The sequence below is a fragment of the Staurois parvus genome, unplaced genomic scaffold, assembly GCF_062004578.1.
Source record: "Staurois parvus isolate SC_StPar_1 unplaced genomic scaffold, SC_StPar_1.0 ptg000137l, whole genome shotgun sequence".
Lineage (NCBI taxonomy): Eukaryota > Metazoa > Chordata > Amphibia > Anura > Ranidae > Staurois > Staurois parvus.
This window is the reverse complement of record NW_028317933.1, coordinates 12,672,568-13,249,283: the sequence shown is the minus strand read 5'-3', so window position 1 is coordinate 13,249,283 and position 576,716 is coordinate 12,672,568. Positions and strand designations below refer to the sequence as shown.

Below are 576,716 nucleotides of genomic sequence, written 5' to 3'. Positions count from 1 at the left end.
TGTCACATTACTTATGAATTATGTCCTATGACATGCAGTGATTTGGATCCTGCAGAAATCTTTACAGGGATGCACCACCCTTTTCCTCTCTCTGATCGTCCAGTACTGCAATTGTTAAAAGCGTCAGGCTGAGCTGCTGTAAAAAAGTTGCACTGAAGTTCCACCCCCTCCTCACTCTTCTTCCATTGAGAAAAATTCTTTGATTGCTATCACTGTCTCAAATGCTATCTGTGAATGAGGCAGTGAAAGCGATGAAATAACGTTTCTCAATGGAGAAAGGGGGGGGGGGTCCCTGGAACAACTTGCACAGCTCAGCCCGAAGCTATTAACCCTGCCAGAAGTTCAGAGACAGGAAGAGGACAGGCATCCTCGTAGTTAAGATTCTCTAGGATCCAGCTGCCTGTGAAACATGGGACATATTTCATTTCTGGTAAGTAATGTAACTGAAGCTGTACAGGAAAAGAAAATTGGCTAAACTTCATCTTTAAATGTACTGGTTGTGCTGCAGTGTTCATGTGCTTATAAGGGCATTTTGACAGGAGGAGAGAGCAGAGTGCCAGACACAAGTGTATTAGTCTGCTGCTTCTCCTTTCACTCTACAGTCACTGGCTGGAAGGACAAAACCTGCAAGTGTTTTATAACTGCACAGAAGAATCGGTTCTCCTGCCCTGCCAGACAAGACTGTGCTATGTGGAAGAGCTCTGTAGATTTCAGACGTAGGTAGACAGAAATACAAATATCTTGGCAGGTAAGCAACTGTCATATACAGTCAGGTCCATAAATATTGGGACATTGACACAATTCTAACATTTTTGGCTCTATACACCACCACAATGGATTTGAAATGAAACGAACAAGATGTGCTTTAATTGCAGACTGTCAGCTTTAATTTGAGGGTATTTACATCCAAATCAGGTGAACAGTTTAGGAATTACAACAGTTTGCATATGTGCCTCCCACTTGTTAAGGGACCAAAAGTAATGGGACAATTGGCTTGTCAGCTGTTCTATGGCCAGGTGTGTGTTATTCCCTCATTATCCCAATTACAATGAGCAGATAAAAGGTCCAGAATTCATTTCAAGTGTGCTATTTGCATTTGGAATCTGTTGCGGTCAACTCTCAAGATGAGATCCAAAGAGCTGCCACTATCAGTGAAGCAAGCCATCATTAGGCTGAAAAAACAAAACAAACCCATCAGAGAGATAGCAAAAACATTAGGCGTGGCCAAAACAACTGTTTGGAACATTCTTAAAAAGAAGGAACGCACCAGAGAGCTCAGCAACACCAAAAGACCCGGAAGACCACAGAAAACAACTGTGGTGGATGACCGAAGAATTCTTTCCCTGGTGAAGAAAACACCCTTCACAACAGTTGGCCAGATCAAGAACACTCTCCAGGAGGTAGGTGTATGTGTGTCAAAGTCAACAATCAAGAGAAGACTTCACCAGAGTGAATACAGAGGGTTCACCACAAGATGTAAACCATTGGTGAGCCTCAAAAACAGGAAGGCCAGATTAGAGTTTGCCAAACGACATCTAAAAAAGCCTTCACAGTTCTGGAACAACATCCTATGGACAGATGAGACCGAGATCAACTTGTACCAGAGTGATGGGAAGAGAAGAGTATGGAGAAGGAAAGGAACTGCTCATGATCCTAAGCATACCACCTCATCAGTGAAGCATGGTGGTGGTAGTGTCATGGTGTGGGCATGTATGGCTGCCAATGGAACTGCTTCTCTTGTATTTATTGATGATGTGACTGCTGACAAAAGCAGCAGGATGAATTCTGAAGTGTTTCGGGCAATATTATCTGCTCATATTCAGCCAAATGCTTCAGAACTCATTGGACGCGGCTTCACAGTGCAGATGGACAATGACCCAAAGCATACTGCAAAAGCAACCAAAGAGTTTTTTAGGGGAAAGAAGTGGAATGTTATGCAATGGCCAAGTCAATCACCTGACCTGAATCCAATTGAGCATGCATTTCACTTGCTGAAGACAAAACTGAAGGGAAAATGCCCCAAGAACAAGCAGGAACTGAAGACAGTTGCAGTAGAGGCCTGGCAGAGCATCACCAGGGATGAAACCCAGCGTCTGGTGATGTCTATGCGTTCCAGACTTCAGGCTGTAATTGACTGCAAAGGATTTGCAACCAAGTATTAAAAAGTGAAAGTTTGATTTATGAATATTATTCTGTCCCATTACTTTTGGACCCTTAACAAGTGGGAGGCACATATGCAAACTGTTGTAATTCCTAAACCGTTCACCTGATTTGGATGTAAATACCCTCAAATTAAAGCTGACAGTCTGCAGTTAAAGCACATCTTGTTCGTTTCATTTCAAATTCATTGTGGTGGTGTATAGAGCCAAAAATGTTAGAATTGTGTCAATGTCCCAATATTTATGGACCTGACTGTATGTATGTTTAGCGGTTTGCCTGGAGTTCAGCTTTTAATCTTCTTTAGCGGCCAATCTACAGATCTCTCCAGCATTAAGCATGTGGAAATATGAAAGGTTACTTTAAGGCAAACATTGTATTAATAACTTAAAATATGGGCTTCTTTTAAACGTTTTGGTTTCAGGTGTTCAAGCGGCACGATCCTAGCACAGCAGAGGAACAGGAGATGATGGAGAATCTGTTTGATGGTCTTTGCTCCTGCCTAATGCTCAGCAGTAACAGGGAGAGGTTCCTGAAGGGAGAAGGGTTGCAGCTTATGAATCTAATGCTAAGGTACATGAAGTAATGAAACTTGCTTAGTAAAGTACATTAGCCTACAAATGCAAAAATAAAAGTGTTGCCCACAAAGACTGGTGAACGATGAGCTTACCAGATGGACCTTACTGAAGCAAAGAGACCCATGCTCAGCACTTTTGTTTGATGAAAGTAGATTGACAGCCGCATTTTGCCTCCAATTTTGATGCACTTTGTCCCTAAATAGACATAAGAGTGAGAAACGAGGTGATATTAAACGATAAGTTCACCTATTTAAGAAAATGCAGGTAAAAAATGTGCATTTATTTTTTTTTGGTGAGAAGCCTGCAGAACATCAGTTGATGTGGGTGCAATGTCAGGCTCCTGTAGAGTCTCTCAGCATAGTTGTCTGTCGGTACCTTGTGCGGGAAGGCAGTTGCCTGAGGAGAGCAGAAAAAAATCAATGAACTCACCAGCACCCTCTTAGTACACTGAGAATTACATGCCGTCAGCAGCAACTGCTGACGGTACTTGTAGACATTCATTCACGGGTAACTGAATGAATGACATGGCCATGTGGTTAGACCCCGCATGGCTGCGTTATTTTTAAATTGTGACAGCGGGCTCGGGGGGAGAAGATCTCCTGGCCTGCTGTCACAGCGAGGAGGGGTGAGCAGGGAGAGGCTGCAGGAGCTGGATTGTGGTACATATTCCACCTTTTTAAAAATGGGTGGAACATGTAACAAGTAACATGTTTTGAAGGTGAACGTATCTTTTAGAATGTCTATACATATACTAACTAATAAGATTGTTCATTATTACAGTCACTTCAAAATCATTGCATTAAATGGTCTATTCTGCGACTCTATCAGTCATTACATCAAAGGAACTAAATCAATCTTTTTAGGCAAGTATGGTTTGTAATGAAAGTGTTGATGCATTGGAGGGACATGCAGATAGAAGTAAGCACTCAAAGCGCACCTAAAGTGACACTGTCCCAAGTCTATTAACAGAAAAAAAAAAGGGGGGGGGGGGCAGTGCAAAAGACAACTGTTCATGCTTACCTCTTCATTGGGCACTGAATTGAACCATCACTTTGCTGCACAGCTGCAGCCTCTGGAAGAGCTGTCACATACCTATACCACCCTGCTGCACTCTGTGACTCCATCCAGCAGCCTCAGCATCACTAAAGGACACAGTAGTGATGCAGCAGACAAGAGAAACCACAGGGCACAGCAGGATCTTCAGCAGAGCAATGATCAAAGTCACGACCATTTGCAAGTGTACGTGTAAACTGTCGTTACTTGCACTGTCTCTTCCCCCCCCCCCCGCCCCTTTTTTTTTTTTAATAACCATAAAGTACCAAACATGAAAATAGTCTCTTCATTAGCACAGTATGGTATTGCTGTGAAATGCCTAAACCTCTGAGGGAATCTAAATCTTTTTCTTGTGCAGAGAGAAGAAAATGTCACGCTGCAGTGCACTTCGTGTGTTGGATCACGCCATGATTGGCCCTGAGGGCAGCGACAACTGTCACAAATTTGTGGACATCCTGGGGCTTAGGACCATCTTCCCACTCTTCATGAAATCCCCTAAAAAGATGAAGAAGACCGGCGTCTCTGAAAAGGAGCATGAGGGTTAGGAAACCGATATTGGCAGTGTTTACTTTGTGACAAGTGGCCACTCTGCTTTCTGTTAGATGCTTACAAAAATAATGAACCAGCAATGCCTCTCCTACACGTCTGCCCACTACACAACACACTGCGTAAAGCCAGATTTCTGCAAAAAACAGGATTATAGGAAAGCAAGAAAGTGACTGCCTTCTCTTCACTGAAGAGCAGCTTCAGACATTGAGGAAAATCAATCTCTGAACTGCTAGTCCAAGTTGGGAATCACTACAGCAGTACTAAAGTCCTTTTCAGTTTAGCTTTAAAAATGAACTCCACAAACACAACTACCGCCATGTTTGACGTATATGGGAGTGTGTTAACTGCCAAAGGATTTGTTTTTCTCTCCTGAGAAATAGCATGGCAAAAATAGCAGCCAGGCTGCTGACGTGATTTTTCTTTACTTTAGCAGTACAGATAGGTCACTGGCCTATCCCCAACCTGTGATTGGACAGCGAAGGAGCAACCGCAGACTGATGCGCTCATCCCTCTGCTCTCTCCTCCTGTAAGCTTGTTCCTTACTAGCACATTTGCTTGCAAATAAGCCTGGTGGGCTCCTAATTGACTCGACACCAAGACAGATGCTTGACTGGTTGTTTGCTGGGTTTTTGTTTTTAATACATTTAATGATTCTTTAATGAATATATTAAATAGTTCAGTTTTGAAGACAATCACTTAGCTTCTCAGTAACCTGTAGCGTGTTTAGCGTGCACTGTGTACTCCAGTGAAACCTAAAACCTCTTCAGCACCTTTAACCCCTTGACGTCGACGTAACACAAATATGCGGCCTCACAGAACTGGGCTTTTTTCCGTGGGGCCGCATATTTGCGCACCTGTCTTTCTGCTGGGAGCGTGCCGCACACCGCATTCCCAGCACAAAGACCGCGGTGTCACTGAGAGCACCGGGCCCCGTTCTAATGATCGAGACCCTGGACTCACGAATCCGGGTCACATGATCGCTGTGATAACCAATCAGAGGCTATTACAGTGATCAGTCACTGTACAGCCCGGCCCCTTGTTTTGTTTTCTCTCTATGAATGGAGGAGAGAGATGCAATGTATCTCTCTAACTCCTGGCATAGAGGGGAAAACAAAAATGTTTGTAAAAAAGATAAATATTAAGCCCTTCACGCCGGGTCGTCCCGGCGTGAAGAGGAATTTCTGCGCCAGGAGGTGGGCGGGGCGGGGCTTAGTGTCATGTGGCCGCCATGATGTCACGGCCGGTCACATGATCGGGAAAGGTCCCGATCGAAAGAGTGGACCGGGACCTTTCCGTGAGTACCGCACATGTGTGCTGGGAGCGCGCAGGGCGCGCGCTCTCAGCACTTATGTTTTTTGCTACATGAATGCAAATGTGCGGCCACTCGGCGTCTAGGCCCAGACGCCGGGATGCTGCACATTTGCGTGCAGCTGGCGTGAAGGAGTTAAAAAATACCTAGATCAAGGTTTGATTAGTTCAGGGTCAAAGGTCAAGGTAAGGGTCAAAGGTCAGGATTTTAAAAAAATTTGGTGTCCAGTGTGTTTTTAGGTAAAAAAAAAAAGACAAAAACAAAATGCGCACTATTGATTCTGGGCTATTCTACGGGTACAAACAACAAATAACATACACATATATGGTATCGCTGCGATCGTCAAGAGCTGGAGAATATATTTTGGGTTATTCTTTGGTGGTAGGTTATGGTAGTAACAAGAAACACACAGCGAAATAAAAAAAAGTTGGTTATTTTTTACTATTTTGGGCCAGCTTTCCTTTGATAATGAAAAAAATCAGGAGATATTACCATTTACCACCAAATGAAAGTCCAGTTTGTCCTGGAAAAAAAACAAGGTATGATTCACCTGGATGTACAAAGTAGTGATGTGATGATATGTACGGTTTTACTAACACGTGTCAACATTGCAAAATTGTGCTTAGGCATTAGGATTTGTTTTACACTTAGGCGTGAAGGGGTGGGGGGAGGCACCTGTAAATCCCTTGATTTGAGTATGCAAAAAGGGTTGGAGCCTTTATCTGTGTTCCTATAGGTTATATTTCCCTTTGCTTCCTGTCTAGAAAGTGAGACTTCTGAGAAACCATTTACACTAGTATCGGTGTTCCACTGGGATATTTCCTCTCAGCTCCTGTTCTTTTACAAGGAAAGATTGTGAGGGTGATTTTCCCTAATGGGGGTCATAGCTGTAAAAGCCTGACCGTCTACCATATAAACCAAAATGTTTTAGCGAGTTCTAAATAAATATAGTTAAATAAATGCTGACCTCCTACATGTGACAGGTTTATCACATTGCTTCTCTGTAGGACTGTATTCTCTTGTTACATGATTCTGTACTTTGCAGTCTTGTGTACCAGTAGATAATCAAAGCTGCAGTGGGTAGCTAAGGGAATAGGCAGTGTTAGAATCAAGGAACACCCTGGCTTACTCTTTTTTAAACACATTCAGAAGATGAGGAAATTGTCAGCTTGAGGGCTTGGGGAAGAGCATGAATGGCAGGGGGAAACATCAGAAGCACTCTACGAGTTGATCAGGTCAGTATAAATGCTAAGTTTTTGTTTGTCTGGAGTGTACTTTTAAAAGCAAAATGGCAAACTATCATAGAAGAAGGACGTGCCCTGCACTGAACTGCAGCGAACAGCTTATCATGAATGCCATGCAGGATGTTTATTGTCTTCTGCCAGAAAATCCTAGCGGGCTTTTATGGGAGCTGCTTTCACAGCAGGCTAATCCATCTGATTACCCAGGAGCACCCGCCGCATGTTGCTTTAGACAGCAGTCCCAGGTGAAACTGTTAGTCAGTTTTTGATGACGGGAAGCTAAAACCCTCAGTGCACTCGTTCCTCTCCCAGTAGAAATGCTGCTGTCATTACGGGCTCTGACCTTTATGGCAAAGCACAGTCATATTGGATCTGCTTCACGAACAGCATTTGTTTTTGTGGGTGTTTTTTTTTTTTTTTTTTTGGTAGAATGCTCAATGCTGGACACAATTCTCAGTAAAAAAACCCAACATATCCTGGGAAACACTGGTTCGTCTTTTGTAGAAAAATGTTTTATGGCAGTCAGCTAGAATATAGGTTAATTTTACTGGTGGCCTCCTGGCACCATATGTACAAATACTCAAGTGTAATGTATGTTGAGTGTGTGAGGGTAACTGGTACAGTCCTTCTTATTAAAAAAAAATTGTCATGCAAATATTTATTTGAAATCAAATCTTTATTATTTTTGGCAAGAATCTGGTGTGGGCAGATTTCTGCCAGATGCAAGCTGTGTCACGCCCCTTCAGCTTGTGTCTTAGAATAACGGAGGCGAAGCCTCCATCAATCCAGATGTAACATCTCAGCCCCATCGTGTTTAGCTGGTTAGTGGGCATAGAGGAAGAGGGAGGGAGTGGGCTGTCATTTGCCACTGGGTATATGCCCACATGTGTGACACTATAGTCACATGGACTGCTCAGATGTGATAGGGAGGAAATGCTCAGGGTAGAAATACACTGAAAACTGAGTATGTGCAATAGCTGCCAACACTACTCTGCAAAACCCCGAACTGGAGTGAGGACATGGACAGAAGGGGGAGATGGAGAACTGCAAGATCGACCAGGTTTTTTTCCACAGAAAACAAACTCCATAGTGACTACGAGTAGTATTATTATTATACAGGATTTATATAGCGCCAACAGTTTGCTCAGCACTTTACAATATAACGGGAGACAATACAGCAACAATGCAGTTCAATACAAGAGGGATAGGAGGGCCCTGCTCCTTGGAGCTTACAATCTAGGAGTAGACGTAATACAGCATGTATTTATAGTTTTAACGATGTCCTACAGAAGATTTATCCCCCATCATGACCAGGCCATCTTGTGCTATATGGCACTGCGTTACTTTAACTGACAATTGCGCAGTCATGCAACACTGTGCACAAATGAAATTGATAATTTTTTCACACAAATAGAACTTTCTTTTGGTGGTATTTGATTACCACTGGGTTTTTTATTTTCTGCTCTATAAATGAAAAGACGGAACATTAAAAAAAATATATATTTTGCTATAAAACATATCCAATAAAAAAAATAAAATTTCTTCATTAATTTAGGCCAAAATGTATTCTGCTACATGTCTTTGGTGAAAAGTGTATATTGGTTTGTGTGAAAATGATAGCATCCACAAACAATGGTATAGATCCTGGATTTTTTTTTCTCCTATTCGGAATGGTGGCAATCAGTGACTTATAGCGGGACTGTGATCGTACAATGAGCATTGTGAGACTAACTGACGTTGGGTGGAAACTGATTAACTGTCACTGACATCTCCAGTGACAATACAATGATCAGTGCTAATAAAAAGCACTGTCGCTGTACTAATGACACTGGGCAGGAAGAGGTGAACATCTGGGGTGATCAAAGGGTTAACTCTGTGTTATGGAATTTTTATTGGTGTTCCCTGTTTTACTAGGGGATGTGCTGGTTTTTATCTCCCTAAAAAAAACAGCACATCCCTGCTGACAGGAGAGAGATCTGCGTTGTTTACATTCATAGCTCTCTCTCTCTTGTCAGTTGCTCCGCCAGTTGTCGGGTCCCAGCCATGAATCGCTGGCCAGGACCTGGTGATTGACATGTAAGGAAGCCAATGACAGAGCGAGTAGGCGGCCGCATGCCCCCTACCCGGAAAAGCAGAATCACATGTATGTGTGTGTGTGTATTTATGTGTGTGTGTGTATGTATGTATATGTGATTCTACACAGAGCGGCCACCCTGTAGAGTCTGCAACTGGTTAAAGGCTAAGTTCATCTTTTTTATAAAAAAAAAAAAAATTTAATAAATGCACATATATTTTTTTTTTTTTTTTTTTTTAAATTTAAAAAAAAAAGTGCATTTATTTAATTTTTTTTATATTGTTGCCTATAAAGCATTGCACCCACCATCAGCAGATCGCAGGTGCAATGGTAGACTCCTGCAGTCAGTTACTGAATGGAGGAAGAATCCACAAACTACGAGAGCTCTCACCAGCACCCTCTTAGTTCATTGATAACTACAAGCTGTCAGCTGCAATGGCTGACGGTACTTGTAGTCTTTTCATTCACAGGCAACTGAATGAATGATGCGGCCGTGTGGGCAGAGCCCTGCACAGCAGCGCTGTCTTCAGATTGTGACAGCAGGTGCAGGGAGAAGATCTCACGACCACTGTCACAGAGAGAAGAGTGCTGGATGCGGGAAATGAGTGCATAGGAGCATGTTGCACCCTAAAAATGGGTGTAACATGTAACATGCTCGTAAAGGTGAACATAGCCTATAAGCCTTGCTCCTTGCCACCATATAATAAAGCTGTCATACGGTAAAGGCAACACTCCCTTATACCTGAAAGTACCGCACATTTCCTTTACCCCAGTGGCTGAAGGGACTCATGGGGTGCGAGGAAGGTAACAATGTTGCTGAGGAGGGGAGATTATGGATTTGCTGTAAGATCCCACCTAATCAGTATAATGGCTTTGTGAAATGTATACTTAAAAAACAAAACAAAAAAAATGTTTTTATCGGTACAGAGCATGTCTGTTCCATTCTGGCCTCCCTGCTTCGTAATCTGAGAGGACAACAGAGGACACGACTTCTGAGCAAGTTTACAGAGAATGATTGTGAGAAGGTCAGTGTGTATATCAGGTCCCCTTGTACCTGTGTCAGCCTTCAGTCCCAAAAGTTATCCCAAACTGTCCCTTTCCTTATCACTTTCTGTGGTTTTATGGTAACCTCTGTGTATCCCTTTTTTTTTTTTTTTTTTTTTTTTTTTTTACAGGTTGATCGTCTGATGGAGCTGTATTTTAAGTATCTGGATGCTGTGCGGGTGGCAGACAAGAAAATAGAAGGAGAAAAACATGTTAGTTTTTGTATCTCATTTGTTTCAAGCAAATCCTAAGTACTGCAGTTTGCCTTTCATATCTATTGAAGGACCAAACACTGTATTCCCTACCTGTTAGAGGATTGACATTGAGACAGGAAACTCTTCTGTTCTGGGCTGAACTTGCCTTATAACTCTGATTATTTACAGCTAGATATTCATCGGAGAAGACAGACAATTTTGCTGGTACAAATCCCCATCAGTTCTTTATTTTCCAATTTTTCCCATCTCCAAGACGATGCGAAGAAACTCTTCATAAGCTTTCCTGATGACACCAGGTTTTAGCTTATTCCCTGGAGGAGAGTGTAAAAATCCTCCTTTTTAATAAGAGAGGCAATGTGGTCAGAGGGTTAAGTTCAATTGGCAAATTATTGATTTATTTACTGCAGCGGTGTACAGAATAGCAAAACTACTTTTTTCCTTACATCAAAGATATACACATCTTTTTACAGAAAGAGAAAACTGTTTATATCTTGCAACATTTCAGGAACCTTGTGATTGCAGGTTAGGCAAAATGGGATAAAATTGTTTATATTTTTCATAAATGCATAAATGAGCTGTGTATGCTGAAATTCCTCTATAGGAAGCGCTATAGAGTTAAAGGTTCAGCTTGTAATGAAAACCAGTAGAGCTTATCTGTCCCATCGCCCACACAGTTGAAATCTGTTTTCTTGAAGATATGATCTTGCTAAAGAATCTTCAGTGTTCAGCACAATTGAGTGTTTTGGAAGTCTGGTACCCTTCTGTGCTTTGTGGTTCCTTCCTCTGTCTCCTAAGTGGATGAATCCACAGGGTACAGAAGGGGACCAGGTATCTGACACACCCAGACGTGTGTAAGGCGAGATAGGTTTGAACCTTTTCTTTGCAAACAGGACTTTCTAGGACTAAATTAAAGTCTGCTGGGTGGGGGAGGGTGGTGTTGGGCTCTTGCCATAATGTGCAAGTATTCATGGCTTACGTTTGTACTATGGCACACCTATGTAGGAGAGTGCCCACCTCCAGTACTGACCAATGCAGGCTTTGTTGCTTCTTTGTCTTCTCCTTCCCAGTCCCCTGTAGCTCTACTATGGCCATTGGGTGGCAGCTGATGGTATAAGGCCGGCCATACCTGGGTTGAAATGCAAATGATTTTTCGTCCAAAAATCAGACCTAAGAATAATTGGCCGATTTTCGCTCTGTTAGTGGGTCAATTGCACCGACCGATTTTCGTGGTTCCTCCTCTTTTCGGTGACCATGTTGGAAAATTTGTGAAAAACGATTTTTGACTCAATGATGGTCAAATCGTACGATCGTTTTTCTGAAAAGAATATGTGCATGGGCCGTGAACTGGAAGGAACAGAAGTTTCGCCTGTTATATGGGGTGAACTTTCTGACTTGGTCGGCCGATTTTCGAAATCATTGATGGCACAATTGGATTACTGAGCGAACGACGCTTTCGATTTTCGGCCGAAAAATCGCTCGGAATTCAAACCATGTATGGCCTGCATTACACTTGCACACACGCACAGGAGTTACATTGTTTCCAGCTCTGTTCTCGGCATCTGACGGATGCTGAAAATTAGCAGGGACTGTACACATTGTGTACAGGAAAAAAAAAGCTTGATGGGGGAAATAGGAAGAAGTTTTTGGCAGAAGAGACTTTGTATGTCTCTTCTGCCAAAAAAACCCTCTTAGCAGTCTTTTGTGTTAAGATTTTAGTTCCGCTTTAAAATAGCTACAGAGTCACTTTAGGAAACAAGCCTGCGTCATCAGGACGTTTTTGGATAATAACATGAGCAAATGTTTGCGAATTTTTAGTGGCAGAGTAATAGAACCGATAGAAATCAATACAACACAATTTCTTTAACAAAGTAAAAGTACTTGTGAAAGAAAAAGAAGGGAGGGGGGTTGTAAATCTAATTTAGGTAAGAATAGAGGGCCAAAATTCTGCTTCCCTTCATTTGTACTCGATTCTGCTTATTGTGTGGGGGAATAAAGAAAGTAGCTTGTGCAGCATTCCGGGGTTTTGGAGGCCTTTGTGTGTAGTGGAAGGGGCAGGCACAAAAACTTTTTTTTGAGTTATCAGACACTCCCATTGCTGGGAAAGTTAAATCATAGCGATAAAAGACTAATTGAGCAATCGCTTCAGATCAGCTTTTGCGTTGGAGTTGTTCTTTATTACTTCGGCAGCCTATGTCTTGTAGGACAGAACACACAACCCTTTTTTTTATTACTATTTCTTTTCTGCTGTCCCAGGACATGGTGCGTCGTGGAGAAATTCTAGATGATGATCTGGAGGATGAGTTTTACCTGCGCAGGCTGGATGCCGGTCTGTTTCTGCTTCAATTGCTGTGCTACATTATTGCAGAAATCTGCAACAGCAACCTGCCACAGGTAACCACAGCAACAGGAGGAGAGCCGATTTATACATTCCAGAGCACCAGGGACTGGGGAGGGCAGTGTACAGAAATCAAGGCTTGACAGGACTTTTTAAACAGGGAAAATTCAAGTTATTATTAACACTCAGCAGCATAACACATCAGTGACATATACAACATTTTCAAATCCACAAGCATTCCGGTAAAGCATGCATATACAATAGGAGGCGCATCACCCCTCTCTGAAATCGTAAGGGAGTATCGCCTGTAGTAATTAACACAAGTGGCAGCCCATCGGGAGGCACAGTGGCTTAGTGGTTAGCACATCTGCCTTGCAGTAAATGGGTCATGGGTTCGATTCCCAACCATGGTGCCTCCTGCATGGAGTTTGCATGTTCTTGTGCTTGCGTGGGTTTCCTCCCACATTCCAAAGACATGCTAGTAGGTTAATTGGCTCCTGTCTAACTTGGCCCTAATATGTGTATGTATGAATGTGAATTAGGGACTTCAGATTGTACACCCCTTGAGGGTTAGGGACTGATGTGAATGTAATATATATATGTATGTGTGTGTATATATATATGTGTATGTGTGTGTATATATATATGTGTATGTGTGTGTATATATCTGTGTGTGTGTGTGTGTGTGTATATATATATATGTGTATGTGTGTGTATATATATGTGTGTGTGCGTATATATATGTGTGTGTGTGTGTGTATATATATATATATATATATATGTGTGTGTGTGTGTATGTGTGTGTGTATATATAATATATATGTATGTATGTGTGTGTGTATATGTGTGTGTATATATATATATATATATATATGTATGTGTGTGTGTAAAAAGCGCTGCGTAAATTGACAGCGCTGTATAAGTACCTGAAATAATAATCTAGAATACATTGAAATGAAATATAGTAGAAGCATTATCTGGCTATTCACAAAGGTAATACCTAAACAAAAAAAAAAAGACCCCTAAATCAACATAAACATTACAAATCTACATGTAAACTGAAACCAATGTTCAGACCCTTTAAATAAATCTTGTCTAGGTCTGGTATCCATCTCACTTTCTTGTGTTTGAATTGTAAATCATTGTCACCTCCTCTGCTTGATTGTGGTATATGATCTATTACAAAGCATCCAAGCTGGGGCACAGACTGTCCACATTGCTTGAAATGTCTGGCCAATGTTAATTCCAGCTGAGGGGTTCCATCTGGACTGTTGGGCAGACATGCGTTTGTTATTGCATATGCTTGCTTGACCTGAATAAGAAACTTTGTACATTTGGAACTATAGTACGTGTTCTTGTTACTCTGAAAATATTGGCAAGGTGCTGCAGCATCATCTGCTTGACATTTTCTACCTATTGCAGTTTGAGTATAATCTACAAATCTGCAGGTACCATTTTGAAAGTAAAGAAGGTGGGTGCTGCCTGAATTGTTGAGTCTTGCGCACACACACGCACTCACACACTCTCTCTTGCTCTCTCGTTCTCTCTTTCACCACACCACATGATTTAATGTTTGATTTTCGCTCAGGTCCGGCAGAGAGTGATGCAGATCTTGACCATGAGGGGAAGCTCTATAAAAATTATGCGACATGTACTGAAGGGTGAGTTTTAACAGAGTTGTGTCATGTAGTCTTAGTTTCCCCTCCTCTAAAAGGACATACTGAGGCCAAATTGTTGCTTTAACCACTTGGCCTCCGGAAGATTTTACCCCCTTCAAGACCAGGCCATTTTTTTTTGTTTGCTGTTCAGCACTTTAACTGGCAATTGCGTGATCATGCAACACTGTGCGCAAGTGACATTTTTATATAATATTTTTCACACAGATTTCTTCTGGTGGTATTTGATAACGATTTTTGGAACAATAAAACAATATTTTCTACTTTCTGTTTATAAAAATATCCAAGAAAATCTATTTTTTTTTTTTCATAAATGTAGGGTAAAATGTATTCTGCTACATGTCTTTTGGTATAAAAATAAAATTCCAATACGTGCATATTGGTTTCTGTGAAAGTTACAGTGTCTACAAACTATGGTATATATCTGAAAATTGATCAGTCCTTATTTACTGATTGCCAAACTCATTTTTTAAGGCCCCAAAATGTTGGAGAGTACAAATACTTTCAAATGACCTCTTTTTGGAAAGTAAACCATCTGAGGTAGTTGGTAAGAGGCATGGCAAGTTTGTGTAAGTCTCTTCTGCGTTAGTTACTTTTTTGCCTGCCTGGCCCTGTACAGTGAGCTGTGCACGCGCACCTCCCAGTAGAAAATTGTCAATACCGAGGTTGACTGATCTTCCACACTTGCGCAGGAGTGATGTCACCCCCGCCTGGCCGGTGAAAGCAGCCAGGAAACAAGACCTGGATGCCAACCACCTGAAGATGTCAGCTTTTGCCTAGTTTGCTTTAAGGAGGTGCTACTGCCACCTCCTGAATACCTTTTTGGTATTGTGGCTGCTGAATGTGTACAGCCCTGTCTGGCTGTATTGTTACAATTTGGGTGAGCAGCCAGGGGACTGTAAAACCACATCTTGGCCACCTTTCTTTATGCCCTCTTTTCCCGTCCGCCTGTCTAAAAGATCCATAGATCTCTGTAACCAAGAAGAGCGTCAGTCTTCTCTGCCCTTCTCCTCTCTACAGCATTATTTTTGTATTTTGAATACTACCTTTAAAAGGTGAACCTGTTTAGTCTTCCTAGTTTCCACTAACAAAATGTAAGAACATGCTGCACAGCCCTGCTCACAGGACATAGCGGATTCTACTTCACTCCTGATTTGGAGCTTTAGCTAGCAGAGTCTACTGATTTGGAACTCTGTCACTGCCAAGGAATTAAGCTGGATACACACAGGCAATAGTCTGGCAATTTTACCCAATTTGTGATTGCAGATCAATTAATCCGATTAAGGCAACCTGACATGCCCTCCGTTTTAACTATGTGTTGGGTTACCTTGATCCTTTTGATTTCTTCAAACGCCAGCTAATGTTCGAACACTGCCCCATGTAGTGCCAGCAGTTCTGTTTAGAAAAGAGATAGTCTGCCCAAAAGTATCGTATAAATGGATTAATAAATGGTATTTAACACAATCCACCCTGATTTCTTGCAGAATATTCAGAGAGCATAGGCGATGGGAAGAGCGCAGAGTTTCGGGAAAGCGAACAAAAGAGAATTCTGGATCTGTTGGAGACCTTGTGAAAATAATCCTTTTTGTGCTATCCCAGAATGTGGATATTCTGCAGAACATTGCACAATTTCAGGGATTTGTCTGTAAATAGGATTTGGACACCTGCTGTATGACTCATCACCTGGGCCTCCTACTTATTGCCTAGCGGGACCCTTTTTATGAATTTTTTTTTTCCCTCCAGAATTTCATGTGCGCTATTTTTATATAAAGCTAATTAATTAAAGTCTGATGCCTCTGATGTTTGTTCCTGATCATGTAAACTAAAAGGAAGATTCTGCACAGATTCGTAAAATTATTTGCTTGATGATATTCAAGAGTGGGAAATTAGTGTCACCTCTTCTCCAGGTAATTTGTTTAATTTCACACATTCTAATTTGAAAAGGCATACTAGTTTGTTGAGTGCTGACCATCCATGCATGAGCTAATTCTCCAAATGAGTTGTGTGAATATATATCCCCCTCCTCCCCCAATCATTCCCCTGCTCTGTCACTTTACAGAGCTTGTTGCAATGTCTTTCTTCAGACTACAATTTTTAAAGTGACAGAAGCCTTCGTTTTCTTTCTTGTTTAAGTTCTGCATAGAAATTAAGCATTAGTCTTTAGAGCAAGGAGCCATGTGACCCTAGCTATAGCAATTCATTAGGCTCCATCTTGTACTGTCCAGTCTTCGGGAAGGTCTTAGATTTAGTTTTATAGTTACCTTCTGTATAGTTTATTGCACAAATTAAGGGAATTTAAAAGTGCCTCTCTTGTCCTGCTCTGTATTTGACACATCTAGGTTATAGTTGCCACTGTTCTCCCCCAGTGATGTTCCACATAATTTGCTTGTGGTCAACTGTTTTTGGGGTTGATTTACCAAAGGCGACTAGACTGTGCAGTTGCTTTCATTTTCCCCAGAGCTTGGTGAATGTGGCAAAGCATCATTTTGTAAAGAATACCCCATTCGGTACAAGGAAATTTAAATTTAAAAAAAAAAAAGCATTTTTTTGCTTGCTTGTGATTAGATGTTGGAAATCGGCAGAGCTTCCCCACATTCACTAAGCCCTGGGGAAGACCAGTGCAACTGCTTTTGCAAAGTGCATAGTCTATTTGCCTTTAGTAAATCAATCCCTTTGTCTACCACATTGTAATGATCGTCATCTCAGAGTAGTAACTAGATCAGCAATGGGCAAACTACGGCCCGGCGGACCTTTTAATCCGGCCCGCGGAGCGTGATACAAAAAAAAAACAGTCAGGGCAGGCAAACATTTGCATCATTCAGCGCGCTCAAATGCAATGCTTGGCCAGTCTCGCTGCCACTCACATCCTGATAGCCAGTGATTGGCTGTCAGGATGTGTGTAGGCGGGGCAGCGTGACGAACGTGAGGGGAGCTAGGCTCCTCTCACAGTCCGCCCTGAAGACCGGAACGGCGCGGGAACACGGCGAGAGGAACGCGCGGAGCAAAGGTAATTTAATTTATATTCACACATACACATCATTCATCTACTCTTGGTCCAGCCCCCGGGTCCAATATATGAACCCATTGCGGCCCTCAAGTCAAAAAGTTTGCCTACCCCTGAACTAGTTAGTGCTTGTTCTGGAGATAAAGGTTGTTTGTGTGTAAACTATTTTAGGTCTTTAGGCTCTTAAATTGGTGTGTGTATGTGTGTGTGTGTGTGTGTGTGTGTGTGTGTTTATATATGTGTGTGTGTGTATGTATGTGTATATATATATATATGTGTATGTATGTGTGTGTGTATATATATATATATATATATATATATATATATATATATATATATATATATATATATATACACACACACACATATATGTGTGTGTATATGTATGTATATATGTGTATGTGTGTATATGTATGTGTATATGTATGTATATATGTGTGTGTATATATATATATATATATATGTGTATGTATATATATATGTGTATGTATATATATATATGTGTGTGTATGTGTGTATATATATATATATATATATATATATATATATATGTGTGTGTATTTATGTATTTTAATTCCAATTTTTTTCTGGGCTGTATTTATGAAAAAAAATCGCACAGCTGTTTGTCCTGTGAAAACTGCATGTACATTTTTGTTCTGTGCAAATGGAGGAAAAAACAAATATTAGGCTATTTTTTTTCTCCAAGTCAAATATTCTTACTGAATAAAGTGATTCAGGAAAATACTGCATTATGGACACTTGTTTTTACTGACAATCATGATTATCTGTAGGGGCTGTGGTGCTGTATTTCCCAGTTCACTCTATTATGTATGAAAGCATTCAACATGGAGATAAAATAGCCTTATAACATTCCTTTCCCCATTTGGACAGAACAAATGTGCATGCAGTTTTGTAGGACAAAAGGTTCTTCAATTTTAATTTGAATTTTTTTTTTTTTTCACAAATGCACCCTTATATGTGGTGCAGTCTTTATAAAAAAATACACAATTATGGATTACCAGGGCAATGGATTTTCCGAAGAACCAATTCAGTAGAAGCTGTCTTTACTGAGACTCTCTTGCCTGACTGAAACATCTGATAGGGTCACTGCTCTAAAAGACAGGTGTACCTTTAAAAAATATTGCAGCCGAAGATGTTTAAAAAAACAAAAAGCAGGCTGCGGTTCTGGAACTGGTAAGCAGTTATAAGGAATTAGTACATCTTAACCTTGGGGTGAGGGGAAGGAGTCACCAAAAAGTAGAGCTGTCCTTTAAAGGCTAAGTTCACCTTTTATAAGCATGTTACACCCATATTTAACCTGCTCCTATACACCCACCTCCCACTGCTGGCACTCCCTGCTCTGTGACAGTGGGCAGGGGATCTGCTCACTGCGCCCGCTGTCGCTTTTTGAAAACCGCACAGCTGTGTGGGGCCCTGTCCACAGAACCATGTCATTCATTCACAGTTTTTTGTGATTGAATGAACTACAAGTAGCGTTAGCCGCCGCAGCCAAGGGCGCTGGTGAGTGCTCTCAAGAGGTGCGGGAAGACAGCTGTCTGAGTGTCTGCAGGATCCTGGCATTGCACCCATGATCTGCTGATTTGCAGATGCAATGCTTTATAGGCTGCAGGGTAAAAAAAAATTAATAAATGCACTTGTTTTTTACCTGTAAAAATACGTACACACACACGAAAATAATTATTTGGTCCTCTGTAGATTTTGTAAGTTTGCCCACTTACAAAGAAATGAAGGGTTTATTATTTTTATCATGTGTATTTTAAATGGTAAAGACAGGATATCAACCAAAAATCCAGAAAAAACATGTGATACACATGTTATAAATTGAGTTGCAGTTCAGTGAGTAAAATAAGTATTCGAAACCCTACCAACCAACATTAATTCTGGTTCCCACAGACTAGCTTTGTGGTCATGTGGTACACAGATTAGTCCTGTCAATTTAAGAAGGTGCTAACAACAACTTATATGTGTAAAAGACACCTGGCCACAGAATCTATTTTTGGGCACCATAGACAAGACCAAAGAGCTGTCAATGGACGTCAGGGACAAGATTGTAGATCTGCACGACGCTGGAATGGGCTACAAGACCATCAGCAAGAAGCTTGGTGAGAAGGAGACAACTATTGGAGCGTTTATTCGCAAATGGAAGGAATACAAAATAACCATCAATCGCCCTCAGTCTAGAGCTCCATGCAAGATTTCGCCTTATGGGGTAAGGATGATCATGAGAAAAGTGAGGGATCAGCCCAGAACTATACAGGAGGAGCTTGTGAATGATCTCAAGACAGTTGGGACTACAGTCACCAAATAAACCATTAGTAATACAATACAATGCCATGAATTGAAATCCTGCAGCGCCCGCAAGGTCCCCTCCTCAATAAGACACATGTACAGGCCTGTCTGAAGTTTGCCAATGAACATCTAAATGATTCAGTGAAGGATTGGGAGAAAGTGCTGTGGTCAGATGAGACCAAAATTAAGCTGTTTGGCATTAACTTGACTCGCCATGTTTGGAGGAAGAAAAATGCTGACTATGACCCCAAGGACACCATCCCTACAGTCAAGCACGGAGGTGAAAACATGCTTTGGGGCAGTTTCTGTGCTACAGTTACAGGCCGACATTGCCGCATTGAAAGGGCCAATGGACAGGGCCATATATTGTAAAATCTTGGATGAGAACCTTCTTCCCTTGCCAGAACACTGAAGATGGGTCATGGATAGGTCTTCCAGCATGACAATGTTCCAAAACATGCCCCCAAGGCAACAAAGGAGTGGCTCAAGAAAAAGCACATTAAGGCTATTGAGTGGCCTAGCCAGTCTCCAGACCTTAGTCCTATAGAAAATTTATGGAGGGAGCTGAAACTGAGTTGCCAAGTGACAGCCAAAAAAACCTTAAGGATGTAGAGATCTGTAAAGAAGAGTGAACCAAAATCTCTCCTGAGATGTGTGCAAACCTGGTAACCAACTACAGGAAACCTCTGTGCTTACAAACAAGGGTTTCTCCACCACGTACTAAGTCATGTTTTGCTTGGGGATCAAATACTTGTTTTACTCACTGAACTGCAGCTCAATTTATAACATTTGTATTGTGTTTTATCTGGATTTTTAGTTGATATTCTGTCTCTATCATTTTAAAATACACCTATGATAAAAATTATAGACCCTTCATGTCTTTTTAAAAGTAAACTTCTTTTAAATCTCTTACCTTTTTACATATGCATTAGCTTCAATGCCGTACATTGCCACATCTGAGGACAACCTAGCTGAGTCAGCAAACTGCATACAAATAGATGAGGTATACTTTCAGGCTTACTTTCCCCACTATTTAGATTGTGGTCCCTTTTAATGGAGTGTGCATGAGATATTGTTAGCACTCAGGCATTCTCACCCATGCAACATTGAGGGGTTCTGGAGTAGAGAGGAAAGAAATGATCTTCTGGATTGGTAAGTCTTCATTAGTGAGAAAGTGATGTCTAACCAAAAAGAGATCCTACCCATTTGCAAACATTAGAACACATTGAACGATGAACTGTAGTCATCCACCTTATTATACAGCCCTGATAGGGCTGCTAAAACTACTGAAAAGCATTACAATGTCTAATTATTATTATTATTATTATACAGGATTTAGATAGCACCAACAGTTTGCGCAGTGCTTTACAATATAAGGGAGACAGTACAATTACAATACATTTCAGTACAGAAGGAATAGGAGGGCCCTGCTCATGGAGCTTACAATCTAAAGCAAGGGGGAGGTGGTACAAAAGGTGATAACTGTGGGGGATGATCTGGCAGGGGTGATTCAAGTATAGTTCTTAGGTGGGGTAGGCTTCCCTGAAGAAGTGAGTTTTCAAAGATCGCCTAAAGGTAGACAGGGTAGGGGCTGACCAGACATGCTGTGGTAGGGAGTTACAGAGGATGGGAGAGGCTCTGGAGAAGTCCTGGAGGCGAGTGTGGGAGGAGGTGATGAGGGAGCTAGAGAGGAGGATATCATGGGAGGAGCGGAGTGGGCGATTTGGGTGGTATCTGTGGATGAGGTTGGTGATGTAGCTAGGGGCAGTGTTGTGGATGGCTTTGTCTAATCCATTCAAATCCATTTTTTTTCTTTGAAGCTGTACCCCTTTGTATTGCATGAGGTACCTACATTTTGTTGGGTATAGTGAAGTTATTACACTACAAGACCCTTTCAAGCCATTTTTTTTTTTTTTTGCATTTAAACAGTCTGGTCTCTGGTTTGCTTGTGGATTCTTTTCTTTTCTTAGCCAGCTATATAAAACCTGACAGAGGTTGGAACCCCTTCTGCACTCTTATCCACAGTTCAAAAAAAAAAAATTTGATATAGATTACACCGACATGATGCTAAGATAAATTGATCCGGCGCTGGTTTCCTAAATGAGAAATTTATTGCTTCTTTGGGTATAAATGTTCTCAAGGTCATTGATAATGATCAAGCTAGTTGATCCCAGAATCCTATTAAGCATGTCCATAACCGAAAAATGTGTCCTAGCCTTCCTCAGTGGCACAGTCTCTCAGACAGGCTTCTGGTGGTACTATAGATATATATATATATATATAGATATGAGAGATAGATAGAGATATAGTACAGTAGCATCTTATAATAATTTTTGGATATATTTACTGATGGAATGCAGAACTGATTTCTCAATATGTTTGCTCCTTCTTTTTCAAAGCTGCATCCCCCATTTATATCAGCACAGAACTCGGAAAGCATTCAAAGCCTTTCCCATATTCATGAGTTAAGACATATTCATTATCTCCCAAGTCAAGTACAGCATAACACGCTTATTGTCTATGCACATTAATCCTGATTTGATATATTAAATGGATGAGAAAAAAATCAATTTCCATGTAGCCTTCCTGTTGGATCTTGTGTCTCATTGCTGTCCTTGCCCCCCCCCCCCCCCCCCACCGCCGCAGCGTAGTGGATGGAGCAGATTGTCTGTGATGCCAGCACAGCTATAACTGATAACCATTCAGCAACCATGAGACAGTTTTGGTCATTAAAATTTTATTACCCACAATGGAAATGACATGCAGACTGCCTAATGAGTGGAGTGGAAAAGTAGCTAGGACAGGAGGGCAAAGGCGGCGTAGACTTGCAACATAAGACTTTTAACCCCTTATCAAAATCTATTTCCTGCAGCCCATTCAGCAGAAGAGTTAATACAAAAAAAAAAGTGTGACATCTTGGTGTATAACTCTCAGGCAGCGTCTTATCTCTTTCATGCAGGGTTACAGGCAATGCCAGCTTTGTGCCCTTCTGGCACAATGCTTCCCAGTCCTGTAGGCCAATGCTGTATCTAAGTCATTGTCCAAATAACCTCCACCCCCTTCTTCATGTGACAAATATTGCCGCTAATGACCCCCCCCCCCCACCTAAGTTATTCCTTTTTCTTTGTTGCTTTGACAGATTCACTGCTAAAGAGACCTTCAGAGTACAGAGCTAAATATATCGAAGGAGAGCTGCACAGAGCCTTGTATCTGTACAGTATACTTGCCAGCTGATGGCCACTATGGCATTTCCTTCTTGTAGACCTGTTTTGTGATACGGGAGATCAATACTTTTGTAGATGCATGGATTCTGTTTTACTGAGCATCGTTCAGTCCAGTTTGCATTCTTAAAAAAATTAAAAAGAATTAAATGCATTAAATACAGCTAGTATTCAAGTACTCAATATTCAAATACCTGAATACGTCTTACCCTTGTAATCCCCTGTACTGCACCACAAAGGGTTGGCAGTACTCAAGAGTCTATTGTTTTACAGACTGCTTTCTGTCTAACACGGTTTACATTTCTCCAGGAGGGGAGCTTACGGAAATGCCCTCATCAGTGTACTGCTGAAAGTTGATTGCTCAGTTGGCAAGGTTCCCTGTTCAACCGCCAAGTCAAACAAATACTGAAACAAAGTAGCACACCTGTATGTTTTCTTCAGATGTCACCGAGGTTTTTTCTAACCTCTTGAGCTCTGGAAGGTTTTACCCTCTTCATGACCAGTCCATTTTTTGCTATTTATTTGCACGGTCATGCAATACTGTCCTCAAATGAAATTTATATAGTTTTATTTTTACACAAATAGAGGGTTTTTTTGGTGGTATTTGATCACCACCTTTGTTGGATTTAATGTTTGAGCCGAACGTAAGTTTGACTTCGACATCGGCTGTTCGTGTGTTCGGCGGGCTATTCACTGAACAGTGTGCCCCACAATGCACTGCTCTCACAGCACAATGCACTGAGAGCCATGATTGGTCAAAGTCATGGTGACTTTGGCCAATTATGCTTCCCGGTTAAGTCCACACCCCACACTATGTAAGGCTGCTTACACTGCAGCCTTGTGTAGTGTGTCGCTGAACACTGCCTAAGACTGAGGGGAGAATACTTTCCCTGAAAAAAAAATTTTTTTTTAAAAATCTAAAAAAATAAAACAAAAACTAAATGAAAAAAACAGCGTGGAGTCCCCCCCCCCCCCCCCCCCCCAGTCCATACCAGACCCTTTAGGTTTGATAGGAGGGACCCCATAGTAAAAAATCTTTTCTGTAAAAAGTGCGCGTGGTTCCCCCTAAAAGCCATACCAGGCCCTTTAGGCCTGGTAGGACTTTTAAGGGGAAACCCAACCATAAAAAAAAAAGTACATGCATCTATAAAAGTATTAACCTCCTGTATCGCCTGGTATGGCTTTTAGGGGGAACCCCACGCACTTTTAAAAAAAAAAAAAATTTTACTGGGTCCCTCCTAACCCTCCTACCAGACCTAAAGGGTGTGGTATGAATTGGGGGAGGGGGCCCCACGCTGTTTTTTTGCTTTTTTTTTTGAGGGGGGGGGTTATTGAATTTTTTTTTTGTAAATCCTGCTGCAGCAGATTCTATACAGTGTATAGATCTGCAACTTTGCAGGTAGTTTAAGGGACCCGCCCATTAGGTTCGACCACGAACCGTACATGGGTGTTTTTTATTATATAAATGAAAAAAGACCAAAAATTTTGAAAAAAATATTTTTGTTTACTTTATGCTATAAAACTTACCAAAAATTAGGCAGCGTCTTTTCATCAGGCAAAATGGGCCAAAAAGAGATTTAACTGACTGAAAAGTAAAAAATTGCAAAAAGTCTTTCAGAGGGATGCAGCACACTTGAAATTGTGAAAATATGGAAGTGTGATCACAGAACCATCAACGTTTTGTTGCAAATAGTCTACAGGGTCATAGGAAACCTGTTGAGAAAAAAAGACGCAAATTAACTCCCAAAGGTTTGAGAAGAATCGAACGTGAAGCTAACAAGGAACCCATTATCCTCCAGTGCTGTCATATTCCAAAACTGCAACCTTCCTGGAGTGTCCAGAAGTACAAGGATTTCAGTGCTCAAAGACATGGCCTAGGGAAGGCAGGATGAAATCTGACCACCACTGAACAAGACACATAAGTTGAAACATCAAGACTGAGCCAAAAAATATATGAAGACAGATTTTTCAAAGGTTTTATTGACTGATGAGAGTGACTCTTGATGGACCAGATGGATGGGCCCATGGTTGGATCAGTGATGGACACAGAGCTCTATTTTGACTCCAGCATGGTGGAGGTGGGGTACTGTCACTGTCCTTGTAGAAGCCGCCCGTCCCAGTTCAATGCAGGCAGGTAGTCCTAAAGTGGTTAATATAACCTCATTTTCTACCATGTAGCTGTCTGTATATACACTTTAGATGGTCATGTGGGCTGGTCTGTACCATGAATGAATTTTGAATAAATAAGTATCGCTGTGATCCATTCCAAAAGTGCTGCAGAAAGAATAGGGAGAATAATGGGGATTTCAAATCCCTGGACTGCAGTACCAGCTGTGTGGACACCAGGGGCAGGCTGACCATTTGGAAACTTGGGCACTGCCCGGGGACAGTAGGGGGCCCCATGAGATGCCCCTGGTACCTTTTTCATAGGCTTTATCGAGTTTGGGCAAGGACACAGGTGCCCCATGATCTCCTATTGCCCGGGGGCCCCATGAGTTGTCAGTCCGCCCCTGGTGGACACTGACCCCTTTTTAATTTTTTCTGAAATGAGCTCACGTTTTAAGGGGACCACAAAGTTAGTGCACAAATTGCAGGTGCATCAGTGATTAAACTGGAAAAATTCATTATAAAATACCTTTTGTTGGGCAGGTAAATATAAAATATATCTGAATATTCACATATCTCACCTTTTGTGTGCAACTTCCAGCTCATTTTCTTGAGTTATCCTTAGCTGCTTTACTGTGCTCAGTAGCTCAAACTGCAGTGTACACAGCTGAATGAAGTTAGAGGAGTGACTCCTTCCCTTACTCCCCATCTGTGTTTGCTCTTTAGAGATGGGGCCCATCACAATTCCAAACAGTCTGAAAACGAGTATCTTCTGCTTGACTTCCCATTTAGAAAATCCAGTAACATAGGTGCATTTACTTAACCCCTTCACGCCTAAGGGTAAAACAAATGGCTAAGCAGAATTTTGCAACCTTAGTAAAAAAAATTAAAACGTTTTGTGTTAGTAAAACCGTACATATCATCACAACTACTTTTTACATCCAGGTGAATTATACCTTGTTTTTTTTCCAGGATAAATTGGGCTTCCATTTGGTGGTAATGGATATCTCCTGATTTTTTTTTTCTTATCAAAGGAAAACTGGCCCAAAATAGTAAAAAAATATATTTTTTAATTTAGCTGTGTGTTTCTTGTTACTACCATAACCTACCACCAAAGAACAACCCAAAATAAATGTCCAGCTCTTGATCGCAGTGATACCATTTATGTGTATTGTATTTGTTGTTTGTACTTGTTGTACAGCCCAGAAACAATAGTGCGCATTTTGTTTTTCTTACCTAAAACACACTGACACCAATTTTAAAAAAAAGAAATTTGACCATGACCTTTGACCCTGACCTTGACCCAAACACCCTGGCACTGAACTAAATCAAACCTTGATCTAGTTATTTTTTCTTTTATTTTTTAATATTTATTTTTTTTAACAAACATTTTTTTTCATCCTCTATGCCAGGAGTTAGAGAGATGCAATGTATTTCTCTCCTCCATTCATAGAGAAAAAAACAAACAAACAAGGGGGATGGGCTATACAGTGACTGATCACTGTGATAGCCAATCAGAGGCTATCACAGCAATCAAGTGACCAAGAATCGGGAGTCCCGGGTCCCGATTGTTAGAATAGGACCCGGTGCTCTCAGTGACACCATGGTCTTTGTGCTGGGAGCGTGCCATGTGGCGCGTTCCCAGCACAAAGACTGGTATGCAAATATGCGGCCCCATGGAAGAAAGCACAGCTCTGTGAGGCAACATATTTGTGTGATGTTGGCGCTAAGGGGTTAAAATTATCTTAACCCACTCAGCCTCTGCAATGCATCTGTACATCACAAGGTTGAACTGTATCAGTATGTCACAAGGTTGAAATGGTTATACTGGGATGATGCCTGCAAGTACAGGCATCATCCCCGTATCTTTGTTTTCAGCCAGCGATGGTCTTATTTGTAAAAGCAATCCTAGTGACTAACTAGCCGCTGGATCCATTTTACAGGTGGCGGAAGGGGGTTTCCCCCTTCTGTGGCCTTTCTGGGCTCTCTTGTCCCACCGGTGGTTCCACTGGCTGACCATAGTGGTTGACCATAGAGATGATCGAGAACCAGAACATCCCCGATCATCTCTATTGTCTAAGAAACCGGAAGCGACAAGTAACTTCCAGTTTCACCAGAATATAAAAAAGCCATTCCAGGCTTGTAAAAGCATCAGATCAAATCGATCCTGATTTGATCTCATGCTTTGAAGGCTAGAGGAGAGATATGGGGGTCTAATAGACCACAGATCTCTCCAAAAAGAGGACCTGTCATGGCCATGCTATCACAAGGTATATTGTTCAGCTCTTATGATAGGAGTAAAAGTGATCAAAAAAGAATTCAAATGATATTTTTTTAAAGCTCCCCTGTCCCACCGAGCTTGCACACAAAGGCTAATGCACTCGTCAGTCCCGTGCTCATATGTAATTGAGGATTTTAAAGAAAAATTGCACAAATACTGTGTGACAAAAAATTGCAACACCCACCATTTTATTCTATAGGGCCTCTGCGTAAAAATATACAGTATAATGTTTGAGGGTTCTAAGTAAATTTTCTAGCAAAAAAACTCTGATTTTTATATGTAAGAGAGTGTCAGAATAGGCTTGTGGCTGAAGTGGTTAAGCAAAGATTTTATATGCTTAGAAAATAAAATAAAGAATCTCTTTCAAACCATATTAAATTAAACTGAGCCTGAATTATTATTTCTTTTTAATGCTTTAGAGAGAATGATCTTAAAAATAGTAACATAATTTTCTAAAGCTTACGAAACCGCCTCTGCATAGAGGAACAGTGATATCAAGTCAAAGCTCTCTGAAACAGAAAGGCAGACATTTAGCTGGTAACTGCTAAAAAGCCAAAGTACAAAAAGATGCATAACCTAGAGACATAAACTTGGACACCGGGCAATGGAACAAAATGAATTTGTGATTGATAAGTCATCACTTTACTTTGCTCTTTACAACTTGGCTAGTTTTTGTTTTCAAAAGGCCAAACTATGCCTTTCAGTCCAGGAATAGTAAAAATCCTGCCCCCCCCCCCCCCCCCATACTGCAAGGGTTCACTGCTAAATTTGGTCTAGGGGATGGGAAAAAGTTTTACTTAACAGATCCACCTCTTCAACAGCATATGGTGCCCCCCTATGTTCTGCTGGTAGGCTTTGCCTCTGCATCCTTCTGTTCACTGCAAGGCTATGGACCCGATGTCAGACTAGATGATGTCAAGGGCATCTGACCACCAGAGTGGGGAATGGTCTTGCAGCACCGAGGGGCTTGCAGTAGTGGAGGATTAATTAAGTCAAACTGCTTTTCCCAGTCCACTCGATGTAAATGAGCATTTAACCCTTGCAGTGCGGGGGTGGACCAACTACAAGAGGGATTTTTACTTTCCCCAGCTAATTCTGTTGCCAGTGCTAAGTTTATTGCCAACTGTTAAAGCTGGAAGAGAGAGGGCTCCATCAGCTCCTGACCAGGGGCAGACTGACAACTCATGGGGCCCCCGAGCAACAGGGGATCATGGGGCCCCTGTGTCCTTGCCCAAACTCAAAAAAGCCTATGAAAAAGGTACCAGGGGCATGTCATGGGGCCCCCTACTGACCCCGGGCCTTTGGGTGGTGCCCAAGTTTCCAAATGGTCAGTCCGCCCCTGCTCCTGACTTTATTTTTTCAATACTTAGATGAAGATATCTCCCTGCCGCAGTTCCCGACTCTGTTTCTGTTAATGTGGGATTATTGGGTAATCTCCTTTATCTTTTTTTTTTTAATGTGTTCCAGCTCCACCTATTCTAGTTTCCATAATATAAAATGAACAAAAACTCAAGTAGGGACAGTGCAAACCCATCCTTTATACATCAGCAGGTGTGTAGTCCCAGAGATTTGACAGATCCTACCAATAGAGTCCCCGGGGTAGAAGAACTGTCAGAAGCTTTCCCTAAATGCACCAGAACTGGTTATTAGTGTTGAGTGGGATGAACCATTCATTATTTAAAATGTTTACTGTTTTACCACAAGGGTACCCCATTAACAGAAATAAAAATACACTGCTCAAAAAAATTAGAGGAACACTTTTAAAACATATCAGATCTCAATGGGAATAAATATCATGCCAAATATCTATACTGATATGGACTGGGTAATGTGTTAGGAATGTAAGGATGCCCCATCGTTTGATGGAAATGAAAATGATCAACCTCCAGAGGACTGAATTCAAAGACACCCCAAAAATCAAAGTGAAAAAATGATGCAGCAGGCTAGTCCATTTTGCTGAAATTTCATTGCAGCAACTCAAAATGGTACTCAGTAGTTTGTATGGCCCCCCACATGCTTGTATGCATGCCTGACAACGTCGGGGCATGCTCCTAATGAGACGACGATTGGTGTCCTGGGGCATTTCCTCCCAGATCTGGACCAGTTCATCACTGAGCTCCTGGTCAGTCTGAGGTGCAACCTGGCGGTGTCAGATGGACCAAAACATCATATCCCAGAAGTGTTCTATTGGATTTAGGTCAGGCAAGCGTGGGGGCCATTCAATAGTATGAATTCCTTCACCCTCCAGGAACTGCCTGCATACTCTAACACATGAAGCTGGGCATTGTCGTGCACCAGGAGGAACCCAGGACCCACTGCACCAGCGTAGGATCTGACTAGGGGTCCAATGATTTCATCCCGATACCTAATGGTAGTCAGTGTGCCATTTTCTAGCCTGCAGAGGTCTGTGCATCCCTCCATGGATATGCCTCTCCAGACCATCACTGACCCACCGCCAAAACAGTCATGCTGATCGATGTTACAGGCAGCATAACATTCTCCATGGCTTCTCCAGGCCCTATCTCATCTGTCACATGTGCTCAGGATGAACCTGCTCTCATCTGTGAAAAGCATAGGGCACCAGTGGCAGACTTGCCAATTTTAGTGCTCAATAGCAAATGCCAATCGGGCTCTATGGTGCCGGGCATTGAGCACAGGGTCCACTAGAGGACGTCGGGCCCTCAGGCCACCCTCATGAAGTCTGTTTCTGATTGTTTGGTCAGAGACATTCACACCAGTGGCCTGCTGGAGGTCATTTTGTAGGGCTCTGACAGTGCTCATCCTGCTCCTCCTTGCAAAAAAGAGCAGATACCAGTCCTGCTGCTGGGTTAACCTCTTTGCGCCGGCCGCACACAAATGTGCGGCATCCCGGCGTCTGGGCCTAGATGCTGAGCGGCCGCACATTTGTGTGCAATTAAGAAAAGCATATGTGCTGAGAGCGCGCTCCCAGCACACATGTCCGGTACTCACGGAAAGGTCCCGATCTCCTCTTTCTATCGGGATCTTTCCCGATCATGTGACCTCTGTGACTGCGAATCACGGCGGTCACATGACCCGAAAACCCCACCCTGCCTCCCGGCTTCTAAAACCCTTAAAAGGCCAGGAGGCACTGGCGCCAAGGGGTTAAGGACCTTTTATGGCCCTGTCCAGCTCTCCTAGAGTAACTGCCTGTCTCCTGGATTCTCCTCCATGCTCTTGAGACTGTGCTGGGAGACACGGCAAACCTTCTGGCAATGGCATGTATTGATGTGCCATCCTGGAGGAATTGGACTGCCTGTGCAACCTCTGTAGGATCTAGGTATCACCTCATGCTAACAGTAGCGACACTGAAAAGATGAATAGGGGACAAAATGTCAGTGGCCTCCACCTGTAAAACCATTCCTGTTTTGGGGGTTGTCTCATTGTTGCCCATCTAGTGCATCTGTTGTTAAGATCATTAACACCAAAGCAGCTGAAGCTGATTAACAACCCCCTCTGATACTTAACTGACCAGATCAATATCCCAGGAGTTTAATTGACTTGATGCTATACTTTGATTAAAACGTGTTCCTATATTTTTTTTTAGGGATGTTGTGTTTCTGGAATTACATTAGCAGTATATGTCTTGTCTAGCTTACATATAAGCAGCGCTTAGCAGATTGCTTCGCTGAGGAAAGTTTAAATGCTCAGTGGCCCTTTTATCTGGCCACATACCAACAGATGGGCTGTTTGGACTCATCACCAGTTGGCTGCTGAGTCTCTTATCAGCTTTGCCCGTGCTGCCAGCTGCTTGGCGCTGCAGTCAAACATACAAATCAAATGGAAGATCCATACAAATGAGCACTGTACAGCTGAATTGTTTCTCCATGCCAACACATCCAGTTTGTTACAATCAGCTACTTAAGTATTTTTCTACTAGGCCTGTTTAAATATTTGTTCCAACTTTCCTAACCTGCAAATGTATAAAATGTGCTTGGGCGTCTATATGCACTATATACAGCGAGATATCTTGGCCATCTATTTTTATTTAAAGGGAGTGTTTAGCATTTTTGTATATATTTTCTTTTATAGCTTGGACTGAAATATGTGTTTAAAAATATTTTTCTTAGGTATGTGGAAAATATTGTTTATTAGTCCAGATTTTTTATGTGCAGTCACTTGGTGAAGCTCTTAGTTTTTGTTGTTTACAGTGTTCAATAGCTCATGCTAAAATTGACATAACCTGTTGAATGAATCAGCAATGACTCTTCCCTTTTCAGCCCTTTCAGTCAGAAATGGCATGCCTATGCACATAGATTCAGTAGAAATCCCTCCTGAACTCTGCAGGGAAATCAACACTTGCTGGGAGTAAAAGTCGAAGTAAACGCATACTAGCACATTATGAAAGACTTACCTGAAAATGAAGTCCTCCAGCAAAGCACTGTCACGGCTCCCCAAGGCTTCCATCTTCACCTGGTCTTCCTTCTGGGTTTACAAGCTGCGCTCATTTGATTGGCCGAGTCCCGATGTCACTCCCTCACGTGCGCAGGGGAGCTTTGGCTACAGCACGACTTTCTCAAAGGATGGCACGCTGTCCATTGAGAACACAATGCGCATGCGCCAGTGACATCACCAGCGCTTCTACAGTAATTATCTCCTAAACGGTGCACGTTTAGGAGATATTTGCAGTACCTATAGGTAAGCCTCATTAAAGTTTTACCTGTAGGTGGAAAATACAATATTGGGTTTACTTCTGCTTTAACATTATTTAATCAAAAATTTAAAAAATTTTGTTGCAGAGGATGTTTCAGAGATACCAGTACTATGGATGGCCACATCTCCGTAGCTACATATAAGAAACTGACGCCAGACTATATATGATTTAAGCAAGTTTATTAATAGTGAAACAAAACATAAACAAAAAATGGGAGAAACAGATCAACAGGTTAAAGCTTTTTTTTTTTTTTTTTTGTCAGCTGAGAGTGGGTGGGAGTGTCTTTATTCACTCTCCTTCTGACATGCCATTAGTATATAGGCTTGTGGCCAGCAGACACATCCCTAGCTCGGAGGAAGGGGGTTCAGCTCCCGAAACGCGTCAGAATATCCGCATCATTAGACACAGTTTGCATTGTGACTGTATTTGTGGATCACCTTTACTGCCTATAATCACGTTGGTTTGTGAGTATACATCTTTTTATTTAATAAATTACGTGTTATACCACGGTAATGCACGATGAGAGTGCGCCCTTGTTTGTTTTTATTTACCAGAGGTTAAAGCTGGAGGTGAAAGGAACAATCAGGAAAGGGGAACCAAGACTGGGATCAGGTACAAGGCAAAAGCAGGCTCAGGCAGGAACCAGGCTCAGGACTAACAGCAAGCAGTATCTGGCCAGCAGAGAAAAACACTGAAGCACAAGGGAAATGTAGACAAAGAACTAAATATCCTCCCAGCAGCCAGCATCAGATAGAGACAGATTACTGGGATGTGCTGGCTTCTAGGAGAGACCCGTTGGTGGACATGGGAACTACAACCTTCCACTCTGGGAACCACAGTGACACCAGCAGATGATCCAAGTCCTGAGAGAATGACTAAAATCTGACTTGTATTTTAGCGCAGACTTCTAGGATAATGTGTAAGCCAATTACACAAGCAGGAAATTATATTTCTGGGGAAGTTCTGTGCACCAACTCTATACAGCATGTCTCCAGATTGCAATATTGCATAGAAGAATTTTAAAGAAACTTACAGCACTGCAAACTTAAAAAGGAAAGGTAATAAATACTGTATAATAATAATATTTAATAACATTCAATACAATGTGTCTTGTGTAGCAATTGTATATGCTATATTATTTTTTGTTATTATTTGTTATTTTTTTTCTCCACGAAAGTGAAGTTACTGTTTAATTATATTGTGCTGTAAGTCAGTTAGCTGGCTCATCAAGGTATTATGGAATGGGAAGCAAGACAGTAATACTGAATATTCTTGGTGTATGTATGGAATCATGTTTTACTGGCTTGATTCACATGGCTCCAGTCAGCCCATTTACTGACAACAGTCCCAACTTTCTATCTCATAATAGCCAATAATGAACACAGAGTCTTTAGAACATAGTTATGTTACTGTACAATAAAATTATATTTTGGTGAAGCTCCTGAATGCAAGTGTATAATATTTTAGATGAACAAACCTGGCTTCCTCTATTTATATATAAAATTATAACCTAGACACAGAACCAAGACTTGTTAACATAGCAAACATAAAACATTATAAATTAATAGTAATCATCGTATTAAAGCGGAGCTCCAGGCCCCCCCCCCCAAAAAAAATGTATAGTCAGCAGCAACAATTACTGTATCTGCTGACTTTTAGGGCCAGTTCACACTATAGAAATGCAGTCCAAATGCATTCTGGATGCGTTTTTGCATGCACGTTTTTGATGGGTTCCAGTGTGTTTTGTATGCATTCCAGTTAATTTTTTCCTCTCTTTTTCTTCAATTTAAATAGGGACATGTGCATTCCAGTGCGTTTTGGTGCGTTGCAGTGCATACTGGTGCATTTTACCGCATTTCAGAGCAGTTCTGTGCAGAAAAAAATTCAGCCTGTTCTAGTTTTTTTTCTGCACCCGAAACGCACTAGTACTGCAAGCACTGATGTGAACTATGACATTGACAACCATATAACCTACTTTCTGTGCGTTTTGGATGCAGAAAAAATGCAAATGAAACACATATAGTGTGAACCAGGCCTAAATATAAAGCTTACCTGTCCAGGGAACCAGTGATGTCGTCTCCCGAGCCAATTCTTAAATTGGCTTCAGGTGTAGGTGCCGGCATCTTCATTAATAGAAACCAGCAGTGAAGCTGTAGCAGCACCCAAATATTGCAGAGTACCCCTTTAAGCTTTAACATTTCTAAAAGCATCGGTTTGCAGAACCAGGTCATCAGCTCACTTCCGACCCCTCATTTCCTCTGGAACAATGTATTCCAGTCTAGCAGCTGACACCCTAACTTTCAGTTGGTGATATTTTAACTAAAAGTGAAACTGCAAAGGATATATCCTGAACTGCTCAGAATGTATCTTAAAGGTACAAATAGTAAAGAGGAAATATATGCATTGTGACGTAATTGGTGATATATACACCATGTAAAATGCTTTTCAAGGCACTTAGCTTGCAGACACGAGTCTGGCTAAGTCAACCAGCTGCTAAATAAAAAGCTTGCTTTCCTCAAGTTTGTGTCCGGAGTTTTCCTGGAATTCCCAAAGTTGCCATTACAAAGCCTTTTGGCTTCACAGCTGGTTTCATACTGCGCATGAGCTAAGCAAGCTGCACTTTTTGTGAATAGTCCTGCAGTATTGGACTTGTAAGGTGTTCCAAAAGGCTGCGGAGGAAGTGAGAGGCCAAACATCCGGCTAAGATTGCCACAGCGCATCTGATCAGAAGTGGGAGCAGGTACCTGTCAAAAACAGGAGGATTTAAACAAGCAGATGATATGATTTTCTTTCCTGCAACTATGGATTGCAGGAAAGAAAATTGCTCAATTCTCCATCAACACAATCCCTCCCCCAGTGCTATTGTGTTCTCTCTGCACTGAGCCATCCTTACTGGCAGAATACAATGATTACTGCCGGCGGCTATAGCTGCCGGCAGTAATCACATGCAAAAACTCTGACAGGCTGGTTGTACTGAAGTTGAGCAATGAATCGACTTCAGTGCAAGTAGCCTGCTCATAGATGGATCGAATCTTGTGTGGTCCCTGCAGAACCAGCCAGGATTCGATCCACCTATGGCTGGCTTAATTGATAGGCAGTTAGCATCATTGTAGTAATTTATCTACCCTGCTTCTAGTGGCTTATCTACAAATCTCCACATTTAACACAACAGCAAAATTAAGAATGTAGAAATGTAAAAGCCACATAAAAAATTACTTTAAATGTAGACGAACAGCTATATACATTTTGCATTTTTACTTGTCAAAGGCTTTGTAATTCAGCCTATCCACTACAAAGCTCTGGTCTTCTCTTTGTCTGTCTGCCTGCGATTGAGCAGTGCAGGAGAAGCAGCAGACAAATGATATAATCCCGCTGCTCACTCCTCCAATCAGCATTTTCCTTTTGTTTTTATGTGCATGCCACACCACTGATTGGCTCTTAACGCTGCCCCTCCCTCTCGCAGCCAAAACTCCACCTTTCATGGGGATTAGAGGCTAATACCAGTTTAGGTTCTGGTTGAAATAATTTGTGTTTTTTTTTTTAAGGTAAACATGGCAAAAGTAACTCAGACTATATGCTCACTGAAAATATACTGTATACTCTGCCTGGTATCATGGCTTTTCCATCCTGACCCTGTGGTGTCTACATTAGTTTTCTTTTTTTAGGCTCTTCTTCCCTTCTTTTCACCTGATGATCCTGCCAGTGACACTTTTCTATTAGGGTGACTATGCTTGCTCTCTGTATCTATGGAGGAGCATTGTTGTCACCCTAGGACAGAACTACAGAACACCCACTCCCTCCCATCTTCATAACATAAGAGCAGGTGTTCTGTCGTCCTCAGAGAGAACCGGGAACAATGTCAACTGATAACAATGCAAGGAAGGCAGAAACTACAGAAAGTTATCTGCACACTAATTTTCTGACAGGATCAACAAGCATAATTTTGCACCAAAAAGGGACAAAATATAATTTAATATATAACTAAGGCTCCATGTACACTGCAGCTGATAAACTGACGTTCAGGAGCTTTTCTGTGTTTTTTTTCAGCAGCCCCTGAACTCTCCCTAATGTTTTCCTATGTGTCCATGTACACTATGTCGTTTACAGGCAGTTGAGTTTACAGTCGGTTTTTTGAACGCACCAAGGAGTAGATTTTATCAGCGTTTCAAACGCCAAATGCAAGTAAACACGTGTAATCGTGGCTTACCACATTTATAAGCGTTTGCATTTAGAAGCGTTTTTTAACTGTTCCATATTCAAATGCTGTCCAGAGCCTTTTTTCATCATCAGAAATGCATACAAAGCGTTTTCCATGTATTCAAATGGACCCGGTACACCAGCACAGTCAGTTCCAGGTTTCGCATGAATGAAAAAATGGTAGAACGTGTCGCATTATCCTCATGATGGGATCCATAGCGAATACAACCAGAAAAGACAGGTAATCTCAACACATACTGCTCTCTCTGCTTCTGCTCTATTTCTCTCAAAATGGTTAATTTTTTACTGTTTTTCAGTGCATTCTGGGCATTTTTGGGCGGTCTCCTGAGGTTATCTAACCACTTGCCTACCAGCACTTATACCCCCTTCCTTACCAGGCCATTTTTCAGCTTTCATCGTTGTCGCACTTTGAATGACAATTGCGCGGTTATGCAACATTGTACTCATGAAATTTTTAGCATTTTTTTCTCACAAATAGAGCTTTCTTTTGGTGGTGTTTACTTGCCGCTGGGTGTTTTACTTTTTGCGCTATAAACAAAAAAAAAACAAAAAATGTGAAAAAAAAAGTTTCTTTGTTTCTATTATAAAATTTTGCAAACAGGTAATTTTTCTCCTTCACTGATGTGCGTTGATGAGGCTGCACTGATAGGCAGTACTGATGGGCACTGATAGGTGGCACTGATAGGCAGCACTGAAGGGCACTGATAGGCGGCACTGATAGGCAGCACTGAAGGGGACTGATAGCTAGCACGGATAGGCGGCACTGATAGGTGGAACTGATAGGCAGCACTAATGAGATGGAACTGATAGGCATGCCTGATGATGGGTACAGATAGTCAGCACTGATAGGCGGCACTGACTGGTGGCACTGTTGGGCACTGACTGGCGGCACTGCTGGGCCTTGGCGCAACTGCTGGGCACTGACTGGTGGCACTGCTGGTCTGCACTGATGGGCACTGGTGGGTGGCACTGATGGACACAGGTGGGTGGCACTGCTGGGCACAGGTGGGTGACACAGGTGGGTGGCACTGCTGGGCACAGGTGGGCGGCACTGCTGGGCACAGATGAGCGGAACTGGTGGGTGGCACTGCTGGGCACCGATCATCAGGGCACTGATCATCAATGCCCTAATGATTGGTGCCGATCCCTGCTCTGACAACTGCTGGTTCTCGGCAGTACTTTCCTCACGGTCTGACTGCGTAAGGATACTGGAACCGAGAACTGGCAATTGCATTTCCCTGTGATCAGCGTGTAATTGGCCTTTTACCACATCACGTGATCAGCTGTGTCCATAGGACACAGCGATCACGGAGATCGCCGGGTGCACGCAGGAGAGCGCGTTCTGGGAGGACGTCATATGACGCCCTCCCAGAACTGGCCGCCCGCAATGCAGCCATCATTCGGCTATCTGCAGTCGGCAACTAGTTAAAAAATGCTTCTTAGCGCAAACGCACATAAACGCGGTATGCAAACGTGGTTAAACAGACGTTTTTTAACCTAGGTTTTCAGGCAGTCAGTTTCCATCGTTCAGAAGTGTTTTCCAAACGTCCCGTGTACATGGAGCCTAAAGGCAAAACACTTTTTTTGGAATGAGTTGGAGGGATTCAAACATCTGTCTGGTAACACAATAGGAAATTTCCCCAATTTGGAGGCTATTTTGGCAGGGACAAAATGTGAAGGGAAATCTCCTCAAGGGGATACTGTAATGCCTATGAAATGTGTTGGCCTTGGACCCTTTGTTTCTTGGGGAAGATAAGAAGTGTTTGTGAGATTGAACGTGTTTGTCACATCTAGAAATGTTACATTAGACTGCTTAAATTAGATAAGAACTTGTTTGTGCATTTAAAGATGTCTACTTGTATGAGAAGTTAGAAATCTTAGGGCTTAGGGTAGTTAAGAAGCTGATTTGACAAAAAAGTGTGATATTGCGAGATACCGTTGTTTATTCAGTAATGTGGCTGGGTGTGACTCTGTTATCTTCATGGGCTTTTCTGCTAGCTCCTCCTGGAGTGGGCGTGGCACCCACCCAATTCATGAAAGTTGCCAGAAACAGAGCTTAAAACGGGAAGCCTGAACGCAGTCAGGGGGGGAGCCTTCCTATGCGAAAGGGGACGCTCTGACGCTGGGACTCTTGTCAAGGCTATATGGGCTCACCGATTGGTCCCTTTTAAGGTTCCTCCATGACCCCCTGTGCATTATGGTTCTTATGGGGTCTGTTCCTTCCTGTCTTCCCATAGCTTTGGTAATGTATTATCTCTATGCTGTGACGCTGTCAAAATATGTGTTTATTTCATGCTATAATGCTCACATTATTATTGGTGTGTGTTATTATGCAGATTGTGATGACTATAAGATATATCCTCCTGTGTGTCATGTGATAATAAAAGTGGAGGTTTTGACAGTACAAGAATATTGCAGTTGGATTCTGTTATTTCTTTGAATGCTCAGTGAATGCTATGATGTGCCAGGTCAGGTGTTCATTTAGTAGTGGGTCTCTCACATGCTTAGAATAATGATGTAAGTGCTGGTTAAACATACCTGTGTATTGTGGGTGTGACTACCTGTGTATTGTGTGTATATGACTTGCTTTTGGTTATTGTGTCCAGCATTGCATTACAGATACATATGTAGGGCCGTGGATAAGGGGGTACCACCAGTCCTCATGTATGGGGTCCAGGCCAGCAGAGGGGCCAAGACAGCTGGGTGAATCAGATTTGGGCAGGGAGGGTGATCGGCACGACCGGGCGGCAATTACTGGAACAAATCCCCCGCATGACTCTCTCTGCAGCAGCTGAAAGCTGCCTTCTTCTCCTCTCCCTTTTGTTGGCTTTCAGCTGTTGCAGAGAGAGCGATACAGGGGATCAGTTCCAGTAATTGCCCCTCCGCCACACCCATCACCCTCCCTATGCACCATACATTTCTCTCTGCTGCCCAGGCCCCCCTGTGTGCCCCCACCCCCACAGTGCTGCTGGCTTCCCTCCTCTCCTTCCCAACGGCAGCTACAAGCACACAATAGGGACCTTCATGATGGAGAAGGGTCCAGAAAATAAGTCACATTTGCCAGCCCCCTTTCTTTCCTAAATAAACACAATTAGTGGTCTTTACTGATTACTAACTGTGTTCATTCATAACTGAAGCTTAGCAAACTGTGTTTTTTTGTGGGGGGGGCTGTCGGTTTGGCTGTATGGGGCCCCATGGTTTCTACCAGCAGCCCTGTACATATGGCAAGAAACTGACAGGGGTTATTACTCTTCCTTACTCTATCCAAAGGTCTACCTGCCCTTACATAATGACGGACCTGACACCAGATGATCATCATGGTGGTCAGACAACTAGGGACTAACTTACTAAAGGAGTAGAGAATGTTCACTTAGCAGGACTCCAGTAATAAATAACAGAAATTAATAACCCAATAAAAGATTAAAAAAACAACTTTAGCTGAAATATTCTTTAGCTCAGAGGTTTCCCTCATAGTACTTTTTTCTACATGTCCTCTGTTTGATGGACATCATCATTCAAACCCACTTCCTTAATGAAAAAGTTGTCCTAGACCCTCCCCAGCCTATGGTTTCTCCTCCTATCAGCATGCTTCTTATCTGCATATAAACTGATTGGCTCGTTGTGTTGCTTCTTCCTCTGGCACTCCAGTCCTGCTGTCCTGTGAATGTGAAAGGCTGATACAGGTCAAATTCAGGTACTTACACTGTTTGTAATTGAAAATGATATTTGATTATATATTCATGATTACAGAACTGCATTAAATTGTTGCTTTTAAATCTTTAAAGGTTAGCCTTAAAGCCTAACTCCAGGTTTACTATGATTTTATATAGTTTGCCAGGGCCAAGCTGGCCCAAGCTAACTTTTTGTTTAACAGATGCACCCACTTGGGAGTGCTGTATAAACTGTATGTAACATCGGCTAAAAACTGGATACAAAGCTTTGTTCCGGCAGCGATAGGGGACTTTCTGTCCACAAAAATCAAGCTGGGCTGGAAGCTGTTCAGCCAGTCATAAGAAACCTTTTTATCAATTAAGACAAGGCTTCCTCTGATTGGTTAAGGTAATCATGATGTCATCTGCCCACTGATCTACCTCAGCCAATCATTCATTTGAACATTCATTTGTTTTTCTAATCATTAGTGGGGTGAATTCGACATTTGTTGTCATCCACATTGATGAGAAAATTGAAAGGAACAGGATGGAGAATGTCTAACACTGTATGTGGTTTTTGTTTGGTCCATTCAGTCTGAAATTGAATATTAAAAGCAAACAGAATCTTAAAGTACTGTTGGAACGAGACTCATCAACTCGTACTGAGAATATTCTGGAGCACCCTCCTAGTTAGGCTTCTAGGTTTTGGTTTAGGAAAATGTAATTCTTGTCTCTCCTGTAATCAGAACATTTAATGTAATTTATTTGGCTGTTCTGGGTTCTGCAGGCTGTAGGTTTGGTTGTTTCCCCTGTTTTCTGGAGATTTCCAGAACATAGTGGGTAGTAGGGTTAAAAGATCGGCCTGCATATTTATGCAGCTCCAGCCAATCCCTGGAGAGGTGTGCCCAGATGGAGGTTGGAGAGTGCATAAATAGTCTGGAATTCCAAAGAACAGTGTTCTTTTCCCTGGAGAGAGGGCTTCCCAGCCAGAAGGTTCCCTGCCCTTCCTGGCCATCCTGCTGAGGATCCAGCCAGTTCTTTGAGGTCCCATCTGTGCTCAGCTGGGAGATCTATTGTTAATAGAGCTCGTGGGGAGCCAAAAAGAGGGGTGCCACTAAGGATCTTAGCTGGGAACCCTACAGAGGAGTCTGCATGCCCAGGGGCACTGTGAGTATAGACCAGAGGGAAACAGATTCTAGTGATTGCTGCTGCTGTTTACCCCTACCACAGTGGTGGGCAACCTTTTTTTTCAACTGAGCCAAATCTCGCCAAAACCACGATTGAAATTTATTTTGAGAGCCACATTTTTAAAACTGAAAATACATCCTCCATATAGTAATTCATCCCCCATATAGTAATTCATCCCCCATATAGTAATTCATCCCCCATAGTAATTCATCCCCCATATAGTAATTCATCCCCCATATAGTAATTCATCCCCCATAGTAATTCATCCCCCATATAGTAATTCATCCCCCATAGTAATTCATCCCCCATATAGTAATTCATCCCCCATATAGTAATTCATCCCCCATAGTAATTAATCCCCCATAGTAATTCATCCCCCATAGTAATTCATCCCCCATATAGTAATTCATCCCCCATAGTAATTCATCCCCCATATAGTAATTCATCCCCAATAGTAATTCATCCCCCATATAGTAATTCATCCCCCATAGTAATTCATCCCCCATATAGTAATTCATCCCCCATATAGTAATTAATCCCCCCTATAGTAATTCATTCCCCATATTGTGTCAATTCACTTACCTTTGCTCCGCGCGTTCCTCTCGCCGTGTTCCCGCGCCGTTCCGGTCTTCAGGGCGGACTGTGAGAGGAGAGGAATTCGTCACGCTGCCCCGCCTACATACTGACAGCCAATGTTTGCCACGCTCCGTGGGCCGGATTAAAAGGTCCGCCGGGCCGCAGTTTACCCATTTCTGGGCTAGCTGCAGAGTCCTGACTTTTGGGGTGGCCGCCCGAGAGGAGGGAGGGGAGCGGGCACCCGGCACACAGAAGAGCCGCATTAAAGTTTGTAAAGAGCTGCATGTGGCTCGCGAGCCGCGGCTTGCCGACCACTGCCCTACCACATCCAGTTGAGGCTTGCCTGGCCTGGGACATTTGCTAATGGTGTACCAATGCTGTTCACGTCTTGTCCTAATACTTGGAGGACTGTGTTAAGAAGCTGCTGCTAAGGGGATAATGTCCTTGCATTCTTGTTAAGTGCCCTTGAATATCCCACAGCTCCCTAGTCCCTGTCCAAGTTGATCTGCAATAAACATTTAAAAAGGCAACCCCTAGATTGTTTCTTGAGCTACTGGAGTGAAAACTACTGCCTGGCTTTGCACTTGCAGGGAGAACCTGGGACAAAAATCAGCGGCCCCTGTAGGGGGTAGCACTACATTTCATATGAATTTTGTATGAAAATGTACAGCTCAAGTGAACATTCTTTCGGTCTTTGATGACTGATTACCTTAGTGTGCCATCATATTGTAGATATTGCTACTGCATCAGTAGCCGACGTATATAGGACATCAGTGTACAGAATAGCTAGCATAGACAGGGTGTTAAATCTGCAGATTGCTTATTGTGCTGTCTAAAAAGTACAACACGGCTGGAGCTCATGTCTCAGCAGGAGGCCGTATCCTCATTTTGCAATTAAAATATAGCATTACCTTCTAATTGTTAATAGATTTACAGACCATTGTTCCCACATGTAATGAGGAATGCTGAGTTCTGTAGCTGCTCTCCAGAGAATTCCAATATTCTGTTTATGGCGTCTCATATTAAAACTGAAATGAGTGTCTTTATGCCGATTGCAATGAGTCCAATATTTATTTCATTTTCAATACTGCAGCAGACAAACTGTAACCAGAATATTAATCATTGCTGTGGAATATCCAGATATTTTTATAGTGAATCTTTCCCCAGTAACTTTACAAATCTGCATGCAATAAATTCCTGACATCTTACGATATACAGCAAGACTTTATTTTTTTTTTCAAAAAGCTGTACCTTTTGATCACCAGTCATATTGCTTTACCTAGACTAAAATGATGTTACTAATCCGCTGCAGGCAAGAGAAAACTTTTCTTCGGTCTATTCTATCCCAGTGATCACTCAGGCTGTACACTGTAACCTTGTCACAAGCTACAATGTGAGAGGCACTGCCTCCCGTTGTGAAGGTGTCTCACTTCTCTTGTTGGAACTTGGAAGATGCTGTATTAAAAGCAAGAAGGAGTCCTTACCAGTAATACCCCTGAGATATTAAAAAAAAAACCTTTGTGGTTCAGCTCACAAATAACCACCCGTAACTGAAACATTTGGGGTACATTGTTCTTGTAATTAAAAAAAATATTCTTCTGCAAATCACAGACTCAAAACTACCTTGTCTCAAACTTGCCCACAGGAACCACCAGTTGAAATCTTCCTGATGAAAGTATACTGCCATAAAAGTACTTAATCTTCTGAAGAAAATATATAACACATCATTGGTAGGTTTTTAGAACTTGTAAGTGGAGGACCTACCTTTTAGGCACTCTACCTGCTCAGGTCCAGAATTTTCTTTTGGAGAGGGGTGTACTGTACATTCAAAACCTAAATGCGAACCCAACTGAGTACTGAAGGTTTTCATCCAGACATTGCTGTACAGCTCCAGTCCCCACCCACTCCCTTCTCTCTGTATCCTGGTGATCCTGGAACACATCTGCTGGTGATACTGGAACATGTCTGTTTGTGATCCTAGAACACATTCACTAGTGAGGCTGGAACAGATCAGCTGGTGATGCTGGAACAGATCAGCTGGTGATGCTGGAACATGTCTGCTGGTGATCCTAGAACACATCCGCTGGTGATGCTGCAATTCACCTGCTGGCGATGCTGCAATTCGCCTGCTGGCGATGCTGCAATTCGCCTGCTGGCGATGCTGGAACACATCTGCTGGCGATGCTGGAATATGTCTGCTGGCAATCCTGGAGCATGTCTGCTGGCGATGCTGGAACACATCTGCTAGCTATGCTGAAACACGTCTGCTGGTGATGTTGAAACACGTCAGGTGCTGATCCTGGAACCTGTCTGCTGGCGAGGCTGGAGCATATCTACTGGCAATCCTGGAGCAAGTCTGTTGGCGATGCTGGAACACGTCTGCTGGCGATGCTGGAACACATCTACTGGTGAGGCTGGAACACATCTGCTAGTTGTACTGGAACACATCAGCTGGCGATGCTGGCACATGTCTGCTGACGATGCTAGAACACATCTGCTGGCAATACTGTAACACGTCTGATGGCGATGCTGGGACACGTCTACTAGTGATCCTGGAACCTGGAACTATCTATTGGTGAAGCTGGAACGCGTTTGCTGGTGAAACTGGAACACATCTGCTTGTGATCCAGGGCCACTTCTGCTGGTGATCCTGGAACTTATTTGCAGGTGATGCTGAAACAACCTCCTTGCTGCCAATTGAATGAACATTTCCATGAGTTTTGATTCCATACTTTTTGCCAAGGGTTGTAGTTGTGAGGGACCGCCGAGCGGCACCACTAGCACTCCACTGGTCAGGCGTGCCCAGAGCGCGGAGTCTAAGCCCCAGGGTACTTGTTCACCAGGGCCCCTGATGGTGGGGATGGACTTGTAGTACCCCGGGACCAGGTCGCCACTACTGAGCACACCTGTCAGTGGTAGGGGTGTTCGCCAGGGGCTCCAACCAGGGAGAGCCAGATGTGAGGAGGTCGGGTGACCCCGATGGGAGGGATGGATGGATGGCTGAGCAAGTGCGAAGTCAGACAGGCCGAGTTGGTAACGTAGAGGACGGTAAGGTACAAGGGAGCAGGCAGAGAATCGTCAGGTCACATGCCAGGTCAGCAACAGTAGGTCAGATCTAATGAGGGGCATCCAGGGAGAGAGGTCAGGCAAAGCAAGGGTCTGGGCAGGAGAAATCAGCAGGTCAAGAACAATCCGGGTCAAATAACTTACAAGGCACAGGTTCAGAATCACAGGAAGCAGGTAAGACCAGAAGGCAACGAAATGACAGCTCAGGGACATTTAAATATCCCGCCCTGCGCTGCCATTGGTGCCCAGTGGGCGGCCGCGGCTTCTACTGCGCATGCGCGAACTCGAACGCCGCGGCCGACCCGGACCTAGTGCCCGTGTCCCTGCACAGGGCGGAGCAGTGCGCCTGCGCCGGGACCATCGCGGCAGGGATCGAGGGGATCCCTGACAGTAGTATTCCATTGTTTCTCTTCTCCCTTAGTTTCTCTCTCTCAGCTAATGTGACCCCAGGGCTGACAGAGAGGGGCAGGGAAGGGGCAAGCACAGATGCTGTGCTGGTGCCCAATGTTCTTCTTATCAACTGATGACGTAATTGGTTATGTCGGCGGCGGCTAGAAAGTTGTAATGGTGCACAATGAAAACCTGAGACTTTGTGTAACTAAAAGGCAGGCTTGATCCACCTGCTGGCTTCTATACAATTTGTTGGGCAATTTTCAGGCATTTTGCCAAGGCACCCCTGAAGAAACCTAAAGGCACCCTGGTTGAAAAAGGCTGCCTTATGCTCACCTCCCCTTCTAATAATCCCTGAAATTTGTATAAGAGAACAGTAAGTAACAATTACCCTCAGGGTTTTATAGTTCAACATACTGAGTACAGTGAACAAAACATTCTCCTGTATATTATTTGTTAAAACTTCTTACCCTAGCACAGGGGTAGGCAAAGTATAGTGTGCCAAAAAATGTTTTCAAAGAAATTATGAGTGCCAGACACGTAAAAAATAAGTCAACTTCACACTCTTGATAACAAAAATAAATTTTTATAAAGGAATAAATGTTGAGCTTTGCACCTTCACATCTCAGATCAGCCCAATTTCTGAGGCTTCAGACCTCAGATCAAACCATTTCCTGCTCTATAGACCTCAGATTACCCCAGATTCTGCACCTTCATGCTTTCAGATTAGCCCCAATTCCTGCACCATCACCCCCTCAGAGCAGTCTTAATTCCTGCACCATAACACCTCAGATCATCCCATTTCCTGCACCTTCAAATCTCAGATCAGCCCTAATTCATGCAGCTTCAGATCTCAAACTGAGTTCCTGAACCTTCACACCCAATATCTGCACTTTCAGATCTCAAATAATCCCAATCCCTGCATCTTCACACCTCAGATGACCCCAATCCCTGCACCTTCACATCTCATATCACCCTAAATCCTGCACCTTCATACCTCAGATCAACCTCAATTCCTGCACCATCACACCGCAGATGAGTTCCTGTACATTCATACTTCAGATCCCCCTAATTCTTACACCTTCTCATCTCAGATCAGACCCAAATCCTGCACCATCAGACCTTTGATCAGATCAAAATCCTGCACCTTCACACCTCAGATCTCCCCAATTCCTGCATCTTCAGAGGTGTGTGTGAACGGAGATGGGCAGGATCAGAGGTGGGAGGGAACTAAGGTGGGCAGGATCAGAGGCAGGTGGGAATGGAGATGGGTAGGATCAGAGGTGGGCAGGAATAGAGGTGGGCAAGATCAGAGGCGGGCAGGAATGGAGGTGGGTAAGGTCAGAGGTGGGCAGGATCAGAGGCGGGTGCAGGAATGGAGGTGGGCAGGATCAGAGGCAGGTGCAGGATCAGAGGTGGGTAGGATCAGAGGTGGGCAGGAACAGATGGGCAGGATCAGAGGTGGGTGCGGGAATGGAGGTGGGAAGGGTCAGAGGTGGGAGGGAACAGAGGTGGGCAAGATCAAAGGCAGGTGCAGGAATGGAGTTGGGTAGAATCAGAGGTGGGTGGGAACGAAGGTGGACAGGATCAGAGGTGGGTGGTAACGGAGATGAGTAGGATCAGAGGTGGGCGACAACGGAGGTGAGCAAGATCAGAGGTCGACGGGAATAGAGGTGGGCAAGGTCAGAGGTGGGCAGGATCAGAGACGGGTGCGGGAAAGGAGGTGGGAAGGGTCAGAGGTGGGAGGGAACAGAGGTGGGAAAGATCAAAGGCGGGTGTAGGAATGGAGGTGGGTAGGATCAGAGGTGGGTGGGAACAGAGTTGGGCAGGATCAGAGGTGGACAAGAAAGGAGGTGAGCAAGATCAGAGGTGGACGGAAATGGAGGTGGGCAGGATCAGAGGTGGGCGGGAACAGAGTTGGGCAGGATCAGAGGCGGGTTCGGGAATGGAGGGTGGGAATGAAGGTGGGCAGGATCAGAGGTGGGTGGAAACGGAGATGGGTAGGATCAGAGGTGGGCGAGAACGGAGGTGAGCAGGATCAGAGGTGGGCGGGAACTAAGGTGGGCAGGATCAGAGGAGGGTGGGAACGGAGATGGGTAGGATCAGAGGTGGGAGAGAACAGAGGTGGGAAAGATCAGAGGCGGGCGGGAATGGAGGTGGGCAGGATCAGAGGCGGGCAGGAATAGAGGTGGGAAGGATCAGAGGCGGGCAGGAATGGAGGTGGGCAGGATCAGAGGCGGGCAGGAATGGAGGTGGGAAGGATCAGAGGTGGGAGGTAACAGAGGTGGGCAGGATCAGAGGTGGGCAGGAATGGAGGTGGGCAGGATCAAAGGCGAGCAGGAAAGGAGGCAGGTGGGTAAGAATCAGCAGCGCTACCTCCTGTTTAGCCAGCTTCAACTACCAGCCGGCTTTGCTAATGTCTGGGAGGTGTCCCAGGTTTCCCTTGCGTGCCACCATAAATGTGGCAGCGTGCCATATCTGGCATGTGTGTCGGGGGTTGCCGACACCTGCCCTACCACATGCAAGTTACAACTTTCAGTGCTGCTGGGTCTTGCTGTTTAAGTGCTGCTTCCCTAAAAATCTGGTCTTCACAGAGACAGTCAACAGTGGACAGTGCAGTCTCCAATCAGTCTGCTAGGATGAAGAAGGGGAGTCCCTTGCCATTCTAGGCTATGGGGCTGTGTGTTTCTATTGATGCACACAGTGTTCAGAGACACAACTCTAGTCCCTGCATACAAGGGTGGCTCCCTTAGCCATTTTAAGTGGTCATGGCACCAGTTTAAAGTGGAACATAAAGATGCTGCATACTCAGTAAGTGCTGAGGGTTTAATATCACTTTAAGGTGACACAAGCTATAAAGCAATCGTGATGTGAACACCAAACGTACAGATCAGTCCTGCAGATTCATCCGTTAGCCAGCCAGTGATTCCAGTCTCATGGTAATACCATTGTAGCTATAACTATTGCAGGCACATAGTGCTGAGCTCGTGGGATTAGGAATTTTGTTGGGATTTTTGCTTTAAGTCTTTTGCTGAGCAGTCACTGAGTCTTGCTGCTTCTGCTTGTGCTGCTTCAGCTAATACACCGAAAAACAAAACAAATAGGAAGGTAAAAATAGCATTGCCTTCCATAGCCGCACTGACTGCTGCTCGCTGCTTTTCCTTTATTTAGCATTCCCCTTATTAGGACAACCCCCCCTGTAATATTTTGTGCACATCTTTCTGGGGGTTACATAAAGGTGGGGGGTATAGGGAACAAATCATTTCTACTTAAACTTTCCAAAACAAATTAAATCAAAGCTCACCTCTAGGCAAATTGCTAAATACACCATTGCAATGCATACTGTATGTGGGATCCATATCACCTGCCAAAAGATTTGAATTTCTATCCATCCAGTCCTGAGATTCACACAGCTCTGCCACCTGCCTGGTGACCTAGCGATACAGCTCTACCTCCTGTCTGTGACTGGACATTCTATTCAAGTATGTATTCTTACCCAGGGGCGTCCCTAGGGTTGGTGTCACCTGGTGCGGTAACACTTGGTGACACCCCTCTGACGATCCCCGCAGGATGGATCGGATCTGCGGATTGAGAATAATAGATCGGAGTCCAATCCATTATGCTCCCCAATCCGCAGATCCGATCCATCCTGCGGGGATCATCGGCTTGCAACCTATACGGGGTTAACTGATCTCTCCACGAGCGCCACGAAAAAGGTAAGTTTTAAAGCAAGTCGACGATCCCTACATAATGGATCGGATCTGCGGATTGGGGAGCAGAATGGATTGGACTCTGATGAATTATGCTCAATCCGCAAATCCGATCCATCCTGCAGGGATAGTCGGCTTGCTTTAAAACTTACCTTTTCGTGGAGCGGGTCCGGTGTCACCCTGTGCGATAGGTGTCACCCGGTGCAACGCACACCCCCCCGCACCTTCCTAGGGACACCACTGTTCTTACCCACATGGAAGAAAAATATATTTGAAATATATTTTTAAAATATTCTTAGTCAGTTCCCTCCCAGTGTCAGAATGTCCGCCGCAGTCCTGCTATAAGTCGCTGATCGCCATTACTAGTATTAAAGAAAAAAAAATTCCAGTATATATAGCTTGCCATTTGTAGACGCTATAACTTTCATGTAAATCAATTAATTTACACATATTGGGATTTTTTTTAGCAAAGGCATGTCGCAGAATACATTTTGGCCTCAATTTATGACGAAATTTGATTTTTTTACTTTTTTTTACTGGACATGTTTAATAGCAAAAAGTCAAAAATATAGGTTTTTTTTCAAAATTGTTGGTCTTTTTTATTTATAGCGCAAAAAATAAAAAACGCACAGGCAATCAAATACCACCAAAGAAAGCTCTATTCGTTGGCAAAAAAGGACGTAAATTTAATTTGGGTGCAGCATTGCATGACCACGCAATTGTCAGTTAAAGTAACACAGCGCCGTATCGCATAAAATGGCCTGGTCAGGAAGGGGGGTAAATCCTTTGGAAGGCAGGTGGTTAAGCAACATGGCTAGGTCATCTCTCCATGATTAACCACCTTCTGCCCGCACTATAGTACAATGACGGGCACAAGGTGGTTCTCTCGTTCTGATAGGACGTCATATGATGTCCTTCCATTCTCACTGCGCATGCGTGGCTCAGGGAGCACGCAGCGCGGCGATCCCTCGGACACAGCGGATCACCGATTACGGAAAGAGCCGAAGATGTCGGCTCAGTCATGTGATCAGCTGTGTCCAATCACAGCTGATCACATGTAAACACGGAAATGCCGCTTATCGGCATTTCTCTCCTCTCGAGCTGTCACGCTGACAGCTCGTGAGGAGAGGAGAGCCAGTAATAGGCTTTCCGCGGAGGGGACATGTACACTGATCATCAGGGCACTAATGATCAGTGTGCCCTGATGATCAGTGTGGCCCCAGAAGTACCACCTGTCAGTGCTCATCAGTGCCAAGTGCCAGTGCCACATCAATGCCACTTATCAGTGCATACCAGTGCACATCAATGCCACATATCAATGCCCAGCTGAGCTGCCTTTCAATGTCACCCATCAGTGCCACCTATCAATGCCAATCAGTGCCACCTATCAGTGCCAGTCAGTGTCGCCTATCAGTGCCAGTCAGTGCTGCCTATCAGTGCTGCCTATCAGTGCCATATATCAGTGTCATGTATCAGTGCTGCCTTTCAGTGCCCATCAGTGATGCCTGTCAATGCTCATCAGTGCAACCTACCAGTGCCTCCTCATCAGTACCCATCAGTGCCACCTATCAGTGTCCATCAGTGCAGCCTATCAGTGCCCATCACTGCAGCCTCATTAGCGCACATCAGTGAAGGAGAAAAATCACTTATTTACAAAATTGTATAACAAAAACTAAGAAAAAACGTTTTTTTTTTCAAAAGTTTCAATGGTTTTTGGTTTGTTTAAGAAAAAATAGAAATCCCAGAGGTGATTAAATACCACCAAAAGAAAGCTCTATCTGTCACAAAAAAATGATAAAAATTTTCATATGGGTACAGTGTTGCATGACCGCGCAATTGTCATTCAAAGTTTGACAGCGCTGAAAGCTGGAAATTGGCCTGGGCAGGAAGGGTGTACAATTGCCCTGTAGTCTTGTGGTTAATCAGTGAAGGAGCAACAACAGACTGATAGGGTCATCTCTCTGCTCTCTCTTCCTGTCTTGTCTGTTACTGACCCTCCCTTTGAGTGTTGCTGTACATGGACCGGTAGAACCTGAACTTAAAGCGGAGGTCCAGTAGGAATTAAAAAAAATAAGTCAGCAGCTACAATTTATTATATTAAATTATAATAAATTATATTGAATATGGTCAAAATTGTAGCATTTCAAATATATGTCAATATATTTGGGAAGAATATTTGTAAAATATATTTCAAATATATTTTTCTTCCATGTGGGAAAAAGGTCTTTATAATGTTTTTTTTAATATCTATATACAAATGTTTTGCCTTTCATTTCTATTTAAACTGAATGGGTTGTTTTACAAGGGTTTGTATATACTTTAAGTAAATATATTTTAAAAACCAGCATTACATACTGTTGGAGGACCTACATATAGGGAGGGAAGAGAAGGGGTGATTGGATGCTCAGTAGGCTGAGCCCGGAGTTGGACTACCTGCATTAGTTGGTGTTTTTGGAGTTCAGCTTGAAGTCTTTTTTAAAGCTGCAATCATACCTGAGCTGGGCATCTTTCGTCATTTTTCAGGATTTTTTTGGTGTTTGTACAGGTGTTTGTGTGCGTTTCAGCTGGTGTCTGAGGTTTTTTTTTTCATTTTTTTATTATTTTTAGCCAATGGAAAGTTAGTTACTAGGGAGAAAAAAATGCGCTATGTTGGTTTTTTCTACGCTTTTCTATGCATGTCATTATGCATTTTTTTTAGCTGCTCTCAATTAATTCTGTAGGGACCAAAAACACTTCAAGCGTGTAGCTTGAATCTCATGTTCTTTTTTTGAGCTACAAGCTTCCAGCGGCACTATGCTGAGGTATGAACAGTCACAACTGAAAACCATGGGATTTTGGATGTTATTATTATACAGGATTTATTATGTTGAGCGTTATGAAGTGTTGAACTACAAATCGCTCAGATGTCAATAGGCCCCTTTCACTCTTCGCGATTTGGGATTGCAGGCAGAATCGCTGCAATTCTGCCGGAGATTCCAAATTACGTGGCAATCACTGCAAAACGCATAATGTGCATTTAGGTGCCGTTATTCTGTAATGGTACCCAAACGTGATCTGATTCTGCTGCGAATGTCATGTAACAGAATCGCACGGCAATCACAGCAAAACACGAGTTTCAAAATTGTGCTGAGCTTGTTGCCCAAAAAGGAGCAGGATCTTCTTCTGGGTGACAAACGTGCTTCCCATTGAAGTGAATGGACTACTGTATCTGTGACACCGCATGAAAATCGCACAATAAAAATTGCGTGTGGAAATGCTTGTTGCTGCTATGCGATATGTGAATGGGATCTAAGAGAGAAAAGCTAACCTTCTGAAAATGCTAGTTGCCAGGCTGTCATAGACCCAGAACCCGTTGGCCCAAACCCAAAGATCCAGACAAGAACTGGGGCATTAGCAAAGTCAGTATAAATGTTCTAGTTCTGATCTGCTTTAGGTCTCTTATGTGCACTGAGGCTCAGCTCCTCTGAACACCTTTTTCTCCTGGCAGGAGAAAAGCTGCTTAACCACTTGAGCTCCTGAGGATTTACCCCCCTTAATGACCAGGCCTCTTTTTGCCACTCAGCGCTGCACTAATTCAGCTGATAATTGCGCGGTCATGCAATGCTGCTTCCAAACTAAATTTACGTCCTTTTTTTCACACAAATAGAACTTTCTTTCGGTGGTATTTTATCACCTCTGCGCTTTTTATTTTTCACGCTATAAACAAAAAAAGACCAAAAATTTTGAAGAAAAACGATATTTTTTACTTTCAGCTATAAAAAATATATAGTAAACTTAAAGTTAGTTATAAATTTAGGCCAAAATGTATTCTGCTCCATGTTTTTGGTAAAAAAAAATCCCAATAAGTGTATATTGATTGCTTTGTGTGGAAGTTATAGCGTCTACAAACTATGGTATAGATACTGCAATTTACAACATTTTTTGCTATACAGCGCTGTGCTAGTTTAACGGACAATTGCGCGGTCATGCAATACGGTACATAAATTAAATTTACATCCTTTTTTTCCCACAAATTGAGCTTTCTTTCGGTGGTATTTGATCGCCTGTGCGTTTTTAATTTTTTGTGCTATAAAAAAAAAGGCTGACAATTTTGAGGAAAAAAAACAATATTTTGGACTTTTTGCTATAAAACATGTCCAGTAAAAAAAAATGTAAAAATCAAATTTAGTCATAACTTTCTGCCAAAATGCATTCTGCAACATGTCTTTGCTACAAAAAACCCAATACGTGTAAATTAATTGGTTTACGTGAAAGTTATAGCGTTTACAAATGGCGGGAAAGATACTGGGATTTTTAGGGTTTTTTTATACTAATAATGGCGGCGATCAGCGGCTTATGGCGGCGATCAGTGACTTATGGCGGCGATCAGCGACTTATGGTGGGACTGCGGGACTGCGGCGGACATTCTGACACTGGTGGGGAACTGACTTGGGGTCACTGACATCCCCAGTGACACCAATACAGTAATCAGTGCAAAAAAAACCACTGACACTGTACTAATGGCACTGGGGAGGAAGGGGTTAACTTTATTATTCAGTGAAAGGGTTAACTGTGTGAGGGGAGTGTTTTACTAGGGGGCGGGGGTGTGTACTGCAGGGAACACCGCTGATCCGGAGAGAGAAACTCTTCTGTCCCGATCAGCGTGTCAGGAGCTGTCAGGGAACTGACAGAAAGCACAGCTACTGCAGCTGTGCTCTCTGTCACTGATTGCCGCTAATCGCCGGGACATAGCCGGTAACGACTGGCTGTGACCTGGCGACTGACATCTGCGGCCGTGATCGGCAGGACAGGTAGGGCAGCGGCGCCCTCGTGCGCATGCCCTACCTGTTTTAAAAACACACGTTTTAAAATGTGGTTTTGCCCAGCCGTGCCGCCCTGCTGTCATATTTCTACAGTGGCTGGGCGGCATGTGGTTAAAAATGTGGTAAAACGCGTGTATTGCAGACGCATGTGTGTTAAAGCATCCTGTTGGGCAGAATCTTAATTTATTCTGGCCATTAGAATGTATTAAACTGTCAACCTGTGAACGCGTATAAACTCGCCTAGCGTTTAGGAGTGTTTATGTGCGTTTATGCCCATTCCATTATTTTTTTCTGCCCAAACGCTCCTCTCCTGAATGCGCTGGTGGTGCCTTTTTTCAGCCTCTAAATCAGGGATGCACAGCCAGTAGTCTGTGGGCCACATGTGGTCCTCAGAGCCCTCTGATGTGGCCCTCCACCTCAAACCAGGGAGGCACACTCCTGAATGCAGGCATTTTGGTGCACTTTCGGAAAGTGTACCACACCTGCAAGGTATAATAGAAGTCTATGGTAAAGCATAGCTAACCTGCAGAAAAGCTACAGTGGCATTGTACTGCACCTGTGTTGTGGGAAAATCGCAGTGCATCAGTGTGAAAGCAGCCTTATAGGGGGCTCAGGACAGTAAGGGCCCATTTACGTTTGTGTATGGGGGGGTGGTAAAACCCCATAGTTGAGACATGTTTTTACTATTATTTCATTTCATTGTGGCCCGTGACTGGTTACCAAATCACTTAAAGGAGAAGTACAGCCAAAGCTCTTTTGGCTATACTTCCCCTGTGGATCACAGGAGTGCAATCCATTCTGAACTCCTGTGACCCGTTTTCAGCGGACAGCGGAAGCCCACTGTCTGCTATCGTCACTTAGCCTGTCCAGGCTGGGGAAAGATCCCGACTTTAAAGTTGGGATCCACACCAGACTCTGGAGCAGCACCTGGCTCGGCCTCTCAGAGATCTGATGAGATCTTGAGCCACCCGCTCCCTCCCCCTCCACAGCCCAGCGCTCCAGTGATCAGGGCCATGGATAAGGGGGTACTACCAGTCCTCCTGTATGGGGCCCAGGCCAACAGGGGGGTCCAGGCAGCTGGGTGAATCAGATGTCGGCAGGGAGGGTGATCGGCACAGTGGGGGGGCATTATTGGAATCGACCCTCTGTATGGCTCTCTATGCAGCATCTGAAAACTGGATTATTTTCCTCTCCCACCCAGTGGTTTTCAGCTGCTGCAGAGAGAGCCATACAGGGGATCGGTTCCAGGAATTCCCCCCCCCCCCCCCACTCACCACTCCAATCATCCTCCCTGTGCACATTTGATTCACCCAGCTGCCTGGGCCACCCTACTGGCCTGGGCCCCATACAGGAAGCCTGGTGGTACCCCCTTATCCATGGCCCTGATCACTGACCAGCTTCCCTCCTCTCCTTCCAGCTGCAAGCACACAATAGGATCCTTCAGGATGGAGAGTGGGGCAAGAGTCAGATAAATATGTCACATTAACCAGCCCCTTTCTTTCCTGGATGAACACAATGAGTGATCAGTACTGGTCAGTACTGATCACTCACTGTGTTTATTCATAACTGAAGCATAGTAAAACTGTCTTTTTTTGGTTTTTTTTTAAGGGGGCCCTGTCAGGTGGGCTGTATTTCTAACAGCAGCCCTGCCAGTGAGCTTGGGGGTGACTGACTGTCACTGCTCTCTGCTCAGAGTGGCAGTGAGAACTCATGGCTGAATTCTCACACTTCGCGGGGGACAGATGCAACATTGGACCGATATTATTTCCACCCAAAAAAGTATAAATAGGGGGGGAGGGGAGGGAGCCCTACATCTTTTTTTTACTCTTTTTTTTTTTTACTTTTTTTTTTTGTTAGGTGTTGTCCTGTGGCTAGAAGGTAGGCTGGATATAATAACTGCAGAGTATGTCTAGATGTTAAAGCAGAGCTACACCCAAAAGGGGAAATTCTGCTTTAAGTACTGGTCCCTTGCTCCCCATGAGGAATTGACACTTTTGGGGAGCGGGTACCCAATCTTGACAGGTATGATTTTTAAAAAAAAGCCATTCCATACTTCTCTTTTACGCGGCCCTCATTCTTCAAGAGGTTGAGCACCCCTGCTCTAAAGACATCTCTTGTAATGCGCCTATGTGTGCAAGGCCAAATAGGCTAACATTGAGGTGTACAACAGTGTGTACTCTCCAGCGCTCCAGGAATCAATTGCCAAAGGAAGGACAGGGGAACCAGGACCAAGGTGGCTTATGGATAGCGTTTCGGAGATGCAGCCCTCCTCAGATAGGGAAATCAACAACTGGAAAAGAGCAAACAGGAGGCGCGAACCCCTAGTGCATTATCCGAGGTTTATTTAACCACTAGCCTACCGGGCACTTATACCCCCTTCCTGCCCAGGCCAATTTCCAGCTTTCAGCGCTGTCACACTTTGAATGACAATTGCGCAGTCATGCAACACTGTACCCATATGAAATTTTTATCATTTTTTTGTGACAGATAGAGCTTTATTTTGATGGTATTTAAGCACCTCTGGTTTTTTTATTTTTTCCTAAACAAACCAAAAACCACTGAAAATTTTGAAAAAAAAATGTTTTTTCTTAGTTTTTGTTATAAAATTGTGTAAATAAGTGATTTTTCTCCTTCACTGATGTGCGCTAATGAGGCTGCACTGATGGGCACTGATAGGCGGCACTGATGAGGAGGCACTGGTAGGTGGCACTGATGGGCATTGACAGTCATCACTGATGGGCACTGAAAGGCAGCACTGATACATGGCACTGATAGGCAGCACTGATAGGTGGCACTGACTGGCACTAATAGGCAGCACTGACTGGCACTGATAGGCGGCACTGACAGGCACTGATAGGCAGCACTGATAGGTGGCACTGATTGGCCGCACTGATAGGTGGCACTGATTAGCATTGATAGGTGGCACTGACTGGCACTGATGGGTGACACTGAAAGGCAGCTCAGATGGGCACTGATATGTGGCATTGATGTGCACTGGTGTGCACTGATATGTGGCACTGATGTGGCACTGATGGGCACTGGCACGAGGCACTGACATAAGGCACTGATGGACACTGACAGGTGGCACTGCTAGGGCTACACTGATCATCAGGGCACACTGATCATCAGTGCCCTGATGATCTGTGTAGATGTCCCCTCCACAGAAAGCCGATTACCGGCTCTCCTCTCGAGCTGTCAGCGTGACAGCACGAGAGGAGAGAAATGCCGATAAGCGGCATTTCCGTGTTTACATGTGATCAGCTGTGATTGGACACAGCTGATCACATGACCGAGCCGACATCTTCGGCTCTTTCCGTGATCCGCTGTGTCCGAGGGACACAGCGCACCGCCGATCACCGCGCTGCGCACTCCCTGAGCCGTGCATGCACAGTGAGAATGGGAGGACGTCATATGACGTCCTCCCAGAACGAGAGAACCACCTTGCGCCCGTCATATTACTATATGGCGGGCGGGAGGTGGTTAAAAGTAAAAATGATGAAACCATACTCACAAACATAGCATGTATGTAAAGCTTTGTAAGATGGCCATAACAATGGCAGGGCGTCCGACTGGCAGTGTGGTCATCTTGCTGATGTGTTTCGAGGACGAGTCCTTTTCCTCAGAGCTAGTCAATTTACAAAGCTTTACATACATGCTATGTTTTTAAGTATGTTTTCATCATTTTTACTTTAAAATAAACCTTGGATAATGCATTGGGGGTTTGCGCCTTCTGTTTGCTCTTTAACATTGAGGTGTGTTTACAGGCTGAAAAAAAAAATGAAAGCGACATTTTGTAGTCAGTAAAAATATAGACGTGAGAGGATCAGTATGACAACCAGGCAATCTGCAAGATGAAAAAAATCAAAAGTGTTCGTAAAGACAAAAAGAGATGAACAAGGGGGCTCATCCAATCATCTGTGGAGCGAATTCTGCATTTGCTCATCTATAAAACCCGCGCCCATACCTATCCGCAGCTAACGATGTTAATGAAGTCTAATTTTCCATATATCAGTTTTTCCGAACTCTGCAACGGTGGCAGAGCGCCATAATTCCTATCTTGGCGAGGCGATAAGAGCATGCTAATATCCTCATGCTGACTGCCCCAGATCCTACTCTGCTCCCCCCTTGCCTGCGGTGATAAGCGTAATAAAGAGGTTACCAGCACAATATCTTCTTACTAAGAGGTTTATCTAGCTGCTCTCACTTGCAGGAAGATATATGTTAACCTCTATCCTCCATCTCTCCATATCTGTCTTCCCTATTCCTCTCCTTATTTACTCCTTATTTTACCTCCCTGCCTTATCTCTCCATCCCACACCTATTGTTTCTCCCCCATTATGTCTCAGCAGTAATCTACGTGTGGATTTCCATTATGAGCCATCCACCTGCCTCCTTCATCCCCCATACCCAACGCTCGTTGTTCCTTTACCTCCGCCCTTCTCCCTCTTCTCTCATTCCAGTGAAGGATTCCCAGTGTCTAGTTTAATTTATTTGGAAATGAAATTCCTTATTGATTCTGCATTTAGAAGAACAAATCTCAGGACTGTTCCCGGTTACTGAGAAATCGCTCTCACCTCCGGACCGCTGTGAATGCCAAGGGAATGTTAAAGGGGAACTCTGGTCACATGAAGGAAATAAGAAATTTAAAGGGTTATAGTGGCCACACTGCAACTATAAAAGCTGTATTCTACCTATCTCTGGTACTGTTGGTGTTGCCAATGGGTGGAGTAAGGGTTAGGCAATGCTAGTGTAGTACCCTTTAGTGAATCTAGGGTAAATTTATTATGTCTCCTAGATTGTAAGCTCGAAAGAGCAGGGCCCTCAATCCCCTCATGTTTTGCATTGTATTGGTATTGTTCTGTCACATGTTCTGTCCCCCTTTGTAATGTACAGCGCTGAGTGAACTATTGGCGCTTTATAAATACTGTATAAAATTAATTCTAATAATAATGTTACGACCCATGGTAACTGTGTTAGTTTGTAATTAGGTCAGGTTACTGCAGGTCAGGCTGGGTGACTCCGCAGGTTTGGACTCTACTCGCCTCCACCTGGTTCTGGAGGACAATGGAATCTTACAGAAGCCAGTGGGCAGGAGGGGTGGAGACCTAAATCTGCATGTTTATGGGAGTCTGGCCAGGTTTGGAGGCCCTGGTAGTGTGGTATGGCTAACCCATAAATATGAGAGAGCCATGCTAGCAGAGGTGTCAGGTGGAAGATGGAGTGCTGAGGAGGCTGTCGTGGCCTGGGAGGGGTCCCCTAGGTCTAAGGGGGCTAGGCTTGGGCTGGCTCAGGAAGATCCATTCAGTATCACAGCATGAACAGGATCAAGGCCTGGGAACAAGGACAGAGTGAGTACATCAGCACACACAGGGATTGACAAGGAGAGAGACTGCCACATGTAGAAAGCTTTCAAAGGACTGCGCTGGGCTCAATCCTTTATCCTTGTCCTGGGAGATCTTCAGAGCAGCCAGGAGGGCAGGTAGTGTCTGCAGGCTGTGGAGCTGGGAGCAGTTCTACAGGGGAGAGGAGATACTTGTAAGAGAAACCGAATTTCTAGCACCAGAGAACCAATAAAGAGTTATGCTCATATTCGTATGCATTGCTCATGTGTTCATATTTATGAGCGAGGAAGCAAAAGATGTGCTGTTCCAGTTCACGCGCACTTGCAAACAGGCTCACGTGCAGGGGCAGACTGACCATTCGAGCACTCGGGCACTGCCCGAGGGCCCAGGGTCAGTGGGGGCCCCATGAGATGCCCCTGGTACATTTCATTGGCTTTTTCATAGGCTTTTTTTGGGTGTGGGTGAGGACACAGGGGCCCCATGATCCCCTATTGCCCGGGGGCCCCATGAGTTGTCAGTCGCCCCTGCTCACGTGTATTTCAATTGGCATACACACTTGGCGCCCAATGGCCTATTTAAACTGGTCTGTCATTATGAGCAGTTTCTGAATGGTCTTCAGCTTGTTCCTATGTTCCTGTGACCTGATCCACTGTACCTGCTTACCTGTGTATGACCCGGCTTGCCTTGGACTTCGCTTCAGCTCCTGCTTAACCACTCGCCAACCACTCTGTAGCTGTCATTCGTTATATGACATCCTCCCTGAACGCGCCCTCCCGAGCACACCCGGGGGCACATACACGGCGATCTCCATGATTGCTGTGTCCTGCGGACACAACTGATCACCTGATGTGGTAATAGGCCAATCACAGCGGCCTTTTACCACGTGATCAGTTGTGTCCAATGACAATGCAGATCACCGGTAAATGCAGTTGCCAGTTATCAGCTGCACTTTCCGCACGCTGTCACAGCGTGAGGAAAGTACTGCCGATAACCGGCAATTGTCAGAGGACGGATCGGCACCGATCATCAGGGCCCTGATGATCAGTACCGCCCACCTGTGCCCAGCAGTGCCACCCACCTGTGCCCATCAGTGCGCAGTAGTGCCACCCACCTGTGCCCAGCAGTGCCACCCACCAGTGCTCATCAATGCCACCCAGCAGTGCCACCCAGCAGTGCCAGCAGTCAGTACCCAGCAGTGCTGGCAGTCAGTGCCACCTATCAGTGCCCATCAGTGCTGCCTATCAGTGCCACCTATCAGTGCCCATCATTGTAGCATATCAGTGCAGCATCATCAGTTCTGCCTCATTAGTGCCAGCTCATCAGTGCTGCCTATCAGTATCCATCAGTGCTGCCTATCCGTACCACCTCATCAGTGCTGACTATCAGTGCAGCCTCATCAACGCACATCAGTGAAGGAGAAAAATTACCTGTTTGCAAAATTTTAGAATAGAAACTAAGAAAAACTTTTTTTTTCAAATATTTTGCTCTTTTTTTGTTTATAGCACAAAAAATAAAACACCCAACAGCAAGTAAATACCACCAAAAGAAAGCTCTATTTGTGAGAAAAAAATGCTAAAAATTTCATATGGGTAGAATTGTTTTACATTTTTTTTTCATATTATTATTTATGTTTTTTTTTTAACACATTCTCACCCTAGCAGTACAGTGTCACCATGGTGACACTGTACTACTTGTGGGGGGTAATGAAGTTTTTGTTTTTCTTTTTTTACACTGATTGCTTTTACACCCATAAAGGCTTTAACAGCAATCATTTCTCCTTCTCTCTGGCTGCATTCTTGCAGCCATTGAGAAAGACTGTGTGAGCTATGATTGGTCATAGCTTGTCACATGGTACAATGCTGTTGTGAATAGCTTTGTACCATGTGACCTCTGTGATCATTCACAGATTTCACATGTACTAAGCAATGATGTCAGAAGTGACATCTTGTTTACTACTATTCATGTGATCACTGATTGGCCAATCAGTGATCACATGAATCGGGACCTCACACAGAGGTCCCGTACAGCGGGCACCAATCATGGTGTCACGCGCTCCCAGGGAGTGTGCACAGGCAATGGATGCAGGGGGACGTTTAGAAATGTCCGCCCGCATCTGCAGCACTCCCGTCCGGCCATTTATCAACATGAACCGGACGGGAAGAGGTTAAAGACTGACCGCATTCAGGGAGAACTGTCCAGGATCTGTTTCTGTAAATAGGAAGGAAGGTATTCCCCGTGCATTCATTCTGTCAAGTTGGACATTCCATAATCCCTATTACCCCATCCATGTTACATCCCCCTAATAAATAACAAAAACCAAGCTCATGGATTGTTCAGTGACTGTGGATGCCAGTGTGGAAAATGCGTCCGATCCCAGAGGACACCATTTTTGGGGAAACACGTTGGGTGGAGTTTTTGTGTGACGTCATCACGCACCACCGTGCAAACTAACACTGCAGCCAGACAATTGTTTACATTGTACGCTGCTTTATCATATGCACCTGACTGTACGATTTTTAATGAATAGTTGGTTTTAACTTTGCTGCTTTGCCTTAATTAATCCTTCCATATATTATCATGATGAGCAGCATGGGTAAGTAGAACTGATTCCTGGTGGGACCGCACATCCCTTTGCTGAACGCAATCATTCTTCCAGGGGTCTGACAGTGAGAGTGCCAGCTCCATGCTTGCTTGATCTCTACAGCTTGAGATCATTTCATTTGGGTAAGAGGCTTGCTGGTTTTCTGCCCACATGGAAGAAAAATATATTTGAAATATATTTAAAAATATTCTTCCTAAATATATTGCCATATATTTGAAATACTACAATTTTGGCCATATTCAATATATATATATATATATATATACTGCATGTTGAAATGCGTTTTTATTACAAAATATATGAAAAATATTTTTTAAAATGCATTTCAAATATACTGTATGTCTTTAAAAATACAAATCTACATTTTTGGTATGCATTTAAAATATATGTAAATATATATGTTAAAATGATTTTTTATATGTTAAAAAAATCTGAAGAATATATTTAAAAAAATATATTTTAAAATTTTTTTTAAATTTTTTTATTGATGTTATATACTTGCATTTGAATCGAGGGACTTTATTTCCACGCATTATTTATTTGGGCACATTTTATTAATTTAGAAATATTCTACTTAAAGGAACAGCGCACTGTCTAATTTACATGAAAAATGCATGTTGCCTGGCTGTGCAGAGCTTAGGGGGACCCAGAAATACAGCAGCCCTCAAGAGGGTAGTGCTACACTAGGATTGATCACATGTGAATCACACAGGAATCACACCGCATTCCTGTGCAATTCACATGCGATTCTGTGAGTTGCGATTTGAGCCCATTCATGCGCCGCATCCACGCCAAAAAGGTGGCTGCACCATTTTTGGGAATGCACTAGTACCGGGTCGCATGGTCGTTTTGTATTATGCAATCTGGTTCAGGCAAACGCACTGCCTTTGTGACCTGCTTTTTGGGGCGTTGTTAACTTTGGATTGGCACCCGCAACAGGTCGCAAAACAGAATGCATTTGCAGAGCAGTGTGAGAAAGGTTCAGGGTTTGCACATTTTCCCGCACCTCACCAGTGTGAACCAGGGCTTTGTCCCCGGTCACACCGATACGACTTTGAAATCGTGCAACTTCCAGTGAAGTCTTATGATTTCAAAGTCAGATGTAATTCCAACTTCAGGTGCGACTCGCAAGACATCTGCGGCTTGCAAGACACAGATGTCTATGCAAGTCTCACCTGAAGTAGTGTATGCACTCCTTTCAAAATCGGTGCAACTCTGACCAAGTCTGAATCGCACTGATATGACCGCTTTAATTGCGGACAATAAGGTGCAACTTGTCATGCGATTTGAAACTCACATCACATGGCAAGTCGCATCTGGTAATGCACGCCAAAATTTTCAGATATTTGTAAAAAATTTTGAAAACCATTTTTCATTTTCCTTCCACTTCACAAATATGTGCCACTTTGTGTTGCTCCATCACATAAAATACCAATAAAATGCATTTATGTTTTTGGTTGTTCCATGACAAAATGTGGAAAATTTCAAGGGGTATGAATACTTTTTCAAGGCACTGTAATTCGACTCTTTCCAAAACTAGTGGACACTTTGAATATAAGAAGAGTCAAATGTGTAAAGGTTTGTGCGTGGCCCCCTGCTTGGGAAATAGTGCCTCCTCTGGGTGTTCCACTACATCCTCATGAGTGCCTCATCCATAGACAAAAGGTATTTAACCATGACAGGGGAAAAGAACTTGAAAAGCCACCTAGCTTAAAACCGTATAGTGAAATTTATTAAAAAGCACTAACCGCTTACAAAGTAGAAAACAATAAGTGCTTATCAATAAAAGATCAATCCCAGGAGTCAGACAGCCTGCTTCCTGGTGACAAGGTGCATGGTGACATTATGAGTGATCACGCCACCCTACGCGTTTCGTCACATCTTATGTCGTGGAAGTGGAATACCCAGAGGAAGTACTTCTTAACCAGCGGGGACCACGCATATACCTATGCGCATTTGACTTTTTTTTTTATTCAAAGTTCAATAATTTTGGTTAAGAGTCGCAAAATACATAAGGGGGAGGAGCACTTGTGGTGTTTTGGAGTACCTTATCATTTGTGCAAGACCAGGATTTTATTTCTCTGATCACTTTGGACTGTTTTATGTCAGATTCATCTTTTGGGGACTATTATTTTCACCCTTTGGGACTTTTACTATTATTATTGGTGCACTTGCATAAGGATTTATATTTATTTGTATTTATGTCACATTAATGCATTTTGTTTTTTATTATTTTACATTTGCTACACAATTTGTATTGGTTGTTGTGATAGCTGCCTTCTAGTTTTTTCAGTGCGATTTAGTTTTGATTTTACCCGAGCTACTATCTATCGCATCATGTGACATCATCCAAATTAAACAATGCAATCGTTAATTTCTTTATAACTTTTTTTCAGATTCGTTGCCATTAGTTTCTGTGTCTATTCGGAGATTCGGATATTAAAGCTGAGTTTCAGTTGAACAAAAAAAAAAAAGACTTTTTTAAATATTAAAAATACAGCCACTTACCTGTCCCTCAGTCCAGCGGTGTCCTCACCACGGGTGGTTTCACTGGCCGTCTTCTCTCCCTGGTGCCTGCATCTTCAGTGTGGGCACCTGCCCGTGACAGCTTGCAGCTTCACAGCTGGGTGCCCACTGCACATGTGCCAGTAGCGCTGCACTTTGTGAATGGTCTCGTAGTCCTCTGGGATCTGTCACATGTCCCAGAAGACTACGGGGAGGACAACTTCTGCTTCCAAACACCTCAGGCGAGTGCCCAGCTGGGTGCGCATGCGCGAGTAGCACAGCGATTTGTGAATGGTCCTGTAGTCTTCTGGGATCTGTCACATGTCCTAGAAGACTACCGGGAGGGAGGGAGGAGGACAACTTCGGCTTCTGATCGCCTCAGGCGAGTGCCACTGCACATGCGCAAGCAGCGCTGCGCTTTGCAAATGGTCCCGTAGTCTTTTGGGATCTGTCACATGTCCAGCACAGTGGCTAGTTGGGCAGCACAGTGGCTAAATGGTTAGCACTTCAGACTGGCAGTACTATGGTCGTTGGTTCGAATCCCAGCCACGGTACCACCTGCCTGGAGTTTGCATGTTCTCCCTGTGCCTATGTGGGTTTCCTGTTTCCTCCCACACTCCAAAGACATGCTGATAGGTTAATTGGCTCCTGTCTATATTGTCCCTAGTATGTGTATGTATGAATGTGAGTTAGGGACCTTAGATTGTACGCCCCTTGAGGATTAGGGACTGATGTGAATGTACAATATATATGTAAAGCGCTGTGTAAATTGACAGCACTATATAAGTACCTGAAATAAATAAATAAATGTCCTAGAAGGCTACAGGGAAGGAAGGGGGAGGACAACTTCGGGTTCTGATCGCCTCAGGTGAGTGCCCACTGCGCATGCGCAAGCAGCTCTGCGCTTTGCGAATGGTCCTGTAGTCTTCTGGGATCTGTCACATGTCCTAGAAGGCTACAGGGAGGGAGGGGGGAGGACAACTTCGGCCTCTGATCGCCTCAGGCGAGTGCCCACTGCGCATGCGCAAGCAGTGCTGCGCTTTGCAATTGGTCCCTTAGTCTTCTGGGATCTGTCAAATGTCCTAGAAGGCTACAAGGAGGGAGGGGGGAGGACAACTTCGGCTTCTGATCGCCTCAGGTGAGAGACCACTGCGCATGCGCAAGCAGTGCTGCGCTTTGCAATTGGTCCCATAGTCTTCTGGGATCTGTCACATGTCCTAGAAGGCTACAGGGAGGGAAGGGGGAGGACAACTTCCGCTTCTGATCGTCTTAGGCAATCGCAGTGGGAGCGGGTACCTGTCAAATTCGGGTACCCCCTCTGCTCCCCAAAGATGCCAATCCTTAATAGGGAGCGGGGGACAAAGGCTTAAAGCAGAATTTCCCCTTTAGGGTGGAGCTCCACTTTAATATTATTATTTCAGGTACTTATATAGCACCGTCAATTTATGCAGCACTTTACATATATATTGTACATTCACATCAGTCCCTAACCCTCAAGGGGTGTACAATCTAAGGTCCCTAGCCCTCAAGGGGCGTACAATCTAAGGTCCCTGACCCTCAAGGGGCGTACAATCTAAGGTCCCTGACCCTCAAGGGGCGTACAATCTAAGGTCCCTGACCCTCAAGGGGCGTACAATCTAATGTCCCTGACCCTCAAGGGGCGTACAATCTAAGGTCCCTGACCCTCAAGGAGGGTACAATCTAAGGTCCCTGACCCTCAAGGGGTGTACAATCTAAGGTCCCTAACCCTCAAGGGGCGTACAATCTAAGGTCCCTGACCCTCAAGGGGCATACAATCTAAGGTCCCTGACCCTCAAGGAGGGTACAATCTAAGGTCCCTGACCCTCAAGGGGCGTAAAATCTAAGGTCCCTCACCCTCAAGCCGCGTACAATCTAAGGTCCTTACCCTCAAGGGGCGTACAATCTAATGTCCCTAACCCTCAAGGGGCGTACAATCTAAGGTCCCTAACATGCACATACTAGGGCCAATTTAGACAGGATCCAGTTAACCTACCAGATGTCTTTGGAGTGTGGGAGTAAACCAGAAACCCATGCAGGCACAGGGAGAACATGCAAAATCCAGGCAGGTGGTTGCCAGGGGAAGTGCTAACCATTTAGCCACTGTGCTGCCCACATCCAAATCTCAGAAAATGTCATTTTCGTCCAAAAAAAGAAACAAATTACACGTCTATTGATGAGGGGGGCTAAGGAGGAACCAGGGAAGGTACAATATAAGCAGATTGAACGCTCTGGACGATTTTTTCTCTGAATATCCTGTTCCATTCCTAGCTGTCTAGTAATCGTTGTTTATCTGTATTCCTCAGTGTGTGTGTCAGGAGCTGCCCATCTCCCCCCTGTAGATGGATGTCAGACAAGGCTTGTGTGCGCTCATCGTTGGCTCGCTCTGTCAGGGATGTCTATCTTTGTACATAGAGGGAGCGCTCTTTGTGTCTTGGAGGAGACGTCTTCATCCATCGCCGTCTCTGAGCCGCTTCTCGTCTCTCGGTCATTATCTCCGCTCTCTGCCAGTCACCAGCTGTCCCAGCCTCCGTCTGTCGCGCGTCTCTCCGTGTAGCTGTCCAAGGTGCTGAACTCGCAGTAATGAAGCGCCGGCGGAGGACGCTCAGCGGGAAAAAGCTCTCAGAGCCGCTAATATATCAGGGGAGCGATTTCATCTGTCAGAGAAAGGGCAAATCCTGCGGTGTGGGGGGGAATGGGAAGCAGAGGAAAAGAGACATTAGCGGCTGGTGTCCGGAGGTTCGGGATTTGGCTCGATTTGTACAATTTGTGTTCCCATAAAATACAGCCAGGGGCGGACTGACAACTCATGGGGCCCCCGGGCAATAGGGGATCATGGGGCCCCTGTGTCCTTGCCCACACTCAAAAAAGCCTATAAAAAAGGTACCAGGGGCATCTCATGGGGCCCCCTACTGACCCCGGGCCCTCGGGCAGTGCCAGAGTGCTCGAATGGTCAGTCCACCCCTGCACACAACCAAGACCCGTTCTGAGAGATCCCGGCCCCTCCACTACGTGGTACTAAAATACGCTGTATTATACAAAATAACCAACCAATAAATGAAAGAATCTAAAAAAAAAATTATTTTTCTTTCAATGGGAGCTTGCTGACACTCCACCTTTACCTTCCGGGGAAAAAAATGTTTTGTACCATGCAGAGGGACTGTGTCCGCACTGCATGGGCTAACTGTTCATTTTTGTCTAGGGTGATAAAAGCAGAGATCCTAATCCGCTGATCCTCCGTGTGCAAGACCGGTCTCTGCCGCTTCTTCCCCCCTGCACGCTAGCGGTCTTGTAAATGGACTGTTCCCGATGTCATCAAGCCCATAGACCGGCTCTGGGCATGAGGATGGCAGGAACTGTCCACCACTGGATGTGGGGGAGCACCGTTTTTGTGAGGTACGTGTAGACTTTTGGGGGCCCCCTGGACAAAACGAGCAGTTAAACTTTGCGGTGCGGGCACAGCCCCACTACTTGGGCCAAATTTTTTTTACATGGCGTTCTGCTTTAAAGTGATTGTAAACCTCAGACATGAAATATAAACAAAGCATATCCCTCTATAGTGTGTGTTTGTCACAATTAAGAGCATAAAGTGTCATTTCTGTCTACTGCTTCATTCCTTTGCTATCAGCATGAATCACTTTTGAGGAATTTTCCTGACACAAGGAGAAAAATGGTGACAGGGGATGGCGCAGCCTGTGTGAAGGAGGGTGTGTCCCTTCCCTCCAATCATCTCTCAGAGCTCTCCTCACTGATGTAATTTGAGCTCCCTGCCCCCTGCTTTTTAGCGCTGAGAGATCCTGTGTAAATTCTGCACTTTGAATGGAAGTAGATAAATCGGTACAACTTATGAAGAAGGATTTGTTTAATTTCTGTGTATCACCTGAGGCCAGTCACTTCACTGGGTATAGGTAAGGGTTTACAACTACTTTAAAGTGGTTGTAAACCTCAGACATTAACTATAAACAAAGTATATCCCTCTATAGTGTGTACTTGTCTCAGTACAGAACATTAAGTGTCATTTCTGTCTGCTACTTTGGTCCTCTGCTATTTGCATGAATCACCTCTGACAGGTTTTTCTTATACCAAGAGGACAAAAAGTGACAGAGGAGGGACCTTCAGCACACAGCCTGTGATTGATAGTCTCAACTGTGAGCTGTGTGGAGGGGGGTGTGCCCCTTCCCTCCAATTGACTCTCAGAGCTCTCCTCACTGAGCTCTGCAGTGTGTAATTTCAGCTCTCCGCCCCCTTTTTTCTGAAGCTTTAGAAATTCTGCACTTTGAATGGATATAGAGAAGAGAGGACTACACATAAACAGGTAAAACGTACTGTATGTAGGAGGATTTGTGTCATCTCTGTGTATCGCCTGGCCAGTCAGTTTACTGGATATATGTGTAACATATACTCACCGGCTCTTTATTAGGTACACCTGTTCAATTGTTTGGTAACACAAATTGCTAATCAGCAAATCATGGCAGCAACTCAATGCATTTAGGCATCTAGACATGGTGAAGACAACTTGCTAACATTCAAACTGAGCATCAGAATGAGGAAGAAAGGGGATTTAAGTGACTTTGAACGTGGCATGGTTGTTGGTTCCAGACGGGCTGGTCTGAGTATATCAAAAACTGCTGATCTACAGGATTTTCACACACAACCATCTCTAGGGTTTACAGAGAATGGTCCAAAAAAGAGAAAATATCCAGTGAGTGGCAATTGTGTGGACAAAAATGCCTTGTTGATGTTAGAGGAGAATGGGCAGACTGGTTGGAGATGATAGAAAGGCAACGGTAACTCATGTCAATATGAGGAATGTTTCCAACACCTTGTTGAATCTATGTCATGAAGAATTAAGGCAGTTTTGAAGGCAAAAGGGGGTCCAACCCGGTACTAGCAAGGTGTACCTAATAAAGTGGTCAGTGAGTTTACAACCGATAGCCTGCACTGGGTTTTGGTTATAGATTCTGTAGCATAGCCTCCATTCACAATCATTCAGGTGCGATGGTGCGCATGCATTTTTGCACGTCGCGTTTAGGGCAGCCCATTCACTTCAGTACTCCTCATTTCCTTCAGCACTCCTCATAAGGTACACATAAATCATCGCTCATGAAAATCGCACCAAGGAAGTGTAAATTCTTTGTTTGCAGATACTCCACACCATGGTACTCTGTTATTATACATTTTGACACTCAATTTAGCGCACGCTTTTTTAAGTGTGCATTGGGGGGGGTGACATTAAGAATAAATAGCACTGCTGGGCGCCTGCCAAAGGACAATGCGTTTTTTGTGCGTTAAGGGAACGCGCTAGGGTTAGGTACACACGCTGTTCTGTCTCTCTAATCTAAGCATTGATAGTGTGATCTCTGTAACTTATGCAGGCCATAGACGGGTTGTTTATTGGCCGAATTTTTGTCCGCACAAAAAATCGGCCGGTATTCACACCATTAGTGGGGTTATACTGTCAGCCGTTTTTTGGGGATCTTCTCGTTTACTTTTATCGGTCATGCTGGAAAATCCATGAAAAATGGCTGTTTTTCGTGGACATTGGTGGCAGCATCGCTGCCAGCAACGACCAATTTTTCATTTATCGGCCAAAAATTCGGCTGATAAACGGCCCCTCTATGGCCTGCCTTACAGTTGTGATGAGCATGACTGACAACTCATGGGGCCCCCGGGCAATAGGGGATCATGGGGCCCCTGTGTCTTAGCCCACACTCAAACTACACCCAAAAAAGCCTCTGAAAGGTACCAGGGGCATCTCATAGGGCCCCCTACTGACCCCGGGCCCTCGGGCAGTGCCAGAGTTCCCAAATGGTCAGTCCGCCCCTGGTGATGAGACAGCGATAACTTCAACCTCAGTTGGATACCACAGTCAGTGACTCAATCGATAAAACATCTTATAGATCTTGTGAATTTTATTCCATAAACTGAGAGAATCTTACAACCAGGGGTGGACTGACCATTTGGAAACTCGGGCACTGCCCGAGGGCCCGGGGTCAGTAGGGGGCCCCATGAGATGCCCCTGGTACCTTTTTCATAGGCTTTTTTGAGTTTGGGCAAGGACACAGGGGCCCCATGATCCCCTATTGCCCGGGGGCCCCATGAGTTGTCAGTCTGCCCCTGCTTACAACAATGATCTTCTGATAGGTCAAAAGATCATACTGTTTCCTGCTCTATGCCATGAGGCTTGCTGCAATGCATTTCTGGGAAAGGGGGAGGGCTATCTATACAGCATTAACTAAAGCAAAGGAGAGGGAGGAGCAGAGACAAAATATAGAAACACTTAAAGGCATATGACAGCCAATATGACAGTCATGTGAAACATGACACATGCCCTACCTCACTTTGCTCAGATACGTGACTTTTTACTTTTTCTTTTTTAGGGCCCTTTCACATTTTGTGTAGCAGTAACATGCCTACCCACTCTCGATTTTTTTAATAGCAATTTACATGCTTTTCCATGTGTCCTACACAGGGCAGCCTATTCACTTGAAAGGGTGCCCTTTGAGTGTTTGTCATGGCAAAGAAGCTCAAGGACCAAATTTTGGTAATTAGCCAGGCACATTTGCCAAATTTTTGTGCCTTATGTCACACAACAATCACAGCAAAATCGCACCGCATTTGGGTTTCCATTTAGGCTCCATACACACTAGCTGAAAAAATGCTCCTAGCAGCAGCATTTAACCTTGGTTCACATCTGTGCGCAGGGGCGGACTGACCATTTGGAAACTCAGGCACTGCCCGAGGGCCCGGGGTCAGTAGGGGACCCCATGAGATGCCCCTGGTACCTTTTTCATAGGCTTTTTTGAGTTTGGGCAAGGACACAGGGGCCCCATGATCCCCTATTGCCACATGAGTTGTCAGTCCACCCCTGTCTGTGCAGGTGGTGCGGATCAGCGTGAAAATCCATGCAGCCGCACCACCCGAACAGAGAAATGTGGACCTGCGGGCGGGTGCCATTCATTCTAATGGCATGCCGCCCACACTGGAAAACGCAACCGTACTGGGAACCAAGGTTCCCGTGCGGGCTGCGTTTTCAGAAGAAGTCCAGGGACTTCTTCCCTGCGTGTCACGGGAACGGGAGTCCATTCGAATGAATGGGCTCTCGTGCCCATGTAAAATGCGGCCCGCACATCAGCATAGATGTGAACCGGGGGTTAGGGTTTTTTTTCTGCCTGTAGAAGTAAATAATGTTTCCCTATGTGCCCATGCACACTTTGTAGTCTAGAGGCATTTTTTAAGCTCACCGTTCAGGAGCACAAGAGAGAGCTTTTGAGAGCGATTTTCTGGCAGTAAAAAGAAAAACCGTTGAATGCTCCTAACTGCTGTTAAGTGCTGCTAAGCAGTGGGTTGTTAAGGAGTGGGCGGCCGCCCGCGTCCTTAGCAACCGATGACTCATCAGCTGTCAGTTGAATGTAAACAAAAGAATGCCGCATTAATTTTTTTTTTTTTTTAATGCGTGGGGGTCTTTCCACAATCCATACCAGGCCCTTCGGGTATGACTTGGATTTTAAGTGCAACCCCACGCCTCAAAATCCATACCAGAGCCTTATCTGACAGTGCAGCCCAGCAGGCCAGGAAAGGGGGCCCTTAACAAGGGGGCCGTTAGATTCCCCCCCCCATACGAGTGATCATGGGGTACATAACCTCATAAAAAAAATTAAAAAAGAACTCCGCACCTGACACTGGCTCAACAACAATAGCTGTCCCCTCAGAGGAAGTTGGAATGACGAAACGCGTCAGAGTGTTACCATCCGTGACGTCAGCACGCACGACGGGACCATGAGTTGAGAGCACGTGATCCCTGTTGTACGATCATACAGTTACCAGTGTGCGGCGAGACTGTCACTAGCTGCAGTGAGCGGCGGCCATTTTATTGGAAGGTTTATCTACAATGTGCATTATCTTCTTACTCAGTGTGAGAGTTTCTCTTAAGGGGTTTTTTATGGCAATAAATGTGTTTTACGGTTTCACACTATGTGGCTGTTTTATATGCCCAGATATGGAATTGATATCATCCACTCTGGATGAGGAGGAGATCGCAGCATGAGAGAGTAATAATCTATTGATTGGAGGTTCTTTTGAGCTGCTGGCTGATTATCTAATTCGAAGTTTCACAACCATTTACTATTAAGGAGATTGATCTTCTACTGATTTTCCACTGCTGGTTACTCACCAGCTTCTGGTGAGCGTTGAATTCAATGGGGTGTTAATCACTACAGGATCACATTGATAGGGGATCATCGTATCTTAAAGAGATATTACATCACTGAAACGAATTGAACTTTTCACATTTTTATTTTTTTTTTTTGGTGGAAGTTTATTTTTTATTTTTTTCTTCCTTTTTGATTGGATATGGACTTATGTTATAGTTTTTGTATTTTATGACATAGCGTATTGTATTGTGTATTTTTTTAGTCACTAAATACTGATTTATTTATTATTTAAAACGGCAGCTTTGTTTGTTAGTGTTTATTTATATTTCACTTTCACCATTTTCTTTAGCGCGGTGATATAGGCTGGTGTCAGCCTATATATATTTATAGTCTAATAGCTGTCTCCTATTGGCTCTACACCGAGACTTGAGTGGTCAAAGACTGCTGATCATTCAGTTTTCAGTCTTCCTGGAGCAGAGAGCAGTGACTCACTTCCCCTCATTTACTAAGCTGTGGAGCACCTGCACTCGCAAAGTGCACAGTCTATTTACCTTTAGTAAATCAATCCCAATGACAGTAATGATCATGTAACATAAAGGAAGAAGGGCGCACCAGCCTGGTGCATTACTCGAGATAAAAACTTTAATAGTACATACTCACAAACAGGGGCGGACTGACCATTTAGCCACTCGGGCACTGCCCGAGGGCCCGGGGTCAGTAGGGAGCCCCATGAGATGCCCCTGGTACCTTTCATAGGCTTTTTTGGGTGTGGTTTGAGTGTGGGCGAGGACACAGGGACCCCATGATTTCCTATTGCCCGGGGGCCCCATGAGTTGTCAGTCCGCCCCTGCTCACAAACAACTGGGATAACAAGAGCTTGTCAAAGTCCAAAGCGACCCGGTCTCTGAGTCAACTCTCAAACCGCGAGAGAATCTGACGCGTTTTGAGGTATGCGCAACCATACTATTGCTTAAAGGAGAAGTACAGTTAAAACTCTTTTGGCTGTACTTTTCCTGTGGATCACAGGGTGCAGTTCATTCTGCACTCCTGTGACCTGTTTTCAGCCAACAGTGAACTAAAGTCCGCTATTGGCTGGCGTCACTCAGCCGGTCATGACTGGGGAAAGATCCCAACTTCAAACTCAAGATCCACCCCAGAGACTGGAGTGGCACCTGGCTCAGCCTCTGAGAGCCCAGCGCTCCAATAAGTGCAGGTGGGGGTTGTGATGGGAGTGACTTTCGGTGGGGGACCCATGGAACCCAGCTCACTTTAGAGAGGTGGGGAGACCCCGTCTCAGCTCCCCATATCCCTCTTATGTGTAAGTCACTCTGTGCCTGTTAGGGGTACAGGGTGGAATCTCCTTATATTGTGTAGACATGTATAGGTGGGGTGTGGGGGTTGTTCATTGTACTAGCAGGTGGTGCATCCCATTGTTCTATTGCGTGTCTTGCTTGGGAGCAAACTAATATGGGATGCATGTGTTTGTGTATTGGCTTGGTGGGGGGTGTTTCCGGCAGCCCTTCCCCTGATGGGACTGTCTGCTGATGTGTTTCTTATTGCTAGATTTGGTTTGCCCTGCCCTGTGTCCTTATGCAGGGAGGTGGGTTGTTCTCTTGAATGTTTTTTTATCTTGTGTCTGTGTTAAAATAAAGCAGTCTATTTCCTGAGTGATTTCAAGGGTGGTGTCCATGGATCTATGTTCGGACAGGGAAGCAGGAGTCTAAAGGAAATACCCTAGTGCTGTCGGGATCCGGTTCCGTTACGGGGTGGAGGGGGCCAGAGCAATGACTGACAGTCCCACTCTCTGCTCAGAGCGGAGAGGAGAACTCAGTGATCAGCGGTCATGCGTTCTCACCCTTAGAGCCGGAGGGGGACAGATGCAGCATTGGGCATGCAGGAAATGGATAGAAGGGGCGAGCGGGCAACGCATAGAGGAACCGAGAAATGTACAGTCCGGTTGTTCTATGTTCCACCTGGCCGCCCCTCCTATCCAGGCAGCCCTGGCCCAACAGGCAAATGCCCGGTCTGCCCTATGGCCAGTGGACACCACTGGATCCCGGTACAGGTGAGTGGCTATTTTTCAAAAGTCAGCAGCTACAGGTTTTTTTTTTAAACTTTAATTTTTTGGGGGTTTGATTGGAGCTCCGCTTTAAACACTTTATACAAAGGTGGAAGTATACAAGTCGTTTGCCAACCAATGATCTTTCATTATTAACCTAGAAAGTGAACAGGGTCAGTGGAGAATTTAGCCTTGAAATTACCCAACTGCATAAGTTAGGCCCCATTCACACTTTATAGATTTGTAGCTCGAAGCTCAAAAGAAAGCTTGAGGTGAAAAAAATCCATTATTCTCACTGGAAATGGTTCAAATCTCCACTCCAAGTCACCTGAAGCCAAACGCCTGACGCTCAAATCGAGCAGATGTTTTTCCGCGCCAATGAAAAAGTGTAAAAGAAAAAGTAATAATATATGAATAAGTAAATGTAAAATAATTAAAATAAATATAAAATAAATGTAAATAATCATAAATAAATAAACTATATTAATAATATGTAATAATAAATAAATAATTAACCCTTAACTTTAACTCCCTAACCCTAAAACAAATTTAATAAATTATAAATAATATTAATAATGATAAAAATCATAAGCAATAAACACCCAGACCCAAACAAAAAATGTATAATATTAATTATATATATATATATATATATATATATATATATATATATATATATATATATTTATGTATTTTGTGTTAAGGTTAGGATTTTTATTTATTATTAATTTATTAGTATTATTAAGGTTAGGGGTTACCTGTTATTTATTTATTATTATACATTATTAATTTATTTTTGATTATTTTTATTGCTTTTTGTATTTATTTTACATTTATTTATTCTATTATTATTATTATGAATAATAATAACAACACCCTAACAAAAATAAATAAATAAAAAGAGGACAATAACAAAAATATTAACCCCTAACTCCAGCCTTAACCTTAAATCTAACCCCTTACCCTAACAAAAAAGATAATAAATGAATAATAATAAAAATAGAAATATAAGCTGATGGAAAAGCTAAAAAAGATGAAAAAGCTGTTCAACAAATGATGCTACAGAATATATTTTTCTCAGTTCGCTAATAAAAAACCACCAAAGCTCAAAAATGCCTGAAAAACATTGTATGAAAAAACAAGCACAAACGTGCAAAAAGTGCACAATAAAACACGCAAAAAAAATATCAAAAACTACTTAAAGACACTACGCTCAAATGTGAGTTCAGCCTTAAGGAGAGAAAATCAAAAGTTAATATATGACTGTTGCAGGGGCGGACTGACCATTTGGAAATTCGGGCACTGCCCGAGGGCCTGGGGTCAGTAGGGGGCCCCTGAGATGCCCCTGGTACCTTTTTTCATAGGCTTTTTTGAGTTTGGGCAAGGACACAGGGCCCCATGATTCCCTATTGCCGGGGGGCCCCATGAGTTGTCAGTCTGCCCCTGGACCATTGCTATCGTCTTCCTAAGTGCAGACAAAGGCTAGCTACGAGGTCAGACAGAAAGCCCCTTCTCCCTCATGGCCTCCAACAACACAGCTAGCAAGGTGACGGCTGCATTAATAGATGGCACTTCTGTCTGTCTCCAAGCACCTGCCCAAGGCAAGCTCCTCACGAGTAATACAAGGGGAGGTGAGCTTGTCAGTTAAATTGTTCCAGGAAAGCAGGCAAGTGCTTAGATGCTTGGAAACAGAATTAATATCCATCTGTCAAAGCAGCCGTCTCCTTGATAGCTGTGTTATCGGAGGTAAACCTCCCAATGGGAAAACCTGTTCTGGTCATACATGAGTCAAATTGACCCAATTTCCCCATCCACACATTCTAGGTGGATGAAGAAAACTTTCCCACTGTGTCTTTGTATTCTGATAACTCTCCCCCTCCATCAGAATACACTGATCAGTGCTGCAGACTATTGCCTGCGGTGCTAATCGAGTTAAAAAATACCGACAAGACAGTTTAACATATCGATAGATTGACTTCTGTTCAACCACAGTGGCTACACATGGATCGAAATTTGGCCAGTCCCTGCCAGACGAATTTTAAAACATGTACGCCCATCTTAAGACCCCTTTCATGTGGATGCTGTCCAGTTTGGTCAGCAGGGGATCCATAAACAGATCCCTGTCTGAATGGGACCAGAATGGATGTCACTTTTGTGACATCCAAGTCTATTCAGCTTTCTGCTGCATTTAAAAGCTGGAACTTTCCAGAGCTACGTTGGATCTATTAGCAGTGAATCGGACTTTCATCTGTTTACATCAGACTACCTTAGATCATTGCGTTTAGGTCCAAAAACTCAGAAAAGAATGCAGACCTTTTTCGTTTTTTTTTTTTGGATCTGGGGGGATTTGGAGGTTATCGAATTGCCAGTAGAATTTGTCTGCCCATAGACTAACATAGAGCTTCTGATCAGGTCCGGCTGAAAAATTTAATTGGAAGGGGTCAGGTGATGAGAAATCTCTCTGATGGGACAGAGACGAAAAAAAATAGATGGGGTCTTTAGTATTGCCTACTCTATTTAATATTTTTGAAATACTACTTGGCTTTAAATGCACTTAAAATACTGTATACTGTAGACATGTGCAGCATAAAAATGGTTTGGTTTCGGATCAATTCGCTAAGTTACTACTTTTATTTTGTTGAATTTGTAACAAAATTTGTTTAGTTTATTACTTTTTGACCATATTCAAACTATTCAAATATTCAAATCAAATTTGAATCGAAAATATCGAATCTATCCAACTTCATTGTGAAGAATAGCTGGTTCTATTCTATTTAAAATTTGAATTTCGGAAGACAGTTATATTCTTTCTATTTTATTCTATTATAATCTTTTTTTTTCTTTTCTACTCTTTCTTTTCTATTATTTTCTCTTATATTCTGTTTTATTTCTGTTCTATTCTATTATTTTCTATTTTATTTTATTCTGTTTTAGTCTATTTTTAAAATTCAAATTTCAGAAGACGGCTATTTGTTTTAAATTCTATACTATTCCTTTTTATTTTCTATTATTTTCTATTCTATTCCTTTATTTTCTATTTTATTCTATTCTTTTATTTTCTATTTTATTTTGTTCTGTTTTATTCTGTTCTATTCTTTACAAAATTAGAATTTTGGTACACTGCTATATTATTTCTATTCTATTTTTTCTATTTTATTATTTTTATTCTGTTCTATTCTTTATTTTCTGTTCTATTATTCTTTATTCTATACTTTTTTTTTATTCTATTCTATTATTTTCTATTTGTTTCTTTTTTATTTTGTTTTATTCCTTTCTTTTATTTTCCATTCTATTCTGTTTTATTCTATTCTTTTCGTATTTCGGAAGACGGCTATATTCTAACACTAATAAACATAGTCTTTGAAGGAAATCAGCAATAGTCAGCAATATGTTTATATTTCAAAAAATTTTCAAATTCATTTTAAATTTTAATTAATATTATATTTTTATTATACAGGATTTATATAGTGCCAACAGTTTGCTCAGCTCTTTACAATATAAAGTGAGACAATACAGCAACAATACAGTTCAACACAAGAGGGTTAGGAGGGCCTGATCCTTGGAGCTTACAATCTAAGAGGGATTTCATTAATTCAGATTAAATTTTGTTTCGTTACTTCAGATCTGTTTAACCCCTTTACGCTGAGCGGCTGCACATTTGCGTTCTTTTAACAAAAAACATATGTGCTGAGAGCGCGCGCCCTGCGCGCTCCCAGCACACATGTCCGGTAATCACGGAAAGGTCCCGGTCTGCTCTTTCGATCGGGACCTTTTCCGATCATGTGACGCGGCACGGCGGTCACATGGTTCCTAAACCACGCCCCACCGGCCCCGCCTCCCAGCGTCTGAAACTCTTAAAGGGCCAGGAGGCGACTGCAGGAAGGGGTTAAATTCCCTTTATGGTTGAACTAGATGGGCTTGTGTCTTTATTCAGCCAGACTAACTATGTAACTACGAACATTCAGATACATCCTAATCTCTGAATAACAAAAATTTTGTCCAAATTTTGATTTGGAATGAAATGAACCTCACATCTCTAGCATACTGTGTCTTTATTTGTGAGAAGTCAAAGCAAGGGAAGGATCGGTAAAAAAAAATATATAGCATTGAAATCTATTGAGGTTCATCGCTTAGCCTTCTTTTAATGAGATCATACAGAGAGCAGTGCTGAGCATCCAATCTGAAATTAGTTTTTAACAGATCAGAATGGACAGTTGATTGAAAGTGAAAAATCTCCGTTTGCTGGAGGTTATTGCACATATCTCCTGTTTGCCCTGTGTTAGTGAATATTAGCAAGGCATTTAGACCATGGATAATAGATGATGTTGTTTTCCAGCTGGAGACTTGGTCTCACATAGCTCAGATACAGTCAGTGCTGACATTTGTCCTCATTAGTAAACTCAATACATGTTAACAGCTCAATAAAAGATCAACAGAGCAGGGAATCCTCGGTATTGAGGTGGAGGAGACAGCAGGAAGCCCCACAGGGTCTGTTCTTCTTAGTGAGGTGACATAAGTGAACCATATCCAATAACGTACCAATAACTGCACTCAAGGTGTTCTGGTTCACAAGCTCACGCAGGGCAGAACTACCTCAAATATCTTATCCTAAAGGCATCTTCTCTAGACACAACACCATTAAAATCCATCAGTAACCAGAAACTGGCGCTCAAATCTCTTAAAATGGAATTGTGCACTTGCTGAGATGCTGTCCTTGATAGATCGGGGACTCTTGATACTAGCAAAAAAAGAACAAAACAGGGCGCACTCTCCTTGTGCATTAATGCAAAAACATACTCACAAGCCATGAAAGGTTATAAAAACAGATAAAGGAAGTCAAAGGTTCCAGTCGTGGACAGCATGCGCCCTCGGATGAAGTGCTAACGTGTTTCGGGAGTTGCACTCCCTTCTTCAGAGCAATAGATGAGGAAGAGAGTTTGACTCCCGAAACGCGTTAGATTCAGGGGCGGACTGACAACTCATAGGGCCCCCCGGGCAATAAGGGATCATGGGGACCCATGTCCTCGCCCACACCTAAAAAAAGCCTATGAAAAAAACAATGAAAGGTACCAGGGGCATCTCATGGGGCCCTCTACTGACCCCGGGCCCTCGGGCAGTGCTTGAGTGCTCGAATGGTCAGTCTGTCCCTGGTTAGCACTTCACTCGAGGACGCATGCTGTCCACGACTGGCACCTTTGATTTCTTGTCTCTGTTTTTATGACCTTTCATGGCTTGTAAGTATGTTTTTGCATCTTTCTAGTAAATTTTTGGTTATTGCGTTAATGCACGAGGAGAGTGCGCCCTGTTTTGTTCTTTTCTACCATTAGAATCCATCACTAATAGAACTGTTTACCGTAACCACTTTCCCGTTGTCCTATAGCAGAAGTACTGCTACAGGGCGGCTGGTCTGTGCAAAATCACGTATACAATTAGGTCCATATATAGTTGGACACAGGCACAATTTTTTCAGGTATTTACCAAAACATACTCAAGCTATAGTTATATAATGGATAAGGGCTGAAAGTGCACACTCTCAGGTTTAATTTGAGGGTATGTACATCCAAATTGGAGGAAGGGTTTAGGAATTACAGCTTTTAAGTATAGCCATCCCCCCGCTTTCAAGTAATTGGACAATTGAATCAAAAGCTGTTTCATGGCCAGGTGTGGGCTACTCCTTCATTATTTCTTCATCAGTTAAGCAGGTAAAAGGTCTGGAGTTGATTCTAAGTGTGGTATTTACATTTGGAATCTATTGCTGTGAACCTACATCAAGGAGCTATCCATGCAAGTGAAACGCAGGCAAAAAAAATGCAAACAAACGTGGGCCGCATGGCCAGCACAGCACAAAAAAAAAATTGTGAACGGGCAGGCTATTTTTTGCAGAAAAGAAAAAAATGAAGTAAGGAAGACAGTACAGTTACAATATAATTCAAGACAAGAGGGTTAGGGAGAGCCAGCTTATGAAAGCCTGCAGCCCAATGTACATTTTTGGAACACCACCATCCCCCAATGGCTAATCCAGATGGTGGCAGAACCAGCATGTGATAGAAGCAGAAGAGAATATGAACATGTTGTATCGCTGGAGTGGAGGTGAGCGCACACTAAGGTTCTATTCTTTAAACTTTAATACAAGGGCTGCATTATATTTTATAAATAATCATTAAGGGGGATGTAAGGGGGATTTATTTCCATCAGAGTCTCCCTGACATCTGGGTCTCTTAAAAGTCCAGCCTTAAATCAGAGTTCTGTCTGCATCAGGGTCCCCATTTTAGTACCCCCTTAGATCAGGATGCCCTTTAGAGTTCCCCCTTACATCAGGGTCCCCATCAGAACTGCCTTACATCAGAGTCTGCCTTAGGGTCACTTTTATCAGGGTCCCTTTCAGAGTTCCCCCTCACATCAGGGTCCCTATCAAAACCACACCTTCAATCAGCATCTGCCTTAGGAGTCCCCCCTTTCATCAGGGTCCCTTTCTGCTTTCTCCCTTACATCAGGGTCCCCATCAGAGCCACACCTTAAATCAGACTCCCCCTTACATCAGGGCCCTCATCAGAGCCCCCCTTACATTAGAGTCTGTCTTAAGAGTCCTCCCTTCATTCAGGGTCCCCATCAGATTTCCTATCAGAGTCCCCCTTACATGAGGGCCCTCATTAAAGCCCCCCTTATATTAGAGTCTGCCTTAAGAGTCCTCCCTTCATTCAGGGTCCCCATCAGATTTCCCTGATCTTCAGGGTTCCTATCAGAGTCCCCCTTACATCAGAAGGGAAGACCATAGACAGCCTCTGCTGATCTTAATCCTCAGTCTGTGCACATTGAGAATACACCATTGACCTTGCCAGCAGGCTGGATAAAATCTTGTAGTGCTGGATGTGGCCCACAGACCATAGTATAGAGTCCCCTGGCCTATATCCGTTTGATTTTTTTCATTGCTGTCTATGAGCCCCCCCCGATCCTTAGGGAGATTTCATCTTATTTCCTGTTATTGTGACGCAAGTAGAAGAAATTAGTGATGTGGTTGTCATCAGGAGATGAAGACACGGACAGCAATAAAACCATTTTCAGCAGTTACTCTTCATAACTCTACTGATTTTTTTCTTGTATGTCACCCCATTGACGAGATTTCCCTTCCTATATATAAAATGCCCTCTAATGTAAGATAGTTTTTTGTGTGCATAGTTAGTGGCTTGCTAGAAGCCTGGGAATGAGTCAGCTTGGGTATGAGTCAGCCTGGGAGCGAGTCAGCAAGGTTACTTCAGGTTAAGGCTGAAGGGCTCTGCAGATCAGTTCTCTGATCCCCCCGCTCTAGAAATTGGAGAAGTTTCTAGAAGCAGTGGGCGGGGGTGAGGAGGGGGTGATCTGCATATTTAGGGGAAGTTTCTAGAAGCAGTGGGCGGGGGTGAGTAGGGGCTGATCTGCATATTTAGGGGAAGTTTCTAGAAGCAGTGGGAGGGGGTGAAGAGGGGCTGATCTGCATATTTAGGGAAAGTTTCTAGAAGCAGTGGGCGGGGGTGAGGAGGGGGTGATCTGCATATTTAGGGGAAGTTTCTAGAAGCAGTGGGCGGGGGTGAGTAGGGGCTGATCTGCATATTTAGGGGAAGTTTCTAGAAGCAGTGGGAGGGGGTGAAGAGGGGCTGATCTGCATATTTAGGGGAAGTTTCTAGAAGCAGTGGTTGGGGAGGGGCTGACCTGCATATGTAGGGGAAGTTTCTAGAAGCAGTGGGCGTGGGTGAGGAGGGGCTGATCTGCATATGTAGGGGAAGTTTCTAGAATCAGTGGGCGGGGATTAGGAGGGTCTGATCTGCATATTTAGGGGAATCTGGCCAATCCCCAGGCAGGAGGCCTGGCATGATAGCCCTTAAGTATGAGAGAGCCTGGTCAGCAGGGGAGTTGGTTGGAAGATGGAGTGAGGAAATGCTGCTGTGGAGTCTGGGAGGGGGCCCCAGAGGAAGGGGTCTGCCTACAGGCTGAAGCTGGACAGAAGGACCTCCACTGTCCCACAGTCTATTGGGGAAAGACAGCCTGTCAGCAGGGAAAGAGCCAGCCCAGCGTAAAGCCTGAAAGCTGCTGCAACCCATTAAGCTACAGGAACAGGACAGTGTGAGTACTTCTACACCCTCTGGACCACAAAAAGGAGAGGGCAGTCAGGTGCAATACCCAACTAGTTCTCCCTGGGACAATATTCTTTGTGTGTCTGGGAATCCCTTGCTCTTGAATATTCTCAAAACAGCCAGGTAGATGAGGAGATTTTCATCAGGGGTCTGAGGAGGTTCATTTAAGGGGACCAAGTGCTCCTTCCAAAATTGTGTCCTAATCTGTCATAAGGGGAGTGCCACTCCTGAAGGAGTAGATAGCCTAGGATCTATTTGTTCTTTGGGGATTTATGCTGGATTCTTGCTCTTTTCGTCTAAGAAGTTGTCCTTCAAGATGTTCACTTCCACTGGGCATCCCATATACTGTGACCCTAGACCCCATCCAAGTTGTTAACCCCTAATAAACAATATATATAACAGTGCTTTTCAGGGGTTTAGCATGGATGGACACTGAGTCTTTCACTGTCGTCCAGTGAGAACATCTTTATATGACAGGACTGGAGTGGTATGGTGTACACTCCTACAACCAAGCTACAAGCTAACTATAAGTAGGGTCTTGCCGCTGTTCCCCTACTTTATCTCCCAAGTGGGGTGATATTAGGAAGAATCTAGCTCTGGGACCCTCAGTTGCAGTTTTCTAGACCTGTGTACTACAGCTGGGCATCACTATTACTTTAAGACTCTCATTATCATCCACTAGTGTCCGCACTGCTCCAGAAGGAACTTTTGGGGGATCTTGTCCATCTTCCTTAGGATAGGGGGACTAGGGGAATATTCGGAGGTGTAGGTGATTGTAGGCCGGGTGTCCTAGAGTGGGGTGGGGGTGGTCAGCTTGGGGGTGGTGGGGTTCGGGTGTGGGTGGGGGGGTGGACAGGGTTTGGGGACATGCATTGATATGTTTGTAGCACACTTTTTACATCCAGAATAAATACTGCTGTTGTTAGCCTACGAGGTGCAATATCCGTTTGGAGCTTTTTGTTTGTTGTAACCCCTAATAAAACAACAAAAAGCTCATGGACTGTTTACTGACTTTTTGCGTGTTGCTTGGCTGTGCAGAGCTTAGGGGGGCCCAAAACTCAGCGGTCCTCAAGAGGGTAGCTCTACACACACACATACTATATATATACAGTATATTTATATATATATATTTTTTTTTTTAATCCCTGGAAATCTTTAGACTAAACGCTTGTGCGTCTGCATTTTCATATGTTTTTTGTGCTTTTTTCATACACTCCCGTTGATGTCTATGGGACCACAGATGCACTATATCTCACCTGTACCTTTTTTTAAGTCACATGGAATCGCTTTTCATAGGTATGAAAGAACCCCATAGACAATAATGGGATCTGTGCGTTTTTGCGTGATGGCCGATGCATGACAAGTCACATAGCGGGGACTTAGACTACTTTAATGCTGTCTGAATCTGTCTATTCATTGAAAATAGGTGAATGTAATGGATGAGGGTAGTGTTGGCTGTCTGAGAGGCTCTTTGTTGTTTTATACACTAGAAAGAACACTACTAATCATAAAAACGCACAAATGGAAAACCTGCTTAGAAACACTGTCTGGGGTGATTTGAGAATAAAGGATGATAGTGAAATATTTATTGACAGATGTAGGAGAGTAGAGTTAAATACAATGGAAGCAGCTATCAGGACTATATAATATACCTGTGAATACAGACTTGTATTATTATAATGGACATTCATTCTTTCCTTCCTCTAGAAGATATTTCTGATTTGTACGGTTATTTGATTTAATGCAATATAGGCCATTCACTTTACATATATTTAAACCTTAACAATAAACTTTATTTGCTCCCCTTTTGTCTGTTAAATGTAAAACGGAAATGTATTTTGTTATCTCTTTTCAATAATCGCACAAATATACCTGATGACGCTGCCAGGAATGCAGTTCCATCATGTGCATTCTGCAGTGTTATTTCAAACAATGTTGCCAGGAAGGGTCTTAGGACTACAGAACACCTCCCCTCCGTGTTATGAGGAAGAGAAGAGTGGGAATTATTCTGTAGTCCTAACTCACATCCTGTCCTAGGGTGACAACACTTCCCTTCCATATCTATGGTGCACAAGTATTGACATGCTGGGACAAGAAATGTGTTACAGGCAAGATCAAGAGGTGAAAAGAAAGAAAAACACCTGAAAAAAACTAATGTAGCCGCCACATGTAAAGACTGGTAAGCTGTGGTTTATTACATTTTTGTCCTTGGAATTGGGTATACTTTAAAGTGGAGTTCCACTCATGCTGTCAAAAAATAAAAGTCGGCAGCTACAAACACTGTAGCTGCTGACTTTTTAAAAACACACACTCATCTGTCCCTCTGTCCCGCGGTGTGTCCCCTGCAGTCCGTTTTACTGGCCATCTTCTCTTCCTGGGCACCAGCATCTTCAGTGTAGGCACCTGGCTGTGACAGCTTGCGGCTTCACAGCCGGGTACCCACTGCATGCGCGAGTAGCGCTGCGTTTTCTGAATGGTCCTGTAGTCTTCTGGGACCTGTCACATGTCCCAGAGGAAGGAAGGAAGGACACCTTCCACTTCTGATTGCCTAGGCGATCGGAGCGGAAGTGGGAGAGGGTACCTGCCAAATTTGGGTACCCCCCACCCCCAAAGGTGCCAATCCTTAATGGGGAGCAGGGGACCAGTCTTTAAGGTGGAACTTCCCCTTTTGGGTGGAGCTCTGTTTTAATAAGCTACTCCAGGATTCTAGTAAACTGACCAGTGACTGCTAATGCTATCTAGAAAATGAAGCAGCCAAGATAAAGTCGCAGTGTTTGCTTAATTTATATTAAAACCCAACCTTGGATTTCAGACTCCCCACCAATGATTCCCTCTCCCCTCTTGGAACCACCTCCTCCTCCATGTGTATATTTGCACACATGGATCTTGGATCTTTTTGCAGCGCTGAGCGATCCTCATCAATGCCTACAGCACTTCTGGCGTAATTATGTCATTTCTGCTGTGTTTATGTGGATCCATGATGCCCTACACTCATGATGTGGATCCATGATGCCTTACACTCATGATGTGGATCCATGATGCCTTACACTCATGATGTGGATCCATGATGCCTTACACTCATGATGTGGATCCATGATGCCTTACACTCATGATGTGGATCCATGATGCCTTACACTCATGATGTGGATCCATGATGCCTTACACTCATGATGTGGATCCATGATGCCCTACACTCATGATGTGGATCCATGATGCCTTACACTCATGATGTGGATCCATGATGCCTTACACTCATGATGTGGATCCATGATGCCCTACACTCATGATGTGGATCCATGATGCCCTTCACTCACAGTATGTCCTCAGTCTTCCTGGATGAATTATGCTATGAACGGACTGTGTAGGACTGAGGACACCTTGTGGCGAAATTGGATTACTGCAGTAGATGGTACAAGAGAGGAGATGAGATTTGCAGCCAGAGCTGTTTTTTTTTAACTCTGATGTGGCAGGGGAACCTTTATATTAAAAAAAATTGTCAGATTTCACATAGCTCCTAACATATTATGTAGGTCTGTTTCCTGAATCCTGTGCTGTGTAGCATCTTCTCTTTCTTGCTGTAACACATAAATGTCTCCACTTTCTGAGCAGAAAAAGAGGAACACATTTTAGCACTGATACAGTTTTGTCACTTACTCTGTTCAGGCTGATTATGGTGAATTAAAGAGCAAGAAAGATCACATTTCACTGCAATGTCTCCTTTGTAATAATCCTTGAAAATAATCAATTCAGCAATCAGATGGATGGGTGGAAGGATTAGTGCAATATATTTTTGCAGTTATTAATAAGTAAATGTATTTATAGAGCAAAAAGACAGACATTTGAAGAATGAGAGACAGAGGGATCTGGTTCTAAAAGCAGGACAGTCTTTCCAAATGCCAATTGGTAGTGGTGTCAGGATGGCTGGAACAATATGCAGCAAGCGTACAGCTTTATTCCTTACAACCTGTGCAATAGTGGCTCTCAATGGACTTCTCAGCCAGTGTAGCAAGTAAATGAATAAATCTCCCAGTAATGCTATTAATAATCTGCAGCTAGAGGGAGCTCTAATGATTTGTAGTGTGACTTCAGGAGACTAATACCAATAAGTTCACATTAAATTCAGAATGAGCAAGTGAGCAACATGTGTTTGTTCTCTCCTCTTTATACAGGTTAGTCACACTTGGTTTATGCTATCTTTGTTCATTTTTGTGTTTGTTCTGACATTCACTTTCTCTGTTTAGTAGTCTATATGTAAGTAATGGTAATTCTCTCATACAAAATTGACACGCTTTTCCACGTGGCCTGCACTGCCACTATAAAGAAAGTAATTATCTGTATAATATGATCCATTTCTGTTTAACACATTAAACTCAGAATGAGCAAGTGAGAAGCATGTGTTTTCTTTTCTCCTCTTGATACAGATACTGCAGGCTGTCTTTTTGCCATAATCCTGTAACACCAGCTATACCATCAGCAATATGTATGTGAAACATGAGTTTTTTATTTTTAATAGTCATCTGAGAAGCCATGCCCTTTAACCCTTGTCACATTTATGTGTGTTGTATATAAGGGACACTAAACCACCTACACTGGGTAGAGAGCTGGCATACTTGCCAACATGTTGGTCCAAGTCCCTGGGACCCTGTTAACATGGCCTACAGCCCACATCTAACCCACCTTCTCCCAGGTGGTCGCACCCCAGTCATACCCACCATTGAGGTGGTCTTGCCCGTATCACTTCCACTTTTTGGCCCTAATTATGTGGGAACTGCCCATTTATGGTGGCACTCTACTTAGTTAATACCCTTTTCCTAAGTTATGACACATGCTTAGTAACTCAAATAAAAGTGACACTATGATCTTGGACACAGCTTCATAGGGACAGAGCAACCAGATGTGGGACTATCCTGGCAAATGAAAGACATTTGGCATCTATGAGTTGGCAAATTGTGTATAAGTGGGTTGGGTGTCCCCTTTTGCAAAGACATGTCACTTTGCCCGAATGGGCAAGGTGATAGTGTCTCTTTAAATTCTAATGTTGCATAAAACATGGGGTGGGGAGAAAATGCACTGCAAAAAGTGTTTCTTCTTACCTATCCCACCACCCGCTCCTCTTCTTTCTCTTGCAGAGTTAAATCCTATCTCAGAATCCTTGTATTTGACACTTTCAAGAGTCCCACTGTCCCCCAATGGATTTTGCTTTCTGTCTGCTGGCCCCATGTCACTTTTGTGTCCTGCAGTGACGTAGGGGGTTGGTTGATGTGCTAGATCACACAGTAGGGTAACAGCCATCTGACACTCCAGGAAGTGTATCAGACAAGATCCTGCTAGAGGCAGGAGCTCTGTAAAATAGATAAAATTGAAGACCTGGAGGAATGATATGTTCTTATTTATTTATTACAGGTACTTATATAGTGCCATCAATTTATGCAGCGCTCAGGGGTGGACTGACAACTCATGGGGCCCCCGGGCAATAGGGGATCATGGGGCCCCTGTGTCCTTGCCCAAACTCAAAAAAGCCTATGAAAAAGGTACCAGGGGCATCTCATGGGGCCCTCTACTGACCCCAGGCCCTCAGGCAGTGCCCGAGCTTCCAAATGGTCAGTCTGCCCCTGGCAGCGCTTTACATATATATTGTACATTCACATCAATAATCCTCAAGGGGTGTACAATCTAAGGTCCCTAACTTACATTCATACATACACATACTAGGGACAATTTAGACAGGAGCCAATTAACCTACCAGCATGTGTTTGGGGTGTGGGAGGAAACTGCAGTATCCAGAGGAAGCCCATGCAGTCACAGGGAGAACATGCAAAGCCCAGGCAGGTGCTGTGGTTGGGATTCGAACCCACAACCCTAGTACTGCCAGATGGAAGTGCTAACCATTTAGCCACTGTGCTGCCCCAATATTCTTTATCAGGCTATTTGTTTCCCTTTTTCTTTTTTTTTTTGGAGTGACAGTCACTTTAACCTCTGGCACCGGCTGCACGCAAATGTGCAGCCTCCCGGCCTCTGGGCCTTGACGCTGAGTGGCCGCACATTTGCATGCAATTAAGAAAAATATATGTGCTGAGAGTGCACACCCTGCGTGCTACCAACACAAATTGTCCGGTACTCACGGAAAGGTCCCGATCTCCTCTTTCGATCAGGACCTTTCCCGATCATGTGACTGCTGTGACAGCAAATCACGGTGGTCACATGACCCTAAAACTCCACCCCGCCTCCCGGCTTCTGAAACCCTTAAAGGGCCGGGAGGCACCAGCGCCAAAGGGGTTAAGGGGTCTATTTATAAAACATTTGTTGGACAAATGTCACACACATTTGTGCAGGCTGGACCAATTTTTCCTCTACTTTCTGTAACAAATTAATTCATATGATCCTCATCTCCAGTTGATTGTCAAAGTAAGTGCTGTATAGTTTTTTTAAATACCTCAATAAGAAAATATACTGCATTTTGACCACTAGATGGAGCTGGCATTCATAGGAAATAATCTATTACAGAAATTGCAGGAAAAATTCATCCAGCCTGCAGGAATGTGTGTGACATTTGTCCAATGAATGTTTTATTAATAGACCCCTAACTGTACAGAGATCAGGGATAAACTTTCACCTTTCATCTTGCTGGAATAGTCTGAAAATAGAAGATTATTTCTGATTGGTTGCTGCGGGTCACTGCACTTTGTATTATCAAGCTTGACAGTGGCTGATTTCAAACAGAAGAAAAAATGCAGCCAGTCTTGTTTTTTAAGCCTGCAATAAAAAAATGACAGCTGTGACTTGGTTGCTATGCACAGCGCCTTCACCTTTCTTGGAATGTGTTATTTCACACCCCACAGATCCAGTTTAAAGGTGTAAACATACACACATTACTAATCCCCCAACAAATGATCAGTGAATACATACACTACAATTATGAGCAGCAAAACTGCCACTGAAAGGAAGGTACTACAGATCGCCACAATAGGTATAACCTAAATCCTCACAGGGAGGAAAAGTCAATATGACTTAGAGCATTTCCTGAGCATATAATCCGCTCAACAAGCTCTCAAGGGGTATAGCCGACATTTACAGTGCGGTTTACACGTGAAGTGCTGAATTAATAACCAGCATGGGGGGGTGCCAACACTTGGTCTGATGGGTCCAAAAAATGTGAAAGTGTTTACTAGGTGCCAGCTTACTCCTTCTTTCACACATATCCTTGAGGGAAGGTAAGAATGATTCCCAAATAAAATTAGCATTGTTTAAAGTACAGGTGTACCTCGGTTTACAAACGTTTTTACAAAAATCCATTGAAAATAATTCCTCGGTTTACGAATTTTTTTACAAATGTTTTTTGCAATACGAAGTAAGTTCAGTACAGTTATAGTTAAGTTTAGTAAGTATAGCACCGCCCTTGTGCATGCTGGAGTCTATGGGCAGCACGTGGCGTCGAGTGTGGAGGTGTTGGAGCGGTTTTTGCATCGAGTTATTGCTTGATTAATCATGTCCCTGTACAGTATTTATGCCTTTAAAGTGCACTTTATCAAGAGTTTTGAACAGATAAAAGACTTTTAAAACTTTTTTCTGACTTCTGGAACGGATTAATTGGTTTTCAATGCATTCCTATGGGAAACCGCGTTTCGGTTTACAAGTTTTTCACAATACAAAACGTCCTGGAGAACTCATTCATTTCGGAAACCGAGGTACGCCTGTATATCTAAGCAGGGATTTTCAACCGGGGTTCCTCCAGAAGTTGTTAGATGTTCCTTGTACAAAGGAAAAACAAAACGGCGCTGGGAGAGGGCCATACATGAAGAGTCTAGATTGGTTAGTGACAAATGACGGATACAGCGGGAGAAATAAAAATAGGGGAATAGGCGTACAATAATAATGAGTTCAAAATGGGGTGGCGATGAAGCGACAAATGGAGACAAGGAAGTCCTCAGTCCAAGAGTCCTAGGTGGAGGATGGATGGTGAAGGCAGCTCCCCATAGAGCGAAGCAGAACTCTGCAGAAGATAAATCGGACACAACTGGGCGCCAATCTCAGTGTAGTGGGTGAAAGATTTGTTGGTAACAAGAGGTTAAAAACTACTCACAAATGTAAGAAGTATAATAGCATGGTAAAGGAATGCCTTTGGTAAGCCCTCAGTCTGCCAATGATGTGAAGATGGATCCTGGTTATGCAGCAGTGAGCAGAAATGCAGCCGTCAGTATTCAGCAATGCAGAGTTTTTGAAAATGGTTTCGAAACTAGCGTGGACCGCAAGGAAGTCAGGAACTCGACGGGTGACCAATGGCTGGGTAGGAACAGGGTCAGGTGATATGTTTCGAAGCACTTGCTTCTCCTTCAGACCTGACTGGCTGTCGGGTTCTCTGGTGTTTTATGATATCATCCCGCCCCCTCTGGTCTTCTGCCTATAAAATGTAGGCTGCCATTGCTAACCAAAAGACGCGACCGGTCGTCGCTCTGTTCCTCGGATTCCAGTATTTGTGGAGTCACAAACCTGGAAAGTTCACACAGCAAGTGCAAAGCCAGGCTACTTATTTACATGCTTGTTCTTGAAAGGTATTTTGTTCTCAATTTTCTTTTTTTTTTAATAAAATATTTTCTTCATCACAAACATAACAATTTTTATACAGTTGTGTTCAAAATAATAGCAGTCAGACATCACTAACCTGATCAATCACTGTTTTTGGTAGAAATGATATTTCTACATGGCAAATAATTTGCTAGCAGGTATAGTAGAGTAATAGAAATCCAACAGACCCAACAGTCATGACATGCATACTGCTGATTCTGTGTAATTGAATCACTAATTGAAAGGGGCATGTTCAAAATAATAGCAGTGTGGAGTTCTATTAGTGAGGTCATTCATTCTTTGAAAAACAGGGGGAAATTATTGCCCTTATTTAAGGAAGGAAGGCAGCAAATGTTGTACATGCTGGTTACAGTGCATTTCTCTCTGAAATTCTGAGGAAAATGGGTCATTCCAGACATTGTTCAGAAGAACAGCGTACCTTGATTAAAAAGTTGATTGGAAAGGGGAAAACATATAAAGAAGTGCAGAAAATGATAGGCTGCTCAGCTAAAATGATCCCAAATGCTTTAAAATGGCAACCAAAACCTGAAAGACGTGGAAGAAAACAAAAAACTATCATTCGAATGAATAGAAGAATAGCCAAAATGGCAAGGACTCAGCCAACAATCAGCTCCAGGAAGATGAAAGAAGGCCTAAAGTTACCTGTGAGTACTGTTACAATTAGAAGACGCCTATGTGAAGCCAAGCTATCTGCAAGAAGCCCCCGCAAAGTCCCACTGTTGAAAAAAAGACGTGCTGAAGAGGTTACAATTTGCCAAAGATCACATTGACTGGCCTAAAGAGAAATGGCGCAACATTTTGTGGACTGATGAAAGAAAGATTGTTCTTTTTGGGTCTAGTGGCCAGAGACAGTTTGTCAGACGACCCCCAAACACTGAATTCAAGCCACAGTACACTGTGAAGACAGTGAAGCATGGTGGTGCAAGCATCATGATATGGGAATGTTTCTCATACTACGGTGTTGGGCCTATTTATCGCATACCAGGGATCATGGATCAGTTTGAATACATCAGAATACTTGAAGAGGTCATGCTGCCTTATGCTGAAGAGGAAATGCCCTTGAAATGGGTGTTCCAACAAGACAACGACCCCAAACACACCAGTAAACGTGCAACATCTTGGTTCCAGACCAACAAGATTGATGTTGTGGAGCGGCCAGCCCAATCCCCGGATCTTAATCCAATAGAAAACTTGTGGGGTGACATCAAAAATGTAGTTTCTGAGGCAAAACCAAGAAATAGAGAAGAACTGAGGAATGTAGTCCAATCATCCTGGGCTGGAATACCTGTTCACAGGTGCCAGAAGTTGGTTGACTCCATGCAACACAGATGTACAGTAGTTCTCAGAAACAGTGCGACTACAACCAAATATTCATTAAGTGATTCAAAGGAAAGCAAAATCTTCAAACATTTTTCAGTTTATATAGTGAATGTTTGAGTTTGTAAAGAAGAATACAAACACTGCTATTTTTTTTGAACAGTCTAATATTCACTTTTCTTCAATTTGTTTAGAGGAACAACACAAATTTGATATATTTTTCTTCATGTTTTGATTTGGAATAGAATGTGTAGTGTTCCCAATGCATTTGTGTGTATGGAAATAAAAGCTATTAGAAGGATTTTGAGCTTTATTCACTTTTTTCAACACACTGCTATTATTTTGAACACAACTGTATATGTTTGCTCTCCCACTCTTGAACCAGTCTCAGGCAATATACAAAGGATACACTGCAGATGCTTACTAGTGGTTTTCACTCTACAGGAGCAGAAAACACAAATTTGTGTAACCTTTACGGTCGCTGCATTGCACTGTGTTGCTCTTCAATTCAGCAGAGTATTAAGCAAAAAAAAAATGCAGTCCAGTATATCATAAACATATTTATTCATTACATGTTAAAAAAATCCTAAATCATGTTCAAAAAAGCTTAAATGATAACTAAAGGCAAAACTAGTGTTAAAGAACATCACTATTATTATTATACAGGATTTATATAGTGCCAACAGTTTGCCCAGTGTTTTACAATATAACAGGAGACAATACAGCAACAATACAGTTCAATACAAGAGGGCCAAGAGGGCCCTGCTCCTTGGAGCTTACAATCTAAGCTGGTGGTGCAAAAGGTAATAACTGTAGGGGATGGACTGGTAGGAGGAATAGAAGATTCCATTATTAGCTGAGGGCCGGATAGGCTTCCCTGAAGAGATAAGTTTTCAGAGTTCGCCTAAAAGTGGGCAGAGTAGGCGATAATCTGATAGGTTGGGGTAGAGAGTTCCATAGGATGGGGGAGGCTCTAGAGAAGTCCTGGAGACGAGCATGGGAGAAGGAGACAAAGGAGCTAGAGAGCAGGAGGTTGTGGGTCACTACAAGTCTACCACTATTATTATTGGACACCAAAACTAGTGTTACAGAGCACCACCACTACTGTTAGAGAATGCCACCACTAGTGTTAGGCAAGCCATAGATGGGTCGAATTCTGAACAAATTTTCTTTAACCACTTGCCCTCCAGAGGATTTAACCCCCTCCCTGACCAGGCCATTTTTTGCAATGGTGCGCTGTGTTATTTTAACTGACAATTGTGCAGTCATGCAACACTGCAACCAAATAAAATTTACGTCCTTTTTTCCCCATAAATAGAGCTTTCTTTCGGTAGTATTTGATCGCCTCTATGTTTATAATTTTTTGCGCTGTAAACAAAAAAAACGACAATTTTGAGAAAAAAACAATATTTTTGAATATCCAGTAAAAAAATTTAAAAAATCAAATTTCATCATAAATTTACACCAAAATGTATTCTGCTACATGTCTTTGCTAACAAAAATCCCAATACGTGTAAATTTAAGTGGTTTACGTGAAAGTCATAGCATTTACAAATGGCGATATAGATACTGGAATTTTTTTTTTCTACTCATAATTGCGGCAATCAGCAAATTATAGCGGGACTGCAGCGGGCATTCTGACATCCTCAGTGACACCAATACAGTGATCAGGGCTAATAAAAAGCACTGATACTGTACTAATGACACTGGGCAGGAAGGAACTAACATATGGGGCAGGTAAAGGGTTAACTGTGTGCTGTTTTACTACCTGGGCTGTGTGTGTGTGTCACTGTAAGCACACTGCTATGCAGAGCCATACAAAGCAGTGTGCAGGAGCTGACAGGGGAGAGATATGTGTTATTTACATACAGGTCTCTCTCAAAACCCCCCCCACCTCCTGTTGGAGATACTTGGCGATCACCGGGTGCTGGCGAGTAATCACCGTCCGGGACCCGGTGATTGACAGCCAAATCCACAAATGGCTGTGCGGGTAGGGCATGAGTGCTGCTCACGTGCGGCCCTTGCCCAGAACGGCAAAATCACACATATATATATATATACGTGATTTTGTGCATCCATGCCGCCCTCTAGCAGTATTTCTGCTAAAGGCAGAGGGCAAGCAGTTAAAAAATCAGAAATTTCATGTGTTTTGTAATCCGATGGTGCCACCATTGAGTGTGACATTCGACCAAGCAAGTCTTCAATTTCACCTCATTGCTAAAGAAAATAATTTTCACGTCTGGGAATCTTCTTTTCTTTCCAGGTCACCGTTCATGCTCATTTCTTTTTCGATCACATTTCTTGCACAATTTTCCCATTATTGATTAGAATTTTGTTCATGTTTCAAATAATTACCAACATGCAGAATCACTCAAATTCGATGGCCGCATGAAAATCATCCAATGCTATGGCCCACTAATGGTGCGAAATCAACTGAAAATTCTTAGTTACGATTTTTGAAAGAATTCAAAAATTCAGAATTCGTCCCATGTATGTCCTGCATTAGAGAACACCACCACAAGTGTAAGAAAATACCACCACTACTGTTAACCACTTGCCCTCCAGAAGATTTTACCCCCTTCATCACCAGGCCATTTTTTGCCATATGTGATACTTTAACTGACAAATGCACGGTCATGCAACACTGTACACAAATTAAATTTATATCATTTTTTTCACACAAATAGAGCTTTCTTTTTGTGGTATTTGATAATCACTGGGTTTTTTTTTTATTTTTTTACTATAAATGAAAAAAAGACAGACAATTAAAAAAAAAACTATATTTTTACTTTTTGCTATGAAACATATCCAATACAAAATAAAAAAAAATTCTTCATAAATTTAGGCCAAAATGTATTTAAAAACTCCCAATAAGTGTATATTAATTGGTTTGGGTGAAAGTGATAGCGTCTGCAAATGTCTGTATATATACTGGAATTTTGTTTCTTTACACTAATAATGGTGGTGATCAGCGACTTATAATAGCACTGTGATAGTACGGCTGGCATTCTGACACTAACTGAGACTGTGTGATAACTGACTAACTGCCACTGATATTTCCAGTGACACTAATACATTGATCAGTGCTAATAAAAAGAACTGACACTGTGCTAGTGACACTGGGCAGAAAGAGGTTAACATCTGGGACGATCAAAGGGCGATTAGCTGTGTGTTAGGAGGTGATTAAACTGTGTATTGTATAGTGGTTTACTAGGGGTTGTGCTGGTTTTTATCTCCCTGCTTTGCACTCACAGATCTCTCTCCTGTCAGCTGCTCCGCCGATCACCGAGTCCTGGCCATAAATCGCTGGCTGGAACCCGGTGATGAACACCTACAGGAGCGCCCCCTACCCGTAATTGTAAAATCATATATCTATATGTGATTTTGTGCAGAGCGGCTGCCCTTTATCAATAAAACTGCTACAGGGCAGTTGGCAAGTGGTTAAAGAATGCCACAACTAGTGTTAGAGAACATCACCACAAGTGTAAGAGAATACCACCACTAGTGTTAAGGGACACCACCACTACTGTTAAAGAATGCCGCCATTACTAGTGTTAGGGGACTCCACCAATAGTGTTAGAGAACACCACCGCTAATGCAAGGAGACACTGCCACTGGTGCTAGGGGACACCACCATTTCTGTTAAATAATGCCACCACTAGTGTTAGAGAACACCGCCAGTAGTGTTAGAGAATACCACCATTAGTGTTAGGGAGCACTACCACTAGTGATAGGGGACACCTCCAGTAGTGTTAGCAAGTACCACCACTAGTGTTAGGGGGCACCTCCAGTAGTTTTAGATTACCACCACTAGTGTTAGGGGACATCTCCAGTAGTTTTAGAGAGCACCACCACTAGTGTTAGGGGACACCTCCAGTAGTGTTAGCAAGTACCACCACTAGTGTTAGGGGGCACCTCCAGTAGTTTTAGATTACCACCACTAGTGTTAGGGGACACCTCCAGTAGTTTTAGAGAGCACAATCCCCTAGTGTTATGGGACACCTCCAGAAGTTTTAAATTACCACCACTAGTGTTAGGGGACACCTCCAGTAATGTTAAAGAATGCCGCCATTACTAGTGTTAGGGGACTCCACCAATAGTGTTAGAGAACACCACGGCTATTGCAAGGAGACACTGCCACTGGTGCTAGGGGACACCACCATTTCTGTTAATTAATGCCACCACTAGTGTTAGAGAATACCTCCAGTAGTGTTGAGAGAGTACCACCACTAGTGTTAGGGGACACCTCCAGTAGTGTTAGCAAGTACCACCACTAGTGTTAGGGGACACCTCCAGTAGTTTTAGATTACCACCACTAGTGTTAGGGGACATCTCCAGTAGTTTTAGAGAGCACCACCACTAGTGTTAGGGGACACCTCCAGTAGTTTTAGATTACCACCACTAGTGTTAGGGGACACCTCCAGTAGTTTTAGAGAGCACCACCACTAGTGTTATGGGACACCTCCAGAAGTTTTAAATTACCACCACTAGTGTTAGGGGACACCTCCAGTAGTGTTAGAGAGTACCACCACTAGTGTTAGGGGACACCTCCAGTAGTGTTAGAGAGTATCACCACTAGTGTTAGGGGACACCTCCAGTAGTGTTAGAGAGTACCACCACTAGTGTTAGGGGACACCTCCAGTAGTTTTAGCAAGTACCACCACTAGTGTTAGGGGGCACCTCCAGTAGTTTTAGCAAGTACCACCACTAGTGTTAGGGGACACCTCCAGTAGTTTTAGCAAGTACCACCACTAGTGTTAGGGGACACCTCCAGTAGTGTTAGCGAGTACCACCACTAGTGTTAGGGGGCACCTCCAGTAGTTTTAGCAAGTACCACCACTAGTGTTAGGGGACACCTCCAGTAGTTTTAGATTACCATCACTAGTGTTAGGGGACACCTCCAGTAGTGTTAGAGAGTAGCACCACTAGTGTTAGGGGACACCTCCAGTAGTGTTAGAGAGCAGCACCACTAGTGTTAGGGGACACCTCCAGTAGTGTTGAGAGAGTAGCACCACTAGTGTTAGGGAACACCTGCAGTAGTGTTAGAGAGTATCACCACTAGTGTTAGGGGACACCTCCAGTAGTGTTAAAGAGTATCACCACTAGTGTTAGGGGACACCTCCAGTAGTGTTAGAGAGTACTACCACTAGTGTTAGGGGACACCTCCAGTAGTGTTATGGAGCACCACCACTAGTGTTAGGGGACACCTCCAGTAGTGTTAGGGAGTACCACCACTAGTGTTAGGGGACACCTTCAGTAGTGTTAGAGAGTACCACCACTAGTGTTAGGGGACACCTCCAGTAGTGTTAGGGAGTACCACCACTAGTGTTAGGGGACACCTTCAGTAGTGTTAGGGAGTACCACCACTAGTGTTACGGGACACCTCCAGTAGTGTTAGAGAGTATCACCACTAGTGTTAGGAGACACCTCCAGTAGTGTTAAAGAGTACTACCACTAGTGTTAGGGGACACCTCCAGTAGTGTTATGGAGCACCACCACTAGTGTTAGGGGACACCTCCAGTAGTGTTAGGGAGTACCACCACTAGTGTTAGGGGACACCTTCAGTAGTGTTAGAGAGTACCACCACTAGTGTTAGGGGACACCTCCAGTAGTGTTAGGGAGTACCACCACTAGTGTTAGGGGACACCTTCAGTAGTGTTAGGGAGTACCACCACTAGTGTTACGGGACACCTCCAGTAGTGTTAGAGAGTATCACCACTAGTGTTAGGGGACACCTCCAGTAGTGTTAGAGAGTATCACCACTAGTGTTAGGGGACACCTCCAGTAGTGTTGAAGAATAGCACCACTAGTGTTAGGGGACACCTCCAGTAGTGTTAGAGAGTATCACCACTAGTGTTAGGGGACACCTCCAGTAGTGTTAGAGAGTACCACCACTAGTGTTAGGGGACACCTCCAGTAGTTTTAGCAAGTACCACCACTAGTGTTAGGGGGCACCTCCAGTAGTTTTAGCAAGTACCACCACTAGTGTTAGGGGACACCTCCAGTAGTTTTAGCAAGTACCACCACTAGTGTTAGGGGACACCTCCAGTAGTGTTAGCGAGTACCACCACTAGTGTTAGGGGGCACCTCCAGTAGTTTTAGCAAGTACCACCACTAGTGTTAGGGGACACCTCCAGTAGTTTTAGATTACCACCACTAGTGTTAGGGGACACCTCCAGTAGTTTTAGATTACCATCACTAGTGTTAGGGGACACCTCCAGTAGTGTTAGAGAGTAGCACCACTAGTGTTAGGGGACACCTCCAGTAGTGTTAGAGAGCAGCACCACTAGTGTTAGGGGACACCTCCAGTAGTGTTGAGAGAGTAGCACCACTAGTGTTAGGGAACACCTGCAGTAGTGTTAGAGAGTATCACCACTAGTGTTAGGGGACACCTCCAGTAGTGTTAAAGAGTATCACCACTAGTGTTAGGGGAAACCTCCAGTAGTGTTAGAGAGTACTACCACTAGTGTTAGGGGACACCTCCAGTAGTGTTATGGAGCACCACCACTAGTGTTAGGGGACACCTCCAGTAGTGTTAGGGAGTACCACCACTAGTGTTAGGGGACACCTTCAGTAGTGTTAGAGAGTACCACCACTAGTGTTAGGGGACACCTCCAGTAGTGTTAGGGAGTACCACCACTAGTGTTAGGGGACACCTTCAGTAGTGTTAGGGAGTACCACCACTAGTGTTACGGGACACCTCCAGTAGTGTTAGAGAGTATCACCACTAGTGTTAGGAGACACCTCCAGTGGTGTTAAAGAGTACTACCACTAGTGTTAGGGGACACCTCCAGTAGTGTTATGGAGCACCACCACTAGTGTTAGGGGACACCTCCAGTAGTGTTAGGGAGTACCACCACTAGTGTTAGGGGACACCTTCAGTAGTGTTAGAGAGTACCACCACTAGTGTTAGGGGACACCTCCAGTAGTGTTAGGGAGTACCACCACTAGTGTTAGGGGACACCTTCAGTAGTGTTAGGGAGTACCACCACTAGTGTTACGGGACACCTCCAGTAGTGTTAGAGAGTATCACCACTAGTGTTAGGGGACACCTCCAGTAGTGTTAGAGAGTATCACCACTAGTGTTAGGGGACACCTCCAGTAGTGTTAGAGAGCACCACTAGTGTTAGGGGACACCTCCAGTAGTGTTGAAGAATAGCACCACTAGTGTTAGGGGACACCTCCAGTAGTGTTAAAGAGTAGCACCACTAGTGTTAGGGGACACCTCCAGTAGTGTTAGAGAGTACCACCACTAGTGTTAGGGGACACCTCCAGTAGTGTTAGGGAGTACCACCACTAGTGTTAGGGGACACCTTCAGTAGTGTTGAGAGAGTAGCACCACTAGTGTTAGGGGACACCTCCAGTAGTGTTAAAGAGTAGCACCACTAGTGTTAGGGGACACCTCCAGTAGTGTTAAAGAGTAGCACCACTAGTGTTAGGGGACACCTCCAGTAGTGTTAGAGAGTACCACCACTAGTGTTAGGGGACACCTCCAGTAGTGTTAGGGAGTACCACCACTAGTGTTAGGGGACACCTTCAGTAGTGTTGAGAGAGTAGCACCACTAGTGTTAGGGGACACCTTCAGTAGTGTTGAGAGAGTAGCACCACTAGTGTTAGGGGACACCTCCAGTAGTGTTAGGAGAAACTACCACTAATGCTAGGAGACATTGCTACTAGTGTTAGGGGAAACCACCATTCGTGGTACAGAATAGCACCACTAATGCTAGGAGACACCATCACTAGTGTAAGTGGACACCAAAACTAGTGTTACAGTACACCCCCAGTAATGTTAGGGGACACCACCAGTACTAATGCTAGAAGATACCACCACTTTTGTTAGAGAACAAAACTATAAGTGAAAGAACAATGGAAACTTGACACTTCAGAGCTCAGATATCATGGGGAAGCATGTCATGAAAGAGACAAATGCCATGGACATTGGATGGTTAAGGCGGTGTGTCCCTCCTCAGATCGAGGAATCTGGTACTGCACAAACAACAAAACAAAAAGGCCACAATGCCTGGTGCAGGGGTAGGCAAACTTAAAGAGGTGTAGATAAACATGGGATAAGTCAAAGATACTTCCTCACACCTGATTTAAACCTCCAATTGCCATACCACCATGTTGCAATTGCGGGCATTGCATAGCTATCATGGGTTTAAATCAGATCCGAGTGTATTTGACAGGTGGTGAGGAGGAGATATTTTGCCTCCTCACCACCTGTAAAATACACTCAGATCACTTTTCAGAGGAGTAGCAGCGTCTGCTGCACTTGTGAATGAGCCCCTAGTTGCATTAGGCAACGGCACCTTTAGGGTTTGTTCACAAGTAAAGTTGGGGGGGGGGCAAGGGCATATTTACCACAAGGCAAACAAGGCACTTGCCTAGGGTGGCATTTTTCAGGGGGGCAGCACCACCCCCAGAAGAAGGGATACACGAGACATGGGAACCAGGTGGGATCCAAGAGAGGCTGCTTGATGGTGTATATAGAGCCTAACTCTTTTTCCCAGGGATGCTCTGGCATACCCGCTCCGCCATTGGCGGTTGAGGATGTCAATCAACAGGTCCCGGCTGTAGATTCCCCGTCGGCACCTGGCGATCAACGAGTAAAACTAACAGGGAAGAGACCTGTGTGCAAACAACACAGGTCTCTCTCCTGCCAGCAAGAACATGTTGCTGTGTGTTTCTCTGCATAGCATGTCTCCCTAGTAAAACACATCCAGAACATCATGTAAAACAGCACACAGTTAACCCTTTGATCACCCCAGATGTTAACCCCTTCTTGCCCAGTGCCATTAGTACAGTGTCAGTGCTTTTTATTAGCATTGATCACTGTATTGGTGTCACTGGTGATGTCAGTTCCCCCCCCCCCCGTGTCAGAATGCCCGCCGCGGTCCTGCAGTCCCACTATAAGTCGCTGATCGCCGCCATTACTAGTATAAAAATAAAAATTCCAGTATCTACGCCGCCATTTGTAGACGCTATAACTTTCACGTAAACCAATTAATTTACACATATTGGGATTTTTTTTAGCAAAGACATGTAGCAGAATACATTTTGGCCTAAATTTATGAAGAAATTAGATTTTTTTCAATTTTTTACTCAATATATTTTATAGCAAAGTCAAAAATACAGTTTTTTTTTTCAAAATTGTCGGTTTTTTTTGTTTATAGCGCAAAAAATAAAATAATGCACAGGTGATCGAATGCCACCGACAGAAAGCTCAATTTGTGGGAAAAAAGAACATTAATTGATGTACAGTGTTGCATGTCCGCGCAATTGTCAAAGTAACGCAGTGCCGTATGGCCTGGTCAGGAAGGGGGGTAAATCCTCTGGCAGGCAAGTGGTTAAGGACACAATTTCTTCTGTTTTTGTTACTCATTTCCTTTTATGATCATTCCATCTTGTATATACTACAGATGGATGTGTCATTTCCTCCAGGTATACCTCAGGATTTTTTCTTTTATGTAAAACTTTCTACAAGTTCCCTATCACACTATTGTCCTTGGAGTTGTCGATATGATGATTTCCAGAGGGGGATCCCCAGGATCTGATGAGGATTTGGGGGGATCCTCCAGGTAGGTGAAGTCTGGTCCCGATCATGACTCTGATCACAGTAGTAGGGGTGCCCGCGGAATATCCTGGGATGAGGCTGTGGGGGGCGCTGAGTGTGGACCACAGAGCTGACACTCATCAATGTAGACAGCGGGCGCTCAGCTCGGAGCTGTTCCAGCACCACTGTTCGTGAATTCAGAACTCTATTCTGCCATTGCTGGTCCTTGTCCTGTCACCCCCGGAGGAGGAGGAGGGGGGCTGAGCTGTCCGCTCAGGGTGCTCCTCCTATCCTACTCCCCCCACCCCTTTAGTCCGGTCCCCCCCTCCCCCTACACCGGGCACTGACTCCGGAACGGGAATTTTTTGTGCAGATTCTGATCCCTCCGCCAGCCTGAGCTCACAGCACCAGCAGATCCCTCCGCGCTGAGCGCATCCTGCAGTGGGAGAGCGGCCGGAGCCCCCCAGGTGACAACACCATGGGAGCCTGGGGACTGAGCCTGGGGGTCCTGCACTGCCTGGGGGTCTACATCCACCTGAGCCTGGGGGACAAGCACAGCACCGCCGATGGTATGTCACATCTCTGCTGGAGATCTCTTCTGGGGGGGGGGGGGGGGTTCTGAGTTTTGGGGGTCTCAGTTATGTCTGGGTGAGTTATATTGGAGGACAGGTATAATGGGGGATGGGGTCATTGGACAGCAGTTTATGGTCACTTGTCATCTGATGTCTGCTGTGCTCTTTGTGAGTGTTCCTCTATATGGGGGTGTCTTTGTATTGAAGGGGGAGGGGGAGTCACAAAGAAAGACCTGGGGTGTCATTGCCCATGGCTTTACCTTTAGGGCTGCAGTAGCTGATGGGCATTCTCTTTCCAAATTCTTGTGGTGTTTGGTGTGAGCTGTACTATGGACCTGTCAGATCTATTAGTTATGTTTTTTGGAGTGGTCCTTTATGGGGGTGTCTTTGTATTGGGGTGCTCCACAGTGAAGGACTTGGGGTGTCATTACCCATGACTTTACATATGAGGTTCCAGCAGCTGATGGTCATTCTTTTTCCAAATTCTTGGGGTGTTTAGTGTGAGCTGTACCATGGACCTGTCAGATCTCCTATTAGTTGTATTTTCTGGAGTGGTGCTCCATTGGGTGTCATTGTGTCAGGGTGCTCCACCATGGATTTACATATAGGGCTCCAGTAACTGATGGTTGTTTTTTTTCCAAATGCTTGCGGTGTTCAGTTTGAGCTGTACCATGGACCTGTCAGATCTCAAATCACTTATGTGTTCTGAAGTGTTCCTATATGGGGGTGTCTGTGTAGTGTGGTGCTCTATGGTGAAGAACGTGGGGTGTCAGTGCCTGTAGCTTTACATATAGGGTACCAGTAGTTGATGGTCATCCTTTTTCAAAATGCTTGGGATATTTGATGTGAGTTTTAATATGTATAGCTCAGATCTGCTTGTTAGTTCTATTGTCTGGAGTGGTCCGCTATTGAGTGTCTTTGTCTTGGGGTGTTCCACAGTGAAGAATTTGGGGTGTCAGTGCCTGTAGCTTTACATTTAGGGCTCCAGTAGCTGTTGGTCATTCTTTTCCTAAATGCTTGGGATATTTGGTGTGAGCTTTAATGAGGACAGCTCAGATCTGCTGTTAGTTATGCTTTCTGGAGTGGTGCTCCATGGGGTGTCGTGGTATTTGGGTGCTTCATGGTGGCTTTACATATAGGGCTCCAGTAGCCGTTGGTCATCCTTTTCCAAAAGCTTGGGATGTTTGGTGTGAACTATGTAAGGAACTTGTCATCTCCTATTAGTTATGGTCTCTTGAGTGGTCCGCTTTGAGGATGTCTTTGTGTTTTGGGGCTTCACAGTGAAGGATCTGGGGTGTCATTGCCTATGGCCTTACATAATGGGCTCCAGTAGCTAATTGTCATCCTTTTCCAAATACTTGGGATGTTTAGTGTGAGCTGTAATATGGACACCTCAGATCTCCTATTAGTTATGTTTTCTGGAGTTGTGATCCATGGGATGTCTTTGTATTGGGGTGCTCTATGGTGGCTTTACATATGGAGCTCCAGTAGCTAATAGTCGTCCTTTTCCAAATGCTTGGGGTGTTTATCATTAGCTGTAACATGGACATCTCGATTCCCCTTTTAGTTATGTTTTCTGGAGTGCTTCCCCATGGGATGTCATTCTATTGAGGTGATCCATGGTGGCTTTAAATATAGGGCTTCAGTAGCTGATGATTATCCTATTCCACATACTTGAAGTTTTTAGTGTGAGCTGTAACATGGACATCTTAGATATTCTGTTAGCTCTGATTTCTGGAGTGATGCTTCTTGGGATGTCTTTGTATTGGGGTGCTCCATGGTGAAGGACTCGAAGTATCATTGCCCTTGAATTAGCATATAAGTCTCCATAGTTGATGGTTGCCCTTTTTCCAAATGCTTGGCGTGTTTAATGTGAATTGTAACATGAGCATCTCAGATCTGCTATTAGTTATGTTTTCTGCAGTGATGCTTCTTCATGGGTGGCTGTATATTAGGTGTTCCACAGTAAAGAACTTGGGGTGTAAGTGGCTGCATCTTTACATATAGGGCTCCAGTAGCTGATGGTCATCCTTTTTTTCCTTGGGATGGTTAGTGTGAGCTGTAACATGGACATATCAGATCTGCTACTAGTTATGCTTTTTGTAGAGGTGTTTTATGGGGTGGGGCTTTGTTTTAGGGTGCTTTACAGTGATTGAACTGGGGTGCTAGTGCCCGTATCTTCACCTAGTGGGCTGCAGTTTCTGATGGTAATTCGGTTTCCAAAGTCTTTGGTGTGAGCTATGGCATTGCCAGTTCAGACAATGGTCCCAGAATATAGGATGCAAATTCCCTGCTTTTATTTTTAGTTTGGAGGTGTCAGGTTGGACGTGATAGATTCCATAGGGGACTTTCATATACAACTCCATATCATTTATTTTTTTCTTTTTTCATGTCTTGTGGGAACACAGGTTATCTCTGTATTGCAAACTGCATTTTATAGGTGATGGGGTTGTGCCTAACAGCTGCTATGTTAATATTTAAAGCATATTCATAGCTAGGAGATCTGTTTGAAACAAATGTATGTAGTCATCTTTCCAAATGATTAACAAGGGTTGATTAGCATTTTAACTAATGATGATGTAAGTTATGCAAGTTGGGACCTGGGGACTGTATGGCTGTGGATGGGTCTCGGCTTAAAATGATGAATAAATACATTTATGTATATTGTAAATGACAGCTATAGGACTGTATCTACTGCCTTATAAGACTAGTACCACTGTGATGGTGTGTTAATGCAACTTGGCTTCTTGCAGGGATGCTACGATTATTATAGTCTTTTTATTCCTGAGCTGCTATATCATATATAAGATAATAATAATGTTGTTGTATGTATACAAACACAAGACTTCCTTCCAGATGTTCTGTATACTAGGAATGGATGTTTCAGTTTATGAGAGATAGTGGATGGATGATAGACAATAGAATGATTGCTATTGATTGTCTTATAAGAACTGCCATCTTTTCAAATCGCACAATTGTTTATGGTCATTACATCCCACATGTAATGGGGCAATGGGGATTTAAAATGTTCTATTGCAGGATTTAAAACTGGCTAGCGGTTTTGGTAAATATGAAGGTGAGTGTTATACATCAAGAAGTTTGGCATTGTAGTTGACAGTGATTAATCTAGGTCTCATAGCAGACAATACAAATTGAGAGCAATAGCAAATGTAAATATTGACTTGCATTAACGTGTGGACGTATGCAATATGCAGAGGAAGAGCGTTTGTAGTAGGATAATAAAGTATAAATAAATAAAATTAGCAAATAAATAAAAATATACAAATGATACAATATGTTATTTAAAAATTATAAATAAGCAATACATACATAATAAAATGAATGTATTCTATTGTAAGTAAACTACACAAGGGTCTACGGTTGTAAAAACTTGGCAGATGTTGTTTTGATGTTGATAGGTTGACATCAACTAGTATACAAGTATTTATCAAGCCCTCTTAAAATAAGAACTATCATGACACATATCCATTGTATACTAAGAATTACTAGAATGTGCTCTCTTAATCAAGAGTGGTGACTGATGCTGCTAATACAGTAAAAGAGTCCTTATTGACCATGTGTTAAATATTATAGTGAGTGATGAGGACTGTGTAATAAAAACAAGATAATTGATGAGAGAGGCAAAGTTTTTTGTGCTGAAGGGTGATTGATTGGGATAGTGCAGCAAACGTGTGCTGATTGATATTAGGGCGATCACGGTCATGTGATTAATACTGGCTTTATGGTGGGGATTCTGATCGTTTATCTTGGTGTAATTGGTGCTGATGATAATTAATGCCACTCCGTGATTTCTATGTAAGTGGTTTATAAGTGGCGATGTATAGAATGCTATTCCTGTATTTCTGTATATATTTCTAAAATGGAAAAAAATCTGTTTGTGGGTCTATCTCCTTTCTTTCTATTGGCCTATCTATCTATTTATTGGTCTCTCTCTCTCTCTCTCTCTCTCTCTCTCTCTCTCTCTCTCTTTTCCTCTGTGTATCTGTTGTCTAGTCTATCTATCTATCTATCTATCTATCTATCTATCCATTTATCTATTTATCCCTCTTTCTTTCTTTTGTCTCTGTGTATCTGTTGGTCTATCTATCGATATATCTATCTATTGGTATCTATCTATTTATCGCTCTCTCTTTTTTTCTCTGTGTATCTGTTGGACTATCTATCTATCAGTCTCTCTCACTCTTTTTTTCTTCTATCTATCTATCTATCTATCTATCTATCTATCTATCTATCTATCTAATCTGTCTCTCCCTCTCTCTTTTTTCTCTGCGTATCTGTTGGTCTATCTATCTATCTATCTATCTATCTATCTATCTATCTATCTATCTATCTATTTTCTCCATGTATCTGTTGGACAGTCTATTGATGTATCTGTCTATTGGTATCTATCTATCGAGCTATCTATCTAATCTATCTCTCCCTCTCTTTTTTCTCTGCGTATCTGTTGGTCTGTCTGTCTATCTATCTATCTATCTATCTATCTATTTCTCCCTCTCTCTTTTTTCTCTGCGTATCTGTTGATCAATCGATCGATCGATCTATCTATCTCTCTTTTTTCTCTTTGCATCCGTTGGTCTATTAATATATTTATCTAATGGTATCTATCTATCTATCTATCTATCTATCTATCTATCTATCTATCTATTTATCGCTCTTTCTCTTTTTCCTCTGTGTATCTGTTGGTCTGCCTATCTATCTATCTATCTATCTATCTATCTATCTATCTATCTATCTATCTATCTATCTCTCCCTCTCTTTTTTTCTGTGTATCTATGGGTCTCTCTCTTTCTCTCTGCTTTTTTTCTCTTTATATCTATCTGTTTATCTTACTCATTTGATTAACCATTCTTTGTATAATATTCATCCATCTTTGCTTCTCTGTATACGTGTAAATGGTTTGCTACAAAGTATTGCAATTTACATGAAGTCACACTGTGGGTGTAATTGCAGCAATTGTACCAGCGGTAAAAATGTTAAAATGGGGGGGGGGGGGGAAGGTGTTGTTGAAGCTTGTCTGTCTCTGTTTATATTGGAGAGTCTATGTACCTACAGAAAGAGGCATCATTTACTCTTCACATATGGATGAGAAATCATAGAGACAGACCAAAGCATACAGGGATACCAGTGTGGAAGCGTAACTAAGATGCAGTGAGTTCCAAAGAATGAAATCACATGGACTGTGAATTTAGTGAGGATGCAGGGACTCATTAAGGAGCATATTTATAAATTAGTGAATGGTATCTTCACTAAACATTCATTGGTGGTGAATCAATTATTGCCATTTAAAACACATGCAGTGAATGTGAATATCAGATTCACTGCTTTATAAGTATGCTTCTCAGTGTATGTGTATACAGTGACATAATATAATCTAAATGCATTAATTAACTGTAAGTGAGCAAATGAGATTGGCTAACAAGTGTTCTTTAAAGTGAAGTTGTGTGAAGATTAAAGGCATTTGGCAATCAAAAGGCTGTGAATAATATATGCTGTCTTGAGATATCTGACATGGGGCCTCTTGCACATTGGGAAATAGGATCATTAGCATCTCAGGTACTTTACCTTAATGGTATGAACCAGAGGCTAACAAGATGCAGTTTGTCCCAAGCTATATTAAAGTGCATCTCTAGGTAAAATTGATAGCACAGTTGTAGGCAGGTTGCCTACAGTCTGTTAGCTAGACAGTGGCTGACCCAGGGTGAGGAAGGGGTTAATGGTTTTTGCCTCCCAGGCTTTTGTTGGGCACAGCCTATGCTGTATATATATAGAAGGGAAGGCTTGGTTCGTGAGCTATCGTTTGGTTCCCAACTCAAGAACAGGATGCCGTGAAGCTGGGGAGTGTGCAGGGGGACTGCTGTGCCCTGCAGTCCTCCGGAGGACACCGAAGCACCAGAGAATTGCCAAGTCATGAACAATGTCAGAGTTGGACTTACACCCTGTGAGGTATGCCTGGGCCACATAGGTGAAATAGTTAGGGAGTGGTATGTTATACTGTTCATGATGCAAAGTTGTTATGTAAAAGTTGCATCAACACTTCTAATCCTGGTCTGAAGTTATTCAAAGGGGTGAGTGATGGTTCCTGGCGTATGCAAGAACTTGGCCCAGTAAAGCACACATGGAGTATGCCGCAATTTAAAGTGGAGTTCCACTCGAAAGCAGAAGGTCCGCTTATTTGCCCCCCCCCCACTGCCATATTTGACGCCTTTTGGGGGGGGGGGGGGGGGAGCGGATACCTGTTTTTGCTGCGTCAAAGTGAGCCAGAAGTTTGGCCCTCTCCTCCCTACTGCAGTTTCCTGGGAACTTTCACAGGTCCCACTAGACTGACAAACCATTTAGGAGGCGCAGCGTGACTTGTGCATGCGCAGTGTGCACCAGGCTAAGAAGCTGCAAGCTGTCACAGCCTGGTGCCTACAGTAGAGATGCCAGCGCCATGGAGGAAAGAAGTGGAAAAGGGATGGGATAGGTGAGAGCATCGCTGGACTCTGGGACAGGTAAGTGTGTTTATTAAAAGTCAGTAGCTACAGTTTTTGTAGCTGCTGACTTTTAATAAACAAAAACGGCTGGAACTCCGCTTTGCAGGGTTAACTCTGCAAGACAAGTGGAAGAGGAATGCAGTTTCCATGGGTAACCGAGTAATGGTGTAAAGTGTACATCAGCCTGTCGTGAAACATGGTACCCAGCAGGGCGGAGGGTCCTCCGGTAGCGAGAGAGCCGGCGATCTGACTTCCTCCCCAGAGCAACTGGGACCGAACCTGCATTATGGAGACCAGCAGCCTTACAATATGGTACAGGAGAGCTGAAAGTGTTAAATGGGAGCACGCATGAGGTCCGCGATAGTGCTCGGGTGGACCCCATTCTGTCACTGGGAAGGAAGTGGCAGAGCTACCCTGGATAGGTAGGGAGAGCACGGACTCTGTGGTGTCCCTCCTAAATACGACGTTACAGAAAGGTGTGCAGTGACACAGGATAGAAGGTCTGGGCCACGTTGGAAGAAATTGGAAGAGGAATTGTCTTGGGCCACACATACAATACTCTTAACAATAAGGATAGCTGATGAGCAGAAAAGATCAGGCAGATCACAAATTACCAATCACTGATATAGATATAGTATTTTTTCTTTCATAAAAGTAAAGAGAGGACAACATAAAACTAGAGCAATATTTGATGATGTTCTTTAAAAACTAACGCATCAATATCTGGTTTGATGGATGTAGTATCAATTCTCAATGAATTCTCAAGGCGCTCATCAGATATTTTGGTTCTAATTTTTCCCTTCGTGTCCTTCATCAATAGTTGCTCACAAATATAGGTACTGCTGAAAACTGATGACATGAATAAGACGTGACTGTAAAGAGTGGGATATTTTTCTTTGGGAAGTTAAAAGTCCAGTAAAGAGACACTGTCAAATTTTTTCTTTGGCCGCATGCTTTCACAACATGTAAATGCATTTTTACAAAAAATTCCAAAATAAATCAACATTTTTAAGTAAGTGTACGATTTTGTGTTGGGCAACATTCATAGCCATCTTGGGCTGCAGGCTGGACATCCCTAGTTTAAATCTTGGGCACTATCTTCATGACGTTTGCATGTTCTCCCTGTACTTGCATGGGATTCCTCTGGATACTCTGGTTTCCTCCCATACTCCAGAGGCAATTAACTCCTGTCCAAACTGCCCCTAGTATGCATATACAAACTGTATGTGTATGTTGCGTGTGCTGGTCCTAAGCCTGACCAGTTGGGGGGGGGGGAGGGAGGTTGGTGAAAGATATGGCGATCTACATCATAAAACTCTGCCAGGAAAATACTATGGAAAAAGGCTTTAAACCCAGAGAGCTGGCCTATAGAATCATAGAGTGTCAGATACAACTGAACAGTATGCTTCCCTTTCGGGAAGATTCACCCCTCCATTTGTACTGGTTAATATTTCTCTATAGGAAGAAAGTGAGGGGAAATCCAAAATGTTAGTGCTGTCTCCGAAGCAAGAGATGACAGTGTCTCCTAATGGGCACAGCTGCTCTGGGGACAACTAAGAGGGTAATTTTCCTCACCTTGGGAAATTTCTTCTAACTTCCTGTTGCATCTCTGGTACAGAAAATGAAGGGAAATCTTTAAAACGCTACAGAGAAAGTAAAAACTAAACTGGCAGGGGTTTTGTAACCCTCCCTTACTCTACCCAAAACCAAAATAAGTTTTGGCTATATGCATTAAAAAAACCTACTGCTGGAATTTTCTATTGGAGACAGTTTCCTGATTGCCTTATATGCAGAGATACTTCTCAGCTGTACAGACCAACAAACAGGAAAAAACAAAGATGGTTCCATGCAGGGTCATTCTAAAACATTGGTTGGCATGGATTTATTAAACCTGAACTATAAAGAGGCTTCTGACTCCTCCTATCATCCCCCTGCACACCCTTCCCTATCTGACTGGATGCAAGCACTATTCAGCCAAGAATTTGCAAACCAAATGTCAACTAAAGAATCAACATTTTTGCTGACAAGACCACCTACAGCTCGAATTTTGGCTTATTTAGGCTGGGTTTCCACTGTGTGCTGAGATGTGTGGGGGTTAGGCTAAGTTTCCACTGCAGGCAGCGATTCTGCTGCAGGTTGGGGGTGCTATTCAGATTTAATGTCAGCCCTGCATGTCTCGCAGGAGCTGCCTATTTGGCTGCGGGGTTCTTGTGATTCCTGCACCCGCAACCTGTGAGCTAGTGTCAACCAAGGCTCAAGCAGGAATAAGTGTATTGCAAACTTTATTTCCAACTAGTATTACTGGTTTATTGTGTGTATGTGAGACATAACATTCCATTAGTCACAACTCAGTCTAGGTAAATGTAAATGAAACAGCTCTATGAATCACATGTGACAAGGAAACACCAAGATGGGAGCTAAACGCAAGGAAGCTGGTAGCAGTGGAAAGGGCCACACAGAGACACAAGTCATAAGATCCTTGTGTGATTGGGGTCGGAAGGTGGTCTACTTTGGTTAAGGTTGTCCCTATGCAACCTTGCTTGGCCAACACAAAGTAGGCAATTAATTATAATGGGATATTTAACACATTCATTAAAATATACTGCAATGAACATATACAAAAAATGGGTATTCCCAGTGATAAACAACCAAATGGTAGTAGCAGATACCCATAACCACTAGGTCTTTAGTTGGCATGAGTATTAATGTATCAATTAGTGTGAAAGAGTCACCTGCTCTGCTTGTTTTCCGACTGAATGACGATTATGTGTCTACAAGAATATAGAGATGCATTCCTGGCCAGGACTCCTTGGAGGAAACAGCATTAGAAAACTGTTTCCTTTTTGATAAGCTGGTACCAGTAGTTTTATGCCATTTGTTTTTCCATCTCCTCTATAGAGCACAGAAATATATCTATGGGTCCCAAAAGAAACTTGTGCTATTAAATATGGGGGCTACCATTACACACCTCCTTCTAAAAATTGGCAGTTGCCAATAGTTATGCTGCTCCTCTGTCTAAATTACTTTATAAATAAAGCTGGCCATTGATGGATAGAATTTTGAACAAAAAGTTGTAAGAAAAGTCTCAGGAACGTTTGTACGGAAATTCTTAGAATCTTTGTTTGTCGTTTGAAAGATTTATTTGCTTTTAACATTTGATTTTGGAATGAATGGACTTTACTAAACAGAAACCACACACACTGTTAGAAATGTGTTTGTTTGAGAAAAATTTTCCATCCCGCTTTTTCGAATTTTCCCATCACTGCAGTCGAAAACAAACATTGATTTTTTTTCTTAGAAAATTCTTTTCCTAAGAATTTTTGTTCAGCATTCTACCTATCTATGGCCAGCTTTACAAACCTGGACATCCAGGAACCTTACAGTTTCAGAAAAGGGTGTCAGTGATGGCCTTCCTCGGTTTTACAAACAGCTGAATATAGAGTTGAAGTACCCACACAGGAGCTGCCTTGCCTGCTAGCGGCTGGGTATCTCTGTCCATCCAGTCCCGAGATTTATATTGCAAAGCCAGCCTGGTGACCAGACTTTTCCTCAGCTATGCCACCTCCTTGCCTTAGCCTGTTACTGGACAGCATGGGAGAAGCAACAGACTGTTGAGGTTATCTCTCTGCTCTGTCTTTCTGACATTTTCTCACATGTAATTTCGGGACACCTGATTGGCCCCAAGCACGGCCCTCCCTCTTCCAGTCTGAATGCTGGTGTACAAGGGGTTATAAAAGGCTGATATTAGGATATGTTCAGGTAATCATACTAGTTGTGATTAAAAAACATTTTATGATTTTGTTAATAAATAGAAAACTATATTAATTTTTAATTAATAAAGTTGTTTTTTTATATCTGCCTGGGGGTTCAGCTTTAAAGAAGTCTCCTGTCTTTTTTTATGTTCTGTTGCCCAGGAGGGGTAACACTTTGTTGCATCTCCCCCTATGCTGTGATAGGCTAGCTATGTGTTCAGACAGGGTGCCACCCTCTCCTTTCTCCATGGCCGTCCAACAACACAGTTAGCAAGGAGACAACTTTATTTATAGCCAATGCTTGTCTTCAGCTCCAAGCACTTGCTAGAGACAGGTATCCGCAAGAGGAATGCAGAGGGCATGTCAATCTCTCATCCCTCTGCATTCCTCTTGCTAGCATTTGTCTTGTCCAAGCATTTGGAGCCTGAGGCAAGCGCTGGCTATCAGTACAGACATCTCCTTGCTAGCTGCGTTGTTGCACAGCATGTGTGACCACATACCCAGTCTTACACAGCCCATAGAAAGATGTACTCTACATGTAGTTTGTTCCCTGGGGGACAGGACACTGTAATAAAAAAATAAGTGAAAGTTCACCTTTATGGAAAAAATAATTAATGTACATATTTTGCATTTAAAAAATGTGCAATTATTATTTTCAGCAGCAGGAGCATGAAAAGTATTGCACCCGGTTGATTGGGGATGCAATGTGGGCTCCTGCAGACATGTCCTCCAGCTTTCAACCCATACCTCTGTATGGGCTTTCTGTTTGTAATCCAGAGGACATGTCAATGGACTACGAGAGTGCCCCCACAGCCCTTGAAACTACAAGTTCCTCTGCCAGTGTGGAAGACAGTACTTGTAGTTTCCAGGAAACTATGAATAAATGACACAGCATAGCCCAGCACAGCCGTGCTCTTTGCAAAAAGTGACAGCAATGTCGGGAAAAGAACCCCCGTCCGCTGTCACGGGGGAAGGGGGATCAGGGGAGAGGCAACAGGAGTTGGAATATGTTACACATTCCACCCTATATATGGGTGAAATATGGAACATGTTCCAAAGGTGAACTGATCCTTTAAATCAAGTATTACAATTATTCACCTTGAAGCACCTATACTAACCATTAAGGTATCTGCATTTTTGGTTCTCCAGTAGTCCAGAATAAATCAAAATGAGCCTTTGTAATAATAATTAAAAAAAAATATTAAATAATGAAATGATTAAATTATAATAAAAAGGAACAGTAAATAAGAAAAAAGTGATCTGTGGATAAAAAGCCTGTGATCCGACGACATTAAGGGAGACTAGCCACACTGATAAATGTAACAGATTTATATCTATTGGACACCCATGTCATTTAGTTAATTATTACCCTTTGCTTTGGTTATTTATGGGTTCTGCACCATGAGGGCACACCTATGTTTCCTATGTTTTATCATCAGCTCTCTTCGCAATTCTTAGATTCGCCTGGCAGTAGAGGGCGCCAGGGACCAAGAGGAATAACGGTCTTCATCTGAAACACTAAAACATAAATTACACTCCGCAGATATTGTTTGGGGATGGAGTAGATCTCAAAGTGACTTTAGCAGAAGACTTCCTGGCAGGGCTGGAGCCTCTATGGTCTTTTTAGCCTTGAAAGCCTAATCATCTCGGATATCTTTCCTATCCCTATCTGGTGCATTGCCAGGCGTATACAAGGCAAAAAAAAAAGGTCAGATCTTATCAGCCGCTTGGTGTTCTGTGCCCCTAATCAGTATCATCTGTAAGAACCACTTGAGCATATAGTTGGAGTACAGTTTACAGGTGATGAATGAGGCAGAAATATATCTGTGACACTTGACTAAGGCTAAATTTTATTTTGGCCGCTTTAGGAAGTAGGTTCAGATGGTGCAAAGGCTTTGTTTAATGCTAGGTGATTGCCTGACCACGGAATAGAAGAATCCGACAGTTCTTGGACTCTAATGATTAGTAGTGCTTTTATGATTGCAGTCATTTATATCTAATGGCCAGTGATCCTCTAACTGCAAAAGATTAGGGCTGGGAAGTGCTTGATTCTTAGATAATATGCAGTAATCTTCCGACTATGGATTATTTTAGCAGGATTAGTCAGTGCTGGGTCTCCGTTTAATGACCAGTTATCTTCTGACTGCAGCTGATGAGTTCACAAAGTGTTGGGTCTTAGATGCCTAGCTATTTTTCACATTGTAGATTAGCAATAAGGGGTTTGATGAGCATAGAGTACATGGTAGCCATGCTCATGTGCTTTTTGCTTATTAGCCATGCTAATGCTCCTACCAACACCCATGATAAACAGGAGATCAATAGAAGCTCACCCACACCAAAAATTGGGGTACCTCTAGGGGCGGACTGACAACTCATGGGGCCCCCGGGCAATAGGGTATCGTGGGGCCCCTGTGTCCTTGCCCAAACTCAAAAAAGCCTATGAAAAAGGTACCAGAGGCATCTCATGGGGCCCTCTACTGACCCCCTGGGCCCTTGGGCAGTGCCCGGGATTCCAAATGATCAGTCCGCCCCTGGGTACCTCCAAATGTGCTTAACCCTCTTACTTCTAGAGCAGCATTTGCATTTGTTTGCACATGTTAAAAAAATAATAATTTTAGGCCTGAAGATTAGATAAAACTCCCAAAAGTATATATTTTCTGAAAGAAGAGACCCTAGAGAACAAAATTATGGTAGTTCCAATTTTTTTTTACATTGCAAGATATTAATACAATGATTTATCCAACAAACATTTTCATAAAAAAAAATATACTAAAGGTTGCGGCATGCAAACACAATATATTACCCACATTTGGGTAAAAGATGAGGTTGAACTAGATACCCAACATGTCAACATTAAAATTGCACAGATCCTGTTTCATTAGCTTCTTCCCCAACCAAAGCAACCAGGAAAGTCACAGCAAAAACCAAAAGTGATGTAATATACACTGCTTCCGGGTTCTTACTAGCTGGATGAAATCAGCAAATGGACGTTCATTGGTCAGCCTTCCTTCTACCGGATGACACCGTGTAGGTCCTGGGCCTGCAGGTAGGATAGATGAGCCCAGGAAAATAGCAGGGGGTCACACATTCCAGAGGTTGAATATCTACCAGGTCATGTCCATTTGAAGCTGGCAGTCAGCTTGGAGTACAAGGGCAGCTGGAAGTGTGTATTAAGCCCTGCTGCTGCCAATGTATGACTTATATTGGGGGGGGGGGGGCAGTGAAAGGGTAAAGTGTATATGAGGCCTGGTTCACACCAATGCGTGTTGCAATTTGCTGTGAGAAAGAAAGTCCTCAACCCTATCCAAAAAGGCAACGGCTGAACACACATAGGTGTGAACGTGTCCCATAGGAAACCATGTTAAATGGACTGTAGTGAGTTTCTGCAAAATGCAAAAAGCACTAAAAATGCATAGGTGTGAACCAGGCCTAAAGGAAAAATAAAAAAAGGAAAAAACATGCATATAAGTATTTGCAATCCATGCACATACATATTTAATCCCTTCAAAGGCCCTGCAGGCACAGCAAAATACCCTTTGATTTGCTAGAAAAGCATACTGCTCATAAGTCCTGTTGTAGGATGAAACACACAGCATTTTTGTAGATTAAATGGTGTCAGCCCTGCCCAGTTGTCTTTTGTTAAACTACCAAGATAAAACTTATGACTGTTTGAGGTAACAGATAAAGAGTGCAGATTATACAAGAGATCTATGAAATTCTGACAAAATTAACAGGTATTTTTTTTATTGCACTTATCAAACAGAGTTGCTTAATGTATATTTAACAGACCAAAAGGGAGCAAATAACTTCTTAGGAGAAGGGTCAGAACATCTGTCATGTTTTTACTACGGTTTATGTTCCCATCGTTGATCTTTGCCCTCACTTCCTGTCCCGGTGACTACATCATGCCCATTGAGGGCACAGGCAGCAGCAAGAACCTGAAAGAGGTTTTAACCCTTCCCCCACTCTATTCAGAATGTTTTTTTTTATTGCTATCTGTGTTCATCTTGAGGAGATTCCCTTTATTTCCAGTAATGATAATGAACTTAAACCAATATAAATGATTGGAAATGAAAATAAGAAAGTGAAAACTGCAGTGCTCCCTTTCATTGGTATGAGAAATCAGAAAGTGAAAAATGACCCATTACATTCATGGTCAATGTAGTGTCCTCCTATTTGGTTGTCAATGTAGTGTCCTCCTGCAATGGTGGTAAGTGCAGTTTCCATTTACTATATATTGTCAGTGCAGTGTTTTTTTTTATATTAGTGGTCAGTTATTGCCCCCTTTACATTGGTGATCAGTGGTGATGTACCCCATACATTGGTGGTTATTGAACTGGTGCCTTTATTCAACCTTACTAACTATGTACTGTAAAAATTTAAATGTACCCCCTTGCATTGATAATCAGTGTAGTACTCCTTCACATAGATGGTCAATGAAGAAATACCCCTTCCTTAAATTGGAAACCAGTGAAGAAGATCCTCCATACATACTGTAGGTGGTAATTGACAGAAGTGTGCCCTTGCACTGTTAATCAATGGGAGACTTGGCCAAAAAAAGGGGTGGTCGAGAGGAGCTGCTGCCCTGGGTGCAAGGTTTACTGTAGGGATGGGGGCATCTTTCTTCTGTTACAAGGCTGACAGAAATAATGACACCAGCAGTGATTTTGACAAGTGAGTGACTGCTGGGCGTAGCACCCCCCCCCCCCAAGCATACACGTCATAAACGGGGTGGGTTTGAGGGGGCATCTTTGCCCTGGTCACAGGATCACCTTGTCCTGGTACTGGTGGGAGAAGTGTGCCCTTACATTGGTGATTTGTGAAGAAGTGTCTGCTTACTTTGGTGATCAGTGGATAAGTGTCTCCCTACATTGGTGATCAGTGGAGAAGTGTTTCTTTACATTGGTGATCATTGGAGAAGTGTTTTCTTACATTAGTGATCAGTGGAGAAGTGTCTCCTTACATTGGTGATAAGTGGAAAAGTGTCTACTTACATGAGGATCAGTGGAGAAATGTCTCCTTACATTAGTAATCAATGGGGAAGTGTCTCCTTACAATGACAATTAGTGTAGCTGTGTCTCCTTACATTAGTGATCAATGGAGAAGTGTTTCCTTACATTGGTGATCAGTGGAAAAGTGTCTGTTTTCATGGTGATCAGTGGAGTAGTGTCTCCTTACTTTATTGATCAGTGGAGAAGTGTCTCCTTACAATGATGGTCAGTGGAGTAGTGTCTCCTTATATTAGTGATCCGTGGATCCGAGTGTCTCCTTATATTAGTGGTCAGTGGAGAAGTGTGTCCTTACATTGATGATCAGTGAAGAAGTGTCTCCTTACATTGGTGATCAGTGGAGAAATGTCTCCTCACATGGTGATCAGTGGAGATGTGTCTCCTCACATGGTGATCAGTAGAGAAGTGTCTCTTTACTATGGTGATCAGTAGAGAAATGTCTCCTTACATTAGTGATCAGTGAAGAAGTATCTCCTCACATGGTGATCAGTGGAGAATTGTCTCCTAACATGGTGATCAGTGGAGAAGTGTCTCCTTACAATGGTGATCGGTGGAGAAGTGTCTCCTTACATTGGTGATCAGAAGAGAAGTGTCTCCTTACATGGTGATCAGTGCAAAATTGTCTCCTTACATTAGCGATCAGTGGAGAAGTGTGTCCTTACATTGATGGTCAGTGAAGAAGTGTCTCCTTACATTGGTGATCAGTGGAGAAGTGTCTTCTTACATTGGTGATCAGTAGACAATTATCTCCTCACATGGTGATCAGTAGAGAAGGGTCTTCTTACAATGGTGATCAGTGAAGAAGTGTCTCCTTACATTGGTGATCAGTGAAGAGTCTCCTTACAATGGTGGTCAGTGAAGAGTCTCCTTACAATGGTGATCAGTGAAGTGTCTTCTTACAATGGTGATCAGTGGAGAAGTGTCACCTACATCATGCTTTAAAAGGAGCTGTCCATGCAAGTGAAACAGGCCATTGTAAGGCTTCAAAAATTAAACAAATCCACCAGAGAGATAGCAGCAACATTAGGAGTGGCCAAATCAACAGTTTGGTACATTATGAGGAAAGAAGAACGCAACATATAAAGGCATGGACGTCCACAGAAGACAACAGTGGTGGATGATCGCAGGATCCTCTCTATGATAAAGAAAAAAACATTCACAGCATCCAGACAAGTGAAGGACACTCTCCACAAAGTGGGCATATCATTGTCAAAGTCTACAATCAAGAGAAGACTTCACGAGAGCAAATACAGAGGGTTCACCACAAGGTGCAAACCATTCATAAGCCTGAAGAATATAAAAGCCAGATTAGACTTTGCCAAAAAAAAAATCTAAAAAAGCCAGACCAGTTCTGAAAAAGCATTCTTTGGAAAAATTAAACTAAGATTGAGCTGTACCAGAATTACGGGAAGAAAAAAGTGTGGAGAAGGCTTGGAATAGCTCATGATCCGAAGCACACAATGTCATCTGTAAAACATGGTGGAGGCAGTGTGATGGCATGGGCATGCATGGCTTCCAGTGGCACTGGGTCATTGGTGTTTATTGATAATGTGACAGAAGACAGAAGCAGCCGGATGAATTCTGCAGTGTTTAGAGATATACTGTCAGCCCAGATTCAGCCAAATACAGCAAAGTTGATTGGACGGCGTCTCACAGTACAGATGGACAATGATCCAAAACACACTGCAAAAGCAACCCAGGAAATTTTGAAGGAAAAGAAGCTGAATATTCTGCAATGGCCAAGTCAATCACCTGATCCCAACCCTATTGAGCATGCATTTCTCTTGATGAAGGCAAAACTAAAGGCAGAAAGACTCACAAAGAAAGAACAACTGAAGACAGCTGCAGTTAGAGCCTGGCAAAGCATCAGAAAGGAGAAAGCTAGTCTTTGGTAATGCCCATGGGTTTCAGACTTCAGGCAGTCATTGCCAGTAAAGGATTCTCAACAAAATATTAAAAATGAACATTTTATTTATGATTATATTCATTTGTCCAATTACTTTGGTCCCTTTTAAAAAGGGGGGTGGCTACTCCTAAGAGCTGTAATTCCTAAACCCTTCCTCCAATTTGGATGTACATACCCTCAAATTTAACCTGAGAGTGTGCACTTTCAGGCCATGTCCATTATATAACTATAGCTTGAGAATGTTTTGGTAAATACCTGAAAAACTAAAATTGTGCCTGTGTACAAATATAAATATGGACCTAACTGTAATTGATGTCAATGCTTACTTACCTGAAATACAAGAGGACACCCTCCACTGTTCTGTAACTTTTGGTTTTACCAAGTGGCACTGGCTCCAAAACTATGCAGGCACTGATAGGGGGGAGATCAATATTCCCAGGTGGGTCACATTGATTATTATGATCTTTTGCAGAAAGGGAAGGGGTGAGGAGCAAGGAGAAGGAGAAAAGGTGCTTCTGATGTTAGCTTATGAGGGTGGTAAGAACAAGTGGTATATTACAAAAGATGTCCAATCACTTCTTCCTCAAATTAATACTTAAGGTAGAACGTGAAACTACAAAGTGTGTTTTTTCATTGATTTAACAGATTTATTCTTAAGATCATCTTACACATTACAATCTGAGTATACAATATCATTTTCATGTACCAAAAAACCAGGTAGTGTATGTACTTACTTAATTTGGATGAATTGTTTAGTAAGCCCATCAACCTGCATGGCTGCTGGTAAATTTATACAGATTATAATGAGTGTATCTGGTTTAAGCCCACATTCAGAACTGTTGATGTTACTGCAGTGCACAGTACAACACTCTTTAAAGGGACACATACATCCCTACATTCATCTCCAAAGAATTACAACAGACCTGTTTTTTAGTCCACCACAGCCTACAAGAGTGAACTGCATCAGGTTTTGGTGTATTAATAGGTCCATTGTAGTGCTTTGCAGTCCATTGAAAATGTATGAGCTGCCTTACTGCAATGCACATTAATGCGTGAAATAATGCACCACAGACATGTGAATCAGGCTTAAAAGAAAATCTATCTGGGTGTGGCAGAACATTCCTTTGATTTTCTAATGGTTAGTGAGGTCAAATCAACATTCGTTTTCGACAATGTTGACAAGAAAAGTGGAAGGACAGGATGGGATTTTTTTCTCCAACTAATAAATTCAAATTGTGCATGTGGTTTTATTCAGGAAAATTGTAAATATATATGAAATATATGTAGCTCAATCCTCTGATGATGTGCGTGGCACGTAATGCGTAAGGAGGAGCTTGCTCGCGCTGTTGACGTCACGCCGTCGGAGCATCGTGGAGCTCCGGCGGCCATCTCATTTCAGGGACGGTCAGTGTACTTTTGCTATCTGCCGTTCTGATTTTGATACATTGTGGATGCATCCTGCGAATTAGAATAAATGTTTAATTTCTTCCAACCACACTACACTATGGGCACTCTTTTGTTCTGACCCCGGATGGGGAGCACATTTTTTTTAGAAGCAGTACTGCTCCGAGTATAACCAGAGAGGGAGGTTCCTACTACTTCTATAGAGCAACACCCACATATCCCTTAAAGGGAACTCTGTGCCGGAGCCTAATTTTCTATGATCCTGCGCTTGCTTGACCATAAGAGGGATATCCATCCATGTGCTGATCCAGAGGCTTTTCTTCAGGGAAACCAGGAATCAATTCTAACTTTCTGCAACACACCAAGTGTGGTTCTGGTGAGTGGGCACTTCCTCTATTCCGATTGTGAGGAACATTTACTGATCAGGAACAAGGACTATCATTTTAAGCGCTGCACTATTTCTATGATATTCTATATTGAGGTTTGTTTGGTTGCCTTGAGTGCACAGCTGCTGAACTGAATAGCGCTCGCTTTATACTTTGTTTATAGCTTAAATATGTTTTGAGAAATACCATTCCTTTTAAACTAGCAGGATTTAATGAAATTATAAGGGCTTTTGAACAAAATTAGTTGACTCAACAATGGGAAGAAAGAATGTTCTGCCCATTGTCTAAGAACATTTAAACAAAAGCCTAATCCTATGTGGCCAGCTTTAGCATGCCCTACACTTCCTTATCTACATTCGAGGATTCTACTTACTACATATCATGGATTACAGGTTAACAGGACAGGATCTGACAGCGCTGGATTCTATGTCTAGTCCAGAATCGGACTGCTCCAAAGAGTATACATTGTGATAATGTTTACTTCATTTAGTTATCCTTGTCTATTTGTGGACATTTGTGGCTAAATTCATGATGAGAGAAGTTAGAAGACTCTGTAGTTCAGAAAACCATCTTTCCATCTCTCTTTTCTCTTGTTTGGTGGTCTACACAGTTAAAAAAAGTAGCTTTGCATATAAAGCAGACCCCATGGTGCTTCCACTAGCACATTTTAAGATCTCTTTTTACTTACGGTACATAAGTACTCGACACAAGGAGTTTAGCTTTAACAAAGGGTATCTTAATGCAGATGTATGTAGCACAACATGATGTCCAAACACAAATCGTGATTTTACAGGATCACAATTGACTGCTTTTTATAAAATGTTCAGTGGTTTACTGACTGTAGATTTTCAGGGCAGGGGTGGAGTAGGCATCCCCAGGATTCCATAACTGTAACTCAGTGCTTTTAGTACACATATAGGACATATTTCTAAAGCAACAAATGAGCGTTCCAGAGTTTTCAATAATACTCTTGTGCATGTTTATGAAAGTACTGGCGTAGGCCTGGGTGCCATTGATTTCTATGGGTGGCTGTATGCAGCACCTGTCGCTCCCAGGAAAGGAAGCATGCCCCAATGTTGTATTCTATGGCCCCAGACAGACATGCATGAGGCTTTGCACTTTTGGTAGGTAAATAGTAACTACCAAATAAAAGTATCAGACCAAAAAGAGTGACAGCTAAGCATGAAAGAGAGACAGAAGGATTTGGTTGGAAGAATAGGAAAGTCGTAACAAATTAGGAACACTATAGATTTTCTGATCAATTTCCGCGTGATCAGCCACCTCTCCATCGCAATGTCATATATAAATTTCAAGTGACCTCTACATTTAACTCGATGTGGTACATTGCTTCAAGAGGGAATTGGAAGATAGGGATCATATAAGGTATATGCAAGAGGAACCGGAGACGTAGGGAGGGTGTCAGTTCACCTTTTCATTTTTTGTAAGATGGTGGACTAATCCTTTCAGATAAATTAAAATTTATTTAAAAAAAATATTCTGTTTTTTTATAAAGTGTGTTTGCTGTCTGCATAATTTCATCTGTTTCAGCGAGTCACATTCTTCCATGGAAGGTCCAGGTCTTGTGCAGGTCATACAAACTACAATGCAATGATACCATGAGGCTGATTTGCCTAAAGGAGATGTGAATCTTTAGAACTGCATTAACACCCGAGTGTAGAGATTTACTGGGGTTTTTTTATTTGAGATTTTTTGAGCATTTTTAGAAGTGTATTACAATAGGGAGGAAATTAGAGGTAGAGAGCTGCTGTTTGAGCAGAAAACATAACAAAAATCTTGTAAAATGCTCACATTTTCAGGCATTTCGTTTGTCTATGGGGCCAAAAACGGTTCTAATTGGCAAAAGAAGAAGCTAATTTTTTGAGTGACAGGCGTTTTACTGCAGGAGACAGTACGTTCATATGCAGGGGCGGACTGACAACTCATGGAGCCCCCGGGCAATAGGGGATCATGGGGCCCTTGTGTCCTTGCCCAAACTCAAAAAAGCCTATGAAAAAGGTACCAGGGGCATCTCAAGGGGCCCCCTACTGACCCCGGGCCCTCGGGCAGTGCCCGAGTTTCCAAATGGTCAGTCCGCCCCTGCTCATATGTGAACAGGGACCTTTGAAATGAATGGGATTTAGCTTGTTGAGCATTTTAGAGCTGCAAACTTCAAGCCGAAAATTGCCTAATGCAGCCTAATCAATAAATTGTAGCTGTGTTCATTTTTAGTATCCAGTCATCTGCAGATGAAACAGTAACTAGCTTTTCAGATGATTGGATAATTGAAGTGACTCTGCACTTAGGCGCCATTCATGACTGACATTTCTGAAAAGCAGGGCAAAGCGCACAGAAGATGTGTGTTTTGCAGCACGTCTCTCAATGTGCGCATTTATTGGTAATGGCACCCCACGCCCAGGTAGCAAATGCATGTTTTGCAAATCTGTAGTAGAAAAATATGCTACACTCCCTCCAAAAAAAGGTTCTAAGGCATCTTTGTGGCATTTGGCACATGTAGGGCAGCTAATTCAAGTAAATGGGCTGCCCTATGCGTGATGGGCGGAAATGCTCAATAAACGCAAAAAAACTGCGACCTGGAACGCAAGTCCCTGCAACTCTCAGGTGTGAATCCAGCTTCAAATTGTAATGTGAAGATTCTAAACTCAGCTTCAGGATTAATCTCAATGATTGGTTCAATGAAAAGGTTGCATCGTCCATAAAAAAGCTGTACTAAACAGTCATTTCCATTTTTAAACAATCATCTTCATTGAAAAGGAACAATGAGGTTGCTTTACTAAAACTGAAGAGTACAAAATTTGGTGCAACTCTGCATAGAAACCAATCAGATTCCAGATTTTCATCAAAGCTTAATTGAACAAGCTGATGTTAGAAGCTGATTGGCTGCCATGCACAGCTGCACCACATTTTGCACTCTCTAGTTTTAGTAAACGAAACCCAATGGGGTTTATTTACTAAAGCTGGAGAGTCCAAAATCAAACTCCCTTCTGCATAGAAACCAATCAGCTTCCAGGTTTCATTGCCAAAGCTTCATTGAACAAGCTGAGGTTAGAAGCTGATTGGTTTCTATGCAGAAGGGAGTCTGATTTTGGACTCTCCAGCTTTAGTAAATAAACCCCAATGTGTCCTAATATCCAAAAACAATGGCCCTTTATTTGTTGTGTCAAAGATGAAACTGGTAATCGATAACAATTTATCACTACATGAATGGCCAGCATTGGTGAGATACGCTGCATGGCCAGCATCATATTCTCCAGCCCTGATTTAAACATTCACTCTGTTTAAATCACAAATCATTGATTTTGTCAGCCATGCTCCGTTAATTCATATAAAAATCCATGATGCTTGATCCCACTGAAACTTGATGCATATATTTGCCACACTTTCAACAAACTGCTAATGAAAATTTTAGCCTAATATCCTTATTTACATAAAGTGGTATAAACTGTCTTTAATTCTAGGTTCACATCTGTGCGGGTGGTGCCGCTGGGGATCACAAAAATCCGTGCAGCCGCACCACCCACACAGAGAAATGCAGACCCGCAGGCGGGTGCCATTAGTTCTAATGGCACGCCGCCCACACTGGAAAACACAACTGTACTGGGAACCGAGGTTCCCGTGGGGGCTGCGTTTTCAGAAGAAGTGCAGGAACTTCTTCCCTGCGTGTCATGGAGCATGGGAGTCTATTCAAATGAATGGGCTCTTGTTCCCATGCAAAATGCAACCTGCATGGCCACATATATGTATATGCAGTAAAGCATGTTTGTTATACTCACTGCATCCTCTGCATTGTGTAAAAAGGCTGTTTGATCCTTTCTTCCCTGCCCCTCCTCTTGTTGAAATGACCACCTAATACAGACTGAATCTGTAGTCACATGCGCATGCTCAGTTTGGTGTGTATTGTTAGAGAGGTTTTTTTTTTTTTCTTGGAAGTGTGCATGTGATCAACACAGGGCCAATCAGCACTGCCCAGACAGAGGGTCAAGGGTTTCACATCCTCCTAGAGCAGAAAGAAAACTCCTTCTACAAGCTTTAACCAGTGCTCTGCTGAAGTCACAAAACTGCTCTAACTGCTGGTGAGAAAAGGTATTTAGCAGCTTATATTTACTAAAATAATTGCATTTCCATGTTCTGTGTACTGTGGGAGACCAGATATAGTGAATGCAGGGTCCTGGGTTTAGTAACACTTTAATTCTAAGGGCCCATGTACACCATATGCTTGGGGCTTCGCTGAGCAGCCTTGCCCAATGCATAAACAAGGCAATTTGCCTTAAGTTTTATGAGTTCAGTTCACACCACTATGCAGCTGAAAAGAAAGTAGGACATGCTCTACTTTTTTTTCAGTGCGTTGTGTTGCGGTGCAGTACATCACATTGCATCCTGCTGTGGTGAATAAAGATGAATGAAACATCAATTTGAGACATTTTAATAAAGTTGAAAAAAAAACATAAACAGTGTGATGTGTTATTACAACACCATCGGCAACATTCCTTCTTCAGTGCACACCAGTGGCCATAGTATAACGAGAGCGCCGGAGTGAACAAGCCCTTAGGACAGCAAATTGTTATAACTTCCACACAAAGTGGAGAATGCGGGCAAGACGTGACTTTTTTTTTTTTGTAAATGTGCCCCATAATTGCATTTTGCTAATTTTATATTCTCATTGGTTATCTTTTTCTTGTCATGAATATGTGTTATCAGAAACAGAATCAAACCAGTGATGGGTGTTTGTAATGTCCAGTGATGACCTCAGCTCTTATATAGTCATACAGTGATAGGTTTCTGTTGTATCTGGTAACCTTGTGTTTGTTGAACATCAGTGCACACTCAGAGTTCATTCAGGCTCCTCTCTGGCGCTGAGCGGGTTAAGGAAAGACAGTGCGGTTTTCTCCTATCTGCGTCTGATCTGCTCTCATAATCAGATGCCTGTATGGGTTCCTGTAATGCCGGCAGCATGTTAATCAGACCCTCTGTGGGGTTTGCGTTTATTGTACGAAGGATCTGACTCTGCCGGGAGAAGTAGACACTCCGTGTACCGAAAATCCCCCATTAATATTTTATTACCGTGAATCTGCAACTGTGTACAGACAATGGGCTGGCGGGAAGGGGGAGAGAAGAGGATAGAGGTGGGGGATCACTTGCACAACATACAAGCTGTGCATTCCAAATGACTGTTCATGTCTGCATTTGGTACATACAGACCGGCTCTGCATTTTCACTGTGGGCAGCCAAGCCCTTGGAAAGGTTGTCAGCCTGTAGTTAATGTAATGTGAGATCATGGAGGAATTGACAGATACATTTCAGAATGTAACTATATATCTGTTTCATGTGTAACTTAAGAAACCCCAGACAGCAAACGACAGGTAATGTAATATGAACGTACTTATGTAGTCAATGCACTTTACGCTAAATGAACATGTACCTCTAACCAAATCATATTTTAAAGTATATACAAAGCCAAAACTTTTTTTACAATTTTGAATAGAGTAGGGATTTTTTTTGCTCTGTCCCAATGGGGAGACTTCCCTTGACTTCCTGTCCTGTAGACACAACAGTCAAAGTGAGGGAAATCCCCTTTTGGACATTTTCTAGCTGGCCAAGTTTCCAAATAGAAGTTTTCCCTTCTTAATACTTTGAATAGAACATTTGTGATTGAGCTATTGATAGACCCTAAACAATGTATTCTGGGTAACTTAGGTCCCATAGTCCTCCAGACATTTACTAAAGAGACCATTTTGAGAGCCCTGTTTCAGGCCCTTAGACTTACGTCACTGAAAGTCTGATAGGCTGCCAACGCTAAGCGAGTGGATTAAACAGATGGTGGACACTCGGCTGGAGTGTATTATTTGTCAACACAGAGAATGCCACAGAAAAGTTTGAAAAAATTTGACCAGCCTGGCTAGATACCCCTGGGCTGTGCCCATTGTATTTGGTAGCTGAAGTTCCATAAGGTCTGGGATATAAGTTCCACAAGGTCTTGGATATTTGGATAGAATCTCCCTCTACTACTATTGCTAGAGATGATACTTTGCTTGATACTGTGGTTGACCTGGTGGTCCCCCCGTGTACCCCCTCTTCACTTTTTAGCATCTCCCTGGGACTATAGATTGCTGCTCTTTAATATTTATTATCTTTATTATTTATTGTGTTATACTCCTAATTTTCTTGCTTATATTTCTGAAATTTGATATGTGCCTAATCAATATCATAGGGCCTAAATTCCACCTCCTGATTGCCTACCTTGATCATGTGGATGCTGCTACACTCTTTGATCGAGGGGTACCGGAGCTGGGATTGTTCCTTTATGTTATGTTTTCTTTTGAGATGGGAAATACCCAAAGGCTCTTTTCTATAACCAATTAAAACTATTTTGAAAAAAAAAAGATTTGGTAGCTGGAAATCTAGGTCTTCCGGGAATACTCCCTATCTAAATTCCTTTACGCTTGCGATCTGACTTCAGGGACCTACTCATTGTGCCCCAGATGATTACCCGTTAATGACTGTGGTCATTTACAAGGTCATTTTGTTCTGTGCTATTCTTTGTATGCCCTGGACTGTACTGTTGCTGCTATATTGAACATCCGGTATTGAATGTGATTGTTTGTGGATGACACATTTATGGTCACTGTCATTTTCTTTCCAATAAACTTTCTCCTGATAAAAAAAAAAAAAAATCCCCACTACTCCAGTTCTAGTGTGCTAGAACCCGGGCCTGGAGCCCGAAGAATGGGTATTCTCATAAGCAGCTCTCCAAGAAGTGACAGCTGTAGAATGGCTTGTATTTTATATATAGTGGTAAGGAACATGCCAGACCCATTTTCTTAGAGTCTAGAATTAAGATTTATTGAGAGTAACATTCAGTAAAAACCAATGCGTTTCAGAGGCTCAAAAGAGTCCCCCTTCATCAGGGCTTGACTTGGGAAGAAAAGAAAAAAGATACTAGACTTCTGTAGTGTGGATTGATTACAACAAAGATTTTTGCAGATACGGTTTTGAAAGGAAATGCTTCAGGCGGCGGTTTTAGCAGCCTGGCTTTTATTGAACATTACTGCCAATAAATCTTGTTTCTGGACTCTACGGTAATGTGTCTGTCGCTTTCCTCTCCATACATTAGCAATAAAAACTTGACAGGGGTTCTAAGTCACCACTACGCTATCTACAACTGATAAAAAAAGTTTTGACTGTAAGTTTTTTTTATTGCATCTGGGTGGGGATACACAACATGAATTGAGAAGAAATCTTTCCAGACATCCGATTGTCACTGAAACAGGTGTCAAAAATGAAAAAAATCCCCTTACCTCCTATTTCAATGACAACTGTAAATGTTTTTTTTCCTAACATTCTGTTCCTGTTTCCAGTGGGGACAGCAGTGTTTCTAATGCAAAATTTGGAAACATTTTGGATGGAAATACATTTTAAAATTAAACTCTTGACAGATATAAAATACACAAATTAATACAGCTCCATAACCATAAGCCCTCATGCACACGGGACGTTTTGATAACGCTGGTAACATCAGCTGTGTAAAGTCACGCTAAAAATGTGAGTTTTGTAGGTTTTTTTAGCGTTTTTGCATTAGCGTTTAGCAGCGTTTTGCCGAGATTAGTGGTGTTTTCCAAGTTTGCATTTTTTAGCTTTTATTTGGGCCAACAAAAGTCCAAAAACAGTGGTTTGCAGTGTTTTACCGTGTTTTGCTGCATTTTTCAGCATTAGAGCGTTTTTACAGCTAAAAAAACTCCTCTAGAAACCCACTAGTTTTGTTTTTTTTCCTGTCAAAAAACATGCCAGCCAAAAAACGCTGATTACAGTCTGTGTGTGCATGGACACATAGGATAACATTCTGGTGAGTTTATTAACTGTAAAAAAAAAAAACGTCAAACGCCAAAAACAGCAGCTGTAAAAACATCTAGTGTACATGGGGGCTCATTCCCTGCCTGATAAGCTTCCTCCAAATATTCAGAATTAAACACATTGTCTATACAAGCCCTTCATAATGCAGGTACTTACCGTATTTTTCTCTCCATAAGACGCACTTTTTTCCCCCAAAAAAAGGCGGGAAAATGTCAGTGCGTTTTATGGAGTGAATATGGAGCGGCCGGTCCACTATTTCCACCGCTGCCGTGTCAGAATACCGGGCCGGCCGCTCAGCTCTGCAGTGGGACCTTACCTGTTCCTCTATCCAGCGGCGCGCTGTCTTTCCAGCTTCTGTAGTGTGCGTGACAGCCGGGTCCCAAGTGCGCATGCGCAAGAAGCGGTGCTCTTTGTGAATGGTAAGGCGGTACCTGGGACACATGACAGATCCCAGAAGCCGCCGGACCAATCACAAAGCGCAGCACTTCTCGCTCATGCGCACTGGGCATCCAGCTGTCCGCCGAGCGCCCACACTACAGAAGCCGGGTAGACAGCGCGTGGCTGGATAGAGGAACAGGTAAGATCAAACGAAAACTCCGCGGAACTAAGAGCGGGTACCTGTCAAATTCAGGTACCCGCTCCCCCTCCCTCCCCAAAGGTCAGCAGTCATCTCCTGTACTGTCCGCAGTCTCTGGTCATCCCTGTACTGTGTCCACAGTCTCTGGTCATCTCCTGTACTGTGTCCGCAGTCGCTGGTCATCTCCTGTACTGTCCGCAGTCTCTGGTCATCCCTGTACTGTGTCCGCAGTCTCTGGTCATCCCTGTACTGTGTCCGCAGTCTCTGGTCATCTCCTGTACTGTGTCCGCAGTCGCTGGTCATCCCTGTACTGTGTCCGCAGTCTCTGGTCATCCCTGTACTGTCCACAGTCTCTGGTCATCCCTGTACTGTCTGCAGTCTCTGGTCATCTCCTGTGCTGTCCGCAGTCTCTGGTCATCTCCTGTACTGTGTCTGCAGTCTCTGGTCATCTCCTGTACTGTGTCTGCAGTCTCTGGTCATCTCCTGTACTGTGTCTGCAGTCTCTGGTCATCTCCTGTACTGTGTCCGCAGTCTCTGGTCATCTCCTGTACTGTGTCCGCAGTCTCTGGTCATCTCCTGTGCTGTCCGCAGTCTCTGGTCATCTCCTGTACTGTCCGCAGACTCTGGTCATCTCCTGTACTGTGTCTGCAGTCCATTGGTTCAGAATTTTTTTTTCCTGTTTTCTGCCTCTAAAACCTAGGTGCGTCTAATGGTCAGGTGCGTCTTATGGAGCGAAAAATACAGTACTTCTTATCCTTGATAGATCATAGGTGCAGGTTCTTACCTCTTATCCTTGATAGATCCCATTTCCTTCAGCTTGATGTCACAAAGTCAGCTCTAATACTTTCTGTAATAAAGTTGAAGTTGGCATAACAAGAGATGAACACTTAATAAAGTTACTTAAAGTCCCAGACTACCAGAAACTGATATCTCAGTGTTGGATATTTAAATGCTGGTAGTTTGAAACTTTTACCAGCTTCTACCATTCGTTAGGCAAGATCTTTTACATGACTTCCCAGTTCTACCACCCTGGACAAAAATTCTTCCCTTTTGATGCCTGTAGGAAGGTATGCACCCAAAAGTAATAATGTGTGAATCCAAAATAACAAAAATAGCCAGCACAACAGGAGTTAATGAACTCAATATTTACTGAGGTCTTTAGCCCAATACACAATGCTCAGTGGACAAAGGCTTTTTTCTGTCTGAAAACAGGACACATTAAATCGTTAATTCTGTTCATGAATAAGAACAATTTTGGAGTCTGTCCCTTCAGAATTTTTCCTTTGGTAAGTCTAAATGTTGAAAGTTGTGTGCACACTATACGAAAATCGAACAATCGTGCCTAGTAGGGAGTTTTTCTTTCGATTTTCTCATAATGTGTACCCGACTTTAGTTGTAATGACAATATAGCTTAAAAAAAACATTAAAACCACTGTTTTGGGAAACACTCTGGTTCCCCCTGGTCTGTCACCTTGAAAAAGAGCTTTCAAAACCTGCTATTTTTATGCTTTCTTTTGTTCAAGTTCCACCATTCAGCCATTGAAGGACTCTTACTTTTTCTCTGATAGATTTTCAAGCATGCTAGATTAAAGATGAAAGAGAATAAAGTATACTACACAATGAGAATGAAAGTCATTTCCAGGTGGGATGTACCATTCATGCAGACTGTGCAGCTGACCCTCTGGTACTTAAGAATCCATTTGTACCAGATATGGAACAGATGGTTGCTGAGAACCCTCCCATTGTCACAAAGACCTGGACATTGCTAACTCTCTTGCTGTCCATTGATAGTACAGTACATTATCTTGATCAGTAATTGCATGAGGGACCCAAAATTGGTCTTGTACTGTGCCCTGTTGGTGACTCTGTCCACCACTAATCGCTTCCTCTGACAGATAAATCCCACTAAAAGATTTTGTAAGAGATATAAGAAACCATATTGTAGCCAACTCCACCAATAGTTGCTATGTGGTTAGCACTTCTGCCTAGCAGCACTAAGGTCATCAGTTTGAATCCCAGCCATGGCATTACCTGCTTGGAGTTTGCATGTACTCCCTGTGCCTTGCTAGGTTTTTTCAGGGTGCTCCGTTTCCTCCCACACTCTAAAGACATGCTGATTGGTTAATTGGGTCCTGTCTAAATTGGCTCTAGCATGTGTATGAATGTGAGTTAGGGACCTTAGATTGTAAGCTCCTTGAGGGCACGTACTGATGTGAATGTACAATATATACAATATTGCCAAAAGTATTGGGACACCCCTCCAAATCATTGGATTCAGGTGTTCCAATCACTTCCATGGCCACAGGTGTATACATGTAAGCAACTAGGCATGCAGACTGTTTCTACAAACATTTGTGAAAGAGTGGGTAACTCTTAGGAGCTCAGAGAATTCAATCATGGTACAGGCAATAAGTCCATCTGTGAAATTTCCTTGCTAAAAGAAGTGATGTTAGTGAAGTGCAGATGGACACTGATGGATGGACAGAGAAGCCAGAGTGCCTGGGGCGGACCACAACAAGACCTGGTTTCTATGACTATGCGTTTCGCACAAATACATGCTTTGTCACACTTTGGCTTCTCTGTCCATCCATCGGTGTCCATCTGCCAGTTTCCGCATCACTGACGTCACTCTCGGTGCGCGAGTTCCGGGGACTTCTGAGGCAGCATCCTGTTCTGTGAGTGGTACCTTCTCACAGTTGGCGATCTATCTTCCAGCAGAGCAGCCCACAGGATTCCTCTCCACCACCTCCTTCACCCTGGTCCAGATATAACTGTTTCCTCATCAGTAAGCCAATTTTATTGACCACATTCACACATTTGGGCTATACCACCCATTTCTTCCTTCGTTTACATTGGACATATGACTATGAACAATGGTTTTAATTCCATTCAAGTGGATAATAAAATCCTTCTTTTTTACTCTGGATAATATTGTCATCCTCCTTGCTAATTTTTAATACTTTACTGGTCACTATTAATTTGGCTCTATACCAATAGCGCTCAGTATAAGCTACTGTTCCTTGTAGCTGATGCTTTCCCTATTAATAGTTTACCGTGCCTTGTTCCACACTTGGTCTTGGTATGGAAGCAGCCACTTTAGTAGAGTAGTGCTTTGTTTCTCCATGTCAGAATTGCTCCCCTGATGACTGATGAATGATGGTGAGATGATCAAGAGGAAACAGGAGATATTTACAAAGCACAGCTGCACAGAATAGATGAAGCAGAAGCAGGGAGATCCTTGCACTGCAGGTCCTCAGTTACAGCTTCCTCTCAAGCAATGACAACAGTCAGCAGCACAGTAGTGACCTCACCACCAAATCTTACTCCAAATTTAACAAGACAAGAAGTCATAGGCAGCAGTGTCTTAGATGATCTCAAACTGCAGATATACAGCTTTGAAGCTGAAAGCACAGGATTGCCTAGGTACATGAAATGCTCCTCTATTCTCCAGGAAAAATTCAAGAAATAAGGTAGATTTCTCAGGGTGCTGCTTAGGGAGAATTACAATGTCAAGATGTTCCTTATAATAGAGCAAATCTAGACTTTTTGATTTCAGGTCCATTTTGTTACTGACAGTAAATGGATTACATATAATAGCTGAAATCGATGTATTTAGGTGGATTGAGTTCAAGAACCCTTTCTTAAGAAGAACCCAAATGTACCAAAATAAAACTAGAAACATTTGTCTTTATTGTCCAATTTATACTTTTGATAGCTGTCTTTCCGAGTCTTATTTTATATGCCATTCTACAAATCCTTTGCTTCAGTGTAACCCGGAGCTTTGGCTGGGGAACTGAAATGGACATATTTAAGATTTTAAGCGCCAGTATCTTGCAGAGGATGGGTACTTTGGCTAGCAACTCGGTTATCCTTCCAAAATCATTAGCAATTAATCAATAAATGTAGCCATTGTTTACTATGCAGATGGAACAAATGGCACCCTATGGCATCAACTACACATCTAGTGTTTGTAATTGCTACCACACGCTGCTTGTGTAGTTCAAACCATAGGGAGTCATGTGTCCAATTTGTGTAGCAATCGATTGCCACTCTTACTGATTCTAGAAGTGTAATGCAGCTACTTAAAATCGATTGCCTGCTCCTGTACTTGCAGGTTTTGCATTTAAGCTAACTTGACTAATTGGAATGCAGGAATGAACATTATTCTGTTGCCTTTAATGGAATATACTGTGGAATATTTTTATCTACATGAGTGTGCGCAGGATGGTAATGTCAAGATTTTTAGTAATTTCCAAGGATTCCTGCTTTCTTCTTATGCTCTATAAAGCAGGCAGTGGTCCAACCAACACCAGGGAGAACACAACCGCCCCTGTAAATCTCTCTTACCAGCATTAAAAGCTGTCAAGCATAACCCACAACCTATACCACCAGCTCATATAACAGGGAAATCTATGGGGCTGTCAGCATGTAATCCAAGCTTGGGAAGGCCATGCACATGCACCAGTAGTCACCAATGTGCCATATTTCAGTATTGCCTAGCAAGGTTAACCTTTCGCTGGCTGGCCCCCGATAGAAGATGAAAACAGACCCTGTCTATTGGCATTTAATGTGACTTTTATGTAACATAGATGTCACAAAGAGATTAGTGGATGTCACTGAATATATAGTCAGTAATAGATTTTGGGTAAGTCTTGGCCCTGATATTTTTATGTAAATTGAAAAATTTCTACCTAATACATAATTTTAATGGTAACCGAACACAGTTCCACACTGGGTGTAAGGATTAAAGCTTGCCATACACACAAATATTTCTAATAAATTCCTTCATTCTTGCAATTTCCCTTTCAACTATTGTATTCAACACCTACTACTGTTGAACAGTGACTTCATCTGATTAGATGCTATCATTTTAACTTTGCTTTACCAAGCAATTTTTTGCCTGGCAACTTCGACAAAAGTTGATTGAAAAGTTGATGTTTGTCAAGTGGGGTGGTGCAGACAAGGCCAATTGCAGCTCAAATTTCAACAAATTCAGCAGAAAACAGCTAAAATTTGAGCCATATATGGCCAGCCTAAATTAGATTGTAGGCTTCCAGTATGCTCCTAATTGCCCCTGACCTCTAATCCAAGCCTGTTAATAGAACTAAAGGCAAACTTTTTTTTTAATTTGGATAAAGTGAGGGAGGGTTATAACCTCTGTCAGTGGTTTTTGCCATCTGTGCCCCATTGGGGAGATTTCCCTGCACTTCCTCTCCCATAGCCAAAACAGAAAGCAAGAGGAAATCCTTCCAAAATAAGGAAATCCCAGGGTGTCACCAGGGTCTTCAGAACTATTGTCCCCATTGGAAGATTTCTCTTCTATTACTGTTCTGGGGACAGCCCAAAATTTGGGGTTTTCTTTCATTTTCAGTTTTGATGATAATGGTATACAGGACAAATAGAGAGTGTAAATCTGCCTAACGGGGGCACAGACAGCAAATTGAACTGACAGGTGTCCTAATCCCTCTCGACTCTATCCAAAACTAATGAAAAAAGTTTTGCCTTAGTCTTACTTTAAGATATTCCTTACTTTTAAAGTGGTTCTAAAGGCAGAAGATTTTTTTTACCATCGTGCACTCTATGCATGAAGGTAAAAACCTTCTGTGTGCTGCTCCCTCCCACAGCCACCCCTTATACTCACATGAGTCCCCTCTCGATCCAGTGATGTGCACGAAAGCCTCGGCTGTTCTGGGACTCCCTCTACTTATTGGCTGAGACAGAAGCGGGAGTCATTGGTTCCCACTTCTGTCAATCACAGCCAGTGAACCAATGAAGAGAGATTGGGGGGGCAAGCCACGACTCTATGTGCCTTATGGATGCATAGAGCTGGGCTTGGAAGCGGGCACGCACCAATGCTCTCATAGCAAGTGACTTCCTATTAGGGATGCTGATTAAGGGCGGGGGAACCAGGAGCGCCAGCGGGGGACCTCAGAAGAAGAGGATCAGGGCTGCTCTGTGCAAAACCACTGCATAGAACAGGTAAGTATGACATATTTGTTATATTAAAAAAAAAGAACATTTAATGCCACATTAACCTTCCTACTACCCCAACCTAATATGTATGTATAGCCAAACTTGTTTTTGTTTTGTTATTGATAGAGCAGTGAATGGTTAAACCCGTTAACTTTTGTTGTCTGTGTCCTGCTGGAGAGATTTCCCTTCACTTGGAGATGCAAGAGGAAGTTAGTGGACATTTCCCCAAAGTGAGGGGAATTTCCATTTTAGACAACTGTCTCTTGAACATTTTTCCCCATTGGAAGAGTTCCCCTCTCATTACAACTTTAAAATGTTGAATTTCCTCTCTCTTAGCCCCCTTCACACAGAGGATCCAGTCTGGCACACCTGTCATTTTTTTTTCAGGCAGACCTCATCGGAAGGTCCATGCATTTTTAAGGACAGGCAGGTGTATTGTGTTTGTTTACACCCACCTACCTCTGGGTTCGATCCAATTCATTAAAAAAAAAAAAAAAAAAAAAAAGGGATGATCTGTTTTCCTTGGAACTGAGAGCAGTTGGGGGTAAATGGACAGTGGAATCCATTTCCTCCAGATCGTCCACAGAGCAGAAAGGGCTCTGTCCGACCACTCTTGAAACTGAGTGGACACAAATGTTCATCTGATGGCTCTGTTCCGATCAGAAGGGGATCTATGAGCTGATCCCCTGCTGATCAAAGCAAAATCCACCCGGTGTGAAAGGGTCTTATTGTGAGAATGGTCATTATTCAGATAGAAGTGTGAGTCTCCCAAGTGGGGACACCAAGAGCAATAAAGACTTAGGATCTAACCCTTCCCTACTTTATCCCAAAGCTAATAAAGAAATACACTTTGCCTTACATATACTTTAATATTTAGCAGAGGGTTAGAATCTAAGTCATGATTTTTTTTTTATTTTGCCTTTGTCCGCTGTTTGACAGATTCATTTTCACTTTTGTCCCATTGGCAGAAGATTATGGAAATCCAGAATGTTGCAGTTGTCACCAGAACTGGAGTGGAGGGGGGAAATCTTGCAACAGGGGCACCTGTTCCAGTGACAACTGTCAAAGGTGGAATTTCCACTTCTTGTTGTGTTTCCAACTTGACAAGGAAAATTCAAACAATTGCAGGTAATGTCAGCAAACGTAAGCATATGGCTTCATGATTTCTGCTAAAGGAAAGAATGAGCCAAATCGCTAAATGTATAGGCTTTTGGTCTCATGACCAGCATGTGCAGAAAAAAAGCTGAAGCTGAGTTAAAGAAGAACTCCGGGTGTTGTGTTTTTTATATCCAGCTATGACCAATTCAACTATGCATATACCATACCCGTGGGATACCTCTAGTGATCTCCACTTGCTTCCGGGTGCTGTACTGAGCGGCTGCATTGAGAACACAGGTCGGCTTCTTGTCACAGGCACCATTCAGAGAATTCTTTGCATTTTCTCAATAAGGCCCCATGTACACGGCACACTTCTGAACGATGGAAACTGAGTGCTGGAAAACGTAGATTAAAAAAACGTCTGTTTAGCCGCATTTGCATACCACGTTTATGAGCGTTTGCATTTAGAAGCTTTTTTTAAGATAACCTCAGGAGACCTTCCAAAGTGCCCAGAATGCACTGAAAACAGTAAAAAATTTACTATTTCAGACATTTTGAGAGAAATAGAGAAAGCAGAAGCAGAAAGAGCAGTATTTGTTGAGATTAGCTGTCTTTTTTTTTTGTGGTGTTTGGATGTGTTCCAGCTCATTTCTGTGCAGACATTATTGCAGCAGTGTCTAACATATTTTTTTTCATGCAAAACCTTAAATTATGGTGTACCGGGTCCATTTGAGTACCAGGAAAACACTTTGCATGCATTTTTCATGATGAAAAAAGGCTCTGGACAGCATCTGGAAATGGAAGGATTAAAAAAAAAATTTCAAACGCAAACGCCTATAAAAGCGGTTAACCACGTTTACAAGCATTTTGCGTTTGAAACGCTGGTAAAATCTACTGCTGAACACAAGTTTTCTGCATTCAAAAAACGACTGTAAACTCAACTACCTGTAAACAACTGTAAACGGCAATATGTATATGGACACATAGGAAAACATTAGGGTGAGTTCAGGGGCTGCTGAAAAAAACGCTGAACAGCTCCTAAACATGAGTTTATCAGCTGCAGTGTACATGAGCCCTAAGTGCAAAGTGTTCTCCGACTAAATGAAGTGGAGAGCTTGACACCACCACCAACTCCTCTCCATCATGTCCAATCAGAGAATGCTTTGTATTCATTGAGATAATGCAAAGCAATCCCTGAATGGTGCCCGTGCTGAGCAGTCGACTTCCCGTGTTCACAGTGTGACCGGGCAGCTGCTCAGCAAGATGTTATTGGGAATCACTGGAGTAGTGGTGTCTACCACAGTGATTTCCAGCTTCTAAAAGGATCCCACAGCTTTGGTATATACATAGTTACATTGATCCAAGCTGAACCAATGCAACTGTGTTAAAATGTCCATACCTGGAATTCAGCCTTAAACCTAAAACATATTTTAATTTACCCCGCAAAAAAAACAAAAAACAAATAAAAACTGTATTCCTACTTTATTTATTAGTGAAAGTAAATGAGTCACCTAAATCCCCCCATCTCCCCAGCAGCATATACCCATCTTTCCTTACTTCTTCCTCTACATTCAATCATTGGGACAGGCAAAGAAGGTCAAGTGTAAGCTGCTAACCGACATGTCGAAGCTTATGCAGGGCTATGGATGCATTCCCTGGCCACATGGGACAGCACTGGACCAATCATGGGGCACCTAGCACTGTTACATGGGAGGGGGTGAATCACATGCTAAGCCATACCACTTTAAAATTCTTTTTCCCTTTAACTCCACATCATTACTATATGTTGCATGGTTATTTAGCAGCCTATTGCCCCAAAGGCTTACTTTTTCCTTTTAGAATGTTGTACTGCTAGTTACCTCTTTGTGACAGCCAAGGGAAATTACAGCATGCAGCGAGGGAGGGCACAGACCATAAAGATCCCTTGGCTGGTGTAGCTCTGCAAGAGACTGAAGATCAGTGTCACTTTAGGCCCCTTTTACACAGGCGCCTCTGTCCCGTCTCAACAGGGGACCCATAGAGGGATCCCCTTCTGAGTCGGATCAGCATGGAAATGGATGGGGTACTCATGTTTATGCCATTTTTTTCCTGTGATGGAGCAAAACAAACCCATGTAATCCCATGGGCCAAGTATATGCACTCAGTGGCCACTTTATTAGGTACACCTTGCTAGCGCCAAGAAAATATCCCCCACACCATTATTTATTTATTTATTACAGGTACTTGTATAACGTCGTCAATTTACACCGCTCTTTACATTTATATTGCACATTCACATCAGCCTGGACTGTTGATACAAGGCAGGATGGATCCATGCTTTCATGTTGTTTACTCCAAATTCTGACCCTACCATCTGAATTTTGCAGCAACCAATTTGCCCCTCTCCTCCTCTGACATCAACAAGGCATTTTTGTCCACACAACTGCCGCTCAATAGATATTTTCTCTTTTTCGAAAACATTCTCTGTAAACCCTAGAGATGGTTGTGCGTGAAAATCCTAGTAGATCAGCAATTTTTGAAATACTCAGACCAGCCTGCCTGGCACCAACAGCCATGCCACGATCAAAGTCACTTAAATCCTCCTTCTTCCCTATTCTGATGCTTGATTTGAACTTCAGCACGTTGTCTTCACCACGTCTAGATGCCTAAATGCACTGAGTTGCTGCCATGTGATTGGTTGATCAGCAATTTGTGCTACCAAGCAATTGAACAGGTGTATCTAACAAAGTGGCCGGTGAGTGTATGCCTATGTCTGTTTAGGTCTGCAAAAGTGGATCTAGACACAGATTATTGTTTTAGGTTCGACGAACCTGAACAGACCCAAATGTAAAGGACTGCATGTCCGCTTAAATCCAGCTGTCCATAGGAATACATTGCAGTCCATTTTTGATCCGTCCATCACAGGTCAAACCGGACTGATGAAACGCCTGTATGAAGGGGTGCTAATATGCATAGGCACACACAAACTTTATGTCCTATTTTTATACGTAAGCTGTAACACACAGATGTAAACATGCTACATAGGATTGAATTGGATTTGTTGTTGAAATACTGTATATCACCGAGCAGTAAAACGGATACATGTCTTACAGTAAAATGGAAATGGTGGATCAACTATAGATTAAAAAAAAGGTATTAAAATAATGTTTTGAACTTGTGAGACACTTGTACTTAAAGTGGATCTTTAGACATCTGCATGAATAATCATTAAAAATCAGCCAACCAAACCAAACTATAGCCAAGGCCTGCAAGGCGTTTTTATCTGGAAGATGAGGATACCATTTTTGCTGTGACACCGCAGTGCCGGCTTTTTCCAGTCTGTTGCAAGGCCTGGAAGAGCCCTTGACTCTGCCGTACCAAAGCTAAAAATACTGTAGAATCACCCAGAACATAATTCACAAAATAATTGAGGCCATACTACAAGATAGGATTTGTAGGTACAGTAAAGAATGGCAACCCTGGATAGACAAATACCTCCAACAGGCTTTGATTCTTCCTTTCTTGAACCCTGGTACATTACCCTTTATGGACCAATACTAACCAGCGACCATAGAACCCCACAGTAGCCCACTGAGCTGCAATGCATTTCATCAGCAAGGTTCATTCATTGCAGAAAAGCAAGTAATGTACATTGCTGTGCATTACCACAATGCAATAATGTGAAATGGGCACTTAGAGCTGCAAAGTCTAAGCTCAGCTCCAATTAGGCTTTTTTCCAGTTCCAGCAACTCAGCTCCAAATTTGTTATCCTAAATGTGGGCAAAGCATCAGATGCCTATGGTGGCTCAGGGAAATAATGCTTTCATTTTTAATATTCTGCAATGTGTGGTTAGTTGCTTCATCTCCGGAAATGTCAGTGTTTTGCGTTAGTAGTTTTTTTCAGATAAATATGAATGCTGTAGGTGGGGGAGGGGGGAGTTACTGTAATTGACTTGACTGCATGTAGAAGCATATTGCTGCGCAAACTTCATCCTTGTATGTGAACTGCAGGGAAACAGGTAAATATGTGGTTGAAATACTTAAGTGGTGACTATTTTATTTGCAAAAGCATTTTGTAAGGCTGCATTCACCCCACTGTGTTTTAGTATAATGGGTAAACATAGATCTAAATGCAAACTTATGGTGGACCAAGCCTGCTGAATATGTGTGGTACAGCTGCTTGTAGTCTTCAGTGGGTTGCCCATGTAAGTGGGTGACAACAAAGGAGCACAATTTGGAGATGGTTAGCACTCTATAACAGATAGGGCCTGAAGAAGGACCTTCATTCCAGCATCATAAGGTGTTATTTTATTGAAATCTAGGGGTCTGCCTCCTTGCCTTTATACCCAACTCCCCCTGTTTATTCATTTCAGTCCGGATTCTTAATCCCTCTCTGTGTACGCTTCCTCTCTCGGGTAATTTTATTCTTTTTTCCACCAATCCACCATGACTACACAACAATTATGAGATGCCTCAGAGGCGAAGATCATTGGCAATGAGCTTGACACTCCCTGCACATGTCAACTCCAATTAATCTCTCGTCATATGCTACATTATGAATCTGATGAGACTTAGGTATTGTACCATCAGACCCTATTCAGATGCTTTTTATGTCATATTATGGGGGTGTTGTGCCTTCATACTGAGTGGGTTTACATCTACTTTAATAAACGTACTTTTTCAGTAATACAATGTGAAATAGCAAAAACTACATTGAAATGTTTTGACTCAAACCCATTATTTAGTTTGGTGAAACCAAACTACTAGCCTGAGAAGCAGCGTGGGCATGGGTCCAACTCATGGTATGAAGCATTTTAAAAGTTGTAACTAAAAAGAAACAATAAAAAAGAGGAGGGGAGGTATAAGTGGAAGGGTTATCTATGTTGGTAAAAGAAGGTGGAAGGTGGCTCTGGTTTTTTCAGTTTGATTTTTGTAGGGTTGGATTTTGGCCTCACCCTTTTGGTAAAAGAAGATGAAAGGTTGCTGTGAAAGGTTACTCTGGTTTTCTTGATTTGATTTTCATAGGGTTGGATTTTGATCTCAGTCTGTTGGTAAAAGAAGATGGAAGATTGCTCTAGTTTTCTCGATTTGATTTTCGTAGGGGTGGATTTTGACCTCAGACATAAGAGATTTGTATTGCGGTAAATTGAAATTTATGCAAATTAAACCAGATATTCCTAAATTTCTCTTCCTGGTGTTTAGGGAGAAGGTGAGGTCATCAATTCTCCTTGTTACATTGGCAGCAGAGATCAATTGACCAGTGGTGGGTTGGGTAGTATCTTTCCATGTAGTCACTTCGTAGGCTGTAGCTGTATTTGGCAGATGAACAATGAAGGAGTTTTTTGCATTCCCAAATTTCTAAGAAAAGGTAGATATGAGGCACTGGATGTAGATCTCTCAACCTTCGGCCAGGAATTGTTGATTAGGGTTGCTAAATAAACCTTAGCAGCTCTATTGCAACATGGTGTTCCCCCATGAAGGGCAAATCCTCCACTGAGAAATCCAAGTGAACAAGTTTTGCTGCACAACTAATTGTCAGCAGATGTCCATTACAACTATATATGCTCCTTCTTTGATATAGATCTCTGTCTATGAGTACCTTTAGAAAGAATTCTATTGCAAGCTCTACAATTTCATATCCAAACCCAGGAGAAAGGGGGATTGTTTGCCCCCCTATCCCCACCGACCGAAACAAATTGGATACCTCTTTTATTTTTCTGTTAATTCAGTTTTATCAACTTTAAATCATTACGGACTCTTTAAGATGACCGGGTGATGCCCGTTTTTGTTGAGTTCACTTGGTGTCACATATTTCTGGCTCTGTATGTTCTTTGACTATCCAAAGAATATGCTAAGAATCTTCTCAAAAATGTTGTCCTTGTTTGGCCAGCCTAAGTGGGAAGCACACTCTGCATACATAATGAGGACAGACTAATAAGAACTTGTATGCTGATCGCATTCAATTAAACATTTAAAACCCTAGAAAAGACTCTAGACTTCCTTTAGGAGTATGCCTGAAAATAGAGAATGTAAACATGTTGTGCCCTTTGGATGGTTTAGGATTAATATTTTATGCAGCATATTAAATACAAAACGAGGAATTTAATTATTCTTGTGTTATGCTCAAACACGGCCTCTTAGCATTGCCTATACTATTCATTAAGAAGGCGTGCTGGTAGGCATCCTAAATATACCATTTAAATCAGAGGATCAGAACACACAACATCGTGAGGTATTAGTTTGTATCTTGGCTAAAATATGTAAGCTCTTGCAACAAGGTTCCTTATCTCTGGCAAGTCCTAAACTTTTCACAAAGTAAGAAAAAGTGGTTCTTTTTACAGGTTACCTAAGCTCAGGCTCAGGCGACACCCAGGCAACCATTTACTTTGGCATTACTGGTAACACTAATTGTAAGGGAAAATGGAGCAGCCATTTATTGAATTAGATGGCCTAACAACCTATTTCCCTCTCCTGCTGGCTCAACATTTCACTCCTACTTCCAGTTCAGCATCATTCATACCACCTATTGTCTACAAGATTATTATCACAGCCTTTGAAGACCTGTTAAACCCAAAGGACAATGGAAGTAACAATAACATGTGTTAACTATTCGCATCTCAATGAGTTACACCAAAGATACAGATGACTCTTCAAAGAAAGATCAGATAGCTAGTTACCACCCACTGTAGAGCATATAAATTGTATTAGAAAACCTTAGTAAGATAGAGCATAACTTTGAATCCAACACCATGTATTGTTCTGCTCTCCCTGCATGGAGGTCTAGCTACATGCTTGTATAATAAACATCTACTTTTCAATCCGGCTTCAGCAGTCAAAATGTTACTGCAACCCATGTGTTTTGGGTTTCCCCGTCAATTTGGTCCTTCGAGCCGGAAAGGGAAACTCTACAGACATCGTTTAGACACAGAAGGACAGCACAACCTGGGAAGTCATCTCTGCTGGCAATGGTAAGCTAACTTTCTGCTTACTATGATTTCCCCTTGTGCTGTGCCTTTTTATGTAAAGTCGATGTTGTGGAAAAGTACCCTTTCCAAGAACCTTGACTGTTGAATTTTTTTCTTTTCTTTTTTTTACTTTCCATACTATGTTACTTATTACTGTCCTTTTGCATGAATGTGTTCTGCTGAACGATTTGCCCTATTTCAGGTGCAATGTGTGGTTAGGTAGGATCTCTGCAGTTCCTGTTACCGGGCGACTGGGCAGGTCAGGGATCGGGTCTTTTGACTCAAAATATCTTGAGGTATGACTGATAAGGTACTAAGTGTGGTGGGGCCATGTGGTCCATTGCCATGGGTGACAGGCTGCTTAACAGCACTGCTTGAAACATTAGTACCAGTTTTGATTGATGAAGCTTTCTTTTTTTTTCTCTTCTGCGTGGCTCTCCATAAAGTCACACCATAAGTAGAGGAACTGTCTTTTCTATTCTACAGCAGTGTCTATAAACTGATGTGAAAGACTTTTTAGGGAAACAAAGCTATCAGATACTATACTTTCTCTGAAAAGTTCTATAATCTTTTCCTATTGAAATTTTGGTTGCTTTGGTTGGACTGTATTGATCTCATTATGCACTGCCATGTGTTTTTACATGTCCACATATGTGTGTCCACATATAAGTGGACACACTTATATCACATGTCCACATATGTGTGTCCACATATAAGTGGACTGTCTCTCTTTTTGTAGAAAGAAGTACTTTTTTTTTTACATTCTTGAATTGTTTTACTCTGTATAACTGAATCCCCTCAGCCTATGTGACTGAGGTGTCCCTGTTCAGTCTGTGTGGCTAATTTTTGCATAGTATAGTCTGGTATATATCCTTGGCCAGGATTGGGGGCCAGATATACGGTTCCTGCTATTATCTAGGTATATCGTATCTTTGCATATGATCGTGGGGGCCTAGTAATAGATGAATTCTGACATTATCTAGGTATATCGTATCTTGCATTTGATCGTGGGGGCCTAGTAATAGATTAATTCTTGAGGAAGTCTCACCACCGTGTGAGATGGGGAATTGTACCACCGTGTACACCCCAAATGGGTATCTGTGTGATCCCACCGGGAGCTCCTCCTGGATTGCCAAAGTACATGATATATAACTTTGGAACAGGAGTGGCTGAATCCCTCAAGGAATGGAACCAAGGCACACAGGGGTTTAGTACCCCTAGAAGGGAAATTTCACCTTAAACTCTTGAAAGAATGTAAAAAAAAAAAAAAAAAAAAAGGGGAAATAATGAGATCTATATATAGATTTGAGGTACAGTCCAGAAAAAATAAAAAAATAAGAGAGAATGCAGCCTTATTAGAGAAATGTGCTCATATTTTTGTCTAGAATTTAAGCAAGCTAATTGTGAGAGTATGTTGTTGTGTTAAGATGTGTGAGATCCATGGATTGTATGTTGTATTGTCTGGGTTGACTGTATTAATGTGCCTAAAGTGCCCTGTCAGCAAAATATCTGACAATACTGATTCAATATCAGTGGCATAATAATTTGAAAATTGTGAAAAGCTTGCTGGGGTAACTATTGGTTTGGACATTTAAGCCACACCCATTGCCGTTATTAAAATTGATAAAAAGTCAAGGGGAATGTTAAAAGAATTAGTGACATGTAAAAAGCATTTTCAATGATCTTATTTAAAGTTTAAAAATCAGGAGTGCTGTCTCATATGTTTAAGGTGCTGACAGCCCACCGAGTGCTGACCCCCCTTTTTCTTTAACACAGGTTAATTGCATGGTTTGTGAATGAGAACAGCTGTATGGTCATGCAAATTTACTGAGCCAAGTGAACTCTAAAAAGAAATCAGATGTTAATAGTGAATTGTTATGTGTATTCACTATCTTGTGTTTGTTTTTTAGAAGATACAGTTTTGGAAGTTTCCAGTGTGTTCAGTATGGTGAAGTATAACTCTTGCACACAAATGGTAGCTTACTAAAAGGTTTACATTGAGCTGCTCATTTTTAACCATGGTGTATAATAATAATTTTTTTCTTAATGGTATACCATAAACAAAATCCACGTGGTAATAATTAATTTGACGTCAATAATTTTTGGTATTAGAAAAGTGCACTGTTAGAACAACTAAGAGAAAATTTTAAAAGTATGTACTGTATGTTTTGTTGTTAGATCTTTAACCATTGGTTTATTAGGAGGAAAGTGTCATGTTTGTTACTAAATGTAATTGATGCTTATTCCTCAGATTAGATCAATGCCTTGGTTGGACTTCTTTCAGGTTTTCAGAACGGAAGATCACAGCCTTCATAAAAAAAAAAAATCAACCAATGGAAGTATTCCAAATTGTTTTCTTCCTTGTTTTATTAGTCTGTTTTCTTTTGTAAATACTTAAATGTTTCACCCCCAGTAGCTGATATTGGTGTAGTTGGTTAAGTTTGTACCTTCTTTGGAAGTTCCTAGTTGCCTATTTATTGGGTGTTAGATCTTCTTTGTTGTGTGTTCTGATCTAACATGTATGGGCTCTGGTATTAAAGAGTTCAACACTCTAAGAGAGGTCCCCAAACGAACCAGACAAAGCCAGAAATCCCCTGATACCAGTGACAATAGAACTGAGCGTTTTCTATCTTATAAAGTTTTTATATTATTGTGAAAGTTTGACTATTGAGTTGAATAACTGTTTCTCTATTTTAACACCTATAATATCCTAAGAAATATAATTAATGTATGTTAGTGTTACTATATTGATTGTTAAGCTTAGTTAGATATTGTCAGGGTCTTCAGCTTTTCTTCAGATCTGTCTCCTCTATTTCCAAAGAGCAACAGGTATGCTGGTACATGTAGTTCCATGACTTTAAATTATAAGGTTCTGCTGTTGCCTATTGTCCCACAAGACGTGTGTTTAAGGCTGCTTAACCTCCTGCTGATTTAATGAGCCCAGCCAGGCCATCTCTTCTCATTCTAATGTGGCTCATTGCCTCAGGCTTTACACCTTAAAGGTCCTAGCAGATTGTCTCTGTGTCTCCGAATGTGTTTCAATCCTGTTTCCTGTTTGGTGTCACCGTACATCTCTATCTGCTCTTAGAGACTCCTGTTTGTTTGCTTGCTTTACTACCTACTCCTAGTTTTCTGTTCCCAGTGTCTGTGTGTTTCTATGCATGTCAGCTTGAACTGAGCTCCCTACTGTCCAGTGATCCCTGTGCCTCATCACTGCAAGGGGTTCTTATTTATCAGTTAGTAATTCCCAGTAGCTTCCTGCCTGGGTGAGTACGAGGACCGCAACCTGGGGACTGTCTGCAGCAAACCCATCTCTACCTTCAAGAGCTCTGGAGAAGACAAGGCAGTTCCTTAGACTCTGCGCCTCGGCCCTTACAAGGGCCCTCGCCCTTGTTGCATGTGCGGACATGCTGTGTTCTCCCCAGATGATACTGTTGGGTATCCTTCCGGTCTTAGAATCCTTGATATATCAGCTGTATCCTGTGTGCCTGCATTCCCTGTGAGCCCTGATCCCCAGTGCTACAAGTGTTTCTTACTAGCATTTTGTGTCCTGCTTGACTTTAAAACCAGTACCCCAGTGCTGAACTGTCCTCCTGCCATCCTTCTAAGTCCTGTATTCTGTGCTCTCCAAGTCTCCTGTCTCTGTATTTACATGTTCCTGGTCAACTGTAAGGTCACTGATCCCAGCCATACATGATAGGCCCTTTTTAAGATGACGACTGAGTAACACATTATACAAAGTGAGAGTGGTTTCTCCTCATATTAAGATGTATTTCTTTTTTTTCTAGGTCTTATTGTCTCTATAACACAGATTTACTTCGGCAGAAAAATAAAAACGCCATGGCTTCATGGGCATTTTTGTTAAATACCTAATGTTGGACTAGCAATCTGAATGATGCCATCTTCAAAAATATCCTCCCTTATTCCTGGACTTCTTGACATCAGCCACAAACAACAGTGATGGAGAAAAGTGGTTTCAAAACTTTTGAGTATCTGAAGAACATTTCCACTTATCATTTCAGCTGTCCATGAATAGAAGTCAAAGCTCAATTTGCTATAATTGCAGCAGATCTGCACACCTACCGGAAGTTTCTTGTCATGTGGACTGCGATGGTCCTGAAGAAAATATTATGTATGAACATTGTACGAGTTCTTAGGTGTTGCAGTACAGTCTTATGGAGGACTAGCTGTCAAGGATACATTGGAGGAATCAACTACAGACTTGGCGTTCATAAACAGTTAGCCCAACACACAGGGTTTTTTTTTTTTTTTTAGACTTTTTTGATTTTGATTTTTTGATTTTTAATTTTTGTTTAATGTTTTGCATTTTTCAGCCTTTCTGAAGCAAAATTAGATTTTTCTGCAGAAGTAAATTGGATGTATAAATCAGGAGAAATATGAACTAGAAAGAAATATTAGGCAAACAAAGTGAGATGTATGAGAATTTAAGGGAGGAATTGTAAAGCAAACATGTTTCTCAAATTTCTTTTTAGGAAGGGATAATTGTTTGGACAATATGATGTCCAAGAGGAGGGATTGTAAGGGAAAATGGAGCAGCCATTTATTGAATTAGATGGCCTAACAACCTATTTCCCTCTCCTGCTGGCTCAACATTTCACTCCTACTTCCAGTTCAGCATCATTCATACCACCTATTGTCTACAAGATTATTATCACAGCCTTTGAAGACCTGTTAAACCCAAAGGACAATGGAAGTAACAATAACATGTGTTAACTATTCGCATCTCAATGAGTTACACCAAAGATACAGATGACTCTTCAAAGAAAGATCAGATAGCTAGTTACCACCCACTGTAGAGCATATAAATTGTATTAGAAAACCTTAGTAAGATAGAGCATAACTTTGAATCCAACACCATGTATTGTTCTGCTCTCCCTGCATGGAGGTCTAGCTACATGCTTGTATAATAAACATCTACTTTTCAATCCGGCTTCAGCAGTCAAAATGTTACTGCAACCCATGTGTTTTGGGTTTCCCCGTCACTAATATATTAAGCTGCAAATGCAATTTGAGTGCAATTATATTTAGCGTGGTGGGATGTCCATGCCCAGACACCTTTCTTCAAGCTTTATACTTATTTGTTCTCAAAATCCCCACTCAAGTCCACCTTCTCCTGGCTTGTCCTAACAGAGTACAGCCGCTCCATAGGATTGAATAGAGAAGAGGCCATTTGTTGCCAGACAATGAAGATCTCATGTGATGGGGACAGTTCCACTTTAAATAGAGATGATGCTCAAACATGGAACCCACAGAGCCCTGCTTGAGAATTACTGTTTTAGGAGCATCCAAACAGAGCCCTATAGCAAGCCCTGTTGTTTTTATTGGAGTCTTGATGAAGGAGGTTGCCTGCATAAGTGCCTTGTATGTTCCTGTAGCACACCCCTATGGAGCAGCTGGTGAATTTGGTTCTATTTCCCCCTTAGAGCATACATAGCCAGGCACAACAAATTTTCTGCACTCTTCCATTGGCTCCAATGAACAGCGTAGGGTTTCTTTTTGGGTTTTTATTGGAAATTATGAACTTGGATAGGGAGCATGGCATAACTGGTAAACTGTAAAACTGAACAATGTGATAACTTCTCAACTTCTGGCTGCGCTGCACAAAAATGAATGTCCCACAGAACCTCTATGCTGATGCTGACTTGTACTCCTTCCAGAGTTAAAAGCTACACACGGTCACTATTGTTCAGCACTGGGGGTCATCTACTCACATAGCTACAGAATCATCGGTTGCCCCCCCCCGATATCCACAAAGCTCTTCCTTGTGAGGGAGATGTAAACTCACACCACCATAGGACAGCTGGAATCTTTCTCACCAACTTCCTCCTGGCTCTCTACGGTGAGCTTCTGCAAACCTGACTTGATTCCTGGACATGGATTTGGGACCTTGGTGTGTTCCTGAAGACCTCGTCTGGACCCAGGAACACTGCACTCTGCTGTCCAAGCCCCAAACTATTTATGAACACTCTCACTGTCTACTGGGCAAACATCCCCAGCAGTTGGCTAGAATTCCATAAATATTCAGGCTGCATGCCTTGTCCTTCCTCCCACTATGATTCTAGAATCCTCTAGAAGACAGGGGAAAGTAACAGAGCAGCAGTTTATGAAACACTGAGCAGCCCTAAATGATCAACCCCTGCTCATCTGATTACAGGGGAGCCAATCTAAATTTACTTAGCAGCCTACTCTACATTAGGTATGGTTACCAGCAATTCATGAATATGGACTCTTAAGACATTGATGTTGATTTCATGGTGTCCTCTATGGAACATCCTCCTTGCTTTCTGCTTTAGTGACTGGTGTCACCTGGCCAGCAGGTAAAAGTAAACCTGTCCAAGGCAGCAATAACAGTGTTTTTAATAGAGCGGGAAGGTTAGAATCTCTGTTTTATTAATAATTTTGCTTCATCTAAAAATATCTGCCTCACTTGTCACCAGAACAGGAAATACAGTAAATATCTGCAGTGGGGACATCAATAAAAAACTGGCAGAGGTCCTCCCATATCTCTACTATCCAAATCTTAAAAAGGCTATAGTAGATGACTATTAGATTTTGCTTACCTTTTCTGATTCTTTCATGTGTTTCCTCTGTTTTCCAATAACCTATTCTTACATCACTAAGGAGTCCAAAGTGTCTCCCAGTGCACTGTGTTATTTGGATTGTGTTCTGCCCCTGCTTATCTATTTAGCTTTGCAAGCATATTTGTTCTAAGGTAAATAACTATACTAATCCTCTTTAATAATTCAACATGCTGTTGCCAATTAAAATGAATAACTGTAATATTCATCATTGTACTATTCAAGCTAAACTCTAGGGAAACAGCAAAAACTACCCTTTCAGTGGAGCACACCACACTGCAAGGGTTAAATGCTCATTTTTTACTAGGATTCCATTAAAAAGTTTGCCTAAGTTACCCTTTGTTCCCTCTGACACTTCTGATTGTGCATGGTCAGCTCAGACATCTATTCCTAACCGCAGGTAGCCGGTCTGTGTGTGGCTACATGCAAACAGCGGTGACTGCTGTCAGCCCATCATTAGTTTAAATAGGCTGAGCGGCCACTGCTATTCTCATGTCCTGGTCATTCCAGCTGCAAGAATCCTTGGCTTTCCATATTTATTTCGTGAAACTGCCCATGTCACCAAATGACCAATAGGCAGGCTTGGGAGACTAAAGAAAGCGGGGACAAGCTTGACTTTTATGTGAAGATGCCAAATTTGTGCAAGTCCACAACTACCTATATATCTGGATCCGCTGACAGTGGCATCATTATGGTTGGTGTCACCTGGTGCAGTAAAACATGGTGTCACCCCCCCCCCACGCACACAGACACACAGCTTGTCCTTCTCCCCTTCCCTTCACCTTGTGCACGTTCCCTTCCTCCTATATCTTGTGCATCCGTTTCTTGCCCACACCTCTTGTGCACCCCCACCACTTTGCAGCTTCTCCATATCCCCCTTGCTCCCCCTCAAATTGTCCTCCTCCCTCCCAGACTTGTGTACTCTTCTCTCCCCTTTTTTTGTGCAGCTTCCCCTCCCCCCCTTATCTTATGCCCCCCTTACCCTTGTGCAAACCCTACCTTGTGGGTAGCAGGGTCCTAGGGGAGCGGTGGCGAGGTTAGTGCAGGGTAGGCATGGCTGGTTGAAGACCCGCACCCACATTTTCAGGCAGACACATGCCCCCCTCAGTTGTGGCCCTGGTGTCATCCCTCTGGCGGGTGTCACCCAGGTGCAGTCCACACCCCCTGCTCCCCCATAATGACGCCACTGTCTACTGATCTTTCTGATGTGTGGTTTTAACTGAAGGTAACCTTTGCTTATGCAATTTCCATTACAGTATATATTCAGGTTGATGTTCCTAAATTTGTGACAGGATTGCTTTAAAGTGTATGTAAAGGCAAACCTTTTTTTTTTTAGTTTTGGGTTGGCCAGGACGGCTCCCAGACCCTGTAGGCTCCCATCCGTGTACATCTGGAAAGGCTGAGTGTAGTCTGCATAGACCAACAATGACATGGAGGTCAGCCTCTGCTTAAGCAGCTGGGTAATTAGAGCTGCTATCTGAGCAATCCTTGGGATGAACCACAGGTAGTAACGGACTAGACCCAAGAAGGAGCACAACTCAGTGATAGTCTCTGGAGGTTGCAAGTCCTGAACAGCTTGCACCTTGGCTGGGTCGGGCGATACACCTCTGGCCTCAACAATGTGCCCCAAGTACTGTATTTTCTGTCTCATCATGTGGCACCTGTTGGGTTTAAGCTTTAGTCCATGTTGTGCCAAGTGAGAGAACACCTGGTCCTGTTGTCTGATGTGTTCTTCAAACGTCTTTGAGAAGATGATGATATTGTTGAGGTAAAATAGCACAGTCTCGAAATTGAAGTCTCCAAGGCAGCTTTCCATTAGGCACAGAAAAGTGCTGGGGACATTATTAATACTGAAGGGCATGCGATTAAATTCAATAGTCGCAAAGGTGTGAGTAGGAGAGGCATAGACCTTCTGTCAAGTTTTTTCTATTGTTGTCTGTGTTCCCACTGTAAATATTCACCTTTCTGTTTTGTCCTGGTGACCATTGCAAAGGGGAAATCAAAAATTTTAGAGTTGTCACTAGAAGAGGTGAGGGTAAGTCATTTGGTCCAGTGACACCTGTCTAGTAAGATGGAAATTGTCCAAATTTTGGTGAGATTTCTTATCATATCCTGTTGTGTCTCTGGGACATGAAGTGAAAGAAAATTTCCCCAGTGGGATAAAGATAAAAAATGAGTAAATAAATAAACTACAAATACATAGTCTGATAGGAGCTTTAACCCTTCCCTACTCTATGCAAAATAATGGGACATTCCTGAAGAAGTCAGGAATAAAAAGAGTAGGATGGGGATTTAGAACTTGGTTAGAGATTGTTTTCGTATTGGCAGTATGTGCCCATAGACATTATATGGCAGTTATTGTCAGACAGATCTGCAACAATTTTGTGTCTTTGACCCTTCTACAGATGCCTCTTGTCAAGGCTTATCTGGGGAAACAGGCAATTGGAAAAGTTAAAGCTGAACTTCAGTAAGTAAAAAAATAATCCTCCTTTGGTAGCCCCCCTGCCCCCTCCAATGCTGGTTTAGTCACTTCTGCAGTTTCCCTACTTGTCGGAGAACCAGTCCCACAAAGCCACCCATCCTCTTTGGTCATTACTCCACTTACAATATAGCACCACTGCTCCTACAAGGTATGTGGGGACATAAAATACATGCCCATGGGGATGGAGCGGGATTGAAGGATAGTGCCTGATGAGGTAAGCATTCCTCTCTGTTATACCCCCATAGACTAAACAAGCATTAGGGCCTTACTATGTGTTCTGTCAAAGGGGGAACCTTCACCAAAAAAAACTTGTCTCATTACTATAGTTTTCCCATTGACAAGTCGGCACCAGAGATATTTAGAACATGTTCCCCTGCTCTGCTACATAGGCCTAAACAAATGGATGACCTTTTATGTTTAGCAGTGCACTCTTGAAAATATGTCTCAATATGGTCCCATTAAGCCTACATGTCAAACCATCCATTCTGGTGTCTATGGTCAGCCACAGAAAGCATTGTGCACAGTGAATGCATTGTTTAATGTATAGTCACGGACATCGCTGGACTGCAGCATAAAAGTGAATAAAGCACTGTCCTACCATCTACTACTAAATCTATCTATCTATCTATCTATCTATCTATCTATCAATCTATCTATCTATCAATCTATATCTATCTATCTATCTATCTATCTATCTATCTATCTATCTATCTATCTATCTATCTATCTCAATCCTGTTCCATTTAATGTATGATCCATCCCATTCTATCTATCTATCTATCTATCTATCTATCTATCTATCTATCTATCTATCTATCTATCTATTATCCATCTTATTCAACCATCCATCCAGTATTATCTATCTATCTATCTATCTATCTATCTATCTATCTATCTATCTATCTATCTAATCTATCTATCTACCTCTGTCATGTGTGTTCCATCCCATTCCATGCTTCCATCTAGCAGTTCTGGCACCACCAGGGTTAATCCGGAACAGTATGTCCAGGCTGTCTCTATAAACCACATCTGGGCACTGTAAGCTAATTAGACAGCTAAATATTAATTAGCAGGCTATTAAGGAGACGCTGCAATCTAATGAACTTGTGATGGCTCATTTGCGGAGCGCAGATAGGAGGGTTATCAGACAGCAGCTCCTGTAGGGGTTCTGTATCTCGTGTGGGGGGCTCATTAAACAGCGGCTGGAAGACAATGCCCTTACACAGGGGTCACAATAGCGGGACACCAAGTGACAGTCAAAACACAACTTGAGAGGGGTCCTTTTATCCTGATAAAAGTCATTTTATTAATGAAGAGAAAGAAGATTCTCATTATGTCAGACACGTTCCTAGGCTTCCTTTCTTCCTTTGCCACCTTAATATTCTGTCCATGCGTTGCCTCTCCCCTCTCTGCTCCATGTCTGTGGCCTGTGGCTATACAGACACTGGTGATGCTTTATTAATGTGTGACGATACCAGTATTATGTTAATTAGTTACCAGCGAATGGGATTCTGCATGTGGCCCATTATATCTGTCTAATATAATGGCAGTAGCCGTTCCAAGCTCCCAAACAGCACAGTCGATCATCATTATAGTGTAGTATACTTCTGTCCTGGCTCAATCTATTTTTCCACAGTCCTCCTCTTATTCCTTAAAGTGGAGAAGTATGACCTTTGTTGAATATATATAGAGTAGCAAAAGGGAGCACAGAAGAGACCGTGACAATGAATATAGTATGCTGTCTGATGAGACTGAGGGTTAAAAACAGACAGTGTTGGGTATACTATATGATAGAGAGGTATGCAGATGTACCATGCAGCACAGTGTATAGTTTGGAGTAAGGAACAAAAAGGAAAGCGGGGAATGGAGCGGAGTGCAATAAAGTATACAGCATCGTGTAGAAAGTGGGGTGGTATAGAGAAGATTATAGCTATTGTACAGTATAGCTTGGTGTGAAATATATAATGTACAGCATAGTGTACAGAGTGGAACAGTGTGGCTAATGTAATGTACAGTACAGTGTACACAGATTGGTGTAGTGTAGAGTATATAATATACAGTATGGTGTGCAGAGGAGAACAGTGTAGAGTATATCATGTACAACACAGTGAACACAAAGTGGTGTAGTGTGGAGTATATAATGTACAGCATGGTGTACACAGAGTGGTGTAGTGTAGAGTATATAATGTACAGCATGCTGTGCAGAGTGAAGCAGTGTGGAGTATATCATGTAGAGCATAGTGTACACAAAGTAGCATAGTGTGGAGTATATATTATACAGCACAGTGTACACAGAGGGATGTAGTGTGGAGTTAATCCTTTTCCTCACAGTGTACACAAAGTGGCATAGTGTGGAGTATATAATGTACAGCACAGTTTACACAGAGTGGCGTAGTGTGGAGTATATCATGTACAGCATAGTGTACACAAAGTGGCATAGTGTGGAGTATATAATGTACAGCACAGTTTACACAGACTGGCGTAGTGTGTAGTATATCATGTACAGCATAGTGTACACAAAGTGGCATAGTGTGGAGTATTTAGTGTACAGTGAGGGGTACAGAGTGGAGCAGTATGAAGTATATAATGTACAGCACAGTGCACAGAGTGGAACAGTGTGGGGTATTTAACATATAGCACAATGTACAGTGTATAGCAAAGTTTATAAGTTACAGCTCTGTTGACAGAGTGGAGTAAATAATGTACAGCTAAGTGTACAGAGTGGAAAAGAGTATGTAACGAACAGTGCAGTGGTGTAATGTACAATGTACAGCACAATGTACAGAGTCAAGTGGTACTGAATATGTCATGTAAAGCAAGAAGTGGTGTGAAGTATATAATGTATAGCATAGTGTTCAGTGTGCAATGGTGTTCAGTATTGTCACAACCTCAAATGAGGACCCTCCTCTGTGTGGTTGTATTCTTTGAGAGGTCTAAGAGGTATCTTGTGTTTAGCCACACTCACCAATTCCTTGGACTACAGTGTATGATGTCATTATGTCATATGCACTGGAGGAAAGGCCTACTGGAGCCAGTGCACACTCTTACAGTGGCAGCACCAGCCAGTCGATTGACATAGTCCAGGTTGTAGCACCTACACATCTCTGAGCCATTATTCTTCTCCACCTATTTAGTGTTGTGCCTTCTATACTGGAGGAGGTGAGTATCACATGAATAGGAGACAATTAAAGTGGAACTCCAGCAAAACTGAAAACAAAAAAATAGTAGCCTATTAAAAGATAAAATAAAAATATGTTTTTTCTGCAAGAATCACTTTCAATTTAAAAGTTTTCCCCTGCAGTACTTCTTTTCCACCACTAGATCTTCTGGGTTGAATGACAGCCAGTATCATTCAACCCACTTCCTATGAGCCCAGGTTGTCATGAACCTCTCCAGCCAGTGATTGGACGTGGAAGGAGACGCAGCACAGTGATGAGTTTAGCCTTCTGTCCTAACTTCTGTTCACTATGCTGCTTGTCAACACATGACCTGGTTCCTTGTGCTTCTTCTTCCTCTCACACTATAAACTCTGCTGTACAGGCACTACAAATGTTCACATTCAGGTATATACACTATTTGCATTTAAAATAATACATTTGCTGATGTGTCCTTATACTCATGTAGAGTTTAGTTTTATGGTATTGGAACATTTGTGCTCATGTATGTGTACAGGCTGTGCACTGTAGGTAAGTGGTATTGTAGAAAGGATATAGAATTCAGCACTGTGGACACTGAAGAAAGGTGTGATTGTGATAGATATTTTTGTTCCTAGTTATACAAATTCCAAATTAAGCTGCAATTTTCAAATACCTTTTATCTGGATTTCTTTACAGTTGCATGGGTTTCTAAGTCAAGGGTAAAATGGATTGGGAAAAGGTTAAAAAGCAACATGAAAAGCTTCAAAGAAAATCTTTATTGTGCCTTTTTTTTAAGACTAGCCCCTAAACGAGGGTCTATTGATTCACAGCAGTGGGCTGTATGGGAGTAGAGTACACAGTAGAGGTTGTTTGTAGTATAACTCCTTCGGTACCCAACCATGCAGTATGTATGCTCACAACAGTATATGTATGTAGCCAGTGTATGAAGCTATCAATCCAGAAGGAGGATCTTTTGTCTACTGAATTTTAATATCTGTCATGCAAGTGTGGGTTGCCATAGACCAGGGATCTCCAAACCTTTCAGTACAAGGACCACATCCTAAATTTTATAAATATCTTTGGGCCAAAAGAATATTACATATATTGTTTTTTTTCCCATATAAAGTCCCATGGGAGGCAAAGAATAGATTGTATATTTTACTTGAATTTTTGTTGTGATCAGTATAATATGAATCAGAACAAAAGAAAATGAACTTAGTAAAGAATCAGTGTCCCCATAAGAGTCCCCCCTTACATCATGATCCCCCTCAGTGCCCCCTCTTACACCAGGCTATTCATCAGAGTCCATCCTTACATCTGGGCCCCCCTCAGAGCCCCTTCTTACATTGGGTTATCCATCAGAGGCCCCCACTTAAATCATGATCCCCCCAGATCCCATGTCAGGGTATCCATCAGAGGCCCCCCTTAAATCATGCCCCCCCCCAGTGGCCCCTCTTACATCAGACTATCCATCAGAGTCCATTCTTACAGCTGGGTCCCCCTCAGAGCCCCATCTTACATCAGGGTATCCATGAGAGTTCCCCCTTTACACCAGGGTCCCCATCAGAGCCCCCACTTACATGTGGGTCCCAATTAGAGCCCCCTTTTACATCAGGGTATCCTTCATAGTCCCTTCTTACAACAGGATCCCTATCAGAGTCACCCTTTACATCCCAATCCCTATTTGAGCCCCCCTGTCTCCATCAGACCTGCTGCAGAGATCATGGGTGGGGAGGTAGACCACACAACTTGTGGTGTTGTTCAGCCTCCCCGTTTTATCTTCATCTTGAATTTTCAGTCTGTTTGGAAAATGCTTCTTTGTGCCCCAATATTATCAAAGACGTAGGTAGCATGGGGGGGGGGGGGGGGGGGCTTAATGACAATATGATTTGCATGGTGTCACTGGTGAATGGCCAGCAGTTTCCAGTGCTAATTGCTGTATGACTGTAATGCAGGCCGAAGTCAAACATGGTACTGTACCAGGGGCGGACTGACCATTTGGAAACTCGGGCACTGCCCGAGGGCCCGGGGTCATTAGGGGGCCCCATGAGATGACCCTGGTACCTTTTTCATAGGCTTTTTTGAGTTTGGGCAAGGACACAGGGGCCCCATGATCCCCTATTGCCAGGACAAAACAAGGACACAGGGGCCCCATGAGTTGTCAGTCCGCCCCTGTACTGTACAGTTACCAAGGTACGAGTGTTGTACTGCTGTTTACTGTTCTTAGAGTAATTCTCGAGCCACTATAAGTAAAGCTGACTTAGGAACGTCTTTCTGAACACTTTTCCCAAGGACAATTTTATTTGCCGCTGATGTTGGCCACACACAGAGTGATCTGAAAGTTGTGACAAATTGGAGATAGGCTTTTTCACACTGATAGATCAAACGTGAGACATGCCGCTAATTCTGATAAGACTGCTGCATGTGTTCATCAGATGACAGCTCTGCGGGGAAAGCTGTGCAGTTCTTCCCACCATATGGGCAACAATATTAACCACAAACCTGGTCGCTTCTCTCTCTGCTTGTTTGAATAGGTCCACTCTACATTAAAAATAACTAGGTGCCTGGGTGGCCATATTTAAAGCTGAACTCCAGGCAGAAATAAAAGACAGAAATTAATGTAGCTTTGTATTTATCAAAACATCATTACATTTATTTTTTTAATGCAAGCAGGGAAAGTACTTCAATTGGACTTGGTACCAGCCTCTTGTACCTGGTGATCCTGCCAGTAATACACTTTGGGGGTTATTTACCAAAACTGGAGAGTTCAATATCTGGTGCAGCTCTGCACAGAAACCAGTCAACTTCTGGATTTTATTTGCCAAAGCTTAACTGAACAAGCTGACATTAGAAGCTGATTGGCTACCATGCACAGCTGCACCAGATTCTGAGTGCACCAGTTGTAGTAAATCCCTCCCTTTGTATCATAGGATGGAAATTCTTACTCAATGTATTGTATCTGTGGAATAGTAATGTTGTCACCCTAGACTGCTGTCCTGATTTAGACTTCAACACCTCCCTAGGGCCCCTTGTCCACTTGACCGGCGAGCTGCAATGCATTCCTATTGGCGTTTTAGAGCACCTGGAAGGGATAGGTGCAGCATCTAGCACCAAATGAAAATGAAAAAACAAAAAGAGGGCGCACCGTCCTAGTGCATTATTGTTTAAAAATATTTATTGAGAGAAAAAGGTAAGTATCATACTCACAATGGACATATAAAACACAGGCATATCACAATGAACAAGGTGTTCAATCCAAATAGCATCTGAGTCCATATGATGGAACCCTGGTTGACCAACTGGCTAACGCGTTTCGAGGACTCAGCCTCTTCCTCAGAATGATAATGCACTAGGCCGGTGTGCCCTCTTTTTGTTTTTTCATTTGCAGTTTTCATTTGCATTTAGTGACTTTGGACCGCCCCGGTCTGTTGAGGGCAGCAAGCAGTGCATATTCCAGAACATTCACATTGTGTCTGCTGAGTCCATTCCTAGCGCAGGAGAAAAGTGTTTGCTGTGCTGGATGCAGCATCTAGCACCGCTGTCTGCAATTTGTCAAAAATTTATGGCAGGCTGCTGTTGGATGGGGCTGAAGGCTGTATCCGTGTTTAGGGCCTTGTGTGTTCAAGGACAAATTCCCAGAATGCAGAAGACCTGAACACAAAGAGCCCTAAAAGCAGGTACAACATTCACACTTTTTCTGTTGTAGCCTGCCATAGGCTATGACATGCTGCAGGCAGCTGGGATGGACACTACTCCTGTCCCTCCTGGGTGCATTAAAATGCCTAAGAGGATGAGAACCAGTGGTGTGCTTTTCCATTGGTTCCATGTGGTTCACCTTTTAGATGCCAAGCCATGTGCGCATATTAAGTGCCATTAATTTGGGTCCAAGTCCTAGAGACTTGATGAATGAGAGATCTAAAGAGAAGTTGATTTTGAGCTAGTCCGGCAAGATCCTCCAGAGTCATCCCTACAACTGTGGTCAATGTGTTCAACAATCTAATAGCTGATCTCCCTCTTTGATCTTCTCAAGCATTATTTCCTATTCCAGTGACCTCTCTTCTGACAGTGTGACCAAAATAGGACAGTCATAATTTCATCATTTGTGACATCTCTTAGAAACCAAGCCATGTGTACGTGTTAAGTGCCATCAACTTAGGTCCAAGTCCAAGCGACTTGATGAATGAAAGATCTAAAGAGAAGTTGATTTTGTGCTAGTCTGGTGAGATCTTCCAGTGTCATCTCCACAACTGTGGTCAGTTTGTCCAACCATCTAGTAGCCGGTCTCCCTCTTCGCCTGGTTCTTTCGATCTTCCCAAACATTATTTCCTTCTCCAGTGATCTCTCTCTTCTGACAGTGTGACCAAAATAGGACAGTCATAATGTCATCATTTGTGACATCTCTTAGAAACCAAGCCATGTGTACGTGTTAAGTGCCATCAACTTAGGTCCAAGTCCAAGCGACTTGATGAATGAAAGATCTAAAGAAAAGTTGATTTTGTGCTAGTCTGGTGAGATCTTCCAGTGTCACCTCCACAACTGTGGTCAGTGTGTCCAACCATCTAGTAGCCGGTCTCCCTCTTCGCCTGGTTCTTTCGATCTTCCCAAACATTATTTCCTTCTCCAGTGATCTCTCTCTTCTGACAGTGTGACCAAAATAGGACAGTCATAATGTCATCATTTGTGACATCTCTTAGAAACCAAGCCATGTGTACGTGTTAAGTGCCATCAACTTAGGTCCAAGTCCAAACGACTTGATGAATGAGAGATCTAAAGAGAAGTTGATTTTGTGCTAGTCTGGTGAGATTGTCTAGTGTCATCTCCACAACTGTGGTCAGTGTGTCCAACCATCTAGTAGCCGGTCTCCCTCTTCGCCTGGTTCTTTCGATCTTCCCAAACATTATTTCCTTCTCCAGTGATCTCTCTCTTCTGACATTGTGACCAAAATAGGACAGTCATAATGTCATCATATGGGCTTCTAGTGACATAGCCGATTTGATCTCTTTAAAAATCGACCTGTTCTACGCATAAAAGCCTTCTCCAGCACCAAAGCTCAAATGACCGTGTGTACCACCCAAAATAAAGAAGAGCACCTCCACTGACACGTAGGCCATTCTTCGTAAGAAGCTGATGTATAGTAAAGCATTTGCTGAGTCTCAGCGTTTCCTCATAAAGTGTCTCTGGAGTCCTAATATCTGACTGGTCAAGGAATATGCCCAGGAGCCATTACTGATGTGGAAGATATATAAATAGAATTAGATGTATGAGGCAAAGCAGTTTATTGCAGCGGCTGAGACGGTGACCTGCACCAACATAAATTACATTTTCTGAAGCATCAATATTCGAGGTACATCCTCTCCATCTTTTATTTGGCGGTCCCTAGTTCCTGCATTATATATTTCTGTTTCCCCTGCTCTCCTTTTTCTCATTCTATCCATTCCTCTTGCAGACAGTCCCTCTCAGTAATAGCTTTTGAAGTCCCTGCATGGGCCCGCTCCTGTCTCTGTTCTCCTGTCACATTGTTTTTTTCCCCTAAATCTCCCTGGATATGTAATTCCGTAGCTGTCTCTTCCAATCTTCCAGCTGCTGCTCTGAAGCATGCTCTCCCTCTCCTTCACCTTGCTTCCCTCTCTTTCCTCCTACCTTCCTCCCTGCTTTTTCCCTTTTCTCTGGCTCACTAACCTTTACAGCTTCTCCCCTTCCTTCATCTTCTTCTCCATCTGTCTCACAATACCTTCACCCCCTCGCCCCTCGCCGTTGTCTTCTGCTCATTATTCTTTTCTTTTCACCATTTATCTTCTGTTTTTTTTATCAAGCTGCTTTGTGTTTGCCGTGACATTTTATAGTGTTCTCCTAAGAAGACACCTTTCTCATTTTGTTTTGTTCAGTTTGCGCCGCTGTATCATTTGAAAAGGTTCTCTCTCTTTGTCAACGCGTACAAAATTCTGGAAATAAAAAGTATGGCGGGCTGGGAGACATCATGGCTTCCAAGGTACAAAAAAGCAACCTGTTTTTTTTTTTCAGACCAACTCACGCAAAAGTCAAAAAGCATACATCTATAGATGTATACATTTTTTTTACAAAAAGCTTTTTATGTGCACAAAATATTCCTCATTAACCACTTGTCTACCAGGGCAATTTTTTTTATTTTTTGCACATGATAAAATTAGCATTTGTGCTAAAAAAAAGCAGTATTAAACTCAAAAGCAAACATTAATTATATTGCAGCTTACCAGTTCTTAGGTGTGATGGCTACAATAGTTTTCTTTTTTAGGCTTTCTTACTTCTATTTTCACCTGGTGAGCTGGCCAGTAGGTCTGTTGTTTTTCAACAGAACAAGCTCTCTTGCAGTTACAGGAATGAGACAAACCAGTTACCACTGACAGGGGTGCCTAAAATGATCAGCTGTTATTTATTTATATAAAACCCATATCCCAAAAGGGAAAAAAACTGTTGCTCTAACTCAGTTATCTCCAAACTGTGGCCCGGGGACTGGATGTGGCCCTTTGCTTGCCTTTTTGCAGCCTTTAGGGCACTATTCCTTCTATTGATACAAGACACTATTCTGTCAACTGACATCAACAATGGGGCACCATTTCTCCTACTGACACCAACAATGGGGCACCATTTCTCCCACTGACACCAACAATGGGGCACTATTTCTCCCAATGACACCAATGATGGGACAGTATTCCTCCTGCTAATACCAAATGTGGCAATGTTTACCATTTCTCCCACTGACACCAACAATGGGGCACTATTTCTCCCAATGACACCAATGATGGGACAGTATTCCTCCTGCTAATACCAAATGTGGCAATGTTTACCATTTCTCCCACTGACACCAACAATGGGGCAATATTTCTCCCAATGACACCAATGATGGGACAGTATTCCTCCTGCCAATACCAAATGTGGCAATGTTTACCATTTCTCCCACTGACACCAACAATGGGGCACTATTTCTCCCAATGACACCAATGATGGGACAGTATTCCTCCTGCTAATACCAAATGTGGCAATGTTCACTTCCACTGATGTCATGCAAATTTCAACTCCCGCTGGCCACAGTCAGGTCCTGCTAAAGTCTGAAGGACAATAAACTGTCTCTTTGTTTAGAAAGTTTGGAAACCCCTGCTCTAACTACTTATACAGTGTTAGCTGGGGTTCAGCTTCAGTGTGTTACTGTATTTAAATCTGCTAGTATATCTAACACTTCCCTCTCTCCAGAATGACAATGCTGCAGTCCAGCTTTGCCCCCCTATGCCCATTCATTCAGAGTGGTATCTCTCTAATACAGGAGGTATGGTACTGGCCAGATCACCAGGGAAAAAGTCTAAACAAAGAAAACTAGTGCAGTCGCCACATTCAATGATTGGTAAGCTGCAATGTATTACTTTTTTTGTTTTGGGTTTAATACCGCTTTAAACACCCAGACATTATATATTATTTGAAAGAAGACATCCTGTAGAATTAAATGGTGGCAGGTGCAATTTTTTTTTATGTTGCCCTATTTTTGCCAACTGTTTATCAAACACATAGTTTTAGGAAAAAATATAGTAAAATTAATTTTGGTACACACAGACACAATATTATACCCATTTTGTTGCTAAAATATAAAATATGTCATTGTTACATAGTCTGGCTGAAAAAAGACAAAAGTCCATCCAGTTCAACCATTAAAAAAAAAAAAATTTTTTATAATCCTACACCCATAGTTGATTCAGAAAAAATACCAACAAAGCATGATCCAAATTGCTCCTGCAGGGAAAAAATTCTTCCTGATCCCCCTAGAGGCAATCGGAATTTCCCTGGATCAGCTTTACCTATAAATGTTAGTATCCAGTTATATTGTGTCAAGTAAATAGATACCAAACATGGAAGATGATGAGTTCTCATGATGGAGATATTGGATATTAGACCCCCAATGTCTCCCTACCCTCCACTGCAGCTAATCAAGCACAGATAGCTGCTTCCCTGGCTCCAGTAACTGGGGAAGAACATCTGTGAATCCTCAAGTGATCTCATACATGTTGTTTCCAGGTTCATTCATGGCAGGGGAGATCAGGGATTGGATGTTCTTCTGTCTCCTCCTAAAAGATGGGCTTGGGAATTTTACTGCAGTCCTGGGCTCACCAGAGGAATGGAAGAGCCCAGAAACCACTGTGGTTACTAATGGAGGAAGGGGCGGTAGCTGGTTGCACCTTCTCAGTACTGAAAAAGTGAAATAGAAGTATGGGCTTTAGGTAAAAAGAAAAAAACATTGTACTCAGCTCTGGTCAGAGAACTGAGCTCTGCACAGAGAACTGAGCAATCAAACACTGCAATTGCTCAGTTCTCCTCTCCATTCTGAGAAGAGAGCCAGGACTGTCAGTCTCTGGCTCTCTGCTCTGCCCCTCCAGTGCTCACTGGAGAGCTGGGCTGGGAAGGGGGCGGGAGGGGCTGGCTCAGGCTCTCGGCGGAAAGCTGAGAGGTGAGCCAAATGCCAGTCCAGGATTTTGGGTGGATCCCGACCATATGATCGGGATCTTTCCAGAGCGTAGACTGGCTTTGTGACATCAGGTCGCTGGAGTGCAAAACAAACTGCACTCCTGTGATCCATAGGAGAAGTATAGCTAAAAAAAAAAGCTTTGGCTAGACTTCTCCTATAAATCTCCCTTACCTGCCTGTCCGCGCTGTACAGTAAGCTGCATATGCGCAGCTCAGGGTAGAATTTTGGCAATGCCTAGTGGCTGAACTGAACTCCGGAATATGCACAGGAGTGATGTCATCTTGGGCTTGCCAATTAGAATGGCCTGGGGTCGAAGCTGCCAGGCTGAAGATGTCAGTGGCCAGCGAGGAGCTTCGGGGGATCACAGCGCTGGAGAATAGGTGAGTATAGTTCTACTTTAAAGTGGTTGTAAACCTCAGACATGAAATATGAACAAAGCATATCCCTCTACAGTGTGTACTCAATTATGTCTCAGTTAAGATCATTAAGTGTCATTTCTGTTTGCTGCTTCATTCCTCTGCTATCAGCATGAATCACTTCTGACAAGTTTTTCCGGCACCAAGAGAAAAATGGTGACCGGGGAGGGAGCTCCAGCAGTTTGACAACCTCAGCTCTATTCCTGTGTGCTGTGTGGAAAGGGGTGTGTCTCTTCCCTCCAATCAGCTCTCAGAGCTCTTCTCACTGCAAGAGTGTAACTTCAGCTCTCCTCCCCTTTTTTCTCAACTCTCAGACAAGCTTTATAAATTCAGCCCTTTGAACAGCTGTAGAGAAAGGAATACTGCAGATAGGCACGTACAACTTATGTAGGAGGATTTGTTTCATCTCTGTGTATTAGGCCAGTCACTAGGTATACATAAGGGTTTACAACCACTGTAAGGAGACACTAAATTTTGGTTGAAAAATTGTATTCAAGAGGAACCTAAGTGTCAGGAATGGACTCAGCACTGGTGGTGGGACTCATCTGCCGTGTGGGCTGCAGTACCAGGGCTGACCAGCGGGTGCTCTCAGCAGCCAGAAGCTCACTCCTGCAATCAGCCAACACCTGGGTCTGATTGCAGGAGGTGTATTTAAGGAATGGCCAGACCTGCAGTCAGGGCCTTGGTGTATGTTTCCCATGAGCCCCTGTACCTTGTATCCTGTGTTCCTGTTCCTCTGCCTATCTGATTTGTTGCCGACTCTGCATTGTTCCTGACCCTGCTGACCGTCTCCTGTTTAACCCCTGGCTTGCCTGACCATCCTTCTGCCCGTGAGTTACTGAACCCGGCTTGTGACCCTGACCATTCTCTGCCTGATCCACTGTATCGCGCTGCCCGTGAGTTACTGAACCCGGCTTGTGACCCTGACCATTCTCTGCCTGATCCACTGTACCACGCTGCCCGTGATTTACTGAACCCGGCTTGTGACCCTGACTATTCTCTGCCTTCTCCTCCAGTACCTCACTGCCCGCACGTTGCTGACCTGGCCTGCCTGACTACGCCTGACGCTACCCAGACGATCCATCCATCCTGCACGGATCCAGTCACTACTGTCCAAACCTGCCAGCCCCTTCACATCAGGCTTTCCCCCGGTACATACCCTCGGCGGACCCCTCTACCACAGTTGGGTGCACTCAGGGGCCGCGACCTGGTCTCAGTCCTGCGCCAAGTCCATCCCCACCATCAGGGACTCTGGTGAAAAGGCAGACTGGGGCTTAGACTCCGCGCCCTGGGGAATCCTGTTCTGTGGGTCACTAGAGATCCCGCCGGGCGGTGCCTGACAGTGCCTTACGGCCCACCTGACCATTCCACCTCTCCAGCCTTGACTACGCCTGTGTTCCTGAAGCCTGCTACTTCCCTGTGTCAGTCCACACATCTCTGGTCATACCTGGATCACTGACACTAAGTCAAATATTTAACCAAAAATTAAAAAAAAAAAAACACTTTAGCGAACAAATACATTGGTAATCGTATTTAGGGACCTCATTTATCCAAAGAGGCTGTATTTACCAGTGACTCTTATTAATAAAGCTCTCGCCTGGTGTGTCTTGGAGTTCCTTTTCAGTAGGGGCAGCTGAAGCCAGCTCCTGTTCTCTTCCAGGAAAAAGCAGCAGCTTCCAGCCCTCTTCCCCAAGAAGCTAGACACATCTTTAAATGTCTCTCTGCCCCTCTCAAGGACAGAAATCAACGGATTAAAAGAAAAGGAGCCCGCAGACTCCTGGGATTTACGACACTGATATCCCACTAGGAATCAACAGAAGTACAGGCTATGTCACCTGCCTAGGCAATAAAGGAGTAAATCGAGCAGTACAATTAAAACATTTTAGAAAAAAATTATATACCCATTTATGTTATAGGAGGGGGAGAAAATTAGAAGAGTTCAATTTAACCCCCTTCTATAGTTCTCGGCTTCCTCCAAAACTCCAAATTCTTTTTTTTTTCTTTATTGAGACATCAGGGGTCTATTAGGCCCCTGGGGTCTCCCCTGCACTACACTGCAACTGATGGAGCTCAAATTGTGCTTTATTAGCTACTCCCCTGGGCAGCTTTCCTGGGGAAAGACAAGTCCAGAAAGTGACATAATACTTAACGCTTCCCGATTCATTCACCGGAGGGAATGGCGTTCACTGAGCTCCCATTGCTGCACCGAGCCTACAGGTTGGACAGTGAATATTGTGTGTAACTTGACATTAGCAGTACACCCAGAGTGCAAAAATGTAAAATAATTAATTTGGCGATGGAACACTAATGTTCACTGGCATGCCGATTGTCTAATGCTTGTAAATTACCTCAAGCATTTGCTCAGCAATCATGGAAAATTGTTAGATTGTATCTAATATGTTTTTTTCTATGAATGTCAGCTCCATCTAGTGGCCATAATGCGTTATCTTCCTGAAATACCTCAATCAAGAAAATATTGTATTATGTCCATTAGATAGAGCTCACACATACCAGCCACAATAGAGTGATTCCCACAGCATTTTTCTCTTTTGAATTGACCCTGTAATGCAGGGGTTTCCAAAGTTTCGAAACAAAGGGCCAGTTTACTGCCCTTCAAATTTTAGGGGGGACGGACTTTGGCCAGTGGGAGTACAACAGAGCCATAGGCTTGAGGGAGTAAACAGGGAGAGGGAGTAAACAGTGCCATAGGCTTGGTGGTCAGTGGGAGCAGAAAAATTACATCATTGCTGTCAGTGGGAGGACAAGTGCTCCATCATTGGTGTCATTGGCAGGAATAGTGCTCCATCATTGGTGTCATTGGCAGGAATAGTGCTTCATCATTGGTGTCAGTGGGAGGAATAGTGCTCCATCATTGGTGTCATTGGCAGGAATAGTGCTCCATCATTGGTGTCAGTGGGAGGAATAGTGCTCCATCATTGGTGTCATTGGCAGGAATAGTGCTCCATCATTGGTTTCATTGGCAGGAATAATGCTCCATCATTGGTGTCATTGGCAGGAATAGTGCCCCATCATTGGTATCAGTGGGAGGAATAGTGCTCCACCATTGGTGTCATTGGCAGGAATAGTGCTCCATCATTGGTGTCAGTGGGAGGAATAGTGCTCCATCATTGGTGTCATTGGCAGGAATAGTGCTCCATCATAGGTGTCATTGGCAGGAATAGTGCTCCATCATTGGTGTCATTGGCAGGAATAGTGCTCCATCATTGGTGTCATTGTCAGGAATAGTGCCCCATCGTTGGTATCAGTGGGAGGAATAGTGCTCCATCATTGGTGTCATTGGCAGGAATAGTGCTCCATCATTGGTGTCAGTGGGAGGAATAGTGCTCCATCATTGGTGTCATTGGCAGGAATAGTGCTCCATCATTGGTGTCATTGGCAGGAATAGTGCTCCATCATTGGTGTCAGTGGGAGGAATAGTGCTCCATCATTGGTGTCATTGGCAGGAATAGTGCTCCATCATTGGTGTCAGTGGGATGAATAGTGCTCCATCATTGGTGTCAGTGGGAGGAATAGTGCCCCATCATTTTTATCAGTGGGAGAAATAATACCCCGTTGTTGGCATCAATGGAAGAAACAGTGCACCGAGTGCCAAATAAAGGAAAGCAAAGGGCCAAATCTGGCCCGCGAGCCGCAGTATGGACACCCCTGCTCTAATGTGTAAACGTTTGCCAACCCTTGGCATATTTCAAAGATGCTCGAATTAGTACTGAGGATAGCGTAGCTTTTGGTGGGGCCGCCCATGTCAGGAAGGTCTCTGGTGATAAAAAGAGATACTGTTGTCCCTCAAAGTTGTGGATTGAGCATTATGCTAACAATATGATACTGTTAAAAAATTAGTTATTTCCTACCTTTTTGAGCCAGAATTTACCTGACTGATGTCAGATTGGAACTCTCTGACAGACTACTGGGAAATGCACAGTACACATAAACTCTGGGGTGTATTTAAAAAAAATAAAGAGAAGAAAAAAAAATTGCATAGCTGCTCGTCTATTGAAACTGCATGCAAATAGGGCAAAAATCAGATGTTCATAGGCTTTATTCTCTACAGATTTAAAGTGTGAATGTGGAAAATATCAAATTATGGTCACTAGATGGAGCTGAGGCACATACCTATTTCCTATGATCGCCAGTGCCACCTAGTGGCTATAATGCATCAATGTTCAGCATTTATTTATACTACTGAGTGCAAACTGGTAACAGTTTGACAAGTGGCTGTGCGATCTAGCAAGCAATATTTTGCTGGAATGGCAGCAGGTGGTGGTGGTGGGGGGCTATTATATAAGCGTAACAGTATCAAACCTGCAATTACTTTAAAATGAACCTGAACTGTGCCCAGTATGGGATCCTTGAGCAATAACTTACCTTCCACATCCCTCATCGCTGTCATGATCTGCTTTCAGGCCACTTGAGACTCATGTCAGTTCTGACTTGTGATTGGTTGCTGAAGCACTGATCGCCGCACTGTGAGAAGCAGACGGGACTGTCATGCGTTCCATTATATGCAGAAAATCTGGGATTTCTTTCAGCTTCAGCAGCAGGGGAGCAGGTGGAAGCTGAATAAATGTTCTTAAGAATCCTGACAGTAGAATTAACTTGTTATATTATGCAGTATGGACAAAATTCAGGTTCACTTTATCTATCTATCTATCTATCTATCTATCTATCTATCTATCTATCTATCTATTATCTATCTATCTATCTATCTATCTATCTATTATCTATCTATCTATCTATCTATCTTTCTATCTATCTATCTATCTATCTATCTATCTATCTATCTATTATCTATCTATCTATCTATCTATCTATCTATTATCTATCTATCTATCTATCTATCTATCTATCTATCTATCTATTATCTATCTATCTATCTATCTATCTATCTATTATCTATCTATCTATCTATCTATCTATCTATCTATCTATCTATCGCTGTGTGCACAATTATAAGAAACTTGTATTTTTGAAAAATAATTTTATTATTGAACAACTACAATGTTCTCAGTCAATCCAAAATGTTAATAAACCTCAAATGTGAATATTTAAGAAGTAAAAGTAGGTTTTGGCTTTATTAGGAGAATATCTATGTGTGCACAATTATTGGGCAACTATTAGTGTGCACAATTATTATGTAACTAAATGAAAAATGAAAATTTTCCCATCTCATTTATTTTCATGTGTTAAAGTGAGACTAATAAACAAACAACTCAAAATTTATAAATACAAATTTCTAACATTAAAAAAAAAAAAATCAGTGACTTATATAGCCACCCTTCTTTTCATTAACAGTCATAAGCCTTCCATTCATGGAGTCCGTCAGTTTTTTGATGTGTTGACGATGAACTTTTTGTGCAGCAGCAACCACAGCCTCCCAGACACTGTTCAGAGAGGTGTACTGCTGTTTTTCTTCACTGTAAATCTCCCGTTTAAGAAGGACCCACAAGTTCTCAATTAGATCAGACGAGGAAGGGGGCCATGTCATTATTCTTTCATCTTTAAGGCCTTTACTGGCTAGCCATGTAGTGGAGTACTTCAATGCCTATGATGGAGCATTGTCCCATATCATATCATGGTCTTCTTGAAAGATGCAGACTTTTTCCTGTACCACTGCTTGAAGAAAGTGTCTTCTAAAAACTGGCAGTAGGTTTAGGAGTTGATTTTGAGTCCATCTTCTTTTGTTCTTGGGTTTAGGTACACTTTAAGGCTGACTTTTGCCGATGTTAGTAGGTCAAGTGATGTGCTGATATCTCTGGGACACTCCAAGGATGAGATCTCCCCTATAGTGTTCTTGAAGGCTACATGAACAATAAGCAATAGTAGTGGTAATAAACATTGCAGCTGCAGAAACCCCTCTGTGCCGGCTCACATATCACAGTACTGGGCACTTGGCTGGATACAGCTTGCTTTGCATATTCAGCATGTTGGAAAAATGCTGAGAAGTTGCTCATTATCAGCCTTTGTGTGTTATTATATTTCCAGTGTACAAATGATGATTGTTCATTTACATTGATCCACTTTTTTTGCAAAGCAAAGGCCTTCAGAAGCACCCATGAAATCCGCCAGATGGGAGCTATATATAGGCCATATAGGAACTCACCATATTGTACCATATAGAGTGTGTAGAGCTATTCACCCTGAGGTCATCACAGAGGACAAGGGGGCATGCTTTACGTCTGGAGGAAAAGAGATTTAATCTCCAGATATGGAAAGGTTTCTTCACAGTAAGAGCTGTGAAAATGTGGAATAGACTCCCTCAAGAGTTGGTTCTGGCCAGCTAAGTGTATTGCTTTAAAAAAGGCCTGGATTATACAGGAGTCAAACATATATAGGTTATATAGGAACCCACCATACCTATATAGACCATACAGGAGCCCTATATAGGCCATAGAGGAACCCCTCATACATATATAGACAATGCAGGAGCCCTATATAGGCCATATAGGAACCCCTCATACATATATAGACCATACAGGAGCCCTATATAGGCCATATAGGAACCCCTCATACATATATAGACAATACAGGAGCCCTATATAGGCCATATAGGAACCCCTCATACATATATAGACCATACAGGAGCCCTATATAGGCCATATAGGAACCCACCTCATAGACAGTATATGTAGATCATACAGGAGCCATATATAGGCCATATAGGAACCCACCTCATAGACACTATATGTAGATCATACAGGAGCCATATATAGGCCATTTTGGAACCCACCATAGGTATATAGATCATACAGGAGCCATATATAGGCCATATAGGAACCCACCATATATACATAGATCATACAGGAGCCAGACATATATAGGCCATATAGGAGCCCACTGTACATATATACACCATACAGGAGCTGCCTGTTACTCTTGATGCCTAAAATAGTTTCAAGGACTATTTCAACAATGCTTTTTCAGTGATACTGCAGGAAACAAACCTTAATGTCTAGAATCACCATAGGTCAGTACACCAATACCCAACATGCAGCTCATCCAGAGACTGAGATTGTATCAGAGGCAGCTTCTGTGGTGCTCCAGAAAAGTTCTAGTCCAGAAGGCCACCACACCAGTTTTCCATTACCAGGGCACAATTCATTCTCTTTGGGAAGACCATATAACCTCTTCCTCTGTATTTGGCTTTCTTCCTACATCATGAATCCACTCATAGGCCAATTTTCTTGGACAGCGTAGTAGGAGTAAAAGACACAAAAGAATGCTTGTAAGCTCTTGCTTTCTCTTTCTTCATTGCAATAATTGGTCAACATTCCTTTTCCTAATAAGAACCTGGTGAGGTGTGTCAAGGTGTTGTCGGGCATATTGTAACCGGGCTTTTTGGGGCATCGGTGAAGTAAAGGCTTCTTTCTGGCAACTCGACCATGCAGCTCATTTTTGTTCCAGTATCGTCGCATTGTCCTGCTTTAAAACAACCACACTGTCATTTTCCAGAGCAGCCTGTGTTTCTCCTGAGGTTACCTGTGGGCTTTTCTTTGTATCCTGAACAATTCTTCTGGCTTTGTGGCTGCAATCTTTCTTGGTCTACTTAACCTAGCCTAGGTATCGCGAGATCCCTGAATTTTCCACTTCCTAATAAGTGATTAAATAGTACTGATTGGCATATTCATATTCTTTGGATATCTTTTTATATCCTTTTCCATCTTTATAAAGTTCCATTACCTTGTTAGGCAGGTCTTGTGTCAGTTCTTTTCTGCTCCCCATGATTCAGTATATAGCCTACTCGATACATCCACATGAGAGCTAACAAACTCATTGACTATTTATACACAGACACTAATTGCCATTTAAAAAGCCACAGATGTGGGAGATAAACCTTTAAGTGCCTTTTTAACCCATGTGTGCCACCTTGTGTGTCTATACCAAGTCCAAACATTCCAGGGTATGTAAACTTTAGATCAGGGCTATTTGGGTGATTTCTGTTATCATTATGATTTAAAAAGGGATCAAACAATAACAAAAATTGTGATAATAGATGGTTTTGTATGATCACCATCCTTATACAAAAGACAGTTTTTTTGGCATGATCAGTTATTTTCAATATCAATGCCAAAATGCTATGATTTCTGCCAGGATATGCAAAATCTTAAGCACATCTGTACCTGATGTGTGAAATGGTTTTGCACTGAGCAGCCCTGATCCTCTTTATCTCGGGTCCCCCTCTGGTGCTCCTGGCCCCTGCCCCTACCCCCTGCTGAGTGCTCCCGTTCCTGTGTCTGAGCCAATGAGGAGAGATAGAGCTAGGAGAAATCAGGCTCAAGTAATTATTAGGGGGGCTGCAGGCACATTGGAGGTTTATTACTTTCTTGCATAGAATGCATGAAGTTAAAAACTTTCAGCCATTAGTACCACTTTAATGCAGATATGAATAGAAGTGATGGTTCTGAGGCAACACCAAATGTTCCTATTTCAGGCATTTTGATAAATGAGTCTGTGAATCTCAAACACTCATCACAGCAAAAATGAGTTGTGCAGTCCAGATGGTTCCTGGAGGATAGAGCTTCATTTTTGCTCCCTTTGCCATATAGCATTGTAGCCAATGTGACTCCCTTGTAGCTGTGGTTCTAGGGTTTGGACTTTGCCCAGAACAGTATTATTATACAGTATTATTATACAGTATTTATATAGCACCGAAGGGTGTGCTCAGCACTGTACATTAGCGAGGGGGACAGAACATGAGACAATACAGTACAATACAATACACGAGGGGATCGAGGGCCCTGCTCTTTCGAGCTTACAATCTAGGAGGGAGGGGATAGTGGTACAGGAGGAAGTGGCTGGGGAGGGAGTGGTAGGAGGAGTGGAGGAGATAGGTTGTTAGGTGAGGGTGGGGTAGGCTTCCCTGAAGAGATGGGTTTTTAGGGTGCGCCTGAAGGAGAGGAGGGTAGGTGACAGTCTGATGGATTGGGGTAGGGAGTTCCAGAGGATGGAGGAAGTCCTGGAGAAGTCCTGCAGTCGGGCGTGGGAGGAGGAGACCAGGGAGCTGGAGAGTAGGAGGTCCTATGAGGAGCGAAGGGCACAGATAGGGTAGTATTTGGGTATCAGGTCAGTTAGGTAGTTTGGGGTGGCGTTGTGAATGGCTTTGTATGTCAGAGTTAGTAAATTGAATTTAATGCGTTGGGCAATCGGGAGCCAGTGAAGGGATTGGCAGAGGGGGAAGGCAGATGTGGAGCGGTTGGTGAGGTGGATGAGTCTAGCCGCTGAGTTCAGGATAGACTGGAGTGGGGATAGCATTTGTTTGGGTAGGCCAGTGAGAAGGGAGTTGCAGTAGTCCAGGTGTGAGATAATGAGGGAGTGTACGATTTGTTTAGTAGTGTCTGGGGTGAGGAACGTGCGTATCAGTGCGTGCGTACAGTATCTGTATGTAGTTTTTATTTTCTTCACGTTTGTATGGGTTTCTTTTTCATACTCTAGTAACGTCCTAGATTAAAGCTCAATTCCAGCTTCAATACCTTATTTTCCCTTTCGATCCAGTCTGCCCTGATCATATTATCATAGCAACTTAGAAAGCAATACTTTATTTCATGCTCTGTTCATTAGGCCATGGTTTCTCAGTCAAGGTACCCTTTTAAAATTTTGCACGATCTCAAGGCACCCCATCCTAAAAATGTAAAAAAAGGAAACTAATAATTTTATGTAATGCGGCAACATCCAAACACATAGGACCGCCAAACATTAAAGGCAATTTATTCTTTCAAAGCAAATACACTTTTGCACACTGGTACTGGCTAGTATTCCAGGGTTTCTCTTCTCCATTAGGTTCTCTCCCTCACTTAGCTAATATGACCCCAGTGCTGTTGGAGAGGGACAGAGGATGTCATTGGTTGTTAGGATGCCGGTGACTAGAAGGTTAGAATGAAAAACTGTGACTTTGTGTAACTAAAAGACAGGCTTGATCCACCCGCTGGCTGGGGAACTTTGGGTAAAGTCCACCACTGGTGGCTGCCGACCCTCCTCTGGGTTGAATGATGCCTAGCACCACCCATCCACTACCTTTGCGACCAGGCAGTAATGGACACAACCTCAGTTCTTTGGGCTATGGCCAGCATTGTCATTATGCTATCAGTGTGGGCATTACTGGCAGCAGCAAGAAGGTCTATTGAAGCCACCCAGAAACATCCACTAAAAATGATTGACACCTGTCTCCTAGAACCATTCCATTCCACCCACAGTCCAACACTTTTTTTTTTTAACAAAAATGTTTTTATTCATCTTAATAAAAACATGTACAACAAACTTACATCAAACACTAAGGCAAAGCGTATACCAATAAATGGCACAGAATACAAAATATGAATAGCAGGACATCATCAGTACAATTTTATTAAAAACCGGGATGGCAAAAAAAACAACTCAGTAATGACCACCAAGTAACCACACAGAAGTCGTAAAAAAGCAGATATAACTGTAGCAAAGTTACCCTAGAAGGGAGGGGGAAGTATACCTTCCCTATTAGATGGTACAATGTCATATCAACAGGAGAAAACACTATCCAAAGTCAAGGGAGCAACACAGAAACATCCGTTAAGGAAGGGGAAAGGCCAGGGAGCCAGGGTTGAGGGGTGGGGTACAACCAGAGGAGAGGGGGAAGAGAAAGGTACCAGAAAGGGTTTGTAGAGAGGCGGGATGGAGTCAATCGTTGGCCTCCATTGGGAGACCATAGGAGGATCTGGCTGTTTCCATTTAGAATGGCATAAAAAGAACCATAGAACACAATAAAAAAATTTCTGTGTAGTATGACCATGTCTCAGACGCCCAATAAGAGTATCATGTTACCACCTCTCCCCAAATCCTTTGAAAAAGGGGGCAGGACCATTCTACATGCATACCTGTCTGATTTTGCCATTTAGGGCAGTTGGAAGATTGGGTAGGGTAAATCACTGAAAGCCCTTGGGGGGTACAATATGCAGAAATGTGAGCTGAACATATCTGCTCCTAGCTGAGACTACCAGGGGGAGGTATGGCTGGATCCCCTCATCCCAGTCGTTAGGGTAGGAATATCTCTCTGCCAGACGTGGAATAATTGGGAAATCATACCAGTATCTTTACTAGAAATTGTAGGATAGAGCGAGGATAGGGTAGTATCTGCATTGCAAGAGATAAGGAAGTGCTCCACTGTTAAGCTTAGTACACACGATCAGAAAATTATACAAAAAATACCGCTTTTGAAATGATCGTACGATAATCTGATCCTTAGTACACAGCTTTCTTCTGAAATTATTTGAAAAGAGAAGCACGAAAAATTTTCTCATATTAAACCAGATTGTATGATTTTCATTTAATCAGTACAATTTTCATCTTTAAATGCAATATAAATACATTGGGGTTGATTTACTAAAATCAAATAGGCTGTGCACTGCAAGTACACTCCAAGTGCACTTGGAAGTGCACTAAAAGTGGACTTGTTCTAGATCTGAGGCGGACATGCAAGGAAAATAAAAAAACAGCATTTTTGCTTGCATATGACTGGATGAAAGAAATCTTCACCTCATTTCAGAGATTCCCCTCTGATATAAAGCAACGGCACTTACAGTGCATAGACTGTTTGCCTTTAGTAAATAAACCCCATTACATCACTTCCAAATTTTTATTTTGTTGTACAAGAATTTTCTTAGGGCAATTGCACCTGTACTGCATGGCGCATTTGTTAATGGCGGAAGAGCATCCTTGAAGGGAGGTGAAATGTTTCTTTAAGGGTATTAAAGAGTAGGAGCTGTCCCAGGGGCATAATATACTGAAACATTTTGATAGCAAACCTGGCCCACACACTCGGATCAAGTATGGAGGGAATATGAGGGTTACCCTACAGCAAGATATGAGGGGGGATCGTACCTGCCTCGCTAATCGCCACCGTCACCTGATTCCACACTGTTCCAGAGTCGTTATGTGGGAGCTAGCTCTCAGGTCTCTAAACACTAGTTTACCCAATTCGGAGTAGGAACCCAAAATAGCCACCTCTAGTTTAACCATCGGGTTCGATTTTATTTGCGCAAACCACCAATGCACGGTAACTAGCACAGCTGCCCAGTAATATTGACACAAACTGTGTAGTGCCAGGCCTCCTAGGGAAGGGGGCATCTGCAAGGTAGATCTGGCTATTCTGGGAGTAGATCCCACCCAAATAAAAGTGGTAATGAGTTGTTCCAGTTTATTAAAGAAGGAGGTGGGAATGGGAACTGGAGTGTTTCTAAAGACATAAAAATTCCCAATCTGATAATTTTTATGAGATTGATTCTGCCTATGTCCAACACTGCTTAAATGGCAGACAGAAAGCTTACATTTATAAAAACTTTTCAAGGTACTCAGAGGGGAAAAAAATAAATTAGTGAGTGGTCAGGTGTGCAAAACCATGTTTTAAGGATGGAGGCTTTCTTCCCCAAGAATTTTGGAATTCAGCTTTAAGTGGCTTCCTTCCAAATTGCCCTCAGTGTGCGTATGAGCTTGGCAAGGATATTAAATTGTGTGCTCCTTTAGGGGACGTAGATTGATGTGAACGGTTCTGTGTCCTCTGCAAAGTGCTGTGTAATATGTCGGTGCTATATAAACACAGGAAATAAATAATAATAGATTAACCCAAGCGATTGGTTGCTTGGAGCAATGTAAGTAACATTTTGATTGATCAATCAGTCCTACCTGTCTACCTGTATGCCCTTGTGCCGTCCGTCTTTTTTACATTCTGCTGGTCCTTTGCTGTTTTTATTGCTGCAGACTGAAAGAGTGGAAATGTTTTCCATCTTCTCCCTCTAATTTTATCTTTTTTCAGCCCATTATTGCCCCACATTGTGCCACCCCCTTCCGCCTGCACCGCAGAGTAATAATCTACATTTGTCATTCTACAGCATCCATAGCATAGTGTGTAATGTTTGATGTGTCACCTAACTCCTGTGCAGGCAGTTAATTCTCCTCTCTCCCGCTCACTTTCTATCACCCTCTCTCTATCGCTCCCCTTCATCTATGGCTCTCCCCCTTCTCCCCATGCCGCAGGCTGTTCCCCCTCTGCACGTATCAGCTTTTTACGGCTCTGTTGACAGATGGTGCGCTGCGGCCCTTGAAGGGAAACTAAATACTACAGCTAAGGAGCCACAGACAGGGGGGAGTAGTGGAGGGAGAGAGGGGAATGGAGGGAGACAGGCAAAGGAAGGATGACAGAGGAGAGAGATGGAAAGAAGGAGGGAAAGGTATGGGGTATGACTGGGAAAGAGGGCAGAAGATGGATAAAAAAAAGGTATAACAGGGACAGATGGCATTCTGAAAAAAAATTATATAAAAGGCAGACGCAAAATAAATATGTATGTGTAGTAACCCATAGCAATTTATCAGCAATCTTCTGCAGAAGCAGCAAAAAGAGGCATTTGGTTAACTATCTGTAGCTGCACATTGGGCATCATCAGTGTTGCCTTAAAATGCTTCTTGAATAGTGACAAGCTTGGGTTCCGTCCATTCCTAAGTTTGTCCAAACCTGAAAGTTACCTCTCATTTCTGGGTCAGTGAACTGCAGGTGGGAGATTCCGCATCCCACAGCTGACCTACACAAAGGGTGGAGGATGCCCTTAGATTGTAAGCTCCAAGGTGCAGTGCCCTCCTAACTCTCTTGTATTGAACTGTATTGTTGCTGTATTGTCTCCCTTTATATTGTAAAGCGCTGAGCAAACTGTTGGTGCTATATAAATCCTGTATTATAATAATAATAATAATAATAATATCTTTGACCTAATATGGGAACAGGGCCATATTAGGTCAATGTCATTGACCATATTCAGCCAGTGACTTTACGAGCATCCCTGGCCCTTTGTAGGTGAAGAATTTTCTGCCCACAGCCAGAAATGACAGCTAACTTCCAAGTTTAGATCAAACACAAGCTTATTCCTATTCTTAAAAAAATAATATTTAAGTAATACAAAAATTCTAAAAAAAAGTTGCTGACAAAAGAATACTCTTCATACTCACCTCTATAGTGGGCAATAAGTCTTCTAATCACTTTCCTCAAGAGCTACAGGTGAAACTCGAAAAATTAGAATATCGTGCAAAAGTTCATTTATTTCAGTAATGCAACTTAAAAGGTGATATATGAGATAGACTCATTACATGCAGAGCAAGATAGTTCAAGCCGTGATTTGTCAAAATTGTGATGATTATGGCTTACAGCTCATGAAAACCCCAAAATCCACAATCTCAGAAAATTTGAATATTGTGCAATATTCTAGGCTCAAAGTGTCCCACTCTAATCAGCTAATTAAGCCATAACACTTGCAAAGGGTTCCTGGCTTAATCACAATCATGGGAAAGACTGCTGACCTGACAGTTGTGCAGAAAACCATCATTGACAACCTTCATAAGGAAGGAAAGCCTCAAAAGGTAATTGTAAAAGAAGTTGGATGTTCCCAAAGTGCTGTATCAAAGCACATTAATAGAAAGTTATGTGGAAGGGAAAAGTGTGGAAGAAAAAGGTGCACAAGCAGCAGGTATGACTGCAGCCTGGAGAGGATTGTCAGGAAAAGAACATTCAAAAGTGTTGGGGACTTTCACAAGGAGTGGACTGAGGCTGGAGTCAGTGCATCAAGAGCCACCACACACACAGATGGATCCTGGACATGGGCTTCAAATGTCGTATTCCTCTTGTCAAGCCACTCCTGAACAACAAACAACGTCAGAAGCGTCTCACCTGGGCTAAAGAAAAACAGACCTGGTCTGTTGCTCAGTGGTCCAAAGTCCTCTTTTCTGATGAGAGCAACTTTTGCATCTCATTTGGAAACCAAGGATCCAGAATATGGAGGAAGAATGGAGAGGCACACACTGCAAGATGCTTGAAGTCCAGTGTGAAGTTTCCACAGTCTGTGTTGATTTGGGGAGCCATGTCATCTGCTGGTGTTGGTCCACTGTGCTTCATTAAGTCCAGGGTTAACGCAGCCGTCTACCAGGAGATTTTGGAGCACTTCATGCTTCCTTCCACACACGAGCTTTATGGGGATGCTGACTTCATTTTCCAGCAGGACTTGGCACCTCCCACACTGCCAAAAGCACCAAAACCTGGTTCAATGACCGTGGGATTACTGTGCTTGATTGGCCAGCAAACTCACCTGACCTGAACTCTATAGAGAATCTATGGGGCATTGCCGAGACAATGCAGAAGAGCTGAAGGCCACTATTGAAACATCCTGGTCTTCCATAACACCTCAGCAGTGCCACAGGCTGATAGCTTCCAAGCCACGCCCGCATTGAGGCAGTAATTGCTGCAAAAGGGTCCCAAACCAAGTACTGAGTACATATGCATGCTTATACTTTTCAGAGGTCCGATATTGTTCTATGTACAATCCTTGTTTTATTGATTGCATGTAATATTCTAATTTTCTGAGATTGTGGATTTGGGGTTTTCATGAGCTGTAATCCATAATCATCACAATTATGACAAATCACGGCTTGAACTATCTTACTTTGCATGTAATGAGTCTATCTCATATATTATTTTCACCTTTTAAGTTTCATTACTGAAATAAATGAACTTTTGCACGATATTCTAATTTTTCGAGTTTCACCTGTATCTTCCAGGAGAATCTTCAGCATGTGACAATTCCAGGTGTGTCAGATTCCTGCTCCCCTCTCTAGAATTAATACCTCCTGAGTCACTCACCCCAAATAAATATGCGTATGAAAAGCAAGGTCAGAACATCTGCATTGCATACTTGTTTGGTGACCTGACGTATATTAGCCAGAGGTGTCAGCATAAAAGCTGGACAACTAGCATTCTCAGAGAGAGAAGTCAGCTATGGTAGTCTCCATGTTTTGGTCATCACTGGTTTGCTTTAAAGTCTAACACCAGTCAGCCATAAAAACTTAGTAGTTTGTGTGCTCTCCTCCCCCTTACATATAGGCGATCACTTAAGTCAGTGCAGGTGGTATTCCTCTACTTGAACCGCTAGACTAAACAAGCCTTTAAACTGTGCCTGGGTGGGTGTGTGTAGGGGAGGACACATACTACGTTTAATGGCTAATTGGAGCTCAGCTTTAACGTGAAATTGACTCTGGCATTAGTTGACAGTACTGAGTTTATTTATGAAGTTATGATATGCCCTCTGTACAGTATTGCAGCGTAGGGGATGCCAATTTTATTCCTGCCTCAGGCTCGACTTTGTCCACAGCTGGCACTGCTGAGAGATAAACAAAACCTGTGATTGATCAACCCATTGTTATCCATCCAACACAAAAATATCAGTCTTGTCTAGACTAGCCTTTTAAATTCAAAAATATAAATACAAAAAATATAAAATTTTAATAAGAGTAAGCTTACCTCCTGTTGCATACAGTGTGTCCAGCCATTTACTAGTTGTATTGCTCGTTCTACCTAGTGACCATTCCAGCAAGAGCATTCCTCAACACTTCCTGTAATAGGGTGTCAACTCTCATTTACTCACTGCAAGAGTAGCGTTGTCAACTGATAACTACAAGCTGATGTGACAAAAGGCGGCATGCCTGCACATTCATTCGAAGTCTCTCAATAATATAACCACCCACATACTCAGGAGAGCTTTCTGCAAACCCCGTATTGGTTTGACTAAAAGTGGTTTCAAACATGTGCTCGTGTAGCTATAATGTGTTCGCCTATATAGGCAACTGTGTGCCCTGACTACTGAGATGTTCTTGGATCTTGAGTAGAACTACTGACAAAATAAGCTAAATATAGAACTTTAAAACAGCCATGCTGATCCAACATATATATTTTGGACACCAATAAATATAGAGGCTTTCCTTGAGAACTTAGCTCTGCTTTAATGCCTAAAGGACTGTGGTATTTCACAACACCCTGCTGAGCTACGTACTGGCTTGCAAATCATTCTTCAGTACTCTTCTAACACGCAATCCAGGCTTATTTCAGGCGAAGCCAAAATTTAAATCAGAAATTGCAATAAAAATTGATCAGTGTCGACAGGTTTAGCCCTCTAAACATTAAAAGCTGTTGGCCAGCTAAGGACCTCTTATCCTCCATAGGGGCATGTTACATACGCTTGGAGGTCCATTGGTGATTGCCTAGAACAGGGTTTCTCAACCTAGGAAGACTAGGGTTCCTCCATAAGTTGCTAGGGGTTGCTTGAGCAATGAGCAATTTCTGCTTCTCAGATAAATTCCCACTGACACTTTATAGTAAACTATAAGGGAGTCATCTTCCCAATGACTACAAGTGTAAGGAGTATTCTCCCAACTGACCAACAAACTATCATGAGTAATATTTAGTAGGGGTTCCCTGAGATCGGAAAAATGTTTCAAGTGTTCCTCTGTGTTGAAAAAAATTGAGAAAGCCTGGCCTAGAAGTTTTCTGGAGAATGTAAAGATTCATCTTTTCCAAGGCTGCAGAGAACTGTACAAGTGCAGTTGTATAGACCTTTCAGTGATTTAACAGCTCCAAGCTGATCAAACTTGAGATTTGAACCTTTCCCCTTCAGATACGTACTCAGAAATGTTGCCAAGCCTTTTGCTAGAAAAAAAAGAATATTCTTTAAACTGACTTTTTCAGAATCTATAGCTACTAAGGAGAAACAAATCTGTATCACCAATATGGTATTATAGTTAAAAGGAACCTTTCCATTGCTCAGTCACGTAAAGATACCTTGTAAATGTGCGTAAGTTGCATAGTCCATTTTCTTGTAAGAACTGCATTAGTAGAAATACTCGGGTTTATGGAAATGTTGACTTGAAGGTGAAGATAAGCATTCCCTTGCCCCTCCATGCCTCTTCTCCAGCCACTAACATGACTCCTCCAAAACTCTGTCCATTGCTTCTCAACTCTGATTCAGTTACTCTGGTTGCTCATCTCTGCACCTCTTCACCCCAACAAAAGCAGTTCCAGCAACAACATAGTGATATTAATCCCTAATTCTTTTATCAGTTTCAGCAGCTGAGATCAAGAGGATAGAACAAGAAGGTGCTTCTAAATGCAGTATATCCAGAAGAATCTTTAATAATGACGGTTAGAAACAATTACAAACTCGTGGGTAAAACGGGCTCAATAAAATCGTCAGAGTGTAGAGTCTCAATCCACCATGCGAGAACCCGCTGTGCCGGCCAGCAGCTGCAGGGGGAGCTGAGGATCAGATGTCCAACATGGCCGCCGCAAGTTGCGGGATCGCTGGAACGCACGCTGGAGCGCAATAAAAACATTTTTATTTTTTGTCCTCCTCTCCTTTTTTTTGTTAGTCCATTTCTCCCTTGGTCTCCATTGTTTGGACTTTGGGGGGCATGCACTTCTGTCTCCTCAGCCCGCCACCTCCCCACCCCTTCCTCCTATTTATTTGGCTCCAATCACTTGTAGGCATCGGTCTTGAAGACTGAGCTCTGCGCATGCTCTAAAACGCATCACCGTTCCACGCCCGTTCCTTACCCACTTCACTTCTGGTTGTGGTCTTCTGGACAGTGTGCGCTCCAGCATGCGTTATTGAGCCTGTTGTAACCACGAGTTTGTAAGTGTTTCTAACCGTCATTATTAAAGATTCTTCTGGATATAATGCACTTAGAAATGCCTTCTTGTTCTATCCTTTTCCATATACAGAGTTTGCTTCAACTTCTAGAAGTGCTGCCCGGTGCCTGTTCCAGTGTCTCCTCCATCTCTGGCTGACATCTCTCGGTCCATAGCCTTCTCCAATGATGTGCCCTATACATATCCTCAGCAGCTAAGATCAACACTAAGGTTTAAGTTATACTTATGGTTGAGGGGACGGTAAAAACATGACGTTGAGTCTTATTTTTTAGCACCACCCAACTGCTTCCCCTATAGGCAGCCATATGGAGGTATAAACATGCTGCGTTCAACGGGCACTACACCCATTGAACACAACCCTTTTAAAATGAATGGGGCCTCTCCGCAACTGCTCCACAACCACATGACATGCATATGGTTGCAGTGCAGTGGAGCACTACCCCTACTTGTTTTAGGGGTTAAAACAAGTAGTGAAAGGGCACCACCAGTCAAATGCCTTCTGAGTAGAGATTTACCCCAAATCGCTCTATGGAGGGCCAACGTAGATGTGAACAAGCCCTTACATTGTATGCTGTATGTTCATACAGACTTGCCTTTTTTCATCTTCATGTCAGTGGTCTCCAAACTGTGTCCCGGTTGCAGCCCTTTGCTTGTCTTTATCTGGCCCTTGGGGCACTACTGTTCCCACTGATATGAGGCAATATTCTCCCCTCTGATACCCACAATGGCACACATTTTCTGATACCAACAATGGCGCACTATTCCTCCCTCTGACGCCAATGATGATGCACTCTTCCTCCCACTGACACCAGTGATGGAACACTATTGCTACCCCTAACAACAAAGAATGGGCATTGTATACTCCCATTTATGCTAGGATATTTTCTTCTCTCACTGGCCACATTCTAGCTCCCCTAAAGTCTTAAAGTCTAAGGCACAGTAAACTGTCCCTTTGTTTAGAATGTTTGGAGACCCCTGAATTATGTGAATAGAATGTAACCATTGTAAGCACTCTTGGCAGTGTTACAGTTTGGCCAAACCCCTGTTCACTGGCTGTTTTGCTAGGTAGCTTACTCTGCGTGTATTTATTAAATATATATACAGTTGTGCTCAAAAGTTTGCATATCCTGGAAGAAATCGTGAAATTTTGGTATTGATATTGAAAATATCACTGATCACGCCAAAAACGTATTTTAAGGATAGTGATCATATGAAGCCATTTATTATCACATGGTTGTTTGTCTACCTTTTAAATCATATTGATAACAGAAATCTCTCAAATGGCCATGATCAAAAGTTTACATATCCTGGAATGTTTGACCTTGGTACAGACACACAAGGTGACACACAGAGGTTAAAATGGAAATTAAAGGTTAATTTCCCACATCTGTGGCTTTTTAAATTGAAGTTAGTGTCTGTGTATAAAAAGTCAATGAGTTTGTTGTTAGCTCTCATGTGGATGCACTGAGCAGGCTAGATACTGAGCCATGGGGAGCAAAAAAGAACTGTCAAAATACCTGCGGAACAAAATAATGGAACTTTATACAGATGGATAAGGATGTAAAAAGATATCCAAAGCCCTAAATATACCAAAACTGTACTGTTCAATCACTTATTAAGAAGTGGAAAACTCAGGGTTCTCTTGATACCAAGCCATGGTCAGGCAGACCAAGAAAGATTGCCAAGCAGCCAGAAAAATTGTTCGGGATACAAAGAAAAACCCACAGGTAATCTCAGCAGAAATGCAGGCTGCTGTGAAAAATGACGGTGTGGTTGTTTCAAGGAGCACAATACAACAATATTTGATCAAAAATGCGCTGTATGGATGAGTTACCAGAAAGAAGCCTTTACTGTGCTAATGCCACAAAAAAGCCCGGTTACAATATGCCTGACAACACCTTGACACGCCTCAGCTTCTGCACATTGTAACCTGGAGTGATGAGACCAAAATAGAGCTTTATGGTCACAACAATAAGCGCTATGTTTGGAGAGGGGTCAGTAAGGCCTATAGCAACAAGAATACCACCCCCACTGTGAAGCATAGTGGTGGCTCACTGATTTTTTTTGGGGGGAGTTCTAAACGCATGGGGAAATCTTGTGAAATTGCCGGCAAGATGAATGCAGCATGTTATTAGAAAATGCTGGCAGACAATTTGCATTCTTCTACATGAAAGCTGCGCATGGGAAGCTCTTGGACTTTCCAGCATGACAATGACCCTAAGCACAAGACTAAGTTGACCCTCCAGTGATTACAACAGAAAAAAGGTGAATGTTCTGGAGTGGCCATTACAGTTTCCTGACCTCTGGGGAGATCTCAAACGTGCTGTTCATGCAAAGCATCTAAATACTTTGCTCAACGCAATTTGCCAAGATGAATGGGCAGCCTTACTGCCTGCGAGAATTTGAGGACACATAGACAACTATTACAAAAGACTGCACACTGTCATTGGTGTTAAAGGGGGCAATACACAGGAAGAACTAAGGGTATGCGGACTTTTGAACAGGGGGCATTTCATCATTTGTTTACTTGTTGCCATGTTTTATTTTATGATTGGGCAATTCTGTTATGACCTATAGTTGAATATGGATCCCATAAGAAAAAAAGATTTTTGGCTGTATATATATATACAGTTGTGTTCAAAATAATAGCAGTCAGACATCACTAACCTGATCAATAACTGTTTTTGGTAGAAATGATATTTCTACATGGCAAATAATTTACTAGCAGGTGTAGTAGAGTAATAGAAATCCAACAGACCCAACAGTCATGACATGCAAGCTGCTGATTCTGTGTAATTGAATCACTAATTGAAAGGGGCATGTTCAAAATAATAGCAGTGTGGAGTTCTATTAGTGAGGTCATTCATTCTTTGAAAAACAGGTGGCAATTATTGCCCTTATTTAAGGAAGGAAGGCAGCAAATGTTGTACATGCTGGTTACAGTGCATTTCTCTCTGAAATTCTGAGGAAAATGGGTCGTTCCAGACATTGTTCAGAAGAACAGCGTACCTTGATTAAAAAGTTGATTGGAGAGGGGAAAACATATAAAGAAGTGCAGAAAATGATAGGCTGCTCAGCTAAAATGATTGCAAATGCTTGAAAATGGCAACCAAAACCTGAAAGACGTGGAAGAAAGCGAAAAACTACCATTCGATTGGACAGAAGAATTGCCAAAATGGCAAGGACTCAGCCAACAATCAGCTCCAGGAAGATCAAAGAAGGTCTAAAGTTACCTGTGGGTACTGTTACAATTAGAAGACGCCTATGTGAAGCCAAGCTATCTGCAAGAAGCCCCCACAAAGTCCCACTGTTGGAAAAAAGACATGTGCTGAAGAGGTTACAATTTGCCAAAGAGCACATTGACTGGCCTAAAGAGAAATGACGCAACATTTTGTGGACTGATGAAAGTAAGATTGTTCTTTTTGGGTCTAGTGGCCGGAGACAGTTTGTCAGACGACCCCCAAACACTGAATTCAAGCCACAGTACACTGTGAAGACAGTGAAGCATGGTGGTGCAAGCATCATGATATGGGGATGTTTCTCATACTACGGTGTTGGGCCTATTTATCGCATACCAGGGATCATGGATCAGTTTGAATACATCAGAATACTTGAAGAGGTCATGCTGCCTTATGCTGAAGAGGAAATGCCCTTGAAATGGGTGTTCCAACAAGACAACGACCCCAAACACACCAGTAAACGTGCAACATCTTGGTTCCAGACCAACAAGATTGACGTTATGGAGTGGCCAGCTCAATCCCCGGATCTTAATCCAATAGAAAACTTGTGGGGTGACATGAAAAATGCAGTTTCTGAGGCAAAACCAAGAAATAGAGAACTGTAGAATGTAGTCCAGTCATCCTGGGCTGGAATACCTGTTCACAGGTGCCAGAAGTTGGTTGACTCCATGCAACACAGATGTACAGCAGTTCTCAGAAACAGTGCTTATACAACCAAATATTCATTAAGTGATTCAAAGGAAAGCAAAATCTTCAAACATTTTTCAGTTTATATAGTGAATGTTTGAGTTTGTAAAGAAGAATACAAACACTGCTATTTTTTTGAACAGTCTAATATTCACTTTTCTTCAATTTTTTTTAGAGGAACAACACAAATTTGATCTATTTTTCTTCATGTTTTGATTTGGAATAGAATGTGTAGTGTTCCCAATGCATTTGTGTGTATGGAAATAAAAGCTATTAGAAGGATTTTGAGCTTTGTTCACTTTTTTCAACACACTGCTATTATTTTAAACACAACTGTATATATATATATAGGCACATGAAAAAAAGGAATCCATATACTAAACATTATCATTACATGTACTGTATTAACCCCAGAATACAATATTTATTGGTGTACTGGTCCTTTAAAGCCATCATTGTCGATGCAAAACTAAAATATAAATTTTTGAGGACGTTGACCTTTAGTTTTCATTAGGAAAACTATTGAAATATATTTTGTGCAGAAAATATTTGCGCTCTGCTGTGTGTGTGATTTGTGGTTGTCCACTTTTCCTATTAAGCTCGAGCTGCCTTGCTTCCTATTACATTGCATCTGAACTCAATACAAAGCTAGTCACATATCAGAAAAGGGTCATTGGACCCCATGGTAAATTTGTGGGTGATTCACATAGCCTTAGGAGGTATCGCAAAAAGAATATTTTAATAGGCATTCTCGCAAATAAACTATCCTAAACCCCACGCCACACTTGTCATCAATTTACAGATGCCAGATACAGACAAATAGCGTTCTCACTGCCTGGATCTGCTAAGGCTGAGCAGTGAATTTATATCCAGCGCTACTTTTTTTTCTGACATCCCAGCATAGCTGCCATCTGCCATAGAGTACTATGGGCCCCCTGTTGGCCATTTTACTCTATGGCAGACACCAACACAAGTGCTGCTGGATGTGAAAACAGAAATTGTCCAGCGCTTCGCAAGCTATGGAAGTGAGATCATAATTTTTGGGGAGGAGGGCAAGAGGGGTGTGATGGCCGTACTTTTTGAAATACACACTTATTCTTAAAGTTATCCTGTATTTTACCCACTCAGGGCATATGCTTGATAGCTTAAAAATCAAATAATTTCATCATATGATACAAAAATGTGCTCCAATACATAAAAAGCCAAAAAGGGTTAATTAAAGTGCAATAAAGTTCAGTAAAGTGCAAAACAGTGTCCACTCCACCATACAGTCCAAAAGTGCTCAACCCCCAAATGGATGATTGAAATATACAGTATGTTATTCCCAAAGTGGGTAGCAAAGAAATACAAAATCCATAAGATGCTCCACCCAGAAATGGATATTCACTGGTTCTCCATCCACAAAAGAATTACTACATTCCTGTACACACCCTATGGACAACTCTAACTCACCAGAAAGAAATGCCCGTAGCGAAAGAAAGAAGAAATAGCGCAGGGCATACATGACTAGGCCCAGAGTGGGGGAAGGAAGAGCAGAAAGGGTTAAGGTAGCTCCAGGAGGATTTTGTTATTGTTAGTGGGGGGTAGCTGATTGGTAGAGGTTGGTGTAGGTGGGGTTTTGCTGCACCTTAGGATGGGAGGTTCTGTGAGGGGGAGTCAGTTAGCTGGACGGCAAGAGTGTGAGCTTCCCTCCCGCCCTCCCTGTTTGGGTGAGTTTTGGGTCCCTCCAGGTAGAGGGGGGGATTATGTTGGTTCATGGGCGGTTGTTGGTCTTTGGAGGCGGTTCTTATTTGGAAGGTAAACAACAATGGTGTGGGACCCATCCGTGTTATGGGATGCCCGGGGACATTCCCAGTTAACCAAGGTTTAACTGGAAGGTGGTGGTGCTGCACTGCGGACGGTATGGTTGTCTCTGAGCTGGTTGGTTGCGGCTGGAGGCCTAGTGTATATGGTTGTCCGCAGGTGCATTTCGGATCGTTTTGGGGTGCCTTCGAAGACCAACAACAATTCTGTGGGTTTCTGTTATAAGGAATGGTTGGTGGCGGTTGTTGGTCTTTGGAGGCGGTTCTTATTTGGAAGGTAAACAACAATGGTGTGGGACCCATCCGTGGTATGGGATGCCCGGGGACATTCCCAGTTAACCAAGGTTTAACTGGAAGGTGGTGGTGCTGCACTGCGGACGGTATGGTTGTCTCCGAGCTGGTTGGTTGCGGCTGGAGGCCTAGTGTATATGGTTGTCCGCAGGTGCATTTCGGATCGTTTTGGGGTGCCTTCGAAGACCAACAACAATTATGTGGGTTTCTGTTATAAGGAATGGTTGGTGTATTGTAACTTGAGTTGTTAATAAAAGGCCATGTTGGCCATTTACTCCAAAATTGGTGTTATGTCTTTTGTTAGTATAATTGGTTAAGGGGAAGGGGGTTGGTGCGGAACGGTAATGGTGGTAATGGGGAAGTGGACGAGCCTATCTCTGGTGCAATAGTCAAGGATGGACCTTTCTTGTATAAAAAAAAGTCAAATGTGCTGTATGCAATAGCAGGGATCTCTCCTCTCCTTCAGACCTAGATGGTTCCACTAACAAACAAGAAGGAAGAAACAGAGGGAAACTTTTGTTGGTTCCCCTAAGGATTGGCACAAATTTATTGCTATGTAAATATTGGCATTTGCAGCCGCTCCGCTCAGCTGTCAGCTCAGCTGCTTTCCACTGTGGTTCCACTGGGAGTTAGGCAAGCCGAATGTGACGTCAGGATCGATCAGCCACACCTCAAGGCATTTCGCCAACGGGCATCCTGAGAATGCCCATTGGCGAAATGCATTGGGGTAAGGCTGCTCGGTCCTGACGTCACATCTGGTTTATTACTGTTCTGGGGACAACTCAAAATTTTACATTCACTTTTGATCACAATGGTAAACGGGATGCATAGAGAAGGTGAATCTCCCTAACGGGGGTAGAGGTGGCAATGAAAACCTGACAGGTGTTCTAATCCCTCTCCACTCTGTCCTATAGTTATATTTTAAATTTACTCCAATCCAAACACTAAGAAAGGATCAGCCTCCTGAAAACTGGGGCCAGCTGGTGGCCCTACTAAGCCTCCTAAAAGCGAGGACATCTGGAGACCCTTCTCAGCCTCCTGAAATTAGGGACATGGGTGATCCTACTTAGCCTCCTGAAAGTGGAGATGTCTGGAGACCCTACTTAGCCTCCTGAAAGCGGGGACATCTGGTGACCCTAGTCAGCCTCCTGAAAATGGGGACATCTTGTGGCCTTACTCAGTCTCCTGAAAGCAGGGACATCGGGTGACCATTCTTAGCCTCCTAAAAGCGGGAACCTCTGGTGACCTATTTAGCCTCCTGAAATTGGGGACATCTGGTGACCCTAGTCAGCCTCCTGAAAATGGGGACATCTTGTGGCCTTACTCAGTCTCCTGAAAGCAGGGACATCGGGTGACCATTCTTAGCCTCCTAAAAGCGGGAACCTCTGGTGACCTATTTAGCCTCCTGAAATTGGTGACCCTACTGAAGATAAGCATATAATCAATTTCTACAGCACATATTTTATTTTTAATAGAAGGCAATAGTTCTACTTCTTTACTCCTTTGCTGCTGACACTTACTGTATTTTGCATGTGTTGTCCCACAACCCTGTTCACTAGCTGGAGCCCCTTGGCATACCCTGTATTTTTGGATATGGAGCAGCATGTTACTCCACTTTTATGGTGCCTGAATGGCCCATCCCTAGGCCCAAGTACTGTCACTTGGGACTGGGCAACATACTCTTCTCTTCGTAAGCTCAAAACCAGACTAACCCGGAATTTACACTGGGCTTCAACAAGTGAACGAGGTAGCAGGGGGTCGTAGGGAAGGTAAGAAAGGCAAAGTACAAATTATTTTAGGTATACCTGTTATGGGAGGATTATGGGACTGCTGTTGTTGACCTCACCAGATCAATTATTCAGGTCAGGAAAGTCTCAGTAAAGTCAGAACTATCTGTATTGCACTTGTTTGAGGGAGGGTAAGTGATTCACAGAATTGCAGCAAAAGGGTCATCATGATGGCCAGACAACTAGCATTTTTAGAAGAAGAGTCCAGCAGAAGAAGAGTCCAGCAATGACAGTCTTCATGTGTCACTCATGACAGATTTCCTTTATAAGGAAAGTGTATTGTGTATTTTTTTTGCCTGGTAGTTATCTTAATCCCGATGATTGCTCCACAATACTCCCCTGGCCACCATGTATTTACCCAGCATGGGGGTGTATGGAGAGGTCGCATAATGAAAAGGGTACAGCTTTCATATTGGTACACTTGCTCACACAGAGATTCCAGATCAATTAAACTGCAGTATTACTATGCTGATATCAGTTTATTAAAACCATAAAACATAGTTTGACATTTAATAGCCCAGAGTTACAAAAACTCCGCAGTAAGGCAGTAGCAGCCACCAACTTCAATGGGTGTGCTAGACAATGAAGAAAATGTTCATATTACTGGACTGACCTTTCACTCAAAATCCATCTAGTTTTCTAATTGAATCTCATGTGAAAATGGGTGAATCTTGAGTGAAAGTTGTGTGGATCTTCGGTAAAAACATTGATAATGATACATTGACCCATTAAATTCCAGGAAGATATAAAAGGCACAAATCAATGATGTGCTGTTATCATTAAGATTGCAAGCAGTGTAAGTATTTGAATCTCACTTAGAATCAGTCTCTTGCAATTCCCTGTACAGCAGAGTTTAAACTGGGGAGGGCAAATCAGCAGTAGGAGCCAATGGAGTGTACTGCAGTCTGATGTTCTAACAGGGGACATGATGATAGGAGGAGAGAGCAGAGTGGCACGGCCCAAAGCAGCCACTATAAGGTGCACAATTGTGATGTCCAGCCAGTCCTGCAAACACCAAGATGAAGGGGTATCAAGGGGCTAGCTGTTGTGGAGCGCCCACCCCCCATGTTAGGGATCTGGGTATGACCAGAAATGTGTGGACTGACACAGGGAAACACAGGCTCCAGGTATAGTATAAACAATATAATTTATTAAAGACTAAACAATACATAATTGCAGTGCAAGACTAAACATAAACACAGTGCAACCAAACCTCCAACAGATAACAATAAGAACAATACTAAACGTAGTCGGGCAGGCCGGGTCGGTAGCAAACGGGCAGCAAGGTACAAGGAGCAGGCGGAAGCGTAGTCAGGAATAGCTGAGGTCAGGACAGGAAGAGTTCATGCAGTGTCAGGATTAAAGCAGAATCAGGATCAGGCAGGAAGCAGGCAGGATGCAGGTACAGGGGCCCATGGGAAACATACACCAAGGCCCTGATCACAGGCCTGGCCATTCCTTAAATACACCTGTTGTAATCAGCTTCAGGTGATGGCTCATTGCAGGAGTGAGCCTCTGGTTGCTGAGAGCACCTGCTGGCCAGCCCTGGTACTGCAGCCCACAAGGCAGGTGAGTCCCACCACCACTGGCAAGTCCATTCCTGACACCCCACCTTCCCCCCAACAGCTACATGTGTAATGGGAGGACATGCTCCATTTAAAACAGGAGGAGCCCTGGTGTGTACCATTAAGATCATATGGAATTGCAAAGCTGTTAGAGATTCTGCATATAGCCCTACAGAACAGACAGTGCTCGGTGCACATGTTTATCTGCTGCATCTCTGCTAACAGGAAACAGGAACTTTATTATAGCGAAAAAACATAGAGTTTAACTATAGATGCTAGGGTTACACCGATACCATCTGTTTTATTGGCAGGTACGAGTACCAATACTTGTGCTCAAGTACTTGCCGATACCGATTACCAATATCTTTGCAGTGAGATTTGAGCCATACAAAATTAATGGCTCTAATCACACTGCAAATCGCATTGCACCTGCAGAAACACCGTATGTGATTTGGACAGGAATCGCACCACATTCCTGTTCAAATTAAATGTGATTCTTTGCAGTACGATTTGAGCCCGTTTATTTTGAATGGGTTCAAATTGCACTGCAAAGGTATTGGTTTCAGGTATCGGAGCATTTTCACAAGTAAGAGTACTCGTGCAAGTGCTTAGTATACCGGTATCAGTGCAACATAATACTGCCATCTACTTGAAGAATATATCTCTACTGAACGGTGAAGTAATTGTTGCAAAATACATGAACGCTGTATTCCAACACCCCCATCTCAATAACTGCTCCTTATATTAGTCCCATTTTGGATCTCAGCTCTCTATATCTGTTTCTTGTAAGTGGTTTTGTCAAAGCATCTGCAGTCATGTTATTAGTCTCACAATACGTAAGCAAAATTACATTTTGTTCAACTAGATCATGAATGCAATGGTGTCTGACGTCAGTATGTATTGTTCTTGCATTGATCTTTTTACTGGTGGCAGGTTTGATACATCCTTGATTGTCCTCATATAGGATTGTAGGTTGGGACATTTACTCTCCAAGATCTTTAAGCAATTGACGTAACCACACATCTTCTTGACTGGCATAGGCAGCAGCAATGTATTCTGCCTTTGTAGAAGACAAAGCTACTGAGATCTGCTTCTAGGTGGACCAAGATATAGGACTGTTTTCTAATTTGAACAAGTAACCACTCATGGATTTGCAAGTGCTTAGATCACCTGCCCAATTAGAGTCCACATATCATACGAGGTTCAAATCACCAACTGCGGACGGCGTTAGACTCAAGTTCTTCATTTGTTTGAGGTATCTCATGACTCTCTTAATTGATGTCCAGTCTCTTTGACGTAGTTCATTCATGAGTCTACAAAGAAACAACATGGCAACTGCAATGTCTGGACTGTAGTGGTTGCATTACTGTATATAGAAATGCCCCCACTGCTTTTCTGTACTGATCATTACTAGGAAGAAGATCCTCCTCCCCTTCCGTTTTTAGGTATGCTGTGTCAGTGGGAGCATGCTGGGCCCATAACCTGTTGCTTTGTTGCTTATCTTCGTGTGACACTAATGGAGAGTTTCCCTCAGTTTGAAGCATTTGTGTTAGTTCATGAAATTTTGAACACACTGAACAATTACACGTCTACTGATGGTTACCTTGTTTGAATCTTGGTGTAGAATTCTGAATCCCTTTTGAGATTCACTGTACCCCATAAGTACACCTTCCTTTGGGTGAGCATCCCATTCTGTACATTTTTTGTTTTTGGGATGTGCACATAGGCTTTGCTTCCAAAAATGTTTAGATGGTTCATAATGGGGTCTTTTCCATTCTACAGTTCATATGGTGTTTTCTCAGTTGATTTTCCTAGTCAATTTTGGAGATAGCATTAGGTCCTACTTGCCTCCCCCCAGTATGTGGCTGGTATATCTGCATTAAACAGCATGGTTCTTCCACTTTCACATAGAGTACGGCTCATTCTTTCTGCAACCCCGTTTTGTTGTGGCCTGTGTGGTGCAGTAGTTTTGAAATAATATACCATTCTTTTTGAGAATCCGCTGTGTGTTTTCACCTGTATATTCAGTTTCATTGTCTGTGCTTAATACACTTGGCATTTTGCCAAATTTGTTTTTTACTTGATGCTTTTACTGTTCAAGTTTCCTTGGTATTTCACTTTGGTTGTGTAACAGATATAGTGTAGTATACCTGGAGTAATTATCTAAAAAAGTAAGAAATATCTCTTCTTTCCTGGAATCAGTTTTTCCATTGGGCCAGGAAGATCTGAATAAATTACTGTAAGTCCAGAGGTTTCTTAGCTCGGATATTACTCTGTTTTGGAAGGCTTTTCTTGTCTTTTTTTCTTTTATACAACTGGTGTATTTTATTGTTTGATCACGTGGACTAATTTTTATTCTACTTGTATAGTCATTCTCAGTTAATTTCTTTATTATGTCAGGATTTCTGTGCCCAAGTTGTCTGTGCCATGCATGAATGCAGTTTGAATGTCATCCTCCTTGGCAGTATTAACCACCTCATTGCATTTCAGCTGATACAGTTCATTTGTAATTTTAGAATTTGCAAGTAATGCAGGCCATAGATGGGTCGAAAATCGGCCGATTTTTTGGCCGAAAATAAAATCAGCCGATTTTCGGATCGTTAGTGGGCTAATTGTTCGGCCTTTTTTCGGTATTTTTGGCAGATTTTTTTTATCGGTAAAGTTGGAAAAAGATCGGCCGATTTTCCCGGCAATTATGGGCAAATCGGCCGATCTTTTTACTGATAAAAAATCTGCGCATGAGCAGTGACCTGCAAGAGGAAGACAAAAAGAAGAAGAGGATGAAGAAGAAGAGGAAGAAGAAGAGGATGAAGAAGCAGAAGAGGAAGAAGAGGATGAAGAAGAGGATGAAGAAGAGGATGAAGAAGAAGAGGATGAAGAAGAAGAGGATGAAGAAGAAGAGGAAGAAGTAGAAGAAGAGGATGAAGAAGAAGAGGATGAAGAAGATGAAGAGGATGAAGAAGAGGAAGAAGAAGATGAAGAAGAGGATGAAGAAGAGGAAGAAGAAGAAGAGGATGAAGAAGAAGAGGATGAAGAAGATGAAGAGGATGAAGAAGAGGAAGAAGAAGATGAAGAAGAGGATGAAGAAGAGGATGAAGAAGAAGAAGAGGATGAAGAAGAAGAATTCCAGTCCGGCAAAAAGTGTCCCTGCAGAGAGCTCCGCTATTTCTTTGACAGTGCTTTGACATTTATAGCAGTTGCAACAATGTATCTATTTGTTTCCGAATAAAAACATCTGTATTCGAATACAGATAGATACATTGTTGCAGCCACTATAAATGTCAAAGCACTGTCAAAGAAATAGCAGAGCTCTCTGCAGGGACACTTTTTGCCGGCTGTAGACGGGATGAAAATCGGCCGATTTTTTTTTTACCGTTCCTGGTAATGTCGGCTGTTTGAACAACCGATTTTTCGGTTTTTTAAAGCAAAATCGGCCGGTTTTCTCCCCATCTATGGCCTGCATAAGATATCCCCTTTTGTGATGGCACAACTGTCACTTTGGAAGGTCACTACATTGCCTTATTTTGTGAGCTTCTTCACTGAAAAAAGATTAGTTCCAAGAGCAGGGACATACAGGACATTTTTCACAGGTATCTCTCTGGTGACACTCTGGGAAATAGGTACAGTAAAAACAAAAATCTCTTATATTCCTTCGGATTCCATTATTTGCCCATTAGATGTAGTGATTTTTTTCTTTTTTACTCTGGTCAAGGTGAGTAAAGAATTTTCTGTCATTTCTCATGTGACTCATAGCTCCCGAATCAGCACACTATTGCAGGCCATAGATGGGTCGTTAATCGTCCGATTTTTCGGCCGAAAGAAAAATCAGCCGATTTTCGTACCGTTAGTGGATTAGTTCGTCGGCCGTTTTTCGTGTATTTTGCACTTTCAGATTATCGGTTATGTTGGGAAATTTGCGGCTGATTTGGACGATCGGCCGATTTTCCCGGCAATGATGGGCAAATCGGACGATCGTTTTAGCAATAAAAAATCTGCGCATGAGCTGTGACCTGAAAGGGACAGAAGTTATGGGATGAAGTTTATGATTTAGTCGGACGATTTTTTTATTCTTTGGTGGTTACGTCGGCCGAACGAACGACCAAATTTTCCTTTATCGTTCGTCTATGGCCTGCATAAGTCTGCAAAGGTGAGGTGCAACATTTGGATTGAAAACGTATTCAATATCTGAAGAAAAATCAGTTTCTTCCTTCACACGTTTGGCCTTTTGTAGTTTAATTTGTTTTTGCATCCTAGCTTTCCAGCTTCTGCAGTCTGCTTTTAAATGACTTTGTTTCTTGCACACAAAGCATTCACATTTTTTTGTTGCATGTTACTGATTTTATTCCTATTTTTCATCTTTAAATCAGACTGTGCGATAGAAGCACTGTCACTAATGATGCTTTCTGTTTTATGCTTATATTCATCCATAAGCTTGCCCTTACCATGTTCCAGTACCAGTTCATCATCTGCATGTGCATCAAGTGCTGTGACAAGCGTTTCATAGCTTTCTGGTAAACCACTAAGTAATAGTGCTGCGGCATAAAAATCTTTTATTTCTTCTTCTATACCTTTCAGGCATTCAACCATTTCCAAGGCGTGCCTTATGTAATCCTGAATATCTTGGCCTTTTATCAGCTTGGTTTGGTATAGCTTTCTAATCAAAAACAGTTTATTGCTGAGATTATCTCTTTTCATGCACCTTTTGTTTTTCTTCCCACATTTCTTTAGCAGTTTCACACTTACATGTATGTATGATTTGATCTTCTTCTATGCTAAGAGAGATTGTGCTCTGAGCTTTGTGATATTTCTCTATCCGTTCATCTGAAGGGTGTTTTGGACTGACTTAACTCATACATTTCCAAGTACCTTCTCTTTTAACAGCATTTTCATCTTGAATTTCCAAGACTGGTAGTTCTGGTTTGTCAGGTTTGCAAATTAAAGTTTTGTTGCAGCTGTGTTGCTGGCCATTTTCTTTTATTCTTTTGCAGTTTTCTTTCTATTGCTGTATTGTGCTCTTCTTTTGCTGTAGTCAGCTACGACTGGGTTTCTGGGCCCATAACCTGTTAGAGATTCTATATATAGCCCTACAGAGCAGATCGGTTCACAGTCCAAATTTGTTTATCTGTTCTGTCTCTGCTAACAGGAAATAGGAACTTTAAAATAAAAAAGACATAGAGTTTATTCATAGATGCAGCTACAAACATATAAACACTGCAATCTACTGGTTGAGGAATATATCTCTATTGAACACTGAAGTAGTTGTTGTAAAATACATGAACAAAAGCTTACCAAATGCCCCTATTCAAGTCATTGAAAGCATGTCCTAAATGACCCTTGTAGGGCACTTTAGGAAGCTTTTGCCTTTAACCACTTGTCCTCTTGAGGATTTACCCCCCTTCCTGACCAGGCCATTTTTTGTGTTATGGTGCTGCATTAATTTAACTGACAATTGCGCTGTCATGCAAAGCTGCACCCAAATGAAATTTACATCCCTTTTTTCCCACGAATTGAGCTTTCTTTCGGTGGTATTTGATTGCCTGTGTATTGTTTCGTTTTTGTGCTATAAAAAAAAAGACTGACAATTTTGAGAAAAATACAATATTTTTGACTTTTTGCTATTAAACATGTTCATTAAAAAAAATGTAAAAAATCAAATTCCGTCATAAATTTAGTCCAAAATGTATTCTGCTCCATGTCTTTGCTAAAAAAAATCCCAATACTGTACGTGTAAATTAATTGGTTTCCGTGAAACTTATAGCATTTACAAATGGCGGTATATATACTGGGACTTTTTTTAATTTTGCCAGTAATAACAGCGATCAGCGACGTATAGCGGGACTGCAGCGGGCATTCTGACACTAGGGGGGAACTGACTTGGTGTCACTGACATTCCCAGCGACACCAGTACAGTGATCAGTGCTAAAAAAAAAGTACTGACACTGTACTAATGGCACTGGGCAGGAAGGGGTTAATATGAGGGCCGATCAAAGGGTTAACTGTGTACTGGGAGTGGTTTTACTAAGTGCTGTGTCCATGTGCTTCACCGTAAGCACACTGTTTTGCATGGCTGTGCTCTGCACAGCCATGCAAAGCAGTGTGCCCGAGCTGACAGGGAGGAGAACTTTTTTGTTTACAAACAGTTCTCCTCCCCATCAGAGATGCTCGGCAGTCACCGGGCGCAGGTGAATAATCATTGTCCAGGACCCTGTGATTGACAGCCGTGGCTGCAAATGGCGGCGCGGGTAGGGTGCATGCGTGCCCCCTACCCAGAAATCCAAAATCACGTATATATACGTGATTTTGCCTACCCCTGCCGCCCTGTAGCAGTATTTCTGTTATAGTGCGGTCGGGAAGCGGTTAAAGTGGTTGTAAACACTTACATATACCCAATGCAGTGACTTGTCTAAGGTGATACACGGAGATTAAACATATCCTCCTACATAATTTGTACCTGTTTATTTTTAGCCATCTGTCTTCTACATTCTTGTAAAACTCAGAGATGAAAAGAATTTTTCACAGACTCACACAGCAGGGGGCAGTTACACATTGTACAAGAGTACTGAAAGCTGATTGGAGGGAAGGAACACTCCCCTCCCCCCTTCATAAAGTTCACAGCAACAGAGCTGAGGCTGTCAGTCACAGGCTTTGTGCTGGAGATCCCTCCCTTGTCACCTTTTTAACTCTTAGTGTCAGTCCTGTCTCATACAGATAGCAGAGGAACTAGACAGCAGAGAGAAATTACATTTTGTGTTTTGGGAGAGGAAAGTAAACACTATAGAAATATGTGTTTTGTTATTATTTCATGTCTGAGGTTTATAACCACTTTATGGATTTGATTAAAAAAAAAACTTTTGGCAGCACTCTACAAATGTCTCCTAAACATGTAAAAAATGCACTATAAATGGGCTTCAATTTTATGTGCAATTCACAACAAGTATTTCTTTTTAACATTATGTGAACTTAAAGGGTAAGCAAAAAACGAAGTGGTAACTCCAAATATCCTGGCCACTCCTCCTGACCTTGCTGCACATGATGCCCGTGAGGCTGGTGTAACGGTCCATACCATCATGTGAGTGCGCTAACCAATGAACACTTAGCATTATTAGCACTATGATAGATAGTCACTCCAGGAGCCGTGTATCGCGGTGTAAGGACTGCTACACTGGTGTCATATGGCTTTACTGGCAGCACAGCTGCTATGTGCAGCGGGGTCCGGAGGGGTGGCCAGAATATATGGAGTTAGTTCACCTTTCCATTTCTTGTTCACCTTTTAAAGTGTAATTCCAGGAAAAAGTTTTGTACATACCACAAGCAGGGCCGTGGATAAGGGGGTACCACCTGTTCTCCTGTACAGGTCCCAGGCCAGCAGGGGGGCCCAGGCAGCTGGGTGAATTGAATGTGGGCAGGGAGGGTGATCGGCAATTACTGGAACTGATCCCCTGTATGGCTTTCTGCAGCAGCTGAAAGCTGGCTTTTTCTCCTCTCCCTCCAGCTGGCTTTCAGCTGCTGCAGAGGGAGCCATACTAGGGATCAGTTCCAGTAACTGCACCCATGCTTTTCCCAATCTGCCCAGGCCCCCTTATGTGCCCCCACCCCTGCAGTGCTGCTGGCTTCCCTCCTCTCCTTCCCACCGGCAGCTGCAGTCATGCAGTAGGATCCTTCAGAATGGAGACTGGGGGAAAGGTCTGGTAAATATGTCTCATTTAGCAGCCCCTTCCTTTCCTGAATGAACACAATTAGTGAGTGGTAACAATCACTCACTGTGTTCATTCATAACTGAAGCCTAGTAAACTGTTTCTTTTCGAGGGGGCCCTGTCAGGTTGGCTGTATGAGGCCCCGTTGTTTCTAACAGCAGCCCTGTCCACAAGTCAAAGATGCTACCTGTAATAATGATTTCCCTAGGTCTCGATCGCTGCTGTGTATTGTATCATAGGTGATGCCAGAAAATACAGCCAGTGCTATACTTCCAGTGCTTCGACAATGAAACTGGTGGCTCTCATACACAGAAGTCCCACTGTCATTTTAACCCCCCCCCCCCCCCTATTTTATTGAACAGAATACTAGTCTGTGAATGGACAATGGGAGAGTAGGAATGGTTACACCACAGGATCCCTTCACTGTATGGAAGATGCAGTGCTGGAGTCATAATGCTCTACTTTCTGGCAACCACTGAGGATGCCGGAGGATATGCTTCCATTTGAAAAAATTTTGAGCTCCGGGATAGTACCTGAAGATGTAACCTCTAGGTCAGTCTTTCTCAACCAGGGTGCCCAGGCACCCTGGGGTGCTGTGAGGTTTCTTCCGGGGTGCCTTGGCAAAATGTCTAAAAACTGCCCAAAACATGTATAGAAGCCGGTGGCTGGTTTTCATTGTGCACCATTACGACCTTCTAGCTGCTAGTGTCCTGACAACCAATGGCATCATCAGTTGATAAGGAGGATGTCAGCTGTCTGCACATTGTCCTAGTTTGACCTTCTCCTGCCCCTCTCCATCAGTGCTGGGGTCACATTAGCTCAGTGATGGAGAAAAACTGAGGGAGAAGAGAAACAATGGAATACTAGTCAGTACCAGTGTGCAAAAGTGTATTTGCTTTGGAAGAATACAGTTGTGACCAAAATTATTCAACCCCCACTGAAATTGAGTGTTTTGGCCAGTTTGACATTGCTTTTGATCATTCAGTCATCTTGCTTACATTTACATTAAAGAGGCACTTGTAGGTCAGACAAATATAACATAACAGTTATAATGAAATAACCACAAATGTCTTTTCTGTGCTCACAGCATTATCAGTTTTATTCAACCCCCAAGTGACATTCAATCTTAGTACTTAGTACAGCATCCTTTTACAGTTATAACAGCTTTTAAACGTGAAGCATAGCTTGACACAAGTGTCTTGCAGCGATCTACGGGTATCTTCGCCCATTCTTCATGGGCAAAGGCCTCCAGTTCAGTCACATTCTTAGGCTTGCGCACTGCAACTGCTTTCTTTAAGTCCCACCAGAGGTTCTCAATCGGATTTAAGTCTGGTGACTGCGATGGCCACTCCAAAATGTTCCAGCCTTTCCTCTGCAACCATGCTCTAGTGGACTTGGAGGTATGCTTGGGATCATTGTCCTGTTGAAAGGTCCAACGTCTCCCAAGCCTCAGGTGTGTGACGGACTGCATCACGTTTCCATCCAATATCTCCTGGTACTGAAGAGAATTCATGGTACCTTGCACACGCTGAAGCTTCCCTGTACCTGCAGAAGCAAAACAGCCCCAAAGCATGATTGACCCTCCACCATGCTTCACAGTAGGCAAGGTGTTCTTTTCATCATAGGCCTTGTTCTTCCTCCTCCAAACATAGCGTTGATCCATGGGCCCAAACAGTTCTAATTTTGTTTCATCAGTCCACAGAACACTATCCCACAACTTTTGTGGTTTGTCCACATGGCTTTTGGCATACTGCAGTCGACTCTTCTTATTCTTTGGAGACAGCAAGGGGGTACGCCTGGGAGTTCTGGCACGGAGGCCTTCATTACGCAGTGTGCGTCTTATTGTCTGGGCTGAAACTTCTGTACCCACATCTGACAAATCTTTTCTCAGTTCCTCAGCAGTCACACGGGGACTTCTCTCCACTCTACGCTTCAGGTAGCGCACAGCAGTCGAAGTCAGCATCTTCTTTCTGCCACGACCAGGTAGCGTTTCAACAGTGCCCTTTGCCTTGAATTTGCGAATGATGCTTCCTAAGGTGTCTCTTGGTATGTTTAACATCTTTGCAATCTTCTTATAGCCATTGCCCTTCCTGTGAAGAGAAATCACCTCTTCTCTTGTCTTCCTGGACCATTCTCTTGCCTTCACCATGTTTGTAACCACACCAGTAAATGTCTAGAAGGAGCTGAGTATCACAGTCATTTTAAAGCTGCCTAATTGGTGCTTATTATGCTTGATTGCTGCTCGGTGACATCCACAGGTGTTTTCAATACCTGATGGAAAGCACCTGTATGAACCTCTGTTCTTCAGAGTGGTAGTCTTTAAGGGGTTGAATAATTGTGGCAATGAAGAAACCACATAAGAACCATTTACTACTGTATTACATAAACAATTGATGTCATTTTAGTTGCATTTGGGTAGTTACAACGTCCTTGTAGGATTTGATTCTGAATACAATTCCAAATGTACACTATAGTCCCTAAACCCCTTTACAGCATTGGGGGTTGAATAATTTTGGTCACAACTGTAAATCACCTCTAATGTTGGGTGTCCTATGTGTGTGGATGTTGCTGCGTTATATAAAACTATTAGAATCATTTTTCACATTTTAGAATGGGGTGCCTCAAGACTGTCCATAATTTTAAAGGGTGCCTCAGAATTGTCCATGATTCTAAAGGGTGCCTTGGGAATGTCCATAATTTTAAAGACTGCCTTGGGAATGTCCATAATTTTAAAGGCTGCCTTGGGAATGTCCATAATTTTAAAGGCTGCCTCGGGACTGTCCATAATTTTAAAGGCTGCCTTGGGAATGTCCATAATTTTAAGGGTGCCTTGACTGAAAAAAGGTTGAGAAACACTGCTCTAGGTTATATAAGATCCTTAGTGAATGGATAGGATCTGAACCTCCGCTATTCATAGAGAAATGGGAAGAGAGTTGGGTACAAAAATGAATGAGCAATAGAAGAATAAAATGTTTAAGTTGATGCACGGGGTGATGAACACAGTAGAAATGAACTATAAATGTTTAACTAGATGGTATTTTACACCAAGTGTGGCACATAAACAAAGAGAAAAAAGTTTGCCAATATGTTGGAGGGGATGTGGGGGAAAGGGGACAATGGCTCAGATACGGTGGGAGTGTTAAAAAATACAGAGGTATTGGCAAGACGTAATTCATTATATACAGGTGGTTTTGGGGATAACTATTCAAAAAGACCCGTGGGTGTGCCTATTTTATAGGACAGAGGTGTCGGTGAAACAATATAAAAATAGTATATTATACCATCTAATCAGTGCTGCAAAAGGTTTAATCCCCAAATTTTGGCAGGAACGAGTATGAGTACAACAATGAGGGACAGGATAAACAGGATCGAGTATATAAATAAATACATAAAAGTGCAGCGCTTAAAAAGTTACAAATAATCATAAGAAAACAGTGAAAAATGTGTCAAAAAAATGGTCCATCCAAAAATAAAATAAAAGAAAAGTCCCAGAGGCTGTGATGAAACAAAAGAAAACCAAGGACAGTTGTCATGTCACCAACCACTACTACAGAAGGCTTACCAGAAAGGCATGATCTCCTTTTTAGAGTGGTCAATCGCACTTTGTTAAACAATCCAGAAAGTCGGTCACTTGAATCCTCCTCCCGATCACCAGAACAGCAGATAAGGATCTTCCAAACAATGGACCTTAATTAGGGTAGCTAAACCATTCAGGATAAGGCTTGGACTCGTAGTGGAAAATATGCAAAGAAAGAGCACTCCACATAGTGTAAAACCATAATCACAACATTTATTTAAAGTATGGTTGCACTCACATGTAAGCAAACATCATTTGGCATTGATTGGTAAAAAAATCTAAAATTTCCAATTTCCAAAATGGCCACCGGCCGTTCGTGCATGTGCAGTAGCGTGTGTGCGTGGTTCCACCCTACGTGTTTCGTCACAGGTAACATGATCAGTATATAAATAAGATGGAGGTGTTATACCATATATATGAAGATAGAATGGAAAAATTTAGAAAGGACTGGAGTAGGTGATACGATTTTAAGACATCTAAACAATACCTTGAAGCAATGGGTGCCCCGATAGTAGAGCTGGAAAACTACACTGAATAAATGGACAGGTGCAAAGTGAAGAGAGAATATAGGGCTTAGACTGTGATTGGTAAACAGGATAGGAAAGGATTATTTGGACAGGGGTAATTTATTTGGGGAGGGAGGGATCAGGGGGGATGGAATGAGGGGTAAAGAAGTTATTTGGATTATTTGTGTTTTGATAAATTGCATATTGTTGATCTATGTAATGAAATAAAATTTAATAAAACATATTAATAATTAAAAAAAAAAAAAAAAAAAGAAAGACGCAGTACCTGGAGTCATAGTACTCTACTTTCTGGCATCAATGAAACTATGATTTTTATAGTACACAGCAAAAAAAAAATCCCTTAATGTCTTACAAAAGTTGTTTGGGTTGTGTCGTCAATGACTTGAATGGGGAATTGGTAAGCCAAATGTTGCTGTCAAAATCAACAATAAATGCAAAGTAATGCAAATGCATTCAAAAGTGAATGTGTGTGCGGATCGTTGATTTTTATATTATAGAACAGGCATTGACTTTTCACAGCATTTGGAAAGCTTCAATAACACAAAGCAAATGACTGTTCTCTATGCCTATGTGAGCAAGGCCTTTAATTGCCAGCACACCCAAAACTGATACTTCTGTTTATGGTACATGCTGAAGTGTTAAACCATCTGACATTGAGATCTCTGTGCTTGAATTCAGGGGTCCTCACCCCCGATTTTGCCAATATGAGGATTTCCCTCTTTCTGTGCTTTTTTTTTTTTGGGACACAAAAGTGAGTGGGAGCCAGGGGCGGACTGACCATTTGGAACTCGGGCACTGCCCGAGGGCCCGGGGTCAGTAGGGGGCCCCATGAGATGCCCCTGGTACCTTTTTCATAGGCTTTTTTGAGTTTGGGCAAGGACACATGGGCCCCACGATCCCTTACTGCCCGGGGGCCCCATGAGTTGTCAGTCCGCCCCTGGTGGGAGCATAAAAAAAAAAAATACTCCCAGATGAAAATGATTAGGAGTCCAGAATTATAGGAGGATCCAAGACTAAAAGAGTATCCATGATATATGAGAAGCCAGGGTTGACTATAACTTAAAGCTGAACTCCGGGATAATCAAATGTTGTCTTTATATTTGAATGTTGTATTTATATTTGAATCTAGGTGTGCTTTGTGTTAGACATGTGCAAAATGAAAACATTTATTTCATTCTGGTTCAAATTGACTCGTCAAGTTATTAATTTCATTTCTTTCGTTTCATTCCATTTATATGTTTTCAAGCAGATTCAAATTTTTCGAATGGACTCAAAAGTATTCGAATATGAATCAAATCAAAAATATCAAATCTATCTGAATTCATTGTGAAGAATAGCTGGGTGGATGCTGCGTTCTTAACAACCATGACTCATCTTCTGTCAGCAAAATGTAAACTAAACAAATGTCAATTTAAGAATTTCTTTAAAAAAATGGAGTGGGGTCCCCCCCCCAAGATCCATACCAGACCCTTATCCAAGCCTGCAGACCATCAGGCCAAGAAATGGGGGGTCCCCGAACCATACCAGAACACATGCCTTTAACCTGTGGGGGTGCTTTGAGGCAGGGGGGCTCTGTGGACGAGGAGCTTATTGGAATCTGGAATCCCCCTTAACCCAGATCCCCCCCCCATATGAAGTAAATACATAGTACCCCCTACTCATTCACCAAAACATTTTTTTAGACTTTTTTAAAATAAAAACTCAAACACTGTTTCAGTGTCCCAAAGCAAATCCAGCGTTAATCACGATGAACGCCGGCTGCAGACACGAAAAAACAAAATATTTAAAAAAAGTTGCACGTAAATGTTTGCCCCCACCAACTGAGAGCTCTGGTTCCACAGTAAATAAACAAAGGGGCGGGGTCACCTGTCATCAGATGACCATATCCTTTTGTTTATTTACTGTGGGTGGGATCCAGAGCTGTGTCAGTCACCAGGAGGCAAACGTTGCGTGCTCAATTTTTTAAGGGGGGTCAGCGGCTTGCAATCATTGTGATTGATGCTGCATTTCATTCGGAGACATGGGGGGGTTGTTTTTATGATTTTTTAATAAAGGACTTTTAAAAAAATGTTTGTGTTTTTATTTATCTTTGACACTTTTTTTTAGGTGAATATACCCCATACCCCCTACTGATTCACATGGGGAGGAGCGGGATTTGGAGACTTTTAGATTCTGATAAGACCCCCGTCCGCAGACCCCCACAACCACTGCCCAGGGTTGCGGGGAAGAGGCCCTTGTCCTCGTCAACATGGAGACAAGGTGCTTTAGGTGGTGGTAGCACCCCCCCCCTTGTTGAGGGCATGTGGTCTGGTATGGTTCGGGGGGGTGCTTGCTCGTCCCCCCCCCTTGTTGACCTGTCAGGCTGCATGCTTGGATAAGGTCTGGTAGGGATTGGGGGGGACCCCCACGCTGTTTTTTTTTTTTATGTAAACCAGTATATGTTTTGTTTGCATTCTGCTGATAGCGGGAATCTCGTCCGGCCGCCCGCTCCTTAACAACCAGCTATTATCAAATAATGCGGATCATTTGTTTCCTTGCTTTGAAGCTTCCTGCTTCAAGCATCTGAATGAAACAAATGAACTTCGTTTGTTTCATTATAATTTATTTCGGATATGTTGACATTCATTACTGTTGTCATTTGGAAATTCGGATACATCCGAATCTCCTAATAACAAAAATGTAATCCGCAACAAACCACACATGTCTACTTTTGTGTATTTCTTTCAGATCTGTGTAGTAATCTAGTGTAAAACTTTACCTTTGTGTACAAGCTTGATGTGATAAAGACCGGGCACTGCTGCTCTCTCTCCTTATGCAGGATGACGGGTCCTGTCTCCACCCCCTCCTGTAGTTTTCTGCATACAACCTGTAGTGGGTGGGGCCTACTGAGTCCCTCCCACAGTGCTGCTCTCTGCATCGGCTATTTACAGCACAGTGGTGAGCTCACTGCTACTTATTACAAAGTAATATGTGGTTTTACAAAGACTTTTGGTCCACATTTGGTGGATTTATGTTCTTTGCGGCTATTAACAAATATATATGAATGAAATTTTTTGTGTCTGGCATTCATCCTTGAATATTACCTTTTGGGTGGATTTACACTTTTTACAGAGTTTGTACAGGAGAAACGTTTACTGTCATGTGTTTGTAGTTACTGTCATGTTAACATTAGCTATCTGGTGTAGGTGATCTACCCATGTATATTTCATATAATGGATTCAGGGCCATATAAACTTGAAGCTGTTTTTATGTATATCTAAATCTGTCAATGTTTTTGGGGGGCTTTGTATTGTGTGATTCATATATAAAAAAACAGTTTTTTGTATTCATCTTAAAGCGGACCTCCAAGCAGCTAAATGCACAGCTGAAATACAATTATGTGCTTATTGGAAAAAAAAAGAAATACAATTATGTGTATGGTTTATCCTACCAAAGGACTTCTAATTCATTTCAGCCAGTCTCATGATTTACATACCTTTCACAATGTATAGCCTGACAGATGACACACATATGTAAAGTATATGTGAACTCTTACCATATAAAACAACTCATTCAGATGAAAATAGACATGAAATGCAAAATGTTTGTTTATACAGTATATACTTTGTATACATGGGCAGCACAGTGGCTAAATTATTAGCACTTCCACCTGGCAGTACTAGGGTCGTCGGTTCGAATCCCAACCATGGCCCTACCTGCCTGGAGTTTGCATGTTTTCCCTGTGGGTTTCCTCCAGGTACTCCAGTTTCCTCCCACACTCCAAAGACACGCTGGTAGCTGAATTGGCACTAATATGTGTATGTATGAATGTGAGTTAGGGACCTTAGATTGTACGCCCCTTGAGGGTTAAGGACTGATGTGACTGTACAATATATATGTAAAGCGCTGCGTAAAATGACAGCACTAGATAAGTACCTATAATAAATATATTTTTTTTTAAATAGTGCAGCTGCACTATGACCTCCGCTCTAGTTACATAGAGAGATGGGGGTGGAGACTGCAGGGGGGGGGGTGTCAGCAGGAGACAGAGAAACAGCAGTACACTGATACTCCCAGTGGAGAGCTGTGCCCGGGGGGGGGGGGGGGGTCAGTAGAAAACTGACCACTGCATTACAGACAGGCTGTGTTCCCAAGTAGAATGCAAAGAAGAAAACTGACCACGTTGGAAGGGACGTGCTTCCATGCTCTGATGTGGTCAGTTTGAAGGAGGTAAGCAGAGAATGGCAGGATCAGTAGGCATTTCACACAAAGAAAGCCAAGCAAAGAGAACAGGATACTTTTTCATACAAGTACATGGTACAACAGGCACATATCAGGAATATGAAATGTTGGGGTAACATAGAATTTAAGGTTACTTGCTTATTGGACAAGGAAGCAGCATCATCAGCAGGGAGGGATTCAGGAAGCAGTAAAGCTGAACCAGGGATAAGCAGAGCATAGCTGTTCAGTGTGGCAGGTGGTTATAAATCGCAGGACTGGCAGGACAGAACAAATCCTCTGGCAATTAACATATACTGTAGGTATTCATCTGTGTATTTCACTGTTTTCCTGCAGTGCCACTTCAATCGCATTAGCAACCTGCCTTTTTGGTTTTGAATTTTTTCCAGTCTGATCTTTTTTTTTTTTGCAGCTCTTATTGTACCCTTTGTAACTCCGGAAGGATGAAAGAGTTTCCTCACAATTTTATTTAAGTGCTTTTTTTTCTTCTCATTTATTGCTTTTGTAACAGTAGAAGTGGGTTTTATTTTTAGGATTGTATTCTTATTACACATAAGATAAATGATGCAATGTTTTTTTCATAAAGTTGATGAGGAAAAACTCACTTATGTCTTTGTCTATGTTCTTTTTACAATAATCTCTCCTAGTCTGTATATTAAAAGGCCCCCTTGGCACAGGGTAGTTGGCTCTTTTACTATTAAGTGTTTATTTTTACAGTATATACTTATTTTTTTATAGTTTAGATAAAACGTTATCATATTATGATCGCTCATACACCAATATTCCCTAATAGGAAGATCTGTAATTAGCTCTGCATTATTTGAGATTGATGGATGCAACAGAGTATCTTTTCTAGTTAAAGCGGAAAGAGTTAAAAAAATAAATAATAACAAACATGTTATACTTACATGCTCTGTGCAATAGTTTTGCACAGAGCAGCCCAGATCCTCTTCTTTTTTGGTCCTGCTATGGGACCACTCAAGCAGGCTCACTCCCAAGCCGCGCTCTTTGTGTCAATTCACACACAGAGCAGTGCTCAGCTCCGCCCCTGCTCTCTTCTCATTGGCTCACTGGCTGTGATTGACAGCATCAGGAGCCAATGACTCCCACTGCTGTGTGAGCCAATGGGGAAAGGAAGACCCAGAAGTGCCGCTGCTCTCGTGCACGTCGCTGGATCGAGTTGGGGCTCGGGTAAGTATAAGGGGGGGCTGAGGGGGGCTTCTTATTTTGTCATATAGAAAATGTATCTATTTGAACCCTATTTCAGTACCCTTATAATCTATGAGGGTTTGAAAAGTATAAGTAAACCCTAACAATGAACTTCTCTTATTTGCTTCCTTTTGATCTGTTAACAACTTTCTGCCCACTAGGATACAGTATGTTAATATGTTTTTTTCCCCTTTAAGAATTAGGAGCCTACACTTTGCTAGGCTGTTGGCTCTTAATCCTGGCTGTTAGTGATAGCTGGGGTCCCCACTGACAACTGGGAACCAATAAGAGCGGTTTCCTGATCATGTGATTACCATGTCAGCTTTAAGGCTTGGTTCACATCAATGAAGGTCCTTCATGCTGCATTTGCACAGACACAGCAGCCCATTCATTTAAAAAATACACTCACAGAGCAGTTGCAAGGAACCAGATGGTGTTGCGCAACATGCGGTTTTGCACACCTGAAAACATGCTGAGAAGGATGTAAAAAAATCACCTGGGGGAAGGGGGGGATGAAACTACAATGTGGACACTGGCAGTGATAGCTACAGAGGTTATATTTATGGATTGGTCTTCGGCCAGTAGTGTGATCATTATACCCTGCTAATGAGTCAAAATAAGAATCATTTTCTTTTGGGAAATTGAACGGTTGTTACTTATGTTCTATTAATTTACAAAAATATTTATAATTTTGCTTTTCCTTTTCAGCATTGTTCACGGAAATACCACATGATGTTAGCGCTCACCCTGGAGAAGATGTAGAGATGGCGTGCTCCTTTCGTGGCAGCGGTGATATCCCCTACTCACTGGAGATCCAGTGGTGGTATATCCGATCCCACAAGGACTGGGCAAACAAAGATACCTGGGCAGACAGCCAGGTAAGAGATGTGCGGGCCTTGCTAAAATAATAAATACACAAGAGGGACACATTTTATTTTCATATTTTACCAGCTTGTTTAATGTTTTCAGTACTTGTTTTATTTATTAATATTACAGGCATTCATATAGTACCAACAATTTAGCAGTACTTTATATATCGTACATTCACATCAGTCCCTGTCTTTAGGGAGCCTACAATTTAAGGTCCCTATCTCACATGCATACAGTATATACGTTTACATACACATACTAGGGCCAATTCAGACAGGAGCCAATTAACCTACCATCATTGTGTCCCTAGGATGTTAACCTACCAGCATCATGTCTGTAGGGTGGTGGTCCTCAAAATTAGTTTTGTAGGTAAAAGCTCTGCGATATCCACTGGAAAAGAGAGAATAGGAGTAAAGTTCGGAGAGCCCCTATGGTGCAGTGAGTTGATAGTGTTGTTAGATGTATGTGATGTTTTGAAAAATAGGATAAGAACCGCCTATACTTGATGAGGTTGCAAATAAGCAGGTACGCTGGAGGAGAATACCCCTGACTCCACGCGGGAAGTGGACAGTTGCATTTGATACCTTGGTAAACCCAATCCTGGGCACTCATGGTGGACATCAGGATGGTAAAGAGAACTTCTTACGGGTAGGAAAAAACCTGTCAAAGGCTTGTATGGCAAAGGTTGTGATCATAGAGGAGTTGGAGATGTCTTGGTTAGCGAGCAAACGGTTATTTATTATACCTACCAGCACATCCAGGGAATATGGGAGCAAACTGGAGTATCCAAAGGAAACAGACACAAGCATAGTAGGAACATGCAAACTTCTTATCCTTGGCAGGAGGCCCCCAGTGTTGCACAGCCAAAGTGATAACTACTAAGTCACTGTATGCTCATGTGCTTTTTTTTGTAATTCCTTTATTTAGCACAAATAAGGGCAAACAGGTCACAAATATATGCAGATCACCAGAAATCAATATAGGAGATTAAGTGTCCTCTACACAAGATTGATATGAATGCTGTAGTCAGTAGAAAACATTTACACAGAAATGATTACATGGTACTGTCTAAACCAGTGGAATGTCAGAGACAATAAGACAAATAAAGAAGGATTACATAAAGAGGGACCACCTAAGGGGACAAAGGGATAGAGCAAACAGCAAGGTAGACTACGCCCATGTTTTTTTTAACATTGCAAGTATGAAAGGTTTGGTTACTTTGCTTTGGGAGGTCAATTATCTGTTTTTATGGGACACTCTTGGCTTTATAAGTATAGGGTATGGACCATTGAAGTGCTGTAACCAACAGCAGTTAATACATATCAGCCATGTAACATTTGATGTAGTTATGTGAAATTTGTTTCCAATGGGCTGCTGTTGGTTTTAACCATTCTTAGTTATCCTTGCTTGTGTAGCATTTGATTAAACAGATATGTTCTTCACTAAGCACTATCTGCTTATAAAGGGTGTTTCTTTTGTGAGGCTAATTATGAACCCTATCTAGAGGACACAGAGAAGAGAACCACCGCCCACTTTCTGGTCCTTTCATACATACAAGTACATCATGAATTAAAGTGACACTATAGCCCCTCTCACACAGCCGGATTGGTGCAGCCGATAGATTCCTGTGGCAGGAATATGCGGATTCTTGCTGTTGGAATGACTGGATTATGCGATCTGCAGTGACCACTCAGCCCATGTAAACAAATGGCGGGCTGACAGCAGTTAACTACAGCCCCTCACTACCTGCCAGTCCCCCACTGTATTTCCACTGTCTGTATTGGTTTTATCTTGGTTCAATAAAGTGGATTGTTTGGAGTGCAGCCGATCGGACGTCATTTGTTCTCATCAATGTTGCACACGAGCTGGGCTAGCACCTACAGGAGGAGTTGTGCTTGGATATTGGGAGTCTCTCTACCTTGAGAAGCGATAATACATACAGCCCCTCACTAGTTATACTGTGTTCCTTGTCTCAGAATTATTACTACCTGGACAAAAGGCTCCCAGGAGTCTGCAGGCAGTGCGTTTAGCATATTAACAGTGTTCTAGAGTCATTTATTTAGCACCGACAATTTACACAATTCTTGCACAATTTAAAATACTGTACATCCACATCAATCCCTGCCCACAAGGAGCTTACAGTGTAAGGTCCGCATCTCACATACAGTACATGCACACACACACTAGGGTCAATATAGACAAGAGCCAATGACCCTACCTGCATGCCTTTAGAGCGTTGAAGGAAACTCACACAAGGAGAACATGCAAACTCCATGCAGATAGTATCCTGGTCAGGATTCAGAAAAAGGACTGAATTCAGAATGCTAACAACCAAACCACTATTCTTTCTAAATAATTTGGACATGCCTGGTTAGAATAGCGCAACTGCAGGTCACCCAAAACATGTATTACAGTTTTTGTTAGATGCTGGAGAGTTGGATCACCAAATGGTTTCCTCTACCTCCTGGAAACTCCAGTGGTGAGATATTTATGATTTTTACCGGGAAGATCATTATACTACTGTTTCCCCTCCCTTAACTATTTTGCAGCTGAAAACAGAGGGCATGTGATTTATAAAAACCTGGAAAAAAAGGTGTTTATATTGTTTTTAATCATGGTTTTTATATCTATACACATATGTTTTGCCTTTCATTTTTGTTGTAAACTGAATGGGTTGTTTTACAAGGTGAGGGTTTACAGTCACTTTAATGAAACAGCACTCTACTGATGCTAATGGAGCTTTTGGGTTCTTACTAGCTAGGGGAGATCATTAAATGGATTTAAAATTGATTTAACTTCTGAGACCGGCCATGCGGTTCCTGGGCCCGCAGGAGGCATAGTGCAGCCAGAGAAATATGGCAATGGGGAAAGTTGCCTTTGGGTAAAGTGCAGATTCCAGGGTTTCTTGGAAGCCCACCAGCAGCTTCCAAATGAAAGCCAAAAGTCAGCTTGTGACATTTACAATTACAATTGTTGAGAGTGTGTGTAAAGCCCCCTCCCCAGCTGCTGATGACATATGACATTAATCAGTGGCAGAAAAAGATTAAATCAATGCAATCCTACTGTAGCTGATATCTTATCTTAATAGTTGTTAAGCAGTTAGGCAAAGTAGTTGTAGTAGTAGAGTAATCTGCCCTGTTCCTTGTGGCTGATTGACCAATCTCTACATTTGTCACAATAATGATTAAATTATTTTAAGGTGAACATTGCAATATAAATTTAGAACGTTCTCAGTGAAAATACACTCTCCTGGCCCATCTCACGTCAGCACATAACAAGTTAACTCCACCTCTGGAACCCACAGGACCATCTCCTAGCCCAATAAAAGACAGCCCCTTCCCAAATAAAGTGTTCTTTTGTCTTGGTCATGCTCCAGGCCACCTGTTGATTTAAGTTTATAAGTACTTTGGTTTCTGCAAGTATATCCCCCCCAACGCACCTGCCTCTCAGGTTCAGCCTCTCCTGGTGTTAGAAGGCCCAGATAGTTGGGCAATGGTACCTAAACAGCAATGGTATTGTACAGGTGTGGTATTGGTAAGCTCTGCAATGTCGCCATTTGCCTTTTATTGCCAATAATAAGAGATCTGGAAACAGCAGCAGTAAGAACAGATCCTAGTTTTCCAGTCTCAGCCATTTTATTCTTTTATTCTCCTTGCTGTGTCCAACTTACAAGGAATAAAAAAGGACTTCCATACACTATATGATCAAAGGTTGGTGGACACTATGCCATCACATCCATTATCTGGCCAAAACTATATGGATACCACTCTAATTTTGAATTCATGTATTTCTATTTTTGACAATTGTGCACTTCCAAAACTAGTGGCTTTTTTGCTGTTACAGCGTGACTTTAAGCCAAGTCTTCTAGTTGAACATCAGTACCTCACAAACGTTCTTTTGGCTCAATTGGCACAAATTCCCACAGACACACTCTGAGATCTTGTGGAAAGCCTTCCCAGAAGAGTTGAAGCTGTTATACCTTTAGAGCAGGGGTGGCCAACCTGCGGCTCTCCAGCTGCTGCAGGACTACAAGTTCCATCATGCCTCTGCAAGTCAGTAACTTCCCATCTTTGCAATGCCTCATGGGAAATGTAGTTCCACAACAGCTGGAGAGCCACAGGTTAGCCACCCCTGCTTTAGAGGAACAAAAAAAAAGGAGAGCGCTTCTAAGAGTATCAGTAAGTGAACAGGAAAATTGAAATCAATGTATGTAGCTCACCTTAGCTAGTGTCCGAGAAAACACCAACTTGTGTCCAGCTGACAAGCTTATATAGCAGGAATCCACAGTTGACTTACAAGAGGTTTCAGCAACACATCCAAGGATTGGGTGTGCCATGCCCAAAAACAGTGCTGTTGGATATTGGGAATCCACAAGTTGCAGAGTAAAGATGTGGCTTCAACTACCACCTCTATGCCGACGACACACAAATCTATCTCTCAACCCCCCACCTCACCCCCTCAGTCTCTGCCCGAATCACACACCTACTGAGCGACATATCAGACTGGATGTCGCTCCACTTCCTTAAACTGAACCTCTCCAAAACCGAGTTTCTTGTCTTCCCCCCAGCCCGGACACCACCCCCCATTGACTTCTCCATCACATCCAACAACGCCACCATCAAACCCGCCCTGCAGGCCAGAGTACTTGGTGTCAATCTGGACTCCAACCTATCCTTCCAGCCCCAAGTCCAATCTTTAACAAACTCGTGCAGACTCCACCTCTGCAACATCGCCAAAATACGCACATTCCTAACCCCAGAAACCACTAAACAGCTCATCCACTCCCTCATCATATCACGACTCGACTACTGCAACTCCCTCCTCACTGGCCTGCCTCGCCGCTGGCTATCCCCGCCTCAGTCGATCCTGAATACAGCTGCCAGACTCATTCACCTTTCCAACTGCTCCATTTCCGCCACCCCCCTCTGCCAATCCCTCCACTGGCTTCCGATTGCGCAACGGATCAAATTCAAAATCCTAACACTAACGTACAAAGCTGTCCACCATACTGCCCCGAACTACATCACCGACCTAATATCCAAGTACCGCCCAGCACGCACACTCTGCTCCTCACAAGACCTCCTTCTCTCTAGTTCCCTGGTCTCCTCCTCCCATGCCCGCCTCCAGGACTTCTCCAGGCTGTCACCCATCCTCTGGAACTCCCTGCCCCAACCCATAAGATTATCACCTACTCTCCTCTCCTTTAGGCGCACCCTGAAAACCCATCTCTTCAGGGAAGCCTACCCCACCCCCTGCTAACTTGCCGACCTCCTCCACTCTTCCTACCACTCCATCCCCCACGGCTATCTCCTCCTGTACCACTATCCCCTCCCTCCTAGATTGTAAGCTCGAAAGAGCAGGGCCCTCAATCCCCTCATGTTTTGCATTGTATTGGTATTGTTCTGTCACATGTTCTGTCCCCCTTTGTAATGTACAGCGCTGAGCGAACTATTGGCGCTTTATAAATACTGTATAATAATAATAATAATCATAATAATATCAAATAAACAAAAGTCCCAAATGTATTAAAATCAGTAAAACTCAATGCATATCGAAGCATGCGTTGCTTCCTCTTCAGGAGTTCTAGGATGTATTGGGAAATACCTCTTGAAAGTCATCTGTGGATTCCTGCTATGCAAGCTTGTCAGAGGGGACACAAGTTGATGTTTTTTCAGCCACTTGCCAAGGTGAGCTGCATACATTGATTTCTGTTTTCCTGTTCGTCTACAGATACTCTTAGATGCGCTCTGCTTTTTGTTTTTTTAGTATACATTCCCTTGTGAGGATTTGCGATCAGCTGCTGGAAGAGGAAATTATATATATGCACAAGATTTCTATATATTAATGGCCATGGTTTTGGATGGGAAGTCCAACAAGATCTTACAAGTGTGATGTTTAGGTATCTACAAACATTTCATCATTCCTGAGATTGTGCTAGCATCAGACTTAAAGTGATAGTAAACACACACAGTTTAATTTACATTTTCCCTTCTATTTCTGTATATAGATGATGGCACTTTCATTATTTTAATTTAAAAAAAATCTTTTTCCTAATTGATATACAGCTGTCGCATGACCCAGCTCTATTCCAGCCTTTCTGCAGAGAAACATAAAAAAAAGAAAAGAGACAGAAACAGCCTTTGGGATACAGAGTAAAAATAAATAAATAATATCAATAAACTGTTATAAATTGTCATACAAATATATGTACAGTGAAGGAAATAAGTATTTGATCCCCTGATGATTTTGAATGTTTGCCCACTCACAAAGAAATGATCAGTCTAAAAATCGAATGGTAGGTGTATTGTAACACTGAGAGACAAAATAGCAACAAAATTCAAAAGAAATGCGTCTAACAAATTATGCACTGATTTGATCCCCTATCATTCAGCAGGATTTCTGGCTACCAGGTGTATTTCATACTGGTAACAAGCTGAAATTAGAAGCAGTCTCTTAAAGGGAGTGCTGCTAATCTCATTTTGTTACCTGTATAAAAGACACCTGTCCACAGGAGCAATCAAACAATCAGATTCCAAACTCTCCACCATGGCAAAGACCAAAGAGCTGTCCAAGGATGCCAAGGACAAGATTGTAGACCTACACAAGGCTGGACTGGGCTACCAAACTATCGCCAAGCAGCTTGGTGAGAAGGTGACAACAGTTGGTGCAATCATTCGCAAATGGAAGAAACACAAAACAACTGTCATTCTCCTTAGGTTTGGTGCACCATGCAAGATCTCACTTCCTGGAGTGTCAATGATCATGAGAACAGTAAGGAATCATCCCAGAACTACACGTGAGAATCTTGTCAATGATCTCCAGGCAGCTGGGACTACAGTCACCGAGAAAACAATTTTTAACATACTACACCAAAAGGATTGAAATCCTGTAATGCCCACAAGGTCCCTCTGTTCAAGAAAGCACATGTCCAGGCCCGCCTGAAGTTTGCCACTGAACATCTGAATAATACAGAGGAGGACTGGTTGAAAGTGTTGTGGTCAGATGAGACCAAATTTGAGCTCTTTGGCATCAATTCAACTCGCAGTATTTGGAGGAGGAGGAATGCTGCCTATGATCCCAAGAATACCATGCCAACTGTCAAATATGGTGGTGGAAACATTCTGCTTTGGGGGTGTTTTTCTGCTAAGGGAACAGGACAACTGCACCACATCAAAGGGACAATGGACGGGGCAATGTACCGTCAAATCTTGGGTGAGAACCTTCTTCCCTCAGCCATGGCATTGAAAATGGGTCGTGGATGGGTGTTCCAGCATGACAATGACCCAAAACACACGGCCAAGGCAACAAAGGAGTGGCTCAAGAATAAGCACAATAATATCCTGGAGTGGCCTAGCCAGTCTCCAGACCTTAATCCGATTGAACATCTGTGGAGGGAGCTGAAAGTTCGAGTTGCCAAACGTCAGCCACCAAACCTTAATGACTTGGAGAGGATCTGCCAAGAGGAGTGGGCCAAAATCCCTCCTGAGATGTCTGCAAACCTGGTGGCCAACTACAGGAAACGTCTGATCTCTGTGATTGCCAACAAGGGATTTGCCACCAAGTGCTAAGTCATGTTTTGTGAAGGGGATCAAATACTTATTTCCCTCATGAACATGAAAATCAGTGCATAATTTGTTAGACATGCATTTCTTTTGAATTTTTTGTTGCTATTCTGTCTCTCAGTGTTACAATACGCCTACCATTCGTTTTTCAGACTGATCATTTCTTTGTGAGTGGGCAAACATTCAAAATCAACAGGGGATCAAATACTTATTTCCTTCACTGTAGTTCTGGTAGATCCAAAAGAGACCGAATAGAGATCTTCAGATTTCAAGGTATATGGCCAGTTTAGGACATTTTTTGTGTACTTGTCCAATCAGCTTGAAAACCTCCAGGACATTTAATGGCCATGATGATGATAATGATATCACCAGGGTACAAGGTGTCGATCATTACTGAAAAATGTCAAAGAAAATGTCAAAATTCTTCATTGCAGAAATCTTCTTTTGTGTTTTGGTATTAATGTTTAATGAGTAAGTTATTCATAAATATTAATTGTGTATTCTTCTTACAGCTCAAATCCCCCATTACCCCCTCCTCCCTTCTTTTCCTATCTCTCTTTGTATCCATGTGCTTACACAAGAAGCAGTAATAGAAACACAGTGCTGGGGATTTTAATGAGGGATGCTATTTGTACTAAGGCCAGACACAATTCATTAACACAAACTGCAATTAATCTAAGGAGGACGCAGGGAGCAGAGAGACATGATATTAAAGGAGAAACCATTGTCTGTGCATTTTTTTCCAGAATTAGTTTAATGGAAGTAATCCTACCAATGGTAACTGAAGAACTGTGCTTTTCACTATAGTTAATAAATATATTTGTACGTGGGAGCAGCCATTTTTGCTCATTATATGTGTAGGCATTCTCTTTTTTCCTTGGTAGGTTGTGCTTTGCAGTTACAGCCTTTCATTATCTAAAAAAAGCATTTCTGAAGCTATTTCAAGTCGTGTTTTTAAAAAGTATGCAAAATCTTGAGACATCCCAATCTGACATGTAAAAAACTTAAAAATGACTTATCAATGGGAAACCTGAGCCTGTGACAATGCATACAACCTCCTCCATAAAATCAACATGACATCATAAGCCCCCTTCATATCAGAGGTTATCTCATCTGATACCTCGGAGAGTGTCTTCCCTTCACATCATTGGTCCCCCATCACATGAGAGGCCCTCTATTATGTCAGAGGTCCCCCCCATCACATGAACGTTCCTCCTGCAAATCAGTCACCCCTTCACGTCACAGGCTCCCCATCACATCAGAATAGTTCCAGTATATGAGATGTCCCCATCATATCTGAGTCACCCCTATACATGAGTCCCTCATCACATCAGAGGACTGACCATCACCATGACACCCCCCAGTCACACAATGGCTCTATCACAGAGCCCCCCAGATCACCCAGTTCTCTCATCACTTCAGAGTGCTACCTTTTGGCTACAGCAGCATAGAGGAGAGTGAGGCTGATGGGGCACTGGAGGAGGTGAACATCTGTCTTCTCTTTAATGCTGGGGGGATTGGCCTGGATCAGAGTCATACGCTGACTAACTGAACTTTCTGATTAAGCACTGGGTGGAGGTTCCCTATATAGTCAGTTAATGAGGTTCATTATACTGCAGCCACGTGTATTTGAGCCGGATCAGAATATGACCACACCACCCTGCTACGTGAGGATGGGGGTAAGGGGGGGTTTCATTCCTCAACAGTGGTAGAAGAGGGGTGCAGAGAAGTAATAGAAGAGGAAAGTGGAGGGTGAAGAGGTAAGCAGTGGTAGAAGAGGGAAGCAGGTAGTCCAGAGGTTATTAGTGGTACAGGAGGGGAACAAAGTCAAGAAATAGTAGAGGGGAGCAGGGAGTGTAGTTGTATGCCGTGGTAGACGAGGATAGAAGGCAGTGCTAGAAAAAGAGAGCAGGGGGAGCATTGATGGGCAGGCAGTGTAAGGATGAACAGTGGTAGAAGAAGAGAGCAGGTGGTGTAGAGGTGAGAAGTAGTGAAATAGAGGTAGGAAATGAGGAGTGGAAGAGGGGAGTAGGTGGTGCAAAAATGATCAGTGGTGGAAGAGGGGAGCATGGAGTGCAGAGGTGAGCTGTGGTAAAAGAGGGGAGTAGGTGGTGCAGAGATGATCAGTGGTGGAAGAGGGGAGCATGGAGTGCAGAGGTGAGCTGTGGTAGAAGAAGGGAGTAGAGGGGGCAGAGGTGAGCAGTGGTGAAATAGGGGCGAGAAATGAGATGAGGTAGAAGAGAGCAGGTTGTGCAGAGGTGAGCAGTGGTAGAAGAGGGGAGCAGGGGGTGCAGAGATGAGCAGTGGTAGAAGAGGGGAGCATGGGGTGCAGTGGTGAGCAGTGAGAGAAGAGGGGAGCAGGGGGTGCAGTGGTAGAAGAGGGGAGCAGGGGGTGCAGTGGTGAGCAGTGGTAGAAGAGTGGAGCAGGGGGTGCAGAGGTGAGCAGTAGTAGAAGAGGGGATCAGAGGTTGCAGTGATGAGCAGTGGTAGAAGAGGGGAGCAGGGGGTGCAGAGGTGAGCAATAGTAGAAGAGGGGATCAGAGGTTGCAGTGATGAGCAGTGGTAGAAGAGTGGAGCAGGGGGTGCATAGGTGAGCAGTAGTAGAAGAGGGGATCAGAGGTTGCAGTGGTGACCAGTGGTAGAAGAGAGGAGCAGGGGGTGCAGATGTGAGCAGTGGTGAAATAGGGGTAAGAAGTGAGCAGTGGCGGAAAAGCTGTGTAGGTTTTTTGGGTCCCAGTATGCTAACAATTTTCTTATTTTGGCCCTTGATCTAAAAGGTTTAGGATATCATGACATAGACAACCTCTGGTTGCACTTTAAAAAAAAAAAAAGAAGAAAACAGAAAACAAATGTGATAGAGAGGATGATCCAAGCCACTTTAAAGGACTCTCGGAGCCATATGTAGCTTATGTGCCACTGGCTAGTGAACACTAAATTAGATAGATTTTTTTCATACTGTACTAGCAAATCAAACATACCCTGCATAGTTTAATTTGTAGATGAACACTAATTTCCAACTCATGTCTGCAGATTTGTGCGCATAACTGTAAATGTAGTAAAAAGCCTTGAGGTCACGTAAAAGCAAAATTCCTCAGATCAACAAATATAGAAGCTGCTCTGCAAAGTATAAATTGAAAAAAAATCACTTAATGGTCTGGTTGCAAATAACATCAGCGGTAAATAACAGCTTTATTATATTCTGTCCAACCGGTCATCAACCTTGGATGTATCTTGTCTTCTGTTGCTTAGCAGTGCAACATACTATATATATATATATATATATAGAAAATTCTTAAATTGCTTTGAAAAATGTTCACAGAAAATCTTCTAAGTATACAATGATATCCATTTAACTCTTAAAATATTCTTATAGATACTGCCACATTATAAAACATGTATTTCTATGATATTATAGAGCTCTTCTCTCTCTAGAGTAGTGGTCTCTAAACTGCAGTCCACGGACCAGATGAGGTTGCTTGCTTTTAGCCAGCTTTTGGAACACTATTCCCCCCCTTGATACTAACAATGAGACACCATTCCTTTCACTGACCTCAACAGTGGGGAATTATTCCTCCCACTGACACCAACAATAGGGCACCTACTATTACTCCCACTGACAGTAACAATGGGACACCATTCCTCCCACTGATATCAATGAGGCACTTTATTCTCTTCCTAAAGCCAATGGTGGGGCACTGTTCCTTTCAACAATACCAATAGTGACGCACTATTCCTTCCACCATTGCCAACAATGGGGCACTATTCCTCTCACTAGTACCAACAATGGGGCACTATTCCTCCCACTAATACCAATGATGGAGCACTATTCCTCCAACTATTACCAATGATTGAGCAATATTCCTCTCACTAGTCCCAACAATGGAGCACTATTCCTCCCACCAGTACCAACAATAGGGCGCTATTCCTTCCACTAATACCAGTGATGGAGCACTATTCCTCCCACTAGTTCGAACAATGGGGCACTATTCCTTCCATTTTTACCAACAATGGGGCACTATTCCTCATCCTACTGACCATAGGAGTTATGTATTTTTTTAAGTCCCACTGACCACCAAGCCTGATATATGGTTTAATCCCACTGGCCACAGTCCAGCCCCCATAAAGTCTGAAGGGCAGTATACTGGCCCTGTATTTAGAAAGTTTGGTGACTCTTGCTCTAGAGAAATGTCTTGAGCAGTGTCCTTCACAGTTGACTTCATTGTGGGGAGTTGGGTACAGGTAGGGTTCGGTGCTGAACCCTATAATGTGTCAATCGGTCTGGAGGTTAAGGTTAATATCTGTGTCAGATGGTTAGGAGTTAAATGCTTATATGAACCCAATAAATGTATGATCAAATACAAAACACATTATCATATTTATATAATGAAATATATATCTAAATATAGTAAATAGTGAAAATCTTATAAAAATCTTGCTATTTACAATAAATGATAATTTTATTTAGTAATCACATGATGTCACTGGCTCTCTTCTCAAATCCTTACTGACTGGCGTGGCTATTTGGTTTGGATTGAAGCAGCTCTTGTGACATCCAGGCTGTGTTACGAGCTGCCGTCAATCTTACAGAGATAGGCTGGGTGGATGCTGTATGTCCATGGTTGGTTCTATTGAGGCTGTGACAAATTTAATGTGGCTTGTTGAGTTGGCAGGTGGCATCGTCTGTCAGACTCGCTCATTCAAGTCAATGGGTCTACACCGCAATCATGAACCAAACGCTTGCCTTGTGGTTGTGGTGGGTTCCATTAAAAACTGCCTTAGCATTAGTTAAAAAAATGTAGGAGGTGGCATGATAAGGTTCTGAATGCTTGGAAGATGCTGCTTAGCCACATGAAAGCGAACCACTGCAGATCATTTAGAGTTTGGTGCAGTGTGAACTGCCATACTCATATAGATTTTTTTGGTTCAGCTGAAAAAAAATCAAATATATTCCTCCATCCTTGTTAACAGCACTGGTGGATTGATCTCCTGCAGCAGCTATTGTATTGTACTCGAACATTGGCTTCATCTAGGGGCAGCACAGTGGCTAAATGGTTAGCACTTCCACCTAGCAGGACTAGGGTCGTTGGTTCGAATCCCAGCCATGGCACCACCTGCCTAGAGTTTGCATGTTCTCCCTGTGCCTGTGTGAGTTTTCTCTGGGTACTCTGGTTTCCTCCCACACTCCCAAGACATGCTGGTAGGTTAATTTGATCCTGTCTAAATTGGCCCTAATATGTGTATGTATGAATGTGAATTAGGGACCTTAGATTGTACGCCCCTTGAGGGTTAGTGACTGATATGAATGTACAATATACAGTCAGGTTCATAAATATTGGGACATCGACACAATTCTAACATTTTTGGCTCTATACACCACCACAATGGATTTGAAATGAAATGAACAAGATGTGCTTTAACTGCAGACTGTCAGCTTTAATTTGAGGGTATTTACATCCAAATCAGGTGAACAGTGTAGGAATTACAACAGTTTGCATATGTGCCTCCCACTTGTTAAGGGACCAAAAGTAATGGGACAGAATAATAATCATAAATCAAACTTTCACTTTTTAATACTTGGTTGCAAATCCTTTGCAGTCAATTACAGCCTTAAGTCTGGAACGCATAGACATCACCAGACGCTGGGTTTCATCCCTGGTGATGCTCTGCCAGGCCTCTACTGCAACTGTCCTCAGTTCCTGCTTGTTCTTGGGGCATTTTCCCTTCAGTTTTGTCTTCAGCAAGTGAAATGCATGCTCAATCGGATTCAGGTCAGGTGACTGACTTGGCCATTGCATAACATTCCACTTCTTTCCCTTAAAAAACTCTTTGGTTGCTTTTGCAGCATGCTTTGGGTCATTGTCCATCTGCACTGTGAAGCGGCGTCCAATGAGTTCTGAAGCATTTGGCTGAATATGAGCAGATAATATTGCCCGAAACACTTCAGAATTCATCTTGCTGCTTTTGTCAGCAGTCACATCATCAATAAATACAAGAGAAGCAGTTCCATTGGCAGCCATACATGCCCACGCCATGACACTACCACCACCATGCTTCACTGATGAGGTGGTATGCTTAGGATCATGAGCAGTTCCTTTCCTTCTCCATACTCTTCTCTTCCCATCACTCTGGTACAAGTGGATCTTGGTCTCATCTGTCCATAGGATGTTGTTCCAGAACTGTGAAGGCTTTTTTAGATGTCGTTTGGCAAACTCTAATCTGGCCTTCCTGTTTTTGAGGCTCACCAGTGGTTTACATCTTGTGGTGAACCCTCTGTATTCACTCTGGTGAAGTCTTCTCTTGATTGTTGACTTTGACACACATACACCTACCTCCTGGAGATTGTTCTTGATGTGGCCAACTGTTGTGAAGGGTGTTTTCTTCACCAGGGAAATAATTCTTTGGTCATCCACCACAGTTGTTTTCCGTGGTATTCCGGGTCTTTTGGTGTTGCTGAGCTCACCGGTGCGTTCCTTCTTTTTAAGAATGTTCCAAACAGTTGTTTTGGCCACGCCTAATGTTTTTGCTATCTCTCTGATGGGTTTGTTTTGTATTTTCAGCCTAATGATGGCTTGCTTCACTGATAGTGACAGCTCTTTGGATCTCATCTTGAGAGTTGACAGCAGCAGATTCCAAATGCAAATAGCACACTTGAAATGAACTCTGGACCTTTTATCTGCTCATTGTAATTGGGATAATGAGGGAATAACACACACCTGGCCATAGAACAGCTGAGAAGCCAATTGTCCCATTACTTTTGGTCCCTTAACAAGTGGGAGGCACATATGCAAACTGTTGTAATTCCTACACCGTTCACCTGATTTGGATGTAAATACCCTCAAATTAAAGCTGACAGTCTGCAGTTAAAGCACATCTTGTTCGTTTCATTTCAAATCCATTGTGGTGGTGTATAGAGCCAAAAATGTTAGAATTGTGTCGATGTCCCAATATTTATGGACCTGACTGTATATATGTGTAAAGTGCTGCATAAATTGACGGCGCTATATAAGTACCTAAAACAAATAAATAAATCTGATTGGATGCAGCTGCTGTTTAGCCAACAATTTTCCAACCAAGGGATGTTAGGCAGGAGGTGGCCAGCAGAGCCACCTACTGGTTTAGTTTTGCCTGGTCCCTCAAGAGCAGGAACAAAATTCATTCAGTGTATGGCCAGCATGACTTTGTGAGCAAATCACAAAATGAGAGGCTGTCAGAGATTTGTCAACACAGCCAAGAAGTGCATCAGCATCATGATTTACATGTTACCTCAGTGCATCAGTCCAGAACATAGGTGCTGACATTGGAAGATGTATGAACAAAGATGGCTTAGTGCCTCTGGAGTGAAAAGCAGATGAAAGCATTGGGGGGAGTACTGTGATTGGGACTGGTATATATGGTGCTCCAGCTATTGACAGTGGGACTGTATGTGCCATACTGCTGATCCTGATGTCTTCGGTCAGCTTCACGCTGCCAGATGGACCAATACTTTCATCATTGGTCTTTTATAATTGTGTTTTGTCTTTGATGTGTTACAGGTGAAATCTCCCCAGTCAACCCAAGAGAAAGGGGCCACCAAGATAAGTGTGAGTATCAATGATCTACATACTCACCTTTAAAACAGGATGAGAACGGTACAAATCTCCCGCAGGTTTAAGCAGTTAAAATTGAGTATATGATGAAAAAAATGTACAGAATGAGTAGAGCTTTCCTTCAGGGAAAACTGAAGTCACAATGATCAACAGATCTAGAGATATAGGCAGCTAAAGTTACATTAATATTAACAATTTCCTGCAGATGCTAAGCTGGCGGCACCACCACCATCTAAATTCTGTGCCTCCTTATTGGTCCATTAAGTGGGATAGATGGCCCTACTAACCAATAAGGAGGCTCAGGGGGTGGGGTCATGCTCATTTCTTACAGGACTAATGGAGATTTTCCTATACCTTCAGCTGCTAATTACTCTGCCATATACAGTAGTATCTAATGATCATTCTGACATTAGGTTATAATAGAATGCAAAGTTTACTAATGCTTAGTTTTTGTTTTTTGTTTTTATAGAGTTACTTTTGTCTGTTTTTGAAAGTTAAAATATTTAATTTTTTTAATGTCAGATAGTGGGGTTGACTTGTATGTATGTGTGAGGCCACATATGCCAACACTTCAGTCCTAATATATAGTGACAATGTACTTCATCTTTAGCAGCCGCCATATTTTTGCAGCATTAGGCCTCATGCACACAGGGCGTTTTTGCAGCCACTTTTAGGGGTGTCAGGCGTGTGGGTTTTTTTTTACAGCTTCCAAACGCCCCTTCATATTATCCTGTGACTTTTAGAAGCTTTTAGTGGCAGGGGCTTTTAGGGGCTGTAAAAACCCCCCACTACCAGTGCGTCCAGGAGCAGCAGTGTTTTGGCAGGAAAAAACGTTTGAAGCATCTAGACACGTGTGTTAACGTTAGGCCCATTCAGTGCTTGAGCGTAAATTCATTTCAATGGCCAGAATAAATTATTATTCTTGACAATGAACTGAATTTACATCCAAGGCTTGACAGTGGCTGCCCAGCTGCAGTGAACACAGGTTGCCCACTCGTTACGGGCGCCATTCAGAGAACACTGCATTTTCTATATGAATGTAAAGATTCTGATTGGAGGAGATGGACAAGCTGGCAGTGATGTCATTGCTGTCATTCATTAAGAAAATTTTCAGCTTCCATAGGGATCGGCCAGGTATGGCACATACATCCAAGTTGGACCAACAAAAGTATACATACCAAAACTTCAGCTCTAAGACCAATCCCCTACTGGTGCTCAGATGCCCCCAGTTTTTTGACTGTGTATTCTGACTGTGGGTGTTGCTAACAGACCTGCAGGAAAAACATAGGCAACAGCAGACAGAGGTCCTGGAATGGAGATAGCACAAAGAAATTTGGGTAGGTATCCTGAGCAGAAGTTGCTGTGAGAGTAACCAGGGTTTGTAGGCAAAAGTCAAGTCGAGCAGCAGCAGAGAGTAATCCATAAACATAGCCAAGGGTCAGGGGCCCAAAATAGGTAAGTACACAGGCTGCCTGACAGTATGTGCACTTTGTAAAGTGAATGTTAATTAAGGTGAATCTGTGTTCACTTTAATCATGTGCAAGGGAATTAAAAAAAACTGTACTTTTGCGAGCATCCGATTGGCTGATTGAAGTGAACACAGATTTACCCTTGTGGAAGCTAGAAATCAATGAAGTAAACATTGCTTCTCCAGTGATAATCTCTAGCCTCTGGGTCCCGTATGGAGCGGCTGACCTGTTGCTTACTGAGCACAGAAGGTTTCTCGCTTAGCACAGGCACCATTAAGAGAATGCTTTGCATTTTCTTAATTAGTGCAAAGTGTTCTCTGATTGGAAAATGTGGCGATTGTGACGTCATCACTCTGAGCACAGGAAGCTAATGGAGATGACTGGTGTAGCGATGCCTCCTACAGCAATTTCCAGTTTTCATGGGATCCCACAGGTATGGTATATACATCGTTACATTGGTCCAAGCTGGACCAATGAAGCTATGTAAAAATATTCATACCTGGAACTCAACTTTTTGCCTGGGTTCACATACACTCACTGGCCACTTTATGAGGTACACCTTGCTAGTTACAGGTTGGACCCCCTTTTACCTTCAGAACTGCCTTAATTCTTCATGACGTAGATTCAATATTCTTAAGAGATTTTGGTCCGTATTGACATGAGTTACAGTTGCCTTTCTGTCATCTTGAACCAGTCTTCCCATTCTCCTCTGACATCAACAAGGCATTTTCATCCACACAATTGCCGCTCACTGGATATTTTCTCTTTTTTTGACCATTCTTTGTAAACCCTAGAGGTGGTTGTGTGTGAAAATCCCAGTAGATCAGCAGTTTTGGAAATACTCAGACCAGCCCGTATGTCACCAACCATGCCACGCTCAAAGTCACATAAATCCCTTTCTTCCCCATTCTGATGCTCAGTTTGAACTTCAGCAAGTCATTTTCACCATGTCTACATGCCTAAATGCCTAAATGCTTTGAGTTGCTGCCATGTAATTGGCTGATTAGAAATTTGTGTTACCAAGCATTTGAACAGGTGTACCTAATAAAGTGGCCAGTGAGTGTATATGTGGTGCGATTTTGATGGCCGGATGTGGTGCAATTTTGTTCAAGCACTGTTCTGCTTGAATCATTCTGATTCGGATTGTTAAAGTGTATCAGGCTGGAAAGCACACTTGCACCACACTGAAAAATGCACAGGACCCTTTTCAAAATTGCATTGCGGCTAGACCGCGTATATGTGAACGGGAAACATAGAAAACTATGTTATTTGACCTGTCATGCAATTTAACACGTTCTGAAACGCATTAGAAATCGCATATGTGTGAACCGAGGCTTATGATCTGTGTGTTCATTTTTGCAAATAATCTGTTACTTTTTGGATGGGGTGCTTCATATAGCAGGTAGAGAAGAGAGACAGCAGCGCCACTCTAAGTGTAGATGGTTAAAATCAGGCAAATTTAATGGTAAAATTGCACTCACATAGATAGGTAACAGGTAGGCATGTCAAGTGATGGAGGTCCAGTGGGGGCAACAGGTCCTTTGGCCGTGCTCTGGGTGTTTTCCCATCATTCCGGTGGTGTCCAGAGCTCGGGGAGTAGCAGAAGGAGTGAGCATGCTCTGAACGCGCGCTATCTTGGAAACCTGGTCCATGCAGTGACATCATCCCTACAAGCCTCCCTGAGCCCCTCTGCTACTCCCCGAGCCCTGGACACCACCGGAGCGGCGGGAAAACACCCAGAGCATGGCCAAAGGACCTGATGCTCCCACTGGACCTCCATCACTTGACATGCCTACCTGTTACCTATCTATGTGAGTGCAATTTTACCATTAAATCTGCCTGATTTTACCGTCTACACTTAGAGTGGCGCTGCTGTCTCTCTTCTCTACCTGAATTAGGAGTATCTACAAGCTCTTACAGCCGGCTGCCTCCACGGACAACTCCATACTACCACAAGCCCCCCACTACAGATGGACTTGGACACCACCTCCACATGGACCTTCTACTAACCCCCATTGCTGATGGTCCATCCCCAAACGCAAACAGGGTAGATGAGCTCCCTCTCCCCACTCACCTCTGAATGTACTTCTTATAGCCACCAACTCAGTAAAATGTTGTGGATATAAGTGTTGGTCTTCACACTCACTGGAGTTGAGTATTGAAAGTGGTGGAACCTATTCTACAACAAATTCAGTTGAATGTGATTTATTAATACCATACCAATAATCAGGTTTTTTTTGTCTCAGAAAATAGGTGCAGGAACTCCCCCTTCTGAGTCACCCTTTTTTCTGGCACCCCTACCCATGTCCGAGCACCCTCCCTTAGTTCCTACCCACCTGCCCGTACTGCTCCTTTTAGAGAATACTGAGCCAAATATCGTTTTGTATGGAATTTGTTAATGATTACAAGAAAAGCAGTAAAATAGATCCAATGCAGCCAGCAACAATAACCCCCCCCCCCCCCCCCCCAACAACAATGTCCCCTCGGAACAAAATACCAACCCGGCAACAACAGCTCCCCAGCAGCAACAATAGATCTTCCCTCAACAGTAGCTCCCTTCCTGCAACAATTGACCTCCATGCAAAATAGATTACCTCCTCCAATGGACCCCCCAGCACCCCTTGCCATTACATCCATTCAGTGCTAGAGGTACCAGAACTGCGTTCCCGCTGAAAAGAAACCCTGCCAGTAATACATTGTACTATAACTAGATTAATAGGAAACCTTCACAGACATCCTTCATATGCACAATCCATATAATGCTCGTTATTTTGAGGTTGTCTAAACCCTTTGTAGAGCATTCTTAGTTGTCTTACCTGTGATCCAGCTAGCATAGCGCACCCACAGCTGGCATTCTGCCCTCAAGCATCCTGACAATCACTAACCTGCATGATGGGGAACGGAACATTAATCTGATTTACGCTCTTCTCTTTCCGGACTGAGCAAACTTTACATTTCACAGAATGGCAAATACCAGGAGAAGATCAATTTGGAAGGAAAGCTAATTAGCCGCAGAGGTTTTTCTATTGATCTTGCGCTGTGGGCGAGAGGGAGCTGCATTTGGCAGCAGTAGGAAAGAGAGTTCAACACAGGCGCTGTCCCATTGGGGGAATATGTAAATTCATTAAGAATGGTGCCATTTGACAGAGAAAAAAAAAGTGGAGATTAAAAACAAACAAAGCCGGTAGACCTGAAAGATACTATTTTTATTTAGCATTTGCTGTTAGTGTGCTACAGATGCGCTTTTGATCTAAGAGAGCTCGATGGTGACAATGGGCCAAAATGGATGCATGAAAGTTGTGTTGCCTGTAGTAACCATACAGAACCCCGCTGTCATTTTAAAAGGAGAAAATTGTTCTTTTGCGATGAGCTTTACATCAGACTGGGCTGTAAAAATCATTCTGTAACAGCTGCTGAGAGAAAATCAATTCTTGGATGAGCCACAAAGAGAATATGCAGTACTGAGAGTGTACAGAGGTTGTCCTTGCTTACTTATTGTTCTGAAAATGCTAATTGCTTGGTTGTCACGCTGATCCAATGGCTTTCATCATTTCTGAGACACTGACTTGGAACAAGAATACAGATAGTTTTGACTTCTAATTTGTATGCACATTTCAGGCCAGTGTCACGGATAGAGATAGCGAAGCAAGTGTATTCTCAGAATCAGCTCAACAATAACTCCATATTTCTGATTTAAAATGCAAGTGGAGCTGTTAATTTAAGAAACTTTACGAGACCTTGTCCCCATACTAATAATACCAGCAACAATTTTCCCATCGGATGATATGTAAAAGTACCTTGTTTTATACATTTAATTCCCCTATAATTGTTGGTGATATCAAATAGACCCACAAACTGCTGCGGGGCACCACGTCCTGGATGTGACATCGCCAGCCACAGAGTTGTCACTGAAATGACACTACTATTCCCCTGCGATCCATGATTTATGTTTGAGGATCAGTGAAAAGCCTCTCATTGATCTGATGATGGAACAGAGACGTTGATAGTAGGAGCTTACACACAGCAGAGTAATGAATACTGCCAGCAGTGCCTATATGGAAGAAAAATATATTTGAAATATACTTTAAAAATATTCTTCCCAAATATATTGCCATATATTTGAAATGCTACAATTTTGTCCATATTCAATATATTTCAATAAAATATATATATATATATATATATATACACACACACATACACACACATACACACTGCATGTTGAAATGCATTTTTATTACAAAATATATGAAAAATATTTTTAAAAATACATTTCTAATATACTGTATGGCTTTAATAATACAAATCTACATTTTTTGGAATGCATTTACAAATTTTTGTAAAAATATACTGTATGTTAAAATGACTTTTTTATATGTTAAAAGAAAATCTGAAGAATATATTTAAAAAAATATATATTTTTAAAATATATTCTTCAGATATTTTTTAACATATAAAAAAGTCATTTTAACATATATGTTTACATATATTTGTAAATGCATTCCAAAAATGTAATTTGTGTTTTTAAAGACATACAGTATATTTGAAGTGTATTTTAAAAAATATGTTTCATATATTTTGTAATAAAAAACGCATTTCAATATGCAGTATATTTATTTATCTATATATATTTATTTATTGAAATATATTGAATATGGCCAAAAATGTAGCATTTCAAATATAAGGCAATATATTTGTGAAGAATATTTTTAAAATATATTTCAAATATATTTTTCTTTCAAGTGGGTGACACCTGCTCCATTCTGCACACTACAGTAAGCTCCTGCTTTGCTTGCACTTTTTGTGCATTAATAACGCTGCACCAACTGCCGGTTCTGTTTAATGACATAATTGGTGCACAGGTAATAAATTGCTGATCTTGCCTTAATGTGTGCTAATAAGTAGCTGTGCAAGCTACTGCTGTCTGTCCACACAGGGCTTGAGGGCAGGAGCAGGGGCTGGCACAGAAAGGAACTGACACTTCCAGGAAGTGGTCAGATTCTTACTGAAGTTATATCTGTCATAACAGGGAAAAAAACATTGTTTTTACATGCACATGCTTATTATTTTCTACTGATGCAAGGTTTTCATTTAAAGGAGAAGTATGCCTTTTTGATTTAAAAAAAAAAAAAAAAGTTATACTCACCTAGATGGATGTAGCATCGATCTGATGCTGCATCTGCGCCCTGCTGGCTCTGCAGTGAGAACTGAGCAATCAAAGACCACTGATCACTCAGATCTCCTCTCCGCTCTGAGCAGAGAGCTGTGATGGTCTCTGGCTCCTTGCTGTGCCCCCCCCAGTGGTAACTGGAGCACTGGACTGTGTAGGGGTGGGGGTTAGCTTAGCCTAGGCTCTCGGCTGAGCCTGCTGCCGGTCCAGGCTTCTGGATGGATAGTGACCATATGGTCAGGATCTTTCCAGAACCTGGACTGGCTCTGTGACATCAGCCCGCTGTCGGCTGAACAAATTGCTCTCCTGTAATCTATATAATTACAGCCAAATTAAAATGAACAGAGCATATTCCTCTATGGTGCGTACTTGTCTCAATTCAAGGCACCTAGTGTGAGTTCTGCCTGTTTTGTCTTCTCTATGTGTATCTGATGACATCTATGCTATCTGCATGTGTGTCTTATGCCGACACCACAGAATCCCAGGGAATGACTCCACCCCCCTCTGTTAGATGATTGATAGCCTCAGCTGTGCATGTTTCCCTATGAGACTGTATAGAGCAGGAGTTTGTGTCCATTCCATCCACTGAGGTCTGAGATTACACTTGGGTTGATTTATTAAAGGCAAATAGTCTGTGCACTGCAAGTGCAGTTGTGCAAGATCTGAGAGGAGGCTCTGTTGATGTCTATCATCCAATCATGTGCAAGCAAAAGTGCGGTATTTTAATTTTCCTTTCCTCAGATCTAGAGCAACTGTACTTGCAGTGCACAGACTATTTGCCTTTAGTAAATAAACCCCATAGCTCCCTGCTTTGTACTATGCAGTGTGTGATGTCAGATCCCCACCCCTGCCTCAGAAATGCTGTCGCAAATGTTTGCTCTAGGAGGCTGTAAATGAGAGAGGAGTGCAGATAAAAAGGTTCAACTTATGTAGAATTTGTTTCATTTTTCTGTATGTCCTGAGGCTAGTCACTTTATTGGGTATGTGTAAGGATTTGCAACCATTTTAAGTCCATTGCTAGAATTAAAAAACAAAGTGCCCCCTTCAGAGAGAAAGGTTCATACCTCTCTGCCGATCTGTAGTATGCTTCTGCAAGTGTCAGATACTTAGTCACCTATTGCACTCAGTGGTTCCTTCTACGGAGCTGACGTCACTGTAGGACACAGTAGTGAAGTATGGTCAGCAGAAGGAACCATTGAGTGTAGGGGAAGCTTCCCTTCTTTATCCAAGGTGAAAAAAAAAAACGTTTTGGCTTGAGTTATACTTTCAAGACATTTTTTGTAGATACACAAATAACTCTCTGTTCTCTGTATAGGTGGTGAAGGTATTTGGCAGTAACATATCACACAAGCTGCGCCTATCTAATGTCAAGATCTCAGACGAAGGGACCTACGAGTGCCGCGTGTTAGATTACAGTGATGGGAAGGGGCGGCAGCATCGTGTCAAAGCCTTTCTCCACGTAGAGCTGGAAGCAGGCCGCCGTGGTGCTGCCTCTCACCGCCAACAAGATACCAGCACTCACCGCCACTTTCAAGTGAAAGAGCTCAAAAAGCGAACGGCGGTGCCTTGTGAGGAATGCCAGGTCTAGACTGTGGTCCCCAACACTGATGTACAGAGAAGTGCATGAGAGGCTTCTTACCCTTCTCCATCTGAAAATTGTCGTCAGCTGTATTGGACTGGAGTAGTGAGTGGAAATCAGTGACTTTAAATACAAATAAACCCCATCATGTGAAACTTATCCTTTTTTTTTTTTTTTTGGTGAAGGGCGTTCAGGATGCCCTGACAGACTGTTATCCATACGGACTAAGATTGGGGCTTCCTCTGTCACCATCCACCCATTGCTACCCATGTGAGGATCTTCTGCACCCTTCACCATGTACATATCATCTTTCAGACAAGAATCCATGCCAGCCAACATTACAGGAAATAAAGAATTTTCAAGATGCCTTTGCAGCGATGGCATCACCGCTTATATGAACTAGGTGATATGAAAAGCTTTATTATGAAGGTGTTGTCTTTAATAGGCTGCTTTTCAATGTTATCTTTTACCAGATCCACCAACATTCTGTGATGGTTAAAGTATTAATATATAATTAAGTCTGTTTCTGTTTGCTTAGTTATCTGAGAAATGTAGCTTCATAGATGGCACCAGCACTCCTATTCCCAACATCAATGTTGCATAACTATTATCTGGACTTCAGCTGTTGCCTTTTCATCAAAGGATACAAAGCACTGCCAGACTCTCATTGCTAGGTCATCGGTTGCCTTAGGTCATCGGTCATCTACAAGTCACACCTATATACATAGACATTGCTAGAAAAAAAAAGAAAACCATCAAGACATCTGTCTTTCTGGACAACCTTCCAACATGAATGCTGTGCTTCTAAACTTCTGTCTCCTTTTCTTAAATGTCAGGGGAACAATCAGAAAAAATATAAAATTTCAGGGCCAGAGTCGTCTGTATAAAAAAGGGTCATGTTCAGAGGGTTTGTTCTGGTTTAATGAAGGTTCTACGATTTTTAATGAACTGACTTGACTGGCAGCACAAAGAGCAGTGGGTAGAAATGCAGCTAGATTTTAGGTCTACTGGTCTTTGAGGCCACTGTTACCAAAGTGGCCCCTTGATCTCCACCAAAAATACTTACCTTTGCTTTGGAGTAGGGTCCATTGAAGTCTCAGAAGCTGCTGCGTCATATCCTCTGTTAGCTGGGGTGAAGGACCAAAGCTTGGAGAGGTAGAAAGCTCTGATTGGCTCTCTCTGCCTGAACATCTGGTTAGAATATCAGCCATGGACAGCAAACAAAACAAGAAATGAGGCAGTGGCTGCTGGGACTGCAGGGGACCCCCTAGGACAAAGGTAAGTAATTAGATGTGTGAGTGGCAGTGAGAACATTTTTGTAATGGCAGTCTCAAAGAGGATTAGTGTACCTAAAGTCTCTTTTTGATACAATACAATATCGGTCCACTTGGAGACACTAATACACTTTGGATGGTTTAGGTTGCTGTGTTCTGATTTATACCTTTTGAACTTAGTCTAAAGAAAGATTTTTAAGACAAACCGAGCCAAAAGCTAGAGATAATAGTAAAATTTCCATTTGTTACAAAAACAATTAGCGCTTGATGAGAGTTGAGCCTTAAAGGGAACCTGTAGGGCTATAATATGGAAGCAGCTATCATTAATGCAACATTTGTGCAGGTTCCAGTCATCTTGCCCTTGGCTTCACTACTTGTCTACTTCACTACAGTCACTGACCTGTTTGAAATCAGGATCAGGATGGAAGACCTAGGAGGTATTTCTATCTCCAGTTGCCCTGTAGTTCTATTTCCGTAAGCAGCCTGCCATACGTAAGACAGTAGTCCCTCTAAAAAGTGGGAAGGGAGGAGGGGGTGGGGGTGAAAATGATGAGTTGACCATGGAAACCTGCACTGAAGTACATAAAGCCTCCATCTGGTTTGGTTACTGTGTTTCCCCAATCTCCAGCCCTGCAGAAAACCAGAAGGGGTGAGCCAAGATCGAAGATGGTTCAGTGATTGTGAAATTCTGCAGCTAAAGTGGACCATAAACATTATCATGCAGTGCTTAATAGCAGTTGGTAATGATTATGGTATGTTTGTAGGCACCTTAAAATTGCCCTGTTGCAAAAGAAATACAGGCAGTGTTATTGGGTTCCCCTTTCTGAAACTGCTTGTTGTCTGGTTGCGATGCTGAGCCACTCTAGTTTTAGTACTTTTGAGTCATAAGTGTGCAGATCCGGTAAGTCATTGTTCCAGGTCATTGACTCATAGGTGGAATTTATCAAAACTGGAGCGGACCGAATCTGAAGCAGTTCTGCATGGCAACCAATCGACTTCTATCTTCAGCTTGTTCAGTTAAGCATTGAAAATGACAGATAGAAATTGACAGCTGCTCCAGATTCTGTCTGCCTCAATTGTGATAAATTCCTCCGATAGTGTAGAAGCCAGTCAGCATAGCAGCCTCCATATTTCTCTTGACTCCCTTTATTGAAGGTGCGTCTATGGCAGCCAGTCATTCTCCAGCAACCTGTTGTCTAGTGTAAATTAGATAATGAAACCTAACCCTTGATTGGTTATTTTTTGTTTTATGCAGTTTTTAGCTTCAGTATATCGACCCAGGTATCTTAATATATTCACACGGCAGCGTAATCTAAGACGATGGTTCTGACAGTCACAAGGTACCAGGAAGGTCTTTGGGAGGCAAAGTACCTATTATCAAGAAGGTGACAGATGCTGGAAGTTTGCATGAAGAATAAAATAATGGATTTATGATGAATTCAGAGATACAAATTTATCTGCCTTTTTGTCAATTATAATAACTTGAGTGATTTGCTGATGGCCAGATGCCATAGCTGTATAAATGTTGCTGGACACTATGGAGTTGACTTGCCGTGTGTATGCATCAGCCTCTGCTGCAATACCCATGTGAGGTTCCAATCTACACACTGCTAAACCCATCTACAGAGACCTGTCTAGATGTGACCATGAGACAATTCTGTGTCAAGGAGGTGGCCATGTTCTCTGCTCATGAGATGCCAGCAACACCTCTCTGGATGTAAATAAAGATGATCATTTGCCCAGTCAGCAGTTTGGTTGATTTGTTTCTGCATAAGAACTTCGGCAGTGTGCTTGTACAGGAGATTGATAGCGACTGCAAGGCTAATTTATTGTATTTTATTCCAAAAAGTGCTTTAAATATGTAAAAATACACAGTTCTTGAATACAGGGTTATATTACAAAAGGACTACAGCAAATCAGGTGATGGAGATGGCACATTTCTCCAAAAACAGAGGTAAGTTAGCAATATGGAAGTGCTTTAGGGCCTGTGTTGATGGAAATTTGTTTATTTCAGATGGGTTTTGCAAGTTTATGGGAATGCAAAACCTGCTAAATGCAGGTCCAAAGGAGGTCAATTGTGGATCAAATATGCCAGTGAATTCTGAATGAACTCTGAAGCATCTCAAACTGATGACAATTGATGCCATTGACTCAGACTCTTGCAGCACCAATACGGTTTCCAAGGACAGGTTTGTCTCCTCCACTATGGAAATGTTACCAATATATAAATCACAAGTCAGGTTCACCAAAAATAGCTTTGGAGCTTTTGCATGGTTCTGTCTCCACCTAAAATGTTGAGGGTTAATGGAAACCCATGAAGAGTTCATCTGAGCTAGTTTCAGCTGTCCTGGATTCTTCATATATTCCTGAGGAATATCCAGCATTAAATGGATGCCAGCCAGGAAATAATCATTTTTCAGTCATGACTGGAGAGAATGGGAAGATATTTCCCTGCTAGGAACATGTTGGACAACTGTGTGTATGATAGCTAATCCATGTAGGGATCTTCCTCAAACAAAATAACATGACTTTAAAAATCCAAAGAGCTTTGGATTTACAAAATCCAAGCAGCTGCACTCCATAATGGAAGATTCTGAATACACACCTCTGTGGCAGGTGGTAAACCTCTCTTTCAGAGCTAGCAACAACACTACCATCCAACACTTTGGGTGTGTCCACCAATGGGCACCTTTGTTCTTCTCATTGGCCACGAATTCCTGTATAGATGTAGTGGCCAGTAGGAGAAACAATGACAAACGCTCTCAGACAACCCAACATGTTGAATAGTAGCAGTGCTGCAGGCTCTGCATGAGGGTGAATATCTCACTCACCACCTGATAAAAAGGAAGTATTCCATCTCTTCTTTTTCCAGGGTGCTGCTGCGGACATTTTATAGAAATAGAAAAGCCATAGGGGGGCTGCCATTGAAGACTGCCTTCTGAAAGTGATAGGTGCTTGATATCTCTGTGTCACAGAATAAAGCTGGCCATAAACAAGTTCTCACATGTTCCTCCACCCAAGCTATAAAATGTGGATGGACAAATCCCCCTTCTGGGCTACTATACTCTGACAGTTGTGGGTGGTGGCTATTAACAGCAGCTGCATCAGACTGGATGCAAACGCTGTTTGGGCAACAATTTTCTGCACAGCTCCTTTGATTTTTTTTTTTTTTTTTTTTAATTGAAAAATATTGGACAAAAGAGGCCTGAAACGGTCTCCATGATTATGCCCTTTGTGGGGTGAAACGTGTTGGAGTGGGATGTGGACAGGTGAGACTACAGGATATGCTTCCTATACTTATTAAAGTGGTAGTAAACTCTTTAATAATTTTACCTACAGGTTAGCTTATAAAAAAAACCTTACCTGTACATAAAATTAACATCTTCTAAAGTTGAATTGTTTAGGAGATATTAGGCCTTTATGATACTCGGCGCATGCGCTGTGAAGGAAAGGCATACCTGTGATATTCCTTCAGGGCACTGTGCCGTGGCCCAGGACTCTCGCACTTGAAGTCATGGCAGTTCAGCCAGTCAGCCGGCCAGAGCTCGCAAACCTGGAAGGAAGACTGGGTGAAGATGGAAGCCCCGGGGAGCCGTGACAACGCTTAGTTTCAAGAGCCTTCATAATGTGCTAGTATGCAATGCAATGTATGCTAGCACATAATGCCTTTACCTTGCAGGGTTTTTTTTTCTTTTTGATGTGGATTACTACCGTTTTTAAAGTTGGTTTTATATCAGTGTGCAGCCTGTTCATTTTTACTTCACAAGAGGGTCACCAACTAAGCAAATTTTAGCCGGCATATCAATAACTGGCTAAAATTCGAACAGGGTATGACCAGGGTAAAATGGAAGTGTAGTCAAAAGCTAACGAAGGCTAAACCTACTTCCGCCCCCATCCTAAGCCTATTCTATTAAAGATCTGTACACTTACCTTATCTGAAGCCGCTCTGGTCACTGGATCAACTGTCAGCAGCTTCTTCAATGTAGGAGGGACTACCGACAACGGATGCCGCATAGTAAGCCTATGGGTGACGTCATCTAGCTGCCATTTGCAGCTGCTTTCAGCATTCTCTCCTCTACACAGAAGCTGCCACTGGAGAGATCATATGATCAGACTGGAGTGGTTTCAGAATAGGCAAGTATACAGATCTTTTCTTTACAGAGTTAGATAGAATAGGTTTAGAATGGGGGTGGGAGAAGGTTTAGCCTTACATAGTTTTTGGCTGAACTTCCCCTTTAAAGTGATATTAAAGGCTTAATTTTTTTTTTTTTTTAAATTAACAAACATGCCATACTTACCTGCTCTGTGCAATGGTTTTGCACAGAGCAGCCCTGACCCTCCTCTGCTTGGGTCCCCTGCAGGCGCTCCCCCCCGCCAAATGCCCCCAGAGCAAGCTGCATGCTCTGGGGGCACTCGTGTGCTAGCTCCGGAGCCCCGCTTTGTATGTCCATAAGACACACAGAATGGGGCTCAGCCCTGTCCCTGCTCCCTCCTCACTGGCTGTTACTGACAGTAGTAGGAGCCATTAGCTCCTGCTGCTGTCTCTGAGCCAATGAGGAGGTAGAGAGCTGGGACAGCAGTTGAACTTGTGCACATCGCTGGATCAGGATCGGGCTTGGTTAAATATTGGGGGGGCTGCAAACAAAGTTTTTTACCTTCAGGCTTTAGAACCACTTTGAGACAAGCATGAAAAATGAAAGTTGAAGAAATGTCAGAATTCATTATTTCTATACTTGGGTCAGTGATTCAAAAACCACTCCTAAGATCTGCTTTCTGTATCCCCACCCTGGAACTGATGGTTCAAAGCCTTCAAGTAAGCTGCTTGAAGCTTGAACAGGAGTATTGTAAATACTTTGTAAAACCTTGCTGTCCAATCTTCAGACTGGCATTTATAAGCTGAAGTATGTGTAGACAAGCTTTACCGCTCTCAAAAAGAATGCATGACAATTGCTGTGTGTGGTTTTTTTTTTTTTATTCCAACATGCCTGCTTTGTGCTGGTAATGGAACAGTAGTAAACTGAGAAAAACTGTGCACGTTTCCTTGTTAGTGAAAGCAAAGGAAGTGCTCCATGTGCCATCCTCGTTTTGGGTAAGGGTATGCTCCCCACAATAAAATCAATGTACTTATGTCGCTGTAGAAATTACTGATCACATAAACCCCTGAATATTCAATTTTAAGTGCATCCACATTTCAGACCAGATCATGGTGTTCTGACACCTGTGGTCAGGCTGCCGTGTCTTTGAAAGTGATTTCACCCACACCAGCTAGGTTAAACAGGAAACGAAAACGACGTTCTGTTTTGTTCCAGCTTTTTTTTTTTTTTTTTTTTTACTGCATATTTTCTTCAGCGGAGCCATACCTCCCACTTTTCTTTTTAGCTACTTTTACCGAATCCCCCTAGAAGAACTGAAGATGTAATTGATTCTGTACAGTTAGTGACTTAATTTGCTAATTTAATGATTATACAATTTATGACTAAGCTTTCTCAGGTGTAAACTTTGTTGGGTTCCTTATTTCGTGACACATTCTGAAGGGTATTCAGCAATCTATAAAGGACACTGTATTTCTGCTCATCTTACAAAATTATTTCTGCTAATAGAGTAGCCAATGTTTCAGTTGATGATTTTCTGATTAAATCACTGTAGAATTCCATAATGTGTCTCTCCTATATAGAAAGGATATTGTAGGTCATCATGGTTTCTGCAGAATCCAGATCACCTGCCTGCAGGTGATTTACATGTATCCTTGGGAAGTGTGGGCAGTCGGTTCTTGTTACCAGCTAATGTCACTGCAGCTTTTGCAGTAGGTGATCAACGTTCTGTGTGTACTCATCATGAGGTTTGCCTTTCCACGGAAGAGGTACCAGGGAGGGGTGAGGTGTTTCTGGAGGGCTTTGCTGTTCACACAGATACAACCAAACAATATCGGGATCCAGCTGTGAAAGATAGAGAAATGTCCTGCAGGGAGAGAAACAAAGAGGTTACTCAGTGGGCAGTCTGTCTGAAAAAGCACAGGCAGATGGTCAGAATGGAATGATATATATTCCTGTTAAAAGGTGTGTTCTTTCTGGTGATTAAAATGCAAATGTAGGCACACATTTATCATGAACTGCCATTCAAACTGCAATTCATTTCTGTTTGTAATATATAATATCTGGAAAAGATTTCTCAAAGGTCCCAATATTTACTTATCCACAGTGTAAGGTTAACTATACGCTCTCCCCTCCAATCAGCAAGTTCTACATATTAGATTTAAAGCTGTAAAGCCTGTTTGGGTTTATAGCGGTCATCTCCAAACTGTAGCCCTTTACTTGCCTTTATCCAGCCCTATGGACAATACTCCTCCAACTGACACCATTGATGGGGAAAGGCTTACTGCCACTGATGCCAAGGCATTTTCTGTTTCCACTGGCCACAGTCTGGTCCCCTAAAGCCTGAAGGACCGTAAACTGGTCCTTTGCTTAGACAGGCTGGAGACCTCCTGGGGTATAGCATTCTCCATTCCTCTCCCCGGCTGATGTATAGGGGATTACAGGACGCTACTATGATGATTAAGGTGCTGTTTAAAAATACATCCAAGTATCATGAATACATAACTGGGTGAAATGGGTGTCATTTACATTAAAATGATTGTAAACCCTCACCTTCTAAACAAACACATTCACTTTAAAATAGAAATGAAAGGCAAAACATTTGTGTATAGATATAAAAAAACATTATAAAACACCTTCTCCCCCCCCCCCCCCCCCCAACCCTTTTTTTTTTTTTTTTTTTAAGTAATCACATACCCGCTGTTCTCAGTTGCACAGAGAGGTAGGGGAGGAGAAACAACAGTACACTGAACTTCCCAGTGAATGGCTGTGTGGTGGGAGGGGGGGGAATCAGGACAAGTTTGATCATTAGAGGAGAGCAAACTGTGTTCCAGCATAGCATGAAAACAGACCACGGTGTGCTCTCCTGCTTAGTGTGGTCAGTTTTTAATAGGAAAGCAGAAGGACTGGCAAGAACACTAGGGATTTCACACAAAGAAACCAATACAAAGAGAACATTAAAAAATATGTAAACCCACCATTGCATATTCCTTATCAGTGTTACTAAACCCAGGACCCTGCATTCACTCTATTTGGTCCGCCACAGAATACAGAACACGGAAATGCAATGGTTATAAAAAATATAAACTGCTAAATACCGTTTCTCATCAGCAGTATAAAGCATGAGAAAGCACAAAGTCTTGTGACTTCCATCAGTGTCGACTGAGCACTGGTTAATCTTCTACGAGGAGTTATCATTCACCCCTGATTGTCCTATGAGGCTGCATAACCCGACCCTCTGTCTGGACAGAGTTTGTTGGCCCTGGGCTGATCACTTGCACCCTCCCAAAAGAGAAAAAAAAAAAACTCTAGCCATACAAATTAAACCAAGCATGTGCAGAGTGACTCCTAGAGCTCTGTACTATCAGCATATGGACTGGGGACAGTGGAAGAAGGGGAGGATCAGAGAAGACAAGATTATAAAGCCTTTTGACACAAGGGATAGGATTAACCCCTTAGGTTCCACAGTGAGTATAACAAGCATGCTTTACTGCATATACAGACTGATTTTACTGCTGTGGGTTTAGTAATACTTTAACTTACACTTTACATTCTGCTGTTCTGACCAATGCAATATACAACTCAAACAAGCAATAGATATAAAAAACAGTACTAGTATCTGTATTCCCTCAGGTTTTGTTTCCTACAAATGCCTTCTAGCTGTGTTCATAGAAAGTTCAAAGACCCTGAAGATAAGCTGAATTCTGTTGACAATCAATAAAAAAAAGGTTAAAGCAGACCATGCAAATAGATTTTTTTTTGTATTCAGCAGCAGGCTGAATGAAGAAAATCTAAAAAAAAAAAAAAAAAAAAAAAGTCCTCCATCTATGCTATACAGTGCAGATAGATGAATCTGCACTGCTGGCCATTGTATTCTGACAGCTGCCACTTGTTAGAATACCCAAGCAGCACCTCTATCTGATTGGATTTGGTTAAATGTTTTCTGCCCCTTTCCTACAATTTTTCAATAAGGATGCTAGGCGGGAGGGAGTAGACATGGCCACCCAAAAAAGAGAATTTTGGATGATTTAGCCAAGAGAATCAGTGAAGGGCATAAGCTGGTCCAAAGGAGCCAGACTCCTCGATACATCTGCATTGAGATGAAGAGCCAAAAATGAGTACTGTCATGTACAAATACTATGTAACTATATAACATGGTGAACAAACAGGTTCACATTGGTTGATTCAGATATACTCCACTGCCCCAAAGCACCCCATGACATTCCTCCACTGCGGTATAGTCGAATGCCAGAGCCCTCCTCCACTCCACACTGAAAGGATCGGGCTGTATACCGGTGCCATTGAAACATCCAGTGAAATTTAATGAGCACACAGAAGAGGACAAACCACATACCCAGGAAAATGGCCCACTTTAGGCCATGGCCCAATGTGTTTCACCCCCTACAGGACTTAGTCATAGGAATGAGAAAGACCTAATATATCCAGGAACTGGGGGACACATGACCCATCCTCTTGCAGCAATTGGCTGCTCAGGGACCAGTGCTGTCACATGGGAACAAAGATTCCTCAGTCCTCTGTAAGCTCAGACTAGAATCGATTTGCAGTTTGCACAGGGCTCCTTCTCCTCCCTTCCAGCAGAAGAGCAAAGGGAAGGTGAGCATATGCCGTGGCTTCATACTGGGGCTCTTGTAAATGCTTTTCTTCTAGCACAAGAAAAGTAGCTTCAAACACATTTAGGAGTGTCAAGCATTTGGGCATTTTCATTGGCCAGAATATTCATGTATTCTGGCCACTGAAATGAAAAAACGCTCAAGTGACAAACGCGTCTAGTGACACGTTGGGCATTTCTTCTGCTCAAAGGCTCCTCTTCTGAATGAGATTTTGGTGTGTTCAGATTTCTGCGCCTCAACTTCTCTAAAGGCCATGCACACGTAGGCTAACATAAAGGGACGTATAGGAGCAGAGAAAAAAAAAAAAAAATCAAACGTCTGTGAAAACAGGCATTTGACAGCTGCAGTGTGCATGAGGCCTGAAGTGAACGTGTTGTTCTTGGGTCCTTTCACACGGCGTTCCATTTTTTTCATCCGTTCAGTCACATTTTTTTTCCAAGAAAAAAAACGGATCAGTTCACATCAGTTCTTCATCAATTCGCATGTTTATCAGTTTACATCCATTTTTTTTACATCCTTTACCAATGCAAAAAACGGACCGTATATGTCTGTTTACATCCGGTTTTCATCTGTTCCGGGTTTTTTTTTTTGGAAGAAAAATTGGGGTTTTTTCCAAAAAAAAAAAATGGATGTTGTTAACGGATGCGGACATTAACGGATGTAAATAGATGATCATCTGTTTACATTCGCTAGTCCATAGAAATACATAGGTGTCCATTTTCCATCCCTAAACGGATAGATGAAAAATGGACATACGGAACGCCCGTGTGAAAGAGCCCTTAATCTGTACAGATAAAGCACAGATTCACTTTACAAATCATACAAAAAATAATTCTGAATTTGCTACCACCAGGCAAGGATGTCATCCATGCCATACTGACCTGGAACAAGTATGAAGGTTTCGGCTTCGAAATTCACAGGCTTCACACTTATTCCAGGTCAGTGACCTATGCAGCAGTGAAAGTAGAGGTAGAGATATAATTGGCAGGTCCATCTGCTATTGGAAAAAAGGGGTGTTGCTTTACATACTAGTGGACCAGTATATAAACTGAGTGATAAGATGAAACCAAATTAAAAATCAATATATATCAACAGGCAATCCTCATCAGAGGACAGAATCTAAATGACAAAACTGGGTGTCAAGGAACGCATGCCCACGGTGGCCAGGTAACCGGGGCAGGGTCCTTGACTTGGGGGTAAGAGAATGGGGAGGGGGACGGAGACGGAGACGACTCCACTCTAATCCAGCTGGCTGACCACACACAAGTAGATACAAATCTTACATACAATCTGGTGCACTCTAAGGACTGGGGATCAGTCTAGCACACACTTCTAGGATTCCTCCAGCTATCCATTGAGCTAGAACCCCAGCGTTAATCACTCTTCCCACACCCAAGCACCAGCCAAACAACAAATGGTAGCTTGCCACCACTCAGCAGTTTGTCCACAGACTGGCCTGCTAGGCAACCCCACACACACAGGTCTCCATCCGGCAGATGTTCTAGTTTACAATCTGCATGCAACCTGCCAACATACAGTGCAATTGCATAAAGATTGGCAATGAACTTAGACCAAGCACATAGACACTACAATACAATCTCTCCAGGGATAGGAGTCCTAGGTTAGTACACAGAAGTAACTTATTCATTTTAAAAATGAATATCCTGAAAGTGGGCAGTGCATAAAATATATACAAAGAAAAATACAAAAAAAGACACACACAATTGGCTACTCACTATGAAAATAAAAATAAAACCAAAATGTATCCTGTGACTGGAGCAGGGGCGGACTGACAACTCATGGGGCCCCCGGGCAATAGGGGATCATGGGGCCCCTGTGTCCTTCCCAAACTCAAAAAAGCCTATGAAAAAAAAAAAAAAAAAAAAAGAAGAAGTACCAGGGGCATCTCATGGGGCCCCCCTACTGACCCTGGGCCCTTGGGCAGTGCCCGAGTTTCCAAATGATCAGTCCGCCCCTGGACTGGAGCAAGTCAGAAGAAAAGTTCGGACTTCACCAGTCAAATGGAACTGGCTCCATACGAATCACGCCGTCCATATCTCAGGGTCCTCAATTTATTGAAATATGGATGTGGGCTGGACTTTAGACCTTGGCTAATAAACCTTGAGGGATGTTCTCATCCCAGCCCACAGGACGTTCTGTGTTCTGAAGCTACCAGAGTTGAATGGGCCAGGAACGGTTCTGACACCAGAGTGTCAGCCCCATTAATCACTGCTTGGCTGCCACAATCAGGCGCCCTATAACAGTTTTGTGCGTTTCTTCAGGATTCTACATTCGCTACAACTACGGTTTTACATGTATATGTAGCCTATAATGTGTCCAATCAGATGGAATTATTTTCATCTCTCTACACCTAACATTTTCGTTTTTATGAAAGATAAAATAGATTCCCTTGATCTGTTGAAATAAATAAACGCTGACAGACATTTTGGGGCCTTCTCACTGTCCCCTGCTGGTCCTTGTAGCAGAAGTCCCTAGGACGCTTCTTTGAGTCTCAGGAAGGTGAGAAATCTATGTCTACATAGATGACACCTAGATGCCAATAAATCTATCCCAACTCTAACCTAGCTTTGTCTTTTCAAATGCTAACTGAAGAACATGTACCTATGACTAATTAAGGGAATACTTTGAATACTCTATCCCTAATAACACAGAATTAAACTATATCTATAATGACACTACGGATCATGTCACATCTTAGCTGTTGATAAAATTATTCTACCCTTACATGTATGCTACATCCACATTTATGTTACACTGGAGTGCTGCCAAAGGTAAGGAGAAAAAAAAAAAAGATAGAGGCCGTGGAAGAGTTCCTTATGGTGTCGTGGTTTAACGGATCATTGGATGAAATAGGAAGAGAAGGTAAAATGCAATGATGTATTCACATCTGTGAGGTTGTTGAGCTCCCTAATGGGGTATTAGACATCTTGGAGTGAAAGCGCGCAGAGAATAGGACTGTCCCTGAGCAGTAAAAGGTCACACTCAATGCTTGCTGGGGTGATTCAGACAATTCCACACTCTGTGGTCTCAGGGTTTATTCACAGTAAGAGGTCTTTGAGAACCAAAAAAAATGGGAAAGTGGTGTCAGCAGAGGTTCCCAAATGTAAAGTAGAAGATGAGAAGTGGATTCTTCATAAATTTAATATTTATTGATCACACAACTATGCACCATCCTGAGGAAATGGCTAGTGTAGTGCCATGAAACGTGTTGATGCTGTTTTATACTATTCTGTGACAAATATCGAATTTATGAAGAATCCACTTCCCAGCTTTCCCTTCACTATTGGGCACCTCTGCTGACACCTCTTTCCCATTTTTGGGGGGGGCTCAAAGACCTCTTACTCTAAATGACAACAGGCAGGTAGATCAGTCTTGATCACAGATATGCCTATTGTTCATAGCGGTGTAAATCCATGGTATTTGTGGGCAATTACATGAGGCCTGTTTGCTATTCCTGAGGGTAAAGCAATTAAAAAGTCACATTATAAATAAATAAATAAAAAAGTGTTTGTCCGGGTGACAAATTTCAAAAAATTTGGACCACAAAGAATATCAATCTGTTAGCTGCAGGGATGTAAACCTGTTACCTGGACAAACTGACTTTTTACATAAGACAAGTTCTTAGTTACTTTATCCGTCCTCCAGAACAATGGTTTCAGACAAACAGCCCCAATGAAGAAGGCACTGTAATTGCCCTGAAATGCATTGGCTTTACATTGTCACAAATAATAACCATATCTATGTTCAAAATTAATCTATCTGCATTTCTTCTTTAAGGTTCACTTCTTTGACAAGAATGTGCCTAAATTTATTTTTAACTCTGCTTCTAATTCAGAATGATGAGGAAGACAGCTCCAGGCATCTTCTCCTATACTTCTATCTTGACAGGTTCAATTCAAATACACCGACATACTACCGATACAACATAACACTGCGACACAGAAGAAAACAAAGCTTTAAACCTCGCTTACAGAATAGAAGGGGGGACAGACAAATGACTAACCATCTCCCCTCTTTTGTCCAGTTATGTAACTTAGGATCTGGCTACATCTGTGATAATTAAAGCATTTCAAAGTTCTATATACAATTTGAACACAGCTGTTTTCGTCATATTAGATGCCATCAGTGAAAGAAAACGAGCATTACTGTCTCCATCTGTAATAAGTGTTCTTCTCTAGAACCGAAAGGATTATTAAACTATGCCGGTGAGCCGAAATTGCTATAATCCATGAAAGTAAGGCACGTTATCATCTGTGCCTACTGAGTTGAGTAATGATTTGTTTAGCAAGCCAACTGCATCTATGCATCATTTGGGACCTACTGGCTGTACAGTGTTCTAATAAAGAATCTCGAAATTAAACTTGTCTACAATGATATAAGCAAGAGCATCCCAGAGCCTAAAACTGTTCAAAAATAGGCTTTTTAAATTTGCAGGCTAATCTCATTAGATGGATTTGTACATTTACTGGTATTAAATGTAGAAGCCATTTTGATCTGCCAGAGTCTCTTGGCATGTATAAGAGCTTATGACCTATGGATTTGTGCTTTAAAGTGGAGTTCCACATAAAAGGGGAAGTTCCGCTTTAAAGATTGGTCCCCCGTTTCCCATTAAGGATTGACACCTTTGGGGAGTGGGGGGGTTAACGGGTACCCGGGTTTGACAGGTACCCGCTCCCACTTCCGCTGCGATTGTGTAGGCGATCGGAAATGGAAATTGTCCTTCTACCCTCCCTCCCTGAAGTCTCGTGGGACAGGTCCCAGAAGACGGGGCCATTCAGGAAGCGCAGCACTACTCGTGCATGTGCAGTGGGCACCCTGCTGTGAAGCCGCAAGCTGTCACAGCTGGGTGCCCACACTGAAGATGCCGGTGCCTGGAATACAGGACAGCTGGTGAAACGGGCTGCGGCGGGGGCATTGTGGGATCGTGGGACAGGTAAGTGGCTGTTTTTTTTAAAAGTCAGCAGCTACAGTTTTTGCGGACCTATTTTTTTTTTTTTTTACAGAGTGAGTGGAACTCAGCTTTAAGGGCTAGTTCACACTAGATGCAGTCCAGTGCACCTTTTTTCTGCAGCACAAATGCATGCACAGTGTTTTCCATGTATTCCAATGGCCTTAGTTTACACCAGTGCAGAAAAAAAAAAAAAAAAAGTAGAACATGATGCATTTTTTTCTGCACAGAACCATACTGGAAGATAGCAAACTGCATCGAAACTGCACAGGAATGGAGTGTGGTGTGAACTGTAAGCAAAAATGTATCCGAAATGCATCCGGAGTGTGTTTTTTGTGGTGTGAACGGTCCCTAAAGCACAACTGCAAGCTCTGGGCCACACCTTACCAAATGACCATCTCCCCCCAGGCACGGTTTCTTTTCTTTTCTACTTACCCTTTTTCAGATGTCTTCATGCTGGCCACATGGGGAGCAGGGTGGTTCTTGGATCCTCTCCTGGAGTTGGGCAGCCCTTGATGATGCATTAGTATACTGTGAGTGCAGGTTGGTGTAGTGACATCCCCTGAAGAGGTGGTCCCATGAAGCCATGCACTCACAGTATGTCCTTAGTCTTACAGGTTGAATGACGAACCTGGAAGACTGACAACATCTTGCGGTGAAGGAGAGGCACTGAGAGAACAGCATTTAAAAAGTAATGCTGTAAAAGCTTTTAACTTCCAGGACAATGTAACCTGGAGTTAGGCTTTAATAGAGGTAAAGACCTCCTCTGTGACATCTAATACACGCACCTTCCAAAAGGAGAACACAAATAACTTCCATTATTCTGTACAAAATATATCTATAGAGCCTTAAGGCAATGTTGTGTCTCCCTATAATTCACAATGTAGTATTATTATTTTACTTATTTATCTATTTTACTTACTTTATTATTTATTTATCAAGTCGCTAGGACCCGTACTTGAGTAGATGGCACTTAATTATTATTTTAATAAATTATATTGATACAACAAATAGAGATACTGGCATTCTAACTGGAAGACTTTGGTATACTCTAATAATGACTTGAACTCGGCTTTCAGAGGGCACCTTCGGCTAATATTGAAGCTGCCTGACTATTTCTGACATCGATATTTTTGAACGTTGAATCAGCAAGAGTACTGTATCAGTGAACCTGGAGTCCAAACTCATTTTGAATTATTTCAGAACATGATAAAACATCCATTGCGTTTTGGGAGCTTAGGTACTCCCTCTTCAACAGGGCTTACGTGCTGTGCTGGCTTGAGCTTGTAGGATTCGAACCATACTAGGGGTTATCGTGTATCTGACATTCATTGTAGTAGCTCAATAGATAGTGGCATAACCTGCTTGTCTGATATGCGTTGATTAAAAATCAGTTTGGGCTCCATCATTGGTGTGGTGCTCTTCTTGCCTCTTTAACATTTGGATTTTAACCAAGGCGTCCTCTTTTCAGGTGCCTTTTTTTGATGAAAGCAGCCTTACCAGAGCTAGGGAGCTATAAAATCTAAAGTCGGTATTGACCATAGAGGACTTTAACATCTGAAAGATCAAGCACCTTATGTCCATATATTTTCGCAGTCAATGACTGGGAACAGACATACAGCAAATGATGGCAGAATTCCTGTTTGTTAGGATTTAACTAAACCCTAACATAATCCCCTGACCCTACACAACAGTGGTTCTCAACCTTCCTAATGCCGCGACCCTTTAATACAGTTCCTCATGTTGTGGTGACCCCCAACCATAAAATTATTTACCCAGTAATTATAATTCATGAGTGTCGTTTTACCTCCAATATTGCTGCTTTCTACACAGTAGCTGCTCTTTACAGATTGGAAATATGTGTTGTCCGATGGTCTTAGGCGACCCCTGTGAAAGGGTCGCTCAACCCCCAAAGGGGTCGCGACCCACAGGTTGAGAACCACTGCTACACAATATACAACACTGCTTCTTAAATACCAAAAGCTAACTCACCTAAATCGTTACAGCTGATGCCTTAAAATGTGAGTTTTTTTCTATTGCTGCCAGTAGAAGCTCTTTTAACCTCTTCAATACTGGGCACTTATACCCCCTTCCTTCCCAGGCCAATTATCAGCTTTCAGCACTATCACGTTGAACGACAATTGCGTGGTCATGCAACATTGTACCCATATGAAATTTTTATCATTTTTTTCACACAAATAGAGATTTCTTTTGGTGGTATTTAATCACCACTGAGTTTATCTTTTGCTAAATAAAACAAAAAACACCTGAAACTTGGAAAAAAAAACCAAAAAACCCCCCCCAAAAAAAAAAAAACAAAAAAAAAACCAAACAAACATACTTTTGTTTCTGTTATAAAATTTTGCAAATAAATAACATTTCTTCATAAATTTAGGTCAACATGTATTCTGCTACATTTCTTTGGTGAAAATAATAATAATAATAAAAATTTATTTTTTTCAAATGTTTCTATTTTATTACATTTTTTCTTTTTTTTTACTATTTTATTTTTCAGCACACTGGGACCAAAGCAATACAATGTTATTATAGTAACATTGAACTACTCTGAGCAAGTGATCAGTAATTTAATTTTTTTTAAACACATTATGATTGCTAATACCAATGTATTTCAGTGATATTTGCAATCATTGTTACTGAATGAAACTGATTCAGTGTTTTTTTGTGATTAGCTATGATTGGGCAAAGCTGATCACATGACACAGATGGGCTGTGATTGGCCCTGTCTGTATCATGTGACCGCCTTGACCAGTCACAGTTAACATAATTGTATACAATGGATGGCATGACAGGAAGCCATGCATTGTATACAATTAACATGTGATCTGCTGTGATTGGTCACAAGACACTGGCAACGGGCCGGTGTAGTGATATATCACTGGCTGTGTCACGTGGACACAGCCAGTGAGAGATCGCGCTGTTGCGCAGCCCCGGGAACAGCTCGTTTTGACAGGACACCATATGACGCCCAGTCACAACGGCAAGTGTTCCACCCGGCAGTCAATCTGCTATAGGCCAGGTGGGAAGGTGTTAATGTGACACTATTGTGAGACATGTATGGGGGCTGTCACTGCTGGACCTCCTTCAAAAAATACCATTAGAATGGCTTGAATATTTGATTTACAGACCCAGAAAAAGCAAACTGTAAATGATCATTAGAAAAGTGTCAATTCCTTATTCTATATTTTCTACATGATGGACTCAAAAACCATTAAAGCACCACCAGCATGTCAACCAGAAAACTAACATATTGAACATTTAGGTCAGCTGTGGCAGGTCCCATACTTTTCTCATGACAGGATGAGAACCCTTAAGTGGGCAGGATGCCACATAGAGCAAAACTACACTGTATCTGTGCATCACAAACCAAAAGCGCTTTGCAACTCAATCTTGTCTGGAATTCCTGTTGAAAAACAGCAGTGCATATCCTGGTATGCTAGTGTGCCTAGACACTCCTGCTCCTTGAGCCTCCAAGCTGTGCAGCTGCAGCGTGAAATCTTAGGCACTGCTGATTCTGACTGCTAGTATCAGGAGACTTGGAGTAAGATTTAGTAATGTCACTACAGCTTTTACTACTGTTGCCATTGTTAAGAGGCTCTGACATTAGGAAGCAATGCCTTGCTTCAACCAAAGTGGTCACCTGCACGCAGAGACACAGTGCATGAAAAGGCATTTTAAGTCAGTAATGGGAAAAGACCAGTTGCAGAGAGACCACAGACAATACAGGTGACTAGTCATTTGCACTTCGCTTGCCTTTGTTGGGTACAGCTTCCAGAGTCCAGTTTCTCTTTAAACATCACATGACTTTGTCCAGCCCTGAGTGTACGTACACACACACACACACACACACACAGTGTACATTTCTGTAGGGTGTTCTCACCGGATTGCAGCTTCCTGGAGTTTTTTTGGCTGTCGAGCGCTCAGGTACAACATGCAAGAATCAATCACGTCCAGCAGATCGCGGTCTCCTAGAGGACAAAACAATCTGTTCACTGGCTGCTCAGCAAACATAGTATCAAACAGTTACAATATATACATCAGATGTGAAGATATCTCCCTTAGGTCAATTGGTTCATAAAAAATATTGAAGTCAAACATAGCAAGTCAAAACATACCAATGAAGCATGGCTTTGACTTCCTTTGAGTTTTCTCTGCATTCCCATTGACTTATATTTAAATGCAAACAATTGTAAGCAATCCCTTAAACACTTCCCATGTTTTGTAAAATTTCAGGGTCAGACACTACAGTACATTCCCATACATGACAAGTTGTCAGCAAACACCAAAACAAGTGTAGCAACCAATTAGTGTCTATTTTCAAACTTCTAGTACATGAAAGAGAAGATACAGTATGATTATCCAGTAAGAAAAGGCGATCCAGATTTATGTTTGGCCTGCTGTTTTCTGTGTTGCTGAATCCCAATGTCTGAAGAATGTTTCTCCACTTTGAGTATAACCTTAGTCACACCAGGCCATAAGTCTCATGGGGAAGTACAAAGCAACTTCATTATTTGTGTCATTAGAATTATTTCTCAGTTAGATAGTCAGCTGGAAACTAATTTTTTTTTTTTTTTTTTAAGTCCGCAAACGTGCAAGTATACCGAAAAAACCCGTAAGTGTTCACAAAAAAGTGCAAATGCAAAACACCACACAAAAAGTGCACTTAAGGGTGTGCTTTTGTCCTACCCCCGAAGGGGTTGGACCGCTACCCTGATCCCCCGGGGCACGAAGCTCCCGACAGGGACAAGGTTCCCATTCGGTCCTCCTGGCCAAAAGGCCTGGTGGACCACCGTTCCTTATGCCCAGCCGAAGCCGGACATCCAGTACTAGGCCAGGGGGTTCTCCCGAAGAGAAAACCCCCTAGGGACAGGGGAGGAAGGAACCATAGGGCCACACATCCTCCCCCTAGACTTCAGGGCAGGCCCGAGGACCCACACCCTCCATCCTGTGAGAAAAAACACACACAAAATTAAAAAGTGACAAACGTGGGGTGAGGAAAATAAATAAATTAAATAAATCTATAAAAATAATAAAAAGTGTCGTGCCCAAATTGTGCACTGACCAGACCCTGAGGCCTGTAGCAAAAAAATTGCCCAGAACTTGACCAAAAGGCCCGGTCCTAGAGGCGCAGTGCAAAAAGTGTTTAAACTCGGTGACCATGTGCTCATTTGCAACGTGGGGTCCCACACCCAAGTGCTACTCAGAGCACCCCTGAGGCGACTACTCAGGGGGCACCGTGTTTGCGGACTCTCTGCCTTCCCAGCCCCTGGCCAGACCAAGGTAGATCCGTCCAAATCAGGAGGTACTGGGTCTTTCCAGCTTTCCCAGAGGAATTACTCCCAAGGCCCCAGAACGAATCATGGCGCTCCCTGGTTTCTGTCCCTCCGGTCTAGCCTTCCGGACCCCCATCATACCAGTGAGGGTACTATACAACAGCCATCCCCGCAAAGCTAGAATGGCCGGGAGCACCCCCACTGGACACTGATAAGAACAGATACTACACTTGATCTTAGCCAAAAGGCCGAGAAGCGAAAGCGAGAGTCAGCTGGAAACTAATGGCAACCTATAGTAGCAGGGGAAATCGGTATCTTTAAGAGTGAGAAAGGGTTAGATCCCTTGTCAAGTTTTTAATGCTGTCTGTCCCCTTTGGGGAGATTTACCCTGCTATTTGTACTGGTGACCATTGTTGCTAAGAAAGAAATTCAGGGTAAATCCAAAATGTTAGAATTGTTCCAAGAACAAATGCTAAGGGGAAATCATCAGGGACACCTGCTCCAGAGACAATTGTCTGGGGGTGGGACTCCCCCCACTTTAGGTTTGCTCTGACTTCCTGTTGCCTCTTTGGGATAAGAAGAGAAGGGAAATTTCCCCAAACACAAATTGAAAATATAGGTTTGACTGTACTTAAAAAGGAGGACAAAATAAATGTAAGAGGGAAATGATACTTCCCTCTATGTCCCTGAACAAAGTCATGAAGTGTTCATCCAGGAGAGCTCTAGGACTGATGGTCTGCACTTTGATTTCCCTGTCTGCAGGATACTTTTCCCACAGGTGAATGTGGGGTAACAACTTGCAGAGAGGGATTGAGATACAGGTCTAATTCAAGGCTGCTAATTGGGTGAACACTCTTTACACTTGAAAATTCCTTTAAAACAGCATGCTCCTTATGTATAGAGGTGTCACTCCTTCCAGCTTTTATTTGTGATGCAGAAGGAACTTCCAGACATGACCGATTTGCTGCATTAATATCCTTTCAGGTGAGTGCCTATGCTCAATTTTACTATGTGTTATTAAAACAACTCTTTCTCTATAATAAATATATAAAATAAAGTCCTCCATGTAAGAAAAGAGCTGCAGTTGCCTGCACCGCTTGTCTCTGCAGCAGCGAGGAGAAATTGCTGCCTGAAGAAGCATCAGACTTCCGGAAGTGTCAGATTCCTGGTCTCCTGCGGTGCTTAGTGGTTTAAACCACCAGCCCCCATGTCACTACTATGTCCTGTAGTGATGCAGTGGCCAGCAGGAGAAACCAGAATGCAGTGGGGGGACCAGTAATTCCAACATTCCTGCATGTGTTGAATTTTGAGGATTCTTCTGGTGGCTGTTTCTCTTCAGAGCAAATATCAGTTGCGTAGGCAGAGGAAGAATGGATTACCAGTCTTCTTTGTGGAGAGGACTTTATTTTACATATTTATGTCAATGACTAAGTCACTTTAATTGTCCAGTGTAAGCCCCACCCTTTCTTGCAGGGGGTCCTATAGATCATAGAGGAACTGTAGAATGGTGAGAAAGCCAGTTCAGGTCCTGATGAAGTCACGAGGTACGTGACGCAACGCGTTGACGGCAATAGCGTGGTGACGCACTTCCGGCGTGACGCCATCTTGGTGCACCTTTTTGATCCTGCTTACACCCAGCATTGCATCTCCATACAAGCCGTTTTTATGTAAGTGGATTACCTTCCTTTCTTTGTTTGTTGCCTTATTCAAATAAAGCGGTAATACACTATGAGGATTATGTTTATCTCCTCATTTATGGGCATATGAGCGGCTGTGATATCGGAGGAGAGTGCCTTCTATTCATCCACTGACTTGGAGGAAACCTGTCCCTGTTCATTCATACATCTAAAGAGTCCGTATTGGAGGATTTCGTGGTGATCTACATTACGCTTTATGGCCCTGTAGGGTCGTGGAGTGGAGGTGAGAGGCCACTGCAGCAAGACTGCCCGGGGTCACCTTCTTTGGAGTGTGCTGTGATTCACTTACACCCCTGTATGAATTATGGACACCTTAGCCTGCACTTAAACCACTTATCACTGCTATTAGTCTTATAAGGGCTATTGTTTTTTGTATCCCCAGGCGATCCTGGGTCATGTTATCATTTTTATTTTACTATCCGGATATATATTATATTTTGTCTTTAGTTTTTTAGCGCTGCATCAACTTTATATTCTATTCATATTACCCTTTTTTGGTGCGGGATAGATGCTGGCTGCTTTTTAGTTTCTCTATCCACCACTTACCATAAGAGCGCAGGAGGACTTTATGTGATTCAGTTCAGACATGTTCCCCTTTACAAATATGGATCAGTATGAAAATCCGCTGGCAATGAATGCATCTAATCCAGGACTTTGAAAATCACACAGAATAGGAGAGGCATGCAGAAAAGTTACATAGTGTCATTTTAGCTTGCAGAATTCAGTAATAATAGCAGAATTTAGCTCTGAGCTAGGCAGCCAAGTACTCACCCAATGCCAAATCCACACAAAGGGTCCCCAATCCTTCCAGTACAGCTAACTGCAGTTTAAAGCCCAACGTGTGGCTGTATACAGGCCCGGCGTGACAGCTAACAAGTGCCTGAGAGCGTAGGGACATCAAAAAGGCAGGAAGGGCATCCTTGCACACACGTTGCTGCAGGAAGTCTTTACATGAGGAAGCAAGAGACACTAACACCTGGAAAAGGAGATGGCCATTTAAAAAAACGTGAGAGACATAAGATATCTGGATTAGATCACAGTGCTCCTACTGTCAATACCTGCATTTTACTTCTTGCACAGCCAATACCATCTATATTCAGGCATCAACCAGAATCAGCTGTGTTGTGTGCAAGCAGGTAGTTTGACACAGATCAGGGAACAAAATGATGGTATCTTGCTGAGATATAGAACACAAGGGTGCGGCGCTACCTTGCTGAGGTACAATCATTTTCCCGGAGCTCAAGAAACATTCGCTTTTTAAAAACCGAAGATGCAGCTCTTTGCTGTATGTGTAAAATCTATTTGTGAAAAAGAACTACTCAAGCTGCAAGCACACACAGGGGTTGATTTACTAAAACTGGAGAGTGCAAAATCTGGTGAAACTGCATGGTAGCCAATCAGCTTCTAAAATTCAGATTGTTCTTTTAAAGGAGTAGTACAGCCAAAACTCACAAGAGTTCAGTTCGTTCTGCATTCCTGTTTCCCGTTTTCTGCTAACAGCGGGCTAAAGCCCACTGTCAACAAAAGAACCCTCAAAGTGATTCAGTAGCGCAAAAAATATATATATGCATGTGAATAAATGAATAAGTAAGTGATCATTCAACATAAGTGAAAAATAAAATAAAAAGTCAATAAAATGTCTTTTCCGCCAAATGAATCTTCTAATTCCCAAAAAGAAATCACCAGGTGCAAAAGGATGGCATCCCCCTTTTGGATATGCACTCTCCGGATAGCCATGCCTCCTATTCTCATGGTTGGCTAGAATTGCTTATAAAGTGAATTCAAATGGGAAGGAAAATCAACCAAAATCAATATTGTTACACTCCTCTCTGTTTATCCTTCAATCTCCATGCCTGTCATTCCCATGATCAGCTGGCACCACTTCACAGGTTAACAGATTTCTAATAATGAGGAACTTATAGCAAAATGGATTACGCTCTCCTTCTTAATATCTCTCTCTCTCAGGATTAGTGGTCATGTAGAAACAAAAAAAGAAATAACCCAATGGTGCAGTACAAAACACCTTTAATTGCTATAAAGACAGCCACTTTAAAAATATAAGCAGATAAAAAGCCCATAGGTGTTGCAGTGAGATGTAAAACACTGGTTGGTATCAGGCAATGCTCTCACCAGTACCGGATCTCAAACAATGGCGCTCCTGCATCACTTCCAGTTCCGTCACTTCCGGTCGCGGCACAGTCTCGCTCTGACACTTTGTCATATCCGACTTAGTCATAGGGTACCCTATGACTAAGTCAGGTATGACGAAACGCGTCAGAACGAGATCTCACTGCAGCACCTATGGGCTTTTTATCTGCTTATATTTTGTAAGTGGCTGTCTTTATAGTGATTAAAGGTGTTATTTCGTCCTGCACCATTGGGTTATTTCTATTTTGTTTCTACATGACGAGAGAGAGAGAGAAATTAAAAAGGAGAAGGAGAGTGTTATCCATTTTGCTATAAGTTCCTCAATATTAGGAATCTGTTAACCTGTGAAGTGGTGCCAGCTGATCATGGGAATGAAAGGCATGGAGATTGGAGGATAAACAGAGAGGAGTCTATCAATAATCAATTTTGGTTGATTTCCTTCCCATTTGGATTCACCTTAAAAAAAAAAAAAAAAAAAAAGTGCATAGCCGGAAGGGGGATGCCATTCTTTTGAATGTGGCGATTTCTTTTTCGAAATTACAAGATTCATTTGGTGGAAAAGACATTTTATGGACTTATTTTTTTTTTTCCCCACTTATGTTGAATGATCACTTACTTATTCATTTATTCACATGCATAAATATATTTCTTGCGCTACTGAATAACTTTGAGGGTTCTTTTGTTGATTATATTAATTTGTTTAGAAGTGGCAGCATTGTTTACTACAAATTATCACTATTTATTTTATTTACGTTTTAGATTTCATCACACATCTAGCGCAAACGTTTTTTTGTTTATATATAAAGCCTGCTGTTGGCTGACGTCACTCAGCCAGTCCAGGCTGGGGAAAGATCCTGACTTTAAAGTTGAGATCCACCACAGAGTCTGGAGCAGCACCTGGCTTACCCTCTCATCGAGTTGCTGAGAATACGGAGCCATCAGCTCCCTCCCCCTCCACAGCCCAGCGCTCTAGTAAGTGCAAGGGGGCAGAGCAGACAGCGGTGATTGACAGTCACCATTCTCTGCTTAGAGCAGCTGTGAGAACTCAGTGATCATGTGATCGCTGAGTTCTCACTTCGAGCCGGTGGGGGACAGATGCAGTATCAGACCGATGCTGCATCCACCTAGGTAAATATAAATGGGGGGAAAAAAACAAAAGCCATACTTCTCTTTTAAGCTTTGACAAAAAATCCTGGAAGCGGATTGGTTTCTATGCAGAGCTGCACCAGATTTTGCACTCTCCAGATTTAGTAAATGAACCCCAGAGTGTTTGCGATAAACGACAATGTATATAAAATAGTGCTGCGTTGTGAATATGAATCAGATAACCGTATGCATATAAATAATGCAAACCAATGTATAAGACATAACAGTAACACAAACGTGCACTGCTAATTTTGACATCAAATTGCGATTTATTTTTAGTCCTAGTCTTTTGACTAAATGCCGTTTCAGTTGTATTTTAGTCATGGTAATGGTTTTAGTTTTAGTCATATTTTAGTCTACTAAAATCTCCAGTACATTTTAGTCAAATAAAATCTCCAGTAGCACTGACTCAGTGGAGCAGGAACGTGTGATGGGGGCGGGGGAGTAGATTTAAAAAATTAGATGGGAGTGTGCAGTATAATTTTTGGGGATGGGGAGGTGACCTGAAAGTGGGAATGGGGAGGTAAATGAGGGTGAGGAAGTGCACAGGGCAGGGTGCATTATACTTTGGGGATGGGGAGGTGACCTGCTAGTGAGGAAGTAAATGGGAGGGAGGGAGTGCAAAGGGCAGAGAACTGGACGGTCTGGGGAGGCAGTTATTTTACACAATGCTAAGCACTGTTACCTTGCTGGGAGGGGCTGGTGCTTTAACAGACAGGCAGAGCTTAGTGGAAAGCGAACGTTCAGGTGGGCATACAATCTTGGGGTCTCAGGTTGCCAGTTTTCACGAAGGATTGATATCACACTTTTTATGAATATTTTAGTTGGCTATTGCAGTTTATACACTGGGGCTGTTCTTCACAGACCTAATTTGTGGTTTACTGATCTGTTTGCACACATTACATTTGGATTTCTACGTTTGTGTTACTTTGATGTCATATACATCACAGTAACACAAACGTACATTGATTTGCATTATGTATTCACATATGATTCATATTCAAAGCAGAGCATGATTTTATATACATCGTTGCTATATGGCCTGCCTGTCTCAGCCTAGCAACTGTTTAAAATCTTCTCACTCCTCCACCTTATCCCCAACATATACATGAACAGCACTTCATTCTCTTTAATGGAAAAATACAAATGCAGCAGGTCAAGCTGTTGACAAGCTTTATAATAATACTATCATACACAATAAAATACAGAGGGACCAGAGGGCCCCATGAAGGATTAGTGCATTAAAGGAGAAGTTCACCTTTGGAAACACGTTACATCTTCCACCTGTTTTTAGTGTAGAACATGTAACATGTTCCCATAGACGCAGCAACCGCCCCCCCTCCCCTCCCTCTGACAGATAGTATGGGAAGAAGTTTCCCTGGAATATCTGTCAGATTTGAAAACAGCGCGGCCGTGTGGAGCTTTGCCCATGCGATCAGATCATTCCTTCATGGACTTCCGTGAATTAACGAACTGCAAGTCCCGACAGCCTTGACGGCTGTTGGCTTGTAGTTTTCAATGAACTACCACGGCGCTGTGGAGCACTGTGGTAGTTCATTAAAGCTTCCTGTCAGCATATCTGCTTGCTCATACATCCCATACTTCAAGCAGGTATTCTGACAGGTCTGCAGGAGACCTGCATGGCGTCAGCTAACTACTGATCACAGGTGCAATGCTGTACAGGCTCCTTTGGACAAAAATAATAAATGCACTTTTTTTACCTGCAAAAAAATGCGCATTTAATATTTTTTTGTCTAAAAGGTGAACTTATCCTTTAAAGCTGAACTCCCAGAATTCAGCCACTTTGTAAAATGTGCTGAATTACTAGGCGTTAATTCCAATGAGGTGCATGCCTCCTTTACTTTACCACCTTCTTAATTTACATCTGATAGTTTTATGGAGCTCTGGGGGTACAGCTATCACTATACTCCTGGGGCTCTGATAGGAGAGATGCTGTCTTTTCACACACATCATTGCCCTTCCCTTCCCTCTGCTGTTCATTCACAGAATCCTTTGCATTGCGTGAATGAGCTTACATAATACAAAACACTCTGATTGAGCAGGAGGAGTGGGTTCAGCAGCTAAATTAAACTCTACAGCTCCAGAAGCTGGAACCAGAAGGTCCAGCATCAGAGGTCTTGGAGTATAGTGATAGCTATGCTCCTGGTGCTTAGTAAAAAGGTCAACTGTAAATTAAAGTCCACGGGGTATCATGCACCTCTATAGACTTAACCCCTAGTAATCCAGTACAATTTAAAAATGTGGCTGAATTCATTTAAAGCTGAACTCTGGGAAACTGGAAAAAAAAAAAAAAAACTAACCAATGATGAGGCTTTGTCCCCAGTGCACAGAAAAAAATGCTTACTTTGACACCACAGAGTCTAGAGCAGCACCTGGCATAGGATACCAAAAACAAAAAAAAAAAAACTTTTACTGACTCATTACCCTGCAAACCAACACTCACAATGTCATTTATGGGTTGTGCACGAGAGATCATCAGACTGTAACTGCCCTTTGGAGTGCAGAGGGGAAGAAGCTTCAGGGAACTGACTATATAGAATGAGTAATCCATAGGAGCGAGAAATGAGTATGTTTAGGTGCATTTTACTGGCACCCAAAGCAAAAATGAGCATTTGACTCTTGCAATGTTGGGGAGCACCACTTCAAAGTTTTTCAGTTCCTTGGCATTCAGCTTTAAAGTGGATGTATCAATGAGAGTAACCCCTTCCATTCCCAATGTTTGCAGAACTTGCTGCCAGACATTAACAATTCAGCTTTAGAATATCCACCATGCAAAATCAGTGAGCAAATACCCCTCCCAGTCTGTCTCTAGAGACCCAGATGGTCTACAACTGGATGTCACCATCTTGAGTTTTACATAGGATAGTGGTTAAAGTGACCCTAACAGCACAAGGTCACTTAAATGTAGAACAAACCTGCCAAAAGAAGACTGCATGTACTCACCATCCTCTGCAAGTATACCAGGTGTGTGAATAACCAGCTTCCCACAATCATTTACTGTGATTTCCCCTGCCAGCTTGTACATCACTACAGGACGTAAAAAGCTACCAGGAGGTACCATAGTGACAGACAGGGAAACAGATATTTACCCCATATGTACGATCGAATACTTGCAGAAGACAGTGAGCAGCGAAGCTTCCGCTTTTCAATAAATGGTATGTATATGAAGTGATCTTTTTGCAGAAATGTTTTGAATACAAGTGTCCTTGCACTGATAGGTCACTTTAAACCAGTCTTTCAATCACAGACCACATACCTCTACTCTTCCTGTGTCAGTCTTGTGTCACTGCTTTCTGCATATAATAAATCCATGGAGGAGAAGTTAGAATGGGAGATTAAGTCTGGCCATGCGTTATATAATTTTCTTGTACAATTTTTCTTCAGTTTTACCAAAACCATATAGTAATATGAGGTCAAACCTAAACACTTTCAATTTTTATGCAATCAGGCAGTCTCTTGCACTACATAGTTGTAGGTAATTCTACAGGAAATTGAACAATTATATAATGTAAGGCCATCTTAAGACTTAGGTGTCAGAGTTTGCATGTTAGTGACAGTACTGATTAGTCTTCAAAGGCTGCACTTTTTTGCAGAAACAATGTAGTAAATGAAAAGTAATATGAAGATACTACTATGTTTCCATGCTTGGGAAATGGAAAGGTTTACTTTGAAGCTCAGGTGCTACACACAAAATCCAGAAGTCCCCGTCTACACACAGACAGAAACACACATTACCAAAAACTAAAGCTCCTGCATGTTTAAAACCTACCAAACCACATAAGGAATTACATTAAAAAATACATAAATTAAAACAGAACGGTTTTGAAGCACCTAGTTATAACTGAGCCCTAATGGGATCTTGAAGTTACCTGAAAGGCTCGCAAAAGGACCAGCGGTTCATCCTGTAACAGTCTTTTCACTAGACATGGCCAGATTTTATGTGCAAGTGGCAGAAGCACATCTTCCTGAGAATGTATGGGTAGTAATGATAGCCGCAAAGTGTCCAGGGCCTGAAAAAGGAAGCCATGTAATGAGTGACAGAGGATTAGACACCAAGCATCATTGCATGGAATATGTTCTACCTCTCCAGAGTTGTCCCTTAATAATATAATACCTAAGTTTGCGTTTTCACATACTTTCATTTTGAAGGAGAAACGGCTTTCAAAAGGTTCAGCAGCTGCCAGGAGTCAACAGAATGAGAGATACATTTCTACAGCCTTTACACTTCACAGACACTGTGCATGGCCTCACTTTCCTACTCCACTCCTCCCTCAGATGATAGTTACCTGTCCCAAGATCTATACAGTCCCCCCTCTCTCATTCACAGACATCCTTCAGCATGCTCACCTCTCCCTAGCTAATGGACATTTCTCCCTGCATGCCCACCCTCCCTATCCCCAGCTGACAGTCACCTCTCTCCAATCCCCCTCAGCTAGGAGACAAAAATCCACATGGACCCTCCCTGGCTGACTGACATCCCTCCCTGAGCAACCCCCTTCCCAGATGACAGACAACCCCCTGTTTGCCCTCAGCCTCTCCCTCCCTGGCTGACAGACACTGTTCCCTGCCTTCCCCCATAAGCATCCTCCCACTGTCACTATTACCTGGAGGAGCACAGGCACTGCAGTGAAACGCTTTTTGTCACCAAACCTACCTATAGTGAATGCTTCATGCAAAAATAATCTGACAGGAGTTATAACTCTCCCTTACCCTACGCAAAAGAAAAAAAAAAAAAAAAAATTTTGTCTACAAATCTACCTTAAGATATCAGTCCATTTAACTTGTCTTTAATGGGAAACTAGAATGTATCTTAGCATTTTCTAAACATATTTGCTAGTAGCATATAATCCTTAGGAAACTTTGTAGATTTCAATTCATAGTGCATGCAGTGTTGTGTTTTTCATGATCACATACAGATCTGGAGGTATGCTATATGGCCAAAAACATTTGGACAGCTGCCATTTAGACTATATTAGTTTTTGGAACATGCATTTCCAAAGCCATATTGAGTTGTCATCCTCTGCGAACATAATGGCCTCCATTCTGGATAGTTGTGCTCACTCCAAAAATAATTTGTGAAGTCAGGTATTGACATTGGACAAAAACAGCAATGACTAGCTTGCAATAAACATTTCAATTAATTCTAGTGGTGTTCATTGGGTTAAGATCAGGGCTCTGTACAGGTAACCTAATTTATTCTAAACCAAAGTCTTTATGGAGCGGCCTTTTTACACAGGGGCACAGTCATGCTAGAACAGAAAAGGGTCTTCTCTAAACAGTGGCCACAAGGCTGGAAGTACACAAATATTTAAAATGTGTTTTTATGCTGTAGCATTAACAGTATCCTTCACTGCAAATACCTGAGCTCAATCATTTATGCAGGCCATAGACGGGTCATTTATCGGCCGAATTTTCGTCCACACGAAAAATCGTCCAATAATCACGCCGTTATTGGGGCCAGCCCATCGGCCGTTTTTCGCGGATCTCCTCATTTATTTTTATCGGTCATGCTGGAAAGTCTGCGAAAAATGACCGTTTTTCGTGGACATGGGTGGCAGCATTGGCAACGGGGCCAACTGATTTTTCGTTTATCGGCCTAAAATTCAGCAGATAAACGGCCCGACAATGGCCTGCCTTAGAGGGGGAGTCCATATAGTAGGTGTGATGGTCAGGTGTCCACAAACCTTTGGTCCTATAGTGTATGCTAGTCCTTTATATTCCTTGTTATCAGTATGCTAGTCCTTTATATTCCTAGTTATCAGTATGCTAGTCCTTTATATTCCTAGTTATCAGTATGCTAGTCCTTTATATTCCTTGTTATCAGTATGCTAGTCCTTTATATTCCTTGTTATCAGTATACAAGTCCTTTATATTCCTTGTTACCAGTATCCTAGCTAAATGATTGCAGCCCACTCCCAACCACTGGGGTCACACTTTCCTTGTGCACAGTCTTTTTTTTTTTTATAAATATTTATTAATTTTCATCCAAATACAAAACACAAACACCTATTTCTTTAAAATTTATCTATATCGCATTTCCCCTACCCTCCCTCCCCCCCCCCCCCCCACTCTGCATTTCTCTTCTCTAAAAACCATTTCTAAAATCCATTTTTATTTCGAGGGGTATAAAACAATCATATATTTCACTTTTTCTCTATATTCTTCCCATTTTTTCCACTTTATATTATATTTCTCCATCATATCTATATGCATATAATACAATCTTTCCGTCGCACAAATCTGATTCATTCTGACCATCCAATCTTCCTCTGTTGTCACCTCCCTTTTTTTCCTATGTATAAGACTCTAAGCTGCGCTCAAGAAATACTATATTCCTGAATCCTTATATGATCTCACTGAAAGCTCTGTGACAAGGAGAAGACATAGCTCTGGTTCCCATCTAATGTCAATCTCAGTAATTTTCCTTACTAAGTAAACAATTTTCCTCCAAAACACCTGTATCTTTAACCACTTCCAGACCGGACAGTTTTCCCCCTTCCTGTCCAGGGCAATTTTCAGCTTTCAGCGCTATCACACTTTGAATGACAATTGTGCGGTCATGCAACACTGTACCCAAATGAATTTTTTACCATTTTTTTGAGACAGATAAAGCTTTATTTTGGTGGTATTTATTCACCGCTGGGATTTTTATTTTTTTTGCTATTTAAATGAAAAGGTTTTTTTAATAAAATTTTGCAAATAAATAATATTTCATCATAAATCTTTACCAAAATTTATTCCGTTATCTTTTTAGTAAAAAAAAAAATACAAATTAGTTAATAACCAAAAATTATAATTTTTAAACTTTTTTTTTACATTTTTTTTTTTTTTTATATTATTTTTTTTTTTTTTTTTTTTACATACTGTCACCCTAGCAGTACAGTGTCACCATGGTGACACTGTACTACTTGTGGGGGTGATGAAGATTTTTTTATTTTTTTTTTTTTACACCCATATAGGATGTAAAAGCAATCATTTCTCTTTCTCTCTGTGTGCATTCTTGCACTCATTGAGAACTACTGAGTGAGCTGTGATTGGTCACAGCTTGTCACATGGTACAAGGCTGTTGTGCATAGCCTTGTACCATGTGACCTCTGTGATCATTCACAGATTTCACACGTAGTAAGCAATGATGTCGCAAGTGACATCTTGCTTACTACTTTGCATGTGATCACTGATTGGCCAATCAGTGATCACATGATCGGGACCTCGTACAGAGGTCCCGTCCGACAATCGGTGTTTCACTGTGTCCGGAGGACACAGCGGGCACCGGATCGCGGTGCTGCGCGCTCCGAGGGAGCGCGCACAAGCAGGGTGTGGGGAGGCCGTTTATAAATGGCCACCCGACCCTGCACTGCCACCGTCCGGCCGTTTATATACAACGCCCGGTCGGGAAGTGGTTAAACACTCCCACCATATGTGATATAACGTACCCACTTCACCACATCCTCTCCAACACAATGGTGAAATCTCCCCGTTCAATTTGTGTTCCACATTTGGTGTGATGTGCCATCTTACTAAACACTTATAGTTCAACTCCACTTCCCGCATGCTAATATTTTCGTGAATTAATCTAAGCATTTTCCTCTGCTGCTCCTCATCTATTTCCCTTCCCATATCTTTTTCCCACTTCTCTATATATATTAATTTTGTGCCCGTGCCATACCTGTACTCGGATCTGTGGATCACTGTGCGACAAGAAGTGGGTACATTTCTCTGCCACCTCTTTGGAAATCTTCACATGCATGGCCAGTGGTGGCTTTGCCTCTTTGGCTTCGTCTGGTGGGGGTAAAAGGTCTAAATAGCAGAAAGCAAGAAAAACATAACATTAGGGATCTCATCACAAAGAAAGTGTTGGAAAAGGCCAATATTTATTTTTTGCAATGGAAAAGTTGCCAGGTCGTAATAGGCTGCTAACTTAAATGCCAGCGTTTCAGAAAAAGCAAAGCTGATGGTTTTTTCTGTCTACTCTAGCATTTATCACATATCTGGTGTGTTGTGACCTGACATCCTGGTGCCTGTATGAGTTTACAGAAGTCTAGAAAGCACAGTACCAAAACGTTCCACCTAAAGGAAAACACTTCTTTCTTAAAAAACATAATTGCTATAAAAGCTTTTTGATTATTTGAAGTAAAGCAAAATGCCATTTCTATTTCAATCTGCAAAGTATGGTTTTCTAAAATTGGCTAAAATGCTAGTTTTGCTTTCCTGCAACCATGGTAACAGTACTATGAAGATATTCATATCTCAGAATATTTAGATCTTGTTCCCTGCTCATATGATTGGCTCAATGCTGTGCCCTAAAATAAGTACAACATTTGAGGTGTGTGCATATATATCGTCCCCATCTCAGTTTGAGAAAGTTATTACAATGAATACTCTGTATTTACAGACCAGAATCATGGAATTAATCTGCAAGGAAGTTTACTAAGATTCTTGCAAAGAATATTGGAAGAAGATTGCATTATATTTTTTTTCTTAGCCAAAAATTGGACTTTTAATTGAAACTTTACTCTTGCAAGCAACATTAACTATTAATTATTTCAGGTACTTATACAGTACCGACAATTTACTTGGTGCTTTACATATTTTATACATTCACATCAGTCTCTATCCCAAACGAGCTTAAAATCTAAGGTCCCCAACTCACATTCATACATACACATACCAGGGCTAATTTACACCAGAGCCAAATAACCTACCAGAATGTCTTTGGAGTGTGGGAGGAAACCGGAAAACCCTGAGCAAACAAATGCAGACACAGAGAACACGCAGACTCAAGGGTGGTAGTAAATGGGACGCAATTTTGAATTGAAGTCAATAGGGGGGGGGGCATTTTTGCATTAGCGTCATAGGGGGGGGGGGACGTTTTTGCATTGGCTTCAATGAGGGGGGGCGTTTTTGCATTGGCGTCAATTGGGGGGGGGGGCGTTTTTGCATTGGCGTCAATGGGGGGGGGGCGTTTTTGCATTGGCGTCAATGGGGGGGGGGCGTTTTTGCATTGGCGTCAATGGGGGGGGGGGCGTTTTTGCATTGGCGTCAATGGGGGGGGGGGGCGTTTTTGCATTGGCGTCAATGATGGGGGGGGGGGCGTTTTTGCATTGTCAATGATGGGGGGGGGGGGGGCGTTTTTGCATTGTCGTCAATGATGGGGGGGGGGGGGCGTTTTTGCATTGTCGTCAATGATGGGGGGGGGGGCGTTTTTGCATTGTCGTCAATGATGGGGGGGGGGGGGGCGTTTTTGCATTGACGTCAATGGGGGGGGGGCGTTTTTGCATTGACGTCAATGGGGGGGGGGGGCGTTTTTGCATTGGCGTCAATGGGGGGGGGGGCGTTTTTGCATTGGCGTCAATGGGGGGGGGGGCGTTTTTGCATTGGCGTCAATGATGGGGGGGGGGCGTTTTTGCATTGGCGTCAATGATGGGGGGGGGGCGTTTTTGCATTGTCGTCAATGATGGGGGGGGGGGCGTTTTTGCATTGTCGTCAATGATGGGGGGGGGGGGCGTTTTTGCATTGTCGTCAATGATGGGGGGGGGGGGGGGCGTTTTTGCATTGACGTCAATGGGGGGGGGGCGTTTTTGCATTGACGTCAATGGGGGGGGGGGCGTTTTTGCATTGTCAATGGGGGGGGGGGGCGTTTTTGCAGTGACGTCAATGGGGGGGGGGGGGCGTTTTTGCATTGACGTCAAGGGGGGGGGGGGCGTTTTTGCATTGACGTCAAGGGGGGGGGCGTTTTTGCATTGACGTCAATGGGGGGGCGAATTTGCATTGAAGTCAATATGGGGCGCAACTTCCATTGAAGTCAATAGGGGGAGTTTTGACATTGAAGTCAATGGGACATGATTTTGCATTGAAGTCAATAGGAGGTGATTTTGCATTGAAGTCAATGGGAGATAATGTATGAACCCAGGTACCAGGCTGCAATTTCTACTCAACATGGCGACCTGGTACCTGGGATTTGTCGAGCCCTGCATTAGGACAATTTTTAGTGTATCATTAACATGTTAAACATTTGTGTAGGGCTAGAGCAAAGTCAGACTGAAAATAAGGGGGAACAGTTCCAACTACACAAGTCACCTCTCAAGCATCCCAGCATAAAGCAATGCATGTATCAGAAAAGCACAGCTGTCTTATTAGGAATATGGCAAAGTCCTTTGTTGACTTGTTTCTGAAGATGCATTCTCCAGGGCTGTCCTCCTTATCTTTCCTTTACTGCTTGGTCAATACAGACTTGGAACAAACACAAGCAAGCGTCATACATGTTCCAGATCAGAAATGGCAGCTCTCATATTTTGCTCTTACAGATACATTTTTTCCAAATGAAATGGAAACGACTCTCTTGTTTCTGATATCTCCAGGGGTTACCTTGCCCTCTTCCTGGTTACTGACATGAATCTCCAGCTCTGCCTATTTGCGAAAAACAGGAACTGGTGTGTCTATAGCTAAATACAACACTCTCCATAGTATTTCTGGATTAAAATTCAGTCCATATGAAAATGTACATACCAATGAGACATGATGGAGTTGATTTACTAAAACTGGGGAGCGCAAAACCTGGTGCAACTCTTCCTAGAAATCAATCAGCTTCCAGGGTTTGTTTTTTTGTCAAAGCTTAATTGAACAAGCTGAAGTTAGAAGCTGATTGGCTCCCATACACAGCTGCACCAGATTCTGCATTCTCCGGTTTTAGTAAATCAATCCTAATACCTGCCAATGCAAGCTACAGTAAGTAGGATCGTTGCAGCATAAGAAGGAAATACTTTTCTAAGAGCAACACAACCTAAAGCCAACTCTCACCATGCTAGGAGCAGCTATTAGTAATTTGATTACCTTCAATGTCTCCTTCTTCCATCTCTCCTCTTGCTAACCGATATTGCTGTATATGACCCTGTAGAAACTCTTTAATTTCATGTGCCATGTTCCCACAATGCAACCGAGACTCAGACATAAAAGTCAATGGTAGCTCTTCAGTACTCTCTGGTGGAGGGAACCACTTCCCTGCAGGTGAAAGGATAAAAGACTTCTAAATGCAAAATGTCTGAAGAAAGAAACTTTCCTGCTGCCCTCAGCAACTCGAATCGTAATTTCATTCTGCAATAGAACTGGGAAAATGGGCCACTTGCATATAAGTATCTGAAGGAAAAAAAGTTTGAATTTCCAGAGGAACCAATCAGATTCTCTCTTTTCATGTCTGCTGTGCAGTTTAAGAGAAGGAGAGGGAGATTCTTGTTGGGTGACCAGGACAACACTAATTCTTCTTTAAGACATGTTGGTAAATAGGGACAAATCTGTCCAAAATCATTTAGGTTAGAATATTTAAAGCTTAAAGTGTTTTGGAATGGGATTTCCACCAATTACAAGCATAACTAACCCCCGGTTCACATCTATGTGGCCGTGTGGGCCACGTTTTGCACGGGCACGAGAGCCCATTCATTTGAATGGACTCCTGTGCCCATGACACGCAGGGAAAGAAGTCCCTGCACTTCTTCCGAAAACGCAACCCGCACGGGAACCTCGGTTCCCAGTACAGTTGCGTTTTTCCAGTGGGGGCGGCATGCCGTTAGAACTAATGGCACGCCGCCCGCAGGTTTGCATTTTTCTGTGCGGGTGGTGTCATGCTGATCTGCAGCGGTACCACCCGCACAGATGTGAACCTAGGGTAAAGGTTAAACTGTTTTTTTTAGTTTTGATAGAGTGGAGAGAGATGAGAACAGCTATCAGATTTGTATTGCTGTCTGTTCCCCAATAGGAATATTCACCCTCTATATTTATCCCGTTTACCGTTATCGCAAAGATTGGAAGTGAAACAGAAAATCCTGAATTGTCTGTTGTCACCAGAGCAGGATTAGAGGGAAAATATTCCAATAGGGACAACCAGGGATTCCCCCACTTTCCGGTTTGGCTATGGGACAGGAAGTGAAAGAAATCTACCCAACAGGGGCACAGATTGCAAAAACAACTGACAGGGGTTATATTCTCTATTCAAAATGAAAACAAAATGTTTTTAGTTCGATTTCCATATAGGTCTGATGATCTGGTATCCACAAACCTCTAACCATATAGTGTAGTATATTATCACGTTAAAATTGTTGAATTGTACTCTAGAGTGAGACGTCAGCATTGCATTACCTAATCTCTTGACAAGACTACTCAACACAGGAAAAAGCAGTTTAGCTCCATCATTCTGTGAATGGTCCAATGCTGGAAGTAGGTCCTGCACAAGCTCATGGAGCACTGGAAGAAGACTTGGACTACAATTATCTAACATAGCATGCAATACTCGTGCAGCACTGCCGTGATGTCTTTGAAGGCGACGTAGGCCAATAGAAACCTCACTTGCCAAGTAATCTGCATTGAGCTCAATAAGCTGCTGGATATCTTTGTAGCCACAGGCTTGGCTGACATCTGCCAAAGTCACTAGTGCAGTTCCACTAACCAATAAAGAAGGATCACCAGCTTTCTCTAGTAGGGGGTACAGAGCAGTAATAAGGAGTTGGCGAAAATTAGTACCGAGGGCACGAGCAATGCATGAAATTCCCTCCAGCTGGAGGCACAACTTCCAGGCATTGGCATTCAAGCCACTTATTGCTGAATTAGGCTTTTGGCCAACATGGAGTAAGGCCATCTGATCTACCACTTCCTGAGTACTCTGGCAAGTGTATAGATGCCAGTTGGCTGGATCTGTGTACTCTTCCAGAAGTGGGCGCATTGCATCCAAAAGCACAGCAGCTTCCAGGATCTTGTTGCCACCATGAAGCACTTCAACTTCAATACCAGCTGCTCCTAACACTAGCTGGTTCAGTACAATCAGAGCAGGGAGTCTCTGGGCACGGTATAACCCCAAAAAGTGGTCTGTAAGCAAGTAAATATCTCCGTAGTATCCTAAAAGCCTGCAAACGTGATGAAGATAGGAAATAATACGTGGGTCCCTGAAGAAGCGGAAATTCTTCTGCTGAGGTCCAGTGTGTTCTATGTTCTCTTGTGTAAGATTGGCAACAGAAGAGGGAAGTCTTTCTTCCACCACCTTGACTGAGCACAAATCCAACTCTAAAGTCTGCAGAAGAGCAGAAGATAGCCGCTGAAGATGGGCAGAAGAGTGAAGAGTGAATGTAAGCCTTGGGCCAAGCAGCTGAAGATATCCAAGAAGTAGTGCTAGAGTGTGGACCTTCCCTTGGTCATCTTGACAGCTCAAGAGCCTTGGAAGTCTCACAGCCAATGAATGAAGGCTTTCTGACAACACTTCTCCAAGTGTCCTTGAAGCTGGAACATCATTTCCAATCTTCAGCAGAGCCTCATTTGACTTTTCTTTGACTTCAGGCCTGTCATCATTCATGTGCCCAACCAATATACGTAAAAGGCTTCCTGCAGCACCTTTTAACGATATCCAGCAAGATCTAATCAAGAGATCAGCTAGGTCCACCAGAGCCATCCTTACTTTCCAATGTGGATCAGTAGTGCAACGTTCTGTTAACTTTTCCAGATGAAACAACAAGCGACTAGCAGAGTTTTTCACCCAAGATTTTTCCCTGTGGACTAAAAGTTCTGCCACACGGGCCGACAGCCCCGGGTAACGAGGTTTCTTTTCTGGAACCTTTGCCAGACTTTCATCAGACATCACCAAGCTTACGATTCTAGCCCATAGCTTGATTGCAGCAGTTGTTAATCTGTATCCTTGCTTAGGATCTCCACAGATGACTCTGGTCAAGACGGTACAGACTCCGGGAAGAAAAGAAGCAAAGAGGTCACCCAAAGAATAGTTCTGCTTGACCTCTGGAAACAGCAATCTCTCCAGACAGTGCAAAGCCTCCAGCCGAATTTCACGTGATTTCTCCAACTCTGCAAGTCTAAGAAGGAGTGTGATGGCAAAGCCCATCTCAGGAAGCCCTGATGGTTTATAGAGCACAGGTAGGACATTCACCCCTGAGGATCGAAGAAGAGACTGCATAGCAAAAACTACTGCCAGCTTCAGCTCCTCAGGAACTGGCTGACTAAGATCAGGTGGAAGGCAGCTGCAGACTTCATCAAACATCTCCTTTAGGGATACTGCAGTTTTTACATGAGTCTGAGATAGAAGATATGAAATGCATTCCAGCACAGCTTGCACCAAACCAGGCTTTTTTGGCCCAGGTGTCTTGAGAGAAAATCTCAAAGGGAATAGGACGTAATCCAAGAGATCTTGAAGGGCTAGCACATCAGTACATGAGATCTGTTTACGTAGGTTCTGAACATTCTGCAGTGTCTGTTCCATCGTCAGCTGGACACAAAATGGACGGAGACTTTCAAAGGCACCAGTCTTAAATGCCATGGTTTCTATTTCATAGGTGGCAAATCAAGATGAACGTTACCTAAATAGATTAAAATATAGATTAATATATGTATGAATGAAATGTTACCTACGTGACTAATTAAAATCCATCATAACATTTGTCAGTCAATAGTATTTCAAGTTTGGAATCTACTTACTACTTTTTACCGGATTATGTAGAGTGAAGGAAATAAATATTTATTCCCCTGCTGATTTTGAAAGTTTGCCCACTCACAAAGAAATTATCAGTCTAAAAATCGAATGGTAGGTGTATTGTAACACAGAGACAAAATAGCAACACGAAATTCAAAAGAAATTCATGTCTAACAAATTATGCACTGATTTGTATGTTCATGAGGGCAATAAGCATTTGATCTCCTATCATTCAGCAGGATTTCTGGCTGCCAGGTGTATTTCATACAGGTAACAAGCTGAGATTAGAGCCAGTCTCTTATAGGGAGTGCTGCTAATCTCATTTTGTTACCTGTATAAAAGACACCTGTCCACAGGAGCAATCAAACAGATTCCAAACTCTCCACCATGGCAAAGACCAAAGAGCTGTCCAAGGATGTCAGGCACAAGATTGTAGACCTACACAAGGCTGGACTGGGCTACCAAACTATCCCCAAGCAGCTTGGTGATAAGGTGACAACAGTTGGTGCAATCATTCGCAAATGGAAGAAACACAAAACTACTGTCAGTCTCTCTAGGTGTAGTGCACCATGCAAGATTTCACCTCATGGAGTGTCAATGATCATGAGAACAGTGAGAAATCATCCCAGAACTACACGTGAGGATCTTGTCAATGATCTCCAGGCAGCTGGGACCACAGTCACCAAGAAAACAATTGGTAACACTAACTGACAAGGATTGAAATCCTGCAGTGCCCACAAGGTCCCTCTGCTCAAGAAAGCATATGTCCAGGCCTGTCTGAAGTTTGCCACTGAACATCTGAATGATGCAGAGGAGGACTGGTTGAAAGTGTTGTGGTCAGATGAGACCAAAATCGAGCTCTTTTGCATCAACTCAACTTGCAGTGTTCGGAAGAGGAGGAATGCTGCCTATGACCCCAAGAACACCATCCCAACTGTCAAACATGGTGGTGGAAACATTCTACTTTCAGGGTGTTTTCCTGCTAAGGGGACAGGACAACTGCACTGCATCAAAAGGATGATGGACGGGGCAATGGACCATCAAATCTTGGGTGAGAACCTTCTTCCATCAGCCAAGGCATTGAAAATGGGTTGTGGATGGGTGTTCCAGCATGACAATGACCCAAAACACACGGCCAAGGCAACAAAGGAGTGGCTCAAGAAGTACATTAAGGTCCTGGCTTAGCCAAGCCAGTCTCCAAACCTGAATCCGATTGAAAATCTGTGGAGGGAGCTGAAAGTTCGAGTTGCCAAACGTCAGCCACCAAACCTTAATGACTTGGAGAGGATCTGCCAAGAGGAGTGGGCCAAAATCCCTCCTAAGATGTGTGCAAACCTGGTGGCCAACTACAGGAAACGTCTGACTTCAGTGATTTCTTGTTGCTATTCTGTCTCTGTGTTACAATACACCTACCATTCGATTTTTAGACTGATCATTTCTTTGTGAGTGGGAAAACATTCAAAATCAGCAGGGGATCAAATACTTATTTCCTTCACTTTATCTTCTCACTGTTTCTAGTTCCTGAATTTCTAGTATGATAAAACTGATCCAGGCAAATATTAAAATACAATTTTATATTTTCATTAAAAAGATTTTCTATTGGAGTTTGTATAAAGTACCTGAAGTTGTCAAAGCAAAAAATATAAAAAAAGCTAGCCTGATCTAGCCCTCGTTCACACAGGAGAACTTGGGTGTACTCCCGTGAGAGGGCCGAGTTTTTCAATGCGAGATGCACAGGTGTTCCACACATCCATGTGCAGGCAGCCCCATTTATATTTATCGGGAGCACGGACAGCACAAAGACACTGCTCCTCCCAATTTGACATCTGTTTGGCTGTGTCCCTGAACTCACACTGTGCATGTCTCTGCACACAGACCTGCACTCACACAGATGTCAAATTGGAAGCAGCGGCTGTATCCGTACAGCCGCTGCTCCCAATTAATATGAATGGGGCTACCTGTGCATCCTGTGTGGGCAAACACAGCCCTCTCACAAGAGTACACTTAGGTATGCCTGTGTAAGCGAGGCCTTATGGTTATGAAACTACATTTGCTTGGTATGTTTATTTGGTTATCCAGTTCCCACTGGCCATTTGCATGTACAGTATGCAGTGGTAGGGCAGATGGACCTCAACAGACAGCCGCCACACAGGTGGACAGCTGCTCTGGGATGACGGGTCGGCAAACCCAGATCGTGATCAACAAGTTGTCAACCTGCCATCCCAGAACATCAGAGAGTGCCGAGCCAGTGCCTGCAGTCACATACACTGCACTTTTGCAATGGGCATATTAGCACTAGGGTTGCATCGACACCATTATCGGTGCCAATACTAAGCATTTGTAAGAGTACTCGTGCAAATGCTCTGATACCTGAAACTGATACCTTTGCGGTGGGGTTTTAAGCCCATACAAAATGAATGAGCTCAAATCGTGTTGTAAAGAAATCGCATGTGATTTCCCACATGGAAGAAACATATATTTGAAATATATTTAAAAAATATTCTTCCCAAATATATTGACATAAATTTGAAATGCTACTATTTTGGCCATATTCAATATATATATATATATATATATATATATATACACACACACATATATATATATACATACACACATACATACATACACACTGTATGTTGAAATGCGTTATTACAAAATATAGGAAAACATTTTTAAAAAATACATTTCAAATTTACTGTATGTCTTTAAAAATACAAATCTACATTTTTGGAATGCATTTACAAATATGTAAAAATAAATGTTAAAAATACTTTGTTGGAAAAAAAAATCTGAATATATTTAAAAAAAAAGTATATTTGAAATGTATTTTTAAAAATATTTTTCATCTATTTTGTAATAAAACCACATTTCAAAATGCAACACACACACACATATATATTTTTTATTGAAATATATTGAATATGGCCAAAATTGTAGAATTTCAAATATATGTCAATATATTTGGGAAGAATATTTTTAAAATATATTTTTCTTCCATATGGGCTGAACAGGAATATGGTGCAATTCCTGTCTGAATCACATGTAGTTTCCTTGCAGGTGCAGTGAGGTTTGCAGTGTAATTTGACCCATTCATTTCATATGGGCTCAAATCACCCTGTGAGGGTATCGGTAATAGGTATCAGTGAGCACTTGAGCACAAGTATTGGGATTCTTAATCGTCGATAAAAAACTATTGCAACCCTTTGTGCCTTTTAAAAAAGGGTTATTAGGCTGCTTTCACACTGATCTGATCCGCAGCACAGTGCACCTTTCCTGTGGGTTAGCTGCACTGACCCAGCAGCACCGGCGGGGTGACCCGAGGAGAGGAGGATCGAGGCTGACCTGTTGAAAAACACTGCACACAGTAGGTTAGTATAACATGTTTATTACTTTAAACATATCTATTTTCCCTTTACAATCACTTTAAGAGGAGAATTCCCCTCACTGTGCAGATTTACTCTCATTTCCTGTTATGCCTGTGAGCAAAAAAAAAATAAAATATTATACAGGTTTTAACCCTTCACTTCTCTATCCGCCACTATAACGTTCTGGCTATATACACACTTTGGGGTCTATTTATGTTTTCACTCAAGATTCACCCTGGGATTACACACTTGGTTTGAAATGGCCAATGTGTGAAAACATTTCTATAGAACCCATTTGGAGGCCTGTTGTCACGTGAACCTGTGTCCAGGCCTAACAGATTTGTACTCAGCTAAGAAGCAGCACCCTCTCAGCTCTACATTCCTCCATTGACTTACCTGCTATGACTCTACAAGTGCAGTGGCACTTTGTGTCCCAGCATGCCCTGTGATATGACTGCAGGCCCCTTATATCATAGGAACCATTCACTCACATACCAATGTTTCCCTCCACCATTCTAACACACATTTGTGCCCTCTCAGCCTCCTGACACATGACACTCAGGATACACACACTCACCTCATCCCATAGTGCAGGAGATAGGGCGCTTTCACATGCCGGAAGTGACGCCATCAAAGCTTCGCCGTCGCGCGCGGCCTAATGGTCAGTCTCTAAGGCAACGCGTCCCAGTTCCTCGCCGCCGGATCACGTGACGCGCTCGCTGAGTTGAGAGGTCAAGCGGCCATCTTGCGCCGGGCCCGGGGCCCTCACGGAGAGCCATGTCGTCGTTTTCAGAGTCGGCCCTGGAGAAGAAGCTGTCGGAGCTGAGCAACTCGCAGCAGAGCGTGCAGACCCTGTCCCTGTGGCTGATCCATCACCGGAAACACGCGGCCGCCATCGTCACGGTGTGGCAGCGGGAGCTCCGGAAAGGTGTGTGAGGGGATGGAGGGTTGAGTGGCTGTCTGTGTCCCCATTGGGGCAAATTAATCCCTTTATTAGTAAACGTGACCATTGCCACAAGGATAGACAGTCCATCATGTCAGAGTTGTCCTTAGAACAGGAAGTGGGGGGAAATCCTCCAGTGGGGACACCTGTTCCAGAAAGAAATGGAATTTTGGGAGATTTTTTCCTCACTTCCTGTTGCTTCTCTGAGACAGGAAGTGAAGGGAAGTTTCTCAATGACAGGAAAAGAACCTGGTGGGAAGTATTAAGGCCTCAATCACATGGGGTGTACTACAGGCCCAAATTATCACAGAGGTTCCATGAATCCCTGTGCAGGCAGTCCCATTCATGACCATTGGGATGCAGCGGCTGCACAGACATTTCCACAGCTCCCAATTTGTCATCCGTGTGGGTGTATGGCCACCTTCAGGGACACTCACCTGCATGGGTGACAGATTGGGAGAAGCAGCTGTTGTGTCCCAATAGCCATCCATAGGACTGCCAACACGGGGATGCATGGAACTCCTGTACGGCCCTCACACAGATGTACCCAAAAGCAAACCATTATTATATTACAGCTTACCACTTCTTGGGTGTGATGGCTGCGTTGGTTTTCTTTATTTTCACCTGGTGATCCATCCAGTAAGTCTGTTTTGCCAAAGAACAAGCTCTCCTGCAGATGTGTCCTTTACAGAGATGAGAGAAACCATTTACCAGTGACAGGGGTGCTTACAACGATCAGCTTTTATTCATATAAAACCTTTAAAAGCAACAAAACGATTCACTGTAGCTGATTATAAAACTTTAGCTGGAGTGTGGCTTCAATTCGTTATTGTATTTAAATCTGCTAGTACATCTAACCCCCCCCCCCCCCAAACTGACAATGCTGCTGTCCAAAGGTATCCCCTGTCCTCCTTCATCCAGAGCTGGGGAACTCTAATAGAGGAGGTGTGTTACTGGCCAGATCAGCAGGTGAAAACAGAGGGGGAAAGCCTAAAAAGAAAATGAATGCAGCCGCCACATCTAATGATTGGTAAGCTGCAATATAGTTGTGGATTCGGGTTTAATACCGCTTAATCCGTCAAACATTGTTTGTTGTTTACTTCCAGATCGGTATTAACCACTTGCCCTCCTGAGGATTCTCCCTCCCCTTCCTGACCAGGCTGTTTTTTGCGTTGCTTTAACTGACAATTGCGCGGTCATGCCATGCTGCACCCAAGTGAAATATACGTCCTTTTTTCCCACAAATTGATCTTTCTTTTGGTGGTATTTGATCACCTGTGCATTTTTTTAATTTTTTGCGCTATGAAAAAAAAAGCGACAATTTTGAGAAAAAAACAATATTTTTTACTTTTTGCTATTAAAAAAAATCAAATTATATCATAAATTTAGGCCAAAATGTATTCTGCGACGTGTGCTAAAAAAAAAAAAAATCCCAATACGTGTAAATTAATTGGTATGAGTGAAAGTTAGAGCATCTACAAATGGCGGTATATATACTGAAATTATTTTTTTTACTAGTAATGGCGGCAGGCATTCTGACACTGGGGTGAACTGACTTGGTGTCACTGACATCCCCGGTGACACCAATACAGTGATCAGTGCTAAAAAAATGACTGACACTGTACTAATGACACTGGGCAGGAAGGGGTTAACACGAGGGGCGATCGAAGGGTTAACTGTGTTCTGGGAGTGATTTACTAGAGGGCTGTGTTAGTGTGCTTCACTCTAAGCACACTGCTTTGGATGGCTGTGCTGTGCACAGCCATCCAAAGCAGTGTGCCCGAGCTGACAGGGAGGAGAACTGTTACAAGCAAAACTGTTCTCCTCCCCATCAGAGATCCTCGGAAATCACCGGGCACCGCAGGGTAATCACCGACCAGGACCCGGTGATTGACAGCTGTGAATGGTGGCGCGGGTAGGGCACTTGCGTGCGCCCCCTACCTGGAAATGCAAAATCACATGTGTATATATACGTGATTGTGCGCAACCGTGCTGCCCTGTAGCAGTATTTCTGCTATAGGGCGACGCGGAGGTGGTGAATGGCAGTACTTTCACGTTTTATTTACATCATGTTACTTTGAAACTTGTTTTGTTTCCCAATAGAAATCATGGCGTCTTCTGGCTTCTCTGGATTTCCACTTAGGCTTCATTCACACTTGTACGGCTCCAAAGTTGCGTGACTTTGGAGTGCAACTTTGAATGGGTGCGACTTGGATGTGACTTGTCCTTCTGCAAAGTCAGACCCACTGCTGCTTGTGAAACATTCAGGTCCAACTTTCATGCAACCTTCGAGGTTTAACATTGAAGTCTATGGCCTTCAAGTTGTATAAAAGTCGGATCAAAGTAGTACAGGAACTACGATGAAGTCGCTGCAACTTTAAGTCACACATATATGAATGCATATCATTAGGAAACATTGGGTACGACTTGTCAAGCAACTTTGATGTCCAGAGTCACATGACAAGTCGCACAAGTGTGAATGGGGTTTAACAGAGAGAGAACATAACACATTCTGAGGCATTGTTTACACATGGGAGAGTGAAATAAATGGTCACTGCCTTGCCACCCACTCTGTAGTACACCTGCTGAGACACACACCATGTGACAAACGCAGGCAGGTTTGCCACCAATCTCAGCCTATTCAAATGAATGGGGCCGTATAGAAACTAGACGTAATGCACATGGTTGTGGCGCTATAGCCTTTCAAGGGTTAAAACAGGTTATGAAGAGACTATGTATTGCCTCCCAGCCACTTGTCAACTACCCTCTGAAAAGTGATCCACTGCAGTTGAGGGGCTTGTTCAGTCGTGTGTTGATGATGAAGAACGAAGCACTGCTCTCCACTTGTCCTCCAGAGGATTTACCCCTCTTCCTGACCAGGCCATTTGTTTGCGATACGGCGCTGCGTTACTTTAACTGACAATTGCGCAGTCATGCAACACTGTACATAAATGAAATAAATGTTCTTTTTTCCCACAAAAGGATATTTCTTTCTGTGGTATTTGATCGCTTCTGCGGTTTTTATTTTTTTGACTTTTTGTTATAAAACATACCGAGTAAAAAAATAAAAAAAATCATAAATTTAGGCCAAAATGTAATCTTCTACGTCTTTGATAAAAACAAATTCCAATAATTGTATATTAATTGGTTTCGTGAATGTTAAAGTGTCTACAAATGGCGGTATAGATACTGTCATTTTTATTTTTGTATACTAGTAATGTCGGCGATCAGCAACTTATAGCGGGACTGCGGTGGGCATTCTGACACTGGGGGACGACGACTGACTAACTGCCACTGACATCCCAGTGACACTAATACAGTGATCAGTGCTAATAAAAAATGATTTATACAGGCAAGCAGATATACAGACAGGAAGATTCAATGAAGTACCACGGTGCTCCACAGCACCAAGATAGTTCATTGAAAACTACAAGCTGACAGCCGCTAAGGCTGTTGGCACTTGTAGTGCATTCATTCACAATTCACAGCTGTTTTCAAATCTTACAGATAGTACGGGAAACTTCTGTCGGGGGGGGAGACGAGTGGCGCCTGCAGCATTGAGAACATGTAACATGGTCCCAAAGGTGAATTTATCCTTTACTGCGCCTGTAGCATTTATGATGTGATATTGTGTTTATGAAGCATTGAAAAAGCTTCAAGAATGCTTGATAAATGCCTATGGAAGTGTTGATTTTCTAGTGGGAAACGCTTAGGGCGGCTCACACCACATGTAGTCCAGTCTGGTTTGTTTGGTTCTTTTTTTTTTTGCCACAGAAATGCATGGATTGTAGGTTATATCGTTTCCAATGGTATAGTTCACACCAGTGCGGGCAGTTCCAGGGCATTCTAGTTCCAGAAAAAAAGTAGAACATGCTGCATTTTTTCTGCACTGAACTGTACTGGAACATTGTGAAACGCACCTAAACTGACCAAAAATGCACTGGAACACATGTCCTTATTTAAGGTAAAGAAAAGAAGAGGTGAAAAAATGCACCAGAACGCATCAAAAATGCGCATGCAGAATTGCATTCGGACTGCGTTTCTATGGTGTGAAGCGGGCTTTAAAGTTGAAGTGATGTAGAGGAAATTATCTAATTTGAGGGCCAGTATTTTTTCTGCATTAAAAATGCATGGAAAGTATGATTGCAAGGCATTCCAGTTCCAGAAAAAAGTAGAAAATGTAGCATTTTTCCCACACTGGACTGTACTGGAAAGCGGTAAAACACAAAAAATGCATCGGAATGCATCAAAAAGCTCCGGACTCCAGTACAGAGGGAAAAAAAGAAGAAAAAAATGCATCGAAACTCGTTAAAAAGATACGCAGAAACACATCTGGAATGTTTTTGGAGTGTGTTTTTGTGGTGTGAACCAGCCTGGAGGCTCGGTTAGCTTGTGGTGTGATATCAGAAATTTTTGTGAATTCTCTGCAAGATGGATTCTAGTGGTGCACCGAAATGAAAATTCTGGTGCCAAAACCGTTACCGAAAATTCAGAATGCATGTGGCCGAAAAATTAACCGAAATGTCTGTGTATGTGGGGGTGGTAAGGCTCCAATTATTTTTCTTGTATTTTTTTTTTTGTATTTTTTTCTACTTTTATGTATTTTTTTTTACATTTTTTTAAACTTATTTAATTGCTATCACATAGGGGACCAATAGTTACCTATGTGATAGCATATGAGTGACAGGTCCTCTTTGTGGGGGGGCAGGAGAGGAGCAGTGTATACAGTGAGGGAGCAGTGTATACAGAGGGGTGTTTTTTAAAGTGATTTCTCAGTAAAATAAAGCATGGAGACATGGATGGATGGGTGCAATTGCTTTGAATATTAAAATATTGTTTTTGGTTTGTGGTGCTCAAATGCAGTGTAGTTCCACTTTTACCTCTTGCCACCCGGCCAAATCCCTCAGCGTTCCAGGTGGACGCCATATGGCGTCCTTTCAGGCATGCGCAGTTTGCGAGGCTAGAGAGCCGCGCAGCGGCGCGATCTGTCACCGGCCTTGTACCTTGGACACGGCCGATGACAGATCTGAGTACCGGCCCCGTTGCCCGTACCATGTGACCTGCTGTGACCAATCATTTGGGGGATATCTGTACTGTTCTGACATTCTTGGACCTCAAGAAATTAGATTGGCTGTCAGTACTTCAGGATTGATCAATATTCAGATCTATACCATAGTTTGTGAACTCTATAACTTTCCTACAAACTAAATAATACATCCTAATTTGGGTTATTTTCACCAAAGACATGTAGCAGAATACATCTCGGCCTAAATGTATGAAGAACAATTATTTATTTGCAAACTTTTATAGCAGAAACAAAGAAAAACGTGTTTTTTTTTCAAAATTTTCAGTCTTTTTTTGTTAATTTAGCAAAAAATAAAAACCCCAGTGGTGATTAAATACCACCAAAAGAAAGCTCTAGTTGTGTGAAGAAAATGATAAAATTTTAGTTTGGGTACAATGTTGTATGACCGCGCAATTGTCATTCAAAGTGTGAGAGCGCTGAAACCTGAAAAATGGCCTGGGCAGGAAGGGGTAAAAGTGCCCGGTATGGATACGGTTAATGTCTCTGCTCCTACCTGGCACTGTCAGTATTGCTGGCTGTCTTGATACTTTTGCAGAAGGAAATGGTTTTGCCACACGGCTGTTCTCTACAAAGAGGAAATGGCTGGAGCTGCTCTGTCCTAGTTTTCTGTTATTTCCCAGTGCATTCTGGGATACAGAAACCTCCACCGTCTCTCCTCCAATGCCTAGTTAATACTTTATACATTCTTCACAAACATGGTATTAATGCTGTAACAATGGAACTTCATCCAAAAAGGGAAGTTCCTCTATGCCACCTCCCCCTCCTTTAACACTGTTTTTGTGGATGGGGAGGAGCAGGTATCTAGATTTGACAGGTACTCGCTCCCATTTCCACTCAGACCACCTAGGCGATTTGAGCGAAAGTTTTTTATTATTTTTTTATTTCAGGTACTTATACAGCGTCGTCAATTTATGCAGCGCTTTACATATATATATTGTACATTCGCATCAGTCCCTAACCCTCAAGGGGTGTACAATCTAAAGTCCCTAACTCACATTCATACATACACATATAGGGCCAATTTAGACAGGAGCCAATTCACCTACCAGCATGTCTTTGGAGTGTGGGAGGAAACCGGAGCACCCGGAGGAAACCCACGCAAGCACAGGGAGAACATGCAAACTCCATGCAGGAGGCGCCATGGTCAGGCATCGAACCCATGACCCATTTACTGCAAGGCAGACGTGCTAACCACTAAGCCACTATGGAAGTTCACCCGCACTTTTTGTCTGCAGCTTTCTCGGATGTCACAGGTCCCAGAAAGCTGCGGGACCATTCCCGTAGTTCAGCGGGACCATTCCCGTAGTTCAGTGAGACTCATGCATGCCCAGTAGGAAGCTGGCTGTGTGAAGCCTCTAGAACTCACAGCTGTGTTCCATTAGTAAACATGCTGGCCCCGGGGACCCAAAGACTGGTGACTTTTCGGTTTCTATAGATCTTTACTCAGACAAAAAAGTTACAAAAAAAATACAAAATGTATTAAAAAGAAAAAAAAAAAGGGGCGGACTTGATGGACCACCTGGCTGTCACCTTTCTATGTTGCTATGAAGAACTGGCTCTTATTAGAAGTCAGCAGTATTTGTAGGTGCTGACTTGTCATTTTTTGGGGACACTGAAGAGTCATGAAAGCGACATGTTGCTTAAATTTTGACACGACACAATGCTACCACTCCTGTGTGAACAGCACTCATTGTACTATTCATGGCAGGAATTGAAGGGAGGTTAGGAGGCTTTAAAAATGCAGAATAAATGCCGCATAAACACAAGGTATTTACACACTTGTGCACAAGCCCTAAAAGAGGTATAACCACAGCTCAGCTACCTGTTTTTATCACCTCCTTGCCACTTGCCCTAAATGAGTCCTAAGGCTATGTGTGTCGGGAACACATGCAAAATTGTGTGCTTTCCCAACACACAGAAGCGCTCTGCCCTTTAGCAGGCTTGCAGCAGTGCCATTCATTTAATAATGATGCCCCCTGTTCATCTGCAAACGTTCTTAAGGAAACGATCGATCAGAGAAGAAATGGGTGGGCAGAAATAGGGATGCACCAAAATTTCAGTGGCCGAAACGTTTCAGCTGAAAGCACCCCTTTCGGTCGTCGGCCGAAATGAAAAAAAAAAAGCACTGATACAGGTGCCGAAAAAACCCCGCCCTTCACCGTCACCGCCACCCAGCCGCCGCTTGCTAGTTCTCAGCCATACCTGAGAAACCATCGAACGATCCTAGCGCTGTGCATAGAGATGAGTGAAGGAGAGATAGCCTTTTTTTTTTTTTTTTTTTAAAGCACTAGATCAATTCTTTTTTTTTTTTTTTTTTTATCCAATGCTTTTCATTGCAGAGGAGAGATGTGGGTCTTATTGACCCCACATCTCTCCATAAAGAGGACCTGTCACTAATTATTTCTATCACAGGGGATGCATGCATTTCTTGTGATAAGAATAAAAGTGATTACATTTTTTTTAAAAGGACAGTGCAAAAAAAAAAAAAAAAAAATAATAAAGTTTAAAGTGACCCCCGTAGTGGTGAAGCATATGTAGGCCATGCCCACATATATAAATGCTGTTCAAACCACACATGTGAGGTATCGCCACGAACGTCAGAGCAAGAGCAATAATTCTCGCACTAGACCTCCTCTAACTTTACACTACTAACCTGTAGAAATTTTTAAAGCATCACCCATGGAGATTTTTAAGTACTGCAGTTTCACACCATTCCAGGAGCGTGCCCAATTTTAAAACGTGATATGTTGGGTATCTATTTCCTCGTCGTAACATCCTCCTTCATATTTTACAAAAAAATTGGGGTATATTTTTGGGGGTTTTTTTTAAAGTATTTTTTTCCAAAAAATATATATTCATTTTTAAAAACTGCACGTTTCGGTTTTCAGCCAAGTACATTTTGAATTTTCGTTTTCAGCACCAGAATTTTCATTTCGGTGCACCACTAGGCAGAACCTGTGGTGCACAATGGCGGGCTTTTGCCTTTCACATACAGCTGTATTCGCCGGTGCGCAGAGGGGTGTACACCATGAGTAGAAATGTATACTTCTGTATCCGGGAGTGAGAGATATTCGCATACCACTCAGGTAGCAGCCTTTACAAAACAAAGACAGATTGTGGCTGACTGCTGTAACCACACATCCAAGCATTTATATGCACAGAGGAAAGGATGAACGGCCCAGGATGCACACATTGGGGAGGAGGGGCAGGACAGGCAAACAGTTGGCAAAGTAAGCATTCACGATCTTCTTCACAAGGAGCTGTTTTAGTTCAGCATGATAGTCTCTTTGAGGCCTTATTTGTTTGCGGTGGTGTTTTTCATCTCTGAAAAGTGATCCATAGTGGATCACTTTTCAGATGTTTGACAGTCGGCATGGGGCAAAAGGAAGCCTGTTTTAATTGGTAAAAGCCCACAGCATGCAGGCTTTAAACACTATTAGGAGGAAAGGGAGTCTGCGTTAACATATTACACCCTAAATATGGGTTTAGCATGTTTAAACGGTGAACCTATCCTTTAAAACGAAGTGCTCTTATGCTTTTTGTCCCTTTTCCCCTGACCTAACTTAATCCACCCTCCCTCTCCACAGATGCATACTTACCTTGATGCAGAATCCTGTGTTTGTTTATATTCAGCAGCTCAAGTCTCACTGACCTGGCCATGCCTGTGCATTAGAGCCCCATAGACCTCTATGAGGTTGTCTTCCCTTGTCTCTGGAATGGGGACATATCCCCAAATAACCCCCTTTGCATTGTCTTTGAAGACTGTCCAGTTTATCCTTGAGGGGGTTTCTTTCCTTCCCCCTCCCTTGGCTTGATTCATGGGAAAGCAGAATGACTGGCACTGGAACCCTAGGGTTCCCAAAAGGAAAAAATTTGTTTGCTGTAACTGCATATAAAGTGCACGCTGGAAATTGGCTTCAATTCGTTAGTGTGTCTAAATCTGCTAGTACGTCTAACACTCCCCTTCCCCATCCTGACAGTGCTGCTGTCCAAACTTGCCCCTGTTCTCCTTCATTCAAAGTGGGGGCACTCTAATAGAGGAGTTGTGTTACTGGCCAGATCGCCAAGTGAATACAGAGGGGGGAAAAAGACTAAAAAAGATAACACATCTAAAGATTGGTAAACTGCCAAATATTAATTTTTTAGCTTTGTGATTAAAGAAGAGTCTAGCCAAAGCTTTTTATCCATGCCTCACTTGTGGCTCACAGGTGTGCACTGACTTGCTACCCTGCTGGAATGGTTTGAGGAACACAACTATGATATTGAGGTGTTGACATGGCCTCCAAATTCTCCAGATCTTAATCCAATTGAGCATATGTATAATCGAGTATATGAATCCTGTTGGGAAAAACTATAGAGGACCCACCTCATAACTTACAGGACTTAGTGTTACTAAATCCAGGACCCTGCATTCACTATATACCTACGTTTTCCAGCAGTCAGTTTCCATCTCTCAGAAGTGTCCCGTGCACATGGGGCCTAATGTCTTCACTTTGTGCTGCCCTCTGTGCACATCTATGCATATATACAGGTGAAACTCGAAAAATCAGAATATCGTGCAAAAGTTAATTTATTTCAGTAATGCAACTTAAAAGGTGAAACTAATATATGAGATAGACTCATTACATGCAAAGCAAGATAGTTCAAGCCGTGATTTGTCATAATTGTGATGATTATGGCTTACAGCTCATGAAAACCCCAAATCCACAATCTCAGAAAATTAGAATATTGTGAAAAGGTGCAATATTCTCGGCTCAAAGTGTCCCACTCTAATCAGCTAATTAAGCCATAACACCTGCAAAGGGTTCCTGAGCCTTTATATGGTCTCTCAGTCTGGTTCAGTAGGAATCACAATCATGGGAAAGACTGCTGACCTGACAGTTGTGCAGAAAACCATCATTGACACCCTCCATAAGGAGGGAAAGCCTCAACAGGTAATTGCAAAAGAAGTTGGATGTTCCCAAAGTGCTGTATCAAAGTACATTAATAGAACGTTGTGTGGAAGAAAAAAATGCACAAGCAGCAGGGATGACCGCAGCCTGGAGAAGATTGTCAGGAAAAGGCCATTCAAAAGTGTTGGGGACTTTCACAAGGAGTGGACTGAGGCTGGAGTCAGTGCATCAAGAGCCACCACACACAGATGGATCCTGGACATGCGCTTCAAATGTCGTATTCATCTTGTCAAGCCGCTCCTGAACAACAAACAACGTCAGAAGCGTCTTACCTGGGCTAAAGAAAAACAGACCTGGTCTGTTGCTCAGTGGTCCAAAGTCCTCTTTTCTGATGAGATCAACTTTTACATCTCATTTGGAAACCAAGGATCCAGAATATGGAGGAAGAATGGAGAGGCACACACTGCAAGATGCTTGAAGTCCAGTGTGAAGTTTCCACAGTCTGTGTTGATTTGGGGAGCCATGTCATCTGCTGGTGTTGGTCCACTGTGCTTCATTAAGTCCAGGGTCAACGCAGCCATCTACCAGGAGATTTTGGAGCACTTCATGCTTCCTTCCGCAGACGAGCTTTATGGGGATGCTGACTTCATTTTCCAGCAGGACTTGGCACCTCCCACACTGCCAAAAGTACCAAAACCTGGTTCAATGACCGTGGGATTACTGTGCTTGATTGGCCAGCAAACTCACCTGACCTGAACCCCATAGAGAATCTATGGGGCATTGCCAAGAGAAAGATGAGAGACATGAGACCGAACAATGCAGAAGAGCTGAAGGCCGCTATTGAAGCATCCTGGTCTTCCATAACACCTCAGCAGTGTCACAGGCCGATAGCTTCCATGCCACGCCGCATTGAGGCAGTAATTGCTGCAAAAGGGGCCCAAACCAAGTACTGAGTACATATGCATGCTTATACTTTTCAGAGGTCCGATATTGTTCTATGTACAATCCTTGTTTTATTGATTGCATGTAATATTCTAATTTTCTGAGATTGTGGATTTGGGGTTTTCATGAGCTGTAAGCCATAATCATCACAATTATGACAAATCACGGCTTGAACTATCTTGCTTTGCATGTAATGAGTCTATCTCATATATTAGTTTCACCTTTAAGTTGCATTACTGAAATAAATGAACTTTTGCACGATATTCTAATTTTTCGAGTTTCACCTGCGTGTGTATGTATATATATGTGTGTATATATATGTGTATATATATATGTGTGTGTGTGTGTGTATATATATATCTCTCCCCCCCCCCCCCCCCCAAGTGACCAGTTCCCTTTAAGACAATGTTTTTGTAGTTATCCTATTCTTTTACTACGAATAAGCTTTTCATTTCTTCATTTACTTTCCCCTGTGACATTTGATAACATCTTATTTATTTTTGTAAATAAGTATTGCTTGCCAAACTGACTGCAGTGCTTATTTTTATACAGGCAGTAGTCTTCGATCTCTGTTGATCAGGGACATGTTATATCTGTGATATATGTTAACAAAAGATAAGCTGTGGGCTGAATCATCTAGTTTGTAGGTTAATCTGATATTGTGGCAGCATGTGATTGCTCAAGCTTGACTTGCAGGTTTGGGAAAGCAGGAGAGGTCATATTGCCCGTGGCTAGAATACTTTGTCTGCATTAAAATACCCATAATGATCGGTATTGTTCACAAGTCTTAGCGAGCAATTCTGTTTTGACACATAAGCCTGCAGCTATGTGAAATCTTGTCCCTGGAAGGAAAAGTGCTCCTAATTCTCATTTATTGTCCTTTAAATAGCCCCTGTATGGTAAGATTTACAGGTTGAATGTAGGACCTCATCAAAGCTGTCATCCACCAATACCAAAACAAGTCATAGATGATGGTTTTGTGTGTCTGAGAAGAAAAGCGATATTTCACAGCAGTATTGTGCAATATAGAATACACAAATTTTAGTTGACATGTGGTGTCCTGCAATACTGGTTAATATATTTTCTGCTTCTTCGCCACCAATCCACTTCCCTATGCTGCAAATATAGCAATAGTTTTTTTATAAGAAAGTGTAGATCTATGGGTGTAATGTTAATTTAAAGAGGGACTGCGCTTTTGAAGCTGTACCCAAAATAAGGCAGGCCGGGGCAAAGGACTAGTCAGAATTTTCATCTGTGGTCTCCCTGCAGCTGATTTTTGTCAATTACTGACTTGCCATGCCTTCTTCTGCACTGCTAGAGAAATTAACAAAGAGTCGTACAAGCATTTTGCTTGCACCGCTCTTCTAAACATAAAGATGGAGAAGATGCTGCTCCTAATTAACAAAAGGGCACATTAGGTGCGATCAGTCACCCGTTCTGCTGTGTCTGTGACAGGCAGCACTGAGAGCTGGAGCTGCATGCTCTGAAATCTCTGCCATCCATGGCCGGATCTAGGGGATTTCAGATTTGAGATCCCTGCCATCCACATTTTATTGCATACTGATCTTATTTATGCAATGTGTGGGGAGGAGGAACTCTGCTCCCTGTGCCCAGGCTGTGTGCAATGCAGGAATGGGAGAAGAAGCAGTGAACCATGTGCCCTGCCAGCAAGTGACCCCTGTCCTCTGCCCTGCCAGCAAGTGACCCCTGTCCTCTGCCCTGCCAGCAAGTGACCCCTGTCCTCTGCCCTGCCAGCAAGTGACCCCTGTCCTCTGCCCTGCCAGCAAGTGACCCCTGTCCTCTGCCCTGCCAGCAAGTGACCCCTGTCCTCTGCCCTGCCAGCAAGTGACCCCTGTCCTCTGCCCTGCCAGCAAGGGACCCCTGTCCTCTGCCCTGCCAGCAAGGGACCCCTGTCCTCTGCCCTGCCAGCAAGGGACCCCTGTCCTCTGCCCTGCCAGCAAGGGACCCCTGTCCTCTGCCCTGCCAGCAAGGGACCCCTGTCCTCTGCCCTGCCAGCAAGCGACCCCTGTCCTCTGCCCTGCCAGCAAGCGACCCCTGTCCTCTGCCCTGCCAGCAAGCGACCCCTGTCCTCTGCCCTGCCAGCAAGCGACCCCTGTCCTCTGCCCTGCCAGCAAGCGACCCCTGTCCTCTGCCCTGCCAGCAAGCGACCCCTGTCCTCTGCCCTGCCAGCAAGCGACCCCTGTCCTCTGCCCTGCCAGCAAGCGACCCCTGTCCTCTGCCCTGCCAGCAAGCGACCCCTGTCCTCTGCCCTGCCAGCAAGCGACCCCTGTCCTCTGCCCTGCCAGCAAGCGACCCCTGTCCTCTGCCCTGCCAGCAAGCGACCCCTGTCCTCTGCCCTGCCAGCAAGCGACCCCTGTCCTCTGCCCTGCCAGCAAGCGACCCCAGTCCTCTGCCCTGCCAGCAAGCGACCCCAGTCCTCTGCCCTGCCAGCAAGCGACCCCAGTCCTCTGCCCTGCCAGCAAGCGACCCCAGTCCTCTGCCCTGCCAGCAAGCGACCCCAGTCCTCTGCCCTGCCAGCAAGCGACCCCAGTCCTCTGCCCTGCCAGCAAGCGACCCCAGTCCTCTGCCCTGCCAGCAAGCGACCCCAGTCCTCTGCCCTGCCAGCAAGCGACCCCAGTCCTCTGCCCTGCCAGCAAGCGACCCCAGTCCTCTGCCCTGCCAGCAAGCGACCCCAGTCCTCTGCCCTGCCAGCAAGCGACCCCAGTCCTCTGCCCTGCCAGCAAGCGACCCCTGTCCTCTGCCCTGCCAGCAAGCGACCCCTGTCCTCTGCCCTGCCAGCAAGCGACCCCAGTCCTCTGCCCTGCCAGCAAGCGACCCCAGTCCTCTGCCCTGCCAGCAAGCGACCCCAGTCCTCTGCCCTGCCAGCAAGCGACCCCAGTCCTCTGCCCTGCCAGCAAGCGACCCCAGTCCTCTGCCCTGCCAGCAAGCGACCCCAGTCCTCTGCCCTGCCAGCAAGCGACCCCAGTCCTCTGCCCTGCCAGCAAGCGACCCCAGTCCTCTGCCCTGCCAGCAAGCGACCCCAGTCCTCTGCCCTGCCAGCAAGCGACCCCAGTCCTCTGCCCTGCCAGCAAGCGACCCCAGTCCTCTGCCCTGCCAGCAAGCGACCCCAGTCCTCTGCCCTGCCAGCAAGCGACCCCAGTCCTCTGCCCTGCCAGCAAGCGACCCCAGTCCTCTGCCCTGCCAGCAAGCGACCCCAGTCCTCTGCCCTGCCAGCAAGCGACCCCAGTCCTCTGCCCTGCCAGCAAGCGACCCCAGTCCTCTGCCCTGCCAGCAAGCGACCCCAGTCCTCTGCCCTGCCAGCAAGCGACCCCAGTCCTCTGCCCTGCCAGCAAGCGACCCCAGTCCTCTGCCCTGCCAGCAAGCGACCCCAGTCCTCTGCCCTGCCAGCAAGCGACCCCAGTCCTCTGCCCTGCCAGCAAGCGACCCCAGTCCTCTGCCCTGCCAGCAAGCGACCCCAGTCCTCTGCCCTGCCAGCAAGCGACCCCAGTCCTCTGCCCTGCCAGCAAGCGACCCCAGTCCTCTGCCCTGCCAGCAAGCGACCCCAGTCCTCTGCCCTGCCAGCAAGCGACCCCTGTCCTCTGCCCTGCCAGCAAGCGACCCCTGTCCTCTGCCCTGCCAGCAAGCGGCCCCTGTCCTCTGCCCTGCCAGCAAGCGGCCCCTGTCCTCTGCCCTGCCAGCAAGCGACCCCAGTCCTCTGCCCTGCCAGCAAGCGACCCCAGTCCTCTGCCCTGCCTACCTCCCATCCTCTGCCCCCCTAACATTTTTTAATGCAGTCCCACATCCGACAGGCTAAATCCAGCTATGCTGCCATCCCCGCTCGGCTCAGAGGATCAGGGTTGTTAACCTTGTAGACTCTGCTTATGTAGTGTTATCACTGCACGGGCAGAGAAAGGTACAGGTTGTCTGCTGACAAGTCACACTTTGTCGTAAATCTGCAACAGTTTTTCTAAGTTGAGTTCAGTTCCACTTTCATTTCGGGCAGGTAAAATACAATTTCGTATTGCTTTTAAATGTACTTTACATATAACTAGCAGGAGTGCCTAAATCTGTATTTATAACCATCTCTGTCGTGTGCTTCACATCCATGCTTAGGCTGGGAAAGAGAGAAGCAGCCAATCAGTATCTGCAACAGTGCACATGTGCTGACAGTGAACATGCTGATTAGGGGAGAGAGCAAAATGAGCAGATCTGGTCTGTTATTGGTGTGATGCTGTATTCATTCCTTCATCATCCTGCTGGGAGCTTAGGGGATGGGTGGTTACAAGACTGTATTCTCTAAAGCAGTGGTTCTCAACTTGTGGGCCGCGACCCCTTTGGGGGTCGAACGACCCTTTCACAGGGTTCCCCTAAGACCATCAGAAAACACATTTCCGATGTGTAAAGAGCAGCTGCTGTGTTGAAAGCAGCTACTCTGTTAAAAGCAGCTACTGTGTTGAAAGCAGCAGTATTGGAGGTAAAATTACACTTCATGAATTATAATTACTGGGTAAATAATTTTATGGTTGGGGGTCACCACAACATGAGGAACTGTATTAAAGGGTCATGGCATTAGGAAGGTTGAGAACCACTGCTCTAAAACCTCACACACACAATGAGAATATCGGACAAATGATCGTCTTTTTTTGTTTGTTTGTTTGTTTGTTTTTTGTGCATGCTAGTCTCATATCAAAAACCAATAGGTTACTAAAGTTACAAAACTTCTTGTAAGACAGACTACAACTTCTGAAGTGATGTAATATTTTCTTTCATTTCTGAGCATGCACGGTTTTGGCTACTTGATTTTGTTTTATGGACGATTCCTGCACTGATTAAATGTAGAATTGTTAGTTCTGCTATTGTACAAGAAACACTTTGTATTTGTCCCTTCGGATAATTTCACATAAACTGTCATGATTGGCTCTCGAAAGCTGTGTACGAACGATCAGATTTGGACGATCGCTCCGAAAGCGGTATTTTTCATCCAATTTTTTCATCGTGTGTACGAGGCTTAGCTCTCCAAAGCGATATCGCCCTCCTCTCTGAACATTTGGCCTACAGAAGTGGCTGGACAGAATTTTATCGGTTTAGCAGATAAGACCGTTCACAGCTGTTTTCCCTAAATTCTGCGTTAAATGAATTAATTTGGCCACACTGAAATTTTTTATTTATTGGATTAACATAATTCACCAGCTGTGCTACGCAGGGATCTCTCTAAACAATTTGTTGATATTATTCTCAGACTTGTTGCTCCTTGCAGTTCTTGGTAGAGTTTGCTGATTTGATGAAACAAGACCTGCCTGTGACTGACCAGCTTGAAGATGGCTATAGAAATAGATTATTCCACCAAGTCTGGTATATGATTGGCTTCTAAGTACCTCTACGACCTTGGAAGATCTTACGTGGCCAAGTCTGCTGGTGGCAAAGTTGGTTAGTAGTAAAGCTGCATTCACATTTGAGCAACTTGTAGCTTGAAGCTCCAAAAATGCTCAAAAATCAGTTGTTCTCTGTGGTGCCTGTTCACACCTGATTGTGCCAACAGGCAGCATAGAGCGCAATTGATTTTTGAAGTTTAAGCGTTTTTGGAGCTTCGAGCTCCAAATTGCTCAAGTGTGAATGCAGTCTTAGAGGTGGCCAGACTGTAGGACCTCTCCGGGCTGCTGAAAGATAACTTCATGCAGGACCAAAGAGGTGATACTCCGGCTACTCTCATAAACATGCCTAGGTGTGTTAGTGTGTGTTTTTGGCGTTTTTTGTAAATATTTGAAGGGGTAGCTGTTTGCAGGGAACACACTGAAATATTTGCTGAAATGATGATGAACATCACCAACAACAACTTAACCACTTCCAGACCGGACACTTTCACCCCCTTCCTGACCAGGGCAATTTCCAGCTTTTAACGCTCACACTTTGAATGACAATTGCGCGGTCATACAACACTGTACCCAAATGAATTTTTTACCATTTTTTTGAGACAGATAAAGCTTTATTTTGGTGGTATTTATTCACCACTGGGATTTGTATTTTTTTTGCTATGTAAATGAAATGTCCAAAAATTTTGAAAAAAAGTGTTTTTTTTATAAAATTTTGCAAATAAATAATATTTCATCATAAATCTTAGCCAAAATTTATTCCGTTATCTTTTTAGTAAAAAAAAAAAAATCCAAATTAGTTTATAACCAAAAATTATAATTTTTAAACATTTTTTTTACATTTTTATTTTATTTTTTTATATTATTATTTTTTATTTTATTTTTTTTACATACTGTCACCCTAGCAGTACAGTGTCACCATGGTGACACTGTACTACTTGTGGGGGGTGATGAAGAATTTTTTTTTTTTTTTTTTTTACACTGATTGCTTTTACACCCATATAGGATGTAAAAGCAATCATTTCTCTTTCTCTCTGTGTGCATTCTTGCACTCATTGAGAAGTACTGAGTGAGCTGTGATTGGTCACAGCTTGTCACATGGGTACAAGGTTTTTGTGAATAGCCTTGTACCATGTGACCTCTGTGATCATTCACAGATTTCACACGTAGTAAGCAATGATGTCAGAAGTGACATCTTGCTTACTACTTTGCATGTGATCACTGATTGGCCAATCAGTGATCACATGATCGGGACCTCGTACAGAGGTCCCGTCCGACGATCGGTGTTTCACTGTGTCCGGAGGACACAGCGGGCACCGGATCGTGGTGCTGCGCGCTCCCAGAGAGCGCGCACAAGCAGGGTGCGGGGAGGCCATTTATAAACGGCCACCCGACCCTGCAGTGCCACCGTCCGGCCGTTTATATACAACGGCTGGTCGGGAAGTGGTTAGGAGAGAGCTTGGTTTCATGTTAATAGGTTTTTTTTCTTTATTTCCGAGGCTTCTTTAGAAGCTTGTCTGGCTTTAAAGTAGATTTTTAAAGAAACGCAGAAATTCTTGATGGCTGGACTTAAGCTATTTAAGCTGAAAACCCAAAACACAACAGGTGTGGCATCCAGAGAAGCTGAAGTTCTGGCCTGATTCCCATCACAACAAATGACTTGGTTGCAGACTTTACACCCATTGGGGAAATAATGTACAGATGTTGTTTTCTTGGCAGGCAATATTAAAGTTTACACTCGTAGGCTGTGATAATGTTTATAAATGGAATATTTACTGCTTACATAAAGAAAGCTCATAAAACCTCACTTTATTGGCTGACAATGCACCTCTGATAATATTCAGTGGGCTTCTTATTGGCACAGAGAAAGCATTTTGTTTTTTGCTGACTCTAAAAACAATGGAGAATGCTCTGTCTGTTGTGTAGCTCAGGAGAAGATCCAGATCAGCCTTGACTGATTGATAAAGATTAGAGCAAAAGTTTTTGTTTTCCAATTGTTGTATAATCTTTACAAGGGACCATTCACACTAAAGTGATAGCTGTGCTTTAATCACTTAAGCTTCGAAAGATTTTAGCCCATTCATGACAGGCCATTTTTTGCATTTCGGCACTGCACTACTTTAACTGACAATTGCACGGTCATGCAATGCTTCACCCAAACGACATTTATATAGTTTTGTTCACACAAATAGAGCTTTCTCTTTGTGGTGGGTGATCACCACTGGGCTTTTTATTATATAAATGAAAAAAGACCTAAAATCTTGAAGAAAACCATTTTTTTTTCACTTTTCTTCTATAAAACATATCCAATGAAAAAAAAAATAAAAATCCAGTTTCTTCATGAACTTGGGCCAAAATATATTCTGCTACATGTCTGGTTAAAAACAAAAAATCCCAATAAGTGTATATTAATCGGTTTGCATGACAGTTATAGTGCCTACAAACTATGGATTATATACTGGAAATGTTATTTATTTTTTATACTGGTAATGGCGGTGATCAACGACTTAGCGTGGGACTGTGATAGTGTGGCGGGCACTCTGACACTTAGTGGGAACTGACTAAGCAACATCACCAGTGGCACTAATCTTGTGATCAATCCTAATACTATACACTGTCACCATACTAATAACACTGCTTGAGACAGGGTTGACATCTAAGGGCAATCAAAGGGTTAACTGTGTGTCTAACAATGTATACCGTGTGTAGTATGTGCTGCTTTTACTAAGTGATCCTGTTTTTACTCCCTGTACAAAACTGACACATTGCTGCCATCTGTACAGAGCTCTGTGTTTGTCAACACGGAGTTCTGTCATTCGTTCAGCTGATGAGCAGCCATAAATCATTGGGCTGATTGACTTGTGCTGTAGCGAATGACAGCACAGATGGGGTGACAGGTAGCCAATCCGCTACTAATTTGTTCAGTTAAGTTTGCACCAGATTTTGCACTCTTCAGTTTTAGTAAATACAGCAGTCCCACATGTGTTGAATATGTATAGCTAAGGGGAAATAGCTGTATAGTTTTCATGGATCAGCCCTGCAGGCAGCACCCGTGTACATCCCCTAATGCTTTCCATTGACCTACGAAGGCAGTTGGACAAGCATGAATGAGTCACCCTCCTGCAGATATCTGGATATGTCCACACGTTCTGCTTGGGAAGATCATTCATGTGAAGGAAGAGGGGTGGAGGTTAGTGATTCTGGAAATATCTGGAACTTCTAAAACCTTTAGCAGTGGTCTGTGCATTCCTCTGTATGGACTTTGAAGGTGTTTCAGGTGAGAGTAGTACTTCAGCTCTGGAACTTTTCTCTTTTCTGTTAATATCCTCAAACATTTTTACTTTCTCATTTCTGTGAGACCTAATTCAATCAGAGAATCCATTTCTCAATAGAAGCTGTTTAATTGGTACTCAATTTAGAAAAAATTATTTCTTTTCTTCCTTAACCTGCTATCTGTCTAATGAAGGTACTTTCTGTACTTTTGTCGGGATAAGTTCTGAAAAGCTGGAATTTCTATTTAAATCATAGATCCTTATTAAAAGCTAAATGTTCTTCATGCAGTACACCCATCATTGCATAGGTTCTCTATTCATGTACAATTCCCCATGTTTTAGCATTTTAAAAATGCTGCAAGCACAGGAAAATACCTTTTTTAATAAACTAGAAAGATGTCCCGTGAGTTTCCCGTGAGCCCCTTAAACATTCCAATGAAATGTACCACATCCCTACTATATATTCTGAGCAGAAAAATGCACATTGTAGAACCACCTTTCACTGCAATTACAGCTGCAAGTCTTTTTGGGGATGTCTCTACCAGCTTTGCACATCTAGAGAGGGACATTTTTGCCCATTCTTCTTTGCAAAATAGCTCAAGCTCTGTCAGATTGGATGGAGAGCGTCTGTGAACAGCAATTTTCAAGTCTTGCCACAGATTCTCAATTGGATTTAGGTCTGGAGTTTGACCAGACCATTCTAACACATGAATATGCTTTGATCTAAACCATTCCATTGTAGCTCTGGCTGTGTGTTTAGGGTAATTGTCCTGTTGGAAGGTGAACCTTCCCCTCAGTCTCAAGTGTTTTGCAGACTCTAACAGGTTTTCTTCTAAGATTGTCCTGTATTTGGCTCCATCCATCTTCCCATCAACTCTGACCAGCTTCCCTGTCCCTGCTGAAGAAAAGCATCCCCACAACATGATGCTGCCACCACCGTGTTTCACGGTGGGGATGGTGTGTCCAGGGTGATGTGCAGTGTTAGTTTTATGCCACGCATATCATTTTGCTTTTAGACCAGAAAGTTAAATTTTGATCTCATCTGAGCAGAGCACCTTCTTCCACATGTTTGCTGTGTCCCCCACATGGCTTCTTGCAAACAGCAAATGTGACTTCTTTTGGGTCTCTTTCAACAATGGCTTTCTTCTTGCCACTCTTCAATAAAGGCCAGATTTGTGGAGTGTACGACTGATAGTTGTCCTGTGGAAAGATTCTCCTGCCTGAGCTGTGGATCTCTACAGCTTCTCCAGAGTTATCATGGGCCTCTTGGCTGCTTCTCTGATTAATGCTGTCCTTGCCCAGCCTGTCAGTTTAGGTGGATGGCCATGTCTTGGTAGGTTTGCAGTTAAGTTGCCATACTCTTTCCATTTTCGGATGGTGAATTGAACAGTGTTTCATGAGATGTTCAAATCTTGGGTTTTTTTTTATAACCTAACCCTACTTTAAACTTATCCACAACTTTATCCCTGACCTGTCTGGTGTGTTCCTAGTCCTTCCTGTTGCTGTCTGTTCACTATTGTTCTCTAAAAGACCTCTGAGGACATTTGTATTTATACTGAGATTAAATTACATACAGGTGGACTCTATTTACTAATTAGGTGACTTCTGAAGGCAATTGGTTCAACTAGATTTTAGGTAGGGGTATCAGAGTAAAGGGGAGGAATACAAATGAACGCCACGCTTTTCAGATATTTATTTTAAAAAATTTTGTAAACCATTTATTATTTTCCTTTCACTTCACAATTATGTGCCACTTTGTGTTGGTCTATCACATAAAATCCCAATAAAATACATTTACGTTTTTGGTCGTAACATGACAAAATGTTGAAAATTTCAAGGAGTATGAATACTTTTTCAGGCACTGTATAACCCAGGGGTGGGCAAACTTTTTGACTTGAGGGGCGCAATGGGTTCATATATTGGACCCGGGGGCCGGACCAAGAGTAGATGAATGATGTGTATGTGTCATCCATAGTAAGTATAGTAATATTCCCCCATAGTAAGCATAGTAATTAATCCCCCATAGAGTAATTCATCCCCCATAGAGTAATTCATCCCCCATATAGTAATTCATCCCCCATATAGTAATTCATCCCCCCTATAGTAATTCATCCCCCCTATAGTAATTCATCCCCCATATAGTAATTCATCCCCCATATAGTAATTCATCCCCCATATAGTAATTTATCCCCCATATAGTAATTCATTCCCCATATTAAGTCCCCAAGTCCCCCCTGTGTCAATTCACTTACCTTTGCTCCGCGCGTTCCTCTCGCCGTGTTCCCGTGCCGTTCCGGTGTAGCATGAAAATCTGTCTCCTATGAGGATCTGTCCCCCTCGACGTATCTGCGCATGTGCCAGTTTCAGGCATTAGCAGCCGATCGGCGATCTCCGGCACATGCGCAGATACGTCGATGCTCATAGGAGACAGATTTTCATGCTACACGGCGGACTGTGAGAGGAGCCTAGCGGGAGCCTAGCTCCGCGGGCCAGATTAAAAGGTCCGCGGGCCGTAGTTTGCCCATTGCTGGTATAACCACTATTTGAAAATGTAAAATTTAAATCTGAATAAAATCTTTTTTTCTAATACTTCAAATAGTTATTATTTATGTAGCTAAAACATTTCATTGATTTGGTTCTTTTTTTTTTTTTTCTCCCAGTGACTGTGGAAAAAAAAAAACTTGTTGACCCTGTGCTAGTTCTCCTAGGCTGGACCACAGAACACCTCTCCTCCTCATCCCAATAGCATAAGAAATGTGTTTTGTAGTGCAGCAAAGGACAGAACTGCTTGGATCTCATTACAGCAGAGGCAGTGTTTTTTTTTTGTCCAGACACTTTAACCTCCCTAGCGGTATGATTATTTCAGATTTTTGGTGCTGAAGGCGGTACCATTATTTTGCATGGAAATATGTAGTTTTTTTTATTGTAGGCTGTAATTTTTAGGAATAACTCACTGAAATCTGTCCGAACAAGAGTCTAGTAAACATCCCGGGTAGGATAAAATTTGAAACACGAAATCATAAATTATAATTTAATATATAATCATAAAAAATAATAATATAATAATAATACATTTAATTCAATAATATAATCAAACCGAAAACACTGACATTTGAAATAGAGCGCCAACTTCATACATTGCTGAGTAAAGTCGCAAAATCGTTTTCAGTGTCTGATGACGAATTTCCTTACGAATCATTATCACTCAATTCTGCAAGTGGTTCTGAGTTACTATCGCTGTTCTCTAGCTGATCTAAACCCGCTTTTGACCTAAAGGGACACTTTTTGGACGCCATGGATGTTTCTCAGTTTCCAGGCAGAAAGAACGGTAAAAATGCAGGCAGGGCACAGGACAAAGCACTCGGGACAATATGTATGTTAAATGGGTTGAAACAGCAATGTTTTACTATGAAAAATTTGTTTTGAAAAAAATGAAATTTTTTTAAATTTTCAAATTTCCCGCTGCTGCCGGCGCCCGTACGTCCCGACGTCACAGGGACCGGAACACAGAAGCCGGATGCCGGCATCAGCCGGAGGAGATGGCCGGGGACGCTGCAGGGGACACATCGCTGGAGCGAAGGACAAGGTAAGCTCTGCAGGGACTCCCTATGCAGCGCCGCATGGTAAGCCCGAGTGTAGCTCGGGGTTACCGCTTTTGGCACTGACATTTTACCCCGAGCTACACTCGGGAATACCGCTAGGGAGGTTAAAGCCCAATTTCAGCACGGGCCAGAATAATCTCTGGCAGTTAGTCACTCAATCTTTGCAGCAGTTAGGGTCCAGAACTGCCAAAAGGAAGAAGGTGGTGAAGATGATGACAGAGTATAAAGCTTTTTCTTTTTTTAAAGAGAAGTAATGGTTTTGTTTTTTTTCCCCAGTTATAGTTACCTAGGTGGATGCTGCATCTGTCCCCTGCCAGCTCTAGTATGGGAACTCGGCAATCACATGTTCTCACAGCCGCTCATGACCGCTGTCTGCTCTGCCTCCACTGCGCTCACTGGAGTGCTGGGCTGTGGAGGGGGAGGGAATGGCTGGCTCAGGTTCTCAGCGGTGCTGCTCTAGACTCTAGGGTTGATCCCAACTTTGGAATCTTTCCCCAGCCTGGACCGGCTGAGTGATGTTAGCTGAAAACGGATAATAGGAGCGCACAATGAACTACACTCCTGTGATCCACAGGAGAAGTACAGCGAAAAGAAATTTGGCTGACTTTTCCTTTAAGGGTGCATGTGTGCTCCAATGGGGAGAGTACCCAAGCATTGAATTGGGCTTTAAAGAATATGTAAACCCAGCATTTCATATTGCTGATACGTTCCTGCTGTATCATGTACTTGTATGAAAAATGATTCTCTTCTCTTTGTATTGCTTCCTTTGTGTGAAATCCCTGGTGTATCTGCCAGTCCCTCTGCTTTCCTATTAAAAACGGACCACACTAGGCATGAGAGCACAGCGTGGTCACTTTGCTGGCTGCACTGTGAACTTAGCCTGTTCTCCAATGGTCAGACTTCTGTTGACATGTCCCCCCTTCTCACAGCCATTCTCTGGGAAGACTAGTGTCTTGCTTTTTCTCCTCTCCCCGCTCTCTATGCAGCTAGGAACAGAGGATATGTGATCACTTAGGCCCCTTTCAGACGGGGCAGAGTCTGTCAATTGGATCTGCCTGCTCAGCGAGGGATCTCTCTGCTGAGCCCCACTGGACAGATGACAGGTCTGTGTCCGCTCCACTAAGCAGAGAGGACACAGACACAGCCTGCTGTTCTCTATGGGGCAGTCTGATGGAAACACACTACCTGCCAATTTCTATCTGCCTGTCATCTGATCTGATCCACAGGATCGGATCCTCATCCGTCTGTTTTTAGCGCCGATTGAGATCTGGTCTGTCTAAAAAAAAAACTGACATGCTTGTGTGTGTTTTCTGTAGCAGTGGATTTTGGAATCTCAATAAACAAAAAATGTAATTGTTCTCCTGTTATTTGAACTCACCATCCTTTAAATTTTCCTTCTAAGATCCGGATGTTTGTCTTTAGGTTAGGCATGGGTTCATGCTTTCTTCTCATCTCTTCTTTTCTTTTAATTTGGGTTTTTGGTACAGGGCGTCCTGCAGTCAAGAACAGCTTGCCAAAATCAGTGTCCCATGCTGTTCCTGACCCCTCACTCTAAAAATGTAGATCCGAAGCTGTGGCTTTGCTTGCTGCACACTTGTTCCAATCAGTAACACAAAGTTTGAAGCCAGGAACGTAGCATTTTCAAGAGCAGCTCAACAGTGTCGGCCTGCACATTTCTGTCAGCACAGAATTCCTTTTGAAGTTCAGGATTACAATTGTTATAGAGAAAAATCAGAGCAGATAATAGCCTCTCATAGAACTGAAGGTGCCGCTGACTCAAGCAGACCCATGTGCAGTTTGAATCCTCCCAGCAACAAGCTGTATACCACCTCAGTGGAGCTAATGGGATAACATTCTGCACAACTGGGAACACTGTCATTTTCAAGTCCTCTGAAAAGCAACAGTAACACTTTTTTCTTTGTTGTAATTAGATGCTTGGCATCCTGTTATTTTAGCCAAGTATATGGTGTTGAGAAGGTGACAAGCGTTGACTCAATGTGCAGTGAAAGGAGTGGTACTAACTGTTGTCTTATCTCTCTGAAACAGCAATGACACAACTTATTATATCTGTCTTGCTTTGCCCGTGTCTGTGTCCACATCCCACATGACAGCATGCCATACACCTAATGATCCTGTTAGACTACCATAAAAACACACCCCAAGCAGTTATATTTTGTGAGGATTATCACACTTGAATGAGATTAGGATGTCTGTTGGCTGCTGAAAATTGCCCTAGCTGTTTGCTAGTAGAAGCAGTATCATACATTGCTCATGGCTGTGTATTAACCTATCAAATACGAACATGAACAGTTCTTGCTTACAACATGGATAAATAATCTCCATTGTGTCTATGAAACTGTAGACGAGTGTGTGCATGGTTATTTTTTTTTTCTTCCCGTATGATGTATGTGTGAATGTTATCGGCTTAAAGGATAAGTGTGACGGGAGTGACTTTTGGGGGTGGGGGGACCCCTGTATCATCTTCCCAAATTCTTATGTTTAACCCACCCTGTGCCTGTTAAGGGGTACAGGGTGGGAATGTCTATTGTGTATTGACGTGGGGATTATTCGCTGCCATGTGGTTGTCCATTGTTCTCTGCCATGTGCTGCATTCCATTGTTCTGTGCCTTGGTTGGGTGGATGATGTGTTTCCTGTTCCTGGTAGTGTTTCCCCGCCCTGTGTATATATCTTGTGTTTGTGTAAAAATAAAGGAGTTGACTTCCTGTCTTAAGAAGAGTCTGGTGCCCTCTTATTTTCCTGCATGATCAGCGGGTGGTGTCCAGGGATTTGTGTTTGGACAGGGAAGCTGCAGTATAACGGAAAATACCCAAGTGCGGCCTGGGTCCGGTTCCGTTACAATAAGTATATTTGTCACATAAGTGCTTGATTTTTCTACCCCCCAATCATCCCCCACCCCCTGATCCCCCACCCCCTGCAGCGGTTTTTTATATATATATATATATATATATATATATATATATATATACAGTGGGGATCGAAAGTTTGGGCACCCCAGCTAAACATTTGAATTAATGTGCATAAAGAAGCCAAGGAAAGATGGAAAAATCTCCAAAAGGCATCAAATTACAGATTAGACATTCTTATAATATGTCAACAAAAGTTAGATTTTATTTCCATCATTTACACTTTCAAAATAACAGAAAACAAAAAAATGGCGTCTGCAAAAGTTTGGGCACCCTGCAGAGTTAATATCTTGTACTGCCCCCTTTGGCAAGTATCACAGCTTGTAAACGCTTTTTGTAGCCAGCCAAGAGTCTTTCAATTCTTGTTTGAGGTATCTTTGCCCATTCTTCCTTACAAAGGTCTTCCAGTTCTTTGAGATTTCTGGGCTGTCTGTCACGCACTGCTCTTTTAAGGCCTATCCATAGATTTTCAATTATGTAGAGGTCAGGAGATTGTGAAGGCCATGGCAAAACCTTTAGTTTACACCTCTTGATGTAATCAAGAGGCGAGGTGTGTTTAGGATCATTATCCATTTGTAGAAGCCATCCTCTCTTTAACTTCAGCTTTTTCACAGATGGCATCAAGTTACCATCCAAAATTTGCTGAAATTTTATTGAATCCATTTTTCCTTCTACTCATGAGATGTTCCCTGTGCCACTGGCTGCAACACAACCCCAAAGCATGATTGATCCAACCCCATGCTTAACAGTTGGACAGAGGTTCTTTTCATTAAATTCTGTTCCCCTTCTTCTCCAAACGTACCTTTGCTCATTCCGGCAAAAAGTTCAATTTTAACCTCATCGGTCCACAGAACTTGTTTCCAAAATACATCAGGCTTGTCTATATGTTCATTTGCAAAGTTCAAACGATGATTTTTGTGGTGAGGACGTAGAAGAGGTTTAGTTCTGATGACTCTTCCATGAAGACCAGATTTGTACAAGTATCTCTTTATAGTGGAATAGTGTACCACAACTGCAGTGTCTGCCAGATCTTTCTGGAGGGATCGTGCAGTCAAACGTGGGTTTTGAATTGTTTTTCTCACAATCCTGCGAGCTGTTCTGTCTGATATTTTTCTTGGTCTTCCAGATCTTGCTTTAACTTCCACTGTTCCTGATGACTGCCATTTCTTAATTACATTCCCAACAGAGGATATTGACATCTGAAAACGCTTTGCTATCTTCTTATAGCCTTCTCCAGCTTTGTGAGCGTCAACTATTTTCAGTTTCAGTTTTCTAGACAACTGCTTAGAAGAACCCATGGTGCTGATTGTTGGGGCAAGGTCAGATGAGTCTGGGCATTTAAAACCTTTTGAGATTGACATCACCTGGTCTTCCCAGACGATGATTGAGAACAATCCATGACATTGGCAGGTCTCAGCTTTGCAAAGGGGGCAGTGCATGCTATAAATTCTGCAGGGTGCCCAAACTTTTGCAGACGCCATTTTTTTGTTTTCTGTTATTTTGAAAGTGTAAATGATGGAAATAAAATCTAACTTTTGTTGACATATTATAGGAATGTCTAATCTGTAATTTGATGCCTTTTGGAGATTTTTCCATCTTTCCTTGGCTTCTTTATGCACATTAATGCAAATTTTTAGCTGGGGTGCCCAAACTTTCGATCCCCACTGTATATATTTTCTGTCTGAACCACAAATCAGATGTCTTTTTATGATTACAACACGTTTTTTTTTTCTTCTTATATAGAGTCCTCAGTTTACACAGCATTTTACAATATAGGGCCCCATTCACATTCCTGTGTTTCAGATTGCGTGGTGAACCGCACAGGTAATGCATATCGCACCGTGTTGCCATTAAATCTTAATGGCACCACAAGCACTGGTAGCGGGGGCGTGTTTGCTTTGTTGCATGTTGCGCAACAAACGCATCAAAAAGCGCAGTAAAAGAATGCTCCACACTCAGCTCCAAAAAAGTACAGCTGCTTCTTTGGGTCATATGTTGCGTGTAGGGCAGCCCATTCAAGTGAATGCCTATTCGTGATGCCCAGCAATGCATGAAAAGTTTGAAAAAAGTGAGTAGAAATGTGAGTTCCTGCTATGTGCTGATGTGAATGAGGCCTAAAGGGAGGGGATACTTTTACAATACAATTCAATATAAGAGGTTTAGGTGGGCCCTGCTTATGAGACCTTACAATCTAAAATGGGGGCATGTGATACAGAAAGCAATACCTACTATAGATGAGTTGGAGAAAAAAACGTGCAGCTTTAGTTAGAGGCTGGATAGACTTCCCTGAACAGATGAGTTTTCAGGGATTGCCTAAAAACAGACAGAGTAGCAGAGAGCCACACAGGCTGGGGTAGAGAGTTACAGAGGTTGGGAGAGATTTGGGAAAAATCATGGAGTTAAGCATGGGAGGAGCTAGAGAGCAGAAGCTCTTGGGAGGAACAAAGTGGACGGTTTGGGTGATATTTTGAGATGAGGTTAGTGATGTAGCTTAGGGTAGAGTTGCGTATGGCGTTGTATGTTGTTAGTCTTTTGAACTTTATTGATTGGGTGAGTGGAAGCCCAGGGAGGGATTGACAGAGAGGGGTGGGGGTACTGAGTTGTTGGTAAAGAGTGAGTGTAGTAGCAGCTTGCAGTAGTCAAGGCAAGAGATGAGGAGAGACGGAATTACTATCTTTGTTGTTCCGTTTGTTAAAAAGGAAATGTTATGGAGGGTAGGCCTAGATTCACACTAGTGCTGCTGCATAATCATGCATTTTTCAGTGCTTTTTTGGTAGTGCGTTTTTACACGCATATTTGGTGCATTTTCAAGGTCCAGGCATTTTTTTTTTGTAGGAGACTGGATTTTAGACAAAACTTATCCAAAAATGCATTTACATGTGCTGTCCAAGCATTCTCATTGAAGGCTATGGGGCAAAAAACATGCTGTGCTGCTTTAAAAAAAAGCATCTGCACCTTTAAAAAAAATGGGCTGCACTGTACTGCGTTTCTTTGAACAGGCACTATGGAGAATAATATGATTTCCATTGTTGTTCATGCCAACGTGACCGCAAACACAGGGGAAAACTCACTGTTGTGAATGGGGGATATGGCAGTAAGTTCTGTCCAGTGATTGAATGTGGCACTGCAAGGAGAGGTCAGCCCAGGATTACACCTAGCACCCTAGCATGAGTGACGGACTGACAGTTGGGCTATTGATCTTCAAAGAAAAGTTTAGGAGATGTGGGGACATGGGGGGGATCGGGAATATTCTAAGCTTAGTTTTAGACAGATTTTGTTTGCGATGCAAGATCCATACTGATATATCACCTAGTAAATTAGTGATGTGTGACGAGACTGGAGGGGTGAGCTGAGAAATAGATATATATTTAGGTTTCATTGGCATTGATGGTATTGGAGGCCATGGGGCGCTATCAACTGACTAGGAAAAGAGGTGTAGATGGAGAAAAGAAGAGGTTTGAGGATAGTCTTGGGGCACCGCCATGAAACAAGGAAGAGGAGATAGCGATGTCAGTAACATTAAAGGTGCACTGAGATAGGTAGGAGGAGACTTAGAAGATACACTGCTCAATGATATTAAAGGAACACTTTTTAATCAGAGTATAGCATCAAGTCAATTAAACTCCTGGGATATTGATCTGGTAAGTTAAGTAGCAGAGGGGGTTGTTATCAGTTTCAGCTGCTTTGGTGTTAATGAAATTAACAACAGGTGCACTAGATGGGCAACAATGAGACAACCCCAATTCAGGAATGGTTTTACAGGTGAAGGCCACTTACATTTTTTTCCCTACTCATTTTTTCTGATTGTTTTTCACTAGTTTTGCATTTGGCTAGGGTCAGTGTCACTACTGGTAGCATGAGTAGATATCTGGACCCTACGGAGGTGGCACAGGCAGTCCAACTCCTCCAGGATGGCACATCAATACGTGCCATTGCCAGAAGATTTTCTGTGTCTCCCAGCACAGTGTCAAGAGCATGGAGGAGATTACAGGAGACACAGTTACTCTAGGAGAGCTGGACAGGGCCGTAGAAGCTCCTTAACCCATCAGCAGGATTGGTATCTGCTCCTTTGTGCAAGGAGGAACAGGATGAGCACTGCCAGAGCCCTACAAAATGATCTCCAGCAGGCCACTGGTGTGAATGTCTCTGACCAAAGAAACAGGAACAGACTTCATGAGGGTTGCCTGAGGGCCCAACGGCCTCCAGTGGGCACCGTGTTCACAGCCTGGCACCATAGAACTTGATTGGCATTTGCCATTGAACACCAAGATTGACAGGTCCACCACTGGTGCTATTTGCTTTTCACAGATGAGAACAGGTTCACCCTGAGCACATGTGACAGATGAGATAGGGCCTGGAGAAGCCATGGAGAATGTTATGCTGCCTGTAAGATCAGTATAACCGTTTTGGTTGTGGGTCAGTGATGGTCTGAGGAGGTATATCCAGGTATATCCATGGAGGACACACAGACCTCTACAGGCTAGACAATGGCACCCTGACTGCCATTAGGTTTCAGGATAAAATCCTTGGACCCATTGTCAGACCCTTCACTGGTGCAGTGGGTCCTGGGTTCCTCCTGGTGCATGACAATGTCTGGCCTCATGCGGCGAGAGTATGCAAGCAGTTCCTGGAGAATGAAGGAATTGATTGGCTGCTACTCTCGCCTGACCTAAATCCAATAGAACATTTCTGGGATGACATGTTTCAGTCCATCCAATGCCGCCAGGTTGCACCACAAACTGTCTAGGAGCTCAGTGATGCCCTGGTCAAGATCTAGGACGAAATATTCCAGGACACCATCCGTCGTCTCATTAGGAGCTTGCTTGGACGTTGTCAGGCATGCATACAAACTACTGAGTACCATTTTGAGTTGCTGAAATGAAATTTCAGCAAATTGGACTAACCTGCTGCATCATTTTTTCACTTTGATTTTCGGGGTGTCTTTTGTAGGTTGATAATTTAAATTTCCATGAAACGATGGGGCATGCTTACGTTCCTAACACATTACCCAGTCCATATCAGTATAGATATCCAACATTATGTTTTTTCCCATTGAGATCTGATGTGTTTTCAAAGTGTTCCTTTAATTTTTTTGAGCAGTGTTTATATAGATTGACCACTTTATAGATGTATTCATTACACCCAGAGCTTCCATTTGCTGTGATGAGTGGGATGGATATCGGGGGGGGGGGGGGGTTTGTGCATATACTGGTGTACAGTAGTAGCTCTATATATTACATATGCAGGCTCTGCTTCCTGCTTGGTAGTACGACACAGTGGCTGTGCTAGATTACCTTGCTCTCTCAGGTCTTCAGGCCAGAACTGACCTGATTGATAACACTCCTTGGTATATAGATACCACTAGAGGACACTTTTACAAATGTGAAATGCCAAGAGCAAAATATGGAACAGAAAACAAGAAAAATGTGAAAGCCACCTAAAAATTTTGTTTTCAGGCAAATGTTGCAGCAAAGTGCAAGTGTAATTTATAGCTTGAGAATCTGAACCTGAGGCTCCTGATCCCCGGTGGCAGCTGTTTGCGGATTCATCACTGCCACGAAGGAAATATACTGCTATAAAAAATAAAAGGACCAGTAATACTGGCTCAGAGCTAGCATTTCTTTCAGATGTCACCTGCAGCAGAACTCTAGCTAATTTTTTTATCATGTGGACTAAATATTGATCACCTCAACCCTATATTTATTGCAAACCATTATACATATTGTGTCACATGACCAAACAATCGATTTCAAGCTAAGCAGGAATCTGCACTCGCATAGTCTCTTCTGAGCATCCATATAAAACATTTTGTAACTTCACACGTTAACAACTCCTACCAGCATTATAAACAAAATGATCACAGTTAGAGAAACACTCAATGCCACCCACCTGCCAGCTGTTGAAAAAGTCAATATTCATCCTACAATTGGTAAATGGCTTGTTTAAAATCAAAATAAACACTTTAGACTCGTATCCAATAGACCATGAAAAATATGGGGGCTGCCATGGCTAAGCTTCTTTTGAGAATGCTGTCTGTCATTGATGTACTTCAGTACTTTGATGACTTACCTAAAGCAAGCGGGTTAGAAAGTCAGAGTGAAGTCAGAACTCTTGGACTGCATTTGTATTCAGGGTAATTATTTGGAAAGCCAATGGATTAGCATAAGAGCCAAAGATTGTTAAAAAGGAAAAAATTAAAGCATTTGTACAACTTTCTTTTAAAGACGAATTCTAGGTATGGTATATTTTTATATAGTTACGTTGGTCTTGCTTGGACAAGTGTTATTATCTTTATAACATACCTGGCTGGTACCCCTGGAACCTATAAATCCACTGCAGTAGACACCGCTACTCGAGTGATCTCCACTTGCTGGTCCCATACTGAGCAGTTGGCTTGATGCATTGTGAACACAGGAGTTTGGCCACTTGGCATAGGTGTCAGAGGATGCTTTGCATACTCTAGATGAATGCAAAGTGTTCTCTGATTGGAAACTGTAGAGAAGCGGAGCAGTGACATCACACTCTTTGCCTCATCCAATCACCGCTACTTCAGTGATCTCCCCTTTGCTGTGTCCCTGCTGGGTGGATTCAGTCTCTCTCTATGTACTGAAGACAACTGTCACCCAGAGCGAAGTGATGGAAAATCAAATTTTTTATAGTTGTCGTCAGAACAGGAATGGTTGGCAAATCTTCCATCTGGAACACCTGTTCTGGTGACAACTAAGGCAGCATTTCCTTTCACTTTCTGTTGTGTTTCCTAGAGCGAAAGTCTTTATTTATTATTTATATATTTCAGGTACTTATATAGCGCCGTCAATTTACACAGTGCTTTACATATATATTGTACATTCACATCAGTCCCTAACCCTCAAGGGGCGTACAATCTAAGGTCCCTAACTCACATTCATACATACACATACTAGGGACAATTTAGACAGGAGTCAATTAACCTACCAGCATGTTTTCGGAGTGTGGGAGGAAACCGTAGTACCCGGAGGAAACCCACGCAGGCTCAGGGAGAACATGCAAACTCCAAGCAGGTGGTGCCATGGTTGGAATTCGGACCAACAAACCTAGTACTACCAGGCGGAAGTGCTAACCATTTAGTCACTGTGCTAAGAGGAAATCTCCGAAATGAGATACAAAAAATGAAATAAATAACCTGACAATCCCTATTCTGACTGCTTTTAGATCTATATAAATCCTCTCATTATATTCTGACTTTCTAAGGGCGCATGCGCAAGAGTGTATTGTTTGTATTGTATTGTTATTTGCAGGCAGCAGGATCCTGCGTAAAAAGTGTTTGGTACACAGTTAATATTCACATGTTTGCAACACAAATTGATCCTATTGGCCACCACCATTGTTGTGGGTCAACATGCTAACCCCTTGGTGCTGGCGCCTGCTGACCCTTTTAGGGGTTTGTAAAACCAGGGGGGGTCATGTGACTCCCGTGATTGGCTGTCACATGATTGGAACGCTCCCAATCGCAAGTAATGATCGGGTCCTTTCCGTGAGGCGCCAATAAATGTGCCTGAAGTGGCATATATTTGTTTGCATTGGGTACGTAAATGTGCGTCCTCTCGGCATCAAGGCCCAGCCACTGAGAGGCTGCATACAGAGAGGTATACTGTCAGCGCCAAGGAGTTAATATCAAAAATGTGTAGGAAGCGGCAGTGCCATCGCCAACACACTGTTGATTTTTATATCTCTCCTGGAATGAGTCCTTCATGCTTCCACCATTATTTACACATGGTTATATATTGCATGATGCCCCCAAGCCAGGGTGGCAGCCAATAGGGTTCATCTATGCTGTACACATATAAACGTTAGCACTAACTTTACATGCGTACAGCTTGAAATACACTTCTATGCAGGACTGTTTGCGCACAAAAAGGACCAGTGTCCATGGGCCCATAGCTCACTCTCTCTGATTTAATGAGTCTAATTACTTTTATTCTCTGATTATAAATGATGGATCTGAATAGAGCATATTGTACACCAGTGTGCCTCAACCCTAATACAGAGTTTTTCACCTGAAATAAGTTGTTCTGGTCACCGATCCTACTTAAGCTAGCCATAAAAGCAGTCACCCCCAACTCCATGCTATAAGGCTAGGTTCACACTTGACCACACTGGAGCAGGTGGTTGCAGGAATCGGAGCTGTTCCCCCACCCGCAGTCAAATTGCGCTTCTCTTTGGAGACGCGCAGGCTTGCCATTCATTCTTAACACCCCCCGCACACATCTGAACCTGCAGCACGTTTGTGGGTGCGAGAACCACAGGGGAATCTCACGGTGCAAAAATATATATTATTCTCGGAACATTTGTTTTCACTGATTAAGCTAGCCACACAATAAACAAAATTCTTCCAGGTCAGCAGGGACTGGCTAAATTGTGATCAGTGTGTGGCCATCCCCACTTGTCCTGGCAGGGAAGTTCCACTTTGTGTCGATAGAGGAATTTTGTTAGGTTTTAATTTTTTTATTTAATTCATCCAAATGTCTGAAAATATATAAATAATATTGTATGGCCAGCTTTAGAGTACTGAATCCAAACCCATCCAGCCCAACTGAGAAAATGTGTAGGTTGTTGAAGTGTCAGTGGTTGGCTTATTTGTAGAAGTGCTTTTATGTTTTTGCATGTGAATGTGAACCTTCCTAGTGGGTTTTCCTATCTATAATAAGCTACAAGATAGGCACTTGAAACCACAAACCTCCCTTCACAAGAGAAGTTATGAATAGGGATTTGAAATCCATCCATCTCCTTTAATGACACCATTGGAACAATTGCATCCAAGGCCCAGGAAAGTGCTGTGCTTTGCCTAGCAACGTTTATGCTCTGGGATTTCCCACCCATGTTAGTCTTCCATACCAAATCCTTCAAAGTTTACCCAACCCTCTTTGGTAAAGAATAGAAGTGGATCACAGAGCTCATTTTATCCTGCATGAAAGACTACAATAATGGCAGACAAGAGGAGTGTGATTTTTTTTTTTTTTTTTTTTTTTTTTTTAACCCTTCATCATTTTTTTTCTTTATTTTCAGATGGGAGGACTGATCATCAAACTCTCTCTGTAGTAGTCTTCTAATCAGCATGGTGGCTGCAGTGTCATAACTTATACCAGTTGTCACCGGCCTACATGCTGTGAGGTATTACGGTTTTAGTATGGCTTTCATGTTATTTCATTCATGAAGGCTATTTGTTCACAGTAAACTGTTCCATTTATGAAATACTTTTTCTGTGGACCGTTAGTTTTCATGAAATAAGTATTATGTTTGTTAATCATGCAGAGACTCCTTAACCACTTGAGATCCAGAGGGTTTTACCTCTGTGAAATATCTTATTAAAATGACAACTTTGTGTAAATAAAAACATTTTCTTTTTTCATTTTTAAAACACTTGTGGCAAAAAATCTTTAGTGGACTCGGCATGCCTCCCAGAAAACAGCTGGGAACTGTCGTGTCATTAGACATTAGAAGCTTCCGCCACACATCCACCCACCCTTTTAATGCTGGACATACACGTAATGTTTGTTTTTTTTTTTTTTTGGGGCAGCCTGTGAGATGAACGAAAAAAAAAAGAACCGAATAAGAAAATCGTATGGGGACTGATCGTCTGATAATCTGATCGTTAGTACACAGTTTTTGAGAGCCGATCATGACAATTCATGCGACAATATCTGAAGGGACAAGTGCGAAAATGTTTCTCGTACAATACCAGATCGTACGGTTTTCGTTTAATCAGCACAGTAGTCACCTGAAAATACAACAGAATACATTACTTCACTTTCAAAGTTCTTTTCTTTCGTACATTTACCTTTTCTTTTTCAATATGGAGATTACCATGCAAAAAGAAACAGATGATCATTCGTCCGATATTCTTATCGTGTGTACGGCGCATAACGGATTCCTCCAAAGCATAGGAGCTACTGTTTGCTGACCACCCCACGCTCCTAATGCTGGGCATACATGAGTGGAAAAAAACAACGTAACATTCCTTCATTCACATTAACCCTTTGAGGACCAAGGGACGTATTTGTCCCAGGTTTTTAATTGCGTGTATCATCTGATTAAGAACTTAAAACTCTTTTTTTTTTTTTTTGGTTTGAGTCAAAATATTAGTTCTTATCAACAAACAACAAATGGATCTAACTTTTTGCCAATTATTTCATGAAATGACTTAGTTACAGCAACTGAAGTGTACGAACTTTAAAAACAAAAAAATTGATTCTTTTGGCGTTCCAAAATCTTACGGTCCTCAAAGGGTTAATCAATTTGGATAAAGAAAAAGAAATCTCTTCCAGAAAAAAGTGAAAAAAGGAGTAATCTGCCCACTGACCACCCCAGGCCCCTTATGCTTGGGCATACACTTTTTTTTTTTTTAAATAACTGCAGATGGGAAATCTTCTTCTGCAGCGCTGCAAGCACTGATCACTGATGTATGTATTCTCAGAGCAACACTGCTGCTGTCAGAATAAGTGCTACAGACCAGTGCAGCAGCTGATTGGCATTTCTACAAAGGAAACAATAACAGTTAGTAATAAAACTCAGTAACAGTATAACATTAACTCAATAAAACAGAAATTAAAATTTTTTATTTTTACCTAACATTTTTTTGTAACTTATCAGATCTGTAACTGTAAACTTTCCAGCCTTTGATTTTAGGGTCTCTCAAAATGGGACAGTCAGTTTCCTGACTATCTAACGAGACCCTTGCGTGTAAATTGTTTTCCCTAGACTGTGCCACATTGTACCCTCTACTAATACTGCACTAGTGTGTGGTTGCGATGGAAGCAGTCCTTGATGCAGAGACCAGGTTGGCCAGGACAGGAGAGACATAAATAACGGGTATCTCATCCTATTCTTCCGCAGACACAACATTTTTGGGGTGGCTTTTAGGGTACCAGGAAGAGGACATTAGGAAAATGCCTCTCATGCAGTCATGCGTCTGGATTTGTGTTGCAGCCCTGGATACTAAAGGGAAGTGATGATTGCTTCCTGAAATTTTAGGAAGGATCCACTCCTTCCAGCTGCATTGTAAAGCACACCATTGTTATATAGCTAGTTGAAATAAATAAATAGACACTTTTTTGTACTAGTGTCTGACTCTGCAGGGGACTCTGTACGGCTTCATCATTTGATCGTTGAAGTCCACCCCTCCCATATTACAGTTGTAGTTATGGACACAGAGAGTCTTCTCAACACCAGAAGCTGTACAAATTTGGACTGTCCTATCTTCATGTATGGAAGACAGGAAGAAAACATCCCGTTTGTCCTTCCACTTCATTGCGAGAAGTTCTCCATTGCGCATGAAGGCTTTCTCCTCTTGTCGTAGTCAGATGTTTACAAGCTTTTGAGGGAAGCCCCTGTGATTAGGTCGCATGGTGCCACAGCAACCAATTCTAAGATTGAATAAGTGTCTAAATAATGGCACGCTCGCATAGAAGTTGTCCATGTATAAATAGTACCCCTTACGGAACAAAGACGACACACCACACAATCTTGTCACTGCTCTCTATGTAGTCTGGACAGTTTGATGGCTCTACTTCACTGTCTTTTTCCTCATAAAATTGTATGTATAGCCTGTGGCCCTCTCACAGAGCTGATACATTTTGACCCCAGATCTGGCATGTTGCTGTGGGGAGATATTGCTTGATTGCAAAGCGGCCAGTGAAATGTATGAGGGACTCATCTATGCAGATATTTTGTTGGGGCATATACATACCTGCAAATTTCTCAGGGAGGTAGTTTGGGAAGCTGAATTTTGTAGAGCTGATCATATTCGGGGTCACCCTGAGGACAACAGAGGGTATTAACACTAAAATGCATGAAATGCATTATCACCTTATTTTTTTCGTGGCCATTGCAGCAGATGAATTGGGCATATGTTGTTTGAGTCTGTGGACCAATATGACCGCAATTCATTCTTTTTTGTAATGCCCATGTTAAGGGTTAGGCCCAAAATGGTTTTACATTTGGTATTCCTGATAGGTTTCCATGTGCATTGCCTAGCAAGAGTTGTATTTGGGTTGGCGGCGATGTACTGGTCGGTATATAGATTTATTTGGTCCACAATCAATCAAAAAATCAAGGGGAGTGGTTAAATTTGCTGTTTCCACCTGAATTCTGGATTGGACTGTGAATGGGGGGAATAACAGGTGCTGCTAAATCTGCTGGGTGCCAATCAGGATTTGCAGAGTATGCTGGGTATGCCGTTCCTTCAGAGCGCATGCTTGGTGACATCATTGGCTGCAGGGACACTGAATATCTCCTAAATGGTGCATGTTTAGGAGATATTCCTTGTACATACAGGTAAACTTTAATATAAGCTTTCCTGTAGGTACAAGTGTCCAGTGGGAGTTTACTTCCACTTTAAAGGAGATGGAAACCTCAGACATGATATATTGACAAAGCTTATCCCTCTATAATATGTACTTGTCTCAAGCCAGAGCACTAAGTGTCATTTCTGTCCACTACATCTTTCTTCTACTATAAGCATGAATCACTTCTGATGAATTTTCCTGACACCAAGAGAAAAATAGTGACAGGAGAGTGCACAGCCGGGGATTGATAGTTTCAGCTTTGTTCCTGTGTGCTGTGTGAAAGGGGGGGGGGTCCCGTCCTTCCTTCCAGCTCCCAGAGCTCTCCTCACTGATGTGACTTCAGTTCCCCACCCCCTGCTTTTCATAGCTAAGAGATGCTGTGAAAATTCTGCACTTTGAATGGAAGCAGGGGAAAGATTCAATAGATAAACAGGTACAACATATGTAGGAGGATTTTTTTCATCTCTGTGTATCACCTGAAAAGAATCACTTCACTGGGTTAAGCAAAAAGAGAAGATTCAGGAGCACAGATTCAAGTAGCAGTTACGCTGATCCTGCATGTCAGGAGCTCTGTAAAATATAGCTGTAGATTAGCTAGAATTCTTCAGAACAACGTAACCTCCTGACTGCAACACAACGGCATTGTTTCTTGAATAGCTCTAGAATTCACTGATGGATTTCACTTTGTGCCTTAAGTGCTCTTTAGTTGGTGCTTGTTTTGTTTTTCCCCTTAGGCTCTTCATAGAAGGGTCTTCTTTCTTTTTAAATAGCACAAATACTAAGAATGCAGTACAAGAAAAGAGCAAGAAAAATAACTGCCATTGGCTGAGAAAGCAGGCAGAAAAACTGGCAGATTTTGCTGAAAATTGTCTGAAGGATTTTTTTGTTTTGTTTTTTTCTTCCCCTGGACCATGAACCTTATTTGCCGTGCACTTCCATGAGCATTATGCAACTTTGAAGAGCACATATAATCATAGGCATAATTGATTTCTATTTAACAAGGATATTTGGTTGAATCTTTAACAAGGACTTTTTGATTTCACTTTAAAGGCTAAGTTCACCCTTGTAACAAAGTGTACCATGCAGTCAAAGGGCCCCGGTAATTTTGAAAACACTGCAGCTTTCAAAATTGGTGCTTAGCTTAAAGTATATGTAAACCCTCACCCTGTAAAAACAACCCATTCAGTTTAAAATAGAAATGAAAAGCAAAACATTAATGTCTAGATATAAAATACATCATAAATATTTTTTTCTCTTTTTATAGGTGATCACATACACGCTGTTTTCAACTGCACAGATAAGTGGGGGGAGGAAAACGACTAGTACACTGAACTTCCCAATGAATGGTTGTGTTTGTGTGTGTGTGGGGGGGCTGCATGTCCGGTTAAGCCTGATCATTGGAGGAGAGCAGGCTGCGTTCCCACCATAGCTAGAGACCTGACTATGCTGTGGTCTCATGCCTAGTGTGGTCAGTTTTTAATAGGGAAGTAGAGGGACTGGCAGGATCACCACTGATTTCACACAAAAGAAGCAATACAAAGAGAAAAGGATACTTTTACATACAAGTACATGGTACCGCAGGCACACATTAGGGATATGAAATGTTGGGTTTACATATTCTTTAAATGCCATAGTCTAGTGACTGCTTCAGCCTGAGTGAAAAACTCCTATTGTATGAGATCAGTCCCATCCTACCTTGGATCTGGGATGTACAGTACGTTGGACTCGCAACCAGCATCATGGAAACAAGTGCTCTCTTTGAAGGCATGCATATTTCGTTCTCTCTCTCCCCCATTGCAAAAGCATGAAGCTGAGCATTCACCTAGATCAGTGGTGGGCAACCTTTTTTTTCAACTGAGCCAAATCTCGCCAAAACCACGATTGAAATTTATTTTGAGAGCCACATTTTTAAAACTGAAAATACATAGGATGGTACACTGTTTTTAGTTTCAATAAGTTTTTATAGTAATTCATCCCCCATATAGTAATTCATCCCTCATATAGTAATTCATCCCCCATAGTAATTCATCCCCCATATTAATTCATCCCTCATATAGTAGTAGTAAGTAAGTAGCAAGTAGTAAGCCAAGTCCCCCCTGTGTCAATTCACTTACCTTTGCTCCGCGCGTTCCTCTCGCCGTGTTCCCGCGCCATTCCGGTCTTCAGGGCGGACAGTGAGAGGAGCCTAGCTCCTCTCATGTTCGTCACGCTGCCCCGATTACACACATCCTGACAGCCAATCACTGGCTATCAGGATGTGAGTGGCAGCGAGACTGGCCAATCATTGCATTTGAGCGCGCTGCCCTGGCTGTTTTTTTTTTGGATCACGCTGCAGAGTCCCTGCCGCCCGAGAGGAGGGAGGGGAGCGGGCGCCCGGCACACAAGAGCCGCATTAAAGCGCGTAAAGAGCCGCATGTGGCTCGCAAGCCGCGGCTTGCCGACCACTGACCTAGATCATTACGATTAGGGTACTGGTTTCCTTATCAAAGCAGATGGTCAGCTTTAGACTGGTTTACATCCTAAAGTGACAGTGCCTCCTGATTGACCCCTACCTTCTTATCAATATGTAGTCGCCAATTCACTTTCCTTTGCCACTCTGTTGGAACACATGAGCTTGGCTTCCCTGTTTTAGGGGATCATTCATCCTCCCCCTAAAATTAACAAGATCCACCTGCGCTCTTATGTGGGACAAAAACAATATGCAGATATTAGAACAAAGCTAGCATCCCATCCTATACCATATAGGTCTACCGTCACATAAACATAATAATGATGCAGCGCTGATAAGATAAACAATCATCGGTAATAAACAATATATGAACATAGACAATATAAAACAGATAAAAAAGGTCTAAAGGACCAGACCTATTAATGATCACAAAAAATGACCCCAATCCACATGGGGATATAATAATCGTGACCCTCAAGTGTCTTGATATGACACTTATATTAATCCACACAAATGTGAATCCCTAATGAGGGATCAGATAAAAAACACACTTAGTGAGACACACATCACATTTAAATAATTAAGTGACAAAACAGTCCATAAATCAGTGTAGTTATCTTTCGGTTCATGCACGATGAGGATGTCAGCACACCCTCAATGTGAACCCCAAAAAAATGGCTGTAATGGCCTCTCACCTAAACTTCATGACCCTGCAGGGCCACAAAGCAAATAAACTCTCCTCTGGATCCTCAAAGCAACCGCTCTAAAATCCAGACGATGTCAGCAGGCAATCACTATTCATAGATCCACTGGACCGGTCAACAGGCAACTTAGCACTCTCATAAAAATCATATGCCCATAAAACAGAGAGAGAACACAATCTCCATAGTGTATTACTGTTTAATGGTATATAAAGTCAAGGAAGACAAAAGTGCACTCACATAGATGAAGCTTGCATCAGGTAGGAAGCAAATATCAAGGTAGAATCCAATGTACAAGGTGTTCTGCATGAAAAAAGCGCTAGTAGGTATTCAAAAATGGCGCCACGCCGGAAGTACGTCACCCGTGAATGCCGTCGACGCGTTGCGTCACATGACCTCGTGACTTCATCAGGACATTATGATTGGTTGGCCGCACTTCCTTATATATGCGTCCTCCCCCATGTGACAGTACTTGGGTCTGAGTGGCCAATCACCAGTCAGACACTGCCAGGAAAACTGCCTCATGGGGGATAGTGATGTCATCTATCTGGGTGGAGGTTTGACATTGGTGGACTCGAGGAACAGTGGAGGGTGGTGAGGCAGTTATAGGCGCTGCCACTCTACCCTTTAACATTATAGCATGTATAAATCCCCCATAAACAAATGGAAGGGGGAGTGGCTAACCGAAGGGATTGCTCAGTAATGTAATCAACCACTCCACCAATCTCTGCCATGTTACACAGAGAACACTCTTTGGGACACTGCAGGCTCCAAATTGAGACCTGTATTTAAAGAATATGTTACTGCACCATTTCATATTCCTGATATTGGTCTGTTGCACTTGTTTTAAAAAGTGTTCTGTTATCTTTGTATTTCTTCCTTTGTGTGAAATCCCTGGTGTCCCTGCCATTCCCTCTGCTTTATTTCAAATTGACCAGTCTAGGCATAAGAGCACATCATCCCAGTGTGCTCAGTTTTCTGGCTGTGCTGGGTGCACAAGCTGTCTGTCCTCCAATGGTCAGACTTGTGCTGGCATGACCCCCTTGCACAGCCACTCACTAGGAAGATCAGTGTACAGCTTCTTCTCCACCTCCACTTCTCCAAGCCTGTTATGCAGATATATATATATATATATATATATATATATATATATATATATATATATATATATATATATATATACACACACACACACACACACACATACAGTATCTCACAGGAGTGAGTACACCCCTCACACTTTTGTAAATATTTTATTATATCTTTTCGTGTGACAGCACTAAAGAGTTGACAATTTCCTACAATGTGACGTAGTGAGTGTACAGCTTGTATAATAGTGTAAATTTGCTGTCCCCTCAAAATAACTTAACACACAGCCATTAATGTCTAAACCGCTGGCAACAACAGTGAGTACACCCCTAAGTGAAAATGTCCAAATTGGGCCCAGTTAGCCATTTTCCCTCCTCAGTATCATGTGACTCGTTAGTGTTACAAGGTCTCAAGTGTGAATGGGGAGCAGGTGTGTTAAATTTGGTGTTTTCGCTCTCACTCTCTCATACTGGTGACTGGAAGTTCAACATGGCACCTCATGGCAAAGAACTCTGAGGATATGAAAAAAAAGAATGGTTGCTCTACCTAAAGATGGCCTAGGCTATAAGAAGATTGCCAAGTCCCTGAAACGGAGCTGCAGCATGGTGGCCAAGACCATATGCAGTTTAACAGGACATGATACACTCAGAACAGGCCTCACCATGGTTGACCAAAGAAGTGGAGTGCACATGCTCAGCGTCATATCCAGAGGTTGTCTTTGGGAAATAGACGTATGAGTGCTGCCAGCATTGCTGCAGAGGTTGAAGGGGTGGGGGGTTAGCCTGCAGTTCTCAGACTATACGCCGAACACTGCATCAAATTGGTCTGCATGGCTGTCATCTTAGAAGGAAGCCTCTTCTACAGATGATGCACAAGAAAGCCCGTAAACAGTTTGCTGAAGACAAGCAGACTAAGAACAGGGATTACTGAAACCATGTCCTGTGGTCTGATGAGACCAAGATAAACTGATTTGGTTCAGATGGTGTCAAGCGTGTGTGGCGGCAACCAGGTGAGGCGTACAAGGTCAAGTGTGTCTTGCCTACAGTCAAGCATGGTGGTGGGAGTGTCATGATCTGGGGCTTCATGAGTGTTGCCGGCACTGGGAATCTACAGTTCATTGAAGGAACCATGAATGCCAACATGTACTGTGACATACTGAAGCAGAGCATGATCCCCTCCCTTCGGAGACTGGGCCACAGGGCAGTATTCCAACATAATGACCCCAAACACACCTCCAAGACGACCACTGCCTTGCTAAAGAAGCTAAGAGTAAAGTTGATGGACTGGCCAAGCATGTCTCCAGACCTAAACCCTATTGAGCATCTGTGGGGCATCCTCAAGCTGAAGGTGGAAGAGCGCAAGGTATCTAACATCCACCAGCTCCATGATGTCGTCATGGAGGAGTGGAAGAGGACTCCAGTGGCAACCCGTGAAGCTCTGGTGAGCTCCATGCCCAAGAGGGTTAAGGCAGTACTGGAAAATAATGGTGGCCACACAAAATATTGACACTTTGGGCCCAATTTGGAGATTTTCACTTAGAGGTGTACTCACTTTTGTTGCCAGCGGTTTAGACATTAATGGCTGTGTGATGAGTTATTTTGAGGGGACAGCACATTTACACTGCTACAATGTAAAGTAGTAAGTGTACAGCTTGTATAACATGTAAATTTGCTGTCCCCTCAAAATAACTCATCACACAGCCATTAATGTCTAAACCACTGGCACTAAAGAAATGACACTTTGCTACAATGTAAAGTAGTGAGTGTACAGCTTGTATAACAAAGTGTCATTTCTTCAGTGTTGTCACATGAAAAGATAGAATAATATATATATATATATATATATATATATATATATGTTTTCATATTCTTTGCTATCGCCCTGCACACTTTGTGTGGCCTTCAGCTTAGCACAACAGTGAGTAGAGAGCTTCATGGAATGCTTTTCCATGGCCGAGCAGCTGCATCCAAGCCTTACATCACCAAGTGCAATGCAAACCGTCAGATGTAGTGGTGTAAAGCATGCCGCCACTGGAATCTAGAGCAGCAAAGACATGTTCTCGGGAGTGACGAATCACGATTATATGGCTGGCAATCCAAAAGATGTGTCTGGGTTTGGCGGTTGCCAGGAGAACGGTACTTGCCTGACTGCATTGTGCCAAATATATATATAATCTCACAGAAGTTTTGCCTTTTAATTTCTATTGTAAGCTGAATGGGGTGTTTGGTGAGGGTTCACATTTACATTAATGTATGTCAGTGTCCAGCACATAGTGGTATGCTATTCATCCTCCATTTTACATGGAGGCCTTAAATGTCTTTTGGGGTTTTGAGGTTCCTATGGTGGTGAAGCAGGGATCTGGAGCTATGGGAAGATACCTGCATTGTAGTGTTGGGTTTTGACAAGCAACTGCTGTATTTTGAAGAGCAGTGATACACTATAACACATAGCAGCCAATCAGATATTCACATTTCAGTACTGTAATTAGGGATAATAGGGCTAGTAAATGGTGTTGTGTCATTTTCTAAGGACCTGCTCCAATTATCATTACATATATGGGAATGCAAACATGTTCCTCTCAAACCATAGTGCTGAAAAGTTATTTTTGTGGTGTTGATTATTGTGAGAAGTAATGAATACAACATAATTCTCTGCTTTTTGTTTTTTTGTTGTTTTTTTCTTTATATTATGACCCTTCAAGACGATTACACCATCAGTGAATGCAATTACATATTCAGTAACTGCTTAGACTAGCTGCGTTCAATTGAATGGATTTTATACGTTTGATCTTGAAAACACATAATTCTTCATGCTAATAACCCCTAATATCCCTCCATTCAGTAATTTGATGGAGGTTGCCGTGGCAATACAATTGCTTCAATCATGCGGCAATGTCTGATGATTCAAGTGCCATTCCCGACACTTGCACTCAGCGCTCTGCAACAGTGGATGGCCTTATCTGGCATAATCACAATACAGATGTAGGGCTAATCACAGTCCAGCCGCTGCCATGCCTCTGAGAATTGATTTTGTTTTCTCAATAAAACACACAGCCTGTGAAGTTTTCATTTCAAACGAAGACAATATGTGACCTTCTACCGGAGGATGATGGCACACTGCAGTATTCTGGGCTTGCCACATTGGATGCATCCCCATGAATAATCAAAATAATTTAAAGCAAAATTCCAGCCATACCAAGAAAAAGTGAATAGCCAATTAAAAAAAGGTGAAGGAAATAAGTATTTGATCCCCTGCTGATTTTGAATGTTTGCCCACTCACAAAGAAGTGATCAGTCTAAAAATCGAATGGTTGTAACGCTGAGAGACAGAATAGCAAAAAAAATTCAAATGAAATGCATTTTTTTGCATGTTCATGAGGGAAATAAGTATTTGATCTCCTTCACAAGACATGACTTCGTACTTAGTGGCAAATCCCTTGTTGGCAGTCACAGAGGTCAGACATTTCCTGTAGTTGGCCCCCAGGTTTGCACACATCTCAGGAGGGATTTTGGCCCACTCCTCTTGGCAGATCCACTCCAAGTCATTAAGGTTTGGTGGCTGATGTTTGGCAACTCAAACTGTCAGCTCCCTCCACAGATTTTCAATCGGATTAAGGTCTGGAGACTGGCTACTCCAGGAGCTTAATGTGCTTATTCTTGAGCCACTCCTTTGTTGCCTTGGCCGTGTGTTTTGGGTCATTGTCATGCTGGAACACCCATCCATGACCCATTTTCATTGCCCTGGCTGAGGGAAGAAGGTTCTTACCCAAGATTTGATTGTACATTGCCCCATCCATCGTCCCTTTGATAAGGTGCAGTTGTTCTCTCCCCCTTAGCAGAAAAACACCCCCAAAGCAGAATGTTTCCACCACCATGTTTGACAGTTGGGATGGTGTTCTTGGGATCATAGGCAGCATTCCTCCTCCTCCTCCTCCAAACACAGCGAGTTGAGTTGATGCCAAAGAGCTCAATTTTGGTCTCATCTGACCACAACACTTTCAACCAGTCCTCCTCTGCATCATTCAGATGTTCAGTGGCAAACTTCAGACGGGCCTGGACATGTGCTTTCTTGAGCAGAGGGACCTTGCGTGCACTGCAGGATTTCAATCCTTGGCGTAGTGTGTTACCAATTGTTTTCTTGGTGACTGTGATCCCAGCTGCCTGGAGATCATTGACAAGATCCTCACGTGTAGTTCTGGGATGATTCCTTACTGTTCTCATGATTATTGACACTCCACAAGGTGAGATCTTGCATGGTGCACCAGACCTAGGGAGACTGACAGTTGTTTTGTGTTCCATTTGTGAATGATTGCACCAACTGTTGTCACCTTCTCACCAAGCTGCTTGGGGATAGTTTGGTAGCCCAGTCCAGCCTTGTGTAGGTCTACAATCTTGTCCTTGGCATCCTTGGACAGCTCTTTGGTCTTTGCCATGGTGGAGAGTTTGGAATCTGATTGTTTGATTGCTCCTGTGGACAGGTGTCTTTTATACAGGTAGCAAAATGAGATTTGCAACACTCCCTATAAGAGACTGCTTCTAATCTCAGCTTGTTACCAGTATGAAAGACACCTGGTAGCCAGAAATCCTGCTGAATGATAGGGGATCAAATACTTATTTCCCTCATGAACATGCAAATTAGTGCATAATTTTAGACATGCATTTCTTTAGAATTTTTTGTTGCTATTCTGTCTCTCAGTGTTACAATACACCTACCATTCGATTTTTAGACTGATCATTTCTTTGTGAGTGAGCAAACATTCAAAATCAGCAGGGGATCAAATACTTATTTCCTTCACTGTAGCAAAGCCAACTTTTACTGCAACATTCACCTTCAGGCCTGAGATTTTCACTACAATACATTTTTCTCTGCTACTGTTCAATATGGTGCCACTTTTACCGCCGCTGTATTAGTATGATGGCTAGCATCATTTAATCCACTTCCTTTGGTTGTCCTGGACCCACAATAGCCTGTGACAGGACAGGACCTAACTGTAAGGCCTCATTCACATCTTGTGATTTGGGATCATGGGCAAAATCACTGCTATTCTGCCCCCATCCCAATTCGATGCCATTATCCTTTAATTACATGCCAAACATGATGCGCTTCTGCTGTGATTGCCACGCCTTTACAAATCGCATGAAGCTTCTCAGCCAAAAGGGAGCAGGAGCTACTTTTAGAGCATTAAATATAAATACAAATAATGTTGCGCTCCTTATTTGACAAGTTAATACAATATATACCCTTTCAATAAAACTAAAATACTAAAAAAATCCAAAAAAAACCTTGTGATCAAAAAAATTTATAAAATCAATGTGATCAAAATGCATAATATAACATCCAATGCATAACATATGCCAAAAAAAAAAGTCTCTCATTATATTGGAGTGACTACTCCCAGTGATTAAGGTGAAATAATAAAATCCAGTGAATTCTTTAACAGTGATGATAACTCCCAGTGACTTCCTTAATGTGATATAAGATGTACGCTCACCTCCTTGATAGCCTATAATAGGCTTACTGCGCTTTCGTTCTCTTAAGGAACTTTTATAAAGATGTGTATTGCATCATATGAGGTGTGGTGGATACCCCTCGGCTGGCTCCCTGTCTCTTATCCCTACTGGGATCTCTCTCTCCTGCAGCTTCTCCCTTGTAATCCTCCTTTGGACGTATCCTCAGTAGGGGAGAAGTGCAAATAATAGTGCCTTATCCTTTTTATATGTAAAACTCTTTATTCAGTGCCCATATGCACTTACATTGAGTATACATAAAAACCGCTTTTGCAGAAACAATAGACCGCCTTCAACAAGCCGAACACAGCATGTATTGTGTGTACTTGCCGTCCACAAATGGTTCATAACGTCGTAGCCCTTCCCCTACGTGTTACGCCGCCGGTCACACGGCTTCATCAGGGGGTTAGGATTGGACTTTTAGAGCATTAAACTCACATAGGGCAGTGCCGTCAAGTGAATAGGCTGCCCTATGTGGCACATAGAATCACATGAAAATTGCAGTGTCAAAATCACGTCATCGCAAAGCGGGAACAAGTGTTCCCCCTAAGTGAACGGGGCCTAAGACTTGGCACAAATTTTGTTCCAATGAGCCTGGAATGTATTTAGATGATTTAAACTGAAATTTGAATTTGGGCTTTAATGCTGTGAGATTCAGTGCTTCATTCTATGCATTGGATGCTGGGGCTGGCTAATAGGAGAGCTCAGCACTAGATAATGACTGCTCCTCCTGACTGAAGGTTGAGCTGAGACTATGAAGTGATTGTCCCTCAGTCATTCAACTGTATGCGTAACTTTAAAGTATATGTAAACCCTCAACTCGTAACAATCCATTCAATCCATTCAGTTTCAAATAGAAATGAAAGGCAAAACACATGTATACAGATAAAAAAAAGATTTTAGAAATACCTTTATTTTCCCTTTTTTTTTAGTGATCACTTTCCCTCTGTTCTCAGCTTCATAAGAGCTGGGGGAGCAGAAACAGCAGTACCTTGATCTTCCCAGTGAAAGGCTGTGTGTCTGTCTGATCATTTGAGGAGAGCACAACTGACAATGTTGTGCTCATATGTCTAGTGTGGTCAGTTTTTAATAGGAAAGCAGGGAGACTGGCAGGAACACCAGGGATTTTACGGAAAGGAAGCCATGCAAAGAGAACCAGATACTTTTTTTATGCAAGTACACAGTACAGCAGACATATCAGAAATATGAAATGTTGGGTTTACATATTCTTCAAGATACTGCACGCATTCTACATTTACATCAGTCCCTGACCTCAAGAAGCTTACATTCTAAGGTCCCTGACTCAAATTCATACATATACATACTAGAGCCAATTTAGACAGGAGCCAATTAATGCACTAGCATGTCTTTGGAATGTAGGAGGAAACCTGAGTATCTGGAGGAAACCCACTCAGGAACAGGGAGAACATGCAAACTCCAGGCAGGTAGTGCCGAGGATGGGATTCAAACCAATAACCCTAGTGCTGCCAGGCAGAAGTGCTAAACACTTATCCACTGTGTTGCCCATTTATTACATTTTAATCATTGGACCCTGCAGAGTATTGTTACAGAGATCGGTGCAGGTGTTATACACAGTCTCCTGTAGACTTTCTCCCAACCCAGGCCCATTATGTGGCTGGAGGATGTAGTCAATGGACTACAAGTGAAGTGATGTCACTACAATTATGCTCTATTGAAATCTACTAGAGTCTCTCCCAAGGTGGCAGATGGAACTTGTAGTCTTTCCATCCACAGATCTCTGTGGCTGTGTGGGCGGAGCCATGCTGTTCCGAATTTAAAACAAAACAGAATCCCACGGGAAGAAGAACTCCATGATGTGGCCATGTTACCCTAAATATGGGTATAGCTTGAAATATGGTCGGAAATGTAAACTGAGCCTTTAATCTTGCCCACAATACATGGATATATAATATATGTACACTCAACGGCTTCTTTATTAGGTACACCTGTTCAATTGCTTGGTAACACAAATTGCTAATCAGTCAATCACGTGACAGCAACTCAATGCATTTAGGCATCAAGACGTGGTGAAGACGGCTTGCTGAAATTCAAACCGGAAAGGGGATTTAAGTGCCTTTGAACGTGGCATGGTTGTTGGTGCCAGACGGGCTGGTCTGAGTATTTCCAAAACTGCCGATCTACTGCAATTTTTAGGCACAACCATCTCTAGGGTTTATAGAGAATGGTCCGAAAAAAAGAAAATATTCAGTGAGCTGCAGTTGTGTGGACAAAAATGCCTTGTTGATGTCAGAGGAGAATGGGCAGACTGGTTCAAGATAATAGAAAGGCAACAGTAACTCAAATAGCAACTCATTACAGTCAAGGTAAGCTGAAAGCACAACACATCAAACCTTGAAGCAGATGGGCTACATCAGCAGAAGACCACACCGGGTGCCACTCCTGCCAGCTAAGAACAGGGAACAGAGGGTACAATTCGCACAGGCTCACCAAAATTGGACAATAGAAGATTGGAAAAATGTTGCCTGGTCTGATGAGTCTCAATTTCCTTAGAGATGGTTGTGCGGGAAAATCCCAGTAGATCAACAGTTTTTGAAACACTCAGACCAGCCCATCTGTCACCAACAACCATGCCACGTTCAAAGTCAAACTGATTTTAAAGGCTCATTTTTTATTTTATTTTTTCATTTTTTTTAAATAACAAACATGTCTATACTTGCCTGCTATGTGTAGTGGTTTTGCACAGAGCAGCCCGGATCCTCCTCTTCTCAGGTCTCCCACAGACTCTCCTGGCCCCTCTGTCCTGTCGGCTGCCCCCACAGCAAGCAACTTGCTATGGGGGCACCCGCTGCTCTGTGTGTCCATTCACGCACGGAGCTGCGGCTTGGCCATGCCCCATCTCTCTTCTCATTAAATCATTGGCTGCGATTGAAAGCAGTGGGATTCAATGGCTCCCGCTTCTGTCTCAGCCAATGAGGAGAGGGAGTGCCGGGATAGCCGAGACTCCAGTGCACATCGCTGGATTGAGAGGGGGCTTAGGTGAATATTGGGGGTGTGGGGGCTGCTGCACACAGGTTTTTGAGCCTTTAGAACCACTTTAAATCTCCATTCTTACCCATTCTAATGCTCAGTTTGAACTTCAGAAAGTCCTCTATAACCACGTCTAGATGCCTAAATGCATTGAGTTGCTGCCATGTGATTGGCTGATTAGCAATTTGTTTTCCTGAACAATTGAAAAGGTGTAAATAGTGGTAAAAGTGAGCGCTGACCAAGAAGAAAGCAGCTGTGCACTCTAAGCAACCAATGTACACTTATCAACAGAATAATAGAACAGTGCAGCGCTTGAGGGAAATAAGAACAGATAAAATAAACAAATGAAAATACTGATAAAAAGTCTATATCGTAATAATCATGCCAGGTGACTGGTAGCAATCAATGGTGGTGCTCCGTGAAGAATAGCAGAAATGCGCACTCACCAGAAAGTAAATAAATATGAGCGGTGTATATCATATCCCGAGAATCCCCATCAGAGAAAGGTCTGGTCAGAATGGGTGAATCCTCCCTCCAGGTTGCATTCAGAACTCGCCCAAAAGTAAAATAGAACAGATCCAGGTGACAAGAGGTCTCCTAATGCAGGATGGATGGAAGTGGTTGCCTGTTTATAGGAGGTCTTCCTCCTCTTGGTATGGTGCCTAGGATCTTGATAACGGGCTCTGCAAATAAAACTCCTCTCAAGGAGTCAGGGAAAGACGCCCATAGTGTAGTATGATAGAAAATAGCTTTATTATAAACAGAGTAACGGTTTGCAAACATATGTCATCCAGGTAAGTAGAGTAAACTAACCCTAGGGGATTCAAAGAGTGCCGTCGGGCCTCCACGTGGCTCCGGCGGCGTAGCGTCACGACGTCAGGGCTCCTCCTTGCGCGTTACGTGCGCACGCACATCATCAGAGGAATTAGGAACAGGTGTACGTAATAAAGTAGCCGGTGAGTGTATATGGATATCATAATGTATGGAAAATCACCAGATAGTCCTTTTAAAGTACAACTTCTCATTTTCCTGGTTAGAGGGCCAGGAGAATTGGCTGTGTTTTTTTTTTTTGTTTTTTGTTTTGTTTTTTTTTTGCTGTTGAAATGTGTTTCTCTTGGAAAAATACTTTGTTCCAAATTATAGCCTGATGTCCCTCCAGAACAGCATGACATATACTTGCTGTATATCTTCTATTTATGCCATGCTGAGAGTTGGCTGCTTCTATGAGGTTCCGCTACTCCACAAAGTTCTGTGCATTTTCAGGGCATGTGGGCGAAGAAAGTCGGGAAGTGTTTGTTTTTCTCTACTGTTCCGCTTTGTCTTTAATCCCAGACCATCTGTTTTAGAGACCGAAGCTTCTGGGGACATTAGTTAATCCTGACACAGACCTCACCCTTAAGAACGCAGCACCAGCCTACAGAATACGAGTATAAAATGTCCAAAAATAACAACAGGAATGCTAGATAACATACTTAGTAGTCTGTGGATCTATAAGCAGCATTACTGTGAAAAGTAGCCTGCAGGGAGAGCTGTAACTAGCTCAGAGGCATGAAAGATCCTCGCGGTGTGTTGAATTCTGTAAAAATGGCCTGTATATGTATGTGTGTGTGTGTGTGTGTGTGTGTGTGTGTGTGTGTGTGTGTTGCTTAGGCAACGGTATCAGCAAGATGTGCACATATGTTCATCTGCACTAGATAACCCATTTAATAGTATTAATTTTTGTTCTTTCAGCTAAATCAAGCCGGAAATTGACGTTCTTGTATTTGGCCAATGATGTGATACAGAACAGCAAGCGCAAAGGCCCTGAATTCACCCGTGAATTTGAGAAAGTGTTGCTGGATGCATTTTCTCATGTTTCCAGGTAAAGATCTTGTATATGGGCAGTTTGGAATTTGGTGTACATGTTAAGACTTCCTTGACTAAAATCCCATAAGTTTCTGATCACCCAGACCGCTAAATTATGGCCCATGCAGAGCAGTACATATTCCCGCTTCCTTTCTTCTGTTCAGCTTCCCTAAAGTGGGGAGGAGGAACCCCTGTGTAAGCTCTGAGTCACTCCAGTTGGAGCTTAACCCCGTGACGCCGATTGCACGCCAATATGTGGCCTCTCGGCGTCTGGGCATTGACGCCAAGCGGCCGCATATTTGCGTGCAATTAGAAATTACATATGTGCTGAGAGCTTGCGCCCTGCGCGCTCCCAGCACATACAGTTGCAAGAAAAAGTATGTGAACCCCTTGGGATTACATGGAGTTTTGCATGAATTGGGCATAAAATGTGCTCTGAACGTCATCTAAGTCACAACAATAGAAGAACACAGTCTGCTGAACATAATACTACACAAACATTAGATGTTGCCATGGTTTAATTGCACATAACATATAAACATTCACAGTGCAGGGATGAAAAAGTATGTGAGGCCCTAGCTTAATGACTTCTCCCACAGCTAATTGGAGCTAGGAGTGAGCCAACCTTGACTCCAATCAGTATGATGATATTGGATGTGTTGCTGACAGCTGTCCTGCCCTTAAAAAACACACGCCTGTTTTGGGTTTACTGGTTTCAAGAAGCACTGTCTGATGTGAACCATGCCTCGCAGAAAAGAGCTCTCAGAAGACCTACGATCAAGAATTGTTGACTTGCATGAAGCTGGAAAGGGTTACAAAAGTATCTCCAAAAGCCTTGATGTTCATGTGTCCACGGTAAGACAGACTGTCTACAAATGGAGAAAGTTTAGCACTGTTGCTACTCTCCCTAGGCGAGGTCGTCCTGTAAAAATGACTGCAAGAGCACAGCGCAGAATGCTGCATGAGGTAAAGAAGAATCCCAGAGTGTCAGCTAAAGACCTACAGTAAATCTCTGGCACATGCTAACATTTTTGTTGACACATCTACAATAAGGAAAACATTAAACAAGAATGGAGTACATGGGAGGACACCACGGAGGAAGCCATTGCTGTCCAAAAAGAATATTGCAGCACATTTGAAGTTTGCAAAAGAGCACCTGGATGTTCCACAGCACTACTGGCAAAATATACTGTGGACAGATGAAACCAAGATTGAGTTGTTTGGGAAGAACACACAACACTATGTGTGGAGAAAAAAAGGCACAGCACACCAACATCAAAACCTCATCCCCCCCTGTAAAACATGGCGGAGGGAGCATCATGGTTTGGGGCTGCTTTGTTGCCTCAGGGCCTGGATGGATTGTTGTCATTGATGGGAAAATGAATTCCAGAGTTTATCAAGACATTTTGCAGGAAAACGTACGACCATCTGTCCGCCAACTGAAGCTCCACAGAGGATGGGTGATGCAACAGGACAATGACCCAAAGCATACAAGTAATTCAACAAAACAATGGCTGCAACAGCACAGAATACGCCTTCTGGAGTGGCCCAGTCAGAGTCCTGACCTCAACCCGATTGAAATGCTGTGGCATGACCTTAAGAGAGCGATTCACACCAGACATCCCAAGAATATTGCTACACTGAAACAGTTTTGTGAAGAGGAGTGGTCCAAAATTACTCCAGATCGTTGTGCAGGTCTGATCTGCAACTACAGGAAACGTTTGGTTGAGGTTATTGCTGCCAAAGGAGGGTCAACCAGTTATTAAGTCCAAAGGTTCACATACTTTTTCCTCCCTGCACTGTGAATGTTTACATGTTATGTGCAATTAAACCATGGCAACATCTAATGTTTGTGTAGTATTATGTTCAGCAGACTGTGTTCTATTGTTGTGACTTAGATGACGTTTAGAGCACATTTTATGCCCAATTCATGCAAAACTCCACGTAATCCCAAGGGGTTCACATACTTTTTCTTGCAACTGTATGTCCGCGACTCCCGGAAAGGTCCCGATCTCCCCTTTCAATCGGGACCTTTCCGATCATGTGACCGCAGTGACATTGAATCATGGCGGTCACATTACCCTAAAACCCCACCCCACCTCCCGGATTCTGAAACTCTTAAAGGGCCGGGAGGCACCGGCGTCAAGAGGTTAAACAGGATTGAGAATTTTCTTCCCACTTGCCTGTGACTGTGAGTTGGGCCAAGCACCAGCGCTGATGCATGGTTATGAAGGTATCAGGTAATTTCTTTGTTCCTGGTGAGTTTAAGTGGTGGGAGAGCCAAAGAAAGTGAGCAACTTTAAATTAACCTGTTGCTTTGTTCTGCATGTACAATGCCATAAATCTGATCTCCTGGCAGATCTTAAAGTGGTTGTAAATGTATTTTAAAAAAATCAACCAGTACTTACCATAATTCGGATGCGCAGAGTGCCCCCAAACCTCCTCTTCTTGGGTCCCCTGCTGGCGTTCCTGGCTCCTCTCTGTCCAGTGCCCCCATAGGAAGCTGCTTCCTATGGAGGTACTTGCGTGGACTTGCTCCTGAGCCCCTCTGTCTGCATCCATTGAGACAGATGGCAGGATTTAGCCCCACCCATGCTCCCTCGTCATTGGCTTTGGTTGACAGCAGCCGGAGCCAGTGGCTCCCAGTGCTCCAGAAAAAACTGTGAGACCTGGACCTGAGGGCAGAGAAGAGCTGCAACCGAGCACAGAGCTGGATCAAATGAGAGTTCAGGGAAGTAAAAGGGGAAGGAAAGGACTGTGTTAAAGTAAAAAATGGCTAGGTTTTATACCCACTTTAAGAAATACCAATCAATGCAACAATGTGTCCATTACAAATCATTAAAGTATCTGTAAAATAAAGGTTGTTTTAGTAGGTAGTTACATCACTGGTCTGGTCTTCTAAGAACTATACAATGCAGATTTTTGAAGTAGTTTCAAAGGCTAAAGGTTTTTTATTTTCATGCATTCTCTGAAGGCAAAAATTCCTTTTTCCTCCTCTCATCCTCCCCTCCCATGCTTGGAGTGTCTTTTGCGGGGAAGTGGGTACCTGATTTTGACAGGTACCCGCTCCCACATTTGCTCCAGCCTCCTACGCGAATGGAGCGGAAGTTCAACCCCCCCTCCAGCCTCTTGGGACAAGTCAGAAGTTTGAGGAGACTGCAGGACCGATCAAGGAGTGCAGCACAACTCACGCACGCGCAGTGGGCAGCCAGCTGTGAAGCCACTAGGAGTCAGTCAGTTGCCCACAGTTAAGGGAAGACAGGATGAAGAGCTGGGTCGGGTGAGAACACCCCTGGATCCTGAAACAAGTGTGTCCCAGCTACAAATACTGCTCACTTTAAAATTTTTTGTTTACAGAGTGAAGATCCTTTTTTTTAAACACCTTTTTTTGTTTGTTTTTAGTTTTTTGTTTTAAGACCACAAAGGTGAACACAACTGAACTGATCCTAAAGCCCCTCATAGAAGGTGTCCTATATAAAGAATGTCAAACAGCTTTGTAACAGAAGTGGTCCCAGCTCAGATTCTCACTTTACTTCTGTAATGTTTTCCTTTGCCTCCCTACCTTGATCGCAGGATCTTCTTGCTTGTTGCAATATTTTAATTGACACCTCGTAGAATGTTACTGACGTTCCATGTTTCGGAGACATGCAGGAGGTGGGCAGTGGTTTCTCTTAGTCCTGGTTCACACTAATGTGGTGCAGCACATCGCATGTGATTCGCACAGGAACCACGCCACATTCCTGTGCAAATCACATGCGATGCTTTGTGGTGCCATTTGAGCCATACATTTTGTATGGCTCAGACTGCATTGCATCCGTACCAAAAAGGTGCAGGACCCTTTTTTTTTCCTGCGCCTGATTCGCATTGCATGAGTATTCACACACATGCAATGCGAATTCCAGTAATTGCACTACGTTTTGCGATCTGTTTCGGGGTGCCGTTAATTTAATATTGACACCCGTACCAGATCACATGGATGCCATGCGAGTGCGGTGCGGGAAATGCACAGGATTCACTGTGTTTCCCGCACCGCTATGTGTGAACCAGGGCTTAGTGGTAGAATCGGGCACAGAAGGACAACGACCATGGAGCTAGTATGAGGTCTCCAGTCATCCTATGTGATCTGATGGTGTTGCTGTTTTATGTTGTGATAGCATGACTCCCAGCTGGAGCCAATTTTAGTCATGCTAAGCAGGGCTGTATACAGAAGGACATCTCTGACTGCAGAGCTACAAGGCTGTTGTTCCCAGTCCTGATAAGCAGTGTGCATGTCTGTCAACAATACCATGGGGTTTGCAGGGGTGGTTAGTGTTGAGACAGAAAGAGAGGATTGTGGGGAAAACTGGAAAAACAAGGTATTTTGTATTTATTGATGTACCGTATTTTCCGGCGTATAAGATGACTTTTTACCCCTTGAAAATCTTCTCAAAAGTCGGGGGTTGTCTTATACGCCGGTATACTGACACTTTCTAGGGGGGCGGCGCGGTACTGCCGCCGCCCCCCCCCCCTCTTCCAAGGGACACTAAGTACAGGGCTGGGCAGGGGCTGCTGTCTCTTACCTGGCTCCGGTCCCACAACGATCCGTTCCGGGAAGCGCGGCTGCTCCTTCATTCGGTTCGGCCACTGGATGTTTGCGTGGCTGCTCGGCTCCGCCTCCTCACCGGTGATTGGCCGCCAGAACTGTAGCTCAGGAAAGGCACACAGGCGGCCAATCACCGGCGAGGAGACGGAGCCGAGCGGCCCCGCGAAAATCGAGTGCAGGAGCGGCCAGTAAGTGTGCAGTCCAGAGGTGCTGCTGCAACCACATATGCTGGCTGCAGCAGCACCATACTGGAACAGGGGCCAGCAAGTGTCATTGGTAGGAATAGTGCCCCATCATTGGTGTCACTGATACCAATGATGGGGCACTATTCCTCCCACTGACACCAACGATGGGGCACTTTTCCTCCCCCCCCCCACTGACACCAACGATGAGGCACTATTCCCCCCCCCCCCACACTGACGCCAACGATGGGGCACTATTCCTCCCCCCCCCACTGACACCAACGATGGGGCACTATTCCTCCCCCCCCACTGACACCAACGATGGGGCACTTTTCCTCCCCCTTCCACTGACACCAATGATGGGATACTATTCCTCCCACTAACACCAATGATGGGGCACTATTCCTCCCACTGACACCAATGATGGGGCACTATTCCTCCCACTGACACCAATGATGGGGCACGATTCCTCCCACTGACACCAATGATGGGGCGCTATTCCTCCCACTGACACCAATGATGGGGCGCTATTCCTCCCACTGACACCAATGATGGGGCACTATTCCTCCCACTGACACCAATGATGGGGCACGATTCCCCCCACTGATACTAATGATGGGGCACTATTCCCGCCACTGATACCAATGAAGGGGCACGATTCCTCCCACTGACACCAATGAAGGGGCACGATTCCTCCCACTGACACCAATGAAGGGGCACGATTCCTCCCACTGACACCAATGAAGGGGCACGATTCCTCCCACTGACACCAATGATGGGGCGCTATTCCTCCCACTGACACCAATGATGGGGCACTATTCCTCCCACTGACACCAATGATGGGGCACTATTCCTCCCACTGACACCAATGATGGGACACTATTCCTCCCACTGATACCAATGATGGGGCACTATTCCTCCCACTGATACCAATGATGGGGCACTATTCCTCCCACTGACACCAATGATGGGGCACTATTCCTCCCACTGACACCAATGATGGGGCACTATTCCTCCCACTGACACCAATGATGGGGCACTATTCCTCCCACTGACACCAATGATGGGGCACTATTCCTCCCACTGACACCAATGATAGGGCACTATTCCTCCCACTGACACCAATGATGGGGCACGATTCTTCCCACTGGTGTGCATTGGAAGAGGGGTAGTCTTATACGGCGAGTATAGCCTAAACACTACATTTTAACAGGAAAAGTAGGGGGTCGTCTTATACGCCGGAAAATACCGTACATGTTTTGAGGGAGAAAAAAATAATTCAATAAAGATTTGCATACACTTTGGGTCCCTTGCACATGAGGATGGGGAGGGGGGAGAAATGGATTCATTTAATTTGCAGGGATTTCCTTGCAATTTCTGTTTTTTTGCTATGGGACAGTCAGTGAAAGTAAATCTCCCCAATGGGACATACCGGTAAAATGGCCAAAAAAAACTGATTGGAGTCATAATCCTCCTGTAATCTATCAAAAATGGAATAAAAAAAAGGAAGATAAAGGGCAGTGGGATGTAATGATATATCATTTACAAATTTCTTTCTAGTCCATACAGAGTAAATAACATACCAAAATAATTAACTACACTTACATCCTTGTTGGTGCATACATCTTCCCCTTGGCTTTTTCCTTGTCCTTGGTCTTCAGGCATCTTGATTGACAGGTAGGGAGTGGTGCAGCACCCACAAATGCGCACAGGCGCTTATTTATTTTGGCACCGAGGTCTTTTAGGACCAGTTCACACATTTATAAGAAACTACACAGAGAATGGCATGAGGGGATGTGCACCTTTCTATTCCAAGGGCACCCTTCTCATCTATGAGTTTTTATACAAAGCATTTTTTTTGAAGGTCCTCCAAACAGCCTTCTGCTGTGTCTTGACAAAGACACATCTGCTATAGAGATAAATGGAAGCACACGTAAAGCCATAAAAGATGAATAAGTGCAGTTTAGTGCAGAAAATGTTACAATATGCATGAAAATGCATCAGAAACACAAACCACACTGCATGGAAAATGCATTTAAATGTGCATATTAAAAATTCATGTAGCGCAGATGGATGTTGTGAATCTTAAAAACCATCTCAAAGGGTGGATTCGCAGGGACGGGAAGGTTGGTATATGACAATAGAACCAGTCCTAATGTTCCAATATGTAGACAAAAGTGCAAGGATTGCAGTACCAGGTAGAATTTATTTAAAGCTTCAGATCCACATGGAATATACAAACATATTCTATCCACACAACTGGAAGAGTGGCAGTACCAGATTTAGTCAGGAGGAGGCTCCATATGCAGTCATCAGGAATTGCACCTCCTCTGTTCTGTACACTGAGATTTACAGCCCATGAGTGTGTTAAAGGGTTAAACTTGTGCAAATGTTATAAAATCAATTTTTAAAAAAAGTGCTTTAGGACAGCTTTGTCCAACTTTGCAGAATAGTAAAAATAGTTACTGCATTTATTATTATTATACAGTATTTATATAGTGCCAAAGGGTATGCTCAGCGCTGTACAGTAGCAAGGGGGACATTTAAAAGTACTCTTCAAAAATGCATAAACAAGGTTACTTGTTCATATATGGAATGTGGACTATTATTTATATATATATATATATATATATATATATATATATATATATATATATATATATATATATATTTTAGAATACTTTACTGTACAACTATACCTATTATAGGTGTCATGTTGAGCTTCTGATGGCGTACAAGTAATAACCAGGGGCGGACTGACCATTTGGAAACTCGGGCACTGCCCGAGGGCCCTGGGTCAGTAGGGGGCCCCATGAGATGCCCCTGGTATCTTTTTCATAGGCTTTTTTGAGTTTGGGCAAGGACACAGGGGCCCCATGATCCCCTATTGCCCGGGGGTCCCATGAGTTGTCAGTCCGCCCCTGGTAACAACTGATTGTATTCTATGCAATTTATGTGAGGAAGATTAGCTGCAATATAGAAAAGGAAAGATGCTTTCTGAAGTGTTAATCATACATCTTACCTTTTTGTGCAAATCTTACATCTCTTTGCAAACCTTTTCCACCCCTTTCCTGCTGTCCTAATACTACTTGTGTGGAGTTTGCATGTTCTCCCTGTGCCTGTGAGGGTTTCCTCTGGGTACTTTGGTTTCCTCCCACACTCCAAAGACATGCTGGTAGGTTAATTGGATCCTGTGTAAATTGTCCCTACTATGTGTATGTATGAATGTAAGTTAGGGACCTTAGATTGTACACCCCTTGAGGGTTAGGGACTGATGTGAATGTACAATATATATATATAAAGTGCTGAGTAAGTTATGGCGCTATATAAGTATTTGAAATAAATAGATAATACTTCTCTCAGACTCCCCTGTAGATGCCTCTACTGTAAATGCCTCCACCTAAGGTGTGCTTTCTGTCTAACACTATTGTTCAGTCAGTGCTAGCCAATCCGTGGCTCTGTTTGGACACAGATGGCTGTGTTTGGGTGTAAGCAGCCAGAGGGAGCAGTGAAGAACCTGTCAGGTTTTTATTACATAGTTAGTCTGGCTGAAAAAAAGACAAAAGTCCATCCAGTTCAACTATTAACCCCTTCACGCCGGCGCCTCCCGGCCCTTTAAGGGTTCCAGAAGCCGAGAGGCAGGGCGGGGTTTAGGGTCATGTGACCGCTGTGACTCACCGTCACGGCGGTCACATGATCGGGAAAGGTCCCGATCGAAAGAGGAGATCGGGACATTTCCGTGAGTACCGGACATGTGTGCAGGGAGCACGCAGGGTGTGCGCTCTTGTCACATATGTCCTTTTTTAATAGAACGCAAATGTGCGGCCGCTCGACGTCTAAGCCCACATGCCGGGAGGCCGCACATTTGTGTGCGGCCGGCGTGAAGAGGTTAAAACAAAAAAAAAGACATAAGCCTATAGATTCACCTTCTCTATTTGTGCTGTTTGCCATAATCATTGAAAGTACAAGAAATACCAAATTTTGGGTTGTCCCCAGAAAAGTAATAGAGGGGAAATCTTCCAATGGGGACACTAGTTCTGGTGACTTGGGGGTCTCAAAGAAATTTCCTTAATTTTCAGGGATTTCTATTCACTTCCTGTTTGGCTATAGGACAGGAAGTGAAGGGAAATCTCTCCAAGGGGACAAAGATGGCAAAAATAAACCTTACAGGGGTTATATCCTTATGCTATCCAAAGTGGGGAAAACAATTTTTTTCCTGTAGTTCTAATTTTACTAAAGGCAAAACTATTTTTTTTTTTTTTCTTCATTTTGGATAGAGTGCCGAGGAATTAGAACTCTTGGCAGTTTTTATTGCTATCTGTGTCCCTGTTAAGAAGATTCATCCTCTTCATTTGTCATGTTTACCATTATTATTGAAAGTAAAAGTAAAAGAAAAACAATTTTGGGTTGTCCCCAGAAAAGTGATAGATGCAAACTTTTCCAATGGGGACACTAGTTCTGGTGACCTGGGGGTTCCCAGCGAATTCCCTTAATATGCAGGGATTTCCTCTCACTTCCTGTTTCGGCTATGGGACTGGAAGTGAAGGGAAATCTACCCAATAGGACACAGATGGCGAAAATAAATCTGACGGGTTATAACCCTTCCGTACTTTATTTAAAATGAAAAAGAAAGTTTTGCCTATAGTTCTGCTTTAAGCCTCGGTTCACATATATTTGAATTCGATTTGAAAATGAGTCCTGTGCGATTTTAACACTTTTAACGATTGGCATTGAAATAACACCTAAACGCTGAACCCAGGATAAAGCTTTTAAATCGCACTGCAAACTGCCCCGCACATATGTGAACCCAGTCTTATGCGATATTCTGGGCATGATCCTACTCCCACCTTTTTGCTCCTCACACCTAACGAACTATTGTGTTACTTCCAAAAAAAAAAAAAACCTAAGCTACAAGCCTCTTTTTATTAAAGCCATGGTTAACTGATGCATTGAGACCTAAGCCTTCTGTCTTCACTGCAAATGAGAGGCCTTCTTTGGGTGCCCGTGTTGCTGCCTGAGTGACGTGGAGATTTTTTTATCAGCTGTCCAGCAGTGGGGTCCTTTTACAGGCTCCATAACTTCACAATGTGAAGATGTTACATTGACGTGACCGTTCGCTAAGCATGTAGACTGCCGCATTGGATCACTGGTTGTCATTTATGGAGCACTAGTTAGGGACAAGGATGGTGAAATTAGGGAAGTGTAAACAAAAACAAAAAATTCTAAGTTTTTTTGTTTTGTTTTTTGCCAAATGGATAGGAAGGGGAGTGCTGTGCTCGGTGATATACTTTAAAGTAAAACTGTGACCAGGCTATGGACATTCGAGCATTTACGTTTACTTAACCAGCATAACTTAACTTTAAAACAAGTCTTTACTGCCCACTGTATCTGTAGGCACTGCGGAACAATTCATCTGTAAATATCATGGCAGAAACACTGAAGCCCTCCAATGTGCTTTCTCAGCAGCTCTGAGTTTACATTAGAGATTAGAAGGCTGTGCGGCTTCTACGTTACTACTGGGAGGGGGGGAAGGGGGTGCTGAGTGATAAACTCCTTGCATCAGCTGTGAATTTGAGATTTATTTACTTCATTGCCTGCAGTTGCAATGATCAGTGAGGTCTTGTTTTAAAACCAAGTGCATTTTCCCTTTTTCCCCATTATCACCTCATCAAACCTAACCCATCACGTCAATCCTGCAGGTCTTCACTGTCCTGACCACCTCTGTGCAGTAGGACCTCACAGAAATCTATAGGGGTCGTGTCCTGAGGCCTCTGTAGCTGCGCAAATCATCAGAATTTCTACCCCCGTTCCCCTCCCCACTGGCTACTGCCATACTGATTCCGACTTCATTACCTTTGAGGTAAAGTGGAAAAAAACTCTATGTATTTTCTTAAAAATGTTCCTTCTCCCATCCTGCCTACCCAGTATAAAAAAAGATCTGTGTACTTATCTATTTTTAATTCAGTCTCTGGTCCAGTCCTGTGATCTCACAGCTCAAGCTCCCCTGTGTAAAGGAGCGCTCAACGGCTGTGAATTCCATGAGCCTTGATATCACCCATATATTCCCATGGCCCAGCTGTTGTTGGCACTCCCTCCTCTCCCCTGCAGCAGTTGCTCACTGACACAGGGGAGTCAGAGCTGTAGGATCATATGACTAGACCAGAGAGGATTAAAAGTAAGTACACAGTTTTTATATTCAGTAGGAGGAGGAACTATTTTTTTCAAATAGTTCTAGTTAGGCTTTTCTTCCACTTTAAGCTACTGAGGAGAGTCCAGACTTTGCTGCTTACATTGCTGCTTTGGATCATCAACTCAGAATATATTGCTTTTAGAGTATAAGCATGATAACCAGAAGTTTAGCATTTTCTGAATTGTTGGCAAATACATCCTCCGTATTTCTCCCACGACAGGTTTCCTTGAAATAGTGGATCTTTTGAACTTTGTTGCTTGCCATCATTTTGAGCACATTGCCACTATTTCTTCCCTTACTAAGAAATAAGACTCATTATACATTATGATGCAGCAATCACACACTTAGAATGGGCAGGAAGTAGAAGATAAAATATTGCCAGCAGCTTTTGGCAGTTAAGCAACATTCACATAAATCATAAGATGGAGGTTTCACAAAATGCAGGCTTATATTCAAGGCCATATATCAGCTCAGCGGGAGCTTTCATCTAGGATTTTAGTAAAGAAACAAGAAATAATTTAACTCCCTAGATTCCGCCTTTTAGGGCCCTTTACACTGCCATCACACACATGCTTTTCCTTTTACTCCACAGTATACTTTTTATCACAAGTCTTATTTTCTCAGAACTTTGATCATTATTCTCAGACTTTTATTTCCAGCATTGTACTCCCTTTTACTTTGTGTCCTCACACTCTCTTAGCGCTCCATAATATATCTACAATACACTACTACTATTCATATCATCAAGACGTGTGTGTGTGTACTTTAGCTAGTGGCTGGACAAATCTCAAGACCAGTTAACCAATGCAGCTCGACGGTTACAAATGGTATCTATATTATCAGTGGAAGCACGGTCCCTTGCTTCTTAAAATTTGTGTGCCAGAAACTTATTACAGCAAGTCCCCTACATATGAACGAGTTCCCAAGAGCACATCTGTAAGTCCAACTAAGTTAACCTAGGTACCCAACCAACACAATTCGCCAAATAAATTGCTGTAATAGGTTTATAACACATTTCAGACTAGTAATACATGGAAAAACAAGTTGAAGTAAAGATACAGTAAAGTACACAGAAGCACAACCATTTTTTGAAGATGTGCTCATACGAATGTACACCAGAAATGTGAACTAATTCACATATTTGGATATGCAGACACATTTTCGTATCTTTTGAAGGTTCGCATGTGGGGAACTAACTGTACTCATGTTTGTGTGGAGTTTGAGAAGTTTGATTAGGGCCAGTATTTAAGTCCTATGGGTTCTAGATCCTCATGGCTAGCATAAAGTTCAACTCTACAGGAGAGAGATCTATGCTTTGGGTGGCACAGGGTACAAATCATTTCGCCATGAGGTCTCCCTGATTGTCCTTAATTCACTATACAAATGATGGGGTTGGGCTTAGGTGGATTCTCACAATAGGCTACCTACAAGTACGATCCATGTTTTGAAGGACCGTGGTACAGATATGTTTGCTTTTACTTAGTGAACATGCATGCTGATGTCTGTGGTGAGGGAATGGAACATCCCAGCCACTGTCTTGGGGCGGGGAAAAAAAAAGTATTCAGAAAAATCCAACTTGGCTGATAATCTTCTCAGGAAAATCGTACGTGTGACGTCCGCCATGGTCTGATAGGACCTACCAATATAAAACATTCCCTGATCAGTCTAAAAACAGCTTGATTAGGCCAACAATATCTGTCTTTTGGCACATTTTGGTCTTGCCAGGGAGATCTCTTGCTGCCAGCGTGAACTTTCAGAAAAGCTGAATTTCACCAGCCAAGGTGGTTCTTCAGGCTTACACAGGTTCTCCAGTACTCAACCATATTGGTTTGCAAAAGAAACCTAGAGAGCTGTCTCTAACATTCACTTAGTATGCTGAGCTTTCCCACATATTCATGCACACACCTGTTTTACCAGAAAGAAAAAGTAGATTTTGGTTGCAAACTAGCATGTCTGAGTGCTTTGAAAGCTTTTAATACTCTGTGTAGTTAATAAGCCCTCCATTTGTTTGTCTGTTAAAGGAGCTTGACCTTGGTCTTCGTGATCAGCCATAGGCAGTATGAACAATCGGTATATGTCTTACCAAGTAGCACTGCAGGGAGACATTAGCCATTCTCTGAAATCAGAGTCCTATCCTGATTGGCTGGACTGGCCAAAGAGTATTACTGGTGTATTTGCTTAGCACTTCTTCCCTATCTGTCCTGCCCACATAAATATTTTCTAACAAGCTTAACATCTGTATGTGCAATACACAACAGCTGGAATTCATTATCACCTCTAGAAGCACTCTAGATGTCCCAGTCTGCCCCTGGTCAGGCCATGAATTGTGTATGGTCTACCCCTACTTAACTGTCTATGACTTTGTCAACCTTTCACTTTTATCTGCCCATTTTCTTTTTTTAATTCTCTATTAAATCTCTAGATGAGTTGTACAGGGAGCTGCATGAATGGCAGCTAGCAAAGTTTGTGCAAAAAAAAAAATGTCAAGAATAGGAAAGGAAGAAAATAACTTTAGGGGATAGGAGAATAGGAAAACTGCACAGTTGGGGGGAGAGATCAGAGGGTTGGTCTATCTGGAGTTGGGTGCATGGGTCAGGAAGTAGGGTTCTCGAGTGTTAGAAGGCCCATATTTGGGGCCTAAGGGGGAGGTGTATGTGGCCCAGTATGTCTCGTGGTAACCATTTTATTTGGCAGTTTCTCAAAAACCATAGTTTGCGGTCTATCTGGAGTTGGGTGCCTGGGTCAGGAAGTAGGGTTCTCGAGTGTTAGAAGGCCCATATTTGGGGCCTAAGGGGAGGTGTATGTGGCCCAGTGTGTCTCGTGGTGACCATTTTATTTGGCAGTTTCTCAAAAACCATTGTTTGTGTCAATCTGGCTTTAATCTCCATTATTCTGAAGGTTGAAGTCTTCCAGGCCTTGGCTATCACTTGCTTGGTGGCTGTGAATAAATAAAAAAAACTCTAAAGGTAGATTCGTCAACACCATTAGGCTTGCAAGTTAGCAAAGATTTGTATGGACTTATGTGAAGTCTTTGGCCATATAACCCATAGCAAATTTGTGGGGGAGAGGGGGGTTGTCATTATTGGGGATGAAGCTGACAAGCCAAATGGATATGTAGTACCAGCATTTTAGCACCTTGTAATTGTTTTTCACTGCCAAGGCGTTGTGCAAGCAGGCTTTTGTAGATGGCCAGATCTGTGCCCATTTTTCTTCTGCCAGTGAGGAGCCAGAGTCAGATTCACATTTGGTTAGGTATGTAGGTGGAGATGCAAAGTATCTAGTCTTTTTCTAATGACTCTGTTAACAGGACTGTAATGAACTCAGAATAAAAGTCTGTATATTGTACTTTTTCAATTCTGATTATCTAGTATTAATATATATAAATATTTTCTATGAAGGTCCAGAGAATCTTCTGTCTTTGGTAACTAAAACCCTGCCATTTGTGGCCATAAATTCTTCTTACATCATACCAAAAAATACTCATGCAAGATTTATCTGTGTATGGTTAACAAACTATAATATCAGTCAATCACAGAAAGCTGCCACTGGTGTCTTTAGTGATTGGAAAGTTGCATGTTTTCCCCCCCCAATATACTGTATATTTTTACTGATTAGGCAGAACTAGAGATCCTACAACACTTTGGATAAATGTTTCAAAGGCAGTAGTGTTGAAAACACCATCTTGCATAAAATAGTTGATGTCAGGTAAGAAGATATTAGTATATAAAAAAGTGCAGCGCTAATACAAAATTAGATGAAAGTATATATACATGTACAAACTCATGCAGTATAAGGTGTCTTTGTGCATACAGATATACGCCACTATACTGTGGCTAATAGGACGTGAGGAAGGATTGTTACATCCAAAGGTGAGTTCAGCGTGAGGATGTGAACAAAGTCTCAAACAATCTATAGCTCTCCAGACGACACCGACTGTGTGCACGGTGAAACAATGGGGGTACAAATTGCGCACTCACCAGATGCGCAACCTTTGTGCGCTTTTCTATAACATAAGGACCTCCAATCATTCAACTAGGGTCTGGTCAGATCTGGTCAGGTCCCCTTCTCTCTCCAAAACCTTGCGATCAGCCTTCTCCTTAAATGATCACCACTCTCCGAATAAACTTGGCTCCCGCAGGAGCTCAGAAAAAAGCAAAGGAGGCCAATAGTGTAGTATGTCTATGGGTACATTTATTCCCACATACAGACAAAGGTATGGAGTAAGTAGAATAAAGATACTGACCCAGTATATAGTTGCCGCCGGGACCCCTCTTTATTCTACTTACTCCATACCTTTGTCTGTATGTGGGAATAAATGTACCCATAGACATACTACACTATTGGCCTCCTTTGCTTTTTTCTGAGCTCCTGCGGGAGCCAGGTTTATTCGGAGAGTGGTGATCATTTAAGGAGAAGGCTGATCGCAAGGTTTTGGAGAAAGAAGGGGACCTGACCAGATCTGACCAGACCCTAGTTGAATGATTGGAGGTCCTTATGTTATAGAAAAGCGCACAAAGGTTGCGCATCTGGTGAGTGCGCAATTTGTACCCCCATTGTTTCACCGTGCACACAGTCGGTGTCGTCTGGAGAGCTATAGATTGTTTGAGACTTTGTTCACATCCTCACGCTGAACTCACCTTTGGATGTAACAATCCTTCCTCACGTCCTATTAGCCACAGTATAGTGGCGTATATCTGTATGCACAAAGACACCTTATACTGCATGAGTTTGTACATGTATATATACTTTCATCTAATTTTGTATTAGCGCTGCACTTTTTTATATACTATTGTCTGTTGGAAGGTCTTATATGGTGCCTTTGGTGTACAGCTGCTGCTATTTTGGAAGGCGCTCGCTTATTTATATGTTTTTAGGTAAGAAGATATTAATTCAGGGCTCTGTTCATTGCCCTAGTATTTGGGATTCGGCATGCATGGCCACTTTAATGCTATTTGCTTGTCACCCCATTATAACCACTTTATTTTCCGTTACTTGTCCATCTAAAGATCAAAAATACTTAGCAGTTTGGGGGCGTGACTTGGGGAAAATGTGAAATCATTATGGGGGAAACGTGGTATTAAAACTAATGATCAAAATTTGTTACAAAACGCACAGCATAATCTAAATCTATGTCCTTAAATCTTTCTTTATTCTCTTTACGTTTTTGCTGCCATTTGAATTAATGAACCCTCACTTGGTTTTTCTCTCTGTTGTTTAGTGAAGCAGATGATGGTTGCCGGAAACCATTGGAGAGATTGCTACACATCTGGCAAGAGCGTAGTGTCTACTCCTCCGACTTCGTCCAGCAGCTCAGACTGGGAATGGATGAGGATGACAGCCCCAGGGAGCCTCCAGGTACTCCACCCCCGAGGAACCCTGTGTGACAGTTGTCTTGCTCATTTTACTTGAGATATGGATGTGAGCGGCACTTCTTGAGGAGCACTTCTTACTAATCCCTCCACATTCATAGGTGCCCGCTCCACATTCATATAATTCATATATACATTTTTACTGTTACACGTTTTTGCGTTGTTTTAATTGTGTGTGTAAATAGAGATTGAAGGTTGCAAATTCATGAAGTAGGTAAAACTGTGTCATTTAGGCCCTATTGAGTTCACAATTTGGAATTGCAGGCAGAATTCCTGCCCACGATTTCAAATCATGTGGCAATCACTGCAAAATGTGCAACACACAATGCGATTCTGCTGTGATTGTCGCATCGCAATCGCGGGAAAAACCACGCCTTTAAAAATCACGTGAAGCACGTCACTCGAAAAGGAGAAAGGGGCTGGCCCTATGCAACACAAACGCTTTTTGAAAATTGTGTAGCATAAATGGGGCCTAAGTTAGATGTTATGAAGTCGTTTGTGTTGATGGAAAATGATTGATTGATAAGGGTGAGTTTTAATTACACCTATGTAGTTATTGCTGTTCAAACTCATGTTAGGAACAGATGAAGAGATATGAGAAGTGAATAGGTAAATCTGAGTGTTTTTGTGAAAGTGGTGAAAAGTTAGTTATGAAAATGTGTGTATTTTGTGTGTAGACCTGCAAAACCATTGAGTGCCAGCCATGATATATCATTTCAATGGCTATGAAGGTTAAAGCTGTATTAAACCAAAAACAAACATTTTACAGTTGCAGCCTAGCAGTTCTTAGATGTAGTGATTGCAACCTTTTCATTTTTTTAATTCCCTTTTATTTTCCCTTGATCCTGCCAGCAAGTCTGTTTATTTTTCATCTTCCTTTAACAGAACAAGGGTTGTCCAATCAAAGTAGCTGGTTCACCATGTGAAAATAAAGGAAATGCATCCTAAAAAACAAAAAAATGATTGCAGCCACATTCATGGACTAGTAAGCTGCAATATATAAATTTTTTTTTTTGTTTTTAGGTTCAATGCCACTTTAACATAAATGTTTTATTTTACAATTATTTCACATTGCTGCAGCTCAAGGATAGTACCATTGGTCAAAATGACAAATAATGATCCTTTTGAAAAGCTACCTTCAAAAAGTCTTCATGCACACTGGATGTTTTTACAGCTGCTGTTTTTGGCTTTTGTCGTTTTTTTCAACAGCTATTAAACCCCACAGCATGTTATCCTATGTATCCATATCCTATGATTACACATAGACTGTAATCAACGTTTTTTGGCTGGAAAAAAACCCAGGACTAGTGGTTTTTTTAGAGGAGTTTTGTAGCTGTAAAAACAGCTCTAACACTGAAAAACGCAACAAAACACGGTAAAACTCCACAAACTACCTTTTTCTGACCTTTTGTTGACCAAAAAAATTTATTTATTTTTTTTGGTTAAAAAAACGCTAAAAAACGCAAACGCTGGAAAATGCAGCTAAACGCTAATGCAAAAACGCTAAAAAAGCTGAAAAACTTACACAGCATTATCAAAATGTCCAGTGTGCATGAGGACTTACAGTTGACCAGTGAAATATATATATATATATTTTTTTGTGCTTTTTTTTTTTTTTTTCATAATGGGTCTGTGACATTTCTATTTATTGTATGTGGGGTTCTGGTGTAGAAAGTCATGACGACAACTATGCTGAATGCTATTATTTAATCTTGCATTAATAGTGATACATTTGAATTCATTGATTGTGGGCTCAGTAAAGCTTAGCAAAGGCCCTATAGATTGTCTAGGTTTAGTGTGTCGGATTGTCGGACGGACTCCCCAGGAATGCATTCTGATTTTTATTATGACTTCTGCAACACCTTTTTGCACTTTTTAACTATGTACAATAAAGACATATCTTCTTTCAAAGCCCTGGTGCCCTATCATCAGTACAGATTTACAGCATTGTACAGTTCTCAGACTCTCAAGTTTCAGTAGTGGGAATGAAAATATTGCTTTGTAAGAGGACTATAATGATAGTGACCCCAAGAAGTCTCATGAAAAAGGTCCCCAGTCATTGTCTCCTGTAACAGTATATAGTCTCCAACCACAACCATAGCATATCTATAGTCTCTGATCATCTAATGTAGTAAGTCTGTAGTCTCTTAGGCCTCGTTCACATGGGGCGTATAAATGCAAACCTCATGTGAGGGCCATGTTTACCCCCATAGGGATGCACAGGTGTTCTGTGCATCCCAACTCTACAAATATATTGGTCATTTAAACCATTTAGAGTATTTTCTGCCTATACCTATACAGGTGGAAACGTGGGCTGCTTACACCAGATTGTTTGGCTTCTGTAGGTATTAGTTATGGTATTAGGGTGATGGGCAGTAGCATTTTAACTACTTGCCAACCGCAGATAGCCGAATGACGGCTACACTGTGTCCGGCCAGTTCTGGGAGGGCGTCATATGACGTCCTCCCAGAACGCGCTCTCCTGCGTGCTCCTGGGGGCGCGCACCCAGCGATCTCCTGCTGTCACAGGGAAGGGAGCATTGGGCAGCATTAGGAACATGTAACATGCTCCCAAAGGTGAACTTATCGTTTGATTCACTACAAGAATCCTGTATTTCACCAAGTTTACTTTGTATTATACCATTTTACTGAATGTGCAATGCAAGAAAAGTCCCCCATAAGCATTACAACAAAGTATTGGTTCATTTTGCTAATTCCTTTAATATGGAGCAAAAGAGAACCTGCCCACTGTCACAGGTTATTAAATAAGTTCCTCTAAATAATTATTGTCCTTTGTTTTCTCACCATCGTCTTTTAAAAAGTCATCCTCTTGAGAAGGCCAGCTATTAAATAGCATTGTGTTTTAGTACATTGTATGTGACGTGAAGTATTCTAGATATTCCTTTGTGTATTTAATATGTAATCCTAGCATTGTGTGTTTACGACTCTCTTTATGACTTGCTGATCCCAAATACATGAATTAAATAACTGGCTGGATAGGAGGTCGGATAGGCTCCAAGCATAGTAGCCTCCAGGGAGCTGGAAGGAAATATTACACATCTGATCCTTCTTTTGTGCTTTTTTGATGCAGCTTAAGGATATCTAACACAAATACTAGTGCTATTTGCACTTAGCCAATTGCTTGATATTTTGTTTGGAAACAGAACCAGACCTGGGCTCATTTCAGAATTTGGTAGTATACAATCAAGTGTGTTTTTTTTTCCAGCTTCCAGCATTTGACCAGATTTTCTAAAAAATATCCAAAACCAGCAATTGCCATTGTGGTAACCTTTGGTTTTAGAAGGCTTAACTTGGTTCTAAAGCCTAAACATGTTTTTTTTACTGTAATGTATTCCTTGCATTAAGGTAAAAAAAAGTTTAGGTAACAGTATGCCCCCCCCCCCCTCTACTTTCCTAAGCCCTTATTCGATCGGAAACTGTTGGCTCTCACTCAGTCAGAGCCAGTAACGAGGGGACAGGGCAGAGTCCTGTTGTCTGTGTCAAAGAAAGCTGCAGCGGGGCTCAGGAGCGAGCCCGCATGATTGCCCCTATGGCATGCTGCTTCCCATTAAGGGCACTTGGAGGAGGGGAGAAGCCAGGAGCACCAGCAGGGCTCCCAAGTAGAGGAGGTTCAAGGCCTTCAGGACGTTTCTGTTGCACAGAGCAGGTAAGTATAGACATGGTTTTTTTTGTTTTGTTTTTTTTTCTTTACAGCCAATTTTATTTGTGGACAAATGTAGGCACTTATCCAACCAAATTCTGAAAATCTATAATAATGATACCAGACAAGTGGTGGGGGAGAATATCTGTATCTTTCTTTATTCATTATAAAAACACGTTTTCTTTTCTCTGCTTATTTTTTCATTGAAATTTTCATATTGTGAATTATCCCTAAAAACTTTCAGAAACCTTATCCCATGATCCTCACATATGGCATCTCAGGGTTAAAGTGGTTGCAAACCCTTACATATACCCAGTGAAGTGACTGACCTAAGGTGATACACAGAGATGAAACAAATCCTACATAAGTTGTGCCTGTTTATCTGTAGCTTTCTCTACATCCGTTCAAAGGGCTGAATTTATTAAGCTTGTAGAACTGTCAAAAAAGGGGGGTGGGGACCCAAAGTTACATCTCTGAGGGGAGCTATGAGAGCTGATTGGAGAAAAGGGACACCCCCCCCCTTCCTCCACAAGTTCACAGGAACAGAGGCTGTCAGTCTCCTGGAGGTCCCTCCCCGTTACCATTTTTCTCTTGGTGTCAGGAAAACTTGTCAAAAGTGATTTATGCTGATAGCAGAGGAATGAAGCAGCTGACAATTAAAAGCACTAATGTAATTTCTGAGACAAGTACACACTATAGAGGGATATGCTTTGTTCATATTTTATGTCTGAGGTTTACAACCACTCTAAAGTAGATCTTAACCAGTCAATAAAATCCTGTATATGTTTAGATCAGGGGCGGACTGACCATTTGGAAACTTGGGCACTGCCCGAGGGCCCAGGGTCAGTAGGGGGCCCCATGAGATGCCCCTGGTACCTTTTTTCATAGGCTTTTTTGAGTTTGGGCAAGGACACAGGGGCCCCACGATCCCCTATTGCCCAGGGGCCCCATAAGTTGTCAGTCTGCCCCTGGTTTAGATATTAGGATGTTAATCTAATTTTAATTTGTTTTCAGTCTCTCACATTTTTTTTTTTTTCAAAAGGTTTAATAAACTGAGGGCAGAGCAATTGTACATTGTTCAACATCCAAAGCCGTCCATAGATGTTTCGAATCTTGGCCTGTTCAGCGGGAACCACCCGAGATTCGAACTTGGATACAACCAGCCTGCTGGATTTTACATGCGATTATCACTAGCAGCTGTTATAGCCGCTAGCAGCAATCACTGTCTTCCCTCATCCGGGGACGGCTTCTCCGCTGGGAGAACATAATGGCTTGGTGGGAGGGATTCCCCTGTCAACACTTACTGTTTTTGCAGGAAAGAAATTTGCACCATCTATGGCCCGCCTTAAGCACGGAATATTATGTATATATAATGCTAGGAAACACTGTCAGAGACTGCCATCATATTAGAAAACAATGGTCAGAGACTAAGGACAAGATACAGGTTTGGTGGCACATGCTGCAGAAGTATATTATATGAGGTTCGTCAAAATCATTGCTGTTACCACTTCAAATTGATTTTTAAAGTATAATATAGCTGGTGTTTAGGTGCATGACTAGAATGCCAACACAATCATCTCTCCAAAAATGCTGGATTTGAGGAAGCAATGCCTAATTCTCATTAAGCAAATTTTCATATTGGCTTTTGAATGATCGAAAGCAACTTTTAAAATTGTTAATGATTACACAAGATCTTAGCTATTGGGTTTAGATCTTTAAAGTGGAACTTTAGTCAGAAACTGGTAGACCACCTCATGCTGGCCCCTTTTGCAGGTATAGCTATGTAAGATATTAAAAATAAGTGCCTATACTGTTTAAAATCCAATAATGCACTGTGTTATCTTACTCTTATCTTACTCTGCACATGTTCAGTTGCTCTCTGTTTTTCTGCACTGTGCCACAAATGTAGAGGCCGATATGCTAACCGCTTAAAGATTTACTGCTGCTCAGGGGCTTTGGGCTTCAGCAGAATGGCAGCCTCCAGCAAGAAACAAGAACAATGCTGGAGGCTATTTACAGCACACACTCATTTTCGTAGTATAATTATTAGTGCGTAATGTTTGTTCCTTGCTAAAGAATATTATTTTTTTAATCAACTTTTTATGGGTAACGTTCTACTTTAAGTGTAGACCTCTGATATCCTTATGCATTAATGGAGTGATAGTGTAGCAACACAGAAATTCCTCACAGCTTTACTTCTGAAACCTTTGAAAATGTAGTTATGTGGAATATTCTCTGCTTACTAATTTAAGCATCTCTTCTACCCCACTGCATGCCAGGGAATAACAGGTGTTTGGACAAGTGACTTGTCTGTAGCAGCCATGTGCAACCACCAGATCCTGGCTAGAGGAAGATCAGAGCACTGGAAATACTAAGGTGACAGGGATCACAGTCTTCACTGATGAGCTGTAAACTCGATTTGTCTGAATTAATCTCTGCATATTTCTGTAGCGCCCTAAACAATTAATTCTTGTTGAGGTTGGCACAAGTGTTCTGTATTTCTGGGATGCACTGGCGTGCCAACTTTACAAATGTTTCTAATCTTTTTAGGTCTAGTCATTTTGCATTTATTTAACAACTTGCAAACCGTGATATAGTTGAATGATGGCTACAGGACGGTTATCCAGTTCTGGGAGGGTTTCATATGACGTTCTCCCAGAACGCGCCCTCCCGTGTGCACCCAGCAATCTCCGTGATCTCTGTGTCCTATGGATACAGCTGATCACATGATGAGGTAAAAGGCCAATCACAGCAGCCTTTTACCACATGATCAGCTGTGTCCAATGACACAGCAGATCACGGAGTAAAATACAGTTGCTGGTTATTGGCAGCATTTTCCTTACGCTGGCACAGCGTGAGGAAAGTACTACCGATAACCGGCAGCTGTCACAGAGCAGATCAGCACTGATGATCAGTTTCCTGCAGTGCCACCCATCAGTGCCACTCATCATTGCCCAGTCAGTGCTGTCAGTCTCACCCATCAGTGCCCATCAATGCCGCCTATCAGTGACCATCATTGCTTTGTATCCATGCAGCATCATCAGTGCAGCCTATCCTTGCCACCTTATCAGTGCCCATCAGTGCTGCCTGTCAGTGCAGCCTCATCAACACATATCAGTGAAGCAGAAAAATTACCTGTTTGCAAAATTTTGTAATAGAAACAAAGAAAAATATATTTTTTTTCACTTTTTTTTGCTTTTTTTTTTTTTCATAGAGCGAAAAATAAAACGACCAGTGGCGATTAAATACCACCAAAAGAAAGCTCTATGTGAGTGAAAAAAATGATAAAAATTTAATATGGGTATTCTTAGATTGTAAGCTCCCTCCTAACCCTCTTGTATTGAACTGTATTGTTGCTGTATTGTCTCCCGTTATATTGTAAAGCGCTGAGCAAACTGTTGGCGCTATATAAATCCTGTATAATAATAATAATATGGGTGGTGTTGCATGACCGCACAATTGTCATTCAAAGTGCGACAGCGCTGAAAGCTGAAAATTGGCCTGGGCAAGAAAGGGGGTATCAGTGCCCAGTAGGCAAGTGTTTAAAGGGTCATTCTACCCATCGTTCAAGTTCAGTTTTGTTTGATAGTTTCTCTTCTCTTGGGAACTCTTCATTTTCTGCAGACCTATTTTCAGAAGGGCAAAACAAGCGGACACTAGCCCCCCCTCCCCAAACACACACTCACTCCAAATCCGCTGTATTTTTTTTTTCTTCTTCAAAACATAGACAAATCGGTATATGTGAACCCATGTTGTTTGATGACATCCCTCCTTGTTAATAACAGAGAGAAATTGGTAGAGTGACGCTGATTGTCAATCAGCTTGGGGACTGGCAGTGCTAGAAGGAGAAGTAGTATACTACAAATATGTGTGTGTGTGGTGTACATAATAATAATAGTAATATAAAAACGAGTGGCAGCAACAAGACCGGTAGGTGGCTGGCCTGAATCGGTTTTTACTCTTGGAATCATGAAAGGTCATGTGACAACGGCAGACTTATGGGAGTTTAAAAGAAGTTTTTTGATGTTTTGTTTTTAAAATTGTGACCAAGTGGGATTGGGGTGGGAGGGAAAGCTTGAGGGTTTAAAATTTCTTCGAGGATGGACCCAGTCATGCAACTAACAATTTCAGGAACAGATCAGCAAAGGCTGCCACCTGTTGCTCTCAGTACATGTTTCCTTTAAAGGACCAGTAAACCGGAAAAAAAAAAAAAATCTCTGTCTATAATGCTACTTGTGACATGTTTAGAAAAAGATGTTTGACTTTTGTTGTGTACAGTAGACTGTTGTCCTGATGGACAGTGTAGCCCTGGAATAACAGTGACATACTGCATTTCAGAGGAAAACATGCTTGAGGTGATTGAAGCCGTATTAGTGCATTTGCGACAGAAAGAATTGAGTACTGTCCGTGATACTTTTTTTATTTGCACTAACATACAATTTTGAGGACAAGCTTTCGGGGTATGTCCCCTTCTTCAAGGTCCAAGCAGTACTCAGTAGCTCGAGGATGAGCTGATCGAGAAAGAACAGTTTCTCTTTCTCGATCAGCCTTTTCCCGCCCAGTACACACCCCCGCCCCCTAGTAAAACACTCCCCTCACTCCTATAACCCTTCCCTGCAAAATAAAGTTAACCCCTTCCTCCCCATTGCCATTAGTACAGTGTCAGTTTTTTTTTTTTTGCACTGATCACTGTATTCGTGTTTTTGGGGATGTCAGTGACCCCAAGTCAGTACCCCCCTATGTCAGAATGTCCGCCACAGTCCCGCCATAAGTCGCTGGTCGCCGCCATAAGTCGCTGATCGCCGCCATAATTCGCTGATCGCCGCCATTATTAGTATAAAAAAAACCCTAAAAATCCCACTATCTTTCCCGCCATTTGTAAACGCTATAACTTTCACGTAAACCAATTAATTTACACGTATTCGTTTTTTTTTTTTTTTAGCAAAGACATGTCACAGAATGCATTTTGGCAGAAATTTATGACTAAATTTGATTTTTGCATATTTTTTTACTGGACATGTTTTATAGCAAAAAGTCCAAAATATTGTTTTTTTTCCCTCAAAATTGTCAGCCTTTTTTTTTATAGCGCAAAAAATAAAAACCGCACAGGCGATCAAATACCACCGAAAGAAAGCTCAATTTGTGGGGAAAAAAAGGATGTAAATTTCAGTTATGTACCATATTGCATGACCGCGCAATTGTCCGTTAAACTAGCGCAGCGCTGTATAGCAGAAAAATGGCGTAAATTGCAGTATCTATACCATAGTTTGTAGACGCTATAACTTTCACACAAAGCAATCAATATACACTTATTGGGATTTTTTTACCAAAAACATGTAGCAGAATACATTTTGGCCTAAATTTATAACCAACTTTGAGTTTACTATATATTTTTGATAGCTGAAAGTAAAAAATATTGTTTTTCTTCCAAATTTTTGGCCTTTTTTTGTTTATAGCGTGAAAAATAAAAAGCGCACAGGTGATCAAATACCACCGAAAGAAAGCTCTATTTGTGTGAAAAAAAGGACGTAAATTTTGTTTGGGTGCAGCATTGCATGACCGCGCAATTATCAGTTGAATTAGTGCAGCGCCGAATAGCAAAAAGAGGCCTGGTCATTAAGGGGGTAAATCCTCTGGAGCTCAAGTGGTTAAAATGTGTCTGCTGAAGTCCAGCACAGTTATCCTATTGGTCCCTGAGATCGTTTACAACTGCGTCTCAGTCTGTCACTCTATTTCAGTAGTATCCTCCATGTCCCTATTAATCAGACTCACAACTGCGGGACTCCTGGAAGCTATGCAGGTCTCCTTTATAACTTTATGATGAAATAAAAATAAGTCACAGATAAGATATTGCAGAAAAAAAAAATCTTAGACCATAAGATTGGAAATGTAGTATGCGTTAAGTTGCCTTTACAGAAACCCGTAAAGTCAACAAAAAATGATTGTACGAACGACTTCTGAAAGTCTTTTTTTCCTTTCCACTTCTAAGCGTATTTGGCGTGCAGAAGGAGTTGTAGACCCCATTAATCTAGCCAGCAGTCATCCTGCACCTGTCATTAGGAGGGCAGAACAATATACAGCTCTAAAAGCATCCTGGTGCTGTTTGGCCTTCTATACAAACAGCAGGACGAGGCCCGTGCGTGCTCTATCACAGAGGCCTACCTGTACGATGAGCCTGCTAATTAAAGCAGTTATAAAATAACTGCGGGGAACACAATGCATGACTAACCCGTGACTCACTGCTTTTATACACACCATGTCAGTGAGCACATTTATTTTATTTTATTTTTTTTGTCCTGTGGGCACAACCTGACAGAACCCTGCTGGAAGAGATTAAGCCTTCGCCGGCGTAAATTGGAATACATAAATGTCTCTTTCTGAGGCGTTACTTGTAGAGTACGTTTGATTTCAATAAGAATATATGAATACGGTACAAAAGGAGCTGAGCAATTCTGTCACTTCCATGATGTACAAGGCAGTAATTACAAAGCTCTCCTACTTTGCGTTAATGTTTTTTTATTCAGTTAGTGTGCTATTTATAGGATTCGCTAAATTCAGAAACGATGATAACTTTTCCCAAGTGGACCTGTGCTCAAAGGAAAAAACTTAACCATGCATACGAAGTCTATTAAACTCTTACATGGTAAAAAAAAGGCTGTAAAATGCCAACCATTGCACAAAGCGGTGTTATAGGCTTTGTCATCCAGGTGAATGCAAAATATTGCTTTTAATGCATTGTGTTTTATTTCCACAACACAAATGGTTGAGCTCTAGGCTCTTTTTATAGTGTGCATTGGTCTGTTCTTAGCTTCACTATTTATAGAACTCAATAGCTCAAACTGAAATTTACACACAGGGTATGTGGAGCCTAACAATGAACTTTTTATTTAGTTCTTTTGGTTTGTTACATATACCATTGATAGCGTTTTGTTGAAGTAGTGCATCAATTGTCACTTCACTGACTCATTCAAAAGTAACTAGATTAAAAAAAAAATGCAAATAAAATATATTGCAGCTTACCAGTCCTTAGATGAGGTGGCTGCATTAGGATTCTTTCAACCTGGTGATCCTGTCTGTAACACACTTTCTGTCCTAGGGTGATAACGCAGCTCCTTCAGAGGTACAGAACAGTGAGAGCGAGCATTGTCACCCTTGGACAAAAAGACTGCTCAGGATTACCAGGTTAAAACAAGGAATGGGGGGGGTCACGAATGCAGCTGCCACATCTAAGGACTGGTGAGCTTCATTGTATTTTGTTCTTTGATTTAAATACACTTGACTGAGTCAGCGGAGTGACTTGATTAATGATGCAAGAAAGGAAGGGAAAAGTTCCTGATTATAAGCTAACATCCCCAATATAACAATTGGAAAAAGGAGAGACCCCCTAACACTGGGACTTGAAGGGCTTAGAAGGTACTAGAAGTATTGAAAAGGTACACATTTTATTTGTCAAAAAAGGTGATTAAACAAAGACATACAAAACAATACATCATATGGAGTCATAATAAAGCATCACAATCAGATGAAATTACGTGATAAAGGATATCCAGTATGACTGTTTTGACTGGTCATAAAAGATACAAATTGATATCATCATAGACAAAGCTGCAGAGATACTAATCTAAATGTTCCAACGCGTTTCAGAGTGATTCCACTTCTTCCTCAGGGAATAGAGAACGCTGCATATGGATGACATCATCTACAAGATTAAACATATATGTACCAAACAAATATGTTTAATCTTGTAGATGATGTCATCCATATGCAGAGTTCTTCTCTTTTCCCTGAGGAAGGAGTGTAATCACTCTGAAACGTGTTGGAACAATTAGATTAGTATCTCTGCAGCTTATTTACATGATGATACCAATTTAAATCTTTTATGACCAGTCAAAACACAGTCATACTGGGTATCCTTATGTAATTTCATTTTCTGATTGTGATGCTTTATTATGACTCTGTATGATGTATTGTTTTGTATGTCTTTGTGTTATCACCTTTTTTGACAAATAAAATGTGTCCTTTGTCAATACTTCTAGTACCTTCTAAACCCTTAAAGTCCCAGTGTTAGGGGGTCTCTCCTTTTTCCAATGCTTCAATAAGGTTATCATTACATGTGATACTGAAGTAATGCATTCTATTTTCTGAGCGCCAAACAAGCCTATTGAGAGTATTATTTTGCTGCTTTTTTTTCTATGCACTCTAAAGGCAAAAAGACAACACAAAAAGTATATTTTATATTTCTAGTGTTATCTGTGTCAATTTCAAAACAAATTTTATTGGAAATCAATAAAAAGTTCCACTTTTTTTTTTTTTTAATTCTGAAATTGTAAACTATGGCAAAGCAATTTACATTAAAGTAGACCTAAGAATTAAATACATATTATGTAATCTGTCATTTAATAAAGTGATATTAAAGGTTCAGTTTTTATTTTTATATAATAAACATATTATACTTACCTGCCCTTTGCAATAGTTTTGCAAAGAGCAGCCTTGATCCTCTTCTTCTGGGGTCCCCCGTGGGCCTTCCTGGCTCATCCCCCCATCAAGGTTTTTTACCTTAAAGCAGAGAATGCAACAAGGTTAAAAACCTTTAGCTTTTACAACCCCTTTAACTTCCATGTTTTCTAGCCTTGTTGTTTTAAATAGAAAGTTGCTAATATACAGTATCTATAATCCTGCATGACCAACTTCCGACAATGCAGTGACACAAATCTCTCCTCCATTCTAAATATGTACAGCTGTGTCACCCATTCCAGACAACTTTTCAAAGTTTGGCATTCCTACTTCGCTTTGTTTATGAGGGGTTCAGTTGCTTGTGTGAACACTGTCTGCGCTGTGCTGTCAGATTTAATTATCAGTTGTAAACTAGATTTGAAACCTTTTTGTCCTTACAAAGTATTTAAGATATAGAATCATGGATTTTTCATTATACAGTCATGGCCGAAATTGTTGGCACCCTTGATATTTTTCCTGAAAATCAAGTATTTCACACAAAAAAGGTATTGCATTAACACATGTTTTGCTATACACATGTTTATTCCCTTTGTATGTATTGGAACAAATATAAAACAGAGGCAGAAAAGCAAATATGACATAATGTCACACAAAACCCCAAAAATGGGCTGGACAAAAGTATTGGCACCCTTAACTTAATATTTGGTTGCACACCCTTTGGAAAACATAACTGAAATCAGTCGCTTCCTATAACCATCAATAAGCTTCTGACACCTCTCACCCGGAATTTTGGACCACTCTTCCTTTGCAAACAGCTCCAGGTCTCTCTTATTGGAAGGACACCTTTTCCCAACAGCAATTTTAAGATCTCTCCACAGGTGTTCAATGGGATTTAGATCTGGGCTCATTGCTGGCCACTTCAGAACTCTCCAGCGCTTCTTTGCCATCCATTTCTGAGTGCTTTTTGACGTATGTTTGGGGTCATTGTCCTGCTGGAAGACCCAGGATCTTGGACGCAAACCCAGCTTTCTGACACTGGGCCCTACAGTGCGACCCAAAATCCTTTGGTAATCCTCAGATTTCATGATGCCTTGCACACAGTCAAGGCACCCAGTGCCAGAGGCAGCAAAACAACCCCAAAACATCATTGAACCTCCACCATATTTTACCGTAGGTACTGTGTTTTGTTCTTTGTAGGCCTCATTCCGTTTTCGGTAAACAGTAGAATGATGTGCTTTACCGAAAAGCTCTATCTTGGTCTCATCTGTCCACAAGACGTTTTCCCAGAAGGCTTTTGGCTTACTCAAGTACATTTTGGCAAACTGTAGTCTTGCTTTTTTATGTCTCTGTGTCAGCAGTGGGGTCCTCCTGGGTCTCCTGCCATAGCGTTTCATTTCATTTAAATGTCGACGGATAGTTCGCGCTGACACTGATGCTCCCTGAGCCTGCAGGACAGCTTGAATGTCTTTGGAACATGTTTGGGGCTGCTTATCCACCATCCGGACTATTCTGCGTTGCAATCTTTCATCAATTTTCCTCATCCGTCCACGACCAGGGAGATTAGCTACAGTGCCATGGGTTGCAAACTTCTTGATAATGTTGCGCACTGTGGACAAAGGCAAATCTAGTTCTCTGGAGATGGACTTGTAACCTTGAGATTGTTGATATTTTGCCACAATTTTGGTTCTCAGGTCCTCAGACAGTTCTCGTCTCCTCTTTCTGTTGTCCATGCTTAGTGTGGCACAGACAGACACACAATGCAAAGGTTAAGTGAACGTCTCTCCTTTTTATCTGCTTTCAGGTGTGATTTCTATATTGCCCACACCTGTTACTTGCCCCAGGTGAGTTTACAGGAGCATCACATGCTTGTAACATTCTTATTTATCCGCAGTTGTGAAAGGGTGCCAATACTTTTGTCCAGCCCATTTTTGGAGGTTTGTGTGACATTATGTCGAATTTGCTTTCTTTCCTCCCTTTTTTTGTTTTGTCCCAATACACACAAAGGGAATAAACATGTGTATAGCAAAACATGTGTTAATGCAATACGTTTCGTGAGAAATACATGATTTCCTGGAGAAATATCAAGGGTGCCAACAATTTCGGCCATGACTGTATGTTAATCAGAGGAAACTCAGCCCATCCTAAGTTTTTCTATTAGGACAAACTACTCTGAAGTTTTTCAGAACACATACAAATTGTAGGGTTTTCTCAAATTTGACTATAAAAAAAAAAAACATTTTAAGTGAACAGTCTCCACTCCTAGTAAATTAACTCCATAACCAAGCAATGGATTTAATCATCCATTATGAAAGTAATCATTCTTTAATCCAGTGGGTTTATGTTCCTCTTATCTCAAATATCTAAGTAACTTTTTTAATTTGTCTGATGTTAATATATTTTGTCTCACTTTGTAGTGGTCGAGGAGAAGACAACATTGAAACGCAGTTTTCAGCAGGTCCAAGAGGAAGAGGATGATTATCCGGGCAGCTACTCTCCTCGGGATACTTCTGCTGGTCCTCTCCTGGTATGTTTTCACATCATTGTCAACACCATGAAGAAGAGCCACAAGCCATACTCATTAACCCCAGTTATTCTCATATGTTGCTGTGTCAGGACAGACAATAACACATCTGTCAGGAACATCTATTACCATGGCCATACAAGGACAATTTAACCTCTGCCCTGATTAGGAAATAAACGTTCCAAGGAAAATCTGCTCAGCATCAACCAGTTTATTAAATTATTTTCCAGTAAAGAGTAGAAGAAAGTAACGTCAGGTCAATGTGCAAGATTTCATTCAAAGCATTAAAACACTGCCAGAGCCAAGTTAAAGCAGATATAAGTTCTCACAGGGGAGCGATTCTTCTTATTTCCTTTGCATATATACAAGCTCAGCTGCTTTGACTTGAAAGATCAGTCATACTGCTAACTTTAGAGGCTTTCCTCTTCTTATAGATCAAGTTCTATGGAGCTAGTTGCATGCACGGAGTTAAAATGCCTCTATGGTGCTGTACTTCTGAAAGTCAAGAGAGAGCCAGGTGGTATAGCGTCAGACTGAGCTGTGATTAAAGTATAATATTACAGAATTAATCGAGAGCAAACAAGCACTAATCATCATCTACTAATCAGTGCCTTACCCAAATCTTCATTTGCATGTAACACCATTAAACATTTTGGGCTAACCTGCGCAGTAGTGGAGGGTTACATTTTATACAAAATGCTTAGCGTGACATGACATTCATAATTGGACACTGTATAATTTATCAGTTGGTTTACATGAGGTGAAAGCTAAGAGATGTTGGCTATGTTGAGGCAGAGCTGAAGTTCACCTTCCAGCTGAGGTTTCCTCAGCAGACATGACCATGCTTGCCACATTTTTGGCAGATTCCTTAGTTTTACAGAATCATACATTTGTATATTTCAGGGTTATCATTTTATTATCTTAAAGCAAGTCTGAATTCTATGCACTAAATCCTAATGAACACAAACACAGTACAACAATCTACTACTTTTCCCAGGCCGTCTAAACTGCCTCTGAAGTGCCAAAAACCCTTTTCCGCATCATGGGCATTGTGCCCCCTTTGCAGCCATAACATCCTCCACTTTACTCTGAAGGCTTTCCACAAGATTTTGGATTGTCTGTGGGATTATGTGTTTATTCAGCCAATTTGTGATGTCAGGTACTAGTGTTGGACAAGATGACTGGGCTCACAGTTCGCATTGCAATGTATAACAAAGGTGTTGAAAAAAGTCTTCATGAAGATGGCTTTGTGTACAGGGGTACAGCCATGCTGGAACAGAAAATAGACTTTTGCTGCAAGGTTGGAAGCATACAGTTGCCCAAAATGTCTTTGTATGAACATCAACAGTGCCCTTCACTGAAAACACCTGAACTTCATAACGTAGAGGGGTGTTTTTAAACCACTTTTGGTGGCATACAGTACTGTGGAAACATTTATAGGCAGGTTTGAAAATATGCTGTAAATTAAGAATGCTGGTGATAGTTTGTTATTAATTAACAAACTGAGTAAAAAAAGTAAATGAACAGACAAGAGATCTAAATCAAATCTCTATTTGGTGTGGCCACCCTTTGCCTTCAAAACAGCATCACTTCTTCTAGGTACACTTGCACACAGTGTTTGAAGGAACACAGCTGGTAGGTTGTTCCATCTTGGAGAACTATCCACAGATCTTCTGTGGATGTAGCCTGCCTCAAATCCTTCTGTCTCTTCATGTAATCCCAGACAGACTTGATGTTGAGATCAGGGCTCCGGAAGGGACAAACCAACACCAACCAAGATACAGTGCCTTGAAAAAGTATTCATACCCCTTGAAATTCTCCACATTTTGTCATGTTACAACCAAAAACTTAAATGTATTTTACTGGGATTTTATGTGATAGACCAACAGAAAGTGGCACATGGTGGTGAAGTGGAAACAAAATGATAAATGGTTTTCAAAAATGTTTACAAATATTTGAAAAGTGTGGCACGCATTTGTATTCAGCCCCCCTGAGTCAGTGCTTTGTAGAACCACCTTTCGCTGCAATTAAAGCTGCAAGTTTTTTTGGGGATGTCTCTACCAGCTCTGCACATGTGAAATTTATGCCCATTCGTCTTTGCAAAATAGTTCAAACTCTGTCAGATTGGATGAAGAGTGTGTGTGAACAGCAATTTTCAAGTGTTGCTACAGATTCTCAATCAAATTTAGGTCTGGACTTTGACTGGGCCATTTTAACACATGAATATACTTTGCTCTAAACCATTCCATTGTAGCTCTGGCTGTATGTTTAGGGTGTTGTTCTGCTGGGAGGTGACCTCCGCACCAGTCTCAAGTCTTTTGCAGACTCTAACATGTTTTCTTCTAAGATTTCCCTGTGTTTGGCTCCATCCATCTTCCCATCAATCTGCCCAGCTTCCCTGTCCCTGCTGAAGAAAAGCATCCCCACAACATGATGCTGCCACCACGTTTCACGTTGGGGATGCTGTGTTCAGGGTGATGTGCAGTGTTAGTTTTCCGACACACATAGTGTTTTGCTTTTAGGCCAAAAAGTTTAATATTGGTCTCGTGACCAGAGCAATTTCTTCCATATGTTTGCTGTGCTCCCCACATGGCTTCTCACAAACTGCAAACGGGACTTCTTATGGCTTTCTTTCAACAATGGCTTTCTTCTTGCCACTCTGCCATAAAGGCCAGATTTGTGGAGTGCACGACTTATAGTTGTCCTGTGGACAGATTCTCCTACCTAAGCTGTGGATGTCTGCAGCTCCTCCACAGTTACCATGAGGCTCTTGGCTGCTTCTCTGATTAATGCTGTGCTTGTCCATCCTGTTAGTTTAGGTGGATGGCCTTGTCTTGGTAGGTTTACAGTTGTGCCATACTCTTTCCATTTTCGGATGATGAATTTAACAGTGCTCTGTTAGATGTTAAAAGCTTGTGATATTTCTTTTTTTTAACCTAACCCTGCGTTAAACTTTTCCACAACTTTATCCCTGACCTGTTTGATGTGTTCCTTGGCCTTCATGATGCTGTTTGTTCACTAATGTTCTCTAGCAAACCTCTGAGGGCTTCACAGAACATCTGTATTTATACTAAGAATAAATTACACCCAGGTGAACTCTATTTACTAATTAGGTGACTTCTGAAGGCAATTGGTTCCACTAGATTTTAGTTAGGGGTATCAGAGTAAAGGAGGTTGAATGCAAATGCTTTCTACACTTTTCAGATATTTATTTGTAAAAAAATTTGTAAACCATTTATCACTTTCCTTCCACTTCACAATTATGTGCCACTTTGTGTTGGTCTATCACATAAAATCCCTATTTTGGTTGTAACATGACAAAATGTTTAAAATTTCAAGGGGTATGAATTCTTTCAAAGCACTGTAGTTCTTAATGGCATTGGCTATATGTTTGGGGTTGTTGTCCTGCTGCAAAATAAATTTAGGGCCAGTCACACTCCTCCCTTATGGTGTGGCATGATGGATAAATATCTGCCTGTATCTCTCAGCATTGAGGACACCATTGATTGATACCAAATCTCCAACTCCATTTGCAGAAAGGCAGCTGCAAAACATTGCAAGGAACCTCCACCATGCTTCGCTATTGTCTGCAGATACTCATTATTATACCATCCTCCATCTCAACCCGTGAACAAACTGCCTCCTTCTACAGCCAAATATTTCAAATTTTGACTCATTAGTTCAGAGCACCTGCTGCCATTTTTCTGCACCCCAGTTCCTATGTTTTTGTGCATAGTTAAATCACTTAGCCTTGTTTCCACATCTGAGGTATGGTGTTTTGGTTCCCGTTCTTCCATGAAGACCACTTCTGGCCAAACGTCTCCAGACAGTAGATGGATGGGTGTACCTGGGTTCCACTGGTTTCTGCCAGTTCTGTGCTGATGGCACTGCTGGACATCTTATGATGTCGAAGGAAAGTAAGCAAGATGTGTTTTTCATCTGCTGCCTTAAATTTCTTTGACCGACCACTGCATCTACAGTTGTCAACGTTGCCCGATCAATGGTATCCTCAATGCTGAGAAATACATGCAGATACTTATCCATCATGCCATACCTACAGGGAGGCGTGCAATTGGACCCAGATTTATTCTGCAGCAATACAAAAACACCAAACATAACTCCCAATGTCGTTAAGAACTATCTTCAGTGTAAAGAAGAACAAGGGGTCCTGGAAGTGATGATTTGGCCCCACAGAGCCCTAATCTCAACATCCTGTAGTCTGTTTGGTATTGCATGAAGAGACAGAAGGATTTTAGGCAGCCTACATCCACAGATCTGTGATTGGTTCTCCAAGATGTTTGGAGCAACCTGTCTGCTGTCTTCCTTTAAAAAAAACTGTGTAAGTGTACCTAGAAGATTTGCTGTTTTAAAGGCAAAAGGTGGTCACACCAAATATAGATTTGATTTGGATTTCTCTTCTATACATTTAATTTTTTTGTACTCATTTTGCTAATTGATAAAAATAAACAGCAATTTTTTTTTCACACCTGCCTAAAACTTTTGCATAGTACTGTAGGTAGGTGTGGTGGTCCATATACTTTTGCCCATAATATTGTAAAACTGTTCCATTCAACCCATGTGGAAGAAAAATATATTTTAAAAATATTCTTCCCAAATATACTCACATATATCTGAAATACTACAATTTGGGCCATATTATATATATCTATTATTATTATTATGCAGGATTTATATAGCGCCAACAGTTTGCGCAGCGCTTTACAAAATGAAGGTAGACATTACAGTTACAATACAATTTGATACAAGAGGAAACCGAGGGCCCTGCTTGTTAGAGCTTACAATCTAGGAGTGTATTATAATATATACATACATACAATCTAGTGTGTTCGTATGTGTATATATAGTGTATGTTGAAATGCATTTTTATATATATATATATATATATATATATATATATATATATATATATATATATATATATTAAAAATACATTTTCAAATATACAGTCAGGTCCATAAATATTGGGACATCAACACAATTCTAACATTTTTGGCTCTATACACCACCACAATGGATTTGAAATGAAACGAAAAAAGATGTGCTTTAACTGCAGACTGTCAGCTTTAATTTGAGGGTATTTACATCCAAATCAGGTGAACGGTGTAGGAATTACAACAGTTTGCATATGTGCCTCCCACTTGTTAAGGGACCAAAAGTAATGGGACAGAATAATAATCATAAATCAAACTTTCACTTTTTAATACTTGGTTGCAAATTCTTTGCAGTCAATTACAGCTGAAGTCTGGAATGCATAGACATCACCAGACGCTGGGTTTCATCCCTGGTGATGCTCTGCCAGGCCTCTACTGCAACTGTCTTCAGTTCCTGCTTGTTCTTGGGGCATTTTCCGTTCAGTTTTGTCTTCAGCAAGTGAAATGCATGCTCAATCGGATTCAGGTCAGGTGATTGACTTGGCCATTGCATAACATTCCACTTCTTTCCCTTAAAAAACTCTTTGGTTGCTTTTGCAGTATGCTTTGGGTCATTGTCCATCTGCACTGTGAAGCGGCGTCAAATGAGTTCTGAAGCATTTGGCTGAATATGAGCAGATAATATTGCCCGAAACACTTCAGAATTCATCCTTCTGCTTTTGTCAGCAGTCACATCATCAATAAATACAAGAGAACCAGTTCCATTGGCAGCCATACATGCCCACGCCATGACACTACCACCACCATGCTTCACTGATGAGGTGGTATGCTTAGGATCATGAGCAGTTCCTTTCCTTCTCCATACTCTTCTCTTCCCATCACTCTGGTACAAGTTGATCTTGGTCTCATCTATCCATAGGATGTTGTTCCAGAACTGTGAAGGCTTTTTTACATGTCGTTTGGCAAACTCTAATCTGGCCTTCCTGTTTTTGAGGCTCACCAATGGTTTACATCTTGTGGTGAACCCTCTGTATTCACTCTGGTGAAGTCTTCTCTTGATTGTTGACTTTGACACACATACACCTACCTACCTCCTGGAGAGTGTTCTTGATCTGGCCAACTGTTGTGAAGGGTGTTTTCTTCACCAGGGAAAGAATTCTTCGGTCATCCACCACAGTTGTTTTCCGCCGTCTTCCGGGTCTTTTGGTGTTGCTGAGCTCACCGGTGTGTTCTTTCTTTTTAAGAATGTTCCAAACCGTTGTTTTGGCCACGCCTAATGTTTTTTCTATCTCTCTGATGGGTTTGTTTTGTTTTTTCAGCCTAATGATGGCTTGCTTCACTGATAGTGACAGCTCTTTGGATCTCATCTTGAGAGTTGACAGCAACAGATTCCAAATGCAAATAGCACACTTGAAATGAACTCTGGACCTTTTATCTGCTCATTGTAATTGGGATAATGAGGGAATAACACGCACCTGGCCATGGAACAGCTGGGAAGCCAATTGTCCCATTACTTTTGGTCCCTTAACAAGTGGGAGGCACATATGCAAACTGTTGTATTTCCTACATCGTTCACCTGATTTGGATGTAAATACCCTCAAATTAAAGCCAACAGTCTGCAGTTAAAGCACAATTTGTTCGTTTCATTTCAAATTTATTGTGGTGGTGTATAGAGCCAAAAATGTTAGAATTGTGTCGATGTCCCAATATTTATGGACCTGACTGTATATCTTTGAAAATACATTTAATATACATTTTAGGAATGCATTTACAAATATGTTAAAATTACTGAAGAATATATTTAAAAAAAAAATATATATATATATATATATATATATATATATATATATATATATATATGCCTGTAGAAAATATATTTAGATATATTTAATTTTTTTATTTTTTAGAATACATGTTAAAGTATATTAGCGTAAGTCAATATATTGCAAATATATGTCACATATATACATATTTTCTGGCGTATAAGACTACTTTTTATACTTAAAAATATACCCCAAAAATTGGGGGTCGTCTTATACACGGGGTCTAAAATGTGAACCTTGAGTTTGTTTGGGTCAAGCTGGCTGGATGTGTGGTAATACTGTACATACAGTATACCGTGCTGAGCCAAGCTGGCTCAAAACAAATGTCCCCATGACAGATTAATCTGTCAGCCCGCTGGATGTGCGGTATATACAGTATACTGCGCTGAGCCAAGCGGTTTCAAAACGTATCGGTACGTCCCTACTGTAATCAGCCCACTGGATGCGTGTATGTACGGTAGCTGCTGCTACATACAGTATACACTGGGCCAATCACGGATTTTGAAGGATTTTAAGTACCGGTAAGTCACAACCATTTTAATGAAAAAATCTGATGTTTTTAAATGGTGTTGCCTCGGAAGGGGGGTAGTCTTATACGGCAAGTATAGCCCAAAACCTATGTTTTAACTGGAACATTAGGGGGTCGTCTTATACACCCAGTCACCTTATACGCCGGAAAATACAGTAATTTTTTTTCTAAATACTTTGGAAATTTCTTTTCCATGTGGGAAGGGCCACCTCTGGTGATGACTGTCAGTTACCAGCGTGCTTATGTTAGCTCTCAACCAAACAGTCAAGACATTTAAGTAGCTGGTGTCATAGCTGATCACATGCACAGAAACCATGGCAACTGTAGATCAAACTGAGGCTAAGATGTCAGCTTCCTGGCTTGGCTGTAATGGATAGTAGGGGTTATTTTCATCCTTAAGATGGAAAAGTAGCCCTTCAGAGGATTGTTCTTACAATGGAAAGTGACTGAAAAATCCCTGTTCATTAAGATCACCATTTTTATGATGCTAGCCTGTTTCTTGGATGACTTTAGTGAAAATTCAAAGTCTTCTTTCTTAGATGAATGATCACTTAATTTAATTTGACTAGACTGCAGTGTGTGGGGTCCCTACAAAGTGTGTATTCCTTTATCTGATCAGTACTTTTATTACATAGTTGGTAAAACAGTGTTTTTTTATTCATGTGTTTGCTCTTACAAGCAGTCTTTTTTTTTTTCCCCCCCCAATAATTTGTCTTCAAAACAGATTACATGTCCAGCCATTTGTCAGTGTCGGCCTGTTTATATACAAACCCAGTTGTATATTGTACTGATATACATCACATGTTCAGATTGTGTCCTTACTAGGGAATAAGATCCAACTAATTAAGTTTGCTAGCACAAAAATGTTTTACACTCTGAGTTTTGCCAAAAGTCTTATAAATGTGTGGGTTAGGGAGCCCAATTTACGCTTGATATAAACATTGTGAAGTGTCTCCTTAGCACTGAACCACCATGAAGGCAGGCTGTCATGTTAAATGTTAGTTCGCTTTCAGATAAAGATATGTTGGAGTTGGAGGACCAGAGTACTCGATCATGCTTGTCTTTCTTCATCCTGTACTCCCAGATAAAGCCGCATACTATGTCATACAGAAATCTTGTTGAACACGCAGAAATTGATTCACCTTCAAGGAGGGGAGGAGAAAAATAGTGTTGTATCTAGAAAATAAAAATGGAGATTGAGGTGGGTTTCAGACACAAAACATGATGTAAAGGCAAAGCTGTAGTCCATACTAATATGAATTGGTTACTACTCTAAAGTAGGAATTTCACAATCCTGGTCAAATGAATGTAAAGCTATGATGAAGACCTAAGCAAAATGCGTGTTTAACCTCTTGCTTGCCAAGCCTATTCTGAGACTTATCACATAAATGTAATTTTTTTTACTTTTCTTTTTTTTTGCTAGAAAACCCCCGAACTTTATATTTTTTCAGCAGAGGCCCTAGAGAATAAAATGGTGGGTGTTGCAATTTTTTATGTCGCACTGTATTTGCATAGTGGTTTTTCAAACGTAATATTTTTTAAAAAATGTACACTTGAATGCACAAAAACAAAATATAATACCCAATTGTTAGGTATTTATTTACTCAGTGTAACATCATCTTTTACATTTTACCAAACATGACACACTTTTTTAAAATTGCGTACACTTGTGGAATGGCAACAAACTATGATACTTCAAAAATTTCCATAAGTGACACTTTAAAAGCCTTTACAGGTTACCAGTTCAGAGTTACACAGGGGGTCAGGTACTAGAATTATTGTGCTTGCTATAACATTTGCGGCGATCATGGGGCCCGTGTCCTTGCCCAAACTCAAAAAAGCCTATGAAAAGGTACCAGGGGCATCTCATGGGGCCCCCTACTGACCCTGGGCCCTCGGGCAGTGCCCGAGTTTCCAAATGGTCAGTCCACCCCTGGTACAAATGTGATCTGGTTGCTGTACATTTTTTAACGCAGTGCATGCACTACTTTTCTGTGGTTGTATACAACTTCAGAATAAAAGAGACAGGAGGCGCCCATCTGAGTGTAGTAATAACACTGTGTTTAATAGCAAAGTATTAAAAAACACTCACAAAGGAAGTAATAAAATAAGCTCATCTGTGTATATGAGAGATGACCGTTCCTCAAAACGCCCCGCAGGTGCCACCGGTGGTTAGTGCAATAGCAGCTGGACTGATGGAGATGGTGAGAGACACTGTAGTGGTCAATCCTGCAAAGTGGTGGTGTTGTAGATCCGATCCTGCATCGTTTGTCCAGGAAGGAGCCTAGTAAGCAACCTGGAACACAGCGGCAGGATGTGACATCACAGGAAGAGGCGGAGGGTCAGTGGAGAGGAAGAGCACAAACATGGGACAGTTAGGCTACCCGCTCGGAGCCTCCAGCTCCTTCTATTGGCCTGGTGGACCTTGGGGAAGTAGCAGCTTTAATAGAGGACACTGTCAGGCGTGGAACAACGGTGCTCAGTGGAGATTTAAAGACACAGTAACATGGAAAAAACGCATATCAATGTGGAACATAATCTCAAAGCTATAAAAATAAATAATAAAAAAAAGAAAATTATGAAGGATATGTATATATATAATGGTGTAGACATACTGTTATTAGCAATGATATTAAAATGGTAATGAATGTAGAATTGCATGTACAGTAGTGTCGATAACATGGGAAAAACCACAAAATCTCCCCTAGCGGTCTCCATGTACTCAGTGTTCCTTTTTGGACCCTGATCTTTCAAATAAATGGTCCTATATATCCACTTTTTGCACCGAGAAGTGGATGTAGGTCATAAAAAAGAGATAGGAAACGCTTAGCTATTAAAGAGAGGATCAATATCAACATCAAAAAAATTATCCATTCCATTTCACATTTACCTATTACATGGCTCTACACCCTTAAAAAAAAGTATTAAAAAATGGAAGATGACATCATTAGGAACAAAATATGCAAATTTTGGAAAGACCTAGATGATTTTAATTCCAATAGAATTTTTTGTTGGGAAAAAAAATGCGCCAAGTCTATCCGGTTCCCCATGGTCCACCAATGCCTACTTATGCAATGCCGTCCATTTAGTAAGGTGTCCACTGTACCCCCCAAAAAATCTACACTGCTCAATCCACCCATACCAAACACATCTACCATTCCTATGTCACTCCCCAACCCCCTCCCTTACCTAAGCGTCAGAGAAAAACGAAACCTGCCCCCAGCTTCGATACCAGTAGTGCCGATAATCTCCTTAACCACGCTCATCATACACCGAACACATCAAAGGACCTCTCCCACAGTCCCCAAGGTCCCATCGTTGGAACCACATACCCAGTCAGTTCAATAGCACCCACACTGACTACAGCACCATCTACAACCACCCCAGTATCTGATATCTCTCCTAACCCAAGCGATGCACAGTCGCAGAACAATATGGTCCACTTTACCCCTGTTGCTAATGTTGCATCCCCCAACACATTAGGGTCTTTTTTAGTGACACGCCCCCAATCCTCCCTTGTAAAAAAAAAAACATAGGAGAGGAAGGAGAGGGGGAAGGGGTAGACACAAGGAGAGGCAAAATCAGGAAACTGTGAAAATTTATAATTTTATCTTCACTCAAACTTTCTACCCATGTTTTTCCCTGCTTGGTAAAGGCCTAACCTTTGCCCCTACGGTCCAACCCAACCCCTTTACACTGTTCAAAGATCTTAAGTTTGTCAGAGATCTTACTGTTAAAAGATTTTTAATATCAAATCTGCTAAAGAAACACCCCTTACAGATTCAGTTATCTCACCAGAAAATAATCCTATGCCCCTGAAAGATTCCGATTTACCCATCATTAATTGTTTAGAAGAACGTCTCGCAGATAATTACACTGATGATACTGAATGGCTGACACACCTTCTCCCTACCTCACTTCCAATATAACATACCTCTTTGAGACCGAAGTCCATCTTCAACCCTACCCACAATAAGGGACCCTTCGTTCAGACCTCCTATCAAGTGGTATACGCTGATTTTATCTGTATATTTAATTCTACTTCATGTCATTCCCATAAATCGTCCAATCTCACACTAGGTGAAAAAACAGCCCTTAGTGAACTCACTAATAACCCAGACATTATCATCAAACCTGCAGACAAAGGTGATGGCATCATAGTTCAGAACAGAACAGATTACCTGAAAGAAGCTCATAGATTGCTCTCTGATCAAAACACCTTTCAGAAATTACTACACAATCCGCTACCAGTTTTTTCCAAAGAACCCACACTCATCAATGCAGCACTTGATAATAACATTATTTCCAACATGGAGAGTTCTACTAGACTCCTTATTTCTACCACCTCCCGAAGATCCATAAAGATTTCCAAAATCTTGTGGCAGCAATGGACAGTGTTATTAGTGGCTTTTCTATTTTTGTAGATCACTTTCTACAATCATTGGCCCAAAACATACCTTCTTATATTAGAGATGGAAACCACCTCCTTTATATTCTTCTACCCTATAGTTGTGAACCCACCTACTTGTGGTTCTCACTAGTTGTCACCTCTGTGTACTTCGATTTCCCATGAGGTAGGTCTACGAGCCATTCAACATTTTCTAGCAGAGGATCCCCTCATGAATCCTAGACAGGCACAGTTCATTCTGGAGGCCATCCAATTCTGCTTACAACACAATTACTTCAAAGTCAAATGAGAGTTCTTCCTACAGAGGAATGGCACAGTTATAGGAGCAAACTTTGCCCCTAGTTATGCCAACCTAACCATGGGTTTCCGGGAATACCAACATATAACCCATAACAGTCCATTTGCCTCCCATATCATGTTCTATGGAAGATACATAGATGATATAGTGATCATATGGGATGGCCCTCCCCAGGCTGCCAACTCCTTCACACAATACTGCAATCAGAACCATATTGGACTATCCTTCACCTATGTATTAGATCCCCACACCCTTACCTTCCTTGATCTACACCTTTTGTCATGACAATGATAACATTTGCTCAAAAAACTGTCAAACCCACTGCCGGGAACTCATGTATTCACTTTCAGAGCTGTCATCACCACCGTTGGGTGAAAAATATCCCAACAGTTCAATTTTGCCGGATAAGAAACAACTGCATTAGAGAGGCAGACTACATCAGCCATAGTGACATCTTAGCCAAAAAATTCTTAGAAAAGGAATATCCTGCCCCTCTTATACGTGACTCTTTTCAACATTATCTAGAGAGATCAGCTTGTAAGCCTAACCCATCCACCCCAGACTTCAATGTACAACCCATACGCTTCACTACGCAATTTCATGCTCAGTACAAGAAAATGGAGGATATTCTATGTAGACACTGGTCCATACTGCTACAGGATCCCTTCCTGCACACATCCATCACTGAAAATATCGTACAGGAAGGCGAGAAACATTGGAAGCAAAATAGCCACCAGTAATATTAAACACATTTCCAATCCTAAACCACGCACTACACTGATCCCTTTGGTTGGGATGTACCAGTGTAAAAAGGCATTGTGCCTTACATGCTCCTTCATTCAACATGGTCAGAAAACATTCACCATCAAACGGAAAACATACCCTATAAAGGAATTTTACAACTGTCCCACCGAATATGTTTTTTTACATGGGGAGGACCATCAGAATGCTATGTAAACGATTTGGCGAGCATAGACTCCTCATTGAAGCAGGTTCTGACACTAGACACTACACAGAACATCATGACAAATCCACCACGGGGCTCTTCGTGTGGGTCCTGGAACACATTCCTCCATTACCCTCAGTGGCAGAGCACTTTAAGCGCCTCTGCCTACGCAAAACATACTGGATCTACACCTTAGACACCCTAAGAGGAGATCGAGATACACACTATATTATAATCATCTGTCCATTCTTCCGACAATACCCTAATGTCTATCCTAGCAACGCATCTTCCATACATAGATGTGTATATACTGACATGCGTACATAGCCATATGACTCATTTTCTCTCTCTCCCTCTCTCTCCCCCCTCTCTCTCCCCCCCCCCTCCCCCTCTCTCCCTCTCTCCCCCCCCCCCCCTTCTCTCTCTCTCTCTCCTCTTTTCAATGCCCCCACTTTCATTATTTCTTTTTGTTACACCTTTTGTCCCATGTTATCAACACTACCGTGCATGCAATTCTACGTTCATTACCATTTTTATTATCATTGCTAATAACAGTATGTCTACACCGTTGTACATACATATCCCTCATAATTTTCTGTTTTATGGTTCAATGCTCTTTTTTTTTATAGCTTTGAGATTATGTTCCACATTGATATGCGCTTTTTCCATGTTATTGTGTCTTTAAGCACCGTTGTTCCACGCCTGACAGTGTCCTCTATTTAAACTTCTACTTCCCCAAGGTCCACCAGGCTAGAGGCTCCGAGTGCATAGCCTGAGTGTCCCATGTCTGTGCTCTCCCTCTCCACTGACCCTCTGCCTCTTCCTGTGACGTCACATACTGCCAATGTGTTCCAGGCTGGTTAGTAGGCTCCTTCTTGCACAAACGATGCTAGTTCTGCTCTACAACACCACCACTCTGCAAGATTGATGGATTGTAAGGCTGAAAGTTTTTCACATTCTATGCATGAAGGTAACAAACCTTCTGTATGCAGCAGCCCCCCAATACCTACCTGACCCCCATCTTGATCCAGCGTTGTGCATGAGAGCCTTGGCTGTCCCGGGTCTCTCTCTCCTCATTGGCTGAGACAGTAGCAGAAGTCATCAGCTCCCGCTACCGTCAACCACAACCAGTGATCCAATAAGGAGAGAGTTGGGCTGAGCCGCGGCTGTGTGTGAATGGGCACACAGTGCATCAGCTCGAGAGTGAGCCTGCTCAGGTGCCCCCATAGCAAGCTGATTACTGTGAGGGCACTTGGCAGGAGGGGAACGACCAGGAGTGCCAATGGGGAATTCAGGAAGAGGAAGATTGGGGCTGTTCTGTGCAAAACCATTGCACCGAGCAGGTAAGCACAACATGTTTGTTTATTTTTAAACAAAATCTGCCTTTAAGCGAAACATAAAAATAAGCATTTTGATGTATTAACGCACTTTTCTTTTGGCTTTGCTTTTGTTGCACTGATCAATACACATAAAAGCACAAGAAAAACTAAAACCGCCACAGTGATGCTTAAAAAAAAAAATCACTGTAAGAATGCCTGCAGGCTCCTAGTTTTTGTTACTTGCTACCGAGCTGTACATTCATTTAAGAAGCCCAGACAATATAACATCTTTGCTTTGTAAAGCTGATCTTGAAGCCTGTATATTCTCCTTGCACATATTACACCTGTGACTAAAATGAAAAAAGTGTGAATTCACAAAAGCTAAAAAGCAAGAGACCGATAGCAAGTAATCACACAGGGAATATGGTGCAAGGGACCGCTAGCTTGCAGTTTGCAATTCACAGTCCATGTAAAGGAAGAAAGCTTACAGCAGTGGAGATCAAGAACTGCATTTATGGGAAGCATGAAAAGAATGTTGTCGGAAAGTCTGTTCACTGTCAATAAGAACACATCCACTTTTTATTGTTCAGATTCAAAATCGGATTCCAGCTGCCTTCCATGGCAGTTTTGAATATAATTGGTGTCTGCGGAGATACTTGTTAGTGTTAATAGGTTGATGCATACAGTCAAGGCAAGGAGCAAAAGAGTAAATGCTGAAAGCAGTAGCCAATTAAGATTTTCTGTACAGAAACAGTTGTATAGGATGGATACAGAATCCATAAAATCTATAAAAACCATATACAGAATCTGTCATGCTTAGAGTCAGCCCATCCAAATTATATCTCAGGTTTTTTTGTAGATGCTGCTGAGTTGAAGCTAAACTTCAGCTTTGGCAAAAAAAATAAAAATATGCTCCACAGCACAAAAATAATACAAATAAATAATAAATCAATAAATACAAAAAAAAAAAAGCAACTGGGGTTACACAACAAAAGAACTTGTTGTTGCTGTCCCCCTTCCCTATCACTACCACCATATCTTACCACTGCCTATTTCATATGTTTGTTGACCAGTACCCAATTCCCCCCCTCTTTCCTTGTCCTTGTATTCTTGAAAACCTAAATAAAGAATTTGCAAAAAAAAAGCAGCTGTTGCAGCAATATGCCCATCAATCTGGAGCGGTATTTGCCACAAATGGCACAAGGTGTTGTTCAACCCACCAACTTTTAACATACTGCCATGAACTCGCCCCCTTTGGGGATGTCATCACACAGTCACATACCAATCCCAAATTCCAACCACCACCACTAGACGGGTACCCAATTCCCCCCTCTATCCTTGTCCTTGTATTCTTGAAAACCTAAATAAAGAACTTGCAAAAAAAAAAAAAAGCAGCTATTGCAGCAATATCCCCATCAGTCCGGAGCAGTACTTGCCACAAATGGCACAAGGTGTCATTCAACCCACTAACTTTGAACAGGCGGTCATAAACTCGCCCCCTGTGGGAATGTCAGCACACAGTTACATACCAATCCCAAATTCCACCACTAGACGAGAAAAATAACCTGACAAACCAAAAGAATTGGAGTTGGGGGAGGGATGTACTTTTTTCGAGGTGGCAGTAGGGAAGTTGGGATGGGATTACTGCAAACCTAGATTTCATCTTTAAATCATGTGGCAGTCTCATATATTCAGTAGTGGTGACATTTAATTTTTCCGTTGAAGCTCCCAGGTCTACTAGCTACTGGGACCATCATACAGACTTTTTTATTTTTATTTTTTTTAATAAAGTATTAATAGGGACAGAAGAGGTGAGCTGAAAAAAACCTAAATTGAGCAGGCACGCGCTATGCAGAGAGATCTCACCACTGGAGTCCTCATGCCTACAGATTTTACTTCTACTTAAATACAAGGGTTTTCCTGCATTAAAATGCATTTTAGAGACATTGTCCTTTCCTGCGTGGCTGGTTCCCATCTATGCACTTCAGTTTAGTTTGTTTTCAAAGACCCATTCACATCTATGGAAGTGCACTACCAGGTGTGCTGCAACACTCCCTCACTCATAGGTTTGAATAGATTTATAATATGGTAAACATCCTGCCTAAGTACATATATTAAAAATGTCCTGTTACTACCAGAAAAGGATTTCCTGTGCCCCTCTCTGAATACGTACTATACCTGTGAGATCCTTATGGAAGCTGGGAATCACTGTAGTAGGCAATGGGAACTACGGTGATCCTCCACTAGCTGCCCGGTCCAGTGCCGATCGGCTACTCTGCTGCATTGTGAACACTGGAGGTTGATCACTTGGCATGGGTACCATTCAGGGAATGTTGTGCATTTTCTCAATGAATGAAAAGCATTCTCTGATTGGACTTGGTGGAGCGGCAGGGGGCAGTGAAGCTGCAATTTCCACCTCTTCTAATCAGGGAATGCTTTGAAAAAATTCAAAGTTTTCTCTGAATGATGCCCATACCAAGCAAGCGTCCTCCTGTGTTCAGAATGCTTCCGGGTAGCCACCCAGCATGGGACCCTAGTGGAAATCACTGTAGTAGTGAAGCCTATGATGATTTCCAGCTTCTAGAGGGATCCAATAGGTATAGTATAGAGTTACATTCGTGCAAGCTGGTTAGTAAAGATTGCCATTCCTAAATCAACTTTAAAGAGGTCCTAAAGCCAAATGTTATGTGATCTTAATGCATTCCCTGCATCAAGCTAAAAAACATTTTACTTTGTGCTGACCTCCATAATAACTTATACGATTCTTCAATCGATTCTGTGCACAGCTGCAGCTCTTCTCTCCCCTCTCTTCCTCTTCACACAGGGACTTGGGCAGCATCAGGTGCCATTGGCTGCTATCAATCAAATTGGGGCTTGACAAATTTGCTTCAAATCTAGGAGCCAGCTAAAAAAGTTAGGAGCCAGTTTTTTTTTTGTTTTTTTGGGGGTTTTTTTAGCGCGTAGCATGGGATGTCAGCTGCCGGAGTAAGGCAACGTTTAGGGGGCCAAGCGTCACGTGCTGCAATTTGCCGTATGACAACCGGCATAATGCAATTCAAATGCGTTCCATAGGGCTGAAAAGAGGTGTTTTGTGGGTGATGGGGTGTGTTGTGTCTGAATATTGCATTGACTCCAATTGAGGTGTTTCTGTTGTGAAATGCTTGAGGCCATTGCCGGGAAAGTGCAAGAATGTTTCCCTTAGCCCATCGGTGTCAGGTGCAGACAGCCACACGCTTGTACTGATGATGATTTGTGAGCCATATTGGTGCTAATAAAGGAAGATTAATTGCCTGTCAAGTAATGAAATAAAAATGAGAACATGCTGAGTTGCACACACAAAGCAAGCTGGGTGTTCTCCCATTCCTGGGCTGATCCTAAGCACAGCACTGTGTGGTTTTACAAGCCGGTACTCTTGCACATTGTCCTGTCTTTCTGCTTTTGTCACTCGCCTGTCTCTCAACTTCATCCTGAAAGGCAGGTACTTTTAGAAGAAAAATAGAATGGCCTAGATCTAAAGCCCAAATGTTTTATTCATTTTTGAATAGGAAATTGTTAAAAGCCTGTTCAATATTTTTCCAGTCTGTGTCCCACAATGAGATTTCCTTTCACTTCCTGTTGTCTGAAAGACAAGAAGTGGGAGGAAATCTTACCAAGGTAAAATAAATTCCCTCCAAAGCAAGCCATAGACGAAGCAGTTTTGTTTCCTGCAACCAAGGGTTGCAGGAAAGAAAATTGCTCAACTGTGTTGATGGGGGAATCCCTCCCGCAGCGCTATCATGTTCTTCCGACGGGGAGCCTTCCCTGCCAGCAGAACACGATTACTACTGGTGACTATAGTCTCTGGCAGTAATCGCATGCATAAAACCCAACAGGCTGGTTGTGTTGATTAATGAAGCTACTTCAGTGCAACCAGCCTGCCCATAGATGGATCGAATCTCCGCTGTTCCCTGCTAAAGTGGCCGAGAATCGATCCATCTAACAGACACTTCTTTGGAAGATTTCCCTTCTATTGTTCTGCTGACAACTCAAAATTTGGATTTTCCGTAGGGGTTCACTGATACCATTTTTTGATTCGCGGGTACGAGTACCGATACTTTGCGATATGCTTTTACATCAATACAAAATGTATAGATGCAAATTTCACCGCAAAGAACAGCATGCAAATTGCACAGGAATGCTATTCCTGTCCAGATCGCATGCGGTTTCCCCACTGCTTCTGTGTAAACCCAGACTTGTTATAGCCTGAGTTCACACAGGAGCGGTGCAGGAAACCTCCCTGCAACAATCCCCATGCTGAGCGGAGAGTGGGAGAGAAGGACGTGTGGGGATGTATAGCTTGGTGTTGGCCATAGGAAGATGGAGGCAGATGTTCCGGATTCCCAGCTGTAGGAGAAGAGAGAAAGCTGCAGCAATTCTCCAGATTCTCAGCTGTAGGAGAGGAGAGAAAGGCATAGGGATTTAAAATCCCCACAGCTTTTTCTCCTCTCCTTGCAGGGATGACAGTACAGGCTAAACAACTTTTGATTAGTCAGCATCATCTCGGTGCTGACCAGTCAGAAGCTGTCTAGCCCGTACTGTCATCTTTGCATGGAGAGGAAAAAAAGCCACAGGGATTTCAAATCCCTACGCCTTTCTCTCCCCTCCTACAGCTGAGAATCTGGAGCATTGCTGCAGCTTTCTCTCTTCTCCTACAGCTGGGAATCCGGAGCATCTGCCTCCATCCTCCACCTGTTAGCCAATACCAGTGTATACATCCCCACGACAAGCCTGGGTTCACACAGGAGCCGTGGGAAAACCAAATGCGATTTGGACAGGTATAGCATTCCTGTTCAAATTGCATGATATTCTTTGAGGTGCAATTTGCGTTCATACATTTTGTATTGATGCAAATCGCACAGCATAGTTATCGGTTTGGGTATCCGGAGCATTTTCATGAGTACTCTTTTTTTTTTTTTTGGCACCAGTACCAGTATTGGTGTATCCCTAATTTTCCCTTTTCTTTTAGTCCCATAGACATTAGTCAACTGGTCAAATAGAAGGAGTTTTTCCAGTGGTACTGTCTCCTCTGGATTCTTGAAGCTGGCCCACAGTGATACACCAACAATTCCGCACTTTGCCTGCTGTGTTCATTTGTAGCCTCCTGAGATATGTGATGGGGATATCAGAGGAGCAGGGCACATCATTCTGATTGTGGGGGGCCATAGTAAATAGATTTTTTTTTTATTCTTTAAAATGTGAAAAGAAAGATATATTGCAGGGTGGGGCTGGGTGGATGGAGAACAAGTAAAATTCTGTAGTCCAGCTTTAAACGTTACGAATGTGAAAACATGACGGTGTATTCTGTCTAATATAATCTTCTCCTAAAAGTGCCATCTACTGGTGTAAAGTTTTTTGTTTTTTTTTCTTGATTTGGTAAAAAAAAAAATGACTACTGTATATTATTGCCACTAGATGGTACTTATGATCAAAGGAGATATTATTGCCACTAGATGGTACTTATGATCAAAGGAGATAATAATACACAGAATACGATATGTTTTGTTGGAGCTGAATGGCTGTTTGTCAAATTAGTTCAGCAAACTTATACATAGACCCCTGTGTATTAAAACCATGGGTGTTATGTGCAAGTATTCCTTTGTATCTAATACATATTTTGTAAGCAGTGCTGGCCTTTTCCTTTTTATGTTGATTTATATGATGCCACCGTTGGCCATATACCTTTCTAGACTTACTGTGGGCAACAGTGCTGGACAGGATATTGAATGTTTGCAATGAAAAGCTGGCAGGGGTTCTAACCTCTAACCACTCTTTCTAAAACTAAAAAAGTGTGTTGACCTTAATTACACTTGTAAGTGTACGTCAACCTTAACAATAACTTCTGCTATTCTCTCCCCTCTGGTCTGATAAAAAAAAAACACACAATGCAGAACTGATGGATGAATAGCCAGTTTTTATATACCAGTACTAAGTTTTGGGGTTCTTTGCTTCATTTACTGTATAACATAAACATAGACTTTATAATCCAAGATGTACTGTGAAACTTGTGTTGTGTTAGCCCTGTCCTCTTCCCCGCTATCCTTTCATCCAGAGTGTGCTTTTACCTCTCTCCCGCAGACCGAGGATCTCATTAAAGCTCTGCAGGACCTGGAGAATGCCGCCTCTGGAGATGCAGCAGTAAGGCAGAAAATTGCCTCCCTTCCACAGGAGGTTCAGGATGTGTCTTTACTGGAGAAGATTACAGGTCTGCTCTCTTTTCTCCCTCTATGTGACTTTAGAAACTTAAGATCTTGTTGAAGGATGTGCTGTTGGCAATCAGGCACCATGTTGTAAATATGGGCAGCCGAATTCTAAATCTTATGATCTTGCTTTTATAGAAGTCTCAAACGGCTTATTTGTTGAAAACAACTTGTTTTTTGGGAGGTTTTTTTGAGTGTTTCTGCCACTTATTTTTTCCTTTAAGATATCTGTTGCTAAGTCCATCTTTTTTACCACGATTCATGTTCCAGCCATATTTAGGGTGAAAAAAGAAACATGGTCACCGTCCGCAACCCCCATCTCCAACTCCAACCCCCTACCCCTTACAAAATCTGGGGTTCTTTTCCCTGCAGGCTACTTTTTTTTTCTTTTTTCTTTTTTTTTTTTTGCACAGCCGCATCATTAATTAGCAGGAATCTGTGAATGAGGAAAAAAAGGCTAAAAGTCCCATGTGACACCATGGCAGGAAGACTTGTAGCTTTCAGTAGACCACAGGACATCACCATGCTTGTAGTCTATTGATTTCTTCTTCCAGCCCCATAATTGAAGGTCTGTACCTCAGTTCTGATCCTTGGATGGGGTGAGGTTTTAAGCATGACATGTCAGCCCTGCTTCTCCACCTCATCCAATCAGAAAATGCTCTACATTCATTCAGAAAATGCAACGCATTCTCTGAATGGTGCTGGTTCCAAGCTATCATTTTTCTGTGTTCTGAATACAGTAGGGCAGCCACTCACATGGGGCCCTGAAGCAAGCAGAGAGTAGCATTGTCTACTCCATTGATTTCCTTCTTCCAGGGGCATTGGTCAGGTATGGACCTATGTATCTATGTAAAAAAAATATCCAGACCTGAAATTCATTGTTTAAAGCTGACCTTCACCGGAAAGGGACGTTCCACTGTTCCTTCTCCTCCGCACGATTGAACTAATTTTTTTTTGGGGGGGGAGGGTGTCACGGTTCACCCACACGCACACGCCCACAGCGACTAGCTAACCGAGGCGCGCACGTGCGGCCGTGACTTGGGGTAAGAGGGAATAAGGGGGACTTAACTTTGAATATATAAATTCAAATTTATGGGAATATGGACGTGGGCTGGACATGAGTTCTTGGCCAATTGACTCTGGGGGGTGTTCCTGTACCCGCCCACAGGATGTTCTGGGTGCTGAAATGCCCAAAGTCGATTGTACCAGGACCAGTTTGAATCACCAAGTCGGGGATTGAATTTCCAACATTAGCGCATCAGTCCGATCACGACCATACCAATCACTGTTCAGCTATCGCAATCCAGCACCACATAACCATTTCCTGCATTTTTCTGGCATTCTACCTAGTCCACAAATACGGTTTTTACATGCACAAATACGGTTTTTACATGCCAATGTAGCCTACAGAGTGCCCAATCAGAAGGAAGTATTTTCATCTCTCTGCAACTAATATTTTGGCTTTTATGAGAGATGAAATCTACTCCTTTGATCTGTGTATTTTGTCAGGGCTCCCCAGACAGATCGGAGCCCCCTGGTGTCATGAAGCCAAAACGTCTGCGTTCCTCTTTTGAACTTCAGGAAGGTGGCAAAGTATAATTATAGACAAATCTTATTGGCACCCAGGTGTCACTTCCAGAGGAAGCTCTGTCCCTTCAGATGCTAATTGGTGACCATCTGTCTCTGAATACCTATGACTGAATATTTCTTTAATGACAAGGAATGAACTAAATTTACGATTACATATTGCTACAGGTCACATCTTATCTACTCAAATCTGTACATTTATGTCACAGGGACGTTCCACTGTTCCTTCTCTTCCGCACGATTGAAATTATTTTTTTTGGGGGGGGGGGGGTTGGGAGTGGGTACCTGCTTTTGACAGGTACCCATTCCCCTTCCCCTGGCTGTGAAGCCGCAAGGAGTCACAACCAGCTGCCCACAGTTAACATACTGGGGACCCAAAGACTTTTAATTTTTGCAGAATTTACTGACACTCCTTTTTAATGTTTATATTACCTTTGTAAAAATGTCATAGGTATTCAGGAGCACTCATCCTTTTAACTCTGCAACATCTACCAGAAGCTAAGTGGACTAATCCTTTAATAGTATTTATTCTTCATTGTGCATCTCTGTGCTTGCAGAGCCTCCTAACTTACCCATTGCTGCCAGAGCAGCAGGTTCAGATTTTGCTTTTTGCCATGCAGGAATTTTGCTCCAGCCAAATATTTAATAACTCGGTAAAGGGTTTCTGAAAGTATTCAGCAATGCCAAAATTTGCATTCACATTGCATTATTTTATCATTAATTCCAATATTAAACATTTCTGGGCAGGATCAGTCTTCTTTCGACAAGCCATGTAGATCTGCAGCCCCATTCTCAATAGGATTAAATTGGCTGCTGATTGCTGACAATGTAGTAGTGTTTGATAACTGAAACCTCCCGTTGCTTAGACTTGTTGGACATCAAAATCAAGGAGCATGCTCTTAAATTCCTGTAACCTTTGTGTTCTATTTTTTTAGATAAAGAAGCAGCAGAGCGACTTTCTAAGACAGTAGATGAGGCATGTCTGCTGCTGGCAGAGTATAATGGACGGCTAGCGGCAGAACTAGATGATCGCCGGCAGCTGGCAAAGATGCTAATGGAGTACACACAGACCCAAAAGGAAACTTTGAGCAATAAGGAGAAAAAGCTGGAGGTAAGATCACATGTCTACAGATGTGCATGAGTCAGAAATGAATACTTGATGGTTTCTATGTCTAGAAAGCCCTGCCTATTACGGATGACAACCTAGAGTTATCAGCATTCTAATTGTTTGATCTGAAATCCGGGATAAAAAGTATTGTGTAAATACAAGAAGCGTATGTATTCTTTCTTGAATTTTGATGTCCTTTGTGTATTTTTTCCAGATCTATGCAATTGTCCAGCTTCAACCAAGTCCTGGACTTTGCCTCTGTTCACAAGTTTCCAGAACTTTAAAGGATAAGTTCATCTTTCGTAACATGTTACAACCATATTCAGGTGTAACATGTTACAAAAGAACCGGCCCCCACTCTCCACCTATCCCTCATTGTGACAGCTAGCGGGGGATCTTCTTCACCTTCTAGCTGTAAAATTTTGAAAAAACATGGCTGTTCAGGGCTCCGCCCCTCATTCATTGTTTTGTGAAAGGGGAAAAATACAGTTCTGACAGCCTTTGCGGCTGTTGGGTTTTAGTTGTCAATGAACTGCCATGGTACTGTTGAGTACTCCGGTAGTTCATTGATTCTTCCTGTCAGTTTGTATCTGCACGCTTGTACGAGGTACGAGCACACAAATACACTTACAGGTCTGCAGGAGCTCTGCATGGCACCAGCGATCTGCTGATCACTGGTGAAATGCTTTACAGGCTTCCAACACAAAAAATAGTAAATGCACATGAGTTTAACCTGCATTTTTTAAAATCTGTACTAGCCCTTAGGCAGCCCATACATTATTCTTTTTTCTTTTTTTTTTTTTCTTTCAACCAGCAGGTTGAAGAAAAAAGATAATCTCGTTCCCCCCCATCCACATGTTAACGATGGATGGGGTAATCCTGCTGAGTTATTGTCAGCAGTGAGACTTCCCCACCGTCAGAATACCATAATACCACTGATCAATACTGATGACTATACAGTGCCTTGTCATGTTACAACCAAAAACGTAAATGTATTTGATTGGGATTTTATGTGATAGGCCAACACAAAGTGGCACATAATTGTGAAGTGGAAGGAAAGTGATAAATGGTTTACAAATTTTTTTTACTAATAAATATCTGAAAAGTGTGACGTACATTTGTATTCAACCCCCTTTACTCTGATATCCCTAACTAAAATCTAGTGGAACCAATTGCCTTCAGAAGTCATCTGATTAGTAAATAGAGTCCACATGTGTGTAATTTAATCTCAGTATAAATACAGCTGTTCTGTGAAGCCCTCAGAGGTTTGTTAGGGAACAAACAGCATCATGAAGGCCAAAGAACACACCAGACAGGTCAGGGATAAAGTTGTGGAAATGTTTACAGCAGAGTTAGGTTATAAAAAAAAAAAATCCCATGCTTTCAACATCTCACTTCAATCCATCATCCGAAAATGAAAAGCATATGACACAACTGCAAACCTACCAAGACATGGCCGTCCACCTAAACTGACAGGCCGGCCTTGAACAGCATTAATCAGAGAAGCAGCCAAGAGGACCAGTGTAACTCTGGAGGAACTGCAGAGATCCACAGCTCAGGTGGGAGAATCTGTCCACAGGACAGCTATTGTTCGAGCACTCCACAAATCTGGCCTTTATGGAAGAGTAGCAAAAAGAGAGTCATTGTTGAAAGAAAGCCATAAGAAAGCACAACGCTATGTGTGGTGGAAAACTAACACTGCACATCACCCTGAACATACCATCCCCACCGTGAAATATGGTGGTGGCAGCATCATGTTGTGGTGATGCTTTTCTTCAGCGGGGACAGGGAAGCTGGTCAGAGTTGATGGGAAGATAGATGGAGCCAAATACAGGGCAATCTTAGAAGGAAACCTGTTAGAGTCTGCAAAAGACTTGAGACTGGGGTGGAGGTTCGCCTTCCAGCAGGACAACAACCCTAAACATACAGCCAGAGCTACAATGGAATGCTTTAGAGCAAAGCATATTCATGTGTTAGAATGACCCAGTCAAAGTCCAGACCTAAATCCAATTAAGATCTGCGGCAAGACTTGAAAATTGCTGTTCAGACGCTCTCCATCCAATCTGACAGAGCTTGAGCTATTTGCAAAGAAGAATGGGCACAAATTTCACCCTCTAGATATGCAGAGCGGCTAGAGACATCCCCAAAAAGACTTGCAGCTGGAATCGCAGCGAAAGGTGGTTCTACAAAGTATTGACTCCGGAGTGAATACAAATACGTGCCACACTTTTCAGATATTTATTTGTAAAAAATAATTTATCATTTTCCTTCCACTTCACAATTATGTGCTGCTTTGTGTTGGTTAATCACATAAAATCCCAATAAAAAACATTTAAGGTTTTGGTTGTAACATGACAAAGTGTGGAAAATTTCAAGGGGTATGAATACTTTTTCAAAGCTCTTTAGCCAGCAGCACTGATTAATTGGGAAAAATCCAAGAGACTGTTTACATAGACGTCATTCAGTAGTTGGGGTTCTGTACAACCACTCTCCCCATACATTCATCCAGCAGGGACCAGCCAAATTTCGATCCATGTATAGGCTGGCCTTAGTAAAGCAAATAGATGAGAGAAAAATAAAACTGTTGCCCACAGCAACTATTGCGTTTCCGACTTTCATTTTCTTGACTACTCTGAATGAAAGACCATTATAATTTTATTTACATTTTGATGCCCCCTGCTTTGGGACCACAGAGGAGCATAGACACGGGAAGTGTTTTATCGCTTTGTGTCCAAATCCACAAGGTGAGACTGGCGGAAAGCGATGGTCAAAGTGATTAACTGCAGAAAAGTTTGGCTACTAGGGACCTGTTTATCAAGCTGGAGAAAATTCCTCTTGGAGTGGTCTCTCTGCAGAATGCTGACACACCACCTTCTGATTCAGAGCTAGATCTGTCTGATCAGCAAACATCTGCAGGAATCTGCAACGTGAATAAAACTCATTGCAGTGCACATGAAAACTGATGTCTCTGCAAGTGAAATCTGCGTCAGTTTTCATCAGTTTTTCTGCACGTTTGTTGCCTGAGGCCCAACTTTTTTTTTTTTTTTTTCAGCTAGAATAAACAGGGAGTTCAATTGGACTTTAGTTTATCTCTGTTAAAGCTGTTCTTGTTATTCCGTGACCTCCCATGCACCCTTATCAGTTTTTACTCTGGTACAGTTCCCGAAAAAAAAAATGCTGAATAAAGCATGAATCATTATATAAAACCATGTAACTGTCATCCTGTACACAGCAGATAAGTGTTAGTGCCGCACAAGTTCTTCAAAAGATCTTCCTGCTTTTGAAAATGGGAGTAAAAGGGGTGAGAGGTTATAGATGACATCTGCAAATTAATTAAATCAAATTTCTTAAGTTCTTGTTTGCACCTGTGCCTCGTTATTGCCTTCACCTTCAACCTCTGAGTGGTGATTGGGTGCAAATGTGCTTAATGAGAACGAGGCTTTCCCAGGGTTTGCATAATTAAATAGTATATTAAAGGGAAAGCTCAAGGCAGTCATCTATACTGCTGAAATGCAGAGTATGTGAATACCTACCTGGATTTAAACTCAACCCTAGGCAGATATAAAGAACACAAATGAAAGCAGCTCTGTAATCATGAACACATTATTAAAGTAGATCTGTATTCATGTCTGCTCCAGCAATGTGACATTTGCAAGCTTCCTTGCAGGCATGACCTCTTTGTGCTGGCTTTATCCAGGTGTGGGATCTTCAGCCATCTTGAATTACCAGACCAACATGATGTAACTCCCATGCATGCACACGGCAGTTTATTCCTTCCCACAGATGCCGAAATTGTGCATTCAGCCAATCGGACCAAAAAAGAGAGTGGTCGCCCCTTGTAATGACCACAGCGGGTATGCAAACTCCAGAAATGAAAGAGTAAATATCTTGCTTTTAAAATTCCAGAGAGATGTAAGGAAGTGTCACGTGGTTTAACTCTATGGTATCTACGAAAAACGGAAATGTCAGTTTTGGAAGGACTTACCCCTGAAAATAAAGACATGGGGTTTCTAGGCTTGGAAACTGCAGAAGGAATAAAAGAAGAGCGCTCTGGCCTAGCGCATTATCCCAGATAACTCTTTATTACAACGTAGATTAAATAGTACTCAAGAACAAGTGATGATAGTTTGTGGAGAAATAAACTTTGTGACTGTCAATTTCTATGCAAAGAGCCAAAGGACCTGACATCAATGAAGTGCCATCCAGGGCCAAATGCGTTGACGCGTTTCGAGGGGAAACCCTCTTCCTCAGAGCCAAGGGAACTTATTCCCCCTCTCTCAATATATCACTCAAAGTATTAGGAAGATGAACCATAGCTCCTCTCTCCTGCAGGGGATGAGGTCACTGTGCATACATCACACAACGACAATAATGATGATAATAATAATAGTAAGCAGTAAGAAAAAGCAATAGACAAATCAACCTTACAAATGTGTATGTATATGCATACCGGATACCTCCAATAGGGGAGCTAAAGGATGGTGTCCCTGTAGTCTCATGGTGTACACATCTCTGGCTCTTCTCTGTATGGTCTGGAGGACCGGGTGTGATGTCATGCGATGCCGGAAGTGCTTGTTGGAACGCACTTCCGGTCCCAACTTCCTGGTGGATGATGGCATGCGGTCCACACTGGCCTGCAGGTTCCCTGGGGGCTCACAGGCTTCCCATATTCCATCAGTTGTACATATCATTCTTCCAGTGTCCATCCCGGCTTGCAGGGCGAATAGCACTAGCTCATTATGCACCTGAACAGGTAGTCTGTGTATATTTACTGTGTATCCGTCCACTTAGATATTCTGTCCTCTAGCACCAACACTAGGACATCTACCATACATCAACCCATTTACATGCTCTGTCTTTAAGCAGTAATTCCCTGTCAGTTGTATATTCATGCCTCTGGTTTTTTGGTCATTCTAAAATGTGACAATTACCCCCAATATAAGTGGAATTGGATTTATATCTCTAGCTCTATTCATCAAGGCTATTACCCTTGTGTTCTTCGTGGGGGAAATGTCTTTTTATTTATTTATGCATATACATACACATTTAGAAGGTTGATTTGTCTATTACTTTTTATTACTGCTTACTATTATTATTATTATCATTATTGTCATTGTGTGATCTATGCACAGTGACCCCACCTCCTGCAGGAGGGAGGAGCTACGGGTTATCTGCCTAATACTTTGAGTGATATATTGGGAGAGAGGGCATAGATTCCCTTGGCTGTGAGAAAGAGGGTTTTCCCTCGAAACGCGTGAGTTGCATTTGGCCCTTGACGGCACTTCATTGATGTCAGGTCCTTTGGCTCTTTTGTGGAGAAATGCACTTTGTGACTGTCCATCTCTATGCGAACTATCATCACTTGTTTGTGAGTACTATTTTATCTACATTTTAATAAACAGTTATCTGGGATATAAAATATATAACAAAGTGAGCGCTCCTTTTAAAAAAGTAAAAGTAAGCAGCTCATAGCACTAGAGGAGATCACAACCGCCTCAGGTATAAATAAAGTGCAGCGCTAAAAATCAACAAGCAGAAAGTTCGATCTAAAAAATTTGATCTTTAAAATTCATTATCAAATGTTCGTAAATTATTTCAATCGATACAATAATATAGTAGACACAGCTATGAGGAATCCGGAAGAAATGGCAGAAATGCGCACTCACCGACCGCGCAACTGCGAAGTTGCTTCGGGGATACCGGTTTCCATGGCATTTTGATTTTTCCGCTAAACCGACCAGATGCTGTCCAATGGTGTAGCAGAGTACCCGGTTGATTCATCCCGATCCTAAGGAGGCCCTGTGAGTCCAGCAGATTATCGTTTGATGACACCCCTTCCTGAGGGAGAATGACATCTGCGGAATTTAATACACACATGCGCATTTCCTATGCGCGGTCGGTGAGTGCGCATTTCCTGTGCGCGGTCGGTGAGTGCGCATTTCTGCCATTTCTTCCGGATTCCTCATAGCTGTGTCTACTATATTATTGTATCGATTGAAATAATTTACGAACATTTGATAACGAATTTTAAAGATCAAACTTTTTAGATCGAACTTTCTGCTTGTTGATTTTTAGCGCTGCACTTTATTTATTTAGTTATCTGGGATAATGCGCTAGGCCAGTGCGCTCTTGTTTTATTCCTTCTTGCAGTTGCTTCTGGACACCCCCTGTCGTTGAGAGCTGCAAGGCTTTAGCCTACCTGCTGGAATCTCGTATAGGTCTGAGCTTCACCGAATGTTTCTGTTCCCAGCCTTCCACACTTATGTGCATGAGCTGTTGACATTGTTTCTAGGCTTGGAAAAACTGAACTAGTGTTTCATACATTTACTGGAGGACAATATAATGATATATAGAAACACATGGTTAGAAAAATGTTTGAGGACAGGTCTGGAATTCACCCCTACGCTGGGGGAGACTCACTGACTTAGCAGTGTTTGTCCTTTTCCATTCCCTGAAGAGATACCATGTTTGATGAGATGACATGTGGTGGGAAATCAGGCTTGGTGAGGTTTGTTTATGTTTGTGTGAGTAATAAAGCAAATATCACTGGGGACATTGTGGACTTTACAGAATCTGATAATCCATTAGTGGACACTGCATTAACAGCACTGGATGGTTAGAAGCATGTTCTTGAAAGAGCTGCTGCACATAAAAGGAAAAGTTCTGTACTTGAAATATAATAGTATAAATAATATATATGCACACTACAGAATTCTATATTACTACAAGGAGAGGTTCCAACCAGATATTCCCAGATCTTGAAGATTTATTAGATGTTGTGTGTACCTTTTTTAAAGGGTAAGTTCACCTTTTCACAAAAAATGAAAAGGTGAGCTAACACCAATCGGCTTGTTATATGGACAGTTGGAAGGCAGGAGAAATAGTGGGGGTACCCAAGAAGAAGAGGATAGGGGCTGCATTCTGCAATCATTGCACAGAGCAGATACTGGAAGTATGACATGTTTAATATTTAAAGGATAAGTTCACCTTTCATAACATCGCACCCTCCGATCCCCTGTTGTGACACCCCCCACCCACCACTAGCTGTCACAATGTTAACCACTTCAGGTCTGGACACTTTTACCCCCTTCCTGTCCAGGCCAATTTTCAGCTTTCAGTGCTATCACATTTTGAATGAGAATTGCGCGGTCATGCAACACTGTACCCATATGAATTTTTTAGCATTATATTTGAGACAGATAAAGCTTTATTTTGGTGGTATTTATTCACCACTGGGATTGTTTTTTTGCTATGTAAATGAAAAAGTCCAAAAATTTTGAAAAAAAGTGTTTTGTTTTTTATAAAATTTTGCAAATAAATAATATTTCATCATAAATCTTGGCCGTTTTATCTTTTTAGTAAAAAAAAACCCAAATTGTGACACCCCCCACCCACCACTAGCTGTCACAATGTTAACCACTTCAAGTCCGGACACTTTTACCCCCTTCCTGTCCAGGCCAATTTTCAGTTTTCAGTGCTATCACACTTTGAATGACAATTGCGCGGTTATGCAACACTGTACCCATGTGAATTTTTTAGCATTTTTTGAGACAGATAAAGCTTTATTTTGGTGGTATTTATTCACCACTGGGATTTTTTTTTTTTGCTATGTAAATGGAAAGTCCCAAAATTTTGAAAAAAAGTTTTGTTTTTATAAAATTTTGCAAATAAATAATATTTCATCATAAATCTTGGCAAAGATTTATTCTGTTTTTATCTTTTTAGTAAAAAAAAATAGCCCAAATTCGTTTATAACCAAAAATTATAACTTTTAAAAATAATTTTTTAAATTTTTATTTTATTTTTTATATTTATTTTTTTTAGCTACTGTCACCTTAGCAGTACAGTGTCACCATGGTGACACTGTACTACTTGTGGGGGGTGATGAAAATTTTTTTTTTTACACCCATAAAGGCTGTAAAATCAATCATTTCTCCTCTCTGGTTGCATTCTTGCAGCCATTGAGAACTACTGTGTGAGCTGTGATTGGTCACAGCTTGTCACATGGTACAAGGCTGTTTTAAATAGCCTTGTACCATGTGACCTCTGTGATCATTCACAGATTTCACACGTAGTAAGCAATGATGTCACAAGTGACATCTTGCTTACTACTCTGCATGTGATCACTGATTAGCCAATCAGTGAGCACATGATCGGGACCTTGCACAGAGGTCCCGTCCGACGATCGGTGTTCCACTGGGTCTGGAGGACACAACGGGCACCAGATCACGGTGCTGATCGCTCCCAGGGAGTGTGCACAAGCAGGGGGCGGGGAGGCCATTTATAAAAGGCCACCCGACCCTGCACTGCCATCGTCCGGCCGTTTATATACAATGGCCGGACGGGAGGTGGTTAAAAAAAAACCACTGGGGCAGGGGCAGACTAACCATTTGGAAACTCGGGCACTGCCCGAGGGCCTGGGGTCAGTAGGGGGCCCCATGAGATGCCCCTGGTACCTTTTTCATAGGCTTTTTTGAGTTTGGGCAGGGACGCAGGGGCCCCATGATCCCCTATTGCCCGGGGGCCCCATAAGTTGTCAGTCCGCCCCTGCACACGGGTGGAGCCCGTTCTGTGAATGGGAAGACTACAAGTCCCGACAGCCTTTGCTGTTGAGTGCTGGTAGTTAATTGATTTCTTCCCGTCAGTGAAAAACTGTCTGCTTGTTTGAGGTAGGAGCAGACAGATTACACTGACAGCATGCAGGATCCTGCTGATCCCTGGTGCATTGCTTTCCAGGCTCCTAAAATAAAAAATTGTAAATACACATATTTTTTTTTTTACCTGCAAAAATGTGCATTTATTTTTTGTTAGAACACAGAGAGAACCTTTACTTTCACTTTAAATGCAGCTAGTTGTCTTTATAGCTGAGGTTCAGGCAGTCAGTGAGCAGTGAGGCAGGCTGTCAGCACAGGACCTGGAAGATTGCTGCTTTCCATGTAGTAGTGCAGCACTACAGCAAATGTCACTTTCCCCAGCAGTCTCTCGGGTATGAAATATCCATATTTACAATGGTCCAACCTGGACCAATGTAAATATGTATTTCACATCGTACCTGGAGTTTGGCTTTATATTTCCACAGTTTGCTGTGTCATTCTGCAAACACAGATATCACCGTCCCTGCGGTGGCTGCCTGACATCCATTCTAGTCTGTATTATATTCTCACGGTCAGGTTGGAACAATTTATTTTTTATGTGTTCCCTGCTAGGCAATCAACATTAGTGATGCATTATGCTTCTCTGAGCAATATTTCCTCTATTAGTCACTCGTTCTATCAATTCTCCTCCCTGGATTTCCATGTATTCCCACCACACTCATCAGATAAAGCTATTTGTCCTACCCAGAGCAGTGCAAAATGAGCTTTGTATGATTCAGTCCACCCCTGGTCTATCTAGGTCTGCCGAGCAGATATCGAGTGCTGCCGTACTTTAGTTATATTGGCATCGCAACAGGCAGGGGCGGACTGACCATTTGGAAACTCGGACACTGCCCGAGGGCCCGGGGTCAGTAGGGGGCCCCATGAGATGCCCCTGGTACCTTTTTCATAGGCTTTTTTGAGTTTGGGCAAAGACACAGGGGCCCCATGATCCCCTACTACCCCAGGGGCCCCATGAGTTGTCAGTCCGCCCCTGGCAACAGGTATTCAGAACTGGTCTTTATTCATCACTATTCCACCTGTAAATCTATCATTAGAATTTCTCTTTATTTATTACTACCACTTGAGCTCTTGAGGACTTTTTGCTATAAAACATGTCCAGTAAAAAAAAAATGCAAAAATCAAATTTAGTCATAAATTTCTGCCAAAATGTATTCTGCGACATGTCTTTGCTAAAAAAAAAACCAATACGTGTAAATTAATTGGTTTACGTGAAAGTTATAGCATCTACAAATGGCGGGAAAGATACTGGGATTTTTAGGGGTTTTTTTATACGAATTATGGCGGCGATCAGGGACTTATGGCGGCGATCAGGGACTTATGGCAGCGACCAGCGACTTATGGCGGGACTGCGGCGGACATTTTGACATTGGGGGGTACTGACTTGGGGTCACTGACATCCCCAAAAACACTAATACAGTGATCAGTGCAAAAAAAAAAAACTGACACTGTTCTAATGGCAATGGGGAGGAAGGGGTTAACTTTATTTTGCAGGGAAGGGTTATAGGAGTGAGGGGAGTGTTTTACTAGGGGGCGGGGGTGTGTGCTGGGCGGGACAAGGCTGATCGAGAAAGAAAAACTGTTCTTTCTCGATCAGCTCATCCTCGAGCTGTCAGGGAAGTGACAGACAGCACAGCTACTGCAGCTGTGCTCTCTGTCACTATTTGCCGCTGATCGTCGGGACATAGCCGCTAAGGAGCGGCTGTGACCCGGCGACTGACATTTGCGGTCTTAAAATGTGGTTCTGCCTGTGAGTGCCGCCCTGCCGCCGTACATGTACAGTGGCTGGGCGGCATGCGGTTAAAAATCAGACTCTATTCCTTCCTGTCTCCTTCGATCCCTAGGAGCGGTGGAACATTTTCAAACAAGGAAATACATCATTTCCTGGAAATCGTATATGGTATTGGGAATTCACAAAGGTTATGTAAAGTCCAGATGGATGTTGCAGCACATATTTCTTTAATTTTTCCACTCCTGATTTGATGTAGGGCCGAGCAGTGGGCTTAGCTATTATAATGAGCAGATCCAGGCTTGATGTCATTGCAATGGATGATTAAAGGGTGTGGGGGCTTTTTAACTGAGACATTTTATAAACATGGCTCGGCTTGTGCAGAGTACCTGACATGGATGAGATCTGTAGCAAAGTATGTCTTGAATTTTTGCACGCCAGCAATAATTTGTGTCAGTTGATGAGTTATGAATTGTCTCATCACCATTAAGGATTGCGCTCCAGCAGTTGATAGGCAGTATGTTGGACGGCTGAAATGTGTTCCCCTTGCAGCTATGTTTTTCATTTTCATCTCTGTTGGGAATAGATAGAAGTAATTCAGGTTGCCATTCAGAGCAAATAGGGTCAGTTTGGCACTATAAACCAGGCATATTGAACAGAAAAGACACATACAGGGGCCTCCTATAAACTCTGCCATGCAAAAATACATACATAACACAAATACCGATACACTAAAGTACCGTATTTTCCGGCATATAAGACGACTGGGCGTATAAGATGACCCCCTACTTTTCCTGTTAAAATGTAGTGTTTGGGCTATACGCGCCGTATAAGACTACCCCTCTTCCAGTGCACACCAGTGGGAGGAATAGTGCCCCATCATTGGTGTCAGTGGGAGGAATAGTGCCCCATCATTGGTGTCAGAGCGACAAATCATGCCCCATCATTGGTGTCAGTGGGAGGAATAGCACCCCACCATTGGTGTCAGTGGGAGGAATCGCGCCCCATCATTGGTGTCAGTGGGAGGAATCGTGCCCCATCATTGGTGTCAGTGGGAGGAATCGTGCCCCATCATTGGTATCAGTGGCAGGAATAGTGCCCCGTCATTAGTATCAGTGGGGGGAATAGTGCCCCATCTTTGGTGTCAGTGGGAGGAATCGTGCCCCATCATTGGTGTCAGTGGGGGGGCGGGGGAATAGTGCCCCATTGTTGGTGTCAGTGGGGGGGGGGGGAATAGTGCCCCATTGTTGGTGTCAGTGGGGGGGGGGGAATAGTGCCCCATTGTTGGTGTCAGTGGGGGGGGGGGAATAGTGCCCCATCGTTAGTGTCAGTGGGGGGGGGGATAGTGCCCCATTGTTGGTGTCAGTGGGGGGGGGGAGGAATAATGCCCCATCATTGGTATCAGTGACACCAATGATGGGGCACTATTCCTCCCAATGACACCAATTACACCTGTTCTAGTATGGTGCTGCTGCAGTCAGCATATGTGGTTGCAGCAGCACCTCTGCACGGCACACTTACCGGCCGCTCCTTCACTCGATTTTCGCGGGGCTGCTCAGCTCCGCCTCCTCACCGGTGATTGGCCGCCTGTGTGCCTTTCCTGAGCTACAGTTCTGGCAACCAATCACCGGTGAGGAGGCGGAGCCGAGCAGCCGCACGAACATCCAGTGGCCGAACCGAATGAAGGAGCAGCCGCGCTTCCTGGACCGGATCGTCGCGGGACCGGAGCCAGGTAAGAGACAGCAGCCCCTGCTCACCCCTGTACTTAGTGTCCCTTCCGTTGGAAGGGGGGGCAGCGGCGGCACCGTGCCGCCCCCCTAAAAAGTGTCAGCATGCCGTATACCGGCGTATAAGACGGCCCCCGACTTTTGAGAAGATTTTCAAGGGGTAAAAAGTCGTCTTATACGCCGAAAAATACGGTATATGTATCCTCAATAACTAAAATCTCATATAAGCTTTAACCTGGAATTTCAAAAGGCATTTTCAATATTCCTAAATGTGCAGCTTTCATTAAAATAATAGTGATCCTGCCATGAAGGTCAATTTTCATTCAGTGAGTGTTCACATCTATGGTAACCACTTCAGCTGCGGAAGGTTTTACCTCCTTCATGACCAGGCCATTTATTGCTATTTAGCACTGCGCTAGTTTAACTGGTAATTGTGCGGTCATGCAGCGCTGTACCCATACAAAATATATATAATTTTTTTCGCACAATAGGGCTTTCTTTTGGTGTTAATTGATCACCACTGAGTTTTTAATATTTTTTTTTTTTATTAAACTAAAGGCGGTTTTAAACCAGCTAGAAAACAGCGATAGTGAATTAGAATCACTTGCAGAATTGAGCGATAGTGATTTGTGGGGAAATTCGGCATCAGACATTGACATTATTAAATTTATTAATATTATATTATTATTTTTTATAATTATTATATTTAAAATTTTGTGTGTTTATCATACCTGTTTACTAAACTCTTGTTTGGACAGATTTAAGTGAATTATTCCTAAGAATTACAGGTCTACAATATAAAACAACAAATTTCCTTGCAAAACAATGTACCGCTTTGACATTCAAAAATATTTTTTACTTTCTGCTATAAAACATATCAAAAAAAATTTTGTTTATAAAAATCAAATTTCTTACAAAATTTAGGTCAAAATGTATTTTGCTACTTGGTAAAAATTCCCAATAATTGTATATTGATAGGTTTGTGCGAAATTTATGGCGTCTACAAACTATCGGATATATGCTGCAATTTTTATTTCTTTAATACTAGTAATGGCAGTGATCAGCGACTGTGATACTGTGATTTCATAGTCGCTAGACAATCTGACACTAACTGATACTGGATGAGAACGGACTGACACTGACATCAGTGACACTAATACAGTGATCAGTGATAATACTATACATTGTCACTGTACTAATGACACTGGCTGGGAAGGGGTTACCATCTCGGGGTAATCAAGGGGTTAAGTGTGTTCCTAACAAGTGTTAATGTGTGTATTATGTGCTGCTTTATACTAAACATCTTTGTTTCCTCTGTACAGAGCTCTGTGTTGATTGTCAGCACAGGGCTCTGGGTTGTGATTGGAGACAGCTTATCAGCAGGTTCTGGCCATGAATCATTGGCCAGGACCTGTTGACAAAATCTCGCTGTGTCCAATCACAGTGGGAGTTGGCGGGCGAGAGCTTGCAAGTTCTCCCTGTGCCTGGAAGAGTCCAGCATCATACAGGTTTGGCGTGTCAGATGTCTGGCATTTTCAGAAGGGGGTCGGCTGTGCCAGCCTTGTATTTCTCTTATGACTAGTTTACTTAAAGCTGTCTAGGAGAGAAAAGACTGAAGTCACAAATACACACAGAACAACCAAATCTATCTAATTCTGTTAGCATTTTGCTTCATAAACCATCCACATTGTGCCTGGTTAAATAAGTTTATTTTGTAACGAATTACAGATATTCTGTTGAGGGCTAAACTTTCCTAACTTCAAAAAAACAAAAGATGTGAACATGAAAATTCACGCAGAGATGCAGTCTGGTTTGGGGATCTCAAAATGAAGGGTCGAAATATAGTGAAACCTAAGAATTTTCACCTTGGAGATAATCTCTAATGGCTAAGAAAACCTGTACTCAACTGTGAGGGTGGGTTTGGAGGCTTACATGGGCAGTGTACAATTGGAGTCTACTTTTTAGGGCATCTGAGGGAGAATAAAATCTCCATTGGGAGACAAACGTGGCTTATGATTCTGATACCCAAGATAAGAGTTCCTCCATTCTCTTGATATCATTCACTAGATCAGTGGTCTGTCTCCATTTGCTTGCCTTTAACGGACCTTGGGGCACTATTTCATCCACTGACACCAACAGTGGGGCACAATTCCTCTCAAGGACTCCCAACGATAGGGCACAATTCCGTCTGTCGACACCAACGATGAGGCATAATTCCATCCATTGATACCAACGATGAGGCATAATTCCATCCATTGATACCAACGATGAGGCATAATTCTATCCATTGATACCAACGATGAGGCATACTTCCATCCCTTGATACCAACGATGAACCACTATTCCTTCCACTGTCACCAACAATGGGGCACTATTCCTCCCACTGACAACAACGAAAGGGCACAATTCCTGCCACTGACAACAACGAAAGGGCACAATTCCTCAAACTGACAACAACAATGTGGCACTAATCCTTCCACTGACACTGTTTGGGCACTAGTCCTCCCACTGGCACCAAAGGTAGGGCATTGATTACTCCCACTGGCCCTCCTAAAGTCTGAAAGACCGTAAACTGTCTCTGTGTTTAGAAAGTTTGGATACCCTTGCACTAGTTGTATCCATGTTATCAATGAGGATGGTGCAAGTGGTTTCCAGAGAGATGGTATAAATTATCTACCTCGTGAAAGGAAAGGCCTCAGATGAAAGGCTTCAGGATCAGCCTACCTAAAACTGAAAATGTCTATTTGATCCATTCTGTGCTTTACTGGATTCCACTACTGTGATACATACTGTCACTAGATAAAGCCCACAAGGTCCTCTCCATCCCAAACATTGTACTGCCTCCAGTTCTAACTGACTGTTGAAATGCTCATCAGCTAGAATGTGTTATCCATAAAATGTATTATATGGCAAATAAATTAAGTGTATTCTGTTGTGTAGAACACATTTTAGCAAATATCAAAACTACTATTAAAGTTTTAATTTCTGGTATCTCTGGATTTTTGTTTTGCAGGAGTACAAACAGAAGCTTGCCCGTGTAACGCAGGTCCGGAAAGAGTTGAAGTCTCATATACAGAGCCTGCCTGACCTGTCACTACTTCCCAATGTTACAGGTGGACTGGCACCTCTTCCTTCTGCCGGGGATCTATTCTCTACTGATTAGGAGCAACCTTTTGTTTGATCCACTCCTTTATCCACCGGCACCCAACCCTAAACACCAGCAGAGGAGGAGGAGTGGAGTCTTACAGGGCTCAGAGAGACTGGAACTTGATCCTTTTTGAATCATAACCCTATTGCCCTCGAATGGTGGTGACTACAAGCCAGTACTCTATCTCTTTCCCTAGTAGTGTCTTAGTGTCAGCTGCTAATGGACAAGGCCAAGAGGGTATTTGCTGGGCTCCCACCATCATCTTCTTCTTTTTTTTTTTTTTTTTTATTTTAATTTTTTTTAGAGACTCGTTTATGATGTGTGCACAGAGTATGCTTCTTGATTAACTTGTTTGGCAGCTTCTCTTTCCTGGTCCAACCAGGAGATGGAGGAATGAATTTTGTGTTCAGGTGCAGCATGGCTAATCTCCTTGTAATGTGCTGCTGGTCAGAGGTAATACACAATATAGTGTGTCTCATTTCTGAAGTGTGTCTGAGAGTTTGTATACCGTCCATATACATTTCAGTAGGGTTGCACCAACACCGGTTTTTATCGGCAAGTACCGATACTTGTGCTGAAGTACACGCTTATGCCCATTACCGATACCTTTGCAGTGTCATTTGAGCCCATATGAAAAGAATAGGTTCAAATCGCAATGCAAAGAATCACGTGGGATATGAACAGGAATGCTGTGCGACTCCTGTCCAAACTGCATGTGGTTTCCCGCACTGCTCCTGTGTGAACCCAGGCTAAAGTCACTATAACAAGCCTGTGTTCACACAGGAGCAGTGCGGGAAACCAAATGTGATTCAGACAGGAATCGCACTTCATTCCTGTTCAAATCATATGTGATTCTTTGCAGTGCGATTTGGGCCCATTCATTCTCTATGCGCTCAAATTGCGTTGCAAAGGTATTGATTTCAGATATATGAACTTGTCTTGCGATTTTGAACTGACAAATTGCATTGGTTTGAATGGGGCTAAAGCCGAGCTTAAGCCTAACTTCTAAAATCATAATTTGTTTTTGTGAGTTCTCTTACCAACTAACAAGATTTGTCATGCCTGTAAGATATACAGTACTGTGCAAAAGTCTTAGGCAGGTGTGAAAAACATTGCAAGTGAAGAAAGCTTTCAGAAATCAAAGTGTTCATAGCTTATTAATTCACAAAATGGTAAGTAAAGGTACAGAATAGAAATCCAAGTCAATATTTGGTGTGATCACTCTTTGCCTTCAAAACAGTGTCAATTCTTCAGTTATTCTAGGTACACTTGCACATGATTTTTGAAAGAACTCGACAGGTAGGTTGCTCCAAACATCTTGGAGAACTAAACACAGATCTTCTGTGGTTGTAGGCTGCCTCAAATTCTTCTGTCTCTTCATGTAATTCCAGACAGACTCGATGTGGAGATCAGGGCTCTGTGGGGGCCAAACCATTACTTCAAGGACTTCTTGTTCTTCATTACACTGAAGATAGTTCTTAATGACATTGGATGTATGTTTGGGGGTCGTTGTTCTGCTGAAGAATAAATTTGGGACCAATCACATGCCTACCTTGATGGTATGGCACAATGGATAATTATCTGCTTGTATTTATCAGCATTGCACTGTGTGAATGGACCCGCAGCCTCATTTTCCTGGGGCCTGTGATGCATCCCAGGAGGTTGCAGGGAAGGGAGGGTGGGTGAGAGTGGGCACCTGCCAAAACAAGCTACCCACTCCCTGAAAAAGAAAAAAAAGTTCCGGGGGGGGCGAGTGGACCTTTCTTTTTTAGGTGAACTTGCGCTTTAGGCTGTATTCACACTTGAGCAATATGTAGTTTGATTCTCGAAGCTCCAAAAACACTCGAAAATTTTTTTTTTTTTAAAAATTGTTCACTATGGTGCCTGTTCAGGTGTGAACAGGCACCATAGAGAGCAATTGATTTTTAAAATTTGAACGTTTTTCGAGCTTCAAGCTGCAAATTGTCCAAGTGTGAATGCAGCCTTAAAGTACAGTAAAAGTAGTGTCCAATCAGAAACTATCCTTCACGCACACACACACACGCGTTAACAACCCTCTGCTTCTCTTGTCCTCATAGTGGATGGTATTTAGTTTTTCACATCTTATGCTTTAATGTGAAACTCCTGTTTTTAATAAAAAAAAAAAAAACCTGACATCTCAAGGTCAGCCATGTTCATTAGAAGGTTCTGTAGATATTAATATAGACCTTGCCTGTATTTTCTGAAAAGACTGCTAAGTGGGAGGTTCTGCCTTCATTATAATTGCACAATTGGCTTTGGTTCTGTTACAAGGAATGCTATGGCCTCGGTATCATTTTGTTTACATGCTATTTAAAATGCTTGCAGCAATGAAATTTCTGTTGCCTGAGCTACCTGAAATTTGTCCCCAAGCTCTGTGCAGATAGAGCCAATCTCATGTAGATGAATGAGAAATTTGGAAAGCTCTGTGTTGGGTACTGTTGCGTTTTTGAAAATGAAAGCTGCCTGCAGACTGAGATGAGAGGGAATTTTTTTTCTAACAATAAATTACAGCAACCTTAAATGCATTTTTATTTAAATCTCAATTCCAGGCAAAGGACTAAATGTACAGATGAAATACATACATGAGTGCTGCTTTACCTACCAAAGGATTCTTATTTTTGTCCATCAATCCTTAGGCGCTCCTAACAGCATGTTCTTTGTTAGCCTAAAAGAGAACTGTAGCACGCTTTGTGCTCCTCTCATCCAGTCTGAGCTATGCTGTACAAGGACTTCAAACAGGTGAAACCAAGTCAAATTCAGGTACTTACACTAGTTAAATTTAGGAAAGATGCTTTTATTAAAACATTAATAAGTACAAAACAAAGTATTTCTAAAACATTGTTAGGCTTGTTTCACATGAACGTTCTAATCAGGTCCGCATGTCCGTTTTTTTTTTTTGGCAGACCTGATCAGACCCTCTATTCACCCCTATGGACCGGTGGGTGTAAACAGATTTGTGTTCATTTACACCTGCATTCCTCCAATCCAATCCAGTCCCCAATACAGTGTTGAGGCAGATCGGAGGGCAGTCAGGTGTAAGACCCTCTATTCACCCTATGGACCGGTGGGTGTAAACAGATTTGTGTTCATTTACACCTGCATATTTCCAATCTAATCCGGTTCCCAATACAGTGTTGAGGCAGATCGGAGGGCAGTCAGGTGTAAGACCCTCTATTCACCCCTATGGACCATTGGGTGTAAACAGATTTGTTTTCATTTACACCTGCATACCTCCAATCCAGTCCCCAATACAGTGTTGAGGCAGATCGGAGGGCAGTCAGGTGTAAACAGATTGCAGAGCAGAGTGAGCTTAGTTAGTACAGCTTCTATGAATGGAGTTAGGGGATGGAAAGGGCAGCCATAGTCAGCAAGTTTGACATGTGCCTGTGACAGATGCAGTTGCTCATATTAACCCCCTACAGCATTGGAAGATTACAGCTGTGGGGTACTTGGGGGGTGGAGGGGTTGGGCAGAGGATTGAAGATTTGAAAGAACACAGCAGTTACCAACACATGGGACACTCACCATTCATGAAAGTACTATCCCTGGTCCTGATTTAAAAAATAACTAAACTTCAGCTTTAGCATCCTCAAACTAAAAACTTCAATAAAATTTGCTGCAAGCTTTGCAAATGCTATTTAAAATCTTGCTGTGCATGCTGTTCCTATACAACCTGAAGCTCATGTGAACAAGGCCTTAAAGTGGAAGTTCAGTCAAAATCTAACGAAGGCTAAACCAAGTCTATCTAACCCTCTAAAGAAAATATCTCTATACTTAACTGTTCTGACAGTGGTGTCCTCTGTGTACAGGTGAGATCGCCAACAATGGCTGCAAATGCCTGGGAGATGTCACTCATAGGTTTTCTATGTTACATCTGTTGTCGGCTGTCCCTCCTCTTAAACAGCTGTCGCTGACAACTGATCATGGGACCAGACCAGAGCAGCTTCAGTAAAGGTAAGTATAGTAAGTATCTTTACAGGGTTAGGTAGAATAGACTAGGACTTTGGTCCTTCAAGCTGGTCATAATGGAAGGTCTTGTGCCATGTGTGGATACACAGATCTTTGGGGATTTGTACGTCACATCACCTTAAATTATCATCAAGTCACAGCTGCTGGGTCAGGACCTCACTCAGCCCTTTGCTTTCCTTCCATGACAATAAATCAAAAGCAGTATATAAAAAGGTGCTTTAATTATGTGCCTCTCTAAGCATGTGTATCTGAATTATCCATGACTGTTTATTATTCCAATATAAAGCATGGAAGACCTCTGACAATATAGTGCAATTAAATCAAACAATTCTGCCTAGCTATGGAAGCAGGATTAAGCAGCTACATATTTGCTTTAATTGACTAGTTTATGTTTGCACTCCTGCAGCATAATAGTCACATGGAGACCATGACCCCATGGAGTATACAAAGGTCTGCCTGTTTAGCCACAATCAGGAGTGGATGCTCGAGGGTCCTTTGTCATCTGTTTGCAATATAGAAGGTATGGCACTAATGAAATAACTAAGGACAATGCACAAGGCGCTCAGAGAAATGCTGGAAATGGTGTTGCTATGGTAACCCATTAAAGGAACACTTAACTTGATATGAAAACGAATCTAATGTGAAGCACATTCAGAAATTTCCGTAAACCTATGTGTGCATTTGCAGATTTGTGAGGGCCCTAATATGCTGTGAAATTGTGTTTTTGTCATGTTTTAGTCTTTGGAATTGCTTGCCCCGTACAAAAGAAAAACAGGCGTGTTCTCTACATATCCTTCCACCATTATTACATATAGATGGAAAGTTAAATTGTTTAAATAATTCTTTGCTAGGTGGGACTTGATATGAACTGGTTTCCATTCAGTGGTGAAAGTATAATACCCATGCTTGTTAAACTTAAAGCTGAACTCTGGGCAAGAAAACGTCCATTTAAATATATCTCCTATTAGCCACAAAGCATATATATTCACTTTTTATGCACGAAGTGCCTTTGTAAGCACAGTTATTTCCTTGTAAAAGTAATGGTGATATCAAGGCCTGGACAAGGGTTTGACGGGAGGGGCAGCTGCCCCGGGTCCATTGGTAGGATGGGTCATCCCATTACTGCGCGATCCAGCTCAGTGGCTGGCAACCAGAAGCTTTGTCTGCTCTGACAAGTACTGCTGTCACACCATGCTCGATTAAGCCCTATCACACACCTATAGCTGACATGAAAAACACAGTGCATGCGCAACTACCTTCTAGCTGCCAGAAGGCAAGTGATTGGCCACGTATATGCAGTGCACTCCACATGCCAACCAAGTACAGCCAGCGCAAAAGAGCAAAGAATGAGCACAGGGTAATACACCCATTCTATGCCATGCATTAGCAGTGGGGGCACAATTCTGATTCCCTGCCGTTGGTGCTGGAGGAACCTGTCCCATTACTAGGTGATATTAGTGTACTGCACATATCCTTCGCACAGAGCACAACTGAGGGAGGGGCCCGGCATGATCCACCCAATACAAGCTGCCTGCAGAAAATCACACAAGGCGGGTGGAGACCAGGCCAGTCACCCTGCACAAGGATAGAAAGCAGCAGTGACTGGTCTTTATTACAAGAAGTTCCTGTACAAATGCAAGGTTTTAGGCTTGATTACTGCAGAAATCTGGAAAAAAATTCACAAAAGCCCACCAAGATTCAAGTAAGAATACACATGCCTCATATTTAGACAAAATGTGCTTATGATGTTCAGCTTTAACTCTATCCAAACTTTTTTATTTTGGTTGAAGCGGGGAGGGGTAAAATATATGCCGAATTTCAGCTGCTCTTTGTGACACCCATTGGATAGATTTCCCCTTCTTTCCGGTCTCCCATCTTACCAGGACAAGAAACAAGGGGCTTGAGCAATACTGGGGCAGGACAACAAGCAATATCTGAAAAATATTGCACAAACTCTAGCCTTTCTCCTCTGTATTTAGAAAGGTGGGGGTTTTTTTGTTTTTGGTTTTTTTTTTCATTAATTAGGGAGATTTCTCCTCTGTTCCTGGCCCTGTGACACCCTGACACCAGACCAGGAAATTAGGGTAATTTCTCTCAATGGGAATATGGCAATATAAAGAAATCTGAGATTCTATTCTACACTATATTGCCAAAAGTATTAGGACACCCCTCCCAGTCATTAGATTCAGCTGTTCCAATCACCTCCATGGCAATAGGTGTATAAACTCAAGCACCTAGGCATGCAGACTGCTTCTAAAAACATTTGTGAAAGAATGGAGCTCAGTGAATTCAAGTGTGGTACTGTGATAGGTTGCCACCTGTGCAATAAGTCCATCTGTGAAATTTCCTTACTACTAAATATTCTACGTCAACTGTTATTTTGGTATACAAAGTGCAAGCAACTGGGAACAACAGCAGCTCAGCCACGAAGTGACAGAATGGGGTCAGCGCATGCTGAAATGCACAGTGCGCAGAATTCGCCAACTGTCTGCAGAGCCAATAACTAAAGACCTCCAAACTTCATGTGGCCTTCAGATTAGCACAGCAACAACTCTTAAGGCACCAGCATACCAAGACATTTTGGACAATTTCATGCTACCAACTTTGAGGGAACAGTTTGGGGATGGCCCCTTCCTGTTCCAACATGACTGCACACCCATGCACAAAGCAAGGTCCATAAAATCATGGGTGAGTGAGTCTGGTGTGCTGGCCTGCACAGAGTCCTGACCTCAACCCAATAGAAGAACTTTTGGATGAATTCGAGCAGAGACTGCAAGCCAGGCCTTCTTGTCTGACATCAGTGCCTGACCTTGCAAATGCGCTTCTGGAAGAATGGTCAAACCTTCCCATAGACACACTCCTAAACATTGTGGACAGCCTTCCCAGAAGAGTTGAAGCTGTTATAGCTGCAAAGGGTGGGCCAACTCAATATTGAACCCTAGCGACTAAGACTGGGATGCCATTAAAGTTCATGTGCGTGTAAAGGCAGGAGTCCCAATACTTTTGCAATATACAGTTGCAAGAAAAAGTATGTGAACCCCTTGGGATTATGTAGAGTTATGCATGAATTGGGCATAACATGTGCTCTGAACGTCATCTAAGTCACAACAATAGAAGAACACAGTCTGCTGAACATAATACTACACAAACAGATGTTGCCATGGTTTAATTGCACATAACATGTAAACATTCACAGTGCAGGGAGGAGAAAGTATGTGAGGCCCTAGCTTAATGACTTCTCCCAGAGCTAATTGGAGCCAGGAGTGAGCCAACCTTGACTCCAATCAGTGTGATGATATTGGATGTGTTGCTGACAGCTGTCCTGCCCTTAAAAAACACACACCTGTTTTGGGTTTACTGGTTTCAAGAAGCACTGTATGATGTGAACCAAGCCTCGCAGAAAAAGCTCTTAGAAGACCTACGATCAAGAATTGTTGACTTGCATGAAGGTGGAAAGGGTTAAAAAAAGTATCTCCAAAAGCCTTGATGTTCATGTGTCCACAGACTGTCTACAAATGGAGAAAGTTTAGCACTGTTGCTACTCTCCCTAGGCGTGGTCGTCCTGTAAAAATTACTACAAAAGCACAGCGCAGAATGCTGCATGAGGTAAAGAAGAATCCCAGAGTGTCAGCTAAAGACCTACAGAAATCTCTAGCACATGCTAACATTTTTGTTGACACATCAATAAGGAAAACATTAAACAAGAATGGAGTACATGGGAGGACACCACGGAGGAAGCCATTGCTGTCCAAAAAGAATATTGCAGCACGTTTGAAGTTTGCAAAAGAGCACCTGGTTGTTCCACAGCACTACTGGCAAAATATACTGTGGACAGATGAAACCAAGATTGAGTTGTTTGGGAAGAACACACAACACTATGTGTGGAGAAAAAAAGGCACAGCACACCAGCATCAAAACCTCATCCCCCCCTGTAAAACATGGCGGAGGGAGCATCATGGTTTGGGGCTGCTTTGCTGCCTCAGGGCCTGGACGGATTGTTATCATTGATGGGAAAATGAATTCCAGAGTTTATCAAGACATTTTGCAGGAAAACGTACGACCATCTGTCCGCCAACTGAAGCTCCGCAGAGGATGGGTGATGCAACAGGACAATGACCCAAAGCATACAAGTAATTCAACAAAACAACGGCTGCAATAGCACAGAATACACCTTCTGGAGTGGCCCAGTCAGAGTCCTGACCTCAACCAGATTGAAATGCTGTGGCATGACCTTAAGAGAGCGATTCACACCAGACATCCTAAGAATATTGCTACACTGAAACAGTTTTGTGAAGAGGAGTGGTCCAAAATTACTCCAGATCGTTGTGCAGGTCTGATCTGCAACTACAGGAAACGTTTGGTTGAGGTTATTGCTGCCAAAGGAGGGTCAACCAGTTATTAAGTCCAAAGGTTCACATACTTTTTCCTCCCTGCACTGTGAATGTTTACATGTTATGTGCAATTAAACCATGGCAACATCTAATCTTTGTGTAGTATTATGTTCAGCAGACTGTGTTCTTCTATTGGTGTGACTTAGATGACGTTCAGAGCACATTTTATGCCCAATTCATGCAAAACTCCACGTAATCCCAAGGGGTTCACATACTTTTTCTTGCAACTGTAGTGTATCTAATAATTACATATAATTAGTCTGGCTGAAAAAAGACAGAGTCCATCCAGTTCAACCAAAAAAAAAAGTTATCCTATAACCACAATTGATCCAGAGGAAGCCAAAAAAAAGCCCAGCAAAGCAAAATGATAATAATGGGCTGGTCTTTCAACCTCACTATAGGAAATGTGACATTTGGTCATAGATGGGTCTGGGACAGTGATTGCTGGAAGGATATCAGACAGTTGCAGGATATAGATCAGAGTAGAAGTGTATAGTATATGTAACATACAGCAGAATGTATAATGTACAGAACTCTATCAACATTTTCACCCTTGAAACAGTTTTTAGGTCTTGGGTAACCCTTGCCAGAACCAGTTCATCAGTGGTCAGTGAAGCAAGTGCCATTAACATTGGGGGTCAATGGGAGGAATTCAGCCCTTACAGGGAGCTAAAACAATTATGAGTGTCATTCAGCTGGCTTTGCCAAGCGAACTATAGAATAACATCTAAAACAACAAAGAAAAATTCCCAGCTCAACTTACCAACCAGCCTGCAAACCAACCAAATTGTCCTGTCTAACAGTTCGCGTTTAAGGAGGGGTGGGCTCCCTCCACCTTTCCTGCCCTCAGTCTAACCATTATTATGCATGTGCTTCTCTTATGGAGGCTCTCAAAATTAGGAATGCAGAAAATACTGGGGTGCCATGAAGAGGCACTGCCGCTTACGCATGTATTTGCAAATGTGTGCAAACTAAACCCTGGTTTTTAATGTGAACTGTTACACAGGGTAATTTGGTTGCAGGTTGGTAAGTTGAGCTGAGAATTTTTCTTTGTTGTTGCGTGGCCATTCCACGTGCTCTTTGCTGCAAAGGCCAGTTATAGATTGGGGTAGTTTGTTTGTACTGTTGGTATATTGGTGAGGAGTGCACTGGACACTCTGGCTGCCATTGTCCTGTATACTGGGTGTCCAGTGCACCCCTGTGCCATTAAGGAGGGCTGGGCTTCCTCTAGGCTTACCTGCCCTCAGTCTATCTATTATTATGTACATGTGCTTCTATGATGGAGGCTCTCAGAGTTGGGACTGCAGAAAATACTGGGGTGCCATGAAGAGGCTCTGCAGCTTACGCATGTAGATTGGGGCAGTTGTGTTTGTACTGTAAAATATAAAATAATAGAATTGAAAAGCTAAGGATAAACCAAATAGAATATAATAAATAGAATAGAAAAAAAAATTAAAATAAAAAATAAAGTAATAGAAAAGACTAGAAAATAAAAGAATGGAAAAAAATAAAAAGACTATAGCCATCTTCCAAAATTTGAATTTTAAATAGAATATAGCCATCTTCTGAATTTCAAATTTCGAATAGAATACAATATACGAAACTAATTCCAAAAACAAATCATTCTACCATAATGAATATGACGAAACTAAATTATTAACTTAACAAACAAATCTGAAACAAAGCAAATTTTCCATTTTTCACATTTCTACATAGTATACAGCAGCATTTTTAAAACCATGGTGTTCTGCCTCGGCTTGTGAGGGGTGCCGCACTGCTTCTGGTACTGTCACACAGCATTTTATTTTTCCATGGTGCAGGCTGGCCAGCTGTCAGCTCCATGGAAATGCATGGTGCTAATCCAAGGCCAATGGCATTCAGTATAGTCCCAGCATTAGAAGGGGACAGAAGTTCTCCCAGTTTATCCTGCTCTCTTTTCTGCTCACTGCCATAGCTGTCAAAGCTGTGCTGTGATGAAGATTTATAGAGCACCAACGGTTTGCGCAGAGCTTTACAACATGAGGGCAGACAGTACAGTTACAATACAATTTAATATAGGAGGAATCCTTACAATCAAAGAGGGAGGGTCAACTGTTACAAACGGCAATAACTGGGGGATGAAGGTGGGGCAGAAAAGGCATCTCTGAAGAGGAAGGTTTTCAGGGATTGTCTAAAAGCAAACAGAGTAGTAGATAGTGGGACAGAGTGGGGTAGGGAGTTCCATAGAATAGGAGAGGCTCAGGAAAAGTCCTGGAGGCGAGCATGGCAAGAGGTGACGAGGGAGCTAGAGAGCAGGAGTTCTTGGGAGGAACAAAGAGATTGGTTAGGTTGGTATTTAGAGATCAGGTTAGCGATGTAGCTGGAGGAGTTGTGGATGGCTTTGTAAGTTGTTGGTAATTTGAATTGAATTTGTTGGGTGAGCAGAAGCCAGTGGAGGGATTGGCAGAGGGGTAGCAGACACTGAATAGTTGGTAAGGTGGATGAGCCTGGATCAGCAGCATGTATGATGGACTGAAGGGGGGGCTAGCCTATGTAAACGTAATCCCAAGAGGAGGGAGTTGCAGTAGTCGAGGCAAGAGATGTCCAGGGAGTGAACTAAGAGCTTTGTGGGTGTCATTGGTGAGTAAGGAGCGTATTTTGGAGATGTTGAGGCAGCAAGATTTTGACAGTGATTGGACATGGGGCCTAAAGGATAGTCCAGGATTACACCTAGAACCTCGGCATGCAGAGACGGACTGATAGTTGTGCATGGACATGGAGCATTAAGTGGAGAAGGTAGCTGTACAACAGAGATCTCACAAATTGTATCAATCTTATGTTTCTAGAATCAAACGTATTGTTGGAACTACAGGGCCAGACTATGCAAGCCTAAGATGTAAACTCTAAAGGCATATGTACCTACACTATATTGCCAAAAGTATTGGGACACCCCTCTAAATCATTGGATTCAGGTGTTTCAATCACCTCCATGTCCACAGCCATATAAAATCAAGTACCTAGGCATGCAGACTGCTTCTACAAACATTTGTGAAAGGGAGGGAAGCGGTATTCTAACGGAAGTACTCAAGCGCAGTCTGGGTCGGTTACGTTATATTGGTGGCAAGCAGTGGTATTGTGCTTCCTGGCTGTGAACACATCCAAACCTCCACCGGGATCCAAGGTTCGGATAGCAGGAGAGGAGACAGATACCACCCACAGCAATGGAAACAAAGGTCTTATGGCGGACGCAGCAAGTACTGGCTTACCTAGACGATCCTGTTTCTGCACGGGACGAGCTTGGATGGAGGAATGCGTCTGTCCAACAGCTGGATGAGAGTATGGAAGATGGAGCAGTCAGCTCATCCCTCCAATTACAGATCCCAGAATGTATGGATCTAATGGATTTTTCACTGGAGGATGTTATGGGTGATGAGTCACCTGCCAAAGTGCTGGCACTGGACCCAAGGGCCACCAGCCCGTAACCTGAACATTTAGCCATTCCAGAGACTGGAGATTTGATAGGAAGAAAACATGGTGAGCCTCCAGCAGAAGAGCTGGTAACAGGGCCAAACATTGCTAAGCTCTACCCAGCACCAACAGCAGCTTCAGTCTCCCTGAGAGAAGAGGCTGCCAGCCTTTCTCCTACACCACTGACTGGGACATGGGATTTCCTGCCAGCAGCAGCATCTTTGGAGGTAAAAGAAACTTCTCCAGCTGAAGTGCTGACAACTGGACAGAGGGTCCAGGACCTCTGCCCCACACCTGCGATAGTTTCAGAGGCCCAGGGGGAGAAGGGAGAGGAGGTTGTCCTCCCTCCCCCACAGTCAGCCAGAGTGGAGGAAACTGTCTTCTCTCCCAAGCCAGGATCTGTGCAACAGGGGGACAGTGACAGAAGAATGTCATCCCAGCAGCAGATCCACAGTCTGGGAGTGGAGGAAGCTGGCCTCCCTCCTCCACAGTTAGCCGGAGCAGATGTGGGGTCCCCAGCAGAAGTGCTGGCAATAGGACAAAGCGCTGCTGGCCTCTGCCTAGCAACTACAGTGGCTCCACAGCATCAGGGAGCTGGGGCGATTAGCCCCTCTCCCCAGCAGCAGATTGAGCTCCAGAATGTGCAAAACCATACAGCCAAAGCGCTGGCAGCTGGACAGAGTCAATGACCTCTGCCCCACCCCCACTAAGGACAACTACCCCTTGCAGTGGAGAATGGAAATCAGGTTGACTATCTATGTGATTTTACTCTGCCCTCTACTAACCAAAGTGGATGAGACTACAGTCACCACCTGGATACTCCAGGGATGCTGGGCAGTCGGCCCAGATCTACAACAGCATGATGGAGCTGGCCCGGCCACCCTGTCTTCTTTCCAGCGGCTGAGTGGACTTCAGGGAGAAGGACCAGTCCGTACTTCTCCGCAGCGGCGGGTATGTTCTACGAAAGAGGCAGAGGTTGGCTGGGTGAGTAATGCTTTGTGTGGGACAATTTGCTTAGGGTACTGTGTGGGTGCCGGCATTGGGGGACTGACAGGCTAACTTTGGAGTCAACCCGTTTGGTGTCTCCTCCAGTGTTAGTCCCCTGCCAAAAGGGGAGATATGTGATGGGAGTCACTTTGGATGGAGGGGCCCATGGAACCCAACTCACTTTGGAGAGGTGGGGAGACCCCTGTCTCAGCTCCCCATATCCCTCTTATGTGTAAATCACCCTGTGCCTGTCAGGGGTACAGGGTGATCTATCCTAATATTGTGTGGGCTTTGTCTCAGACTGGTGTCGTCTAGTCTTGTATGGTCTGCTGTGGTGTCTGTTGTCGGTGTTCGGACGGGGAAGCTGTATTCTAATGGAAGTACTCAAGCGCAGTCTGGGTCGGTTCCTGTACATATGGTTTTAGACTTGAGATGTAGATTATACCTGTTTATGTTTGCCCTGGCCTATCCATGGTAAATCCTGTCAGGAGCTGGACAGCCCAATGAGAACAAACTGATTTCCTATCTCTTTGTGTGGAACAGATGAACTGCAAATCTATGATCTATAGCCTGACTGTGTTGCATGCTTGTTGGAAAGTCTGTTGCCTCCTATACAGCCATTGATGTCAGCACACGCTCCAGTAAAATAAATGTGCAATCTGTGCTCTGCAGGTTGAGAATATTTTTCACTGAACTGTAAACCTTTTACCACTATTTCCAATTATAACAGCTTCTTGTACCTAAAATAATCGTAAAGTAAGAGGAGCGTCCACTGTAGTAAACCATCATAGCCGATAACCCTAATAAAGATAATGTGATCAGTGAGCGCTTCATATAATAGCAGCTATAGCACGCAAGGTAACCAAAAACTAAACCTTATAGATACATATATATAGGAAGTGCAGCGCTAAAAGAAATATATATGATATGTATATATATATTCCAATAAAATATATTGTAATCAGTATGCTCTCCAAATTACATAGAAAAAAAGGAGTACCACAATAAAATATTAAAACAATGAATAGACGAATAGTGACAGCTCATGATAGGTGAACTAGTCAGAAGTTGATAGTGACTTTTCCGATTCTGTGGTCTGGTGACAAATAGTGAAAATGCACACTCACCAGATGCGTATTTTTAATACGCCTGTGATAAATAAACCAGAGGTCCCCCTCATGGGATGGGATGGACGAACTGGGCCATTTAGCAGACTCTCCTTCCTCTGGGTGTAGAGCGGCCAGACTGTTGCCTCCCTCTAGGAAATGGACAGGATACTGGGCAGCCTACATCAGGGCGTGCGTCATCCTTAAAGTGGTATCGGGTGTTACAGGCTTATGATGCTTGGGCTCTGGAACGGATATGGGGCTCACTGTGGAGCCAGCAAGAAATAGCCCATAGTGTAGTAGTTTAAAATTGGTGTTTATTAATCCACGTGGTAAAATAACTCAGATATAAATAAAAGCAAGTAAAAACAATTACTGACCAAATGTGCAAAAAGACGACACGGCGTGCAGGCCCCTTTAGCACGTTTTGTGCAATAGCACATCATCAGAAAGGAATGGCCATCACGCCAGTGTCGTGCGTCATGTATTTATATGTTGTCTGTGTTATCCCAATCATTGCAGGCATGTGAAAACGTTGCAAGACGCCCACGCATGCACAGTAGCGTCCGCTCAGTCGCGCAGCGCTCTGCACATGCGCGACACGTGCGGCTCGATCAGATAATGCTCGTGCATGCGCAGTACGACTGCGCCATCTTGCTGAAGTCTGGTGATGGCCGGTCACGCATGCTCGAGTGCCATTTTGCGGTAGTTTGGTAGTACATTACAGGGCAGCAATGACAGCTGCACTCGTACTGCGGAAGATAAGTGAGGGGGAACCTGAAGCCAGCCTCCCAAGAGAAACAAACAATGTCCAAACAAGGGGGCAACAAGGCCATAACAAAACAGTCTTTTGCGCATATATAGTCGCCATTTTCTCTTAATTTAATTGGGAAATACACAGGCTAATAAATAAGGCACTGGGGCATAACTTGTGATAGACCCCCTCAAAAAAAAAATATTAATGCATGTATAGATGTAAATGCACGCACAGCCCCCACGTGGTTTCCTCCCCAATGGGGAATATATATACATATCATATATATATGGCCAATAACCCTGTGTAACTGCATTTATCCACTTTCCGACCGGCCGTTCTATATAAACGGCCGGACGGTGGCAGTGCAGGGTCAGGTGGCCATTTATAAACGACCTCCCCGCACCCTGCTTGTGCGTGCTCCCTGGGAATGCGCAGCAGTGCGATCCGGTGATCGCTGTGTCCTCTGTGACCTCGTACGGACCTCTGTACGAGGTCCCGATCATGTGATCACTAATTGGCCAATCAGTGATCACATGCAAAGTAGTAAGCAAGATGTCACTTGTGACATCATTGCTTACTACGTGTGAAATCTGTGAATGATCACAGAGGTCACATGGTACAAGGCTATTCACAACAGCCTTGTACCATGTGACAAGCTGTGACCAATCACAGCTCACTCAGTACTTCTACAATGACTGCAAGAATGCAGAGAGAAGGAGAAATGATTGCTTTTACATCCTATATGGGTGTAAAAGCAATCAGTGTAAAAAAAAAAATCTTCATCACCCCCCACAAGTAGTACAGTGACACTGTACTGCTAGGGTGACAGTATGTATAAAAATAAAAAATAATAATATAAAAATGTAAAAAAAAATGTTTAAAAATTATAATTTTTGGTTATAAACTAATTTGGATTTTTTTTTTTACTAAAAAGATAACTGAATATATTTTGTCCAAGATTTATGATGAAATATTATTTATTTGCAAAATTTTATTTAAAAAAACACTTTTTTCAACATTTTTGGACTTTTTATTTACATAGCAAAAAAAAATAAAAATCCCAGTGGTGAATAAATAACACCAAAATAAAGCTTTATCTGTCTCAAAAAATGGTAAAAAAGTAAATTTGGGTACAGTGTTGCATGACTGCGCAATTGTTATTCAAAGTGTGATAGCGCTGAAAGCTGAAAATTGCCCTGGTCAGGAAGGGGGTAAAAGTGTCCGGACTTGAAGTGGTTAAGAAGTTTAGAACTGCCCACAATGTACTGTGGACGGGTGGCCCTTACAGGCACAGCGATGTACCTGTACATTCCTGGCCTCTTCCAGGTCCAGGGTGCCATGCGAACTCCCGCCAGCCGACTCTTGCGGTGATTGTACTCAGCGGGAGTTTGGCAGCAGGTCCCGACCAATGATTCACGGCCAGGACCTGCTGATCGGCTGTGTCTAATCACAGCCCAGAGCCCTGTGTTGACAATCACTGCAGGGCTTTGTACAGAGAGAACAATCTCTGTTTCTTCTCCCTGCAAAGCAGGGAAAGGAACAAAGAGATATTTAGTAAAAAGCAGCACATAATACACACATTTACACATTGTTAGGCATACATTTAACCCCTTGATTACTGAGACGTTAACCCTTCTCAGACAGTGTCATTAGTACAGTGACAGTGTATAATATCACTAATCACTGTATGATAATCAACTTTGATCAAAGCTGCCCCGTTTGTTATTATTTACAGACACCCCTTACCTGCTTAGTAAGTTTTTTGGTAAAGATGAACTAACCCTTTAAAGGACTTCTGTGACGAGAGAAATACATGGGTTGCTATTGCTGGCCTCCTTAAAAAATGTGGTAACCGAACGATCCCCAGAGTCCACCTCTTAGAGCAGGGGACTCCAAACTTTCTAAGAAAAGGGCCAGTTTACTGTCCTTCAGGCTTTATGGGGGGCTGGACTGTGCCCAGTGCCCCGGGATCAGTGTCCCATTATTGGTTTTAATAGGCGGAATAGTGCCCCATTGTTGATATCAGAAGGATAGTGCCCCATTGATGGTTCAGTAGGGGGAATGGTTCTCCATAATTGGTGTCCATTGATGGAATAGTGCCCAAGGGACAGATAAAGGCATGCAAAGGGCCACATCTGGCCCCTGGAATGCAGTTTGGAGACCAGGGTCCTAGAGGAAGCATGCAGCAAGTGAATCAGTTTTCCAGGTTAAAGGATAAGTTCACCTTACGGAGCATGTTAGACACTTTTCTTGGGGTTGAGCATGTAACATGTTCCGCCTCCTGCAGCTCTCAGCCCTGATCCCCACCTCCCTGTGACAACGGGTCGGGGCTTTTCTCCCTGAACTATCAGTCACAATTTAAAAAAAACACGATTGGCTGAGCACCGCCCTCCCTCTGCATTCCTCTTGCCGTTGTTTGTCTGGGTAAACTATTCACAGCCAAGACAAGCGGCAGCTATGAATCAGCCTTCTCATTCAAAGCTGTTGTCAGATCGGGTGCAGCAGGTGCGGAGAAGGCAAAACCTGACAGCCCCCCTCCAAACAAAAACAGTTTACCATGCTTCAGTTATGAATGAACACAGTGAATGATCGGCACCAATCACTCATTGTGTTTATTCATGAAAGGAAGGGGCTGGTAAATGTCACATATTTACTGGACTCTCCCCCCACTGTCCATCTTGTAGGATTCTATTGTGTGCTAGCAGCTGCAAGCATGAAGAGGAAGGAAGCCAACTGCACTGCGGGCGTGGGGGGCACACAAGGACCTGGACAGCAGGGGGAAACATATGGTGCCGAGTGAGGGCGATGGGTGTGGCAGGGGTGCAGTTACTGGAACTGATCCCCTGTATGGTTCTCTCTGCAGCAACTGTAAGCCAGCAAGGTGGAGAGGAGAAGCCTACTTTCAGCTGCCAATCACCCTCCCTGCCCAAATATGATTCACCCTGCTGCTTGGGGCCGGCCTGGGCCCTGTACAGGAGGACCGGTGGGTACCCCCTTATCCATGGCCCTGAGGACGGTTCTTCTAACTATGATTAGAAAGCACTTGGGACAACGTACTACATGCACTTTATTCCATAGGGAACAGAACTGCAAATTAAAAAGTTTAATGATAGATCTTCAGTGACTCAAAATATTGAATTCGCTGATTTTGTATGACAACCCAGCAATTAACATTTCAAAAGGAGGTCAGTAGTGGCAGCAAATCAGACCGCACATCAAACTGGGGGGAAAATCCGTTCATATAAGTATAAGAATACAGGAGGTGTGTTACTGGCCAGATCACCAGATGAGAACAGAGAGAAAAGGAAGGCTAAATAAAGAAAACGAATACAGCCACCACGTCTAATGATTGGTAGGATGCAATGTATTACATTTTTGGTTTTGGGTTGAATAGTGCTATAAAGTGGACTTATTGATGAACTTCACACTTTAGAGCAGTGGTTCTCAACCTGTGGGTCGCGACCCCTTTGGGGGTCAAATAACCCTTTCACAGGGGTCTCCTAAGACCATCGGAAAACACATATTTCTGATGGTCTTAGGAACCGAGACACCGCTCCTCTATCAGTCTCCAGGCAGGTCCGCCCACATGCAGATACGTGCACATTTCCCTGGACCGCGATGTGTGCGCGGGATGACATGCCGCCCCTGTCATCTGGCCACATCCCCGGGATCGCTCAACAGCTCCGCCTCCTCGCCAGTGATTGGCCGCCGGAACTGTAGCTCAGGAGAGGCACACAGGTGGCCAATCACCGGCGAGGAGGAGGAGCCGAGCAGCAGCGCGAAGATCAAAGAAGATCAAGCAAGGGAGCGGCCGGAGAAGGAAGACAGCTGACAGGTAAGTGTCTGTAGCGTGCAGATGGTGCTGCTGCAGCCAGGTATGCTGGCTGTAGATGGGAGAGGGAGGGAGCGAGCCCAGGCTGGAGCAGGAGTGAGCAAGGTAAGTATCATTGGTGTCAGTAGGAGGAATAGTGCCCCATCATTGGTGTCACTAATACCAATGATGGGGCACTATTCCTCGCACTGACACCAATGATGGGGCACTATTTCCTCCCCCCCCACTGACACCAATGATGGGGAACTCTTCCTCCCCCCATTGACACCAATGATGGGGCACTATTCCTCCCCCCACTGACACCAACGATAGGGCACTATTCCTCCCCCCACTGACACCAACGATGGGGCACCACGCCCCCCCACTGACACCAATGATGGGGCACAATTCCCCCCCACACTAGTATCAATGATGGGGCACTATTCCCCCCCCACTGACATCAATGATGGGGCACTATTCCTCCCACTGACACCAACAATGTGGCACTATTCCTCACACTGATACCAACGATGGGACACTATTCCTCACACTGACATCAGTGATGTGGCACTACTCCTCTCACTGACACCAATGATGGGGCACTATTTCCTTCCCTCACTGACACCAACAATGGGGAACTATTCCTCCCCCCACTGACACCAACAATGGGACACTATTCCTCCCCCCTCTGACACCAACGATGGGGCACTACCCCCCCACTGACACCAATGATGGGGCACAATTCCCCCCCACACTAGTATCAATGATGGGGCACTATTCCCCCCCCCCACTGACATCAATGATGGGGCACTATTCCTCCCACTGACACCAATGATGGGGCACTATTCCTCCCACTGACACCAACAATGGGGCACTATTTCTCCCACTGATACCAACGATGGGACACTATTCCTCCCACTGACATCAGTGATGTGGCACTACTCCTCTCACTGACACCAATGATGTGGCACTATTCCTCCCACTGACACCAATGACATGGCACTATTCCTCCCACTGCAAAATTACAGTTATGATGTAGCAACGAAAATAATTTTATGGTTGGGGGTCACCACATTGTCACCACATTGTCAGTGTAAGGAGAGTTAGATGGACTATCAGCTTTAAATACACTAACACATTGAAAACTCCATCTAACATTTATAAGCAGTTACAGCAAACTGTTTTTGTCCCTTTGGGGATAAAGGTTTTATATAAGTAAATAAAAGCTGGTCATTGTAAGCATCCTTGTCCGTGGTAAATGGTTGGTCTCAACCCTGTATCTACTACATCTGCTGGACAGCTTGTTCTGTACAAATAAGAGACTTACTGGCCAGATCACCGGGAGAAAACAGAAGGAAGAGAAAAGCTGTAAAAGAAAATGACTGCAGCCATCACATCTAAGGATTGGTAAGATGCAATACAGGAAATGTTTGCTTTTGGGTTTAATACTGCTTTTAGACTTCTTATGTGACAAAAATCCTAAGCAAAAGATCATGGGCTCTGGTTACTAGTGACTGCAGAGGGTTTAGGTTTTTAAACGGACTGTATCTGATACACTGGCACTACAATAACCAGCAATGTAAGGGGGCACGTTTCCAGTAACCACCAATGTAAAGGAGACATTTTCTACAAACCACCAATGTAATGGGGAACGTCTCAACCAACCACCCAATGTAATGGGGAACGTCTCAACCAACCACCAATGTAATGGGGAACTTCTCAACCGACCACCCAATGTAATGGGGAACTTCTCAACCGACCACCCAATGTAATGGGGAACTTCTCAACCGACCACCCAATGTAAGGGGGAACTTCTCAACCGACCACCCAATGTAAGGGGGAACTTCTCAACCGACCACCCAATGTAAGGGGGAACTTCTCAACCGACCACCCAATGTAAGGGGGAACTTCTCAACCGACCACCCAATGTAAGGGGGAACTTCTCAACCGACCACCCAATGTAAGGGGGAACTTCTCAACCGACCACCCAATGTAAGGGGGAACTTCTCAACCGACCACCCAATGTAAGGGGGAACTTCTCAATCGACCACCAATGTAAGGTGAAACTTCTCAACCGACCACCAATGTAATGGGAACTTCTCAACCGACCACCAATGTCAGCAGAAACTTCTCTACTGTCCACTAGTTTTAAGGGGGAACATTTCTACCTAAAAGAATAGAATAAAATGTAATGGGGAACTACACTGACCACCAATATAAAGGGGCACTTTTCCAATGACCACCAATACACTGATTGCTATCGTAAGAAGACCCTTCACTGGTCAGCTGTGAAATGGGGCACTTTGCTGACCATCTCCATGGTGCACACCCCAGACATAATCTTGACTGTTGCACTCTGCAAGCTGTGCTACACATTACATACTCCTGACCACTGCGCACACAATTTTCTGATCTAGAGGAGAGGCTTGTCAAAGAAAAGGCCACTCTGGGTGTTAAGTATGGTAGGTAGAGATGTGCACGGCAGAAAAATTTTTTCATTTTGGATTTGTTCGTTAAGTTGATTTCATTTTGTCATATTCATTGTTAGAATGATTGTATTTGGAATTCGTTTTGTATATTCATTATTTTCAAATCTATTTGAAATTTGAAATTCGAATCTCGGAAGACTGCTATATTCATTCTATTTTTTTCTATTCTTTTCTATTCTATTCTACTCTATTCTTTGATTTTCTATTCTAATATTTTCAGTTATAGTCTTTTCATTCTATTCTCTTCTGCTCTGTTCTTTGATTTTCTATTCTATTCTAATTTATTCTATTCCTTTATTTTATATTCTGTTTTATTTTAATTTTCTATTTTATTCTAGTCTATTATTTTCTATTCTATTCTATCATATTTAATTGTATTCTGTTCCTTTATTTTCTATTCTGTTTTATTCTATTATTGTCCTTTTATTTTATATTCTGTTCTATTGTTCTACTTCATAATTTATTCTATTATTTTCTATTTTGTCTTATTCTATTCCTTTATTCTCTATTCTGGTCTGTTCTATATGTTCTATTTTATTATGTTTTATGCCTTTTACTTTCTATTTTATTCTATTCTATTTTCTATTTATCATATTCTATTTCTTCATTTTCTATTCTGTTCTAGTCTATATGTTCTATTATTTTCTATTTTTTATTCTGTTATTTTCTATTTTATTATTCTGTTCTTTTACTTTCTATTTTATTCTTTTCTATTACTTTCTCTTCTCATATTCTATTCTATTCCTTTATTATATTTTCTGTTCTATTCTATCATGTTCTATTTGATTCCTTTATTTTCTATTCTGTTCTAGTCCTGTCTGTTCTGTTCTATTCTAGTCTATAAAGCAGCCTAAATAGGAATCATCGTCTTATTTCACTTTTATACCTTACTGTATTTATTGCAATATGTTTCTATCTCGAATTAATTTTCAAATTCGGATAATACACTTCATTATAATTTATTTTGGATTTGTTGAAATTCATTACTATTGTGATTCAGAAATTTATACACATCAGAATCTCCGAATAATTAAGATTTTGTCCAAATTTCAATTTGCCGATTTCCAATTTGATCCAAATTTTGGAATAGCTCATGTCTAATGGCGGGTGCACCGCTCTACGCCAGAAGGAGGAAACTTTTTTTCTCTGGACAAGCGTATTACTAAAGTTACTTACATAGAAAATGTTTTTCCAGTTATGAATTTTCCTTTTCTATAAATATTTCTACCTTGCATTTCTTCTGCTGGTGTCAAGAGAAGTAACCTATCTTCACATACGTTTACTGGGGTGGGAATAAATACAATAGCTGAGCTTAGCAGGGGTGAGAAGGTTGTATGCACAGAGCAGACCTGTTCCATAACAAAAACCCTGCCAGATGTATGTGTGTGCATGTATGTGTATGTATGTATGTATGTGTATATATATATATATATATATATATATATATATATATATATATAAAATGTGTGTATATATGTGTATATATATATTTATGTTTACACACACACACTATATTGCCAAAAGTATTGGGACGCCTGCCTTTACACACACATGAACTTTAATGGCATCCAATTCTTAGTTCGTAGGGTTCAATATTGAGTTGGCCCACCCTTTGCAGCTTCAACTCTGGGAAGGCTGCCCACAAGGTTTAGGAGGGTGTCTATGGGAATTTTTTGGGCATTCTTCCAGAAGCACATTGGTGAGGTCAGACACTGATGTCGGACGAGAAGGCCTGGCTTACAGTCTTCGCACTAATTCATCCCAAAGGTGTTCTATTGGGTCGAGGCCAGGACACTGTGCAGGCCAGTCAAATTCCTCCACCCCAAAGTCACTCATCCATGTCGTTATGGACCTTGCTGGTGCACAGTTGTGTTGGAACAGGAAGGGGCCATCCCCAAACTGTTCGCACAAAGTTGGGAGCATGAAAATGTCTTGGTACGCTGATGCTTTAAGAGTTCCCTTCACTGGAACTAAGGGGCCAAGCCCAACCCCTGAAAAACGACCCCACACCATAATCCCCCCTCCACCAAACTTTACACTTGGCACAATGCAATCAAGCAAGTACCGCTCTCCTGGCAACCACCAAACCCAGACACGTTCATCGGATTGCCAGACAGAAAAGCGTGACTCGTCACTCCAGAGAACACATCTCCACTGCTCTAGAATCCAGTGGCAGCGTGTTTTACACCACTGCTTTGCATTGTACTTGGTGATGTAAGGCTTGGATGCAGCTGCTCGGCCATAGAAATCCATTCCATGAAGCTCTCTACACATTGTTGTTGTTCTAATCTGAAGGCCACATGAAGTTTGGAGATCTTTAGCTATTGACTCTGCAGACAGTTGGTGACTTCTGTGCATTGCCCGCTTCAGCATGCGCTGACCCCGCTCTGTCATTTTATGTGGAGTTGCTGTTGTTCCCAGTTGCTTCCACCCTAGTATAGTACAACTAATAGTTCACCGTGGAATATTGAGTAGCAAGGAAATGTCACAGATGGACTTATTGCACAGGTGGCAACCTATCACGGTACCACACTTCAATTCACTGAGCTCCTGAAAGCAACCCATTCTTTCACAAATGTTTGTAGAATCAGTCTGCATGCCTAGGTACTTGATTACATGCACCTGTGTCCTCGGAGGTAATTGGAACACCTGAATCCAATGGTTTAGAGGAGCGTCCCTATACTTTTGGCAATATAGTGTATCTTCACTGCCAACTGCCCTGTAGCCTGCTTCATGGCCCAAGGCAATGCCTCTGCAGACACTGACCTCCACATATCCCATTCTGCCTTCCTATTTCCATCACTTCTATCACTGCTCTGCATTGTTCGCAGACACAGGTCTTCCTTGTGAGCACAGAAATAGGACCTAGGCCAGTGCCTGTAAAATAAACTGCTTTTCATTGCCTTTAACACACTGAGAGCTGAGAAAAAGAATAAAGTGGTGGGCTGGCCACACAAACCTAGAGACAAGAATGGACTTTTCATCCACTTCTATTGATATGAGACAGATCGGAACTGTGAGACTGATCAGAGGGGATGTATAGAACTGAAAAAATCTATATGAACAGGAGGGTTAGAACATATGTAAGAGGTCATATGTATGAAAAGATAAAGGAGACCTTCAACAGGAACAATTATGATACACATACGTATGTAATTCCTAAGCAAGCACATGCGACGGCCAACATATAGAGATGTCCATTCTTTCAGTCTGCTATTGGTAGGATTGTCCTTTGTCCTAAAGAGTGTTATATTCGTCCGAATTAGCATGTTCAAACCCAGGATTAAGCTTCGGCTCACACTTCTGTGGTTTTCAGTGCGTTCCTCTGTTTGCAGAAATGCACTACAGTCCATTTAACATGACCCCTTGTGGGAAACGTTCACATCTATGCATTTTCAGCCGCTGCGTTTTTTGGAAAGGGTCAGGGACTTTTTTTTTCCCGCAGCAGATTGTATTTATGGTACAATAGATTTCAATGGAACTGCACCAAAAATATGTGTTGCATTTTGGATCCATTTTTGATGCATTTTATGGATAATTTTTTCCCAATACGAAAGTAGTGAGTGCAACTTTGGATGGGTGTGACTTTGATGCCACTTTACACTCTCTGGCACTTAAGTCACATGAAAGTCGCACCCATCCAAAGTCACATCAAAATCGCACTCAATACTTTATCACCCCCCCCAAAAAAAAAAAAGAAAAAGAAAAACACGTGTTTAAAAACACACCACAAGTGCCCCACAAAATTTACCAAAGTTACGCTTATTTGGACTGAATCAAGGGATTCTGTTTCCTCCACTTCCGACCAAGGCCTCTGGCGATTGTTATGCTAGCTCTGTGTCCTTACCTCAGTGATTTCTTTGCAGGAATATGATCAAGTCTACTGTGAATACATTTTGCCGTTCTTTTTGGTGCAGTTGCCTTTTGTTGTTTGCTGTTTGTTGTGTGTGAGTTGTAGTTCTCTGTTTTCCTTTTTGTTTTTTTCTGTTGATGTGATCTAAGCCTGGGTATGCCCAATAGGCTTTGTTTTGTATTTAATATCGAAAACAACAAATGCTCAATAAAGAGAATTTGTAAAAAAAAACTGCACTGGAAAAACAGATCAATCGCAACATGCATAGGTATGAACCTAGCCTAAAAGTTGATAGTATTACAACTTACTGAGCCTCTGTAGGGATGAACTGAACTGCCTTGGGTGCAAATCGAGCTCTGTATGGTGAACTCCATAGAAATCCATGTGCCAAACCTGAATCCTATTGAAATCAATAGGAGCCCAACCTGTCAAACTAAAAATTGCCCATTTTCTGGGCTAATAGGCAAGGGGGTGTAAAAAAAAAATAGCATGGGAGGGGACATGTACCGATGCAAAAAAAAAGGATAAACTTACTTTTTGCAGGTAAAAAAAATTACATTTCATTATTTTTTGTTTCTGGAACCTGTAAATCAGTGGTTCTCAACCTTCCTAATGCTGCGACCCTTTAATACAGTTCCTCATGTTGTGGTGACCCCCAACCATAAAATTATTTACCCAGTAATTATAATTCATGAAGTGTTGTTTTACCTCCAATACTGCTGCTTTCAACACAGTAGTTGCTTTCTACACAGTAGCTGCTTTCAACACAGCAGCTGCTTTCTACACAGTAGCTGCTCATTACACATCGGAAATATGTGTTTTCCCGATGGTCTTAGGCGACCCCTGTGAAAGGGTCATTTGACCCCCAAAGGGGTCGCGACCCACAGGTTGAGAACCACTGCTGTAAATCATTGCACCAGCAATCAGATCCTTGGTACCATGCAGGTCTCCTGCAGACCTGTCAGAATATCTGCTTGCCGCACGGGATGTACAGGCAAGCAGATAAACTGACAGGAAGACTCTATGAACTATCACGGAGCTCCACAGCACCATGGTAGTTCATTGAGGACTACAAGGCAACAGCTGCTAAGGCTGTTGTAGTTTCTCATTCACAGAACACAGTGAATGAGTGACGTGGCCAGGCAGGCGGAGCCCCGTGTTTTTTGTTTTTTTTTTTTGTTTTTCAATTTGACAGCTAGCAAGTGGGGAGAAGATCCCCTGCTAGCTGTCAAAGTGGGGGCCAGTGTATTCGGACACAGCGGATCACCGATCAATGGAAAGAGCCGAAGACGTTGGCTCAGTCATGTGATCAGCTGTGTCCAATCACAGCTGATGGCATGTAAATAGGGAAATGCATCGGCATTTCTCTCCTCCCGAGCTGTCACGCTGACGGCTCGAGAGGAGAGGAGAGCCAGTAATCGGCATTCCTCAGAGGGGACATGAACACAGATCATCAGGGTACTGATGATCAGTGTGCCCTGATGATGTGTAGCCCCAGCAGTGCCACCTGTCAGTGTCCATCAATGCCAGCTGCCAGTGCCCATCAATGCCACATATCTGTGCCTAACAGTGCACATCAATGCCACATCAGTGCCCATCTGAGCTTCCTTTCAGTGTCAACAGTGCCACAAAAAATGTGCAAAAAAAACCTATTCTGAGCATGCAGCCTGGCTGGCTAGGAAGGCCATACAAGGTCACAAAGTCTCACCATGGGAAGGTACCTTGTCCCCCTGTTGATGAGGACAAGGACCTCTTCCCCACAACCCTGCGTGGTGGTTGTGGGGGTCTGCAGGTGGGTATTATCGGAATCTGGAGGCCACCTTTAATAATAGGTGGGCCCCCATATGTATGAATATTGGGTACATGGTAAAAAGAAAGTATAACTGAGAAATAAAAACACCCACAGGTTTGACAAGTCCATCATTAAAAAAATATAAATTCCCCAAAAATGTCCTTCCTTACAAATCAATTGTCAATTATGATGACTTTTGACAAAAAAAAAAAACCTGATGGTAGCATTAGCCAAATGCCTGCTGCAAAGCTGTCATCAGCTATATAATGAAAGGGTTGGGGACAGTGGTGACATCATTGCCCAAATATATCCAGTGTTGTCACTGCAGTTCCCGCCGCTTTACGTAGGTGGCCAGGTAAATACAGCTTCTATATACAATGATCTGCTCCACCCAAAGAGGGGGCCAGATGGGCAAAAGTTCAGCCATATTTAGTTTTTTTGCACTTATCGAACAGATATAATGAAATGCTTTCAGTGGTATATTTAACTGACCAAAAGGTAACAAATGAGATAAATGTAGTGTTCGGGTTTACATACACATTAACATTTATGTCAGTTGAGCTGCTCTCCTGATAAGGGGGAGCAATATAAACATGTTCACTGTGTATCCTATTTGTGAAGCATCAATTGTTCATGTGAGCCATTCAGCTCAGTAGTTTGGTGACAATGATTGACAGGAGTTGGATAGATCTGGGTGGAGTTAAAACCAGAGGTGTAACTAGAACCTTTAGGGGCCCTGGTGTAAGAAACCATGAAGTGTCCCCCTGACCCCTGGCTGGGACCCTTCCCTTGAGACCAGGGGTCCTTCCCACTGATCCTGGGGCCCTTTATTCCTGTTGCAGGACCCTTTATTACTGTCTCACAGCAGGACCCTTTCTTATGTTCTGTAGTGGGCCCCCTTCCTGCCTTCTTGGGCCCTCCAACAGTGGTGGAAAACCAGAGCCTGGTTTCTAATGCGACCTTTGTGACTCTGGTAGTTCTGCCACTGGTGCCAGTTGTTTTTTTATTTTAGTTATTTTATTTTTTATTAATTTTTACCATTTTATTTATTATACTTTTTTTTTATTAATTTTTTTTTTTTACAATAATGTGATTTCAGGGGTCTAAACAGCCCTCAATCTCCATCTCTACAGTCTCAGCAGCACAGAACGAATGGACAGGAAAAGCTCTGTACAGACCTTCCCGTTCATTCACAAAGTGAAGCATAGTAAACATAGATTTCTATGATTCAGTTATGAATGGACACAGGAGTGATCAGTACTGACCACTGACTGTGTCCCTTCAGAAAATGAAGGGACCAGTAAATAAGATATTTACCAACCCCTTCTCCTCTATCCATTCTGACACGTCCCCCGTAGCAGCCGCAGAGAGAGGGGAGGCAGGAACCGGGCTGCGCTGTGGGGGGCAGGACAGCACACAGGGGCCTTGAGCAGCAGAACCTGGATGGGGGCAGGCAACGGAATATAGAGCAACCAATGCTCTCCATCTTCCTCCTTCAGCTGCTAAACCTATGGAAGGGACAGGAGGAGAAGCAGACTTTCAGCAGCTGCAGGGGGAAAATAAAGGGCGTCAGTTCCTCTAAATGCCATTGCCCCTCCTATCCAGGTGTACTGGGGAGCCACACTGGCTCCCTGGAGCATGGGGCCGGGTTGCAATTGCAACCCCTGTAGGTACGCCCCTGGTTAAAACTTCTTTCCATTGCCATGACCATTTAGGGAGATTTCTTATTTCCTGTTTGAGTGACCTTTTGTCACTATGACAAGAAATGAAGGGAAGACTGCAACGGGACACAAAGAACAATCCAGACACTTTAATGTAGATGGTGGAAGAGTTTAAAATTGGATCAGGTTTTTTGTATTAAGGTCTGTGTCCTCTTTGATGAGATTCTCCAAACTTCCCATTCTGGAGACTTATTAATGAGACGGAACGTAAGCTGAAACATCTACATTAGAGACATAGACAAAAGTAACAACCTACCTAAAAGAAGAATGGAGCGCCACAACAAGTATTGACAGTTCACACGGAATAGGTATTTCTTCTTATAATAAAAGCCAGTGAGTTTCAAGGGCTTCGACATCACTCCTTCACCAGGGCAAAGAAAACTGTACATTTGGAGTATAACTACAGGCAACTGAAGTATAGAAAACGGGCCACACATGGATGATGTTTCGAACATCCAGGTAGTTTTCTTGGGCAAGCAGATAAATGCCAGCTTATGTCTCCATGATTAAGCTCTGTTAAGGATGAAACGCGTTGGAGGTGAGGCCTACAGGTGGAAGGTTTGCAGTGTGAGGGAATGGGCTCCTTGAGCTTTGGTACCTAGCTTGTCCGTGAGAGTGAGAAGAACCTAAATTGTAAGCTCCAAGGAACATGGCCCTCTAATCCCTCTTGTATTGAACTGTATTGTTACTGTACTGTCTCCCACTATAATGTAAAGCGCTGGTAGTGCTTTTTTAACAAAAGTAGCTTTGGTAGCAATGTGTTTGCCTGTCATCATATAACTAAAGGCAAAACTCTTTTTTTAGATTTTGAGAGGGGTGAGGGGTTAGAACCAATGTCGGGTTTCTTATTGGTGTCTGTGTCCTCATTAGGGAGGTTCACCCCTACTAATTGTCCTATTTTGGAATGTCCCTGGGAATGAAAGTGTGGGTAAATCCAAAAGTTTGAGCTGCCATCAGAACAGGAATAGAGGGGGAAATCTTCCAACCATCACACTTTTTTCCAACACAGTTGCCTAAGAGTAGATTTCCCTCCCAGTAGAAATATATCTTTTCACTCCCTCTTGATAAGGCCATTAGTGCTTGGTGATAAGGTGTAGAGCCCCATTGGAACTCAGGATTGTAGGGATGCCAGCGTACGAAATACTCATCCAGTGAGCATTTAAACATGAAACTGCCGCTCACCATAGTGTGAATGTCTATATGTGAAAGCCTCAGTCAATGCAGCTCCTCAGGCCATGCCCCAACATGTTTCGCCTCACCCACAGGGATTTAATCACTTCAATACTGATCACTTTCACCCCCTTCCTGTCCAGGCCAATTTTCAGCTTTCAGTGCTGTCACACTTTGAATGACAATTGCACAGTCATGTAACACTGTGCCCCTATGTCATTGTTAGCATTTTTTAAGTAATAGCTTTCTTTTTATGGTAATTTTGCTAAATTAATGACAAAAAAGAACATTTTGAAAAAAATATTTTTTTTTTTAGTTTCTGTTATAAAATTTTGCAAATAAGAAATCTCCCAAATGAAATTCAGATGGCCAAACAAATACCTAATGCTGGATTGAGCAACACTTTTCATATTCCCTCTTAGATTGTAAGCTCGAAAGAGCAGGGCCCTCAATCCCCTCATGTTTTGCATTGTATTGGTATTGTTCTGTCACATGTTCTGTCCCCCTCTGTAATGTACAGCACTGAGCGAACTATTGGCGCTTTATAAATACTGTATAATAATAATAATAATATCAGACATTTCTACTGTGCAACACCTGACCAGCAGTTTACCCTTTCCTACTCTAAAATTACAAAAAAAAAAAGTTTTGGCTTTAGATAAATTCATATGTATAAAATACTGTATGCATAGTATTCACATACAAGTAATCTTGATGCATGAGCGATCTTTGGTCCATTGTGGTGCATTAGGCAGCCCATTTACATGAATGTGAATGGACCTCTAAACACATCGGTCCTGAAAGGTGATCTCCTGCTAAAAATATTAGTTGCCTGGCTGTGTCTGGGTAAAATGACTTTAAGGGCCAGTTCACACTACATGTGTATCAGTTGCTTTTTTTTTCTGCATCCAAAACACATAGAAAGTAGGTTATATGGTTGTCAGTGTCATAGTTCAGATCAGTGCTTGCAGTTCCAGTGCATTCCAGTTGCAGAAAAAAAGTAGAACAGGCTGCATTTTTCATGCACAGAACTGTACTAGAAGGCGGTAAAATGGATCAAAAACACATTGAAACTCACCAAAAATGCACTGGAACACACGTCCCTATTTAAATTGAAGAAAAAGGATGGCAAAAAATGAACTGGAATGCATCAAATATGCACTGGAATGCGTCAAAAACGCAATGAAATGCGGCAAAAAAAGAATCAAAAGCGCTCATGTAGAAATGCATCTGGACTGCTTTTTTTATGGTGTCAACTGGCCCTTAAAGAGTTACTAAACCCACAACAGTAAAATCAGTCTGTATATGCAGTAAAGCATACTTGTTATACTCACTGTGGAATCTAAGGGGTTAATCCTCCCCATTGTGTAAAAATGCTGTTTGATCCTGTCTCTTCTTTCAGTGTCCCTCTCTTATCTGCTAAGACATATTGTGTAGAGCAGGGGCGGACTGACAACTCATGGGGCCCCCGGGCAATGGGGGATCATGGGGCCCCTGTGTCCTTGCCCAAACTCAAAGCACACCCAAAAAAGCCTATGAAAAGGTAACGGGCATTTCATGGGGCCCCCTACTGGCCCTGGGCCCTCGGGCAGTGCCTGAGTGCTCGAATGGTCAGTCCGCCCCTGGTGTAGAGTCACCCTGCACATGTTCAGTTTGGTGTGTATTGCTAAAGAGGTGTTTTTTTTCTAGGGAGTGCATGTGATCAGCAGTGCGCCAATCAGCATTGTCCAGACAGAGGTCGGGAAAAACTCCTCCTACAAGCTTTAACATGTGCTCTGCTGAACACTGATAGAAGTCACAAGACTGCTCTAACTGCTGATTACAAAAATATTATTATATTTAGCAGTTTATATTTACTAAAATAATTGCATTTCCATGTTGTGTGTACTGTGGGAGACCAGATATAGTGAATGCAGGGTCCGGGGTTTAGTAACACTTTAAATCACTGATTCTGAACAAGTGAGGGGTAAAGGAAGTTCAGAGGAAAGTCCAGTATCTTTATCTTTGTTCTTGATCTATGTCAAGGTATCAGAAAGTACTAAAGCCAAATATTATTGTGATAGCTGCCAGATTCATTCACCTTTCCAACCGCTCCATCTCCGCCACCCCCCTCTGCCAATCCCTCCACTGGCTTCCGATTGCGCAACGGATCAAATTCAAAATCCTAACACTGACGTACAAAGCTGTCCACCATACTGCCCCGAACTACATCACTGACCTAATATCCAAGTACCACCCAACACGCACACTCCGCTCCTCACAAGACCTCCTTCTCTCTAGTTCCCTGGTCTCCTCCTCCCATGCTGCCTCCAGGACTTCTCCAGGGTGTCACCCATCCTCTGGAACTCCCTGCCCTAACCCATCAGATTATCACCTACTCTCCTCTCCTTTAGGCGCACCCTGAAAACCCATCTCTTCAGGGAAGCCTACCCCACCCCCTGCTAACCTGCCGACCTCCTCCACTCTTCCTACCACTCCATCCCCCACAGCTATCTCCTCCTGTACCACTATCCCCTCCCTCCTAGATTGTAAGCTCGAAAGAGCAGGGCCCTCAATCCCCTCATGTTTTGCATTGTATTGGTATTGTTCTGTCACATGTTCTGTCCCACTTTGTAATGTACAGCGCTGAGCGAACCATTTATAAATACTGTATAATAATAATAATAGTCCAGCAAATAGCATTTTCAGAAGCAGAGCTCAGCAGTGTCAGCCCCATGACAGGTGTGCTTGATGATAGAGTAGTGCCATAAGAAAGCCAAGTGCAGGAAAGAGGGGCTGTCAGATGTGATGTATTGCAGTGTGGAGGAGAGGGAAAGATGTGTGTAGGAGGCTTAGGTTGTAGGTGAAATACTGCTGGACAGACATCAAGGTAGAGATACATGAAGCCTTCCAGAGCACATGCCTGGATTATACGAGAGCCAATCCTAGTCCTACTCTGCATCTCATGTAGTCCAAATGGGCAAGATCCCAGCCCAGCTCCTGTTACCAGTGCTTCTTCCAGTAAGAGGCTTTATGAATGCAATAATAAGCACGGCTTGGGGTGAAAGACGAGGTCAAGGCTCCTAAAAAGACCAGATAACCACCAGACTCGCTTGTCATTTTTGTATAAATGTTCTTTTAATGTTTGGATACAAAGAGTTGTATTTACAGCATTATAATAACAAATGTGATCCCCGAAATATGAACTGGCTGGATTCTGTCTTTGCTGGCAGGCGGAATGTGCACAGACTTAATGGCTACGTACAGCTGGATGTTAAAGTGGAGCGACTGACACCAGTTTCCAGAGCGTGCCAAATACTCCCTAGCACTGTTTCAGCCATATGGAACAATTCACACAGGAGCTCAGTATAAAATTTGCTTTGCATCACACAAAACTGAAGCAGAAGACAGTGTTTGAACATTTAAAAAGGGACTTTGTGTTTGTTTTTTTACCATTTGATGTCAGCAGGTGGCAATTTCCAAACTTTTTACTAAATGCAACCTTCATTTGAAATTTAAGCAGATATAAAAGACATAAATGAATGCAGTTTTGTAATCAATAACATCATTAAATACATTCTTTAATAAATGTAACCACTGTACGTGCATGAATTTGACCAGGTATCCGCTTTTTGCATTCCCTGTACAGCAGAACTGGATTGTGTGTGAGAAGAAGCAATATAAGGAGCATGCTGATAGGAGGTGAAAGCAGAGTGACATAGGAGTTCATCAATGTGCTGCTTTTCCTTTCCCTGTCCATGCCCAGGCTGCTTCTGGTGCAGGATGGCAAGAACACAATCTGAGTGTAGTAAGGTACATTTATTAACCACTTCCTGTCCAGCCCATGTACATAAACGGCCGGACGGGATCAGTTCAGGAGCGGGTGGCCATTTATAAACGTCCTCCCGCATTGCCTACCTGTGCCGCGCTCCCTGGGAGCTTGCGGCACCACGATCTGATGCCCTCTGTGTCCACCGGACACAGCGGAACACCAATCGCTGTACGGGACCTCTGTGTGAAGTCCTGATCATGTGATCACTGATTGGCCAATCAGTGATCACATGAATAGTAGGAAGCAAGATGTCACTTCCTGACATCATTGCTTACTACTAGCGAAATCTGTGAATGATCACAGAGGTCACATCGTACAAGGCTATTCACAACAGCCTTGTACCATGTGACATGCTGTGACCAATCACAGTTCTCACAGTATTTCTCAATGGCGGCAAGAATGCAGCCAGAGAGAAGGAGAAATGATTAATTTTACAGTTTTTATGGGTGTAAAAGCAATCAGCAGTAAAAAAAAAACTTCATCACCCCCCACAAGTAGTACAGTGTCACTATGGTGACACTGTACTTCTAGGGTGACAGTATGTTAATAAAAAAAATAATATTATAAAAACATAAAATAAAAATAAAAAAAAAATTAAAAAATTATAATTTTTGGTTATAAACTAATTTTGTTTTTTTTGTTTTTTCACTAAAAAGATAGATGAATACATTTTGGCCAAGATTTATGAAGAAAGATTATTTATTTGCAAAATGTTAAAAAGCACTTTTTTTCTCAAAATGTTTGGATTTTTTCATTTATATAGCAAAAAAAAAAAAAATCCCAGTGGTGAATAAATACCACCAAAATAAAGTTTTATCTGTCTCAAAAAAAATGCTAAAAAATTCATATGGGTACAGTGCTGCATGACCGTGCAATTGTCATTCACAGTGTGATAGCACTGAAAGCTGAAAATTGCCCTGGACAGGAAGGGGATCAAAGTGTCCGTACTTGAAGTGGTGAATATAAACAGAAAATTGGAAACTCACACAATTACTAAATGTACCTTACTTACTACATTCAGATCGCGCCCTCTGCTATTTTTATTTGTACTCCTAAAGATCCTTCCGTTTCATAGAGTGTTTGGAGATCAGCAAGAAGTTAGAGGACTTTATGCTTTTCCTGCTGAACTCTATACACAAATGCTTTATACATATGGGCACCAGCCAACTGTATATTAGTGCGTCACCCATACCCACTATTTCTGATCTAGGATGACCTGGGCTCAGAGGAAGTGGTTATATTATGCTGGCCATTAGAGTGAGGACATTACAAAGCAGAAAAAAGTACTGCAGTGCAATCTTTGGATTGAGAGTGAATATTGCTGCAAAGGCTAGTTTTGTTAGTTTATCTTTTAATATACTATTCATTTTTATCTTATTTTTTGCCTGGAGCTCTGCTTTATGGGCAGGAGTGATCACATTACACAGACTGCTGAATGAAGACAAATCCTGTCTCCTAAAAGAGACAGGACCCATCTGATTTACTCATACTGCTAAAATCACGCAGATCGTGCTGTAGTTACTTGAAAGTCATGGCCGCAAGTATTTATTTTAAAAATTAGGAATTGATCTAAATATGTAAAAAATATATAACATCAGTTTACTGTATATATGTGTTGAGCTTCACCAAAATTTGACCATTTTTTTTTCCTTTCAACATGCCACACTTCCAAATGTCCTTTCACACAAGCAGTGATTGTGCATCCCCATCCAGCTCTTGTATGTACATAGCCAAAGAAATAGAAATGAACTGCCGCACTGCCACAATACTGATTGCAGTCTGTTCCATCACTAAAGTCTGAGCACAAAGTAACAAGAATATATATCTGTAAATAAGGCTGCATAGACACTGAGTAATTCTCACATTATAGGATAGCTATAGGACATGTAGGCTGGTGACAGAACTTCCTTCATTGGAAGTGTCTGTTTCACTTGGGAAGAGGGGCAATGATGATATTCTTAAATCCCTTCACCCCTTTTAGATGATCACTCTCGAAATTCACCACCAGCTTTCGCAGTCCAGATAACTGCGGCATGAGGTCCATTCGTACTTTGGCGTCCTGCCCAGGCTCTACAGGAACGTCCCTGGAGTAAGAGGAAAAGAAGTTCAGTAGGTTCCGTACTGCAGTTTACAGCTCCTCAGTGTGAAAATACATAAATATTGCTGTTGATTTTAAAATCTGCCCAACCACGTAGAGGGCCATTGAAGTATGAGTATTAAAGGGTCAATCTATCCAAAACTGACATTTCATTTTTTTGATAACTGCGGAAGAATTAAAACAATTTGCATTGTTTCATAGTGCTTAGGAACTCTATTGTGCTTGAATTCTTAGACCTGGACACCTGCTGTGGACCTTGTATTTATTTTTAGTCATTTAATTCTAAGAAGAATACAATAGAAGGTGTTATTTCTGGAACTTTTGCATCTCCCCTTGGGCAACAGAGGGGCAGAAGTTCCCAGTGTACATCAGTATAGGTTGATGGTCATGAAAGGGAGGTCCATGCTGTTTCTCAGGCCATTCCATCGTTAAGCTTCAACATTATGGCACCATTCTGTGTGTGTTAATGTGGTTTTTTATGCTTTGAAGCATGTTGCAGCAAAGCAACCCATTCAATTTTAATGGGCAATTAACAAGCCTCAATGCATGAAAAAAGACCCAAGTTAATCTGACTTACCTTCGCATGAGCGATCCCCCAATACCAAACCATACCATGCAACATTCTCTACGACAATGAGACTTTGTGAATTATTCCAGCAATTTAATTTCGCCTCACTTCCCACTCTCTGGGATTTTACAAAACGCCTCATCCCCCCCCCCACATATGATAGGCTTCCTGCTAGTGACCTTCCAAAGGTGTTAAATATGTCTATCACCTCTTATCAGGCAATGGCATCAAATCTCTCCAATACTGGAAATTACTCCACCCAGAAACATTCTGATACATGGAGAGCATACATTGCATTACCACTATTATCAAACATTGCACAGATCATCTGATAATATTGACTCCTTTAGAAAATCATTGCCTGAAGGACCCAAATTCTACAGGCCTACACACTGCCCTTACCAGCTCTACAAGCTTGTCGAAGCTCCTATCTATGGAGAAATGGGAGAGGAACCAGGGAGAATCCTTAGACATAACTGTAACAAAATCTGGACCACAACGATAAAATGCCGGCCTAACATTAACTCAAGAGAAAAGAAAATTCTTACAAAGGTGCTTTCCTACTGTTACATGACTACCCCCCCCCCCCAACTGCACCACTAAATCCCTCCCTGGGTGCCTCTTCTGCCTGCTTTTGAGGTTTTCGAGAGCATGGTACTCTAATGGTGGCACTGCCCTAAAGTCAGTTTTGGAATCAGGTTGATTCTGAACCATAACTTTATCTGGAATCTCCGGGAAGCTTTGGTACATAGGCCAGTATCTGACTTCTCCAGATTTCAAAGGAAACTAGTGGTTTCCATTTTTCTTGCTGCTACTGACTTTGTAAAGGTGAAACAGAGAGTGATGGACACTATGATACATGAGAAACTCACTGCAATTTTTAATGACACCCACCCACACCCACCATTCTTTACAACATGGTTCCTTATGGTTAGAATATAGTCACCGTGTGAACCTAGATCATTCCCTTCTCTCACTCTAAAACTGCATCGCCCCCAAACCCCACACAAAACCAAGACCGCCAAACCCCCGAAACCCTCCCCCTTATCTCATTCTTTCTCACTCTTCTCCCCTCATTCGTTCACTCTGCTGTTCCACTACTCTTTCCTTTCACCATCCCTCAGCTGGAATCTTCTCCATCTACAATTTCTCCTATCCTCCTTCCACCTGATAGTAGCAATAGGGACAAATGCCATATGCTGTACAATCCTGCTAGATGTTGATCACCCTCATCTCCATGACTTTCAGCACACATGATCCCAGCATATTGTACCACTCTATTCTAACTGTGACCATAAACCAGACAAACTTTGAGCACCCTCCAAGCATTTATCCACCGATACTCCGGTGACTCGCATTGATTCTGGTTGCTGGCATTAAGAGAGCCTAGCCTGGCTCGATACACACACAGGGAGAAAGGAGATAGAAAACAGCCAGGTGTAGAGAGGGTAAAAGTGGCTTCAGCTTGGCTCCTCCCAAGCCATGACCCCTCTTATTTTTTTTCGCCCCACTCACAGGGCATGGTCATAGAGGTCATTAGAGGACACTTTCACACACTGTTATCTGTGACATTTAATCTCTCCCCCTCGCCTGTTTTGTTTTATTCCTGATAGACACTGCTTCTTGCTCTGTTCCCCAATATTGTCTTTCTGTACTATTATAGTATTAATTATTGTACTTTTTGTATGCCATGTTGAAGCTTAAAAACCTAATAAAACTTTGTGAAAAAAAGACCAGCACTGGTTTTGTAAAAGTAATGCACCACAACCCACACAGGATTCACATCTGTGCATTGTGGTGCACATAATTTTTTTTTACTGTATATATTATTATTATACTGGGTTCATATAGCGCCAACATTGGGGTACCATTAAAAATGAAAGGAAACACTCATGCTGTGCGGTAATACATGGGAAAATGCAAGTTTTAATACTCATTAAAGCGATCCAAAGGTGAGAATTGGCTCTTAACCTTTTTTTTTCTTTAGCCAATATTGATTATACATGACGGTCTCTCCCACCTACCCCCACAAAGCACTGCCAGCAAAACCCCTTTAACAACCATACTTACAGCTTCTTTAGCAAAAGGCCATCTGTAAGGCCTGCTCCCTCCACAGTAAAGCAGCAGCCCATCAGTGGCTCTGATAAAGGATTCTTCAAAGAAATCTCCGCCACCAGCTTCCTCTGTTGTTTAGGCTCCCCCATCACCTACCAAGAGGAAAGACAGGACAGATTAGCCCTAGTTTGATCAGTGGGCACGGACAAGCCGGTTCTAATGTTAAGTGTGGTATCTTATAGGAACTTGATTTACTGTAATCAATCCATGACAGATTCTTTCTGGGGCTTAGCAAGTATAAACAATGATTTTTGACTGGTCACCATAGGTTTCTGCACATCATGACTATTTGCAAGTTTAGTAAGACCTTAACAGTTATTATTATTATTATTATTATACAGTATTTATAAAGCGCCAATAGTTCTCTCAGCGCTGTACATTACAGAGGGGGACAGAACATGTGACAGAACAATACCAATACAATGCAAAACATGAGGGGATTTAGGGCCCTGCTCTTTCGAGCTTACAATCTAGGAGGGAGGGGATGGTGGCACAGGAGGAGATAGCTGTGGGGGATGGAGTGGTAGGAAGAGTGGAGGAGGTCATCAAGTTAGCAGGGGGTGGGGTAGGCTTCCCTGAAGAGATGGGTTTTCAGGGTGCGGCTAAAGGAGAGGAGAGTAGGTGATAATCTGATGGGTTGGGGCAGGGAGTTCCAGAGGATGGGTGACACCCTGGAGAAGTCCTGGAGGCGGGCATGGGAGGAGGAGACCAGGGAACTAGAGAGAAGGAGGTCTTGTGAGGAGCGGAGTGTGCGTGCTGGGTGGTACTTGGATATTAGGTCAGTGATGTAGTTCGGGGCAGTATGGTGGACAGCTTTGTACGTCAGTGTTAGGATTTTGAATTTGATCCGTTGCGCAATCGGAAGCCAGTGGAGGGATTGGCAGAGGGGGGTTGCGGAGACGGAGTGGTTGGAAAGGTGAATGTGTCTGGCAGCCGTATTCAGGATCGACTGAAGCGGGGATAGCCAGCGGCGAGGCAGGCCAGTGAGGAGGGAGTTGCAGTAGTCGAGTCGTGATATGATGAGGGAGTGGATGAGCTGTTCAGTGGTTTCTGGAGTTAGGAACGTGCATATTTTGGCGATGTTGCGGAGGTGGAGTCTGCAACAATGAAAATGCTACCACTCAAATACCCCAAAACCTGTCAGTCAGATCAGCATGTGAATAGACTGGTGCAAGACAGGATCAGTTTGTTAGGCTCTAGTAGACTTCAACAAAATAGTGACCATCTGCACACAGACACCAACTCCCTGTTTCATAAATATAAATCAGATGGGTAAAAGATGGCTTCAGTTCCTGTTCTTTACTGTAGAGAATGCCTCATATGCATTTCAACCTTTTTTGGGGCTTAATCAGGGCAGATTGCCTCTATGATTAGCCCCAAAAAGGACAAAATGCGTCTGAATAGTTCAATACGGCTGGAGAACAGGAGCTAAAGCCATCTTTTACCCATCTCATTCATGTTTATGAACAGGGAGTTGCTGTCTGTGTGCAGATGGCCACCATTTTGTCTAATAAGCCTTTGTTGCATTTCCATTTTCAGTATGATACCTAAATTATATTCTGTATGTGGACAAATAATGAGGATACTGTCTGCATAGATCCGTACAAAAAGTGGTAAGCCTTATGCTTACAAAGTGGAGAAAAGATAACACTTCTGAGGCCTTTTCATGACAGGTGCCTAACCAAAGTGACTAGACTCTAGAATATGGACCTGGACATACACACCAACTCTGGATCTCCTCCTACCCTAACCTTTTTTGGAAAATATAGATTCCAATTTTTCCCTTGTTTACTAAAGAAAGTGTGTTGTTGTGGTCTGTGTCACCGTTATAGAGATATCCCATCACTTCCTGTTCCAACAGGAAAATTAGGGCAAATCACCCCAGCTGAGACGCAGAATACAAAATAAAAACCTAATGGAAGTTCTAATCCAGCTACACTCTTGAGATGGACTTTATGCAGAGATTGCTGAAATTCTTCTGAAAATGCCAGTAGCCTAGCTAAACCTGGATTCAATATTTTTATTTTTTTTTTGTCTATTTGTATTTCAATGGTTTTTATTAATTTTAAACAGTATAAAACTGAGGCAACAAAACACGCCCACGCAGGGGCTATCAATTGCACCGATAGAAAATGCATAATAGAGCAGACAACACTCTAATTCCAATAAGGCAAAACGTATGCCCACGCAGGGGCTATCAATGGCACATAGGTTACAATAACATCAGTGAATCTCAGATTATCGCAACTAAAGACAGCTGTCCACTGTCACATCAAAACAAACAGAAAAGGAGAGAAGAAGAGCCGAGAAGAAAGAAAGAGAAAAAAAAACAAAAAAAAAAAACACACACCAAAGAGCAAGGGTCCATGAGCGCCAATACAAAACTCCATCACCTCCCCACACTGGCCGGGGAGAGCGTGGGAAAGGCATATTGCAACCACGGCTCCCATATTTTCAAAAATTTATGTTGAGAGTTGTTGCATATACTCGACATCTGTTCATTGAGCATCATAGTAGTCATACGATCCCGCACCCCCTGAAAAAGTACAAACGGACTCTTCCAGGCCTGAGCAATTGTCCTAGTGGCCGATAAAAACAAATAGGAAGCCAACCGCTGCTGACGAGCCAAGAGGCCTGGTATGGGGCAATGAAGCAAAGCATACCGAGCATCCCGGCGTATGGAGAGATGAAACAAAGTGAAAAGGAGGCCAAACACACGAGACCAAAAACGAACCAACCTCGGGCATGACCACCAGATATGCAGTACATCGCCACGATGGCCACAACCCCGAAAACATCGATCACTACAGGCAAGGTTAGCCTGGGCCAAACGAGCCGGCACCCAATACCAACGAAACAATACCTTATAGGCTGCTTCCAGCGTGGTCGTATTAAACGAACATTTAGCTATGAATGACCAGGCTTTATTCCAGTCCTCCGGATCCACAGCCACTCCCAGGTCGCATTCCCACTGAACTACATATGAAAGAGAAGTGTGCGACGAGCAGCTGTTCAAAGCTGCGTAAAGAAGGGAGATAAGGCCCGGGATTCAATAATTTTAATCACAATCCCAAAAGAAGAATGCAGCAAGGAAAGTCAAATGCCTAACCTATATACTTTAGGTAAGTGAAGCAAAATGCACTGAAGCTAGAGGACCAGCAAATAGCACCTTTACAAACAGAAGTCATACTGAGCATACTGAATTGGTGCTTTATGGAAGCAATTCACTATGGAACGAAATGTTACATCTGAACTTTTTTTACAAGCCAGAATCTCTGAGTAAGAATTGTTAATCTAGGATCATTTCCAGGGAATAACACAGGTGCGTTGCAGACAGAACATTTGACTTGAACAATATCCACTTCTGTTTGACATTTAGAATACATATAGCACAATACACTATCCATGTTACAAAACACTAATTAAGATATTGGCAAAAGTATTGGGACACCCCTCCAAATCATTGTATTCAGATGTTCCATGGCCACAGGTGTATAAAATCAAGCACCTAGGCATGCAGACTGCTTCTACAAACATTTGTGAAAGAATGGGTCGCTCTCAGGAGCTCAGTGAATTCAAGCGTGGTACCATGGTAGGTTGCCACCTGTGCAATAAGTCCATCCGTGACATTTCCTTGCTACGAAATATTCCACGGTCAACTGTTAGTGGTATTATAACAAAGTGGAAGCAACTGGAAGAAACAGCAACTCAGTCACGAAGTGGTAGGCAACGTAAAATGACAGAGTAGGGTCAGTGCATGCTGAAGCGCACAGTGCGCAGAAGTCGCCAACTGTCTGCAGAGTCAATAGCTAAAGACCTTCAAACTTTGTGTGGCCCTCAGATTAGCACAACAACAGTACATTGTGAGCTTCATGAAATGGGTTTCCATGGCTGAGCAGGAGTGACGAATCACACTTCACTGTCTGGCAAGCCAATGAACGTGTCTGGGTTTGTGGTTGCCAGGAGAATGGTACTTGCCTGACTGCATTGTGCCAAGTGTAAAGTTTGGTGGAGGGGGGATTATGGTGTGGGGTTGTTTTTCAGGGGTTGGGCTTGGCCCATTAGTTCCAGTGAAGGTAACCCTTAAGGCATCAGCACACCAAGACATTTTGAACAATTTCATGCTCCTCACTGTTTAGGAATAAGTTGGGGGATGGCCCCTTCCTGGTTCATCATGACTGCACACCAGTGCACAAAGCAAGGTCCATATGATGAGCAAGGACATGGATGAGTGAGTTTGGGGTGGAGGAACTTGACTGGCCTGCATAAAGTCCTGACCTCAACCTGATATAACACCTTTGGGATGAAGTAGAGCGGAGATTGCGAGCCAGGCCTTCTCGTCCGACATCAGTGGCTGACCTCACAAATGTGCTTCTGGAAAAATTGTCAAATATTTCCATACACACACTCAAACCTTGTGGACAGCCTTCCTAGAAGAGTTGAAGCTGCTATAGCAGCAATGGGTGGGCCAACTCAATGTTGAACCCACCTAAGACTTGAATACCATTAATGTTCATGTGCGTGTAAAGGCAGGCCTCCCCATACTTTTGGCAATATAGTGTATGTAGTCATTCATTAAAATAAATCATAGAAGGGTTGTAATGTTGTCCTGTAAGTCACCCCCCACTTTATTTCCCCAAGATCCCCTTATAGTCTTTTACTCACTGATCCATAGTTCTGACACTGTGAGTCCCATGGGGAGCCGCAAAGCTAACTACAAATGCTCTGCCTGTATTTCATGCACATAAAAATCTGATTCAGTTCTACAGAGAGGCCACCTGCTATGTTCTGTTATGCATCCCAATGATACACGTCATCCCCATAGGAATAAATAGGTACCCCTTTGTTGTATCTATTGAGGGACACCGGAACACAAACCTTTGTGTTATACTGCCGCCTACAGGAGAATTTGACACTGGAAAAAAAAAAATGTAGGTCAGCCCATGATAACCCCTCCTACTACCAGCATGCATCAGTGCTTAGGCTAGTGTAGTGCAAGCAGTCCCTAATTATTTGTTGTTGTTTCTCTGGCCTGTTACCATTTGTTTGCTCTTTTGCCAACCCCTCAGCAGGATTGATTTTGGACATCCCAAAACTGAAGGACTTCATGTGTTCCTCAATGTACCAAAAATAAAACAGGGTTTTGTGCTCATTGTAAAATCCTTTCCTTGGAGTCCTTTGATGGTATCACATCTGAGTGGGAGACAGCGCTGGACTGGTGCCACTGGAGGCTGCCTTGCGGCAAGTTACTGTGTGGAGGGTAGAGAGGGAATTTCTTCCATTTGGTTATATCCCAACTGTAGATGTTGAGTAATAGACTCCATTGAGGTCTAGGGCTGCTACCTTTCTGATAACAACAATGGAGGCGTTAACGCAGGGAACACTTATAGTGATTGGAGAGGATTGCCCGATGTCCAAAATAAAGTCTCACTTGATGAATTTTATAGTTCATTGACTCTACGTGTTTACTTTTATCTTCAATAAACTATAAAATTCATCAAGTGAGACTTTTTTTGGACATCGAGTGCTCCTCTCCAATCACCCCTGGAGTCCATTGAGGCTAGGTTCACACTGCTGTGATATGACTTTTATCCGACTTTCAGTGCAATTATGTAATCCTACTTGGACAGGGTTTGTAAATTCTATGGAGCCAAAGTTACACTGGAATCACAACAATGTAGTACAGGAATCTTTTCTAAAATCGCCCCATTCTGAGTTTCATTGATCTGAAGACACCATTGAAAACAATCTGATTTCTCTTGTCATGTGATTCTGTGCAACTCAAGTCCCATCTGAAATTGCATTAGTGTGAGCCATGCCTTAAGGTCACAGGTCACACCCCACTGTGTTTTTGATCATGTCTTCTGTACTGCTTTGCTACAAAACTGAGGAATGCTGGTAGTGGGAAGGGATATGCTGGGCTAGTCTACAGTTCTCTTTTGTTTGCCAGTGTCCGATCTTCCTGAAGGCAGCAATATAACCCGAAGGTGAAAGAATTCTTGTGTCACTCAATGGATTTCAAGGAAAGAATTTATGGTGGGCACAAAAATCCTATCTTCCCACATACATGCTCAAGGAGTGGGGAGCAGCTGGGGAAATATAGAGCAGCAGATCGCTGTATTGGTGAGTATAAGGCTTTGAGGAAGGGGAGAGGGGGAGACTTTGGCCTCTTTCAGATGGACGATCCGATCAGGTCTGCCTTTTAGTTTTTCATGTGGACCTGACCAGAAGGTCCATGCATCCCTATGGCCAGGCTGGTGTGTCTGTTTTCTCCCACCTACCTCGAGGTCAAATCCAAATTAAAAAAACAAAACAGGAAAGGATCCAAAGTGTTTAGGCGGATCTGATTGGAGGGTAATTGGGTGTAAATGGACAGAGAAGTTTGTTTACTCCCAGCTGCCCATAGAGCCGGCTCTGTCCGAATTTGCAGAAATTGAGCAGACACAGATGTCCCATCCGCCAGCTGAGCTGTGATCAGGATGGAATCCTCCCAGTCTAAAAGAAGCCTAGAACTGTATTTCCAAGTTACTAAATTTGACTTGGTATGAGTATCGTGTAATCCCTATACATCATGTAATCAGGCTCTGTTGCATGAAAATGTTCTACATGCCTTAAGAAGGACAGAACTAAGCATGAGCATATCAATAAGCTGCTCCTACGCAAATCACGTGCTGGGGGACAGGGAGGTGACCTGTTTTGCAAAATTCCAGAAGAGGAATGGCAGGTCACCTGCCTGGCTTTGCTATCTGGTAGGACTGTGTAAATCTCAAGACTGATTGGAAACACATTACAAATTCTTTGACAGATTAAAATAAGCTCATATATCTGTGTTTCAGCTTTATTTTAGCTGTTTGCCAGCTTGAAGCTTCACATGCTGAATCATTATTTAAATAACCTTCTGCCTCAGTATTACACATGTCATTAGATCTCAGGGAACCAGAGTGAGAAATGAGGCAATACCACAGTTACGTGGATCTGTCAAGATCACTCAACAAAAACTTTGGAACTCGCTCAATTGGCTCCCTGCTGACAATCTACTCAGCTTGTTTTGGGTCAGTTATACTGGCAGGTGATGTAATGAGTGAGCAGGACGCCTCTGAACACATTTGAACACATGTATTATTCATGCCTACTCTAAAAAGGAAACAAGACTGTCCAGTAAGGCCAAAGGGCTCTGACATTTCATCCACCAGAAACCACACGCTGAAATATAACTTCATATAACTCTACTTACTGGCCCCCCGCCAGCTACCAAGCAGATTTAGACTGGATGTGGTTTTTCCAGAATCAGTTTGGGCTATGTTAGAAGGTCTGATTAGATGTAGATTTATAGGTAAAGTTGATCCAGGGAATATCTGATTGCCTCTTGGGGGATCAGGAAGGAATTTATTCCCAGCAGGTGCAAATTGGATCATGCTTTGCTGGGGTTTTTTTTTTGCCTTCCTCTGGATCAACTGTGGGTGTAGGATTATAACTTTTTTTTTCTATGGTTGAACTGGATGGTCTTTTGTCTTTTTTCAGCCAGATGAACTATGTAACTAAAATTTACTAAGATGGTACTTAGCAGAGTTTTCTTAAAGGGTAAGTACACTTTCAAAGTACAACTTTAAATGGTGCTTGTTCCCAGTGCAGGAGATGCTCCGGAGATGACCCTATAGAAGTCTATGGGGTTGTACTGTGTGTGCCTGTATTATGGAAAGGACACCCAGGCTGGGAGGGTGTAGAGATTCTGTTAGGCCACTACCTCAAAAACCCTGGCAGTATGGAGTTGATGGATAATAGGGTGGGGTAGAGTGGGTTAGCTAGGGTTAGGGAAGCCAGGAAGGGAAAGCATACTGCATTTGATATTATACTTGCTCTTTAAAGAAAACCTTTTTCAAATCTTAAATTGCTAAAAGTTGTTCAGTTACGATCACAGCATTGCAAGTCTTCACTCCATTAACCACTTGCCCTCCAGAGGATTTACCCCCCTTCCTGACCAGGCCATTTTTTGCGATATGGCACTGCATTACTTGAACTGACAATTGTGTGGTCATGCAACGCTGTACATAAATTACATCTATGTCCCTTTTCCCCCACAAATAGAGCTTTCTTTTGGTGGCATTTAATCACCTCTGCATTTTTTATTTTTTGAGCAAAAAACAAAAAAGCAATTTTGAAAAAAAATATATATATTTTTGACTTTTTGCTATAAAACATATCCAGTAAAAACATTTTAAAAAAAAATCAAATTTTGCCATAAATTTAGGCTAAAGTGTAATCTGCTACATGTCTTTGCTAGAAAAAATCCCAACGCATGTAACTTAATTGGTTTACGTGAAAGTTATATTGTTTACAAATGGCGGTGTGTATTCTGGAATTTTTATTTTTTTTAAACTAGTAATGGCGGTGATCAGCAACTTATAGCGGGACTGCGGTGGGCATTCTGACACTGGGTGGGAACTGACTAACTGCCACTGACATCCCCAGTGACACTAATACAATGAGCAGTGCTAATAAAAAGCACTGACACTGTACTAATGACACTGGGCAGGAAGGAGTTAACATCTGGGGCGATCAAAGGGATAGCTTTGTGCTGTGTGTTTTACATTATGTGCTGTGTTGTGTTTTACTAAGAGATATGCTGCTTTGTATTTCTCTGCTTTGCAGAGAAATACAAAGTGGCATGTCCTTGCTGACAGGAGAGAGACCTAAGTTGTTTACACACAGGTCTTTCCCCTGTCAGATTTACCCGACGATCGCCGAGTGGCGCCCAGAAATCACCAGCTGGGACCCGGTGATTGACATCCCTAGCCACCAAGCACGGTTTCAGACTTTAAGAGGGCCAAACTGCGGCCAGTGGGAGTAGAAAAGGTCCCGACGTCAGTGAGAAAAAAATAATGCCTCATTGTTTGGTGTCAGTGGGAGGAATTCTGCCCCATCATTCATGTCATTGGACCCTATCATTTGTGTCACTGGGAGGAATTGTGCCTCATCATTGGTGTCACTGGAAGACGTTGCTCCCCCTTCATTGGTATAAGTGGGGGGAATTATACACAATTGGTATCAGTGTATGAAATAGTGCCCCAAGAGCCAGATAAAAGCAAGTGAAGGGCCGCATCTGGACCCTGGGCCTCAGTTTGGAGACCACTGTTCTAGATGCATCAAAATAAAAAAGGGTGTGCAAAGCCTGTTTTCTTTAAAAAGCAACCACAGCCTAAGTAGAAAGCCTGTTTCCTGCCAGCATGCTGAACAGAAGGATCCTTGCTATATGAAGCAGAGTCAAAATCAAAGCTCTTCAATCAGCAGGGAACATAAGATTTGCTGGTTGCAAAGTAATGGTTTTTACATAGCAGGGGATGTGTTGGACCTCTGCAGAGAGACCACTATTTCCACACAGGGAGCAGGAGTCCCACTCTGTAGCACACTGGCAGGGGTCAGGTTTTTTTTTTACTGTACTTACAGTCTTTAGAATACACACACTAAACATACAAATATTTTTTTTCAGATCACATTATCAGGATCATCATGTTTGATAAGTGCACTAGAAATGTACAAGTCAAGTTTTTTTTGTGCAATGCATACAGCATATAAGGCAAGTATCCAAAATTCCCAGCATGTCTTTGGCTAGTGTTACAAATGCAACAGTAAAATAAATATAATAAAACTAAAAGCCACATTAAAATATAAAAGAAACACATACAGCTCAGTGTAAATGTTTGATCTTGGGGAGTGACTTTATACAAATAAAAAGCTACATAAAAATATAATACAAACAATACAGCATGTGTGTACTTTCTACAACAGTAATAGTTGTGAAGATGTATATTAATAGTTCTTTAAACAGAGTCAAGCAGTTTGTTGGCACAGGAGGCTGCATAGCCACAGGATTAGCAAGGAGGTGTCACCCTACTAGAAGCATGAAGGGGTCTATGAATGACAAGAGTGGCTGAAAAAAAACTAAAAATATATTAGCATGCAAAAAGGTTCACATACAGTATGTATATTTAACTATTGAAGTCAACATTCTGCACTAGGACCTCACCACAAAATTCACCACTATGACAGATCAAAAATATTGCTATGCTAGCTTTGGCAGACCAGGTCGCATGGGTCAGTGTGCCTCATAAGCCATGCTGGGATCCCATGTCTGTTTGTACAGTTGAACCCCTTTGAAGAGGGCAGATGGATATATAGTTAGATCACACTCACCCGCACTTTGATGTCTGGGTTCTTGACATGGATGTCCCTCATAGCAAGGATCATATCATTATTGGAAAGATCTTGAAGAAGAGCCACCAATTTGATCAGATTGCCCTCTGCCATACTGCTGCTGTATTTCTCATAGAGGATCTGCAGAGGTATGGCCTGCTCTGTTGGGAGAGAAGTGACATTTAAATGTGCTGGTCTCTGAAGAAAAACAAAATAAAATAGTCCACAAATACCTCCTGAATATTTGAGGCAGAAACATCACACTAATTTCAACTAGGACACCAAATACATGATAAGCACTAAAGAAGCATTCTATTAGGAGGTCCATGTTCAAATCAAGGTTAAATCGAGGGAAAATATGTCCATGGACAGATATCCAAAACTTAGAATTATTCCTGTAAATAAGAAATATTTAGCATAGGTCAGCCATTCTCAACCAGGATCCTGTGGATCCCAGGGTTCCTGCAGAGGTAGCTTGGGGTTCTTTGTGCTGTGGCTTATCGACCTCTCATCTGGGGGTGACTGCATAGTTCCAGGTCCATCACCAGTTAGAAGAGCCAACAGCATGATACCAATGACCTTTTTAGCTAATTGTAAGGAGGGCATTCTTCCCAATGACACCAATGTAAGATGAATTTTCCTAATGGTTCTAATGGACTATACCAGGGGTTCCCTGAGACCTGAAAATGATTCAAATAAGGTTGCAACAATACTAGCATTGGTATTGGCGATGATACCAAGTATTTGCAGTAGTACGCGTGCAAAGGCTCCGAAACCGATACCTTTGCGATGATATTTGAGTCCGTACAAAATAAATGGGCTCAAATCGCACTGCAAAGAATTGCATGCCATTTGAACAGGAATGCTGTGCAATTCCTGTCTGAGTCACATGCGCTTTCCCGCACTGCTCCTGTATGAACCTACTATAGAAATACAGGGAAATGCCATCTAAGTGCTGCAATAAGCAGTTTATTAACAAATGTCATAACAACTCACATGTTAAAAGTACTTATCTTGCATGTCAAATCCAAATCTGCATAGGGTCCCCGTATCGTGGGACCCACCAGTGATGGAAAACCACAGCCCCTTGCTGTGCTCACAGGGCTGGAGATTTAGGACGTTCCGGACCCTGTAAACCAGCTTGGAGTGCATAGGTGGGTATAGGAAGGAAGTGATGTCAGCTTGGGGACAGACCGCCTATACATCTCCTCTAGCCTTGTGAGCACTGCAAGTGGTCGTAGTTTTCCATCATCGATGAGTCCCACGGGATGGGGACACTATGACCATGCAGATTTGGATTTGACATGCGAGATATGTACTTTTAACATGTGAGTTGTTATAGCATTTTTTAATAAGTCTTTCTCTACTGGGTTCACAAAGGAGCAGTGGGGATAACCATATGCAATGCGAATGGGGCCCATTCATTGTGTATGGGCTCTGATCGCACCACAAAGGTATTGGTACTTGGTATCGGCGAGTACATGACCGAAAGTATCGGTACTCGCACATACCGGTAAAAAAATGGTATTGGTGCAACCCTAATTTCAAGGGTTCCTCTGGGCTTAAAAGGTTGAGAAAATCTGGCATAGATAATAATACAGGGTAACTTTCACTGCTGCAGACACTCTGATCACTAGTAGCACACTGGGCAATAAGGACACAGAGGGTAACAATGCGTAGCATGATTTATAGAAGTAGCACAACTGATCTGGACAATACTGGGATCAATGAAGTAATTACACATGAAAAAACTCTGCGATGTCTAAATCTCTGCAATTGATTAAATGAAACCCAGCCACCAACTTAAAAATTGCAGGTAAAAACACATAAAAATTAAGTAATTTAAGTGCTTACTTGCACTTTTTTACATTTTATAAGTGTTTTTTTTTCCATGCACTGTGCCTTGGACCTTGATGGAAAATTTGACTACTCCTGAAAGTGGCAATTCCCTAGCACAGCCACCTCCCTCATAACATTACACTCTCCTCCTCTGGGAGAGTCAAATTACTGTCTGTGCTGGCCCAGCATGTCTGACCCTCCCGTCACCTCCCTATATAACTATTACTGTAGCTGTTGGGGGAGAAGCAAAGTGGAATACTATGTCACCTGAGAGACAGCTATGAGAGTATTGGGGCTGCTGCCATAACATCCAAGATGGCGGCACTCAACAGCAGCTGCAGTTACAAAAAGTGCTTTTACAGGCAAATAATATGTCTAAAATATATTAAATACAATAAAAATTTATAGGAAGATTTGAATGAAAATGAATGGCCTGGCAATGTAATAACTTTAAGGATTGTTTCTTTTCCCTACAAAAATGGAAACAATCTTTTTACAGAAAATCTATAATTAATACATAGTTCCAAAGCTATCTTGTATTTTTTCACTGTTCTTCAGCTCAATGGTGAAACATGGATGAACCCAAAGCCAACAATGTATTTTTTAAAATGTATTGTGTGAACGTTTGAATTTTCACTCTTACATGGTTATAATAGAGCAGCCTTAGCTCTCAGAGAGTACTTTTATTTCATGATTTCATTGTATTCTTTCCTTGTTGGTGCAGAAGCTACTGTGAGGAACTAGGACTGCCCTCTTCACTGAGCTCAATTTTCATAACAGACTCTCAGAAAACACGCAGGTGCTCTTAACATTACAGCAAAGAAAACTAATGATAAAACTAGTCTGCTTTGACAGGGGAAGAAAACTAGATGCAAATGTATATTGCTGAGTGGGAAGACTGCACTATTATTTAACAAAGTGTCAGGATCAGGATATGAACCCACAACCTCTGCTGTATCTGGCACCAGATCTTCTTGATAAGCCATCTGAGATGCTGCACAGCCCCCCTGCCTGATTACATGGACAAACTTACTTTCTAAAGTGAATTTGTAAAATTATTATTATTAAGTGTACCAACAAAATATATTAAAATAAGCGATGTTAGATTTGCAGCTGCCTCTATACAATAGAATAACCCACTAATGCAAACTAATAATTATAAATATACAGGCACTAGCAAATAAAGTGTGCATAAATTTGTAAAAGAAGCTTACTTTCTGCCCTGTTTTTGGTTGTACCTTGAACTCCTTGCTCTTCCCATGAGCTTCCTAATTACGCCATGTCTGCCAGATTGTGCTCTCTCCAGCCAAGATCTTGCTCTTGTCACTCCAAGATCTTGCTCTTGTCACTCCTGCTGCCGTCCATATCTTCACTACCACTCATTACTGACCTTTGGCTTGGTCATCAACTACGCTTCTGCTTGATCCTAACCTGCAAACTCTTGTTACTGACCTTTGGCTTGTTTACTGATTACACATCTGCTTGATCCCTACCTGGTAATGGACCCTGGCTTGCTCACCTCCTGGAGGGGTGATCCTGGACCGTGACCAGGTACTAACATGCAGCAAACCCACCTCCACCATCAGGAGCTCTGGTGAATACCAATTAGTGCTTAGACTTTGCACCTCAGTTGAGCCCACACCATCTACCAGGGTGACTTGCCCATGTACTTTTCTTGTTGGTCTCGCTAATGTAATAGCTACTGGTATCTTAGCCTGGCCTCAGATCATAACAAAAAGGTTGCCTATAGCATTAGGGCCAATAGAGAGATGTTGAAGAGACAGGAACCAGACACCTCTATGTTCCTGAATCTTATTAATGGTACCAGTTTAACATGGTTTATAAAGTTATAGGCTTAAATCCTATGATCTTGGTCTACATTGACCCATGTGCTGTTTATGAGCTCTTCCTCATAACTACCTTAAAGACAGAATTCATCCTCATGTGACTGTTCTATAATTTATAAGTTTGTCTCAGCTATTCTGAGGAATTTGTTGCTGAAAATGTTTCTTGTGGCACACCAAAACAACTTAGCACTCTTCAGAGATTTTTTTATTTCCTACCATTTATGTGCATCCAATTTTTCCATGACTTGCTCTGTAACCATTCTCATAGTTGAACATTTTCGTTATCAGATGATCTACATACTCTGGATGGAAAATAAGTATTGTTGTTTTGCAGGATCTGTTTCTCATAAAATAATTGCTCCATGCTTATTAAAAAAAGATGGACAGTATATCACAAACTTGCAAACAAACCACAGTACACAAAGTGTCTATTCTACGCTTAGACATAGAGTCTATACTGGAGCATTTGTTCCTTTGTTTTACCAGAGGCAATAGTGGATTGCTAAGATCTGCGCTCCAACATGAAGCTCTGACCACAGTCATGACTCTCCCCCTGAGAATTTTAGTTGTTCTTCTAGCTATGGAAATTTGGAACTCACTGCAAGGATGCCAGAATCTTTTCTCAGGCCACCTTTTGAGAACACTACCTCAACTGCGAAGTAATGGCATTTCACCTCTCTACCGAAAATAAAGTTGCACCCAGCAAATTGAAGCAGACTGTACCACAGTCCACATCCCTTTCAATGTTCCTTTCATTGAGGGGAATGTATCAGTGTAAAAAATCTCTGTTTGATGTGTAAACACGTCACACATGGTCAAAAGCAGTTCCAGGTCATCAATAAAACTTATGACATTAAAGCATTTTATAACTGCTCCTCTGAATATGTCATTTACTGCCTCATGTGCCCATGTGGATTATACTATGTCGGAAGAACCACACGAACACTGAGGAAGCGTTTCACGAACATCAACGTTTTGTGGAAGAAGGGGTAGAAAAACATAGCGTACCCAGGCACTTCAAAGAATATCACGCTAAATGCTCTGAAGGCCTAAAGGTCTGGGTTATTGAGGGGATCCCCAAAACATATTCCACTGCTGAACGCTTTAAAAAAGTATGCGTGCAAGAGACCTATTTTCTATATATTTTGGACTATATTTTGGACACGCTGGCTCCGATGGGCCTCAATGAAGAGATAGAAATTGGCACTATTATTTGATTATAGCTATTATAGTTTTTTCCCGTGGACACATGGATAATGGAACTAATGGATAATAGTCTCAATTAAAATCCCTTCTCTAGTTTCTTCCTCTTTCAGTGTCTTGATGGATGTATTTTAACTGAAATCTTTTTATGTATATTATGATTGTTATTTTTGTTATTTATTGGTTTTTGATTTCTATTATAATTCTAATTACTCTCCATATTGGTAAACAGTATGCTATTTTATAATTGCTATATATCCTTTGAATTCTTCTTTTGAAACTGTCATATATTGTTGCATACAGCTTCATGTATATATATTTTTATAACGTCCTGTCAACATGTCCACAGAAGCTGTTCTCTTCTCACGTTCTTTCTTATTAGAGCAATAGAACCGCCCACACCCCACCCATACAGGTTTACCTACCAATATAAATGGGACTCCTCCTTTTAGCCAAACAAGTTTGACAAAGGAGCTGATTGGTGCTCCGAAACGCGTTACTTAGGCTACAGACCACCCCCGAGTTCCACGGTGGTTCTGCTGACATCACTTCCGGTGCAGCGGACTCCTCCATCCTCAGGAGAGGGTGCTCTCCGTGCAACGCTGACGTCCATCTGGTCTTAGGCTCCATCTGGTTCTGGACACCAATGCCATTATACCACTTAGCAATGGTCCCTGTCATTTAAGGCTTTTAACTTCTTTACACATGTGAGTGTTTCATGTATGGATTAAATTATATTATCGTTTAATATTGCACTTGGAGGCACCCCCTTGTGTTTCTTTCACTTCTCTACCAAAGCATGTGGTCATTGTTTGTGGTCACCCTCCACAGGTTGGCCAGACAGGGGCTGCTCATTCTCTCTTCTGTTAAAGAAATTCATTTTGACAAGAACAGGGGTCCCCAAATTTTCTAAAATAAAGGTCAGTTTATTGTCCTTCAGACTTTGGAGGGGGGTTACAGATTTCTACCCATAAATAATATCTGGTAATCCTCAAGCAAGTTGTTAGAACATCAAATCCTGCCATGATTCTTGTTCATTCTTAGAGTGCTCCGCATGTAGTACTTCATTTGGATTGTCTATTTAAGGTATTAAGCATAATTTCTTATCTTGTTCCTTTCTGTTACTTTCTTCTGATAGCTATACTAAGATCATCAAGTGTCCAGTCAGCTTCGATTTCTTTAAATTTCCTGACAAAATAATTTGACTCTCTGTGTACATAGTTCATTCAAAGATGGCATTCCGAATCATTTAAATATATGTTCCCCAGCTAGAGACTGACACACAAGGATAACCAGGTAGCAAACATATCTAAAAACATATCTAAAAGGTGTAGAGATGCTTCTCATATACAGTGCCTTGAATAAGTGTTCATACCCCTTGACATTTTCCACATTTTGTGATGTTACAACAAAAAAAGTAAATGTGTTTTATTGGAATTTTATGTGATAGGCCAACACAAAGTGGAAGGAAAATGATAAATGGTTTTCAAAATTTTTTTACAAATAAAGATCTGAAAAGTGTGGCATGCATTTGTATTCAGCCCCCTTTACTCTGATATCCCTAACTAAAATCTAGTGGAACCAATTGTCTTCAGAAGTCACCTAATTAGTAAACAGAGTCCACCTGTGTGTAATTTAATCTCACTATAAATACGGCTGTTCTGTGAAGCCCTCAGAGGTTTGTTAGAGAACATTAGTGAACAAACAGCATCATGAAGGCCAAGGAACACACCAGACAGGTCAGGGATAAAGTTGTGAAGTTTAAAGCAGGGTTAGGTTAGCTAGAGAACAGCGATAGTAAATCAGAACCACTTGCAGAATTGAGTGATGATTCGTGGAGAAATTCGTCATCAGACACTGAAAACGATTTTGTGACTTTGCTCAGCAATGTGCGAACTTGGCGCTCTATTTCAAATGTCAGTGTTTTCGGTTTGATTATATTATTGAATTAAATGTATTATTATTATATTTTTATTTTTTATGATTATTTATTAAATTATAATTTATGATTTTGTGTTTCAAATTTTATCATACCCGGGATGTTTACTAGACTCTTGTTCGGACAGATTTCAGTGAGTTATTCCTAAATATTACAGCCTACAATAAAAAAACTACATATTTCCATGCAAAATAATGGTACCGCTTTCAGCACCAAAAATCTGAAATAATCATACCGCCAGGGAGGTTAAAGTGTTTGGACAAAAAAAAACACTGCCTCTGCTGTAATGAGATCCAAGCAGTTCTGTCCTTTGCTGCACTACAAAACACATTTCTTATGCTATTGGGATGAGGAGGAGAGGTGTGCTGTGGTCCAGCCTAGGTGAACTAGCACAGGGTCAACCAGTTTTTTTTCTTCCCCCCAGTCACTGGGGAAAAAAAAGAACCAAATGAAATGTTTTAGCTACATAAATAATAACTATTTGAAATATTAGAAAAAAAGATTTTTATTCAGATTTCAATTTTAAATATTCAAATAGTGGTTATACAGTGCCTGAACAAGTATTCATACCCCTTGAAATTTTCCACATTTTGTCATATTACAACCAAAAACGTAAATGTATTTTATTGTGATTTTATGTGATAGACCAACACAAAGTGGCACGTAATTGTGAAGTGAAAGGAAAATAATAAAAGGTTTACAAAATTTTTTAAAATAAATATCTGAAAAGTGTGGTGTTCATTTGTATTCATCCCTTTTACTCTGATACCCCTAACTAAAATCTAGTTGAACCAATTGCCTTCAGAAGTCACCTAATTAGTAAATCCACCTGTGTGTAATTTAATCTCAGTATAAATACAGATATTCTGTGAAGTCCTCAGAGGTTTGTTAGAGAACAATAGTGAACAAACAGCAACAGGAAGGACAAGGAACACACCAGACAGGTCAGGGATAAAGTTGTGGATAAGTTTAAAGTAGGGTTAGGTTATAAAAAAAATCCCAAGCTTTGAACATCTCATAAAACACTGTTCAATTCACCATCCGAAAATGCAAAGAGTATGGCAACCTAACTGCAAACCTACCAAGACATGGCCATCCACCTAAACTGACAGGCCGGGCAAGGAGAGCATTAATCAGAGAAGCAGCCAAGATGCCCATGGTAACTCTGGAGGAGCTGCACAGATCCACAGCTCAGGTGGGAGAATCTGTCTACAGGACAACTATTAGTTGTGTACTCCACAAATCTGGCCTTCATGGAAGGTTGGCAAGAGGAAAGCCATTGTTGAAAGAAAGCCATAAGAAGTCCCGTTTGCAGTTTGTGAGAAGCCATGTGGGGGACACAGCAAACATGTGGAAGAAGGTGCTCTGCTCAGATGAGACCAAAATTGAACTTTTTGACCTAAAAGCAAAACGCTATGTGTGGCAGAAAACTAACACTGAACACCACCATCCCCACCGTGAAACAGGGTGGTGGCAGCATCATGTTGTGGGGATGCTTTTGTTCAGCAGGGACAGGAAAGCTGGTCAGAGTTGATGGGAAGATGGATGGAGCCAAATACCGGGCAATCTTAGAAGAAAACCTGTTAGAGTCTGCAAAAGACTTAAGACTGGGGCGGAGGATCACCTTCAAGCAGGACAACGACCCTAAACATACAGCCAGAGCTACAATGGAATGGTTTAGATCAAAGCATATTCATGTGTTAGAATGGCCCAGTCAAAGTCCAGACCTAAATCCAATTGAGAATCTGTGGCAAGTCTTGAAAATTGCTGTTCACAGACGCTCTCCATCCAACCTGACAGAGCTTGAGCTATTTTGCAAAGAAGAAGAATGGGCAAAAATGTCCCTCTCTAGATGTGCAAAGCTGGTAGAGACATCCCCAAAAAGACTTGCAGCTGTAATTTCAGTGAAAGGTGGTTCTACAAAGTATTGACTCTGGGGGGCTGAATACAAATGCACGCCACACTTTTCCACATATTTATTTGTTAAAAAGTTTGAAAACCATTTATCATTTTCCCTCTACTTCACAATTATGTGCCACTTTGTGTTGGTTTATCACATAAAATCCCAGTAAAATACATTTATGGTTTGGTTGTAACATGACAAAATGTGGAAAATTTCAAGGGGTATGAATACTTTTTCATGGCACAGTAATACTGAAAGAGTTTTCTGCTTGTCTTTCCCTTTACAACGCTTAACAGATTCTCATCTGTACATGCTTCCAGTCACTTTACGGACGGCATGTGCTGTACAGAAATGATGATTAGGACTACTAGCATTGAAAGAACCAGGAAGAGCAATATACTGTAACAGTTAATTACTATTTTTATCATGAAAGTTTATTATTTAAAAAAAGGGGAAACAAGTAAAACATTAAAAATGGGAAAAATGCCATGACCATGCAGGCATCATACAATCGGAGGAAAAGAGATAGCAAAATTTCCTTTCAGCAGAAAACCTCAACACATCCTCTAATTTGCATTGCTTTATTAGAGGTATTCTCAATATGCTGCATTCCTATAAATGAAAGATAAAAGACATACACTATCACAATGATACAGCAAGACTGCTGTAAAAGCCTATTATTGATTTATTGATAATGTAATGCAGGAGACATACAATGCCCCTTCACAACTGACACGAAAACAATTAGCACTCTGATCTAATGACTTCTGATGCTACTCTCCACAGACCTCATTAAAGGGAACATGTATTCCATTTTAACAGTAGACACCCCAATTATCATTATTACTGTTATTAGCCAGAAAAGCCTATTTTATTCCTCCCCCTGATTTAGTTTTACTTTGTTATTGGAGCATGACATTTATTGACTTTATGGCTAAGTTAATCCAACTGCCATCACCCTTCCAATGACAGCACACTCAATAAGGCAGTCCTATTGGACGCTGGGATAACAGCTGGCAAGGCTTAGCCATGAAACAATACAAAATGTCTCCGATCATACTTTTCAGTAGTTAGCAGTAAAGCCTTTTTAAGTATGCAGGGCCTCCATGCCCATACACGCAGGGGTACCTCTTCTCTCGTGCATGCTCCCATCAACGCCTGGGACCAGGCAGGGCTGCGGTCATCTCAAAGTCAACAATAAAGGCGTACCCTGACTTAGAGATTGGCTGCGCACCATGTGCAGTTGTGTAACATACCGTTCCCGTGCAGCGTTATGTCCTATGTCACTGCACACCTTAGCTTGATGTACTGTAGATGGAATTTAGGAGGGACACTGCTGAGCCCATACCTTCTCCACCAGTCCAGCATACCTGTCAGGAATGGACTTGCCAGTAATGGTGGGACTCACCTGCCTTGTGGGCTGCAGTACCAGGGCTGGCCAGCGGGTGCTCTCAGCAATCAGAGACTCAACCCTGCAGCCAGCCAAACACCTGAAGCTGATTATGCAGGTGTATTTAAGGGATGGCCAGACCTGCAGTCTGGGCCTTGGTGTGTGTTTTTCCTGGGCCCCTGTATCTTGTTACCTGCATCCCTGTCCCTGTCTGATTCGTTGCCGACCCTGCCTGATCCGGACCTCTGCTGACTTCTCCTGTTTGATCCCTGGCTTGTGACCCCGACCATTCTCTGCCTGACCCCCTGTACCTACCTGCCCATTAGTTGCTGTACCCGGCTCGTGACCTGACTACTCTCTGCCTGCTCCTCCTGTTCCTATCTGCCCGATTGTTATTGACCCGGCCTGCCTGACGACGCTTGCATTGTATGTATGGTTATCTGTGGGTGGTTTGGTTCGTTTGCACTGTGTTATGTTTTAGTATTGCACTGCGTTTATGTTTGTATTGTTAGTCTTTAATAAATTGTCTTATTGTTTATAACATATCTGAAGCCTGCGTTTCCCTGCGTCAGTTCACATACCTCTGGTCATACCCGGGAGCACTGACAATACCTCTGCCACCTCACTCCCACTGAAAGAAAGGGTTCCTGCTATACACCTAATGTGGACCTCATGCATGCACAAGAATTTAAGTCCTTTCGCTCTCCTGTATAATGCTGTTAGGTTTGTGAGGTCTATTGTACAGTGCGTTCGGTCACAGGTAGTTTTTAAGGAACTGACCGCTAGGGCGGGAGGCAGAACATCAACCCTCCTCGCTACTGGAGGACCTGTCACCTACGCCAGGTACCACGCTTGTTAACCAGCTGCGATATACTCCCACCAGTGGTACCTACTCTCCTGCTCCTCCGACTTTCCTGCTAAGTTAACCCTTTTTTGTGGTGTCCTCCCTCCTCTACCCCATGAGTGCTTTCAGGCCCTGTTCTTCTGATACACCATGTTCCCCCACACACCCCTTGAGCAACTTCAGACCAAGCTTTAGAATGTTTTCATAAACGTTACTGAATGTTTCTGCAACATTACAGAATAAAGTGCAAACACAGTCCTTCTGACTATTCTGTGGCTGCCCAGGCATACCTGTACAGGTGTAGGTCCAAAACTGGTAGAGGCCATTAATAGAGCATCCCTTAGAGGGGGGAAGGTGAATGCTGCCCTGGATTACATCTTTCTTGCTTTCTATGTGGTCCTGCTGGCAGCCCCTGAGCCTGGCCTTCCTCCTTTTTATATCTAAACCAGGGTGGAGGGCAGAATCCAAAAAGTCTGGGAAACCACTTGGCCTAAAGCTTAAGCCTTCCTAGGAAGCTAACTCTTGCTTACTAGCAGCACACTTAGTAGGCACCTGCCTACAAACTGTTTAAACACTATAGGTTAACGACGTATAATGGGGGTCTTTTCCGGCCTAGGGTAATATCTGACCTGTTGTGGGTTTTTAGGATTTTTTTTGCTGACTAGCTGGAGTGTATGCTAGGGATTGTCTCTCGTCCATGTGCACCTTTTCTTTATGCTAAATTAAAAATTGATATGAGTGGTTGCCATTGTTGCCTTGATGACTTAGCCATGCAGCTGGGCCCCAGTAACAAAGTGAAACTAAATCAGAGTGGCACTGAAGGAGCTCTCCTGGCTATTAAAAGTAATTGAATACATCTTTTGGGAACCTTTATGATGTTAAGTGCTGTGTACAGCCACCAGAACGCCCTAAAATTTGGACCCTTAGTTTAATTGCTCCAAAATACAGTCAAACTTCTCCAGCTTGCTAACCATTTAAAAACATTGATCTCAACTCAGAATGACAGACAGTTCTCTCCCCTCTCTTTTTTTTTCTTCTTCTCTTTAGTCTTTCCACCCTTTCCCATCCTTCCCTTCAACCCCATCTGAGTTTTCTCAAGACAAATCTTTTTTTTTTACAGAATAAAATGGTGAAGCATTGACATATCTTGATGTGCCCATTATAGACACTTAGTTATTTGTTGCTTTGCACCTCAACAAACATGCACATGATGAATATTTCTGTTATCTGCCTTAATTCCAGTACATCACATCAAACCATTGATTATAGCTATATCCACGGTGTTCTAAACATAACTTTCTTTATAACTACAGTGATTGTGTATCTAAATGTATTCTTCACTTGTTCACTTTAGCATGCCCCAGTAATTGTACTCATATACCTTTCTCACTTTCTGGTAGAACATATGGTGAGCCAATTCTGTATGCATAATATATAACATAACATATAACATATATGCTGTATGCATAACATATAGTGAGCCAATGCTAAGTGTGCAGTCCATTGTGGCTAATTTTCCATTTCAGGTTTGAAAATAAAAGGAAAATCTGGTTTACGAGCAACTTTTCAGATATTTATTTGTAAAAAATTTAAAAACCATTTATCATTTTCCTTCCACTGCACAATTACGTGCCACTTTGTGTTGGTGTATCACATAAAATCCCAACAAAACACATTTATGATTTTGGTTGTAACATGACAAAATGTGGAAAATTTCAAGGGGTATGAATACTTTTTCAAGGCACTGTAATTCTTTGGGGTATTTCTGGATGTGATCATTATACAGTGCCAAATATATAAAAACAAGCATTTGTTTACTCTTTCACAAGTCACACAACCATTTGTTGCTAGCTGTTGTAAAAAGCTGAAATTCCTACATGCTAGCTGAAAGATGAAATAAGGCAGCTAGTCTCTGCTCCTCTGCTGGGGAGATACTTGGGCGTGCTTTCAGGAGAGCTCCATTGTAGTGATTTTTCACCAGTAATCCTGAAAGGGCCATAGGGAGTAGGGCTGTGGCAGAACAACTTTCTATGACTAGGTGTTGTCACTCCATCATGCCATACAGCCCAGCAAGTTGGGTAGATCACAAGAGTGTATGCGTTATTTTAGAGATCTTCCTGTAGGTAAAACGGTCCCCATATATGTGTGTTAAGCTGCTTATTTAGCTGATCAGGTTAGAAACCTTTGGAACAATTGGTGCCCAAAGCAAGGGACTTTGGTGGGGGAAATATTACTACAGGAGTCCACAGAGGTGGCCTTACGTGAAGGCACGCAAGGCACAAATGAATGCTGTCTTTAGATATCCTACCTTGCCAGGAAACACTGTGCACACAAATGGAACTTCTGGTTTCAAGCCCTAATCCCAATAACCATCCCTGTTATGATGCACTGCTACCACCTCAGTCCAACATTCCTATTACATAAAGCCATGGCCAGAAGCAGGTGATGGCCATAAAAAGAGATAGCTGGGACGGGTGGTTATTTCAGAACTAGGAATGAACTTGAAATTGCTTAATTTCACTGCAAGATTAGCTTTTGTGTTTCAATAAAATAGTCCTTTAATTTCACCAATGCAAGTGAAATTAGAAACAAAAAATGCAAGTAGAAATAGGAAGCGATCAATTGCTGCACACCTCACCTGGCCCGAGTGGTTAGCAGGTAAAAGCTGTCTCAGCTCGATTCATCCAAGCTATGCCCCCAACATGTTTCGCCCTGCCCCCCATGAACCTCCATGATTAAGCCCAGAGGCAAAAAACATGTTGGGGACATGGCTTGGATGAATTGAGCTGAGGCTGTGTTTACCTGCCGGGCTGTGCGGCGGCCAGGCTATCTCTTCTTATTTTTACATTGTGCTTTGGGTTTAGACATACCTTTGCCCAGCCTGTACCCTCACTTGTTCAGTGGCATCCAACTCATTGAATCTTGTTAGACTAAATGGGGGCCACAAAAATGTAATTTTAAAGCCATCAATGATAAGCTGAAAAAAATATATGCTCACTTTACGCACTGGATTTAAAGCCCAACACTCGCCATCAGTTTAGGACAATGGCCAGGCAATGTTTGAAATGCCATTGGTCCCCGCTACAAAATTGGCAAAGGCTTCTCGATCCCTGCTGACTTTGTGAAGGGGCTTTGTTTATTATCAACAAACCCATTTATAGTACTTAGTGTAAAATGACAAAATGAATTCTGTTTATTATACAGCTCATTCTTTAGAAATCCATTCATAAAAATCTCTAGCTGTAGTCTGAATTTGGGACTGTGTATAAGTAAGAGGTATGCAATCCTTATTTAAAAAAAGAGGATCTACATTTCATGGTAAACAAGAAATATTGTAGTATAACCTTTGGACATTTGTGTAAGTACTCTAAAGTTTCCCAAGAAGCCTGTAAATAAACTCGCTAGCTGATTACATTATACAGGGTTATTTTTTTACAGAGGTGCAAAGTTTGATCGTCATGTCTAAGCTCATGGTTTAAGCCAGTGGTCACCATACTGCAGCCAGAGATGAAGGGGGCCATTGATTGCCTTTGACAGGCCCTCGGGATGCTGTCCCTCCCACTGACATTAACAAAGTGGGATCATTTCTCCCACTGACACCAAAGATGACACACTGATCTTCTCACTGACACCAACAACAGGGCACTATTCTACCCACTGACGCCAAGGGCAGTACTCCTCCAATTGACACCAGTGATAATGCACTATTTCTCTTACTGACATCTATGATGGGACACTATTCCTCCCACAGACACCAATAATGGGACACCATTCCACCTACTGATACCAATAATGGGGCACTATTCCTCCCACCGAAACCAACCATGGGGCACTATTCCTCCCACCAAAACCAACCATGGGGCACTATTCCTCCCACCAAAACCAACCATGGGGCACTATTCCTCCCACTGATGCCAAATATGGGGCACTATTCCTCCCACTGACACCAAATATGGGGCACTAATCCTCCCACTGACACCAAATATGAGGCACTATTCCTCCCACCGACACAAACGACAATGCACTATTCCTCTCACTGACATCAAACATGGGACACTATTCCTCGCACAGATACCAATGATGGGGCACCATTCTTCCCACTGACACCAATGATGGTGCACCATTCCTTCCATTGACATCAATGATGGGGTATTATTCCTCGAACTGACACCATTGATGGGGCACTATTCCTCCCACTGACACCAATGATGGGGCACTATTCCTCCCAATGACACCAATGATGGGGCACTATTCCTCCCACTGACACCAATCCTGGGCCACTATTCCTCCCACTGACACCAACCCTGGGCCACTATTCCTTCCACTGATACCAACCCTGGGGCACTATTTCTCCCACTGATCCCATCGGTGGGACACTGTTCTTCCCACTAACACCAACGATGGGACATTATTCCTCTCACTGATACCATCGGTGGGACATTATTTCTCCCACAAAACACCAAAACAGAAACTTTTTCTCTAGTACGAAAAATAGAGAATTGTTCGCTCCCACTGACATCAGGACATTTTGTACTCTCACTGGCCACAGTCTAGCTCTTCTAAAGTCTGAAGGACAGTAAACCGGCATTTTGTTTTGAAAGCATGGAGATCCCTGGTTTAAGCAAAGGAATACACAATTCAAAAGCCCTATGAAAACTGACTTGCATGCCAAACAATTTGTAATACAGTTTCATATGTGTAAGCCAGGCACCCCATCCAGACTGCACAGCCAGGCTCTCAGCCACCTTGACAGAAGCAAAGCTTGATCAAAACCCACCCCACCTTGCTGCTTGACCAATGAAGATAAACTAGAGCCTGGTGAGGTCTTCCCTCAGCTCACTCTGTTCCCTGCTCCTTTCAGCACATTCATGGTCACCACATCTCTATTCAATACACCTGATTGGCTTTTACTGCTGCTCATCCCTTCCACAGTCTGAATTCTGCTTTACAGAGGATCCAGAGGTCTGATATCAAGACAATTAAAAATGTATCTAAAAATAATTTAAAACCACATCTAATGATTTCAGAATAAATATAAAACTGCACAAATGTGGTGTTTTTTAGGTTCACATTTTACAGCTTACAGATCAATGTGGATTGCTGAGTTTCTGGAGAAGTTATCACAATAATGGAATTTCAGTATAAAGCGTGTTATATGAGGACATTCCTTCCTCCCAAAGTGTGACCATATTAGGTAGAAGGAGCCAGTCACTGAACAGTGTGGGAACGAGGGAACCTCTCATCATCCTGACAATGAGCCTGTGAGGACAGATGGATATGATGAATAGGCACGCACACAATACTCAGCCCTCTGATGGTTGATGGGAAGCAAAATCTACAAAACAACACGGAGCCAAAAATGGAAAACAACATTCAATCTTGTATTTAGATTCGGTAGAAAAATTAGCCCTGACATATAAAGTGCATCAGCCTCACTGGTATATGGGACCATCCTTTGCTGAGCCTAGTGGGGAAATATTGCCGTTCACTCAGTAGCATAGGCTGTCCCTATGAAGGGTGAGAGTCAAGTCATCAGTATGTCACTGAACTACCTGCTTCAGTTATCTCCTCCATCCCCATGGATAAAAAAGATGAATTCCTAATTTCAGGGAAAAAAACGCTCTACTTCTCCTTCTAATAATCAAAATTGGAAGACTCAATGAAAGACTCATTGAAAAACATGCACTCCTGTTGTGGCTAATATCTCATCAGCTGTTGAAGTGAGAAACAGGAAAGAGAAAAACAAAGGAGAAAGGGAGAAACAAAGAAAGTACACTAAACCACTGAGAGCTCCCTCTAATGGCCAGTCTACCAAATTTTTAAATTTTTTACAAACAAAATCTAGGAGAACAATTTTTATGTATATATAAAAGCAGCAGTACAACGGACACTTCTCATTGAACGTAAGAGCGTGCTGATTTTTTTTAAACACATCTTGACTACACCTGGGCTTTAAATGGGTGGGTTTAGTTCGATTTGAAGGGAACCACAAAAACACAACAGCACAAGAACAAAGAGATAATAGCCTTGACAGTATTATGCTTGTAGTTTTTCTTGAGGTTTATGTATAGAATTATTTACCTTCTCTCCATTTGGCCCAAGGTAAATTTAACCACTTGCCCTCCAGAGGATTTACCCCCTCCCTGACCAGGCCATGTTTTGCGATATGGCGCTGCGTTACTTTAACTGACAATTATGCTGTCATGCAACACTACACCCAAATGAAATTTACATTCTTTTTTCACACAAATAGAGATTTCTTTCAGTGGTATTTAATCATCTCTGCATTTTTATTTTTACGCTATAAACAATTAACAATTTTGAGAAAAACATACACATATTGGAATTTTTATTTTTTTAAAACTAGTAATGGCGACTTATAGCGGGACCGCGGCGTGCATTCTGCCACTGAGTGGGAACTAACTGCCACTGACATCCCAATGACACTAATGCAGTGATCAGTGCTAATAAAAAGCACTGGCAATGTACTAATGACACTGGGTAGGAAGGGGTAAACATCTGGGGCTAACAGTGTGCTGTTTTATATGATGTGCTGTGTGTATTTTACTAGGGAAACATGCTGCTTTGTATTTCTCTTCTGTGCAGAGCAATACAAAGCAGCATGCCCTTGCTTACACATGTCCTTGTTTACACACAGGTCTCTCCCCTGTCAACTTTGCCCGATGATCGCCAGGGACTGCTGATTGACATCCCTAGCCACCAATGGGGTGCCCCCTACCTGGAAATTCAAATCATGTATATATATGTGATTTTGCGCAGCTCTGTAGCAGTGCTTCTACTATAGGGTGGTGGGCAAGTGGTAAGTTCACCTTCTGTAACATGTTACATATTACACCCATATTACACACTGCAGGACTGATTACAGATGCAATGCTCTGCAGGCTCAATTTAAAAAAAAAATATTAAATGCACATTTTTTCCCTGCAAAAACAGCACCGACCCCCCGGCTACCGACTCGGCTTGTCTGACCTCACTTTAGCTCATCCATCCATCCGTCCATCCATCTCACTGGGACCCCCCGGTCCCCTCACATCAAACTCTTACTCTGCGGGAGCCACTGGTGGACTCCTCTACCACTGGTGGGTATACCCGGTAGTCGCGACCTGGTCTCGGAGCGCTCCAAGTCCATCCCCACCATCAGGGGCCCTGGTGAACAAGTGCTCCGGAACTTAGACTCCGCGCTCCGGGGAATCCTGACCAGTGGGTTGCTAGAGGTGCTGTCAGGTGGTCCATTACAGGTACATTGCAATGGTAAAAAGCAAGTGTTATGCTGGATACTCAGTATAAGAAACCTCTATACAAGGAAGATAGTTTGTTATCATATAGTGTGTACACAACTTTCAACATCTGATTCAGACTTTCCAAACGAAAATTTACAAAAGGACCAAATTTTTGAAATGTGAATGTGAACACAATGTCCGATTTTCGATCAATGTGTATAGTAATTGAACGGAAATAAACGATAATAGAGAAAAACACGCATGATCAGAAGCAAAGAATGACTCAGAAAACAAGGCAAAAGAAAGAATGTTTGCCTTTGTTTTAGAATTTTCGTACACGTTAATACCATTGTTGATTACATCATGATACGTACGTTCACGGAAAATCGGACAAGCAGTCATCTGATTTTCTCATACTGTGTACCCAGCTTTAGCAGATATGTACCAATGTATACACAAGTACAGAACTGACACCACCACCAGCAAGTCAAGATACTTTCAATTTTACCAGAAAACTAGGAAACACTTTGTTTACTAAGAAACATTTTGGACCATAGTAGTCGATAAAAGGTTACTTGTATGCAATGAAATAAAAGGGATTTTTCGATGGTACAGAAATTTTTTTTGTACTTATGATAGAACTGAAGAAGCTTCAATGTAAGTTGTACTGTACCATACAGTGTAACCTTTAGTCATCTCGGTTGCTTTCCTAACCTTTAGTTAGAAATTTTTGCAGAACTGAAAAAGCCACCAGTGAGTGGTGAAACATCTTCAGCATTGGAATTTGTCCAGATAAATGTGACTACTACTAGCTAGATCATGACTTGGTTAAATGGAAACTATCATCTATTTCTGTATTTGATTCATTTTTATGACATTTGATATGCAACTTTCAGAGGATAACATAGGCAACAACATCAAAGTTACCTGCATGTGCCTCTAACTTGAGGTCAGGAAGGTCCATCATTCCACACTCTGGTCCCACCGCACCAGTGTAACTGACTGTACGTGCACAGAACCTGAATCGGCATTCCTTCTCCTCATCGGTGCTGTTGTTGACAATGGCAAACACATCAAAATCACTGCCTACGTTCATGCCCTCAGATACTTTAAGCTTTATAGTGACTTCAGATGGAACACCATGTTGTTCTCCTCTTGGGACTTCAACCAACTCATTGGCTTTTTCATACACCCGCCTCTCATCTTCAGAGCCTGTAGGTTGAGAAAAGCAAAAAGTGAGCAATTAGCAACATGTTTGCTTATCACATTTACAGTTGTGGCCAAAATTATTCAACCCCCACTGAAATTGAGTGTTTTGGCCAGTTTGACATTGCTTTTGATCATTCAGTCATCTTGCTTACATTTACATTAAAGAGGCACTTGTAGGTCAGACAAATATAACATAACAGTTATAATGAAATAACCACAAATGTCTTTTCTGTGCTCACAGCATTATCAGTTTTATTCAACCCCCAAGTGACATTCAATCTTAGTACTTAGTACAGCATCCTTTTACAGTTATAACAGCTTTTAAACGTGAAGCATAGCTTGACACAAGTGTCTTGCAGCGATCTACGGGTATCTTCGCCCATTCTTCATGGGCAAAGGCCTCCAGTTCAGTCACATTCTTAGGCTTGCGCACTGCAACTGCTTTCTTTAAGTCCCACCAGAGGTTCTCAATCGGATTTAAGTCTGGTGACTGCGATGGCCACTCCAAAATGTTCCAGCCTTTCCTCTGCAACCATGCTCTAGTGGACTTGGAGGTATGCTTGGGATCATTGTCCTGTTGAAAGGTCCAACGTCTCCCAAGCCTCAGGTGTGTGACGGACTGCATCACGTTTCCATCCAATATCTCCTGGTACTGAAGAGAATTCATGGTACCTTGCACACGCTGAAGCTTCCCTGTACCTGCAGAAGCAAAACAGCCCCAAAGCATGATTGACCCTCCACCATGCTTCACAGTAGGCAAGGTGTTCTTTTCATCATAGGCCTTGTTCTTCCTCCTCCAAACATAGCGTTGATCCATGGGCCCAAACAGTTCTAATTTTGTTTCATCAGTCCACAGAACACTATCCCACAACTTTTGTGGTTTGTCCACATGGCTTTTGGCATACTGCAGTCGACTCTTCTTATTCTTTGGAGACAGCAAGGGGGTACGCCTGGGAGTTCTGGCACGGAGGCCTTCATTACGCAGTGTGCGTCTTATTGTCTGGGCTGAAACTTCTGTACCCACATCTGACAAATCTTTTCTCAGTTCCTCAGCAGTCACACGGGGACTTCTCTCCACTCTACGCTTCAGGTAGCGCACAGCAGTCGAAGTCAGCATCTTCTTTCTGCCACGACCAGGTAGCGTTTCAACAGTGCCCTTTGCCTTGAATTTGCGAATGATGCTTCCTAAGGTGTCTCTTGGTATGTTTAACATCTTTGCAATCTTCTTATAGCCATTGCCCTTCCTGTGAAGAGAAATCACCTCTTCTCTTGTCTTCCTGGACCATTCTCTTGCCTTCACCATGTTTGTAACCACACCAGTAAATGTCTAGAAGGAGCTGAGTATCACAGTCATTTTAAAGCTGCCTAATTGGTGCTTATTATGCTTGATTGCTGCTCGGTGACATCCACAGGTGTTTTCAATACCTGATGGAAAGCACCTGTATGAACCTCTGTTCTTCAGAGTGGTAGTCTTTAAGGGGTTGAATAATTGTGGCAATGAAGAAACCACATAAGAACCATTTACTACTGTATTACATAAACAATTGATGTCATTTTAGTTGCATTTGGGTAGTTACAACGTCCTTGTAGGATTTGATTCTGAATACAATTCCAAATGTACACTATAGTCCCTAAACCCCTTTACAGCATTGGGGGTTGAATAATTTTGGCCACAACTGTATATGCCATGTGGACCTTGTCATGCAGAATAAAAATTCCCTTAGCCTGTAAATGGCGTATTATTACACATCCATGTCCTAGAGACCGTTATCACTGGATCACACATCAAATACATTATAAATTGTTTATGTTAAGGGAAATCTCCCAAAGGGGACACTTTGTTCAGTGACAAAGTATAAAAGCGTTTTCATTTTTTTTTCAGTATTTATTACAGGCATTTATTTAGCACCTATACTGTACCATTCTTTCTCAACCTTTCTAAAATGAAGGAACCCTTTGTCTTCAGGGAACCCCTGCTAATAATTATTATATTTACAGCTCACAGTAGATCTTTGTGATGGTCTGTGGGAAGAATGCTTCTTACATTTGTAATCTTAGGAAAACTCCCACCCTTCACAGCTAAAAAGTTCACTGGTGTCAGTGCTTATTTGTCTGAGAAGAAGAAATCGGTTACTCCTCCAGGAACTCTTAGCAACCAAGGACTGTACAATCAAAACAGTCCTACCCCTCTATTTGTTGAACCAATGGACTGCAGACATAGTACAGGAAATGACCAGAGACTGCAGACATAGTACAGGAAATGACCAGAGACTGCAGACATAGTACAGGAAATGAAAACGAGACTGCAGACATAGTACAGGAGATGACCAGAGACTGCAGACATGGTACAGGAGATGACCAGAGACTGCGGACATGGTACAGGAGATGACCAGAGACTGCAGACACGGTACAGGAGATGACCAGAGACTGCGGACACAGTACAGGGAATGACCAGAGACTGCGGACACAGTACAGGGAATGACTAGAGACTGCGGACACAGTACAGGGGATGACCAGAGACTGCAGACACGGTACAGGAGATGACCAGAGACTGAGGACACGGTACAGGTGATGACCAGAGACTGCGGACACAGTACAGGAGATGACCAGAGACTGCAGACACGGTACAGGAGATGACCAGAGACTGAGGACACGGTACAGGAGATGACCAGAGACTACAGACATGGTACAGGAGATGACCAGAGACTGCAGACATAGTACAGGAGATGACCAGAGACTGCGGACATAGTACAGGAGATGACCAGAGACTGCGGACACAGTACAGGAGATGACCAGAGACTGCGGACACAGTACAGGAGATGACCAGAGACTGCAGACACAGTACAGGAGATGACCAGAGACTGCGGACACAGTACAGGAGATGACCAGAGACTGCGGACACAGTACAGTAGATGACCAGAGACTGCGGACACAGTACAGGAGATGACCAGAGACTGCAGACATAGTACAGGAGATGACCAGAGACTGCGGACATAGTACAGGAGAAGATCACAGATTGTGGACATAGTACAGGAGATGACCAGAGAGTGCAGACCTTTGGGGGGGGGCGAATAGCTGAATTTGACAGGCACCCGCTCCCACTTCCGCTGAGTTTCCTTCCTCCCCGTAGTCTTGTGGGACATGTGACAGGTCCGTCAAGACTACAGGGCCATTCAGGAAGCGTAGCGCTACTCAGGCATGTGCAGTGGGCACCTGGCTGTGAAGCCGCAAGCTGTCACAGCCGGGTGCCCACACTGAAGATGCCGGCACCAGGGAGAGAAGACGGCCGATGGAAGCAGGACATCACTGGACCGAGGAACAGGTAGGATGGAGGAGCACAACTTCTCCCCGACTCCTTCTGGGTTTCTTCATTGGCTGGCACTGGATGATGTAACTACTGTGCATGCACAGGAGTCAGTCATCCCGGCACAGAGGGACCATGCTGGCGACTTAAACGGAGCTGTGAATACAAAACCCAGTTTACATGCCACCGAGGACTGCAGTCAGGCAGGAGTATTTTTTTGTAGAAGAGACATTGCATGGCAGGCTAATTATTTCATGCTATAAGTAGCCTGGCCACTTGTAAATTGTTTATACAAGCCTTCAGTTCTGCTTTAAAATGCACAAAATGGAGGACCTCGTAAATGTTTGCGTTCATCTCCCAACACCCCCCCCCTCCATGTTCCAAGCTGCCATGGTATATTTTAGTATACAGGAGGCCTACAGTCAGTCAAAGGCACACAGCAACCAAAACAAAGTCTTCAGGCACAGCAAGGGTGCTCATTTCCCTCAGTTAACAGATCTGCATGAATCAAGTATTATTTAATAATTTTATATTTGGAGCCCAGCGTTAAAACTGAGCTAAATTGTTTCTCCAATCTACACGGCACAGGATATTAAAAAAAGAAAAATTGAAGAGCAGAGGCCTTCATCATAAAGACTGGAATGACAGTTCTCATAAAAACGCAGCTTTTACAGCAGCTGGCACTTCAGTGCAAAGACATGTGAGAATGTAATACATTCCTCAACTATGAAAGAGGCACTGGTAGTCGAAGGATTGCACCTCCAATGCCAAACGAAATAGCTGCAATATGACTAGGAATATGTCTGCATGAGGAGGAGATCTAACGGTCTGAATAAGTCCTATAGCTTTATTGTAATGGAAAATCTTAAAATTACATTCATATTAGAGACCAGGCAGGCACAAAACCACCAGGCCCAAGGCTAGGGTGACAATTAGAATATATACAGTGCTCAGCATAAATTAATTCACCCCTTTTGAAAGGTAAGGTTTTAATCAATATCTCAATGAACACAAGAACAATTTCCAAAAGTTTGACAAAACTGAGTTTTATAGAACATTTTTCAGCTCATGACATGAAAGTAAGGTTAATAATACAACTTAGATTATAAAATCTTCAGTTTTATTCAAATTAGTTGATGCAAAAATGAATACACCCCACAACAAAAATTACTTCATCTAGTATTTTCTATGACCTCCATGATTTGTAAGGACAGCACCAAGTCTTCTAGGCATGGAATGATCAAGTTGGCGACATATTGCAACAGCTTTTTCCATTCTTCAAGAACGACCTCTTTTAGAGCCTGGATGCTGGATGGAGAGTGATGCTCAACTTGTCTCTTCAGAATTCCCCATAGGTGTTCGATTGGGTTTAGGTCAGGAGACATACTTGGCCACTAAATCACTTTCCCCCTGTTCTTCTACAGAAATGCAGCAGTGGCCTTAGATGTGTGTTTTTGATCATTGTCATATTGGAAAAGTGCACGACCACCAAGAGCACAGAGTGATGGTAGCATCTTCTCTTTTAATATAGAGCAGTACATCTGTGAATTCATGATACCATCAATGACATGCAGCTCCCTGCCACCAGCAGCACTCATGCAGCCCCACAGAAGGACACTGACACCACCATGTTTCACTGTAGGCACCATATATTTTTCTTTGTACTCCTCACCTTTGCAACGCCATACAGTTTTGAAGCCATCAGTTCCAAAAACATTTATCTTGGTCTCATCAGTCCAGAGTCCCAGTAGTCGTCTTATTTTTCAGCATGGGCCCTGGTGAATTCTAGGTGGGCTTTTTTGTGTATGGGCTTTAGGAGAGGCTTCCTTCATTGATGACACCCAGGTACGCCATTCCTTTACAGTGTGCACCGTATTGTGTCACGGGAAACAATCACCCCAGTTTGGATTTCTACTGCTTTAGCTAACTGCAGTGAACTTGCATGGTGATTGTCTTCAACCCTTCTCATCAGAACACACTCCTGTCGAGCTGTTCACTTCTGTGGATGGCCTGGGCGTCTCTGTGAGATGGTTGCACTTCCATCTTTGTTACATTTTTATATCACTTCTACAGTATTCAGACTGATCTTCTTGTAGCCTTCACCTTTCTTGTGTAAAGAAATTATTTTCTTTCTCAGGCCTTGACATTTCTCTTCCATGTGGTGCCATTGCTGATAGCATGAAATGGGAAGGGTTTTTCTTTGTTATGTAATGCCCTTTTATGTTCAGCTGTCTGCTGGACGCCTGTTTAATGAATAATTAGACTCACCTGTAGTTCAATTCTTGTTAATTAGGATTTTGTTGTCTAAATTTAGCTTTGCTCCTAAGACTTTCATTGGGGTGTATTCATTTTTCCAACATGCTCTTGCATACATTTGTTGCAAAAATACTTTTATATGTGTTCAATGTAATAAATCTTGTTTGCAATCAATGGCCTGCATTGGTGGGAGTATTGTGTAGTATAATGTCCCATAGAAAATGTTGATTCTGAAAGGAAAGGAAAGGTTTACTGACAAATCTGTTGGGGTGTACTCATGTATGCTGAGCACTGTGTATATATATATATATATATATATATATTTTATACTTGGACAAGGAACCAGTACAAGGAGCCAATCAGCTGTAATGCAGTGCTTATATGCTAATAAGAGACATACTGAAAGTAGCAGAGAGATGAGCTCATCAGTCTTCTGTTTCTCCTTTCAATGTCCAGTCACAGACTGGAGGAGAGACAATTGGTTAGTGTTACATAACTGCAGCTGGGAAAAGTCAGGTCTTCTGCCCTGCAAGACAGGGATGCTCTAATTGAATAGACAGAAATGCACATCTTTTGGCAGATAAACCGATATAAGCTGTGTATTTAGCTGTTCAACTATATATTTCAATATTTTTATTGAAAATCTGTAAAAACAGTATACAGAAATGTAGAAAACATAACCCACCCACATGATGAGTTGTAGAAAAACAATCAAAGTCATGGAATATATAATCACATAATAATACATTGACCAACAATGTAGTAAACAATACACCGGAAACCCCAATAGGGTATAGTCGAGTTTAAGCAATTATTCCATCAATCAAATAGGTGTGGGTATTATCATATAACCAATTAACAAAAGGAGAGAAACCGAAAATAAAAAAAAGAATTGAAAAAGAGGGTAAAGAATAAATTTGAAAAGAAGAAAAAGAGAGAAGAAAGAAAGAAAGAAAGAAAGAAAGAAAGAAAGAGGGCCAGCCAAAAGTCCATTAAATGACAGAGGTATACCTAATCCATGGTTCCCAAGTGTGCTCAAATTTAGAGGTATTATTGCTGATGATACTAGTAACTTTATCATTAATCATAATCCAATTAAGTTTCTGTTTGACCAAGTCCAGTAGAATTGTTGACTGTCTCCAACGTCTAGCTATATATAGAGTTCAACTTTAAATGCTAGGATCAGCCTAAGGGTTAGGGTAAGATTCGGGCATATAGGGCACTGTTTATTTCACTTTTTTCAAAAACCACAACCAGCACCAGGTTCTCTTTGCCGGAAGCAGGGACTGGTCAAATTTCAATCAGTCCCCGCTTGATAGAAGCCAATTATTTCACTGACTTCTGTCAAAGGGACATGTCAAAAAATGTTCTGACAGTCAGTGGCTGCAGCCAATTAATTGCAGTCACTGATCAGTTTATTCTGACAGAGGCAGATGCCACTGTCAGAATACATAGTCCTGATGGAAGGGATTTCTCCATCCACCTTCATCCACCTCCATCCAACCCCACTGGTTGAATGAGAAAAAAACTGTATGGCAAACCTTACTGTGTAGCACTGCACTGCACACCAGAAAGCACAGTCACATATGTGCAGCGACCTCCTTTTATTTCGGCTGTTAGGCTAATTGTAGTTGTTGGCTTCACTGTAGTCAATGGAGCAGTAATCTATTGTTTTTGTCTGGTCAGGGCTTTCCAAGCTGGCTGTTTGATTTCTCCTACCTGCTTCTAGCAGAAGCCTCCAGAATATAGCGCAGGGAGAGTCAAATATCCAGTTATGAATATTTATCATGCCCCAGCCAACCCCTGGAAGGGGGCGTCCAGAACATGGCTGGGGAGGTGATAAATGTTTGGGAGGCTTGAGCAGATTGGTCTTTTCCTCTTTAGGGAGGGTTCCAGTGCTCCTGGGGTACTGCTGCCCCTGGGAGGCAGCTAGTGTAGAGAAGAGTTGCAGTTTGGCCTTTGGAAGCTGCTGGGATGAGGACCTGGAAAGGATTTTTCCTGGAGAACAGCAGCCCTGGACTAGGGATGGATCTTTTAACTTCCTCACAGAAGAGTATCAAGTGGATGCTGGCTGTTAAAGAGCTCCCGGGACATTGTGAGTAGGACCTTACATAGGACTCTTGGGTGTGCTTGTGACTGGCAGCCTCTGTATTACCTTGGAAAAACCTGTCTATTCTTAGACATCTCTGCTAGCCACACTGACAGGGAGCCAGGCGGTACCACTGTACATATCCCTGCAAACAGTCACGAGCCTGTGCAAGAACTCTTGTTCCTAGGAGGCCGTGATATCCATGGGAATGGTAAGCGGGTGGATGCCCAGCCTCTTTCTCTCATCACTCTAGAGACACTGCATGCCGACACCTTTACACCACCTTTTGCTTTGAGCAGTACCACAACCTATCTGTTTAACTTCATTGAATTACCAGTATTCACTAATGTTCATGGTCCCCACCACTGCTAGCAGAAGACAACAGCTACCACCATATCAGGAACTTTAAATATCACAGGACTCAAGTTGCAATTTCTAGTTAAAGGGACCTCTTCTCTTCTAAGGCCATTGTTATTCAAATGAAAGTACATATATCTATTTATGCCAGAGTATACAGTTACATAATTCTCTGCATTCCCCCATTGCAGCGCCAGTGGCCTAGAGGAAGCTGATAAGTCAACAAGCATTTTCTTTCCCCTCCTACTGCTGGCAATGCAATTAAGTAGTTAAAGCCTACTATTCATGACTGTATAATCTGTTTAACTAATTGATTATTTCTATTTTACCAGTGCTTTGCTTTTATGCATTAACAGGGGTCTCCTCCTGACTCCCATACTATGAATGAGAACAACTGCAGCAAGGAACATGAGTTTACTACATCAGTTTCTGCTGCCAGTTTATAAATCTGGCAGAAACTGGTGCAGAATTCTTACAATTAGTCATAGCGATTGGCAAAAGCAGGAGAGTGTGACGTCTAGGTGGCAACCTCATTGCCAATCGCAGCACAGCATGTGTTCACATTACGTCAGTCCAATTATATACCTGACGCTGCATTCCAAGTCTGCTTTTTTCAATTTAACAAAGCCAGACATATTCTCCTAAATACAATGAAAATGCCATCCATATAGCGAGCCATCCCTTAAAGTGGTATTAAAGGTTCGACTTAAAAAAAAAACAAAACATGCCATACCTACCCGCTCTGTGCATTGTTTTGCACAGAGCAGCTCCGATCCACTCTTCTCAGGTCTTCCACTGGTGCTCCTGGCTCCACCCCCTTGACCAGTGCCCACCAATAGCAAGTTGCTTGCTATGAGGGCACTGGTGCGTGCTCGCTCTGGAGCCTGGCTCTATGCACCCATTGGACACAGAGTTGGGGGTCGGCTCCGCCCCCTGCTTTCTCCTTATTGGTTCACTGGCTGTGATTGACTGCTGTCTCAGCCAATGAGGAGAGGGAGTCCCAGGACAGACGAGGCTCTCGTGCACATTGCTGAATCGAGAAAGGGCTCAGGTGAGTATTAGGGGAGCTATGGGGGGAGCAGCACACAGAAGGTTTTTTACCTTGATGCATAGAATTCATTAAGGCAAGAAAACCTTCTGCCTTTAGGACCACTTTAAAGCAGATCTATAGGCAAAACGTTTTCTTTCATTTTGGATGGAGTAAGAGAGGGTTATAACCCCTTTCAGTTCTTATTTGTCCATCTGTGCCCCATTGGAAAAAGAGTTCCCTTCTCTTCCTGACCCATAGCCAAAACAGGAATTGAGAGGAAATCCCTCCAGAGGAAATCCCTCCAGAGGAAATCCCTTGTTGTCACCAGGGTCACCAGGACTAGTGTACACATTGGAAGATTTTCCTCTATTCCTGTTCTGGGGACAACCCAAAATTGAGGATTTATTTTACGTTCATTTTTGGTGACAATGGTAAACAGGACAAATAGAGAGGGGGAATCTCCCTAACAGGGTCACAGACAGCAAAAACCTGACAGGTATTCTAATCCCTTCCGCTGACTTTAAATTTTATTCAAAACTGAAAAAAAGGCTTTAGAGTGTAGAGGGGTTAGAATCACTCTTTGTTAATGATGTCTGTGTCCCCAATGTGGAGATTTGTCTGTCATGTTTTAAACGCTCTCTGTGATTTCCCCTTACTTCCTGTTGTGCCTGACACCCACCACCTAGACAGGAGGTGAGGGAACATTTACTAATGGAGAAAAGAGGCAGCAATAAATCCCAACAGACATGCTAAACCTTCCTGTCTCTAATGCAAAATGTGTTTTATTGCTGCCTGTGGGGAGAACTTTTGCCTCAGTTCCTGTTCCATCTGACACCTGTCAAATAGAAAAATGAGGGGAGCTTCTATGGCTTCCCCCTGCCCTGCGCCCTATGGCACTGAGTCCGATGTTACTTCATGGCCGACAAGTTTGGGACTCGGTACGTTATTCTGGTGGCCTGATGTCACCTTTTCTGCCTTTGCTCCCAATTATTAACAACCCTCTTTTCCCGCCGGGTTTGGATCACCCAGGGGCGTTTTCTTGGTGGGTGACTAATGGTTTTTCGCAGGTGCGACACTTTTTGATTTTTCGGTCCTTTCCCACCTGGAACTCTCTTCGGGAATCCCGGAATATCCCCCCGATGGAATTTTTTCGATATCTTCAATTGTGACACTGGCTGCTCTCGCTGCGGGGTACTTCTGCGTTCCCGTACCAGAAATCTGCCTTTGAACAGCTTTGCCAACAGTGTCCAGGCGCTCCGGGCCTTATATCCCTTCTTTATGCAGCTCTGAACAGACGCTCGTCGCATACTTCTCTTTCATATGTTGTTCAGTGGGAGCGCGACCTGGGAGTGGCTGTGGATCCGGAGGACTGGAATAAGGCCTGGTCACTCATAGCTAAATGCTCATTTAATATGACCACACTGGAGGCAGCCTATAAGGTATTGTTTCGTTGGTACTGGGTTCCGGCTCGGTTGGCCCGGGCTAACCCTGCCTGTAGTGATCAATGTTTTCGGGGTTGTGGCTATCGTGGTGATGTATTGCATATCTGGTGGTCATGCCCGAGACTGTTTCGTTTTTGGTCTCGTGTGTTTGGCCTCCTTTTCACCTTGTTCCATCTCTCCATACGCCGGGATGCTCGGTATGCTTTGCTTCATTGCCCCATACTGTGCCTCTTGGCTCACCAGCAGAAGTTGGCTTCTTATCTGTTTTTATCCGCCACTAGAACAATTGCTCAGGCCTGGAAGAGTCAGTTTGTCCCTCTTCAGGGGGTGCGGGATCGTATGACCACTATGATGCTCAACGAACAGATGTCGAGTATCCGCAACGACTCCCAACGTAAATTTTTGAAAATATGGGAGCCGTGGTTGCAATATGCCTTTCCCTCACTCCCCCTAGTCTGGGGATGTAATGGCGTTTGGTTTTGGCGCTCTTGAATCTCTGCTCTTTGCCCCCCCCCCCCCCTTTTTTCTTTTTTTTTTTTTCTCCCTCTCTCTGTTTTTGGTGTGACTGGACAGCTGCATTTAGTTGTTATAATCAGTTACATTAATGTTTTGTAACTTATGTGCCATTGATAGCCCCTGCGTGGGCGTACCTTTTGCCCTGTTGGCATTAGAGCATTGTTTTTCCCTTTTTTTATTTTGCATTTTGTTTATCTGTGCAATTGATAGCCCCTGCGTGGGCGTGTTTTATTGCCTCTGTTTATACTGTTTAAAAAATTAATAAAAACCATTGAAATAGAAAAATGAGGGGAAAAAAAAAAAAAACTTTACGTACACACAGAATCACAAAAGCTTTAGGGCTCATGTACACGGGGCGCTTGGATATCTCTTCTGAACAATGGAAACTGACTGCTGGAAAATGTAGGTTAAAAAACATCAGTTTAGCCACGTTTGCATACCACGTTTAGCCGCATTTATGCACATTTGCGTTTAGAAGCGTTTTTAAAAGATAACCTCGGTAGACCCTCCCAAATGCCCAGAATGCACTGAAAAACAGTAAATTCACTAAAAAAGGCTACTAAAATACCGCAGGAGTTATTTGCTGGCAATTCTTTCTTTTACATTCAGCTGTCAGTGGGAACCCCGCTGACTGTTGAAACAACAACGCATGCTTTTCACTACTAAAATACTGCATGACTTGATAAATAACTCATGCAGGGTTTTAGTAGCCTTTTTTAGTGGATTCAAATGGGATTTTTTTAAATGCTATGAGGTATCCTACCGCATACTCGGATACCGCTTAGTGAATTGTACCCTGGATATGGACCAGTCAAAAAACGCTTCTAAACGCAAATGCTTATAAATGTGGTTAATCGTGTTTACAAGCATTTACACGCCTTTGCAAGTGTTTGGTGTTTGAAACGTCGGTAAAATCTACTCCTGAACACAATTTTGCTGCGTTCAAAAAAAACGACTGTAAACTCAACTGCCTGTAAACGACTGTATGTATTATATGTACATGGACACATAGGAAAACATTAGGGTGAGATCAGGGGCTGCTAAAAAAAAAACGCTGAACAGCTCCTGAATGTCAATTTATCAGCTGCAGTGTACATGAGCCCTTGAACCTTCTCCACAACACAAAAAAAAGTTTTGGCTGGAGTTGAGCTTTGAGAAATAATGGTTCTTGTTAAACAACACACTGTATCCTTCCGATACAGTGGCAGGAAATAGTAAAGGACAATCTGGTAGCTTAGAGGCTACGGAATATGGTTGCTTACCCTCCGGGTACTTGTAGGTGTGTGTGATGTCCTCTCGGGTGTCCTTTCCCAACGACTTTGTGCTGATCTTCTGTCCCACTTGCGCCGTGTGCAGTGTTTGTTTGACAGTGCCATCTTTTTGTGTAACATAATAAATAACGTCTGCATTCACTTCAGCAAACACAAATGGGACATCGAACTTCAGCGCAAGGTCACCCTCTTTAACAGCAAAGACAGGAGCAGGACCGCAGCAATAAACCCCTACAAGAGATCACAATAACACTTCTATAAAAACAGCAATGAACTTACAAAAGATACAAGACAATTTACTGTTTAACTTGTGTAGCATGCTATTCAAAATCCAAAAGGCTAATTTCGAGCCCATGCAGGACTTTCATGCTCAACATTAACTTTGTGACATATGGCCTATAAAATGTTCTAAATCTTGGCCAAGTATGTCTAGGTGGGAAAAGGGTCCATGGCAGATACAGAAGATTTTGGAATGGGCCAATGCTCCCACCTTGGAATATGTCTTGATATACTTCCGGAAGAGTAGAAGTTCTTGGCCATGAAGAAGACGAATCTAGGCTGATCCAATCAGCATGCTGCCCCCCTTCCCCCCCCCCCAAAAAAATAGCACTGGAAGAATAGCACTTCTCCAAACGCAAGTAAAAATCAAGGTGCTGGATACAGATTTTTAATGGGCCAATCAGGTTATCACTGGACACATTATAGGAGATTTACTAAAACTGGTTGACACAGAATCTTGGGCACCTGTGCATGGTAGCCAATCAGCTTCTAACCTCAGCATGTTCAGTTAAGCTTCAGCAATAAAACCTGGAAGCTGATTGGTATTTATGCAGAAGTGGACACGATTCTGAGTCAATCAGGTTTAGTAAATAAACCCCATTAGGTCCAATTCGGCACCACCCAAAAAACGTGCAGCACAAGGACAACATTCTGAGTTGTGAATCCACATATGCACATTCGAAAGAGAGCACCAAACAAATGCCCAAGAGTCCAAAGTTTTTAATTTTGCTATGAACATAGGCACATAGCAGAAAAATGCATTCCAGGGGCCAAACAGATTCCAACTTCATAAGGGCTACAAAACAAATGCAATGCAAAAAAACAAATATAATGTGAAATCTTTATATTTTATATTTGAATTTGTTTTGTAGCCCTAATGATAGAAGATTCTATTTGTCTCCTGAAACACACTGGAATATAAACTGGTTATTAAAAACTTTGGTCTCATGGGCATTTGTTTGGTGCTCTTATTGGACTGATATAATAGGCTAGAACTTGTGATACACTGTATAATCACAGGAAAGGAACAAGCTGAAAAGGCCAAAGCTCACCTGCACTCTTTTCTTGTGGAGTTGGATCTACCACCTGCCATCCATTGTATGTTTCACCAAGATCTGGGCGGGTCATCCATGCTTCAACCCAACAGTGGTAGTTCCTGCAAGGTAAGGGAGATATAAGGTGATCAAAAGAGCTTTCAATTGTTAAAAAGTGCTGACTTTATTCCGAGAAACTAAACAGCATAGACAGGAAGTAAGCTACACAACTAGTATACTGTTGCATCTTCTAGAGTTAAATCATATGTGATTGGTGTGGTCATGCATTATCACTTGCTTCTATGTGCAACATGCTATTTGTGTACCTTACTCCACAGGGAGCCATTTGTTCCATCTGATTAGATGTTCCATTCTGACTACTTGCTACTCCTGGTAATTGATCTTAGTGATTTTAGAAGCACAATTGAGCTATTAAAATCTCCTGTGCAACTCCAGCCTAATGAGGTGAATCCCAGCAAGGGGTTATGTCCTTCAGTAGTAAGAGATTAAAATTGTCTGTGCAGTTTAGCCCTAATACTAAAACGCTCTTACCAGATCATGTCTTTTTGGCCCTTCTGTTTATTCCCTTGGTAGTCTAGATATTGTTCAACCACCAAATTGCTGTTTGTATCATGGGCAGAGTAATAGTTGGTGATAACTCGACATGGAATGCCCAGGCACCTAAGGACTGAGAAAAGAAAAGTCAACATGAATCATCAAGAACAAGGCCACCCAAACTGGATCTCTAAAGCCCCACACCAGACATCATTTTGTTTGGTTTTGATATAGAGGGGTAAGGTTTAAGGTTAAAGTATAGTAGGGAACATTTAGAATCTTTGACAGAGTTTTGCTGTTGTCTGTGCCCATTTTGTGGAGGTTTTCCCTCACATCCTGTCCCAGGGAAACCATTTGTGTCAAGAAATAGGATTAATCTCCCCAAAAGGGACATAGATGGTAATACAAAAAAGGTTTAAACTCTTTTCTACTTTAGTGAAAGGAAAAACAAATGGCTAGAGTTGGGGTTTCAGTTAGGTAAAAGCCACTGGGTTGAATATCGAGCCAGATTTTTAAATATCATGGGGCCTTCAGGTATGAGATCTCTGAACTTGGGTTGCTACACCTATCTATTAAATATTAACTCTTTGGTGGAACCATCCCATTAATATCTCTCATGGCACCATCCCAAACTTATTCAATCTAACATCCCATTGTCCTAACCCCCCCCCCCCCTACTTGGATTAGTTAAGGATATGGCTTTAAAGTACCATCTAGACAAAATCCACACACCAAGGGAACAGTTCAATGATGTCATCAAAAACTTCTATAAATGGTAATGGTGTTTGGCATGATCACATATATTGTTAACCCTTTGGCGATACACCATTACGATTTATGGACCTTTTTGATGACATCATTGCACTGTTCCTTTGGTGTGTGGATTCTAGTTATGACTAAGGCCGTGTAGGCTGAAACGCGTCAACTTTTTGTATCTTCAATTTTTATACTGTGGTCTTCTAGTAAATGCAAGAATTTAAAGAGCATCTACGGTTGTGTGGATCCTTCCTTACTCTAGTGTTGTATACAGCCAAGCAACTGTCGATCGGACACCCGTGATTCTTTTCAATTCAAGATATATGGGTTGTAGCACTATTACTGTGTTTGCTGTGTGGAATCTGTCCAGATGGTACCTCAAAGCCATATCATTAACTAATCCAAGTGAGTGGATCCTGAAGAAGCAACTTTAATGTGAAATGCTTTGATCCACCTTGTTATTTTGGGACAGAAAACAAACACCATCTAAGATGTAATAGATATGGCGACTGTAATGCTTATGATTTTAATGAAATTTTAATGTTATAATAATGTTCTTTCTTTTATATGTATGTGTTGTGGCACATTTAAAGTCCTATTACCCAACCTCTACCAAGATATTTGGGGGGAGTTGGAACAATGTGATGCTACACCTACCTACCAACTGCAGCCATGATCAAGGAGTCTCACTCCTGCTGCTAAGGTTTTTATTCATTTAACATTTTGGGAGATGCAGTGTGCAACAAAGACAGAAAATCTGCTGGAGCTTTGTAGAGAATTATCTACTGGATGATTGAGTCTAAGTTTTATGTTAAAGGCCAACTTCAGCCCAAACTTTTTAATTTTGATAGAATCGGTAACAGTGGGGAAGGGCCAGAGCCTTCATCAGGTTTTTCTTGTCATCTGTCCAATTGGAGAGATTATCACCTGTGTAAGTACATAGGAGATATTCAGAAGAGAAAGTGGTGGAAAAACCCTCCAATGGGACATAGATAATGGGACACCTGACAATGTTTTTATTAGACATCTACTCTTCACTACTATATCCAAAAGTAAAAAAACAATGGCAGGAGCTTATAACTGAAATATTGGTTTTGGTTGGCTGAATCCTTCAATGCAAGCTTCACTGAATCATGTCACTCAACTTACCTGAACAGGCCACTGCAGCAAAAACCCAACACTGCCCATATCGTACTGGCTGGCATCCGTACTTTTTCCAGCGTCGTAGGACGTCCACGCTGCCGATCCAGGAATTGGGATTGATACCATCATCGTAACAGTTGTCCCAGCGACCATACAGGACCCCACCGTCATCATTACAGTTCACCTGTAAGATCATGAGCACATCGTAATGGGTATCAACATGCTAGGCTTTCGTCCTATAAGAGCTATAACATGATGAGATCCTATTCTGAGGTTTTCCAAGAACTTTATGTTACCTGTAGCAGCTTTACAATGGAGCCCAATGTACAGTATATGAGTGATAAAAGGGCTGAAATGTTAACTGTCCTAGAGAAAATGTTTTCTTTCTGCCCATCTACTACTCTTCATTTATCCATCCAAGAATGACTGTGTTTGGGTGGAGGTGGATCTAGCATCAGATGTATATTTTCATGTTGAATAATGTGTTAAGGGTAACACTTCCAGATATTTATTATCTCTCTCAGAGATCATAGTAGTGCCCCTTACAATGCCTTCATCTGTATCTCTCTCTGGAAGGAAGTCATTACCTTTGTTCAGGTATTATCGAGGGCATTCATCTATTTTTTGGACTGAGATGCTGGCTCAGAGATGACAATCATATAAATCACGGTTCCCATGCAGTTCTTATTGGTGTTCGCAAATGGCTGACACAGATCAGCCCCTGCTACAGCCTCTTACCTTGTGACATAGTACAAGATTACAATGCTGCAGTCATATAATTAGCGGCGAGAAAACTGAAGAAATGCTTTCTCTAGCCTGCAGCAGGCTGATGACATCATCTTAGCCTCGACAAGGTCACTTGGCTGCAGCTCAAGGATTTATTTTTAATGATAAAAGGTAAAAGAGTGAAAAATATTGTATATTGTCTCAAGGATTTACTCAGACTTACTCACAAAGTACTGGGCTCATGCTGTCAATGTGGTTTACTCTTTTAAAATTAGTGGCTTGGACCCTTGCTACAGGTATTGTAACTATAGCACAACTATATGAAAGAGACAGCATAGTCCCGGTAACTAAAATGCACAACATTCAGGCTTACTTTACACCTTATGTGCAATGGTGCACTGTCATACCATTCATTTCTACAAAGCACCTACTATGCAGTGTACTGAAGCATACCATAACACACACTAACACACTGCATCACAAAAAATAATACAGGTACATTTTTTGTGCATTCTGGTGTGTCAGCAGCCCATTTAAATGAATAGGCTGCCTTAACACAGAATATAACTGGTTACTAACATTTACAGGTAAAGCTGATCCAGGGAATATCCAATTGCCTTTTCGGGGGATCAGGAAATAATTTTTTCCCCTGCAGGAGCAAATTGGATCATGTTTTGCTAGGTTTTTTGCCGTCCTCTGGATCAATTGTGGGTATAGGATTATAACTTTTTTTTTTTTTGGTTGAACTGGATAGACTTTTGTCTTTTTTCAGCCAGACTAACTATGTAACACAACGCATATGCATTAGCACAATCCAATGGAATGGACAGGTATGAAGCCAGCCTTCAAGCTTGGTTCTCTTCACTGTCTTTGGCATGTCTATATCTCAAGATCTCAAGGTCATTCCAACTTCAGCATATGTATGCTTTCATCTTTTGTGAATCAGTGTGCCTTTTCCTTTCTTGTTCCATGGGCTGAGGGCAGAAAGGTGTTCAGGCTGTGTTATTTTACTGAACTATGTAGGCCACCATCCTGATGTGCTATTCTGTGAAAAATGTGGGGTCTGCCATTGCTGAGCTCCTCTGAGCATGCTACTTGCCTGACCATCATGATGGCGCTTTGGATTCTATATATCTGAGTCACTGACTCCAAAATAAATATACAAATTAGATTTTTTTTTCTTCATATGCTACATGCTTGTTCTGGGTCAGTGACTCAGAACTACTGAAAGCAGACACAACTAGTTGACTAGTGTGACGGGAGTGACTTTTGGGGGTGGGGGGACCGCTGTATCATCTTCCCATATCCCACTTATGTCTAAGGCACCCTGTGCCTGTTAGGGGGTACAGGGTGAAATGTTCTAATATGGGTTGTCCATTGTTCACTGCCATGTGGTTGTTCCGTTGTTCATTGTTCACTGCCATGTGCTGCATCCCATTGTTCTGTGTCTTGGTTTGGAGGGGGGTGTCTCCTGCACCCCTTCCCCCTGCTGGGAGGGCCTGATGATGTGTTTCCTGTTCCTGGTTGTATTTCCCCACCCTGTGTATATATCTTGTGTTTGTGTAAAAATAAAGCAGTTGGCTTCCTGTCTTAAGAAGAGTCTGGTCCTGTCTTATTTCCTGTATGGTCAGGGTGGTGTCCGGGAATCTGGGTTTGGACAGGGAAACGAGAGTATAATGGAAATACCCAAGTGCGGTCTGGGTTCGGTTCCGTGACAACTAGTATTCTCAATCACAAAAGGCCTGGTTACAATATGTCCAACAACACCCTGACATGCCTCACTGGGCTTTTTTGTGGGATTGGCGCAGTAAAGGCTTCTTTCTGGCAATTTGACCATGCAGTTCATTTATAGTCAGGTTTCGTCCTATTGTGCTTCTTGAAACAACCATACCGTCTTTTTCCAGAGCAACCTGCATTTCTCCTGAGGTTACCTGTGGCTTTTTCTTTGTATCCCAAATAATTTGTCTGGCAGTTGTGGCTGCTATCTTTCTTGGTCTACCTGATCTTGGCTTGGCATCAAGAGATCTCCAAACTTTCTACTTCTTAATAAGTAATTGAACAGTACTGACTGGCATATTGAAGGCTTTGGATATCTTTTTATATCCTTTACCATCTTTATAACATTCCATTACCTTGTTGTGCAGATCTTTTGACAGTTCTTTTCTGCTCCCCATGGCTCAGTATTCAGCCTGCTCAGTGCATCCACTTGAGAGCTAACAAACACTTTTATTATTTATATTTTTAATTTATATTTATTATTTTATTATTTATTATTTATATTTATTATTTTATTATTTATACACAAACACTTTAAAAAGCCACAGATGTGGGAAATGAACCTTTAATTGCTATTTTAACCTGTGTGTGTCACCTTGTGTATCTGTACCAAGGCCAAACACTCCAAGATATGTAAACTTTTGATCATGGCCATTTGGGTGATTTCTATAATCATTATGATCTAAATGGAGCCGAACAACTATGTCTTAATAAATGGCTTTATATGATCACTATCCTTAAATAAAACTCAGTTTTTTTGATATGATCAGTCATATTTTCAATATCAGTGACAAAATTTCACGATTTCTGCCAGGGTATGCAAACTTTTGAGCACAACTGTATATATATATATATAAAATGGTCTGTCACATCAAAATATTATGTAAAAATAAACAGTAACAAAATTAAATACACCAAATTTTCTCTACAAAAGATCTGATACTCACCATTGCACTGACAACACGACCGATGTACACTGGATTATTCCTCCGGGAACAGTCCTTAACTGGGTCATTCTTGTACTTGGAGCTGGAGTCTAACAATAAGCAACAGATTTCCAGGATTCCATCTTCAAACTGGACAAAACAAAAGAAAATAAATTCCTACCATTAGCAATAAAGGTTTACAGTGCTCTGAATGTACTGTCAGTATAAGGAGGATACCACTATTTTTCTCTATGGGCATGTAGGCTCATCTATGCAGTGGCCACTTGCCTTCAGCAGAACCTATACAAGTCTGTCTTTGGTATGAAACTGCAATAAGACTTTAAAGAGAACCAGTCATGATAGGTTTTATGCAGAAATGCCATGATATGATCTCACATCTTTACTGGCTTACTTATGACTCGACTTCACCCACTGCACTCTGAGGATAGTAGACGGGTGGGTGAGGTTAGGAAGTTGATAGGCCGGCAAGTATCAGACTTTTGGTGGCCTGTGACCCCTTGATTGCCTCAGAAATGGCAACTTGAATTTTAGTCTAGACAGATTCCTTTTAAACTGTATTATTTACTTTGCAGCCAATGGGACAGCAGACGTTCTACAGTAGTCCATTGCAGCAAATCATAATTAGTTTTTTGTCGAATTTAAAGGATGACTTTACTTTAAAGCATGTTGCCAGCCCTTTCCCCTTGCTCTATCTCTCTCTCCTAGATCCTCCTGTGCTACAAACTTCAAATTAGCCAGTGACCTCCTTCATTTTCCATTGCCTAAGCCGACTCCGGCCTTTTTGCAGTCATCTCCATGAGTAGGGTTGCCACCTCATCCCTTTAAACCCGAACACATATTAATGACACAGGTTCTGGGGCAAATGTAATCCAGATATGGTACCAAGTGAGTTTAATGACCACCTTAACCACTTCCGACCGGCCGTTGCATATAAACGGCAGGACGGTGGCAGTGCAGGGTCGGGTGGCCGTTTATAATCGGCCTCCCTGCACCCTGCTTGTGCGCGCTCCCTGGGAGCATGCAGCACCGCGATCCGGTGCCCGCTGTGTCCTCCGGACACAGTGAAACACCGATTGTCGGACGGGACCTCTGTGCGAGGTCCCAATCATGTGATCACTGATTGGCCAATCAGTGATCACATGCAAAGTAGTAAGCAAGATGTCACTTGTGACATCATTGCTTGCTACGTGTGAAATCTGTGAATGATCACAGAGGTCACATGGTACAAGGCTATTCACAACAGCCTTGTACCATGTGACAAGCTGTGACCAATCACAGCTCACCCAGTACTTCTCAATGAGTGCAAGAATGCAGACAGAGAGAAAGAGAAATGATTGCTTTTACATCCTATATGGGTGTAAAAGCAATCAGTGTAAAAAAAAAATCTTCATCACCCCCCACAAGTAGTACAGTGTCACCATGGTGACACTGTACTGCTAGGGTGACAGTATGTAAAAAAAATAAAAAATAATATAAAAAAAATAAAATAAAAATGTAAAAAAAATGTTTAAAAATTATAATTTTTGGTTATAAACTAATTTGGATTTTTTTTTACTAAAGAGATAACGGAATAAATTTTGGCCAAGATTTATGATGAAATATTATTTATTTGCAAAATTTTATAAAAAAACACTTTTTTTCAAAATTTTTGAACATTTTCATTTACATAGCAAAAAAAATAAAAATCCCAGCGGTGAATAAATACCACCAAAATAAAGCTTTATCTGTCTAAAAAAAATTGTAAAAAATTCATTTGGGTACAGTGTTGCATGACTGCGCAATTGTTATTCAAAGTGTGATAGCGCTGAAAGCTGAAAATTGCCCTGGTCAGGAAGGGGGTAAAAGTGTCCGGTCTGGAAGTGGTTAACCACTTCACAACCGCATTATAGCCAAAAGACAGCTACAGTGCGGATGTCCATTTCTGGGAGGGCGTCCTTTGATTTTCCTATCATTGCTACATATCAGTGCAGCATCATCAGTGCCTCCTCATCAATGCCCACCAGTGCCGTCTCGTCAGTGCCACCTCATCAGTGCTGCCTATCAGTGCCCATCAGTGCTGCCTATCAGTGCCCATCAGTGCTGCCTATCAGTGCCCATCAGTGCTGCCTATCAGTGCAGCCTCATCAACGCACATCAGTGAAGGAGAAAAATTACCTGTTTGCAAAATTTTATAATAGAAACAAAGAAAAAATGTTTTTTCCCAATTTTTTGCTCTTTTTTTTGTTTATAGTGCAAAAAATAAAACACCCAACGGCGATTAAATACCACCAGAAGAAAGCTCTATTTGTGTAAAAAAAATGTCATATGGGTACAGTGTTGCATGACCGCGCAATTGTCATTCAAACTGTGACAGCGCTGAAAGCTGAAAATTGGCTTGGGCAGGAAGGGGGTTAAAGTGCCCGGTAGGCAAGTGGTTAATGAGCCACAGAACCTCTGTAATTAATATGTGTTCAGTTTTAAAGGGATGAGGTGGCAACCCTATTCATGAGCCAGCGGGCTGCATCATACTTGGCACACGTGGCTTTTCTCCATAGGCCCTGATGGAGAAGCTGCCACCCTGCAGCCTGATCTAAAGTCTGAAGTAGAGGATATAGATGGGTTAAAAGAAGTTATCCTTTATTTACAATAAAAAGCTCCGTGCACTGCCATTAGATAAATACAAAATGACAAAATGAATTCAGTTTTCTTTAATTCTTCATAGCATGCGCAAGAGTAGGAATCTCAGTTTTTCATTTATGTGGGTGTCCCTGTTGGGAAGATTTCCTTTCACTTCCTGTCCCAAGACACCCGGGGCATTGCCAAAAGCTGAACTTCCTGTTTCCTTTCTCTGAAATACTTTCATGTATTGTTCTGGAGAATCCACTAGGGGCTAGTTACTGTGACAGGATAATTTGCCTCCTAGTAGTGTAACATCAGGAGCTCCTTGTTCTAAAGCAATATCTTGCTTTTTAATTAGACTGAGACTCTACCCTGCATGACTCTATGGATGAGATTATCATGTTTAAAGTGAATCTGTGTGAACACATACTAGAACTGCCGCTGCTATCAAAATGTATGTTTTCAGGCTGTCATCTTGTCCTGGCCTCCCTAACTAGTGTATTCCTGACCTGAATGCAGGATGGAAGTTCAGACTTTTTAGACCAGTGGCCCCAAACTGTAGTCCTTTTCTTGCCTTTAACTGGCTCATGAGGCACTATTCCTCCCACTGACACCAACAACAGAGCACTATTTCTCCCACTGACACCATAAATGGGGGCACTTTTCCTTCCACTGACACCAAAAATGGGGGCACTATTCCTCCCACTGACACCGTATATGGGGGAAATATTCCTCCCACTGACACCATAAATGGGGGAAATATTCCTCCCACTGACACCATAAATGGGGGAACTATTCCTTCCACTGACACCATAAATGGAAGCACTATTCCTTTCACTGACACCATAAATGGGGGCACTATTCCTTCCACTGACACCATAAATGGGGGTGCTATTCCTTCCACTGACACCAAAAATAGGAACACTATTCCTCCCACTGACACCAACAACAGAGAACTATTCCTCCCACTGACACTATAAATGGGGGAACTATTCCTTCCACTGACACCAAAAATAAGAGCTTTATTCCTCTCACTGACACTATAAATGGGGGCGCTATTCCCACTGACACCATAAATGGGGGTGCTATTCCTTCCACTGACACCAAAAATGGGGGAAATATTCCTCCCACTGACACCAAACATAGGAGCGCTATTCCTCTCACTGACACCATAAATGGGGACCTATTGTTTCCACTGACACCATAAATGGGGGAACTATTCCTTCCACTGACACCAAAAATGGAGGCTCTATTCCTTCCACTGACACCATAAATGGAGGCCCTATTCCTTCCACTGACACCATAAATGGGGGCGCTATTCCCACTGACATCATAAATGGGGGCGCTATTCCCACTGACACCATAAATGGGGGTGCTATTCCTTCCACTGACACCAAAAATGGGGGCCCTACTCCTAGGAGTCACACACGCTCACTCCCTCAGTGGTGTTACCAGGCTGCTCATCATTTCCTGCACGGCAGTCCTTTCAAGCTAGTGCATACAGCAGATGAAGCTCCTGCATTTCTTACTGCGCTCCTGGCTTTGCATCCCGCTCTCTAAGGCACCCATCCTCTCTGCACCTTCAGTGGCTGCCTTTCCATCCAGCTCCCAGTGGCTCAAGCCATCCATCTGCCTGCGGTTATGGACTTTTGCCATAATGACATGTCTGCAAACACTTCACCCTTCTGAGTGCAATATTATATGACTAACTACTTTTTAATAAATTGACATACTACACTATATTAGTTCCGTAGGCACCTTTCTCCCCTTCCCCAATAATTCATTTTGCCACTATTCCTTCCACTGACACCAAAAATGAGGCGCTATTCCGCTCACTGACACCAACAATGGGGCACTATTTCTACCACTGACACCATCGATGGGGCACTACTCCTACCCAGGGCCTTTTTTCTCAAAAAAGAGGTGCAGGAAGTACCCCCTTATGAATCACTTGTTGTCTCCGCCCCCTATCCACCTGTGAGCACTTGGTTCCTACCCACCCCATAGTACCCCTCCTGATAGAGAATACAGAGCCAATTATTTTGTGGTGCTAAGTAATTTGTATAGAATTTGTTAATGATAACAAGACAAGCAATAGACCCCCCCCCCCCAGCAACAATTAATTCCCCCAGTAACTGTGGACCATGGCAACAAAATACCACCTCACCCCTTCAGACTCCTCTCGCATTACTAACCTACTAAGTGATATATCGGAATGGATGTCACTCCACTTCCTCAAACTCAATCTTTCCAAAACTGAGCTCTTAGTATTCCCCCCAGCCCGTGCCCCCTCCCCTGACTTCTCCATCAAGATCAATAATACAATCATCAGTCCCTCCCCTCATTCCAGGGTACTAGGTGTAATCCAAGACTCCCATCTGTCCCCAAATCCAATCACTGTCCAAATCTTGTAGACTTGTAGACTTCATCTCCGCAACATCTCCAAGATACTGCCGTTCCTAACCTCAGAAACCACTAAGCAACTTATTCACTCCCTTGTTATATCTCGCCTTGACTATTGTAACTCCCTCCTCATTGGCCTACCTCATCGCAGGCTATCCCCTCTTCAGTCCATCATGAATGCTGCTGCCAGACTCATCCACCTTACTAACCGCTCTGTATCAGCCACCCCTCTCTGCCAATCCCTCCACTGGCTTCCCATTGCCCAACGGATAAAATTCAAAACACTAACAATAACATATAAAGCCATTTATAACTCTGCCCCAAATTAAATCACCAATCTTGTCTCTAAATATCACCCAAACTGTACTCTCCGCTCCTCACAAGACCTCCTACTCTCTAGCTCCCTTGTCTCCTCCCATGCTTGTCTCCAGGACTTCTCCAGAGCTTCCCCCATCCTCTGGAACTCTCTACCCCAATTTATCAGACTATCGCCTACTCTGCTCACTTTTAGGCGATCTCTGAAAACCTATCTCTTCAGGGAAGCCTATCCTGCCCTCAGCTAATAATGGAAACTTCTACTCTTCCAACCAGTCCATCCCCCACAGCTATTACCTTTTGTACCACTAGCCCCTCCCTCCTAGATTGTAAGCTCCAAGGATCAGGCCCTCCTAACCCTCTTGTATTGAACTGTATTGTTGCTGTATTGTCTCCCGTTATATTGTAAAGTGCTGAGCAAACTGTTGGCGCTATATAAATCCTGTATAATAATGATAACAGACCCAAAGCAACAGCAACAAATACCCAAGCAACCAGGATCAATAGACTCTCTAGCAGCCAGCAACAATAGATCCCCCTCAACAGCATATACCCTACCAGCAACAATAGATCCCTTACCAGCAACAACAGACTTCCCCAGCAACAATAGACCACCATGCAAAAATAGATCCCCTCCAGTAACAATAGATCCTCCAGTAACCAGCATCAGTAGACATTCGAGCACACTGCAGCACCCCTTGCATGCATTCAGTGGTGGACATGTGTTCTCCCCGTTTCTGCTGAAAAAAATCTTTGCTCCTACCAACAAGGGACTGAGTCTGAGAGGAACACTGGAAGGAGCAGCAGTTCAGCTGCTATACTAGCCCCAGACACCTGGAATCTTCCTCTGTCCTTCCTTCCTCCCCTATGCCACCCCTCCTCTCAGCTGACATGGCGGCATCCCATACAGATAGAGTGCCATCCTGTGCTGCGCCCAGATGCCCTTAGCTGGCAGTGTGCCCTAGGCAGCTGCCTAGTTTGCCTAGTGAAAGCACCGGTCCTGGCTCTACAGCCCCTGTTCCGCCATGTACATGAAACAGCCGGGTCACAGCTGAACTGTAGCTAAATGGTTAGCACTTCCGCCTGGCAGCACTAGGGTCGTTGGTTTGAGTTCCAGCCACGTCACCACCTGCCTGGAGTTTGCATGTTCTCCTTGTGCCTGCGTGGGTTTCATCTGGGTACTCCGGTTTCCTCCCACTCTCCAAAGACATGCTGGTAGGTTAATTGGATCCTGTCTAAATTGGCCCTAGTATGTGTATGTATGACTGTAAGTTAGGGACCTTAGACTGTACGGGACTGATGTGAATGTACAATATATATATGTAAGGCACTGCAAAAATTGATGGCTATATAAGTCCCTGAAATAAATAAAACTGCATAGGAACACAGTCCAAGTTCCTGTACAATTCAGTGCAGTTTGATTTTCAGCCCCTTCAAATGAAATCGCACATGATTGCACAGAAAGTAGTACATGCATTACTTTTCAAACACATACCGCACCAAAACGCATGGTACTGCGGTACTATGTGATCCAGTGCAGGCAAACGCATCTGCATTCAGGGGTTGGTTAGGAACATTGACACCCACAGCAGATCGCACACCCAGTGTTGTTTGGAATGTGGTGCGGGAAACACGCACGGAACGCAGGTTTCCTGTGCTGAGTTCTGGTGTGGATGTGCCCTTATAGTAGTCAAGGTACTGGAATTATTCTGATGGGTTAATAAGTTACTACCCTCTGAATACGGTTCATTGGACTTTGGAAAAAGTCAGCAATTCCTGATGCATAGGCTTTATTTCATTGTGATTTTTCCTATCTCACTGAGTAAGCCCAATGTGATGACTCCTTTTATCCAAAACCTTTTATGGAATTAAGAATAGTTCTCTCTACATGGCAAGACTCCAATGTCTGAGTGTCCCTGATGAGCGTCAGCACTGCGAGGTGTCCTGAGAAGATCTGAACACAGGAGGAAGGGCAGAGGAGGGATCGGGCAGTCTGTGCTGGGGAGATAAGAAACCTCAGAAAGGGTACAAATGTCACTAGAAGGGCACAAGTACCACAGACTCCGAACACAGCAATAAATGGGAAGTTTGAAAGAAAATTTCCATATATATATATATATATATACACGCTAGAATACTAGTTCTACTGTCATGTTTTTACTGCTGTCTCTGCTAGGTAGAGTCATCCTCTGTCCTGGTGACCATTGTAACCAAGACAGAATGAAGGGCAAACCAGCAGTTACAGTTGTCACCAGAGAAAAAATAAAGAGGAAATCTTCCAATGGAGACACTTGTCTTTGTGAAAATTGTCCAAGAGCGGACTATGATCATTTTAAAGATTTTCCTGTAGTATTATTATTATACAGGATTTATATAGCACCGACAGTTTGCTCAACGCTTTACATTATGGTGGGTGACAGTACACAAGACAGTACAGTAACAATACGATTCAATATAAGAGGGTTAGGAGGGCCCTGCTCCTTGGAGCTTACAAACTAGGAGGGAGGGGATAGTGGTACAGGAGGAAATAGCTGTGGGGGATGGAGTGGTAGGAGGAGTTCAGTATTAGCTGAGGGTGGGGTAGGCTTCCCTGAAGAGATAGGTTTTCAGAGTGAGCCTAAAGGTGAGCAGAGTAGGTGATGGTCTGATGGATTAGGGTTGGGAGTTCCAGAGGATGGGGGAAGCCCTGGAGAAGTCCTGGAGACGAGCATGGGAGGAGGAGACAAGAGTGCTAGAGAGTAAGAGGTCTTGTGAGGAGCGGAGAGTACGGTTTGGGTGATATTTAGAGACAAGATCGGTGATGTAGTTTGGGGCAGTATTATGAACGGCTTTATACATCAGTGTTAGCGTTTTGAATTTTATCCGTTGGGCAATTGGAAGCCAGTGGAGGGATTGGCAGAGAGGGGTGGCGGATATGGAGCGGTCAGTAAGGTTGATGAGTCTGGCCGCAGCATTCAAGATAGACTGGAGTGGGGATAGCCTGCGATGAGGTAGGCCGATGAGGAGGGAGTTACAATAGTCAAGGCGTGATATAATAAGGGAGTGAAGGAGTTGCTTAGTGGTTTCCGGGGTCAGGAACGGTCGTATCTTGGAGATGTTGCGGAGGTGAAGTCTACATGATTTTGTCAGCGATTGGACCTGTAGTATCTCTGAGACACAAATATAACAGAGATCTCTCCAACACAAACAGCATAAAATACCCCAATGTAGGTTTTTAACCCTTCCCTATTTTATTTTTGCAGTGTGCTAACTCACTTGCATATTGTGCATTAACGAGCCTTATGCAAGGGCAGCCAATGGAAAAGAAGGCTGCCAGTGTATCAAAAAAATTCCCCAAATCATTGAACTTATTTCAATGCAATATGGTGCAATATGGTGCATTATTGGGCAGCACAGTGGCTAACTGTGGTTAGCACTTCTGCCTGGCAGTACAAGAGTCGTTGGTTCAAATCCCAGCCACGACACCACCTGCCTGGAATATGCATGTTCTCCCTGTGCCTGTGTGGGTTTCCTCCAGGTACTCTGGTTTCCTCCCACACTCCAAAGACATTCTGGTAGGTTAATTGGCTCCTGTCTAAATTGGCCCTAGTGTGTATGTGAGCTAGGGACCTTAGATTGTACACTCCTTGAAGGTTAGGGACTGATGTGAACGTACATCATATCTGGGTAAATTGACAGCACTATATAAGTACCTGAAATAAATGCATTGTGGCAGACAGTAAAGTAATGCCCGTAGCGTAAATGACAGGAAAGAAGTAGCGCAGGGCAGGCATGACTAGGCCCAGAGTGGGTAAGGAAGGCTAGAAAGGGTTAAGTCAGTGCAGGGGGTTTGAAAATGTATAGGTGGGAGCTGGTTGGTAGAAGGAGAACGTGGGTGGTCTCCTTGGCACCTTTGGGTGGGGTGGACTGGGTGGGGGGGCGGTCATTCGGAGCTGGACGTTGGTGAGTGAGCTTCTGTGAGCCTCCCTCCCACCCTACCTACGCCAGCATTATTAGGGCCTTTTCCCTGAGAGACAGTGGGGCTGTCATGGATGGTCTGGTGGCCCAGCTGCGTGAGGCGGCAGCCTCACGAGGAATAGACTGGCTGCAGAGCCGGGTCTCTGCCTTTTTGCAGGACCCGGGCTTGTCACTTGACCCGGGCTTATCACGAGGCCCGGGCTTATCACCAGAGGAAGAGGGGCGGGAGCGCCCACGTGCTCTGAGGTCTCGGCCTCCGGAGCGCTTCAGTCCGGACTCCCCATCCCCCAGAGCTCAGCGCCGCATCAGGAGCCCCGCACGGGACCCTCCGGCCCCGCAGGCAAGGCACTCTCTGGCCTCTGCTCGTGGGGGAGCCGGGAGGAATCCTCAGCTTCGGCGGAGCTCGGTGGGCGGGGTTTCACACGGAGGAAGCCCCTCCCCCCCGCCCGCACGGCAACAGAGACGGGACGGTAACGGCTCCTCCACTGGCAAAGTGCATGTCAGGGAGGGAGCCCAACGTGGGAGAAGGAGCGCTGCGGCTGCCGGGCTGTCCCCTGCTGCAGTCGGCGGGCCACCTGTACAGCATGGAGCGGCGGCTCTGAAGAGGAGCAAGCAGAAGGGCAGCTCTGGGCAGAGTGCTGAGGAAAGTGTGACGGGACGGAGACCAGGGACGTCGAGGGGCGTGGCTGGTGCCAGGAGGCGGAGTCAGCTGCGGCACGGCCCGGAGGGACCCGTGGCTCCTGGGACGGGGAGGCCATGCAGCCGTCAAGAAGAGGTCGAAAGATCGGAGGGCGAGCTGTCTGAACCCGATGCGGGGGTGACAGCTGGCCGCTCTGCGGCGATGGAGTCGGGATGCGCGGCTGATGGGACATCTCCTGGGCAGCCTGGTGAGTTCCCTATTTTATTCTCTTCGGCGCTTCGGGACCTGTTGGGGGGAGGCGGGGGCGCGGCCTCGGCGGAGAGGGATGTGGGCATTCCCGCGTCAGGTTTAGGGGGGGGTCTCGGCGATTTGATGTCCGGCCTGAGGGATTTGTTGCTGCGTTTTGAGCACGGTGAGGGTAGGGCCCTTGGGCCTGCTTCGGCGTGGCTTCTGCCGCCGGGTGTCGGGGTCCTAGAGCAGGAGGGAGGGGACAGGCGGAGCTCGGGGGTTTCTCCCCCTCCTGGTTCTGCGCCAGGGGTGGTTACAGCGGAAACAGGTGCTCTGGTTTCCGGGGTTGTGGATGGGGGTGCTGGGGTCTCCGGGACAGTAGGCGTGGTGGACTCGGCCAAGGGTGAGGTATACGTATGTTTTGAGGGCCCTTTGGGTGCGCACTTACCGTCGGAGGTTCGAGAGCGGATTTGGAGAGGGGAGTATGTGGACATTTTCACGCTCTTGCCTTTGGAGCGTTTTCCGTTAGATGGGTCGCGGGTTGACGAGGGTAGGCGAGAGGACGCTGAGAAGCGGCGTTTTCGTTTTATCCCGCGGACATTTGCAAATTGGATGCAGGCATTTGCGATCATGGCCAGTGTCATTGGGGAGAAGACTCCTGAACATTGCTCAGCTCTCTTTTGTTACCTGGATGCCATTAGCGAGGCTAACAGGGTTTACGGTGGGACCGCATGGCTTCGATACGACGAGCAGTTTCGGCAGAGGCGGGCTGTTCGCCCTTCATTGCGTTGGGACCATAAGGACATTGGCCTTTGGATGCGCCTCATGACTCCTGTGCGGGCTCCCGGTCCGTTTTTTCAGGGTGGGGTCGGTGGTTCATTCTCCCCAGGACAATCGGCCTCAAAGCGTAGGGGTGTGTGTTGGCAGTTCCAAGAGGGCGCGTGTCGTTTCGGGGGGTCCTGCCGTTTTAAACATGAGTGTTCAGGTTGCGGCGGCTCCCATCCTTTGTCGCGCTGTTTCAAGCGGGGTAGAGGCCTGCCCGGAGAGCATGCGAATAAGAGGGACAACTCCGGTGAAAGTGGAAAGGATGCAGCCTTTCCTAAATAGATATCCGGATCGAGCAGCCGCCGGGCTGCTGTTGGCCGGTTTTTCGGAGGGTTTTCGTATTCCGTGTAGTTTGACTTCGATCCCCCCTTTAGCTCGTAACTTACGGTCGGCGGTGCAGCATGCTGAGGTGGTTTCGGCGCAGTTGAGTAAGGAAGTGGGGTTGGGACGTATGGGCGGGCCGTTTTCTTGTGCTCCGTTTTCAGATCTGGTGGTTTCACCCTTGGGGGTGGTGCCCAAGAAGGAGCCGAATTCGTTCCGGTTGATTCACCACCTGTCTTTCCCCAAAGGGGGGTCGGTTAATGACGCCATCGATCCGCAGTTCTGTTCGGTGTCTTACACATCGTTTGATGCGGCAGTTTTCTGGGTTCGTCGTTATGGGCGCGGTTCGCTTATGGCGAAGTCAGTTATTGAGTCCGCATTTCGCTTGTTGCCGGTTCATCCGGATAGTTTTCGTTTTCTGGGGTGCCATTGGCAGGGTTCGTTTTACGTTGATAAGTGCCTTCCCATGGGGTGTTCGATTTCTTGCGCATTGTTTGAGCGGTTCAGTTCGTTCTTGGAGTGGGTGGTGCGGGATGTCTCCGAGAGAAATTCGGTCATCCATTATTTGGATGATTTTCTTTGCGTGGGTCCGCCCGCTTCCAGGGTTTGCGCGGTTTTGTTGGCTACGTTGCAACACGTTGCTGACCGTTTCGGGATTCCATTGGCTTTGGACAAGACTGAGGGCCCGGCTTCAGTGATGACTTTTCTGGGCATCGTTTTGGACTCGGATGCCATGGAGTGCCGGCTGCCAGGGGACAAATTGTTGGCCCTACAAGGGGAAATTCGTGGGGTGCTGGGCAAGCGGAAAATTCAGCTACGGGCCTTGCAGTCGTTGCTGGGTAAGCTGAACTTCGCTTGTCGTATCCTGCCGATGGGGCAAGTATTTTGCCGCCGGCTGGCGGCGGCGACGGCGGGCATTACTTCCCCTTTGCATTTTATTCGTTTAACTAGGGAACATCGGGAGGACTTGCGGATTTGGCATACCTTTTTGGAGGACTTTAATGGACGGGCGCTGTGGATGTCGGGACCAGTCAGTAATTTTGAATTCGAATTGTTCACGGATGCGGCGGCTTCCGGGGGATATGGGGCCTTTTTTAGGGGGCGGTGGAGTGCGGCTCCGTGGCCTTCTTCTTGGGCTGCGGCGGGTTTCCTTAGTAACCTGGTGCTGTTGGATTTTTTTCCGGTGGTATTGGCGGTTGAGGTTTGGGGTGAAAATTTTAGGAATCAGAAGGTTCGTTTTCATTGCGACAACTTGGGGGTGGTTCAGGTCATCAACCGGGTCTCGGCTTCCTCGCAACCAGTGGATGGCTTGCTTCGCCATTTAGTGCTGCGTTGCCTGCAGCTGAACGTTTTTCTCCATGCTGTGCATCTCCCTGGGGTTGATAACATCTTGGCTGACGCTTTGTCTCGTTTTCAGTGGGACAAATTCCAAGAGTTGGCGCCGGCGGCGGAGCAACACGGGGTTCCTTGTCCCGACTGGCTGTGGGAGATTGCCTTGGGGTCGTTGCAGGTTGGATCCGGAGGTCGGTGAGTGAGGCGACATGGTCGGCATACTCGAAGGTCTGGCGAGAGTGGCGGGATTTGTTACAACAGGTCGAGATAGATCCGTGGGGCCCGGAGGTAGGGGTGGCTGTTTTGTATTATTTGGCAAGGAACTTGGAACGGGGGGTGTCGGCTGCTGCGGTGGATAGGCGGTTGGCTGGCTTGGCCTTCCTCTTTAAGCTTCAAGGGTGTCGGGACTTCACGAAAGAATTTTGGGTACGACAGGCTCTTCGAGGTTACCGTAGGGCTTGTCGCAGTAAGGATTCTCGTCGTCCGGTGTCCTTCGAGTTGTTAGGATCGTTGTTTGAGCATCTGCGCTATGTTTGCTTTTCAGACTTTGAGGTGTACTTATTTCGGGCGGCCTTTGCGGTGGCTTTCTTTGGGGCATTGCATATTGGGGAGCTTGTCAGTCCATCCAAATCCGTTCTTGGGGGGTTGTTGGGGGATGATGTCAGGGTCTCTAGTGATTGGGTGGAGGTGTTTGTCCGTCGGTCCAAGACGGACCAATTGGGTCGTGGTGCGCGGGTGAGGTTTCTTGCCCTTCCTACATCATTAGTGTGCCCGGTGCGGGCGGTTCGTGACTTTTTGTCCCGTCGTCCGGTGGGGAGTGGCTCTTTTTTCATGCATGAGGATGGGTCCCCGTTAACTCGTTTTCAATTTGTGTCGGTTTTTCGACGCTGTTTGAAGGTTGTGGGTTTGGATGCATCTTTGTATGCCTCTCACTCGTTTCGGATTGGGGCGGCTACTGAGGCCGCCCGGTGGGGTTTGTCAGATGCGGCGGTAAAACGTATTGGTAGATGGGATTCTCAGAGGTTTCGCTTGTACATTCGTCCGCATCTGTTGGGTTGATTAAGGTTGGATCCCGGGTTGTTGTCCCTGGGTTGGGGGGAGTTTGTCCTGTCTCTGTGCCGTTTTTTGTTCTGGTGGTAGTTCTTGCTCTTTTATTTTCAGATGGAGCGGTGCGCCTGGTGTGGATCCTGGGGCACTCCTACGTTTTTTGGGGGGCCAGGCGGGCGGATGTGAGGCCTAATGGGCGACAGTTGAGATTGACTAGACAGGAGGCTTGCGTGCGATGGATAGGTGTGCCGGGGATGTTGTGGGGTCGTGTGGTGCCTGAAGTTCGGCGTTTTGCTAGTCTGGATAGGCCACCGGATGTTCTGGTATTGCATGCGGGGGGTAATGATCTGGGAGTTCGGTCCATGCGGGAGTTGATGAGGGACGTAAAGATGGACTTTCTGCTCTTGCGGAGGGATTATCCGGACATGGTGTTGGTATGGTCGGATATGGTAGCCCGCGCCTCTTGGCGTTTGGCGCGGTCGGTGGAGCGGCTCAATAAAGCGCGGATAAAGGTCAACAAGGAGGTGGGGCGCTTTTTCATTCGGAATGGGGGGTTGGTGGTCCGGCATTTGGAGTTGGAGGTGGATACCTGGCGGTATCTGCAGAATGATGGGGTACATCTTAACGCAGTTGGGACGGATTTGTGGTCTCTGGGTTTACAGGATGGTGTGCAGAGAGCAGTCCCTTTGTGGTGGGGCACGCATGGGTAAGGGCTTACCCAGCGTGTTGTGGCAGTTTGTTGGTCTTTGGAGGCGGGTATTATCTTGAAGGTACAGAGAATGGTGTGGGACCCATCGGTGGTATGGTGTGCCCGGGGAACATTCCAGTTAACCAAGGTTTAACTGGAATGTGGTGGTGCTGCACTGCGGACGGTAAGGTTGTCTCCGAGCTGGGTGGTTGAGGCTGAAGGCCTGGTGGTATATGGGGTCCGCAGGTGCATTTCAGATAATTTGTGGATGGGGCCTTCGAAGACCAACAACAAAATTGGTATATTTTCTGTATAAGGAATTGGTTTGGTGTTTAAAATTGTGTGATTAATAATAAAAGGCCACGTTGGCCATTTACTCCAAATCGGTGTCATGTTTTTATTTAAGTAAGAGTTATAGGTAAAGGGATCTGGATGAACCGATCTCTGGTGCACTAGTCATGCATATGCATTGTGGTGTAATTTAAAGCAGAATTATAGGCAAGTTTTTTCTTTTTAATTTGGATAGAGTAAGGGAGGGTTATTTTTTCACCATCCCATTGGGGAGATTTCCCTTCACTTCCTGTCCCATAGCCAAACAGGAGGTGAAAGGAAATCCCTGCAAATTAAGGGAATCCCTTGGGGATCCCCAGGTCACCAGAACTAGTGTCCCCATTGGTAGATTTCCCCTTTATTACTGTTCTGGGGACAACCCACAATTTGGGATTTTCTTTACTTTTACTTTCAATGATAAAGGTAAACATGACAAACATGACAAATGCAGAGGGTGAGTCTCCCTAATGGGGGCACAGACGGCAGTAAAAACTGACAAGCATTCATACTACCTGCACGGAGTTTGCATGTTCTCCCCGGCGTGGGTTTCCTCCGGCTACTCCGGTTTCCTTCAACACTTCAAAGGACATGCTGGTAGGTGATTTGGCTCCTGTCTAAATTGTCCCTAGTATATATATGTATGAATGTGATTTAGCCCTGGGTTCACACTTGTGTGGTGCGGCTTATCGTATGTCATGTCATTCGCACAGGAACCGCACCGCATTCCTGTGCAAATCACATGCAAATTCTGTGCAGTGCGAATTGAGCCGTACATTTTGTATGGCTCAAATCGCACCGCATCCGTATCAAAAAGGTACAGGACCCTTTTTTTGGTTCACACTAGAATCGGATCGCATACGTATTCACACCCATGCAATCCGATTCTGCACATCGCACCTCGTTTTGCGGACCGATTTTGGGGTGTTGTTAACTTAACATAAACACACGCAGCGGTTCGCATGAATGGGGTGCGATTCTGATGCGGTGCGGAATTCGCACAGAAACCGCTGCAAGTTCCGCACAGCATCAGTGTAAACCCAGGCTGAGAGACCTTAGATTGTACGCTTCTTGAGGGTTAGGGACTGATGTGAATGTACAATAGATATGTAAAGTGCTGCATAAATTGATGGCGCTATATAAGTACCTGAAATAAATAAAATCCCTTTGCACTCTTTCCAAAACTAAAAAAAAGAAAAAGTTTTGCCTTTAGCTATACTTTAACCTCTTGGCGCCGGCCGCACGCAAATGTGCAGCCTCCCGGCGTCTGGGCCTTGATGCCGAGCGGCCGTACATTTGCGTGCAATTAAGAAAAACATATGTGCTGAGAGCGCGCGCCCCCAACCCACATGTCGGGTACTCACAGAAAGGTCCCGATCTCCTCTTGCGATCGGGACCTTTCCCGATCATGTGACCGCCGTGACAGCGAATCACAGCAGTCACTTGACCCTAAAACCCCATCCCGCCTCCTGGCTTCTGAAACCCTTAGAGGGCCGGGAGGCGCCGGCACCAAGAGGTTAAAAAGAATGGAAAAGCAGCAATACAATTGTCTAAATGGACTCTAAAGAAAAATTTTGGCTATACATACACTTTAACATACTAGAGTCCACTCACAGCTCCCCATTGGAGTGCGTTGCAGTAACATGCACTCTACCACAATGCATTATACAGGTATTAGTGAGTTGCAGTGCCATCCATTTTTAAAATTAACATCCCTGGCGGTATGATTATTTCAGATTTTTGGTGCTGAAAGCGGTACCATTATTTTGCATGGAAATATGTCGTTTTTTTTATTGTAGGCCTGTCATTTTTAGGAATAACTCACTGAAATCTATCCAAACAAGAGTCTAGTAAACATTCCGGATATGATAAAACTTGAAACACAAAGTCATAAATTATAATTTAATAAATAATCATAAAAAATAATAATATAATAATAATACATTTAATTCAATAATATAATCAAACCAAAAACACTGAAATTTGAAATATAGCGCCAAGTTCACACATCGCTGAGCAAAGTCACAAAATCGTTTTCAGTGTCTGATGCCAAATTTCCCCCACAAATCATTATCACTCAATTCTGCAAGTAGTTCTGATTTACTATCGCTGTTCTCTAGCCGGTCTAAAACTGATTTTGACATAAAGGGACGCTTTTTGGACTCCATGGACATTTCTCAGTTTCCAGGCAGAAAGAACAGTCAAAATGCAGGCAGGGGACAGGACAAAGCAGTAGGGACAAAATGTATGTGAAACAGCAATGTTTTGCTATGTAATAATCGTTTTAAAAAAAATGAAATTTCAAATTTGCCGCCGCTTCCGTCGCCCGTACGTCCCGACGTCACAGGGACAGGACCACGGAAGCCGGATGCCGGCATCGGCCGGAGGAGATGGCCGGGGACGCTGCAGGGGACACATCGCGGGAGCGAAGGACAAGATAAGCTCTTTAGGGACTCCCTAAGCAACGCCGCATGGTAAGCCCGAGTGTAGCTCGGGGTTACCGCTTGTGGTACTGAAATTTTACCCCGAGCTACACTTGGGAATACCGCCAGGGAGGTTAATGCACCTCCAAAGTACATACATTGCAGCACATCGCAGTGCACAGCAACAAACCACCATGCATTGTAATGCGCTGTGGCAAAGAAAAGGAAATGGTCCTTGACCAATTTTTGTTGCATGAATGGATTCCTTTAATGTAATTCACACTGTCTTGCGTTCAGAAACACAGGGGGGATTTACTAAAACTAATGCAGTCAGAATCTGGTGCAGCTGTGCATGGGAACCAATCAGCTTCTAATTTCTGCTTGTTCAGTTAAAGCGGAGTTCCACCCATTTTTAATACTTTACCTTATTATGTAGTCCCTGGGAAATAAAGCACAAGTTATATATATATATATATATATATATATATATATATATTTTTATTATACATACCTTTTAATCCACTGAATGCCTGCAGTTCTGGTCCTGACCACCTAGGCGATGACGTTGTAAGGCGATTTGCAAGGTCTCCTGGGATGTCGTTTCCTGTATCTCAGGAGTCCTTTGGTTTCCTGTAATCGCGGGACTTGGAAACCGGAAATGACGCGAATGGGAGGTGTTTCAACCATTGTTATGGCAACCTGTACTGCACACGTCACGCCGAGTAGTGTCTGTACTGCACATGCGCAAGAACGAGTGGTGCATACTGGGATAGCCAGCAGCACGATTCCAGGAAATAAATACCTGCGGGCTTCAGATGCCCACAGCCATCATGGCGCTGCCTGCTTCCGAGATCCTGGTAAATGTTTACGATTTTCTAAGTAATTACAATGCTTTTAATATTGAATTATTCCAATTGTTAATTGTAAGGTCATCGTGGATCTGCTTTTAACAAAAATTTTTTAGGGGGATTGGAACTCCGCTTTAACCTCCCTGGCGGTATTCCCGAGTGTAGGTCAGGGTTAACGTTCAGTACCAGAAGCGGTAACTCCGAGCTACACTCGGGAATACACTGCAGCGTTGCTCAGGGACTCTTGCACTTACCTTGTCCTGCGCTCCCGCGATGTGTCCCCTGCAGCGTCCCCGGCCATCTCCTCCGGCCGATGCTGGCATCCGTCTTCCGGGTTACGTTCCCTGCAAGCATCGAGACGTACGGGACGTATGGGGGATGAAACCAGCGGGAAATTCAAACATTTTAAAAAGGAAATTCACTAAATACACTAAAATCACATAGTAAAACATTACTGTATCAAACCATTTCACATACATTTTGTCCCGAGTGCTTTGTCCTGTCCCCTGTCTGCATTTTTACTGTTCTTTGTGCCTGGAAACTGAGAAATGTCCATGGCGTCCAAAAAGCGTCCATTTAGGTCAAAAGCTGTTTTAGACCGGCTAGAGAACAGCGATAGTAAATCAGAACCACTTGCAGAATTGAGTGATAATGATTCGTGGGGGAAATTCGTCATCAGACACTGAAAACGATTTTGCGACTTTGCTCAGTGATGTGCGAACTTGGCGCTCTATTTCAAATTTCAGTGTTTTTGGTTTGATTACATTATTGAATTACATTTATTATTATTATATTATTATTTTTTATGATCATTTATTATATTAGAATTTATGATTTCGTGTTTCAAGTTTTATCATATCCGGAATGTTTACTAGACTCTTGTTTGGATAGATTTCAGTGAGTTATTCCTAAAAATGAGTGTTTTTGGTTTGATTACATTATTGAATTAAATTTATTATTATATTATTTTTATGATTATTTACAATATTATAATCTATGATTTTGTGTTTCAAATTTTATCCTACCCGGGATGTTTACTAGGCTCTTGTTCGGACAGATTTCAGTGAATTCCTAAGAATTACAGGCCTAAAATAAAAAAAGAACATATTTCCATGCAAAAAAATGTACCGCTTTGAGCACAGAAATACTGACACAATCAAACCGCTAGGAAGGTTAAGCTTTGACAATAAGACCTAGAATCTGATTGGTTTCTATGCAGAGCTGCACCAGATTTTGCACTCTCCAGTTTTACCCCTGGTTGACACTAGTGTGGGCCATGTGGCCTGTGTTTGCCTGGGCACGGCTGCCTATTAATTTGAATGGGTTTCTGTGCCCACGCAAGAAAAAAGGTGCATGCACCTTCTCCAAAGCGCATCCGCACAGAAACCGCATAGTCTTTTTGACCACATGGTTTCCATGCAGTTCCCACACCCGCGACCGTGCTGTGGGATTAGATGCATGGAGGTGACTGACCCCCCCACGTCTCGCAAGAGAAACACGATGTGGCTGCGTGTGGTTGTGAGTTCGGGAATCGCATCAATTCCTACAACCAGCCCACAACATGAGGGCTAGTGTGAACCTAGTCTCAGTAAACCCCCCCCCCCCACAAACCTGCACAGGTGTCAAATTGGGACCAGTGGCTGTGTCCGTGCAGCTGCTGCATCCCAAAACAAATGAATGGGACTGACTGCACACAGCCGAATGGAACATCTGTGCATCCCATGCGAGAAAACAAGGATATTGCACGGGTGAATGGATACGTATGCTCATGTGAATGAGGCCCTCATGTGGAAGCATTAATACACAATGGATTTTTCTCGTAATATATCTAATAAAGGACAGCTTCAGCCTAGTTATTTGGGCATCTAGTGAAAGGTTGGGCTTGATTTGTAAGAGATCCATTTGTGTTCATTGCTGTCCACGGTACTGGTTATAAAAGTTTTGGTTGGAGTCCTGCTTTAAGAATTCATAAGTAAAAAATAAGAATTTGCCTTTTCCTGGAAGCCCACTTGAAAAAAAACAAAAAAAAACAGTTGCAGTATAAATAAAAGCATCCCAAGAATGATTAAGTACCTGTCCAAAGTTCCAAGGAACAGGGTCCATTGAGTCTTTGGTGCCTTGAAAGATGATCCCGTACTGACACTGAATATATTCCATCCGTTCATCTTCCTTCTCTAGGTATACAGAGTCCTCTAGGAAAAGGAGATAGAGTTATACTGAATGGAGGACCCTGGCACAATTTGTATTACAGTGACCTTAACATAAATGTCAAACAAATCAACATGCTTAAAATAAATTGAATGGGAATTTGCGGGAGTGAAGAACAACTGGGAGAATAATATCACGGCAGTGCACATATACACAGGTAATACAGATGGTAGCTGCTTGTGAAACACATTTTTATGGCTTACAAAGCAACAAAATTTCATTTTATTAAAAAAACAAAAACAATGAATTATAGCAAAAGGCATGCAGTTATTACTGTTATTGGTTTCTGAATTTCATAAATCATAAACAGGAACAACTAGCTGGTTTTCCCATCCATTGCCAGAGTTGTTTTTGGTTTCCTGTGCACTTTGCGATGATTCTTTCGAAAAAAAATATAAAAAATGAACTGCAATGCTTCCCTATTTTGCTATTTTGTCTATGTTGCCTTTGGTTGGAGAGGGGGTGGAGAGGGTGAGCTGTGGAGGTGGGGGAGGGAGAGCTGTGGAGGAGGGAGAGGGAGAGCTGTGGAAGGTGGGAGGGGGGCAGAAAGTAAGCCGTGGGGGGGGGGGGGCAGGGAGACTTGTGGATGGGGGGGGGGGAGAGGAGGAGCTGTAGAAGGTGACCTGTGGATGGGGGGTAGAGAGGGTGACCTGTGGATGGTGTGGTGAGCTGTGGATGAAGGGGGGCTGTGAATGGGGAGAGAAGGTGGACTGTGGATGAGGAGAGGGAAGGTAAGCCTTGACCACACCAATTATTCCTCTTTCCCCAGGAATGGCGGGATTGGGGGGCTCCTGTACTCTGAGAAAAAAGCCCCATGTAAATGCATGGACAAACATGGAAAACACACCAAGAGCAGCAGATCTCAGTAGAAAAGCATACCTCATGCTTTAAATAACACCAAAGCTTTGGAGACTTATAGGTCCTCTTTCTCAAGGTGACAGACCATAGAGAAAGGGGAACTCAAAATCTACAAAACGTAAAATTTTTTACCGCATGATATATGTTGCTACTGAAATCCCTGTAAGAAAAATTGAGACAAACCACCCCGTCTTCCTTATAGGATTTTGAGACTAGCAAAACCCTATGGGGACACCGCTCTCCTGGATTTTGCTGGATATTATGCCGCTTGTCACTTAACAAGAGTAATAGACTGGTGCCACCACGGTCAGTTCAAACAGTGAGTTTTGATAGAGGAGGCAGTACCCGAGATCCTGCGTAAGGCACTTCCCTGGTGTATCGATAATGTTCCCCTGGAACTACCATTGGAGCAGACCCTATCCTCGGTAACCCTTCATTCTGGACAGGAATAGAAGGCTCTCGTTTTAAAGAGCTAGCTTCTGCCCATATACTACAAGCTCGCCAGATTGCTCTGGGGAACTCTTGGCCCATGACCCACACAATGGCACTCTTCTTCATCTTCAGTCCCTGGACTTGGTACATACTGTTTGGATTGCACATCTCTTACTTTTAAATAAATGACCAATTAAAAAAAAATTAGATCTACTCTTCTTGGTGTGTGGTGTCATTTTTGCCTACGTTTTTTTTCTTTTATGTCTGAGTCCCATTTCCTTTCCCCAGAGACACAGCAGAAAGTAAGAGGAGATCCCTTCATAGACAAGGAGATATCCTGTTTTATACAGTTGTCACTGAACAGGTTTCCCCACTGGAAAATTTCTCCTTGCCTTCTGTTCCTGTGACAACCCAGAGATATTGGATTTTCCATCAACTTTATGTCCAGGAGACAATATTCACCAGAACCAGTAGAGAAACTGAATCTCCCTAGCAGGGGCACAAGCAGCAACAAAAGCCTGACAGAGTTTCTAAGACTTCTGCACACACTTTAAAGCCTAACTTGACCTTTGTCCCTTGGTCTTCTGTCTTCAGTTCAGTAGTAATGGTCCTACTCTGATGACCTCTAAGCCCCCCCACTTGCCCACCACTCCAACCACTGTAATCCTTTGATGTGATGAGGGTTAATAGAACTGAGTAGCTGTCACAAGCACTCAAAGGTGCTCAACTATGCCCACCCTTTCCACCGAGTTGCTCCATTCACAGATGCCATACAACATCTTTATGAATGAAACAGGATCTATAAGTGGAAGATGGGTAGATAATTCAAAGGACTGCCCCCTCCAGGGGCGGACTGACCATTTGGAAACTCGGGCACTGCCCAAGGGCCCGGGGTCAGTAGAGGGCCCCATGAAATGCCCCTGGTACCTTTTTCATAGGCTTTTTTGAGTTTGGGCAAGGACACAGGGGCCCCATGATCCCCTATTGCCTGGGGGCCCCATGAGTTGTCAGTTCGCCCCTGGCCCCCTCTATTCATAGATATTGTTTCATTCATAGAAGCTGTAGTATAGCTTTTAGTAGAGAAATAAGGGGGCTACCATTGCTGACCTTCTGGTTTTTGCTATTTTCCAAACCTTGACAATCACGCAGATCAGGAAGTCAGTATTGAAGCCAATAAGGGCTCATGTACACTGGAGCTCCTAAACTGACGTTCAGGAGCTGTTGAGCATTTTTTTCAGCAGCCCCTGAACTCTCCTTTATGTTTTCCTATGTGTCCATGTACACATTGTTGTTTACAGGCAGTTGGGTTTACAGTCGTTTTTGTGAACGCACCAAAATTGCGTTCAGGAGTAGATTTTACCGGCGTTTCAAGCGCCAAACGCGAGTAAACTATTGTAAACGCGGTTAACCACATTTAAAAGCGTTTAGACGCATTTTTTGACAGGCCCATACCCAGATGCTGTCCAGAGCCTTTTTTTCTTCATCAAAAATGCATGCAAAGCGTTTTCCATGTATTCAAATGGACCCAGTATACTAGTGCAGTCAGTTCCAGGTTTCGCGTGAAGGAAAAAATGGTAGAACATGCTGCATTATGCTCATGATGGGATCCATAGTGAATACAACCAGAAACGATAGGTAATCTCAATACATACTGCTCCCTCTGCTTCTGCTCTCTCTATTTCTCTCAAAATGTCTGAAATAGTTAATTATTTACTATTTTTCAGTACATTCTGGGCATTTGGGAGGGTCTCCTGAGGTTATCTTTTTAAAACACTTCTAAACGCAAATGCGCATAAACGCGGTATGAAAACGCAGCTAAACTGACGTTTTTTAACCTACGCTTTCTAGCAGTCAGTTTCCATCGTTCAGAAGAGTTTTCCAAATGCTCTGTGTACATGAGCCCTTGGTAATCACACAATTAGCATTTTTAAAAGGAGAGCTTGGTAACACCAACCTCCATGTGACAGTAAACCTGTCAAAAACCTGAACAATCCGAACTGGGCGTATGATCAAAATTTCAGAAGCAGAGGTTACTCTCAGTGGCAACTGCATACCAAGTCAGGAGATCAGGAATTTGAAATTACATACCAGTTATAACTTTCCTGCAAATGTCAAACTTGTTCCCTTCTCCTTCTTCCTTTCCAAATCTCCCTACTGACCAAGATAGGCAGCTTCGCAGACCAACAAGGAGGTTCAAAAGGCAGGACCAAGCTTGAATTGTACATAAATATATGATAATCGCAACATCAGCTGTTTATACCTCTGGATCAATTAATCATTTTGACTTGCAGTTTTCACAGAAGGGAACCTCTTAGTTTTTGTTCATTGTATAGTCATCTTGTTTGTGATATGTTTAATTTAAAGAGCAACTCAGGGCTACACTATCAAGCAGGCACAAAAGTAATTACATTTAGTGAACTATCAAGCAAAGAACAAAAGTAATTAAAGTGGTTGTAAACCTCTGACATCAAATATAAACAAAGCATATCCCTCTATAGCAGGTATCGGCAACCTTAAAGCAGAGATCCACCCAAAAGGGGAAGTTCCGCTTTAAGCCTTTGTCCCCTGCTCCCCATTAAGGATTGGGACCTTTGCCAGAGAAGAGAGCTCTCGTTTAACATCAATCAAGAAACATCTAATGGACTTGAGAGCCAAGGCAATCTGTTTGCTCAGGCAATTGGACTCTGCTTAAACCAAGGACTTTGCAAGTATTCTGCCTTCTGAACTCCTTTCTTTTATTTCTCTGTTGTTTTATTGCTCTCTTTATATCTTTGTAACATCTTTTTCTGTAAATATTTTAATTGCACCAGTATGACCTTTTTAGTAATAAATCCTGTTCTGAAAATTGTTGAAACTGTCTCTAAAGCTTTTAATGCAAACTAAAGAATCCCTGTCTCTTGAGGAGTGCTACTGTATGTAATAATCCTCTGAACATACTTGTCTGTGGTGACAGTGTGTGTTACAGACGCTTATGCTAAAATCATAGTGTTATTGTTAGGATTTGTGAGTTACCTCCTTCTCTGTAAAAAGGTGGTGGCAGAGTGAAGGGTTAATTGCGTAATTAACCTAACCCAGTAACAATCGCTCTCAAGCTGCTGGCACATAGACTGTGGTCCCGCGAGCTGGAAAATCTTTGCAGGGTACCTGGCAGTACTAGGGTCGTCGGTTTGAAACCCAACCATGGCACCACCTGCCTGGAGTCTGCATGTTCTCCCTGTGCCTGCATGGGTTTCCTCCAGGTACTCCAGTTTCCTCCCACACTCCAAAGACATGCTGGTAGGTTAATTGGATCCTGTCTAAATTGTCCCTAGTATGTGTATGTATGAATGTGAGTTAGGGACCTTAGATTGTACACCCCTTGAGGGTTAGGGACTGATGTGAGTGTACAATATATATATATGTAAAGTGCTGCGTAAATTGACAGCACTATATAAGTACCTGTAATAAATAATAATAATCTCCTTACACCATATGTCACAAAATGGCAGAAGGCTACATCACTCCAGTGATCCTATCACTGGATAAAAATTGCCAGCAACAGGATCACAAAGGAGACTTTTTCCTGCTCCTCTGGAGTTGCTTCCTCTCCGGCCTAAATACTGCAGAATCTCTCTTGCCATTAAGGAACGAGCAATGGTGCAATGCCCTTCAGGGTCAGCACGCAAGGAAGCAAGGACATAGAACATAGACATGGGACATAGAAGATCTCACTTCTCTCTCAACTATCTTATGGATCACAAGGTGCCACCAACAACAGGATTCCTAGTATGACATGGGCCTTAGGGCACACAGAAATCACAAGCCCTTTACCAAACCTCCAACAGTCTTGCAAACACTGGCATGAAAATCGCCAATGAATCCAATGATGAACTGAATGCTCTAAACTCAAAAGTGAATTTCCCATTTTGATGGATTTCATTGTCCATGATGAAGCCTTTTTGAATTACTGTATAATGTGCCTTTGGTTTGTAGTGTATCACCCAAACATTTGCCAGCTTGTTAATCCAAACTTCACTCGCTTACCTGGGCACCAGGGGTTAAAAATTAGATAGAATTCCCCAACACTGCAGGTATTCTCCTCAGTTCCATTAGAGGTCTCCAATGTGAGGCTGTAGTGTCCAATGCGGGCATCGGGTGGGGAGCGGATGGAAAGAACAAGGGAATCTCCTTCACTGCTGACCACTGCAGCACTCCATACTCCATCTTCCAGAGCATCTGTGACCTTGAAGTGAGCTTCTGTGCCAGATTCCTCAGATGGTTGGGGCCCTGGAGGACAGAAAATCTTAGTCAGTAAAGTATATGTAAAGTTAAAGAGAAATTCAAGGTCTCAAGTGAAAGCTTTCAGGGAGACATTTAAGCTGTCTATACACTAGAAGATTTGTCTGTCTTGGGCTGAACGAAAAAAATTCTAACAGATTCCCCCGTACAACTCAAAAAAACAAATCTTCGACTGAGGCTATTGTATTTTGAATATAGTGGGTATTGCCAAGCAATGACTGCAGATGATTGGCTTTAGTCACTGTTCAGCTGAAAATTGTTCACCCAGCTCCCTCAATTTTGAATGTCGGGCGGTACTGTGCCAACAGGGCACCCGACTGCTCAGATTTTGTCTTGTTCATCAGAAACTGGACTAGATCAGTATATAGGCAACTTTAAAGCTAAGTTCACTGGTTTGTTTTCTAAATTCCAGTTTCCCTATGTACCAATATACCATTAAACACTTGCCCTCCTGAGGATTTACCCCCCTTCCCGACCAGGCCATTTTTTGCATTACGGCACTGCATTACATTAACTGACAATTGCACGGTCATGCAACGCTGCTCCCAAATTTACATCCTTTTTTCCCATAAATTGAGCTTTCTTTCGGTGGTATTTGATCGCCTGTGAGTTTTTTTTATTTTTTGTGCTATAAGCAAAAAAAGACCAACATTTTTTAGAAAAAAATATTTTGGACTTTTTGCTATTAAACATGCCCAGTAAAAAAATTTAAAAAATCAAATTTCGTCATATATTTAGGCCAAAATGTATTCTGCGACAGATCTTTGCTAAAAAAAATCCCAATACATGTAAATTAATTGGTTTAAGTAAAAGTTATAGCGTTTACAAATGGCAGTATAGCTACTGGGATTTTTTTTTCTACCACTGATGACGGCAATCAGTGACTTATAGTGGGACTGCAGCAGACATTCTGACACTGGGGGGAACTAATTTGGTGTCACTGACATCCCCAATGACACCAATACAGTGATCAGTGCTAAAAAAAAGCACTGACACTGTACTAATGGCACTGGGCAGGAAGGGGTTAATGTCAAGGGCGATCAAAGGGTTAACTATGTGCTGGGAGTGTTTTACTAGGGGGCGGGGGCGCTTTACTGTAAGCACACTGATCAGGATGGCTGTGCTGTGCACAGCCATGCCGAGCAGTGTGCTTGAGCTGACAAGGAGGAAGACTGTAAACAAAACAGTCTTCCTCCCCTTCGGTGAGTGTCGGGACCTGGTGATTACTGGCCCTATGCGTGATCAAGCAGTGACGTCACCACGTACGCTGTTACCATGTGACCGCAACTACGTGATCTGTTGCTGAGAGCGGCTGGTGAGACGCCACTGTGAGAGCTGGAGATTGTTTGCAGCTATATATTACTGAATGCTGGTTTTTACCTTACGCATTGTGAGTTTGTTTTTAAGGGGGGTATTTTAATACAATAAATAGTCAAACGATATTATGCTATGGCGAGTGTTGTTTATTTACCTACATATGGAATTGGATTATGCTTACTTTGATGGAGTCTAAATGGATCAACCATCTGATGAATGAATATTTTCTGGATTAATCTGTGTTTTGATGAAACCTCCACATCTACTGATATTTGATTGAAATGCTGATTAAACACCAGCATCTGGTGAGTTAGCACTTTGATGGGGTGTTGAGCACAAAGGAATTCACGGTTGTGGCGATTATATATTTTTTGAAGAAAATTATATATAGACTACACTTTATTTTGGACTTATAATTTTTGATGTCTCACATTTTTGGCAAATATTAATTTTTTTTGGTGGCAGTTTGTATTTATTCATATATTTATTTATTTATATATACTTTAAGGGCATATATAGTTTTGAGAGCGCTGTTTATGGTATTTCCATTTATTTATAAGCCAAAGTAATTAATTTTTGGTCCACTGGTTACAGAGAGGCTGAACTAAATTTAGCAGCCTACTCTAAACTAGGAGGGTGCTACACTTTATTGCCAAAAAATATCCTAATCACTTGGTAGAGACCTCTTCTTCCTACCTTACCTAAGTCAATTCTGAGCTCCCCCTCCACTAATTTACCTACATTACTACAGGATCCCAAAAGAGTTTTGACAAGACTCAGGGTCTTTGGTGTTCCTTCCATTTTATGACTTAACCCCAACGTAGTTCCCTAGAGACCACAACTATTACTAATCCCTAATTGTATTGTATTACAACTTTAAAACACAAATGGAAACTGATGGAAATAAGAGTCTTTTCTAAATTAAAAAAATGTTTTTTGCTGTAGTGGTGCCTTACTTGGGATGGCCAGGTTTCGAGGCAAGCCATTCACATGGAATGAGCATGACCCCATCCAGATTATTAGAGTCTGCTGTATTTGTGGGCACTCTACAATGCTTTAGATACCCCCTTGGTGGCTGATCTCAGAGTTATGCTTTGGATATCCGGAAGATGCAAAAACAAAAGCATCTAGTCAGGGGCGGACTGACAACTTATGGGGCCCCCGGGCAATAGGGGATCATGGGGCCCCTGCGTCCTTGCCCAAACTCAAAAAAGCCTATGAAAAAGGTACCAGGGGCATCTCATGGGGCCCCCTACTGACCCAGGGCCCTCGGGCAGTGCCCGAGTTTCCAAATGATCAGTCCGCCCCTGCATCTGGCAGAAATGTCCATGCATGTTTATGTTAAAATACTTCATAGAATATCTTTGCAACAGTCAGATCTATTGTCCACCATCTCATGTTTATGTTACATTCTAATGTAGCACATACTGGTACTTTAATTCCAAGATTTTTAAAGAAGGTCTAATGATCATGGTGTATTTTTAGAATGCAGTGCTGTTGAAATCACTAAATACAAGCAATTTAAACTGTAATCTACATTCCTTTGAATGTTATTTCCCAAGACAGTTGCCCAGCACGCAGTATCAGTTTCACCCATGGCATCATTGGCAGAAAATAAAATAAAACCATTCTGCATATTATAGTATTAGATATTAAAAGCATGAAATATTGTGAGTCACAGGTGGTGGGCTGCAGGGTGTTTAAGAAATTGCAGTAATTAGTTTTGTAGGACGTGTAAGGCAATTAAGAAATGGAACGATATAGCATTAATTTTCTTGCTGCTACACAAATAAACAAATGAACATCAATGATATGTGTAATCAGCATGTTCAAATTATCAATTATATTTTCCAAGCCCTCAGGGCTAGCTGAGTGACATCAGGGCTCAACTTGATTTTATTATATATGCGCCAGCATTCGTAGCAGTAAATTTCATGGTAGATAAGTACCATTAAATAGTCTACTTAAAGCCTAACAATCAACCTCTCATTGCTCCCTAATGATCTCTTAAGACAGGGCTCAACAAAACCCATGCGCCAGGTCACAATGGCGACTAGAAATTGCGTTATGGCGCCTGGGCTTTTGTCAGCCCATTCACTGTTGGCACCAGGCGTGAATAATTCCTATAGCCCCACACCCCGAAAATGTAGTTCCAGGTACGGGGCAGCTGATTTAGTTTTAACATCTAAAAACAAAAATAAAAAAAACAATTAGCTCTACTGCTTACTTGCAGCAGAGCTAAAGTTTTTTTTCCTTCTTCACATACTGGCACTCTAGACTCCAGGCTGCTGTGTGCGGGGTGTCAATGCTCTCCGTGAACAAACGGCTCCTAGACGCAGCCTTTTCATCAGCCGGTCTCTGAGCGCTGCTCCAGGGGTATGACTGAGAAGTGACAGGATGGCGGACATGGGGAATGGATGGACAAGCCTGACTGCTGGCTCCCAACTCCACCAGAGCAGTTCCAGGGAGATAAGTGTACGGGCTCTGACCTCCCTCCAATCTCCTCGGAGGCGTGTCCGAAACACCCGTTCCACTCCTGATCTTACCCATCAGGGATCGGATCCGGGTCAGCGATCAGGGCGGGAGATTGAGGTGTGTGTGTTTTTAGCTGATCTCGGGGTGGCAGAAGACAGGAGGCAGAAGATCACAGCCAGTCAACTGCCATGCCCTAGGGGGAGAGGTGAGTGAGCCATGGACACACATCAAAGTCTGTAGTGGGGTTGGAATTTGTGAAGAGTGGGGGGGGGTGGTAAAGGGGGGGACTTGTGAAGAGGTGAGAGCTGGGGGGGGGGGGGTTGTGAAAGTTGGTGAGAGGCATAATATTAAGGCGTTTGCCCATATAACAAGTTTTTATTGTCATTCTTTCTGGACAGCCTATAACCCTGACATTGAGGGAACCATGAATGCCAACATGTACTGTGACATACTGAAGAAGAGCATGATCCCCTCCCTTTTGAGACTGGGCCATAGAGCAGTATTCCAACATGATAACGACCCCAAAAACACCTTTAAGATGACCACTGCCTTGCTAAAGAAGCTGAGGACTGGCCAAGCATATCTCCAGACCTAAACCCTATTGAGCATCCTTAAAACAGAAGGTGGGGAAGCGCAAGGTCTCTAACATCCACCAGCTCTGTGATGTCATCAAGGAAGAGTGGAAGAGGACTCCAGTGGCAACCTGTGAAGCTCTGGTGAACTCCATGCCCTAGAGGGTTTAGGCGGTGCTGGAAAATAATGGTGGCCACACAAAATATTGACACTTTGGGCCCAATTTAGACATTTTCACTTAGGGGTGTACTCACTTTTGTTGCCAGCGATTTAGACATTAATGGCTGTGTGTTGAGTTATTTTGAGGGGACAGCAAATTTACATTGTTATACAAGCTGTACACTCACTACTTTACATTGCAGCAAAGTGTCTTTTCCTCAGTGTTGTCACATGAAAAGATATAATAAAATATTTACAAAAATGTGAGGGGTGTACTCACTTCTGTGAGATACTGTATATATATATATATATATATATACATACATACATACACGCACACACACATACGTATACACACACACACTATTGGGACGCCTGCCTTTACATGTACATGAACTTTAATAGCATCCCAGTTTTAGTCTGTAGGGTTCAATATTGAGTTGGCCCACACTTTGTAGCTATAACAGCTCTGGAAAAGCTGCTCACAAGGTTTAGGAGGGTGTCTATGGGAATATTTGACCATTCTTCCAGAAGTGCATTTGTGAGGTCAGGCACTGAACTCAGACGAGAAGGCCTGACTCGCAGTCTCTGCTTTAATTCATTCTAAAGGTGTTCTATCGGGTTGAGGTCAGGACTCTGTGCAGGCCAGCCAAGTTCCTCCACCCCAAACTCGCTCATCCATGCTTTTATGTACCTTGCTTTGTGCACTGGTGTGCAGTCATGTTGTAACAGAAATGGTTTCCATAAAGTTGGGAGCATGAAATTGTCCAAAATGTCTTGGTATGCTGATGCCTTAGAGTCTCGGTTTAGGAGATATTACCCCTTTCTGATAGCCGGCGCATGCGTTGTGAAGGAACGCTATACCCGTGCTATTCCTTCAGAGCACTGTGCCGTGGCCCGGGACTCCCGCACCATTGCGGCTCAGCCAGTCAGCCAGCCAGAGCTTGCTAGCACATTATGCCTTTACCTTGCAGGAGGTGTTTTTTTCTTTTTTTTGGATTTGGTTTACTACCGCTTTAAGAGCTCCCTTCATTGGAAATAAGGGGCCAAGCCCAACCCCTGTAAAAACCCCACACCATAACCCCCCCCCCCTCCACCAAATTTGGCACACTGCAGTCAGGCAAGTACTGTTCTTCTAGCAACCTCCAAACCCAGACACATCTATCAGACTGAAAGACAGAGAAGCATTATTTGTCGCTCCAGAGTCCTACTCTGGAGTGCAGTGGCGGAGTGCTTTACACCACTGCATCCGATGCTTTGCATTGCACTTGGTGTTGTAAGGCTTAGATGCAGCTGCTCAGCCATGGAAACCCATTCCTTGAAGCTCTCCTACACACTGTTGTTGTGCTAATCTGAAGGCCACACAAACTTTGGAGGTCCTTAGCTATTGACTCTGCAGATAGTTGGAATCGTGCACTTCAGCATGCACTGACCCTGCTCTGTCATTTAACATGGCCTACCACTTTGTGGCTGTTTTGCTGTTCCCAGTTGCTTCCACTTTGTTATAATACCACTAACAGTTGACCGTGGAATGTTTAGTAGCAAGGAAATGTCATGGATGGACTTATTGCACAGGTGGCAACCTGTCACGGGACCACGCTTGAATTCACTGAGCTCCTGAGAGCGACCCATTCTTTCACAAATGTTTGTAGAAGCAGTCTGCATGCCTAGGTGCTTGATTTTATACAACTGTGGCCATGGAGGTGATTGGAACACCTGAATCCAATGATTTGGAGGGGTGTCGCAATACTTTTGGCAATATAGTGTATAAACACACACACTATATATATATATATTCCCATTAATACTCATACCAAAATTAGCTGAAGGCATTCTACTTTAATGCCAAAAATACATCCTAATCACTTGGAAGAGACCTCTTTCTCATAACTTACCTGAGTGGAAAACGTTAATCAGTTCAAGATCTGGGGTCTTCGGTCCTGCTCCCCTTTTACAACTTAACCTCAACATAGTTCCTGTGAGACCACAACTTTAATCACTTTATCTTCATGCCATTTAAGACGTGAATATATTAGATTAGATTAGATACAGCAGAAGGGTAATTTTTATGCCCAACATTAACAGAAGGGTAAGGCTACGTTCACACTAGCCTTGTGTGCAGGCGGCAGAGAGGCGTTTGGGAAGCGTTTTTACCGCTTCCCAAACGCCTCTGCCAACTCTGCACATTACAGCACATGGTGCTGTTCTAACAGGAGCGTTTGCGTCGCGTCGCGGCAAAACGGACGCCTCTGGTCGAGTCAGGAGGCTTTGAAGCCTCCTATTCTCGTCTATGGTGCCGCTCCGCAAACGCCCGGCCGGCGTTTGCGGTGCGGTTGCGACGCGGTTGCGGGGCGTTTGCGGAGCGGTAACACCACTCAAATGCATTATAGGCGTTTGTGGGGCGTTATTAACGCTCGGCAAACGCCTAGCAACCGCCGCTAAACCGCGCATGCGGCGTTTGCGGAGCGTTTGCCGAGCGTTAAAAACGCTCCGCAAACACCGGACCAACGCTTGCCAAACGCTATAGGGGCGTTTGGCAAGCGTTGGCAAAACAGCCTAGTGTGAACGAGCCCTAACTGTAACCAGGGCTCTGTTTTCTTAGAGAATAAGTGCAGGAGCCACCCCTTGTCTCCACCATCTACCCACCCCCAAGCACCCTCCCTTGGTTCCACCCCCACCCACCTCCTAATACCACCAGTAAATTGTATGGAATTTGTTAATGATAAGCTGTAAAATTGACCACCTGCAGCCAACAACAATATACCCCCCTTTCAGCCGAGGATCCCCCCAGCAACAAACGACCCCCCAACAGCAAAATACCCCCCAGAAACAATAGATCCCCAATATCAAAATACCCCCCCAGCAAAAACAGGTCAGCCAGCATCAATAGACCCTCCAGCAGCCATCAATAATAGTACCCTCCCTCAACTGTAGATCTATCCCAGCAAAATGTTACCCCCCAGCAACAATAGATTCTCCAGCACACTCCAGCACCCCTTGCTAATACATACATTTAGTGCTGGAGGTGTTAGTACTACATTCCCCCACGTTCCTGCTAAAAAAAATCCCTGTCTGTAACTACCGTATTTTTCGCTCCATAAGACGCACTTTTTTTCCCCCAAAAAAGGGGGGAAAATGTCAGTGCGTCTTATGGAGCGAATGTAAAGCGGCCGGTCCGATATTTCTGCCGCCACCATGTCAGAATACCGGGCCGGCCGCTCAGCTGTTCTCTCCTGCAGGACCTTACCTGTTCCTCACTCCAGCGCTGCAGTCTTCCCGCGGCGGCTTCTGTGATAGCCGGGTGCCCACTGCGCATGCACGAGAAGCGCCGCGCTTTGTGAATGGTCCGGTGTCTTCTGGGACACGACAGGTCCCAGAAAGCTCCGGGCCATTCACAAAGTGCAGCGCTTCTCGCGCATGCGCAGTGGGCACCCGGCTGTCACAGAAGCCGCCACGGGAAGAAGAAGGAAGGACAACTCCACGGAAGTGGGAGCGGGTACCTGTCAAATTCAGGTACCCGTTCCCCCTCCCTCCCCAAAGGTCCGCAGTCTCTGGTCATCCCCTGTACTGTGTCCGCAGTCTCTGGTAATCTCCTTTACTGTCCACAGTCTCTGGTCATTCCCTGTACTGTGTCCGCAGTCTCTGATCATCCCCTGTACTGTGTCTGCAGTCTCTGGTCATCTCCTGCACTGTGTCCGCAGTCTCTGGTCATCTCCTGTACTGTGTCCACAGTCTCTGGTCATCTCCTGTACTGTGTCTGCAGTCTATGGTCATCTCCTGTACTGTGTCCGCAGTCTCTGGTCATCTCCTGTACTGTGTCCGCAGTCTCTGGTCATCTCCTGTACTGTGTCCGCAGTCTCTAGTCATCCCCTGTACTGTCTGCAGTATCTGGTCATCTCCTGTACAGTGTCGCTGCAGTCCATTGGTTTAGAATATTTTTTTTCTTGTTTTTCTCCTCTAAAACCTAGGCGCGTCTTATGGTCAGGTGTGTCTTATGGAGCGAAAAATACGGTAATTAGTAGCCAGTTTGCATTGGTGGCTGCAGATTTGGGTAGACGACAAAGGCACATGTGCACCCTGAACCTAGGATCCAATGACCTCTATAGAGACCCAGAGACTGATTTGGAGACAATCACACATATTTGTAGACAACACAAGATACGTACACTTTAAATGTATGTACAGTCAAAACTTTTCTTTTTAGCTTTGGATAGATCAGGAAAGGTTTCTTTCCAATAATTTTTAGACATTTCTTTTACAAAACCAGCAATCATGCAATCCAATCTCTCTTTACAATGACAGTTAAATGTCATTATAATTATAAACCTTCCAGAAATATAATTATCCAAATAACATCTTAAATCATTCTTATACAAGAAAAAATCCAATATATCGCTACTGAAAAAATAATTATAACCATATAATATAACTTATAAATAAACCCACACACGTTCAGCGTCTTGCCTTATAAATTAAATCCTACATAGATTTCGTGCATCCATAAACAATATAATAACTGGCTGATCACCAAGAACACGCTGGTACCCTCCCATATAGAACACACCAGCCAGTCTCCCCCTCTAAGAAAATAATCTATTCAGACAGAGCTAAACCCGGGGTAACAAGCCACCTATTCCAACTTTTTCCAACTTATTTTGGGCAGGCTCTGTGTTGATAAATTAGCTTTTCTTAGGTAAACTATGATTTATTTGTGTTTTCAGGTCCTCCAAGGTGGGGGAATACGGGGATAACCATTTTTGAGCAATTAATTTGCAGGCTTGAAGAAAAAAACTTGAGTAATAGGGACATATGTATTTTCTGGTAAAGGGGAAAGGTTTAGAATTTAATTGCTATCCAGGAAACCCTTGAAAAGGATTTCTCTTCACTTATTATAATGGTAACAAAAGTTTCAGTAGACACAGAGTGAAGGAAAATCTTAACCAGACACAGGCAGTTATAAAAAAAATATTTCTGTCTGTTTTGCTGTTAGAGAGATTTCTCTTCACCAGACAGGAAGGGCAAATCTTCAATAGTGCCCTGGATAGCACTGATATCAGCAAAAAATTCACAAGGGGTTCTATTCCTCCCCCTCCCTCCCCCCCAAAAAACAAGTGTAGCGCTACCCCCTTAGGAGTTGCAAAGAGATATCGGGTCTCCCTATAGTCCTGCACAGCCAGGCAACACGCATGTCCACATAGGCTTGCATCCAGAGTCAGAAATCAGTTCTTGAGCTTTGGTTTTGTTATTTTATTTAGGGGATTTTGAACTGGGATAGGGTTAGGGGTGTACAGGATGCCCAAGGGAACTGAAGAATTCAGGACAACTCTCTGGAACTATTTACAAGCCTTCACTGCAACACAGCCTCTGTTGGAGAGATAGCCAGCATCTTCTAATGTACCACCCCAGACCCTAGATGAACTCCTCTTCCTTCACCCAGCAATCTGGAGGTATCCCAGAACAGGGGATCCGGTTCCTAATGATTTAAGAAATGGACAGTCCCAGGTCGGTGGCGAATCTGGTTTCCCACCAGAGTGCTCCTTCCCGTATCCGCCAAGAGGGTGCAAGGGTACTCACTCAGATCCTCTCCTGTTCCGCTGATTGGTTGGTGGCTGCTTCCAGGCCTTTTAGCTGTGCCGCTCCTTCCTTGCTGTACAGGTGGTCCTCGCTGTGGGGGGCCACTGAAGCTCTGAGCTTTCCTCCTCTTCAACTCCACTGCCTGTAGGTGAGCCCCTCTCTCAATCTGGGCCCCCTCCCAGGCTCTTGCCTTCAGCCTCACATCTTTCTCACTGTCTTCCACCCAAACTCTCCTGCAGTTGAGCAGGCTTAGACCTCTTAAAGGCCGCCCCAGCCCCTTTCCAATCCTCCTGTTGGGGATTGGCCAGGATTCTTCAAGAAATCAAGCCAGACACTCTTCAGATCTGCCCACTGCTTCTAGACTTTTCTGAAAGGATCTAGAGCAGGGGGAAATTCCAAAGGACTGGTCTGCAGAGCCTCTGAGCTCCTCACCACATATTGACCTCCTGACTATTGCACCCAGGCTGCTACTCAGCCCTTCTCTCTAACAATAAGGACTCTAGCTCCCCCTAGCTAACTAGGAGGGCGCTACACAAGTTAAAGCTGGATATACACTTTCAGCACTGCGATTACTTTAGAAAGATTAAAACAAGGACAGGTCTCCATTAACAAAGGCTCATGAAGGTTACAACCTGAGCCCAAAAAGCACAGATTGTCTATGTTGTAGAGAACATCTAATTCCAATTGTGCCTTGGCAGTATTTAAAATATTTAAAAATGATCTTTTGTGTGGAATTTTTAAATGAAAAATAGCAGTGCATTTCCAAGTATGTGAGGGTGTCTAAGCATGCCTGTGCACACAGTCTCATAGCTGTATATCTGCAGTGTGAGATATAAGGTTCTGCTGTCTTTCACTTCTGGTCTGATGAGATTTGGTGATGTCACGACTGTGCTGCACACTGTTCTCCTAGCTGGTGGCTCTAACATGAGGAAGCAAAGCCCTGCTACTACAAAGATGAACACCTCTACATAGAGACACAGTGAAGAACAAAGCATGGCAAGTCATAAATGTAGACTGGTGACAAGTCACTTGCAATATGCCTGTTTTTTATTTTTTATTTTCTTTTGGGGAGGGCACGGCTTCCAAAGCTCAGTTCCTCTTTAATAAGAAACGATAGTAGCTGTTAGCAACGCCGCTATCAACATTTTTGCATCTGTATTTTTGCAGGCGTATTAATCACTCTCACAGACAGGATCTCCTGATTCATCACCTGTTCCTGGCACATCTCCCACATTCCAAGATTTCACCTATTCCATCCACCCTAGTGGGAGGATTATATGGCCCCAGGGGAAGAAGAGCTCTGTTCTATAAATACAGCCAGTGATAACATGTGACTAGCAGAGCTGGATTATCATGGTAATCTTTAATTTTTTTATGCATATATTTTCCAAAAGCTTTAAATGACACTTTATTTATCTAGTACCCAGAATAGAATCCAATAATGTGATTCTACCTGTCACCAAAATCAGCTCATACTCTGTAAAGAATTATGAGGGATGCTAGTTGGACTGTGCAATAGTTCTGTGCATTGGATAATGTGTATGGTGATTAGGGTTAAAGCTGGTGATGGTACATAAGGTGTATGGTGATTAGGAATAAAGCTGGTGATGGTACATAAGGTGTACGGTGATTAGGATTAAAGCTGGTGATGGTACATAAGGTGTACGGTGATTAGGATTAAAGCTGGTGATGGTACATAAGGTGTACGGTGATTAGGATTAAAGCTGGTGATGGGACATAAGGTGTACGGTGATTAGGGTTAAAGTTGGTGATGATACAAAAGGTGTACGGTGATTAGGAATAAAGCTGGTGATGGTACATAAGGTGTACGGTGATTAGGAATAAAGCTGATGATGATACATAAGGTGTACGGTGATTAGGGTTAAAGTTGGTGATGGGACATAAGGTGTACGGTGATTAGGGTTAAAGCTGGTGATGGGACATAAGGTGTACGGTGATTAGGGTTACAGTTGGTGATGGGACATAAGGTGTACGGTGATTAGGAATAAAGCTGGTGATGGGACATAAGGTGTACGGGGATTAGGAATAAAGCTGGTGATGGGACATAAGGTGTACGGTGATTAGAGTTAAAGCTGGTGATGGTACATAAGGTGTATGGTGATTAGGAATAAAGCTGGTGATGGTACATAAGGTGTACGGTGATTAGGGTTACAGTTGGTGATGGTACATAAGGTGTATGGTGATTAGGGTTAAAGCTGGTGATGGGACATAAGGTGTACGGTGATTAGGGTTACAGTTGGTGATGGTACATAAGGTGTATGGTGATTAGGAATAAAGCTGGTGATGGTACATAAGGTGTACGGTGATTAGGGTTACAGTTGGTGATGGTACATAAGGTGTATGGTGATTAGGAATAAAGCTGGTGATGGTACATAAGGTGTACAAAGATTAGGAATAAAGCTGGTGATGGGACATAAGGTGTACGGTGATTAGGGTTCAAGCTGGTGATGGGACATAAGGTGTACGGTGATTAGGGTTCAAGCTGGTGATGGGACATAAGGTGTACGGTGATTAGGGTTAAAGTTGGTGATGGGACACATTGTCTTTCTCTGCTTCCTCCCATTGTATTGTGATCTGTGATAAGAAAATGAAAAGCTGAGGGCAGGAACCGCTCCCTCTTCTCGTCCTGTGCACACAAACACTAAGACACTTGTATACAGCTAGATCAATCAGTAACCACATTGGGATTATCCACAAATAACTAGAATTCTGCCTCTGAGAATAGAGCAAGAACTTGCTTATACGTGCTGCAGCCCTGTATGCTCTTCTGCGGTGATCCGCGGTGGATTGCTTTTTAGAGGAGCTTGACAGACAGTGAGAAGGTAATTTGTCGCCTCCTCGCTGCCTGTTTTAACACTCTAAACGCCAACCCGCTGCACTGTTGCGCCATTTACTTGAATGGGTCACCTGCCGAAAGCAACATACTGCTTGACGTTTTGCAGTGGCCATGAAGCAAAGAATGTGTACAGCCCTAAGCAGCTGCATGCCCTGACGGTCAGGGGGCAGTAAAATGACAGGTGGCTGAGCCCCCTGGCCACTTGTGTGAAGGAGCCCTAGGAGATTCATGAAAATCTCTTTATTATACATACCTGCCAAACAAATGCACTGGTACACTGGGATGGTTTTCCCTATTGTCTTTCAAATCTACTTCTAAGGGCTCTTGAATGTGGCTATAGGTTAGGGCATACAACCTTACAAAGTCAAAGATGCCTGTTGTTGTCATCAATAATGCATTAAAAACCAGTGCTTATGGTAAAGTCCACAGTCCCTTTAAAGGTTCATATCCAAAATCACAAGACAACTTCCATGTATGAATTATTGTGTTCTTCTCATGGTCTCACCAGACAATTAAGAAAACAATCAATACATGTGTTTTCTCTTGAGTCGGTGTTCAGTGTGATTCCACTGAGTTTCTCTCCCACCATGCAAAGAAAAACATAAATCGCATATAGTGTAGTAAATTGGAATATATGCTCTAACATAGATTAAATAGGCAACAACAATTTGTGCTAAACTTATTTCCACCATGTGAAGACTCTTGTTATCCACCACATCTACCCTTACCCTCAATCGAAACAATGCATGCAGTATTACAAATAATAATCCTTTATGCAGCTTTGAATAGACGCTCGTCGCATACTTCTCTTTCATATGTCGTTCAGTGGGAGCGCGACCTGGGAGTGGCTGTGGATCCGGGGGACTGGAATAAGGTCTGGTCACTCATAGCTAAATGCTCATTTAATACAACCATGCTGGAGGCGGCTTACAAGGTATTGTTTCGTTGGTATTGGGTTCCGGCCCGTTTGGGACAGGCAAATCCTGCCTGCAGTGATCGATGCTTTCGGGGTTGTGGCCATCATGGTGATGTATTGCATATCTGGTGGTCATGCCCGAGGCTGCTTTGTTTTTGGTCTCGTGTGTTTGGCCTCCTTTTCACTTTGTTCCATCTCTCCATACGCCGGGATGCTCGGTATGCTTTGCTTCATTGTCCCATCCCGGGCCTCTTGGCTCATCAGCAGAAGTTGGCTTCCTATTTGTTTTTGTCGGCCTCTAGAACAATTGCTCAGACCTGGAAGAGCCCGTTTGTCCCTCTTCAGGGGGTGCGGGACCGTATGACCACTATGATGCTCAATGAACAGATGTCGAGTATCTGCAACGACTCCCAATGTAAATTCTTGAAAATATGGGAGCCGTGGCTGCAATATACCTTTCCCACGCTCCCCCCGGCTAGTCTGGAGATGTGATGTTGTTCGGCTTTGGCGTTCTTGGATCCCTGCTCTTGGTTTGGTTATATTTTTTCTTTCGTACTTCTCCACTTCTCCTTCCTTTCCCTCCCCCCCTTTTTTTTTTTTCTTTCTGTTTGCTTTTGGTGTGGCAGTGGACAGCTGCCTTTAGTCTGAGTTATTCTCAGTGTTATATTTATGTTTTGTTATTTAAGTGCCATTGATAGCCCCTGCGTGGGCGATCTTTTGCCCTGTTGGTGTTAGAGCACTGATTTCTTTAATTTTCTACTTCTTTTATGTGCAATTGATAGCCCCTGCGTGGGTGTGATTTGTTGCTCCTGTGTTAATTGTTATTAATTAATAAAAACCATTGAAATACAAATAATAATCCTTCCAATAGCAAGAGTTTTCACGTGGGGGAGATAAGGTTAGCACACATTTTTGTTGCCTATTTAATCTATATTTTCTAATTTACTACACTATATGCGATTTATGTTTTTTTTGCATGGTGGGAGAGGAACACAGTGGAATCACACTGAACACTGACTCTCAAGAGAAGACACAATTGTATTGATTGAAAGTAGGGATGCCGGTATTGGTATCGGTGCCGATACCAAGTATTTTTTTGAGTACTCATACTTGTGAAATTACTCCTTAACCGATACTTTGCAGTGCGATTTGTGTAATGGACGAAAATTGCACCGCAAAGGCCAGGATTGGATTCCTGTCCAAATTGCATGCAGTTTCCCCACTGCTCCTGTGTGAACCCAAGCTTGTCATAGTCCGAGTTCACACAGGAGCGGTGTGGAAAACCTCCCCGCAGGCATCCCATGCCGGATCTCAGTGGTAGGAGAGGAGAGAAAGCAGTGGGGATTTGAAATCCTTGCCACTGTCTTTCCTCTCCTTGCAGGGATGACAGTTCGGGCTGGAGGGCTGTTAATTGGTCAGCACCATCACATGGACAGTGCTGACCAATCAGATGCCGTCTAGCCTGTACTGTCATCACTGCAAGGAGAGGCTCCATAAGAATGCTCCATATTCTCAACGGTAGGAGAGGAGAGAAAGCCGCTGGGATGTCAAATACCCAGACCTGTGAATCGGCTTTCTCTCCTCTCCTTGCAGTGATGACACTTCAGGCTAGACGGTATTTGATTGGTCAGCACCAACTGTGTGACGGTGCTGCTGACCAATCAAAAGTCCTGCAGCCCGAACTGTCATCCCTGCAAGGAGAGGAAAGAAAGCGGTGGGGATTTCAAATCTCCGCCACTTTCTCTCCTTTCCTACCACTGAGAATATGGAGCATCTGCCTCCATAGTACACATCACCACTCGCTCACTCTCCACTGCGGGAAACCTCCCTGCACCTCTCGTGTGTGAATTTGACAAGCCTGGGTTCACACAGGAGCAGTGGGGAAACCGCATGCAATTAGGACAGGAATCGCATTCCTGTTCAAATCACATGCAATTCTTTGTGATGCAAATTGTGTCCATTAATGCAAATTGCACTACAAAGTATTGGTAATTATTATTGGTGAATACTTGACCAAAAGTATCGGTTCTCATACTCGCCGATAAAAATACCGTATTGGTACATCCCTAATTGAAAGGCTTTATTTTCTGCATTGTTTGATGAGAACTTGAGAAGAACACAATGATTCAAATATGGAAGTTGTCTTCTGATTTTGGATATGAACTTTTAGCTCTCATGCACACTTAACATTTGGATAACACTGGTAACGTTAGCTGTGTAAAGTCACGTTAAGAACGTGAGTTTTTCAGCATTTAGCGGCGTTTTCCACATTTTCTGTTTTTTTTACCATAAAAAAAATATTTTTTTTTGGTCAAAAAAAGTCCAAAAAATGCCGGTTAGCGGTGTTTTACCACATTATGCCACATTTTTCAGTGTTAGAGCGTTTTTACAGCTAACAAACTCTGATAGAAACTAGTCCTGGGTTTTTTTCCAGTCCAAAAACGTTGATTACAGTCTGTGTGCATGGACACATAGGATAACATGCTGGGGGTTTACTGGCTTTAAAAAAAAAACATCAAAAGCCAAAAACAGCCACTGTAAAAATGTCAAGTGTGCATGAGGGCTTAAAGGGACTGTGGACTTTACCATAAGCGCTGGTTTTTAATGCATTGTTGACTTGAACTGCCTGGGGGGTAGTTTATTTCCAGCAGCTGGGAATTACTTTTGTAAATGTTCAGGCGCTGAGTACTTGGTTTCAGGGAATCACAGTTGCAGCGGCATTTTGTCTGACACACATTATAGAATACACATTGTGCACCTATATGCGCATAACTGCCACCTCTCGTGTTTACACATGCACGCATATGGACATATTTTTCAAGCCGTAAAATTTTACATTTTAAAAACTACACTGGGATTAAAAAGTAATATAATCTGACTTCAGCCAAAACATTTTTTCTTTTACTTTTATGAAGAGTGGGAAAAGGTTAAAACTATCAGTTTTTAATGTTGTTGGTGTTCCTGTTTTTTCTTCCTGTTTTGTCTGACACCCGTCACCTAGATGGGAAATGGAAGGGAATTATCTTTTTTTTTAATGGGGACACAGAGAGAAATATAATTCTTGCAGAGGATCCACACCTTCGTCCCACTAATATGCTATTGATTTCTGTCCCTTTGGGGATATTTTTCCCTCATTTCTATTCTGTCTGACACCTGGGCAGGAAATGAGGGGAAACATTCTTCACTCTGCCCCAGGGGAGATTTACCCTAATTTCCTGTTCTGTCTGACACTCTTTAAATAAGATGTAAGAAGAAATCTTCGAAATGGGGGCACAGAGAGCATGCAATCCCTCCCAATTTACCCATAATGAAATAAAAACATTGGGCTTGAAGTGACGTTATTACGGGGATCTGTCAGATTGTGACATGCCCTGACAAATTTTATTTATCAAATGACTATTTTGGAAGCTACCCCTTTTCACAGAAACACTTGTCAACTATAGAACAGTCTACATTCCTCAGTGTGACATCAGTGCTTCCTCTAATCTCCTTCATCCTTCCTGAAGACAAACAGAATTGTCAGGGGAAGAGCCTACAACAGATATGAAGGACGGACAATTAGCCGAGGGTCTGGCTGTTTCTGTGAAAATATGAAGCCTTAAAAAAAGCTACAGTTGTGCTCAAAAGTTTGCACAACCTGGCAGAATTATATAAAAAAAAACTGCCTTTAATTTCAGGTTAGTGATTATATGACGCCATTTATTATATCATGGAAAAAGAGCACAATACAACGATGCTTGAACAAAAATGAGCTGCATGATTGAGTTACCAAAGAGAAGCCTTTACTACACCAATGCCACAAAAAAGCCTGTCGAAGAATGTCAAGGTGTTGTCAGGCACATTATAAGCAGCTTTTTTGAGGCATTGGCGCAGCAAAGGCTTCTTTCTGGCAACTCGACCATGCAGCTCATTTTTGTTCAAGTATCAGTGTATTGTACTCCTTGAAACAACCACACTGTCTTTCTAGAGCAGCGGGCCAACTCAATATTGAACCCTACGGACTAAGACTGGGATGCCATTAAAGTTCATGTGCGTGTAAAGAAAGGCGTCCTAATACTTTTGGCAACATAGTGTATATATGTATTTAGTGTATTCTCATATTTTGTCATCCAATACAGTGCCCTCTTGTCTGTTATTTGTACAAGCCTTACTAGACTTCAATATACAGGGTTTATGTCATTGACTGTGTTGCTGTGTATTTCTTTGAGGCAGTATTATTGCTGAGCACTAAGATGTTGTCGGTGATCTCCTTGAAAACTCAGGCGATTTACTAATACTGGAGAGTGCAAATCTAGTACAGCTCTGCATAGAAACCAATCAGATTCCAGTTTTTTGTCAAAGCTTCATTGAACAAGTTGAAGTTAGAAGCTGATTGGCTACCATGCTCAGCTGAACCAGATTTGGCACTCTCCAGTTTTAGTAAATCAACCCCAAAGTGTCCAATTGTTTTCAAAGCAAACCGTGGCACAACAGCAACCCCGTTGTATGAACTGACACCATTGGAAACAAGGCCTTTTGCCTTGTCCATGATTTTAGTCTTCATGGAAATAGCTGACAGCATAACCCTAACACAGCTTGGTGTGAACAGTAGCATCAGGTTTTTTTTCATAATTAGAACATTGCATGCTAAATAGGGTATAATTGTAACACTTCCAGCTTATTACCTCTCACTAGGAATGTTCCAGAGGTGGATGCTGTTTGAGGTAGTCATTTTTTAGAGTCTTTTAGGATTCTATTGCTATATAAAATAAAAAGTGCGCTATCCTTTAAATCATGAATGTACATATAAAAAGCAAATTCGCCAGTCAGTGCAATAAAGCAAGTGAAATAAATGTACACAACTTATATAGACTATAAATCACACCAATAAAGACATCAAAATAAAAAGTTCTTATGCATAAAAAGTCCAAAAACGTGACAAAAGTGCTCTCTGCTTGTAAATTTCACATAAAGTGCTCCTGTGTTTAAAAGTGCTCCTTGAAGAAAAGAGTGGCCTCTTAACAGAAGTGATCTCAAATTATGGAGATTTTTCTCCATTTTCTATCCTGGGGACACATTTCTCATTTGAAAATCATAAAATAAATAGTGTAGTACCGGTTTGAACAATGAGACTCAGCTGGTCCACTCCTTCTTCATATCCCCGGGGAGAAAACTGAAGCTTGATTTCAAAGGCCTGGCCCCTGCGGACAACCAGTTTCTGACAACCAATGTCTCCCGTACGATGATTGCGATTATTGTTGCCACAGTCCAGGTCACTGTTCTCTAGGTACAGAGCTAAAATAGAGAAGAAGAATCAAGTAAGTATACTCCATAACAGCATGTATTTTTAAAGTGTATGTACAGCAAAAACTTTTTTTTTTAACCACAGTGCAGGAGCGGGTTGCCGTTCATAAACGGCGCCCGCCATTACAGCCTGTGCACGCTCCCTGGGAGCGCGCGGCACTTCGATCTGGTGCTAAATAAAGTTTTATGTCTCAAAAAAATGCAAAAAAATTCATATGGATACAGTGTTGCATGACCGCGCAATTGTCATTCAAAGTGTGACAGAGCTGAAAGCTGAAGATTGGCCTGGACAGGAAGGGGGTAAAAGTGTCCGGACTTGAAGTAGTTAAGTTTGGACAAGAGTGGGGAAGGGTTAAAACCCGAGTTAAGCCTTTCAGTTGATGAGATTCACATTCCAACAACCTGCTAGAGATTCTGTATATAGCCCTACAGAACAGACATATAATTTATTACTGACTCTGTTCCAGTCCTCCTGGAAGTTTTGGATCCCCCGTCCCCCCCTTGCCTGTTCCAGCCCATCCGGTTACATTCTCCATAACATAAAACAAATACAAAACCCAAGTTCCTCCTAATGAGCACAGCAGGTGTGCAGAACTCAAGTTCAGGGATTTCACTAATAGAGTCCCCGAGAGACATAGGAAACTGTCGGGTTGGTCAACTCTCCGTCATCATTTAAAAATGTAAAGCTCAGTTTTGTGTGGAGTGACACTTTAAATATCGACGTAAGAGTGCTGAAATAGTTTTGTTATTGGGTCTGTTTGTGGGAAGGGTTTGGTATGGTGGGTGGGGGGCACAGCTCCTATACACACCCAGAACGTACGCACTCTGGGACGCTGGCGGTGGGATTAGTGAGTGTAATGTGAGTTTTCCAATATGTCATCGCTGGTCAGGAGAGCACAGCTCAGTGCAGACATAGGACAACCTCCGCAGTCTACTCCTCATTACACATCACACTACCTACACTGCGCCATTGTTCTTCAGCCTCTCGCCAACTTAACTGCTATCTGCCCTCTCCAGTCCTTTCCTGCCCAGCCTGCCATTAACCCTGTCCTCACACATGTTCTTTACAGTCCATTTTTGCTTTCAGATTAAAAAGTTAAAGTGCTACTAAACCCACTGCAGTAATATCAGTCTGTATATGCAGTAAAGCATGCTTGTTATATTCACTGTGGAACCTAAGGGGTTAATCCCCTGCATTGTGTTTGATCCCATCTTCTCTGATCTCCCCCTTCTTCTACTGTCCCAAATATATCTGCTGATAGAACAGAGCCTTGGGGGCAAGCTGTACATGCTCAGTTTGGTGTGTATTGCTAGAGTGTTTTTAGGGTGTATACGATCAACACAGGGCCAATCAGCACTGTCCAGACGGAGGGTCAGGGGTTATGCAGCCTCATAGGACATTCAGGGGAGAATGAAAAATCCTCCAACTTACAAGCTTTAACCAGTGCTCTGCTGAACATTGATAGAAGTCACAAGACTGCTGTAACTACTACTTAAAATAGGTATTTAGCAGTTTATACTAAAATAATTGCATTTCCATGTTTTGTGGGAGACCAGATATAGTGCATGCAGGGTCCTGGGTTTAGTAAAACTTTAAGCTGGCCACAGATGGATGGAAATTCAGCTGGTTCAGCAGGGGCCATCTGAATTTTGATCCATCTATGGTCATTCCTGCTTGACATAAGTCAATCTAATGATCAACTTCTGTCAAGCGGAATTGTTGGACGTTTTTCTGGATCAGCCAGCTACAGCCAATCAGTTGCAGGCACTGATCAGTGTATTCTGACAGCGGAAGAGTCCCAGCTGTCAGAATACAATTTCTCCACCCACCTCACTTATGTTCATTTTTTTCATCTGCTTTTTTTTTTTAAACAATTACTTTATGGGCAGCCGTAGTTTACATTTTCAGAAAGAAAATGATGTAGTGCTTATTCCCATAGGAGCCGCTGGATTTCAGGCCTTTTCCCTCACACAGCCAGGCAACATGAATTGTCCACAAACTCCAAACATGTTCAGAAAACAGTCTAGTGCAGTGGTTCTCAACCTGTGGGTCGCAACCCCTTTGGGGGTCGAACGACCCTTTCACAGGGGTCCCCTAAGACCATCAGAAAACACATATTTCCGATGTGTAAAGAGCAGCTACTGTGTAGAAAGAAGCTGCTGTGTTGAAAGCAGCTACTCTGTTAAAAGCAGCTACTGTGTTGAAAGCAGCAGTATTGGAGGTAAAACGACACTCATGAAATATAATTACTGGGTAAATAATTTTATGGTTGGGGGTCACCACAACATGAGGAACTGTATTAAAGGGTCACGGCATTAGGAAGGTTGAGAACCACTGGTCTAGGGGGTTTTTGTTTTGTTTTATTTTTGGGTAGAACTTGGATAGGGATTAGGTGCACATTGGATGCCCCAAACTGAAGAACTGCTGCAAACTATTTACAAATAGTGGAGAACCTGCTAAAGTCTCTGGCTGCTGTAGAGTGCTTCAAACAGAGCTGCACACCAATGAGAATGATGCAACAGAGTGTAAAATGAACAAAAGCTCCAAAAAGTTAAAGTTGTCTAGCTGTATTGCATGGTACCTGTCTGGTCTCGACCCAGGCTAGAGATATTGGGGTGCCCCTGGCTGTCTTGCACTGCACTCAAGCTGTCTTCTAGGTCCTAGATATGTGTGGCATTTCACTACACAGTCTTCTCTATGACTCTGGGTGGGATGGCTGGTAGGTACTCACTTAGTCCCTTTAAATGGCTCCTTGAATCCAGGAGCTGCTGCAGAGGCCTTGCTGCTGTACAGCCCGATTCTGGCTTAGAGTCCTCAACTAAGCCTAGCTGGAACTATGGATGAGTAATGTCCTGGAGCCTTCTTCTCTTTCTCTTTCTCTGACTTCTCTCTCTCTTCTGCTCCAGAGGCAGAGCCCCAGCATAGGTGGTCCCTCCAGACGACTGGACCCCAAATTCTGCTCCCAGACTGCCTGCCCCTGAGTATTTATGGCTCATCTCCACCCCCTTCTTGGCCCTGCCTCCCCAGGGATTGGTGGAAGCTTTTATTATTATTATACAGTATTTATATAGCGCCAGAAGTTTGCTCAGCGCTGTATATTATAGTGTGGGACAGAACATGAGACAATACAGTAACAAAACAATATACGAGGGGTTAGAGGGCCCTGCTCTTTCGAGCTTACAATCTAGGAGGGAGGGGATAGTGGTACAAGAGGAAGTGGCTGTGGGGGATGGAGTGGTAGGAGGAGTGGAGGAGATCGGCTGTTAAGTGAGGGTGGGGTAGGCTTCCCTGAAGAGATGGGTTTTCAGGGTGCGCCTAAAAGTGAGGAGGTTAGGTGACAGTCTGATGGATTGGGGTAGTGAGTTCCAGAGGATGGAGGAAGTCCTAGAGAAGTCCTGCAGTCGGGAGTGGGAGGAGGAGACCAGGGAGCTAGAAAGTAGGAGGTCTTGTGAGGAGTGAAGAGTACGTGTTGGGTGGTATTTGGATATCAGGTCGGTGAGGTAGTTTGGGGCAGCGTTATGAATGGCTTTGTACGTCATTGTTAGTATTTTGAATTCCATGCGTTGGGCAATCGGAAGCCAGTGGAGGGAATGACAAAGGGGGGTAGCTTCATAAATATTGAGGCTGCAGCCTCTGTCCCTCCACCCACTTGATTGTGGAATTATCCAGAATGTTCCAGAAGACAAGGGGAGGTAACAAGACCACAACCTGTGAAGCACTTTACAGCCTTCCAAACCAATTAACCCCTGCCCTGCTGGCTACAGAGGAGCTAAACTAAAGTTACCTTCTCTAGAAACCTAGGAGGGTACTACAATGAACAGGTGAACACCCAGCACCTTCCCTCCCCACCGTTACCTCTGTGGGCAATACAGTTTTACCATCCATGTAGCCCAGTGGATCACTCCTGAGGTTTGAAATCCGTGCTGTTCAAATAGATTCTAGGTGCATCAAAAAGCAGTGGTCTCTCTGCAGATTTCTGACACGCCCAGGGGTGGACTGACCATTTGGAAACTTGGGCACTGCCCGAGGGCCCGGGGTGAGTAGGGGGCCCCATGAGATGCCCCTGGTACCTTTTTCATAGGCTTTTTCGAGTTTGGGCAAGGACACATGGGCCCCATGATCCCCTATTGCCCGGGGGCCCCATGAGTTGTCAGTCTTCCTGCTTAGTCAGAGCTAGAGCTCTCCAATCAGCTGCACACTTGAGCTTTGTATCAGACTGGAGTTGGGCTTTAAAGTGTATGGACTTTAAGCCACGGTTCACACTGAATGTGACTTTGATATTTGCCCTACTTCACTTGAAGTAGCGCAATTTCAAAGCTGCAGGTTAGTGCAATTTCAGGTGCGACCAGGGGCGGACTGACAACTCATGGGGCCCCCGGACAATAGGGGATCATGTGGCCCCTGTGTCCTCACCTACACTCAAACCACTCCCAAAAAAGTCTATGAAAGGTACCAGGGGCATCTCATAGGGCCCCCTACTAACCCCAGGCCCTCGGGCAGTGCACGAGTGTCCGAATGGTCAGTCCGCCCCTGGGTGCGACTTGCCTGACATCTGTGCAATTTTCATGCTGAAAATAGTAAAGGAACAATTTTCAAAATCGATGCAAGTCTGGACCGATTTGAACGGGTCCATTGCTGATATTAGGGTGCGACTTGTCATGCGATTTGGAACCCACAAGTCACTGGTGTGAACCGGGGCGCAAGCAGATATCCAGCCAAAATTACAGAATACAAATAAATACCCTGTTAAAAGATAATTTAACAAAACCAGCATTGTCTGCAATACTCAGTTTCAATCTCAATGTTTCCCCAGCCACTAGATGTCCTCAGTGGTCATCAGTCCACATCAGTCTGATGACCACCATCATTCAGCCCACATCTCTGAGCCCAGGTTGTCCTTGGCCCGCCCTTGCTTGTCACTGGACAGTGAAAGGAGAAGCAGCACAGTGAAAAGTTCATCTCTGGCACTCTACTTTTTATCAGCATGCCTCTTGTCAGCACATGAACTGATTGGCTCCTTGTGCTGCTTCTTCCTCTCACACTAGTTCTGCTGTACAGTGGCTGATATCAAGTCACATTCAGATACTTACACTGCTTGCATTGAACAAGCTGATTTATAAATGAATTCAGAACTGTATTCACTTATGTCATTTAAACCTACCTGGCATTTGGCTTTAAGGCGTATGTAATCCCTATCAATGAACATTGTTCCCTTTTGTTCTGTTCAGCATACCACAGAAAGAATCTTATTACATCTATTTAATGAGTGCCAAAAATACATCTGAGTCTTATCAGAAATTTTAGGCGCTGATAACATCTTGTGTTACACTTGTACCAGGTAGACTGTTCCTGTTCCAGGTAATCTCTGTGGACTGTAGAACACCTCCGGTTTGTCATGAAGAAGAGGAAAGGGGAAGGTGTTCTGTAGTCATAAAACACCTTCTGTGTTAGGTGAATGACAACACTGCTCCTCTGTAAACATAGCATGCTCAGTGTTGTCACCAAAGACAGGAAGTGTGCTATTGGCAAGATTACCTGGTGAAAACAAAGGTAAAAAAAAAAGAAAACTGATGCAGCCACCACATCCAAAGTTGGCCATGTACACACCATGGTATATAATCCAACAAACAATATATATAACCTGATTGAACAATCTCCTTTAGATTACCAAAACAATGTACTATGAAGATGCACCTAAACAATCCATTTGGTTTGTGTCCAATCAGGCAGACATTTGCACTGCATAGCTGTTGGTGGATCTAAAGGACATTCAGATTGTATAGTTCAGGGGCAGGCAACTTTGAAGAAGTGGAGATCTACCTGAACAACATGGGAGAAGTCAAAGATCACCGGGCACGGTGTCACCTCCTCACACCTGATTTAAACCTCTAATTGCAGTACTACTGTATCACAATCGGGTGCATTGCACGCCAATCATTGGTTTAAATCAGGTGATGAGGAGGCAACGTATCACCTCCTAACCATCTGTCAAACACACACGTATTGCTTTTCAGAGGAGCAGCAGTGCCTACTGCACTTATGAATGCATTTGGCAGTGGCACCCTTAGGGCTCAGTCATACGTAAAGTTGGGGGGTGGTACAGGGGCGGACTGACAACTCATGGGGCCCCCGGGCAATAGGGGATCATGGGGCCCCTGTGTCCTTGCCCAAACTCAAAAAAGCCTATGAAAAAGGTACCAGGGGCATCTCATGGGGCCCCCTATTGACCCCGGGCCCTCAGGCACTGCCCGAGTTTCCAAATGGTCAGCCCGCCTCTGGGGTGGTAAAACCCTGCAGTTAAGTCATGGTTTTACCACCCCAATCCCTACCCCCCTTTAGCTGCTGAGGCAGCAGCAAAAGGTGTACACAGGCCACAGCAGGAATGACACCCCCCTGTTGCTTTTGGCAGGTGCTACCGCCTGCCAATCAAGACCCATTCAAGTAAATGGGACCACTCTGCAAGCAACCCGCAAATGCATGCTTCTGCGGGGTCCAAGGGGTTAACACAACGCTGCCTGTTTTAACCCCTTGTTTCCTGTACTGCACAAGGTTGCAGTTGAATGGGTCATGAATGGGTCATGCTTGGCAGGTGCTACACCCACCAACCATGACAGGGCGTATAACTCCAGCTGTGGCTGCAACATGTGTACACCCCTGGCCATTACAGCTAAAAGGGGTGCAGCTGGGGGTGGTAAAAACATGTCTTAACTATGGGGTTTTGCCACCCCTCAAGCTGCAAATGTAAATAAACCCTTACTGTTCTGAGTCCCCTATAAGGCTGCTTACATGCTGATGCTCTGCAGTTTACCTGCACCAGCGGTGCAGCGCAGTGCGTATGCGACTTTCCTGGGTTAGCTGCGCTTTGCCATAGACTTTTATTATATCCTGCAGGTGTGGTGCACTTTCTGAAAGCGTACCAAAATTTCCTGCAGTTTCCCGGAGTTTTGGTGCATTTTCGTAAAGTTAGGCACTAAGTGCGGCAATTCCGGAGGAATGCTGCCGGTATACTGAACCCACAGTGTGGGTAAACTGCAGCACACCAGTGTGAAAGCAGCCCTATACTATTATGCCCAGTGTATTGCTTCACACAGACCTGAAGATCTCTTCTTTCCTGCTGCTGGCACCACTCTGGAGACCTCTAGCAGGGATAAGAGGTGGAGTGCAGTTGGTATCTTCATGGGACAGGAGCCGGCACTACAGAGGAGGCATCAGCTTATACGGCTCCTGCTCCCTACTACAGATCCAACTTTACAAGTAGTCCCTCTGCACTGCACTCTGTCGGATGCTCAGGGATGGTGGGTCAGCAAGCCCAGACAATGATCTACCAGTCACCTGGCTGAGATCTACTGGTAGATCACGATCTGCAGGTTGCTGACCCCCCAGTATAGTGTATGGCCAGCTTTAGATTTACCAAAACTATGTAAACTGATGACAACCCTAAATAATCCATTTGATTTGAATGCAGTCTGCCTGGCCCTTGTATTACCTAGAGTTGTGCTAAAAAGTTTGCATACTCTTGGAGAATTGATAATAGTATGTACCATTTTTAAAGAAAACATGAGTGAGCAGGTAAAACACATTTTTATTATTTCTTATGGGATTCATATTCAACTGCAGGTCATAACAGAATGGCACAATCATAAAACAAAACATAGCAACAAGTAAACAAATGAAATGCCCCCTGTTCAAAAGTCCCCGTAGTTCTTAATACTGTGTATTGCCCCTTTTAGCATCAATGACAGCATGCAGTCTTTTTTAATAGTTGTCTATGTGGCCCCCAATTCTTGCAGGTGGTATAGTTGCCTATTTGTCTTGGCAAAATGCCTCCAGCAGTCTTTAGTCGCTCCAGAACCTTCACCTTTTTCTGCTATAACCACTGGAGGGTTAACTTGGCCTTGTGCTTAGGATTATTGTCATGCTGGAAAGCCCAAGAGCTTCCCAAGCGCAGCTTTCCTGCAGAAGAATGCAAATGTTCTGCCAGTATTTTCTGATAACATGCTGCATTCATGTTGCCAGCAATTTTTGCAAGATTCCCTGTGCCTTTGGGGCTCACACACCCCCAAAGCATCAGTGAGCCACCACCATGCTTCACAGTGGGGATGGTATTCTTGTCACTATAGGCCTTGTTGACCCCTCTCCAAACATAGTGCTTATTGCTATGATCATAAATGTCTATTTTGGTCTGGTCACTCCAGATTACAGTGTGCCAGAAGCTGTGAGGCGTAACAAGGTGTTGTCAGGCATATTGTAACTAGGCTTTTTTTGTGGCATTGGTGCAATAAAGGCTTCTTTCTGGCAACTTGAACATGCAGCTCATTTTTGTTTAAGTATCATTGAATTGTGCTCATTGAAACAACCACACTGTCTTTTTCCTGAGCAACCTCTGTTTCTCCTGAGGTTACATGTGAGTTTCTTTGTATCCCAAACAATTTTTCTGGCAGCTGTGGATGCAATATTTCTTGTTCTACCTGACCTTGGCTCGGTATCAAGCAATCCCTGAATTTTCCATTTCTTAATAAGTGATTGAACAGTACTGACTGGCATATTCAAGGCTTTGGATATCTTTTTATATTCCTTTTCATCTTTATAAAGTTCCATTACCTTGTTACGCAGGTCGTTTGACAGTTCTTTTCTGCTCCCCATGGCTCAGTATCTAGCTTCCACAGTTCATCCACGTAATAACTAACAAACTCATTGACTATTTATAAACAGACACAAATTGCATTTTAAAAAGCCACAGATTTGGGAAATGAACTTTTTTTGCCATTTTAACCTGTGTGTGTCACCTTGTCTGTCTATGCCAAGACCAAACATTCCAGGGTATGGAAACTTTTGATCATGGCCATTTGGGTGATTTTTGTTATAATTATGATTTAAAAAGGAGCCAAACAACTCTGTGATAATAAATGGATCCATATGATCACTATCCTTAAATAAAAGACATTTTTTGGCATGATCAGTCATATTTCCCTTATCAATGCCACAATTTCATGATTTCTGTCAGGGTAGACAAACTTTTGAGAACAACTGTACAGTAGTTGTAAGTAGATCTAATGATGGCCATACATGCTTTGATTTTATTATCTGATCGATTTGCAATTCATTAAAATGATCAAACTGGCAAACAACTGAATAGGCATAGCTTCGTTTCTGATTGATTCAGACTCAATTTAGACTGAATGTGATCAAACTAAGTCCATCACCCAGGGCAGTAAATGATCATGTTGCATCTATCGGTAGCACTGAGATGCTTTTGTTCATGGATTTGATCATATTTTGAACAATTAGATTATGAGATTGCATGGTGAAAATAAAGATGTAATCAATAACCTATGACCATATCTTCCAATTATCGATCAAAATCTAGTTCCCGTGTGTCATATCAATTGATTGGGTTCTTGACTATAGCCCAATTATTTCAATCGGGAGAGGTTGATTGGAAAAGAAATTGATCTTTTGATTGATGCATGTCCAGCCACCATAAATCAGATTGTAGAATAAACTGCAATATATTATTTTTTTTTGCTCCTTGGTTTAGATACACTTTAACGCCCATCCTTTGTTAAAAGTTACATTTTGCTATGCCTTGTTAAAGACATAAGTGTGACCCCCAACGTTAGTAAATCTGACTCTACACTATAGAAATCATCATTATCAGAAAATCTGTCTTCACTTTAGAGAAAGCATCATCGTTAGTAAATCTGACTCCATCATTATTAGTAAATCTGACTCTGCTCTATAGAAATCACCATCATCAGTAAATCTGACTTCATTTATAGAAATCCCTTCCTTGGCAGAAAATTCTGCTCCCCACTATGTCCCCTTAACCCAGGGGCGGACTGACCATTTAGCCACTTGGGCACTGCCCGAGGGCCCTGGGTCAGTAGGGGGCCCCATGAGATGCCCCTGGTACCTTTCATAGTCTTTTTTGGGTGTGGTTTGAGTGTGGGCGAGGACACAGGGGCCCCATGATTTCCTATTGCCCGAAGGCCCCATGAGTTGTCAGTCCGCCTCTGCCTTAAGTCAGTAGGGGGCCCCATGAGATGCCCCTGGTACCTTTCATAGGCTTTTTTGGGTGTGGTTTGAGTGTGGGCAAGGACACAGGGGCCCCATGATTTCCTATTGCCCGGAGGCCCCATGAGTTGTCAGTCCGCCCCTGCCTTAAACCCTTCCAACCCAATCCTGATGTCCCTTTAACTGGGTCCTTATTCCTCCTCATGTGACTCCTGATTGTCTGAGGATCAGGAGACAGTCCCACCAGCTCCCAATCATTACTAGAGTCCATCTGACAGCTTGGTCACCATGCTGGGAGTGCGCAGTGCGCACCTCTCAGCACAGAAACCTCTGCCACCTATGGATGGATATGTGTGGCATGTATACATTAAAGCTCACCCCCTTCACCAATAGAAGAGATAAATTCGAGACATGTGCAATGTTAATAAGGTTCTCGCAATTCTACATGAAAAGCTCTTTAAATTGATCCTTGTTGACCATGAAAAGGCTTCTTGTGACTTCTACAGCATTCCATCTGTGACCTGTCCCATGGCCAGCTTGACCTATACCCATCTCCAAATGTCATCTGTCCTTTCTAGGTCCCAAAGTCTTATCTTGTGTGACAATTTTGACATTCCTTCCTGTTGGTGATCTCTGTTCTCACTTTGGTCTAAAAGTACATCCTTGGCAGGGCTGTGGCTGCATTCAGTGTGTATGGAATTTTAATAGAAAGATCTGCTAGTGTTTATTTTCTAAAGAGCTTCAAAGAGCCTTTATTGAAATTATTACTCATGTTCCCCCCAAGGGGGACACTATGTAGACGAGTTACTGCAATAACATGTTTCCTTCCCAGATCCCTGGTATTAAAGCCTCCTGAAACATAGAGAGTTGCGGTGGCACTTCATAAATAACTAAAATATATTTAAAACATAACATTTTCGGTTGCAGAGCATAATAAAGGCATACGTGACTGCACAAATCAGAAAAAATATATCTGAACAAAGACTATTATGACATCACAGTGTGCTAAATGAACTTTCTGATTCTGTTCTACATTTTTAAAGGTAATACTAAACTGCGAGAATATGGAGGCTGCAATTGACCTCCCCTTCTCCTGAAAATGCCAGTGTTCTGGCTGTTATGGTGATTAAATGACTTCCCTTAAGCAAGTATGTAGATTAGATTCAGATTTGCTAATCTGCATGCCTCTTCCAGGTTAGAGACTCAAAGTATTGAAGTCAAAATAGCAAGACAACCATAGGTGTGCACAGCCTATCGCATTAGGGTGTGCACCCCAAAGCTCAAACACACACGTGTGTGTTTGTGTGTGTATATATATATATATATACACACACACACACTTTTATGGCAGGGTCGGTAATGGGAGATATTTCCTATCTCCCCGCTGGCACACATAGTGATAATGCTAATGTACACAGGGTGATTAGAGTGTGCCAAGGCACACCTGGCGCACCCCTGTGCAGGCAACTGTTATATTAAAATGACGCCAGCAATGCAAAACCTGCATGGCCTCACTGACACATGCAGATTTAGAATTTATGGGGAGACTCTTTCGTTAAAGCATATCTAAACCCGAAAAAAAAATTGCAGCTTTCCAGTCTTTAGATGTGGTGGCTGCATTAGTTTTATATTTAAGGCTTTTTTTCCTTTATTTTCACCTGGTGATCTTGTAAGTAACACACTTCCTGCTGCTTGTTGGCTACGCTTACTTCTCAACTGAATCCATGGAGGAAGCCACCATATCTAAACTGTGGTAGGCTGCAATATATTACATTTATTGTGTTTAGTTATATTTAATGCTCTTCTCCTGCTTCTCTTTCTAAAGCTGTGCTTTTCATATACACTGTATTATTGAACTGCATTCCGTTTATAAAGGGGTCTCTTTGCAGAGGTCTGACGAACCCCTGAGTCAGAGCTGGGGCTCTTCAATTAGCTACGAGGTGACAGAGCTTGCTAGGGCTTTATAGCTTTGCAATAAGGGGACGTAACTACCGTTAGGCCCCATTTACACAGGACACTTCTGAATGATGGAAACTGACTGCTGGAAAACGCCTGTTTAGCCGCGTTTGCATACCGCGTTTATGCGCACTTTGAGCATTTTTGTTTAAAACCGTTTTTTAAAGATAACTTCAGGAGACCTTCCAAAATGTCCAGAATGTACTGAAAAACTGTAAGAAATTAACTATTTCAGACATTTTGTGAGAAATAGAGAGAGCAGAAGCAGAGAGAGCAGTATTTGTTGAGATTAGCTGTTTTCTTTTTGTTTTTTTTGTGGTGTTTGGATGTGTTCCAGCTCATTTCTGTGCAGAAATTATTGCAGCAGTGTCTAACATATTTTTTTTCATGCAAAAGTATGGTGTGCTTAGTCCATTTGAGTACCAGGAAAACGCTTTGCATGCATTTTTCATGATGAAAAAAGGCTCTGGACAGCATCTGGAAATGGAAGAGTTAAAAAAAATTTCAAACACAAACGCCTATAAATGCGGTTAGCTGCGCTTACAAGCGTTTTGTGTTTGAAACGCTGATAAAATCGACTGCTGAACGCAAGTTTTCTGCGTTCAAAAAAACGACTGTAAACTCAACTGCCTGTAAACAACTCTAAATGACATAGTGTACATGGACACATAGGAAAACATTAGGGTGAGTTCAGGGGCTGCTGAAGAAAACACTGAACATCTCCTAAACGTGATTTTATCAGCTGCCGTGTACATGAGCCCTTACAGTACCAGATTACTGCTGTTGAGGTCAGCCCAAGGTTGTTGACATGAGAGGTGATTCAAGTTTTCAGTGCTGACAGATCTGTGGCAGTATCTTCAGCACTTAGCTGTCAACACAAGTATTCCGGATGAAATGTCTGAAACAGAAGTGCCACACTGTAACATTCAAGTCCAGATGTACAGTAAGTTTATTATAAAGATGGATTGTTACCAGGATCCAGCGCGTTCCGGGGGCTTAGCTCTGCCTCCTTCATTAGGGAACCATGTACACGCACACTGAGATCAATAAATAATCGGGAGTTATGATGGTGGCTGAATTCCCGCAGCATTCATTAGCAGCAACTTACGGTATATCTGGACTTGAACAATAAGGTGTGGCACTTCTATTTTAATCTTTTTCATCCTCATTACAACCCAAGGAAATCTTGGAAATCCTACAGGTTCAGCGGGTTCCAGTGCCTCTTACCCAGTGTTTCTCAACTTTTTTCCAGTTAAGGCACCCTTTACAATTATGGATAGTCCCGAGGCACCCTTTAAAATTATGGAGAGTCCAGAGGCACCCTTTAAAATTATGGACAGTCCCGAGGCACCCTTTAACCTCCCTAGCGGTATGATTATTTCAGATTTTTGGTGCTGAAAGCGGTACCATTATTTTGCATTAAAATATGTCGTTTTTTTATTGTAGGCTGTAATTTTTAGGAATAACTCACTGAAATCTGTCCGAACAAGTCTATTAAACATCCCGGGTAGGATAAAATTTGAAACACGAAATCATAAATTATAATTTATTAAATAATCATAAAAAATAATAATATAATAATAATAAATTTAATTCAATAATATAATCAAACCAAAAACACTGAAATTTGAAATATAGCGCCAAGTTCGCACATTGCTGAGCAAAGTCGCAAAATCGTTTTCAGTGTCTGATGAGGAATTTCTCCACGAATCATTATCACTCAATTCTGCAAGTGGTTCTGATTTACTATCGCTGATCTCTAGCTGTTCTAAACTCGCTTTTGACCTAAAGGGACGCCATGGACGTTTCTCAGTTTCCAGGCAGAAAGAACAGACAAAATGCAGGCAGGGCACAGGACAAAGCAGTAGGGACAATATGTATGTGAAATGGGTTGAAACAGCAATGTTTTACTATGAAAAATGTGTTTTGAAAAAAATGACTTTTTTTTAAATTTTAAAATTTCCCACCGCTGGCGGCGCCCGTACGTCCCGACATCACAGGGAGCGGAACACAGAAGCCGAATGCCGGCATCGGCCGGTGGAGATGGCCGGGGACGCCGCAGGGGACACATCGCAGGAGTGCAGGACAAGGTAAGCTCTGCAGGGACTCCCTATGCAGCGCCGCATGGTAAGCCCAAGTGTAGCTCGGGGTTACCACTTTTGGCACTGACATTTTACTCCGAGCTACACTCGGGAATACCGCTAGGGAGGTTAAAATTATGGAGAGTCCCGAGGCACCCTTTACAATTATGGAGAGTCCCGAGGCACCCTTTAAAATTATGGATAGTCCCAAGGCACCCTTTAAAATTATGGAGAGTCCCGAGGCACCCTTTAAAATTATGGACAGTCCCGAGGCATCCTTTGAAATTATGGACATTCCCAAGGCACTCTCTAAAATTATGGACAGTCCCGAGGGACCTCATTCTAAAACGTGAAAACTATTCTAATAGTTTCATATAACACAGCAACATCCACACACATAGGACACCCAACATTAGAGGTGATTTATTCTTCCAAAGCAAATACACTTTTGCATACTGGTACTGACTTGTATTCCAGTGTTTCTCCTCTCCCTCAGTTTTTCTCCATTACTGAGCCAATGTGATCCCAGCACTGATGGAGAGGGGCAGGGGAGGGTCAAACTAGGATGCTGTGCAGGCAGCTGACAACATCCTTATGAACTGAAGATGTAATTTTGCCAAGGCACCCCTGAAGAAACCTCAAGGCACCCCAGGGTGCCTGGGCACTCCGGTTGATAAAAGCTGCTCTAACCTACCCTTTCAAACACAAATGTTTGGCACTGCTGCTGTAGGTACAGGAAAAATTATAAACAGAAAGAGAACCCCGGCTTGTGGACTTAAAGTGTTACTAAACCCACAACAGTAAAATCAATCTGTATTTTCAGTAAAGCATGCTTGTTATACTCACTAGGTTCTAAGGGGTTAATCCTCTGCATTGTGTAAAAAGGCTGTTTGATCCTGTCTTCTCTGCCCCTCCCCTTTTTTAAGTGACCACCGCTTATCTCCAGACTGAACTGTAGGCATGCACATGCTCAGTTTGGTGTATATTGCTAGAGAGGGTTTTTTTTCTTGGGAGAGTGTATGTGATCAGCACAGGGCCAATCAGCACTGTCCAGACAGAGGTCAGGGGTTTTGCATCCTCCTAGAGCAGAAAGAAAACTCATTGTACAAGCTTTAGCTAGTGCAGGGCTGGACACTGATAGCAGCCACAAGACTGCTTTAACTGCTGATGAGAAAAGGTATTTAGCAGTTTATATTTACTAAAATAATTGCATTTCCATGTTCTGTGTACTGTGGGAGACCAGATATAATGGATGCAGGGTCCTAGGTTTAGTAACACTTTAACATAGATCTATGAATATTAACAATGTCAAATTCATTAATCAAAAGGTGTATAATATAAATAAACAGACCTTTTATAGTGAATAAGCTCCAGTTATACTTTTTTGATTGGTGAATTTGGCATTGATAATATTCGGAGATATCTATGGTCTATAGAAGTTCAAAAGTCAGGGTTCTCTTTTTGAGGTATGTGGATTATCGGTACCGAGAATTCCTTTGAGGAGCACCTTTGAGGGGTTTGAATTGGCACCAAGTGGAATATGAAGGTACTATACATATACAGAACATGAGCTTAGTCCAATAGTTGGGATAAATGTGGGGGTTAGATTTGGTTAGTGTTAACAATCGGAAAGGTTAGAGCAGACCTTCACCGTTTGCTTTCACAAATTCCACATCCCTGTTACAAAATCAGATATTAACTTTTTTCTTTAGGGAGTGAGGAGTTAGGTGGCTTTTCTGAGGGACCTGAACTTCCTGCTTTTTCTCATAGGATGATGTCACTTCTCACCAGCCCAAAGCTTCGGCCTCCTGAGATACCTACATCATCTGTCTCAGGAGGCTTTGGGTCAATCTCTTCAGGGGCCAGTTTAAAGAAGTAGGAAGAGACAGCCGGCCTCCTGATGATGTCAGATGAGAAGATAGCTCCACGGAAACCGGAGTGCTGAGATAAAGTGGTGACTTACACAAGACAATGGTGCAATTGTTGGGTGGGTGAGTATGTTTTTTGTGGACAACACAGCAGACAAAATAGGAGGGTAAAAAAAAAAATTGTAAAGGTGGAGGGTGGAGATCCTTTAGTATCAGGGATGCTTTATAACATAGGGTTACCTAGAGATGCTGCAGCATATTGGGGTAATATCAGGAAAAGAGTGTATGTTTATGCAGAGTATGTGGACCACTGCACACACCATGGCTAAATGATCCGAAGAAAAAAAAAAAGAACAATGATCCGCCATATTTTTCCAATACATTGTTTCCCTGGTATCCTTGGTGTCTGTTCAATGCATAAACATGCTTACTTGGCCGAACCCATCGTGAGTGTTTATGCCACAACAGAATGCTCTCCAGTGTTCAGATCTTCCAAGTGCCATCTCATGTCTTTGAATAATAAGGTCATAAAACCACAATATATTCACAGGCAAGATATCGAACAATTCTTGAAATATTTACAGACAATACAGGATATGACACAATGGGATGTGGGACAGGTAATTCAAATTTTTACTATGATGGAAATCTCAGATCATCTCTGTGAATGCTTTGTAAGTATTTGCCATAGCACGTATCTATGCTTACAATCATTTAAAGCAACAGTTACCAAACTTTTTACCCCAGAGAAACCCTTGAAATCATTATCAGGTCTCTGGGAACCCTTGGTAAAAACAGGAAGCAGGAAGAATGCCCCTTACCTTGGTGGTCAGTGGGAAGAATGCCCCCCACATTGGTGGTCAGTTGGAAGAATGCCCCCTACATTCATGGTCCGAGGGGAGAATGCCTTTTACATAGGTGGTCAGTGGACAGAATGCCACCTACATTGGGTCAGTGGGTAGAAATGCCCCCTACATTGATGGTCAGTGGGAAGACTGTCTCCTACATTGACAGTCAGAGCGAAGAATGTCTCCTACATTGACAGTCAGTGGGAAGAATGCCCCCTACATTGACGGTCAGTGGGGAGATTGCCCCCTACATTGATGGTCAGTGGGGAGAATGCCCCCTACATTGATGATCAGTGGGAAGAATGACCCTATGTTAATGATCAGTGGGAATAATGCCCCCTACGTTAATGGTCAGTAGGAAGAATGCCACCTACATTGGTGGTCAGTGGGAAGAATGCCCCCTACATTGATGGTCAATGAGAAGAATGCCACCTACATTGGTGGTCAGTGGGAAGAATGCTCCCTTACAGTGGTGATCCAGAATACCATCTTTACAGATAGCTAAAAGATTATTGGGTTCATGCAACTGGCTCTGCTAAGCAGCATTGGCCCCAGAACTATTCAGACACCATCTAATAGGAGGTCAATAAGCCACAACTCACGGAACCCCTAATAACTTCTGGAGGAACCCTGGCTGAAAATAGCTAATTTACAGAATCATCCAGTTAAATTGCTGTATATAAAATCTACTGAATTCTCTAGTGTTCAGACAAGCAGTGCTAAGAGGTATCAGTACATTTCTGCCACTACTGTACCATAAAACTTTCTGATATTAAAAAGGAACACTTTCTAGAGCAAACATACTTTCAGGGCTCAATAACACTTGTGTGTTCTGCATGTGCTAAGAATTGCCACAAAGCATGGCAACTTACCTGTTCTATGTGTGCTACATTGTGGTGCCATTTATTCTAAAAGGCACCTCAATGCATTGAACAGTAGGTCACAATGCTGACACATCATAGGTCCCAGAAGACTGTGGAACCATTCATAAAGGGCAGTGTGGCTTGCACATGCGCAGTAGGAAACTGTATGTGAAGCAAAAAGGCTTAACTGCCAGTTTCCCTCACCTAGGATGCCAGCGCCTAGACCCAAAGCTGATTGAAGAATCTGTTCCAGTGAGGACATTGCTGGATCCCTGGACCAGTAAGTGCCTTATATTAAAAGTTGGCAGCTACCGTATTTGAGGCTGCTGACTTATTTTTCTAGGGGGGAGACTGGAGCTCCTCTTTAAGTGTGAATGGTCCCTTAAGACAGAAGTTACATAACTGCCAGTCCAACCTCTACTGTCTGCTACTGAAAAAGCTTCACCAACAGACACTTTTCATGTATTTACAGAGATCTACTATGCTTGCCATCAGAAAACATGTGCAACGATAAAAAAAAAGTAAAAAACCCAAAACATAATTGTGCTGCATAGCAACCAGAATCTGAAAAGGTTTCCATTTGAAAGGTCACACTGCTTTTACTGAACTCTATAAAATAAGCGACGCAACTCATGAAAAGTTAGAAGCGATAGCAAAAGCTTTCGGTAGTCAAATGTTACACTTTATTTTACAGATCTATACATAAGCTGTAAAAGAAAAGAAGGTCAGAAGGACTTTAAGCAGTGCTGTTACTAGTGATGTACTGTATATAGCATAGATTGTGTGCAGAGAACATGGTATGTTTATAGCATATATTATGTATAGAGGACATATGTATATAGCGTAGATTGTGTGCAGAGAACACGTTATGTTTATAGCATATATTATGTATAAAGGACATATGTATATAGCGTAGATTGTGTGCAGAGAACGCGTTATGTTTATAGCATATATTATGTATAGAGGACATATGTATATAGCATAGATTGTGTGCAGAGAACATGGTATGTTTATAGCATATATTATGTATAGAGGACATATGTATATAGCGTAGATTGTGTGCAGAGAACATGGTATGTTTATAGCATATATTATGTATAGAGGACATATGTATATAGCGTAGATTGTGTGCAGAGAACATGGTATGTTTATAGCATATATTATGTATAGAGGATGTATGTATATAGCGTAGATGATGTGCAGAGAACATGGTATGTTTATATCATATATTATGTATAGAGGACATATGTATATAGCATAGATTATGTGCAGAGAACACGGTATGTTTATAGCATATATTATGTATAGAGGACGTATGTATATAGCGTAGATGATGTGCAGAGAACACGGTATGTTTATAGCATATATTATGTATAGAGGACATATGTATATATCGTAGATTGTGTGCAGAGAACGCGTTATGTTTATAGCAAATATTATGTATAGAGGACATATGTATATATCGTAGATTGTGTGCAGAGAACGCGTTATGTTTATAGCATATATTATGTATAGAGGACATATGTATATAGCGTAGATTGTGTGCAGAGAACGCGTTATGTTTATAGCATATATTATGTATAGAGGACATATGTATATAGCGTAGATTGTGTGCAGAGAACGCGTTATGTTTATAGCATATATTATGTATAGAGGACATATGTATATAGCGTAGATTGTGTGTAGAGAACGCATTATGTTTATAGCATATATGGGCAGCACAGAGGCTAAATGGATAGCACTTCCGCCTGGCAGTACTACGGTCGTTGGTTCGAATCCCAGCCACGGCACCTCCTGCCTGGAGTTTGCATGTTCTCCCTGTGCCTGCGTGGGTTTCCTCCGGGTACTCTGGTTTCCTCCCACACTCCAGACATGCTGGTAGGTGAATTGGCTCCTGTCTAAATTGGCCCTAGTATGTGTATATATGAATGTGAGTTAGGGACCTTAGATTGTACACCCCTTGAGGGTTAGGGACTGATGTGAATGTACAAAATATATATATGTAAAGTGCTGTGTAAATTGACGGCGCTATATAAGTACCTGAAATAAATAAATAAATATTATGTATAGAGGACGTATGTATATAGCGTAGATGATGTGCAGAGAACACAGTATGTTTATAGCATATATTATGTATAGAGGACATATGTATATAGCGTAGATTGTGTGTAGAGAACGCGTTATGTCCTCTATACATAATATATGCTATAAACATAACGCGTTCTCTACACACAATCTACGCTATATACATATGTCCTCTATACATAATATATGCTATAAACATATGTATATAGCATAAATTATGTATATGGAACATACTATGTTTATTGCATAGATTATGTATATAGAACCTCTATTGTATAGAATATGTATAGAGAACATATTATGTATATTGCTTAGAATATGTATACTGTAGAGATTATACTACGTATATACGCAGGGTCTCCAAAAAGTTTCCGCACTATCATGTACATAATAGCGTTATAAAAAGAGTTGAATCTTTTTGAAGAACCCTCGTAGTATATATTGTGTGTATAGAACATGCGATGTATTAAGCATATATTATGTATAGAGAACGTATTATGCATATATTATGTATGTAGCATATATTTCATGCATAGAGAACATATTACACATTTAAAATTATATTATCTAACAGTATATTATCTATGCAGTATTATACTATGTATACTATAGTATGAATAGAAAACATATTGTTTCTATAGCATACAGTATATTATGTATAAAGAACATATTATTTATGTTGACTATATCATGTATAGAGAACATATTGCGCATATAGCATTTTTTATGTATAGCATACTGTATATTATGTATATAGCAATCATTGTGTATATAGCATATATTACATATAGAGAACATATTACATATATTGTATATAATATGTATGTCGTATATGTGATATGATGTATAGAGAACATATTATGCATTTAGCATTTATGATATATGTAGCATACTGTATATTATGTATATAGCAATCATTGTGTATATAGCATATATTACGTATAGAGAACATATTACATATATTGTATACAATATGTATGTCGTATATATTATGTATAGAGAACATATTATGCATTTAGCATTTATGATATATATATAGCATACTGTATACTATGTATATAGCAATCATTGTGTATATAGCATATATTACGTATAGAGAACATATTATGTATGTTGTATATATTTTGTATATAGAACATATTATGCATATATCATTTATTATGTATGTGGAACATATTGTATATATACTGTATACGAGGTATAGAAAATATGTTATATACGTAGCAAATTGAGTAAAAGTTATGTATGCAGCGAAAGTAGCAAAGTTAGTAAAAGTTTTGTAGTCAGTAAAGTTAGTAGAGCGGAGTTCTGTGCCTGCAGCACACAGAAACACAGACACAGACACAGTGATGGGCACACTACCTTCTGCCATGGTCCTCCTCCTACACTGACCTCCCTTCCAGTAGTATATGACACCCTAACTATAGCAAAGAGTTTTTATAGTCTCAGGACACACCTCTGGAGGGCGGAGCTGACAGTAGGGAGAACTTTACTCACACACAGACAGTGTGACACTTTGGGGGGGGGGGAACAGATTCTTAACTCCTTCATTGCGTGCAGACAAGCTTGTGATTATTGTCAGTGACTGTAAGGATTACGCCTCAGGATCTCCAATCTTTTCATACTCTGATCTCTGTTAACATAACTCACCACAGATCACAGCTGTCATAGCATAGATGTCAGGATGTTCTGTGTGACCTGACACTGACAGCTCAACTAGATTCACTGGAGCACAAAGTGTACAAAAAGTAGCAACTAACTCCTCTACAGTATTTATTGTATTATACTATAGTATTATAGTGATGTGTATTAAAAAAAACAATTAACAGCCCCCCTAAAAAATTAATATCTCTTAGATAGTAAGCTCTAAGGATCAGGAACCTCTGAATTCTCCTGTAATTATTTGTATTGTAAGTTTACTGTCTGCCCTTACCTTGTAAAGTGCTGTGTACACTGTTGGCGCTATATAAATCCTGTATAATAATAATAATATAAGATGATTGAAGCCTATTACCAATGTTGCACTTTGTTACATGGATTCTGGCATGGCTCGCGGTTCTATATAATAAAGGTGGTGTTTAATCCCGTCTTGGTGCCGCAGTTAAAATGTGATTTCATGTGACATCACATCCTGTGGGTCACAAAATACATCACAAAGCAAAGTTTCTTTTCTTTACTTGTGTTGAGTTGACCTGCGTTTTACACACGTTGACTTGCGTTGCGTTAAAATGCATACATATTACTTTTTAGCAGATTGCAGGTCAACGCGGTGTTGTGGTGTGAACAGGACACAAGAGAAACAATTTTTTTTAGGTGTCCTTGCGTTGACCTGCGCTTTCCAGCTGTGTGCAGATCAATGCAATAGTGTGAATTAGCCCTGATGCATTGGCAACAGGTGCTAACAAGACTAGGTTAATGGCTGTTAACTATCCATTCTCAGTTCCGAAAACACCTAAAAAAACATACATGAAAATGACCGTAAACACCTAAAGGAAGTACATGTTGATGTATGACAACCAGGGGCGGACTGACAACTCATGGTGCCCCCGGGCAATAGGGGATCATGGGGCCCCTGTGTCCTTGCCCAAACTCAAAAAAGCCTATGGAAAAGGTACCAGGGGCATCTCATGGGGCCCCCTACTGACCCAAGTTTCCAAATGGTCAGTCTGCCCCTGATGACAACACACCTGCTAAAAAAACGCACACGCATAAATCTACGGCTATATTTGCATGGGCTTTTTGTAACCTTGTAAATCAGTCGATTCCTGCTGCTCTTTTTAACAGGTATGAGCGGCTAGCCACAGCCGCCCATCCCATACACTTCAATGACAGGTTGTCAGCAGATGAAACTTTTGGTGGCTGTTTGCACAGCCACTGATCACCTGTGGTGATTGATGCAGGATCCAACCTGTCATTGTAGTGTATGGGCTTGGTGGCCATGGCTGCTAAAGCTGCATACCAAGTAAAGACTATGACTTCTTTTCATTAAGATCTGATGCTGCAAGCTGTCCCCTGAGAGATCTAACCGTGAGAACTGTGCGATCACATCTGCTGATCATGGAGTTCTCGGGTCTGTTCTGAGCAGAGAGGTGTAACTGTTAGTCACCGCTCTGTGTGTTGCCCCTCCAAAGCTCACTGGATAGGGTGGAAGTGGCTGGCTCAGGCTCTCAGCAGTGCACTGAGAGGCTAAGTCAGCTGTCACTCAGGAATCTGGGTGAATCCTGACATTATTGTCTGGAGTGGCTCTGTGATGTCAGCTGATTTTGGGTCACTGGAATGCAAAAGTAAATGCACTCCTGTGACCCACATGAGAAGTATGGCCAAAAGAACTTGACCCTCAGTGACCTTCTTAATCCAGTCCCCACAACTAGGAACAGAAGCGCTCTTCCAATGTATTTGGATTAAACATTTAGCTGCATTAAGCATGTGAGGAAGAACACTACATTTATAATGAGCTAGCGGAACCGTTATATGGATATGGAGCAAGAAGTGAGGGGGGGGAAGGTCTAACTCCAGAATCTCAACTATGCAGTCCCATATCTTTTCCCAATAGGGCCTGATCTTGGGGCATTCCCACCACATATGGAGGAGCGTACCCCTCTGACCACATCTTCATCAGCATAGATCAGAAGAAGAAGGGGAAATCGGGGAAAGAGCTGTGAGCACCCGGTACCACCTGGTTAACAGTTTATAATTATTCTCTTGTCTTTTCGTGTTTATAGGTAGAATGAATCAGGCGGGGAGGTCTACCTCCAGAATCTTAGCGGACATACTTCTCTTTTAAAATGTAAGTAAACTGTTATCTGAACACCATAAACCGAACATGCTATATAATTCATTAATTTTTTTATATTCAAAGCAAACTCACCCATCCATCCATGCCTCCATGTTTTATTTTGTCAAGAGATCTCTTTGAAAAACAACCCTCAACATTTGTAGCCATGGCCATCTTGAGAAAGGACAGATGATTAATGGAATATTTACATCCTGGAGTCAATCTGCATTTAGCTCAGGCATGCAGGCAGAACGGTGTGCTTAGTTGAGAAAGTCCCTATTCTCCTCCTTCAAATGAAAGGGAAAATGCCCATGATGACTTTTGGGATGTATGACATTATTTTGGCTTAGGCTACAAACCAGGATGCAAATGAAGAAATGTAAAAACAAAAAAAAAGTAAAACAAGTAAAAATAATATAGCTTCATATCTGTTCACTAAGGCTATCAGAATAAGGATTGAAAACAGTGAATATTGAATGAACAAGTTTAGTTCTGACCAGGAGTGGACTCACCATTTAGGCACTCGGGCATTGCCCGAGGACCCTGGGGTCAGTAGGGGGCCCCCATGAGATGCCCCTGGTACCTTTCATAGGCTTTTTTGGGTGTGGTTTGAGTGTGGGCAAAGACACAGGGGTCCCATGATTTCCTATTGCCCAGGGGCCCCATGAATTGTCAGCACGCCCCTGGTTCCGACGTAAGTGTGTGATTAGAACTATAAACCTCTCCTGAGCCTGCACAGTACTCCACCTTGCAATGCTTATGCTCTGCGTGAGAGCAGTGGTCTGGCTGTCCAGTGTGCTGCTGGCATAGGACAGCATTTACAGTTTAAATCACACACAAATTTAATGAAATACAATGCTATAATCGTTATTTGTTATGCAGCCTGATTGCATAACATGTATAAAAACCAAGGTTTTAATTGCACACAAATGCTATGCCCCCTTACTCCTCTCTAAACAGCAAGCTCATTGCTATATTTTACGTATTACTTTTTTCTCTCGGATGACCAGTTATGTCTGTATCAAAAGGGTGTATGGCTCCCTTAAGAGCAACTATTGAGCCAAATCTTTGTAACTTGTAAGCAGTTTTCAGATTTCATACTTAGGTCATGTTCCCCATTTATAGCCTTTGTTTTGGGATCAGGCTCACTCAGTTGGGGTCAAGTTGGGTAGGGTTACATTTCCTTCTTGTATTTTTGTTGGAAATAGCTGTAAATAGTTTTCTGTGTATGGTTGATTGGTGTGTTTGGATGTATGTGTATGTTGCTCTCCCTTTTTTCCTTTTTTATATCTGTAGCTATGGACTTAAGTGGGACCTCTGGGCCACTGGTGAGACTTCTATCCTCCTCTAAAGGGTAAGGATGTCCCTTATGTCAACTGTTACATTTCTTTCATGGAATAATAGAGGCCTTAATTCCAAGTTTGAATGAGCCAGTCTATTTGAATACATTAAGGGCTACAAGCCTCATACAGTATACTGTGTCTGCAGGAAACTCATCTGTTTTTAAGAGACCTCTCCCACACCTCCACCACTTTAATGTTGGCATTCTGGGGAACTATCTCAGTTATAAAAGATTATATTTACAGCTCTACACCTTCTGGCTGCTATATACAGTCCCCTGAGGATGTCTATTTCCTAGCCTGGCTAGTAGGAGACAGTATGCTGTCTTCTTCTTCCTTGAGTACTTCAACCAAGACACCATTATGGCAAAACCATAACTTACAAGAACTCTGGGGTCACCCATGTCTCCCAGCTTTTGAACAATGGCAATTTTATCTCTTTTGAGACACTCAAGAGGTATCAGATCGATACCATTTTTTTTTTAAAATACCTTCTACGCAGACATGCCATAAGCACACAATTCGGGGCACTAACATTTGAGCTTTCACATTCCCTTTTGGAGCACCTGATGTACGACTTGGGATACCGGTCATGGGGTCAAACACCTTCATGGCTTGACACCAGAAATGGCTTTCCAGCTCTCAAGGAAGAACGATGAGAAGAAGCTACAGATATCAGTTTTCAAGATATTATCAGTACCATTGACAAATTCACTCAGTTTAAGTAAATCCACAACATACAAGCCTCTTGCCCCCCATTGCTGGGAAAGCTCTACTAACCTTCTACATATAGTTTGGTTGTGCTCTGCTCTTTCTAGTTTTTGGAACAATCCATTTACTTTCTGGACACCACTCAGAAACTCCCATTTTTTAAAACCCCAAAGGTGGATGTATTGGGAATCCCTAATGCTTTTATACCGCAGACTTATAGCGGTATTATGGTTCATCTGATACTCTTTTATGCCTATAAGGTCATTTTGTTGAACTGAAAAAATGCCAACCCCCCTATCGTACAGCCGATTTATCGTCTGGTGAACCCTGATTTACCTAAATACAAATTGATCTACATGGGTACAGCTTGCCCTAAAATACCAAAATATGGCAAACTTGGCTCAATGTTTCTGCATCTCACTGGGCTAAGGCTTCCATATCCCAGTGATCTAGTTGCCCCCCCTCAGTAATTTTCAACAATTTTTTGTTTCTGTACCACTGACGTATTGCTCTGTTTTGTTGTAGGAGAAGGATAGAGCAGCAGTAGAGTAGGTGAGTTGTATAAATGAGTGTATTTGGTTACTTTTGCAAAATCCTGTATATCATTGTATCACTGGGCTCTGCCAAGCCTCTTCTTGCCACTGGACATGTTGTGGTGCCCATGGTTAAGTTTGTGCTTTTTATTTATTTGTATGTTTTTAGAAAGTTTAAATAAACACTTTAAAAAAACCTCAGCTCTCTTGACATGTATAGGACCCTCCTAGATAGCTAGGGGGAGCTAGAGTAATTCTCAGTTAGAAGGGCTGAGTAGCAGCCCAGGTGTAATAGTCAGGGGGTCAAATTTTGCCCAGGGGCTGAGAGGCTCTGCAGACCAGCTCTTTGGGACTTCCTCCTGCACTAGAACTTTGGAGAAAGTTCTAGAAGCAGTGGGAGAGAGTGAGGAGTGGCTGGTCTGCACTCTCAAGGGGTCTTGGTCAATCCCCAACAGGAGGCTTGGCAAGTGGCCAGGACAGCCCGTAGGAGAGTTTGGGTGGAAGATGGAGAACTAAGGCTGGAGAGCAGGAGCCTGGGAGGGGGCCCAGATGTGAAGGGGCTCACCTACAAGCAGGGAAGCTTGGAAGGAGGAAAGCTCGGGACTTCACCGGCCCCCAGAGCAAGGATCAGCTATGCAGCAGGGTAGGAGCAACCCAGCAGAAGGAATAAAAGCAGTCACTAACCCAGCAGCAGCATAGGAGAAGGACTGAATGACTAGACCTGCACCCCCTAAACCAGTAAGGGGAAGGAGCACCATAGTAGGAAACTAGATTAGCTTACTACCCGTGACTGTCTTCTCTTAAAGTGACAGACACTGGATCCCCTGCCCAGGGATTCACCCAGAACAGCTGGATAAGGAGAATCTGGGGCCTGGGGTGGTACAAGAGGAGTATCTGGATAGCTCTCCAAGAAGAAGGATCTGTTCAGTTGCTGCTAAAAGTGACTTGTACATAGTTTAGGAAGATTGTCCTCTGTTGTATTACCCTTGGTCATCCCATACACCCCTTACCCGATCCAAGATGAATTCCCCTAATAAAATCCAAAAAAACAAGCTCAAGGACTGGTTACTGTCCTGGATGCAAATCTGAGTGAAAAATGCATGTTGCCTAGCTGTGCAGGACTATAGAGGGACCCAAAACTTCAGCAACTCCTAAGGGGGTCGTAGTACACATGCAAAGGCCAAAAAGTCCTACAGATGTGCCGATACATAAAACAGAACTTCACTGCATCCATTCCCTTCCTTATCCCTCTTCCATACCGCCATCTTCCAAGGTCAAGGTCACTCACAGATGCAATCAGCTTTTGCCAGGTATTTAGGACCTGAGAGAAACTGGCAGTGCATCTGCACACACACGAGGGATTTTCTGCACATGCATGCCACCATTTCTAACATATGGGCACCCTAGTTGCTGCGGTGTTTGTGCACATGTGCAGAGAACTCAGCATATGCGCAAAAAAAAAAGCACACTACCTCCTGGAAGAACTGTGACTGTGACGTAGCAATCCCAGGAGGCTGAAAACAGTAATACCTTGCAGCACAAAAACAGCTAAGGGTACAAATCTCATTAATTTATTTTTTACATTTTTGTAAGAGGGAGGGGGAAAGGCCAAAAAGAAAAAATATTGTTATAAGGAGTTAAGTTCCCCTTTAAGCTAGTCATATGTAGCACATGAAGACTTCTCTATCCATGGTGAACAGCGTGGACGGAGGAATCTCAGCTGCAGGTTATTGCATTCTGGCAGCTGCTGCTCCTGTGGCTGTCATCATGCGGCTTAAAAATCTTCCATCTTCGATTTTCAGATTAAAGTTTATTCATCTGGGTGATGCCAAACAGGGCCACCCACAGAATGCATTTTGTCATGGATTCAAGCTGTTTATGGCCTGCATCTCCTAGATTGTAAGCTCCATAAGCAGGGCCCTCAAATCCCTCTTGTATTATTATTATACAGTATTTATATAGCGCCAAAGGGTATGCTCAGCGCTGTACAGTAGCAAGGGGGACATAACATGAGACAAGACAGTAACAATATAATACACGAGGGGTTCGAGGGCCCTGCTCTTTCGAGCTTACAATCTAGGAGGGAGGGGAAGGTGGTACAGGAGGAGATGGCTGTGGGGGATGGAGTGGTGGGTGGAGTGGAGGAGGTTAGTTGTTAGGTGAGGTCGGGTGTTAGGTGAGGTTGGGGTAGGCTTCCCTGAAGAGGAGGGTTTTCAGGGTGCGCCTGAAGGTGAGGAGGGTAGGTGACATTCTGATGGATTGGGGTAGGGAGTTCCAGAGGATGGGGGAAGTCTTAGAGAAGTCCTGCAATCGGGCGTGTATTGTATTGATCTGTATTGTTGCTGTATTGTCTCCCGTTATATTGTAAAGCGCTGAGCAAACTGTTGGTGCTATACAAATCCTGTATAATAATAATAATAATAATGCCAGACAATTGATAGAGAGAAGGTGGTATAAGTTGGTCTAGGAGGGCAAAAACTCTCCCGGAGATATTTGTTTGCCTGGTAATATAAGGCTAGCCTCTAGTTGCCAAACAAGTCTTCATATTGTTCTGCCTTCATTTTGTTCAGTGCTTTTTTACAATTCAGTAAGGAATAGACAGTTTTACTAGCACAAAAGTCTATTCATTAAATGCCAGGAACGCGTTGTCTCTTTTTAAAAGCAACTGAAATGTTTCGAGTTTATATTCTCACATAAATGTAATAAAATGTGTATGATTTGTTGTTCATCATAAACAGCACACTGATTGAGTGTAAAGATGAATTCCAGGCAAACAGCTAAATACAAAGTCAAAATACTGTATATATATGGGAGCTGTTTTGCCTGCCAAAAGAATTTGTAACTCTGCATGTTGAGTTTAAAGACACAGCCAGACAGTAGAGCTGGTTGGTGATCTCACTATTCACTACTGCATTTAGGAAATACAGATTGGACACCCTCCCCTGCCGCTAGCCTGTGATTGGACACATTCGTCCCATCTAGTGGCCATAGTGCTGTTGTTTTCTGAAATACCTTAATCAGGAAAATACTGGATTATGGCCACTAGATGGAACTGATGATCACAGGAAGTAAACATTTTAGGCACATAACGGGGATTGCTTGTAATGGCTGTAGGAATTCTGACTAATTTGCGCACTGAACAAATATATAAATAGACACGTAAAAGTAACCTCTACTTATTCATGTTTTTAACATACAGTCAGGTTAAATGACCATGAGCCATGAACATGAAAGCGTTAGTACTAAGATAAATATTGAATATTGTTTCTTGATTCATTTAAAGCGGAGCTCCACCCAAAAGGGGAAGTTCCGCTTTAAGGACTGTTCCCCCGCTTCCCATTAAGGATTGGCACCTTTGGGGGATGGGTACCCGAATTTGACAGGTACCCGCTCCCACTTCCGACCTAGGCGACCGGAAGCAGAAGGTGTCCTCCCTCCCTGTTGTCTTCTGGGACACATGACAGGTCCCAGAAGACTACAGGACCATTCATGAAGTGCAGCGCTACTCGCATGCGCAGTGGGAACCCGGCTGTGAAGCCGCAATCTGTCACAGCCGGGTGCCCACACTGAAGATGCCAGCCTCCTGGAATACAGGACAGCCGGTGAAACGGGCTGCGGGGGACACACCACGGGACCGAGGGACAGGTAAGTGGCTTTTTTTAAAAGTCAGCAGCTACAGTTTTTGTAGCTGCGGACTTTTATTTTTTGACAGGGAGTGTGGAACTCCGCTTTAAAGCGAAACTCAAGGCAGATTTAAACAATGCCATATAATCCATATTTATTTATTTGAAAAAAAACTGTGTATTCTTACACAGAACTAGCATAAGTACATGACTATGTTTTCTTATAAAAGGCATAAAGTACCACTGGGGGCCTTAAAGTGATACTAACCTCTATTTTTAAAAAATAAATGTAGGTTATACTTACCTGCTGTGTTCATCGTTATTGCACAGAAAGCACAGTCCTCTGTTCTTCTGGCAGTAACCCACTGGTGCTGTCACTTTCTTTTTGCTCTCAGTGCCTCCCATGTGTGCTCCCAAGCTGAGCTGTGTGTGTCCATAGACAGCGCTGGTAAGCCACGCCCCTGCTCTGTTCTCACAGGAGTTTGACTGACAGCAGCAGAAACCTGTGGCTCCCAGTGCCCTCAGTGTCTCCTGTGAAAGCAGGAATTGAGGGGAGCGGTGTTGCAGCTGAGACAGTGCTGCAGCAGTGCTAGGAGCCTGGTAAATGTATAGTGATGGAGGGGGGGGAGGGGCTAGGAAAGAAAATGGGGTATTTTTTACCTTATTGCAGGGAATGCATTAGGGTAAAAATCTTTTAGACTTTAGAACCACTTTAAGGGAATGAAGGGGGGCCTGGGGGAGGGGGGGGGGGGCCTAGAGCATGGAGCTAGGCTTAAAGCTGAATGAGCAATATACCTTCTAGGGGAATCGGAACAAGGTGTTAACCCATAGGAAAGAAAAATATATTTGAAATATATTTAAAAAATATTCTTCCAAAATATATTGCCATATATTTGAAATGTTACAATATTGGCCATATTCAACATATTTCAAAAAATATTTAAATAAACATATACATATATATATTAGCTGCATGTTTAAATGTTTAAATGTGTTTTTATTACAAAATATATCAAAAATATTTTTAAAAATACATTTCAAATATAATGTATGTCTTTAAAAATACAAATCTACATTTTTGGAATGCATTTACAAATATATGTAAAAATATATGTTAAAATGACTTTTTTATATGTTAAAAAAACCTGAAGAATACAGATGATCACATGTCATGGTAAAGGGCCAATCACAGCTGCCAATCACAGATGATCATGATGTAAACACACTTGCTGGTGATCGGCAGTACTTTACTCACGCTGTCACAGTGTGAGGAAAGTACTGCCGATAATCCGCAAGTGTGAAAGAAGACATCTACACTAATCAGGGCATTGATTCAGTGTGGCCCCAACAGTGGCCATCAGTGCTGCCTATCAATGCCAATCAGGGTCCATCAGTGTTGACAATCAGTGTCCATCAGTGCTGCCAATTAATGCTAATCAGCACTGCCAATCTGTTCCCATCAGTGCTACCAATTAGTGCCCATCAGTGCTGCAAGTCAATACCATCTATCAGTGCTGCCCAGGTTTGCTGTTAGAAACCACGGGCCCCATACAGCCAACCTGACAGCCCCCCCCTCCCAAAAAACCCCCACATTTTACTACGCTTCAGTTATGAATAAATACAGTGAGAGACCGGTACTGATCACTTATTGTGTTCAGTCAGGAAAGGAAGGGGCTGGTAAGTGTGACAAATTCACTGGATCCTCCCCCCCCTCCATCCTGAAGGATTCTATTGTGTGTGCTTGCAGCCACCTGTGGGAAGGAGAGGAAGGAACCTGCTAGCACTGCGGGGGTGGGGGCACACAAGGGGAAACATACAGTATGGTGCACAGGGAGCGTGATGGGTGCTCCAGGGGGCAAATACTAGAACCAATCCCCTGTATGACTCTCTCTGCAGCAGCTTTAAGCCAGTGGGAGGGAAAGAAGAAGCGGGTTTTCAGCTGCTGCAGAGAGAGCCATGCAGGGGTTCGGTTCCTGTAAATTCTCCCCCCACCATGCCGATCTTCCTCCCTGCCCACATCCAATTTACTCAGCTGCCTAGGCCCCCTTTCTGGCCTGGGCCCTGTACAGGAGGCCTGGAGGTGCCCCCTTATCCATGGCCCTGGAGCCACCTATCAGTGCCCTTCAGTGCTGCCTATTATTGCCCATCAGTGCCGCCTATCAGTACCCATCATTGCCACATATTAATGCAGCCTCACTAGTGCCTCCTCATCAATGCCCACCAGTGCTGCCTCATCAGTACCCATCAGTGCCACCTATCAGTGCCACCTATCAGTGCCCATCAGTGCCACCTATCAGTGCCCATCAGTGCAGCCTATCAGTGCCCATCAGTGCTGTCTATTAGTGCCCATAACTGCAGCTTCATCAGTCACATAAGTAAAGGAGAAAAATTACCTGTTTGCAAGAAAACTAAACTACGAAAAAAACATTTTTTTCCTAAATCTTCAGTCTTTTTTTGTTTGTTTAACAAAAAATAAAACCCCCAGTTGTGAATAAATACCACCAAAAGAAAGTTCTATTTCTGTATGTAAAAATATCTTATGGATACAGTGTCACATGACCACGCAATTGTCATTCAAAGTGCGACAGCGTTGAAAGCTGAACATTGGCCTGGGCAGGAAGGGGGTAAAAGTGCCCGGTAGGCAAGTGGTTAAGGTACTGTTCATGCTTCTTTTTAGTGTTATTTTGATGTCTTTTAAATGTAAAATTTGTAATCTTCTGTTCTAAGCCTTTTTTTTTATTGCTGTATCTTCTCTTTGAGCGGTGATTACAAACACCCTTAGGTGTCTATTTAAAAACCTCTACAGTGAAGGTATTTGTAAAATCCTACAGCTATTCTGTTTATTCAGCTTGTGCTGCCATTACAATACCTTGCCATTATCTTTGCAATATCCATTTTGTAATGATGAAAAAAGCCAAAAAAGATGCAGGGTAAACTTCAATATGAGTGTATAAAAATCCTAGGGATTTCTCTTACTTGCTCCCCTTTTGGTCTGTTAACCTTACATTAAAGGGCTTTCTTATAAGGGTTCAACAAGCACAAAAATGAGCATGTCTGACATGTATTGCTGTCCGATGTCTTCTGCACACTCCTGTGTTATCTCAAGGAGAGTAATTATCCCTCCCAGTTCTAATCATGGACAACAGGTGCTTGTGTTGTGGAGATGAGGAGATGGGGAGCAATTCAGTAGTTTAGCAAAAGTGAACTGAGCAGGGCTGACACCTCTCAGTCTGCCACAATAGGCATTGAAGAGTTGAGTGCATTTCTGGCTGATCAGCAGGTATTATTTGTACTTGTGGATTGCAGGGTCTTTAAAGGGTCTAGAATAGTGGTCTCCAAACTGTGGACCAAGGGCCAAAGGCAGTGCTTTGCTTTCCTTTATCTGGCCCTTGGGGCACTATTCCTCCCACTGACACCAACAAAGTGGCACTATTCCTTGCACTGACACTAACAATGGGGCAATAGTTCCTGCACTGGCACCAAGAATGGGGTGCTAATCCTCCCACTGACACAATGATGGGGCACCATTCCTCCCACTGACACCAATGATAGGGAACTATTCCTCCCAATGACACCAATGATGGGGCACTATTCCTCCCACTGACACCAAAGATGGGGCACTATTCCTTCCATTGGCACCAATGATGGGACACAATTCCTCCCATCAACAACAACAATGGGGCACTATTACTACCACTGATACCAATAATGGGACACTAGTCCTCCCACTGACTAATGATGGGGCACTATTCCTCCCACTGACACCAAAGATGCGGCATTATTCCTCCCAATGACACCAATGATGGGACACAATTCCTCCCATCAACAACAATGGGGCACTATTACTCCCACTGATACCAATGATGGGACACTATTCCTCCTACTGACACTAATGATGGGGCACTATGCCTCCCATTGGCACCAATGATGGGACACAATTCCTCCCATTGGCAACAACAACAATGGGGCACTATTACTCCCACTGACACCAATGATGGGACTCTATTCCTTCCACTGATACCAATGATGGGGCACTATTCTTCCCACTGACACCAAAGATGGGGCACTATTTCTCCCACTGACACCAACAATGGGGACTATTCCTCCCACTGACACCAATGAGGAGACTATTCCTCCCACTCCTTCCCTAATACCAAAGATGGGACAGTGTTTACTCCCACTCACACCAGGACATTTTCTTCTCCCACTGGCCATGGTCTGGCCCCCCTAAAGTCTAAATCACAGTAAACTGTCCCTTTGTTTAGGAGGTTTGGAGACCTCTGGTCTAGAACATGGGGAAATGTGCATGCACTGCGTGTGTTTTTCATGCATTTTCCATTTATTTCCATGAGGAGGTGCATCTTTTATGTGTTTTTTTACCACATCAAACTTGCACCAAAAATGCAGCTTGCGGGACTTTGAAAAACACAACGTAGCCTATGGCAAGTCAGAAGCCTCTGAGTGAGTACTAATGAAAGAGACAGAAAGGGAGACTTTACAAAGGGAAGATGGCTTAAAGTGACAGTAAACCCGCACACTCTGCACATGCTCAGTTTGGTGTGTATTGTGTGAGTTTTTTCTTTTTGTTTGGAAGGGAGCATGTGATCAGCACATGGCCAATCAGCACTGTCCAGACAGAGGTCAGGGGTTATGCAATCTCATAGGGCACTGAGAAGAGAATGAAAACTCCTCCTACAAACTTTAACCAGTGCTCTGCTGAACGCTGATAGAAGTCACAAGACTGCTCTAACTGCTGAAGAAAAAAGGTATTTAGCAGTTTATATTTACTGAAATAATTGCACTTCCATGTGCTGTGTACTGTGAGAGACCAGATATAGCGAATGCAGGATCCAGGGTTTAGTAACACTTTAAGGTGATGCGCTGTGTGCTGCTTTCACATGATGACTGCTACTTTCCGTCTTTCTTTCTTTCTTTTCACCTTTCTTTCCTTCATTCCTTCCTTCCTTTCTCTATTTCTGTCTCTTTATCTACAATACATCACAATTACAATGCACACATTTTCTCAGTAGACATGCACAAGACCTCAGATTAAACCTTGTCTGGAAAGCTGTTTACAGAAGTCTCGGTTTTCGATGAAAGCACAGTGCACACTGTGGGGTATTGAGACATAGGCTTTTTATATTAAGTTGTTTGTTTTCAATCATGCACTGAATCAGAGCCACACCTTTCTCCGTGTCTCCGTTCTGTATGACTCTCAAATCGCAGGTTGTGGACACAGACCTGTGTGTCATAGGCTGCCAAACCCACCCAAACAACGCACAGTCTGTAAATGTCTGCAATTAGAACGACTGCACCGAAAGGGTAGAAATTCAGGGCTGAACCTGGTACTTTTTTTATCATTTAATTCTGACCTTAAAGGGGCCAAAAAGCCAAAAACTAGGATTTCCAGCTCATCCCTGTAACACCGAACACATATTAGTGACATAGGTTCTAAAGCTAATTAACCACTTGCCTACCCGACACTTTCACCCCCTTCCTACCCAGACCAATTTTTAGCTTTCAGTGCTGTCACACTTTCAATGACAATTGCGCGGTCATGCAACACTGTACCCATATGACATTTTTATAATTTTTTTTAGACAGATAGAGCTTACTTTTGGTGGTATTTAATCATCTCTGGATTTTTTATCTTTTGCTAAACAAACCAAAAACAACTGAAAACTTTGAAAAAAAAAACTTTTCTTCTTAGTTTCTGTTATAAAATTTTTTCTCCTTCACTGATTTGCGCTAATGAGTCTGCAGTGATGGGCACTGATAGGCTGCACTGATGGGCACTGATAGGCGGCATTGATGGGCACTGATGAGGAGGCACTGGTAGGTGGCACCAATGGGCATTACTGGTGGGCATTGACAAACATCACTGATGGGCACTGAAAGACAGTACTCATATATGGCACTGATAGGCGGCACTGATAGACAGCACTGACTGGCACTGTTAGGCGGCACTGATAGGCGGCACTGACTGGCACTGATATGCGGCACTGACTGGCAGCACTCATAGGTGGCACTTACTGGCACTGATAGGTGACACTGACTGGCACTAATAGTTGGCACTGAAAGGCAGCTCAGATGGGCACTGATTTGTGGCACTGATGTGCACTGGTAGGCACTGATATGTGGCATTGATGTGCACTGATGGGAACTGACAGGTAGCATTGATGGGCACTGACAGGTGGCACTGATGGGGCTACACTGATCATCAGTGTGCAATGCTGATTACCGGCTCTCCTCTCCTCACGAGCTGTCAGCATAACAGCTCATGAGGTGAGAAATTCCGATAACCACATTTCCTTCATTATATGAGATCAGCTGTGATTGGACACAGCTAATCACACGACAGAGCAGAAGTCATCGGCTCTTTCCGCTGATTGGTGATCCACTGTGCCCCAGGGACACAGGGCACCACTGATCGCCGCCGGGAGTGTGGGAGGATGTCTTATGATGTCCTCCCAGAATAAGAGAACCACCGCCCGTCCGTCATTTCCTTATATGGCGGGTGGGAGGCGGTTAAGGTGGTAATTAATCACTTATTGCCAGGGGCGTACTGACAACTCATGGGGCCCCCGGGCAATAGGGGATCATAGGGCCCCTGTGTCCTTGCCCAAACTCAAAAAAGCCTATGAAAAAGGTACCAGGGGCATCTCACGGGGCCCCCTACTGACCCCGGGCCCTCGGGCAGTGCCCGAGTTTCCAAATGGTCAGTCCGCCCCTGCTTAGTGCCTTATTTATGTTAAATTAGCCTCAGAACCTATGTAACTAATATGTGTTCAGTTTTAAAGGGATGAGGTGGCAACCCTACCAAAAACTGATATTTCAAGGACTTAAAGAAGAACTAAAGGCGAAAAAAAAAAAATTGCGAAAATACCCTTACCTGCTTGTCTTCAGCAATATATACACTTATGTCAGCACCAGCAAGGGACCTTAACCCCTCGGCACCGGTGCCTCCCGGCCCTTTAAGGGTTCCAGAAGCTGGGAGGCGGGCAGGGTTTTAGGGTCATGTGACAGCCGTGATTCGCTGTCACATCGGTCACATGATCGGGAAAGGACCTGATCAAAAGAGGAGAACGGGACCTTTCCGTGAGTACAGAACGTGTGTGCTGGTGCTCTCAGCACAAGTTTTTTATTTAACCATTTGCCGCCCGCCCTATGGCCAAATGGCAGCCGGCAAATGTCATCAGCGTTCTGGGTGGACGCCATATGGCGTCCTCTCGCACATGCGCAGATCGCGATCCTGCAGAGCCGTGCAGCAGCGCGATCTGTCACCGGGCGTGTACCTCGGACACGGCCGATGACAGATCTGAGTACCGGCCCCCGTTGCCGGTACCATGTGACCCGCTGTGACCAATCACAGCAGGTCACATGACAGTTGTATACAATGGATGGCTGCATTCATGCCATCCATTGTATACTAGTGTCTAGCTGTGAATGGTCACAGCTAATCACATGCACATGTCATGTGATTAGCTGTGGCCAAATCACAGCTAAGCACAAAAAAAAAAAAAAAAAAAAAAAACCTGAATGAATCAATGTCATTCAGGTGAATGCTTGCTTATAGCAAAGTAATTCTTTGCTATAAGCAAATTGTACAAAAAAAAAAAGTACCGATCTCTTCCCCAAAGTAGTACAATGTTACTATGGTAACATTGTACTACTTTGGTCATAGTGAAATACGAAAAAAAAATCTTTAAAAAATGAAACAAAAATTCATAAAAAATAAAAAAAATAAAAGAAAATAGTTTTCAGAAACTAACCCAATACCTTCAACCTGAGGTCCTGATGGCAGGGAGTAAGCCTGAAATAAAATAGTTTTTTACCCCTAAAGTAACCAATGCCCCCTTTAAGTGCAATGAACAGACTTTTGCGCGCGTGATGGGGTCCAGTTGGTGCACACTGAGAAGTGTGAATTGTGATTCTCTGAAGAACAATGCAATAAGGCAAAAAGAGAAATAGCACTCCCTTTGAAAGTGACAGTGAGCGGGTGTAATGTCCCTTTAAGTGCACAGGTCACTAGTAAATAGATGTGAAGAAAAAATGTTGGGCTGCCAGACGTGGTTGCTGTTACAGGGTAGCATCTCTTCGGACTGTAAGACTATTGGCAATAGGAAGAGGTCTCTTTAAAAAGGGTAAATTGATGATGATTGTGACACAGCCAGGGTTTAGCCTGCGGGATGGCTGCCCTGCTGTCAGTGGTGGTGTCAAGGTTGTGTCAAGTGTAGTTAAGCAACAGCAGTTGGAAGAACGAGGCCACAATTTATAGTAACTGTATACAATGCCTGCAACTGTGCGGCAGAAATAGTAACTATGGAGCAAGTGTCAGTGTTCCTTTCCCTAGGCAAGGCTTGGCACTCTCTCACCCGAGGAATGGCATCTGGCAGATCAATGTGGTCTTTCCCTCTTTCCAGATGAGCCCACTCATAGGTAGGTTTTGCCTACAGCGCTACGTCTGGTCACCTGCTAGCAGATCAGCTTTCTGGATCAAGCGGCAGGGTCAGCAGATTCTTTTTGCCTTCCTTCTCTCTCCTCCTGTAACCTGGTCTGGCTCTCCAGTGATCAACACACCCTTCTCTCTAGATCTCTCTCCTCTCACTTCCTGTCCAGTTTCCCAGGCTTTTACATATATATGCCCCCCCCCCCCCCCCCACACACACACGCCAGCTCCTCTGGGAAATGTAGTTTCTAATTGCACTGCTCCATGTTCCATAGTACTGTTCTTCAGCATCTTGTGTTGGCTTCAACATCCTGCATCAACATTTTTAGCAGGGTGTTACAGATGATTGAGATTGAGAATAAGGCACCTTTTACATGGGATGGGCTCTGTTTAGATCAGCAGGGGATCTGTCCACTGATCTGCTGATAAGAGCAGAGCAGGCGGATGACTGATCTATGTCTACTCAGTTTATGCAGAGCAGACACAGACAGAGCACGTTTTGCACTATTGGTGTCCGGATGTAAAAAGACCCCACTGTCAGTTTACACCCCACTGATCCAATCCACCTAGATGGAGGTTGACAGATCCCCTTCCTTCCTGGACCGGATCACATTGGAGGTAGGCAGGTGTAAACGGACATACGTTTGTTTACACCTTCAAGTCAATAGGGATGCATGGAAGGTCTCATCCGGTCTGCCTGAAAAACTGACAGGCGAAGCTGATTGGACCCATCTTGTGAAAGGGGCCCAAAGCAACAGAAACTGGAATATGAAAAGTTGGTCAGGAATGTTCAAAATTCCCAGGTGTACAGAAATAAAATCAAGAATTTTGGCAGGGAACTCTCACTTCAGGGAGTATCCAAGATATATAGGAAGAAAGGAGCTAATTATCTGGCTCTAAGTGTAATTAATGTATCACTTTTGGGAGAAAAAAAATAGATAAAATCACAAAAGATAGATTGTGATCTAATCTATTTATACATGTGCATTCATATTCAGCTCAAATAATAGTTTCATTTCAATGCATATGAGTAAATATTGTAAAAAGCTTAAATATGTATAAAATACATGATTGAGCCATCTCAGTCATTTGTCTTAGCTTACTAACTGTATATTTTCCTGTCATGTTGTAGCCTTGAAGGGGCACTGTGTGGCCCCCGAAGCATGTTGGCTGTTGTACCTGTAGCACTACCGCCTTAAGGGTTGCTTAGTCATTTTTGGGTTCCCTGTCAATCTGGACGCCCTTTTGAAAACCCAATCCCTGCTGATACCACCATACTCTTGTGACCGCAATAAGCCACAACTGTAAAGTGGACTCAAACACAAGGTATTATAATATGACGTTTATTTTGGCATTGAATGTAACTTGGTCAAAAAGAGCATAGTAATATGGGTATATGCAACAAAGATAATCACTCTTGTCAATTTTGAGTAAAAGTAACAGTATTCGCAGTGAAAAACACATAACTGGTAGCAGGCCTGCTTTCAGAAATAATCCAACGCCTCCAGTCTGACAAATCTATTGAATTCCCAGTGAGCAAGAACAACTTTCAAACAGGTAAGCTCACTGTGTGTCCTCAGAACTAGACGGCAGGGATTAAATGTGAAGTGAAGAGAGCTCTCATTTATAATTGATCAATGTCCCTTTAAAAATACTAGAGTATTCTGGGCGCTTGTTGGGGCCGAGTTGGTATGAAATTGCATTAAGGTGTAGATAATATTTCCACAAAACGGTAACAAAACAATAATGAGAAGGAAAGGAAAGATTTAACACTTTTCCTTTTGCTGGTGGTAAATTAGTGAGCATGAAATAGTGGAGGGTAACAATTGGCATAAATGTCTATGGACAAGGACAACTCTCTCTGGATGTCAAAGGCCAACGGCAACAGGAGTAGGAATCCAGCTCTGCTGCTGTAAAAGGAAACTTGTTGTTTCAGTTGGCACTGCTGTATTCTGGCATGCAACTGTTTATCCTGCGATCAGCTTAGATAATGAGACTGTAATGCAAGTGTATCCTAACAGTGGTGGCTGGGAGAACCAGGCTGCAACCTGGGGCAACTACAGGTGAAACTCGAAAAATTAGAATATCGTGCAAAAGTTCATTTATTACAGTAATGCAACTTAAAAGGTGAAACTAATATATGAGATAGACTCATTACATGCAAAGCAAGATAGTTCAAGCCGTAATTTGTCATAATTGTTATGATTATGGCTTACAGCTCATGAAAACCCCAAATCCACAATCTCAGAAAATTAGATTATTGTGAAAAGGTGCAATATTCTAGGCTCAAAGTGTCCCACTCTAATCAGCTAATTAAGCCATAACACCTGCAAAGGGTTCCTGAGCCTTTAAATGGTCTCTCAGTCTGGTTCAGTAGGAATCACAATCATGGGAAAGACTGCTGACCTGACAGTTGTGCAGAAGAGCTGAAGGCCGCTATTGAAGCATCCTGGTCTTCCAAAACACCTCAGCAGTACCACAGGCTGATAGCTTCCATGCCACGCCGCATTGAGGCAGTAATTGCTGCAAAAGGGGCCCAAACCAAGTACTGAGTACATATGCATGCTTATACTTTTCAGAGGTCCGATATTGTTCTATGTACAATCCTTGTTTTATTGATTGCATGTAATATTCTAATTTTCTGAGATTGTGGATTTGGGGTTTTCATGAGCTGTAAGCCATAATCATCACAATTATGACAAATCACGGCTTGAACTATCTTGCTTTGCATGTAATGAGTCTATCTCATATATTAGTTTCACCTTTTAAGCTGCATTACTGAAATAAATGAACTTTTGCACGATATTCTAATTTTTCGAGTTTCACCTGTATATGTTCTCAACTACGCGCAGGTGGATAGCTGAGATGATGAAACTGTCATTGTTCTCTTAGTTAGTGGATAGCAATCGGGCTTTTCTGGCAGATGGGGCCCACGCAGACTCTCTGGTTCTGATCCGATGTCCCATCTGGTCTTCTGCTAACAGATTGGCTGCTGGGCAGTGTGGCAGGATGGGCGATCAGTAGGCTCTTTCCGTTCCTTTCTCCTTCTCCAACTCTAGCTCTGGGTGATATATGGGCTGCTTCTGTGCACCAAGAAATGCAACGGGAAACTCCTAGTTCAGCACTTCAGCCATCAGCATACTACCTCTGCTCTACACCTCTGCCCCACCAGTCTCCCAGGCTTTGATATTTATATGCTCCCTTCCATACGCTACCTCCCCCAGGAAATGCAGTCCCTGAGCGCCACCATTCAAGTCCCGCTGTTCAGCATACAAGTTCCAGAGGGCTGTTCTACCAAATGTGAATGGCCCTAAATGGCAGGCCAACGGCATCTAATGTCAAATTAAAAGTACTGCATCTAACACCATTTCAATGGGTTACATACCTATTACGTTTGAAAAAAAAACGTACTTTGGGCTTGGTGTGGTGCTTCAATCTTTTGATTTAAATGACTACCTACACATCCTGAGTTTCCCGTGGCATTTCTTGGTGCACAGAAGCAGCCCATATATCACCCAGAGATGTTCTATTGGGACACTATCAGTATAGTTTTAATAAAATGAATCTCAAGTACTAAAGCACTATCCACCCAAGGTCCTAGCTACATCAATTTACTATTCCAAGCATTTTAAGTCTGTGACAAGGTCCCTTCAGTGCTGACATTGATTTATAAGAGGTGAGATTTTTAAGGACAGGTCCACTTTAAAAGGAACATTACTGAGCAGGAAAAAGTATAAAACCTGATGCTGGATGGTGTCTACTCATCAGGCATTATACAGCTTCTTATTTTTATGATATTCTGTGTAAAGACCTTGCCTTGTGACTGAATGACTGAATTCTAAAATAAAATTCTGCTCAGTGGTAAAAAGGAAGTAAAAGGCGGACCAAAAAAAATGCAAAATGAAATTAGACCGTAACGGAGCAGCCTGAGCCTGGATTGCATTGCTCAGGATAAATTTATCTTAATAATTAATCTCCTGAATTCTTCATAAAATACAATGAAAACTGCTTGACATTAAACCTTAAGATATTCTTCTTCTGCGGTAATAGAATTCAGCGCTTGGCATGATAAGAGGTGTTATGCTGAGTTATAACATCTGTTATGCTGAGAGAAGAGTAATTATGTGGGGGAGATGATTTTCCATGTAGGACTTGAACTATGGACTGGCATAACATACTATTTCATTAGGCATTAGAAAAACCTTGAGCTAAATCCTATTTCACCCCCTCCACTTCATGCACACCCAATCTCCTGTAGAAAAAAAAAAGAATTTAATGCTTACCTGTTCTACAGAGTACTGCTCTGATATCCCAGCATGGGGTTACCTGTGACTATATGCCTAGGCATTACTCAGATGGTCTAAAGCACAGCTGTCAAACTGGCGGCCCTCCAGCCAAACTACAAGTCCCATAAGGCACTGCAAGATTGACAGTTACAAGCATGACTCCCAAAGGTAGAGGCATGATGGGACTTGTAGTTTCGCAACAGCTGGAGGGCCGCCAGTTTGACACCCCTGGTATAAAGTAAACATCAGGGCTGTGTTTATTACAATGGGTATTTGTGGGACAGTTCCTAGGACAGAAGGGTTACAGGGGCAGGACCAATCAGAACATTTACAACTTCTGAATATTCTTTCCTACCTACGATGGTTTTTTTTTTCTACTGCATTAAACTAGTTCTGGGTTTTATTGTTCTCATGTATGCAGATGTAGCACCCTCCTAGGGAGCTAAGGGGAGCTAGATTCTATTTCTCAGTTAGGAGGGCTGTGTAGCAGTAGTGGGGTCAAATTGTGGTCAGAGCTGAGAGGCTTTGCAGATCAGCTCTCTGAGACTTTGGAGAAAGTTCTAGATGCAGTGGGCACAGGTAAGGAGTGGTGGATCTGCACCTTTGAGGGATTCTGGCCAATCCCTAACAGGAGGCTTGGCATGGGGTCAGGACAGTCCTTAAAAGTGATAGAGTCTGCTCAGCAGCTGGAGAGTTCGGCTGGAAGATGGAAGATATTTTTTGTACTGCCTAACAATGTTCTTGGTCTGAAAGAAATAAAACATCTAAGGAATGGTAAGCTGCAATGTATTAAAATTTTTGTTCTTGGGTTTAGATAACATTTAATAGCTTTACTACTGCCCTATAGCCAAAACTGCACTACATCTTGTTCTGGGAGGGCGTCCATAGACATCCCTCCTGAGCACACCTTGGGGCATGCATTGGGTGCACTCTTTGACCTCTGTGTTCTTTTCACAGCTGATCACAGATTATGGTAGAGGGCCAATCACAGCAGCTCTTTACCATGTGATCAACTGTGTCCAATCACAGCTGATCACATGTAAACTGATTTGCCAGTTATCAGCAGTCCTTTCCTCACATGCTTTGTCTGTGTGTTGAAAAGACAGTCGATACACGGCAAGGCTGTCAGAACTTTGCTTGCGCTGATTGTCAGTGCAGCCCCAGCAGTGCCCTGAGTTTAACTTATCAGTGTCAATCAGTGCCCATCAGTACTGCCTAACATTGCCCATCAGTGCCTCCTCATCAGTGCCCATCAGTGCAGCTTATCTGTCAACATCAGTGCCGCCTCCTCAGTGTCGCCTCATCAGTGCAGCCTCATCATTGCCCATCAGTGCAACCTTTCAGTGCTCATCAGTGCAGCCTATTAGTGCCTCATCAGAGTGTAGCAAACTAGCTCATCCAGCTGGAAGCAGAGTTCTCCTTTACCTTGTTGTATTTGAGGTATTCCTTGAATCATTCCTCACATCCCCCCCCTTGCATTCCTGTGAGGCAGACTTTATCTCCTGGCAGATGATGTGGAACAACCAGGCTAAGACATGAGAAGTAAAGCCAGCCCGTCTGCGGAGGTGTCACTTTGGTCACCCAAAGCTATGTAAGCCCCACACCTTATCAACCTGACCCAGAACTGAACATTCCTCAGGTCAACCATATGTTTCATATCATGGGACATGAGCTGGCAGTTTCAGTTTCAAATCTCCCA

General features: G+C 42.8%; 6 protein-coding genes and 2 pseudogenes across 9 annotated transcripts in view; 4 read left to right on the top strand and 4 right to left on the bottom strand.

Annotated features, from left to right (window-relative positions):
* The window catches only part of CTNNBL1 (catenin beta like 1), a 73,252-nt gene extending 57,236 nt beyond the window's left edge, over window positions 1-16,016 (top strand). Inside the window, exons 10-16 of the mRNA XM_089673373.1 lie at window positions 2,582-2,730; window positions 4,147-4,328; window positions 9,889-9,986; window positions 10,137-10,217; window positions 12,474-12,611; window positions 14,144-14,216; window positions 15,716-16,016. Of these exons, the coding sequence (XP_089529499.1) occupies window positions 2,582-2,730; window positions 4,147-4,328; window positions 9,889-9,986; window positions 10,137-10,217; window positions 12,474-12,611; window positions 14,144-14,216; window positions 15,716-15,804 (810 nt within the window). The 3' untranslated portion in view covers window positions 15,805-16,016. The remainder of the gene's footprint in view (window positions 1-2,581; window positions 2,731-4,146; window positions 4,329-9,888; window positions 9,987-10,136; window positions 10,218-12,473; window positions 12,612-14,143; window positions 14,217-15,715) is intronic.
* An 85,960-nt stretch (window positions 16,017-101,976) lies between these two features.
* VSTM2L (V-set and transmembrane domain containing 2 like) lies at window positions 101,977-237,119 on the top strand. The gene is made up of 4 exons (XM_089673372.1): window positions 101,977-102,234; window positions 210,572-210,741; window positions 225,828-225,875; window positions 233,836-237,119. Exons 1-4 carry the CDS (start codon window positions 102,144-102,146, stop codon window positions 234,106-234,108), a joined length of 582 nt encoding a protein of 193 aa, XP_089529498.1. The 5' UTR covers window positions 101,977-102,143; the 3' UTR covers window positions 234,109-237,119.
* LOC149465833 (uncharacterized) lies at window positions 193,500-194,182 on the bottom strand (annotated as a pseudogene).
* A 76-nt stretch (window positions 237,120-237,195) lies between the features above and the next one.
* Window positions 237,196-278,239, bottom strand: TTI1 (TELO2 interacting protein 1). Its single transcript, XM_089673367.1, has 8 exons — window positions 277,771-278,239; window positions 271,497-273,712; window positions 270,198-270,365; window positions 267,034-267,164; window positions 263,237-263,377; window positions 256,824-257,028; window positions 252,963-253,050; window positions 237,196-241,331 (listed from the first exon to the last, which is right to left on the bottom strand). Exons 2-8 carry the CDS (start codon window positions 273,670-273,672, stop codon window positions 241,160-241,162), a joined length of 3,081 nt encoding a protein of 1,026 aa, XP_089529493.1. The 5' UTR covers window positions 273,673-273,712; window positions 277,771-278,239; the 3' UTR covers window positions 237,196-241,159.
* Window positions 254,500-254,615, bottom strand: LOC149465831 (U2 spliceosomal RNA; annotated as a pseudogene).
* Window positions 277,902-400,995, top strand: RPRD1B (regulation of nuclear pre-mRNA domain containing 1B). Of its 4 annotated transcripts, XM_089673368.1 has the most exons (9): window positions 277,902-278,121; window positions 331,034-331,163; window positions 347,320-347,456; window positions 354,345-354,398; window positions 361,999-362,108; window positions 370,773-370,823; window positions 382,435-382,561; window positions 385,079-385,254; window positions 400,375-400,995. In XM_089673368.1, the coding sequence occupies exons 1-9, from the start codon at window positions 277,971-277,973 to the stop codon at window positions 400,522-400,524; spliced, it is 1,086 nt and encodes a 361-aa protein (XP_089529494.1). In that variant the 5' UTR covers window positions 277,902-277,970; the 3' UTR covers window positions 400,525-400,995. The 4 variants fall into 4 exon arrangements, with proteins under 4 accessions (XP_089529494.1, XP_089529496.1, XP_089529495.1 ...); XM_089673370.1 differs by lacking the exon at window positions 354,345-354,398 and having other exon boundaries at window positions 277,904-278,121; XM_089673369.1 differs by lacking the exon at window positions 370,773-370,823 and having other exon boundaries at window positions 277,904-278,121.
* A 32,120-nt stretch (window positions 400,996-433,115) lies between these two features.
* On the bottom strand, window positions 433,116-553,716 carry TGM2 (transglutaminase 2). Its single transcript, XM_089673366.1, has 13 exons — window positions 553,663-553,716; window positions 532,396-532,575; window positions 513,176-513,418; window positions 507,728-507,846; window positions 487,703-487,831; window positions 484,260-484,437; window positions 482,352-482,487; window positions 481,818-481,921; window positions 480,478-480,717; window positions 467,940-468,224; window positions 448,807-448,967; window positions 438,571-438,707; window positions 433,116-435,918 (listed from the first exon to the last, which is right to left on the bottom strand). The coding sequence occupies exons 1-13, from the start codon at window positions 553,670-553,672 to the stop codon at window positions 435,762-435,764; spliced, it is 2,079 nt and encodes a 692-aa protein (XP_089529492.1). The 5' UTR covers window positions 553,673-553,716; the 3' UTR covers window positions 433,116-435,761.
* LOC149465828 (uncharacterized) lies at window positions 499,687-502,254 on the top strand. Its single transcript, XM_089673452.1, has 2 exons — window positions 499,687-499,828; window positions 501,483-502,254. Exons 1-2 carry the CDS (start codon window positions 499,687-499,689, stop codon window positions 502,076-502,078), a joined length of 738 nt encoding a protein of 245 aa, XP_089529578.1. The 3' UTR covers window positions 502,079-502,254.
* Window positions 553,717-576,716: the final 23,000 nt, after the last annotated feature.

What these genes read in the sequence shown, in the direction of transcription:
- LOC149465828 (XM_089673452.1), top strand. Translation starts at nt 499,687, where the DNA reads ATGACTTTTCTGGGCATCGTTTTGGACTCGGATGCCATGGAGTGCCGG. An exon ending in GGCCTTGCAGTCGTTGCTGG is followed by an intron (nt 499,829 to 501,482) that starts GTAAGCTGAACT and finishes TTTTATTTTCAG; the next exon opens with ATGGAGCGGTGCGCCTGGTG.
- VSTM2L (XM_089673372.1), top strand. Translation starts at nt 102,144, where the DNA reads ATGGGAGCCTGGGGACTGAGCCTGGGGGTCCTGCACTGCCTGGGGGTC. An exon ending in CAAGCACAGCACCGCCGATG is followed by an intron (nt 102,235 to 210,571) that starts GTATGTCACATC and finishes TTTCCTTTTCAG; the next exon opens with CATTGTTCACGGAAATACCA. An exon ending in ATACCTGGGCAGACAGCCAG is followed by an intron (nt 210,742 to 225,827) that starts GTAAGAGATGTG and finishes GATGTGTTACAG; the next exon opens with GTGAAATCTCCCCAGTCAAC.
- RPRD1B (XM_089673368.1), top strand. Translation starts at nt 277,971, where the DNA reads ATGTCGTCGTTTTCAGAGTCGGCCCTGGAGAAGAAGCTGTCGGAGCTG. An exon ending in AGGCCCTAGAGAATAAAATG is followed by an intron (nt 370,824 to 382,434) that starts GTGGGTGTTGCA and finishes TCTCTCCCGCAG; the next exon opens with ACCGAGGATCTCATTAAAGC. An exon ending in TTTACTGGAGAAGATTACAG is followed by an intron (nt 382,562 to 385,078) that starts GTCTGCTCTCTT and finishes CTATTTTTTTAG; the next exon opens with ATAAAGAAGCAGCAGAGCGA.
- TGM2 (XM_089673366.1), bottom strand. An exon ending in CACCTACAAGTACCCGGAGG is followed by an intron (nt 468,225 to 480,477) that starts GTAAGCAACCAT and finishes CTCAACCTACAG; the next exon opens with GCTCTGAAGATGAGAGGCGG. An exon ending in GGCCTTTTGCTAAAGAAGCT is followed by an intron (nt 435,919 to 438,570) that starts GTAAGTATGGTT and finishes CTCTTACTCCAG; the next exon opens with GGACGTTCCTGTAGAGCCTG.
- TTI1 (XM_089673367.1), bottom strand. Translation starts at nt 273,672, where the DNA reads ATGGCATTTAAGACTGGTGCCTTTGAAAGTCTCCGTCCATTTTGTGTC. An exon ending in ATCCACAGATCCGAGTACAG is followed by an intron (nt 263,378 to 267,033) that starts GTATGGCACGGG and finishes TTCCTTTTTCAG; the next exon opens with GCCCTGGACACTTTGCGGCT. An exon ending in TTGTGTGGATTTGGCATTGG is followed by an intron (nt 253,051 to 256,823) that starts GTGAGTACTTGG and finishes TTTGTCCTCTAG; the next exon opens with GAGACCGCGATCTGCTGGAC.